Below are 576,716 nucleotides of genomic sequence, written 5' to 3' on the forward strand. Positions count from 1 at the left end.
CAGGGCGGACCACTCCCCCCACCCCCACCTTTGTCCACCAGTGATGGGGCCTTGACATTTTTTAAGGTGAGGAGCAGACTGGCAAATTTTGGCATTTTAAGAAGTACAGTGGTACCTTGGGTTACAAACGCTTCAGGTTACAGACTCCGCTAACCCAGAAATAGTACCTCAGGTTAAGAACTTTACCTGAACAGAAATCACATGGCGGCGGAGGGAGGCCCCATTAGCTAAAGTGGTGCTTCAGGTTAAGAACAGTTTCAGGTTAAGTACGGACCTCCGGAACGAATTAAGTTCTTAACCCGAGGTACCACTGTATGGCCTGAAGCATCTGGGAGTGGAGATGAAATCTCTCAGATTTCTTTCCTGATAAAATTGTTGAGGTTCTCCTTTTTCTTACCTCCCAAGAAAAAGAAGGAATGCCCTCCCTTGCCCTGTCTTTTTTTATGGTTGCCCCAATTCCACTCCCTGCCCCCCCCCCCGGAATGATGCTCAGTGCAGGGCGTTGCGGAGGATGCCCAATGGAGGGTCCAATCTAGAAGGGGGAGAGAGAAGCTGTGCTCCAGCCTCCTCTCCCTCTATGGGAGCAACTGGTGTTCAGAAGCATTACTATGGGCAACCACAGAGGCAGACCATAGTCATCATGGCTAGTAGCCATGGATAGCCTTATCCTCCATGAATTTGTCCAGTTTTCTTTTAAAGCCACCCAAGTCGGTGGCCATCACTGCTAGAGGTGGGCAATATATCAATACATCACCTGAAACCGGTTTGGAGTTCAGATCTTGATAATGAATTTTCAGAATTCGTTTGGGATAACAATTTTTTCAGAGTTCAGAATTTCAGAAAGAAATTTCCGAATTTTTGAGCTGGCAATATATCATGAACCCCCACCCATGATCATGACAGCACATTTTACTTCTGGGTGATGCTGGTGCCTCCTTCCTCCCTCCCTCCTGGTTGCTCCTCCTTCCCACTCCCTCCCTCCCTCCCTCCACAGCCCAGCTCAGCCACCCCTCCTTATTTCAGACATCGTGATATATCGCTATTTCACAATGGATAGTTGGTGATATATCACGATGTTGAAATACAGATATTGTTGGGATGCTGCTGGGAGACGGGGGCATTTGTCGGGCCCCCAGCTGGCTCCAGCCACCCGTCGGCAGCCGGGCGATCTCCAGTCCTTGGAACAGTATCAAACAGCGACACAAGCCTCAGATACCTTTAGAGACTTGGCACGCTCTAGTCAGCAGAGTGAATAACTTCTCGCAACGGAAGTGGCAGACAGAGACATGTGTAAGCATTATTTACAGGCGTTTATTCAGCATAGTTCAGGAACAAAGGAAAAACATGTCTGCTTCCCTTCGTGTCCAACTAAACAGCAGCATAGCAAAAGCAATATACAAACGGAAGTTCCCAGCAGACTGTGCTGGAATGTAAACAGGCACGTGACACACGACAGTCATGCCTGTTCCTTTTAAGGTGGAACGGAACTATATCCTAACAGATATCTCCCAGCCCTAATCACTGCCTTCTGTGAGAAGCAGTTCCATAATTTAACTATGTGCTGTGTTAAGAAGGACTTCCTTGGATTTGTCCTGAATCTTCCAACATTCAGTTTCGTGGCAGGCCCACAAAGTCTAGTGTCATGAGGAGAGGCTCGCCTATCTCCCAGCAATACCAAATGTGACAGTGGTCCAAGTACTCTTCCATCCACATTTGTGGGACCACTTCAGGCAACTTCCAATGTTTCCATGGGGTTATCTGTTCCTGCCTGGAATGCTTGCAGGCTGATGTGGGAAGTTAATTATCCACTTAAAAGCAGCAGCAATGCTTCAAAAAGAAAAAGAGGAGGGAGAACAAACCACTCAGCTAGTTAATGCTAAGATAAGAAGAAGGTTCCACCACATAAAAGTTCTTAGTTCCCACACCTTCCCAAGTTGATTTTCCCTCCCATCATTGTAAACATGTGCACACATGTGCACAAGCTGGGCTGAGTATGTTGGCTGACCTGTAGCCAAGCAGCCTAAGAACTGGCAGTCACAGCAACAGAAGGGTTGCCCATCGTTTGCACACATAAGTAAAGGTAAAGAGACCCCTGACCATTAGGTCCAGTCATGACCGACTCTGGGGTTGCAGCGCTCATCCTGCTTTATTGGCCGAGGGAGCCGGCGTACAGCTTCCGGGTCATGGGGCCAGCATGACTAAGGCGCTTCTGGCGAATCAGAGCAGCGCACGGAAACACCGTTTACCTTCCCGCCGGAGTGGTACCTATTTATCTACTTGCACTTTGACGTGCTTTCAAACTGCTAGGTTGGCAGAAGCAGGGACCAACAACGGGAGCTCACCCCGCCACGGGGATTCAAACCGCTGACCTTCTGATCGGCAAGCCCAAGGCTCTGTGGCTTAACCCACAGTGCCACCTGCAATGGGAGCTCACCCCATCGCTGAAATGTGTGTTTTTTTGCCAAGGGAGGATGAAAAAAAAAAGGTTTTTGGAAAGAATGCAAGTCCACACAGAGTTTGTGACAAGGCTGACGTTTGTTTTGCCTTTTGACAGTACCAGCTCCCTTATGGTGTCTTCATCTGATCTGAAGAGAGAGAAAGGGAGAAACAAGTTTGACAGGATCTAATCACTATCACCTACTGATATTCAAATGCCACCTGACTTTTGCTTGAGGTGAGTAATGTATTCCAGAGTGTGGGAGGTGATTTACTTACCCACAAATGTTTTCTTAGCTGCTATCATCTTGTACTTGTTTTCATGTTCAGTTCGTTTCAAACTGGCACCTGGGAGCCATGGTGAAATCAGGTGGCATAAGCAGGTGACATAATATCCATGCCATCCCTGATTCGTTGTCCTGGCCCACATTTGTTTATTACATGCCAGGGATATAACTGCATTGCAAATCACCATGAAGAAGAGTTTGGAGTTGATATCCCGCTTTATCACTACCCTAAGGAGTCTTAAAGCAGCTAACATTCTCCTTTCCCTTTCTCCTCCACAACAAACACTCTGTGAGGTGAGTGAGGCTGAGAGACTTCAGAGAGAAGTGTGACTAGCCCAAGGTCACCCAGCAGTTGCATATGGAGGAGTGGGTAATTGAACCCAGCTTACCATATTATGAGTCCACCCGCTCTTAACCACTACATCGCACAGTGACTTCGCAGTGGAGGACCTCTCCGCCTACAAAATAACACATGGCTCTGCACACTTTTAAGACTGAGGGCTTTTTTGCATGTGAGATGCATAGAGCTTATCTGCATGGATTCTTTTACTAATTCCTGTTTTATTCATTGATTCTCACAAGAAGTGAGGGTTACCCATTTTACTAAATACAGTAGTACCTCGGGTTAAGAACTTAATTCGTTCTGGAGGTCTGTTCTTAACCTCAAACTGTTCTTAACCTGAGGTACCACTTTAGCTAATGGGGCCTCCCGCTGCCGCCGTGCAATTTCTGTTCTCATCCAGAAGCAAAGTTCTTAACCCGAGGTGCTATTTCTGGGTTAGTGGAGTCTGTAACCTGAAGCGTCTGTAACCTGAAGCGTCTGTAACCCAAGGTACCACTGTATTTGAACCATTATTGCATGCTATTGTACACATATATCTTAGATTCTATGATCTTATATACAAGGTTGTTTAAGTAACCAGCACATAAACAGATACATACAGCAGTGCATATAACTGTACCAATACTTACAGTATGCATTAAAATAATTATGCAGAAATCTCATACTACATGGGGCTTGGCTCTTTCGTATACACAGACATACACACACACACACACACACAATTTTGCATATAACTCCTGCTAATTCTACAGAATCAATGTGAAGAAATGGACTCACTTGCAAGTTTGATTAAACACTTGCAATTAACAAAACAAGTGTGGGAAATAGAATGAGGATGTTAAAATGATAAGAGAATAATAATAATTATGTTAATTTTTTTAAAGAAAAAGAAATAACCAATAAGCAGGGAGAGACAATATGCCAAAAAACCAGAAGAGGAAGCTGAGGGAATTCAGGGAGGGGAAGGGGAAATTGGGGTTTGGCATTTTCGTTATTTCTTATGATATTTTGATGATAAAAATGTAAAATTTCAACAAAAAATATTTTAAAAAACAACAATTTTGCATATAATTAGTCTGGCTTAAAATAATAATAATAATAATAATAATAATAATAATAATAATAATAATAATAATAATACACAACACATGGCTCAGACATAAGTGGATGCACGATGCATTAATAATAATAACTGCAAGAGGCAGTTCAATGTGTGCAAAGCTTGAAAAGCATTATTATTCTTTTAAGAAAATCCCATTCTCTACCTGTGGCTCTGCAAATATTGTTGGACTGCAACTTCTGTCATTCCTGGCCATTTGCCATGGTGGCTGAGACTAATGAGTCGCCAACCTCTGAAGGACCACTGGTTCCTAACCCCAGTTCCAAATGCTAGGAACATTGGTCCGTCTGGCTCAGTACTGTCTACACTGACTGGCAGCAGCTCCCCAAGTTATCACCCATTGGGACTGATAGGGTACAAGGCAGGGAGACCAACAGTAGTTGGAGCCAGAAGTAATGATAGGCAGAGCTAAAAAATTATAGGTTTGTCCCTATCCTCTTCCCTGCTGAGTTCTACAAAGGCAACAGGGAGGGGCAGTTTTGCTGAACTTTGGTAATAAGGCACTTGAGCAAAACCAAAATTTGATGCCACCCAACTGGATCGTCTCAATTATGGAACTTCTCTATTTTTCTTTTCTTTTTTTATAAGATATTTATTGAAGTTTTACAAAAACAAAAGTTTACAAAAATAAAACAAAAAGTCGTATAGTAAAAAAGGATACAAAAAGATACATAAAAGAAAAAAATAAAAATACAGAATTCAAAAAACAAATAAATACAAAAAGAGTTAAAAACGAAATTTTTATGACTAAACTCATTTAACTTGTTTCCTTGACTCCCTCACACCTCCCCTTTTTGTATTCTCATTTAAATAATCAAATCAGCAAATCCTTACCCTCTTTCATTTATCTTAACTCTATATCTTAACATATTATAACTCTATATTTTCATCCATTTATCAATTCATTTTTGCATATTCTTATTAACTTTTGTTGCTAATGCCACTTATTTCCAATCGAAACATCATTTTAACATTCATTAATTTTACAATATTTCTGAAGATAGTCTTTAAATTTCTTCCAGTCTTCCTCCACCAACTCTTCTCCCAGGTCTCGGATTCTGCCAGTCATTTCCGCCAATTCCATATAATCCGTCACCTTCATCTGCCACTCTTCCAGGGTGGGTAGCTCTTGTGTCTTCCAATACTTTGCAATAAGTATTCTTGCTGCTGCTGTTGCATACATAAAGAAAGTTCTATCCTTCTTTGGCACCAATTGGCCGACTATGCCCAGGAGAAAGGCCTCTGGTTTCTTCAGTGAAACTTCTCTATTTTTCAGAGGAACTGCCTGCATCCCCTAAACCCTTCAATGCAACACAGAGGCTAAGGAGCAGGAAGCTAGTAACCATCCTCATCCCTGTCTTCTTCTTCTCTGGTGATCACTTGTAGCTGAGTAAGATTGTCTTCCATGAACACGGTCTTAACAGTGAGTCCGTAAGTGGCTGTGGAGGCCAATTCTGGTTCCACACGTCCTTCCACAGTGGGGACATTGGTTTCCGGGTGGGAGTTGATCACGGTGTGGATTTGCCAAACGTGCCTTCCTCTTCGCACGTTTTTCCTTTGCTTCCTGAGTTCAAGCATCTTCAAAGCCTGTGACACCTTTGGTAAAGGCTGTTCTCCAACTGGAGAGCTCACAGGCCAGTGTTTCCCAGTTGTCAGAGTCTTTAAACCTCTTTTGTTGACCACCAGCATTACACTTTCCATTTTTAAGTTCAGAATAGAGTAGTTGCTTTGGAAGACGATCATCAGGCATCCGCACAACATGACCAGTCCAACAAAGTTGGTGTTGAAGAATCATTGCTTCGACGCTGGTGATCTTTGCTTCTTCCAGTACACTGGCACTAGTTTGCCTGTCTTCCCAAGTGATGTGTAAAAATTTTGAGAGACACTGTTGGTGGAATCTTTCGAGTAGTTGGAGACAGTGCCCCATTTTCTCAAACAGATCCGTGTTCACTGTGTCCAGTTGTACCGTTTCTCCATAAAACACGTTCCATCGTTGAATTGCTCTTTCCATTTGGGACTCCTCACCCCTTCTTGGGCTCCATGATCACTGCAGATGGTGACAGCAGTCACGAAATTAAAAGATGCCTGCTTCTTGGGAGAAAAGCAATGACAAACCTAGACAGCATCTTAAAAAGCAGAGACATCACCTTGCCAACAAAGGTCTGTATAGTTAAAGCTATGGTTTTCCCAGTAGTGATGCATGGAAGTGAGAGCTGGACCATAAAGAAGGCTGATTGCAGAAGAATTGATGCTTTTGACTTATGATGCTGGAGGAGACTCTTGAGAGTCCCATGGACTGCAAGAAGATCAAACCTATCTTCTGAAGGAAATCAGTCCTGAGTGCTCACTGGAAGGACAGATCGTGAAGCTGAGGCTCCAATAATTTGGCTACCTCATAAGAAGAGAAGCCTCCCTGGAAAAGACCCTGATGTTGGGAAAGATTGAGGGCACAAGGAGAAGGGGACGGCAGAGAACGAGATGGTTGGACAGTGTGCTCGAAGCTACCAGCATGAGTTTGACTGAACTGCGGGAGGCAGTGGAAGACAGGAGTGCCTGGCGTGCTCTGGTCCATGGGGTCACGAAGAGTCGGACACGACTAAACGACTAAACAACAACAACAACCCCCTCTTACTGCATAGCATGGGTAACATCCTCATAGCCCTGCAGTTTGAAGTTGAACCTACTGCCTGTGGCGTTGTGCTGCCATCTAGTGCTGCCTCGGATGGTTGCACTGCCCTGTGGTCCAGCCCAGTTTGCCAGGAACAGGCAACATCTGCATGCTTTGCCTTGGAACAATCGCTGTATGTGAAATGCATCACATGGTGATCATGCAAAGCACTTGCCTAACATGGAATTAGGAAAAGGCAGGATAGGGCTTTATTGGTGAAGTATACCCTGTAGGGACGCGGGTGGCGCTGTGGGTAAAAGCCTCAGCGCCTAGGGCTTGCCGATCGAAAGGTCGGCGGTTCGAATCCCCACGGCAGGGTGCGCTCCCGTTGCTCGGTCCCAGCGCCTGCCAACCTAGCAGTTCGAAAGCACCCTCGGGTGCAAGTAGATAAATAGGGACCGCTTACTGGCGGGAAGGTAAACGGCGTTTCCGTGTGCTGCGCTGGCTCGCCAGATGCAGCTTTGTCACGCTGGCCACGTGACCCGGAAGTGCCTCCAGACAGCGCTGGCCCTCGGCCTCTTAAGTGAGATGGGCGCACAACCCTAGAGTCTGTCAAGACTGGCCCGTACGGGCAGGGGTACCTTTACCTTTTATACCCTGGTGCATTGCACATCTGGAATAGCATTGCAGCAGATAGCCCTTTTGCAAACTTTAGTGGCAAGTCTAATTTTTCTTCCTTCTGCTCCTGAATGACTCTTTATGAGCCGGAGAAGCAAAATGGAAAGCGTAATGCTGGTGGTAAACAAAAGAGTTTTAAAGACTGTCTCAAGGCAAATCTGAAAAAATGTAGTATAAACACCAACAATTGGGAAACACTTGCCTGCGAGCGCTCCTGTTGGAGAACAGCCTTTACCAAAGGTGTCATGGGCTTTGAAGACACTCAAACTCAGGACGCAAGGGAGAAACGTGCTAGGAGGAAGGCCCGCTTGGCAAATCCACACCGGAAGCCAATGTCCCCACTGTGGAAGGACGTGTGGATCCAGAATTGGCTGTGTGGATCCACAGTCATTTACGGACTCATTGTTAAAACCATGTTTATGGAAGACAATCTTACTCGGCTATGAGTGATCACCAAAGAAGACACCCTGGTGCATTGCACATCTGGAATAGCATTGCAGCAGATAGCCCTTTTGCAAATTTTATTGGCAAGTCTAATTTTTCTTCCTTCTGCTCCTGACCCTTTATGAGCTGGAGAAGCAACCCCACATTTATAACGACACCACACTTCTTTCCTTCAAAGCCTTTCCTTTTCAGTAAAGCCATTGATACCACTCCTTAGATCAGGGGCTGGCAACCTAAGGCCCATGGGCCACAAGCGGACCATGGGGGTCGTTTAACCAGCCCATGGCCACCCACCGCCCACTCGGGAACCCCCGCCACGGTTGGCTCCCATGCGCCATGCTAAACCGGCATGGGGCAGAGCGGGGACCGCCTTCTGCAACGCTGGCTGGCTTCCCATTGGCTGCAGGAAGCTCCTGCAGCCAATGGGAAGCTGCGTACACCTCATCCGCACCGGAAGGAGTGCCGGAAATAGTGTTTGTGCATTCGTGTGTGCGTGTGCACTCTGGCCCACTGTGGTGTCTGCAGGACCGTGAACTGGCCCAAGCCACAAAAACTTTGCCAGCCCCTGCCTTAGATCATTGCTGAAGCTGTACCCTAGTAGACCTGTAATGCAGAGGTAGTCTATGTCCGATTGGACTACAACTCCCATTAGCCCCAGCCAGCAAGGTCAACAGTCAGGGGTGGGGGGAGTTGTAGTCCAGAAAAATGAATGGCAGCATGTTGGCTCTCCTTGATGTGTAGCAGAATTAATCAGATTTGTTCAATTTATGTATTGCTTCACACAAAAGGTGTGGGCCAGCAAGTGAATATACGATTAAACTACATTAAAGCGAAACAAATGTACTTCAAGTGTTCATTTGCAGAAAGCAGAGGGCAACATAAAATAACCGACCTGTGCACATGAGGATGAATGGAAAAAATAAATGATCCAACCCAGACCATTAGCACTGTCCAAGGTGCTAGGGAGAATAAGAATGTCTTTTCCTGGAGCTGGAAGGACAAGATCATCACCAGGAAAGCCTCCCTGGGGAGGGCATTCTACAATCTGGGGGCCACCACAGAAAAGTCCCATCTTTCATTGTCCAAACATGGAGAAATTGAACTTATATTCTTTCATATAAATAAAACCTACCTAAGGTTTTCAGTTAACTTGGTTAAAACCCCCCACATAAGACCATTTAAAAATAGGATGAAGGGCATCCCATGCCCTTTTTAAAAAATTGGGGGGGGGCGTGTTATTGGGTTGTTGTTTTTATTTTGATTATCTATTTTCTGGTTTTATATTTTGATTTTGTTCTGTGAACTGCCCTGAGGCCTCTGGGTTTGGGCGGCATATAAATTCAATATAATAATAATAATAATAATAATAATAATAATAATAATAATAACAACAACAACAAACAGTCCAAAGGGGATACCTATGTAAAGAATAGGTCATCAGTGGGATTCCATGCTGGTAACACTCAGCACAATTCTATAGCAGAAGATTTCGGCTGCAAGATCTCAGAGCAGTTTATATATAGAAAAAAGAGGAAAGCAGTTATATGTTGGCTGCATTGACCACAGGGTAGAAAAATGTACGTTCCATGCCCAGGTTCTGGCTATAGCCAACCAATGCCTGCCCTTGATGAGGACGAGGCATGATCTGCTTGTGGGTTTGAGTCCTGTCTCACCTCAGAGCACTGATAACCTTTAGATGCATTTCGTCCTTACGATTGTGTGGCCACGAAGCAGGCATTCATGGGTCTGGCAGGGTGACTCACTCATTCAAGTCATTAGTGTTTTTAACTCTCCACAAAGTTCATTCCACCCCCAGCCAAAGCTCTCCGGAGGAGGGAAACAAGACCCCTAAGAGCATCTTAGTCATAGTCTTACAATTCTTTGCACTTAATGGTAGAGCAGGCAATTGTGCTTCCTTCATCGCACAGTGGGCTGTTCCTCTTACCCACACTTTCTCCCTGCAGCATAGATCCATGAGATGCATGTCATTTGTATCACTCCTTCTAATACCCAGCTCATAGCGAGTGCCACCAGGATTGGAGTCAGAAGAGAACCAGCGAAAAACGAGAGGGAAGTACTAGCGTGGTTCAGTTTGCCGAGGTACTTTGAAAAGAAATGAAATTCCAGTGCGTATTGTTATGTACTGAAGTTCTCACCCTGGGCCAGCAGGGGGATACTGTAGATAGTTTTCACTCAGGTCCACATATGCAAATAAGGGATTGAAAGTGACCTTCAGTGATTGGATAGTTACAGAAAGTGGTTACAGTTGCGTTCTAGTGGAGCTCTATATAAGCAGGCTGGCTGAACCCTTCAGTTCAGTTCTGTTCTGGCCTGTGAATAAACAAGAGCTGTTTGAAGAATCACTGTGTCGTCTGATATGTTCACCCACAGCTTAACAAGAATTGAGCATCCCAGGAGCCACAGAATGTAGAGTGACAGCTGGCACAGAAAAATGGTGCTTTGAGGTGTCCTCCTGGGAGAGAATGGCTGGCTAGAACTCTGAACAGATTAGGAGGGAGTTCTGTCAGGCTTTGGGGAGTCAGATCCCTCGCCCGGTGGCAGCCTAGAATCAGAGAAACAATAAAAGTTCTTACTCAGGAGCTTTATTTCAAAAAAAACCACAAAAAACCCAGAGTCATACTTATTGAGTTTATTGACAAACGACATACCCAAGGACAAAAGGAATATATTTTTGTATATAACCGCAGCTGCAAGAATACTTATGGCAAAATATTGGAAAACAGAAAAAGTACCACAAATGACAGAATGGCAAGTTAAGATTTGTGAGTTTGCAGAGATAGCAAAAATGACTGCAGGAATCAGGGGCTGCTCCAATCAAAAATTCTATACAGAATGGGAATGCATAGGGGAATACATGAAGAAATATGGTGTTAAAGCAGAACTCTTAACAGGCAATTGTTAAGCGTGTAAGGACAAAAGAAGTAATTATAATTTAACAGTTTTCATGTTATTCTATTTTATCAAAGCAACTAGAAAAAAAATATCATGATGGGAAGATCTCACACAGGTGAAGGAAGCAGTGGAGAGGAGGGGAGGGTTAGTTTGAATTTGGGAAATAAAATAATATATGGGACAGCAAAGGATATAATAGATTCTTATAGAATAGTAATATATTGTAACCAGAATAGAAGTTTAAAAGGGGAAGTAAATGTACTTTTAGTATTTTCATTATTGTAATAGTTATTATTATTTCAGATCAGTAGAAGGCAATGTTAAGTTAGGCTTCTTTGTTTTGCTGTCTGTATAATTTTTTTTAAAGTCAATAAAAAAAACATGTTCTTACCAAGCAATTAATTCAATAATTCACAGAGAGTGGCGAAGGAATGCACCTTCCCTAATAATGGTATTGCTCCAAGTAAAGTCCCACCCACGTCTCCCCTACTTCTGCGTCGGCTAATCTGTGCTTTCTTCCTCTGAGTTCTCTGTTCTAATACCCTCAATGCCCATCTGGTCCTGGGAGAGGGGTGTGTGTCAGGAACGCTTTCCAAGGAGACTGAGTCTGTCGGCTATCTCTCCCCTAGTGCTTCTTCTTCTTCCTGCTGTTCCTCTTCCAATATTTCCCAGCTTCTGCCCTCTGCAGCCTCTGAACTATGACCTTCTGCAAACCACTGTTCTAAATCTATACTGTCCTCCTGTTCTTGGGAAGGTTCAGGAGAAAGGGGTGTGTGCGGTCCCTACCATTCCTCCTCAGTCCAGCCCCTGACAAGTACACAGTGCAACGTTCTCATTTGCTATAAGAACACAAGAAAAGCCTTGCAGGATCAGGCCCAGAGTCCAGATAATTCAGCACTCCGTTCTCACAATGGCCAACCAAACAGAACCTGAGTACAACAACAAAAGGACAGGCCTCGCACAGTCTTTCTCATGTGGGATCTTTGTGATGTCTCACCCCATCTCTAAGTTTTCCCGAAGCAAAGTTTGAATTGCTTGGGGAACATGGGAAAAGGGTAAAGATGGGGGAGAAATTTGGTTCAGTTCAGATTTTAATATTCCCTGTTTGTGGGATGCTCTCCCCAGAGAAACTCGCCTGGGACCTTCATTACATATATTTAGGTGCTATGTGCACAGTAAATTCTGTTGGGAAAGCCTGAGGCAGGAGTTTCAAACTGAACCCTTTCCTCAGACCCGTCTCTCAGTACTCAGTGACACTCTAAAGTTGGTTTTGACTTCTACTGTTATTTATTAAACTTTATGTCCTGACGCTCCACCCAAGGGAGCCCACAACACATGATAAAACAAGAAAAACATCTTCAAAACAATTCCCCTGGAGATGCAGACTGGGAAAGAGCTCAACATGAAAGGCTTGTGCGAAGGAGGTCTTCAGTAGATGTGAAAAGCTAACAGAGATGGCTTTTCGAGGGGAGGCAAATCCAAAGCGTGGGTGTCACAATTCTAAAGGCCGAATTCCTGTGGGATGTAATCCATTGGTACAGTCAAATGCAACATTCCTTCTTCCCCCTGCATGAGATCTGGGAGATGGGTGTGGCTCTGGCTGACTCCATAAAAAGAGCCAAGTCATGCAGCCATTTTCACTGTCTTGTTCAGTCCAGCCATTTTGTTCTTTCTCTTGTTTGCTGCCCTACTACTCTCCTGCAGCCATTTTGTTGTCTTAATGTAATTTTGCTGTCTGCTGGCTCTCAGCCCGCAGCACATGAGTTCAGTCTCCATATGAGATGAACTCACAGTTTGTTATATAACTACGAAGTAAAGCCTGCCTTTCAGGGATCAAATCGTGAACTGAAATGTGAGTAAACTTTTTGTTACTTTACTTAGAAAGACTCTTGTGTCTTTACTCTTCTAAGAGGGATCAAAGGGGACACGAGGAAACAAACTTACTGTATTTTTCACTGTATAAGACGCACCAGACCACAAGACGCACCTAGTTTTTGGAGGAAGAAAACAAAACAAAAAAATATTCTGAATCTCAGAAGCCAGAACAGCAAGAGGGATCGCTGCGCAGTGAAAGCAGCAATCCCTCTTGCTGTTCTGGCTTCTGGGATAGCTGCGCAGCCTGCATTCGCCCCATAAGACGCACACACATTTCCCCTTACCTTTTAGGAGGGAAAAAGTGAGTCTTATAGAGCAAAAAATACGGTAACTAAGAGATTCAAACGAATCTGCATACTAGCTTCCAGCTATATTGAGGGGAATCTGCTCTGCTATATCACTTTGCTATCGTGAGTGAAGGAAGCATAATACTTATTCAATATATCCTTTCTTACTATCCTTAACATTCCCACACTTCCTGCATTGTGCATTACGATAAGATGGTATTTGCAAGGAAGTCCTTACCTGCAGAGCAGATCGATCAGTAGGGTATATAGAGCTTGAGATGATCCTCCAGGTAGTCCAAAAAGCCAAGCTTGTCAAAGGTTTGCCTCACATCTATGTAACTTAAATTGATTTATGAGCAAAATCTTTTTTAAAACAAAACCCAAAACACAGTGGATAGTGAAAGTACTTTAAAGACCATTCTGCTGCTCTTGGGTCCCAGGCCTTTGAATGGATCACAAAATGGAGAGGAAATGTTTATCTTGTATTTCAGTGAAAAGTTTAATGGAATATAATACCCAGTCTAGCAGGCAAGGAACAGCCTGCTCTGAAATGTTCCAGACTGCTGCCCACCTGCATTTGGGAAGAGATTATTTGCTCATATCTCTGCCCCTGTTATCACCCAAAAGTCAAGCATCACTCTATTATCCATCTGGCTGGGTATGGCAGAAGCGGGGACCATCTTTTCAAAGCCAAATTGCTATTATGCATCTTTTGTAAACATGGGCAGTTGCCAAGCAAAGTCCCAGGTATATCTTTTGTGCGGGATTTAAAGAGAGCCATTAGCTGGTGGCTTTATCCCCCCCCCCCTTTCTTACATGATGTGCCTCTTTCTCAGTATGCACATTTCAAGTGTTTAATTTTCTTTCCTAGATTGAAAATCCCTCCAACAGGGCTTAATAGGTCCTTAATAGAATTTCATGCTGGAAGAGTCCTGCCCTATGCAGATTGCCAGCTCAAAAGTGGAACCAAAAGACCCGTTTCACCGAATAGACAAGCTTCACAAATTGTCCCGTTCCAGACAAGCAGACTTACACGGCAAAAGCATTTGCTTGGCATCTTCAAAGGAATCACTCTCAGGCAGGGCTGGGAACGTCCCGTGTCTGAAACTCTAAAGCGTCGCTGCTAGTCTGTACAAGGCAATAAGGAGCCAGATGGACCAATAGTCTGACTTGGTATATGGCTGAATCCTATGTACCTAAAGGTGGTATGTGGTCTAAACCACTGAGCCTAGGGCTTGCCGATCAGAAGGTCAGCGGTTCAAATCCCCACGACAGGGTGAGCTCCCATTGCTCTGTCCCAGCTCCTGCCAACCTAGCAGTTCAAAAGCACGCCAGTGTGAGTAGATAAATAGGTACCACTCCAGTGGGAAGGTAAACAGTGTTTCCACACACTCTGGTTTCCGTCACAGTGTTCTGTCATGCTAGAAGCAGTTTAGTCATACTGGCCACATGACCTGGAAAGCTGTCTGTGGACAAATGCTTGCTCTCTTGGCCTGAAAGCTAGATGAGCGCCGCAACCCCAAAGTCACCTTTGACTGGACTTAACCATCCAGGGGTCCTTTACCTTTTTACCTAAAAGTGAGTCTCTCTCTCTCTTTCTCTCTCTCTCTCTCTCTCTCTCTCTCTCACATGTGCGTGCGCGCGCGCGCGCGCACACACACGCACACACACACACACACACACACACACGACCAGCCCAACCCATAACATACCCTCCAACATTACTCCAATAGGGACATTCAGTGTGATTTTTCTAGAAAAAGAGGTGTCAGAACTCACCACGAACACCTCCCTCGTTCTCTTACAATGGCAATGGCACCCACCTGAGGGTTCCAGATGAGGTGGGAGGGAGCCCTGGGGACGTCCTATTCCATACCCTCCAACATTTCACTGATGAAAATAGGGACGTGATGCATTCCGTGATCAAATCAGAAACCGGGACGCCTTCTGTAAATCCGGGACCATCCCTGGAAAATAGGGACACTTGGAAAGTCTGCCATAAGGGAAGGTGAGGCAATGGCCTCGGGTGTCAGGATCCAAAGGGAATAGCAGATCCGACATCCAAGTTTACTCCTTGGAGGTTGGAGGTTGGATCTGCTGCCTCTTAATGTAGAGGCCGCTCTACACAGCCTCTCCCACCCCTAGGGAGGAAATTACAGGGGCTGCCCTATGAGGTCTCCTGGGTTCTGCACCAACCTGGCATAATTCAGAGCAGGGCTCCCCACATAGAGGTCTTTGATGCCCACTTTCAACCATTGGGTAAGGTTGATTTGACAACCGCCCACCCCACTCCTGGTGGGGATCCTCACTCACAGCTTCTTCCCTGGCAGGGGAGGCATTATTTTGTGGTTCACCTCGGGTGCCAAAATGTCTTGGGTTGGTCCTGCACACACACACACACGCAGCGCAGCACAGCACAGCACAGTTTATTATTGTTCCTGTGTGTCGCTTTGCTACATGTTGAGGGGAATATGACTGCCAACATGTGGTAAAATGCTCATCTGTAAGGCCACTTCTGAACTATTTATACACTGCTCAATAAGCATGGATTTCACACAGCAGTTTAGATAAAATTATTAACACGATAAACATCAGTAAACAGGAAGCTGCCATAAAACAGAGTGGAATAAGCAACAGGGAAAAAACATTCCTGGGAGCAGGGTGGTGGCGGAAACTCACCCAGCAGTTTCTAGTTCTTCTCCACTTGCCTCAGGGCAAGGTTTCTCGATATTTTCCATAACAGAATTGAAGTTTTTTCTCCCTCGTAATATTAGAACCAGGGGTCACCCAATCCAGGGGAATTCGTGACCGATAAATGGAAGTCTTTCTTCACACAGCACAAACTACAGAATTCTCTACCACAGGAAGGAGTGACGGCCGCCATCTTTGATGGTTTTAAATGATTAGACAAATTCATGGAGGATAAGACTCATGATGGTTTCTAGTCATGATGCCTATATATTGCCTCCAGTATTATTATTATTAAGGCCCTGTAGATTCCTCTTCCGGATACACAACAACCTGCCAGCTTGTGTCCTGCTTTCCTGCTTACAGTTACACTTCACTAAATTCTTGTAAAGAACCCACCACCACTAATTCAGTTCTGTTGGTATTTTTTACTTGAATATAGGAAGCTCCCTTATCCCGAGTCAGACCATAGATCCAAGCAGCTCAGTATTGTCTACACTGACTGGCAGCAGCTCTCAGACATGGGGTCCTCCCGCCACTCCTAGCTTGAGATGCTGAGTACTAATAATAGAATTGTAGATAGCATCTTAAAAAGTAGAGACATCACCTTGCCAACAAAGGTCCGTATAGTAAAATCTATGGTTTTCCCAGTAGTGATGTATGGAAGTGAAAGCTGGACCATAAAGAAGGCTGATCGCCGTAGAATTTATGCTTTTGAATTATGGTGCTGGAGGAGACTCTTGAGAGTCCCATGGACTGCAAGAAGATCAAACCTATCCATTCTTAAGGAAATCAGCCCTGAGTGCTCACTGGAAGGACAGATCCTGAAGCTGAGACTCCAATACTTTGGCCACCTCATGAGAAGAGAAGACTCCCTGGAAAAGACCCTGATGTTGGGAAAGATGGAGGGCACAAGGAGAAGGAGATGAAAGAGGACGAGATGGTTGGACAGTGTTCTCTAAGCTACCAACATGAGTTTGACCAAACTGCGGGAGGCAGTGGAAGACAGAAGTGCCTGGCGTGCTCTGGTCCATGGGGTCACGAAGAGTCGGACACGACTAAACAACTAAACAACAACAGAGTTGGAAGGGACCCCGGGGGCATAGCTGTCAATGTTTCCCTTTTTAAAATGGAAATTCCCTTATTCCGAATAGGATTCCTCGCATGAAAAGGGGAAAGTTGACAGCTATGCCCGGGGGTTCATTTAGTCCAGCCCCCTGCAATGCAGCAATCCCAACTGTTGAGAAATCTCAACAGGACTGAACCGGGAAACGTTTTCATGAAAAGCAGGTAGCTGCTCTCTGCTTTTGAGCTACAGCCCTGAATAGACCCAGGATGCTTGCTAGAGGGGAAAGTGACAAAGCAGTTGTATTTAGCAATTTCTCTCTTTGTTGTCTCTCTAGCTACAAATACCTTGGGTAAGAGGAAGTTGAAGATTCGATTAAGCCTTTCCCCCCCTTCCCTCCATTTCTTTTCTTTTGCAAAATGTCATGTTTACAGCACGGCAGAAGATTGAGTGGACAGGGCTTCTTGCAAACTTTTCAGTGGCATTTGGGACAATGTGTTAAGCTTCCTACGCCTCCCCTCTTAGAAATTCTCCTGTTATTGCCGTGAAATCTAGTGGGGAAAAGATCAGGGCACCAAAGAAATCATAGGATGTGAGGTTTCTTTTTTTCCGCTGCCACAGACGAGAGCTTGCAGAGTAATCTCCCAAGCAAGAAGATGATGGAAATTGTGCCTTTGTAGTGAGCACTGAAGCAAACCACACTTCTGAGATAGCGGAAGTGAAATTTCATGAGAATCTGCTGAGAGGCCAGCTCTCTTTCACACCTCCTCCCTATGAGCCACATCTATTCTGGCTGCTCTTTATAAGCACTACTAACTGCATGCATTCATTTCTGAGCTGTTACTGAGGAGTGCAGCCTTGTTTTCGTTTTAAGCCTGCCTCCAGCATCTTTGCTCCAGAGATCTCCCTGCTGCCTGGGAAAGTGTGCAATGCAAAAGCTTTTGGAGGAGGGGGACAATGTTGTTACCTGTATTTGCTCATTTTGTTTTGGACTAAAAAATTAGAATCATAGAATCATAGAGTTGGAATAGACCACAAGGGCCATCGAGTCCAACCCCCTGCCAAGCAGGAAACACCATCAGAGCACTCCTGACATATGGTTGTCAAGCCTCTGCTTAAAGACCTCCAAAGAAGGAGACTCCACCACACTCCTTGGCAGCAAATTCCACTGTCGAACAGCTCTTACTGTCAGGAAGTTCTTCCTAATGTTTAGGTGGAATCTTCTTTCTTGTAGTTTGGATCCATTGCTCCGTGTCCGCTTCTCTGGAGCAGCAGAAAACAACCTTTCTCCCTCCTCTATGTGACATCCTTTTATATATTTGAACATGGCTATCATATCACCCCTTAACCTCCTCTTCTCCAGGCTAAACATGCCCAGCTCCCTTAGCCGTTCCTCATAAGGCATCGTTTCCAGGCCTTTGACCATTTTGGTTGCCCTCCTCTGGACACGTTCCAGTTTGTCAGTGTCCTTCTTGAACTGTGGTGCCCAGAACTGGACACAGTATTCCAGGTGAGGTCTGACCAGAGCAGAATACAGTGGCACTATTACTTCCCTTGATCTAGATGCTATACTCCTATTGATGCAGCCCAGAATTGCATTGGCTTTTTTAGCTGCCGCATCACACTGTTGGCAGTGGGAGGACTCTCTCTAGCTTTGCATACCACAATACCTCCAGAGCATGCAAACACCTTTCTCTCCCATCTGACCTCTAACTGAATGAAGTCATCCCAGGTACTTTCTAGATTCCTAAAAGAGAAAGCTCCACAGCTAAGACACTGCCACCTGCAGTAGTCATCTTAGCATTCATTTGAGGGACTTAAGTCTCAGAACTCTTTAACAGATGCACTCATCATGCATGGTGGAAAACGTGGATCCTAATGGGATGCACACTGGATTCTCTGCAAACCTACATCATTCTGCCCCCACCCAGGCCCTACCTGGTACAATACTGAGTCCAGTCAGGGTTAAATTGGAACATAAACTTCTGTTTATTTATTGCAGTTTAACAAGCGTGTGGTTTCAAAAACGGTATCGGTCAATTACAATCATGGGGTGCCGCTACCTGCTCTCACTCACTAAACCACCTCTCAGATATTTACTTGTCTTCCTAGCTCCTACCTGTTCCTGACTCAGCTTATTTCGCTACACTAACTCAACCTACCCACAGACTCTATCCCAATTCACTCCCACTCCAACCAACCACCCAACTCCCAGCGAACTCCTCCCTTCGCCCCTCCGAGAGCTGGTTTTATAGTCCCTCTGACTCCACTCCCCTGAGTTCTGATTGGGTAACCTGTTTAACTATTTCACCTCCAGCACTCTCATATGTTAACGTCACACTTGGGTCTCCAGCTGTTGTTGGACTACAACTCCCATCATCCCTAGCCAGTGGGACGCCGAGGTCCAGCACCTTCTGGCGGTTCCCTCACTGTGAGAAGCAAAGCTACAGCGAACCAGGCAGAGGGCCTTCTCGGTAGTGGTGCCCGCCCTTTGGAACGCCCTCCCATCAGATGTCAAAGAGATAAACAACTACCCGACATTTAGAAAACATCTGAAGGCAGCCCTGTTCAGGGAAGTTTTTAATGTGTAACATTTTAATGTATTTTAAATCTTTGTTAGAAGCTGCCCAGAGTGGCTGCGGAGACCCAGCCAGATGAGCGGGGTACAAATAAAAAATTATTATTATTATTATTAGGAAACACTGGCCTGTGAGCGCTCCAGTTGGAGAATAGCCTCTACCAAAGGTGTATTGGACTTTGAAGAAGCATGAACTCTGGACGAAAGGGAGAAACGAGCTAAGAGGAAGGCACATTTCCCAAATCCTTACCGTGATCAACCCATGTCCCTGCTGTGGAAAGATGTGCGGATCCAGAATTGGCCTCCGCAGTCACTTACAGACTCACCGTTAAATCTGTGTTCATGGAAGACAATCTTGCTCTTCTACAAATGATCGCCAAAGAAGTAGTCATTACCTACTTCTGCAAGACAAAGGCTCTCATCTTTAGTTCCAGAAAACATTGCGAAGCAGTTGCTATCATCATTGACCTGTCGCAGCATAGCAACTGCTGCCTTTCATCCCAGTACAGTTTTGCTATGAGAAAAGTCTGCCTTGAAAGGGAAAATGCCCCCGCCCAAACCATCAGAGAGATTTGCAAACAGTAATGAAAGGGAACTCACTACCTCCCAGCGCTGACATCAGTGAACAACTCTCCCTTATTACTCACTGCTCTGTAACTCAATTTTCCTTGGTTTTCAGAGGGAAAGGACAGGTGACTCTCCATTGATCAGTTTCTGGATCCGGGTTCTGTTGAAGAGTGTCAGAGAGAACGAAATACTTGAGCAAAATTTCTGGGCCCAGGAGCAGGTGGGGAAGGTCCTCTGTGCCTTGGAGAAAAACTCCTACATAAAGGGAGGTAGATTATATCCCCTTCCACACACAACCTCCACCTGCCCAAGGGGATGGATGTTAACGGGCACTTAGTCACATATTTGCCTGCAGCTTAATTTTGCTCCTGCGCTATCTATCCTCTTGCACTTTTGCCACTTCAATTAGAAGACAAATGCAAAGGCTTCACCCACCTCCCTCCCATCGACTCCTCATAAAGCAGACATGATACTACAACCATTTGCTTTAATTGCTGGATGCAGCATGAAAAACTCTAATAAAAAATCTTATTACTTAAGAGCTGAGTTACATATCCAACACCCTTGAATGGCGGCCACACAGCAGAGGACCAAATACCTGTTCTCTGCTGCCCCCCAGAGGGCAAGAGTTACAGGTTAAGTTTACATATTTTGCTGGAGATTCGAAGAAGGAGCTTCGTCAAGTTCATAGCTGTTTGCCAATGGAAATGTAGAAACATACAATTGTAGATGTTATGTACTGAGTTGAATAGGATCCAAAATGCAGCAGTCTGATTGGTCCTAGAACAATAGGATTCAGAATGCAGCAGTCTGATTGGTCCTAGAACAATAGGATCCAGAATGCAGCAGTCTGATTGGTCCGCAGGAGCCACCCAATCCATCTCTGGGTGGAAGTGAATCCGCAACCTGATTGGCCTACAGGAGAATCCCGGAATTAGCCAATCACATGGGGCCCATTGTGTAAATAATGTATATAAAGCAGACATTTTGGGGAAACTTCCATTCCTCCTCACACTATGAGCTGAATAAAGAGCATGAAATCCACTCTCGACTCCGAGTATATTTCAGCAGAGTTGGAAGGCACCTTGAGGGTCAGCTTGTCCAAACCCCCCACAATGCAGGAATATGCAGATCACTACAAAAAAAAAAAGAGACAGCCCCTAAGGTCAGACTTAGAAATCTATAAAGCTGTTGCACAAAGGAAAAATGAATTGTGAGGGAGGAGGGTGGGGGAGAGGAAGCAAAGTCAGGCACAAGTTCTTAGTTCCTTGCTCTTCTAATGCTCTGGAGAAAACTGGAGCTCAAAGCTGCTGGTTTTTCTGCTGCGCTGAAGGAGTGGCCCTGCATCCCTCCTCTCCCATCTTCTGTCCCAGCCTGATGGAACAGTTGCTGCCAGGTGATATAGGCTGTAGGAGGAGGCAAGTGGGTAGGCCATGGCAACAGCAGCAAGGATGAGGAAGGCCTGTTCACAGTCCAAGATCCCTTCAAAACCTGGAGCCAGTTTGGCCACCAGTATCCCAGGGGTTCCTAAACATCCAGGGGGAACCAGGTTGGGATTCTTTCCAGCTCTACAATACTATGATGCGCTCCTAAAAGATTTGGCATTGCCCGACCAGAGAACAGTTCTGAGACATTTCTTGTCCAACACTGCCACCATGTGGCATTACTTCCTTCTCCCCACCCAAAGTCAAATCGGTCTTAAAAGGAAACGCTTCTTGTGCTGTTTCTTTCTTAGGAGCCACGCAAACCAACTTCGGGGTAGTTTCAGTGCACACGCAGCCAGAGACTACGCCCACATAGAAACTTCCTCTGCTCTTCCCATTTCAACTCTCTCCTGGATCTGGGAGACAGCGGTGAAGGAGAGGGTGGGGGAGCACCTGTCCATTCACTTGCCTCTCCTGCCTCTTCCTCTAGCTCTGAAGCTTCCCCTGTGTCAGATTCTTGCCTCCTGGGTGGTACAGATCCCCACAAATCACTCATCCCCCTCTCCCGAGTCAGACTCCAGTTCCCCTTCCGCCGGTGCACAGTCGACATCATCGCCCCAGTCTCTGACACAATGTGCCATTTAATTAATTCGTATCATAAAATTTATACACTGCTTCATTTTTTTAAAAAAAGAACAAAGCTCAAAGAGAGGTTTTAGTCCTTCAAAATCGCCCCCCAAAGGGGACCTCTGCTGTTTCAAAATGCATGTTTAGTCAGCAGTGTGGTAATTTCAGAAGCTAGTCACCTCTTCTTCTTCTTTTTAATACTTTTCAGTTTCTGAAGATGCGTATAACCAACAACCCCCATAGATACCCCCCACCCCAAGAAACATTCCATGCATGTACACTGTAAACGATACTGTCAAACATTAAGCAGATTTGTATAATATATAGTTGATAGTTGATGATCAGTTAAGTGTCTTCTGGTGGAACAGGCTTCAATGAGAAGTGGTGGACACTCCTTCCTGGGAGGTTTTTAAGCAGAGGTTGGATGGTCAACAGTCATGTATGATTTATTTGAGATTCCTGCATTGCAGGCGGTTGGACCAATTATTATTATTATTATTATTATTATTATTATTATTATTATTATTATTATTATTTATACCCCACCCATCTGGCTGGGTTTCCCCAGTCACTCTGGGTGGCTTCCAAGAGAATATTAAAATACAATAGTCTATTAAACATTAAAAGCTTCCCTGAACAGGGCTGCCTTCAGATGTCTTCTAATAGTCTGGTAGTTGTTTTTCTCTTTGACATCTGGTGGGAGGGCTTTCCACAGGGCGGGTGCCACTACTGAGAAGGCTCTCTGCCTGGTTCCCTGTAACTTGGCTTCTTGTAGGGAGGGAACCACCAGAAGGCCCTCAGAGCTGGACCTCAGTGTCTGGGCAGAATGATGGGGGTGGAGACGCTCCTTCACGTATACTGGACCAAGGCTGTTTAGCTCTACAGTTCTCTGATTCTACACTCTCAGTCTTAACAGATCATCCCAGAGTGACGCTCTCAGTAGCTGATCTCAACTTGTCCATGTCTGCTTTCCCCACTCCTTCAAATTCTCTGCCTTTTCATCTTCCCTACATACTATCTTCCTTCATCTCTGCACCTCCTCCTTGGGTCTGGCTCCACCTACATTTGGCTCTGGCCCCATTTACCGGCTGCTGTGGCCCAGTGCCATGATTGTTCCAGGCTGCCAGGACTGGAAGCCCCCTTGGCACAAGCTGAATGTTGGAAACATAAATTCCAACTTTGCAATGCTTTCTTTGGCCCGCCCTGAATTTCCCAACATTCAGCATCCCAGAACAGACCTGGGTTCTGGTCTTGCAAAACCTCTTTTCTTTGCTCACCTTTTCTTCCATGTCTCACATAACTTTCACACGTGGTCTCAGAGGAAGGGGGCTGCGTCTTTCTCCATGTAGATCATTTAGCAACTCAAACATAATTACCCAGCTCCTCCTGAGAGACAGCTGTGCTCCAGGCAACAGCACCATAGCACAGCTTTCTTTATTATTAATGACAATGCTCCAAATCGATAGCAGGGTATTGATTGAACTTCCAACCACAGAAGTAATTATAAGACTGATATTTAATTCAGCCACAGACATGTTGCTTAAATGGTGCATTTGTGCTCCCAGAACATCCGTTATTCTATTTTCTTTCCGGCATACTTTGCAGTGTGCATAATTTCATTTGGATCAAACACCTAGGGCTGTAGCCATTGCTTTACTACTCAGAGTAAACCTGTCGAAATGACTGGACATATGCTAGGCTGCTGAGCAGGAGCCAAGACCTTGAAGAGAAGGGAGAGCTTGGGTGGACAGGAACAATATTGGATGTGTGCTGCTACGCATAGTATTGGTAAGCCCTTTTATATTGCTCCCTTTCTTGTTTGATGCTGGTTTTTAATGCTTGCTTTTGTAAGTAGCTTCGAGTGCACCTTTCCGAATAATATTGTTATGAATTGGGGTGGCAGGGAATAGGCTGCATGACAAGATCCTTCTACTTCCTGGATCCAGCAAGTGTTGAAATATAATCAAGGATTCAAAGCTGGCTTCCTGGTGAAGTGATAGGTTGTTAAGGGAACAAAGGAAGTGGATCTGTGCCGGGTGAAAACTTATTGGTAGTTAAAAAGACAAAGGGCAGAGCCGAGAGCTGAGGTGTGTGAGCTCGAAGTAGACAGAAGCCAGAAATAGAGTATGATGCTTGATTTCTACTGCAATCCATGGGAGAAGCAAGACCTTCTTGGGGTGTTAATACTGTGAACACCTCTGTCATAGGCTCGGGTTGCATATATGTGCAAATAAACCATATATCATGAAGACATATCTGCCGAGTGGCTGAATGAGTGAGTGGCAAAATGAATGTTTGGCAGCTTAGCTAAATGGCTCAAAAAGGGACCAGCTGAGTGTGTTGGTGGGTCAGTAGCTGTGTGGCTACTCAGTGAAAGACTGAATAACTGGGAGACTGGCTGAGTGACTGGTAAAGTGTGAGTGGCTATATTCCAAGAGAGGAGCAAAATCTGGGACATGGCAGGTAAGGGCTCCTCCTACTGCAGATATATATATAATGAGCCTTGGGCAGTCAGGAGAACGAGAGCCAATGCTTGTCCATCTCCCTACTGACCCTAGGATGCAGGAATTGAGAACTATTCCAGCAGGAAGTTTGAGGGCAAATCTACAGGGCTTCTGTGTCAATGGTGGGCATAGCCAGAGGCAAAAGTGAACCTTACCTTTGTACAGGAGGTTACAGTCATGCAGAAGCCAGAGGTTTCTATATGCATGCAGGTCCCACAATCCACCTGCCCGCTATGCGAAAATTCACTTATCTGAACATAAAAGAATTTCGCCCAAACCTCGCTACTGAATAGATACTGAACAGCCGGTTTGCCCCTTTCCTGACGTGATTGTGCTTTGCTGATCAGCGGTAGCCATTTTCAGGCAGAAAACATGAAGGGAGAGAGACAGCTTTGCTATTGTTGTTGTTTAGTCGTGTCCGACTCTTCGTGACCCCATGGAGAGAGACAGCAAAATCAGACAAATCAGAGATCAGGAGAGATCAGGTATATAAGTTTTCCCTTTGTCTCTCTTTTGCTGGTCGGCTGCAGCCATTTCAGGAAGAAACCATGGTGTGTGTGGGGAAGGACGGGGAGCAAGACTGGACAAATCCTGGAGTCGGTCAGCTATAACTCACACAGCTTCATTGTAGATGGCTCTTTATTCAGAGAAACAAGATAGCTCAGGCCAGGCCTAGAGAGGGCACCAACTCTTCATGATAGAAGTGGCCTCGTGGGGCAGTCATGAGCACTGAAAGTCCCCGATTTCCCACAGCTCTCTAAGTCTTCCTTCCCAAGCAATCTGAGGCTCCAACGCCTTGTCTGTTCTTGCTCCACCCTCTTCATACCTCTTCTGGTCCTGGGAGACCAGCAGGAAGGGGAAGCTGGTCACAGCAGGAGGAAGGCATCTGTGCCTCTTCAGCAGCCTGACTTACCTCTGCCTCTGAGCCCCGCTCCTCTCCAACCTCCTCTTCTGCCTCTGATTCTGGACTGCTCTCTGCCACAGCCTCTCCCTGCTCACTAAAGCCTGTTACCTCTTCAGCGTCTGACACCTCCTCCTCCCAGTCTGCTCCCTCTGACCTCTCATCGCCATCCCACCACCAATCCCTTAGCTCTGAGCCTTCTTCCCTCGGGGGTTCCTCAGCTGGTGCCTATGACAACTCCTCTGCCTCCAGCCAGTCCATGTTCACTTGTACTGTACAGTGAGAACGCACCCCAATGGAAAAAGCCAATGAAGAATCAACTCGATGTGTTTTTGTTTTTACTTGAAAACTGGTTTTAAATTTTGGCAGTTACAAACCTGTACACATTTTTTTTCTGTCTTTTTTTTTCTTTTTTAGCAAAATAACACAAGACAATACTGCCAACAGCAAATATGAAAGACCGATGCATTTGCCGACGAGGGACCAGATCCACACGAAGTGATAACCTTCCCTTTGCATAAAGTTGTTGTGTAGTTGGAATAATGGTGGAACCTCAAATGCCTACGTGAAACAGCATTAGAAAACATGTCTGTAATAGCATTTGTGCAAAGACCCATTCATCTGAAGGGGTGGGGTTCATTAGGAAGCCGTCTTAGAAACTGAGAGAAATGTTAATGAGACACAGCTGATTCAAAGAAAAGTTACAGTACATTCTGAAGTGATTAAGAAGTGTTGTTTCCCCGACCTATTCACCTTTTTTTGTTGATTTTTCCATTACCTTAAATCTGACATTGATGAGTTTCTTCAGAATACATAAATGAACACGGAAAAAAAGAAATTAAAAGCAACTTGATTGGCATCAAATATCTACAAAAGCCAGGTAATTCCAAAATTATTATGTACATTATTTTATAAACTTTTTTTTTAAAACACCAAAAACATACATCTTTTACAAACCAGCCTGTTTGCAACAGGTAAAATTTACAAGACAACTATCTTTCTTATACAGTGCTTCAAAAGAACTCCTTACATTTTCCAGACGACCCTCTCCAAATGCAGTTACTATGGGCTTGTAAAATTGTTCTGGAAACCACCCAGGTCTCTGATAATGACAGGATTTAGCTATACAGTGAGGGTTCAAATTTCCACCACCCGGTTCAAATTTATCCTTAACACTGCCGGTATCAAACCCTGGTTATGGCCTTGTAACACAACATTTGTAAATTATTGCTTTATAAAAAAAATTACATGATGGGAATCATTCCATTTGCAGTACTCTCCAGTTGCCCCTCTCACATGTGAAGTAACAACGACGTCAGTGCCTTTTTGTTTGGTGCATAGCCTTGGAAACAGCAAGCTGAAAGTAACAGTCTGCAATGGACAAGCTTACAGTAAATTGCATTACAGATATGTCGGGTGTGAGGACAAGTGTCAAACAGGCAAAACCGTGATTACAAAATGATTTCAGAAACACCAAATGTTGCATCTTCATGAACATGCCTCCCACCTCCATTTCCTGATTTAAGGTCTTTCCGCAAACTATTTTTTGAAACTACAGTTCAATACAATAGCCCCGCTAAAAACTTCTTGCAGTTCTTTCCCTCTAGAATCTGAAAACTCCCTTTAAATAAAAGCAGCCCACTAACTTGATGGCAATGCCAAATTCTTTTGATGTTAATCCTTACCACGAGGAAACCAGAAGTCTGTGACCCTTGGTAGCATATGAATTCACCATGAGACACCATGAGCTGCCGCCTGAACGGAAAGAGGTTTGGAGTCACAAATACCTCGTGGGCAATCCTTTCTTTGGATAGATTTGGTTTACTCTTTTGTTAGCGGGACGATCTTTTAACACTGAAAGCAGATCTGGGCAGCATACGACCCACAAAACGTCTCCAGGATGTCCCAGTCTACTACACGGAGGGAAGAGAAGTCAGAAATGTGGTTTTCACTGCCCGGAATCTGAAGTGCTTCAGGGTAGAATTCTACTTCCTCAGTGAGGCTATGGGCACATTCACACCACACATTAAAAAACAACAATGGCCACTTTACACAGTAATGGCTTCCTTCAAAGAATTCTGGTAGCTGAGAGGAGGTCCCTGTTCCTCTCCCAGAACTACAACTCCCAGAGTGGGAGTTTAACAGTCAATCCCTCTCCTCAGGAACAGGATAGCTCTGGGAGGGGAAAAGGGATCTCTTTAACAACTCTTGGACAAACTACAGCCCCCAGAATTCTTTGGGAGGAAAGCCACGACCATTTCTAGTAGCATCATAGTGCTTTAAATGTATTATAGTGCGAATGGGGCCTGTGAGCCTTGCAAGACCAGCTCAAATTCAGTTGCTTTCAACTCAATCGAGTGTCGGAACTTTCTTACAACTAACCTTTGCCACACGTCACTGGCGCTAATCCAAACCGAACACAAATCGGAAGCAGAAATGATGATTCACACAATGCATGCCCACTGTTTTCTTCTAGATCGTGGCCAATGTTGTTAGGGATTTATTTATTTTTTAGCCTGGAGGATTAAGGGTGGAAACATGCTAGCAGGCCTGTGTGGGGTTAAGGAAGAGCCTAAATGAAAATATGGTGCATGGGTTAATGAATACAATTATTTCTGAGGTTTGCACAGCTGGACTTGCATAAGTTGGGGCAGAGAGCAGCTGGAGGAAAAAGAGACAGGGGAGGAGAATGGTGGCTGCATAGGCTTTGGGAAGAAGGGGAAGGACCGAAAACTGCAGGGCTCCCACAGAGTGGAGGGCAGCTTAGGATGTGCAAGAATGGAAGATATTCCCTGCTCAGGAGCCAAGGCTCCCACCATGCTGCTAACTTTAGGCAGCGTTAAGAGTCCTTTGTGCGGAAGACTTGTAGAAAACAGGCGGGGGACACACCAACGTTTATCTTCTTGCTTGTGCATTAAGGGGTTCCCGCTTTTCAATTTATTTCCCTGTGTGACCCTGTTGATATGTTGCAGTAAAAATAAAAAGTAAACCTAGATATTGAGCGCCCCTGGGAAACACGAGCTGGAATGCACCCTCTGTGAAGTGTAAACCAGGTAGGGATTATTTCGCAATTACTTCGTGGTGGGGGACAGAGGTCACTGGTTCAGTCGAAGAAAGGTTCAAAGTTCACGCGTGCAATAGCTGAAGTGACCCAACGCATACTGGGTGCGAACTACGGCAGAACACCTCACTGCCCATCCAGCTATTGAAAAAGGAAGTTAAATTCTCCTGTCCCACCAGGACATTTCACACACACGCACATCAGCGAGCTTCTCCATCGAGGAAGCACCTCTGAGTCAGCAAACCCTTTTGGCCAGTGTTGGCCGCCCCTCGCTTGGAAGAACTGGTTTGAGTTTGGGAGACAAATTTGTTATTTAGCTTCTTCTTCACAACTGGCAGACAGGAAGTTCAAGTAATATCGCTTCCCCACCCACCCACCCTCCCACAAAACACATCGGAGGTGGAAGGACTGAGAAAGCAAAGGTATCACAAATTTGTTACGTCCATGATATTCTTGAGGGGAAACCAAGAAAAATGTCCATTAATTTAACAGGAAGTATGGACAGGCCTATATTTATCAAAATATTCATATGGGTGATATATTTGTCTTGGCTCAAAACCCATTTTTAACAGATGTCTCGGTGCTCTATCCAGAATGTTTGCTGCGGTACAAATCTTTGCGATGATGCTCTTAAGAGAATGTGGGGAAAGGGGCAGTAAACATTGAATTACGAGCTCCACGATGTGGATTTCAGAGTCCCTTTGCTATTAAAAGTGTTACATGGCGGTTGTGTTGTTTATTCCTTCTTGTTGCTTTTAACCATTTTGACTGCTGGGTGGCAGCTTATGAACAATATTTCTCGTGGCAGAAAGAACTGGCTGCTGATTAGCTTAATGAGAGCCGAAACGATGAAATTCGGTTCAGTCAGCAGAAAAGAAGAAAGAAAAAAAACCCAGTTCATGGAAGGGAAGCACTGGGAACACTCATTTAACGTCGTGTTGACGGGGAACTCGGATAAGGCAGGGGCATGAAAAACCTGTTAGGGCATCTATTCATCCGTGACTCCACTTCAGGGGGAATGAGTTATTCATTCCGTACCCTTCCTGGCTGGCTGAATTCTCTTAGTAAAGGGAGAGTGGCTTCCCCTCCCACCTTTAAACTGTAAATAGGCAAAATAAAATAAATAAAAATTATTTTAAGAGACGGCAACCCCTTTCCCTTTTTGCAGCATTAAAGCTGGGGATGCAAATATGGCTGGGGAACACTTCCCCAGACCGCCACAATTTTCTAGTTTCCCCCCCGTTTTTTTAAGAGAGCACGTGGATGAACAAAATGTGGTGATGAATCCCAAAAAAGTCTAAAGTGGGTCGCAAGGGACCGAACACACCAAAATAAATAAGTAAAAATAGTGTGGATGCCTTGGGGTTGTTTTCGCACAGACCAAGTGTGGGATGCAGAAGCAGCTCCTCAGCAGAGTTCCTTGAAGAACTGCAAATCCTGCATCCTTGGAGCGCCTCTCAGCAGAGTGGCCAAGTGCGAAGGAAAGCAGGGCTCCCGAATCCTTTCACTGCTGTGCAGTGGCTGGAGTTTTTCTGCAGCTGCTGCTTACTCCTGCCCCAATCCTCCTTCTTTCCTGGAACTACAGGATGGTCAGTATGGTCTTAAGTACATGTCATCCTCATTTGAGGAGATCAAGGCACCGATTGCTACTAAGGAGTTGGTCTGGCAGTGTGTTAGCTCACCATCGTGCGCAAGCCGAGGCGCAGTGACCCACTGGATTCAACTGAGAGCATGCAGTGATTGTTGCAGATTCCACATGGTTTGCAGCAGATGGGATATCCCACCACTCAGTGTCTCAACATGGTGCCAAAGTATCTCTCAATCCCCTCTTGCTTTGGGGCTGGAGGAATAACTACGACCTGCAGATCAGATCCATTGAAATTAACAGACACAGCTAACTTAGATGCTTAAGTCTACCCTGCGTGGGGCTAAAACTGGAAACAACTCTTAGAATACAAACGCAGTCACTTTAACTATATCCATAACATGGCAGAAAGGGATCTTATTATGGACTATTGGTTTGGAAAAGATGTCCCTTTCCCCTCCTTAAAATTCAGATTTACTTTGTGCAGCTGCAGCAGCAGCCTTGGCACCTAATTCACCCTTATTTCTCACTTCACCCAAGTTTGACCCATGCAGCCACAGTTCTAGGATCCAGGAAACGAGTTTCAGCTTTTCTTGAATACTGCAAGTGCTTCAGCCTTGTAACACTTTTAATAGCATGATCCCCCACAAAGCTGGTTGGAGGAGATTTCAGTCTGCCACCACACAATGGGGAACCTCTATGCTTGGCAATAAGCAACCAACGTCAACTCCAAGGGATCGAGAGCCTTCTCCAACTACCAATTTTGGGAGGCAACCATTTGCTCTCTCCTTGCACATGGTCACCACAGATTTCTCGACAGGGTTAAAAATGGGTTATGCTATATTTCCACCTTGCCCCATATACAGATCTATTTATTTTTTTTCTCAGCGAAAAGAAAGCCTTCTTGACAGTTAATGCTATGAATGGGACCAAATGACAGAAACGACGTCAACAAAAGAGGCTCCTTCACACTTGGGTCTGGTGGTGGGTCTCCACAAATGGAATGTGAATGTGGTGGTGGTCAAGGCGCAGCTCCTCAATGCTTTCATAGTCACTCATGGCCACCTCAGAGTCATCAAAGCCACAACCCATAGAAACGTCAGACGACGATGCGTCCAGGGAATTGTGTAAGGACAAGGGCTTCTTGGCCAGGCTATTGTTCTCTGCGTTTGGTCCTGGGCCAACGCCAAAAGTACTAAACTCGTTCCCAGTCTGAGACCCGCTGTTGTCCATCTCGTTGGGGAACTGGTGCGGAGGGAGGTACTGGCTCGGGTGGAACTGTGGCCGTCGCCGGCAATCCGGGCTAAGTGTGCCGGCCATGGAGACCGGCTGGGATGAAGGAAGGGCTTCGTATTGGTCTGGGTAATCCTCCGGGAGGGGAGGCGGCAACTGGTCCTGGTTTAAAAACTCCTCATCCTGCGGCGGAGGGTAGTCGCTGTCAATATCGTAGCCGCCAAGGTAGTAGTCTGTTTCCAGCTCCCTTGTGCTCCCGTGATGCACTGAGCTGCCATCTGTTGTCTCATAATTGGGCACCTCCTCAATGTCAGATAGTCGAGCGCTCGGCATCCAATCAGAGGTGTCCCAGTGATAAGCTGCGGAAGGAAACAAACCCACAGTGAATGGGGAGGGAGGCATAAGTCTTGGAAGAGAGGCGGTCAACGGCATGCACCCGGCATGAAGCAAATCCCCACTGGGTCCGAGCATAATAAAGCTGTATATGCAAAAAATAGCTGGCATGCATCACCGTTGTTTTGCTTTTTAAAACCCTGGCCAACCATGCTTTGGCCCAAGTGGAGAGAAGCGATATAACGTCACGACGACAACCAATGCAACACAGCCAAGTTTATGTTAGAAAGGAAGAGTCTGAGAAATAAATGAAAAATGCTGAAAACCCAACATAAGGTTCCACGCATGGGAGGTGAGCATCAAACTGTTAGCGCAGAACGCAAATATATACATTAATAGAAGTCAGCATGCTCTTGCTGCTGCATTCTTTTCCAAGATCTTGGTCTGGGGAGGGAAAGCAAAATTACACAGGCACACAAAATAAATAGGCGGAGATGAAAAAGAACCAACAAATCCCTGGAAGAAAAATTAAAACAAAATGCCACCCCTCCCCCGCCTTGGGCACCCAAAATATATACATGCTCAGACATGCAGAACATGGGCATAGCATGATCTAAAAGGTGAAGGCCGAACTGAGTGTATTAGTAATGTGTTAAAACACCGGCCTTTGGGACCCCCCTCCACATTCCCACGAATTGCAGCAAGCAGGTATGCGTCACCTCTGTTGTAGTTCTGTCCTTGATCCATATCAGTCACTGTTAAATACAAAGTGGGAGAAAAAGCAACACTGGAAACTCTCAGGCCTGCACATTGCAGAAAAAATCTCACAATGCTTCTAAAACACATCTGACTGAAAAGTATTACGAAAAGCGCTTTTAAGCAAAGCTTCAGTTTAAGGTTTATCTTTTTAAAAAGCGAATAAATCTGATTTTTCTAGGCAGAAGTCAATCGTCACAATCGCTTTACGTCTAATCATTACGACTATAGTTATCCGAATTAAACATGCAAAGCTGACTCAAGCACATAGCTTTAACACAAACAAAAAAAACCCTATGCAGTTTTTTCCCCTCTCTCTTAAAATTTGCGAAGTATGCTTTATCTCTCTCTTGCTCACTGTGAAACAGAAAAAAAATAAGAATCTACCATTCTCAGGGCCGGTTCAAACAAATCTGGGCCCAAGTACGCTCAGATACCACGGTGAGAGGCACGGTATAACAACCTGAACAGAACAGAATAGAAAGGCAGTCAATTGGGCCACCAGAAGCAAATACGACAGAGCCCTCTCCTAGCTAGAAAGAGGAGACTTTCCATACGGAGCGTGGAATGAGGCCGGGGGAAGCAAACAGCCTGGGTTCCTTCTCTCCCTTTATCGTAGGGTCTGCTAAGGATAAGCCGCCATGGTGGGGTGCTGCTGCGCTCCCCAAAATTAAGTCACTGTTACTTACTGGGATGGAGTAAGGCAGGTGGCAGCAACCTCAGAGCCATGCGGGCACTTTGGTGGAGCCAATCCCTTGCTTCCACTGGCGCACCCACACTGTGCCAGCTTTGCTGCCACCCTGCTCCATCCCAGTAAGTGGTAGGGTGTGAGGGAGGTCCCCAGAAACCACCCCACTATCTTGGCGGCTCCAGATACCAAGTCCGACTGCTGGCCCAGATTGTTGTTATCTAGCCTTAGGGCTCATGCAGACTTCCTTTTGCACCACACATTCCAGGCACTTGAAAGCTTTGTGTCTGGGAAGTTTGTTTTCGTCCCCATGGTTTACCCAGGAAAACCCTGAATTGGAGCAAACGGCAATCCGCAGAAAAGCCATTCGCTCTGCTTCAGTGCTAAAAGGTGGGCTTTCCCAGGGAAAGCACTGGGACAAAAAACCAAAAATACAGCTTGGAAACAAGAGCTCTAAAGCCCAGATGTATGCCTAGAAACATGGATGAAAAGAAGACTGGATGAGCCCTTATTAGCAGATTGCATCTCTCCAGGCTTTCTTTCAGGCAGTGGTCTTTCTTAGCCTACCTAGAGGTGGCAGGGATTGAACCTGGGACCTTTCGCATGCAAAGCTTGCTCTGTACTGCTGAGCTGTGCAGTTTGTTCTGCAGGAATGATAATAGTATGTTTCCAAGCACAATTCAAAGTGTTGGTGCTGACCTTTAAAGCCCTAAACGGCCTCGGTCCAGTATACCTGAAGGAACGTCTCCACCCCTATCGTTCAGCCCGGACACTGAGGTCCAGCGCCGAGGGCCTTCTGGTGGTTCCCTCCCTGCGAGAAATGAGGTTACAGGGAACCAGGCAGAGGGCCTTCTTGGTAGTGGCGCCTGCCCTGTGGAACGCCATCCCAGCAGATGTCAAGGCAATAAACAACTATTCTACTTTTAAAAGACAACGGAAGGCGGCCCTGTTTAGGGAAGTTTTTAATGTCTGATGCGGTATTGTTTTTAATATTCGGTCGGAAGCCACCCAGAGTGGCTGGGGAAACCCAGCCAGATGGGCGGGGTATAAATAATAAATTATTATTATAAATTATTATAATGAGCACCACCATATCCCAATATAGGGCTGCCATTCTGCAGTTGGCAGCAGTGTCCGGGCGAAAATCGGCAAAATGTCTGGGAAAATCCGGATGTATGGCAGCCCAGTAGCCTTGAGCAAAATTAGAAAAACTCAACAACTTTGCCCCCCATCCAATCTTTCTGTCCAGACTTTTACTGTTTGGAATATGGCAACCCTATCATAATAGGTTAACAGCAAGAGGGATTTAAAGGCATAGGATGGAAAGAAGCCAGAAAGTAGGCTGTCCTTTTGGAGAAAAGGGTACTTATGATGCAGCCCTAATAGGACTTTTTTATTATTATCGGGAGATATGACCTGAACGAATTGTTCAGGGCAGACCTTCTGAAAGTAATGGACATGATAATTCATTTCTACTCTTAACAAAACTTAGGTGGAAGTAACCCTATGTTTTTCAACCATGGAGCCCAGAAGTTTACTTTTTCTTGTTTTTTAAAAAGAAGGTACGGAGCAGTCGTTGGGGCACAACTGCAGTGAAATTTACTTCGGGGAGAAAAAGACTTTCCTCCTGGAACGCTACCCCTGCAGACTGCAGAATCTTGGTGAAGCATGGGATCCTTTCAGAAGGTAGCATTTTGTGATTTGTTTGGACCACGTCTCCTGTGGTTATCATTTAAAGGCTCTCCTTAATTATAAAGGCCGAAGTGGAACACAACAGAACTGGGCTGTCCTGGATGCAGAAATTCCTCAAGCCCCGGCTGGCAAACCTGAGGTTCTGGCCAGGATTTGAGCTGGGGAAAATCCTGGCAAAACAAAAACAAAAAACCTCAATCTCTCTGTTCCTCATTTGTACAAGAACCTCCCTCCTTCAGTGTTGCTGCACCAACTGGTTTGCGTCTTTATGTGACCATATCCTGCGCCGTTTCCCTTCGGCACACAGGAGCTTTGATGGCAATGAAAGATGAACTGAAACGAGGCGAACGAGATGGTCGGCAGAAGGAAAACCCTTTCTCTCGTGACCAGTGGTTACAGCTCAGGTAGCACTGTCTGAACCGGCCCTGACTGCTCCAAAAGAACAAAACAAAAAACTGACTCAAAAGCATTGCATTGAGCGGAAACGAGGACCGTTTCTGGGTCACTGGTTTTATGCCCATACCCCACTCAGCGCGGAGGTACCGCGTGTCTTAGTGCATGTCTATATGGACAGTTTATATTTATGCTACACAGCAGAACCTCACTAACCTCCTCACTTGCCCACCATGCAGTTCAAAAGGACTTCCCTTCCTTTCCCACGTTGAAGCAAGATTTATGCAAGCAAGGTCTTGTGGATCCATCAAATGCAGAGCTACGCCCAAATACACTATAGAATATTTCGCTGTAGAGACTACAGGGACTATGGCCACCTAATTCTTGAATGTCTTCTTTCATAAATTGGTTTTGTCCTGTTTATACACATAATGCATGGGCAATTCACATTGAAATACCTATTTCTAATTGCATTTTCTCATAAAACCTGCTATTCTAAAATGTTTTCACTCAAAAAAGCATCTCTATTAAAAATAGTGTGTAAAAATGCATACAGTGGTACCTAGGGTTAAGAACTTAATTCATTCTGGAGGTCTGTTCTTAACCTGAAGCTGTTATTAACCTGAGGTACCACTTTAGCTAATAGGGCTTCCCGCTGCTGCTGCGCCGGCACTGCGCGAATTCTGTTCTCATCCTGAAGCAAAGTTCTTAACCCAAGGTACTATTTCTGGGTTAGTGGAGTCTGTAACCTGAAGTGTCTGTAACCCAAGGTACCACTGTATTGTTTTAAGTCATGACCAGATGGATGGGAGGTGGCCTACTCCTCATGGGTTACACTCCACCTGAAGGATCAGGTACGCAGCCTGCAGGTACTTCTGGATCCCTTGTTGTCGCTTGAGGCTCAGGCGACCTCAGTGGTGCAGAGTGCCTTCCATCAGCTGGTGGCCTATCTATACCCCTAACAGGACAGGGATAGCCTAACTTCTGTCATCTATGATCTGGTAACCTCCAGGTTAGATTACTGCAATACGTCACACATGGGGCTGCCTCTGGAGATGGTTCAGAACCTTCAGCTGGGGCAGAATTCAGCAGCCAGGGGCAAGGCGGTTTAAGCATGTAATCCTGATTCTGGCCTGACTGCACTGGCTGCCAAATAGTTCCCAGGCCCAATTCAAAGTGCTGGTTTTTTGACCTATAAAGCCTTAACACAGCTCAGAACTGTAATACCTCAAGGATCGCCTCTCTCCATATGAACTGACCCATACCCTGCACTCATCATGTGAGGCTCTTCTTTGTGTGCCCCCTCCATGAGAGGGTGGCAACATGGGAAGGGGCCTTTTCTGCGGTGGCTCCCTGTTTGTGGAATGCTCTCCCCAGAGAGGCTTGCCTGGTGGGTTCACTACAAATCTTTAGGTGCCAGATGAAAACTTTTTCTCTTCTCCCTGGTCTTTGGCTAATTAAATAACCTATAGCCTTTTAAACTGTGTGCGTGTGAGGGGTTTGTGTGTTATTGTTTTGTTTGTTATTATGGTATATATCCCTGTGCTTTTATATTGTAAACCACCCTGTGATCCTCAGAGGAAACGCGGCATATGAATTTAATAAATAAAATAAAAAAATAAATGGAATGAATTGCGTTGCAAAAATAAAAATCTGAAGCACAGCTTTGCTTCGATCTGTATATTAGTCCAGGAGGCGCAAAGCAGGTCAACGGATGCTGGAATTTGCAAAGAACCAATTAATCAAACTTCTTTTTTTCACATCAGGCCCATGGGCTGTGCCCCACGCTGAGGTCGGGTTCAAACTAAACTGGGGATTATTATTCTTATTCAATTTATATACTGCCCTTTATCAAAAGATCCCAGGGTGGTATGGTCCTCCAAACAAATATTCCTACTTGGATCTCCTGGTTCATTTTTACTTTTAACATTGCTAGTTAGGGACACAGTTGGGTTTAGGTACTTTGGGGGGGGGGGAGAAAAGATTTTGTTAATAGAGAAAACTGCACCATTATTATTATTATTATTATTATTATTATTATTATTATTATTATTATTATTAAAAAGCTCCTTTATGCTAAACCAGAACATTGGTCCACTTAGCCCAGTATCATTTATTCTGACCGCGTCAGCTCTTTAAAGTTTCAAGCAAGGCTCTTTCCCAGCTGTACTGCCTGAGACCATTCAATGGGACAAGCTGTGGATTAATCCTAAGGCCTTCTGCATTCAAAGCATATGCTCTACCTGGCAGACATCCAAGATGAAATGGCTTCCAAATCAGGCCTTTTGAGCAGGTGTGATCGCAACTGGAAAGCTTATCATGGCTGGGAGAAGCAGCCCAACGGGATATCCATGCTAAGGCAGGGACCTCAGCCTAAAAGGAAGCGGCTTCTATAAAAGCCAATTCTAAAGGAGCTCTCTTGAGATGGTCCGAAAGAGATTCTAGCTCTTTCCAGCTGGACTATACTATACCAGCTTCTTAATCCTGCCCACCGCGTTAGGATTTGCACTATGCTGAAGTTATCTTTGGCAGGCAGAGGCGTCTGGGATTGGACGTTTGGTATCTGGGGGATACAGAAAGCAACTTCTGGTCCTGGGTTCAAACCTCGCCACTAACACTACTGCACGAAGTAGCCTGAAGCCAGAGGCGAGGAAGCTTTTTCAGTCCAAGGTTGACAGGGGCAGGGGCTAGAGGTAAAAGTGGATGAAACAACAATTGCAATTTTTCTCATTTGCACAGCAGTCTGGTCTCTACATGCACCTGTCCATATACCACATCCATAAGAGCAAGAGGCATGATCAGAGTTCATGGACAAAATTCAGCCAGGTAAACAAACTCGGGGGCAAAGAAGGTCTAGTGAGGGTTGTGGCTTGGGGAGAGGAGGTGTGGCTTGGGGAGAGGAGGTGTGGCTTAGGGAGAGGGGGTGTGGCTTGGGGAGCATTCCAAGGGCCAGTCACAGAGGCCTGGACTGCATTTGGCCTCTGGGCCAGAAGCTTCCCAGCTCCGTCTTAGGCAAACCACTGTTTCTCAGTCTCTGCCAGCTATATGCAGAAGACAGCATGATTGGCTTATTTTACAAGGTGATTTAAATTACGCTTTTTGAGGAAGCGGGGTCTGCCCCATTAAAAAATTGGCTAAATTTGGCTAAACAAGTTGGCTCCACAAAAACGTGAAGCTTTGCTCTTTGTGTATTGTTTATTTACCACGGTGTCACTGTGCTTTGGATAAGCTAGCAATGCGCCTGATGCCGCAGCATCTTGTCAAATCCATTTTTTCTTTGGGGACGCTTTCTGACAACGTAATCCCTCTGGGACCATCAGGACTGCAAAAGACACTGCATGTTGGGGTGGGTGGGGCGAACCAAACCCCAAACCCACTCTCATCCTAAACACTGACTCTCTGATGTCAACAGAAGTCATAAGAATGAACTGCTTGCCTTCCTCCCAGGCCACCCTCCTCCCCACCTTAAAGACCTTGCTTATTCGTCAAATGAAATCGTTTGCTGCGGCCTGGCTAGTTAGGGTGAGTTAATGAGTTTCTGCTGCGGCTTTTCACACAGAAGAACAAAACGGAAAAACAACGAGGCGGCAATTCAGGAGAAATAGTTTTTAAAAATGATTAAATACCTTCATTTTCTATATTGTCAACTACGTTGTTGACAAGCTGTATGACAGTCACTATGGAAGCTTGTGGGAGAAGGAGAGCAGAAATAAAGGGAAGGGTAGCTTCATGTTAGTATTTATAACACACAACGTTCTAAGGCTACCAATATTAAATTCTCACAGCGCAGACAGGGTTGCTGGGACCAGGGGTGGGTGGAGGAAGTCTATGGGCATGGGAAGGGGGGGCGGTGACATTAATGAATTATGCAGCGGCTTGAAGGACATTTCAATTTCAGATAATCCCATACAATTCCACCCCCCGCAACAGAAAAGCAAATGGGGATACATTCAAAGGCAGTACTTTCAGAAAGCTCATATGCAGTGATGAATATCAGTTCATAAATTCAGCCTGGATTGTCCAGCAGATTCAATTAACCAGGACAGTATCTTGCCTACCTGACACTAATCTCTAATTAATCCTCGCTTAAAGGCCTCCAAAGGCAAGCTGCTATCCTCCTGGCGACCATTATCTTTTTAGGCAATCACAAGGATATGAGATGGTGTGAAAGTCTTTTGGTCTAAATCTTTTTTCCAATAAGAACGCTTTTACTTTATTATACTGTGCCTACAAGAACAAAGCCCTTGTGGGGGAAACGAACAAATCGAGCAGTCTTAATTAAAAGATCATCACCAAATAGCTTTCGTTGAAGGCAGGGCTAGCCAAAGTCGTGCCCTGCAGATGTTGGGGACGACCACTCCAATCAGCTAGCATGGCCAATCACCATGGATGAGGAGAGTTGATAGTCCAAAACATCAGGCTACCCTTGATTTAAGGAACTAGCTTAAAATCCAAACACTGTTATAGATCAAAGATGGCTACTAGGGGCATCAATGGAGGGGGGGGGCTGACGGTCGCCTCAAAATTTTTCAAGGATAGGGCCAGCCCGCCTCAAAATTCTGCGGCGGCCACAAGTGCATGCAGCACAACATGCTCACCTCATTTGCACACACCCGTGCATGAGTGACGTCAGCATGTTGCACGGCGTGCAAGCATGTTGCACGGCGTGCAAGCATGTTGCACGACATGTGCGCATGCTGCGCCGGTCTCCTTAATTGTGGGGGCAAGCCGACATGCTTGATGGCCACACTTTCAGCACTGGGGCTGCCGCATTTTCACCAGCTTTGTAGAAGAGGGACATTTCATCTCAGAAGCAACCAGGTGAAGAACTGATGGACTCCTTATCTGTGTCATATAGCAACATACTGAGCCGGACAGCTAGAGTTCCACCTAGTCCAGTATTCCGTACTCGGACCAGAAGTGGCTCTCTTGGTTCTCAGATGGAGTTCTTTTCCAACGACTGTGACCTGATCCTTTAACCCAGTGATGGCCAAATTGGTCCTCCAGGTGTTTTGGGACCACAACTCCCATCATCCCTAGCTAACAGGACAGTGGTCAGGGGTGATGGGAACTGAAGTCCCCAAACAGCTGGAGGGCCAAGTTTGGCCATCACTGCTTTAACCAAATGCAGAATTTTAGAATCTTCTGCACGCAGAATGTGTGCTCTGCCACTGATCTGAATTTGTAAGATTTTAAAATATCCTCCCTTGTGATGATTATTTTGTAAAGGTAAAGGGACCCCTGACCATTAGCACCAGTCGTGGCCGACTCTGGGGTTGTGGCACTCATCTCGCTTTATTGGCCGAGGGAGCCGGCGTACAGCTTCCAGGTCATGTGGCCAGCATGACTAAGCCGCTTCTGGAGAACCAGAGCAGCACACGGAAACGCCGTTTACCTTCCCGCCAGAGCGGTACCTATTTATCTACTTGCACTTTGACGTGCTTTCGAACTGCTAGGTTGGCAGGAGCTGGGACTGAGCAACGGGAGCTCACCCCGTTGCGGGGATTCGAACCGCTGACCTTCTGATCGGCAAGTCCTAGGCTCTGTGGTTTAACCCACAGAGCCACCCGTGTCCCGATTATTTTGTAGTAGTTTGTAAAAAAGTATTTATACCAGAATAGACGTCTTCAGCATAGCAAACTTTAGGGAAAGCAGGCATGGACTGTTCTTTAAGTCAGTTACCTCTGACTTAAGTCAGTTACCTCTGGCACAAAGCTCTGCATAGCTGATCGTGCTCCTTTCCCCTTCAGCTAGGAGCCATTCCAGGAGAATCTGTACTAGAGAGTGGACACACCATGCTATTCAGCATTTCAGTTATCCACAGCACAAGAAAGTCTCATAGAACACCAGTATACATATAATACACTCTTGGTGATAAGTGAGGGGGTTATGATAGCTATGCCATTACCATTATCATCGCCCGAGTCTGACTGGTAAGAACTGAGGGACTGGACTTCAGAGTTGCTGCCTTTATTGCTTCCTGAAAAACAGGTCACCTCTTCCACGTCATCAAGTCCTTTGCCTAGACATACAAAAGAAAGGAAGGAAATTGGCGGGGCAGGTACACAAATCTTTACTGAATCTAATAATGTGCAATCAAAGCTACTTCAACTATTATTATTACTGTTGTTATATTCAATATATTTACATCCTGCCCATTCCTGCCAAGTTGGAATTCAAGACGGTATTTAAAATAATTACCGTATTTTTCGCTCTATAAGACGCACCAGAACACAAGACGCACTTAGTTTTTGGAGGAGGAAAACAAGAAAACAAATATTCTGAATCTCAGAAGCCAGAACAGCAAGAGGGATCACTGCGCAGTGAAAGCAACAATCCCTCTTGCTGTTCTGGCTTCTGGGATAGCTGCGCATCCTGTATTCGCTCCATAAGATGCACACACATTTCCCCTTACTTTTTAGGAGGGGAGAAGTGAGTCTTATAGAGCAAAAAATACAGTAATTATAAGAATCAACCCAGCTTAAAAGATTTTAAAAATAAAAAACTCTCCTCCGTGCTCTTTTCACCCCCTTCTGCTGCCTTATCTGCTAAAGGAAAAGATAAAGACAGCGGGAATATTTGGAAGGCTGGTGGTGGCAGAATTCTGACACCCAAATGTGGCCCAAAGGCTGGCAATTAACAACCCCCATTTTAGCGAAAAGGTAGGTGCATCTGCCTCACCACAAAAATGTGAGTTGTTCGAAGACCACTCCATGTGCAGCCGTAATGCACCCCCCATTTATCCTTTCGTGTTGTATATTTTTAGGTTGTGAAGGTGAGGGCAGGGACTGTGTGTTATTCTCTCTTGATCTGCAAGCCAGTCCGACAGCCATGGTGGGAATAAATTAATGAGTGAATGAAGTAAGAAATAGGGGGCAGGGAGAGCCCTGTAATCCACATGTTTAGAAAGCTGGCATGAGTTTGACTTTGTGGTTTTGACTTTCTTAAGTTATGCTAGAAAAATGCAACCTGTGCTGCTGATAGTGTGACTCATGCAATACATTGGCAATCAATCTACACAGAACAATAATTATACATACTTTATCACTGTCTACAACTTTATTAACATCTATCTACAACTTCACTAGCATCTCTGGGTATTGTGAACTTATCTTGGTATCTTCATGAACTTATCTAAAAGACTGAGTTAAGCATTTGAAAAATCTATTGAAACCAGACATTATAAGTTCATTTTAGGCTGGGTAGTTCGCAAGTCTCTGTGGCTTGGTTTAATGTTTTGTATTTTGATAAAGTATGTACAATTATTTGTATGTTGATAAAGTATGTACAATTATTGTTTTCTGTAAGTTATGGCTGCAAAATTTCTAGTGATAATTTTATTGCTTCTATCTTGTTCGCAAGCCTCTTTTGAGGTTTCTTCCTACAATCGAAGCAGTATACAAAATTTCGCGAAACCAATAAATGTGCCTCTGCCTAAACCACTCACTTTCAGTGCCGTTTTCCCAGGTCTTCCTGATGGAGTCGCAGTCGGAACGGCACGGAGACACGGCAGGAAGGTTGGGGGCCACACTGCACACGACGACTCCTCGCCTGGCTGTCAGGATCCGAGGAGACTCTGGGTGGAACGTTGTCATCTCCTGATGCTCCACCCCGAGCCCATCGACGATCTTGTCCAAATTGTTCCTTGAGTCGCTTTGGAAGCAAGGGGTGTAGGCCATGGGCCTCACGGGGACCTGAGGCGGCCCCACCTCCTGATAAATATTGCGGCCATCCCCGCTGTTCCTCATGTTTTTGAACTGAATCCCGTTGCTCTTGTGAAGCAGAGCGGCGGTCGCCGGGTCTTGCACCAAGGTGATGTTGTTGCGGGAGTAGTTCTTCCTGAACACTTTCTTGCGGAACACTACGAAAAGGACGACCAACAGGAATATGACGAAAAGCACGACAGCGATGCCGATGAGCTCCTCTTTGCCCACGTAAGAATGGCCGGCTTGGATGTTTGGGACGACCACCGGTCTCAGCCCACAGTGCTGGCCCACGTATCCCGGAGTGCAGTTGCATAGAAAGGACCCAAATACGTTGACGCAAGAGCCGCCATTTTCACACTCTTCTCTCTCGCATTCATTAATATCCTCCTCACACCTGAAGGGGGGAAAAGTAGGGGTGACATCAGAGGCCACAAGTGGCCCTCTAGGAGCATCTCTGCCACCATCAATCAGCCCAGACACTGAGATCCAGCATCGAGGACCTTCTGGCAGTTCCCTCCCTGTGAGAAGTGAGGTTACAGGGAACCAGGCAGAGGGCCTTCTCGGTAGTGGCGCCCACCCTGTGGAATGCCCTCCCATTAGATGTCAAAGAGATAAACAACTATCTGACTTTTAGAAGACATTTGAAGGCAGCCCTGAATAGAGAAGTTTTTAATGTTTAATGTTTTACTGTGCTAATGTGTTTTATTTGTTGGAAGCCGGACAACCCAGTCAGACTGGGACAACCCAGTCAGGGCCCATCTCCTTCCCCTTGAGCGTTTTCTCATGTGCTCTCAGATCATTACTTTATACACAGAGCAAAGGGCTGAGCTAGGCTGGCCTTCTTCAGATGATGTCCTCCTGAACTTTGGACTACAACTCCCATCTTCCCTGACCATTGGCTATCCTGATTGAGGACAATGGGAACTGCAGTCCAAATCATCTGGAGGGCACTGGGTTGGGGAAGGTTGAGTTAGGCCAATGGTCCTCATTGTGCTTACTTGCACTAACTCTTCAAGGCTCCCCCCCCCCACTTTGCTACAAGATGATCTTGTTTACCGGCGATGCTGGACCTGTAACCTAGGTGCATAGTACCGCTTGACCTCCAACACCTGCCCAGGCAGTACAAGCATCAAACTTACGTCAGTCCCGTTAACCCGCTCTTGCAGTTGCAGATGAAAGCGTTGCCAATGGGATCGCATGAGCCTCCGTTGCGACAAGGATTTGGAAAGCAGGCAGTGATCTCAGACTCGCAGTTTCGCCCGGTGAACTGAGAGAGGCAGCTGCACTGGTAACCTAAGGTGTTTTAAAAACAAACAAAAAAACAAACACACAAATCAAAGATTGCTCTCCAAACATGATACAGTACAGTTTGCCTATTAGCATTCATAAGTGGGGCTTTATTTCCCCCTAGTGGCTGGCTTAAGAATACGGCTTGTTTTGGAGCCATAAAAATCTACAGCTTTCAGTTGCAAGGTCTGAGGAACAACTTCCCGTATTACACTGTTTAAGCATAATCTCTATTTAGGCAAAACGTCATGTCTGAATGACCTTAGGCGACAATGATTTTAGAGATCCCATGTTGATCGCAATCTTTTTTTAACAAAGAGGTTGAAGGACATTTAAGCTTAATATAAAAGAAGACCAGTGGGGCGAGTTTTTTTAATAAAAAAAACAGTGTTTCTTTAACACTATCAAAGAGTAGCCATACTTCTGGATAATAGCTGATCCGTCTTATTGCAATGCTCTCTCCCCACAAAAGGAGTGGGGAACTTGCAGCCCTCCATGTATTGCTTGATTCCAGCTCCCATCAGCCTCCACGAATGTGGTAAATGGTCAGGAATGATGGGAGTTGTGGGTCAACAACACTTGTAGGGCCACAGGTTACCTGTACCTGTTCTATAACACGCCTGTTTAAGTTGTGATCTTCTCCCTAAGTTGAATGCTGTTTTTGCAAGTCTCAGTTTAATCAATGTTCTGATGAGCCATGTATGGGAGGGGTGGGCTATATTTGGCTTAGTAGGGGTCACAAGCTGGGTCCAGCAGATGAACTGGGGGATTCTCAAAAGTGATTCCAAGAATGCCTTTCAGTTTGGAATGTGCTGCTGTTGGTGGAAGAAATAAGCAAGAGACAACTTGTGTAAAATTGAATGCAAATTCTAGTCAATGCACACACTGAATTTCACAGCTATGTGAAATACAGGAGCTGATTTCATCATCATGTGTGAATGAAAAGTGAGAGAAGCTTCAGTGGCTGCAAACAAGTGCCATCAACTACTTGCACAGCTGTTTCTGTATTTGGCAGGTGGTGTGTGTTTGCAATGTACAAAAAGGATATTGTACGGAATGTTAAATGCCACCTGCAACTTTTCTGCCAATGGGTGATATCTCAGTAAGTCATACTCAGAGTAAACCCATTGGAACCAATGGATGTAATTGCACAATGCCCAAAATATTTCCCCGACAGGACAAAAATAAGCACTGTCGACCCATCAGTAGAAACAGGTTAATTTGACTGAAGCCAATGCATAAATGACTATCCCTTCAATATGGTTTCAAGAGATATTTCATCTTTTATCTCTCAAACTGCACAGAAGCTGATGAAGTTACAACAGTGTCTTACACAGGAATCACAAATAGGGCTTGATTCAGTTATTTGATCCTTTTTGCTGAAAACAAATGCACTTGAGGGCTTAAATCCACAAACCAGTTAGCTGGAGAACTCTGATTTAAGAATCCTTTAACTCCATCAAGCAACCAAATACAATGCTTTGGTTTAAATCTTTTCTGAAAGGTAAACAGAGGCTTCCTTTCTGAAGTGGAATAAATGAATACCTTTGCTTCCTGTGTGCTATTTTTTGGGCTGATTCATACATGACATTATTTATTTGTTTGTACATCTGAGATGTACACTTGACCGGATGAAGCGTGAACAACAAGAGAAGAGAAGAAACTTGTGTTTACAGAGATGTGTACCACCCATACCCTTGCATTAGGGGACAGGGGAGTTTTAGAAATTTGACCTTTCTGAATTCTGATATAAATTGATATGTGAATCTGAGCTTAGATATCCACTGGCTTTTGGATTTTTTTGAATGTCCCAACAAAATTCTCATCTAAAAAAAAAAAGTATTAAAATGATGTTTAAAAACAAATGCTTGGAATCATTGAATCATAGGGACCCCAGGGGTCATCTAGTCCAACCCCTGGAGGCAGTGATAGTCACCACCCTGGATGGCTTTATAGAGGGCTGGCCAAATTCGGGGAGTGGGGTGGGCTTTCAATGGCTACTAGCACAATGGCCACGTTCTGCCTCTACTGTCAGAGATGATGATGATGATGATGATAATATTTTTTTATTATTATTTATACCCCGCCATTCCCAGTTCAGAAAACCGGGCTCAGGGCAGCTAACAACAAATTTAAAACACTTAATTGTGATACAACAAAAAAACCAGCATAAAATACAGTATAAAAGCATGAATAATAATAAATTCAAAAATCAAAAATCAATTTAGGGGGAAATCCATCCAATAAACATTAGATGATCACCAGGGCTAGCTGGCTAGATTAGTCCTATTTGGGCTAGCGAGGAGACCAGGGGAGAATTAGCTGTGGGATCCCAGAGCAGGTAATCTTCATAAAAGGGGGAGGGGAAGGGAAGGAAGGGGAATAAAAGATCAGGCTAAATTCAAATTGAAAGCCAGGCAGAATAGCTCTGTCTTACAGACCCTGCGGAAGGAGGTTAAATCCTGCAGGGTCCTGGTCTCATGGGACAGAGCATTCCATCAGGTCGGAGCCATCACTGAGAAGGCCCTGGCCCTGGTGGAGGATAATCTGACTTCCTTAGGGCCTGGGACCTCTAAACTATGGTTATTCGTGGACCTTAAGGTCCTCTGCGGGGCATACCAGGAGAGGCGGTCCAGTAAATATGAGGGCCCTAAGACACAAATACGCCTCTGGATACCCCAACTGCTGGGGACTGCAGGTGGGCAGAGTGCTGCTGTGCTCCTGTCCTGCTTGAAGACTTCCCACAGGCATCTGGTTGGCCAGTCAGAACAGGATGCTGGACTAGAAAGGCCATTGGCCTGAACTGGCAGGCTCTTCTTATGACATGTGTTATAAGAATTTTAAGGTCTTAGATATGTAATAAACGTACCAAGCAAACACATACATAAATATATAAACCACAGGTCTGGAGCAGCACAGGAAGACAGTCCTGAAACCATTTTGACTCCCAAGCTGACCAAATGTTTCTCTGCAAGGAGGGAGGAGGTGAAAAAACCTTCCTTGTTACAGGAATTTAGTAATCACCATCTCAAAGGAATGGCCAGACTATCAGGAAAGGCAATCAGATAAGGCCTTATCAGATAACACGGCAGATAGGAAAAACAACAACATTCAAATTTCTGTTGTAGACCACCTTTTCTGTGATGTAGGTATGATGTTTGTGGGGGGTGGTCTTGGGTTACACCCCTTCTGTGATGTATGTATGATATATGGAGGGGTGGTCTTGAGCTCCAGGGCAGGGAATTTAAATTGTCTATATAAGGGCAGGCACACCTTTGTTCTGGATCCTCCTCTCTGTGAGGGGAGCACCCTGTTACAACAGCTTTAATAAAGATCAGGCTTACTACCTGCTTTGCTTCTCAGTATTCTCTGGTTGGCCTCTGTTATTTTCTCCTACCAATAGGGAACCCACGTAAGGACTCTATACTGTGGTACCTTGGGTTACAGATGCTTCAGGTTGCAGACGCTTCAGGTTACAGAATCTGCTAACCCAGAAATAGTTCCTTGGGTTAAGAACTTTGCTTCAGGATGAGAACAGAAATTGTGCAGTGGTGGTGCAGCAGCAGTGGGAGGCCCCATTAGTTAAAGTGGTGCTTTAGTTTCAGGTTAAGAATGGACCTCTGGAACGAATTAAGTTCTTAACTCGAGGTGCCATTGTATGGGCTCTTGGATACCCCATAAGGGAAAAAGGGCAGATTTTGTTTACAACACATGTCCCTGGTTCACAGTGACTGAGTAATGTGCGGAAAGGCCTTCAGTCCCGTTCTACCGCGGCTGCCGCCAGCATCTCTTCCGGCAAACGCAATCCTCTGCCACACATGGCTGAAGTTTGAGGGCATCTGACAAAGAGCAGAGACCTTGCACCCAGCCCCATTTAATTACGTATGCTCTTTTTAATGTGCAGAGGATCTCTTGGGCTAACAAATTTATTTTGCCTTGGAACTGGAGGCGGGAGAGGAAAGAAAAAAAAAAGAGTGGCCACATCGATGTCACAGCAGATTGCTTTATAGATTGGCTGGCGCACAGTTAGGGCCCATTGCTTTAGAATTATGGCACCATAACAATCCTTTATTTACATATACTGCTGAGACAGTGAAAAAAAAACCCCCCGAGCAAATAGATTTCCTAACGAGAGAAAAAGAGAGTGAGCCTGCATGCTGAAATATCCCCCCAGGGTGTTCGCTTTCCAGCAGCAGCAGCAGCAACAACGAAGGCATGGAGGCCTAAGTAGCTTTGGAGCAGAGAATGTAGAGGCAAACCATTTCACTGCAGAGCTGTTTATATGCCTCTCATAATAAAATGAACCCATCATTTGGAGATGTATTCACGCAGCCCATTCCCCTCCCAGCAGCCAATGTAAAATGTGAAATATCTAACTCTGCCTGGGGGGAGGACAGAAGGGGGAAATTATCCTAAAGTGATTTGTTAGAAAGGTTTCAATTTGCACATCACGCTATTTGCTGACTGGTCGTGTAAATAGACTCCAGCGAAATCAATAGGAAGAGGAGCCTGGTTTCCTCCTTTTACTTAGTTTATTCATGCGGCGAACGCTTGACCTAATTTATTATACGCCGTCCAAGTTAAAGTTAGGCATTTGTTTTATCCTCACTCCCCAGGGACGTAAATAATCTTGTTTAGCAATTTCCTTGAAAGCTTCTACATCTTTTGAATTATTACCCTTCTTTCCTTGCTGGGTCCTGCTACGTGCTCTCTTTCCTCAACCTCCTATTTGCAGATAAAGAGCCATTAAACATACAAGTTAGCCCCAACATGCGCCCTGATGCCTCATATTAAATTCCAAGCCTGCTGTCTTTACTTGTTTAATGTGCTAAAGCTTTTACATTCACTACCTTTCAGCTCTCTGGGCACCATCTTCAGTTCAGCTGACGTGCCCTCAAGCTCACTCCCCGCTAAACCAAAGCAAACGAGAAAGGAGTCAGCGTTAATATTCGTACCGCACAGGGATTTTCTGAACCAAACGGGGAAGAACTACTGAGATTGGGAGTCAGGGTCATGCAGGACGGCTACTGAGCAGCGTCCTGGCATTGCTTAAGTGTCCCCTGAACCTCCATAGCATATGACAGCTCAGTTGGTAGAGGCATGGTGCTGATGATACCAAGTTTGCAGGTTCGATCCCCAATAAGGGGCAGCTGCATATTCCTGCATGGCAACTCTGTGATTCTATGGTTTCCTGCATCCTTGTGTGGGATAAGTGTCCTGTGTACAGCAACAGTCTGAGAAGGGCTCCTGGACGGGTCAATCGACGGATGGGAGAGGAATTGCAGGTCAAGGGAAATTCAAATTCAGTTCCTGGGTGGTTCAGGACGCGAATGCCCTCTCGTGGGCCAAGATTCAGGGCCAATCTGGACATTGCAACAAATTGCATATTTTGCGTGCCCCATGTCTAGGCAAAGCATTGGTGTCGTAATATCTGAAGAGCAACTCCTCCTAACAGGGAACCCAAGTGGTGAGTGCCAACAGACTTGGAGCTGATATGAGACCACTGAGAAGGAAGAGGGAGGCATCAAGGGAACCCCAAAATTTGCAACAGTAGAAAACTAAGGGGGAAACTCCTCCTTCCCCAGTAGCTGAATGAGGACTGCTCATGTTCAATAGCTGTGTAATGTTGAGTGCAAGCTGGAGGAGAAAAAATGGTGGGGAATTGGGGAGTGATTCCCTGCTTTAGTTCCCTGCATCTTACTCATATCCTGCAGGACAGCACAGTTGGCTGCCCAGAACCCTGAAGAGGAGCACTCTCCTCTTAGAGAGGAGGATAGGCAGCCATGTTTTGTTGCAGGTCCCAGGTGTATAAGTGAGATGAGCAACGTTCAGTTGCACATCCAGCTTGTGAATCTTATCTACACAAGTTTCCCTTTGTGATATTGTGGCAGACGACAAGCTGGGAATGCGAAACAGTTGCATCTGTCGCTGTGTGCCTGCAGACACACCTTAGGCTTGCACGAGGATGCATCAGCACAGTGGAATCCTGAGTGCTTGGGCTTCCACTGCAGCCTAAAGCAAGAATCATGGAATTGCAGAGGTGGAAGGGACCCTGAGGGTCTTCTAGTCCAACCCCCTGCAATGCAGGAACATCAGCGAAATTTAGAAGCTCAGAAGGCATTCTCAGACAAAGAAATAATAAGCATATGTATGCATGTAGGTGTGTGTGTATATATTTCTGTGATTAACAAAACAGAGATTTTATTTTTGTGGCAAAACATTTCCGCCTTCATCAGTGTGTGTGTTTCTTTTTTAATCAGAGCAGCTGACGAAGGTGGAAAGGGAAACGTTTTGCCATATAAATATCTGTTTTGTTAATCACAGTAACGTGCATATATATTATTTTAGTGATGAACCAAATCCCCAAAGGGATCAAGAGCAAGTTTGTGTGAAGAGCTGTTTGATGCTTAGCTCTCTATCTCTCTATTTGTGGGGCAATCCTATCTCAGGGATGTTTTTGATTAGGACAAGGGAGCTATTGGGTCTGTCTGAGGTCACGATTCTATGGACCAGTTCACATTTAAAGTGACCCGCAAACAGCAGCCAGGCAGAGGAAGGTCATTTGTAAGAATTGTACATGTACAGTGGTACCTCTGGTTAAGAACATAATTCGTTCCGGAGGTCCGTTCTTAACCAGAAACTGTTCTTAACCTGAGGTACCACTTTAGCTAATGGGGCCTCCCACTGGTGCGCTATTTCTGTTCTCACCCTGAAGTAAAGTTCTTAACCCGAGGTACTACTCCGGGGTAGCAGAGTCTGTAATCTGAAGCATTTGTAACCTGAAGCGTTTGTAACTCAAGGTACCACTGTACTTCCACTTCTTCTGGAATACAGTGGACCCTCTGGATACAGATTTAATTTGTTCTTGGGGTCCGTGAGCACCCTGAAAAATCTGTAACCAGAGGCGCCGCTTCTGCACATGGTGTGATAGAGCACTTCTGTGCATGCGCGTGGCAGGCAGAGCGCTTCTGGACATGCGGCGAAACCCAAAAAATACTTCTGGGTTTGACGCTTTCACAACCCAGAGATTACGTATCCAGAGAGGTACGTAACCCGAGAGTCCACTGTATATGTTTGCAACAGCTAGATGTGGCACTTCCATTTGGATGTATTCATTCTTTACGAAGGCCTCCTTTGCTGCCACAAACTCAGTTGTGACCCAGCCTACTTGGCTCCAGAAATGCTTCCACACAGCCTGCCATAATGGCCAAATGACCCGACAATGCTATTGATCAGAGCTGGAAGGGACGCAGCAAGATGTTGCTAATTGAAATGAGGCAGATTATTAAGCTGATAGTTCTGTGCCAAGAAGGAAGCAGAGGCTGTTTCCAACCCATTCCTTAGTTCAACAAAACCTCTTTCTCTCTCAACGCCCCCCCCGCCCCCAAACGGTGACCGCTGGCATGAGAAACTTAAAGCTCAACCAATCTCCCTCCCCGCCACCTCCGGAAATGTAAGACTGAATGCAAGATATTCACCACCAGATGGCACACTCAGACAAGTCCCTCCATTCTGGCAAGGGCTCCTCTCGCAGGCATCCGGATACAGCACACAGCCCAGCTTCAGCTCAGTCAGGCCGACCACTTCTGCAAAGCTGCTGCGCTTGTTCTGCAGCGGCAGCTCGTTGTTGTTGAGGACGACGGAGTCCAAGCAGCCCTGGAAGCCGCTCGAGACCTGCATGGCTCTCTTGTCCGTCAGGCTCCGGACGTTGTCCACCTGCACCTGGGCGCCGAAGTAAACTGAGCTGTCGGTGCTGAGCGTCTGGAAGTAGAGCGGGGCTTTGCGGCGCTCCACGTAGCTGTCGTCGAGCGACAGGCTGGTGAAATTCCGGTTCAGCTCCAGGAAGACCGAGTGCCAGCTCCCATCATTAACAGCCCTGCCGGAAATCCCCAAGATGCCCGGGCCGGTTCCACAGTCCAGCTGGAACCACAGTTTGCCATCCACGATCTGCAACGGGAAAGCGGAAATGTCAGGACAATGATGGACTGCGTGCCCTTAGATTTGTTCCATAATGCAATGTGGTCAGCATCAGCAGTGTGCACTAACATTCTGCTGTTATTGATCGCAGCAGGATGGTGGTTACATTTAAGTGACCTGCAAAGTACAGGCATCTCCCCAATTACATATGTGTTGCTGGGAAATAAATAAACAGGTTCACACCTGAAAATGGTGAGAGAGAGCTGCAGGGTCCTTGTGGCTCATGAGGAGACCCTCCCTGGAGCCCGAAGAGGATGTCAGTGAGGGTGGAGGAAGCCCCAAACAGACTGGAGGTGAGGCGGGGCTTTGTTTACATTGCTGAGTGTAACAGCTGACGTGTGGGGTAGTGCAGCAGCAAGAGTCACTTTCCCACATGTCATCCAGCCTCCTGCTGGCCCCAGAGCTTCAATTCAACTTGTGGATATTTTTGGATACAGTACTTTTTGTATTGATTGGAGAGAGAGTGGCAGAGAGGGTGTTTAAAGGCTTCTCCCCACTTTACGCAATTTCACATGTGTGTGGGGGCCTGGAACGTAACTCCCATGTTAGTTGGGGACGCCGCCGCCGCCTGCACTGGGATTCTGCTCCAGCAACTTCTGTGCATTAGGTTGCTTAGGGATATATTCACATGTACTGATCGGTGCAGGACTAGCTACTGTTGAAGACTCCATTGCCATGACAATTTATTTTTAGCAGTTGACTTTATAACACCATCTCTGCACTTCCTGAGCTGAAGAAGCCTTCACCGCCCCTTTGCCTTTGTTTGCATGTCTCTGCTATCTGACTCATCTTTGCCTCTATACAACAGGGCAAACCCTATTGCTCTTAGAACACGGTTTTTTTTTTTTTTTGCTTGCTTCCAGTCTGCCTCCTGCTGCTGCTACAACTTCCTAGTGTCCCTCTCAGTCACTCCTATTGCTTCTTCCCACTCTGCTAATAACCAGAGCTGGCCTCTGCCCGTTTACAGTACATTGCATTACATTGTGAATGGACTGCAATATTGCAATGACAGCGGGAAGCAGCTGCTGGCAAATGTCCTAAAAATGACCTAACCAAATGGCTTGTGACTAGTGATGGGCAAGCCACCCATGGACTGCCTGAGAGACAACCGTTACAGAACAACAAACCCCTGTGTTGCAAAGTTAACACAACAAACAATGCAAGCAACACGAAGACCAGTATACTAGATAGCACTGCAATTCTTATTGCATAATATACATGATTTAGTACAACAAAAACAAAATGGGTACACTTGTAAATTCTCTAATATATTTGAAATCAAATGAACACACGTCTGTCGGTCTTTGAAAGTCCGTAGAAGTATAATAAGTCTACGGTTGAAACAAAGTAATAGATGCTATCTTGTGGGATAAACGGTAAAAGATTTTTAGGTGTTCATGGTGCCGAAGTGGTAAGTGATTATATATTCTCATGACCACTGCTCCTTGTGCATTTTTCTAATTTATGGGTTGTGCTGAAGAAGATTCCAGCGAAACAGTCAGATTATCTGGGATCACTGTCCTACGTTGTTATTCACTTACTACTTCGGCACCATGAAGCAACCTTAGCTGTCCCCGTCCCACACGTCCTGTCCCACCGCACAAGTTGGGAAATAGTTCTAGTTCCTCCTAGATCCCTTGCCCTCAACTGACAGCTCTTGCAAAGTCAAGGGTGGTCTAGGCAGTCCTTCTCCTGGCTCTGCAAAAGTTTTGTTTTAGGGGGTTTCAGTTTGCAGACTGGGGTGGTGATGAGCCAAGGATCCTTCTGCGGCTTGAATTTTAATCCGATCCGAAGAAGAATTCTTGGGGGTTTGCAATGCTTGTCTCTTCCTTGAGGTGAGAATTACTAGCCCAGGCTATGATATCTGGGCCCAAGTGTGGCATAATTCAGTGACATATCAGGTTGTAACCCATCTGCAGTCGTAACAAACAAGAAAGAAAGAAAGAGATGTACAAGCCCGGTTCGGACACTTACTGGACCAGTGATGCTATGTGTGTGGAAGAGGACCAGCTATGCCTCCCTCCTTTCCACCACATACATAACGTAACATGAGTGACATGTCCTCATGGCAGCCCATAAAAGGTAAAGGTAAAGGTACCCCTGATCATTAGGTCTAGTCGTGGCCGACTCTGGGGTTGCAGCGCTCATCTCGCTTTATTGGCCGAGGGAGCCGGCGTACAGCTTCCAGGTCATGTGGCCAGCATGACTAAGCCGCTTCTGGCAAACCAGAGCAGCGCACAGAAACGCCGTTTACCTTCCCGCCAGAGCGGTACCTATTTATCTACTTGCACTTTGACATGCTTTTGAACTGCTAGGTTGGCAGGAGCAGGGACCAAGCAACAGGAGCTCACCCTGTAGTGGGGATTCGAACTGCCAACCTTCTGATCGGCAAGTCCTAGGCTCTGTGGTTTAACCCACACCATTTCTGTTGTCATTTCTTCCCTTTTTTGACAGTGTGTTTAGGATTTTGTATGGAGCAGCTTGCAATGTGTCATGTATGCCAACCCTTTTAAGCTCATAGGCCCATTTGGATTTGTGACTGAGTGCTGTCAGTTCACCTCCACCCACTCCTGGTTCAGCACTCCACTGTAAAGACATGAAAAGGAAAGGTGCACAGTGTATGTCACTTTCCCAATGGGTCAGATTTAGTAGAATTAACCTGAGCCTTTGACGGGCAGATAGAGGTGAAAAACGAAGTGGGATAGAGTGTCGCTTTTCCAACTTCCTCTTTCAGGTCTATGTACTTCTCAAGGGAGAAAAAGGCAATTGCTCTCATTGCCTTGTGACCAAGGGTACTGTGTATGTGGAGGAGACTAAAAGGTTTTGTGGGTGCAAAGAGCATATCTCAAGAGCATGGCAGAAGTGGGGGTGGGTATGCCCTTTCTCCTCCATCACAGAATTTGCAGCACCTGCCCAATAAGCATTTCAAGTAGACTTCAGATTCCGTCTTAGGAGAGGAAAAATGAGGTTGAACCTACATATGTGATGCTCCCACACAGGTGGCAGCCGAGGACAAACCCAAAAGCAAGCAGACAAAGAGGGACTTGAGGCTTTGCTGAATGCCGAGGGAACAGATTGCAACCTGTACGCAAAGAAGCACATCAGCTGCCTTTCCACCTGGCCATTATGCAAATCCACCAGAACCCTCTGTGTTTCCGTGTCCTCTTCTTCCCTTACCATCCCTTCCCTTTTATGCCACATCTGCTAGATTGTAAACCGTTCTGGCAGCCATTCTGCCTATTTCATCCTTCGCGCAGTGCAAAATAGAATTTTTAAGTGCTTCATAAATAAGAAGAATGAAGAAAGCCTGTGGCAGGTTCAAGGGTGGACGGCAGCGCTGAGGACACCACCGTTTCTGGCCAGGATTGCTGTCTGCCGATGCAACTCGCAGCCTGGAGACAGTTTATGGTCCTTAAAAGCAGCGAAGGCAGTATGAGAGAGATACCGTTTCCTGTGATGGTGATGTTGCCTCTCTTCAAGCAGGCTGGCAGAGTTTTGAAGCTCCTACCAAACCTTGCATGGGACGCGGGTGGCGCTGTGGGTTAAGCCTAGGGCTTGCCAATCAGAAAGTTGGCAGTTCGAATCCCCGCGACGGGGTGAGCTCCCGTTGCTCGATCCCTGCTCCTGCCAACCTAGCAGTTCAAAAGCACGTCAAAGTGCAAGTAGATAAATAGGTACCACTCCGGCGGGAAGGTAAACGGCGTTTCCGTACGCTGCTCTGGTTCACCAGAAGCGGCTTAGTCATGCTGGCCACATGACCTGTGTACGCCGGCTCCCTCAGCCAATAAAGTGAGATGAGCAACACAACCCCAGAGTCAGTCACGACTGGACCTAATGGTCAGCGGTCCCTTTACCTTTTTTACCAAACCTTGCAATGCAGGTTTCATCAGAAACAAGAGTGGGAAGGAACACACATACCACAGGTGCCAACAGCAGTATCATTCCCTTCTCAACACCGCGGTTGTCTCTAGCCACAGTTGCAAAAAAGCCATTTAAGAACACAAGCGAGTAAGAAGAGCTTGGCTAGATCAGAACAAAAGCCTATTTAGTCCAGCACCTTGTTCTCACAGATGCCTAGGGAAGTCTTTAAATAGGACCCAAATACAGCAGTGATTATCAGCAACTGGTATTCAGCTGCTGTGGTTCTCAGCACCTGGTACTCACACAAGTGCCTGCAACACAACCTACAACACAACCACCAAAGCTTGTAGCCACTGACAACCTTTTCCTCCATGAATTTGTCAAATCCTCCCTGAGAGCCATTCAAGTCCGTCGTTTTCCTTTGGGACCACTGTATGCAGGAAAAGGGATGAATATTGCCTCCCCCATACCACCCTCCCAATCCTGACCACCCCTACAATTTAGTGGGAAAAGGGCGTAGGGGAAAACAACAACAATGGCAGTGCAATTCTTTCAGCAAAGGTAACGGTTAAAATGAATCCTAGGGAGGAGAGACAGACCACAGAAAAGGAAATAGCTAGGACTTTCTATGGAAGTCATAGCCAGACTGAACAGCAGCGGGCTGTGCACAACTGGGGGAAAATGCAAAGCTTTTTTAAAAAATCAAATTCTGAAAGCTGAAAAAAGAAGCCACAAGAGGGAGACGCTGACGATGTTTTGCAGCTGCCATGTAAAATGCTAACCCCACAGGCCTAGTGAGCACAGCAACTCTTCATGGCAGAACTTGCCCCAATGAGGCAGTTGTGGGGGCTGAAGGTCCCCACCTTCCCACAGTTGCCTAAGCCTCCTCCTCCTCCTCCAGGTCCTTCCCAAGCAATCTGAGACTATGCTGGGGTGCCTGTCTCTGCACCCCCCTCTTCATACCTCTTCTGGTCCTGGGGGACCAGGGGAGAAGAGCTTGTTGAAGCAGGAGAGGGATACACCTTGGCTTTTCACGAGCCTGACTCGTCTCTGTCTCTTGGCCCTCCTCCTCCTCCTCTCCAGCCTCTTCCTGCTCACTAAACCCTGTAACCTCTTCAGCTTCTGACACCTCTTCTTCCCAGTTTTCTCCCTCTGACCACTCATCATCATCCCACCACCACTCCTCTGCATTCAGCCAGTCCATGACGTCACGTCACTCACCTGCTTTCCTCTAGAGATTCAACCTGGATAGAATATGCCCTTGAAATGTAGCAATACGTCTTGGCTGCCTAGATGGAGGGGGTGGTATGTCTGGCTGCAGCTGCTGGGGCGATAGCTACTACGGATATATGGGCACCAGAAAGCTGGGGGAAAGTTCCCCTCCCCTCCCCTGATATACCTAGAGGTGCATCCACATAAAACCTCATTATCCTGACCAAGCAGGAGAGTATGAAGCAACCACTAAGGGGATATACAAATTGGCACGCTTGAACGGCTTCCCCAAATAAGCAAAGCGAGATGAATGGGCATCGTATATCATTTTAGAATATTAGCCTGGATAAGGTGCTTGGATGTCATCCATTTCTGCATATCAACACAGGCAATGAAACCATCAAACGGTCCTTTTGGGACCTCCCTAGACTTGCAAAGTCCATCTGCAGTCACAGCTCATGAATACAAAATGGTGCCTGCCCATCCATCCAGGGGAATATTTAGTTAGTGGGATTGCATTTCAGGTTCATTTGGGCGAAATGTTAGGTTTAATTAAAATATTCCTTTCTCCAGCTCCTGCTGCACCTGGGATCACATCCAAGGCTTCTTGTAGCTGAAGCAATGGGAGTTTCAGGCGACCCTTGACGGGGGTAACGTATGGCAGCCTCACACTTTTCAGTATTAAATTTTACTCAGTGAGGCCACATATACATTACCAAGTGCCTCTGATGGCAAGGACAGAGAAACACAGATTTTTTTTTTTTTGTCTGCATTCTGGCTCCCAAATGAAAACACAGGTTCTGCTAGCCCTGCACTGTCAGATGCAGATCAAGAGTTCTGAAGGCGGCAAGGACAGAGTTCTGTGCAAATGGGCTCTCAGAATTGCTCCACCGTGCTTTTTAGGCAGAAAAACTGGGGCAGAAGGAAGAGGCATTTCACTGAACTAGATTAACTGAAACTAATCCACCTGCAGGAATATGGGACTGGTCTGATCCATGTAAAAAGAGAGGTGGGAATTCTGACTTCAATAGCAAAATGCTCTTTTCCTTGCAGTTCCCCAACACTACTGTTGCTGTTATTATTATAGCAAGAATAATATTAAAAATTAATATTTATATGCTGCCCCCCTGACTGCGTTGGGCAAGCCAGTGGGCGGCTCCTGACAAAATATTAATAACACATTAAGACATCAAAAGCTTCCCTATACAGTCGTGCCTTGGAAGTCAAATGGAATCCGTTCCGGAAGTCTGTTTGACTTCCAAAACGTTCGGAAACCAAACCGCGGCTTCTGATTGGCTGCAGGAAGCTCCTGCAGCCAATCGGAAGCTGCGGTGGACGTTAGGTTTCTGAAAATTGTTCGAAAACCGGAACACTCACATTTGGGTTTCGATCGTTCGGGAGCTGATTTGTTTGGAAGCCACAAGACGTTTGAGATCCAAGGTACGACTGTACAGGGCTGCCTTCAGATGTCTTCTAAAACTCAAATAGCTGTTTATTTCCTTGACATTTGATGGGTGTTCCACAGGATGGGCACCACCACTGAGAAGGCCCTCTGCCTGGTTCCTGTCCACTGTCCAGGACATGCAGTTTTTTGGGGCTGTGCTCTCATGTGGGTCATGTGAGCTCAGTTAGTTCGAGCATGGTGTTGATAAAGCCAAGGTTGTGGATTTGATCTGTGTATGGGCGCATTGCAGGGAGTTAGACTAGATGATCCATGGGGTCCTTTCCAATTCTATGGTTTTATCACACATTCTTGAGAGGGCCCAGAATACATGTGCCCCGTTTTAGCGCTGGGACATGTTGGAGGGTATGGTGGCACCATTTGCATAACGAAAACTACAGCAGAGATGTCAACCTTTTCAAAAGTTAATGGCTTGGCTTTTGAAAAGCAGGGGGTCCACAGCTACCGTATTTTTCACTCCATAAGAGGCACTTTTCCCCTCCTAAAAAGTAAGGGGAAATGTGTGTGCGTCTTATGGAGTGAATGCAGGCGGGAGGCTCTGCTCAGCACTCCATGTAAAGAGCCGTGCGGAGCATGTGTGTGGCTCTTGCTGGTTTTTCTCTGAGGAGGGAGAAGGGACTGACGGGCTGCCCTCTGTCCTTCTCCCACCTCCTGGAAAAGCCAGCAAAAGCCGCGCGCTCTTTAAAAAGCCACGCCTAGCGTGCGTGCGGCTCTTGGGGGCTTTCCCGCGAGGTGGGAGAAGGGACTGACGGGTGGGAGAAGGGACTGACGGACAGAGGGCAGCCCGTCAGTCCCTTCCTACACCTCCCGGAAAAGCCAGCAAGAGCCGCTGCCAGGCTCATCTCAACACTCCCTTGTAAGGGCTCCCTTTTGTCCCTCATCCCGCTTTGCTGGGAAGCCAGCAGAAGAGGCACTCCACAGCTATCGCTCTTGCTCTGCTGGCTTCAGCGAGAGATGCGCAGCTTGCTCTGCTGGCTTCTCAGCGAAGCAGGAGGAGGAACGGAAGGGTTTAAAGCAAGAAAAGCTAGAGCCGCTTACATGCTCCGCACAGAATTTTTTTTTTTTTTTGCTTGCTTTCCCCCTCTAAAAACTAGGTGCGTCTTATGGTCAGGTGCATATTATGGATAGAAAAATACGGTAATTAGGAACCGCTGCCATAGGTGATCAAACCTCGGGGAAGGGATGTAGCTCAGTGTTCGGGTATCTAGTTGCCTTGTACAGGGTCCCAGGTTCAATCCCCAGGTCTTCTGTCAATCCTTGAAAAGCTGCTGCCAATCAGTGTGGACAATACTGACCTAGGTGGACCAATGGTGTGACTTGATATAAAGGTAGCTTCCTGTGTAACTAAGGGCAGCTTTGACAGGCATCGCCGGAATAAGTCGCCTGGGCTTGCTACAGCCTATTACACCCCCAGGAGCATTTTTTCTCCAATAGAAACATGACTATCAGAAACAATGAGACAGTTCCCTCGTTGTTGCTGAAGCTGTGGTTTCGTTCCTCATTATCCTACAGAAAGAAAAGCCCCGAGAGCGCTGAAGTTTCTGCATCCACAGCTAAAAATGGGAGCAGCATTCCCAGCAGTGGGAGCCCGAAGAGAGGGAAGCGTATAATCAAGAAAAATAACTGCGGGGAAAGATAAACTTATTTTAATTACCTTCAGAATTATACAGGGATTTGCTCTGGTGTACATTATAATCCCGTTGCTTTGCAGAGTCCGCAGACGCAGCGCCAACTTGAATTCCTCCTTCTTGCTATTTTCAGAAACCCGGTATTTGATGTAACTATTCCCAGCAAAGCTAAGGGAAGTGTGTCCTGAAAAAACCATTTGGAGAAGAGGCAAAAATAGAGAGAGACAAGCCGTGTGTGTATATATATATACACACACACACACACACACACACACACACACACATATTTTAAAATAAGACTTGGGAGATTATCCTACCACTTGCCAAAGGGGAAAAAAAGTTAATTAAGGAAGATGCATGACTAACAAGGCTGATAAGGGAGAATATGTTTTTAAAAAAGAATAGCCCATCTTCTGATAGATTAAAAACTTGTCCCTCTTGTACAAGCACCTTACGTTAAGGAAGATTAATTCACTAATAAGGGGGGAAATGTTGTTTCTCGATAGGAATTACTACCATGCATAAAATGCAATCGGGTCTATTTGTAGTGAACAAACCAGATAACAATTTTTATTATTATTTTAGCGCTGGTACATGGGGGAAGCCCTGTACAACTTGTGTTCCGTCAAGCTAAATACAGCCTACCAGCCATGTGTTCTGATGGACTTTTGTTAACCTGGCTCCCTCCAAATAGATTTGGACTAAAACTCCCATCAGCACCAGCAAAAACGCTGCATTTGCAGAGTCTGGCTGACTCAAGAACCAGCTTGGAAAAGCAGTAAAGCTCTTTTCATCCGTATTGAACCCTCTTTTCATCCGCATTGAACTTCTACAACCAAGATGGTTTGGGTGATACCTGATGGTGCGACAGAACAAAGTGTGTACCTGAGCACTCCCCGAGCTTTCCAGGAGGGCATTGACAGATGAATGGCCTCCGGTTGATTTCGTAGCCCACGCATTGCATATCTCCGGGACAGGGTTTCTCTGTGCAGGGATCACTAGAGCCTGGACACAATCCCCCTGTTGCAAATTGAGAAGAAAACAGATACTGCTACGTTATCCATCACATAAAGTAAAAACCTTCTTTGGAGGAATTACAGAATTTTAAGAGTTAGATGGTGTGAGGAATGAGGATGCTGCTTTTTCACATAAACCACAAATGCAACAAGCTAGACAGATGTCAGCAGTTCAGATCGATTCACATCCGATAACTAGAAAGGTTTAGAGTGCCTGGCCAGAATGAGGTTATAACCGTTATTGACAGACACCTGCAATCTAGGTTGATTCACTTCTCGTAACTGGAGAGGTTTAGAACTTGTGGTCAAGATGTGGTTATTTTTGCTTGGCTTAGCAAGTAACTGCATAGGAACATAGACCAAATAAGGGAAATAATCAATAAGGCTAGAGGGGTGCTGAAATCAGAGTAATGGGCGATGTAAACAGGGGCGGGAATGTTAGTAGGGATATTAGGCGGTCGTGATAGGCTGTAACCTTGTAGTACCCAGCCAATGGGGAGACAAGGGAGGGAACCTGCGCTCCAGGTATAGGGAATATAAGCTTATGCTTTGCCAAAGCTGGGGTGTGCCTACTTTGGACACCTGATCTTGCAAGAATGTATTGCACTAAATAAACTCTTTACTGCTTCACCAATATTTTTTTGCAAATACTTTCGAGTCCCAAGAAATATGGTTCCTTTCAGAGATCTTTCAGGGAGGACTGTGCCAGGGGCAAGTGTCTGCATTGCAGCTCCCCCCCCCCCACAAAACCCCCCACTAATTCTGAGTGACAGCAATTATTTCTTGCCCTCACTCTGAACTGGTGTTGCTCCCAGCTGAGTCTGAAGCTATGGAGCACCGTCACAAAGCCAAATATGACTGATAAGATGGAAGCATTTGTTACGGATTATATCAGCATGTTGGCTATGTGATCACTGATACCATGTGGTTGGCAAGAATGTGGAATTTTGAGGAGAAAAGGCTCTGAACCATTAGCTGATCAAGGCTGTAAACTAAGAAAAACAGCACAAAAGTATGTGTGGAGGGCATTGTGGAACCTTGAAAGTTCTGTTTTCAAAATGATCATGTTCTCCTGCAAAATTTTGGCTTCAATTCTCCTTCTAATCATAGCTTGATCCACAGTTAAATGCATTTGTTTGTTTGTCTGTCTGTTTATCTGGCTATAATATCTAAACATGGTATGTGCATGTGTGGCATCTTAAAACAAATTTGGGAAGAACAACTCCTTCCTGTTGCAATTAAAGCAATCTCTGTTAGTCTCAGCCAAATCAGGATTCTCTGACCATCTCATTTATTTGGCTCCCAAGTCTTATTTACAGCGTATAAAGGACACAGTGAACTTGTACGGGGGCAAACACTCCTTGTAGTTATCACAGACAGTGAGTCCCTAATGCACTTCACCACAAGGGAAGCATGGTGTTGCTCGAGGCATAGCTCCAATTACTTTGCATCGTAGGTCTTTTCCTGGAAACAGAAAAATTATTACTGTAGGCTTCTAAGTGGACACGGCCTGCCTACAAATATGGCAGCAACCGTAAATGCCTGTGCTTGATCTACAGTGCATTGCGGTCAATTTAATCTTTCCGGGCGCTCCTCTCACTTTGTCAAATATTTGCTTGCGAGGTCTTGAAAGAATAAAACAGCTCAAAGGGCCCTGCCTTGCCACCGCCGTGCAAAACGATGCGTGGAAATTCTTACAAACAATGTACAGTGGGAATATACGAGCCACAATGGAAAATCTTATACCAGGCTTGGTCTTAAGTTCACAGCACTGTGTAGGACACCTTCACATTATGGAGGCTTGCATCATAACAACAAAAAGCCTTGACAAGCAAGCTGTCCGGCCAGAGGATGAATCTGAAATGGAAAATGACCAACATGCTGTCTCCTCCCATTGAGTATATACAGTGGTACCTCTGGTTGTGAACGGGATCCGTTCCAGAGGCCCGTTCGTTCGCAACCTGAAAAGAGCGCAACCTGAAGCGCTGTATCTGCACAGGTGTGTGGTGTGATTTGGTCTTGTGCGCATGCGCGATTTAGCGCTTGTGCGCATGCGCCGAAACCCAGAAGTAACCATTTCTGGTACTTCCGGGTCGCCGCGGGACGCAACCTGAAAATGCGCAACCTGAAGCAAACGTAACATGAGGTATGACTGTACTCACTTTCCATTGCCCCAAATAATATTAATCTTCACCCCTCTTTTGCGTTTAGAGTTAACCATTGTGGGGCCAAATATCACCAGTTCAGGTGACCATATTTGGCTCAGGGGATGCCGGTGGCAGGTAGGACTGCCAGCCTGCTCCTTTGTGTACAGCACAGGGGGAGGCAACCTGTGGCCATTCAGGTGTTTCTAGACTACAACTCCCATCATCCTTTATCACTAGCCATCCGGCTGGGGCTGATGGGTGTTGGAACCCACAGCATCTGGAGGGCCACAGGTTCTCCACACCTGCTGTTAAAGTGGCTTGAGTTGCAAAAAATCAGCAGGTGAAGCTTTTCATACCTAGAGCACATAGCACGGCAGTCATGGAATCATTTATCCTGTTATTTCACATTCTCATTTCAAGGTTCTTTTCTTCCTATCCTGCTTGCTTCTTTTAAACACCACCAGCAGCACATGGTTAAAAATCATGGCTTCTCTTTCAGGGCTGGAGGAAATCCTTATTCTATTTTGTTGTTTTTATGTGTATTTTAAAATGCGTGGATAAATCGGCTGCAGTGATATAAGGCTCTGCTAAAAATTGCAGAGCAGTTGAAATAGTATCTACTGGAGTTCCCAATTGTCCATCTGATTCCACTGGCTCTTTCAATGTATCTATGTATCGCCTAGGCACTTGCGCAGAGATCTGTATGCACAGGTTATTTGTCCTCAGAACACAATTAAATTTTATGTCATGTCAGGCGATAATTTTCAACAAGCCTCTCCGCGGCTGACAGATAGACAAGTCACTTGGGCAAAAAAGCTGCAGGACTCATGAATATACATAAGCTTGTTGGAAGACAACCCTGCGGAGAGTTTGGAACAAGGCACCGCATGTTTTCACAACCTTTTAACCTCTGGTGAAATCTCTGACACCAAGCAATAAAATCAATACACAGCCTTGTAATCAATCTTTGCCATGTTTCGGCTGATTCCCACTCTAGGCAGAATAAACTCCCCATGAAGCCCAGAGACATGTGGGAAGAAGCTTATAATTTAATGCGACAGGCCTGCATGACCCAGCAAGCCAAACACAGCTCGCCAGTCATGCACTGGGGCATTCTGGGCCTAGGAAGGCAGCACAAACAGCAGCGTGTGGGTGTGTGATGTCAAACTCTTGCTGGGCTTTCACTCCCGGCTCACGGGCTGTGTTCTGTTTGATGAGGCACAAGGTGTGTGGGCCTGAGCTACAAAGTTCATATAAACTGACAGGTGCGCAGGCAAACTGTCTCAGGTAATCTCTGTGATGGCAGAGGCCTTCAGATCCTACAGTAGCAAGACCCCAAGTGAACCACAACCCTCCACGCTAGCCAAAAAACACCCCAAAGAAACTCACCGATGCTTTGGCTGAACTACAAATGGGTCATAAACCCTCAAGCAGCCAGAGATGCACATGGGTATTTCACAAAGCCGTGTGACTGAAAAGGTTCCTGTAGTTGGTTGAGATGCTCAAGGTGGCTATTTTCCGACACTTTTGTGATGAGCCTCCCGATTCTCCAAGGAAGCAAATGACATTTAGGTTGCTGAACTGAGTCGACATGAAACAGATCCATTTATCAGCTGCCCAGTGGCAGACGTACCCATTGTCAGGAGCTACCAGGGCTGGAACCATGAACTTTAGGATGACTGGCGAGCCACTAAGGCAGAACTGTTCCCAGGGCTGTGATGTCTTGTAGGTGGCAGAGCAGGGTTTCCCATACTTTGGTCTCCAGCTATTTCTAGACTGCAGCACCCATCATTCCTAGCTATCAGGATCAGTGGTCAGCAATGACAGTAACTGTACTCCCAAAACAGCTGCAGACCCAAGTTTGGGAGCCCAGGCTGTAGAGCAACCCTGCCTAGCTAGGCAGCTTATTGGCCTCCCCTAAACTGGCAGGGGCTATAAAATGTGCTGAATTACTATAGTAAATAAAATCTGCATCCAAAATGTGTGCTCTGCTGCCGGGTTGGATATACATTTGGGCTCTTTTCGGCAAGGTAGTCCCAGCTTGCGCACACAGAGCTGGTGCTAGGATGCGATGGCAGAACTAGGGTTTCATTAAATCAGCAGTTACCCCGGGCCTCTGCCACGACTGCAGCACCGTGGCAAAAGCAGAAGGGCACCTAAGTGTAAATGCCAGGAGCCACAACTGCTAGTGCTATCGTGTGCTTCTTCCGATTCTTTTCTTTTCTTATTTTTAATCGTCAAGAGGTGTTCTCCGCCAAGCAACTGGGGCCACATCGGATGGCTCCATCCCGTTCTGCCAATACTGTGACGCCGCTCCCGCTCTGGCACTGCTGCCTAGTCCTTGCACAAAGCCACTATTCAGCGCAAGCCAGCGTTCCCATCAAACTGTAAGAGCGGTCCTGACAGATAAACTACAGGCATTTCAACTTTTTATTCAAGCTTCTGTAGGTGAATTTTATAGCTGTCACAAAACTTTTAAAATATTGAAGCTCTGGAGAGGGTTCTTTATGTCTGCCTTTGTGGATATAAGGGCCCCAAGCTACAAATCTTGTCTTATTGCCTTGCTCCTGGCTAACATGCATTTTCAGGGTGATTTCACAATGGCAGGGACCAAAAGCCACTAAAGCACTCACCAGGACATTATCCACCTTTGGGGATTTATAGCCCAGGCTTGAGTCTCTGCTCTGAAGTCCAGCATATCCTCCCCACCTCCCCCGCTGTTCTTTGTTTCTTCCCGCAATTAGAACCCACAAATATACAATCTCTAGGCAACCCCAAAATAAACAGATGACACTCCCCTGCGGGAACAGGAACAGGACTGTTCTTCTGGACTACAGATATAAAGCAGAGGGTCAGCCAATGTATCAAGTCTCTTTAATATGATGGGATCGATCCATCTGATTTTAGAAATGAAAAAAATGTGACAATTAGTTGGAGAACAAGTGTAGTGCGCTGGGTAGATTCAACCTCATCTTGGATTGGAGAGGTGAGGGAGTCAAATTCCTGCGTGGCCACAGAGCTCATCACACCCCAGTAGGCAAGTCACGATATCTCGGCTTAAGCTACCCCAAGGACTGCTGTGAGGTTAAGCTGGGATAAAAGAAGATGAGTGATATCGAATGAGTGGTCCTACTCAGAGTAGACCCACTGACATCAGTAGGTCTGCTCTGAGTAGGACTTGGCTGGCTGTCACTCAATGATTTTATTTGTTGGGATGAAAACTTTTTAGTAGGGTTAGGGTCTGGCAAAATAAGGCCCAGATATAACTCATTTATTTTATTGCTTTGCTTTTAAGTTTACCCACCAGTCTACACATATTTATTTTTGATTGCTGCGTATATTTTTATGTGTTTGGAAAATGAAATTAAATTCAAATAGCAAATGGGGATATATGCAGGTTGCAAACGTGTCCCTAAAATCTTTGAGCTAGTACAATGAGCTGGAATGGGAAGATGGACTTCCTTTCCATCTAAGGCTGCCATGGCAAAATACCAGAATCAGTGTTCAATCCTGATAATACTTGCAGATTTAGGTGTCGTCTTTTTGACATCTTTTCCATGGGGTGATCAGTATGGTCACCACCAACTGAACAACCAAGTGGTTCATCTGAATGATCCATCATAACCATCATTTATTACTTATACCCCACCCATTTGACTGGGTTGCCTCAGCCACTCTGAGTGTCTTCCAACATAACAAAAACACAGCAATCTAGCTAGAACTGGAGCGACTCTGGAAAACGTCACCTTTGCTAGTAAGGAAATGGCTGCCTTGCAACATGGTGATGACTCCATGGATCCATTTTCCTGGATTTACATGGATACGCATTAACGCTCAACTGGGCAGTGCAGAATCCACCCACCATCGTGGATGCATACTGGTGTGTAAGCAAATGCTATTATCATGATGGCAGCATCTACATGGTGGCAAAACTGGTGTGGCTGCTACATCACCCAAAGGTAGATCACTCCTGGCTCAGTACACCGACTGTTCTTTGCATGCCAGGCCATGTCAGAGCTGGTGCAATACTGTGGGGTGAGCTGTAAACTCCCTGCACGAAATCTCAGCTCAGCCCCAAATATTCACAGTGACGATAAGATGGAGAAAACCAATACTACTGATCCATGCTGCCATGCTGTTGTGAGGATTACTAAGACAGTCTATACAAAGTGCTCTGAACACTAGGAAGTGCCTTTTGCTAAATATTATTATTAAGAGATTTGGCTATTATGTCATGTGCAGACACAGCCTACCAGCAGGAACAGGAACACCAGTCACTTTTCAAAACTGGATGCTTATTATTAGATTATTGGAGTTGTAGCGGAGTGTAAGGTTCAAGCTACTGATTGCTTCTTTCAGAGTGTCAAGCTAGAAAATAAGACTAGAAAACCCAAAGTACTGCTTTCTCCCCCTGCCCTAGCCCCGGTTGCATCTTATATTTTATTTTCCAGACAGGAAAACTAACTGCTGTCATGCTTTAGAGTGACATTCTGTCAATGCTAATACTGACTTGTGGCAACTGGTATTTAAACTATATTGTATACTGTGTTACGGTGTCAGCAAAGTTCCTGAACGGTTACATCAATGTCACATTACTGACTCCTTCGTTTCCACCACCATGAATTCTCCCTTCTAACTATGGCTCTCAGAATTGTTGGTGGGAGAAGAAAACTCTTAACCACCAAAACCGTAAGTCTCTAAAGCAGAGGCTGTGGAGCCTGTGACCCAATTTTGTCGGGACTCGAACTTGCAATTGCTTCAGTCAGCATGATCAGAAATGATGGGACCTGAAAGTCTAATGACATCTGGAGAGCAACATTAAACAATACCATAACTAGGCAATACTGCATGGGCTGCCTGGGTATGAGGCATGCCCATAAGTGGGGTGGGTGGGAACTACCGTATTTTTTGCTCTATAAGACTCACTTTTTCCCTCCTAAAAAGTAAGGGGAAATGTGTGTGCGTCTCATGGAATGAATGCAGGCTGCGCAGCTATCCCAGAAGCCAGAACAGCAAGAGGGATCGCTGCTTTCGCTGCGCAGCGATCCCTCTTGTTCTGGCTTCTGAGATTCAGAATATTTTTTTTCTTGTTTTCCTCCTCCAAAAACTAGGTGCGCCTTATGGTCTGGTGTGTCTTATAGAGCGAAAAAGACGGTAGGCATCGGACATGGAGGAAAAAATTATTAAGAAAAGGTATTGCATTTCACCATTAATCACTGGTTGAAAGGGAATATAACCAACAACATTGATGTACAAGATCCACAGGATTTAATTGCTTCTGGTTAGATGAACACATTTTAAGTCACATTTTGTTTACTTCTGTGGATGTAGGCAAAAACCCTACCTTATGGACATTAACATTACCAAAGAGGGGAAACGGAAGCACTGGACCCAGTCTCACTGAGGCATCTGGCTGGGTAAACATGCTTCTGAAAAAAATTCATTACAGTCGGTGGGATTAGTTCAGAAGACTTAAAAATTAAACTTTATGGATTGTAGCCTAAAGATTTGGACAGAACCACCTACATACCTGGATGCTGTCCAACCTGAATCAAAGTTCCAAACCCCTGGAGATGCCCAAACCCTTGCTTTCCTGTCTTTCGGACTATGCGGTGTTTTGATAACTCAGTTTGCTAATCAAGGTAAACTAGGTAAAATTGCTGCACAGCTGGCCTGAATAAATAGTGAATAACCATGGCATCTGCCAGTGGGAATAGCATTCCTAGTAAAATACAAATTTCAAGAATGTGCAAGCCTTGCTTCTGCTTTCTTGAGCTGCAAGCTGACCGTTTATTTATCAGACCTGTAGCCTTGGATTTATACACTCACCTGGTAGCCATAGAGGGATAAGAAATTGCATGTAGGTGAATGTATGGAATTCCATTCAGGTGAGTGAGCAAGGTAATAATGCACAGATGCAAAGCCCAGCATCCTGCCAACCACATGCCTATGGGAAGCCCACAAACAGGATCTGAGTGCAACACCACTCTCTCCAGTTGTGATTCGCAGCCACTAGTATTCAGAAGTGTGGTTGGGAAGAAGAACTCCATCTTCTGCTGTGTCCAGCATGGAAATTGAGTGGGCTGTCAGAGGAGAGAAGCTCTCTTCTCCATGCCCAGCACAGAAATACAGTGGTACCTCAGGTTAAGAACTTAATTTGTTCCGGAGGTTCATTCTTAACCTGAAACTGTTCTTAACCTGAGGAGCCACTTTAGCTAATGGGGCCTCCTGCTGCTGCTGTGCCACCGTTGCACGATTTCTGTTCTCATCCTGAAGCAAAGTTCTGAACCCGAGGTGCTATTTCTGGGTTAGCAAACTCTGTAACCTGAAGCATCTGTAACCTGAAGCATCTGTAACTCGAGGTACCACTGTACAGCAAATTACTGGCGGGGAGACAGAGCTCTTGGTCTCTTCTCTGCCAGACCCCACCAAGCTAGCAACATTTTCCTGCAGATGAACGAGTCATTTTTTGTGGGTATGTTTCCAAGCCTCTCCTCCCTGTGATGCTCACTCCCCAGAGTGTCAATTCTAAAAAAAAAAGCAGCACCCCAAAACTGTGGCACGTAAGTAAATGGTGCCTAATTTTAACAGAAAGCAAATGTGCAGTATTCCACGGCAATGATAACCGCACCCCCTTCAGGAACGGTACAAGAGTTTCAGATCACATTCTCACAAGGTGGTTTGTTAAAGGGGTGGAGGAGCTACATCCTTAGCATAGCATTGAGCACAGGCTGAAAAAGAAGGTCAAGAACCCTCCTTTGCTACCAATTACTTAATGAAATGCTTTTTTGGTTTTCATTACTCCAGCAAAAGAAAAAAAAAAGGGAATGAGACAAGCCCTTTTTAGCTTTATCACTTGGGTCAAATGTCACCTTCTATTTGAAAATACTGAATACAGTCTGGGGCTGTTCTTCCACAGCCACCCTTCATGCCCCCACAGATTTGGCTGGAAAGCCCTATAACCTTTCTTCGTGGCACGAGGTTTAGGGATCCCTTTGACTGGACTGCCCCTGGAAACTTTGGACAGCTTTGTTCCACAGAGGTCAAGGTTCACCAGCTCCCATTTGACATCAATAAACGCCAGCCATTCCTGCTGAGCGTGAGAAATCGATTCTCAGCTGTACATTTTCCGAAAGCTCTTTTTAAACTAACTGAATTGAACTGGCTGGTGTTAGAGAAATAAAAACTATGCTCCGATGTGAGGACGGGGAGGAATGGGATTGGTGGCGGCAGAAGAGAGGGGGGCAGGAGAAACCACTCACCATTACAAGAGCAGCGTACGTTTCGGAAGAATCGGGGACACACAAAACTAATCCGTGCTGTGCTGTAGGTCATCAGGGAATGGGAATCAATAGACAGGCTTTGCTCGCAGTGCTGCTCCTGACAATCCAATCCGGAACAATTCTTCTCCAGTATAGCTGAGACGCGGATCACATTTTCCAAGTGTCGCCTTGCATTGGTGAGCTTCTGAATCAAGTAGGCAGGCTTATAGAAGCCGCCCGTGTGCATCTGAACCGCGAACAGCATGTCGAGCTGGTTGGTGCCCGCCACGGGCTGAATACTGATGATGTGCAAGCTGTCTTGCTTCTGGGTGAGCACGGCGTTGCGCAGGGTGCGCCTGAAGCCGTGCATATGGAGCCCCACAAAATCCTCGGGGGAGACGTTCTCGAAACGGATGGTGACCGTGTTCTGAAGCATTTCCTGCATCAGCTGCTCCACGTGGACCGTCACGTCCATGGGCACCTGGAACCTCCCGTCGCTGACCGATACATTCAGGATGTACTTCCCGCTATCCAACCCGCCCAGGGCAATGATCTTCCCATCGTGGTTGTTGACCTTGAACAAACTTTTCTGCTCGGACTTCAGGCCGTACGTGAGGATGTCGTACATGTCTTGGTCCGTCGCGTGTATCTTCCCGATGACGCCTCCTGGGAAGTCGTCTTCCATAGTGACGATAAAAATCTCCAGAGGGATGGCTGTTGGCTTGTGGATACTTTCTTCGATGACCCGGATTTGGATATAGGTGTGGGATACCTGCTGAGGTTTTCCAGAATCCTTTGCCTAGTTTGATGCATGATAAAATTGCAAAACAAAACACACCGTTACTTCAAATAATGGTCGATGAAGATCCAAGCACTCCATTTTCTGGAAGAACTTCAGTCTTTGCAGTACAGACTCTGATCCCAAATAAACAGTTTTAAAATAATAAGGAAACACACATGCACAGGTAAATCTGCCAAGTTTCTCTATCAGGGTTCGTTGTGCAGTCCATATTAGCTTTGAAACTTGACCCAAGGCTACAGTCCTAAATACGCTTACTAGGAAGTGAGACTCAGTGAACTCAGTGGGAATTAATTATGAGTACCTGCGTTTCACACATAGGATTGTGTTATGACTCTTCCTGAATTGTTGGAACTGGAACCTGGGAGAAATTCATGATAAATTCATCTTCCCCTCAATAGTTTGGGTTGGAGGATAGCGAGTGGACAGTTCCCCTGGCCCCTTACTATTTTTGCAAAGATTACCTGGATTACCCTCTTCCCAAATGGGCAGAGCTACTTGCACACTGCATATGCAAACTGCAAAACAGGATGTATACACAGAGGCCTAACAGCCTGTGTGATCTCTATCCCTTTTAGGTAATTAGATCAGGGAGCATTTGCAAAATGCAAGCTCTTTTTGGCAGCAGAGGTCTGGTCCTTCCTGCTTACACAGTAAAACAGTGGCTTTGCCTACATGTGTGACAACAACAACAATAATTAAAATCCTGCATCATTAATGTTAATCAGCTCCCAAATTCCATTTAACGTGAATGGTTTTGTAAGGTATCTGGTTAATTAGCCATCTCTACAGAATTAAAAGTGGGTAATAAAATACACAATTTTGTGCACAGTACAAGGGGGTGAAATCAGAAAGATGGCACACAGGCCTAATGAGAGGACGACAGTTTGCCATGAGAACTATTCCCCAACACTTTTGTGTACGAAGAGAACAGTACCTGAATGCAGAGCACATATTCAGTTCCTTCCCTGTACTTGAAGACGACTGCAGATCGTAAGACGCCTTGCTGGTCCAATGCAAACTCTTCGCCTTCATTACCCGTCAAGATGGAAAAGGTGAAAGGGGGTCCATTGTGCAGAGAGTCTTTGTCTGTCACCACCAGCTGCAGAATGCTTGTTCCCACTGGTTTATTTTCCTTTGTGCATACACACAGTGTATATGTTAAGAAAAGGGTTTTAATTATACATCTCAATACATTTTTGCCTGCTGCATAGAATGCATACGAATGTGGGTTTTTTTATGAGGGTTCTTTTGTTTGTCTGCAAAAAAATCTCCCACTTTGATTCTGCATAAGAGCAAGTTGTAGCAAAATGCCTGCTAGGCTTGGTTATTTGTACTGATGGGATTGTTCTGATGTCTATATGGAGCAGGGGTGGGCAACCTTTGAACTCCCAGATGTTGTTGAACTACAACTCCCATCATCCTTGACCACTGGCCATGTTAGCCAGGGGTTGGTAGGACCTGAGAGCTCAGCAACATCTGAAGAACCACATATTGCCCACTCCCAATTCACAGCAAGATAGATAATTTTTAATTAGGGATGTAGTCACACCTACACTAAGGATAACACATTTTGGGGTGAATTAAAGGAGAGTGAATTGTCAGTGATATTTTATCACCAAAAAAGGAGGAGGGAGCACCCCTTTGATTTTAGGTCTCTGTTGGCTGTTACTTTCTTTAGACTCTGTTCACTGCAGTGACAAAGTAATTTGCATCTGTACTGTCCCCACAACAGACCCATGTGGGGCGTAAACTGGGTAGGCAGTGCAGAAACTACAGAAGTACTGCTGGAGAAAACTACGCTTGCTGGAAGCATACATGTGAATGTGGACAACAGAGCAAGCAACTTCAAGAAGCAGACGTGCACTTGTTTCTCTTTCATCATTCAGCTGTGTGTTGCTGCACGAGTGCAAGCCAAATAGGAGCAAAGTACAGTTTGCCAAACACAACTGTGAAAATTGGAAGTGCTGAAACAGCATTCTGACTCCCAAGCAGGGATGGGTGACTCTGTCCGTTTCCCTCAGTTTCTATTTCTCCAGCCATAAATTTGGTTATTCATTCACATTTCTGCATCAGTTTGTAGTTTTTTTGTTTGTTTGTCCTCTCCTCATGAAAATTCATCAGTGAATGTTTTGCAATATACACGTTTATGTGCAATTTTGCCAAATATACAGATTTTTGCTAACCAATTATCCCAATTATAATGCATTTTTTAATTTTCACCAGCAATTACAGACTTTTGCTAAGATATTTCCCCTAAAATAATGCATTTTATATCCCAGCCAGATGGGTGGGGAAGAAGAAGAATAGCAAAAATAGAACACTTTCTGCTAACATGTACATATCTGTATGCATTACTAGCCTGGAGAACTGCAATGCAATGTGAAGAGAAGTGTGAATTTCGAAGAACAGTTGTGGCTTTGGTTTCTGAAAGTGTGGTTTGTTTCTGACTAGGAAGACCAAGTCTTCCCTAGGTCACATCCTTCACTTCCCATGCCAGGAGTGGGGCACCCCCAGATGCTACTGAACTCCAATGGCAATGAGCTCTTATCACTGCACATGGGGCTGATGAGAATTGGGAGTCCAACAGTGTATGGAGGCCACAGGTTCCTCAACTCCACCACAGGGACTTACATGGAGGTGCTCTTAGGTATATGTGGGCCTCTAGCTATTAAACTGCTACTTATGCAAATCAGTCATAAAATGCCGCAAAGAACCCAGATGCTTCCTTATCACTGCAAACATAAGACCTGTTACAGAGCTAAGGAATAATGTTCTTATCCTTTCCGGGGGGGGGGGGCGGGGGGCGGGGAGAGAGATAATTCAGTGCTGATAAGCCACTTAAATCGTACCTAAAGCATCAGATTAGGACTGGAGATTTTCTTTCTGATGTTCAGGACCAAACTTACTTGAATCACAGCTGTATAGTTGGCAGGTGTAAATACAGGGCTGTTATCGTTCACGTCAGAAATGTCAACGTTGACCGTCACAGATGCCGACAGAGGAGGAGTCCCACTGTCTCTTGCCTGTATGACTAACGAGTATCCAGAAACCTGCAAAAAAAATGAAAATAAATACATTACATCTTTAAATCAGCTTGAAAAGCCTTCGAAATTCCACCTTGGATTTGCTACTATCTGCGTAGGTTTGCGTGCGGAACTGAATGAGGTAGCAATGGATGGGTGGAATTTTGTGGTGACAGAATAGAGACTGTGCCATTTAATGAGCCAGGTGGCAAATTCATCTGACTGATTGGTCCTCTGTGTAAAACAACAACAACAAAAGCACATCTAGGGAAGCAGATAACAGTGTGGAGTTGGCTTATTCAGAAAAGGGAAAGCGTCTCTCTAAAGCTTTTGTCAGTTGAGAAAAACATTCGCTCTTTCAGTACAGTGGTACCTCGGGTTACATATGCTTCAGGTTACATATGCTTCAGGTTACAGACTCCGCTAACCCAGAAATGGTGCTTCAGGTTAAGAACTTTGCTTCAGGATGAGAACAGAAATTGTGCTCTGGCGGCGCAGCAGCAGCGGGAGGCCCCATTAGCTAAAGTGGTGCTTCAGGTTAAGAACAGTTTCAGGTTAATTACGGACCTCCGGAACGAATTAAGTACTTAACCCGAGGTACCACTGTAATTTGGGGAAGATTGTAAAAAAATATTGTTGTGTTAAGGAGAAACATTGAATTGGCATGCAAATTTTCATATACCCAAAATGGATTGGCTGCGTGGCGCTGTGTCAACAACATGCTCATTCCTGTTTTAGGCCATACCATATTCACAGGAAGATCATGCAGATTTTATTTATTTATTTTTGAAAAACGCAGTGCCAAAACAGCTGTTGTTTGGATAATGCACAGTCTTCAAATAGCCAGTGTAATACATACATACATAATAAAAAAAAAATGAACTCTTCATATGAGGATTGCCCACCCCTCTGCCCTGTGGGGGTGAGTATTAAGAATCACACACCCCACCAGAAAACTGAAGTGGTACAGTCCAAGCTACCACCTTATGCTGATTCATGAGTTCCTTAGAAACTTTTATTGCACGCCATGTATTCTAACACAAGGCCTCATTGCATTCTCTGGCCTTTATATATCTGTGTTTCCATGTTTACTGCTGCAGTGCATCTCAGATTCTGCTTTTTAAAATAAGACAATCCATAACCATAATGGCTCTGTGGCATCAAAATTACTGCGCCAGATGATGCAAGCTGCAGATAATGGGACACTTAAAAAAAATAAACAATACAGCTCCTTGCATAAGAAATCCAGTACCAGCCATTATAAATTTAACTATGTTGTGCACAGGAAGCAATTTTAAGCTTCATAAGCGTCAGAAATAAACTTGGGCACAGGAATGGATTTCAAAAAGGAATTACTAAAACCACATCCAGCATAGCTACCAGCCTGAGTGCCCCTTTGGTTAAAAGCATAGCTGTCAACTTACAGATTTGAAAATAAGGGACCAGCAGCCAAAATAAGGGACCTGCAGCCTCACCTGTTCCAGGCACTCCAGTCTTCCTGTCCTCCTGCAGTCTGGTCAAACTCATGCTGGTTTGGACTCGGTCTGACCCTTATGTTTCCCTCCCCTTATGGTCTTGATTTATCGGCTATTTTAAAATGAGGCTGCATTTTAAATTGCATTTTAACCTGTATTTTAAATTGGTTTCCCCCCCTTCTCTTTTCCCCCTATTATGTTTTTACGGTGATTTTATTGGTGTTAGCCGCCCTGAGCCCGACTCTGGCTGGGGAGGACGGGGTATAAATAATAATAATAATAATAATAATAATAATAATAATAATAATAATAATAAATGAACTATGCACTAAGGAGAACCACCCCAATGCCATTCAGTGAGGGGAGGGTCAGTTGTGACCCTCCAGGCTTCTCTATCCCTTGGGCTAGGCCAGACCTCTCACTGGGACCGCTTAATACCCTAAGAGTTGTCATCCGGCTGGAATGTATCCTTGACCTCTGTTAATGCCTCCAACTTGCCTGTATGGAGGACAGAGAGGGCTGTGTAAATGTGTTAGTTGCCCCGCCCAGTTTTGCCTCTGGCCCCGCCCACCCCTTGGAGGGGTTCCTTGGAAGGTTGCCCAGAATGGAATATGTCCTTTAGCCTGGAGAAGGTTCTCTCCCCACACCGGGTTAGTATGGCCATCAGAGAGGCAGAGTGGTGGGGTGGCAGTAGAATTGCTTGCTTGCTGATGTCTCTTTCCCCTGTTATTGTATGTAACCTGGGAAATATGATGTGAGTTGGCAGCACTTGGGCATCTCCCTGTAATATGCAATTTGGAATTTAGGCATGATTAGAAATTGTGAATAGTGATTAGGACGCAGGTGGTGCTGTGGGTTAAACCACAGAGCCTAGGACTTGCTGATCAGAAGGTTGGTGGTTCAAATCCCCGCGACGGGGTGAGCTCCCGTTGCTCGGTCCCTGCTCCTGCCAACCTAGCAGTTCGAAAGCACGAAGTGCAAGTAGATAAATAGGTACCGCTCCGGCGGGAAGGTAAACGACGTTTCCGTGAGCTGCTCTGGTTCTCCAGAAGCGGCTTAGTCATGCTGGCCACATGACCCGGAAGCTGTACGGCGGCTCCCTCGGCCAATAAAGCAAGATGAGTGCCGCAGCCCCAGAGTCAGCCATGACTGGACCTAATGGTCAGGGGTCCCTTTATCTTTACCTAGGAATTGCAACTTTTGCAGATTTCATTCAGAGCAATGGGACCTGTCCATGGGATTCAGTGTTTGCTGAACCCCCACCTGATCCAGCAAAACTCCAGCACGGCTACTTCTTTCTCAAGATTATTTTTCCTACAGTCTACAGATGGCAATAAATCCACACACCCTCTGCTTCTCCTGCATTCCGCTGGCAAACTATCTGCAATGGTGATTCCAAATATTGACAGCTTTATCCAGCTGACATGTTAATTCGCGCAGGATGTTTTCTTTTGCATTAAGCAGCCTTGAGGCAAACAGAATTATTTTCCAAGAGGAGGTTTTTATTTTATTTATTTTTTATAAAAAAAAAATAAAAACCTGTTTGCTTGTGGAATTTAGTACCTCTGACATTACCTTGCCTGCTGGGAAAAACCAAGCAGAATTTACTTCTGTTTTCCACAATTAATAAAGCAGTGTCACTTTAAAAAAATCAAACAACTGCATGGCACACTGCAACAGAGAATCCGTGGTTTCTTTGAGGAAAAAGTGTTTGTGCATTCCAAAGACCCCTAGTCTAGACATATGCAGAAGGCTGAGATGGTGGAATGGACTGTTCCATTGCTGGTGATATATGTATGTATTTGTAATATATTTTACCCGCCGTTCCCCGTTCTAACAGTATAATCAAGCAATGAAAAACAAGCAAAACAGTTCATACACCATTCTAAAAAACCAGTAACACAATTCCAAACAAAAGCAGCCCAACGCAGATTAAACAGGACAAAAGAGGTGGGTCCCACTCCTAACTATCGAAAGCTGGGGAAAAGTGGTACGCCTTTAGCATAGGAAGGAAGCTATATAATGAAGGTGCTAGATACAACTTTGTGGGGAGGGCGTTCCACATTTTAGGGGCTGGCACAGAGAAATCCCTCTCCCAGGCCACGATTCCCCCACTTCTGAGGGTGGCAGAGCTACCAAGAGGGTGCTGATCCCAAGAGTGACTGAAGCGATGGAGGTGGTCGTTCAGATACTTGGGCTCTGAGTCCTGCTGCCATGCCAAAACTGGAATCCCGGTCTAATTCCAAACCAGGTTCACATTGGTGTTTAACATGAGCACATTGAATTGGGCTGAGTTTTGGCACAGCGGCACGGCATGTATATTGATTATACATGGATGTGTATAATTGTCCTTTAGACACTACCCCATTTGGGCATTCTTTTTACTGGTGTGAAGACAGTCATGAAATGGGTGTGTGTGTGCTGGCAAGCTGCACTTCTCCAGCATGTGACCTTCCCTCAGAGCTCTCCTTGGTTCTGCAACTCCTGACCCGACTTGCTCTGTGCACCAGGACAGGACAGAGTGTTGCTTCTTTCATACGCTTCAGAGACCAGAGGCCAAACTCATTTATTCCCATCTGTCCTGGGACCTGTAAATCCTACTGGCAACACTGGTTTCTGTTATCGCCAGGGTCTTAGTGCCCCTTTTATTGTGTTTGTCCCTCCCTTCTGCTGTCAGCTAACCCTGGTGTTTCTTCTTCTGAAAAGCTTTTTCAACGGAGTTTTCAAACACCATTGGAAACAAGTGATGTCAAAGCTTGCTAAACGCTTTAAAAAGGCATTGGTACATTGGGGCTGATCGAAAACAAGCTATATAAATTCTGGAGTATTTTCTTGTGATAATTATACTGTTGCAAGAGGGACATTTAAACACTGATGCCCGTAGTCATAAGCAAAGCTAGCATGAGAAAATATTGTGTTTCCAAAAAAGTGGAAAAGCAATGAACCTGAAGTGGCCTTACCCTTTCTCGGTCCAATCTCTTCTTAACCTTTATAAGTCCCAAGCTAGGATCAATTGAAAACTCATTGTTCCGATCTCCATTGATTATGGAAAAATGGATCTGCCCATTGGGAGGACTGTCAAGGTCTTCAGCTATCAGCTTTTGGGAGGAGTGGGGTGGGGAGGAAGAAACAAAAGTGAGAAATACAGATTCATGCATAAACAAATTCCACGGCACAATGATTCACTAGATACACATGCTTACACACTTTATTAAATAACACCGTTCAAATGCATAAAATGGCTTGTATTTCCTCAGCACGGGACTTCAGCGCTACTACAAAAGGGATGAAATCTATGCATGTTCTGTGCAAATCTTAGGGAATATAACGCTGCTGCTCCTTGCTATTAATGCTCAACAAGAACATTTTTGTTAGGTGATTGACAGTTCCGGGGAATGGAACCGGAGCAGTCAGGTCACAAAGCTCTGCAGACTTAGACTGAAGCACAGAGGGAAATGATGTGTCAGATCTTGCGGGAGGCCCAGACAGGCCTGGGAATGAGCTGTGCAGAGAGACTGGAAAATTTGTATGAAAGGTGCTCCTTCCCCTATGAGTTGCCAACACGTTATTCTTTTGTAAAGATCTGATTCCTTCTATTTTAATAGTGCATTTTCACACCCATTGAAAAGTAAGCCCCACTGAATTAAATGAGGCTTACTCCCAGGCAAACGGGCATAAGATTGTAGCCTAAATCAGACCGGATATGACTAGAGGCAGGAAAGAGGTTGGAAACCCAATTTAAAATATATCAGCAGAAGACCAGTAAATACATTTTGGTTTACTCCATTTTTGCAGTAAAAATGGAGCCCTGTCTCCACTTGTGGAGAGAATGACATAGGCAAACCAGGTCTTTACCCAGACCATGACAGGCACGACTCTGGAGTATTTATAACCCGAATGGTAAAAGTAATGCACTGAGTGGGAGGAGTTATGTCTCGCGGGTGGTGGTAATGCAACAGTTTCAGCCATCTCCTTGCAGACTTGCCCAAAAGGGGCTCCAAGGATATATATTAGGGACCCCTCAAGATCTTGTCTTAGTGACTCCTGACAGTGCTGTACAAGAAACAGAATCCCTGCCAACGGTTCTGATGCACTTCTGAAGTTATTGAAATTACCCACCAATAAAATACACAAACAAACACTTCATGGAAACCTAGGCAAGGATTTGGTCACACTGGCTCGAAGCTGGCGTATCAATATGGTAAACGTTTTGCAACTCACCGTTATCAATGAGTCGCCTACTGAGGCATCCTCGCTGATGACGGAACTGTAGACTTCTTGGCTAAATCTCGGAGCGTTATCGTTAACATCTGTCACATTTATATTCACTGTTGCCACGGCGCTTAGTGCCGGGCTGCCCCCATCTTTGGCTTCAATGACTAGGAAGAAGTCCTTGCACGTTTCATAGTCCAGAGGTTCAATTACAGATATGGACCCTTGGAGACGGGAGAGAGAATTTCAGTAAAGCACAACACTAAGGACACACAAGCAGATTTTGAATACTGATGTTAGCGACCCCAGTGACTGCAGAAGAGGCCAGGCTACACGAGGACCAGTTCTGATATACCTTTCCTTGTTTTGTAAAAATTGCAGAACTCTAGGCAAGATGTTAAATTGTTTTTATATGCAACAACTGCGGCAAGAGTATTGTTAGCGCAGAAATGGAAATAAGAAGAAATTCCGATGACAGAAGAATGGCAGATGAAATTAATGGACTATGCAGAATTAGACAAAACGACACGAAGGATTCAAAACCTGTGGGACCAGAGATTTACAGAAGATTGAAAGAAGTATATGAATTATTTGAAGAGCAACTGTAATCAACAAATTAAGCTAGTAGGACCACAAGAAGTTTTGTAAGGTGAAATATGTTACAAAGTAGAAAAAGATAGAGATATTGGTTATGAGTTTGAAATGTAATAGGGAAGATAAGAAATGCATACCAAGAGATTAGATTGGAAAATTTTCAGACAGGATTGATGGAAGTCAAAAATCTGAATAAGATGCAAAAGTATGTTTAATTACTGTTGAAAGTGATATTTTAAAAAACTAATAAAAATTATGTATTCATTAATTTATTTTTTGCAGAAATCAGAAATACTATTAACCAGGGTTAAGGACATAAGAATAATCCTGTTGGATCAGGCCAAAGACCCATCTATTCAAGCATCCTATTCTCACAGAAGCCGACCAGGGTAGGCTGCCTGCAAATAGCTTCTAAATCCTCATGTAAGGATGAGCTGGGCACGAGGTTTATGCAGAAATGGTGGAATTCCCTATCTTAAAGTACAGTAATATAAGAACTGGAACCAAAAGAACTGTCACAGAAAGACTTCTGACCTCACCCCTCTTTGAGACATCCTCAGATTCACAGCACAAAGTGGGCAGTTGAGTAGCCAGTCTTGAGTTTATGACTCAACTGTGCGGACAGGCAATGGACTACTGCTGACAAAAGCCCTGACGTATTCATGTGGATGGCATAGGAGCCAACTCCTAGCGGCCATGGGGGCTTTGGCCCTCACAATAAAATATTTGAGGAGGCCGGGCCCCCACAATGTTGATGGACATTCCCATTCAAATTGTGTGTGTGCGCACCGCATCATGTGATTGATTATGCGGGGCGGGGCTTAACTGGCCCCCCACAATATTTTATGCAAGTTAGCACTCCATCCAACCTCAGAAAGGAGCCCTCTGTGAGGACAGACATGCACCAGCACAAAGCATCTACCGTATTTTTCGCTCTATAAGACGCACCAGACCATAAGGCGCGCCTAGTTTTTGGAGGAGGAAAACAAGAAAAAAAATATTCTGAATCTCAGAAGCCAGAACAAGAGGGATCGCTGCACAGCGAAAGCAGCGATCCCTCTTGCTGTTCTGGCTTCTGGGATAGCTGCGCAGCCTGCATTCATTCCATAAGACGCACACACATTTCCCCTTACTTTTTAGGAGGGAAAAAGTGAGTCTTATAGAGCAAAAAATACGGTATTTGTCATTGGTCCATGGATAAGGAGATTTCCTTTTAAAAGCCTCGATCGGGCATTTTACATAATTATAAGACAGCCTGGAATCTTCGGTTTCTGCCACCGAGCTGCTGATAAGGGAGCTGTCACACATTAATGCATAATAAATGCCTTTCCCCCTCCTTCTCTGGTGATTAAACGTCACCCCGGCTATTTTATTGATTTATCTTCTTGCCTTCATTGTAAAATACAGCTTTAACCATTATTTTCCGTACCCATTCCAGGGGTGTTGATATGCTAATGCCATTAAGCTCTCCTAAATAATAAACCTTAAGGTGCACTTGAGTAGTATTTTTTAAAAAAATAAAACCACACACTTCAGAGTAAGAAATGAGTTTTCATGACCAAGGGAAGAGAGGAACTGCCAGACAGAGGAGTATAGAGAAAGATCAACTCGTTATTTTAGGTCAATGGTTCTCAAAAGGAAAAGACAGACCCTATAGACATGTGGAAATAATCTGCCTGGAGAAGCAAAAGGTTGTCACTCCTTGGTATATCTTGATCTGATCAAGAAAGGGCACTTGCCCAAACCAATGGGATTCACAGCTACAATATGTGGTTATGGCCTGCTGTTTGTACTTTCTGGAGACAAGTGAAGACATTTTTCAAATTTTTCAAAGTGCTGGTGCTTATCTTTCAAACAGTTTGCAACCTGGCATGAGGGGAACACCTCCTCTCATATGATCATCCATGGAGACCCTCCTATTGGTGCCCACACTATCAGAAGTGAGGGAAGCCTTTTTGGGTTGTGGCACCATGCTTGTGGAACTCTCTTCCCAGGCAAGCTCACCTGGTGCCTGTCATATAAAGGTAAAGGGACCCCTGACCATTAGGTCCAGTCGTGACCAACTCTGGGGTTGTGGCGCTGATCTCGCTTTATTGGCCAAGGGAGCTTCCGGGTCATGTGGCCAGCATGACTAAGCCGCTTCTGGTGAACCAGAGCAGCACACGGAAATGCCGTTTACCTTCCCGCACGAGCGGTACCTATTTATCTACTTGCACTTTGATGTGCTTTTGAACTGCTAGGTTGGCAGGAGCAGGGACCGATCAACAGGAGCTCACCCCGTCACGGGGATTCGAACCGCCGACCTTCTGATCAGCAAGCCCTAGGCTCTGTGGTTTAACCCACAGCGCCACCTGCGTCCCTTGGTGCCTGTCATATACCCTTTTCATTAACCCGGGTTTTTAATCTCTTAATGCGTTTTTAAACTTCTGCTCTGATAATGTTCAGCGCTGCCTTTTACAGCTGCAAACAGGTGCTTTATGAATTATTACGAACCACCCTGACAGTTCTGAAGGTCGGGACAGAACTGTTTTAAATAAAACCAATAATAAATAATTCACTGCACCAAACTAGGTTTTCTGGACCCCCCCCCCCCCCCCCGTATGTGGGTCAAGGGCTATTTCTCCCTTTCTCTTGCTTTGGTAACTATAATAGGGTGGCTGAATATTGACAAATTGAGTACACGGTTCTGTGGGACCCAGAAGAAGACGGGGAGGGGAAATTAGTTTGCTTCACATTTTAATGTGACCCAAATCCACATTTCCTGCACCAAAACGCAAAAAATAAATAAAATGCAGCTTTCCTTCAGAATCCACACTTCTTTGTATTTAGCGATAGTTCTCCAGCCAAAAGTTGTGTACGAATTTGTGTACATTAGGAGAATTGTGCACAAAAATGCACATTAGTGAAAATAACATACAAAGATGCACTATTGGGGAAAACTGCTGTTTTCCCTCCTATTGCAGACCTTCCTTTTGCAACAAGCCTTTTCAGTGGAGGTGGTAATCTCAGTCTGCATCTGCATCGGCCTTAATTTATTTATGTTTTTATTGTTAAAGTGAAATAATAGATCAAGTATATATTACACAAACGTGTATACAGTGGTGCCCCGCAAGACGAACGCCTCGCAAGACGAAAAACCCGCTAGACGAAAGGGTTTTCCGTTTTGGAGGCGCTTCGCAAAACGAATTTCCCTATGGGCTTCCTTCGCAAGACGAAAGCCCATAGGGAAATCTCCAGGACAGCGGGGAAGCGCAGCGTGTCTTCCCCACTGTCCTTGGACCTCCTCCGAAGGCTGGCGGTGGGGCGGAGAGACCTTCTCCCCGCGCCAGCCTTCGGAAGGCTCCTCCGAAGGCTGGCGGTGGGGCGGAGAGACCTTCTCCCCGCGCCAGCCTTCGGATGGCTGTCCTGAAGACTTGCGGTGGGAGGAGGGTTTTCCTTCCCACCGCCAACATTCAGAATGCTGTTCTGAATGTTGGCGGTGGGGAGGAAAAACCCTCCTCCCACCGCAAGCCCCGGGAACGGAGGAGAAGCGCTGCGCGCCTTCCCCTCTGTTCCCGGACCTGTCCTGAAGGCTTGCGGTGGGGAGAAAAGCCCTTCTCCGCACCGCCAGCCTGGCAAGCGGTCTCCATAGGAACGCATTAATTGATTTTCAATGCATTCCTATGGGAAACCGTGCTTCGCAAGACGAAAAACTTGCAAGAAGAAAAAACTTGCGGAACGAATTAATTTCGTCTTGCGAGGCACCACTGTATTAGGTAAAATGTGTGTATTACACAAAACTACGAAGAAAAATGTCTGTGTTAGTGGAGATGTGACAAATTTTCATGTGAACTTTAAAAACGATTTCAAACAGATGTTGAAACGAGGTGAGCCGAACTTAATGAGAGAAGCCAAAATCGACAGATTCACCTGCCATGAGCCTGAAGATATGAACCTGGTCAATTACACCATCCCAAAGTGAGGGGAAATGTAGGCCAGCAAAGTTGGCTGAAGGATGCAAAGACAAAACCTGAAAGGATTTCACAATGCATTTTCAGTTTTTCCTAAGCACTGCTATCTGCTGATTTCAGTAAGGATTAACTGGCAAGTCCATTTTACTCTTTGCTGTTTGACCTGACAGAGGTATGATTAAGTCACTGACAGCTCACTGATGTCCCTGGATTCTTAAAAAAAAAAAAAAAAGGAAAAGGAAATTGAGATTTTCACCTTGAAGGCCTCTATGCCAGGTGGATTGAACGAAGAATGAAACTTGCGTCCTATATTATAGTTTATACTGCATTTGTATGCTAAATGTATAGCATTGAATTGTCAGTTATTTTAATCATTAGCCATTGTGGCTATTTGAATTACGGTGTTATTAATTTATTTTTCTCTGTCTAGTCGAAAGTATCTCAGAAATGGCTTCATCTTCACCCAGGTGTTTTATAGCTGTGGGAAGATTTTCCGTTGTGTTCACAATTAACTACACCGTTGTGTTAACTTCTGACTGGTGGTGGTAGGCACATGTTGTTATACTACCCTACGGCTTCTTAATGATTTCTTGAAAATAATTATCCTCCTCACTAGGATGTATATACTGCAACAAGAAACTAAAGGAGTAAGCATTATCTGGCCTTGCGTAAGACTGGTTCTGTATCTTGGTATACCTACTTTTTATAATTCCAAGTATTTATCTTGTTTCGGTGCATGATTTAAACACCTTGACTTTGGATAATTATACTGAAGCCTATGGGTGATTGATGAGATTGAATAATGTACTGTTTTTAAAGAGATTTTCACCAGCTGTGGCCCTAACCACTATTATCTGTTTTGTTTGTTTGTTTGTTTGTTTGTTTGTTTGTTTGTTTGTTTGTTGCTTTATGTTGTCCAGGGCAACCCAATATGAACCACAACCAAACAGACATATAGATAACCCTCCACACAGTTACATTAAAACCAAGAGGAAAAAGAACTAAATTTAAAACATCCTGCCGATTTCTAAAAGATCACAGAGAGATAGAGGCTAAGAAGCAGTTATTGGCCCAAACTCATGGCCATGGCTTGAACCCTGGTCTCCTAGATCCTAATGCAACACTTTAACCACTATCTCCATGATAGTATTACCACAGAAAAGCATTTAGATGCACATTTTATCTCCATGTACCTATTTCTGAACACATTCCAGCCTGTTATGCTTTTAAAAATGTACTTTGTTATGTTTTTTGAGCCAAGAGCTGTTATCAGACGATCCAGAGAAGTATGAAATCCGGCGGATAATTGATGTTCCAACTGGCAGATTAGTTCAGGAGATGCAAATTAAGGTTGGTTCACTTAAAAATGCAGAACAAACTTATCCTTGATCTCTAGCATGTGCTACATGCCAAAAAGTTTGCATTTTGAATGTCGATACACCATGAACCATCATTGGTCAATGCCAGTTCCACCCATATGTCATATGGTAACAGTAACATTACTAGGGTACTTTATAGGATTGCTGCAAAGAGTGTTTTACAAAAGCATGTGAATATGATCAAAGTAACACACACAACACAACCAGTCTTCTGATGCTCCTGTTATGTCTCCTTCTACTTTCCTGAACCTCCAGGATAGAAATTTAAACAGTAAAACTTAAATACTTTTCTTTAACACTTCCCTTCCCTTACATACCTGTCTTTGAATTGATCCTGAATTTCCCCTTTTCATTCCCAGACCTGATGATGTAGGTGATCTCTGCATTTGTACCAATGTCTTTGCTTGTGGCAAAAACGGAGAGAACTTCAGCGCTGGGCGAGGTGTCCTCGGGCACCGAAACAAGGTAGTCTCTCCTCTCAAAGACCGGAGGGTTGTCGTTAATGTCCAGAACCGTAATGGTCACCGTGGCGAACGAGGACAGGGTCTGCACAATGCTCTGGTCTGTGGCTTTGACAGTGACATTATACGATGGCTGGAGTTCTCTGTCCAGTGGATGCTCCAAGATGATGATTCCCGAGGATTTGTCCACAGAGAAAAAGCCGCCTGAAGAATCTGCTAGGGAGTAGACAATCTTTCTGTTCACACCTAAAAAGAAAAGAAGAAGAAACAGAAGATGCTGTTAATTAAGGAGACCAATGTTGTAACATCTGCCCTGTGAGAAATAAGAGTCCAGAAGAGAGAAATCATTTCAGCATTTCATGAGACGAGATCCAATTATGCTTGCATTTCAAAAAAGGACACAGAGACACAGAAACATGAACAGAGTCCATGTTGAACAGAGCAAGATGGTGGTGGGTGAGGGCAAGGTGGCAAACTGGAATTCCCAGAGGCCAAGTGTGACGTTAACATATGAGAGTGGTGGAGGGGAAATAGTTAAACAGGTTACCCAATCAGGACCCAGGGGGGTGGAGTCAGAGGGACTATAAAACCAGATCTGGGAGAGGCAAAGGGAGGAGTTCGTTGGGTGGTTGATTGGAGTGGGAGTGAATTGGGATAGAGTTTGTGGGTAGGTTGAGTTAGTGTAGCGATATAAGCTGAGTCAGGAACAGTTAGGGGCTAAGAAGACAAGTAAATATCTGAGAGGTGGTTTAGTAAGTGAGAGCGCGTAGCGGAAGTTATAGGTCTGGATAGGCACCCCCATGATTGTAATTGACCGATACCGTTTATGAAACCGCACACTTGTTAAACTGCAATAAATAAACAGAAGTTTATGTTTCAATTTAACCCTGACTGGACTCAGTATTGTACCAGGTAGGGCCTGGGTGGGATCAATAGACAGTGAAACATCTGGGGACCCTGTGTGATCGCCACACCAAGTTCCTGCACCACTGAGGCAGCTGAAGGAGCCTCAGGCTGCATGGTGGTATGCAGAGGCACCATCTGGGCAGCCTTACAAGCTCTGTCAGTTGATTTGGCACCCAGTCAGCTGACCCAGGGAGCTAATACAATGCCACCTTTAGGCCATGGTCTGTCCCTCAGCTGAAGCAATTTGTTTCCTAGTGTGATAATGTGCCAGACAAGAGGGCATGATTGCTGATCTCCTCACCCTGCCTCTGCAATGTAACCTTTTGCGCCAAGCTTGAAGTGCCACTCCTTAGTTCCAGAACAAGGTGTTTTTCTTTTTTCCTGCTTTAGACTACACAGACTGCCAAGCTGACAGCTTGTTCTCTCCTCTGATCCCTGTACCGCTTGGGATGCCCATTCCCAGTGAACTGTGACACAGAGCTGTCTTTGGCCATCCCACCAGAACGTATGAGGCCAAAAAGTGTGTCTGGAGAGGAGGGGTTATGCGTACAAGAATCCTGCCCCAAGAATCCTGTGCAAACTGGGCAGGTACGCTGCCCAGATTGTGCTGGAAGGTCTAAAGGAGACACCTGTGCGTGTTTGACTAAATGTACTGAGAAGCCTCTTCATGATCAGGAACCCTGCTGATGTGCTTAGAAGACTTCACGTAAACATGTGAAGGTTGGGGGTGGCAATGTGTACAGGGGCATCGGGGTGGGACATGTGTCGCCAGCCTCCTACACGTTTTTCTTCCCTCCTGTGCTCAGGCAGCCCTGGAAAGGGCTGGTGCAATAGGCCAATCAGAGCTCTGTGTTTACATCAGGCACTGGAACAGAGTTAACTGCACTTCTTTTAAGTTGTGGTGATAAGGGCTGGCACCACCATTAAGCAAGATGAGATGGCATCCCTCGGGCAATAGATTTTTGAGCACTGTGGAAGATAGTAAAATTGTCAGTTATTTTGCATATTGTTTTCATTCCCATAGGGGATGGGTGCTGTTTGGATTTTCTGCCTCAGGTATCAGGCTGCCTGACAATGACTATTAAGTCAACGTTCTAATTACCAAACTCGGCAGGAGGAAGAAAGACAAAGAGAATAAACAAAAACCACTGCCCACGTTGTAAGAGGCAAGGGACAAGGTGTGACCAATGAAGCCGCTGAGATAAAGTGGGAGAAGAAAAATGGGAGAAATAAAGCACAACGCATCACACTCACATCTATTAAAAGAAACCCGTTTTGCAATCTGAGATCTCCTCTACAGATTGTGCTGAACAGGCTAGCAGGACCACCCTGGGGCAACATAGCAACTGTTCACAGTTCAAAATGGCAGCTCCTTTGAGGCACTTCCTGTTTTCCATTGCCAGGGAAGCTGCCACTTGGAACTGCTCTTATTTCAAAGTGTCTTGTCTCTGGGTGCCCATCCTTCTCTGTTAACACTCAGGGTTGGAGATGTCTGCTAAACAAGAGAGCCAACCACAGCCACTTCCCGAATTACAGGGAGTCGTATGCTGAAGCTGACTCGAGACCTGAAGGGAAAGTATTGTTGTGATTGCCAAATTTCTTTCCACTGTAGCGGGATAGCTACTTGAAACCTAATTAAACGCAAATGCCAAAGCAAAGCCATATACGTTCCCATGTTGATGTATTTATTTGTACAGCCCAGCAACGGAAACAGCAAACAAAGAACAGTGACAATGTACCGAAGCTGGTGATTCCTTATCCTCAGAGGCAGTTGCAGAATTGCGGCCCCATTGTTCGAAAGCAGAAACTTAAAAGCTTGACATTAATCAGACACACCAGAGCTACTGATCTTCCTCCCAGGCATATTCTGTTAATTTAAAATTTTGTGTCGGTATTTTATGTCTTTTCGCAGTGACAGGAATGCATGGTAAAAAAAAAATTAAAAAGAAGGGGGGGGAGAGATGATCAAAAGCAACAGAAAATTACTTTTGTTTTCTGCCTGATATGGCAGAAGTGCAGCTGCTTCACCAGAGGGATCTGGGGGACTCCGTTTCCTCCAACCATATTCGTAACGAGCAGCCGCAAAAACAGAACACGGACTCTCGCTTAAATTGCATTACGAAAGATTAGATCACCCTCTATGGAAGAAGACTTGACAAGAAGAAGAAAAACCACCCTTCTTAATATAACCGAGACAGTGTCATAAGCCTAGAAAAAGTCATTAAGCCCAAATGGTATTTAAACAATAATTTTACCATTTATCATCTGCAGGGTCAATACACATAGGATATATTTCCAAACACTCAGAAGTCATTAAAAGTATGTGGCATTTAAATGATGATTTTATTATCTGTCTATTCTGATACACAGAGGATATGTGGCCGAGCATTCAGAAGCCATCACAAATGCAAGGCATTTAAATGATGGCTTTATCATCCATCATCATTGTTATTTATTTGTATTGCTAGAATTCCCCGTGGCCTCAAGAGAAGGCATTGGTGGGTTATACGGCACATAAATATGGGGTTACAGATAGCTTGGATTTTTTATTTGTCAGTGAGGATTTGGAAGATTTCGTTTTAGTAACTGTTTGGTATGGAGACGTCACATGCGATCCATTTCTCCTGGTCTGAGATGTAATGAGGAGAAACATATAGCATGCCTTATAATGGGTTTGAGATCCTTTGCGATTTGTTGTATTTTCCTTCCACATGAAGACAAAAATGTTGAGAGTAAGACAGAGAACATCTCTCATAACCAGGTGCAGGGATAAGCAAGAGGAGATGGTTTGCAACACCACTGGAGAGAAAATGCTGGAGTAGAAAGAACTTCTCATCCAGCGATGCAGTTCTGAAGATTAGTCAGCCATCAACACCTATGACCATCCTCTTCCAAGCTCAAAATCACAGTGGGCTACTGAGTAAATTTGTGGGTCCCTTTCCTGCACATCTCTGAGCTACGTTTTCACTGAGGTGATAAACCTATGCCTCGGTTGTACTACCTCAACAAGGAAGGGGAACTGAACAACTGGATGCTTCTCTATATATAACAAGAAATTATAGAGCTGAGCCAAATATTCTCAGGATAGTGTTGTTTTTTTCTGAAAGGGAAACACCCCCCCCAATATTTCCCCCCTTTCCTCGCTTCCCCAGAAAAAGGCCATTCTACAGAGTTTTTGCCAAGAAACTCCCCAAGAAGCTCTCATCCCTGAGAAACTCTTGTACAATTTCTTTCCCCTGACACAGAGAAATATGGTGAAATTGTTCCTCCAGTTTTATTGCCCAGAGATAGGCTGGAGACTTTTGAGAGGCCATTGTGGCAGGAGCTGATAGGAGTATAGTTCAAAACATCTCAAGGGCATTGGCTTGTGAAGGCTGGCACAAACTACCATGGTTTTGTGTGATGTTTGAAAGGAACTGATGTCTTAAGGTTACTTAAGGTTAAGGTTACTCTCCTGGTATGCCCCACAAAGAAATCTACGGTCTGCAAATAAAAACATCCTGAAGGTCCCAGGCCTCAGAGAGGTTAGGCTGGCCTCAACTAGAGCCAGGGCCTTCTCGGCTGCGGCTCCAATCTGGTGGAACGCTCTGTCACAAGAGACTAGGGCCCTGCGGGACCTGACATCTTTCCGCAGGGCCTGCAAGACAGAGCTGTTCCACCAGGCCTTTGGTCAGGGCGCAGCCTGACTCCCTCCTCTGGCAACCTGCACAGAGTTTTGCTTAATGGTTGCCATCAACTTGATTTTAATTAATTTTTATAATGAAATATTTTTAGAATGTTGGTTTATTTGATTGTTTGATTATTTGATTGTTGTTAGCCGCCCTGAGCCCAGCTTCGGCTGGGGAGGGCGGGATATAAATAAAATTTATTATTATTATTATTATTATTATTATTATTATTATTATTATTTCATAGACATTTTTCCCCCTTTGACATAGAGAAAAGGTATGAGGAGCATGTCTGTGAAGCATTTAATTAGTTTACCTGGTTGTGGCTACTTGGATTACCACCAGCTGCCTGATTGATGTAGTTCTGATGAGACAAACCTTCTTCTAATTATATATAGGGGTGGTAGGGAGGTCTTTCTCCCCAGGATTTCCCTACTTCAGGGTTTTAAAAATCCCGAAAGACAAAAAAGAGAGAACCAATCTCAGGATGTTGAAGAAAGAGTAATGCACTTTTTAATATAAAAAAAGAGAGTGCCCAAGACCCTTTATAGAGAACAGGCTTTTTCCTACAAGATATGGAGACAACACTATTATTGACAATGGAATTTCTGTGCGAATGATAGTAATGAGAGTTTATATAAATATGTTACTTTTGAGATTGTATTTGGAGATTTTCATATGTTTTAAGTACAGCTTATTAATTGTTGTACCATTTCTTGCAGAACACCCCCCGCCCAGGAAGGCCTGTTCTCATTAGTCACTAATAAAAACATGAATTACTCTTTCTGCAGCATCTTGAGATTGGATTTTTTTTTTGTCTCTTTCACAGGATGCTTCCCATTCCCCCCCCCCCCGTGCATCGTAAAAACTTTAGTAACTTTCCTCAAACTAATAATTAGAAGCTGCCCTCTTGACTCTGCCCCCTCCCCACTCTTCTGTAACAGAAATAAACTTTTAAAGTGCACCATAAAACCAAGTGCAGGGCATGTTTGCAAACGGCAAGTGTGTATGATGGCTTCATGTCTTCAGTATGGAAAGATTTATCGCTGTATTAGCAGAGTGCTGAATCAAGAGATCTCCCTTTTAATATCCACATATCAATACTGTCATGTTTCATTACTAGCATTTTGCGCTACTAGCATTTGACCCTAATAGCTAATCAGTATGGAGAATTGAAGGTCTGCAGGATGAAAATTATAGAATCAAAGCTTCAAGTGATGTCTCTACTAGTAATCATTACCATAAAAGCTGCTGACTCCAAGCTTTCTTCTGAACTGCCGTAATCACTTATTTCGGACATCAAGTGCCCTGGCTTACGGCATCACAAAAGTAGAGAACTGCAGATGCAATAAAATTTTGCAAGAATTTTACACTTGCATTTCCAAGCGCTAAAAATGTCTGAACCCGAGATCTAAACACCAACATTTAACCTGAAATTCCAAGTTCAAAGAATCCCTTACTGTTATTCTGAAAGTTTGGATTTCAAAATACGAATCTCAAGTTTTGAATAATTCATATTGAAAAAACAAAACTTTGGTACTCTGAAATCATCGTGCAAGTTAAGATTTGAGAAGAAGAACATTGTGTTTACAAGGAATTCAAAGGCTGTATGCTGCATTCTATATTGGTTTTAACACAAACTGTAGCTCAGTGGTACAGCACATGTTCCTTATGAGGAAGGTCTCAGATTGAATTACCAGCATCTCTGGGGAGGGCTGGCAATGTCCCTAGTATGATACCCTGGAGAGCTGCTGGCAGTCTGTGTAGACAATATTGAGCTACATGGACCAATGGTCCAGCTAAGACACTTTCTTATGTTCCGATGTTACTAGTGTTCCGATATTACTAGTGTAAGAAAGTAGAAAGTAGAAGAAGAATGTAGGCAAAGGACAGAGCTTTGCAAGCTCTGCCAACCTACAAAATATTTGTGGTTTGCGTCCATTGCAGTCTTATTGACTTACCTACATCAGGATCGTTGGCTTGGACTCTCGTCAGCAAAGCTTTAGTGGCCGTGTTCTCATAGACACATGCAGTGTAATGGTCAGAAGAAAACGCTGGTGGGTTATCATTAACATCTTCCAGGATGAGATGGATTTCGGACTGACAAAACCTGCCTCCTCCGTCCGTTGCCCTTGCAATCAGGTTGTACACAGGGATCTTCTCGCGGTCTAACGGGGCTAAGGTTTTGAGTTCGCCTAAAATCAATTGATTGGAAAATGAGGGGAGAAATGAAACCAGAGTCAACATCATTCTCGCCATTTGTTGTTACTATTACCATTGCTTTGTTGCTGCAATGCAATTTCACTTTCAAAATGGTTCACGACCTAAGAACTGAGCAAAAGGAATATCACAGAATGGAATTGCCCAATCTCCTCTTCCCTCTTTATGGGATATGGGAAAGCTCTCTTGCTTGAAGAAGAAGAGAAGAAGAGTTTGGATTTGATATCCCGCTTTATCACTACCCTCAGGAGTCTCAAAGCGGCTAACATTCTCCTTTCCCTTCCTCCCCCACAACAAACACTCTGTGAGGTGAGTGGGGCTGAGAGACTTCAAGGAAGTGTGACTGGCCCAAGGTCACCCAGCAGCTGCATGTGGAGGAGCGGAGACGCGAACCCGGTTCCCCAGATTACGAGTCCACTGCTCTTAACCACTACACCACACTGGCTCGAGCTACATTCCACTTGAAATTCTCAGGAGGATACGTATTTTTGAACGTTTGCTTGTCCCAAGGACATAGTGAAATGATTCTATAAAAGGATGTGCCCAAGATCATTATCAGTTGACGCAAGCATGCTTTGTTCTTCAAATAGTTAATGCAAAGCCATTGATTTTAGTTGAAGCAAACCACCGGATTTTTCTCTTCCTTCTTTGGTTCTTACGCAATGCACAAATTTTGCATTCAACAACTTTTGACTTAACACATAGGACGGGTGGTGGCAGGCCAAGGTTTTGACAACTCATGGGTTTTGCAATCATAAGAAATGCAGAATCAGACCAAAGGCCTGTATCGAGTGCAGCTTCCTGCTTCACCGAGTGGCCAGCCAATTGTCTCTTGGGTAGTCCACAAGCAAGACATGGGGGCATTAGTCCTCTCCTTGTTCTCCTACTCCCTGCCAACTGGTATTCAGAGGTCTACCACTCATGCAGCATGTAGACATGATAACTGTTGGAAACACGCCTGGGAAGGCTGCCAACTTCCCAAGTCATTGGGGCATCTCTCTGGTGGTCCTCTCTGGCTGTAAATCTCCCTCAGTCCAGAGAGACCGGTGATAAGCGACTCCTCTTTCCTGAGAGGAGCACACTCGTCTTCTGGCATATCACTGCAGAAGAAAGAGCTCTAAAACTAATTTATTTACAGTCTATAATACAAAGACTCCATCAACACGTCTGTGCTCTTTGAGCACCAGCACAGAACAGCAACACTTTTAGAAGTGAAACTAACTTCCAACAGTACTCAGACTTCCTGTCTCATGCTCTCTCAGACATTCACATGATGTATACAAAACACATAACAACAGTACCACTTGCTGGAGCAGCTCGGATAAAAATCCTAACAATAACTGGGGTAGCCACTGACAGACATGTTCACTCAACACTTTCTACCACATTGCCAGAGCCAGACCAAGGTGTGTTTGTTGGATTCAGACCTACACTTGGGTGCTACCTTCTTCATTCCAGGGACCCTGAAGCCAGTTGCTGGAAATGCAGCTTGAAAGAGAAGCTGGAGAACACTAGGCAAAGGCTACTGTTTTGCTGATCAGGCAAGGAAGGAAGGACAGGCTTCTGGTATTAGATCTGTCCAGTCCAAAGCATCCATAATGCCTACCAATCACATGGACTGCTGTTGCTCTGAAGAGAGCTGTGTGCACACTGTCCTATGTTGTACTCTGCCTTCCCAGGCACAATGGGTGCTTCTTGGTGACCTGTTTAATGAACACTCATCCTGATTTGCTTGCAAGAAGATTAGACGATGTTGGCTACTTAATCAACAATGGTTCCAATTTGTTTGCATGGAGATTAAAGGTAAAGGTAAAGGGACCCCTGACCATTAGGTCCAGTCGTGACCGACTCTGGGGTTGCGGCGCTCATCTCGCTTTATTGGCCGAGCTTCCGGGTCATGTGGTCAGCATGACTAAGCCACTTCTGGTGAACTAGAGCAGCGCATGGAAACGCCGTTTACCTTCCCGCCGGAGCGGTACCTATTTATCTACTTGCACGTTGACATGCTTTCGAACTGCTAGGTTGGCAGGAGCAGGGACTGAGCAACAGGAGCTCACCCCGTCGTGGGGATTTGAACCACCGACCTTCTGATCAGCAAGTCCTAGGCTCTGTGGTTTAACCCAAAGTGCCACCCGCGTCCCTGCATGGAGATTAGATGATGTCATATTAAATCAAGTGTTATGCAGTACATTCCAGCACATTTATTGCTAAAACTCTTATCTTTGGGGGTAGTGGATGTTACGAAAAAGGAGCAATGCTGCTGAGTGCTCCAGATGGCTGGAAAGCCAAACAGGATGTTGATGTTTTGGGACTGTACCGTGGGAAGTCTATTATGTGCACTGAGCACCGGATGTTAGCTCAGAGTGGCACATGACCCTGTACTGGAGGTACATGGGTGGAGTTATTTTCTCTCTCTGCTGTGGCTCTAAAGAGGGTGCAGACATGTTGTTCTCTGCACTGAGGAAAGACAGAAATAAAGGCATGTAAATACATTTCTGTCTGTCTCTTTCCCCTCCCTGGGGATGGCAGGGAGTGAGGGAGGAGGAGTGGCTGTGTTCTTCTCACGTTTGAAGAAGGATCGGCCGATAAAGACCTCGCCTTGTCTTGCCGGGAGTCGCTGACGGGGGAGGCCAACAAGGAATCAAGCCGGGCACCTGGAGAGTGCCAAATGCCTCTGAATGACAAGGCTTGATATCAACATATGGTAGCAGACGCTGCTGGTTATCTGATCCATGGGAATCAGCATGAGAGGTGAGAGGTTGATGGATCGTGTGCCATCCTCTGCACCAAGGAAAGAAGATAACGTCTGAAATTGCAGCCAGAAGCTGAACAGACGGCTGGCCCCAAGAGGGGGTGTTTTCCAAGCAACAGAGCCCCAAAAAGGTATGCTGAATATCGGGCTAAAAGTGTGAATGCAGAATGGTTTAATTCTCTGGTTCACAAAATAGAGCTGCGTTTGGCAAAACAAGCTCTGAAAGAAAGGCTTGCATACCAGGAATTCCTGTGGTGAGATAAGGATTCCCGTCCCGGGGAAAGTTGCTAAGCAACGACAGTCAGGGCAGTGGAAAACTACTGACACCTGGGGCTGGCTCAGTCAGAGCCGGGAAAGCGAAAGTTGTTTTGACTTTGAGACAGCTTGGAACTTGGAGATTGCCTGCCTGAGAGAGAGGCAGAAAGACAGCTCAAAAGGAGCTTTTGGTTTTTAACTAGCTCGAGGGTGAAGAGCTGAGACTTGAGTTCAGCATGGATGCCAAGAAGGGGGGAGTGCCCCTGAGTGCCGTGGTTCAGGATGAACACAGCCGGCATGCTGCACTGGAAGTAAAGGACAGGGGGAGGGAAGAACGGAGTTCTAATTCCCCCACTGATGTTGCTACTGGAGAGGATGCTGTAGCTTTGAACGTTGTCCGATGCTACAATTGTGGACAGGCTGGGCATCTTCAGCGGAACTGCAAGAAGCCACGCCAGCCGAAAGGAGCGAAGGGCCGCTCAGCAAAGCCTGAGGCGTCTGGCAAAGGTCATACCAAGCCTATGGTGGAACCTGCAAGGGCTTTGATGGCGAAAGGAACCACGCCAGATGTTGGGAACGCGTTTATTATCGACACTGCAGCGACGGTTCATATGTCCCCACACAGAGGACTCTTTTCATCGTTTAAGAAGCAAAGCTTCGCTGTGACACAGGCCAACGGTCAGGAGCTGGAAGCGACCGGAAAAGGGACTGTCTATCTTAAGAGTCTGAACTTGACAATAAACAATGTTTACTTGGTTCCTGAATTGAAGTTCAATCTGCTGAGTGTTTCGCAGATTGCAAAGAAAGGACTGAAACTGTCCTATGATGATAAGAGCTGCGAGATCTTCAAAGATGGAGAGTTATATCTTTCTGCCAGACAGAAAGATGGACTGTATTTGTTGACTTTTGACCAAAGTGATTACATGGAATGTAATTCTGAGTCTAACTTGATTTCTCTTGCAGGTGTGACCAAAACGAGCACCAAGAAGGTGGCCAGGGTCGACAGAGCGTTTCAGCGGGTGTATGCTGATGTGATTGGTCCTCTAGAACCATCTAGAGGCAATGCAAGATTTTATCTTGTGTGTGTGGATCATTTCTCTAACTTTGTCTGGGTTTATGTGTTAAAGAAGCCACAGGAAGCCTTAGAAAGGTTTCAGGAGTTTTGTGACAAAGTTAAAGATATGCATGATGCTAACATTGATTGTCTATTCACAGATGAGAAGCAGATTTTTCTTTTACAGGATTTCCAGAGGTTCCTGCAGAAGAAGGGGATCAGACACAAGATTGCTGTTTCAGCGGAAGCGTGGAACAGGGGTGTTTGTGTAAAAGTGAACAAAGAATTGCAAAAGGGTATGAATGCGCAATTGCTTAGTTCACATCTGCCACATGAGTTCTGGGCGGAGTCACTCATGTCGTTTAGTTATGCGTGGGTGAGAAAGGTTTCAAAAGAGTTGGGAAGTTCTCCTTTTGAGAAACTGTTCCAGAGAAAACCTTCTGTTGCCCATTTCAAGGTTTTTGGGTCTCATGTGAGGACAGAAGCTCCAGGTGGAGTAAAGAATGCCAGAGGCATTTTTGTGGGATATGAAAAGGGTCTCTACAGAGTAATTTTGTCTGAATCTGGTCAGGTGATTCTCACAAAATTTCTAGAGAGTGCTCCTGAAAAGGAGAGAGTGATAGCACACACATTTCCCACAGAGGACGATTCAGATGATGATGATGATTTCACAGAGTACAGTGGTACTGAGAGCGACAGTGATAGCTCAGAGAGCTCTATTGTCACAGTCATTGAGAGGAAATCTCACACAATGGATAGACCTTCACAGGTGAAGGATGAACCACTGTTTGCTGTTGGAACTGGTTCTCCTAAGAGTCCTGAGACAGAACCAGTGAGCAGAGAGGATCAGCACCTCATACGCAGGTCTGAGAGAGTCACAAAGGGTGAACCACCCAAAAGGTACTCAGAAGAGTATGCTAAGTTAGCTGTTGCATGTGTTGCTGTTGTACACAACCGAGGACAGGTTGGAGCTGTGTCTAAGTCAGAGACAAAGACACAACAGAGAGTTGCTAGCCAAGGTAATGCAGATGCACTCATTCCTTGGAGGCCAGACAACCAGAGAGGTACACTGGGGAAACCAGTGGCGGGTAGTTCCAAGGGTGGAACTGAAACAACAGGGGAGTGTTATGTGTATAACAACTGTTTGTTTTCTTCTCTGAATCACGCTTTGCTTGCCGCAACATGCATTGATTCTTTTGGGGGAGGTTGTTACGAAAAAGGAGCAATGCTGCTGAGTGCTCCAGATGGCTGGAAAGCCAAACAGGATGTTGATGTTTTGGGACTGTACCGTGGGAAGTCTATTATGTGCACTGAGCACCGGATGTTAGCTCAGAGTGGCACATGACCCTGTACTGGAGGTACATGGGTGGAGTTATTTTCTCTCTCTGCTGTGGCTCTAAAGAGGGTGCAGACATGTTGTTCTCTGCACTGAGGAAAGACAGAAATAAAGGCATGTAAATACATTTCTGTCTGTCTCTTTCCCCTCCCTGGGGATGGCAGGGAGTGAGGGAGGAGGAGTGGCTGTGTTCTTCTCACGTTTGAAGAAGGATCGGCCGATAAAGACCTCGCCTTGTCTTGCCGGGAGTCGCTGACGGGGGAGGCCAACAAGGAATCAAGCCGGGCACCTGGAGAGTGCCAAATGCCTCTGAATGACAAGGCTTGATATCAACAGTGGATCTGTTGTACAAGACCTCTCAACAATAATTGCACAGCCTGAACGTGTCAGCAAAGTGACTAAGTCCCACACCAAGATGGCGACAGTCTGGAAGTGCCTGTACATCCTTCAGTTTCGGTGTTATACTCACAAAATGTTATTGCCTTTTTTTTTTGATAGCACAAACTCCTTGCACCTGCTGATGGGATAATTAATTAACCATGGAGGTCTCTGTGCTTTTAAAGTGGCATCACAGCTTCTTTACTATCACAGCACATAACCCTTGCCTTCCTCGTGTCTTTCTCACTGCGTGGGATATGGCAAAGCACCAAACTTACTGGAGCTTTCTGCTTTCAGTATCTGTGCTATGTTAAAATTAGCCAGCAACTCCATCTGATTGCAACTTCATTGAACATAAGCAGATATTCTTCCTGATCCATGAGAAAAGCAATGCTTTCTGCTGCATGCCAGCACCTAGCAACTGTGGGTAGCTGCTGGCATTGCTTTGGCTCTCCCACTGTGCCCATGCCTTGGTCTGAGAAGCTGCTGGTCATTACGATTTTCCCAGCATGCCCTGAAGCTCCCAATGTAGCACAGGAAATTGAAATGGAGGGCAGTTTCCCAGACCCAAACCTTTCAATTAGGTAAGCCTGTGGTTTGGGAGAGACACACTATGGAGGGGGCCATATTGTAATTTGGAGAAACTAACTTTGGAGGTGGGGGCTCAAATCTGGAGCCAAGCATGGCCTCTTTCTAGGTCCAACAGAACCTTTCACTAATTGAGGAAGCTACTGTGACACACCAGTGTGTCTGCACAGCCCCAACCCTGCTGCCACCTTGCTCCTCCCAGTAAGCACCAGAGGCTCAGCTGCTGGGAGGCTATTGCTGCAGTTCCTGCCCCACTAAGAGAGCCATTCCTGAGATGAGCCAATAACCCGATTCAGCATAAGGCAGCTTCTTATGTTCCCTCCCACCCACCATGGTTGGGATCTGTCTGACACTTAAGGATGGATGGATCTGTCAATTTAGGTTTTCTCGTTCCTCCCCGTCTTAAGTTGAGTTCTCCACATTTCCACATCTGTTTGAATTAAGAAAAGTCCGCATGAAAATTAATAAGGATTTTAGTGTATATTTCTCCTAATACATACACTTTTTTTCTATGCAATTTCCCCTAGTATGTACATTTTTTGCAAACCATTTTCCTCGCTGCAATGCATTTTTATGTTACATTCACCAGTACATTCATTTTTTAAAAAATAAATGCACTTTGTACATATCACCTGGCTGCAGTATCACATTGCAACATTTGGATAAGTTCGAATTTTGAAGGCTGTTTGTGAATCATGTAAGGTTTCCTTTGAGTGCAAACTGTATGGAATTTCTCTGCCTTCCCTGTTATCAAGTCCTCAACAGGCCTTGCGGATAGGCTGTGTGGGGCAGCAGCAGTGGGAGCAGTGGTTCCTTTCTTCTCCCCTGCCCTTGGGAGAGGAAAAAGGAAGGTCCTCACATCCATGCCTCACACAAACCTCTCATCCGCAGCCCTTATGGCTGTCTCTTCAAAGCAGGAGGTCCTTGCCTGATTACACAAATCCCCCCTGAGCAAGCAAATGCAGCAGCTGCCTCAGCAAATGAGAAGCTCCCACTTCATCAAAAGACAGCAGAGGTTGTGTTGGTGTGTGGGAGATTTTCGTAGAGCAATAGAAAGTGTAACGGCTCCTTCACTTTCCGTGTCTGAAGCCGGGCATAGGAGGTCTCTGTGGCTCCATCCGTATAGGGTTCTGACTGCTGCTACTGTGCATCAGGATATCTGTGTTCATCCTCCATATTCGGAGGCATAATATTGGTTGCTGGGGAGGAACAATGGAAGAGGGCTACTGCCTTTATGTTCTGTTGCACATGGGCTTCCTAGAGGCATCTGGTTGGCCACTATGGGGAAAAGGATGCTGGACTGGTTCTTTTTTATTGCCTCATGACAGGCTTACATGATATCGATCTGCAGGGAAACAGACTCCTCAGATCTAGGTAAAAAAAATCAAGGAGTTGATGATAGCTCTACTCCCATCACTAGGAATATCTAGCTTTTCAAGCCTCAGTTACTCAGCACAATAAGCTGTAAGCTACCTTGCCTCTGTACTGTTTACTCTGTCTTTTCAATGGGGACTGAGCTGTTATTTTTCCTGTTCCCATTGTTCCCTCTAACACAGAGCTTCCCAAACTTTTCATGCTGGTGGCACACTTTTTAGACAGGCATCATTTCATAACACAGTAATTCAGTTTTACTCGCAAACCGGAGTATAAACTAACCCTTTTCCAGCCCCAGGAAGAGCACGGGAACACACAGTTTGGAAAGCTCTGCTCTAATGGTCACCCCCGTTTTCCTTCTATTTAACAAGTCCGCTTACCTTGATGGTGGGCGGTTTTGAGGCCTTGCAGCAATCTGGCGAGGGGGGCAGGGGTCTGGCTGTGTGCCTACCGGTGACTGGCCAGTCTGGTGGGCTTTTGGGTGGGCCTCCTCCTGGGGGAGGGCTCAGCTGGCCAATCGGACCAGTGGGGGCTCCCCCCGGGGGGGGGGGTAAATTGCAGCCCAACCCAGCAGTCCTTCCTTCCGCTTCTCTTCGCCAGACATTTAACAAAGGGATACTGCCTTACCTTTCAAAGCAGCATCAGTCCTAACAATTTTCTTCTGCTCCTTCTTCAAGAAAGACAGACGTAACCACACCCTCTTCCAGAACAATTTACACAACTTCTTTTATGAGAATCTGCAGCGCACATTTCTATGGCTCAGCAGTAATCTAGCATTAAACTCCTCAGCGTGACATGCAGACCATACAGAGAGAGCCATCATTCCAACATTAAACCAGCAGTGAAGACTATTTTCATCTTACCACTTTCTGGTTCCAAGAAAAACTTGTTGTTCCCAGGGCCGTACAGCGAGTAACGAATTTCCCCATTGGATCCGATGTCCGCGTCTTTGGCGCCCATTTTAAGGATGACTCTGTTGGGTGGAATGTCCTCAGGAAACAATGCCATATATGTGACCTGAGGACCAAAACCCAAAACGACAGAAGGTGATTGCTGTTGTGAACGAAACTGTATGTATGGTTTTAGAAAAGAGATGGCTTTTGCACAATGAGGGGCCATAGCTCAGCAGCACAGTATCTGCTTTACACACTGAAGGTTCCAGGTTCAATTCCCGGCATCTCCAGGTAGGGCTGGGAATGTCCCCTGCCAGAGACGCCAGGGAGCTGCTGCCAGCCCGTGTAAACAATACTGAGCTAGGTGGGCCAATGCCAGCTTCAGATTTCCAATTTATCATTATCTCATGGATATCTCAGCACTGGACTTGCAAAAGAACAAGGTACAGAAAATACAAACCCAAGCTTTCCGGTATAAATTAAGTGGATACTCAGGGATGATAGAAGACCATCTTGGCTGTGAGTCCTAGAAGACCTATTCCCTGTTTTCCAGGCCTTTTTTTCACTTGGCCTGGGAGGGTGGGGCCCGGACTGACTCCAGCTACAAAAGTAGAGGCTGCTACTGGTATTGTTGAGGGCTTTTCGTTGGTGAGGGGGCATACTAATTTGTGTACAGTTGTACCTTGGTTCTCAAATTTAATCCGTTCCGGGACTCTGTTCAACATCCAAAGCGGTTCAAAAACCAAGGCACGGCTTCTGATTGGCTGCAGGAGCTTCCTGCACTCAATTGGAAGCTGCAGAAGTCGTGTTGGATGTTCGGCTTCTGAAAAACGTTCACAAACCAGAACACTCACTTCTGGGATTGTGGCGTTCAGGAGCTGATTTGTTTGGGACCCAAGCCGTTCAACTACCAAGGTACTACTTTATCTTTATTTTCAGATTTTACGATTTATATGGAAATTGTTCAATATGGTCGAACTTTTTGGCATGCTTTATTTATCGTTCATGACTACTTTTGCTACATTTGTAATTATGTAAATGCTGTCATGTTGTAAGCTGCCTTGAGCTTGGTTTTAGCTCTGGAAAGGTGACATACAAATAAAATGATGTATGTCTGAGTTGTGGTCAACATATGGAGAAGCACCTATATACACCCCTGGTCTTTGTGATGCTCCTTATCTGGTACAATTTTGTACTGCATTGTTTTAACTTTGTCCAGACATTTCACTGGCCAATTTAAATTTGCCAATGGGAAGGTGTGATATATAAACCTAGACAACAACACTCTATTTTTAATTTTGTTTAAAAAATTAAAGTGCCAACCAACCTGATCGCAGACAGGGCTGTTGTCATTAACATCTGTGACAATCACTTCCACAGCACTCTGTGTTACAAATAGTCCATCAGTCGCTGTAATATTCAGAAGGTAGACATCCTGTTCTTCCCGATCTAATGGTCTCTTGACATAAACCTTCCATTCATTCTGAACCATGCCAAGCGCGAACTTCCCTTTGGGATTTCCTCCTGTGGAAAGAGACAATAACTGTTATTAGAGCCACATATATTGTTCCCCCGGGACGCGGGTGGCGCTGTGGGTTAAACCACAGAGCCTAGGACTTGCCGATCAGAAGGTCGGCGGTTTGAATCCCCACGATGGGGTGAGCTCCCGTTGCTCGGTCCCTGCTCCTGCCAACCTAGTAGTTCGAAAGCACATCAAAGTGCAAGTAGATAAACAGGTACCACTCTGGGGGAAGATAAACAGTGTTTCTGTGCACTGCTCTGGTTCGCCAGAAGCGGCTTAGTCATGCTGGCCACATGACCCGGAAGCTGTACGCCGGCTCCCTCGGCCAATAAAGCGAGATGAGCGCCGCAACCCCAGAGTCAGCCATGACTAGACCTAATGGTCAGGGGTCCCTTTACCTTATATTGTTCCCGTTTGTGGGAAGTCTCATAAAAAGTGAAAGCCTGGAGGTGTGTTCCAACCTTGAATGGCTTTCATCAAGAGAAGGAGCTGACTTTGGTTTTATTTTACTTGCCTCCTCACCTGCACCCAACCCTCCCAATTTCACAAAATCTTTCCAGCGCTGACACTAGCAAAACAGTACAGGTGGTCAGCTTTGCTTTAGCCTCCTGATACATATTTGGCTAACTGTGGTCCTCTGTCTTCTGCGGCTACTCCAAAAGCTGCACGTGGTGCTTGTATCTCCCACAAGTCAAAACTGGTAACTTTCACGGAAACAATAATAATAAAGTTTTGAGATGATCCCGTTGTTTAGCTTGCGTTAAGGGCAATCAGACTCAAACTGTGAACAATCAATAGCCTCCTCTTCACGACGGCACGACTGTCTTTCCACTCCAGTCTCAAGAGAGGATGTACTACAACCCCCTCACTCTTGTTACCAAGACAATTTCATTAGCTCTTGATTATGCAATCAAGGGAGTGCAGCAGGTTTCCATTAAGGAATCGTCTAATGAAAGCTTTTATCACACCGCAGTGTTGTTTCTATTTTCATTACAATTTTTGTTGTGTGCGTGTGCGTGTTTTGTAGTCCGCAGAACACACAAAGACACATGTGCCTTAAGTAGACCTAACGAGGGGTCGTTTAAGGAGCAGCTTAAGATAAGGCCGGCAATTAGATCGAATTTATACAAGAGGAAAAGGCAGCCAGGAGAAGGGATGAAGCCAATCAGCTTTCTATTACGCTGAAACTGTGACACCGAACCCGGCGATATTACTTTTCTGCATCATTACACTGCATGGCAACTAAATCAAGTCAGAACGCTTGTCCCCAGCTATCGTCCAAGAGGAAAATCAGACCATTTCACACACTAGGGGATACGGGGAATTAAAAGCATTGCCAAAACAGTCCTGGTGGATGGCCATTAACGTTTCCAGCGGTTATTTATGTTTCCGCTTAAAATGTTACATTTGCCAGTTTGTTCCGTGCAGTAATCACCTTCAACATGGCTATTGCTTGCTCATGAATTTCCCTGGGGCACCTGGCTAGCCATACTCGGAGACAGTGCACTGGGCAAGGGAGACCTCTGTTATCAACAGTACAAGCATTGTGATGTCTGCTCCGTTCCACTGAGTTCAATGGAGCTTACTCCCAGCGTAAGGCACCAGGAAATCAGGTCAGATCTTGTTACAACAGAGACGCAGTCTCGCTGGTCCTGCTCACCTTGTGAAGCAAACATGGTGCAACAGCCATTTACGAAAGTCCACTAGGAGCCCGATAAAGCACCAGTAATTTGTTGGCTGCCCAGGACTGCACAACAGCAGCGACAATGGTGGGGGTGGCAAACATTGTAAGAGCTGTTCGACAAGGTCTGCTATGTGAGAAGTGAGGTTACAGTGAACCAGACAGAGGGCCTTCTCGGTAGTGGCATCCGCCCTGTGGAATGCCCTCCCATCAGATGTCAAAGAGATAAACAACTACCTAACATTTAGAAGACATCTGAAGGCAGCCCTGTTCAGGGAAGTTTTTAATGTGTGACATTTTAATGTATTTTTAATCTTTGTTGGAAGCCGCCCAGAATGGCTGGGGAAGCCCAGCCAGATGGGCGGGCTGCAAATAATAAATTATTATTATTATTATTATTATTATTATTATTATTATTATTATGTGAAGAACATGTTGTGGAATATACCTCGAATAAGGCACCAGTCTGGATGCCTTTAGCTGACATCATCCTGCCTGACTTCAAATTACAAGAATGAGATTCTGACTAAACATCAGGAAGAACTTTCTGACAGTAAGAGTTGTTCGACAGTGGGACGGTCTCCCTCGGGAGGTTGTGGGGTCTCCTTCCTTGGAGGTTTTTTAGCAAAGGCTGGATGGCCATCTGCCATGGATGTTTTTGCTGAGATTCCTGCATTGCAGGGGGTTGGAATAGATGACTCTTGGGGTCCCTTCCAACTCTACACTGCTATGCGGCCTGGTAATCACATGTTATATAGGCCTGGCCTATATGGAGCATCATGTTCCTTTTAAAATTGGTGCAAATAATGCCAATAAATAAATAAATGCCTTGCACTAAGTCAGATCTCTTAACTAATTCAACTCCACAGCAGCAGATTTCCAAGGTTTCTGATGGGGCCGTTTCTCGGCCCTACCTGGAACTGCCAGGATTCGAACCTGGGACATTTGGTATGTAAAGCAGATGCTCTCGCATTTGCCTGTGGTTCTTTCTCACACATGAAACAAATATCAGGGCATCCATGTGTAGCGAACTTTCCTACCAGGCGGCTGCGTTCAGCCATGCAACAATCCCTCTGCATTCTGATGTGTAACATGGTCTCTCCCTGAACTTCTGAATCACACTCAACAAAGATGTAACACAAATAAATGAGCCTTAACTGTACAATAGTTTAAATATTCTTGGGATTAAAGGGAGCGGGGGAAGTACACAGATATATTTTCTCCCCGCCCCCCGCAAAGTTCTATGTATGCTTTCCTGCAGACCTCGTTCTGTAGTGATTAATTAGCTCTCCCCATCAACATATTTAAGGCAGGTTCAGCATCTTAAGGGCGCTCTAATTAATTCATTTTTCATTGTAGATTTTTTGCAACCGAAGGCTCCTGGCTGCAAATGTTAATGGCTAATTTTAAAAATCCACCCGCAGTTTTTCTTCCTACATTCTGCTTGGGCATCACAACATCTAAGCGTTCGCTCCCAAAAAACCCCAGCACCCCAACTTTCCCCAAAGGCCTCGAGACAAGAAAAATATGCACTTTTCTCTCTCGTTTGTTTTTGTTTACTGCATGGTTGAATAACATCCCCATCCAAACCTTCCCTCCTCAGCAAATGTTGCAAAGCATACTTCAGAGCTCAGCGAGATGAAAGGGAATATGCAGATCAGAAATGAAATCTTTCAAGCACATTTTGGCGAGCCACATGCAAAGTAAGTTTAAGAGGCAGAGGCTGTGTGATCGCATGAATTCTTGCTGTGAGTGCTAACTTAAAACTGAATACAGTCTAAATTATAAATATATAAAAAAGGCTGAAGACGGGCCATAGCTCATCTCCTGAGCACATGGAAGGTCGAAGGCTCAATCTCCACTGATGCCAGCATGCTTTTGCCTGGGATAGCTCAGCCGGTAGAGCATGAGACTCTAAACCTCAGGGTCGTGGGTTTGAGCCCTACGTTGGGCAAAAAGATTCCTGCGTTGCAGGGGGTTGGACTAGATGACCCCTGTGGTCCCTTCCAACTCTACAAGTCTATGATTCCAGTGTCTCCAGGTGGAGTTGAGAGGGACCTGTCCAAAATCATGGAAAGCTGCTGTGCGTATTGCTTGGAAAGTACGAACGAGGTACATTCTCCTTTAAATGTGAACTGAATAGAATTTCTTCTCCATCCCCTCATACTTTCTGCTTCTTCATGTCTGAATTGGCTAGAATCAGCATCTTGGTTGAATAGTGCTCTTTCTCAGGTAGAACTAAATTAAAAAATTCCTTCCAGTAGCACCTTAAACGTAAAGGGACCCCTGACCGTTAGGTCCAGTTGTGACCGACTCTGGGGTTGCGGCGCTCATCTCGCTTTATTGGCCGAGGGAGCCAGCGTACAGCTTCCGGGTCATGTGGCCAGCATGACTAAGCCACTTCTGGCGAACCAGAGCAGCGCACGTAAACGCTGTTTCCCTTCCCCCCAGAGCGGTACCTATTTATCTACTTGCACTTTGACGTGCTTTCGAACTGCTAGGTTGGCAGGAGCAGGGACCGAGCAACGGGAGCTCACCCCGTCGTGGGGATTCGAACCGCCGACCTTCTGATCGGCAAGCCCTAGGCTCTGTGGTTTAACCCACAGCGCCACCCGCGTCCCTTAGTAGCACCTTAGAGACCAACTAAGTTTGTTATTGGCATGAGCTTTCGTGTGCATGCACACTTCTTCAGATACAGGTAGAACTGTTTTCCTTTCACTGTGTTCTGGGCATTATACTGACTGAAATGTCTGAGGCAGCGCATGTCCAGGCCTCTTAGGACACACGTGGTGGGTGGAGAGTGTGAAAACATAATTCTACAGACGTTGCAATATTGTAATAATTTGGCCCATTATTAATTCCAATAATGGCAAAATGATGATTCACAGATCATTAGCATCAAGGAGCTCAGGAACTGTGGATCACCTACTAACAGCAGGAGTAGTTTGTTACTCAGACAGAGGGAAGCCTACAGCAAAACGCTGAAGTGAATGAAAGCATTCTTCCAAAAAGCGCTGAGATCTCTTGAGAGCAGAGTAGACGTCTGTATGATTTTACATTTCTAGCTCAAGATGGATTGTCCACATCTTGCAGGTAACCACTGCCTTCCCTTTGAGGGCAGATCTAAAAGACTGCTCAGAGCACAACAAACACTGTTCACATTAATTATCCCCTCTCCCTCACCTCTGGGTTCAGCGATCCGCTTGCTCGCGGAGACTTCGTGAAGTAAATGGTTCGTGCATGATTGTATTTACAGACCAGCCTTTCGAGCCTCGGAGTGACAGAATGGCATTGGCAAAGGAAAGCCAAACACTTGAACTGATCCCAGTGGAATGTTCCAGCTCGCAGAGTGAGCTCACTTTGGGGCGGGGCTACCGGTGGAAATAATTTCTAAAAACCTCCAAGTGTTAAGTTAAACCTTTAAAAATCCACAGTGCCACCAAAATTGCTGAATATGCTCGGAAACAAATGGAGTGAAATGCCCATGATATTCGTTTTCTAGAATTTGTATCTCAATAAATGACACAACGGTAACTGATGGGAAAAGATGTAGTTCAGCTGTAGAGCATATGTTTTAACACACAGGAGGATGCAGGTTCAATCCCTGACATCTCTACACAGAGCTCGGAAAGGGCCATGTCTGAAACCCAGCAAAGCTGTTACTTGTTCTTGTACACCGCGGTGGGGAACCTGAGGCTCTCTAGATGTTGCTGGATGCTGGGTCCCATCAGCCCCAGCCAGCAGGGCCAATAGTCAAAGATGATGAGAACTGTAGCTGAGCAACATTTGGAAGGACTACAGCCCTACTGTAGTAAATCCTAATCTAGCTGAACTGATGGTCTGACTCTGTACTAGGGAGCTTTCTGTGTTCCTATTTACACTCCTTCTGTGCTAGCACATCTTAGGCTTGAGTTCATATTGGTCTACTCTGAAGAAGGAAACCATAGCTTGGTTACATTTAATCAGATGAATTCAAGTCAACTGTAAATCAAGGGTAAAAATCGACAGCAGATTGTTACGTATGAATATGCTCCACAAGATACAGGACTTATCTGCACTTAACTTTCCTCCGCTCTTTCCAGGCATGGTCCACAATTTAAAGCTCTGTATCCAAGCACCCTTTTCTTTTGCTCTGGAATTTCCCCCATGAAAACCCACTCCACAAAGCTCAATCGGAGCAAACGTCAATCCACTGAAAACCTGAATTGACGTTTGCTCTGAATCAGCTTTAGAGAGCTGGTTTCTCCAGGGAAAGCTCAGGGCAAAAAACAACAACACTCAGACACTTGGCCTGGAAAGAGCAGGGCAAAAGATAAATGTGGATAAGCCTATAAACTACTGCTGATCTATGATCTTCTGAAAATTCATGAGCAATGTTTGCCAAGCTGCTATTGGACAGGTCTTGAGTATGTCATGTGAAGGCATCCAGCTTCAACCCATAGTCACAAGAAAGAAGATCACAATGTCAAATTCCTCCAAGTGTTTATGTATGTAGCAGATCCGCACCCTTGTGGATAAAGGATGGTAGGAACTGGGTTGTACACACAGCCAGAGGGCAGCTATTTATTTCTCTGATTGGGTCAGATCACGGAGGTAGCTGCTGGCTTTTCATGTCCACAACATGGTTCACAGAAGGCTTCCTTATAAGGTTGTGCACGTACCTAGGCGCACCCACAATGATGTGCACAAATCCAGCAGGATGCACTGGCTACAGGAAAGTTAACCAAAACGGGTTAATCTGTAATTGTCTTGTGCTGTGCACTGGAACTGGTGACTTAACAGCACAATTTCCAGAGGGCCAGCTGTGTCATAGTGAAAACACTCATTACTGCTGCTGTCATGGGTCCCTGTGCTTATTTTTGCATACATTCAAGATCTAATTGAATCGGCTGATTAACATTCTATGTCCTTTTAAATGTGTTCGTGGGAGAGGGGGTTATTGTTTTTTTATTATGAATTTTGTGTTCTCATTTTTTATTTTTATGTTGTAAACTGTCCTGTGATATTCAGATAAAGGGTGGTATACAAATTTTAATAATAATAATAATAATAATAATAATAATAATAATCACTCAAATTGCATTTTCCTTTGACCTCATTGCTTACTGTTCCCTCCCTCATGTGTAAATATTTGTGCTATGGAGGATAACACTTCATAGAAATCTATCTAAAGCTTAAGATCCGAGGCCCTGTTGCGAGTTAGAACAGGGCCTTTTCAGCAGTGGCACCACAGTTGTGAAGAGGCTCACTTGGCCCCATCTTTATGGTCTTTTTGATGCCATTGGTGCCAGGTGATATACCTTTCCATTCACCCAGGTCTTCTGAACAAGTTGTGCTTCACAGATACGGCTTCTTTCTGCTGGATTTGCAGCAGGAACCACGCTATGAGTTCTTAGGAAATGTGCTTCCATTTCCAAAGCACCCTTCCTTCCTGCAATTCCCACTTCATATGCATCTAACTGGCAATTCTGTGCTTTGGCCACAGTGTGACTCTCCCTTATCTCTAGTCTGAAAATTAAAAGTTAATTGTGCGGTGATGATAATACATAAATATAGAGAGATTTATGAGTGTAGAAGATTTTACTTTCACACCAAATAACGTTTCACTTTCCTTTTGGTGGGGGTGTTGGGGGGAGATAGTCAGGAATGAATTAAATCCCTTGAAGGCAGCAATACTTTGAACATACACCGTCACAAATCCATGCCGATCGGTGCTTCATGCCTGTTGATGCACTTTGGGAGACAAGAGTTTTAAAATTGGAATTCACTGACAGCAATGAGAACTGGAGACTCAGCCCCCAAAACTGTGGGCTCGTCTATTAAAATGAGACTTGAAATCTAATCCTCTGCATGGACCGGGAGACTTAGGGCAGCTCTCTGTTTATTTTGATATTTAAGGGAAACCTCAGCGTGGCACGAATTCCTCTTTGCAGTAAGTTCAAAGGATTACTTCATTAGGAGATCGGGATGATTAAACATGAGAGAGAGAGACTGTATTCCTAAAACTGGCTTTACACGTATCTCCAAACACCAGGGAACAAAGAGTACTCAGATGCATTTGGGACTAACTATCGTAATTTGCTAATGTGCAAAACTGGTATCTCCTACAGCAACTGTAATGTGTGGATCTTACACATGAATAAGTGTGCACAGGACTGCAGCATAGCGCACACACACCCCGGTATCTCTATTACCACAGCAGAAGGGGCTTAAGGAGTCTCATTATGGGTTGGCATTTAAATGCACACAACGTGGCTCTTACTTGGCATGAAATGATACCTGCTTAACGAGGACAAGCAGATGTTTTAGCGGGATAGTAACATTTCCACCCGTCCTGAAAGCTTCATTGTTTTTCTCTGCTTCCAAGCTGTACGGTCACGGTCATGTTTGGATACATCTTGTTTGAGCGGACGGCAAACGCAACCCCGGCAGCCCCTGCTTATCTGCCGCCATCTCATGCAAGATGTGAAGCTATTCCACAATCATGGGCCCACACTACCCAAAGGTCATTCCCATAAGCACGTGGAATATTCTCTTAAGTAATTCAACTCAGTCCCTACAGCTGCCCACAAATGCTCAAGGCGGTCAGTCATTTTTGTTTTTATCTTCACAGAAAGCCTGTGAGATAAGATTATTGTTTGAGGCACGGTGACTGGCTCAATGGGCAGAATTCAGTTTGGCGACAGAACACATGGCTGGGTGCAGAAGGTCTCAAATTCAACGCCTGGCTTCTCCAGTGAAAAAGGGATTTCAGGAAGAGGAAAGCTCCCTGCCCACAAAACCTTAGAGAACTAATGACAGTCAGAGGAGACAATACTGGGTTAGATGGACCAATAATCTGCTCCAGTGTAAGGCAGCTCCACTTACTCACGGCTGTCAGGGCCAAATTATATGGCCTTAACTTGTAATCTGCTTAGAATTCTATTTTGCCATTAAGTGATATAGGACGAGGATGATGGGAGCTTTGGCTGCAAAAAGCAACAAGGTTGACACCGGGCAAGCCGCAGCAAATGGCTAGTAGGTTGAATTCCACTTGCTAGGCCACAAAGTGCTTGCACTGAATGAAAATATGAAAACAACATCCTTAAGACAATCCCTCAGCACAATGGGAAGAAAGTAAATGGGTTAATAGCAAGATGGCCCAACAGTTATTTGTGGTCACAACCTTTAAAAAAGGTCAAAGAAGTCCAAGCCATAGATTATTTATTGGCTTTTATATATGGGAACCATCACTTCTTTCTTTTCTATGGCTACTTAATGCCTTTAAAAACGAATGTTTCTAATGAGGTTTGCTATCTAGGAATGGAAAGGATGCTTTTTAATTAAGTAAAATAAGACAGTTATGAACGCACAAAAGTCTCCCACCCACCCAATTCCTACCCCCTCTGCCTACTCTGAAAAACAAATGTTGCTCATTTTCTCTGGCTGATGCACAATGCTACAATCCTTTCCATGCTGATAACATAAATCTTAAGGGGGTTATATAAAGAGGCTGCTAAATGGCAGCACAGTGTGAAGTGTGAGTTGGTTAAATTAAAAATTCCCAATACAAATTATGCTTTCCCCTGTTTTTATGCACTTAGGGCTGAACCAAGCAAGAGAATAATACCCTAAAAATTGTTTGTCTGGACCTGTGTTGTGGATGTTAAGTTCTCAGCAATTTCTGGCACCCAGACCTACACACATTACTCTCTCTGCTGGAGGTTTTTAAGCAGAGGTTGGACAGCCATCTGTCTTGGATACTTTAGTTGAGATTCCTGTATTTCAGGGGGCTGGAATAGATGATCCTTGGGGTCCCTTCCAACTCTACAATTCTATGGTTCTATGACTGGCTCCTTGTGCCAGCGATCAAAACATGTTCGAGATGAACATATGAAGCTGCCTTGTACTATGGCAAACCACTGTTCCACTTTCCATAATGCTGTCTATTCTGAATGGTGACAGACCTCCAAGGTCTCTAGCAAAGATAGGTATTTCCTAGTTCTGCTATGCAGGATGCCATTTAAGCAGAAAAGTCATGGACTGAGCACCTGTGCTTTGCCACCGAGTTCAAACTCTCCCCGCCCTTAGCCCTCCAACCCGAGAGGCCCATTACCTGTAATGTGATAGCTAACTTGGCGGTTGACATCAGATGTATCCTCATCCCAAGTGCTGAGGACAGCCACAACTTCGCCTGGTGAGTCGCTCTCCTTCACGGACCCCCTGTACAGCTCATGCTCAAACACTGGAGCATTATCGTTGATGTCTGTCACTGTGACGGAGATCAAGGCGGTTGATGAGAGGGATAGGGCTTCTCCCAGGTCGGAAGACACTACAGTGAAGGCAAAGGTGGGGTTCTTCTCATGGTCCAAGTCTTTCAAGGTGCTGATCCAGCCGCTGTTGCTGTCAATGGTGAACACCTCTGTGATTGTGTCAGCATCCGATTCTGCTGAGAGAGAGTACGTGACTTGACCGTTTGCCCCCCAATCTGCATCAATGGCTTTAACCTGGATAAGTTTGGTTCCTATGGGCATTCCTTCCATTATGATGGCTTCATAGCTGGCAGCCTCAAACATGGGTTTGTTGTCATTGACGTCCAAAATCTTAATGTCCACATCCACTGTTAACACAACATCCACTTTATCTAGCTGTATAGTTGCAGCAACCTTAAAGTGAAAGGCAGGAGTTGTCTCGTGGTCCAGCCTCTTATCAAGTTTTATGATGCCGGTGTCCTGCTCTATAATAAACACTCCATCCTTGTTGTTCCCTGGCAATTCACCATTAACTGTGCTATAGGTGGCCCCCTGGCTAGGCAAAACATGCAGAACATCAACGGTACTACCTATTACAGTGTCTTCCGATAGCGTAAAGGAATATTGGGGTTGAGAAAAAGAAGGCAAGACGGTTTCTGGAGGTAAAACGTGAATGTACACAGGGATAAGCGAATGCTTCACAGGAATGCCACCATCAACTGCTTTGACAAAGAAGGAGAGCACAGTGTTTTTAAGCTGGTTGAAGTTGCCCTTGGTTACCATCCACCCATTGTCAGGGTCAATTTCCAGCAGATCTGCCACAGAAACCGAGGCCTCGCTGTACAACGAGTAGGCAATCCTCGCGTTTGCACCATCATCTGGATCAACTGCTTGGACCTGGGTGACCAAATGACCCTTTCCAACATCCGCTTTGACGCTTGCCCTGTATTCAACTGTCATGAACTGGGGAGCATTGTCATTCTCGTCCACCACTATGACTCGCACGGTACAGAATGTGGTTCTCCCTCCCCCGTCGAGGGCTCTCAGGAAGATGGTGATGTCACCTTCCAAAGGGATCTCCCGATCAAGTTTCTCAGTTGTGATGATCTGTCCGTTGTTATCAATCAAAAAACGATCCTTGGCAAAGTCGTTTATGATTGAATAGCTTATTTGCCCATATATGCCTGAGTCTCCGTCTGTTGCTTTCACATGGATTACCTTGGTTCCAGGAGCGGCGTTTTCTCTAACCTCTGCCACGTAAATACTCTGTGTGAAGATAGGACTGTACAAGTTTGCTCCGAGAATCCGGATATGGACCTGGGCTGTGCTTGTGAACAAACCATCGGAGACAGAGACATTCAGGCTGTACATTGACTCCATCCTCTGCTTCCGATGGTTTGACAGAGAGATGACCCCACTTTTACTGTCCATCACGAAACTTGTACGGTCATTTCCAGACAAGATGCTGTACTCCAACCGGTCATAATCAGAGCTGTCTGCATCAGAAGCTTGGACGCAAGTCACAAAATGACCCCGAGGAGCTAGCTCACTGACGTATGATTCATATATCAATTGGTTAAAAACGGGAGGGTTGTCATTCATGTCTGTTACGAAGATGCTGACTAGAACTTCGCTGCTCAGGGGTGGGAATCCATTATCCGTTGCCCGCACTTTCAGACTGCATTGCTGCATCAGCTCGTGGTCCAGCAAGCGGGCTGTTAGGATCAAGCCACTCGTGCCATCGATGTGAAAGTAATCTGTGCTGTTGAAGTTGTCCTGGACTATCTGGTACTGAACAATTTTGTTGTTCTCAGAATCCGCATCTGTAGCAACAACCTGCAAAACAGGGGTCCCAATCAGAGACGCTTCAGATAAAGTGGCATTATATGCAAAGTGGTCGAAAACCGGAGCATTGTCATTGACATCGTTGATAATTAAGTCCACCGTTACTTCAGCTCGGGCCCCAGTGAGAGCATCGCTGGCTCTCACTGTCAATTTGAAAATGGGGTTTACTTCATAGTCTAATGGACTGATGACATTGAGGACTCCGGTGTCAAAATCAATGTTGAACTGATTATAGGGATCACCGTCTACAATGATGTAAATGATTCCTTGACCTTCTGGGCTGGTTGCATTGATGCTCAGAATTGGGGTGTGCATTTCGATGTCTTCATTTACAGAGGCCGTATAGAAAGGCTTGTTGAAAACGGGCATTGCTTTGTTAACTATTGTAATGGGCAGTTCTACAGATGCAGACAGTGATGGATTGCCTCCATCTTTGGCAATGACAATAATTAGATACTCGATGTTAGATAAGTCAGAATTAAAGGCTGCTTTTAATGTGACGCTGCCAGTGTGCCTGTCAATTTCAAAGTGCCCATAGTCCTCCTTCAGCAGGTACGATATGTCGCCATTTGCATCCTTATCTTTATCAATTGCCGTGACTCGGTATATCAGGGTGCCGGGATCAGCCTCAACTTGTACAGCAGCATAGTATGGGAGCCCAACAAACACCGGAGCATTGTCATTGATGTCTTCAATGTGAACTCTGACAACCACCCTGGCTACCCGCAGGTGATCCAGCTCGCGACTAGCCTCTACCACCAGCTCGTAAAATTCCTGTTCCTCTCTGTCAAATGGGATGCCAGTAGTTTGAATGACACCCAGAGTGGATTTGATCTTGAATTTGTTCCCTGGGTTTAATATGCTGTACTTCAAGGGCTCGTTAAGGCGGTTTCCAACAGCGTTGACCACTGCGACTTTTGTGATATTGGTGCTGTTTTCTGAGATGGATGTGGAGTAAAGGCTTTGTGTGAAATGCAGGCCACTGTCCATGGCTTCTTTGACCATTATGGTCACTACGGAAGTGCTATAGAACTTCCCATCGGATACTTTTGCTATGAGCATGTAATGATCTTTGGAGAGGCTGTTGTTTTTTATAGTCAGTACCCCAGAAACAGAATCGATGAGGAAATGCTCTGTGCTGCCTTCAATCAGGCTGTAGGTCATTTCAGGTGGAACTTCTGAATCTGGGTCCGCAGCCCTGAGCTTAAGAACCTCAACTCCAACGTATGTTGGTAGGAGCAAAATGGTCTCAAACATGGCCTGGCTGAAAACTGGAGGGTTATCATTGACATCTGTTACATCAATGGTGACTTCAGCTGGATTTTCTGCAGTAAGCTGTGGATTTCCACTGTCTCGAACGTGGACGTGAAAATGGAAATGAGCAATGGTTTCATGATCTAAGTCAGCAATAGTCCTAATTGCACCTGTACTGGAGTCTACGGTGAAATAGTTCTTTGCGGTGGACTCAACAATCTGGTAGACAAGCAAAGCGTTCTGATTACTGTCTGCATCTGTGGCTCGTATCACAAGCGGATTGTTCCCTAAGCTTCGAACGATGCTATTTACAGGTGCAGCCTCACTGATGCTGCCCAGGTATTTTGAGAAGAGGAAGACTGGTGGGTTGTCATTTTCATCGATGATCTGGATGTTCACAGTGGCATTGGATGCCATCCCGGCCATGTTTGTGGCTTGTACGGTGAGCTGGTACGAGGAAGTGTGTTCATAATCCAGGGGCTTTTGAGTAGTGATGACTCCAGAGTAGGGGTTTATAGCAAAGGCTCCGTTGGTGTTGCCCTCCTTAACCTCATAAACTAGCGTGGACTGGCTGATTGCCGAGACCAAGATAACGGAAGTTCCAAAGTCAACATTTTCATTCACTTCAGCTTGCCATTCCTTGTGCGTGAACTTCGGATGGGAATTGTCTGACATGGTCACAGATATGCGGACAATGGCCGTGGCTGACAGCGGTGGAGAGCCCTGGTCGGTCACTTTGACTGACAGAACGAACTGGTTCATGGTGGTCAGGTCTGGTTCCTTCAGCACTGTGATGATGCCTAGAACTGGCTCAATCTTGAATGTGTTCCCAGTATTCCCTAAAAGAGAAAATAAAATAGGGATATAGGGATATATATCAAAAATGAAATGTAAATATGTAAAAATGATGAGCAGTATGTTCAACGTTCACTTGTTGGTATCACGTCATGCTTGCATAGCTCAAGGCCCACCAATTCAAACTCAGTCCACCAACCATATACAGTGGTACCTCGGGTTAAGAACTTAATTCGTTCTGGAGGTCCGTTCTTAACCTGAAACTGTTCTTAACCTGAGGTACCACTTTAGCTAATGGGGCCTCCTGCTGCTGCCATGCCGCCGGAGCACAATTCCTGTTCTCATCCTGAAGCAAAGTTCTTACCCCGAGGTACTATTTCTGGCTTTGCGGAGTCTGTAACCTGAAGCATATGTAACCTGAAGCATATGTAACCCAAAGTACCACTGTACAGTGGTACCTCAGGTTACAGACGCTTTAGGTTACAGACTCCGCTAACCCAGAAATAGTACCTCAGGTTAAGAACTTTGCTTCAGTATGAGAACAGAAATCGCAGCAGGAGGTCCCATTAGCTAAAGTGGTACTTCAGGTTAAGAACAGTTTCAGGTTAAGCCTATATCCACTTCCAAAGCTATTCAGGTTAAGAACGGACCTCCAGAACGAATTAAGTTCTTAACCTAAGGTACCACTGTGTGGCCAGCTGCCAACCCAACCTTCACTATTTTTGCTGTCCCCAGTGAGCAGCAAAAACAAGAGCTTTGTCAAGAACAGGCATCCCCAAACTCGGCCCTCCAGCTGTTTTGGGACTATAACTCCCATCATCCCTAGCTAACAGGACCAGTGGTCAGGGATGATGGGAACTATAGTCCCAAAACAGCTGGAGGGCAGAGTTTGGGGATGCCTGGTCAAGAACCTGGTAAGCCACCATTAATGGCCTGATGGTTGTGTTTTGCTTGGTGAGACTAACTCTGCATGCACACAGCTGCATTTTATACTAAAACCAAGCAGAACTAGGTCTGATCACTGCCCATTTGGGATCCCTGTATAAACCACTCCAAGAAATCTGAAGTATGATCTTGTTATAGGTGCAGAATTCAAGCCGACTAATCTAATATGAAGCAGAAGGTCTGTGGGCAAGACTTTTAAAACCAAGGGATTGCACTAAGACTACCAAGGGGCTATCTCTATACTAGAAAACATTATTCATTAAGAACAAATAAAACTCGGCAGATGAAGATGGTGGGACTATATGGAACTTGCCAAACTGACCGGGAGACTCCAAGACCAGAGAGAAGAGACTGTGGAAGAAGACAGGAAGAAGTTTAAGGAATATTTGAAAAAATATGTTAATATTTAAACCTTAGAATAGCTTTGGAAGTGGATATAGGCTGTAGGGTTAGAAGTAGAAGATAGGGTATTTAAAGTAGTATTATTTGTAAGTGATAAAATGTGAAGTTATTTTAAGTATGATTTAAAAAAAAAGATGGCTAGAAATTATAATATATGTAAACTGCTAAAGATGAAGTAAAATGAATATCAGATAGGTGGGACTTGGGGAAGGCAACTTAACAATGTTTAGAAAAATAAGGATATGACAAGAATTTGTTCATATTGTTTGTCTTTTCTGTCTGTGTTTTTTATTTGTGTTATAAAAGGAATAAAATTTTTTTGGGGGGGAAAAGAACAAATAAAACTCTATGGCACTCCCCAAGGAGTTGCAGGAAACTGACATTTCAAGGCTGTGCTGATCATTCTCTCCGGAACCCCTGTATCACCGACAAAATGTGGAATGATATCCTTCCCTCATCCATATGTGAAGCAGCAACCATCAGTTGCTTCGAGTGTCTTGGAAAGAGTTATTTGCTGAGGCTTTGCCTGACCCACAAAAGTGGACCCTGATTTATGTGTATGAATCCCCCAAATCTCCATTTTCATTTGATTACCGTATTTCTCGCTCTATAGGAGGAACTTTTTCCCCTCCAAAAATGAAGGGGAAATGTGTGTGCGTCCTATGCAGCGAATGCAGGCTCCTTGGCTTCAGCGATAGCAACGTGAAGCCTCCGAAGCACAGAGGGAGAGCTCCCCCTACGCTCCGGAGGCTTCGCGTTGCTTTCGCTGAAGCTGCCTGAAGCCCCCGGAGCGCAGCGCGAACACCCACTGCGCTCTGGGGGCTTCAGGCAGCTATCCGCAAGCCTTTGTAGCGCAGCAGGAGTTCCCGCTGCACTCTGAAGGCTTGCGGATACCCGCCTGAAGCATGGAGAGCGAGAGGGGGCGGTGCACACTGATCACTCTTGCTCTCCAGGCTTCGCTTCGCTGGAGAGGCGCTGCACAGTTTTCCCTCTCTGCGCAGCGCCCCTTCAGCGAAGCGGGAGGAAAAATGGAAGGGGCTCTGTTTCTCCTACCGCTTCGCTGAAGGGGTGCTGAGCAGAGGGGGGGAGATTCCCCCCCCCCCGTTCTCCCCCTTCTATGGTCCGGTGTGTCCTATAGAGCGAAAATACGGTATATATGGTTTGAGGTTATATTTTTGTTTTCATGGATGTCACTTTTATATAGTACGTAGTGTGCACCGCATAGAGGTTTTTAAATGTATATATGAAATGCTTTTACATAAATAAGTAAATAAATGTGTGATTACACTTCCCACCGCTTTTTTCAAGAGATCACAGTAGTTTAAGTCTACAGTGCAGAGATGCTGTAGAAGGGTAAACGAACCATTGCCAACCTTGGTGCCCTCTAGACATTTTGGACTACAATTCCCATCAGTCAAAGCCAGCACAGCTGTACTGGCTGGGGCTGATGAGAAGTGCAGTCCAAAATATCTGGAGGGCACTAGATAGGCAAAGCCACCTGCAAATCATTAACTGGGCTGTAGTATTGATACTGTACCACCTGCTAGGATCTATGTGACCGACTGCAGCTGATCTGTGGACTTTGCTTGCCTGCATTATGTGATTTGCACAGTAATCCTACCCATGTCTATTCAGAAGTAAGCCCCACTAAATTCAACAGGATTTACTTCCAGGTGAGTGTGTATAGGATTGCAGCCTTATCCTAAACTCGCTTGCCCCAGAGTTTTCCTATCAAATGCAGTGGGGCTTACTTCTAAATCAATATGCATAGGATTACACTAACAAGGCTGTGATTTCATACATGTTTACTAGAAAATGCATTTTACTGAAAGCTCATGGACTTCAAAGAAGAAGGGTTTAAGATCTGGCACAAAATAGAGATAAAAGACGAAGAAGCCAAATTGTTCAATGCGTGAGCAACAGTTCACGGCCTGAAATAATGAGGATTTTGAGCAATTTAATATTACTGGTTGAATGCTTCAATAGGACCGAAGACGAAGCATGAGAACAGCATATATATATATATATATATATATATATATATATATATATATCAGGAAATACACACAAAATAATAGCTCATCAAATAGATAAAAGGAAGCTAATGACAGCAAGGTTTGTTTATTGATCTTAGTGGATAGGGAGAAATCAAGAAGAATCATTGTTCAGTGAAGACGTAAATGGGCTCCTTAGAAGGTCAGGGTTTGCCACATACAAAATACAATAATGAGGTAGGATCAAGAGACTCTTTTGTCAAAAGCATACAATGAGGACCGAAATGACCTGTTCCAAGGAACATGGAGCTGGTGGTGGAATCAACAGAAACTCCCTGCATTCAATTTGTCCTCACCTGCGTAATATGTTGTCAAGCTTATCCTATGCCTTGGAACACAGAGAGCTGCATTCTACTGAGACAGACCACTGGCCCATTTACTTCAGTATTGTCTACACTGACTGACAGCAGCTGTCTAGGGTTTCAGACAAGGATCTAACCCAGTCCTAACCTGAGATGCTGGGGATTGAACATGGAACCTTCTGCCTGCAAAGCAGGTGGTTTACCGATGAGCCAAGGCCCTTTCCCTGCCACTGCTATGAACTTCTCCATATCACTAGCTCCTTCTCAGGCATCTTACCAAAGGTTTCATGAGTGAAGGGAAATGAGGAGAATGAAAGGGATTTCCAGGCTCACTTCATACACTTTAACAGAACCAAGAGATAAAGCTCACCCTCCACCCCACCCCACCTCCACTTTCACCTCAGGTTCAAAATTGCAAGAGCAGATGCTTCTTCGTGCAACCAGAGATGGTGCAACCAACAATAGCTGTACTCAGCCATCTTCAAGCATCCTTCTTTGGGGAAGGTGCCGTGGCTTAGGGATAAGAACATCTGCTTTGCATGCAGAAGGTCCCGGGTTCAATCCCCAGCGTCTCCAGGTAGAGCTGGAAGAGACCCCCTACCCAAAACCCTGCAGAGCCACTGCCAGTTACTGCAGACAACACTGATCTGGAGATTAGGCACCTAAGATTAGACATTCGAGTTGGTATTAGGCAGCTGTGCTCCTGGAGTTAAGCAAACCAATGAGAGAATGCTACCTCTACCCCATCCACCACCACACAGGTCACCCTGTATAGGCAAAGTTATGGAGCACAAAGCCTCCTGTATCTGTGGAAGGTCCATGCATGTTTCACAGCCCTGATCTTATAGTGTTTTGAATGCCCAGAGAGCCTCCATGAATACAGGAGGCTCCCAGCTTCAGATACCTGCCCTTCTATTTGTCCCACCCAGCTGAAATCAGACAGACCCCCTCGTTTGATGAACTTTCAGCACCTGATAAAGACCTTTTTATTTTATTTCAAGCAAGGTTTTCTGATTTTTCTATTAGTTTTCATTGAGTTCACCTTTACTGTATCTTTTTAAACTTACTGTACACAGCTTAGAGACTAAGCTGTTAAAGTACGAAATGAACTGTGGAAATAAAATAGGAATAAATTGATAAGGCAAAGGCAACACAGGGAAGGGGAGTTGAGGAGCTTGCTGAATATCCCCACCCTCCCTGGCATGATTTCCATCATGTGTAGTTTTTGGACACCATGAGACAAGACACAGGCTAAGTTCAACTCCATGTTGCAAAGGGCCATTTCAACACAGGGCTCCCATTTTCAGCGAGACACTCCTGCCGCTTGCAATATTTTTGCCCTCTGTGTTACGTTCCATCTACAGCAGTGGTTCCCAACCTTTCTTCCCTTTGAGCTACCTGAAAGTAGCTGAGGATCTTGTAGGTTGTTGCTTAATGGTTGTTTGTCTTGTTGCAGCTTTGTGCCAGATGCTGTATGGTTTTTAATTGTATTGTACAGCTTCCTTCATTTCTTATAAATTGTATTTTATTTGTATTACACACGACCACAAATCCAGACAGGCTGCAGACCACCTGAATGAAGCATGTAGACCATTGGTTGTCCATGGACCACAATTTTGGAACTCCTGGTCCACAGATTGACAAAAAGGATGAGTTAATAGGTGACAGAGGTAATACATGATCCGATCAATCAATGGGCCTGTATGTGCCTCTACCACGTGTATAGTTTCTAGGATGGAAATATATGAACATGTGTATACATTTCTGTGCTCATCACCTCTCACCTGGATTCAGATCTTATTAAAGTTTGTGCGTATTGGTTTCTCTTACTGAGTGCTATGCTCACATGAGTTGAATTCCCTGAGAAGTAAGGAACCATGCATATAAGCTGAACCCATCAGTTAAAATTAGCATCCTCCCTGCACATCCTTTCATGGGTCAGAGGAATGACAGCCTCAGAAAGTTCTATTACGCTGCATCGAGGAACATCTGGGGATAACGAAACGGTGGGAATTTGCAGCTGAAACAGAGGTTTGAAACCTTGACTTACTGGCAACATGGGAGGATGAAATTGAAATCAGAGGCAGTCGTGGGGAGATAGTCTCATCAAAGGGTTTTAAGCTTTGGAATAATTGGTCTGGGTAGAAGCCTCACACTGTCCACACTTCCAGGCCACTGCCTCATCCCTCCCTCCTCCATGATTATGGGAGCCATTTTATTACACACTTTTCACGGCTGATCTTAACACCATTGTATCACTTTATCCATTCACCATAGGGCCAAATTAGACACTTGGAAGCAGATCTAAGTCTCAAAGCAACAGGAGCAAGACTGTTTGGGACTTCCGGGTCAGCGCCATCGATTAATGGCGGATTCCCTCTGAGTCTCAGAGGGACCAGCTCCGCGGGATCGGGTCTTACCGCTGTGGCAAAGCGGGGGCCCTTTAAAAATCACAGGCGGGGGAAGCCTGTGAATGTGGGGACTCGGCGGGCACCATTTGCGCCCCCCCCAATTTGCGAAGGGACCCTTTTAAGGGCTCCGGAGTGGGACGGGGTGAGCGGCGCGGTGCTGAGAGTCAACTGCTTCTTCCGCAGAGTGAAGCCGCACAGCCGTTATCGGAGAGCGCTGGCTTTTCCTGGGACAATTGGACTTTGGAAGCAACTACCCATGAGTAGGATTAAATTGGATTTAAAAGGAGTAAGAATAAGTCAATTCGACACCGAAGTGGGAAGGTATAAACAGGAAGTCTGCCTTCCCTTCTTGTAAACAGATTAAAGCAAAGAGACTGTAAAGCGGAAACTTGGAAAGACGTTTTGGAAAAAGACTTAAATCTTAACATCAGGAAAGCGGTCTCCCCTCCAGTTTGCAGGAGAGGAGGGGGGAAAGTCTGGGGTGTATTTACCTGCAAAAACAAGAGGAAAGGGAAGCTAAAATCCGCTGCCTAAAACCTGGGAACGGACTGCCCCTAGACAAGGAAAGCCGCTCAGTGGAAAGCCTATTGGTAAGCAGAGGACTTTTGACTTAGCTCTGCAAAAAGAGATACAGTGTTTCTGGACTTCTCCTGGTTTTAAAGTAACTGTCTAAGTGGACTGAAACTGTTGTTTTTAAGTGAATTGGGGGACTCATAAGGATTATATTTGTTTTTAAAAGTTGCAAGCTCTGGCTGTTACTGTGTCCCCCTAGAGGAGGATTGACATTGCTACAATAACAACTGGGTTATAGGAAAATTCCTTTTCAAAACAAACTTTCAACTGTGGGATCGACCTTGGATTCTCATGAGAGTGCTATGGCAGATGGGAGAGGAAAGTTAGAGCTGGCGCAGGAAAAAACTACTAGGTCTGGCAGACACTATCGGACAGACACTGCGCAGCAGCGAAGGGCTTCAACATCTGGAGCATCTGGAACATCAGGGGCTGCTCCTCCACAGGTCAAACCAAAAGTTATGTCGTCCGAAGACGTTTTGGCACATGCACTTGGAAAAATTAATGAATCCTTGGAAAATTTAGCTAAGCAGGTAGCTGAGACAAATAAACAAGTAGCTGAAGCATCAGTTAAAATTGATCTGAATACTACAAGCATTAATAATTTGGGACAGAAGGTGAATACCAATACAAAGTCTATTGAAAAATTATTATAGGAATCTGCTTCGACCAGAAAGATAGCTGAAGAAGCAAAAGATATTGCAACTGCTACTCAAGAGAAGATACCATCAGTATATAAGCAATTGGAGGACCACGGTTTGACATTTCCATGATTGAACTGAAAGAGAAACAAAGAAATTTAAGAATCAGGGCTGTACCAGAACGTGATAAAGATAATCTGGCTGACTTTCTTACACAGGAATTTACAGATTTTTGGCAACAGGACTTGGGGAAGGAAGAATTTAAGATAGTGAGTGCATTTAGACTTGGAAGAGGACAAAGGAGGAACAAGGTGAGGGACTGCTTGATTACTCTTCGAACAAAAGAGGAGAGAGACAAAATTTTGAACCTGCACTATCAAAGGACTTTGGAAATTGACGACTCAAGTGTGGAGATATTTAAGGATATTCCAAAACATCTTTTGGACTTAAGGCTTAACTACGGAGATCTAGTTGCCCTGTTGAGAAGAAATAGAATTCTCTTTAGGTGGGAATTTCCCCAAGGCCTATCCTTTAAATATAAAGGAAGAAAGATAAAAATAAGATCAGTTAACGACAAAGACAGGTTTCTGAAAGACCACGAAGAAGATCTACAGAAAGAAGCGGAATCTGGAGAAGAGCCAAGAGCACTGGAAAAAGGAATACTAGATATAGCAAACCTATCTTTTGGATTGCACGGTCCAGAGAAAGAGACACCATTGACAGAACAAGAACAGACACTTGGTGCAGTCGGAGGCAAAGCGAAGTAACCCCATCATGGCTCTGCAACTTTTAAGTTGGAATTGCAACGGTCTTAACTCTCCTCGGAAGAGAAAAAGTGTTTTTCATTTACTAAAAAAGGAACAATTGGACTTGATTTGTCTACAAGAAACTCATGTAACAAGGTTACACAGGAAACTACTTATCAATAAGAGATTGGGACAGGAGTTTATCTCATCTGACAGAGTTAAAAAAAGAGGAGTTGTGATATATGCAAAGGAGAGACTATTACTGAAATTAATTTTCAAAGATGAACAAGGAAGATTCCTGGCAATTGAAATTCAAGTTCAAGGAGAGAAATTTCTGATTGTAGGAATTTATGCACCGAATGAGGGGAAATCTGAATTTTTTAAAGAGTTGCATGAGACCTTATTGGACTATTTGGATTACAATCTGATTCTGATGGGGGACATGAATGGAGTAGTATCTACAAACATGGACAAGGCACAAAGACAGGTAGTTACCAAGGATGGTAGACTACCAAAAACTTTTTTTGAGATGACAGACAATATGGACTTAGTGGACATTTGGAGAACAAAGAACCCCTTGGGAAGAGAGGGAACCTTCTTTTCTGAAGCCAAGATGACATGGACTAGAATTGACCAAATATGGGTAACTAGAGGAATGGCACCAAAGATAAAGAAAGTGGAAATCTGCCCAAAAACTTGCTCCGACCATAACGCTGTAAGGATGGAGATGAAGCAAATATCAACTGGCTCCTTCAGATGGAGGATGAATGACACCTTATTTAGAGATGAAGAAGTGTATAAAAAGGCCCAAAAAACTTTGAGAGATTATTTTGAAATAAATATGAATACTAATGTAGAAAAAAGAGTAATCTGGGACGCAAGCAAAGCTGTTATGAGAGGGTTTTTGATACAACAGAATGCAATAAAGAAGAGAAGTCAAAATGAGAAGATAGATAAAATTTTGGAGAAAATAAAAGAAAGTGAGAAGAAATTGAGAGCAAAACCAAAGTCGCAGGAGATTTTGAGAGAAATAAAATTATATCAAGTACAATATATGGAAATGATGAATCAGGAAATAGAATGGAAAATTAAACAAATGAGACAAAAAACATTTGAATCAGCTAATAAATGTGGGAAATTGTTGGCTTGGCAAATGAAAAAAAGACAAAAATTAAATACTATTACAAATTTAGAAGTGGAAGGAAAGAACATACATAACCCAATTGAGATTAGAAATTGTTTCCAGAGGTATTTTAAACAATTATACTCACAAGGGCCACAGAAAGAAATGGACATAGACTGATTTTTGAAGACAAATGGATTACAAAAAATATCCCAAGAAAGTAAATTAATGTTGAACTATAAAATATCTGAACAGGAAGTAGAAGGTGCCATTCAAAATATGCAATTGGGCAAATCTTCAGGACCGGATGGGCTGACTTCTAGATATTATAGATCTTTGAAAGAGTGGTTATTACAACCTTTGAAGGAAGTCTGCAATGAAATTCTGGAAGGGAAGAGGGCACCAGAGTCGTGGAAAGAGGCGTTGTCAGGGAACTGCCATCGAAAGAACAGGAGGCGAAAGGGCTCATGGAGGTTGGGAGAGACTTAGCTGAGGAGGGAACCAGCAGGGGGAGAGAAGGAGCTCCAAGGGAAAGTGAGTCGGAGGGATGGCTCAGAGACACTTCCAGCGAAAACAGTGGGGAGGTTTCAGGACCTCCTATAGGGACACCCACTCCTCGCCAGAAACTGTCACGCCGAGAGTCCAGAAGGCGCGTTTCCGTTAAGGAGCTTTTATGCTGGAAGAAATTCCGTAAACGCCCACTGTCGGATTCTACCAGCGACTGACGGAGCCATGCTTAAGGAGCTCCGTTACAGACAGAGGTTTGTGGACTTAGCCAAACTCTGAGGGACTAAGAATTTCACGCACAAGCAGCTCATCATCCCATCACAGGCGTATATTACACTTATACCGAAAATAGAGACTGAAAAGACTCAGCTTAAGAACTACCGCCCTATATCGTTACTTAATGTGGATTACAAAATTTTTGCTGACATTTTGGCCAAGAGATTGAAAAAAGTATTGATGGAAGAGATTCATAAAGATCAAGCGGGCTTTCTCCCGGGAAGACATTTGTCTGATAATTTGAGGAACATAATTGATATCCTGGAAAAACTAGAAGTGAATATAAACACTAAAGCAGTTCTGATATTTGTGGACGCGGAGAAAGCTTTTGACAACATCTCTTGGAGTTTTATGAAAAAGAACCCACAGGGGATGGGGGTAGGCCAAGGTTTTGAAAATGGTATAGGTGCAATATACTCTGAACAAAAGGCTAAATTAATTGTAAATAATGTGGTGACGGAAGAATTTAAGATAGAAAAAGGGACACGACAGGGGTGCCCAATCTCCCCATTGCTTTTTATATCGGTCCTGGAGGTTCTGCTGAATATGATTAGAAGGGACCGGTTGGTTAAAGGTATACAGGTCGGAGTCAAACAGTACAAATTGAGAGCATTTGCAGATGACTTAGTATTGACGTTACAGGAGCCAGAATCTAGTACCAAAAGGGTTTTAGAACTAATTCAAGAATTTGGTCAAGTGGCAGGATTCAAACTGAACAAGTTAAAAACTAAGGTTTTAGAGAAAAATTTAACACCGATTGAAAGAGAGAGGTTTCAGAATGAGACAGGTCTGACTGTGGTTAAGAAAGTGAAATACTTGGGGATTAACATGACAGCAAAAAATGGGAACTTATTTAAAGATAATTATGAAAAATGTTGGACGGAAGTGAAAAAAGACTTAGAAATTTGGTCAAATTTGAAGCTTTCCTTGTTGGGTCGAATTGCAGCTATAAAGATGAATGTATTGCCTAGAATGCTGTTTTTGTTTCAAACACTGCAAATTGTGGACAAGATGGACTGTTTCAAGAAGTGGCAGAAAGATATCTCTAGATTTGTCTGGCAGGGCAAGAAGCCCAGAATAAAATTCAAGATATTAACTGATGCAAAGGAAAGGGGTGGATTTGCCCTGCCAGACTTTAAACTTTACTATGAATTAGCAGCATTCTGCTGGTTGAAAGACTGGCTGCTTCTTGAGAACATAGACATTTTGGATTTAGAAGGTTTTAACAATGTCTTCGGGTGGCATGCATATTTGTGGTACGACAAGGTTAAAGCACATAAAGCATTTAAAAACCATATTGTCAGGAAAGCATTGTTCAATGTTTGGATAAGATATAAGGATTTATTGGAAAATAAAACCCCAAGGTGGCTGTCACCAATGGAAGCAAAAGCCCAGAAAAAGCTCAATATGGAGGCCAAATGGCCGAAATATTGGGAAATTTTGGAACAAGAGGGAGAGTTCCAAAACTGCAGAGTTTTGAGAAACTAAAAAACAAAGTGCGAGATTGGCTTCATTATTATCAGATAATGGAGGCATATAATTTGGACAAGAAAATTGGCTTCCAGGTGGAAAAATCAAAATTAGAAACAGAACTGTTAGAACCCAAAACTAAGATTTTGTCAAAGATGTATAACTTGCTGTTGAAATGGAACACTCAGGATGAAACGGTGAAATCTGCTATGATTAAATGGGCACAAGATGTTGGACATAACATTATGTTTGCTGACTGGGAACAGTTGTGGACCACAGGTATGAAATTTACGGCATGTAATGCCTTAAGAGAGAATATTATGAAAATGATATACAGGTGGTACATGACCCCAATCAAGCTTGCAAAAATATATCATTTGCCCGATAATAAATGTTGGAAATGTAAAGAAACTGAAGGTACATTCTTTCACCTTTGGTGGACGTGCCCAAGAATCAACACTTTCTGGGAGATGATATATAATGAAATGAAAAAGGTATTTAAATATACCTTCCTGAAGAAACCAGAGGCCTTCCTTCTGGGCATTGTCGGCCAATTGGTGCCAAAGAAGGACAGAACTTTTTTTATGTACGCTACAACAGCAGCAAGAATACTCATTGCAAAGTATTGGAAGACACAAGATCTACCCACTTTGGAAGAATGGCAGACGAAGGTGATGGACTATATGGGATTGGCAGAAATGACTGGCAGAATCCGAGACCAGGGAGAAGAGTCGGTGGAAGAAGATTGGAAGAAATTCAAAGACTATCTACAGAAATATTGTAAAATTAATGAATGTTAGAATGATGTTGGATAGAAATTAAGTGGTTTCCAGCTGTAATGCTTTAAGAGAATATGAAAAAAGGGTTATAAACAGGTAAAAACTTAATGGTAAGGATTTGCTGAACCAACAATTTGAAGTGGAATACAAAAAAGGGAGGTATGAGGAGGTCTGGGAAACAAGCTAAAGGAAAACAAGCAATGGAAAATCTGTGTGTTTTTAACTATTTTTATTTTGTATTTTTGTTATTTTTTTCATTTTTATTGTAATACTTTAAAAAATCTTAATAAATATTTTATAAAAAAAAGACTGTTTGCAGCGAAGAAGTGTTGGACAAGGGGAGGGGATGACTGAGTTTTAAACCTGCGACTCCCTCCCTGCCTCACAACCCCAGCTCCCCACCTTTCTACCCAAATGCGGTCCAAATGGATTTTTACCACAACACCAAGGAATAGTGGCTTGAGGGAGGGAGCTGATGCAGAGGAAAAGTGCTGACTGGGTCATGCACTCCTCTTCCACTTGCCATCTCCCCTGCTGCTTTGCAGCTGTTTAGCAGCAACGAGGGTTTAAGATCTGGGTCTTCTGTCAACTTGATGAGTTACCTCTGCTAATTCCCTTTAAAAGACGCTAAACTTGTCAGCCTCATGTACTTAGACGACAACAACCTCATGATGCCATCTTAACGATTCATGATGCTATAGACTGAGTGGGGAGGTGTATAGATTGGGATGCACAAATTCAGTACTGTATAAAATTAAAAATCATAAATAAAATAAATCAGTGTTGATTGGTAAGGGTGATCAAGCCTGCAGTTCCAGGGGGAGGGCACACATAGGTGAATTGGAGTTGTGATTGACAGAACTGAAAGCAAATACAATGCAGGAAGAGACCTAGTCCAGGGGTCAGCAAACTTTTTCAGCAGGGAGCCAGGTCCACTGTCCCTCAGACTTTGTGGGGGGGGCAGACTATTTTTTTGGGGTGGGGATGAATTCCTATGCCCCACAAATAACCTAGAGATGCATTTTAAATAAAAGCACACATTCTACTCATGTAAAAACACGCGGATTCCCGGACCGTCCGTGGGCCAGATTGAGAAGGTGATTGGATCGGATCTGACCCCCAGGCCTTAGTTTGCCTACCCATGACCTAGTCTAAGGTGGTCCTGGTTGCAGGAATCTATCCCTTCTGTTATCACACTAGAGTTATCCAAACATTGGCAAATTAGGTAAATGTGCAGTGGGACAAGTGGAACATGCTTAGTCCACATCCTGCCCTTTGCATGTTTGCTGTAATTGTGCATGCATAAGAATGTAAATCTGCTAATGCATGATCCATCCCAGACTGTGCATTTGTGAGCACAGGCCTGTACGTAGCAAGCCGCTGGATAAATGCTCCACAGGACTCTGTGCACATGGTTGAGGTTAAGTGGGTAGGCCTGAGGGCAGGGAGGGCAGGCTCAAAAGACTGACCCAATGTTTGTTTATTGTACTCAGGTTGCCAGATGTATATCTATGAAAGCTGAAAGATCCAAGTCCTTGGCCACTGTTATAAAATGCAGGCAGAGGAATGTAAGTCCAGAAGTAGCTGGCAATGGTTGACAGAAGCAAGTTTCCATTACTGGAAAAGAGTGAGAGGCTGCCAGTTGGGCTCCTTGAAATAAACGGTGAGGCAGGAGGCAAAAGAACAATGACCACATGAAAGTAATGGAAGCAATGGCCTCAACTAGACAGGAAAATTGCTGCAGGATAAAGTGAACTGGACTGCCAAGGTTGAAATCCATCAAACTTGGAGTGATTCTGCAGCCATCTTCTACCACCAAATGAAAGCATTTATCTACCATGCTGAAACCGAGGGGGAGAGAGAAGGAGAGGCAGAGTTAGAGAGAAGGGCTACTCAGTCAGCTTTGCTGAAAGTTCAGCTCCCTTCAGTCCCTTCTCTTTTTGAGTTGTTTCCATGCCAGCTGGTCAACCTAAGAATTTTTTAAGATTAAGAATTGGTGCCTGAGTTTGCTTGCTTTCCTCTTCCACCCACACACCTTCTTTCCTTTTATGTTGACTGATCGAACCCAAAGAGTTCTCATTAATGGTTCCTCATTACCCTGGGAAAAAAGTGGCAAGTGGGGTGCTGCAGGGTTCTGTCCTGGGCCTGTTGTTGTTTATCGTATTTATAAATGACTTGGATGAAGGAATTGAGGGGATGCTCATCAAATTTGCAGATGACACCAAACTGGGAGGGGTAGCTAAAACCGCAGAAGAAAGAATTGGAATTCAAAATGACCTTAACAGATTGAAGAATTGGGCGCAAGCTAACAAAATGATTTTCAGTAGGGACAAATGTAAGGTTCTGCACTTGGGCAGAAAGAACCAGATGCACACATATTGGATTGGGGGACACCTGGCTTACTAGCAGTACATGTGAAAAGGATCTAGAGGTCTTGGTGGACCACAACCTTAGCATGAGTTAACAGTGTGATGCAACAGCAAAAGAAGCTAATGCTATTCTAGGCTGCATCAACAGAAGTACAGTGCCCAGATCAAGGGAAGTAACAGCACTACTCTATTCTGCCTTAGTAAGACCACACTTGAAATACTGTGTCCAATTCTGGGTACCGCAATTCAAGAAGGATGTTGACAAGCTGGAATGTGTGCAGAGGAGGGCGACCAAGATGATCAAGGGTATGGTCGGCCAAACTGGTGCCAAAGAAGGACAGAACTTTTTTTATGTATGCAACAACAGCAGCAAGAATACTCATCGCAAAGTATTGGAAGACACAAGATTTACCCACCCGGGAAGAATGGCAGATGAAGTTGATGGACTATATGGAACTGGCGGAAATGACTGGCAGAATCCGAGACCAGGGAGAAGAGTCGGTGGAAGAAGACTGGAAAAAGTTTAAAGACTATTTACAGAAATACTGTAAAATCAATGAATGTTAGAAAAATGTTGGAATGAAGTTATATGGCTTTAGTAGAAATGTTATAAGGAACTAAGTACAAATAGATTATTAATGTATTAAAGGGAAAAAATAAGGTTAGAATATGTTAAGATAATTACAGGACAGAAAACAGAGGAAGATGGAAAGGAATTGCTGAAACAGTTAACTGAAGTGGAATACAAAAAGGGAGGTGTGAGGAGGTCGTTGAAACAAGTGAATGAAAGATAAGATATTGAAATTGTTTGATGTGTCTTAAATTGTTTTTGTTTTGTTTTGTTAGTTTAATGTCTTAGTGTTAATGTTATGTAGTGTCTTTGTTTTTGTATTGTATTGTATTGTTTAACTTTTTTTTTTTCCTTTGTAGTGTTTAAATTGTTGGGAAAGTAATAAATATTAATTTTTTTAAAAAAAACACAAGATGATCAAGGGTCTGGAAACTAAGCTTTATAAGGACCACTTGAAGGAGCTGGGTAGGTTTAGCCTGGAATAGAGGAGACTGAGAGGATATATGATCACCATCCTCAAATAACTTAAGGGCTGTCACATAGAGACATCTCCTGCTCTGGAGGGCAGGACTCGAACCAATGGCTTCAAGTTGAAAGGAAGGAGATTCCGACTAAACATTCGGAACAACTTTCTGACAGTAAGAGCTGTTCAGCAGTGGAACAGACTCCCACAAGAAGTGGTGGACTCTCCTTCCTTGGAGGTTTTAAAGCAGAGGTTGGATGGCCATCTGTCATGGATGCTTTAGCTGAGATTCCTGCACTGCAAGGGGTTAGACAAGATGACCCTTGGGGTCCCTTCCAACTCTAAGTTTCTATGATTCTATGTCAAGCTCTCTGATTATAATCCTGTAAACATCTTGTTTTTACTGACCTCTGGAATCTATTCTGGGAACCCTTCTGGTTGGGTATTGGTGATGGGGATGTTTTAAGTCAACAAATAGATAATTATTGGGCTCAATGGGGATTATTGTGTTTAGCAATGCAAGTACAACAGCAGCAGCAGCAGCAACAACAACGGTGCAATTCTGAGAAGCATAAAAAGACCCTGCAAGGCGCCATCTCTTGAATGCAAGACATAAAAAGGCAAACGAGTTAAACATAAGGCCTCATTGATTTCCAAGGAACCTTGGCATACTTACCTTTCTTGCTGTAATCTTTAATTCTATCCAACAATTGCATTACATCGTGCGATTTTATTACGTGCAACCTCACAGTGCAAAAAACCTCACTTGCTAACCTGCTTCAATTGTGTAGATCAGCTCTGCGTTTTCGCCTTTGTCTTTGTCCAAGGCGGTGACCTGCAGAACAGCAGAGCCAATGGCAGCTGATTCAAACACAGATGCTTCGTACAAAGGGCTCGAGAAGTACGGGCTGTGATCGTTGGAGTCTTCCACGTTGACAATTACCCTTGCCAAATTCCGCCGATAGGGGAACTCTTGGTCACGAACCTGGGGAGAAGGAGCAACAATCACTGGAGCACAGAGACAAACTGGTAGGGCCACAAAACCCGGCCAACGTTACATCTGGGGAAGAAGTCATGAATTCAATACATCTTTACACATTGCCTAGTTAAACTAGGGAGTTTGCTACTGCAATATGTAGTAACAAGTTTCTTTTGGGAATTATAGGGACAGAACTACCTAAACTGTATATAAACCTATTCATGCATGCTACTACAGCGGCAAGAATGTTACTTGCCCCCAAATGGAAAAAGTAGAAGTCCCAGCAAAGGAAGAATGGATACAAAAACTTATGGAATATGCAAAATGGTGAAACGTACCGGAAGAATAAGAAATCAAGATAACAAACTTTTTATATCTGAAAAAGTGTGCATGCACACGAAAGCTTATACCCAGAACAAACTTACTTGGTCTCTAAGGTGCTACTGGACAATTTTTAATTTTTTAATTTTTTTTAATAAAAGAATGGAAATGGTTTGTTGAATATTTACAGATAAATTGCAAACAGATAAGAACATTGGCAGGATTATTGTAATAACCTGCAGTTTCATAAGAGTATATATTTAAAGCAGATGAACAAATTAAGTTAATTTGGATACGCAGAAGATATGAAAAACAAATTTAAGGAACCATAGAAAGAGGGGGAAGGAAGTCAAGTTTCAAAATGTTAAAATGACTGTAAAATTATTGAAATGTATAAACCTGAAAATCATGAATAAAATTTCAAAAAATATGTAGGAACAGATCTTGGCCTTGAGGGTAAAGCTATATACCGGAATAGTAGTTGGTTGAAAATACTTCGCTATCACTTGTTGATTAGGTTTTGCTTCTGGAGCAGAACCAGTGTGCTAGCCATCCATCTTTTTTTCTGCTTTTTACTTCCAGATTTTGTACAGATACGGCACATGCATCAACCACTCTGGTTTTAAGGACACATTCTCACTCGCAACCAACCTAAACAGCTCCCTGATATGCTCCAGCACGCAGGCAAATCACAGAGCAGGAAAGAGATCCCGATGTGATCGTGCAATAGATTGTGACTAGAGAGGCAGTTGGACATTTGGAGGCTATGAAGTTGACTATCTCTGTGCTAAATACTATGACAAGGAGAATTGAGTGAGATCCAGTCATCCCTGGAAAAAACTAGTAAAATTTCTCAAAGGTGTGAGATGTTAGTCAAAGTTAGTTTGGAAGTTCTAACCCACTGCTAACAAACAACAATAATAATTTATGCTCCATAATACAGTGGTACCTCGGGTTAAGAACTTAATTTGTTCTCGAGGTCCGTTCTTAAGCTGAAACTGTTCTTAACCTGAGGTACCACTTTAGCTAATGGGGCCTCCCTGCTGCTGCCACCACGCAATTTCTGTTCTCATCCTAAAGCAAAATTCTTAACCTGAGGTACTATTTCTGGGTTAGCGGAGTCTGTAACCTGAAGCGTATGTAACCCGAGGTACCACTGTATTCAGCATCCACTTCACAGCAGAACAACACCCCACCCCCCGTAATTTAGGCACATAAACCAGTGTCTTCTGCTTGGGAAAATCCTACAGAAATGCAAGATGAATCAGAGCACTTTGCTTTCAATAACAGGGCACGGGCAAGAAGAGCGATAATCACCTTGTTTAATAGATTCTGAAAGAACTTTAAAAACTTCTCCTGAGAAACTCTTCAAGAGAGTCACCTCTGATAAAAGGCCCAGGCATTGGGAGATTATAATGTTTCTTCCGTGTTCTCCCTTAAGATGGCAAAACCATTTTGTGAGATAAAAACGCTTTCATAGTAAGCCTCACAAAGCTTCAGCACTGAAAGAACGGAACGAATAAATAAATGCACGCCAGTGGAGGGAGGAAAATTAATTACTGCTTCCTTGCCAATTTTTAAAGCCTCGGTGCTTATCAGTAGACTATAGCATACATCTATTAATAGGCACTGATTGTGCCTGAGCACACAGTTAATATTCAGTTCTTACCATTACGTTTAGGATGTGCTTATCTTGGGCTTCGTGGTCTAAGCGCTCGGCGGTGTACAGAACTCCTGTGTTGGGATCCATCCTGAACTTCCTCACACTGACTGAGTCAATACTACTATGAATGATGTAGCTGAGCTTGTGCTTCTCATCTCTGTCTATGGCTTCAACTTGCAGGATCTCAGTGTCAGGGAGGATGTCCTCAGAAATTGTGACGTCATAACTCGGGTGGGAAAATTCTGGACCGTTATCGTTGTTGTCCAATACTTTGATGAGAACCTGCAATATAAAAGGAGGGAAAGCGGGGTTTTGTGTTGGAGAAGAAGCAAATTATACACAGATACTTGCCACATTGGCTGTTTTCAAACATATAATGATGATAGATTACGCTTACTTGCACACAAGCAAATTGCACCTGCTTCACTCCTCCCCGCTCCTATTAGGAGGAAACAAATCGCAATATCCGGCTTACAGTTCCATCCAAACTAGGGATTGTGGTTTGTTTCACTCCCAGAAAACAATAATCTTCAGACCAAGTTTGATCTTGGCTTATCATTTGGACTCAGTCCTTGGAACTCTTGGCTTGAGGAAACCCCAGTGCTTTATTTAAGAAACACAGTCTCATCATGAGCTCAAGGTACAGGATACATGGTTCATAAAGCAAAGTTCTAGGATGCATCACCAGGCAGTAGAAAAGACACAGTGTCTTTGCAAAGTTTGGAGGAGTGTGAGTTTCAAAGGATGGTTGTGTTTCAGTTCCCGCATGGTTTCAGAAAGTGCAAAATAGGTAGGTTTGCCTTTAAATGAGAACTGAATCAAGATTCTCCCCCATCACTATAGACTAACCATTCCAATATGTCTGTGGGGAAGCCTTGGCAGGCCACAATAAAACACATAAAATAGATGTACGTGACCGTTCCAAGGTTAAGTCCCATTCAGTTCAATAGGGAATAGACAGGTGTAGGATTGCACTCTTAAAGAAATCATCCCTTCATTCCCTACTTGTTTCCTATCTGAGAAAGGAACCTTATATGAGTCTTTAGTCGTCTGGTGCTTGAGGTTAATTGCCTGGCTGCAAAGCAGCACATGAAGGTGTTAGCTTGCCTTGTACCAAGTCAGACCAACTAGGTCAGAGACATAAGAAGAGCTTGCTGGATCAGGCCAATGGCCCATCTCGTCAAGCATCCTGCTCTCACAGTGGCTAACCAGATGCCTGCAGGAAACTGACAAGCACAGGATCTGTGCACAAGAACACTCTGCTGTCCAGTGGCTTCCATAAACTGCTATTCGGAAGGGTTACTGTCTTAAACTGTGAAGGCGCAGGTATCATGGCTAGTGGCCATCGATAGCCTTTTCCTCCATGGATTTTAATGCCATCTAAGTTAGTGGACATCACTGCCTCCTGTGGAAGTGAGTTCCATAGTTCAACTATGCACCGCATGAGTACCGTATTTTTCGCCCCATAGGACGCACCTTTTCGCCTCCAAAAATGAAGGGGAAATGTGTGTGCGTCCTATGGGGCGAATGCAGGCTTTCGCTGAAGCCTGGAGAGCGAGAGGCGTCGGTGCACACCGACCCCTCTCGCTCTCCAGGCTTCAGGAAGACATCCACAGCCTCGGCAGCCCTGCGGGACTTCCCGCAGGGCTGTCTAGGCTGCGGATAGCAGCCTGTTTCCCGGAGCGCCGGTCACCCCGAAAGCAGAGTGCCCGGCACTTTGGGAAAACATCCGCAGCCTGCTTCCCGGAGTGCCGGGCGCGCTGAAAGCAGAGCGCCCGGCAGACATCCGCAGCGTGGGGAGTCCACGCTGCGGATAGCAGCCCGCCGCCCAGCACGCGGGGCGCCCTGAAGCAGAGAGCCCCTCGCACCAGGCAGACATCGGCCAGCCCCACAAGCTCGGGAGGACAGCGGGGAGGCGCAGCGCTGCCATCCCGCTGATCCCCGACCTGGTTTTGGGGGAGAAATAAAGGAAAACATTTTTTCCTTTATTTCCCCCCCCCCCAAAAAAAACTAGGTGCGTCCTATGGGACGAAAAATACGGTAAGTACTATAAAAAAATCTGCCCTGAATCTTCCAACAACTAACTTCACTGGATATCTATACGTTCTAGTCTTACGAGAGAAGAAGAAAAAACTTTTCTCCATCCACATTCTCCATGCCATGCACCATGTTATAAACGTCTATACTGAGAAGATGCTGATCTCCAGAATTTCAGATAGGGCTCTTCCAACTCAACTGAAGATGCCAGGGATCAAACCCTGCAAAGGATGTGCTCTACCACGGGGTATAATATAGTGAAGGGAGAACAGACCGTGGTTCAAATGCCTCTCTTCCACTGTATTCTAAAGCACCGCCGCAGCAAAAAGTTTATTCGATGCTCCACCAGATGAATCGCTGACTTCTGTAAAGTTTTTTCCTGAATGAATTGCCTGCCACTTCACCCCTGCCTCGTTCGGCTGCTTGTGTAGATGAGGTCGGTGTGGCCACCGTCTCATTGCTACCTCCATCAACAATGTGAGCCATTATAAAGCTACTGGAAGCACTCAGCAGCTGTTTTGCCTGACACAGGTTCAGTCAGGATGCAGAGAGTGTGAGCTCTGGAAAAATCCGAAGGGCAGACGAAGCTAATAAGAAAACAACTCACCGCCCCCACACTTTTTAAGTGTGCGTAGGGGGTAGAGGGGTGGGTGGAGAGGATGTCTACTCGAACGCGTTTACAAGGCTTCAGTCTGAGCCCAGTCACTTACACCCACACTTCGCGTTTTAATGGAGGAAAAGATTTACTTATAAGCTATTATGATAGTATTTTATGAAAAGAGGTTGCCCTGGGAGAGACATGAAACATTAGCTTTCCGCGACGTTAGTGAGACGTTTGCTGAATGCTTTACCAGAAAGTGCGTAAACAATTCCCAAAAAATTGCCTGTAATGACCTATCCTGGGAACAGTCTAGAAGGCAGTTGCAATAAAATTCCCTCTAAGTTAAGACTATATTGCATGTTGCTTAGGGTAGGCTTGGGATGGAGTCGTTTCTGTGAGCTTTACACGGCTGGGGGAACAGAAGAGGGAAGACGAGGTACCCAGATTTGCTGAAGATGGAGGCAGCAGTAGAAACGATGGATACCCTGTAAAATCCAAACTGCTAATGATTACAAATATCCCTTGCATGCTATGGCTTGGGATACTCACTGGGATACTCTGTTGGCCTTAGAAAAATAAGGAATGGTAGAAATCATTAAAACTGAGCACACTGCTGGGAACTTAGGTTGCTAAACAACAACAGCAACGACAGCCACAACAATTATATGGAAAGTTAAGAATGAAAGAACTGAAAACCAAAGGTCTAATTCTGTTTTGTTGGGTCTAAAGTAATGCCCCTTTCTATGCATATGATGCATGATATTACGACTAATGACACCAACACGGCATAAACATACATTGTGGCTGCCATACACGATGCCCATGAACCTGAGTAAGTTCCAATGAATTTAATGAGTATTCTGAGAAGACATGCACAGACCTGCTATATGTATTTTTTTAAAGCTGTGATGTATCTGAGGTGCACCAATGCATCCCAGAGGATAGGAATCAAAATTATTACTTTGCCACATTTAAGGAAGAGATTGTGGGTGGGGAGCTTACATTGAGCTGTGTGTTCCCACAGCATTCTTACAACAATCCTCTGTAGCAGATTAGGCTCAAGGTCACCTGGCAACCTCAGTCACAGAATCATGAAATAGTAGAGTTGGATGGGGCAATCTAGTCCAACCCCTCAATGCAGGAATCTCAAGTAAAGAATCAATGTCTGAGCACCTCCATCATTCTGCCCGGACATTGAGGTCCAGTGCCGAGGGCCTTCTGGTGGTTTCCTCACTGCGAGAAGCCAAGTTACAGGGAACCAGGCAGAGGGCCTTCTCGGTAGTGGCGCCTGCCCTGTGGAATGCCCTCCCACCAGATGTCAAAGAGAAAAATAACTACCATACTTTTAGAAGACATCTGAAGGCAGCCCTATTTAGGGAAGATTTTAACGTTTAATAGGTTACTGTATTTTAGTGTTTTGTTGGAAGCCGCCCAGAGTGGCTGGGGAAACCCAGCCAGATGGGCAGGGTATAAATAATAAATTATTATTATTATTATTAGGAATTCAAACAGTCATGCTGTATGAAGCTACCTTATACAAAGTCTGATTATTAGTCCATCTATCCCAGCATGCCTTCTATTTGACTCCTAGAATGGTTTGAAAACCATGGCGTGGCTTCCGATTGGCTGCAGGAGCTTCCTGCACTCAGTCGGAAGCAATGGAAGCCACGTCGGACATTCGGCTTCCCAAAAACTTTTGCAAATCGGAACACTCACTTCTGGGTTTGCAGTGTTCGGGAGCCAATTTGTTCGGGAGCCAAGCCATTCGACAACCAAGGTACCACTGTAATGTTTATTATCCCTTTTAGTAGTAGTGAAAATACAAGGAACCCAATCTGGATAAGAAGCCGGCGTGGTCCTGATGCAGATTGTTCCCCTCCCCTACACACTTGTTATTTGAATTTGGAGCAAATGAGGGTTTTTTTTTCCCCAATTCAAAAGCGATTCACACAATTGCTAATTGCATAAACAGCATCACGTCTAGTTTGGCCCTGATGTAAAAGCCTTAACATTTTAAATGTCATAAGCTCCCATTTTCACATGAATATTGTTTTAGTTCAGGGGAATTGGCCCTGCTGGGGAGATTTTTTTAAAATCACACACAGAAGATTAATTGCAAGTCTACAGGGAAAAACAAAACCAGCGTGTGCTCACTTCAGAACGTTTGTTGCCCAATATTGCAAGAATCAACTGTTTAATGGGCTATCCAAAAGCTTTACTCCGCTAAAGAGAAATACTAGAAAAAAATGAGAATATATATATACATATCACATAATGTATATTTATGCATGTGTGCGTGAGGGGGGGGGGGCAGGGCTTATCCACAGCTGCCTTTGCTTTGCTCTTTCCAGGCATGGTTCACATTTTAAAGTTGTGTGCCAAAATAGCCTTTTTTAAAATCCAGAGCTTTCCCCGCAAAAATCCGCTCTCTGTAGCTCAATCGGAGCAAACAGCAATCTGCAGAAAGCCCAAATTCATGTTTGCACCAACTGAGCGCTAACGAGCAGGCTTTTGCAGGGAAAGCTCTAGGGCAAAACAAACAAACAACTCAGACACTGAGCTTTTAAGTGCGGACTTGTGCCTAGAAAGAGTGGTGCAAAAGGCAAATGTGGAAAAGGCCAGAATGAGAGGGAAGAGAGGATGGATACGCAGACAGAGATCTTACGGCTACTGGTCCATCAATCTGTTAGGGGGAGATTACTTGTTAATATCCCAGAATGATAAGTCAACGTGGACTAATTGCTAGGAGATGTTTTCCTTCCACCAGGAACTGTTGAGGGTTTTGAAGGAAACAGAAGAGTTTGTTTGTGTGTTTGTGTGTGTGTCAGAGAGGGAGGGAGGGAGGGAGAGAGAGATGAAACAGGGTGCAGAAACACACCTGGAGGATGGTTCGGAAAAGGTAAGAGAGAATAAACTGCGTCAAGGTCTGGATTCAAGCAAGGCATCATCAGCTGGATTTGGGAACCAGAGAAGTAATTATGATGCTCAAGTAACATGACTACAGGCTCTCTCTCTCTCTCTCTCTCTCTCTCTCTCTCTCTCTCTCTCACACACACACACACACACTATTCCTCTTCTTACTCAGAGAGAAAGTGTTGCTTCCTCCTTCCTACCTAGAATGCAGCAAAGCAATTGCCTCCTACTTCTATTAGGCATCAGAGTAGAGAGCAGAAGAGATGTGCTTTCTGCCAGGAAGAGGAGGAGCTTGGAAAGACATGTTGCCTGCACCCAAATTCATGCCAAACAGACTCATTTGAGAACTTCAGCTCACCTGCTTATATACCTCTGCCTGTTCCAAACTGACTGCAGTCCACTATTCCTCATTCCTTCCTCTTCCTGCCTGCAGACCAGCTACAAATCTTGGGATTGTTCTTCTGCTTTCATTTCTATGCTCTGAGCAGACTCTGTAATTCATCCCATCTCTTGCCTTTGCTCTCAGAAAAATCCTCTTGAATACTGACATACTCACGGAAACAGGGAGCTTTCCTTGTTCCTCGACTCAAATTTCGGCCCTGACCCATAAACAGATTGGGCACAGTTCTCTTGATCATGACAAACAACTAAATAAAACCAATATACAATTAATTCAGTGCTGCTAGTGTGGGCAGCTCTGAAAGATAAACATAGTGAGCAGAAGGCGAGTAGACCACCGAGCTGCTGCAACGCGTTTGAATTTTACAGAGGTTCATTCTGGTATGCTTATGCTTTCAGAAAGAAAGAAAAAAAATGTCATGGGGAAATGTTAATGCTTGTGTTCTGCCAAGTGCCAATGGGCTCTGAAAGTTTCAATTTGTTGCAGAATTCCTCCTTAATTCAGTTTCTGCAAGGTTAGTCACTCTGGTACAGCCTCATTTATCAACACACACTGAAGAACATGAGGTCTGGTTCACAAGAGCAATGTGTCTGTTACAGAAGGCAGCACAAAATCCATAGTTCTTGAGGGCAGGTCTCTCAGAGGAAGACTAGAGCAGGGCTCAACTGTTTGAGGTGTGCATTTGTGCGCCAGTGAATGTAGAATTTCGAGGGCTGTGTGTATATGGGCACTTTTGACCCTATCCAATATTTATCTGCAGGTCCTGGGTTCAGGATCCATTGTGGGCTCAATATTGTGCTCATATAAGATGCAAAAGCATTTCCCTCTGCATCAGTCTGTTCAGAACTTCGGGCAGTGGGGAGACCTAATGTTTTTCCAATGCCTTTGCACAGTGTGGCAAATTGTCTTGTCAACAATTAGTATTCCCTCTCACCTCCTGAACTTCCAACAAAAGACCGGCTTATAGGAAGGGAACAATTTCTCCTTTTTGTTGTTGTTTAGTCGTGTCCGACTCTTTGTGACCCCATGGACCAGAGCACGCCCGGCACTCCTGTCTTCCACTGCCTCCCGCAGTTTGGTCAAACTCATGTTGGTAGCTTCGAGAACACTGTCCAACCATCTCGTCCTCTGTCGTCCCCTTCTCCTTGTGCCCTCCATCTTTCCCAACATCAGGGTCTTTTCCAGGGAGTCTTCTCTTCTCACGAGGTGGCCAAAGTCTAGGAGCCTCAGTTTCAGGATCTGTCCTTCAGGATCTGAGCACTCAGGGCTGATTTCCTTCAGAATGGAGAGGTTTGATCTTCTTGCAGTCCATGGGACTCTCAAGAGTCTCCTCCAGCACCATAATTCAAAAGCATCAATTCCTTGGCATTCATGGTAAAAAGGGGAGTTGCTCTCCCTCTGATTTTTTTTTTGGGGGGTGGGGACTTCACCTAGGAGACCTGGTTTAAAATCATAGCCAGATATGATGTCACTGGATTGCCCTGGGCAAGCCAACTTATTTTTTCAATGATGTTTTTATTGTTTTATTAATGCTAGTTTTGTTTTACGGATCTGGAAGCCACATTGGGTCTATGCATCCAAGAAGAGTGGGCAAGAATCATAGCAATAGAAATAGTTGCATTAGGCCCATGGATTTTAATGGCAAATAGCCATGAAAGAACAAACTGGGTTAGCAGACAAGCAGTGCATCAGGAGACAAACAGTCCATTTGTTTGCAGGTTCTCAGTTGGCATTGTTGATGCTCTACCATTTTGTTAGAAAGGATACTCAGAATAGGCTTGGTATACCTGAATATCAGAGAATGAAACACGCAGCTTAACAAAAAAAATCTATTGTATAATCCTTTCATTGTGCAGAACTGACTGTCCAGGACAACTGAGATGCCCACCGAATGACGAGACTGAAATGTTCAACACAGCCCAGTTTGCTATTCTGAGCTCACATTTTTCGAACACTAAAAGGGGAAAGAGAGAAGGGAGTTGTGTGCTGGCTGCTGCTGCCAAAGTGCTCCAGTCTGGAGAGTCTTTTCCTTACTGCTATTCCTAGGGGGGTGGCAACTTGCAGCACCCACCTTCCATACGGACGATTCAAGGTTACAAAGATGCCATGCAATCCTAAGCATGCTTATTCGGTAGAACTTGCTCGCTAGTAGGGATGCTACAGAATTCTGATGAAAACAGAAATTGGAGTGGAAATCACCAATGTTCGCTTATTTGATTGTCAAGACCCCCCAGCTGCCCCAGGAGAATAAAGACAAAAGGACACATAATTTTAGGTTAATGTTAGGAGTTGCGCCGCGGCTTCAATGGGCCCTGGCCCCGCCTCCGAAGCGACCTGATTGGCCGCCTGGTTATGTGGTGTGGCCGGGGTCTCCCCCAGCATGACATAGGACGCCGCCACATTGAGGGGAGTGGCCGGGGGGCCTGACTGCAACCCAGCCCCCCCAAAAAAGTGGAGCTGATATATCCCACAAATCAATCCAGCAAATACAATTGTTGTTTGCAGACTGCAAGCAATAGATGAGCTTGCAGTCTGTTGTTTGCAGACTGCAAGCAAGCTCTACCTCTCTTTTAAATCAGAACCAGTGAGGGCGGTGAAGGTCCTGTGTGAGTGTCTGGAGGCGGTTGGAGGATGGATGGCGGCTAACAGATTGAGGTTGAATCCTGACAAGACAGAAGTACTGTTTTTGGGGGACAGGAGGCGGGCAGGTGTGGAGGATTCCCTGGTCCTGAATGGGGTAACTGTGCCCCTGAAGGACCAGGTGCGCAGCCTGGGAGTCATTTTGGACTCACAGCTGTCCATGGAGGCACAGGTCAAATCTGTGTCCAGGGCAGCTGTTTACCAGCTCCATCTGGTACGTAGGCTGAGACCCTATCTGCCTGCAGACTGTCTCGCCAGAGTGGTGCATGCTCTGGTTATCTCCCGCTTGGACTACTGCAATGCACTCTACGTGGGGCTACCTTTGAAGGTGACTCGGAAACTACAACTAATCCAGAATGCGGCAGCTAGACTGGTGACTGGGGGCGGCCGCCGAGACCATATAACACCGGTCTTGAAAGACCTACATTGGCTCCCAGTACGTTTCCGAGCACAATTCAAAGTGTTGGTGCTGACCTTTAAAGCCCTAAACGGCCTCGGTCCAGTATACCTGAAGGAGCGTCTCCACCCCCATCATTCTGCCCGGACGCTGAGGTCCAGCGCCGAGGGCCTTCTGGCGGTTCCCTCATTGCGAGAAGCAAAGCTACAGGGAACCAGGCAGAGGGCCTTCTCGGTAGTGGCGCCCGCCCTGTGGAACGCCCTTCCAGCAGATGTCAAAGCGATAAACAACTACCTGACATTCAGAAGACATCTTAAGGCAGCCCTGCTCAGGGAAGTTTTTAACGTGTGATATTTTACTGTGTTTTTGGTTTCTATGGAAGCCGCCCAGAGTGGCTGGGGAGGCCCAGCCAGATGGGCGGGGTATAAATAATAAATTATTATTATTATTATTATTATTATTATTATTATTATACGGAATTAATGATGCTCTTTCTTCCGATCTGCATTGTGTTTCCTTTCATCTGAAATGAATGGTGCAGACTTACATGATTTAAGTGTTTCTCCATAACGGACAGCGAGAAGAAAAACATAGTTTTTGTTGGAAGCTAAATTGCAGTGGAACAGAAACAGCGCTGCATGCAATGAATGCAGGGCAGAATGGAAATCAGTAACTCCTTTTATCGCTGCTTGCTAGAAAATGAGTTTAGAATTGCAGCCAGACAGTCGTGCTCCCAGACCCCTGGGATCTTCTGATTCTAAGATTCATTACCTCCACCTATTCCTAATTCAAACATCCTTGGTAAGCAAAGCTGCTAAGATGGCCATTAAACCACACAACATCTGTAATGTGGACAGAGTGAGTTCTAAACCACTCGACCATTTGTGCTCACACTGTTAAGGCCTGTTTTTCACAAAGAGCAGCTGCACCCCCTGTGCACACACAAAATTCCTGAACACAGAAAAATGGAAATCTTGGAGGTCAGTCTCAATACCAAGATGTCTCCTTCCATCAACGAACAGGCAGGGTCCTAATTAGAAGATTCTACCTGTGGGAGGCACTATTTCACTCTCATCAGACCACCTGGCAGAGCAAGGACAACTGGGGAAAACTAGGTTTCAGAGAGAAGGATTCTAGTTCTGCCCTCTCCCTGACATACTAGTTTTCTATGTGCATGGGAATTTATTCTCTCCTCCCATTGCCCCCATGGAAGAGATATTCCATTCATATCAATTCACACATCCACTCTCAAGTGATATAGTCAGAATACAGGTATATGACCTCATTGGATGTTTGAGAGAACTAGATCCAAGACGCCTCATTTACAGTCAAGGGATGTTGCCTGAATATAAAAGATTTCCTTTTCCCTGCTTACTTCCGATTTCCCACAGTTAAAGCACTTCCAAATAAAGGCTCTTTGAGGCCCCTGAGCTTATAAATTAGCAAAGCAACACTCAAAGCATTAGCAAAGATGTTCTACTCGGGGTGGGGAATCAGCAGCTGAAAAGACCCGAAGAAATACAGCTAAATCAAAGCAAATTAAAAATCCAGAGTAGGCGAGTCTCTTCCAAAGCGGGATCCAATGCTGCCCATCAGAAATACCTTTGGGTTCGGTTTGGCCAAAAATGCATCTGAATAAAAAAAAAGGGGTGATGTGCCAAGAACAATTACATTGGCCTTTGAAGCAAAATGTTGTGGTGGTATAGCAGTCCAATCCGAACCATGTCTACTCAGATGTAAATCCTATTGAATTCAAGGGGGTTAACTCCCAGGTAAGTGGGGTTAGCATTGCAGCCTTAATACTTATTAAGTAGCTGAGTTATACAGGGCGTTTTTGAGGAAGAAGAAATGACAAGAGGGAGCAAGAGACCCACAGATTTAATACTGCTTCCAACATGGTTTTCACTAAACAAGCTGGATCATGAATCTGTGGAGGCTTCCTTCACATTTTAGAACCCATAAAGGTCCAGGGAAGGAATCATCTCCATGAATATAGGGGGCCACTCAAGTGGTTCACCCTCCAACGTCTGAAGGGCTACTAGAATGGAAACGTGGGGAGTGGATCTGCCCAACTCCTGTGCTTTGAGGACGTAGGCTAAGGTGGGAGCACCATGCATGGAAAAGCAATTCCCAACCAAAAATGCTAGACTAGCGGGGGGGGGGGGGGCAGCGGCTTTGCCTCTGGATTCTAGGCTTCTTCACACATTACACTGAACACAGGTACAAGCACTATTTACACCTGGTACAAGCGTGTACAACTGTTGATCTGCACAGGTTGTACACAAGTTCACAGATTATCTCCATTTCTTATACGTGAATCAGCTGTCAGGTACACAGGTTGTACATTTGTTGACTGCAACTTGTGAACACCCCTTCTATAAACTAAGTCTGGGAGTCACTTCCCCATTCCCACAAATTTGTAACAACTAATTAAGAGGTTCCTTTTAGACCTCTTGGATGCAACGGAGTTTTGAAATTTTGCAAAGTGCTCTGGCAATTTAATGGAAGGGAGAAATATAAATCCCTGACATGACACATACATACACTTATCACAATGATGAGGCTTCATTTTTAAAAATTAATACAGCGCTACTAATATGCAACACGAATTTGCCATCCTTATCCCAAACATTCCCATAAGAAGTCTGTGGACACATCAATGCAATCTGCATTGTGCCACATGCAGGCTTTACACCAAATGATTATCACAGATGTGCGGCAAGCTCTTGATTTCCCTTTATGCACACGAGCTCGGAGTTATGCTCAAGCAGCAGAAGACATGAAGCTGCCCCGTTCCCACCATTTCTGGAAAAAAAAGGTACAAGCCAAAACATCCCGAGGCAATTACACACACAAAAATAAAGCAAAATAATGGCGCGCACACAAACCCAGCCTTCCGTAAATTACTGCATGCCCTCGGGCTGTGATGAATCGGGCTCAGAAAAACTCAGAAAGCCCATTGCTGGCGTGGTCCTCCTGGCTCAGTCTTTGTTAAAGTTAATCAATCTGACAGGTACCTTCATACTCACATGCAGATAATAAATCAAGTAAATCAACGTTCTCCCCACTGCCACTGTTCAGCTTGAAGTCCCAGCAAAATCCACATTAAGATGGATCTTTTCTGGCATTAAAGCATTGGTGGCGGCTATCTGTCCACAAAGAGAGTGTGATGGCTGAAGACAACTGATTAACACAAATATAATCTTTCAAAGTAGTCGCTTGGGGTGTCAAGTTGCTTCACACACACACACACACACACACACACACACACACACACACACACTTGACTTCTACCATTCCCCCCAGACCTCTCCTTGAATTTATAGAGAAGGGCTTAGTGCCTCCTAAAGTATCCTGAGTTTTTCTGGTAAGCTGCCATCAAAGCTAACACACAAGTAACATAACCCCTGTGTGAATTTTAAACCACGGTCATTTGATTCCCTTTACTAAGGTAGTAATGGGCTATGCGGAGAGGCTGGGGAGGGAGAAAAGGAAGTCATAATGGTTTTTAGGAGGCGAGGGGAAAACAACCCTGTAATAGATGGGCAACAGTGTTGGAACTAAAGCTGTTCAGCAGATCCACACCACTGATCACATTACTGAATAATAATATTTATTATAAAACAAGCTCTGGCGTTTCTACAATGCTTTTTACCGCCTCCGACTACATAGCGGACATGCTGCCAAGGCAAGAATAAAAAAAACCTGAAGATGAGCAGGTGCTATTATGGAATGAAGATGAAATATGGTTTCGTTCCATGGGTTGGAGCTCAGCTGTCTAAGTCTAGCTGTGACACAAGAGGGAAATTTAGGATATATATATATATATATATATATATATATATATATATATATATCACAAAGAAGAGAACTGACGTATTGGATGATTTCTTATAGCCACCCACTTCCCCCAGAATCATGTTTTGGGGTTTTCCTTTTTTTCTTTTGGCAAGTATCACTGGAAGTGCAGGTGTCTTAAAGCATAAAAAGGGAATAGGCTACAGGCTGGGAGATGCTTAAGGGTCATCAAGAGATCTGCCATTGATACTTTCCTAGGGAAGGGTTTCATCCAGGCATATGGCCACATGAACAAACAAAAGGAGTTAGCCTCCCCTCCCCACATCAACTTAATTTGTTGCACAAGAGGCCTTAATCTGTTCCCAACTTTTGCTCAAGTTTGTTGCTCACTTGAAGCTGTCCATGGTCCAACAGCCTTGCATTTTCCCTTGTGTTTCTGAAATCGGACCAGAACACGAGAACTGAGGACCCACCAGGAGGCAAGGTTGAGGACCAAACAAAAAGTCAGTGAATGAATAGCTAAGGATGCAGGGAACATGCCAGAGATCAAGAAGACCTCAATAAAACATTGTTGCCCTGTATTGGATGGAAGGCAGGTTTATAAATGTACAACTGAATGAGCAAATGGCTGAATCACTTCATTGTTAGTAATAGTAATACCTTCTCTCAGCACACAATGGATGGATAGATTTTCTGTTTCTGGTCCAATAAGTTTTGCACTTGTTCATTCAATAGCCTGTTTCATCCACTTCTGAATTAAGCTGTGGGTTTTGTTTCTAAAAGTACTGTTTAAATATGTGTTTTATCACAAACTACATATTTAAATAACAGATTTCATCTCAGCGTGTGCATTTCCAAAAGTGCCTTACTCTAAAATGCACATTTTGAATACATTCCGCTAAGTCTTTTTGCACTGAGAATTATATTGCAAAATTTGGAGAAGTGCAAGATTTGAATAACAGTTTTATTCTACTCTGCACATCAACCCAGGAGGTGACGAACAGATTGTTGGAATCCACAGAATTCAAAGGAACAAGATGCACAGCTTAAAACTGACATATGTGAAATGGTCTGAGATTCTTAAACGGCACTATTTTACATGATGCCCTTGAAATAATTTGCAATTCCTGCAAAACAAAGCAGAAGCATTTGGCGTAGGAAACTGATGTGATATGCCTTACCTGAGTGCTTGCCACATTTGTGCCATCAGTGACTTCCACAGTCATGTTGTACACGGACCTCTGCTCAGCATCCAGGGGCTTTGCGATGACAATGGTCCCCACACCTTTGTCTGCGTCGAAAGAGCTCTCGAAATTCCCCCCTAGTTGTTGCAACATAAGGCACAATTAAATCTCTGGAATGTTTTTGTTGTTGTTGAGAAACAACACCTAGAGACCAGGGTATGGTAATTTACAGAGAAGCGCTGCACATAACATGCACTGCACATTTAGCAATCATTGTTCTAAGCTAATTTTTTCCTTTCAAGCATCATTTGTACATTGTAAAACAGATGTCATAAAGGAAAGAAGGGGGGGGATAACGAAACAACCCATACTGCAGACAAAAGATTCAGCAATGCATCCAAGCGAAGCATAATTGATTCCTTAAAAAGGCTTTACAAGGCTATTAACCTACAAAGACTGATGCCCTCGTTAGTACGAACAAGCACTTCCCCTCCTTCATTTGATATTAATTTGGGAGCAAGATTCAAGTGTTATTTGTATGTCAATTCTGAGCAACTCACCACCAGGGCTACCTGCACAGTTTTAAAAGCAATCTGACTAATTAATAGTCTACTTGTGCCCCCCACGAAAAACCTACCCATGAGGTATCACCCATCTAAAGAAGCTGCCTTAAGATTATTTGCCCAATAAGACCGCTATTGGCTATTTTGACTGGCCCAACGTGGGGCTCAAACCCACGACCCAGAGACTGAGGGTCTCATGCTCTACCAACTAGGCAATCCCAGTAGCTCTCCAGGGTCTCATGAGAAGTATCTCACATCACCTCAACTGCACATTGAATGTGGAACCTTCTTCAAGCCAAACCTGAGGCAGATTCACTGATCTGTGGCCCTTGCTGTCAAGGACAGGTATAAGAGTTGGTTCCCAACATCCAGTCACATTCTCGCATGACCAACATACTCAGGTCACAGCAAATTAAGGGAGGGTCCATGCAGATAGGCTGGGGTCACTAGGAGTGCAAAGCGGGTTTAGCCCCCACACTGATGGGGTGTCCTTGAGTGCAACACTTTACTTTCTTCCGAGTAAGTGCATGACTTCAAATACGCCCCCCCCCCGGTGAGGGAAATATAAAACGCTATACTATATATTTCTGTTGTTGTTTCTATTTATAAAATTTGCATACCACCCTTCATCCATAGATCTCAGGGCGGTTCACAACATAGAATTATAATATAAAAAACACAAAATGCACAACAACAACAACAAGAACGAAAATGAAAAAATAATCCCCTCTCTCACAACACATTTAAAGGGCATTGGATGCCAATCAGCCAAAGGCCTGATGGAAGAGGAACGTTTTTACCTGGCGCCTAAAGTTGTATAATGAAGGGGCCAGGCAAACCTGCCTAGGGAGAGCATTCCACAAACAGGGAGCCACCGCAGAGAAGGCCCGTCCTCGTGTTGCCACCCTTTGGTAGCTTTTGGCTGTACAACCGTTTATAAACTGGCAAACAGATGCATAAATATTTGTGGGAACAGAAACCAGGGGGACCGTTTCAACCACATCTGGAGCTCGCTAACAGAGGAAGCAGTGATGGCCACCAACCTAGTTGGCTTTAAAAAGAAAATTACACAAATTCAAAGCTATCATGGGCTAGGAGATACAATGGCTATGGCAGGCTCTCTGCTTTCTTCCTTCCCTAGATTACTTTTTTTAAGGGGAGTGGCGCTTATACGACAAGCAGAGGCAGCAGAAGCTACAGCAACCCTGTTGCTTGAAGCCTGACTTCTGATCTGCATCTTCCAGTATCCTGGAACCAGTGACGGAAAGGGGCGTTGAGCAAAAGGAAACCACAGAATTTTTAATGGGGGGGGGAGCCTTTTGAGAATTTTCAGCTCAGCTTTAATGTACCCCCCCCATCAAAATGGCAAGTCTTTCACTAGTCATAAATACCGGGCCGTAGGGTTCAAATCGTAAGCCTCTCAAGAAGGCACTTAATCCACAATCGGCAGCAAATTATTTATTATTATTAAAAAACCTTTCCTATTTAAATTAATAAGAATCTGTATTTCTTTTCATGTTTTAACACAAGACGCCTGCTGACTCAGTTACGCATGGAACCTCTGCTAAATTAAACTGGGAAAAGGAAAAAAAAATTCTGTGACTCCTCCCCTCCTCACATTACTTTTTATTAAAAATATAGATTTGACGTGAATGGGGGAAGAGAGAGCCATCAATAACCCGGGACTAACAAAACGGGTCATTATGTTCAGAAACACAACTAATCAAAAGGAACCGCAGTTGCTTTCTTGTCCCCTGAACCTCCCAACGAAATAAATCCATTGCAATTGCATGTTTCCTGGAGATGGTAGGGTTGGGGGGGGGAGTGTGAGAGAGAGCTGGTTAAAGCTCCCCCCACCCCCACCCCGTTTTAACTGAAAAAGCAAAACAGATTAATGGATCATATTGGCCTCATCCTTCAAATGGCCATGCTGCGTCAAATCGCATGCTGAGCACTGGGAAACGAGGGTGCGCACACCACTTCAGAGGTAGCTCAGTGGCTTTCAGAATGAGCACACACAGCAGGGAAATTTTCACCCATTGATTAATATCACCCCCCTCCAGCGATTCTATTGAACATTTGTGCACTGTGGGGGGGAACCCAACTTTATCGCTTTTTAAACCTTCAAGGGTGAGGGAGGGCAGAGAATGAAAGGGTTTCACATTGCAATTTATGCTGATTGTTCACCAGAATTAATAACACTGAGGGGGTAACTGCATGTTTAACCTAATGATACCCCCCGCCCCAATAAAATAAGGCTGTACTCATTTCTGATGTGCCGATCACCTGAGTTGCAACAAACCAGGGAATCAAATGATGCCTTAAATTATGAGTTAAGCACCTGACAGCCTCAGGACTCAACTCAACCCCTAGGGGTTTCCCATCAGGTGTTATTATCCCCCCCTCAAAAAAAAATAATGCAGTGCAGTTGCTTTTTCCTGCACTGGCGGATACAATAGCTTTTTAACTCTCTGACCCCTATTGTGAAGGCCCGTGACGCTTTTGTAAGACACGCACTCTTATTATAAAATGCACCTCAGGCATGAAAAGGGTTTTAAAATCCACTTTTAACAGAGCCTATCTCACTGTTCCTCCTTCAGCCCTCTCTGCTCTGTGCAGATTCAGGTCAATGGAAATGAGCAGGAATCCATTTCAGTTTCACCTGGGAAGAAGGGGGTTCAAAAGACCTTATTGCCTTCATCTCGCCCTGGGATGGCAGAACCAGTGTTACTGGCCTGGCAGGACTGCCATCAAATTTAGTGGACAAACACAGACTTTAAATAACTTAATACTATACCAACTGCACATACGCACAACTAGTAATAATTTCAGTTTATCTTAAGGTTCAGTTGGATTCAATCTAGCAGCCATCAAATCTGGACCCATAGTGATCAAAAGGGGCCCAGTCAAACTGGGAGAGCCGCCATTTTAACAAGGGGCAGGAATGTAGACTGTGGGCATGTGTTTTAATCTGGTTTTTAGCTTACTGCTGGTTTTAATTATTTTTGAATGTTTTAAATACTTGTTTTAAACTGTTTTTTAAAAAAACAACAACTGAGAATTGTATTGTTTTATTCTTTTTGTATACCACTTGAAGTTTACAAGCAAGTAGTATATAATTTTAAAAAAAAATAAACTCTACCGAAACGAAGAACAAAAGAGAAAGTGAGCTCTGCCATTTTCATTAGCTGAGGTCCAGCAGCAGAAACCTGTTAAAAAATCCCCAAGAAGATGAACAACTGAAAAAAAAAAAAAACCTCCTCTTGCACAGCAGGAGCTGCCTTAGGACTTATAATCCAGGCCACAGGAAAGAGACTTTGAAGCTGCACAAAAGACAATTTACCGTCCAACATGTTTTTTTATGGGTTTTTTTTTTAGTACTGGAACTTTTCCTCAGAGGTGACTCTATGCAGTTACTTTAAAGATAAATCAAAACTGTCTTCCATACTAGTTATTTTCAGATTGCTCCTTTCGTTTCTGGCCTCCGCACAAAGCAGAATAAGATAGTATTCTGAGGTAACAGAAATTTTGGTCTGTCACCGCAACAGATGGCAGAGACCATTTCTGAACAGGTGCTTTACCAAACACAGGGAGATTTATTGATATGCGGGAGGCGTTCAAAAACCTGCAGACTAAACTATCTACCCTACACCTCAGAGGTCTTCCACCTCATTTTGCTGCATGTATGGCTCAGACCAGAGTTACTTCAAATTGAGATACACTTGGATCTGAGTCTAGGTCTGAGGGAGGGGGACCATTTTCATCCTGGGGGCCACATTCTCTCCTGGGCAACCTTTTGAGGTCCACATACTAGCGCTGGTCAGGGCCAGAAGCAAAAAGTACGCACAGCAATGAATACATGCAACAACTATTTCATGGAGGAGTTCAGTTTCTGGCCCCCGTGCAAATTGGAGGAGCATGGCCTGCCCCATTACGCCCTGTTCTGCCCTCTTCTTCTGGGTCCAAAGGGTCCTGTGTGTGGGTGATTGCGCATCAATTTGACAAAATGGCCGCCACCCGTGTCTTTTTTTTTACCACTGTACACAGGGCCGGATTTAGGTTTGATGAGGCCCTAAGCTACTGAAGGTAATGGGGCCCTTTAGATGTCCAGCTGTCCTTTGTCAACAACAAACTGCCACTGTTTTTTGTGTGTTGAATATATGCTATATGGTAATTTATGGACCTAATAGGTATCTAAAGCCATTTGCACATGTTGCCATGCAACGCATCCATGCAGAATGTAGGCACCCTATATATAGAAAGGAGCAAACCAGAGATATTTTAGGGAGCAGGCTAGAAGGCGGGGTCCATTACTTACATCATAGGAACCTACACAACACAAAACACTGCTGCTGTATGTAGGTTTTATTTTATTTGTTTTTTATCTTATATTTTGGAAATGTACATCCAGGTTTTTTCCCTTTAACTTTTTTTGCCCCCCCCCCCAAGGAAGTGGGTGGCACTGTGGGTTAAACCACAGAGCCTAGGATTTGCCGATCAGAAGGTCGGCGGTTCAAATCCCCGTGACGGGGTGAGCTCCCATTGTTTGGTCCCTGCTCCTGCCAACCTAGCAGTTCGAAAGCACATCAAAGTGCAAGTAGATAAATAGGTACCGCTCCAGCGGGAAGGTAAACAGCGTTTCCGTGCGCTGCTCTGGTTCATCAGAAGCAGCTTAGTCATGCTGGCCACATGACCCGGAAGCTGTACGCTGGCTTCCTCGGCCAATAAAGCGAGATGAGCACCGCAACCCCGGAGTCGTCCATGACTGGACCTAATGGCCAGGGGTCCCTTTACCTTTTGAGGAAGTGGGGCCCTAAGCTATAGCTTGTTAACTTATACATAAATCCATAGCCGTCAATGTTTTCCTTTTTTTAAGGGAAATTCCCTTATTCCGAATAGGATTCCTCACAAGAAAAGGGAAAAGTTGACAGCTATGTAAATCTGGCACTGACTGTACAGAAGGCTAGCTTCTATCCCTCCTCCATCTCTCCCCTCTATCCCACATTGCCAGAGTTAAAAAAACAACAACATGTCCCATCTGGCAAAATACTGAAGGAGGGGGTGAAGCTGGGCTGGGGAGTGCTGTGGCCTGGGGATAGTCTTGAGGGACACAGTCCCATGTACCTCTGAGTCTGAGGTACCCCACATCCAGTCTAGTCCTTATTAAATACACAAAACAGACGTTCTACCACTGAGCTTCTCGTCATGCCTGATGCATGGTACCCACTGCAGCTGTTCCCATGGGTCCTCCTCAGCCCATTGCAAGGTATGGCACCGTGAACCCGATGCTAACTTGATTTCATGCCCAAACCCCATCAATTCCCCACGTCCTTCTACGCGTGTCTCAATGACTTATCTCGGCTGTTATGTACACACTTAGCAGCAGTTAACTGCAAGCGACAACGTAATTGTTCCTGACATTTAATTAAAGTTCTGCAGACACCAAGGTATTAAAACATTTCTATTGGATTATATGCTTTTAATTATTTGTTTGAAGCCAACCTTCAAAAATAAAAAATAAAAAATGGAAAGGAAAAGGACTTCTATTAATCGGTTGTTGTGGAAGGGATCTTTTTGAAGACAAGATCTGCAGATTTCATGAAGAAATTTCTGATGAAACAAGGGTAGCCTTGGGACTGCCAGAGCTTTTTATTTATTTATTTAAATGAACGTTTTATGCTGATAACCGTGAAAGGGGGGGGGGAGGAATTCCAATTTTTCATTTAAGTTGCTTTGCAACCATCTTAATGAGCAATCAGAAAATCACAACGTTATCAGAGCACACTTCTTAAGACAACTTTGCCTATAAAACCTAGGAAGAATTCAAAGGGGGACGATAACGACAGCTGATGCCTTTAAAATGCCCCTTCTTTTGCTCACGAAATATAGATTAGTTTCAACTAAATCCAATATTTGTTTAAACTCTGGAGTTACTATGTTGAGTTTCCTCCCCTGCCCTGCTAAAATTCCTACATTTTGCTTAACCAATTACTCGATACATCAAATATATTTTGGGTCAAGTCCAATGATTAATTATGTTCTTGTTGCTTGGTTTCCTTTTGCTCGTTTCAACATATTGTATGTACAGTCAACAATATCTGTTTGCATGTTTTAACATAGGCCTTAATATAATTATCTTGCAAAATTTCAAACTGTGTTTTTTAAAATAGCATGCCTAAAATGCAGGTGCATGCAAACATCTTTCTTTAAGACTTCTTCCTTACATCCCTGATTATGGGTTAGTTTCCTCTGGTATTGAAGGAAACAGCACCTAGAAATATTGCCCACTCCAGATCCCAGTGTACTATGAGCAATATTCTGTGCTATGGTACCTGCTATGAGCAATATTCAGCTTTTGGCATGTGCCAGCCACAAATATTATTATTATTACTACCTCCAGCTGGTTCCTCCCACCATTCCTCTGCAAGAACCAGTCCATGACAGCAATTTCTGGGAGGTGTGGATTAGGCTGGTATAAAATTAGGTTGCATAAAAATGTGGAGTAAATGAAATCCTTTTGCATCGTTATTTGTAGGGGATTACTTGTTCTGCAGTGGTCCCCAAACTGTGGCCTGTGGACCACTGAGTTTCATTAAGGTGGTCTGTGGTGCGCCCATGAAGAACACGTAGAACCTGAATTCTGTGGAATTTGAATTGTACTACTACAAAATGCCATATAAGAAATAAAGGAAGAGTTTTAAATGCCATTAAGAATGATACAGCATCCAGCACAGAACATTGTAACTGCTACAATGGGCAGAAAAATCATCAAGTGGTCTGCCAGAACCCTCAGCAATTTTCAAGTGGTCCGTGGGAAAAGAAATTGGGAACCACTGTTTCACTGGAATGTTACATTCAGCCGAAGCAGTGATTGCCTCATTGAAGAGTTTGTGCTGGGAGGTTAATTTCATTTCAGGATGCAGATCTGCAATAAAGATTAGCCATCCTGTCAAAAAGAGGAAAAAAAGTTCCTGTGGCAGACTGCTTCCTGAAATTGGGATGGCAGGTCCAGAATGAAACTGCAAATAAGGCCTGCCAATCGACTTCTTTTATCTGTTTGTTTAATCAATTGCTTTTGTAGTTCAGCATTAATGCTAGGCAATTGGAATTTAAATTAGTGTAAGGTAAAACAAATTAACGTTTGTGCTTGTGTGTGTGTGAAATCATTGATTCCACCTTCTTCTCCTTTTGAGATTTTATTTGCTTCATCTCCTTTGGCTGCAAGCAACTCTGCCTAGACCTCAAAAATAATCCCTCTTCAGATCAGAATACTAGAACAATAAGAACTATAAAACTCACAAGAGCTTCTCTTCAGGATGAAGCAAAAGCTCTGAAAGCAGTGAATGAAGAATTATTGCTGGTTAGGGAAAGGAAAAAGAGCTTTGTCAGAAGCCCACAGATAGAAGCCACAGAGAATACCCTACATTGCTTTATTGTGGCTGAGCTCTGCCCTATATTCCACTCACCCTGAATACTTTTTTGACTACGAGAATTACTAAAATCAATTCTGGAACTAGAACCATACATGTTCTGCCACAGTGGTCGGTTCCTCTGCATCCCCTTCCTTGTGATAATGTGCTTTAATAAAACACTGCAGAAAACCAACCATGGTAGAATCCAACTCTTTTCCTGTGGTGTGCCCATGCTATCCTGCATCTAGGTAAAACACTACAGAAAAGTAATTTTTATATACACCAGCTTGTACAATAGTTTGCTTTTCACAAGAAAAGAAGCTTGGTGCAATTACAGATACAATCTCATCAAAGTAAAAAAAAATAATTTTTTTTAGTGTGTTATCAAAGTACATTGTTGCACTGGCAGGCCTATGCATAGTGGGGTTTGTGGGTGGGTTGGTGCAGCCAGGTACACTTGCTCTAGGCCTTGGAGGGCTAAGCTGGCCGGGACGCCGCACCGGGGGCCTCTTGGACTTACCCTGTAATGGCAAGAATGTCCCGTTGCCTCCCAGATGACCAGGGATTCCTGCCTTGGGCCTCAGACAAGCTCTGCAGGGGCCTGTGCACTGGCAATGCTAATGGGGATGATGTGAATGAACAATGGAGGATTCTAACAAAAGCAGGTAATTTGGATGCAGCTATGCTGAGTTTTGGGACGCGGGTGGCCCTGTGGGTTAAACCACAGAGCCTAGGACTTGCCGATCAGAAGGTCGGCGGTTCGAATCCATGCGATGGGGTGAGCTCCCATTGCTCGGTCCCTGCTCCTGCCAACCTAGCAGTTCGAAAGCACGTCAAAGTGCAAGCAGATAAATAGGTACTGCTCCGGCGGGAAGGTAAACGGCGTTTCTGTGCGCTGCTCTGGTTCGCCTGAAGCGGCTTAGTCATGCTGGCCACATGACCCGCAAGCTGTACGCCGGCTCCCTCGGCCAATAAAGCGAGATGAGCGCCACAACCCCAGAGTCGGTCATGACTGGACCTAATGGTCAGGGGTCCATTTACTTTACCTTTATGCTGAGTTTTGGAGGCACTCTGGAGGAGAAAGGCTTTGGAAGTCCCTGCAGCTTGAAGGATTGCAGGGATGAGCCCGAAAGGACATCCCCACAGTTAAGACTGAGCTTTGGAGGTGCTCAGAAGCAGAGAGAGAGAGACCCCAAACCCAGCATGAGGTCAGAGGAGAGTCCTTGCCCATCTGTAACTGTACACTTACTACAAATGCACACACAAGGACAAGAGGAATGCTCTCCACTTGTGGACTCTACCACTGTTGTTTCAGTTATTCTAGAAACTTGACCACAGTAGTTTTGCATTCTTTCCATAAACAACATATGATTCTGAAATTCGGTTCACAAAGATGAAAAGCAGCGCATGTTAGTAAATCTAGCAGAGGGAAACTGGCAGGCCTGGGATTTGGAAACTGGCTTCTAGTTGCATTTTGCAGACTGCTGATCCAGCTATGCTGCAGCTCAGACTGACAGGCCAGTATTTCAAATACCTGAATGCTATTTTTGCCTTTATTGTTTCGTGCCTGCTTTCTAGCACTCTTCAGTGGCATATGGGATAGAATCCTAGCATCCATTGCTGTTAGTGGAAAACGTAATCACCTAGTTTAAGTAACAGGTGGGTCAGTCATGTGCCCAAGCTGCTCCACCGTGGCCTCTTTCAGCCAATCTGCTTTTAGCCCACTTGGTGAGCCATTTGTCTTGAGGTGCTCATCGGGGAGATGCCACACATTTTACTGCACCGCTACAAACCTACATTTCAGAGGCCCTGTAGTTGCATGCCTTCTGCAGAGCAGACTGAGACAGCACCTTGTTGGCCCATTTGATGTCATCAGGCCAACTGAGAATCTGTGCATTTTGCTCTTCCTGCTGCCCACGCCTTCCTCCTTTTCTACAGTGCCTATTAAATTACAAACCATCCTGTCAGGAACCCGTCTATCCCCTCCTTTGTGCAGCACTCTGTGGAATTTAAAAGTGCTAAAAAATAATAAAAGGGTGATTCATTATTCCAGGAGTGCTGAGCTCCTGTTGATGCATTTACATGACAGCCGCTTTCCTCTCTGTTAATCCTGCCAGGGCTTTTACGTTTGTCCTTTAGGAGAAACTGGCACAGGTGACACCAGGTGTTTGGGTGGCCAGCAAAAGTAATCACAATCCAGGAATAGATAGCCCAGACCAGGCATCCCCAAACTTGGCCCTCCAGCTGTTTTGCTACTACAATTCCCATCATCCCTGACCACTGGTCCTGTTAGCTAGGGATGATGGGAGTTGTAGTCCCAAAACAGCTGGAGGGCTTGTTTGTCTATGTATTGTTAGTTGTGAAGTGTCTCAATTCATGTTGGAAAATCAATAAAAATTTATTAAAAAAAAGAAAAAACAGCTGGAGAGCCGAGTTTGGGGATGCCTGGCCCAGACCATTTTGTCCATAGGTGGAGAACATTTTTCCTACAGTAGGGTTTTTTTCTATTCAATATCACGCATCCATCCTCCATCCAGACTTGCAGGAGACATTTTCAGAGTTTAAAGATGCATCCCCCAAAAGGCAAAAATGTTCAGGGCACAAAGCAGAGGTATTGAAGGATGTGGCCCGAGGCAGCAACTTTCTCCAGATCTAGAGAGAGGCCTTTATTTATCTAAATTACTTCTGTACCGTTTTGCGTTTTCTTTAAAAAAAACAAAAACCCTCTAATCGGGTTTAGAACTTATCATATCACCTGCTTTTTAAATCTGTGGGCCTTTTTATTATTATTTTTGAGGATGCCAAGGACTCAATCTGGGATTTTCTGCATGCAAAGCATGTACTCCGCCCCTGAGCTAAGGCTGTCTCCCAACACATAAAGGTTACACTGGAATCAGGGAAACAGTTTCTCTCCTCTCCGACTTTCTTTCCCTAACTCAGCTGACGTTGCACCCGCTAGTTGTAAATAGGAGAATCACCTGGCCGTGTCTCTGATTCAGCATGCATCCACGAGGAGGCAATTTAGCAATATCAGCTGCAATCTCAAACGCTCTGGAGTGCTTGTTGAGTCCCGCTACAGTCAGCAGGATTTAGAAATATGCAAACCCTTCATATGCAAACAGCATCCTTCATTTGTAACACACCTGCCAATCTAGCACAGAATCAGACTCCCGGCTTCCCCCTTTCTCTATCTGTCCTCTTCTCTTTACCCACACTTTTTTTAAAAAAACAGTGGTTACACTCTAGTTTTTTAGTACAGCCTTATGAACAGCTACTTGCCTGGCCACCTGAGGCAAGGAACAATGGCCTCCAGGCGACCAAACCAAGCTACTTTTACAAAAGGTCTGGTTCAGTCCTCCTCCCCACCTCCTCTCTTTGTGACTGTCCAAATCTGTAATATAAATTACTAACAAAGGCACAGGTGGACAAATTGTGTTGTTGTTTTTTTTGGCATTTATGTGTTAAGCTGCCTTTCAACCCAATGTCTCCAGGGTGGTTGGTTAATGAGGTATACGAGAGCAGCTACATATCATATAAAACATGCTAAAAGTAATTTAAAGCACACTATAGTCACTGGCAGCAAAAAAACAGGAGAGGAAGATGATTTGGGCCACCCAAAAGCCCTCCAGATGGGGGGCACATCTATCTAGAATCAATTAAGGATGGAGCAAGGAAAGCTTTCTAGGAAGGCAATTGAGCTGTTGGGGAACCATCAAGGAGGAAGCCCTGTTCGCAGAAGAAGCAAGTTGTCCAAAGGAAATCTCAACACATACATAGTGAGCAGGCAGTCCTAAAGATGTCAAGGGGCCCATACCATTTAGGGGATTAAAGGTAAAAAAAAGAAAAAGAAACTGGCACTTTAAATTGTTGCAATATAGGTAAAGTATTTTCCACAATGCTTATTCCAGGCCACTTCCCAGGAGCTATTTTTGAACAAGCTGAAGTTCCTGGGCACTTTCCAAAGGCAGTGTGACGTAGGGCTCATGCTCAGAATTTCTAGGCACAAGTTCAGGCTTTCCTGGTCTGTATCAGGGTGTTGCCATTGTTTGTTTTTGCTCTGGAGCATTCCCTGTGAAAACTCGCTCTTTACCGATGAATCAGAACAAATGGCAATCTGCGGAAAACCCAAATTGCTGTTTGTTCCGATTCAGCGTTAAAGAGCAGGTCTTCCTGGGGAAAGCAGTGGGGAACAAAATAATAATAAAAAGTGCTCAGACACAGAACAGGAAGGTGTGACTGTGCCTAGAAAGCGAGGGGCAAAAGTTAAGGTGGATAAGTCCAAAGTCTAATCTGTCAAGTGGTCTTGTACAAACATTTCCAGGTAGAAACATGTGCAGGCTGGTAACTTCTATGGAGTTATTTGCAAGGTCATTCCAAATTATTTAAAAGCTTGGGGTGATTGCGAGCAACAAAACTATTCATGATCGTCAGGATATACTGCAGTTAGAATGACTATAGGAATGGCTAGCAAATGGCTTCCACAATTTCCATTTGTCGTCTCCGAGGTAGCTAGTAAAGATTTAAGTGCAGTTGGCTTCAGACTGCTCTCTTTTATGGGGTTTTTTTCTTTTAAACACAACACCATCCCCCCAAAAGGTAAATAAATAAGGCAGTTTAGAAAGTGTACTGTAGCAAATGTGTTTGCACTGAAGGTACCTTCTGTTGAACAGTTCTGCCCACAAGCTGTCTGTAGGATATAGAACATCTCTCGAGCATGCTTGCCACCTTGAAGCACAGCAGTCGGAAGCAGAAAAAAAGAAAGAACCGAGATAACAGAATGCAAGAGGGGAAAATAAAAGCGTGAAGAGAAAAGAGAGAGAGAGAAATGAGGGACAGCCGATCTAAGTTACCATCAAAATACATTTAGAAATGGGATTAGCAAACTATGGCCAGAGAATTTAAATGACAGACAACATTAGGATTGCAAGTCAATCACATATTATGGAAGAGAAAAAGGAACAATCCAGCCATAAAAGCTTAGCTAAGGCATCATAACCAAAGCATGACAAAGTAGTATATTAAGTTAGCCATTTTCAAGTACAGCACCACAAATGCAGTCTTAATTCCGGGGAGCTAATCCCTTGTTAGTTTCCTCCTTATCAAAATCCACACCGCACTTATTTCCTCCTGCTTGGAAGATGCCCACTGGCACCATGCCCATGCTTACCGACAATGTCAAACCACAGTGGGATGTTGGCAGGTTGCACCGAGACCACGCCAACGATCTCCGTCACTCGGTCGCTTTCCATGACGGTGAAGTTGTAGAAGGGCTCGTCGAATGTTAGCGGGATGGGGGAAGGCGGCGGTTTCTTAATCCACTCAATGTGGAGGCGAGCGGTCGAAGATTTCTGCGGCCGCCCATTGTCAACGGCTTTTATCTGTTGCACATGGAGAGAGGGAAAGAAGGCAGGTAACAATCTGGCAGACTCCTTTCTGAATAGAATTTATGTGTATTTCTCTCTCTCTCTAAAACAGTCCACAACTTTCTGTTTTCCGGATGTGAGTCATAGCTGAAAGATGATTTGCCTGTGCCCAGTGCCAAATTCAATCATAAGGTTTGTGTTTTGGTGGTTGGTAAAAATGTGCATGTGTGTGTATGTATATATATATATATATATATATACACACACACACACACACACACACATATACATGTATGTATGTATACACACACACACACACAGTTGGAACGGATCACAAGGGTCATCTACCCCCAACCCCCTGCAATGCAGGAATCTTTTGCCCAACGCGGGGCATGAACTCACAACCCGAGATTAAGAGTCTCGTGCTCTACCGACTGAGCTACCCTTTGGTTAAAGCAGGGATAGAGAACCTGTTTTTAGCCCAAGGGCCACATTCACTTCTGTGCAGCCTTTAAGGGGCCATATGCGAGTGGTGGGTGGGGCCAAAGGCAATGTGGACGGAGCAACAACAGGAAAGAGCTGTATGCAGATATACTGTCCCAAATACTGTTGCTTTACTCCCATGATTTTCTGAGTTAAAGGGGGTGCAAACAGATTTTTCTCTGGACCCAAATAACGCAGAAATGAGCGCCAACCATGCACTATGCCGCATGATTGCATTTTGAGTGGGGGTTACCTTCTAGGGTTACTTGTTATATGCAAAAACACGCACAGTCAAACCACCCTCTTGGAACTGCCCCCGCATGACCATCCTTTCCAAAGCTGTGCACCGAGTTGTCCTTGCCCCCCAAGCAAGGCTCTGGGATGCTCTTGCAAGATCTGGTGGTGCTGTCCAAGTTCCTGCAGGTCTTGAGAGAGCATCCAACCTCAGTGTACAAGGCAGAGAGCTTAAAAGCTGTTCAGGGAAACTTTTAAAGTTTAATGTTTTTAATGTTTGATGTCGTATTGTGTTTTCATTAGTTGGAAGGCGCCCAGAGTGGCTGGGGTAACCCAGTCAGATGGGTAGCATATAAATATATTATTATTATTATTATTTCCATGCTGATAAAACCCTGTGCAAAAATAACTCTTAAGCTCCTTCCTTCCGTGCGTTTAACTCGTGTGATTTCAACCAAATAGCCTTCAACCATGCAAGGTTGAAATTAAATGTGAGTAAGATGTGATTGTACTGTATTCCATTCATTTTCCGGAAGTGGCTTTTGCATGATGTGAAAGTTCAGATATACTGTAATGCTGAAATGTCAGGGGGATGCTGTGTGAATGCAGCCTAAGCTTCTATCCCATGCCAAAGAGGAAACATTGTGTATGGATCTGTAGCTGGGCTAATTGTTTAAGTGTGGTACCAGAAGTACCATAACTCAGCTCCTGTCTTGGAAGGTGGCTACGAGAACCCATCCTGTTTATTTTCATTCTAATGAAGATCCATCCCATACTCTTGGTGGTGGAAATTCCAGGTAAAGTGTTCCTCTTGGGTGAAGATGCCACAGGGTGAATTCACAGGTTAAGAACTAGGGCAGGACTGGAGAACCTGGGACCTCCCAGCTATTGCTGGACTACAACTCTCATCAGCCCTTGCCTGAATAGAGCAGGCATGGCCAAACTTGGCCCTCCAGCTGTTTTGGGACTACAACTCCCATCATCCCTAGCTAACAGGACCAGTGGTCAGAGATGATGGGAATCGTAGTCCCAAAACAGCTGAAGGACCAAGCTTGGCCATGCCTGCCATAGGCAGAGGAAGCTGGAGACTGTGGTGTGGGTGTAGTGGTTAAGAGTGGTGGGCTCGTAATCTGGTGAACAGGGTTCGATTCCCCGCTCCTCCACATGCAGCTGCTGGGTGACCTTGGGCCAGTCACACTTCTCTGAAGTCTCTCAGCCTCACTCACCTCACAGAGTGTTTGTTGTGGGGGAGGAAGGGAAAGGAGAATGTTAGCCGCTTTGAGACTCCTTCGGGTAGTGATAAAGCGGGATATCAAATCCAAACTCCTCCTCCTCCTGTAGTCCAACAACATCTGGAGGGACAGAGGTCCCCCCCCCCAGTGGTACATGGACAAATGCATATCTGCAGGGAGCTACATCAATTATACCTACACCACAAAAGGGAAAAAGCTTTGGTCTGGCATGGGAAAACGCAGCTTCCTATGTTCCTCAGCATAGATCAGAAATAGGGAACTTTAAGCCTGGGGGCCAAATGTGGTCCTGCAGCCTTCTCTATCTTGCCCTCCAGACTTTTCCCAGGCTACATGTTCAATTGCTCTGCTTTGCAACCTCCTTGAGTGTGCCTGTCTGGGGTGGGGGGTGGGGACTGTGTCCTTGAACTGCAGCACTGCCTCTTCCTTGCCTAGATGGGGAGATGTGTGTGATATGAGGTCCATGAAGAAACATCTGACTTTCCTCTAAGTTGGAAGGCAGCCCGTTGTGAGTCACAGCTGTTGCTTCGCTCACTTTTGCCACCGACCACAACCCCTGGCAGCTCGCCGAGTGAAGGATCTTGCTCTCTTATTAAGTTTGTGTACGTAGGTTTTCCACATTCCAGGTAATGGGGCTGCGTTTTGAAATCTGCTCATGCTTGGGCAAATCTCTAAATTAGTGCTCTATACGACTTGTGGCAGAGCTTAGGGCACCAGGCTCACATTTTATGGCTATGTCAAACCACAGTGGGGTGGGAGAGGTTTGCAGGGAGGCCAATCCAGCAATTTCCGCCACCCTGTGGCTTCCTACGATCGGGAATTTTTGCCTTCTCGCCTTAGTAGGTATTGCTGTCTCTAACAAGGGCTGCTATCCAAAGCAGTTGGGTCTGCATAAAAAGGGAGAGGGGGGCTTCATAGCTGCAGCTGAGCCACTCCGAGGGGCAAATCCCTGCCAGCATCCGAACCAGGGGGCTGAAGGGCAACAGCTAGATTCGGCACTCTGTGTTGATAGTAGGTTGCCGTTCATTAAACCGGATCCCAAAGAGAGAAATCTCCTTTTCTGCTTCACAGTGTGAGTCGTGAAACGCACCTGCTTACAGTGTTGTTTACTCTCACTTGGAAATCGCTGATAAGGCTTTTAAAAAAGATGGGGTGAGTGGGTGGGGGGTTGGAGAAGCTATCGATCTGCATGGCAGACCACCAGACACCTGTGCCCACTCAATACTTCACTGTTTACCATTTGCTTAGGTTCCTCCTCGGTCTATTTCCAATCCATGTAAAATTGTTCCAGCGAAAAACACTCCAATTAAACGTTCTGTGTTAAGGCGAGTCTGCCAAGTGCTTTTTATATTCATTAAAGTCTCGAAATTCTTACACATATTTTTTGGGGAAAACAATCTATTTGAATGCTCAGTTTGATTGAGGACACCTGAATTCGACTTAGTGAGATGCTTCTGGCAAAGTATGTTGTTGCCAATGAAAGCTGTTGTTGAAATACTCTTGCCAGTTTGTAAAATGGCGCAGGACTTAGGAGTCGCCCACACTTCTGCTCGTCCCTAGAAAACATGGCTATCAGCGGTTTTCTGCTTGACCTACAATTTCTAAGCATGGGTCCAAGCAGTTTCCCCCTTGCCCCACTCCTATCCCAGGGAAAACTTGCTCTTAAATCAGAGCAAATGTCAATCCGAAGAAAACCCAAATGGCTGCTTGCTCCCATTGGGCACTAAAGAGCAGTTTCCCCCGAGAGAAAGCAGAGGGACAGAAGGAAGTATGGATAAGCCTTTAGTCACAGGAAAATAAGCTACATGGAGCTACCTTTGAAGGTGAGTTGGAAACCTCAGCTAATCCAGAATGTGGCAGCTAGACTGGTGACTGGGAGTGGCCACTGGGACCACATAACACCGGTCTTGAAAGACCTACATTGGCTCCCAGTACGTCTCCTAGCACAATTCAAAGTGTTGGTGCTGACCTTTAAAGCCATAAATGGCCTCGACCCTGTATACCTAAAGGAGTGTCTCCACCCCCAACGTCCAGCCTGGACATTGACGTCCAGCTCCAAGGGTTCCCTCACTGCGAAAAGTGAAGTTACAGGGAACCAGGACAAAGGGCCTTCTTGGTAGTAGCGCCCGCCCTGTGGAACGCCCTCCCATCAGATGTCAAGGAGATAAAGAACTACGCATTTTTTTAAGAAGACATCTGAAAGTTTCTCCCACTACCTGCTACCTCATCCTCCAAACTGGAGAGATTAGGGGCTGAACCCAAGACCTTCAAAGTGCAAAGCATTTGCTCTACCTGTGATTTGTAGAGGCTCAGAGGTTAGTGGCTCTGGAGGTGCCAATTCAAGGAGCCCAACAGACCTCGCCATGATGTTTGGGCCTGGATCCAACCCTTCTGATGCCGTTGGTCCAACTGCTGCTTCATGCTAATCTGAGTCAGAGTTACAGTCTGGTTTGCTACTCAGGGTCAGATATTACGGCCCCATTCAACGGGGTGTTGTTGACAAGAGGTCCGTGCAGCCCCTCACCCTTTTACCCCAGACTCTAGAGCTACTGCCCTTCCTCTCCCCTTTAACACACCCACACCCACATACCCACACCCACATACACACACCCACACCATGGACGCCTTAAGGCTTAACCAATGTCCATGAGTGACATTTGTAGCAAGGAATGGCCTGTTCTTCAGCTCTCCCCATCTTCTTTTCAAAGGAAGAGGTATTTTGGGTTTGTTCCCTTTCTCTCCCCCCCCCACCCCGGGAAGCAGGGGGGGGGGGAATTGGCAATAGTTGGCGCACTTCACCCATTTCCTTCCCCCCACAACCCGCATTGCGTGCTTGGGGAAAGCCCCCTGGCATTCAGCAGGAAATCCCAAGGAAACCCAAAATGGTTTTTGTGGTGAACAAGGTGCAGAGTCCTCATAACATCTAGGAAAGTGTGCTGCATAAAACAACACTGAAGGGAAGCCTCCCTATAAAACTCGGAAGTGGTGCACTTGCTCATTTCAATCATGGTTGGCTTACCGTTAAGATGTCGTAGCTCCCGGCTGTGAACTGCTTTCTTGAGGAGACCATCCCAGTCTTCGGGTCAATGAAAAACTTCCCGTCGTCATTCCCATCCACGATGCTGTAGGAAATCTCCGCATTGGGGCCTTCGTCCTTGTCGAAGGCAAAGGCTCTGTAGATCGGCTCGCCTCTCTTCTTCCGGTCCCTCTCTGGCAACTTGATCTGGTAGACTTTCTCCGGGAACTGGGGCTTGTTGTCGTTCTCATCGAGGACTTGGACCACCAGCCAGACTGTAGACTGCTTGGGAGAGGAGCCTCCATCCGTGACTGTAACCTGAGGGAAGAAAACGGTTACAGCAAAAGGCAAAATGTCCACAGGCGTTGTGAAAACTGTTGTGGGAATACAATGAGCCTGAACGTTGGAAAATTTGGGGACAGATAAAAGAAACCACTTCTTCATGTGAGCTGTGGAAGCCCCTCCAACAGGAGGCAGTGGTGGCCGCCATCTTGGATGGTTTTAAAAGAGGACTGGACAAATACATGGAAGAAGAGGCTATCAACAGCTACTAGCCATGATGGCTAAATTCTACACCCACGGTCAGAGGCATCATGCCTCACAATATCAGTTGCTGGGAATCACAGGTAGGCAGAGTTCTGTTACATTTAAGTTTGTGCGCTTACCACAAGTATTTGGCTGGACACTCTGAGAATAGGATGCTAGACTAGATGAGCCATTGGCCTGACCCAGTAAGCTTGGCGCTGTGGTGTAAACCAGCCCCACCTGGAGATACTGAGGATTGAGCCCATTGCCTTCTACATGCAGAGCTGGGGACGTGGGTGGCGCTGTGGTCTAAACCATGGAGCCTCTTGGGCTCGCTGATCGGAAGGTTGGCAGTTCAAATCCCTGTGATGGAGTGAGCTCCCGTTGCTCTGTTCCAGCTCCTGCCAACCTAGCAGTTCGAAAGCACGCCAGTGCAAGTAGATAAATAGGTACTGCTATGGTTTCTGTCACGGTGTCCTGTTGCGCCAGAAGCAGTTTAGTCATGCTGGCCACATGACCCAGAAAGCTGTCTGTGGAAAAACACTGGCTCCCTCAGCCTGAAAAGCGAAATGAGTGCCGCAACCCCATAGTCGCCTTTAACTGGACTTAACCACCCAGGGGTCCTTTACCTTTACCTTTTACTTATGTTCTCAAAATGGGATTCTGTGTAGTTTTGGTCAACCCATGTTGAATTTGATGGGGCTTCTTCCCACATAAGTGTAATTCTGACTACAGTCCTAATCCGCTTTCTACTGTGGATTTTAAAAACAGGTGGAATACATCATTCATTATTGTCCCTTTTCACACAGAAATAAGAGATCTGTTTTGTTACTCTGTTGTCAAATACAAAATCATATTTACCACAACAATTTAAAGCATGAATTAACTTGAGAGTTATATTTCAGCAGATGCTCACGCCCAAGAGTTTCCTGTACAAAATTTATCAAACAAAATGTTGCATCACACAAAGGACTTTTATATGTGGAATGAAGAGTGCTTGTAAAATGTTTTATATTCCCACAGGGATTCATACAATCCTACAAGGATGCAAAAGAGCAAAATACCAAAGGGTAAAAACACACACACAAAACCCCCCACAAAACTGTCCTTCCCTGATGGCTGAGGTGGGGAAACGAAATAGGATTAAGTCTATATTGAACTGTAAAATCAAGGCAGGAAGGCTGCCTGCCTGGCAGAAAGCCCAATTGAAATCAGTGAGATTTACTTCTGAGTATACATGGCTAGGATTGCAGCCATAGATGGCTTTGTGGTAGGCCATGACTCAAATCTTTAAATTTTGTAAAGACTAACATGGCTATTCCACTGGAAATCCATTTTGAAAAGGGAACACATAGGGAAGGTAACTTGATTTGGAAATGTCCGCTGATGGCTGAGATATGCCTGTTTACAATGTGCTAACATCTACATGGAAAAATTATGTAAATTTTGGTCCAGCGTGAGGAGTGGAAATGCATTATCTACAATATTTTGAACTACTCAAATGCCAAAAAATACATCAGAATGTATATTTTGAGACAAAATATATTGGGTTGGGTTTTTTTTTGAGAGAGAAATAGGTTTAAAATTAGTATTTAAATTGGGGGGGGAATGCAGATTAAAGGGGGATGCCACCCACTTTAAGTCAGAAAAAAACCATGAGGCCATTTCAGTGAATTTGAGCAAATGTTATTTTATTCTGCAGAGACAGAGGGTGTTTTTTTTGCTTCATTCCCTCCTCTGAACTTCTTGGATCTGACTCGCTACATAAATCAAAATTACAAAACATATAAAGATTGTCAGATTCAACCCCCGCCCCCCTTGGGGATTATTCACAACCACCAGTTTGCACTTTTAAATATAAAAAAGATGAGGTGTGTGTGTTTGTGTGTTGGGGGGGGGGGCAGAGGGAAAGCCAGCTAAATAAACTAACACAGCAGTTACCCAGCAAAGCAATCAGTGTGAAATAGGAGGTCAGAGCAACCAGACTGAGCAAAATACAAGATCTTGGCTCGAAACCATCAAATGCTGCCACTGTGGGAATTGGGTACTTTAGCAGCTTTTTACAAAAGCAGAACCCACGCTATGTTAATGCAAGCAAAAATCCATTTCTGCCTCACTACTGTCATGCTATAAAAAAGTTATTGCTGAAATGGGGGAGGAGAACGCTGAAACATATATGGATTTCATTCTTTTTTCTAAAGTGGCACACATTACTTTTATCTCCTGGCAGCTCTCTGATCTTGCATTATTTATTTCTATGATCTCCCCCACAGTTCAATTATCAGCCATTCCACTTTAGTCTGAAGTCCGGTTGTTAATTTAACTCCTTCTGCTCCCCCTCAGGGTTCGTTCAAATTATTTGCTCAATGAACTGTATTCTAAACCACAAGATCTCTCTCCCTCTCTCTCTCCATGCAAATTATGCTTCACATCAGAGAAGCTGAAGAAGGCAGAAGCTGAAATGTTTTGCTATAATAATAATAATAATAATAATAATAATAATAATAATAGTAATTGTACCCCGCCCATCAGACTGGGTTGCGCCAGCCGCTCTGGGCGGCTTCCAATTTATATACAGTGGTACCTTTGGTTACAAACACTTCTGGTTATGAACGCTTCAGGTTATGAGCTCCGCTAACCCGGAAGTAGCTGCTCCCAGTTGCGAACTTTGCTCCAGGATGCGAACGGAAATCGCGTGCCGGAGGCCCTATGAGCGAAAGCTCGCCTCAGGATAAGAACGGTTTCGGCTTCAGAATGGACCTCTGGAACGAATCAAGTTCGTAACCAGAGGTACCACTGTAAAAGCATAATAAAACATTACACATTAAATGGCTTCCCTATACAGGGCTGCCTTCAGATGTCTTCTGAAGGTTATATTGTTGCTGATCTTGACATCTGACTGGAGGGTGTTCCACAGGTTGGGTGCCACTGCCGAGAAGGCCCTCTGCCTGGTTCCCTGTGTAACCTCACTTCTCACAGTGAAGGAATCACCAGAAGGCCCTCGGAGGTGGATCTCAGTGTCCGAGCTCAACGATGTAAGCATTTGATATCTTACAGAAAACCCCTGCCTCATTTCCCCACAGGGGCTACCACATTAAGAAGAGCTGCCAGATATGCCCACTGTTCCTCAAAGTCCTACTGGTAAGAGGAGAAGTTTAAACCTTTAGTGATGAACTGCAAACTACTGGGACCCACAGCAACAGTACGATCTAACGCTTTGCAACTTCGATGTTTCGCTACACCCACACGTTTTCTTATGACACATGTACCTCTCAGCAGGAAAATGGTATGGTGGGGCAGCAGGGCTCACCTGACCTCCTGAAAGGCAAGTCATTTTCTGCACAGTGGGAAGGAGAGAGGTGAGGCGGCAGGGAGGTTCGTGGTTCAAACACATCAGGAGGAGCACCGGATTGGTTCGGCCTGTGTATTTGCAGGGCATTGACCTCCCTATTGCCTTGCCGCTCTCCATCAGCAGCTTTGCTGTCAGGAGGTCAGGTGACTTCCCCTTCCCTACGCCGTTTCCTACAGGTAAAGGGACCCCTGACCATTAGGTCCAGTTGTGACTGACTCTGGGGTTGCGGCGCTCATCTCGCTTTATTGGCCGAGGAAGCCAGCGTACAGCTTCCGGGTCATGTGGCCAGCATGACTAAGCCGCTTCTGGCGAACCAGAGCAGCGCACGGAAACGCTGTTTACCTTCCCGCCGGAGCGGTACCTATTTATCTACTTGCACTTTGACGTGCTTTCGAAACTGCTAGGTGGGCAGGAGCAGGGACTGAGCAACGGGAGCTCACCTCGTCACGGGGATTTGAACCGCCGACCTTCTGATTAGCAAGTCCTCGGCTCTGTGGTTTAACCCACAGCGCCACCAGCATCCCTCCATGTGAATTTTGCAAGAATGCATTCTTAAGATTCCCAGTAAAAATACAAGGCTCCTTTCCCAATTTAGGAAGAAATGTGTTTACACTTCCCTTCTACATGAAGAAGCACAGCATACCTTTGTTCTGGTTACCTGAAAAGTGTTATCAAGAGTACACAGCCACAGAAATGGATCCGAACAAACGAAGAAGCAAACCTATATGCATGGCCTAGATCTCACTAAACTGGCAAACATGTCTCTGGACTACGTCAGACTGCAGGTGGGGTTTGCACGATTTGAATGGTCCTCCATAGAATCAAATGCATACTGTATATCAGGGGGAAGGGTTTTAGCCAAGGCAGGGACATAAGGCAATATCTTTTATTTGGATCAATTTATGCTGGTGTAGGAACATGCATACATAATCGTAACGTTTGTCAATTAATCAACAGACCAAGGAATGTTATGCTTTTTAGTGTACATGGGAAATTTTAACACATTTATTTTTAAGTACTTGGAATCTGACAGCTCATTAATTGCAAAACTGCTTTGCATAGCTGCAGGGGACACAGAGAGGTGTGTGTGTGTCATACAAGTTTTAGAAAATGCACATTTTGATGTGCAGTGCAGTTCAAAAGCATCCTCCCCAACCCCCCTTTTGAATTAGGTCTTCATTTCTTCCACTTCTACTCCATATCTATCTCAGGGTCAAATCAGGTATGAGTGTAAGGGAGCCTTTTAAAGGTGTTCTTAAGATCTGCCACGTTTCATTTTGAAAAGCAGCTGCGGAGGCTCTCAACCTGTACTCCATTACGGGGTGAAGGGGGGTTACCCCGTTCCCCCCACACTGTTTTCCGGCAAAAAAAGAAGTCTCGAAGCTTTGTAATAAATAACTTTTCATCACACACACACACACACACACACACACACACACACACACACACTGTAGTCACTCACACCAAGTTCCAGATCCACCAATCTATTCACGTCTTTCAGCGCAGGAGGGGAATGAACCCGCAATTGATGCTCATTGACTCTCTAAGTTCATTGACACCTTTTTCACCTGTCCTCCTCAAAACTGTGCTGGCAGAAGGTGGGTCTGGTGGGAGGAGAATAGTGAGAGCCTGAGGAGGATTTTCTGCGGGTAAAGTAATTTTTAGCTCCTCAAATCCCTCCAACCTGTCTGGGTTTTTTTTGCCCCACCAAAGGTGGCGACCCTAATTCCTACTCACCTTCCCCACCTTGGAGATTCAGTAAGGAGGTGAGTATCTTGGGGGTACGTGTATATTGGTAAACACACGAAGACAAAGGGCATGCGATGAAGGCACACTTTAAGTGGTACTTTTCCTTTAATTGCATTTTTTAAAAAAAGTTATCTGAAGCAACTATGAAATTTCCTTATCGTTGTTGCACTGTAAGTAAAAGTTATGCAAATAAAATAAAAAATAAGTACTGGGCTGCAATTCTATGCGCATCTTGGTGTAAATGCCACTGAACAAGATGAGACTCAACTCTGAGTGAACATGCAGAGAAATGTGCTGTTAGCCAAATACTCTTCTTTACCTTAAAAGCACACGGAGAACAGAAATAAGGACAGGGGGGGAAGGGCTGCCAACTGTGAAATGCGAGGAAGGGGGCGAGGTTGCATGGAATTTATTCTTTCTTTTTAAGCATTTCAACGGGCAAGAAATTTAGATTTCTGTATCCAGTTATGGCAGTTTTGCAGAGTTGTAGTCGTCTGTTATCACAGCTAGTTATAAATTTACAATGACTTCCACAATAGGTTCCCCCCCCCTCCTCCAGGATATTATGTGAGGGCTTTCTATTAACTTTACATCCTTCATAAATACACAAATATATATATATACAAGGTGCAAGAAAGAGCTAGTAATATGCTGTGTGGGGTTCATCCACCAAAACAAAAACAAAAATGCTCAGCATTTTTTTTCTATTCATTTTTATTGAGAAGAGGCAAATTTGTTGCCATTCTCATCTCTTTTCAAACTGTTCTTATTAATCAAGAGTGTGCTGAGGTGGCAGTAGCATTTGAAGATGAGCGAAGTTCAACATTTTGAGGGATGCAGCACTGGGGATAGAGAGAGAGAAAAATTCTGCACCTGCAAGTCAGAATTAGTCTGCAGAGAAAAAATGCAGCAACAACTAAAACCGCTCAAGGGGCCTAATTTAAAGAATTTGAAGAACGAAAACCAGGAGTGTGGCACCAAAGCGTGGAGGGAAACCCAAATGCAAAGTGCAAGGAAAATATATAAATATATAAAGACATCTGAAGGCAGCCCTGTTTAGTAAAAGGCGAAAGATTTATACGATCTGAGGTGAAACCAGACAGAACATTTTTTATGTACGCAACAACAGCAGCAAGAATACTTCTCGCTAAATATTGGAAGACACAAGATTTGCCCACCGTGGAAGAATGGCAGACGCAAGTGATGGACTATATGGAGATGGCAGAAATGACCGGCAGAATCCGAGACCTGGGAGAAGAAATGATGGAAGAGGACTGGAAAAAGTTCAAAGACTATCTACAGAAACATTGTAAACTGTTTGAATGTTAAAATGATGTGGGATGTAAAGGTAACATGGCATTTGGGATATGGTTAAAGGAGGTAGGAAAAAAAGGATTTAAAAAAGAGGGGAAACTAGAGACTTAATAAGTGGGAGCCTATAATTATAAATGAAACTTGAAAGAGGGTTAGAATTTGCTGAATCTGACGGAATAAAGAGGAACACAAAAAAGGGAGATGTGAGGAGGTCAGGAAAGAGGAATACAAAATTTTGAAAGTTAAAAATGGATATTTTTCTTTTTTCTTTTTCTGTATTATGTGTGAATTTTTTGTTTTTTTTTCTCTTTTTTCTTTTGTGTTGGTATATGTAGTGTTTGATTTTTATGTTTTGTAAAACTCTAATAAACATTTATTATAAAAAAAAAAAAATGAAGGCAGCCCTGTTTAGGGAAGACGGCATTTTTCCATCTCTGCCGTATTAAGCAGTTGGTCCCTTACCTTTCTCGCCCTGATCTGGCCACAGTGACTCATGAGATGGTCCCCTCCAGCCTTGATTACTGTAATTCGCTCTACGCGGGGCTGCCCTTGAAGCTGTCCCAGAAACTCCAGCAGGTGCAGAATGCTGCAGCGAGACTCCTTACGGGGTCCTTGCCGCGGGATCACATTCATCCAACGCTTTACCAGCTGCCCTGGCTCCCCGGTGGAGTACAGGGTCAGGTTCAAGGTGCTGGTTTTGACCTTCATAGCTCTATGCAGCCTAGGACCCTCGTACCTACGGGACCGCCTCTCCTGGTATGCCCCGTGGAGGACCTTAAGGTCCATAAATAACAATACTTTGGAAGTCCCGAGCCCTAGAGAGGTTAGATTGGCCTCAACCAGGGCTAGGGCCTTTTCAGTCTACCACTGGAGACCAGGGCCCTGTGGGATTTGACATCTTTCCACAGGGCCTGTTCCGCCTGGCTTTTGGGCTGAACTCAGTCTGACCCCCCTCTCATTTTTTATTTATTTTTTGATGGAACCCCTTATATAGGATTTTGTATATAAATTTTCCCTCGGCTCTTTTTGCTGGCCCATGTAGGACCAGCATGGATAATTGGCCCCGGTGAATATTTGACGTTTTCTCCACTTACGATATTGATTTATGGGCTACCACTAAAACGAGGTTGCATTTTAAGTTGTATTTTAACCTATATTTTAATCAACTATTTGTTTGCTTGCTTGCTTGAAAATGTTTTTACTGTATTTTATATTTGGTGTTAGCCGCCCTGAGCCCGGTCTTGGCCAGGGAGGGCAGGGTATAAATTAAAAATGTTTTTAATATTCTGTTGGGAGCCACCCAGAGTGGCTGGGGAGGCCCGGCCAGAGGGGCAGGGTATAAATAATAAATTATTATTATTATTATTATTATTATTATTATTATTATTATTATTTATTGCTGGAGCTCAGGCTAGCACAAAAAAGGCTCCCAGGTCATGTCCACTGGCCAGAAATGAGGAAACCAATAACATTTGGAGGTACCACATTGACTACCACTGCAGCCGACAATACTGCAAAGACAAAGAATTTGACCTTGTGAAAGCCCAAAAGCCTGCAAGCGTTCTTTAGAACGTACCTTTAACATCCCACCTGCTTTTAAACTAGCTCCATTACTGCAGGTGACTGAGTTGGGGAAAGCTTTTATATCGAGTATTGATAGTAGGGGAGACATTCTTCTCTTAACTTCCACTGACTCTACTTTGGTGGATAATAGTCATTCAAAACCTCTTGTCTGCGCACTTCGGGGGATAAAGTATCTCTCAGCCTGACTCCTCTCAGAGTCCTTGTGCCTGCTGAGAGCTACGTTCAGACTACAAAGCTCATCACATTACCATCTTTTCACAGGCTCATCTACCATTCGTTTTCTATTCACGCAACTTGCTTGATTCCAATCTCCTCAGCCAGCGGGAACTAAACACCTTCCCTTCAAAGTTTCCTGAAAATTATGGTGATTGCTGCAGAATTCTAATCTCCTCCCTTTCCAATCTGCCTGCCCCAGATACGTATAGGACCCCTGACATCAAACCCCCCCCCCCGCAGTAGCAAAGGTAGTTTCAATCCTACAGTCCTTCTCCTTTATTTCTCTATTTCTATGTTTTTAAATGCCTTTCATCTCCTACCCGTTTTGCATATGACTGGGGGAAAAAACAACATCATTTTGCAAACTGGTAAACTATCAAATTTGACTGAATCCCCAAGAAATGGAAATCCATTCTTCAGCTGCTGTGCTGAAGTGAGTCTAAGCCTCTTTAGTTGGAAGTATGCATTGCTGAGTTCAATGAGACTCACTGCTGAGTAAATGTGTGGACCTTTACTGCACACTGTGGGCAGCCTGTGGCCTAATTTCAAAAGCCCTTTGCAAGTACGGATGGACATTCAGTTTCAGATCTCCAACTCAGTCCTCCACATTTCCACATAAGTTTGCAACTCTTTTGTATGTCTTCATGCAAATTTATCAGCCGCGAGAATTTAGTCTAATACACACCTTTCTGAATATCCTTTTGCCTAATGCGCAAAGCAATTTCCCCTTAAAATGTTGCAATTTTTGCATTATATTCACAGTATCTCTGCATTTACACGCATCCTTTTAATCACAGTATGTGCACACTGTCTGGAGAACTTAAAGTAAAGATTTGAGTAAAGATTTGGTGAGCTCACTTTTAAATGCAAGCTGAACCGAGTTTCTTTCCCCGCTACCCCTATCTGTAAGTGATCACTTCAGACACCTGTCAAGGGTTAACTGCCCCTTCCCAGCAGCCCTCTGGATATGAAGGCAGAGATGGAGGGGGAGAGAAGGGGTGTCAGAAATGAGAGCAAAGCAAGGATCAGAGAGGGGTTGTCAGAAAGATGGAGAGCAAAGAGGCTAGCTCTTTAGCTGAGAATCCTGTGCTTCAGGATGAACTTTGAGGTCTCTTCCAACTCTACAATTCTGTGATAGTCCTGCCCACTTTTGACTTCAGCAACAACTAGCTTCAGCCCCACACACTGCCAACCTATTCCCCCCATTTCCCATGAAGGAACACAATTTTGGTGTACACGTGGACATACAGACATTGGCAAACCCTGTGCTACGAGGTTTGTTATCTTCCGCAACCATGTCTCTGAAAATTTTTACACAACACTTGGGAAGACAGGCAAACTAATGCCAGTGTACTGGAAGAAGCAAAGAAGAAGCAATGATTCTTCAACATCAACTTCGTTGGACTGGTCATGTTGTGCAGATGCCTGATGATCGTCTTCCAAAGCAACTACTCTATTCCGAACATAAAAATGGAAAGTGTAATGCTGGTGGTCAACAAAAGAGGTTTAAAGACTCTCTCAAGGCAAATCTTTAAAAAATGTAGTATAAACACCAACAACTGGGAAACACTGGCCTGCGAGTGCTCCAGTTGGAGAACAGCCTTTACCAAAGGTGTCATGGGCTTTCAAGACACTCAAACTCTGATGGTGCTCTGATGGTGTTTCCTGCTTGGCAGGGGGCTGGACTCGATGGCCCTTGTGGTCTCTTCCAACTCTATGATTCTATGATTCTATGAAACTCAGGATGCAAGGGAGAAACGTGCTAAGAGGAAGGCACACTTGGCAAACCCTCACCGTGATCAACTCCCACCCAGGAACCAATGTCCCCACTGTGGAAGGACGTGTGGGTCCAGAATTGGCCTCCACAGTCACTTACGGACTCACTGTTAAAACCATGTTCACAGAAGACAATCTTACTTGGCTACGAGTGATTGCCAAAGAAAGAAGACGAGGTCACACAAGTGGGAACAATAGCTGGGTACCATAAGAAAGCCAATGCCTTGATAATGAAAATAAGATCATGTGAGGACTTATAAATGCAGGTTTTGTCAATAGATATTTCAATGGAGCTTTCCTGCTGAATTGGGCTTCTTGGCTGCAATCTTAAGTTACAGTGTGCTTCCTAGGAAGCAGCAGCTGTTGAAACCAATGGGAGTTGCTCCTGAGCAAATAAAAGTTTGGGATGGGGGCCTTTCAAGTCCTCCTTGCAGTGCAGTAAAAACAGCTTTAAGTGACATATGGAAAAATAATGACATAGGAGTATGTGGGAAAGGTCACTCAGGTTAGGAATAATGAGATTGCAAATGTCACTGAATACCAAATACATTTTATGCTTCACAAATCTTTTCGCACTCTTAGGAGGAAGCTTTGTTTTGTGTGCTTTTTTCCTTCCCTCAAAAAAAGAGCATTTGAAGAAATGTGTTTGCATCGAAAAATACATGTTTATTTGGTAGTAAACTGCTGCTTAAGAAAGAAAAAGCCTTATGGGAGCTGAATTGTAAACATCTCAAAACCCAGAGAGGTGCAGCTATTTAGTGCCAAAGGTAAATGCATAGAAACATACTGCGCATGAGCATCGTCTGTGCAAACCTATGAAAAGGCTGCCTTATACTAAAAGACACAGTACAGTATTTGACCATTCTAACTGGGGGAGGCTTTCCATGGTCTAAGTCAAGGGTCAGCAACCTTTATTAGCTGTGGGCTGTTCCACCGTCCCTTGGACCTTGTAGTGAGCCGGACTGTATTTTGAAAAACAACAACATATGAACAAATTCCTATGCCCCACAAATAACCCAGAGATGCATTTTAAATAAAAGGACACGTTCTACTCATGTAAAAACACACTGATTCCCGGACCGTCTGCGGGCCAGATTTAGAAGGCGATCCAGCCCCTGGGCCTTAGGTTGCCTACCCCTGGTCTAAGTCACAGATCTTTTATATCCTCCAGTTAGAGATGCTTGTTAAGTATAGTAATTTAATTCACTGAAATTGTAAATGCTTGAATGCATGACTATGTGTTTAAATTTGATTGGTTGGTAACTGAATTCTAGAGAGTTCTCTAGTAGTTCTCATGTGATCGGCCAACACTGGTCACATGGGAGTTGTAATGGGAATTGGGGTTGCTTGTGCGTAAATTCCAAACTGCTCCCAGCTGTTAGTGTAGCTAAACCTTTCCCTGATTTGACAGCCCTTACAAGGTGACTGTCTCAGTCACTGGCAGAATCCGTCAGTGGGCGTTCCCTGAACTTCTTCCAACATAAAAGCTGTTTGACGCCAAGTCTCCGCCTAGCCTCCCTGCGCGGAAGTCTCCTGCGCAGAGTGGGCGTGGCCAGCGGAGGTCCTGGGCTCTCCCCGCTGGACCCTGTGGAAGGGTCTTGGAGCCCTCTCTCCGAAGACCTTCCCTCCTCCCCTTCTTTCCTGGTGTCACGCCGATTTCCTTCCCCAAGGGAAGTGTTCTCCCTCTCCCTGCTGGTCCCTTCTCCTGCATCGTTGGAGAGCCCTACCTCCACTCTGGGCTCCGATGTCAGTTCCCTGACAGGAGTCAAGGAGAGACTCCATTTTATGCAAGGCAAGGTGACTGTGTTTTAGAATCCACAGTGAACACTGCTAAGTTGAATTGAGTGTGGAAGTGCTTTTTTTCTGCTGGAAAGAAAGAGCAAAAGCTGCAGCAGAAGGTAAAAGGGGAAATCTTTCATACGAGCTGCAAGGCATGGCCTGTATGAGATACAGAAGGCTCAGTGCTGAGCTCTGGAAAGAGAGGAAAATGCAGTGGTTTGGAAGTTAGAAGAAGAGACTGCAAGCCCATGCTTGGAAAAGCATGTGGCTATAAATGTTATGTTTTAATTCATCTATAAGTTTCTGCAAGTAAAGCTTCTGAATGATCAAGTCTGGACATTGGTTTAATTTTCAAAGAAGGGTGTCAGTCATGTACAGTGGTACCTCGGGTTACATACACTTCAGGTTACATACGCTTCAGGTTACAGAGTCCACTAACCCAGAAATATTACCTTGGGTTAAGAACTTTGCTTCAGGATGAAAACAGAAATCGTGCTCTGGCGGCACGGCAGCAGCAGGAGGCCCCATTAGCTAAGGTTAAGGTGCTTCAGGTTAAGAACAGTTTCAGGTTAAGAACGGACCTCCGGAACGAATTAAGTACTTAACCCTAGGTACCACTGTATATGATTTGAGCTACCTAGCTGCATTTCTGATACCCTTACTTCAACAATGCTGGGGACTGGAAAAAAAAATTGATGAGAGATGTATTCCTCCTCTCATTGGGGGCTGCCTACCAGAAATGGCCGAGAGTAGATTCAGAAGAGGCTAAACAAAGCATGATACAAAGTTAAACTATGGAATTTGTTCCCACAGGAGGCAGTCATGGCCCCCAACTTGGATGGCTTTAAAAGAGGATTGGACGTATTTATGGAGGAAGAGGCTATCAATGGTGACTAGCCAAGATGGCTATGCTCTGCCTTCACGGTCAAAGAGGCAGTGCCCTCATGAACTCAAGTGGCCAGAAGTCACAGGAGGTTTCCCTGTTCTTGCGCTCAGATCCTGCTTCCCAGGGGCATCTGGTTGGCTACTGTGGGAAAGGGATGCTGAGCTAGAAAGACCATTGGTCTGATCCAAGTGGCTCTTCCTGTGTTCTCAAGTACTTATTTTTCTTTCTGCAAAGCATTGCTTAATTTTGGAATTGGCTGCAAAAAAAATATTTGGTAAAGGCCAGTGTCCCTGTGGGTTAAACCACAGAGCCTAGGACTTGCTGATCAGAAGGTCGGCGGTTCGAATCCCTGTGACGGGGTGAGCTCCCGTTGCTCGGTCCCTGCTCCTGCCAGCCTAGCAAGTAGATAAATAGGTACCGCTCCGGCAGGAAAGTAAACGGCGTTTCCGTGCGCTGCTCTGGTTCGCCAGAAGCGGCTTAGTCATGCTGGCCACATGACCCGGAAGCTGTACGCCGGCTCCCTTGGCCAATAAAGCGAGATGAGCGCTGCAACCCCAGAGTCGGCAACGACTGGAGCTAATGGTCAGGGGTCCCTTTACCTGTACCTTTTATAGTGCCCATATTGCTGAATCCACATTCCATCAGGCCATGGCAAAGGTCTACACCATAATCATGGTCTCTCTCTCACCATTCCCCTCCTCCTCACTTTAAAAAGGATTAGGCATAGGTGGCATAAATCTGTAACGAGCCCTATACATTACAAATCTCCCTGCATTACTTTTCTCCCAAGTTATTCGGAAGAAAGGAACAGATTAATTAAGTACTGACATTTTTATTCTTTTGGATATATTCATTCAGAAACTCCTATAGGGCTATTCGGAATAAGCACATTTCTCAGAAAGATAGATAGAAAAAAATAACAACATACTACCCTACAAACTATCTTTGTAATGTGACAGGTTAGAAAATGAAATTATGGTTCATGATATTCCTCTATTTCTTGGCATCTTGACTTCCTCAGGCTAAGAGAAAGAAATTGCTTTTTGAGGGTAAACTTCATTGCACTTGATACTTTAGAGACTTGGCACCTTTTCTTCCTCCCAAAAAAGATCTCCTGGTGAAAACCCGCAGTGTCTGGTCTGTGATTATAAATTAAATATTAACTTGCAGAACTGGTTAAACTAGAAAATGAAAACATCCAGCATTTATTTTCTGCCAAACACTGTAATAGTAAAATGCAGCAAGAACTTTTTTTATATAAAAAAAATATCAATAGCATTAAATATTATTTCGTGATGAAAATCTATCCCATTTTCTTCCACACACGTTTGGAAAGAAATTTGGTGCAGCATGAAAAATGGTGGCTATCTTAACATTTCTACTTGAAACCAAATCAATCTTCTGATGCTACTGGGCAACCAGTTTTAAAGCATTAGGATTATAAAATAACAAAAAGTCTTGTGGCACTTGGAAGACTTAACAAATTCATTATGATTATATACAAGCTAAGAAATCTTCCCACACACACATGATGGATGAAGATACGAATTAAATGGATGCCAACATTAATTATCCTACAACTCTGAATACGGTTTTTCAGCGTAGCCACTCACCATTTAATTATGCCCTCCTGCGCTAGAGATGGAAAAATCTACGGCTTTCTGTTGCCTTTGAAAAATGAGTTCAAGGAAAGATTGAAGACTACCCTATCTATTACACATAATCCTCATGTGATTCAGACGGTTTCCTATCCATATATTTTATTGGCACCACGCTACAAATTATGACAATTCTGGAGCCTTGCTTTCTTCTACGACGGCTGGTGAATAATAGACATTTTGCTTGCAATGATACATTATTTGTTAAACTAGGAGGGGAAATAACAACAGGATCCTAAATTTTATTTGTCATTTGCTTACTCCTGCATGCATGACTTCTCTCTATTTGCGGCCTGATACAGATTTTAGTCTTTGCCTCTCCAGACACATTTTTCCTAGCCGGGATAAGAAGAAAACGTGGCCATTCTGCTAGGAACGAAATGGTGCCCTTAAATACACCCACTGCAAAGTCACCTCCATCCAGAATGAACGAAATGGTGCCCTTAAATACACCTACTGCAAAGTCACCTCCATCCAGAATGATTTTGCCAGGAAGGTCAACCCATGCTTGGCCCATTTTGAAGTCTATTTCAGCCACAGGGAAGAGACCACAGTCCTTGTGTGCATCCCAGGAATTAAAGCAACACAGCAGTAGCAAATGAGAGGGCCTGGCAATGCTTAGGGGCTTTAAATATATTTAACAAAATAATGCAGAGGTAAAGCGTACACTTCTTGTTACAGCAAAAGCAGGTAAAGGCAAACTGTGAAAGACATCATGCTGATTGAGTCTCTTTGAAGCGTCAGAACACTTATGAAAAATACAAGTGCAGATATTTAATGAATCAGAACGCCCTTCTGGATGCTTGGAAGACGGCAAAAAGAAGAGCCCTTCTTTGTTTGGTAGGTAAGCCGAACATCACTGCAGAGCTACAGAATTTAAGAAGCATGCAGCAAAGTGTGGGGTTGCAGGGAGCAGGGGAGGAGAGGTTTGAACCCTGAGCTAATCACAGAATTGTAGAGGTGGAAAGGACCCCAAGGGTCATCTAGTCCAACCCCCTTGCAATGCAGGAATCTCAGCTAAAGCACCCATGGCAGACGGCCACCCAACCTCTACTTAAAAACCTCCAAGGAAGGAGAGTCCACTACCTCCAGAGGGAGACAGTTGCACTGTCCAACAGCTCTTACCCATCAGAAAGTTCTAATGTTATTAGAGAAGGACAAAAACTTTTCTCTTCTCACTTTCTCCATGCCATAGTTACTTGAAAAAAAAGTTGATTTTTTTTAAAAAACGTACAGATAAACCAGAATCTGGAAATTATGATAAGGCTACAATCCTAAGCATGCTGTCACGGTCCTGCCTACGGGCGATCCAAGTCCCAGCTGAGGACATCGTGACCGGGGGCAAGATGGCGGGGTGGGAGCAGGAACGAGAAGCCAGGAGTCAGAAAGCCAAGAGTCCAAGCGTCAGAGAGCCGGGAGTCAAGAAGCCAAGGGTCTGAGGGTCAGGAGGCAAGGAGTCAGAAAGTCAAGGGTCCAAGGATCAAGATGCAAGGAGTCATGAAGTCAAGGGTCCGAGGATCAAGAAGCAAGAAGCCAAACACAGCAAAGCAGGAAGCATGTTGCTGTGGCAAAGAGCCAAAGGGAAATGCTGACCTTATATCCCTTCCCGGCTCTTGCCACCAGGTGCTGTGAGCTACCAATTGGCCTCACCTGTGTGGCCGCGTTTTGCCTCTCCAGAACAAACTTAGGAAGGCCCCAGTCCTGCAAAGCCCTACTGGTCACAGGGCCTGGCTCCTGCACACACTCCTGACACATGCTTACTTGAAAGTTAGCTCCAGCAAAACCATTAGGGCTTACTTCTGATAAAACACACCTCAGATGTGGTGGTTTCTCATTTTGAAAATTGGGACGAAGCTCCTCACAGACACTTTGGCCATTCTGTGTCCTTCCATAACCTCCTTTCCCTTTAATGTAGTGCTGGGTAAACTGCAGCCTCAGCTAGGTCCCACCATTTTGAATTTTGCATAAATTTGAGCTCCTCCTCCCTTTAAATGCCTCCATGGGAGGGCTGATGTAGCGCAGTGCTTCAAGGATTAAGCTGCAAATCAGGAGGTTGTTGACTTGAAACTCAACTTCACTTGAATCTCGCAAGAGAACATGAAGTAAGCATCAGTCCTTGTAAGGATTACATGAAGGCAATGGATGTGAAGTACTCTGCACTTAGGAGTTATGTGCAAATGCTGCTGCTTCCATTGCCTCTTCTCCAGTTCTATTATCACTATTACTACCCTTATTATTTTATAATACTGTATTACAATAATATTCATAAATTTGCCTCTTGTTCACTTGCAGTGAAAATCTATTAGAAAGAGCTACTTCAGAGAAGCCCTCTCAGCTTGAAATTTCTGCAAACACAAAGTGTGCGTCGCCATTACTTCGTCTTTTGTGAAGAATTCCAAGCCACCTAGCTGGAATAGCTTTCCACGTTGATGCATACACTGCCCAGTCAATGACCATTTGATTAATAATCTATAAATATTCAGCAAAGCTACTGTGCTTCTCTATAAACAGCTTTGCAAGCTGAAGGATCTATAGTCTGGAACCGCCATTATTCTTATGTATGTTTAGCTTCCTGTTTTGAGCCCTCATTCTGCTCCCAAGCGAGGGAAACAGTGCTAGACCCCCTTTATCTTTTCCTCGAGCAAGAACCATGCAATTTTATTTACCCCGATATTCTCTTCTGCTGCCTCCTCTTCTCCTGATGGCCTGCTCCATTTATTTTAATTATGGGGCTTATGGAGTTATTCCATTATGTTAGATTACGTTAGATTTCCTGAGCCTCGGGGGCACAGCAAGCAATAAATCTAAACAAACCCTTCGCAACAAATTTGGATTACACCTAGGATGCGCATTGTACTGCCCTTATACAAACCTATGCGCGACGACACTTAGAATAGTGTGTGCGCTTCTGGACACCACGTCTCAGAGACGTTTGATGTTGAAAATGGCTGGATATTCAGCTAGAAAAGGTGCAGAACAGGGCAGCCAAAATTACCAGGGGTCTTGTAAAACTTCACTAGGGCTATAGATGAAGACATTTTGTTCTCTCTTTTTAGTTTTTAAAAAAGGAGAGTAAGGGGAGGCAGGACAGAAGTCTATAAAATGATGCATAGTGTTCTCCCTCTCTCATAAAGTGAGAACTCATGGTCATCTAATAAAGCTGAATTGTGAGAAAATTGGGACAGACAACAGAAATAACTTCTTCCCAATGTCAAACACCTTGTTCTGAGGGTTTCTGCTGGTTACTGGACACCAACAGTGGTCACTTCCACCCAATTTGCTGTTTGGAGAAGCAGTGGCCGGCCATTGTGCCTGTCGGCAGTGGAGCAACGGAGCTCGTTTGCCCACAGGGTTGAAGAAGGGGCACGCTTGCCTCATCCAAACATCTTCCAGCCCAGCAGGCTTCTGAATCTAGGTTTAGGGTTCTATAAAATGGGACTAGACACATCACTGGAGACCAATCCAGTCACTTGCGAACAACAGCAGGAGAGGCCTGTTGCTCTCGTGTCCTTCTCGTAAGTATATGGGAGAGAGGACGCTGGGGGCCTTTGATGCATCAGGTCTACAGATGTACCTCGGGTTACATATGCTTCAGGTTACAGACTCCACTAACCCAGAAATAGTACCTCGGGTTAAGAACTTTGCTTCAGGATGAGAACAGAAATCGTGCAGTGGCGGCGCAGCAGCAGCGGGAGGCCCCATTAGCTAAAGTGGTGCTTCAGGTTAAGAACAGTTTCAGGTTAAGAACGGACCTCCGGAACAAATTAAGTACGTAACCAGAGCTACCACTGTATTTTTATTCTTCTTCTTATGTGATGGAGGAACCGTCATTGTCCACAGGACAAATACCAGGCCTACAGTCAGAGGTGTTGAAGTGTGTGTCAGAGAATCACTGCTCAATCGTAGAGAATCATAGCCCAATATGTTTAATGTTATTTAACTGAAGACAATCTTACTTGGCTACGAGTGATTGCCAAAGAAGAAGGAAAGGAAAAGTGACAGGCAGAGGCTTCCCCCTTTTTTTCTAACAAAAGTTGTTAATTCAGAGAAAGTGTCAGAATAATCCATAAGAGAACCAGAATCCAAGAGAGACAGAGAGGAGGAGGAGGAGGAGGAGGAGGAGGAGGAGGAGGAGGAGGAGGAGGAGGAGGAGAAGAAGAAGAAGAAGAAGAAGAAGAAGAAGAAGAAGAAGAAGAAGAAGAAGAAGAAGAAGAAGAAGAAAACATGTTTGCTGTGGGCGATGCTGAAAATATTACACTGCCCTCAAGTCTTGTAAAATCTACTATATATATATATATCTCACAGCATAACTGTCTCATTTCTTTGTTCACACTCACTCCAGTTAAAGCAGAAAACCCTTAACTGCATTTTGTGTTATAAAGCTGCTGACTAAAGGAACATAATTTAGCCTTCCTACTGTTTTTAAACAGTCGTGCTTCTCAAGTGCCTCTCTTAAAAATAAAGGGGCATAGAAGACTCCCCAAACTGCGGTAAGAGCAGGAGGGAGGAAGACAGCAGTCTCTGAAACGATGCTGTTAGCTGCTTGGCAGAATTTCGCTGTAGACTGCAGGCCACATGTAAAAAAAAAGGGGGGGGGAGCTACTGGACCTGAAAATCAAATAGGACTGCTCTCAGCGATGCAGCTGACAATCCTTCATCTCTTTGGAACCTATTAATTAGGAGCAGCATGGCAATCTATGTGCCTACTTATCAATACAGACAACTGTAACAGCAGCCAGACTTTCTCATTCTGCAGAACAAGTTTTTTGGGTTTTGTTTTACAATTGTTCACCACCCGTAACAGCACTCGGCAGCCAATACAAGAAGAAAATCAAACAGCATATCAAATAATAAAACTGCACAACGCCTAATACTACTACTACTACTACTAATAATAATAATTCCCCGTCCATCTGGCTGGGTTGCTCCAGCCACTCTGGGTGAATTCCAACATATATAAAAACATAATAAAAGATCAAACATTTTAAAATGCAACAAAAAACCCCAACCCCAATAGAAAAAGCTAGGTAAGCTAAGAACCAGCGTGCAGACACTGGGCAGTATCTCAGAGGGAAAACTCTTTAGAGAGCAGAGTGTTTTCACCAGCCACCCAAATTCTGTATGCATGATTTAGTTGAGATCCCTGCATTGCAGGGGGTTGGACTAGATGGCCCCTGGGATCCCTTCCAACACTACGATTCTATTATTCAAAATGAGAATAAGGCAGATTCTTAAACCTATTATGGAGGACTTGTTCTGTGCACAGGATAAAGGCTGGTGAAGTCCTGGCCTCAGCATTCCTTTTATTCCCACATGCGGCTTTTATTCTACATTCTGCCCTCACTTCCCATTCTTACTTGGCCAGCCCAAGTTCTCCAAAATATAGCCTTAACTACATAGCTGCTTTGTTTCTGGGAAACGCAGGAGTCATCCCAGAGAATTTCTGTCTAGTTATGCAAGCGAATATTCGAGACATAAGGGCAAGTTCCAATTCACTGAATGCCCTCTTGGGAAACCATTAAGTCTCAGGCAGACCCTTGCCCATTTTAAAACCTCATGTCAGGAAGGGATAGTCAGTGTGCTATGACAAATGTGGGCAAGGTTATAACAGGAATGGCTGTACAAAATCGTAAGTTAGATTTGAGTCTGTTAGACTTGTGGCCAGTGTTTGAAAATGACTAAATCTCTTCCGTAGCAAAAACAGCAACAGCCAAGCAGACTCGGGGATAATTTGAGGTTTGAAGAAGTGCAAAAAATAAAAAAATAAAAAGTAAGAGGGGGGAGGAGCTAGGAAGGGAAATCCCAAAACATCCCTGGAGTGCATATTATGATTAGCAGCATAGCTCGCAGCACGAACAAAGTCGTTTCCGGTGAAAGACAAACTGCAGCAAAACAGAAACAGTGCTGTATGTGACAAATACAGGAAGGAATGGAAAGCAATGTTATCTGGAAAGCCCTCCCATCAGATGTCAAGGAAATCAACAACTATCTGACTTTTAGAAGATATGTGAAGGCAACCCTGTTTAGGGAAGTTTTTAGTGTTTTATCTTGTTTTTAATATTCTGTTGGGAGCTGCACAGAGTGGCTGGGGAAACCCAGCCAAATGGGCAGGGTATAAATAATAAATAATTATTATATTATTATTATATCTTACATCCCAACTTTTTGTACCCCTATTATTGATTGAAGGGCTGTGCTCGGAAAGAGAGGGGGACAGGATGCTTACAGCAACTCTGCAGTGCCAAGGACTGCTAATATTTCTGACCAGTGTTGTGGCTACTTAGTTTTTCTTCTCAGACCTCGTCTCAGGACAAATTACTTACATGGAAGACTCTTCATGGAGGTTTTTAAGCAGAGGTTGGATAGACATCAGTCATGGATGCTTTAGATTGGACTAGCTGGCCCTCAAGGTTCCTGCCAAGTCTACAATTCTATGACTCCATGCTTCTATGCATGCAGAAGCCTCATGCTCCACTAACTCGGATAGACTCGTTGAACTTTGAAATGTTCAAGAAGTCATGACTTGTAGTAACTAAGTAGAAACAGATAATATCCCACATGCCTCAGTAGCACACATAATGACCAGAAGTGACTACCCCCATTTGTGTGAATTAAAGAACATAAGGGTCAAAGGTCAACTTTCACCCAGAGGGTACTAGAGATGACCTTGAAATGGATTGGGGAGGGGGGCGAAGTCTTCTCTGAAGGCCTTAAAGCGTACAGGGGTATATATGAAGAGGAAAGTTCTTTAAGACAACTAAATCCACTAATAAATTGGTAGGAAAAGGGTGGAGTTTATGCCTGTTTCACAATATGAAAACACTTGCTGTTAATAAAGTTCACATGTGTGTCTGTAAAGGACAAAATTGCTCAAGAAACACATTTGTGGTGTCCAGATGGAGCTCTGTAAAGCGAAATCTGTCTCCTATTATCAACTAAAGCTCTCCCTTGCTAAAGAGAGAGCTCTTAAGGCACGAGGTTCTATAAAAATCTCAACTTACTAGACACAAAAACTGTCACGGCAGAACTAGATAAGAGCTTTGCCATTTTTTCCTCTCCCATTAAATATCCCCGACTTTGACTATTCTAGGTCAAGTAATGAGAAAAGAAATTGCGTTCTGAGATTACCAAAGGATGGAAGATTTCGGTGAAATATTCCATGGGTGGAATGTGGGTTGTTGTTGTTGTTTTGGCTTATTGCACTGGCTGAGCAGCCATTCCTTTCATTCTGTGAATTATCTTTCCACTGGTCTGTGCTCTGCTGCCTTCCTAGGAAAGGAAAGCTGAGCCAAGGATAGTGTTTTTTTTTGGGGGGGGGAGTGTGGGCTGGAAACCCAACAGACTAGCAAGAGATAGCAAAGATGGCACCTCTCGCCCACTTTTTAAGTCCGTTAAGTGCCAACGCATCTAAAATGAAAATATATAATGATTTCTCAAGCACTGTGAGAAAGAGGTAGGAAAAAACTCCAGAATTTTTCTCATGGGGATGAGATTACCCAAAAATTAGGGGCAGGATTCAACACAGATCTAGTGCTAGCTTGGCTGCCCAGGAAGGCACGAATGACCTCACATACACTAGAGCTCATTCCAAACCTTGGAGCTGAGCACAAAGGTTTGGATCTCTTTCCCTTTCCCTGTTTTAGAGCATCAATGTGCAAGTCAATGAGCTGTAACTGGATTAAACATTTCACTTCCATCAAACTGCACATGTACACTGGCAGAGCAGAGCAGCCGTAATTTATATTCTCTCCACCTCAAAGGAAACTGGTGGTAAAAAGAGAGGAGACGCTTGTATATTCATATCTGAAAATGATTCACTTTCAGCATGCGCGTTAAGACAGCTGTCACTCCGTTTGCTACCTGAACAAAATCCGACAACTAATTTCAGTATACGAACACGCAGCAAAGAGACGGGAGGGGAAGGAAGCCCATGGCAAAGGGCTGATTTGCAAAATGCTTACAGCCATGTTGCTACAGAGGTCTGGGCTGATTGATGTATATGAACTACAGAAAAACAACAACATGCAGCTGCCATGAAAACAGCGGCCTTGTCTGGAACCCTGACCCATCCCGTCCATGATATGTAGTGAAACTCACCTCGTGTCTTGATACCTAAGCAAGAGCTAATCTTGCAGAAAGAGGCAAGGAAAGGGACAGCATGGTGGCATTAAAGACATAGAGCTTGTTTTACTCTGTTACAAAAATTCGGAGGATGGAACAAAATAAAAGGCTGCCATTTTGGTGCCAGCCCTGCGGTTCTTATAATGTGCAGTTCTGGCCGTCACTCACTAAAAGCAACCGAATGCGACATTTTGTACCCCCATGGCCAGCTTCCCCAATAAATATTTGTGTTGTATGTTTGAGGCACCTTTAATTATGTAGATGTGGTTTATTAATGCTTGGGCCATAGGCCATTCACATATAAGATAAATAAGTGCAGTACAAAACCCAACTGTATGAAATATTGCATAAAACCACGTTGCTCCTTTAATTATGAATATATTATTAATGATTGCACCCGCACAAGTCCTTGCGAGCACAGTGAGTCTATAGGATTAAAAGCTGTGATGGCAGGCCCAATGTTTAGTACAGTCATACCTCATGTTACGTTTGCTTCAGGTTGCACATTTTCAGGTTGCGTCCTGCGGCGACCCAGATGTACCAGAAAGGGTTACTTCCGGGTTTTGCCGCTCGCGCATGCGCAGACGCGCAAAATTACATCATGCGCATGTGCAGAAGTGGCGAATCACGACCCACGCGTGTGCAGACGCGGGTTGCCTTCTTTTCAGGTTGCGAACGGGCCTCCGGAACGGATCCCGTTCGCAACCAGAGGTACCACTGTAGTCTGAAGAGTTCTTGTGGCATGCACAGAAATGTTCTCAAATATTCAGTGCACCTTTTAAACAACGACAGCAAAAACAAACCAGGTAGCATGGGAATGTCGTTCCCACTTTTTATTATTTTTTATTCTCACATCTTGTTATGAAGTAATGACAGTATAAGGAAAGATGATGGGGGCTTTCTCTGAGCGGGAGGGATAAGATATTAATCTCTTTTGCGCTTCCTCAGATACCTGACTGAGCAAAAGAAAAAGAGCGGCAGCCGAGAGAAGAAGAAAAGAGACAAGAAGGCGGGAGGGGGAGAGACTCAGACAGAATTGCTCAGATTGCACAGCGCTGCAAAGAAGTAAATACAGGTTTCCTGAAAACTGCAATCACACCTCGCTTTGTAGGAGGTATTTATTTTCATTTATCTGTTTCACAAGAAGATAACCACCTAAATGTCATTTCTTTTACTACACCGAATGTTTTTCTTCTTCTTCCTTTTAAACCCACCATCCCAATCTTCCATCCATTTAAGGCATTTTTTTTTCCTGGCGAGTAATCAGAGGAACTGCATTTGGGGTTGCTGGAGGTTATAAAGTAATGTAATGCTCATGTAATCTCCGTCCCTTTTAAGCTTGATCTATTTTATTTGCAAGTTCGGGATGAAGCGGGATGGGTGGGGGATTTGAATGTGCGGCCCACGGAGTACCAATCAGTACCTATCAGAACGGAATAAAACTGTTCAGATCGGCAATTTAAATAAGAGGATCACTGATTGGATTTTTTATTAAAGGGGCTTCGAGAACAGAGCAACCAGTAAAGAGGGCCAGACCCTGTTTTCTGAGGGGGTGTTAAATGCAAGCCTCTACTCATGTGGTTGGCTGGGCTAAGAAACTTCCAATAGTCTGGTTACTCAACCTCCACAGCCACAGCTTCTTTTTCTGCCGTGTCTTGGGAGTGTCACTGGGCTTCTAATCACCAGTCCCTGAAGCCTTAAAAACATCATCACCAACAACAACCTGGGACTATAATGAGATTGCTTTTTACAAGCATATTGAGACCCACGAAAGAGCCTTGAAGCTAGCAATCTAGAATTTTGCTTGAAGTAGGCTAGGCAAAGGTGATATTGGGAAAATGTACCTTTCTTAAAACCTCTCTGTATCGATTTTATGTTATGGTACTGAACTTGTGGAAGAGCTCAGGCGAGACACCTTATCAGGTGGAAGAGCTCTGCTGGGCATAACATACTTTGCTGGATGTCTCTGTTCAGAGGAAGCCCAAGAAAATCGAAATCTCACCCAAAGGTCATAAAAAAAGTGGGATGTATTCCCCCGGATGATGGTGGACTCTTCTTCCTTGGAGGTTTTAAATCAGATGGTGGATGGTCACGAGTCATGGATGCAAGGAGGAATTAAAGAACCTTTTAATGAGGGTGAAAGAGGAGAGCACAAAATATGGTCTGAAGCTCAACATCAAAAAAACGAAGATCATGGCCACTAAGATCATCACCTCCTGGCAAATAGAAGGGGAAGAAATGGAGGCAGTGAGAGATTTTACTTTCTTGCGCTCCATGATCACTGCAGATGGTGACAGCAGCCACAAAATTAAAAGACCCCTGCATCTTCGGAGAAAAGCAATGACAAACCTAGACAGCACCTTAAAAAGCAGAGACATCACCTTGCCAACAAAGGTCCGTATACTTAAAGCCATGGTTTTCCCAGTAGTGATGTATGGAAGTGAGAGCTGGACCATAAAGAAGGCTGATTGCCGTTGAATGGATGCTTTTGAATTATGGTGCTGGAGGAGACTCTTGAGAGTCCCATGGACTGCAAGAAGATAAAACCTATCCATTCTGAAGGAAATCAGCCCTGAGTGCTCACTGGAAGGACAGATCCTGAAGCTGAGTCTCCAATACTTTGGCCACCTCATGAGAAGAGAAGACTCCCTGGAAAAGACCCTGATGTTGGGAAATATTGAGGGCACAAGGAGAAGGGGACGACAGAGGAAGAGATGGTTGGACACTGTTCTCGAAGCTACCAGCATGAGTTTGACCAAACTGTGGGAGGCAGTGGAAGACAGGAATGCCTGGCGTGCTCTGGTCCATGGGGTCATGAAGAGTCGGACACGACTAAACGACTAAACAACAGCAACATCAAAAAGTTAAGATGGTTGGACCTCAGGGTCCCTTCCAACTGACATTACTATGACATCCCCGGAGCCTTGAAAATCTCCTTGTTTGGTGATACTGCTAAGGTTTGTTTGACATGGGACTAGTGTCTCAGACCAGAACAGATGTATAAGATTTTAAACCAATATCTGAATCCATCAACACCCACCAGTAAGCTACAAATAAATAAATGTACGGAAAGTTCACTAAGGAAAGTTCATCTCAGTATGCTGCGGCAGCAGAACGCCCTACAAATTCAGTGTCTTCTCCTTTGTCTATGTAGTTCCAACTCTTTCATTCCAATTCAAGCTTCACACTGATTTGTTCTGAATAGGCTAAAGAAAGACCTTTAAGGGTATTATGTCACAGTCAAATATAGAGGAAATAAGGGCAGTCTTATTTCATGAATCAAATAAAAGACCTCCATACTCCTGGGGCCCCATCAACGCCTCCCTCCGCCCCTCGTAGGCATGCACACACCATGCAAGCGAGAAAACGGAAGCTTTTAGGTCAATCTCCAGTCAGATATCTTTTCACGGGGAGCCAATTTTATTCTCTTTTTATGCCAATCAGACTCTTAATGGGAGGAAGAGTATAAAATAATTCCGGAAGGCAAAAGTGGTGCTATGGGGAGGCCATGGTTATACTGGCAATTAAAGGTTCCCCCAGGAGGTTAATTAACCACATTAGGAGCCAAACATTTCACAAAACGCTTCACAAGTGTCGTAAAACCAAGCTCTTCCTCTTCAGACAACCTAGTGCCAAACTGTCAACAGCCTGTCTGATTTTTGTTATTGAGAAACATGCCGTCAAATGGGCAAATTTCAATGCATTCTAATCATTTTGGGGGGAGAGGTGGCGGCCAATCTGGACCTCTAATCTTTGCACCTGCCAGTCCATAATTTGGCTTCTACTAGTCCCGAAAATCCTGGAGCAGTAGTGTGCTAAATCATCCCCCTTGACTATTCCATCTTCAAACAGCCTGCAACAGTGGGATTTTGTATTCATCTCCAACCTATTATTCTGAAATACCAGGTAACAGATTCCTCATTAGCCGCATGTGAATCAATCCGGAACAGACGACTAAAGCCTAAGTGTAATAAATTAGCTGCCCTGCAACTCCTTCCCCAATTAAAAATAGATGCCTTTTTTCATTTTATTTGAAGGGGTATTCTCAGCAAGTATTCCGTCTGCTGTGCTCCAGTTATATGCTCAAGGCCTACAGACCAATAAAACACATATCAGGCCTGAAAACCTCTCATTAGTAGACACGCTTCTGCGGCAATTTAATTTCATTTGGCCGCTTTTCCTCAACACTGATAAATAAAGATGTTGCCTTCAAGCCCAAATGGGGCAGATGTATATGATTACTAAGTGGGTTGGTTTCGATGGAATACAAAGCACTAGGCTGAGAAGCTCCCTTCACTCCTTGTAAACAATCTAGTGTTGGTGTAGTGGTTAAGAGCAGTGGACTCGTAATCTGGTGAACCGGGTTCGCTTCCCCGCTCCTCCACATGCAGCTGCTGGGTGACCTTGGGCTGGTCACACTTCTCTGAAGTCTCTCAGCCCCACTCACCTCACAGAGTGTTTGTTGTGGCGGAGGAAGGGAAAGGAGAATGTTAAGCAGGATATAAAATCCAACTCCTCCTCCTCTTCTTCTTCTTCCCACCACCACTGTCTCCATATTTTGGACAAACTATGGTTTGTACAAGCCATAGTCTGCCTTCAAACCAGGGTTGCAAACCCAATTCAATCGGTCTGCCATCATGGTTTGTGCGCAAACGATAGTTTCTCCAAGTTGGATGTAACAGGAAATGGTAACATGTCACAAAATCAGAAGTAACCAAGGGAATCAGACGGCACAAGGAAAGGAATGAGGGGAAAGAAGACAAAGGAGTGTGATAGCAGCGGGCAAATTCATTTAGAATCATGAGGTTAGATCCTGCAGGACAAGCAGATCCTGCAAACCTGGTCTGCACACCTGTTTTAGAACACATTCAATATCTCATCTTACCTCCAGAAAATGTTCTGCTTGCTGTTCACGATCCAGTTTTCTTGAAGTCGTGGTTATGAGACCTGTAAGAAAGATCAGAATTATTTTCAGTAACCATGGAAAAAGAACAGGTCTCCGGCTGGATCACTAGAAGAATCCGGACCCAAACTTCCAGTGTGAACCACTTTAGCATACAGAAACAAGGTTCTTATGCGTTTCATGAACGTGCTAATTGGATGGTGCTTAGGATAAAATAGATCGAAGAATGTGTTCATTGGAATAAAAACAAGCATTTAATGGTGTTTCCTGCTTGGCAGGGGGTTGGACTCGATGGCCCTTGTGGTCTCTTCCAACTCTATGATTCTATGATTCTATGAATACAAATTTCCACACTGATTTTTTTTTTAAAAAAAGAAACTGCACATTAATGCAGAAATGGGATCAAACAGATTGGTGGATGAACACTGGTGAAACTGACACAGATATAGACTGATCTGAGCTTCCTTACCTATGAGGACTGCTTCCACTAGGTATGTTGGGGAATGGAAAAGCTGCTTTTAATCAGCGATGGCTGATTCAAAGTTGTTGCTTCATGCTACAACCAATGAGCAATTCATTTGCATGCATGAGCCTGAACGTTGTGGACAAAGAATAGTCAAGTTACCTTTGGCCCTCTTGCTAAATCCCCCCATGTAGAGTATTCCCCAACTCTTTAATAAGGGTTGAGTTCATAGAATCATGGAATCATAGAGTTGGAAGGGACCCGTTGGATCACCTAGTCCGATGCCTGCAGTGCAGGAATATGAAGCTGTCCCTTATGGGGACTGAACCTGCAACCTTGGCGTTATCAGCACCGTGCTCTTAGAAGATGGTCTTCAACATGCTCCTTGGTAGAACCAATTATGATTCTATACACTCCAATTGCTAACTCAATCAAAAATCAAGGCGTAGGTTTGTTTATTTCTGAGTTATATTTCCACCCTCCCCCCATAAAAACCTTGATAAATTGCATAAATCATCCATTCTTAGTTAAGAAAGGCTCATTATCGCAACTGAAATGAGCTCTTGCATAGGCTAATACAATACATCAGAGGGGTTTTCTGAGCCAGCGCCACATGCAAGCGTCTCTAGTCTTCCTGATAGCAGGCATTATGGAAGGCATCAGAATAATAAGGGGCAATTTTATTACCCAGTATGAATAAAATGTCTTTTGAACACTAACAGCATGTTTGTCTAGCTAGCTTAGTAAATCACAGATTGGCATGATGAAACAGAGGTGCTTAGAAAAAAAAGAAAAAATAATAATAAAATACCCCGGAAAATAAGTTAAACGTGACTTTGGGTGTAAATAAACATATCATTTTATATAATTACTGATGTAAGCCTCTAATTTGAAAGTGAGTGTGTGCTTATCTGGGGGGGGGGATGGAAATTTGTTAAATATGAAATGGGAGGCAGATAATCCTGAGGACAAATGTATGATTATTTTAAAATCTGAAGCATTTTTCCCATTTTTGAAATCGGACAGTGAGAGTGAAATGCCCCTTCCTTCTGAGATAAGCTAAAAGAGAGATAAAGCTCTTGTTAACAGCAGTAAATGCTCCCTCATTCCAGGGGCTTTGTTTACTAGTTAAACTGCTAAACTAGTTTCTGGACATTACACTTATTTCTTCCACACATTTCCCCCTCATGAAATAATAGTGCTGGCTTTATTTTAAAGTCACCGTGCAAGCTCAGGTGCCGAGTTAACAGTCAGGGGTGTAAGAAAGCATTGCTTTCCATTCTGCCCAATATTTGTCACAGGCACCACCGTCTCCTTTCTGCTGCAGTTCATCTTTTGCCCAAGGCTACACTATCAGCCTCACTGTCTTCAGTGGCAAAACTGTGTGTAACTTACATAATTTACGTAATTAACTACAGTCATACCTCTTGTTGCGTTCGTTTCATGTTGCGGATTTTTGGATTGCGAATGCGGCAAACCCGGAAGTGTATACTTCTGGGTTTCGCTGTGCGTACATGCGCATAAGCGTTCTGCATGCTTCGCACATGCACGGAAGCGCTTCATTGCACTCTGCGCTTGCGCAGAAGCGCCGCTCTAGTTTCAGACTTTTGGGGGTGCAAACTGTATTCTGTAGATTATTGCACTATCACCACGTAATTCCAGCCCCTTCATTTAAATGCAAAGGAAACACAATGCCCCTTGGGAAATATTGATACTGCTATGGGACTTACTTTTCTAAACCACACAAAGCAGGCTCCCCTTTTCGGAAGCCATTCTTCCAACTCACAGAGGGTGATGGATTTAGCAATGTGGGGTGGAACAAACATGCTTGTCCTAGCTCTCCCCCACTGCGTGGAGGATATAGAACACTGGGGTAGGGCTTGAGTGGGGCGACCCCACTCATAAAGCTGAGAGCGCAACAATAGGTCAGACAGCGGAGGCAGCTTTAGGGTAGCGCAACTGATTCAGCCACACTAAGTGCTGTGTTGCAGGGGGTGCCACAATAATGCTGTAGAACTGAGCATGAGGGGACTGAGGTTTAGCGTCACACAAGGCACCACTGAAATTTGAGAGTCCAAAGTCCCCCCACCGCCAGCAGAAGTTTTGAGGCTCTGGCTAGACACTCCAGAAATCCAAATTTGGGGGCAATGCTGCCTTTGGCCCTGGTGTCCTCCATTGGGGGGAGGGGCAATTCCATGCGCTGTTGGTCAAAGCTGCCAGAGTTGGCATGACACTAACATTGCTACAATGGCTTTCAAGAGGGAATAAAAGGCTCCTCGGTGGGCCAATACTTTCTACACACACTTGGGAGTAAATCCCATTGAACTCAGTGCAATTTACTTCTGAGTAGACATATGCTGGGTTGCTAAGGGTCTTGGTGAATGGCTTTATTTTCTTAATATATTTAATGATACCAAATATAAGATAGAGGAAATATCTTTTAAAAATACCCCCCACTTCCAGAGTGGCTCCTCATTATACTGCTACACAACGCAGACCTATGTTTTAGCGGCAGACCACTTTTTTTAAAAAAATAATTTTTATTAACTGGCCAATCACATCAAATTAAATCACATCACATAAATTCCAAATTACAAAGCCAAATTTTTAAATTTTGTTGGGGGAACCCATACTTCAAGATCCAAAGGGGGATTCAGATCATCTTCTTATTACTGCGTTAATGTCCAAATCAGTCCCAATCAGTCCAAACAAAATTCATAATTCTATCCAGTCTTATCTTGGTGTTTCCACATCATATCTTGTTCATATAATTTCTATTTTTCCTTTACGATCTCTTCTGTTAGTCTTCTTAAGCCGATAAGCAAAATAATTAGTGGCAGACCACTTTTTCTGCCTATTGCAGTAATCATAATGTGATGTATGATTTTTAATTGGGTTTTTTATTGATTCTCTTATTTCTTAGGTACTGCATTTTATTGTATTACAATTTGAGTTCCTAATAACTCAAAGTGTAATGCAATAAAATAGAATATAAGAAAAAGAGGAAGCAATAAAAATACTTTATGCAATGGATGTGTGGCCATCTTTAACCACAAATCCACAGCTATGCCGTGGACCACCTTAGCTCACAGACCACTGGTGGCCCACAGACCACAATTTGGGAACCCTTGATGTAGGAATTTGCACAAAACAAATTGTCTCAAGAAACGTTTTTAAAAAATAATCACAAGATAAAGTTACGGGCATTACCTTACAATGTCACAGAAGGCACAATCACATCATAGAATTAAACTGTGTCAGTCATTCCCTTTTCACACACACCCCCTCCTGAAAACTGTGGTTCAGAGAGAGGGAACAGTTGCTATTTCCAACAAAGCATTATCTGCATCCTCTCCAAACTATAATTCCCAGGATTCTTAGGGGAAAGCCGTGACAGTTAACGTGACATAAAAAGCAATAAAAGTTTATAGCGCAGACAGGACCACAGACTGTGGAAATTCTGCATTCCAAGCTATAGCCCGAGGTTAGTTACTGTGATTGGACTGTGGGCAAGCTCTTGCCTGGGCTGATTTGGGTTTGGTCTGTTCCAGTCGATGTTTTATGTACCTTTTGAGATTTGAATTGAACATAAATTATCTTATTTACAAATTTTGCAGCGCACACCCTGTAACAGCCGAGCTGCCAGCAAAGGCTAAAGATATATTTTGTTCCTCCCCAAAGAACACTAAAAGTGAAACGACACCAACCCTTTATTTTTCTAATGCAACAAAGTGCCTTTCAATGAATATATTAAGATAGTGTATAAATCAAACATCACTATATAATTGCATATCCCAGATGCACTGTATCTAGCAGAAGGCCTATTTATGCTAAGCTCATAATGAGCTAGAAATGTAACAGTGGCTGAGGAAAAAATGGAGAGTAGGTCTGCCTTGGTGGAGCTAGGTTATGGAAGAGAGAGCTGGGGCTCACCATTTAGGGCAGCCTTCTCCAACATGGAATGCCAAGATGTTGTAAGACCACAAACCCCAGCTCCATCAGTCACACTAGCCAGTGGTCTCGGATAACTGGGAAGGGGGCTTGTAGTCCTACAACATCCAAGGACCCAAAGTTGGCTGGTTTAGGTCAACCACACAGGCAGCATATTTGTGGTATCTCTGGATGATGTCTTGGTCTGCGTATGGTCCTTCTGCAGGTGTTAGATCCTGTTCTTGTCAAACTGGAAACAGGAGGTAGCTGCCATAATGAGTAGAAAGCAGTATCTCCTTGCTCAGAATTAACGTGCAATTATTATTATTATTATCATTATGATTGATTGATTGTAAGGGTTTGAGATGGGAGGGTAACAGTGTGGAAAGTATCTGTTGCAGTGTGGGAAGCATTTTAGCATCATCACTGTCAATACAATATTATCACTGCCCTCGTCATCTTGCCACTGTCATCACTGCTGTATTCAAAGCATTCCACATACTCCTGACAAAACCTTAGCAACACAGATCAGCGCTGTGAGTCCCATAGTAGAGACGGGAGGCTGAGACTGACAGAGCGGTTTGTCCGAGACCACATATAAGTTCATGGCAGATGTAAGCTTGCAGGACTTCCCCAGCACGATGTAATTTCAATGCAATACTGTTCAAATGATATAAACCTCAGCTCTCATCAGATTTTATAAACATGAAGTTTGAAACTGCTATCTCGCAGCCTTTGGGTGGCCAACTTTTTGAAATGCACCACCGACGTTCAGAAGGGCAGATGGTTTGGGGGCACCAATACGAATTTCTCTGCTGGAGCATGAGCAGAAAACAAATGTATATGCCTCAACAAACATTCCTAACACATATCATGTTTTGACATTACATATGCTTTCTAACACAACAAACAACTGCATAGTCACCAGGATTATTCAGGCTATTGATGTTGAGGATGGTTCTGTGCTTCCTTTTGGGTCACACCTGAAATGTCCCACTACCAGACATTGCCCAGGGAAATGCAAACCTATTTGTCTGGTGCTGAAAGGATGACGAAGTTGGCACCTGCTGTGCCTCTCTGGAGAGAGAATTTTAATAGATGGGAGCTGCTGCAGAAAAGGGCATTTTCTGTAGTATTTAATCCTATTTGTCATGGTGCCTGATGTGATTATGGAATGAAGAAAAAGAAAATGGCACCTGGAAGAAGCATAGCAGTGCAAGAACGCAAACACGAACACGAACACACACACACACACACACACACACACAATTACAACCTGATATTTCCAACAAGTAGATGCCAGATATTTTTCTAGCAATTGGGTGGTCTGCAGCTTTGCACAACTAAAAAAAGTATGTACAACTGGCAAATGGGAAAAGATGGGTGCTTTCAATTTCCCCAGCTGTAATTCTTTCATAAAATACTCTATTTTTAAGAAGCGGCAAAGAGAGCATCTCGATTCTAAAGCACCAACTGCAGATGTTCCCTGTTAGGAGGAATGAATACGCATCCCCCTCCCCTGCATTTGATAGAGCAGATTGCCAAGACGTTGCCACGCTGTGACCTGAGCTTGTGTTTTAGGAAAGGAATAGGCCAGAAACTGAGCTTCCTCTCCCACATTAATGCAGATTTAGACTCAAGCGACACAATGGGATTGCAATTCACTTGAAGTGAATACCCAACTGGTGGATGGTTTGTTTGCCTACCCCCTTGCCTCTCCAAGTGCCACTGCCACCTCCATTAACATGGCACGAGCTTGCTTTCTGCTAAGGGGCCAAACCAATTAACATAAATTATACCCATGGGCTTCCCAAGTTTTACTCAGTTTCCCCTGGCATTTATGCATGGAAAAATTGAAGGAAATTGTATAATGATCATGTGCGCTGAGTACCAAGCTAGCCAGCAGTTAGGTAAGTATTTATAGCTACTGCTGGAAGTACTAATTACATGCTAATTACAAGCAGACCAGAATACCGTAATTTTCATTGGAATTGAGAGAGCTACACAGTTGTTAAAATCTGCGCCGAGGCTCCATATTAACAATTAGCTGTTTAGGAGACACTGAATTTTGTCTGAAGAGGCAGACAAAAAGGGACACAATTTTGTTTTATATCCATCTTTGTTTTCATTTGTCTGCAAATGAGGACAGTTTGAAACCTTTTAGCTACCAGGGAGTGAAGGGGGATATGGCTGATTGAAGAGGGTTTGTTTAAGGGAACAACTGATTGCTCACTTGCCCCCATTCATTAGAGACAGTTGCTCCAATTCTCTGGAGTGAGCTGGGAGTATCTTACTTGAGCTGTCAGTTTTGGAACCAACGTGATTTGGAACCAATTATTTATTTAGGGTGGACATGTGTCCTGACCCAGAGATCCACATCTGCATGTGCTACATTTGGATTATCATACTGAACCCTTTGGTCTACAGGTCCAGCCCCTTGCTTTTCTCCTGCCTTTGCCATGATTAATAGAGGAAGTCTCCCATTTCATCCGAACTGGGAAACAAATAGTTCTTAAATCTGGAAGCCAGGTTTTTTGAAAGAACAATTGTTTGAAGTTGACTTGATACCCTTGCCTTGTAAAAAGTCAGTGAGCACAGTTCCCTGGTATGGACAAAATTGGAAACTGTAGTTTATTAGAGGCCTCCTGGTATAATTGTGGTTTGTGCAAAGGGAGGAGTGATGGGATTCCATACATGAGCAAAAGTCTTGTGTATATCTCAGCTTTATAAACTGAGATATGATCATCCAAACTAGTCCATTGTGTATACCAGAACTTGCAGCCCTCCCAGTGTTGTCAGGCTCTAACTCCCATCAGCCCCAGCCAGCATGGCCAACAGTCAGGGATGATGGGAGTCGTAAACCAACATCTGGAGCACCACAAGTTCCTCATCTCATTTGTGCCCAGACTAGGTTTTCTATGGTACTTTCAGGACCGGTACCTCTCCAGTTGGGAAGTGTTTGAGCAAAAGTGGTCTCCAGCTGGTGTAGAGTCCTCCTACGAGATCAGACCAGCCACCCAAGCACTTTTATAGGGATCAGGCCCTATAAAGACCTGGATTCATTCTGACTCGTTGCAATTAGAAGCTTCTTTGATGCTTCGGCTGGCCTCCTGGCAGTTCCCATTTGGGGACAAAGCAAGGCAACGATGCAAAAACTGAACCCACACATGACATTCCTCAGGCCCCCAGTCAAGATCTGCTGCAAATTCAGATGCTGACACCTAGGACTTTGTGGTAGAACTTCCACAGCATGGACAGCAATGACAGCTGCTGTTTTGTATTATGTATACAGATGCCATCCTACATGAGCTCCCTAACTAACTACGTATTAGTTAGATTGGCAGAATCGATGTTTGTCTGCATGTGTTTTCAGCACCCAGAAATGGATACAGGGCTGATGCTGTGAAGACAGTTCCTCTATGCCAGCTATTCACGTTCTGATGCAGCTAATCAATGCCCTTTTGTGTGTGGGAGGGTGTCTATCAACTGCATAGGCTTCCTCTGAAACTGGATTAATATGGCAGCTGCAGAGCAACCTTATATCCTATGTTTTCTCTCTCCCACCTCATGCACAGTCCCAAGATCACCCAGTGAACTTCACAGCTGAGTTGTGATTTGAACCCTGGCCTCCCTGGTCCTAGCCCATTTTATTCTCTTTGCCTGTTATTTCTTTTTCTCTTACCTGGTTTCTTTTAAATAACACTTTTTTACTTGTTCCCACCCTCCTAGCAACAGCTGAGTAACTATGAACTTTATTCCAAAATGTCAAGTATGCTAGGAAACTGGGAAATTGGGATATGCTATGGAGCTGTTGGACAACTAGATGGGGTGGAGGTGATTAGGAGGTCAAATCCTTGGTTACGTCGACTGATGGCTTTGTCGATGCAATTACAATCTTATGAAACTCCTACTTTACATTATTTTCTAAGCACTGTGTTGCTACTCTACATGGCTTTATGTTGCAGTCTGACTCCTGGTTCAGAATATCATCGCCTTCCATATGAAGATAATAATATACTTCGGACGAAGCAATTGCACATTAACGAGCCGATTGATTAGCTTCAGTTGCGATCTCGAGCCTGTGACCTTTTGTCACTGATTATGCTCTACTCCTTGACCCACTGGGTTGCTAACGAGCAAATCCAAACCCTGATTAGATAGCCAAATTAGCAGTGACTCCCACGCTCGCTTCTGCCATGCCCTCTGCTGGCATGCAGCCTCGGGAAAGCTGCCCAACAGCAAATGATGCCCACAGGGGCGTTTGGAGGGGGTACGGTTTTTACCAATTCCCCCTGCAGTCTCCTAAAACCTTCTGGAACCGTGGGGGGGGGTTGCACTGGGAACACTGTATATGTGTGTGTGTGCGGGGGTATTAATCAGGAATGCCTCCCCTCTGTTTTGCCAGCAGGAATGGAGCCCATCTCTCTACTGGTAAAAAAAAAGAGGGGGGGAGAGAGAGAGAGAGAGAGAGAGAGAGAGACGAAAGCATGATAAATATCCACAGTACCACAAAGAGATTAGGATGGGGTGATACTTGGTTTTTAACATCGCAGTACATCACCAGCCAAACATGGTGATATATGATGAGAACCCGGGGTGTGTGTGTACATCACCAGCCAAACATGGTGATATATGATGAGAACCCGGTCGGGGGGGTGCGACGCACAGCCCCCGAACTGAGAAACCTCTCCGGGTGTCTTCTCTCTTGAGCGCAGCACAGGACGTTCTGTAACTTTTCAGTCCCGGTGCGCAGCAGCGACGCATATCCGAAGACATGTGCACACTCAAACAGAAGAGTAAAGCTGGAAGCTGAGGTTGTGAGGTGTGGCATACGTGTTTATTAAGTAATATATACAGGACAAAGCAATCATGGCGTCCCTCCAACATCTTCTCTGAGAGAGAGAGAGTACAAAAGTACAATACAATGAAAGAGATAGGACTGGCTTCCGTTTCCCACACTTTCCAAGCATGGAACGTAAACACAGACATGTGATGTAACAATCACACATCTAGCAACAAGAGAGAATGAAAATACTGACATCATACTGATATGTCACGATGTCTGAAATAAGGCTGGAGATATGCAGAGGTTTCATGGTTTTTCCTGCATTGTAATTTTTGCATAGAACGAACACACACACACACACCATGATTCGCAATATATCGCCAGGTCTAAAACAAAGATTCCAATATCACAACATGGACGTCAAACAGGTTTTGGATGATACATCAATATATCACCCAGCCGTAAAAGAGATGCAAGGCGTAATTGTGAAAACAAAACAAATACTCCATTCAGCTGTGACGTAGCATGGTTTAGTGGTCAATTTTTATCTGATCCCCATTATTAGTTCGGGAAGTGAAAATCAGGCTACTTCACTTAGAGATGTAGGAGGAATAAAATCCTTCAGTGTCCCCCCACAGGACACTGGGAGAGTGGATGTTACCGACTTTTATCGAGATAGATGGGCATGTTAAATGTGACCGAAGCGATCCATTTTATTTGAGAGAGTTTTAAGAGCTGAGAAGAGGAAATGGCAAAGGCCACCTGAGGCAAGATTACAGCTCACATCCCCAAAGTCACCACACGCAGCAGCGCTATCAAGGCTCTATGGCATCAGCTGAAGAAACTTGCCTTTAATGAGCCATGCAATAACCAGAAAGGAGAGATCAGCAGTTTTGCTTCCTACTCCTGCCCTGAAGAGGATTGTCAGCTATGTAAGTGGATAGGCTGACCCTTCAACAGCTCTGGAAAGGCTGGGCAAAGTGCTGGAGCATGGGCTCATCAACAGATATTGGCCATTATCAATGAAATATGGGGGGTGGTGTCTCCATGTAAAGGGGCAGGTACTCCTCTATAGCCTCTATATCCATTCTGAAGGAAATCAGCCCTGAGTACTCATTGGAAGGCCAAATCCTGAAGCTGAGGCTCCAAGACTTTGGCCACCTCATGAGAAGAGAAGACTCCCTGGAAAAGACCCTGATGTTGGGAAAGATGGAGGGCACAAGGAGAAGGGGACGAAAGAGGACGAGATGGTTGGATAGTGTTCTCAAAGCTACCAGCATGAGTTTGATCAAACAGTGGGAGGCAGTGGAAGACAGGAGTGCCTGGTGTGCTCTGGTCCATGGAGTCACGAAGAGTCGGACACGACTAAACAACAACACTCCTCTATAAGTAAAGGTAAAGGTACCCCTGCCCGTACGGGCCAGTCTAGACAGACTCTAGGGTTGTGCGCTCATCTCACTCTAGAGGCCGGGAGCCAGCACTGTCTGCAGACACTTCCGGGTCACGTGGCCAGCGTGACGAAGCTGCTCTGGCGAACCGGCACCAGAGCAGCACACGGAACGCCGTTTACCTTCCCGCTATAAAGCGGTACCTATTTATCTACTTGCACTTAAGGGTGCTTTCGAACTGCTAGGTGGGCAGGAGCTGGGACCGAACGACGGGAGCTCACCCTGCCGCGGGGATTCGAACCGCCGACCATGCGATCAGCAAGTCCTAGGCGCTGAGGTTTTACCCACAGCGCCACCCGCGTCCCCCTCTATAAGTAGAGAGGGCTTAAACAGACCTCCATGTTGACCTTAATGACCTGAATGCTGAGAGACAACCAGAACCAGAGCAGAATGATCCAGATATAGGGAGGGTCTAGTCCCGCATGGCAATTCAGGCGAACTAATGCCAGTGTACTGGAAGAAGCAAAGATCACTGGTGTCAAAGCAATGATTCTTCAATATCAACTTCCTTGGACTGGTCATGTTGTGCGGATGCCTGATGATCGTCTTCCAAAGCAACTACTCTATTCTGAGCTTAAAAATGGAAAGCGTAATGCTGGTGGTCAACAAAAGAGGTTAAAAGACTGTCTCAAGGCAAATCTAAAAAAAATAATGTAGTATAAACACTGACAACTGGGAAACACTGGCCTGCGAGCGCTCCAATTGGAGAACAGCCTTTACCAAAGGTGTCATGGGCTTTGATGACACTTGAACTCAGGATGGAAGGAAGAAACGTGCTAAGAGGAAGGCACGCTTGGCAAATCCACACCACGATCAACTCCCGCCCGGGAACCAACGTCCCCACTGTGGAAGGACGTGTGGATCCAGAACTGGACTCCAGAATGCCCGTCACTGGAAACTGCAGGAGCTGAGAGTGCTCTTGAGCTCAGCTCCCGCTTACAGGTTTCCCACAGGCATCTGGTTGCCCATTTGTAAGAGCAGGTCCGATCCGGCAGGCTCTTCTTCTGTTCTCATTTGCAAATTTCTCACACTGATTTACTCTATCTATCTATCTATCTATCTATCTATCTATCATTGTTTGTGGCTTCACCCAGCCGGCGCTAAGCACCATCCAGACTCAATTTTGACTGTCCATTGCCTTCCATTGCCATCACTCCCCACCCCTGCCCTGCCTCCACTTCGATTGCTGTCCTGAGCCCAACAAGGAAGACAACCAGTGAAATATACTCGGGAGTCAAGAGTGGATTTCATGCTCTTTATTCAACTCATAGTGGTGAGGAGGAATGGAAGTTCCCCCAGAATGTCTGCTTTATATACATTATTTACACAATGGGCCCCACGTGATTGGCTAATTCCGGGATTCTCCTGTAGGCCAATCAGGTTGCTGATTCACTTCCACCTGGAGCTGGATTGGGTGGCTCCTGTGGACCAATCAGACTGCTGCATTCTGGATCCTATTGTTCTAGGACCAATCAGACTGCTGCATTCTGAATCCTATTGTTCTTGGGCCAACCAGACTGCTGCATTCTGAATCCTATTGTTCTAGGACCAATCAGACTGCTGCCTTTTGCATCCTATTCAACTCAGTACATAACAACCAGAGTGCGTCTTCCTGCTTGTTTCATGCGGGCTCATACACACTTTGTTTGTCTGTCAAAAGCACGGGTCCGAACGGTTTTCTGTTTCTCCCATCGCTTTTCCTGGGAAAGCCTGGGCCTTAGCTCCAAAATCAGAGGGAATTTGTGGAAGACCCAACTGACTTCACACCAATTCAGAGGTAAAGAGCGGGTTTTCCTGGGAGAAAGCAGGAAATGAGTAGTGTGGGTGAGCAGCTGCACTAAAGGACCAAGGTGGATCCAGAGATAAGCGAAACTGGCTTGGCTTAGACCAGCAGCAACAGCACTTGCCATCCCTACAATTGCTGTTGGGCTTGTTTTTGTTAGGATGGCAGCACACCTGCAGTTTGGGGAACTGATCTAAGTGCCCTCAAGGCCCCTAGGCGGCACAGCCAGGATGCAGAATATACACCCCCAGTTGGTAACTAGGCTAAGTAACATCTACCTGGATTAGATATGCAGCGAATCCCAAGGAAAGTGGCACACTCAAAAGGGTTTCATTTGCATGTCAATAGGCAGCACAGTCTCTATCTCCTGGAGGCGGTTTCTGCACAGAATGGCTGCCCTGAATCCCAGGAAGGAGCTGAAAAGATCTAGGCAGTGTGCTTTCTTGTCCTAGTAAAGAATGGCTTTTGCATAGCGGTCAAATTGATCCCACTTTCTCTTTCTGCAGCCTCCCCTTGCAGTTTCCAGCTATCGTGCTCCAATCTCTTAACAAGGAATGAAATTATAGCAATGTGAGCCCTGCCTGGGGGCCTCTCTCTCGAAAGCACCGAAGCAAGAATGATGTCCCACCTGCATTAAGCCAACGGATACGGAAGACAAGCCACGCTTGGCCAGGTGCTCTATTTTCCCTCTTGTTTACTTGAAACGAGTATGCAGTGGGGTCTGTTAAAGGAAAACAAGGGCGACCAAAATCTAACCACGTTTTATTCTGCTTGCTATGTTGCTCACTGGGTTACTGGCGGCTAGAATCTTATACCAGTTAAGCCTAATTAAGAGAAGAGTGGCCTCATTCAGCTATGCCCCCTTTGGCTTAGCTAAGTGCAAAACTGATCTGATATTTAGTGCATTAAATCGGCTTCTTTCAAGTAACAGCTGTGCTCCCCCCCCCCAATCAGGGTGGGGAAAGGAGCCAGGGGAATGAATACAGTTCAGGGGGAAGATAAGATTAGCATACAGAAGGTCCCATGTTCAATGCTCAGCGACTCCAGGTAGCGTTAGGAGACACCCTTTTCCTGAAACCCTGCAGAGCCGCTGCCAGTCAGAATTGACATAATGGAGCTAGATGGGCCAATGGTCTAATACAGTACAAGGCAGCTCCCTCTGTTCCTATGTCTTGGAGGAAAAACAATGGAAATGGATATCCTGAAGGAAGGTATGGCTGATTGACTGGCACACCGAAGAGGCGATGTCTGGATTTTAATTAAATACAGTGGTACCTCGGGTTACATACGCTTCAGGTTACAGACACTTCAGGTTACAGACTCCACTAACCCAGAAATAGTACCTTGGGTTAAGAACTTTGCTTCAGGATGAGAACAGAAATCGTGCTCCGGTGGCGCGGCAGCAGCAGGAGGCCCCATTAGCTAAAGTGGTGCTTCAGGTTAAGAACAGTTTCAGGTTAAGAACGGACCTCCAGAACGAATTAAGTACTTAACCCGAGGTACCACTGTACTAATAATGAGCACATTGGAAAAATACAAGTTACTGAAAATGCAAGCAATATGTAAACATTTCAAAAGAAGCAAGGAGGCTGGAATTGAGAATAGAAGTCTCACTAATACCAAGGCATGCATGCACACACACACACACACACACACACACACACACACATACACACTCATTTACCTACTCATATTGAAATAAAGTGGTACCTTGGGTTAAGTACTTAAAAATCAGACAAACTGTGGACAAACTGTATATACCTTTCTTGCTTCCAGAAATGCAAATATTGTTCCACGGTGCCACACAATTTGAGGCCTAACATGTACTATGAGGAACGTATGCACACTGATACACCCGTTCACATCTGCTTTCTTTCAACTAGCAGAGTATTTGGCCTGATCAGCTTTTGTACGCCCGCCACCCCCACCCCCCTAAACCGGGTTCTCTTTCCACCTTTATTTGAGGGAATTACCCGAGACATTTCAAAGCAGCTGATGTTTTGCAACAAGAATGAGAGGGTGACCTGACACAACTCGGCTGCGCTTTCCTTTTTTTTTTTTTTTTTAAATAATATTTATTAAAATTTTTCAAAAATACAAAAAATATCACTTTACGGGACTCCCCCCTTCCCCCACCCCTACCATATTCCCCTTTCATATTGTTGGTCAAACAAGTTCCCCATCCAAATTGAAACTTAATTTGTTTTACAATAAAAAAAAAAAGAAAAAAAAACCCAGTGTTCTTTCCCCAAGACCCACCCCATGTCATTCCACAATTTCCATTTTTTAATAAAAGAAGCACCCCAGATAATAGAAACAGAAAAAGTAGAAAATAAAAAAAAAAAATATAATGAATAATAGACCAATTCAGCAAAAAATAACCAAGTTGGCAAGCCTTTGGAGTTTTAGTTCTCCCCCCCCCTGTCCCCGGTTTAATTTCCCCCTGACCATCAACCCCTGGTGTCTGCCTGGAATTCTTAAGGCCATAAATCACAACTTTTCCCCAACTCCTTGCTGGCTTTTTCTTTTTAAAATTAAAAATAAATTTTTTTGAAAATCAAAATTATTATTATTATCATTATTTTTCAAAACTTTAACTTCAGTCTTTAATAAAACTGTAATAGAACTCCCTCCATTGTTCTTTCCAGGTTGTAGTCTGATTTCCCTTTGTTCCGCTGCTAAAACGTTGTAGTTCGAAAGTTTGGTAAGTCTGCAGGGATGGTTGTTATTCAGGGGCAAAACCTTACGTTCAGTCCCTTCCTTTCTTCAATAGAAAAATCTATTGTCTCCTTTAAAAAAAACAAAAAAGAAAACACCCTGAAGACGAGATGTTATTTCCGTTTTGCAGCTTTCCCAGAAGATAACCAGTCCTGTAAAGTTCCATTGGTGTTTTTCCACTTTCCCGGTCCTTGTAATGTCCCGAAGCTCCTCAAGGGGGATTGTTGTAACTTTGTTTCCTCTAATCCAAAAGTCAATTTGTTATCCATATTCGCCATTTTGTATCCAAATTTTAACAAGTTGTAGCAAATTGTATCAAATTTAACCAGCCAAGTTCTCATAATAAAATCCACTCCGCTTTTCGACTTTGACAGCTATTTTGACAGCTGTCAAAATCTCCGACTCCTTTCACCAGGCTCTCTCTTCAGTCGCCCCGGTTCCCAGGGGGGGGGGTTGCGTTTCCCTTCTCCAGTTCCTCCTCCAGCACAGTTCTTGTAGTTCCCCATCGTGAAATTTTGGATTTTTATCAGCAATGCAAGCCTTTTTGGGTCTTGGTTTCCCCGTCCTTGTTTTGGAAAGTTTACAATAGGGAGGGGACTGACTTCCTTTTTGGATCCCCCCCGCTCGTATCCAATTCGAAAAAAAAATAAAAAATTTTTTTTCCTCCTTTTGAACCCGATTTCCAAATTTACTCACGGGTTGTTGTTGAAAAGTCCGAATTTTCAATGGAAGAAGTCAGCGCTCTCCGCCGGATGGCATGCGGCTTCGCTCAGCAGGGGAAGCAGAAAACTCAAGGCACCACGCTTCTCCCCGGCACCCGATCCGTAGCCTTTAAAAAGGCTCCTTCACGAGTCGGGAGGGCGCTAACGGTGCAAGCCGAGTCTCCATGTCCACGGCCTCCGTGGCCGTGGTTTCTAAGGGTCCCCGCATCGCCGGTGCGGTAGAACCCAGCCCCTGCCGAGCAGACTCCCTCCGGAGCTCGGAGGGAGTCCGCCATTCGGCGATGGCGCCAACCCGGAAGTCCCTCTCGGCTGCGCTTTCCAAAGTCTCTATGCAAAGCAACGTCCATTTCAACTGGGTTTGACGCAGGAGCGGGAAGCCCAGTCAACACTCAGCTCCCCTTTTGTAATAAAATAAAATAAAGTAACTGAATGAATGAATGAAAAAGAATTCTCTCTCTTTTTAAAAGGTGCTTTGTGCGTGCCAGACCTCAAAAAGAGGGCGATATTTGCTTGTGACCACTTTTATACGTTATGCTGGGACCAAAGAGTTGAGCTGAGCCAAGAGAGAAGAACGGGGCGATGAAAGCAAACAAGCAATTCAGCAAACGGCGTTTCCATGGAGAAATTGCTGAGCCAGCACAAAAGGGCGCAGATAAAAGTAGCGGTCAACCCAGCGGTACCCTTATTGTCGCGTATAGATTTGCAAACACTGACACTTGAGCAATGCTAGGCAAGTGTGGGGTGGGGGTGTTTGAGAGGCACTTGGCCATCTGTTGCTAGGGATGACATCACCCCCTCCATCGCTCGGGCTCACACTTTTATTTCCAGCATCGTGTCTGACTCATTAAACAGCACAGCCCGTTCAGCAAGACCTCCACTGTCAGCGCTCGAGAGTTGGGGTGCAATGGAGACGATCCGCAAGCATCGGCCCGAGTTGGCACGCGGGGACGTCCATATCTGTAACAAGTGTGTGCTATCTTAAATTAAAGGTAAAGGTAAAGGACCCCTAACGGTCGTTAGGTCCAGTCGTGGCCGACTCTGGGGTTGCGGCACTCATCTCGCTTTATTGGCCGAGGGAGCCGGCGTACAGCTTCCGGGTCATGTGGCCAGCATGACTAAGCCGCTTCTGGTGAACCAGAGCAGCGCACGGAAATGCCGTTTACCTTCCCACCGGAGCGGTACCTATTTATCTACTTGCACTTTGACGTGCTTTTGAACTGCTAGGTTGGCAGTATCAGGGACCGAGCAACGGGAGCTCACCCTGTTGCGGGGATTCGAACCGCCGACCTTCGGATCGGCAAGTCCTAGGCTCTGTGGTTTAACCCACAGCGCCACCCGCGTCCCTTTTTATCTTGAATTACGGGGGGGGGGGAATCCATCATTTGCATCATTGCATTGGTCTGGAGAAGCAACAGTCGATGTTTTGCAGCAGGGTTGGGTAGCATGTCCAAATGTTGGTAGACCACAACTCCCATCATCCCTGCCCATTGGTCATGCCTGCTAGGGATGACAGAAGATGGTAGCCTAGAAACACAAGGTGAGCCATGGGTTCCCCATCCCCGTTTTATGAAAGTGCAGGTTTCCTTTTCTTTAGGAAGTAGGAATTGGTGCGGCCTGATATCAAAGGAATGTCTAGACCGCAAACTGAAGCCCGTTCCAGCCTTGCTTAGTTTGGCTTCCAACAAGGACATCTGGAAACTGTGTTTCTAGAAAGCCTCCCCCAGCTTGCTGTCCTCCAGGTCCTGGGGCTATAGCTTCCATCAGCTCCATCCGGCCAAAGGTTAGGGATTATAAGAGATGCAGGCTGTGTTAGAAACTGAAATAGGAAACTAGGAGCTAAATGGCACTTTAAGCCTAGGTTATGGGCGCAACAACGGAATGTCTTGGCGGCGCTTTTTTTTTTTAAACAAGAACACAAAGCTGAAAATGAACGAATTTTTCACATGGTCTAGTCCATGGGTGGGCAACCTAAGGCCCGGCTGCTGGATCCGGCCCAATCGCCTTCTATATCTGGCCTGCAGACGGTCCGGGAATCAGCGTGTTTTTACATGAGTAGAATGTGTCCTTTTATTTAAAATGCATCTCTGGGTTATTTGTGGGGCCTGCCTGGGGTTTTTACATGAGTAGAATGTGCCCTTTTATTTAAAATGCATCTCCGGGTTATTTGTGGGGCATAGGAATTTCCCCCAAAAAATACAGTCTGCCCCCCCCCCCCCCAAGGTCTGAGGGACAGTGGACCAGCCCCCTGCTGGAAAAGCTTGCTGACCCCTGGTCTAGTCCTTCCCCCGCCCACCCCTCTAATATCCTTAAGAGGGTCTCTTCTCCAGTCTTCAGAGTGTTGCTTGAAGTGGGGAGGCAGAAAAAGGTCCTCCTTTCCTTCTACTCTGCAGTCTTAGGCACAGAGCTCAGTAACAATGGGAGTTTTGAACACTGGATGCTGGCCAAAACATATAGGTGCTGACCTTTAAAGCCCTAAACGGCCTCGGCCTAGTAGACCTGAAGCAGCATCTCCACCCCTATCGTTCAGCCCGGACACTGAGGTCCAGCACCAAGGGCCTTCTGGTGGTTCCCTCACTGCGAGAAGTGAAGCTACAGGGAACCAGACAGAGGGCCTTCTCAGTAGTGATGCCCACCCTGTGGAATGCCCTCCCATCAGATGTCAAGGAAATGAGCAACTATCCTACTTTTAAAAGAAATCTGAAGGCAGCCCTGTTTAGGGAAGCCTTTTAGGGTTTAATGCTTTGTTATGTTTTTATATATGCTGGAAGCCACCCAGAGTAGCTGGGGCAACACAGTCAGATGGACGGGGTATAACATCATCATCATCATCATCATCATCATCATCATCATCATCATAATATCCCTGAGCTACAGCATCTTGCCTTGAGGCAGTGGGTCACCTCACAGTCAAAATGAAGCAGACTGGTGCCTTGACCCAGACTGGTGCATGCAATATAGCCACTCTCATCACATGTGGGAAACAATGAGCCAGGACTCTCCAAGAAAGAATAATCTGGGTCAAATTTGGAGCAATACAAATCCAAAATCTGATGGGACAAGCAAGTTAGGATCCATCAGATCTGCAGCTCAGGTGGCCAATTCTTGGCTCAAGCAGCAATATGCCAGCATAACTAGCTCAACTGGGCTCACCCAGCTGAGTCAAGACCAGTAGAAAAATGGGTGTTCTGGGAGAGTAGCAGGACTGGGCTGGGGCAATAATATTGGAACACAACTCAGTTCGGCTCAATCACACGACCTGGCAACCCAGCACTGGCAAAACGGGTGGCACAAATCAAACTCTTATTTTGAAGACTTTTTATGTCTCTGTAGGTTTAGGCCAGCTCAACTGGAAGTAGTCTACATTGAATAGAGTTTAGCATAGGCGATTTACACCAGCTTCTTATATTTAGGAGATTGCTCTCTCTAAATTTGGTTATGCTCCTATTTAATGAGTGGGATTTAAGTTATGTCACGGCTAACTTGTTCCATCGATTTCAATGTGACCTAATGTAGTCTGGCGTTGGGAAGAAGTCGCCATCAGTAAATCAAACTAGTAGCGCAGATGAGCTCAGCGACAGGGCGAAAAGTAGACCTCATCATACCATGCACCAAAATATAAATTCTGCACGAGGGAAAATGCACACTCTGAGCTGACTTTATTGCTTGTGTTTTTGGCATGCATTTGTACGGATCCAGAGGTCTCTCTGTGTTCCAACGCCTCCAGTAGAGCAAAGACATTGTTTGGGGGATGAGCTTCACCTGGGTATCAGAGCTTCTGTGCCGTCAAGGGACCGCTGGGTAGGGATTGCTGCTTGACCATTTTTCTGCATGGGACCAATGAAGCCTCTTTTATTTGAAAGGAGCCACATAGCGAAGTCGAAGCGAAATTCCACGCACATGGAATCGCGGAGGGTGCACAAATCCCTTTATCACAAAGCGTAGCACGGCTTAAACTTCCTGACATTCCCAGCCCAACCCAGGGCTTCATGTGCTAGGAGAGCCAGTGGGAATGGCAGGAGCACTCTGGCACGCTAAAGGCATTAAACTTTCAGAGAGATGAAATGAAACATGACAAATTACTTAGCGAGTCCACAAAACTGTATAGACCAGAACACACTTGGGTCCTATTATTCATCCACCTTCTCTTCCAGTTTAGAAAAAGAAAAAGAATAAAGCAAGCAAGCACAGAACCTGGTTTCATTTGGCAAAAAAAAGGTTTCACTGCTTATGCAGTCGGGTTTTTTTAAGTGCTGCTGATTCTTTTATGAAAGGAGAGGTGGGGTCTAAACCAGGTTGCAATCTCAGCTATCAGTATATTTAAATCCCAGATTCCCCCCACCCTGCACCTGCTATTTATATTTTATAAGATTCCTTTCAATAAAATTATATGTTACAAAATATATGTAGCAGCGGCTGAAAAGAGTAGTCTCGTATCCCTCTATCCATCTCCCCTGTGCAAATACAGGGCTGAGTTCTGAAACAAGGAGTTTGCGTGCTGTGAAATGATTTTGCCCATCTTCAAAATGCGCCCTCCCATTTTCGGCAGTCATTTGAGGGTCTCGTGAAACAGAGCCCTCGCTCTGGCTTGGCTTCATTATATTGTAGCATAGCCAAATCTGACTGGCTGCACAGCACTGCAAAGTCAAAATGCTGATACCTGATTGGCTGGATCATGTAGTGAGGGGGGGATAATTCTTTTTAGGGGGGAGAAATGTATCAAAGGAAGTGCCAAGATTGGAAGTGAACAGAAAAAAACAACAACAATGGTGTAAGACAGGCAACTCGGCCCTCCAGATGTTTTGGGACTACAACTCCCATCATCCCTGACCACTGGTCCTGTTAGCTAGGGATGGTGGGAGTTGTAGTCCCAGAACATCTGGAGGGCTGAGTTTGCCTATGCCTGGTGTAAGACAAGTTTCTGGGGTTTTTTGGAGAATGTTTCAGGAGCGCCAAATCTTCCCCTTTCCGCATTGAAAATATGAAGCTATGAAAATTCAGCTCAGCACCAATGCTATCCAGTATGTGAAAACATGTGATATGCCATCATCCATTTTCTGTGCCTTCACAAATTGTGCCCAGTGAAATAGACTCCAAGGGAGGGAAAATCAAAGAACAATGATGTCACTTTATTTTGGGGAGGGGGGCACGTTCAAGGACAGCCACGTGCCTCGTACAACCTCTAGGGACGCCATAACAAACCAACAGGCACATTCACCCTTCTCCCTAAATATGAACTAGGTAAACTTAGCAAAACTACAAAGTATGAGAGGAAGCCACAGTCAACTATCAAAAGCTATCCCCATAACAATTTTGATCACACACCAGTTTAGTACAGTGGTACCCCGGGTTACATACGCTTCAGGTCACATACGCTTCAGGTTACAGACTCTTAATCCAGAAATAGTACCTCGGGTTAAGAACTTTGCTTCAGGATGAGAACAGAAATTGTGCTCTAGCGGCGCGGCAGCAGCAGGAGGCCCCATTAGCTAAAGTGGTGCTTCAGGTTAAGAACAGTTCCAGGTTAAGAACAGACCTCCGGAACAAATTAAGTACTTAACCCAAGCTACCACTGTACAGTCATACCTCGGGCTACAGACGTTTCGTGCTGCGCACTGCGCTGAACCCGGAAGTACAGGAACGAGTTACTTCCAGGTTTTGGCACTTGCACGTGCGCAGAAGCGGTAAATCGTGCTATGTGCAGAAGCACTGAATCGCGACCCGCGTCTGCGCAGACGTGGCGCTGCAGGTTGCGAACGCTGCAGGTTGTGAACGTGTTTCCTGCATGGATGACGTTCGCAACCCGAGCGTCCACTGTACAAATCATTTCCCTCAGTGTTAGCTTTGCAACCTATATTCGTTGTTAGAAAACAATGTTAAAGAATTAGAATGGGAAGGATCATTTTCTACACGACATCTTCCTAGAAAGCAGATGCACATCTTACATGGGTGCAGAATTCGGGTTCCCGAGAAATTTCGGCTCTTATCCAAACGAAAGCCCAAGATACTAGTCCCTGAGACTAGGCCTTGTCTGGGAAATAGACGAAGACGAAAAGGTAGGAGAATAATATGCCTGGCGCTTATTCAACCACAAACAACGCTACAATTATAGGAAACAGGAATAACAATGGGGAGGGAGAACTAAGACACAAGAACACACACAAATATTGGGGGAAGGTTTGTGGTTTTTTGTAATCTCAGGGAGCCATTGTTTTGAAAGCACCCCTGCACCTACTCACCCTGCAAAAAAACCCTTCACTATTTCTGACAAACATATGCTGGAGCTTTCAGAAACAGGGGCTACGCCTACGTTTCCCACAAGTTCAACGACGCCTTGGTAACTGGGAAATTCTTCCCTCCGTCACCTTGCAGGTTGAGCGTGCCTCTTATCCCACCTGTCACCACACTCACGCCAGCTCCAAATAATAGCTCCTGGCACACGACGCTCATATATTGTAACACATTAACAGCAAGCTGTGAGGAGCTGGCAAGTCAGAAGTAAATTGCTGGCACAGATTTTTATGAGGGTTTTTTTCAGGGGGGGCAGGGAGGAATAATGTGGTTAGTTGCGGTTCAATAACTGAACATAAAGTGTGGTGACGGGGGCAAGGGGGGAGGGAGGGAAAAGTTTGCATATCTCCAGTTCAGAAAACTCTACGTGAGGGACAACAACTGTGCAATGAAACTCATAAGGAATTGTCAGTTACGATGAATCTTTTTTCTTTTCTAATTATTCAATTTTCTTTTTCATTCATTACATACATCTCATATCCATAACATTTACTATACATTCCTTCCTCCCTCCCCTCCTAGGCTTCCCCCAACTTCCGCTTCTGGTTTGTTTCTCCTTTCGCCCACCTTAAAGGTAAAGGTAAAGGGACCCCTGACCATTAGGTCCAGTTGTGGCCGTCTCTGGGGTTGCGGCGCTCATCTCGCTTTATTGGCCGAGGGAGCCGGCGTACAGCTTCCGGGTCATGTGCCCAGCATGACTAAGCCGCCTCTGGCGAACCAGAGCAGCGCATGGAAACGTCATTTACCTTCCCACAGAAGCAGTACCTATTTATCTACTTGCACTTTGACATGCTTTCAAACTGCTAGGTTGGCAGGAGCTGGGACTGAGCAACGGGAGCTCACCCCGTCGCGGGGATTCGAACCGCCGACCTTCTGATCGGCAAGTCCTAGGCTCTGTGGTTTAACCCACAGTGCCACCCGCGTCCCTTGCTACCTCCTAAAAGAAAAAATACTAATAACATTTTTGTACAGTAACATCAAACCTAAAAATAAAAATCAATACACCATATTATTTCTCTATCTTCTACACATTTTCTACTACTAATGATGTGAATGTTTATTTATGTCAGTTACAAGGAATCTTGGTAAGCAAGAGTGAGGCAGAACCTTCGCCCAAGATCATTGAGAGCTGTTGCTACTGAAGTTTGCCCCATCTCTTTGTGATGTGGGGATGAGTGGGATTTGCGATGGGTTTTTACAGCACGGACTGCTTGCCCCCAAGGGTGCATTCTGACATGGTGAACATTGTGTTTGTTTTCCTGATTATAATGCCAGTGCTTCTGTCCTGTTTTCCAATGTTCCTTCCACACGGCAGTGCCTGTCCTGTTACGGAACTGTGGCTTTCTTTTTCGTTTTTTACCAATATACAGACAGCTCCCCGTTTACGCGGGGGTCACATTCTGAGGCGCTGCACGTTTAAGTGAAATCACGTATGTTGGGAACACCTTTGGAAAAGCCTGCAAACACCTGGTACAGGCAACTCGCTGTTTACATGGGGGGTTACTTTCCAAAGTACCTCTAAACCTCTGGAAATCCTTGAAAAAACTTTTTTAAAAAACAAACAAGAATTCAATTGCTCCCTCCAAACCTCCTTGTTCAAAATCCAACTCTCCACAGGCCTCAAAGTTTGTTGCAAGGGCTCCTGGGACTGCACTTGCAAAGGCTCATGGGATTGCTAGACGCTGTTTTCACGCCGTTTTGCAATCTTTGAGGGCTGTTTTCGCCCCTTTTGGTGCCGCTTCCGTGTTTGCAGCGATGCACGTCTGCGTGGTCAGGCGTGCCTTGAATGCACGTAAAAGGGGAATTGCCTGTACCGGCTTGTTGTGCTAAATTTCATGCGCAATAGTGGCTGTGGCATGACCAAAAAATGAACATCACTGGACAAGACCCCTAGTCTCCCACCCTCTCTGCAGATGTGTGCTTCTGTTCGCCCATGCTTACTCCATGAAAGCAGCAAGAAAGAACTGTCTGCTGGTGTATTGTCCCAAATTTTGTCACTTTACTCCAGGTTAGGAAGGCTGCAAACTGGTTTTCTTTTCTTTCCTGGAATCAAACAGCATGGAAGTGAGCATTCAACAAGCACCGTACTTTTATGGGAGTGTCATTTATGTTGCATGAAAACTCAAATATAACACGGTTATTAGCATTTAGGGAAATTTGGGGATATGGAATGAAATGTCATGTCGTCAGTCAGTCATGTCGTCAGTCATGTTGCCTTCCGAAGCATGCCATTCCACTCCAGGTTTTCCTCCCTTCCCCAACAGTCAGCCTGCATCTGAGAATGGTCAGTCATCAGGGGGCAGTTTTCCAATCTCCATACAAGAGTTTCTTCTATTGTGCTTCTGCAAACCTTCAGTTCCACTCCCTCCAAGCCTGTTGATGCCTTCCTCTTGTGCATAGATGGTACCCATCAGTTCTGTCTACACAAGGATCTAAGAACGAGCTCCCTATTGGTATGTAGGATCATTCCATTTTAAGACTAATGAACTATTGAAAGCCATCAAAGCACAAGCCCTGTAGCAAGTTCTTTAGTACCCAACACTCCTAATTTGTACATACTCCTAATTAGCATGCAATGCTCCTAATTAGCGAGTGTTACTAATTAGCATGCAACTACCACCATCACTGCGGTAGGTGATGCAGTCTGATCATTGCTCTGGCCACTGTGTCATTATCTACACTGAGGGGCAGCGGGTCTCCTGGGCTTCACAGGTATCTCCCCCTTCTACCTGGAGAAGAAGAAAAGGAGGAGTTTGGATTTGATATCCCGCTTTATCACTACCCGAAGGAGTCTCAAAGCGGCTAACATTCTCCTTTCCCTTCCTCCCCCACAACAAACACTCTGTGAGGTGAGTGGGGCTGAGAGATTTCAGAGAAGTGTGACTGGCCCAAGGTCACCCAGCAGCTGCATGTGGAGGAGCGGGGAAGCGAACCTGGTTCACCCGATTACGAGTCTACCGCTCTTAACCACACCACACTGGAGATGCTAGGGACTAAACCTGGGACCTTCTGTAAGCAAAGCATGTGCTTCTCCATTGAGATATTGCATTCCTGTGCCATGTTAGGGAATAGGAATGTGTGCTGTTCCCCAGGTAGCTTTCACTGATGCTCTGAAGAGTCGCAAGAATTTCTATGAATGGAAAGTGGAGTGCCCAATTTTTGCCAGTCGCCCAACCCACTTCAGAACCCAATGAAAGCTGCTCCTGGGGGTTGGGGGACTCTCTGGAGCAGTGTGGGGCATGGCACAGAGGGCTGAAGGATCTGCAAGAATCAGATGCCCTGCCTTGCATGAATGGAAACACAAAGCAGTGCTGCAAAGCTGGCAGATGTTTCAAAGAATACCGCAACAGATGATCAGTACTGGTTTGTGGAGATGTCCAGTAACCATGTAATCAGACCAACATGAGCATTATCTTTTCCAATGTTTGCCCAGCTCTAGAAAGAGCTAAGCATGGCCAGCCATCATTTACATATTCAAATTAAGGTCTTTATTAAGGAACATTACCACGTTAGGATTTCTTGACCTACCTGAAGGAGGGTATCTACCAGTCATCACCCATGTTTGCCTTTTGACACATTTACTTAAATCCGCAATTTGCTTCAAAATACTTATCTATGGGTTTGTGGGATTATTTAATCCTTATTATGCTTCTTGTCCTAGGGTAACTTCTTGGACGAGATAGCAATCTCCCAATAATAATAAAAAGTCTAGGAAGGGAAACAGGAAGAACTTGCCAACCATCCTAAACGCTGAAAAAAAGTTGTGTGCAAGCAATAAAGGGCAAGAAAGGATCAATTGGAGGAGAGGGGCACGGGAAGGGCCAAACATTTCTCTCAATCCTAAACACATTTAATTAGAAGTAAGTCTCATCGATTCCAGTTAACATATTTCCAAGGCATGTGTTTAGGATCACAGCTCTGGCCTAATTATCTAAACATCATGATGTTCCACAGGATGCCTGGATAAGATTGCTCTATAGATTGAGATAGAGAAGAAATTGGGTTTTGTCTGCATTTAAGAGAGAAATTACCTAATTCATACTTTTTGACCGAATACAGCTACCTTTCAAGATTCACACTTCTCAGAATCTTGGGATGCCGTTTTCTAGCCAACTGTTGTGAATAAAAATGTGCAAATTACAGGAAATGATACATACAAATGCATACCTTAGCGAGCACGTAATATAAATGCATCGTGTTAGGGGAAACTGCTTCTAAAAAATGTGTATTAGTAAGAAGCACATAGAAAAAATGGTATATTATGAGAAAATGCTGATAAATTTTCATGAGGGCTTTTTTTATCTGTTCAAAAATTGCTGAGCTGAAGTTAAGGGAGGGGGAATGAGAAAGTCACATAAACTGATATAGACAGGTGCATCCAAACCTACTTTTAGAAAAAAAGCAAGCTCAACTACATAGTGAAACCAGAATGCAAGCTCACATCCATATCACAATCTTACTCCCCCCCCCAACTTAAAACACTCACACATGGGATGTTTGGAAGCCATATTTTGGCAGACTCTTAAAACCACGAAGGTCTTGTTGACTTACAACATCATCTTAAGAGTCGAATGATGTCCATCCTAGAGGGAAATCAACACACGCACCTTTAAGTTTTGATAAAACACAGCAACTCTTTTGCAGCACGAGAGCGAGCAGAGATTTTTTTTTTAAAGGTACAAAGAAAACCCGATCAGAGCTTTTCAACATGGCAGGTTATTCCCTTATTGAGGCCCAACGTATTGCAGCATCAAATGTCAACATCAAAACAATATAGGGGGAAAAAATAATTACAGACAGTGTTAGTGTTGTAAGCTGATAAGGACCAGATGGTCTTTTGTATTTATGGTTTGCTTTGTGCATACAAATGTGTTGGGGATCTAATTAGCCTTCTCCAAAACTCAAACTGGGTAATTACTATCATTATCCCCTTTTCAAATAAATCTGAAGTCTAAACTGCAATTAAGTTTTTTTCCCCATTTTGTTTTTTTACAGTTTTGTAGTCACACATTTTAAGGATTGTTCATTGGAATCCTTTTGCCAACGCCCCTCAAACACACACCCCCCCCCCCTCTAATGGTGAGTGGCATAAAATGCCCTAGCTTGATTTGGTGTTTTTTTTTTATAAGCAGAGTGGGTGGGAATGAAGGAAAACAGTAAGTCAGCAATATATATATTGTTGGTGATTCAGTATTTTCCAGACAAACATTGACTCTCTTGTTCTCGCAATAGTGCCACTTCCATTCACATGGAGTTCACATCTACATCATACATCTAAAACACATTTAATGCACATTGAAAGCGCCTGCCTTCTTCCAGATAATCCTGGGAACTTTAGTTTGTTAAGGGTGTCTGTAATTGCAGCTCCTGTGAGTGGCAAACTACAACTCCCAGAGTTATTTGGAAGAAGTTGTGTGCTTTTAACAATATGGTATGGATGTGACCTTATTTATAGTTTGGGAAAGAAAGAAAGAAAGAAAGAAAGAAAGAAAGAAAGAAAGAAAGAAAGAAAGAAAGAAAGAAAATTGAAATATACTCAGAGTCGCAAAGTGATTTCATGCTCTTTATTCAGCTCATAGTGGTGAGGAGGAATGAATGTCACCTCAAAGTATCTGCTTATATACATTATTTACACAATGGGCTGCACATGATTGGCTAATTCCGGAATTCTACTGTAAGCCAATCAGGTTGTGGATTCACTTCTATCTGGAGCATGATTGGGTGGTTTCTGCCAACCAATCATACTGCTGCCTTGTTCTAGGACCAATCAGACTGCTGCATTCTGAATCCTATTGTTCTAGGACCAATCAGACTGCTGCCTTTTGGATCCTATTGTTCTAGGACCAATCAGACTGCTGCAGTTTGGATCCTATTCAACTCAGTACATAACAAAAATGAAAATCTCCATGAAATTATTTCAATCTTTTCTGGATGATGAGAGGGGTTTTGAGACTTCCCAGCCTTGTCCTGAGGAAGAGCCCTGACGTTGTGATTCTCCACAGTAGCATCTCCTGAAAGCTGCACAACTCTGCAACTTTCTGTACAGTATCTCTATGTCTTTGAAACGGAGAAATTTCACCACTGGCTAAACCTCAGTTGAGAACATAGGGGCTGCCTTTCTTCCTTGGAAATGGTGTGCTAAGAGGTATGTATATGAAAATGTAGTTGCAGAAGCTCAAGATTACAACTGCTTCTTCAAGAAGCATTCCCATTGTTCAATTTACTTTGGAGTAAATGATCCTGGGGGGGAATATTCATTATCTAATGCAAACTTATTTATCAGGGTGGTAAGGGTGGAGGGGTAAGATATCAAACACCATCTGGCAGAGCTTCTGGTGCCCTAGATTCCTCCACTGATTAAGAAAATTATAAATTAATATATCTAAAATAATCCACTACTAGTTACAGAGAATTGTGCTGCCTTTCCAAAAATGTGAACGTTGTTGTAATGCATAAAGACTTTGGGACTTTTGCTGCAGGCAACATTCGGTTATGAAAAACATGTACATTTTTTGCAGAGATGTTTTTGTATTTCTGCTGCTAGGCCTTAGAGCAAATTATTAGAGTATTGTTAAGCCCCCACCACAACCCATTTACCTTCTCACACACAGCCCCCTTTCCTTTGTTTCCCTTAATGGCCCATCACCCAGGCGATCACCTTGACACAGGAAGCCAGCTTGCCTTATGTTTTAACACTTGATAGATCCAGACGTTAGAAGGATCTTCCATACAGCCTACTTCCAACCCACCCACCCCCGCCAGGAAATAAAAACTCATAACAAAATGATATGCTTGTCTGGCCCATTAACTTCTACACAACTATCTAACCATTGTTATGGGCTTGTTACAGATTTATCTTGAAATATTGTGAAAACTTTTCTGATGTAGCTGTGTACCACTTTGAACAAGTTGTACCATCGATAAACAGCATACAAATTGTTGATGATGTTCCTCCTCTAACATTGGATAACACCTGCAAAATTTGCACATCTCCAATTCGTGTAGAGGGGGACGCGGGTGGTGATGTGGGTTAAACCACAGAGCCTAGGACTTGCTGATCAGAAGGTTGGCGGTTCGAATCCCCGCGACGGGGTGAGCTCCCGTTGCTCCGTCCCTGCTCCTGCCAACCTAGCAGTTCGAAAGCACATCAAAGTGCAAGTAGATAAATAGGTACCACTCGGGCGGGAAGGTAAACGGCGTTTTGGTGCGCTGCTCTGGTTTGCCAGAAGCGGCTTAGTCATGCTGGCCACATGACCCAGAAGCTGTACACCGGCTCCCTCAGCCAATAAAGCAAGATGAGCGCCACAACCCCAGAGTCGGCCACGACTGCACCTAATGGTCAGGGGTCCCTTTACCTTTAATTTGTGTAGGAGAGAGGGCAGAAGTTATGCACAAACTGCTTAACACACAAGGTAAATGGGCAGGCTTATTTGCTTTTGTGTGTGTGTGTGTGTGTGTGTGTGTGTGGTTCAGAAATTATCCAGCAAACCTATTAAACCTGGGAGATACAAACATGTGAGTGAGCCTTAGGGAAGAGTGTCAGGTTGTACGAAAGTGATTCATCAATAGGTCCATCTGGTTGCAAAGTACGAGAGAGGTGCAGAGTTTTGTATTTCTATATAACTGAAAAAACTGGCACGTAGCCACATTGTAAATTCTCATATGCTCGAAGTAGTAATTGCTTATGAGATAAGAAGCGGCTGGTAATTCTTTTTTACGAGATAAGAAGCAGCACTCATTCTAATTGACTTTCGAATCTGCCCCAATAGGCAACATGTAGCCCGGTGATGGGGGGGGGGGAGGCCCAGGAAGCATGGCAGTGCAAATAATTACTCGAGGCACGTCGGTCCTCTTGGCTCCTTGCCCTCCGTATGGCAGATCACATGGCAAAAGTATCATGCCACATGAAAGCATGACAGTGCAATAGCACGCACCGGTGAACTCACTTAATGGAAAATTTAATCAAAATCTGTCCGAAAGCTAGATGAGTGGAGATGACAATGTTATAAGTTAATCACTTTTTGCTGCTCAGAAAAAAATAATAATTACAAGTTTCTGAGAAATGGAACTCTCCTCACATCCCACTCCCTGTACCACAAAAAAAAACCACTGTCTTGAATCTTGATTGTGCAAGAATTCTCATCGCAAAGTATTGGAAGACACAAGAGCTACCCACCCTGGAAGAATGGCAGATGAAGCTGATAGACTATATGGAATTGGCGGAAATGACTGACAGAATCCGAGACCTGGGAGAAGAGTTGGTGGAAGAAGACTGGAAGAAATTCAAAGACTATCTTCAGAAATATTATAAAATCAATGAGTGTTAAAAGTGTGCTTGGATGGGTAATAAGTGGTAATTAGTGATAAAAGTTATTAAGACTATGCAAAAAAGGTATTGATAATTGGTTGAAAAATAGGGATATAGTATATGTTATGGTACAAAGTTTAAACATTTGACAAAGGGTAAGAATTTGCTGAATTAAATATTTGAATGGGAATACAAAAAGGGGAAGGTGCGAGGAGGTCAAGAACATAAGCATATGAAATTGAGGCTATTGGAAAAATGGAATGGTTTTATTTTTTCTTTGTTTAAATGTAATTTTTCTTAATTAGTTGTGCTTTTCTTTCTGTATTTTTTTCCTTTTTTTCTTTATGGTTTTTTATTCTGTGAATTTCTATTTTTCTTTTTTTGGAAAACTTTAATAAAAATCTTTTTTTTAAAAAAAAGAATCTTGATTGTGCAAAGCTGAAGCGTAATCCAGATAAGACTGAGGCACTTTTAGTGGGAGGTTCCCCAGGCAGGACGGAGGAGAGGTTCCCTGGTCTTGGTGCGGTTACACTCCCTCTGAAGGAGTGGGTATGTAGCTTGAGAGTACTTCTGGATCATTTTGCTGTCGCTTGAGGCTCAGGTGGCCTCGGTGGGCTGGAGTGTCTTAAATCAGCTTCGGCTGCAGGCCCAGCTTGCGCCCCTATCTGGACCAGGATAGTGTATAATTCTTGTTGTTTATGCATGGGTGACCTCTAGGTTAGAAGATGGTTTGGAAACTTCAGCTGACGCAGAATTTGGTGGCCAGGTTGCTTGCCGGCGCAAAACGATTTTGAGCATATTACACCAATCCTGGCGTGACTGAACTGGCTGCCCATTACTTTCTGAGCCCAATTCAAAGTGCTGGTTTTGACCTGTAAAGCTTTAAACAGCTCAGGACCGCAATACCTCAAGGACTGCGTCTCCCCGGACTCTGTGTTGATCATATGAGGCTTACCTTTGGATGCCTCCTCCATGAGAATGGACCCTTTCTGTGGTGTCTCCGTTTGTGGAATGCACTCCCCAGAGAGGCTCACCTGGTACAGGCAACTCCCCATTTACGTGGGGGTTGCTTTCCGAGGCACCTCTTAAAAAATATTCACCCAGTTGCTCCTTCCAAACCTTCTTGCTCAAACTCCAACTCTCCACAGGCCTCAAAGGTTAGTGCATGGGTGTCACGGTCCGGTTCACGGGCAATCCAAGTCCTGGCTGGGGACATCAGGACCGGGGGCAAGATGGCGGGGTGGAAGCAGGAACAGGAGTCCAGAAGTCAGGAGTCAGGAAGCCAAGAGTCAGAGAGTCAGAGAGCCGGGAGTCAAGATGCCAAGGGTCCGAGGGTCAGGAAGCAAAGAGTCACAAAGTCAGAGTCCGAGGAACAAGAAGCAAGGAGTCATGAAGTCAGGGGTCCGAGGATCAAGAGGCAAGGAGCCAAATGCAGCAGGGCAGGGAGCGTGTTGCTGTGGCAAAGAGCCAAAGGGAAATGCTGACCTTATATCCCTTCCCGGCTCTTGCCACCAGGTGCTGTGAGTTACCAATCGGCCTCACCTGTGTGGCCACACCTTGCCTCTTCAGAACAAACTTAGGAAGGCCCCAGTCCTGCAAAGTCCTATTTGTCACAGGGCCTGGCACCTGCGCACTCACCTGACAATGGGAATGGCCCACTTGACCCTTGAGTCCCTTCCAACTCTACAATTCTATGATTCTATGACCCTTTTGCGGCACTGAGACACATAAAGGAGATCTGGGGTATCTGGAGATTTGATGGGATGTCAAGGGGGTTAAGGTAATGTGGTGTTCCACAGATGTTGCCAGACTCCAGCTCCCATTATCCCTGGTCACTGGTTATGCTGAATGAGTCTGGTGGGAGATTCAGCTCAGTGACATGTGGAGGGTAATGTGTTAATTACTCCTGGATTATAAAGCAGGCAATTTATGTACACACTTCCACCAATTTTCCGATTGAAACCGGTAGGGCCATTGGCGTTAGAAAGCCTATGCAGTTGAATAATGGTGTTCTGGGTTGGCCTCCCCTTATGGAACAGCCTCATGTTGGATGATATATCGGTGTCGTGAAACGTTTTGTGTGGTATTTCACTGAGTCGCCTTGAAAGCTGGCGTCTCCGACCTTCACAAAACACTGTTTGCGGCTTGCAGATCAGCCACAGAAAGTTCCTGGGTACATCCAATTTCCTCTCCTGCCCCGGGGAGATAAATACACGTTTGGTATTTATGTACGGAGATTGTGCAGCAAATCCTCAATTAAGAAAACGCAGCATGTCAAAATTCGGCATCACCTCGCTCCTCTTTCAAGCTTGAAGGAGCTACTTTGTTTGGCTTTTTGTTTTTGCTTTTTTTCGATGGGATGCATTATTGGAACGAGCAGGTGAGAAAGGCCTTCTCTTTGTCTTGATTCTGGCACGGCATGCCATGCAGCCATCAAAACTGTTGCTCTGGTTTTACAACAATAAAGCCTATTCCAAATTACACAGCAGCAAAGCCAGGCTTGTGACTGAATGTTCGCTTGACAGGGAGTTGCAGCTAATTCACTCCTTGGTGAGTGAATCTGGATGATAGATGTTTTCAGCCTCTCTGCTTCCAGCTTTAAGGTTCACAGACTGCCGGGGGAGGGGGTATTTATTATGTTCCCTGGTGGCTCAAGTGGCCTCTGTGGCATAAAACACAATTAATATAGCAGTTGGTGCCCATTTGAGACTGCTGGGGTTGAAGGCAGGGAGGTCAACACTTGCTGGAGCTAGAATGACAAGCAGAAAGCTGTCCTGTTCCTCTTTCCTTCTCAGTTCCACAACAGGCAACACTAAGACAAAGGTGTAGGAATGTGACAGACATTACCACCTCATGGCTGTTAGAAGGCAGGCAGGCAGGGGCTGGCTGAGACTGAAGTTTGGTCAGTGGTGGGACCTATATTATGGGTGCCCTGAAGCTTGAACTGTTTTGGGGGCCTCTTCTCAACCAGCAACAAGGTCTGGGCAATTCTTCAGTGGGGTTGTTCCACGATAGATCACATTTTAACAACAACAACAACAACAACAACAACAACAACAACAACAACAACAGCAACATGTCAGATTTTGATTAAAATTGCTGCACTGAATTATCTCACATGTCAAAGCCCCTGGTGTGAATGAAAATTCCCTATGCCTGATAGTTTTTGAGTTACCATGACAGTCCACCTTTGTAACATCTGTGCTACTGATTCTCAAACTTTGAGATTGTTGAGCCATGTACAACAGCAACAAAAATGAATCAAATTGAGTTGTGTGACTCAAATTGGATCTTCTAGACCCAACATGGTTAAATCATGTGGACTTAAACCACTTCTTGGGCTCCTCCGGGATGTGGGGGGCCTGAATTTTAAGCTTCATTAGTTTCATACAGAGCCGCTCCTCAGTTTGGTAGGGCAGAGCCTCATTCGTCCCTTGTGGAGCCGACCACACCGCCCTACCACCAGATAATGCTAGTGTGCCCCACATATCTTGCCAATGTGGGGACTACCTTTGAAGAAACTGAAGCTACCTCAAAACTAGATGCTGTCAAGCCTGAAGACTGGAATGTAGGAAAGACGAAACATATTGCACCATGGTTGAAAGAACTAGAATGTTTCCCAGTTCACTTCTGAGCATAGTCTGTTGGTCATAACCTCTGAACCTGTGGGGAACATGTGTCACTCCACATGCTTCTGCACTACAAAACGTGTTCTCCCTAGCAGAGAGTGTGTGTTGCGGTGGGGGATACAAGCCACCCCATTGTTGCTGGGTGGATTTGTGGAGGGACCCAGGCAGTGTATTGGTTAATCGGGTCGCTGGGGAGAACTGCTTGTTGCCAATTTTGAAGGAGGGGTCAGAGGTTTTAAATACTGGTCGCCCAACTTAGAGCGTTCTCTTGGCTGCTTGCACCGGATCATCCGCCCACCCTCCCTGTATTGGGGGGGGGGGTTGTTCGCTTGACCTTGCTATGCCTGTCATGGGGTCGTCTGCTTTGAGGCAGGGGCCTGGTAGGAATTTGTCCATTTGGCTGATTGGCTGGTGCCATTTGGTTTTGCCTACTGCGTAGCAAATCGTCACAACTTGTAAGGTTGGTGGTTAGGCATTGGTTCAAATTGGTTGGTGGAGGGGTAAGTGCCTACCCCTCCAATGGTGGTGCGGAAAGGGAATTCCATTAAAGGAATCCAGGGGCTTGCCATTCTTTTCGTCCTTGTCCCTGGCATCGGACTTGGGCCGTGCAAGCCACCAGGAGCATGAGGGTGAGAAGTGAGGGACTAAGGCCCAGCTTCATTTTCTCCCCAATTTTTTTTTCCCCGCACTGGCTTTCGCTGGAATCCGGAAGTCCAGTTCTGTCCCCTGGGCAAGGACAGATAGTCGGAACCAATGCCTAAGCAACCACTCACTTGGATGTATTTAAATAAAGTTGTGGCCAAAATCGTGCCAAAAACCCAAACCAAAATTGATGTGTGATGTGTGAGTTATTGGGGGGTGGCTTGGGGACCTCGACATGCAACGTCTATAATCGCTGACCACTGACCCCGATGGCTGGGGCTGATGGGAGTTGGGGATGGACAGCTGTTTCTCACCCCTGCTTTGAAGCCCGAAATGTCATGAGGGCTGGCTACTTCAAATGTCCCACTTGGAACATGACCTGAGTACACAGACCAGTTTGTCAAGGGCTCAGGTGGGAGGCCTTCTGCAGCCTTCCTACTTTTAAACTGAAGAGTGCAAGGATTCAACCTGGCTTGCAAAGCACGCACTCAGTTATTGAGCTTGGTATAAGAACAGAAAAATCACACATACCATTCTGCTCCAAAATAGTCCCACACATTCCAGTCAGTGTGAGCCTACTGTGAACGTTTTGGCCCTTGCTTAGTAAGATGCAGAAAACACAGCAGGTGGACATGTCCAGATTTTGGAACAAGACGGCACAACATACTTCTCCAGCCTGATTTGTTATCAGTTGTCTCCCACCCATAATTTTCAACCTTTCCACTTAGTGCCTGGCTGGGAATTGTATAACTCGGAAATGTGCGCCACAGACAGTTAATGCTGCCAACTGCCTTTATCTTGGAATCAGATGGTGAAGCATACCGTACCGGGCTGTACCTTGATGTCACATCAAGAGTGGCAGCCAAGCTCCATTCTGCAAGCAAACGTGTCTGGCTAAGGAAGCAGATGGAACGCACTTTCCTCTTAAGCCACAACACACAGTGGCTTGTAATGTTTGCGTCTTCTTCTTTTTTTCAGAGGCAGAAGAAGAAAACAGTAAGCTCTTAATTATCAGCCATTCCATTCCTCTGAAGCACAATGTGCAGCCCTTGCCAGGAAAGTCACATATTAATTATTCCTAAATTCTGTCCTTCACTGTCATTTGGTTCTTCATTCTGCGTTACTACCTGGCGTGAGGAGGACAGACGCTGAGTTATTTCTTTCATTTTGCTGCTATTTGGCACTCTTTATTATATCGGTTGTAGATTTTAAAAGCAATGAATAACACACGACTGATAACTTTCTTGAAGCTGGAGCAGAAATGGAAAAATGTAACAGCCATCTCTATCATCTATCTATCTATCTATCTATCTATCTATCTATCTATCTATCTGTCTATCTATCTAACTATCTATCTACCTATCTATCCATCCATCCATCCTTGTTCCTGATTTTGCATTTGCATCCATGGACAAGAAAGAGGCTGCTGGAGAGGAAGGCCAGACAATATATAAGTAGAGAAGGAAAAAGGGACTGGCCAATATTATGATCAGAGGATAAATTTATGGGTATGCAGTCATCACCAAGTGTCCAATTCACACATGTATATGTGTAAGTTTAACAACAACAACAACAACAACAACAACAACAACAACAACAACAACAACAAGAACAACAACAACAGAGATACCTAAGCTGTTCACATTATGAAAGAAACAAGAAAGAAAGGCCCTTCGTTTTCCAAGACAAAATATTTCCAAATATTTCTAAAGTGGTGAACCGGGACTTATGCAGCCAAAAAATGGCATTATCCATGTACAAGCAGCAAACACTGATTGTGGTCGGTGGGCAAGGAATCATGATTGAGCAGGGGAGAATAAACCAGGCAGAAGGGGCTGGAATGGAATATCCTAGAGCAGGGCAGATCTGGCTGTCTGGAACACTGAACAGGACCACCTGCATGGAACATTTGGTTAAGATAAAATACGTTTGTCCACTATCGCACCGGCCCACTCTGCTGCTTTGCCCCCTCCCTGTCTCTCTTTCCAAGTGGCTTGCCATTAGACCAGACCCCATGGGAGAACTGGCTGACTTTCATTTAAAATACTCCCAATTTCTGAACTGTAATGATATACTGCACTAGAACCTCATTTTACGCACTGATAATATATGGCACATAATGAAATATTTAATGCTGCAGGTGATTTGCAGACCACTTTTTTTTTAAAAAAAAGAAGTGATACCTTTGAGAAAACTATGAAAACCACACTAAGAAATTCTGCTGAACGATCACATTTTCAAGCTTCCTCACGACCACTCTGTTTTTTCCCCCTTACTAAGGAAGTTAGCATGAAAAATTGATTATTGCTGCTTAGGAAATAATCCGTCCCTCCTGCCTAATCTCTACCTGTAGTCATAAGACTGCCCTTGAGAATTCAAATTCATCCCAGCAGCAGCTTATTGTGATGTTAGAAGGAGAGGGTGTCAAGTTTGGGTGTGGAATAAACAAAGCAGTGGGGGAAAGATGAACTCAAAGCAAAATAAATATGATAATTTCTTCAAAGCACACAGCCCCAAAGGGGAACCTTTAAATTAAAGAAAAGCTTATAAGCGAAGAAGGCACTATACTATAACTGGCTTTCAAGTGGATTCCTATCTCTAGCCTAGCTTCCTCTTGCAGGGGTGGGTGGAATTCTTTAAAGTATGAAATAAATATTGTGTGTCTCTTTTTTAACATTGCATGATTCATATATTTTGCTTTGCCATGTTCTCTCTCTCAAACACACAGTTGCTGCACTTTACAGTGCGAGTATTTGGTTTCATTAAAATAAGCCAGAACACATCATAGTGCACGTCAAACTCTGCAAGTCACACTCTGCAAAGGACAGTAGCATGGATAGGACACAAATTTTAAAGGATGTATGCTTGTGCAACGATTGGCACTCAAGGCTGCCCAAACCATATAAAAAAGGTCTAAAGTTCAAAAGCATCCTGGACAGTGGGGCTGCGAAGGACCTTTGCCTAAGACCCTGAAGAAATGCTACGTACCAAAACAGAATGATAGAATTGTTGAGTTGGAAGGGACCACAAGAGTCATCTAGTCCAACCCTCGGCAATGCAAGAATCTTTTGCCCAGAGTGGGACTCGAAAGCCATGACCCTGAGATTAAGAATCTCATGCTCTACCGACTGAGCTATCCCAAGCTCAGCCCATACCAAGAGCCACAGGCACTCTCCCGCTAAATACCAAATGTTGGAGAGTACTAAGGAAAGAGCGCTTCTGCCTTCATGCCCTGCTTGTGAGCTTCCTAAAGGCATCTGATGGAAAGCAGAAAGCTGGTCTAGATGATCCACTGATCTGATCCACTGGGATTCGTCTTACGTTCTTGCAGCCAATTCAATATAAGGGAGTTTCACATGTTCAAACTTGTTGTTGTTGTTTAGTCGTTTAGTCATGTCCGACTTTGTGACCTCATGGACCAGAGCCCGCCAGGCACTCCCGTCTTCCACTGCCTCCCGCAGTTTGGTCAAACTCATGCTGGTAGCTTCGAGAACACCATCCAACCATCTCATCCTCTGTCGTCCCCTTCTCCTTGTGCCCTCCATCTTTCCCAACACCAGGGTCTTTTCCAGGGAGTCTTCTCTTCTCATGAGGTGGCCAAAGTATTGGAGCCTCAGCTTCAGGATCTGTCCTTCCAGTGAGCACTCAGGGCTGATTTCCTTATTTCCTTGAGAATGTTCAAACTATGGCTGCCTAACTCATGGAACATGCACCGTGTCAAAAGCAGCGATGCACTTCTGTGTTTCGTTCTGCTTTAAGTTTTGCTGGTTTGCACCATTTCCAACCCTGGCACTCTCAGAAGCAAGCCGTTTGCACAGGAAGCATATCTTCTGCCTCGCCCGGGGCCTGACAGAGCTGGCCCTGAATGGAGGAGTTTCTCAGGCAGGGCCAACAGATACGCAAGCCCGATAAATCAAGATGTTGATTTATGCTTTGCTCTCTGGAGTCAACGTGTAGAACTCGTTTGACAAGTCAAAGGATAGCACAGCCACCTGCAGCAACACCGAGGCTTCGACGCCAACTGTGCTTTAGCCGCGTGAATTGGTGTTTCGCTAAAAACCCTGGTTCTTTCCAGTCTCTTTCTCTCTCTTTTTCTCTCCCCTGCAGGAAAATATGACTGCCCAGCACCTGGCCTGACGAAAATTAGATAAATTATGTATGTCGCGATGACATGCACCGATAAAAGGAGTGGTGCTCAGAACTAGGAGTTACCATCATGCACGGTTCACCAGGAGTGAAAGAATGACACTTAATAGCAAGCACAGCCCGTGGAGCAGAATAAATCTAGCATGGCAGGGCTAATAATAGCACATTGCAAATTTACTATACACTTCTGTTAACTGTTTGTTAGGGGAACAGAGCCCAGTGCTCGTAGCAATTCATCCTGTTCGTTAGGAATAGTGATGTGGGTTTTATTGCGGGGCGAGGGGACCCTACGCAAATCAGGTGAGGGTGATTTACATAAGGTAACTTGCACCAGGGATCTGTATGTTTACAGCAGGAATTTTTTTCCTGATGTCCTAGGGCAGGGCTGAGCAACCTCTCTCAGCCGGAGGGTTGCATCCCCTCACCTTCTGGTGACGGCACTCCCAGAGGTGGGCGGGGCAATAGGGAGGGCAGCCTTCAAACTCCAGGAGTCTGAGGTTCTCTATCGCTGTGCTAGAGAGTGATCTAATTTAGCACGCTTATTTTATTTGCATACAGTAAACAGAGCTAAAAACAGCGAAACTGTGCAGCTTGCCTAATCATGTATTTGCAATTGCCATTTGTTCATTGCTACTAATGAGCTGATGAAAGGGAGGGGGAGGAATTCAATGGGGGAAAAGAAAGAAATGGGGGGAAATCCACCCCAAACCACAGATTCTTGTTGTTGTTTAGTCGTGTCTGACTCTTCTTGACCCCATGGACCAGAGCATGCCAGGCACTCCTGTCTTCCACTGCCTCCCGCAGTTTGGTCAAACTCATGCTGGTAGCTTAGAGAACACTGTCCAACCATCTCGTCCTCTGTCGTTCCCTTCTCCTTGTGCCCTCAATCTTTCCCAACATCAGGGTTTTTCCAGGGAGTCTTCTCTTCTCATGAGGTGGCCAAAGTATTGGAGCCTCAGCTTCAGGATCTGTCCTTCCAGTGAGCACTCAGGGCTGATTTCCTTACAAATGGATAGGTTTGAAAACCCAAAACAAACCATCTCAGCATAGCATCTTCTAAAAATAACATACTTTTTTTAAAAAAATTAACTTGGTGGCTTTTGTCAGTTCCCTTGGAAATGGAAAATGTGCAACACATAACCACAGTCACCATCTCACAACCAAGGACTGCAGTGTTCGAAATTCCCCAGTCACTAGGCGTGTTTTGCTACTGCTGCGGGTCCAACTACGAACATGTGGAGATCTCTGGATGCTAGATTGGTGACTGACATCTCCCTCTGGCTGGCCCCTCCAGCTTTCTTAAGGAGGTAAGCAGAAGAGCTTATTTACTGCATTCATATCCCCTTCCCCCCCTCCAAGAAGTCCATGATTCATTCCTCTCCTCAGTTAATCCCTACAACGACCCTATGGGGTAGGTTTAGAAGCCAAAGGTCACCCAGTGAGCTTCCTGACTGAGTGGGGATTTGAACCCTGATCTCCCAGGTCCTGGTCCGACACTCTAACCACTACAGCACCCAGTGAGCTTCCTAGCGTACTTCTGCTATGGGGCAGCTATACAAGTTAAGTAAGTAAATAAATATGGGGAAAGCAAAATGTGACTTAGAGAAGGATCTGAACAATTTAGGGAAAACTTCAACAGTAGTACTCAAACCAGGACTATTGTTAGACAACAGACACTAGTGTGTGTCCGTGTGCTAGTTGACAGTCTTAAGAAACATGGTTTTTCCCTCCATGACAAACTAAGGACTGGAATAACTGGATATTCCTGGGAGAGAATTTAATTTGCGGGTGCCACGAGAAGCATACATTGTGTTGAGCTATTTCCATTGCCTTTTTTGATTTGCAAACAGTCAAAAGTCTGTAAATTTTGATAACAAACCCGATTTGCAATGGGGGTTGAATAATTTTGATTGCAACTGTAATATACCATTTGACTGCAGTAAAATATTTGAGGGGTTTACAAGAAATATTTAAAAATTATCAATGGAAAAAGTTGAAATAGTTAAAGAAACGTTTTAAACAATTAGCAGTAAAATAAATTAAAACACTGTGTGTCTGGAGAGGCTTGCCTAAGCAAAAATGTTTCAAGCAGGTGCCCCAAAGAGTGCCTTGAGAGAGCCTGCCATATGTCAATAGGCAAGGAGTTCCAAAGTGCAATGCCACCACACTAGAAGGCAGGTTTCTTACAAAGTGTCTTCTCCTTCATGGAGAGCACGTGCTGCAGTGGGGGCCGCCAGGACACTCCAAAGTTGGGGGCGGGCTAATTGATTGTTGGCCACTGATGCGATTGGGGCTTCCCTTGTTGTTGGGACGAAGTTAATGTTGCCATTTGTTGATTGACAGCCAGAAATGCTAAAACTTATTGCACGAGGCTAGGGCTTCCTCCTTTCGCCCGTGCATCGGATTGCCCGTCCCTCCCTCCCTAGAATAGGGTTGTTCGCTTTGACCTTGCTATGCCTGTCATAGGATCGTCTGCTCTTGGGGCAGGGGCCCGGTAGGAATTTTGTCCATCTGACCGATTGGCTGGGGCCATTTGGTTTTTGCCTACTGCGTAGCAAATCGTCACAACTTGTAAGGTTCGCGGTTAGGCATTGGTTTATGGTTTAGTTGGTTGAGGGGCATGGATTGGCTGTGCCTGCCCCTCTAATGCTGCTGCTGCAAGGGATTCCATTAAAGGAATTGGGGGCTAACTATTGCTTGTCCACTCTGACAAGGGGGCTCGGGCCATAGCAATGAGCTCCTGGTTGCATTTGGGGAGGGCTGAGAGCAGGTTCCCAGCTCCGTCGCTACCCCCAAGTGTAGTCCCCTTTTCTGACTTTCGGATCGTGTGGAATGTCAGTCTGTCCCCCACGGTGGGGGCAGATAGTCGCAACCAATGCCTAAGCAACCACTCACAAATTTGTATTTTAATAAAGTTGTGGCCAAAATTATGCCAAAAATCTTAAACAAAAATTCTGTGTGATGTGTGAGTTATTGGGGTGGCCCTGGGGACCTCGACATGCAACTGCAAAAAGAGCATTATGTAACACCACGCGCTGCAATTGTAGAGCGAGGGAGGTTCTTCTCAGCTGCTTCCACAGCAAGCTACAAGTGCTGCATTCGGTGTTTGAGTGTGCAGACGGGTGTCTGTGCTGGGTTAGCATTTCTGAGCATCGCTTCCTGAATGCTCACGACACCACAATGACTCTTGCGGCGAGTCAGAAAGCCTGTTGGAGCTGGAGCGAAAACTCAGCTGAGAGAAGCACCAACAACACAAAGCTGCAATTTAACTAATCACTACTGAACATTTATGGGTGGCTCACAGGCTCTGGAGCTATAAATAATATTGCAGAGCCGTCGCAAGCATAGCTGTCGGGGGCTGCTTTGAATAGCCTTGTCTTAAACGATGGAAATGAATTTGTCCTTTACTTTGTCAGAATCTATCAAACGGGCAGACACGATGATTGCTGCCTCTGCCCTTTGAAGTGAACCATTAGAGAGTCTATCTTGTTAAAGGTGACCCACAGAAGCTGGGTGGAAAACTCCAGCAGCTTTCGAACCGCAGTGTGCCCTAACTAGCAGGGACAACACACACACACACACACACACACACACACACACACACACACGTGTTTGGAAGACAAGGCAGTCAAATGCATTAGTGTTAGGATTAATGGTCAATGCATGATATTCCTTTGTTGTTGTTGTTGTTTAGTCGTTTAGTCGTGTCCGACTCTTCGTGACCCCATGGATCAGAGCACGCCAGGCACTCCTGTCTTCCACTGCCTCCCGCAGTTTGGTCAAACTCATGCTGGTAGCTTCGAGAACACTGTCCAACCATCTCGTCCTCTGTCGTCCCCTTCTCCTTGTGCCCTCCATCTTTCCCAACATCAGGGTCTTTTCCAGGGAGTCTTCTCTTCTCATGAGGTGGCCAAAGTATTGGAGTCTCAGCTTCAGATGATATTCCTTTACTCTGAGTCAAACCGATGATCTCTCTAGCACGGTAATATCTACACTAGAGGGAGTTAATGATTTTCCTTTCAGATGCTGCTGAACTACAGCTCCCATCATCCCAAACCATTTGCGAAGCTGGTTGGGGCTGACGGTAGTTGGAGTCCAACACTTTTCGGAGGGTCCCGGATTGGCTACACTGACTCCACCATCTCAAGCACAGATCTTGCTCAGCCTTCCTACTTGGGTTCCTTTTAGGTGGAGATGTTAGGCACCAAAATGACAAATTTCTGCATGCAATACAAATGCTGTACAGCCAACTCGCAACTTGTGCTCGTTTAATGTGTACGATCACACAACACATGCAAGGCAGAGGAATCAAAAGCTCATTCTGACTCAGAAATTTCTACGCTCTCAGGCTTGCTTGATGGGCTCTGGCAAGCTAAAATGGGAACATCCAGAAAGGTAGGGATGGGAGCGACTCCAGCACCATTCTGGCAATACGTGATTTCAGCTTTACACATAATCCCCAGAACCTACCGCCTGTGCAAGCTGTGGGTCATCTGCACCACTGGACAATGCCCCCCTCCCCTTTCTTCTCTTTGTTCTGCCATCCCTACGGAGCCCGACTGCCACCCACCATGGGAACTTTCTGTTATGTGTGGTTGCATCACTTGGAAGTCTCTCCCTCAATCAGTTGTGTACTTCGGCTTATGTACTTCTGAGATTTGGAAAATATATGGAATTCACGGTGACCTCAGGGGTTCCTAAATTCTGCCGCCTCTTCCTGAAACCCTTAATTCACCAACCATAACCATTAACTTTTAAGAATGCAGATTCCATAACGCATTGCAACTATGAGCAAGTTATGTCCACGCAACACAACAAAATCCACAGCCAAGTACAGCTTTGAGCAAGATGCAGTGAGAATATTAAACTAAGCAACCGGGAACAGTAGCTCAGAGGTGAACAATAGAATCGCACAAGGAAGTGGGTAGGTTTGCAGTCAATTAATTTTTCTGAGGAAATACGTTGCTTGGGAATATTAAACCAAAAAAAGGATTTGGGAATTGAATTCCTTTTGGGTTTCAGCACATCCACTCCAAGTTTTATCAAGTCTAAACTTCAGCATCCATTAACTGCTTGGGTGTAGGTGGAATCTTTGGCAACTAATCTGCACTTAGCAGGTCTGCTTTCTTTTCAAGTTTTTATTCCACCTAGGATAGATAAATTCTTCAGCTGTGCGAGGCAGAACACCTAGTGAGATGGAAACAGTTTCTGGCAGAAAAGCTCCACTGACACTAACAGGGGAAGAGGTGGATTGAAAACTATAGTCTTTCATAAAGATCCAATAGAGGCTTAGAGAGAGAGAGAGAGAGAGAGAGAGAGAGAGAGAGAGAGAGAGAGAGAGAGAGAAGCAGAAGTAGGTCATCATTTGACATACTAGAAAAGGATAAACCCTTTAAGCCTGAAGCCCTCCAAGACATTCAGTGCACTAATTCTTGTCATTTTCCTTCCAAGTCACTTCTGTTTTGTGGCATGCAAGTTCAGCAGCACAGAGCAAAGAGACCACCTCAATGGGTGCTTATGGTCAATAGTCAAGACATCTCATTTATGCCATGTATCTTCTCCTATGCCAGTAAAATCGCTCTGGAACAGTACAGTGTTATTGACAATCTTCAGTGGATCGGAGCAAGACAGACAGAATAGGAATGAAGCGTGAAAAACCTCCTAGGCATATACATGATGGTGGCAGATTTGGTTGGGACCACGTAACTTAGCTCACCTGTAGCAACCACCTGACCAGTGGGTGGTGATGGTAAGATCAAGAATGGTGTTGCATGTTCCAAATAATTCCAAGTCATGGTTGCAAAGGAAGAATCAGGAATGCATTTTAAGTGCATTCCAGCCAAAGCTTGAATTTGGCACTTTATAATTTGCATGACAAAAGGGGCTGGGGCCGACGCTGGTTGTTCCACCCTCCACTTTTCAACATTGCAATGTATCACTCTATTGCGATGTTTAGCTGGTGATGCATCACAGTGTTGAAAAGCTGGTATCTCCCAGCCCTCGTATCAACAGACATACAGTGGTACCTCGGGTTAAGTATTTAATTCATTCCGGAGGTCCGTTCTTAACCTGAAACTGTTCTTAACCTGAAGCAGCACTTTAGCTAATGGGGCCTCCTGCTGCTGCCGTGCCACCTGAGCACGATTTCTGTTCTCATCCTGAAGCAAAGTTCTTAACCTGAGGTACTCTTTCTGGGTTAGTGGAATCTATAACCTGAAGCGTATGTAACCTGAAGCGTATGTAACCAGAGGTACCACTGTATTGGGTATCGATCGAGGGAAGTAATAGTACCATTCTATTCTTCCTTGGCCAGACCAAACCTGAAATACTGTGTCCAGCTCTGAGCACAACAGTTTAAGAAGGAGATTGACAAGCTGGAACATGGAGAAGAGAAAACTGAGAGGCGATATGACGGCCATCTTCAAATATCTGAAGGGCTGTCATGAGGAAGATGGAGCTTTCTGCAGCTCTAGAGGGTAGGACACAACCAATGGGTTCAAATGGCAAGAAATGAGATTCCAACTAAATATTAGGAATAACTTTCTGGTGCTAAGAGCTGTTTGACAATGGAACAGGCTCCCTCGGAAAGTGGTGGACTTCACTGGAGATTTTTAGCAGTGATTCCAGCAATGTAGGCGGCTGGACTTGGACGTACAGTTCTGGAGGCCCACAGATTCCCCACTACTGAACAATGGTAATAATGATTATTTAATTTCTGTACTGATTCATATACTAAAAATATATCTGAGCAGTGTGCAAAAAAACCCTGAAGCAACAACAAACGACTGGGTTAAGTGGAAGAAAACGGTGACATTTTACATTCTCATGCTATCCTGTCAGTTGATGAGAACTTTTCTCATATCATCAGTAGAAAAATAATAAGAAAAGATGAACGGGCCAAAAGGAAGGACATGAACGCCTCCAATTAAAGAAAGGTGTAAGTTTTACCAAATCCCTGTCAACTACTTCTATAAATTACAGTATAGCAGACTGCAAACCGGGAAGCTGACAGCTTGTCTACTAAATCTATATTGTAAAGAGGGAGTTTGCACAAAGACATCTTTGGTTCAAGGTTCAGTGTACCTGCATTCAAAGGGATTAAGGCACTGAAAAACTCTCCAAACATAATTGCTTCCTATTTCACTTATGAAGGCTTCCATGGCCTCCCTGTCTGATTGTAAGAAAATAAGAAAAGACTTGCTTTTTTCGGTAAGTCCTTTTGCAACAATTTGCTATTATGCTTCCATTACAATAGCCAATACTGGATGCTTCCTACAGAAGCATAAAGCCTCCATTATGTTCCCAACAATACAAAACTAGACATCATACAGGAGGGGTTTTTTTTCCAAAAAGGAAAAAAGAAAAATAGCCTCAGCAGGAGGTCACTTTCCAAATCTATACCTAAAGGACGACAACTCTTGTACGGTACAAGTTATCTTACATAGCAAAATGGCAGCTCTTATTCAATCTCCCTTTATTTGAAATAATGATCTCTTGCACACCCCGATTTGCTGAATGGAACTCTTGTCATCTCACGGCAAAGGTACCGCAAGGATCAACTCCACCTCTCCAACTGATTTGACAAAAGCCTGGATATAGTTGCAAATAAGCAGAGGGAAGGAAGCTCTCTGAGATAGTTCCTTCTTAAACCCTGCAGGGAATGGGGCTGACGTTATGCATTCAAACACATGAAACGGAACCCAAACAACTCTCCTCCACTGCAAAATAAAGAAAAGCTGCTCATTTTAGAGCAGGAAAAGTATACTGAGGAGGCCTGCTTGAACCCCTGACCACAGCTTCTCCACTTAAAATGTGGCAGAATGCACCCTAAGGCAAGAACAAGCAACAGGATGCCGTCCAGATGTTGTTGGACTACAACTCCCATCATCCCTGGCCACTGGCCATGCTGGCTGGGGCTGACGGGAGCTGGAGTCCACAACACCTCAAAGGCACCATGTTTGTTCCCCTAGAGCAGGCTTCCTCAACCTTGGCCCTCCAGATGTTTTTGGCCTACAACTCCCATGATCCCTAGCTAGCAGGACCAGTGGTCAGGGATGATGGGAATTGTAGTCTCAAAACATCTGGAGGGCCGAGGTTTAGGAAGCCTGCTCTAGAGCAATTGCTCGGGGAGTTACAATCTCCCCCCCCCCCCCATATTCTACCTCACCAATTTGTACACAGCCAGACCTCATTCCTCAGAGCAAGGGGGGGGGGGGAAGGGAGGTTCTTGTGGACATGGCATTCAACCTGGGGTTGGAGTGATATTTCTGAAAGCAGCAAGCTACAGAGTGGAGAACTGGCTTCCCTGTTTTTAGACCAGATTTAAAATCAGTGTGGCGGAGTTCGAGTTGTCTTTCTTTGCTGGTGGCACACCCTAGGAACCTCGCTTCAGGGGAAGAATGTAGAAAGAGCGACACATGTTAGGTACTTAGACCCACTGAGCCTGCTGCTTGCACAAGATTGATTTCCTGTATTTATGCATCCTTGCATGACAAATAGTGCCTGATACAGAAGCTGGCAGAAATGTGAATGACCCCAGTTAGCCTACGCTTGCCGATGTCTCATCTTTATTACGGAGGCAAGAGTCACTTACCGAGGGCTGGTTTTTTTTTTATAAAAAAAATGAAGTCTACCTTCAGGCACACTCTGCGTAAGTTCAGTTTAAAGTTCTGTGTCTTGTCCTCTAATCAGCTGAGCAAAAGACAGCAACAGAAGCATAAAATACATATCTAGGTAGTAGCCAGGTAAAACTGATTGCTGAACTTCATTTCACTTTAGCATCATTCTCTAGGTCAGCATTCTCCAACTAATTATTGTTGTTGTTGTTGTTGTTGTTGTTGTTGTTGTTGTTGTTGTTGTTGTTATTATTATTATTATTTATTTCTACCCCACTCATCTGGCTGGGTTTCCCTAGCCACTCTGGAAGGCTTCCAACAGAAGGTTAAAAATACATTAAAACATCAGTCATTAAAAACTTCCCTAAACAGGGCTGCCTTCAGATGTCTTCTAAATGTCATATAGTGTTTATTTCTTTGATATCTGATGGGAGGGCGTTCCACAGGGTGGGCGCCACCACCGAGAAGGCCCTCTGCCTGGTTCCCTGTAACTTCGCTTCTCGCAGTGACGAAACTAGCAGAAGGCCCTTGGCGCTGGACCTTAGTGTCTGGGCAGAATGATGGGGGTGGAGACGCTGCTTCCGGTATACTGGGCCGAGGCCGTTTAGGGCTTTAAAGGTCAGCACCAACACTTTGAATTGTGCTCAGAAACATATCACCAAAATGCTCTGTGCTCCCCCCAGCAATCATTTCTCCTGTGGTTTACTAGCCACTCAATAACAAGAATTATCTGCAGTATCTGAATAAAATATTAGCTAGAGCTCACGGAATGTTTTGTCCCAAGTTGTCTCACAGCTCTTTCTGTAGCATTATCATTTTAACTTCCAGAATGGGGTATATTTATGAACTGGGACCTTTGCACTTCGAACAGGAAGTTGAGCTACAGGCTGCTCAACTTGCAGGCTGAATGGTCAGTTTGCCGCCTGATTGCAAAATAAGGGGGAAGAGAGCTTTCAAAATGGCTGTCTAGTTTTTCACAATGATCAGTAGCAATTCCATTGGCATCTGAACTACATCATTGCTGTGAATCACCCTGAGATCTTTGAATTAAGGGTGGCATACTACTACTGCTACTACCACCACCACCACCACCACTACTACTACTATTAATATGGTCCACATTTTAGATGGATTCATAAAGGCTTTGTTAAAAGTAGAACTGAATATAAACTGCATATTCTGCCTGCTACTCCATAGCATGGCAAGAATCTGATCTTGAGGTGCTTTTTGATGCATGCATTGGGTGTGGGTGTGCATGATGGAAATGAAATGCTTTTACTCCTAATGTAGAATAATAAGCTGACTAAATTAATTCAAAAAATTGCTATCAACCCCCTTCTGGCTTTCTAATTCCAGCAAAACTACATGCATTAATCAGGTGCATACAGACTACGTTTCTAATCTTTTATTTTTAAATGTATTGGAGACATCTGAGTTCATATGAGCTCAAGGTGTGAAGCTAATATCCTTTTGCTGAACTGCATCTAAAACAAAATTTACCTCGAGTGCCCATGTCATTATCAGGCTACGTATTTTGCTTTCAAGAAGAAAGAAAACAGGTGATTTTACATTCTGTGGGCAAACATTGGAGGGGGGGGAAATCCCCTTGCTAATTTCACCTCTGCTGCCCAGGCATCTATCTCAATCACCAAACTGAAGCCAAACTTTGTGAGAACTGAAAAAAAGGTAGAAGCCAAACTGAGCTCCCACCACATGCTTTCTAAATGGGGGAACTGGGCCTTGTGCTTTGTCAATGGAGCCAACAGAATCACTGGTGGCGATATTCTGTCCCATTTAGAAAGCATGCGGTACGTGTCACACTTTGAAGTTGGCCAATGTGACTCTCACCACAAATTCCTGAGTACTACCCTCACCTAAAAGCCAAATAACTTCCTCTCCTTCCATCCATCCAGAATAGCAATGATTTCCACCCAAGGGGTGATGGTGTGTGTGTGTGTGTGTGTGTGTGTGTGTGTGTGTGTGTGCATTTACACCTGTGTGTGAGCGGCCTTGTGAACTGGCCTGCTGGCATTGAACACTAACACCAGGACACAAAGTCCCTTACTGTCATGACTCCTGCCCTGATCAAGACTTTGGCACAAAGAGGAAGAAACCAGACGGACCAGTAACAGCAGAGGTGGCAAGCGGTGGGCATCTTGAGCCTTGTCCCTGAGCCTGAGCTGAACCTTGGTAGCTAGAGGCATCTTGATAAAGAGACTCTGGAATTAGGGCACACCCCAGACAACACTGTTATGTGCTGGTGGCACCTTGCCCTCACAAGCTGCCATGTTTTACATCAGTGGTTCTCAACCTGTGGGTCCCCAGATGTTGTTGGACTACAACTCCCATCATACCTGAGCTCCGGCCTTGCTAGCTAGGGGTGATGGGAGTTGTAATCCAACAACATCTGGGGACCCACAGGTTGAGAAAGGCTGTTCTACACTAACTGCAGCTGTAGCCATCTTACCACTCAAAATTGGTAAAAATCACTTGTGGCCACTGAGATCACCTGCTCCTCCAGTGACTCCAGCTGGAGGAAGAACTTTCTGACAGCAAGAGCTGTTCGGCAGTGGAACAGTCTCCCTCTGGGGGTTGTGGACTTTCCTTCCTTGGAAGTTTCAAAGCAGAGGTTGGATAGCCATTTTCATGGATGCTTTAGTTGAGATTCCTTCATTGCAGGGGACTGGGCATGATGACTCTGTTAGGATATTGATGTTTTGTTCCACCCTAAGAGGAACAGATATGTGGATTGTTGTATGTCACATGTCTGTTTACATTCCAGCACAGCTTGCTGGGAACTTCCGTTTGTGTATTGCTTTTGCTTAGTGCTTCTTGCTCATAGACATGAAGGGGAGCAGACATGTTTTTCTTTGTCTTGATCTATGCTGCATAAACTGCTGGTAAATATGCTTTACATATGCCTCTGTCTGCCCTTCTGTCGCAAAGAGATTATTATCTTTGCTGGCTACTGTACTCCAGCTTCTGAAGAGTTCTGAAGTTATGGGTCGCTGTTTGATGCCGTTCCGAGGACCGGAGTTCGCCAGGCTACCGGCCTGTAGGCTGGAGCCAGCTGGGGGCCTGCCAAATGCCCCCGTTCCCTTGGACGCATCACAACAGACTCTTGGGGTCCCTTCCAACTCTATAATTCTACAAATCTATTGGGGGGGGGTCTTCTAGTTGCAACTGAAATACCATTATCCTTGAGCACTGGTCATGCTGGTTGGACCTGATGGGTACTGTAGCCCAAGAACATCAAAAGGGCCACAGGCCCTGATCTGCAGCGTTTGCTCCAAATACAACTCTCACAACAGGAGCAGCTTATAGTGATAATAAAACCTCAGCATGCGCTATTTCACACACATCTCCTCAGAAACCGAAATCATTCTGGCAAAAGCACTCCAGTTGTTTCTTCTACGTTTTCTGTGTTATCAAGAGAATAGCACTCTCCCACTCACCTCGCCCTCTAGCTATGCTTTACTGCTCTGCTTGGAAGGATGGCAGAAGAATAAGCACGCAGACGGATGCCGTGTACCTTTCCCCCCCCCCCCAAGGTAGCGGAATAATAAGAGTGCAGATGCATGCTATATGTATCTACTTTCCCACATGAAATTGCTTGTTGCTTTCTTGCCTGAGGAGTAGTTCAGAAGCCTCAGGCGAAGCTGTCTGCTAAATTTGCACATTCCTTTCTCTTTTAAAGGAGCTGTCTCAATGAGAACTTCAACCGGTTAACCCCTCAGCCTTGTCTTTCAAATGCCCTTTGGACATTTTCTCCAGCTGCTGGGGAGCTGGTAATCTATGAGTGGCTCCCCACATGTCTGGGAGAACATTGAAACAGCCCTGCCAAATGGGTCGGGCAGATAGGACGGATCGTTCCTGCAAAAGCGGCAGCTTCTTGAACTGATTCGGTTTTTTAAAAAAGCCCACCAACAAGCCATTGAGTCATTTAAGTATTTCCATGTATGAAATGCCTTCCTCAGAGAGGGCCTTACCAAGCAACCTTTTTTTTTCATTTGCCTGAGTTTATTAATATGCAGTGGTTTTATTATTTATTATAGGGGTTGGCAACCTCAGTCCCGGGGCCAAATGCAGCCTGCCAAGCATCTCAATCTCCAGGGCACACCCCTGGTTTGCAGAAGTGTTGACCTCTGATTAGAAGTGTTGACATCTGATGATGTCTCTTGCTACCCTGGATGGAAGGTGGGGTATATGTGTAGACACTAGTGTACTGTATAAGGATCGGGATGTGGGTGGCGCTGTGGTCTAAACCACTGACCCTCTTGGGCTTGCCAATCGGAAGGTCGGCGGTTCAAATCCCAGAGTGAGCTCACGTTGCTCTGTCCCAGCTCCTGCCAACCTAGCAGTTCGAAAGCACACCAGTGCAAGTAGATAAATAGGTACCGCTCTGGCGGGAAGGTACACGGCGTTTCTATGCTCTCTGGCTTCCGTTACGGTGTCCTGTTGCACCAGTAGCGGTTTAGTCCTGCTGGCCACATGACCTGGAAAGCTGTCTGTGGACAAATGCCCGCTCCCTTAGCCTGAAAGCGAGATGAGCGCGGCAACCCCATAGTTGCCTTTGATTGGACTTAACCATCTGGGGGTCCTTTACCTTTTTTTACCTTTTTGTATAAGGATTGAGTTTGCATTTGTTTCTCCACCCACTTTTGTCTCTGGCCATGCCCACTACGGGCACATGCCCCTGCAACCTGTCCAGCAAGCCTGCTCAGAAGGCAATACAGCCATTGGGCTGGCTGAGGTTCACCACCCATGCTTTATGAAAGTGTGGGGCCATCAGCTCAGCAGACCTATTCCTTCCCATTTCTGCTCCTTCGCAGACTCAGCTTCCCCCTTCAAAAAGGGCTGCAGAAACCTCTGACGACGGGGTACTTTTAACAGGAGGGCAAGAAGGCTTTAAAAAGCACACACTCCCGTTTTGCCTAAGGGCAAGTAATGGCGCCAAGCAGCCTTACCTTACTCACTTTAACCTGCCGCAAATCTGATCCTGTTCTTTCCAAGGACCTTGGGACATTCTGATCAGTTATCACCATTAATGGAAATGAGGCACTTGCCCTTTTTAAAGCTTGCCTTGGAGACATGTTCCCCCAAATATCTGCTGAAGGAAATATTTCGCTGGTGACTTCCACCTGACGCAGCACCTTCTGTGTTTGTGCACTAGGGGTTGTCGTAGGGGAGAGGAACAACCTACCACCTATGAGGATGGCAAGAATTGGGGAGTTTTTTTTACACTTAATTCATTTTCATAAACACTTATGCACAGCCGAATACTCAGCTTGTTTGGATATATCCTAGAATCATAGAACTGGAAGGGATTCTGGACGTCACTCAGGGTGATATCCCTGGACATTTGGGGCAGATGAGACCAGAGCGGACAGTGTCTTTGAAAAGGGAATACACCACACAAGGATTCCTTCCAAGGTGTTTTATACATACAAACTCCATAACTAACCACATTATTGCTTTATGTTATCGTCATGCTGTTATTATTTTCCCCATGATGTTTGGAACAACGTCAGGATGGGATACTTTAACAGTTGTTAACAGTTGTTTAAACTTACATCTGCCTCAAGTTGCCTGCATCATGTCAAAGAAAGTAGAATCAAATATTGATTGTGTGGAAGAGATAATAATAATAATAATAATAATAATAATAATAATAATAATAATAATTTATTTATACCCCGCCCATTTGGCTGGGTTTCCCCAGCCACTCTGAGCGGCTTCCAACAAAACACTAAAATACAATAACCTATTAAACATTAAAAGCTTTCCTAAACAGGGCTGCCTTCAGGTGTCTTCTAAAAGTCTGGTAGTTATTTTTCTCCTTGACATCTGGTGGGAGGGCGGGCGCCACTACCGAGAAGGCCCTCTGCCTGGTTCCCTGTAACTTGGCTTCTCGCAGCGAGGGAACCGCCAGAAGGCCCTCGTATGGCGTGCAATTCAGGGATCAGCACTCCAAACTAGGGGATGGGTGAAGAAAATAAAACATGCAATCTGAAGAGCAAGTACCCTTCAAAATTCAACTCCTCTGAATTTTGCAGCACAGTTCTCCAGCCGAAACATGTGTGGAGGTACACATAAAGCATCATGCTCTGATGAAATAACTTTCAGATGTGCATTATATTAGGGGAAGCGACGGGCAAAGATGTGTACATGGAACAAAACCGCAGGCAAAAAGTTGTATATATTAGGAGAAATGTGCAATAAAATGCCGACAGCCTTTATGTGAGCACTTTGCAAACACTTTGCCAGCAGAGAAATGTGACGTCTAAGGCCATTTCTGCTTCTGATTTTAGTAAGGGGTTACTCTTGAGCGCATATGATTAGCATCTCATGCAAAAGTACCTCTACAAACCCCAACCCAGGCACACAAACTCTCTCCTATACAGATATTCAGTATGCAAGCACTTCCTAATAATATATTCTGGTGGACTCTGATGCCTAAGGCTACTTCAGATCCTGGTTCCCTCCCCTTTTCTTCAAGCAGCGGAATAACAGAGCTGATAAGATTCTTTTTCAATTTCACTTCTATCCTGAGGGTTGTAAAAAGCAGAAGAGAGAGAAAAGAACAGCCTCAGTGAGAAGCCCATTTAATTTCTGTTCTTGTCCAACATGGGAGCTGTCCTTATGGGCAGCAAAAAGAAGGGGGGGGGGAGCACTTAAAATGTAGATGTGCGGAATGGCATTACGGTCTCTGTTTACATCCAGCATCTGTTCACAACCACAACAACAGTAAACAACTAAGAAATCTTCTGGTTTAAAGGCTCAATAAAAACTGTACTTTTTGCACATATTGATTGCTTTTATGTCCCAAGGATGGAAACATACCAAGTTGATGGAAATAATAAGGCCTTGCTTTATATGACTGTTGCTGCTGCTGTTTCTACTTTATATTATTACCAGCATAACCGTCCCCTGCATAACCTGCTGGTTATATGGTCATCATTAGGGAGGTGTGATCAAGTGAAACTCGAAAAATTACACCATAATCATCACAATTATAACAAATAAAGGCTTGACATATCTCGCTTTGCATGTCATGAGTCTTAGTTTCACCTTTTAAGTTGAATTACTGAAATAAATGAACTTTTCCACGATATTATAATTTTTCGAGTTTTACCTGTATGGGGAACCAAACAACGAATGACAAACCCATCTGTTGAGGACCACATCCTTTCCCATCACTAATTCCTGGAGAACCACATATAACCCAAGGCTAACTTTGTTAATATACACTTTTTTTCAGCCATCAATTATAAGCCCAGTTTGCCCACCGCAATTTGACTACTGAACACACAAGCGACCCCCTGCTTGACAGGGATTTTAAATGAGATTTCCTACCCAAAATCTGAGGTGAATTTAGAGGGTCAGAGGATCTTCCTAAACCCAAATGTTCCATTTAGGAAGCAACCACAGAATTTTAATAATATCTACTCATATAGAGGTTTTGGTAAAACACAACTTTTTTTAAAAATGCAAATATATTTGTATCTTAATTATTTAGCTGATTAAAACACACATGACTAATGAAGTTTTAATGGATCAATTGCTTGACAGCTCTAATTAGCCTGCTAAAAATCAGGTCTGGTTGTTTGTGTTTTTGGTGCAGCTATAATTAGACACGGCAATGCAAAGTTTCTGCAACTGTTCAGTCTTTGGTACTTTATTCCACATGAAGGTAGTTGCGAAACAAATGGTGCCCAATGACTCAAAAAGCTAAGCCACACAAGACAGACTAGATCAGGGGCCAGCTGCCTTTTTCAGCTGTGGGCTGGTCCACTGTCCCTCAGACCTTGTGTGGGGCCGGACTATATTTTTTTTTGGGGGGGGGGAGGGGGAAATGAACGAATTCCTATGCCCCACAAATAACCCAGAGATGCACTTTAAATAAAAGGACACATTCTACTCATGAAAAACATGCTGATTCCCGGACCATCCGCGGGCTGGATTGAGAAGGCGATTGGGCCGCATCCAGCCCCCGGGCCTTAGGTTGTCTACCCCTGGACTAGATAATAGAAACATTTACACCACAGTCCTGTGTGGTGACTGTTACAATTAGTTACCATTCACTAAGCCAGTGGTCGGCAACCTAAGGCCCACGGGCTAGTTCCGGCCCATGAGTTCCTGGAACTGGCCCACGATCGTTCCGTGGATCAGCGTGGGGATTCTGTGCTTTTTTTCTTTTGCAGCGCCATTTTTTCTCTCGCTGCGGAGACCGGGTCGGAAGAGCGCCGGAAATAGCTTGAGGGCACGCACACTCCAGCCCACCGAGAGGTCTGCCAGGGAGTGGACCGGACCAGCCTCAAAAAACTTCGCCGATCCCTGCACTAAGTTCTGCTTCAGAGTTATTGATTTGGGTTCCCTCACCATCTGGGGAAAAGTTGTGCTGGGACGTTGTCCGAGACCTTCAGAAGGCAGAATCGTCTAAGAGGAGCTGTGATGGGGGAGACATCATCCTCACTCCCCAGTCCTCTACCCCAGATCTGCACCTCCTCCTGAACCAGTGGATATCACAGAATCATAATCTCATAGAATAGTAGAGTTGAAAGGGACACCAAGTGCCATCTAGTCCACCCCCTGCAATACAGGAATCTCAAATAAAGCAACCATGACAGGTGGCCATCCAACCTCTGCTCAAAAACCTCCAATGAAGGCTCTTCTCGCACGGAGCCATCGTCAAAGATATTATGACTTCAGGTACCTGCTACCAAGCACATTCTTTTATAATAATAATAATATATTTAGACAAGAGAGATTCATTTCTATGGCCAAGGTGCCTTCAAATGCTTTGAAACCAGGACTGGAGGCAGGTTTGCAAAATGTATACCGAATGCATAACAAATTGAGGCGGTTTGTGCATGCCCCTGTTCAGGTGAAACATCTGAGGAATTCTGAGGAGGCCACCAAAATCCCTCTGCCGGGGAGGGTGTAACTCTGTACATCTGTTGGCCGTCAACTGGATTTCGCCTACAACAATACCTCAAGCAAGTTTCCTAGGAATTTGGAAAGGGGTGGGGGAGTCGAAAGAGCTTCAGCTGAACAACCAAAATGCCTCAGAGCAATTTCACGTGCACCTAGATGCAGAGGGAAAGAAAACACACATTCCAACCTTTCGGTGGATACACAAATGTTTCCAGTCCAATGTAGAGGTTGCAAATGTGAGGAATGTAAGAGACAATTCCAAAAGTGACATTATTGCCTGCTGCACAGTGCTGTAGGATGGCATGGCATTAACGCAGGAGGGCACTGTAATAATAATAATGATGATGATGATGATGATGATGATGATAATTTATTACTTACTGTACACCCCGCCCATCTGGCTGGGTTTCCCCAGCCACTCTGGGCAGCTTCCAGCAAGAGATTAAAAATACATTAAAAATTAAAAATACACCTCCCACCCCCATTTTTATTTTTACAAGAGGTGTCTATCCCCCTTGTATTTCCTAACAAGCAGCTCTTGAACGTTGGAAGACTTTCTAGAGTGCCCTATGCTGGCACAGCATGAAGGAATTCCAGAAGAAGGAAGAGAAAGGAACTAGCCATCTTATGGGAAAACTGGTAATGAGCCATCCAATAAGTTTCCTGAAAGAGGAAATTTGGACAAATCTGCCCCCACTCCCATTCCAATTACATGGGGAGATTGGCGACATAGCATCCAAATTAAAAGATCAATCAAATATGTTGAAATCTAGACAGGGTTAACACTACTAACATATGAACTTCCCTAGATATGACGTGAAAGAGTTTCAAATCTGGCCAAAGTTATATCATAAAAGTAAATAAAACGTTTTATCCACTGGCTGATTTCTTACCATTGAACCAACCAATATGCGATACACCAATCACGAACCAATTTGGATTAAGTGATCATTGATATAACTTTGCTCTTAACTGGATTTTAAATGCCGATATGAAAATAATCACTATTTTTGTTCTCTCAGGCCTTTTGTGAATTCTTAATGTGCCTGTAACATCTGTCCCATGTTATCAACATCTCTCTCTCTCTTTCTCTCTCTCCTGTACTGTTTTCAGACCCTTTCAAAGTATAACTGATATTTTAAACATCATTTGTTTAAAAATTGTAAATGAGATTGAGGTCATTGGACAAAGGATGGTTTGAAAAGCTTCGAAATAAAATAATAAATTCTGGACTGCAGAACTATAGGGAGCATTGTATGTCATGCTTTAGTCAAAGTGAAGTCCGAAAGCATTCTTGTGATGAGTAGTTTAACAAGTTGCAAAAATACACAGGGTGAAATATTGAGTTCTACCCAGACCCATTGAAATCAATGGATTTAAATGTCCACCCACAGCTTAGAGAAATTTAAAAAAAAATATTTGGGATTAACTGTCATTTTAAAGGTAAAGGTAAAGGTACCCCTGCCCGTTCGGGCCAGTCTTGCCAGACTCTAGGGTTGTGCGCTCATCTCACTCTAGAGGCCGAGAGCCAGCGCTGTCCGCAGACACTTCCGGGTCACGTGGCCAGCGTGACAAGCTGCATCTGGCGAGCCAGCGCAGCACACGGAAACGCCGTTTACCTTCCCGCTGGTAAGCGGTCCCTATTTATCTACTTGCACCCGGGGGTGCTTTCGAACTGTCGTTTTAGGAATGGCAAATTAAACAATACGTCTTTGTTTTTGAACAAGCAGTTAGAGTTATTTGAAGAGCGTGATTTCTGCCTATTCTAATACGGACTGGCCCAATTCACACCTCCCGGACTAATTTGTGGATCAGGCTGTAATTATCCTTCAGATTTCACGCTTTTTTCAAATAGTGTGATATACTTCTTGGCTTGAAAGAACTAACAAAATGTGCCAATGGATGTATTCTAGGATTTTAAAAATGTTTAAAAATGCAATATGTTGAGATAAAGTATTATTTAATACTCCCCCTCCCCAAACACACACACACATATTTAACTACTTTTTAAATATATATTTTTGTTTTGTTTTTTTAAATCACAGATTAATGCAGAAATGGGATGTAACAGACTTATGAATGAACACATAAACTTTGACATGGATCAGACATCCTTAAAAAGCAGTGGGAGAAATTTATTTATTTATTTATTTATTTATTTATTTATTTATTTATTTATTTATTTCCACCCCGCCCATCTGGCTGGGTTTCCCCAGCCACTCTGGGCGGCTTCCAACAAAATATTAAAATACAATAGACTATTAAACATTAAAAGCTTCCCTAAACAGGGAATATGATACAGAAAAAAACACAAGAGGAAAGGATCAGGAGGTGAACTGTTAGGTAAGAAGAAAATGTGATTGAACCACTTCTTTCCTCTCATTATGAGTGAAATCTTACATGAGCGCAACGTGACAGAAGTCAACACAAGATCTAAACCAAAACCCAATTTCGCTCCACTGGTTTCACTTTCCCGGTGTATCATTAAAACACCTCACACACTCTTTCCATCTGCAATTTGCTTAATGCGAATATTATATGTCAAGAGTGCACTGAGTGACAGACTTTCAGAGGAGGGAAAATTCTTACTCATTTTATTAACGTGCATTACTGGTTCCCATCATATATTTTTTTAAAGAAAACAAACCTTTTTTCCACATAAAGGAAATTGAATATCTAAACGCAGGTTTTTTAATTTGAAGGGTTATTTCTAATTACATGCACAATTGCTAATCCATCTGTTTACCCCATGCTGTAAATTTCTGTAGTTATGCATGCTTGAATAACGATTAAAATTTTGAATATTGTTAGGAGTCAAGTTAACGTCTCAGGGTACAAGTCATGCAAAGTATTATATATAAAATAGAGGGGGGTGTTCCTCCTCCGGAAACAAAATTAAGCCTGGTGTATATTTTGCTCAGTTTGTTTACTGCAAGTATTTCCTAAACATGAAAAGTTCGAACACTATATACCTGACAAGGGTTTGAAAAGTGTATGCATGGCCTTAGCAAGAACAAAAACGGGGTGTTCTCCTCTCTCTCTCTCTCTCTCTCTCTCTCTCTCTCTCTCTCTCTCTCTCTCTCTTGTTCACCGCCCCCTCAATCTTTCCAGCTCTCAATTTTTCCACAACACCCCTTGAGTATCTAAACTGTTGATTGACATCCCTCTGTCTTGGGAGACAATGGAGGAACACGCCTTTTGGGGGGTGAGGTCAAGCTGTTGGAAGGTTGCAGCAATCAAGCTGGAAACTGGGCAATTTAGTTCTGTGAAGAAGACCAGAGGCCTGTTAAGAGAGTCTCACCCAAGTACCGTTCCCATAATTCCTTGAGGGAAGCTACAAAACAGGTATAAAAAACATCAATCTGGGTTTTCCCCAGATTGACGTTTGTTCCAAATGAGCTTTAAGGAGCAGATTTTCACAGGAAATGCTCTGGGGCAAAAGAAATGAAGGGAGCTTGGATATGGAGCTTTAAGTCGCAGACTATGCCTAGAAAGAGCAGAGGGAAGCCAAGTGTGGATAAAGCCCAAGAGCTTCTGCCGGTCGCAGTAGACCAGATTTCCTCAACTGCCGCCCTACAGACTACAACCCTTAATACCTCCCGCTAGCACCTTGATGGCAGAAAGTGAGGAGGAATTAAATAACCTTTTAATGAGGGTGAAAGAGGAGAGTGCAAAATATGGTCTGAAGCTCAACATCAAAAAAACTAAGATCGTGGCCACTGGTCCCATCAGCTCCTGGCAAATAGAAGGGGAAGAAATGGAGGCAGTGAAAGATTTTACTTTCTTGGGCTCCATTATCACTGCAGATGGTGACAGCAGTCACAAAATTAAAAGACACCTGCTTCTTGGGAGAAAAGCAATGACAAACCTAGACAGCATCTTAAAAAGCAGAGACATCACCTTGCCAACAAAGGTCCGTATAGTTAAAGCTATGTTTTTCCCAGTAGTGATGTATGGAAGTGAGAGCTGGACCATAAAGAAGGCCGATCGCCAAAGAATTGATGCTTTGGATTATGGTGCTGGAGGAGACTCTTGAGAGTCCCATGGACTGCAAGAAGATCAAACCTGGGAAGAGCTGAAGTAGGCAATATTGAGCTAGATGGGCATCTGGCCTGACTTGGTATAAAGCAACTGCTATTGTTTCTGTGATTTCTAAATAAAATCAGGTATTGAATGTGGAGCCCTTACTTGGCTCCTAGCCACAACGTCTATGTTTTACATCCACTGTCAGAGGCATTATGCATCTGAATGGCAGCATCTGAGAACTGAAGGAGGGCAGAGGACTCTTGCATGCAAAGCTTCCAATGGGCATCTGGTTAGCCAATATGAGAACAGGTGTCAGGAGTGCCTGCAGGAGCCAGGCCCCTGTGACCAGTAGGGCTTTGCAGGACTGGGGCCTTTCAAAGTTTGTTCTGGAGAGGCAAGATGAGGCCGCTTGGTAACTCACTGCAGCACCTGGTGGCAAGAACCGGGAAGGGATATAAGGTCAGTATTTCCCTTTGGCTCTTTGGCACAGCAACACATTTCCTGCCTTGCTGTGTTTGGCTTCTGGCTTCCTGATCCTCAGACCTCAGCTTCCTGACTCCCTGCTTCTTGATCCTCAGACCCTTGACTTTATGACTACTTGCTTCTCGACCCTTGGATCCTTGACATCGTGACTCCGTGCTTCCTGAATCTTGGACCCCTGACTTCTGTCTTGTTCTTGCTACCACCCCGCCATCTTGCCGCCGGTCCCGACGTCCTCAGCGAGGACTTCAATCACCCGTAGACCGGACCGTGACAACAGGATGCAGGACGACAGGATGCAGCCATTGCGCTGATCCAGCAGTCTCTTCTCACCAGAGTGGGATCCATTTACGGTACAGCTGCCACAACACTTCTGGGTTTTCTGCTCACCTAATTCCATTGCTGGCGGAGAAGGCACATTAGAACCATGCAATCAGGGCACTTACTAAAATCTATTCCTGCTGCCCTCCTTGCCGGTTGTCAAGAAATAGGCCAACGTAGCAGAGATGAAAGGGGCAGGGAGGGAGAGGAAAGTAAGCCAGGTCTCCGACTGCCAGCTGAGCCAGAGGGAACAAGCAAATTAAGAGCCAAGACATGGGGGAAACTAGATAGAGAGGGAGCAGAGAAGAAGGGGAGGAATAAAAATGCATATACCACAAGATATGGAGCACGCACCTTCTATATATTTATCACTGAAGCACATACTACACATGCAGTATTTGAGGAAACGAGGGCTTTGAAGGGGGAGGAATCAGTTCTGCGGAGATAAATCATGCAGCAAGGCGACTGGAGACATCAGCCAAAAGCCCCCAGAGCTGCCAAGGAAAGCTGCATTATCTCGGCTCAACAGCCAGCTTGGGATGCTTCCCTTCAAACATGGCGCAACCCTTCTGTCACTTTCAGACTCTGAGCCTGGAGCTGAAAAACGTCCACCTTCAGAGGCCTGGATGTGGGCCTCTGAACCCACATCAAGGAAGGCCTTCTCCTCGCAATCTGCAAGAGGCAGCTGAAAGTAGTGGGAAAGTTTCCACACACAAAGTCAACCGGAATCCTATAAGCAAGAGAGTTTGGGGATTTTTTGTGTATGTGTGTGTTTTGGGTTTTTTTAATGCATGTGCAATATAACCTCAAGGAGCACTGGGAGTTTTAGAAAAAGAATTGAGACTGAACTGACATTTAATAAATTGGGTTGCACAGTATCAGCCACAGAGCTCCCTCTTAACTATTTCACACACCATTAGCATCTTTATAAAGTATGTGCAAACATTTCGTTTATAATGGCAGCAATGTCCCAACTTCAATGTCAGTCTCAGGATCCGGGGTTGGGGAACCTGTGGATCTCCAGGTTATCTATTAATAAAATATAATTATTTACCACTATTTCCTTATTTTTTAAAAAATCAGAGCAGATTACAAGCACTGTGCTTAAAAATTAATAATAATAATTTATTCAATTTATACACCGTCCTATACCCAGCGATAATATATACACACAAACACACACACACATACATACATACATACATACATACATACATGCCATTAAAAAAAGTTAGTGTCCAGAATCAGATCACTGTTTTGGAAACATGTATTCTTAATCGCCTGACAGTATAGAGAAAGGTGTTTAAAAAGTTGAAACAGAAGATGCCTCCTAAACCTCAACTGGCAGAGTATTCCACAGGACTAGGAACATGACACTTAAGAGGCTCAATTTCTTCTTGTTGATCAAATGAGCTTCACCAACTATGGGAACAACCAATGTTGTTGGGGGACACAGGTGGCGCTGTGGGTTAAACTACTGAGCCTAGGACTTGCCGATCAGAAGGTCGGCGGTTCGAATCCCCGCAATGGGGTGAGCTCCCATTGCTTGGTCCCTGCTCCTGCCAACCTAGCAGTGTGAAAGCACATCAAAGTGCAAGTAGATAAACAGGTACCGCTCCGGCGGGAAGGTAAATGGCGTTTCCATGCACTGCTCTGGTTCGCCAGAAGCGGCTTAGTCATGCTGGCCACATGACCCGGAAGCTGTACGCCGACTCCCTCGGCCAATAAAGCGAGATGAGCGCCGCAACCCCAGAGTCGGCCACGACTGGACCTAATGATCAGGGGTCCCTTCACCTTCAATGTTGTTGGATCCGAACTCACACCAACCCCCAGCAAGCATGGGTAACGATCAGGGATGATGAGAGCAGTTCAACAACCCTGCAGTATCTGCGTTTGTTTAGCACTCTTTCAGCCCTCAGACTGGCTTTCTGACTGACTGTGGAAACTCCTTCCTGACCTGACCCAGTTTTAAAACCACTGCAGCAGCACAGATGAAGAAGCGCTTTCCTTCAGGCCAAGTGGAGGAAGAATTTCCTTTGAAAAGGAGAGCAGGCATGCCTTGTACATCAATTAGTAAATCAGTGTTGTTGTTGTTTTTTTAAAAAAATGAATTACTTTCCAAGAAAGGAATAGATCATTTGGCAATTTTAGTTTTTTTAGAAGACGTATAAAGTATAGCTAGTAAAGTCTATTTATTGGTTTGTTGCATTTATGTCCTACCCCAAAATGGCACGCAGCAGGGGTAGGGAACCCTCTTCCTACAGAGGCCATGTGGTTTCACAAGCAAACTTCCAGGGGCCACATGCTAGCAATGAGTGGGGCCGCATGTAAAAATTAACAGCAGCTGTCCAGGTTTCAGGCAGGAGTTGAGCCAAGTAATGTATACAAAGGCACACATACTAGGGTAAAGCGTGCACATAAATGCACTATATTAAGGACAACTGCTTTCGAAAAATGTGTGCATTCAGCGAACATGTATGCAAAGGTGTATATTAGGATAAATTGGCACTAAAATGCTGGTAGACATTTTTTAAGAAAGAAAGGATCACAAAGAGATCAGGTGGAAACGTGGAGAACTTGAAACTGGGAAAATGTGAAACTGAAATGGACAGATTTGCCCACCCCTCCTGGGGATGTCCAACCTCCCTAGAAACCGAAGGATGCATCCTGCTAGAAACCCGGAAGTCCCGGTGTGCATCACAAAGCAGATGGCCACACCCCTGGGTGCATCTGCATCCACACACAGATTTGCTTCCTGGATCAGGGCATCACATTTCATTTCATTCCAGTTGCGCGGCGAGTTCCCGCCCCCCCCCCCCAGGTAGAAATAATGGCACATGACACAATTATTAAAGTTAATGGGCTAAAAAAGGCCACAACTTTATTGGTTACAGGTTATGAGCGGTATTGGCTTAGGCATTGGAATCTGGACCTAACTGACTATATCTGACTTCAGCCCGTCTGCTTGAAGTCCGGGAGGGGTTAACCACCAGTCCTGCTGATGCACATCAACTAGGAAATCCCCCGGGGTCACCGATAGACCCTAACCTCCCTAGGCTTCAGACAGGGCCCTGCCCCCTGGAATCCTTTAATGGACTACCCTTCAAAATGTGGGGCAGGTGATGGCGCTACCTCCCCTTTTTCCGAGCAGCTGGCGGACGGGCAAAGAGGGAGATCCCCAGCCGCGTCCTGCCTTTAAAGGGGGCAGGCCACACCCCCGGAGCAAGCCGATTGGCAGCCGGGAATCCCCCAATCATGCAAGGGCTGGCCTCCCACCCCCTGGGCACGTGGAGGGGCCGTGAAGCCCGCAACCCTACCTCCTCCCTAAGGCGGAAGTGGCTTTGCTCCTTTTGTACCATTCCTTTTTTTCTAAGAGAAGCCCAAAGCTGCTGACAGCAGAGAGAAAAACAAGTCAATTAAGGCAAAATATCAGAGCAAGCAATATAATGAAACAAAGCATACGTCAAAATACAAAACCGGGTCATGGCCATGTCCGTGTTAAAATAATAACACCATAAATCTTTCTAAGCCTCATTGATTCAGGTGGAGCGGTTTTCAGGGAGGAGGTTGCGAGTAGGGAAGGGAATCTCTAATCATTCTCCCTGCATTAATTAGGCTTACCGAGGGTGTGTGTGTGTTCCTGAGCCTAATTGCTGCACAGGAGGCAGAAGGTTAAGTCCAGTCGGATTCAACTATGGAGTGCGGCGCTGGTCTCGCTTTTCAGGACGAGGGAGCAGGCATTTGTCCACAGACAGCTTTCCGGGTCATGTGGCCAGCATGACTAAACCACTTCTGGCGCAACAGGACACAGTGATGGAAACCTGAGCACACAGAAACGCCGTTTACCTTCCCGCCGCAGCAGTACCTATTTATCTACTTGCACTGGCGTGCTTTTGAACTGCTAGGTTGGCAGGAGCTGGGACAGGGCAACGGGAGCTCACCCCATTGCAGGGATTTGAAACGCCAACCTTCCAGTCTGCAAGCCCAAAAGGCTCAGTGGTTTAGACCATAGTGCCACCCACAGGAGATAGAGTCAAAGAGAGTCAGCTGGCAAAATCCAAAGGCTCTGGGCACCTAGTGGTTCCCCACCAATGGACAACACACATGCACTTTGGACAAGATAAAGCAACTTGCAAATAAAATGAATGAATAAATGAATGAAATAGCTACACACACAAATGATCACAGCCCTTGAGGGGAGCATTTTCTTAAAGCAGGCCCATAGCTGAAAAGGTGGCCCCTCATCCTTGCATATGGTTGTTCCAAGAACCAAATATATACAAACATTAATGAATAGAGCTGTGTGCTCTTTTAACTATATCCAAATTAGTTGCACTCAGGGTAAACCCAGTGAAATCAATGGATTTAAGACAGTCAAGTCTGTCGATTTCAATGGTTCTATTCTGAGCATGACCCAGGGAACAACCCCACACACAAGAAGCTGGTGTAAAAGCAAGGCGGCATAACTTAAACTGGAGTAAAGTAAACCAGATTCAAACTCCATTCAGGAGCAGTGTTGCTGCTGGCTGAGCTGGCCTAAGCCTGACAGAAGCAAAACAAGCCTTTGAAATAGTGCTTGAGGTACATCAATCTTTTTACCAGTTCAACTCATGCTGCATGACCAAGTCGAACAGGCTTAGGATGCAGCCTAATTCCCTCTCTTTGGTCCTGCCCCAATCCCATTTTCCGTCAGCAACCATGCTGCAGCATTCTGCACAAAATCACAGGTTCCTGGGTTCGAGCCACATTTGGGGTAAAAGGATTCCCGCATTGCAAGGGGTTGGACTAGACAACCCTTGTGGACCCTTCCAATTCTAGGATTCTATATAGTGCACTGCAGTCGCCCTAATCTTGAAGTCACCAGTGTCTGAACTACTGTGGCAAGGCTCTCCAGGAATGCTTGCAGCTGGAGTATCAAGTGTAGTTGCAAACCTTTGCTTCCAGATACTGAGGCTACTTGCACTTCCAGTGACCAGGTAAAGGAAAAGGTGAAGGACCAATGGACAGTTCAGTCAAAGACATAGCTGTCAACTTTCAGATTTGGAAATAAGGGATCAGCAGCCTCACCTGTCCCGGGGGCAGTCTACGGGATATCTAACAATCCAGGATAGCGGCAGGAAGCAGCGGGAAACGGTGCTGCAATAAGGCAATTTCCCACAAAAAAGGGAAGGTTGACAGCTATGGTCAAAGGCGACTATGGGGTTGCGGCTGCATCAATAGGAGTATAGCATCTAGATCAAGGGAAGTAATAGTGCCACTGTATTCTGCTCTGGTCAGACCTCACCTGGAGTACTGTGTCCAGTTCTGGGCACCACAGTTCAAGAAGGACACTGACAAACTGGAACGTGTCCAGAGGAGGGCAACCAAAATGGTCAAAGGCCTGGAAACGATGCCTTATGAGGAACGGCTAAGGGAGCTGGACATGTTTAGCCTGGAGAAGAGGAGGTTAAGGGGTGATATGATAGCCATGTTCAAATATATAAAAGGATGTCATATAGAGGAGGGACAAAGGTTGTTTTCTGCTGCTCCAGAGAAGCGGACAGGGAGCAATGGATCCAAACTACAAGAAAGAAGATTCCACCTAAACATTAGGAAGAACTTCCTGACAGTAAGAGCTGTTCGACAGTGGAATTTGCTGCCAAGGAGTGTGGTGGAGTCTCCTTCTTTGGAGGTCTTTAAGCAGAGGCTTGATAACCATATGTCAGGAGTGCTCTGATGGTGTTTCCTGCTTGGCAGGGGGTTGGACTCGATGGCCCTTGTGGTCTATTCCAACTCTTATGATTCTATGATCTCGCTTTCCAGGCCGAGGGAGCCGGCGTTTGTCCACAGACAGCTTTCTGGGTCATGAGGCCAGCATGACTAAACCACTTCTGGCGCAATGGGACACTGTGATGGACACCAGAGTGCATGGAAATGCCGTTTACCTTTCCGCCGCAGCAGTACCTATTTATCTACTCCTACTGGTGTGCTTTCAAACTGCTAGGTTGGCAGGATCCAGTGACCAAGCACGATTCAAAAGTGTCCCCCCCCCCCCCGACTGTGTACCTACTCCTTCGGGCAGAGTGAAATCCCATTAAAAGTTCAAAAGGCACACAGGAGAATACTTTAAAAAACCCCAGCCATATTTATGAGGCACATAAACTGACCAGCCTGAAGGCTTAATTGAATATTTTATGGTATGTGCAACATCACCTATGCTTATTGCAGGGCAAAGAAGTACCCACGAACCTTTTATCTCTCGGGAGTAAGGGCACATTAAAAGAACATTTATTTACTGTGTCCAAAAGATGGGAAAGATGTTCTAAAATGATTGTGGCAGGAAAAGAATCGCTACTTGCTTCGAAGATTCAATTAGGTAACATTAGATCTCAAGGTTTTTTAAAGGGGGGGGTAGAGTAATCCACATTATTGCTATCCTCATTATTGCTATTAATTTGCATGCCACATTAAACCATAGGTTAGCAAACAAACTATGGTTTAGTTCAATGTTGCGGGAAAGGTTTTGCTCTGCTCCCCACCACCTCGCTCCTGCCGACGACTGAACCCATGGTTTGTCCACCCCAAAGAAACCATGAGCAGTAGGCCAAGAACAAACCTTGGTTGCTGATTATGGTCTGTGTGAGAGAATACAATCACAAACCTGGGACTGGACATTCCAGCAAGCCAGGCTGTGGCAGTACAGCAGCAGCAGCAGAAACAAGGAAAGAGCAGGGTGAAAACTTTTCAGCAGCCTGCGCCAGCACTGAACCCTAGTTTGTTCTGACTACAGTAAGCCTGCAATTTGCAAGGGGGTTGTGTTCCAGGTATTGTGTCTAAACCCAAAATTGTGCACAGTCAAAATGTGTTGGATTCAGTGTCAGGTGGGATTGCCAAAGTCGTTTTTTCCCCAGAACCCAACCTGCTTTTCAACTGATTTTTATTTATTTATATTTATTTCCCACGCACATAAAGCTGAATGCACACAATTTAAATGCACCTAAAATGCAGGCTTACTGTACAGTTTGATTCAGTGAAAATACACCGTTTAATTTAGTTAAAATATAGTGCAGACTAGGACACCACAAACTTGCATTTATTTAGTTTGAAAATGTTTAAACCCTTCTATCTGATGAATATTTGATGAATTATTGTATTTTAATATTTTGCTGGAAGCTGCCCAGAGTGGCTGGGGAATAAATAAATAAATAAATACATAAATAAATAATTCTATTGATTTAATATAAAGACTGAATTATTTTTATTTTTATTTTTGCTATAATAGTTCCAAGACAATGCTTTCAATGCTGCATAGATTAGAGAGTTTTAACTGTACGGCATCTGACACTTTGGGTCAATTCTATGTAGCCTAAGCAGCTGAAACTGTTCCATCGCTGGTGACTGCAAAGCAGAGCGGCTGAAGTTTCTGAAAGGAGGCTCAAGGGCATCCCCACACAGAGAACAACGCCACAATAATCCGATCTACAGTTTCCAAAGGTTTTGTGATGGGAGAGAGAGAGGGCACTGCTGGCAAAGGGACAGAACCTGGAGAAAAGCAATCCTGTACTGTAACCGGCTGTTTGGCAGTACCAGCTGATTGTCAAACAATATAATTAGACCCAGTACTTTTCCAAGATGAAAACCTTATGCGTCAGAGGAAGTTCATCCACATCGTATGGGACTACCATGGGATTGGCTATTGCATTCTGCTTGGTGCTCCCGTCTGTCGCAAGACTTCTTTCTTTTTTTAAAAAAAAGTGTGTGATGGTTTGAATTAAAATTCACTGCTTCCCTCGGAGCACAAAAAATTGCAATAAATCAATGCAATAAATTACTGCTATGCTTTGCTGTGAAATTAACACCCATATATGGGAAATAAAGCGGCAAATTTATGGCCGCAATCAATCTGTTTTAATGTATATAACTCCATCATCTGTTTTATTTACCTTCCCACCATCCCCTGCCTCTTACTCAGGGGTGAGCAAACTTTTTTAGCAGGGGGCCGGTCCACTGTCCCTCAGACCTTGTCGGGGGCCGGACTATATTTTGAAAAAAATAATAATGAACGAATTCCTACGCACACTGGGAAGAATGGGGCGGGGGAAGGGCAGGCATAAGAAATAAATATAAAATAAAATAAAATAAAATAAAATAAAATAAAATAAAATAAAATAAAATAAAATAAAATAAAATAAAATAATAAAATAAAATAAAATAAAATAAAATAAAATAAAATAAAATAAAATGTGTGCATTAAAGCGGGGTGGGGAAGGCTTCTCAACAGACAAGCTCACCCACCACCATGCTGCTCATTCTCCCGCCACCCCTCAAAACACACACACACAGACCCACAATTGCCCCATGGAGAAAAGGGTGGCAAGTTCAATACGCAGAGAACAGCTGAGGTGAAGGAGGGATGGTGGCTCTGGAGAAGGGGCACCGGGGGGGGGGAGCTGGAAGAAGAGGTGAGGGGGGCAAGTAGTCCTCCTCCCCAGCCCCAGCCATCTTCTTGGTTTGCCGCCTGCCTCATTCGCCGAAGAGTTGGCAGCGGTGGTACTCCCTCGGCCAGTAAAGCGAGATGAGCACCACAACCCCGAAGTCGTCCCTTTACCTATTATGCAAAGCAGCTTGCAATACTTAAAGCATATAGAATATGCATGTTAAAACATAACAAGCAAACATAATGAGAGCGTGCATAGCTGATGAAAAAGCATGCACAGAGAAATGACCAAAGTTGGTACTGTAGACAATATGCAACCTTTCTTAAACTTGGCAAAACAACAACAATGGGTCTGATCATTCTTTTGACTTGTAAATACTCTATATGCAAAACGCATGCACACATTTTAATGGCTTCAGTATAATAGCATGTGTTTGTTTTGTCAATGTGACGGGACAGTTGGTTGCATAAATTATGCATAGACCATGGTTAATGCTTAAGCCTGAAGCATGAGGAATAACAAAGGAGGAGTCAAGTAATGAATCATATTAGGAAGTAAAGTTCATCTAGAATTCTAGGCTACATTCTAAATAGGTTACATACATACATACATACATACAAACAAACATACATATTATCTTGCTCTTATTTTTTTTATCAAGGGTGATAAGTTGGCAGCCTAAACCAATCTTCTTTGACTCCTGCAAATGTCAATCAAGACATAACATCCAAAACCACTGGACATGTTGAAGGGACCTGGAGTCCAATACATAATGATTTCTTTGGCGTACAGTGTCAGTTGGGAAGGGGTATGGCGTGAGGGAAATGTTTTCAAAAGTTGTAGAATTATCCCACACTATAATGCTACATATCTGATATATGGAAGCAAATGTGTGAATTGTTTAAGCAGCAAATGACTTATATTACAGAGCATCATCACCATCACCATCATCATTTATTTATTTATTTATCATTTACTTCTTATTTATTGAATATACACACATCCATGGCTGTTCACTGATGAAGGAACTGGAGAACACAATTTATCTGGGGGGGTTTTTTTGCTGCCTTAAGTTTGTATCAGTACCATAGCCTGCTGTTTAGCAGAAATTGTACGATTTTGTTGTTTTAATTTGCTTTTAACAGATCTGTGGCCGTACAATAAAATTTGTCGTTGCTGTGGGAAAAATCGGTGGCTCTTCAAGAATACAGAAGCAACTGGTGACTGCAGTGTTAAGACATACCTGACAGATACCTAACTTGTCTTCTTAAAAAGGAAAAGAGATTTCATAATCACTCTAGGCAACACGGTTATACCCATGTTGGTTTTGTGTGTGTTTTACATGCTCAAAAAGTCACGCTGCAGTTTAGCTTTTGTCCCTTCCATTCCAAAGCAACACCTCTTGCAGAGTAAGCTTGTTCAAAGCATGATCTTTCTCTCCCACGTGGCCCTGAATGTTCGATGAACGTCGCTAATATCTACTGGTTTATGAAGACTTCATTTCAGAAAACTCAGGTTTTATGGATATGAACTCATTGTAGGTGCATGTGCTGTGCCTCACGGGTTGAAATTTGCATCTGTAGTACTATGAAAGGCTTTCCAGACTAATGAAGAAGCAAAATAAATTACAGGGCTACATTGAAAACCTAAAATGTGTTTCCAGAACCTATTACATTTGAAGAATCCAAGGGAGGGTTTTAAAAGCATCTCTTGAAATCAGACTCAAGAGTTAACCAATAACACGAGGAAGTCTTTGTATAGATCGCCATCAAAATACAAAATTCAAGGTTGTATAGCAGGCATACCGGTGCAGTTAGAGGAGGCATCGATAGTCGAATAACGTTAGAGGCGAGGGGGAATTTCCCCAAAAGCTTAAGAAAATGCTTAAACTGTAGTTTAAAACCCTTGGTTAAGAAAGGAACCTGGCTAGCCTTTGCTGTTATTAAGAGCACTAACGAAAGAAGGGCTTTGTTGTTGTTTAGTCGTTTAGTCTTGGGTGCCATGGCCACTGGTCCCATCACCTCCTGGCAAATAGAAGGGGAAGAAATGGAGGCAGTGAGAGATTTTACTTTCTTGGGCTCCATGATCACTGCAGATGGTGACAGCAGCCACGAAATTAAGAGACGCCTGCTTCTTGGGAGGAAAGCAATGACCAACCTAGACAGCATCTTAAAAAGTAGAGACATCACCTTGCCAACAAAGGTCCGTATAGTTAAAGCTAAGGTTTTCCCAGTAGTGATTTATGGAAGTGAGAGCTGGACCATAAAGAAGGCTGATTGCCGAAGAATTGATGCTTTTGAATTATGGTGCTGGAGGAGACTCTTGAGAGTCCCATGGACTGCAAGAAGATCAAACCTCTCCATTCTGAAGGAAATCAGCCCTGAGTGCTCACTGGAAGGACAGATCGTGAAGCTGAGGCTCCAATACTTTGGCCACCTCATGAGAAGAGAAGACTCCCTGGAAAAGACCCTGATGTTGGGAAAGATGGAGGGCACAAGGAGAAGGGGACGACAGAGGACGAGATGGTTGGATAGTGTCTTCGAAGCTACAAACATGAGTCTGAACAAACTGCGGGAGGCAGTGGAAGACAGAAGTGCCTGGCGTGCTCTGGTCCATAGGGTCACGAAGAGTCGGACACGACTAAACGACTAAACAACAACAAGTCGTTTAGTCGTGTCCAACTCTTCGTGACCCCATGGACCAGAGCACGCCAGGCACTCCTGTCTTCCACTGCCTCCCGCAGTTTGGTCAAACTCAATTTCGTAGCTTCGAGAACACTGTCCAACCATCTCGTCCTCTGTCGTCCCCTTCTCCTTGTGCCCTCAATCTTCCCCAATATCAGGGTCTTTTCCAGGTAGTCTTCTCTTCTCATGAGGTGGCCAAAGTATTGGAGCCTCAGCTTCAGGATCTGTCCTTCCAGTGAGCACTCAGGGCCGATTTCCTTCAGAATGGAAAGGTTTGATCTTCTTGCAGTCCATGGGACTCTCAAGAGTCTCCTCCAGCACCATAATTCAAAAGCATCAATTCTTTGGCCTCAGCCTTCTTTATGGTCCAGCTCTCACTTCCATACATCACTACTGGGAAAACCTTAGCTTTAACTATACAGAGCTTTGTCAGCAAGGTGATGTCTCTGCTTTTTATGATGCTGTCTAGGTTTGTCATTCCTTTTCTCCCAAGAAGCAGGCACCTTTTAATTTCATGGCTGCTGTCACCATCTGCAGTGATCATGGAGCCCAAGAAAGTAAAATCTCTCACTGCCTCCATTTCTTCCCCTTCTATTTGTCAGGAGGTGATGGGACTCCTTCATGGATCACTGCCTTGTTGTGGCGAAGGGGCTTGAATAACTAAGAGAAGCTATGAGCTATGCCATGCAGGGCCACCCAAGACGGACAGGTCATAGTGGACAGTTTTGACTGAATGTGGTCCACCTGGAGCAAGAACCTGCAAGCCACTCCAGTTTCCCTGCCACGAAAACTCCATGGACAAAGACAACAGGTATATAAAGAAGGGCTACATCTGGTTGAATCCAGAAGATAGGGCTCCCCCAAATTTCAAGAGGGTGGAATTCCTCAGTCTGGTTGAAATCCTTTAACTACAGGCCTTAAATAGATTAACATCTGTCTCAACAGGAAATATTCACTGGCTGATACTATCACATTGTCAAAATAGGTATGTATCATTTCATAGGATACCTGAACTCCAGGGTGGCATAAACATTAAACCAAGGCTATCCAAGGTCACAAAATGTGAGAATTATCTGCATTTTTGTTTAATGCATACATCAATTTGTTTACAAACCTATATGATTTCCTGCTTAATTTTTCACTCTTACATCATGACTAATTGCACGGGTTGATTTAACGCTAAGTGGCAGTTACGAAAAAGACAACCACCCATCAGCCATCAAACTGAGCACTGTGGGAGTCCTTAAGAGCTATTTCTTCATGGGATTATTCCTTGCCGCACAATTCCAATTAAACAGAGACCTTCTAATCAGCACCACGCTTCCCTCAACACAGCCAAGAGACTTCTTAGGACAAAGACACCTCTACGCTGCAACTCAGATGACAGAACTACCAGCTTTTCACTCTCTTTATGCATCAAGGACAGTTCATAATTGCTAGATTGGTTGACAGCTGATGAAGACTTCCCCAGTTAAGCCATGACAAATGTAGCTCAGGGTCTGGCTACAATTTTGGTATGTTCTCATTAAGGCACATATCTGAAAAGATGTGCAATAATCATACAAAATCTGTTGTTGACGCCAGTGATGCGGGTTGCAAATTTTTCTGCTTCACTAAGTTTAATAGTGTTGCAGGAACCTCCCCCCCCCCAATCATTCAGTTTGTACAAACACGACACACACAATCACACACAACATACACAAAGTTTCTGTTATAAATTCATAGTAAATCAACCATACATCGGATTTACACCGGTCCACTTTTATTTTGCTCCATGAAGGACTATCAAAGGGGGACGGTTTGATACAGGACGGCCATAATCCCTTAAGCGTACCAACACGTACTCAGGAGCCCTACCCAGTTGGCATGACAACCTTGATGGTCCCAGACAGAAGACCATCAAGGTCACAAAGGACTTGCATATGGGAGTGGATTCAACACGGACTGGAACAAAGGACAATGATCAGATCTTCCCTCTGGGGGCAGGAAACTGCCAACTCCCCTTTGTCCTCATGGGGACTCATGGGGAGGGGGAAAGGAGGAACCAGCCAGGTGACAAGATACTCAGGTTACCTCCATAACTCCTCCCTCAACCCCTCCTTTTTGTGATGTGTCAATGATGTAGTCATGCTGTAGTTGTGATGTAGTTCTAGGGGTGTAGCTTGGGGGATTAGTAACTAATAAAAGTTGGGGTCTTCTTTTGTTCTGGGCTTCCATTTTGTTCCACCTTGTGGCAGGTGGGAGTCCTGTCGCAACAGTTTTGCTCTGGTATTCCTGGCTGGTGTCCTTGTTTTTTGTCCAAGAGAGCACACAAATTTCTCCATTAACAATAGACACAATGAATGGATGCAAACCCCAAATAAATATGAGGCCACTAGCACCATCTTGGTTTCCGCCCTATTCATCTCCCTATTCGCAACAGCTTAACAAAAGGCTGGTCCAGAAAGAGATAAAACAGTACGTACACGTTAAATCTGCCAATCATCTGTACACATATCATGTCAACAGCATACAAGGTTGGAAGACATCTCCTTACCTGTTTTGGTATTGATGATGAAAAAGTTCTGGGGGTTCCCACTGGTAATCCTATAGGTCATCTTTTCATTTGTGCTGGAGTCAGGATCTTGAGCCTGTATCTGAATAACCGATACATCCTTAGGAGAGTTTTCCAAAACAGATGGGTAATATATGGGTTCAGAAGTCAACGGGGCGTTGTCGTTCACATCTTCAACCTCAATGTAGACCTCGATGGTGGTGTAAAGTGGAACAACACCACGATCTGTTGCATACACAGTTAACCAGTAGGACTGAGTCGTCTCTCGGTCCAGGATATCTGCAGTATAGATAACTCCTGCAAAAAAAGATGTGGGGGGGGGGGGAAGAGATTCAGGATCGTTGTTGAAGATAAGAAAACATAACTGTTTCAAACACAAGGATGCCCCATTAAGGAAACATGAGAAAGCATTCTGAAGCCATTGTGTGTTCTTGATTTAAACAATATGGCTGTTACATTCAAGTCAGCATGTGGACATATCACATCAGTTTTTGGTTATGCGCATCCTTCTTTTCTTCCATTTTTCCTCACACATTCCTCCCATTTCATCATTATCTTGGAGCACTCATTACTAGCTGCCTCTCCCCACATGCATACCATGAGCACATGCTGATATATGTCAAGTCGAGGTTATCATTCATTCATGACGTTCAACACACTGAAAATACACTAAAGCTCTGTTTTTGCATTCAGGTCATGCATTCCATGAACAGGCATGGAGGTAGCATAACAGGCTCTGCCTCTCACCTTACACAGACTCACTGAAGGGTCGGACAGAGCCACTGTGCATGGAACTATATGCGAGGAAGGCTGCATCTATGGGAGCAAGCAACTGCCATCAAACAGCTCAATTCCAAAAAGCCTTTCATGGATTCAGCTGCCCATGCAAGTGTTCAATGGATGCGCATAAAGAGAGTGGCTGCACATGGCACCTAATGCCTTTCCATTGGACCCCTGAATGGGGCATCCTTTTTGCACAAAGGTGTTTCATTTTTTGGAGCTTTGCAAACTGCGAATTGGACTTCTTTGGACTGTTTCTCGACGGCCTCACTTGACTTTTCCCTAAAGTGGTTTTAGTAACCATTCCTTGCTTACGCTGAAGGTTTTATGATGGATTGACTTCTGCGAATGTTGCACTGAGACTTTAAATGGTTCAATTTCAGCAGCATGAATCAAACATTCCCAGTCCTGCTTAGAAGAGGCAAAACTGCCACGACAATTACCAAAAAGTGCAGATAGCATTAAGCATACAGTGATGATCCAAACCAAGTCCTGCTTCTAAAGCCAGAATGTGCAACTATGTAATTCCACCACTTTTGGTCATCCTAATCCATCATTAATATTCAGGGATGAAATGTTTTGAAAGAGATAGTCCAGGACCAAATAATAAGAGAGATATTAGCAGGAAAGCTTCAGGGCAAAATGGGAGGGAAAGAAAGTTGGGTTCAGCTACCGATGGTAGTTAAAGAGTTTAAGTACATCAATTTGTCATTCACGGGAGAAAGATTTAGCTCCTGGGCAGTGCTAATAGAGAATTTTTGATTATGCCACCCTCTGAACATTTCTCTGAGACTGCCTAGTCTTATGGGAAGTTTCAAACAGCTAGCATGTGATTCTTCCCACAAGGAAGAATCTTTCTTCGTTTACAGCTGTTTCAAACCCAGGTGCCCTGAACCAATCCTGACCTCCAAAAGCAAAGTTTTAAAATGTCTACAATTAATAAGCCAATGAAGAACAGAAAACCACCGCCTGGCAACAGAGAGGAAATCAGAATTGACAGATTCATGCATCCTTAGGTACAGGGCATCTCTCCCCTGGAAAGCTTTTGGTTAACAACAATATATTTTCCTCTGCTGAGTTAACGTCATTGTTAATCTCCTATATTAATTGGCTCCTATGAAGCATCTTGAAACAATTTCACAATACAATAAAAACCTACGTAAAACCGGTTGAAACAATTACATATATAAAAACAACTTCAAATCCAATACAAATACAAGACTGGGATTTTTTTAAATCCACTCAGAAGGCTTGCTGAAGTGTTGTTTCAAAGTATATTTTTGTTGTGACTGTAAAGTGGGCTTCTTGGAAAAACAACAGAGAAATACTTTGTTGTATCAATAAAACAAATACAAGGCAAATGCTACGCTTCTGAGGAAGAAATGCCAAACATTCGTCCGTTATTTTACAGAAAAGCAAACTTTGCTGGCGTATTAAGGAACACACTACCTAAAATCCCACATAAATGCACAACCTCCCCTCTTTTCATTCCCCCAGTGAGGTGCCCCAAACTGGTCATGTGGAAGAAGCATCCATAATTAGCGGCAAAGCTCCACCTTGTCTTTGGTCTGTGTAAAACAGGAAGTGATACATATGCTAAAAAGAACAAGGTCCATTTATCTCTGATTTAAGCCCTATGCATATTTATGTGCAAATTCAAAATACCCTTAAGGCTCTTGGCGGTGTGCCAATGCAGCTTTCATTGATGGATAGGCTGAGAAGAACTTATCTGCTTCCCATAAGCTGCCTCTACTTTCCCTAAGCCGACTCTTTGGAGGCTCCACTTCGCATTGAGTTTAGGCAGGATTGGAGGTGCCACAGATATCTTTATTTTCTGATTCCGAAAGCCCAACACACACTCACATATTCCCTGGCTGTGCCACGAATAACAGTACAGTGGTACCTCGGGTTAAGTACTGAATTCGTTCCGGAGGTCCGTACTTAACCTGAAACTGTTCTTAACCTGAAGCACCACTTTAGCTGCCACACCGCCGGAGCACAATTTCTGTTCTCATCCTGAAGCAAAGTTCTTAACCTGAAGCACTATTTCTGGGTTAGCGGTGTCTGTAACCTGAAGCGTATGTAACCTGAAAGTATATGTAACCTGAGGTAGCACTGTATGAGAGGAGTCAGGAACCAGGGTATAAAGTCAGTAATTACAACCAAAGAGCAAAATCAGAACCAAAGGACAAAGAAGGAGGCAGGATAAAGTTGGCTATCCAGAACCGGTGTCTACAAAAGGACACAGGAACATACCTAAGTTCAAGCTCAAGCAAGACTTGCTATGACTAAGTTTGTTTATGACAATCATGTTTGTGTTTCAGAAAGCCTACCCAGTCATGGAAATTTAACACAAAAACTTATCATGTATAGTTAGTTAAAAAAAAACAACACACCTGCTGGTTTTGTTTTGATAAAAAATTATAGCAACATGTTTTTAAGGGTTTTGTTTTTGCTGCTATTTTTCAATGAATACTTGAGTCTAATCAGGACACTTTCCCCTGCTCTTAGTGTCCATGCAAACTGCTGTTAGGAAGCTGTGAGGCCCAGTTGGCTCATAAATTACTTCCTGCACATGACTGGGTGAGGTTAGAGGTCTGCTCTACAAGGGAGAGATGATGCTAATGCACATGAAGAATTTGGCCATGACTGCAGCTAAGGGTACGGAATATGTGAATATTCTCCTCAGATATCTGGAGACTTGGTTGCGCAAGTTGTTGGGCAAATTAGACAAGCACAGGAATAATTCAGGGGGAAGAAAACATTCTACTGCCAGGGATTTGAATGAGAACAACACAGATTAAAAGCGCTTGTGTGTGTGATGTGCAGGAATGATTTCAACGTGCGTTGTACTGCTTAGAAGTCTGATTTTGAATGGGGATCTTAATGCACAAGAATGCCAAAAGGAGCACACAATGCACAACAATGATGCAGAAAATAGCTAAAAATATCTCAAACAGTGCCAGTGTTCAGAAAGGCAGAAACACCCACAACAATAGACTGAAAGCTGTTTGCACATCCTTATCCAGGAAGGTGAGTTCCTTTATTAATATGCAAGTAGAACTTCAAGTGTACGCTAACAAATGCTTGCCTCAGCAAACCAAAAACTAAAGTTGTGCCATTAGCTGGTGCAAATCAAAACATATTTGCATCAAGGTTCTTTAGTTCGTCTAATTAATTCTGATTACTAAGGTCGGAGCAGGGAGTACCAGTCAAGTTTACCCCTTATGGTAATGCACACTCTGTCTCTGAAGGAAACTATGAACATGGAAGAGTTTAAGCGATATAGAAAGCTGCCAGCGAGTGGCTTAGTCGGGGGGGGGGACCTGTGCCCCTCCACTTGTAGCTGGACTCTCATTCCCATCAGCCCTAGTCAACATGACTAATGCTCAAGGATGATGGGAGTTGCAGACATGAAACATCTGGAGGACTGCAAGGTAATTGTATATCTCCATTGGTTGCACGGTGGATAAAAATCAATGTTTTTTTTTTATTTAAATCAAATTTTTTAAATAAAATGCTTTTGGAGGAAAAATCTTTCTAAAGATAGTTTTCTATTTAAGTTACATTATACTGTAGTCCAAAGGCTATTCATCAGGAAATAAGGATTTGTTTTAAATTTTTCATGTGTGCTAAAACTCAGTCTGTTTGGTTTTGTTTTTTTAAATCATTTAACCACATCAGTTAACAAACATGGATACATATGCTGTAATATGTTATTGTTTAAGTTAAATAAATTGTTTAAATTGTTATTAAGGAAATGATTATTTTTCTCCTTCCAATAAAGTGCAGCAGAAAAGTTGTCCAAATATAAGCAGTTAACTTAATAAACCTCACAATGATTTCATAATTACCTGTCTATGTGTTTCTAATAATATAACCAAATCAGTAATTTTTGATGTAACTGTAAAAACTATTCTGAAACTTTATTATTCCAATAGTGAAACCTTCATCTTGTTGTAAGTATTAAGATTATACCAGCAAGAATGAGTCTTTCTGTAAAAAAAATGGTTTAAATCAAGTCTTACTGACTAGTGATTTAAATCATGATTTAAATCAAATCCACGCTGATTGGTTGCTCAGGATAGTTTACTCCTAGATACCCTACATAGTCAAACTACATCAATATTTATGCAGAAGGATTTTTCTTTATTTTGGTGTATGTATGCCCTCACCAACTAGTGACAGGGAAGCTCTCCCAACTAAAATTTGCTGAGAGTAAAGAAAGCTATCAGCTGAACAGAAACCTGATGGTTCCAAGCCCGTCCTCCAGGATCCTTGCCTATCCTCCCACAAGCCTGAAAATCCAAAACGGACAAGAATCCAGGGGTTGTAATATCTGCTCCACATGTGAAGCATAAGCAATACCAGACTCCACAACTTGTATTTCCAAGCTAGGAAATATGAGTCTTGGTGACATGTCTGTGTTGAAGTGCTGCTGGTGGGCAGGGTGAGTTTAAGGAACATCAGGGGGAAAGGACACCCAGGGGTGACACATTCAGTGGGTCACTTTAACCGGGGAGGGAGGGAGGAACTGTGGTCCTTCATATGACGATGGACTAAAATGCACCATCAACCCTGAGCATTGGCTATGCTCACGGAGGCTGATGTGAGTTGGAGTCCCAACAACATCTGGGAGGCCAAAGGTTCACCAGTCCCGCTTTAACCAGAGTTATACCCACCCACATTAGGTGAGAGACACCAATTCTCCAGGCCTTGCTGGCTGCTGTCACATACTTATTGCTTTATCAGATCTGTTTGTCCCAGGCTCCGCACACACCTGCATTCATTACCGTATTTTTCGCTCGATAACACACACCTGACCATAACACGCACATCGTTTTTAGAGGAGGAAAACAAGGGAAAAACATTCTGAATGAAACAGTGGATGTATCATTTTTGTGCTTCATGCTGTGGCCCCAGACATGTGATCTGATGGTGAATTTGGGGTGACCCAATGCAAAAATCCTGAGAATCCCTGTGGATCCATGCTTTGTAACCACGTTTTTGCACCATTGCAGCCCCAGGCAACAGTGGGTGTGTGATTTTTTTGGGGGGGGCAGGCTGTAGCCATGGACATGCTATGTGCTCTGATGGTGAATTTGGGGTGACCCAATGCAAAGATCCTGAGGATCCATGTTTTGTAACCACGTTTTTGCACCATTGCAGCCCCAGGCAACAGTGGGTGCGTGATTTGGGGGGGGGGCAGGCTGTAGCCATGGACATGCTATGTGATCTGATGGTGAATTTGGGGTGACCCAATGCAAAGATCCTGAGGATCCATGTGGATCCATGCTTTTTAACCACATTTTTGCACCATTGCAGCCCCAGGCAACAGTGCGTGTGTGATTTTTGGGGGGCAGGCTGTAGCCATGGACATGCTATGTGATCTGATGGTGAATTTGGGGTGACCCAATGCAAAGATCCTGAGGATCCATGTGGATCCATGCTTTTTAACCACATTTTAAGTGGGGAAGGAAGGAAAAATACAGAATGGACAAGGAGCACGAGAGGGGTGTGCAGAGAAGCAGCTGGCTAAGAATGCAGGAGAGGGGTATAACGGGAGGGAGGAAAGGAAGGCAAAAGTTTTCCCTCACCTACCCACCCAAGCCAGCCAGCTCGCTCGCTCTCTCTCTCTCTCTCTCTCTCTCTCTCTCTCTCTCTCTCCCTCCTGCATGTTTTCAGCAGCACCGGAGCACAGAGACGACACTCTGCTTGCCTGGAGGGGAGGGGCTTTCCCTGCTCTTTGTTCCGTTTGAGCAAACACAGCAAGGAAACAGAGGAGGGTGGGCAGTAAGACCCTGAGGCAGAATGCAGGAAAGCAGCCACTTCCTCTTTTCAGGTTTCCCTTCTCCGAGACGCGCAATTTGATTTTTGCCTGATTTTTTTTGCCATTTGGCTCCAGGGACCACACATTCGCTCAATAACACGCACAGACATTTCCCCTTCCTTTTTAGGAGAAAAAATCTGCGTGTTATAGAGGGAAAAATACGGTAATTAAAACAAAGGAAGATAAAAGAGAAGCCAAGTTGCTGACTGTGTGAGTTGCTGCAACCTACATTGCTGAAGTTATTACAATCTTCAAAGCATGGATTTGGTCACAAGCTTTAATACAGTTTAAGTGCAAGATTATATGGGTGTGCAACCAAAACCAGTAGCTTTGGGGTGAATTCTCGCCACCGGGTCCACAGCATCCAGTTCAACCTGTCTGGCTTCTTGACATCATGAAGTGGCGGCGTGTATTCCATCACTTCGTTCTGTGACACTGGCTGCCATTGCAGCGAAATGCACAATACAGTGGCTTCAGGACATGAGACAAGTTGTGTTAATATGACGGGGAGGTGTGTAACCATGGGCATGCCATTATTTTTTACGGCTGCCCTGTGTTTCTCGGGGCCATTTTCTTTTCCCCACGAAACTGAAGGGGAAAATACAATAGCCTAGCTGGATTTATTTGTTTGTTTATATTTATTTATGTCAGAGATATATGCAATGCCCCTCAACAAAACCCCAGGCAGGCAATGAAGCACTGTGTACAAAGTTAATTGCACATCTGATAGTGTTTGAAGTGGTACCCTTAAAAATAAAATAAAAAGTCAACAAGGAATTGTTTTAAGTCTTCGAAACACAAGGTTTCCAGGAATGAGATATAAAAGAGATGAGATATAAAAGAGATGAGAAAGGTTTGTGTGCGATCAGTTTCAGTATGAGTAAACAAACACTGCGGTTTATCTTATGTTATTTTCAAAATGCTATTTTGTCAGCCAGGTTGCGCTTTTTTAAAAGATGGCAAAAAGCTATCCAACGGTTCAAGAGAAGATAAGGTTCTTTTAATCGAGTTTCCCTTGTTCTTATCTTTTTAAGATTTCCTTGATCGTTCTCCAATTTCCATTTCCAGTCCTTCTATTAAACGACTGTAACCCCGTGACCTCCATTTACCGGACCACATTTATCTTCGGCTCCTAATTGAGATGTAATATGTCCTCCTGCCAGGCACAGACTACCCAAGACAACTTGCTTGTAAAAACAGACTGTTGTAGGGACCTCATTCCAGCTTGAGAAGTCCAGGACAATAATCTTGGACAGATTTTATTTTATTTTATTTTGCTTCCCACCACCTTGCCCCTCTCTTTACAAATGAATTTGTCTTTCCAAGGTCCAGCCATGGCAAGTAACTGAGAAGACAACACTGGAGGAGAAGGCAAACAAGACACACAGATAAATACTATTAATTCCGATCTGAATGGGACTGATCACATTGGGACCACAGTGGAAACAGCCCAAGACAGGCCGCCTTTGTTTAGACTTTAGAGCAAGGAGTTTGATAGTTACCCACTTCTTTTCCTCCCTTCATACATGGTGATCCTTTCCCTCCTTTCCTGGTTTAAAGCAAAACATGGCCCGAAACAGCAAACAATAGTTTGTGCTGTCCTTACAAACCAGGATTCCAGTTTCCCTACAAACCACTTTTGTTGTTTTGTGTGAACTGGGGGGGGGGGGGCAATTATGGACACTGCTCCTTCAGAAGCACAAATATTGCCTTGCTTACTTCGGGGAATTTAGTAAGAAACACGCAATTATTTTGATTAAAGTACACCAGTGTGGTGTAGTGGTTAAGAGTGGTGGACTTGTAATCTGGTGAACCGGGTTCGCGTCTCCACTCCTCCACATGCAGCTGCTGGGTGACCTTGGGCTAGTCACACTTCTCTGAAGTCTCTCAGCCCCACTCACCTCACAGAGTGTTTGTTGTGGGGGAGAAAGGGAAAGGAGAATGTTAGCCGCTTTGAGACTCCTTCAGGTAGTGATAAAGCGGGATATCAAATCCAACCTCTTCTTATTTACACAATTTGGCAGGCCCTGAGTGAAGCAGCTTTGTGGCTAGGCGCACCAGTACAAAATGCAGAACGGTAAGACATCTAGCTAAACAATTCCTACTGCAGAGAGAGAGAGAGACAAGAGAGAAATTGCCTCACATGGAGGGAAAGAGGATGTTCACTAAGCAGGAAAGTGAAATGGAGGCATAAATGGCTTGGGCACTTTTGGGAGGAAGGGAAGGATATAGATAGACTTCCTAGTGGTGCAGCAATAAAACGGCTAGCACATTTGCAAAGATAAGCAGGGTCCGGTACGGTTTCAAATTGGATGGGGGACCGCATGCTCACTGTTATGGGGTTGGACTAGATGACTCTCAGGTATACTTCCAACTCTAAAATTCTATGACTCTGTGAATGGATGATTGATTGACTGAATACTCAGGGTTGGGGGATCTAGGATGCAAAGACTGGTTTTGGGAGTAGCATGTTAAAAGCCAGAAGAAATAGGACAATGAGAAATGTAGATGCAAAATAAAGGGAGGGTGGAAGAAAATAATTACCTGTTCCAAGGAAGGGAGGGCAAATAAAAGTAGCTACCTGAGTTTCAGCGTGACCTGCAGATCAAGTGTGTCTCCAGGACCACCGGGGGGGGGGGGTGCCTAAGCCCAAATTGTTTGCGCTTTACAGGTCATTGGCAGTGAGAATGTGAGCTGTCAAGAAACAAAGGCTCTGCTAGTTATGGTGTGGCCAGAGACAGGTGACCCTTTCGCAGGTTACCCTTGAGCTAAGTCCACTCACCACCTCAGGCCCCTAGGAACCCTCCTGATGAAGTTCAAAGGTATACAGAGGTATGGACACAGCTAAGCTGACTAAGAGACATCTATGGGGTCAGAGCACACTCTTTAAAAGGGGACGGGGGAAGAGTGGTATGGAAGAGTTTGGCAAGTTCAGCACCGAAGGTAACCAGTCGTAGGAAACAAGCTTTCTGATAGGCACTAGCTGTAAAACAAGAGGGTGATCTTCTTAAGGACGGAAGTGGCGTGAAATGACAAAGGGCACAGGTAAAGAGCTGCCCATGAGCACCGCAATGCAATTTCATCACCAGAGCGGCAGGTAGGTCACAATGGTCAACTGGAACGCAAAGACAAGTGAACGCGGCGAAGACCTTTACTATGATTATGACTATTGCTCGTCCTTTGTTCTAAGGTCGCAGGGTGGGTTATATTTAAAATGCATCAGTGATACGAAAACACCATTTTATGCAGTTTTAACAGCAGTTTGTAACAGCTTAAAATAACAAAAATAAGGCGGGTCACCAAAATACGCATCTCCAGCGTCAGTGAGCAGATGCGCCTTCAGCATTTGCTTAGAGCTGCACCAATGAAGGTATCAGAGACAGCTCTGCGGGAAGGCCGTTCCACAACTTTAGGGTGCCGCCAAAGAAAATGCCCTCTTCTGGGCTGCCGACCCCTGAGCTTCTAAGGTGGTAGAACAATGAAGACTCCACAGGAAAACTCCAAAACAATAGCCTCCCATGACTACTTTCTGGAAAGAGCCCTGGAGGTAGGAGGGGAGCCACTGATACAGTTGCCCCAACCGTCCAGAAGGGTAGTGTGGTCAACAGCATCAAAAGCCACTGAGAGATCTAGGTGAACCAGCAGGCTGAAACAATATAAACTGGTCCAGGATAGATCCAATTTAGATTCAGTCTGATTGACAGTAGAAGATACTTGCTGGAGGAAGCCCCGCTGTTACCATCCTGGAGTTAATTAATAACTGAATAAGGCTGTCTAATTGTATTAGATATGTGAAAGGTTCCAGGCACTAATAGGGTTTGTATTTGTGTTGTAGTTCCTGCAAATAAAAATAAAAATAATAAATATATGCACATCAGTCAGTGGGACTTCCCCAGATGGGAGGCACTTAGCTCGAACTACAGCTTTCCCTGTTCTCTATCTGCTTTCTCCATGCACAATTTTATAAACTTCTATCATGTTGCTTCTAACTCTCCTTTTCTAGAAGCTAGAAAGTACCACACGCTACAACATTCCTTCAAACGAGCGTCGCTCCATCCCTCTTGATCATGTTGTGTTATTAATTGCTGTAGGCAATCCTAATAAACTGTATTTACTGAAGTGGACGGTATTTAAATGATCCTCTGTGTTTTAATACTGCAATTAACCTTCCTTGTCCTACTTAATTCCAAGAAACTATACAGTGTGACATCTACAGCAAACTGCTGTAGATAATTCTTACATAGTAATTCTTTCTTCTTCTTCTTCTTCTTCTTCTTCTTCTTCTTCTTCTTCTTCTAGTAGTAGTAGTAGTAGTACTACTACTAGCAGTAGTACAAGCACATTTCACTTGATAGTGATAGCAACATTAGAGGAGACTCCCTGTGAAAGATTACCTGTGTGAACAGAAACACGACTAAAAGGCTGCTTTTTGGACTTCACTCATGGTGTTTTGAGATGATACGTGGCCAAGCTGCAGGCTGGGGCTGATGTAAGTTGGAGTCCAAAACATCTGGAGAGCACCCGATTTGGGGTAGACCATCCACAGCTAACTCTGCTCATCTCCACTTGCCATCAGCAGAGAGAGAAAGATCAATGGCAGCAGCCCAGAGAAAAGAAGATAAACCACAAGTGTCAAATGGGCACATGCCAATGATTCCTTTAATTCGCTCACCCTTTTCTGTCTATGTGTGTGTCTCTCAGATACTTCTAGTGAGAATTTATCATTGCAAACACACTTTTGTATGCAGTTTTGAGAAATACACACATTTTGCATGCAATTTTCTCTAATATAGTGCATATTAGTTTGTTATCTTCACGAATATGTGTATGTATATGCACACCGTAAGTTAATACATGCATTTTGTACATGCAGAACAACACTGCAAAATTCAGGAAAAAATGTGAATTTTGAAGGATGGTTGTGTTTCGGTTCAGGTGTTCTTTCAGAAAGTGTGAGTTAGGCAGGTTTGTCTCTGAAAGTGAACAGAATTGAATTTCTCTGCCATCTCAGGGTTTCTCAGGGTTCAAGTAAGCAACCTAGTTGATCATGTGAGCTTGACGTCTGCTACAGCTGCTGCTTTATCCATTCATTTATGGTACGGATCGGACAAAAACACGGCGCAGTGTGTTAAAAGTAACACAGAAAAATAATGCTGCAAAAGCATGAATGATGAACCACTACAATCTGGACAAATGGTTGCATTTGATCCTAATGAAATAGAGCTCATGAAAAGCTCATAAATCAAGCAGGACTCATGAAATGCTTATAAATCTAGGTTAGGTTGAGCAATTAGTCACCTCTTAGCTAAATCTGGTCCCTTGAGAGGTGATCCCTGCTCCCTCAAGCTGCCAATTCTGTGATCCTCCAGCTCCAATACCTTCCACTGTCCAAAGTTCTTCTCTCTGGAGAGACTCTGTTCTTTCTCCACTACATATGCAATGGGTCAACCCCAACACTACCTTGAATATTGCTACCTTGAATATTCCTCTGTCCACTTCCTTCCCTCTCCTCTGCTTCCTCATGAAAGCAGGGACCAGTCTTCTTTCCACTCTGATGGTGTGTTATTATTACTGTAATATCATTTCATCTTCAAGAACAACAGAGTGTTCTCGAGACTTACCTCCAGGTAAGTGTGGGTAAGATTTAGTTCCCAATCTTCATAATGGAATTAAAATATGCACTCACCAAGTTTAGCAATTTTCAGTTTCAGACTTGCTCTCTAGCCTTGATCAGTCACTTCCTTCCCATCTGTGTTGGACTGGAAAGGGTTTAAGGTGGGGAGAGCTGCAGAATGTGAAGCGTGGATCAGAGCTGGGGGCTGCACATCTGAACAATGCTAAGTATTTGGTGGCACCCACTATCACAGTTGGACATGGGTGGCGCTCTAAACCACAGAGCCTAGGACTTGCCGATCAGGAGGTCGGCGGTTCGAATCCCCGCAACGGGGTGAGCGCCCGTTGCTCGGTCCCCGCTCCTGCTAACCTAGCAGTTCAAAAGCATGTCAAAGTGCAAGTAGATAAATAGGTACCGCTCCAGCAGGAAGGTAAACGGCGTTTCTGTGCACTGCTCTGGTTCGCCAGAAGCGGCTTAGTCATGCTGGCCACATGACCCAGAAGCTGTATGCCGGCTCCCTCAGCCAATAAAGCGAGATGAGCGCCGCAACCCCAGAGTCGGCCACCATTGGACCTAATGGTCAGGGGTCCCTTTACCTTTTATTATCACAGTGCCATTGGTCCATCAGACTGGCAGTGGTTCACCAGGGGTTCAGAAAGGGCACATTCTCAGCCTGACCCTTGAGATGCCACCAGGACCTCCTGCATGGAAAGGATGTGCTCTGCGCTCAGCCACAGCCCCTCCCTTGCCGCTGGAAGCCATGGCCCTCCGAAGAACATTTGCATTCCCGGCATGAGGGCTCTTTTAACATGCGCGCTACCCAGCAAGCATCTGGTGCCAGGCAATTGAAGTGCCAGTTCCATTAGGTGGCACTAAGTGTCATGAATCAACAGAAACATCTGCTAATTCTTACAACAGGCAGCCAAAACAAGCCAAGGGGGACAAAACAAACACATGCAAAGGCGCGCACATACCCTTACCCACAGATTACAAAATTTTGGCACGGGGAGCGCTCCGCAACGTAAGATCAGTGCAAAGATCTCACACATCATTAACCAGCAAGCTTAACTGAGTCACTGTGCAAACGTCCCCCAACTATTATGCTGGGACCCAGCGCACAAAACTAGCCAAAATGCTGCGACGGAAAACTAATGAAAGAGCTGCAGCGTTTATGTTACAATGTGGTGGAATTGGCCAACGGGTAAATTTCTCTCTCTCTCTGTCTCTCTCCCCCCAACCCCCTCTCTCCAGTTTGAATCCAGCAGGCAAATAAATGGAGCATTATTAACAGAAATGATAAAAAAATCTCAGGGAAAACCCGGACAGTGTAACGCTGCTATGTGAAAACAAAAGCGAAGAGCCTTGTGGCACCTTAAGGTCTTTATTATGGTATAACTTTAATGGGTTATTAGAATCCACTTATCAGGCACACAGAGTGTAGTCCTCAGTGTGAACATGTGAATAATGGCAGCCATATGCATCTGCATACCCTCCAACATTTCTCTGATGAAAATAGTAATGTCCTGTTCCATTATTATTATTATTATTATTATTATTATTATTATTGGCTTGCCCCAGCCACTCTGGGCAGCTTCCAACATATATATAAAAACATAATAAAACATCAAACATTAGCAAAGTTTCCTATACAGGGCTGCCTTCAGACGTCTTCTTAAAGCTGTATAGTTACCAGTATTTATCTCCTTGGCTCAGGGGTTGTGTAATTCCACAGCCTCCAACATTTATCCAATGAAAATAGGAGCATCCTAAGGAAAAGTCAGACATTCCGGGGTCACATCAGAAACCAGGACTATTTCTGTAAATCCGGGACCGTCCCTGGAAAATAGGGGCACTTGGAGGGTCTATAAATAATTTTTGTGTGTGTGTTAAATGTTAATAGGTTAAGATAATCAGGCATTTACATTACTTCCTGCTGTGCTGCGATATTCAAGCATGATCTAAAAACCCTTTTTGCAAGCAGAGCACAAACTCTGCAACTTGCTGTTTGCTATCTAACATTTCCTTTGGGCACCAACACACTCATGGAAGGTTATTAGGTTTGCAAACGTTGAAGAAACTCTGTAAGTTGCATAATCAAAATGTAAGGCTTATTTTTTGTTTGCATTGGCCCCTCTCTCTTTTTTTCTTTCAAAAACTGAAACTCAAAGCGACTTACAAAAATCAGCATTAAAACTGAGGGTGAAACACCCTAAAATATCCTTAATATTCCTTTATATATAAAACAGATCCAACTCCACTCCATTGAAAAGATAAGCAGAAAATGAAGACACAAAGACCTAGGGGAAGAAGGATGTTTTTGCCTGGTGTGTAGAAACAGACAGGGATGGTTCTAGGTGTACCTCCCTGGAGAAAGCATTCCATAAATGGGGAGGGACCCTATGAATCCCTCTGCAGAACTTTATCAGATACATATCTGAAGCCCACACTCAGTGACCATGAAACTGAGGTCAAATAGCTCAACTGGTTAGAGCGTGGTGCTGATAATGCCAAGGTTGCAGGTTCAATCCTCGCACAAGACAACTGCATATTCCCTCATTGCAGGGGGCTGGACTAGATGATATTCGGGGTCGCTTCCAACTCCACAATTCTATGAATTCTATGAAACTCAAAGGGTGGACTTAAGTAACTCACCTGCCTCAAAAGGGTTGCTAAAATAAAACAGGGAGGAAGCTTGGCCAATGAAAGTGCAAGCCGATGACTGATCAAGTGGCAATCAGAAGGATGATCAAGTGAATTCACAGAAATAAGACCAGAGTACAAGATATGCAGAAAGCTGGTGTACAATTGTGTCAACCTGTGGGGGAAAAGCCACACCACATAAATAAAAGGGAGGACAACGTATTGAACCAGCTCATACCTGGTGGCAATGAAGCTGGTCTCTGAGGGTCCCCAAAGCAGAAGTGGGTAAGTGATCATTACTCTTTCCTTCCCTACTCTGGCATTTTGTCATTTAATTAAAATGATAACAGATTGGTTCTGAAGTTTTCAAAGCTTCACGGCTATTAATGTTAAGACTCAAGTTGTGTAAGCACTTTCCAGTTCTCTCCAGTAGGATCCAAGAGTGTCTCATATTTATATTTTAAATGCGGGCAAATTATTCCTGAGACAGTAAAGGCTGTATTAATGATTCAGAAAACTGTGTAACAGGTAGAGATATTGGTAAAGTCCACTGGAAATGGGAGCAGAAATTTCACATCTTCTTTAGATGTCAGGTATGGAAATCATGCAAGTGAATACAGCCATGTCTGGTGTAGCTTTTTTAGTAAGCAAACATTACGTAAATATTTATATTTATCACATTATTTTTGGCGTTTCCCTTGCATTGAGTTTAATTACCATAACTAATTATGTATGTTTCAGACACAGCAGACAGCAAGATGAACCATGTCGGTTTAAGTGGAAGCGTAACTGCAGAAGAATGGAAACAGCATTGATTGCGGCAAACCCACTGCAGGATCGAAACTGCTACTTCCTCATATCCTCAATAACAGGGACCCATGCTGACTTGAGATGCTTGCTGTTCTGTAGTTATCTAGGCATATCTCAAAATGGAAAGGATGCCTACTCTTTGTTTTCTGCGCTTGCCCACTTTCAGCATTGGTTTACATGTTCACCTAAGCTGCTTCTCTATAGGTTTGGTGACCAGTTTGGTCGCTCGCACACTGCCACAAAGGAAAAAAATTCACAGACAATTGCTTTTGCTTTTGTTTTTTTGCAATCCTCCCAGTTCACAAATAGCCACACCACATGTTATGTTGAAAGCAAATGCTCATTAATGCTTCAGCAACATATAAAAGGTATAGGGACCCCTGACCGTTAGGTCCAGTTGCGGACGACTCTGGGGTTGCGGCGCTCATCTTGCTTTATTGGCCGAGGGAGCCGGCGTACAGCTTCCAGGTCATGTGGCCAGCATGACTAAGCCGCTTCTGGCAAACCAGAGCAGAGCACGGAAACGCTGTTTACCTTCACGCCAGAGCGGTACCTATTTATCGAATTGCACTTTGATGTGCTTTCGAACTGCTAGGTTGGCAGGAGCTGGGACCGAGCAATGGGAGCTCACCCCGTCGCGGGAATTCGAACCGCCGACCTTCTGATCAGTGAGTCCTAGGCTCTGTGGTTTAACCCATAGCGCCAACCGCGTCCCTTTTTCTGCCCCTGGGTACCAGGACCATGAACAAAGCATAGAAAGGATGCCATAGGTATGGGGAGCAGCTTTCTCTTACATGGAAGGAAAGGTCCATCTAACATTTGGATTACCCATAGAATTCACTTGTTTTTTGACAGAAAAGATTATCGTGTCATGACTTCCTCCTGTCATTTTACCACAGAGACAATTTCTTTGCAAAATCCCTCTCTTTTACCTCACAGTAGGCCAATTTCCCCTCTCTACTCCACAGTTTAGAGGATGTTCAGAATCTGCACATGCAGTTCCTGATGTGACTCAGGCTTCAATCACCGGCTTCATTAATCATCTCCTTTATTAAAACGTTGTTTCAACATAATTATATGTTGCCACATAATCATCTACTGTAATGGCTATACAGCCAACTCGGAAAACAGGACCTCCACACAATTAAAACAAAATTACACTTTCTGACCTCGACAGTAAAGCAGCCACTGTTGGGAAATCCTACATAAATGTTTTACGCTCCAAACTAATTAAAGACCGCCTTTCCCGTATAGCCAGTTCGCAGATACGAGCGTCACCTTCGGAGGCATGGTTCCTGTTTTGAAGGTTACCAAAATTAGCAGGAACTTACAAGGACGAGTGAACTGAAAACAACCGCAGCGGCACACAAAACGAAAACTCTGCCCAATAAAGTAATAATATATTAATGTATAACAGCAGTGACAACAAGAGATGCCATCAGAGCAGGACAGGCTAGGGCTGTGGTTGGCTGAATCTCAATCTCTAGTTCAGGTCCTTGAGATCAGTAGATGCAGAAGCTATGAGATCAAACAGAAAGAATTGATCTATTGACCAGGCAAGGACACAATGCCAGGCTCCACTATTTATATTGGAGTGGGCCAGTCCAGAGGCTTCATGGCAATTGCAGAGGCTGATGTTTCCCTTCTCTTCCTGAAGAGGTCTGAATAAACATAATTTTCGTAATTTCCTAAGCCTGGTCTGATACAGTGGTACCTCTGGTTAAGAACTTAATTCGTTCCGGAGGTCCGTTCTTAACCTGAAACTGTTCTTAACCTGAGGTACCACTTTAGCTAATGGGGCCTCCTGCTGCCGCCACACCGCGGCGGCGCGATTTCTGTTCTCATCCTGAAGCAAAGTTCTTAACCCGAGGTACTATTTCTGGGTTAGCGGAGTCTGTAACCTGAAGTGTCTGTAACCCGAGGTACCACTGTACTCAGGAAGTCAAATGGCATGGCAGAATCAACAGCACTACTTCATGAAGCAGGAAAGGAGAACTGCATTTCAGAAAGCTCCCTTGAGAGACACACCTCCCATCAACTAGAGATTAGGAACCTTACACCAAGTCAGACCATTGGTCCATCCAGCTCAGTACTGTCCACACAGGCTGGCAGCAGCTCTCTGGGGTTCTAAGACCGCCGTCTCTCCCAATCCTACCTAGGGATGCCGGGCATTGAACCTGGGACCTCTTGGGGGCAAAACGGATGTTCTACCAATGGGATATGGCACTTCCCTCTATTAGCATAAGAGGGAATGACCTCCCCCCCCCGTGAGTTTTCCACGTGAGGATGCATCCAAAATCAATATCCCGACCCTGAATATTGAAATGGCACAGTCTGCTCCACCAATCCAGAATTTTTGACATCAAATTTTGCTAGGTGCGTGAAGACCAGGCCACTGGCTGTGGGGCATCTGGTTCTGAAAAAGAGGTTGAGGGTAGGGGTCCGCTCTGAAGAGCAAAAAAGGTGGGTGCTGATTTGGTGCGAAAAAGGGGCCTCCTCACTGTCTCCACCTGCTTACTCCCCATGCCTAGCTGTTTTTTTTTTTTACCCTAGCTGGCTCATTTCTGATTCTAGTACCCACCAAAGGTAAAAGTGAGTTCAGCAAAGATACTGCATTGGGGTTGGGATAGTTCACTTCTACTTACTATAGGGGTAACCATCATGGTGTCTTCAATAAGTTGCAAGACTGCAATTCTCATCAGCCCAGCCAGCATGGCCAGTGGACAAGGATGATGGGAGCTGAAGTCCAACAACATCGGGGGAGGTGGCGGCACCATGTCAGTTATCCCTGCCTTATTTGCTTCTTGTTCACTCACTGGTTTGTTGTTGTTTTTTTCAGGCCCTCCAGATACACATGCATATAACCAACTGGAGCAGAACGAGCTTTAAACAAACTATCACCTGGAGCCTTCTCAATGACTTCCTTATACCAGCAGAGATTCAGGACGAAATATCACTATCGCACCAGTGCACGAATTCTGAATTTAATTTACTAATGTGAGAGATTCAATTTCCTTGTTGTCCAAGCCAGACACCGTACAGGCTATATTATTGTGGTATTAAGACGATACTCCACAAAAGGCCTCAAGCACCACTATATATATATATATTTCTCTCTCCTCAATTGCCTGGAGGTAAATTAATATGTTTCTCTCTTGTACCACAGGCTCATTGAGTTGCATCTGGCAAGCCGCAGTAACAGTTGGTGCATTCTGCACAACATCACACCTGAATCCTGATGTCTCTGTTGTACAACATATGGTTCCCTTTAATTACTTCATCCGTTCTGAGATCGGCTTTCACAACAGCTAAGCCCCGTCTAAGTAAGACAGCGAGGACTTATTTTGACCAGGTATTGGAAGTAGCACAGATATCGATTGCCAGCAATGGTGGGCTTGCCATGGGCAAAAGATAAAAAGGAATGACTGGGGTATATCAGGAGAGTCATCAAATAACTAGGGATTGTAGTCAAGAGGCTATAGATGGCAGAGGTGGGAAACAGATTAAATAGCTCCTCATCCCCTTCAGAAACTAAACCTGAGGCTCGAATTGATGTGCACCTACAAGGGAGTCGATCCCAGTGAAATCAATAGGGATTCCGTCCAAGCAAAAGGGCACACAATTATAATGCAAGTACATGTAACTGCACAAGGCCTTTGATACTCTTGCCCTCTTGCCTATCTCCTCTGTCAAAATATAAATTAAAAATACTGATGATTCTGAGAGGTACCTGAAGAGGAGTCGAGCTTGACTCATTATATACTGTACTATATTTCACTTATTTTGCAAATTCTCATCTTGCTTATGAACCAGGCGGAATGCTTATGAAGCCTTGAAGAAAACTCCCTATGTAATAAATTCACAGTTCATATTCCCCAGGACTCTGCAGCTATAGGATATGATATTCCAGTTGTATATGTGTACCAAATCCCTGATCGCTTTAGCACTGGTACGATTCCACTGAATCCAAATGAAATTTAATGCTGTCACAATAGAATACTATAAATCATCACTGCACCGCACCTATGAATGAAGTGCAGGTTGGTGTGTTTTGCATTTTGCCCAAGTGGAGGGGAAAACAAAACCTCAAATGTGTAGCAAAATGCCAGTTTCCCTAGAAACCCCTCCCACAATGTTAGCTTTGCTAACCCAGCTACATTTAATACATATGTTCTTAATTAGAATATTGTCGGAAAGGGCTAAGTTATTTGCTGGCAGGTCCACCCTCAGACTTGGCATCTAGCTATGTGTTTTGCAGGAGTTAATTGTAATTAGCCTTGATGAAAGGCCAGTTCTTTTATAGAAATGTTAATTTTGAGCTGGTTATAGTATATGCTTAGATAATGACGATCAGTTTGAAAATCGCCACTACTCATAACTTTTATGTATACTTTATAGAACTCTGCCATTTAATGGCTTAGTACTACATACAGAAATTTACTAGCAGGTAGACACCAAGATCTGAACAAATATTAAGCAAGGAGAAAAATAGGGACGCCACAGATATTCACTTTGTTGTGTGGCAAGGTCCGAGACCCTCCCGGGAAGTGGAATAAAGACACATGAAACAGTATTTTAGGTTAATGGGCGAAAAAGGCCACAACTTTATTGGTTACAGAATGTGAGTGGTATTGGCTTAGGCATTGGAAACCACACAACTATATCTGACTCCTGCCCGTCTGCGGGAGTCTTGGAAGAGTTAACCATCAGAAGGGGGAGCTCTGCTGATGCACATCAACTAGGAACTCCCCGAGGGTCACCGCGTGGGATTGTGCCATGCCCCTAGCCCCCCGTCTGGGGCTTTGGACAGGGACCACGCCCCTCGGATTCCTTTAACGGAATACCCTTGAAATAGGAGGGGTAGGTGATGGCCACCACCTCCCCTCCCCTTCAACCTAATACTCCAATGCTTTACCGCCAAACCTTACAAAGTTGTGACAAATTGCTACGAGGCAGGCGAAAAACCCAATGGCCAGTGCCAACTTGCCAAGTGGAAAAAAATCCTACTAAGCCCCTGTTAAAAAACAGGCGACCAACCGAAGTCCATAGCAAGGTCAGAAGATAAAGAGCCTAACCTAAGGTGGGGGGCGGAGAACTGTCCGAGCAGGCAGAAAAGGAACATGTCCTCGGTCGTGGGCAGTTTAAATAGCCCACACTACTGTTGACATGCAGAGGGCCGGGAGGCCAGCTGGCTAGCCCCAGCTGGGCTGTCTCCTTCCAGCCGTCCCGCTGCGAAGACCCATTGTCTCTGCTCCGACGTAAATCAGCGACCCGGGCTTCAAAGCAAGGACACACTATCAGCAGATCGAACTGCGCACACAGAATAGGCGTGAGGCTTGCGGAAGCATACGACAACTACGGATTTATTAACCATAAACGAGGACAAAGAAACATGTCATATCTCTCTCGTCTTCTCAGAGAGAACGGGGAAAAGCAAAAGCTATACACACAACGGAAGTTCCCAGCAAGCTGTGCTGGAACATAAACAGACATGTGACATGCAACAGTTCCACACATCTGCTCCTTAAGGTGGAATGGAAATCTCAACAACCACACCCCTGGACCATCCGGATTGGACAGCCTTGGGTTGACACGGCCAAGGATCAACCAATGGCACAGGGGCTATCCCGCCCCATGCGCGTGGGGAGGGCTTGCTTCCAGCCCGCAACGTCATCTCCCTGGGGATGGGAAATGGCTTTCTTCTCCTGATGCAAAACTCGCTGAGTATAATGCATAGCGTTCAAAATTCGGCAAGCACATTTTGCACCTGGCTATCGGCCACCCGCAACCAAGTGAAGATGCCCAGGTGCCAGGATAGCACCTGAAATCTCTATCTGGAGGTGCATGACCAGGGATCCTTGGATCTTTCCTGTTTTCACATCCTTTAGAGTTCTGTATTATATTTCATTTGCACAATCAGAAAGAATTTCAGCAACCCCAAAAGTCGTATTGAAAAAGACGACTTTCGAGTCGTCTGGCCCCAAAATGGCAACCAGGCATTGCATTCTGGCGAATGTAACCCCGCTTTAAGGAGCCATTTCGCACCTAGTTTATACATCTGAGTTTCTAACACTGATAACACGTAACTGTTCCAAATATGCAGCACAGTCCCTGGATCCATGAGGGTAAAAGTAATCTCTACATGCAAAACTTACTGCATACTCAAGCAAATTCACGTGCAATATTCATATACACATTTTGCTGCTTATAAAAGCGTTTTTGAATATGGAACATGATGGGCAATGATATCAAGACAATAACACATGTGCGAAAAGAAAAGAAAAGTGTTCTTATAGCGAAGTGTCCCCCATCTGCTGATCTCCTGCCATGGATTTTTTTCAGTGAAAAACTGACCAGGTTTTGCGCTAACAGATTTGAAAACAAACAAAATAAAAACATTAAGGTGGGGTTTGGGCAGTCCAGAATTATTTTTTGGAAGGGCACGTACACCAATGTGCATGTCTATAGATGTCACCAGTGCCTTCCTAACCATTGCATATATGTAAATTGCTCACCTCTGTTGTTTGAAGCATTAATTACAACTAGATCTGGACTGCCTGGAAGCCCATAAAAGAAAGAAGGTAAGATCTATGGTTTAGACCTTTTCAACTTCTCTATTAAGGCATGTAAGTTGCCTGCCAAAAAACGGCTTTTGAAGTAAGGAGTGATAGTTCTATTTCAGGCCCAAAGTCAATGACTCGCTGACATATGCAGCATTATCCAGGGAACTTTTGTTGAAAGAATGGGAAGACAACTCTACTTTGAGAAAAACCTGTGCCACTCGTAGAAATTCTGCATCAAAACACTCCAGCTGAACATGGCAAGTTAAGGGCAATTCAGAAAAGCTATAAATAAAATGGAAACAAACATATATAGTTACGAGCAATCTCATATCTTGGTATTAAAAACGCTTACTTGGAAGGACATTTTGTTGGTTTAACTGAAATAGTTTCCATATTGAATGCATTTAAGAACACGACTATCGTCATTATGCACCAGTCCATACCTTTTAAAGATAAGCACCGTCTGCCAATCAGAAACAGTAATTTTCACAGATTTTGCAAGCCCAGGCAGGCATACTAAACAAGCTTATTAAGCTTTTGGTCCCTTGCTGGGTGGGGCTTGGGTCATGAGTTGCAAATATCTGACTTATAGCTTCAACTGATCTGGTTCGAGCTTCTTGGGAACTGAAATACAACCAGTTAATAGCCTGCAGCAGCAATGTTGACTGGTGTCCATTGGGACTGGTAGGGTGGAAGTCAACGGTGGAGCCAGTGGCCAATGGCAGGCAGGGTCACCGCATTCCAGTTTTGCCCCAATCTCGCTCACTGCAGAGTTCTATCAGGGCAATGTTAAGGATCAGGAAGTCGGAAGACAGGTTGCAACGAGTGGGCTGGATGAGGGAAGACTTAAGTTCATGGGACAGTACTCTGAGGTTCAGCCACTCTCACCTGGGCAGGAGTGGCTAGCTCACAAAAATAACTACAGAAATTAGAGTTAACTTTCATTATTTGCATTTAGGCAACACTAGTGGGACGCGGGTGGCGCTGTGGGTTAAACCACAGAGCCTAGGGCTTGCCGATCAGACGTTTGGTGGTTCGAATCCCCGTGACGGGGTGAGCTCCCGATGCTTGGTCCCTGCTCCTGCCAACCTAGCAGTTCAAAAGCACGTCAAAGTGCAAGTAGATAAATAGGTACCGCTCTGGCGGGAAGGTAAACGGCGTTTCCGTGCGCTGCTCTGGTTCGCCAGAAGCGGCTTAGTCATGCTGGCCACATGACCCGGAAGCTGTACGCCGGCTCCCTCGGCCAATAAAGCGAGATGAGCGCCGTAACCCCAGAGTCGGCCATGACTGGACCTAATGGTCAGGGGTACCTTTAAACCCATCAACAGGTTTCCTGCCAGACAGGATTTCTGCTATAGACCGCCTCCTCTGCTGTAGACCTGCCTCCTACTGTGATGTTTCAAGGGGATGGTCTTGGGCTACAGGGTGGGCAATTTCAAAAGTCTATATAAGGGCTTGCGCACCAGTGTTCTGGGTTCCTCCTCCCTCCGTGTGTGTGTGTGCTGCTCTGGTTCGCCAGAAGCGGCTTAGTCATGCTGGCCACATGACCCGGAAGCTGTACGCCGGCTCCCTCGGCCAATAAAGCGAGATGAGCGCTCCAACCCCAGAGTCGGCCACGACTGGACCTAATGGTCAGGGGTCCCTTTACCTTTACCTTTTAGGCAACACTAGCATATGACATCCCATCCCCCGCCAAGCAAACACAAAACCTAAGTATTTTCAGCACAATTGGACGCATGTTTTATCAGATGTCAGTCCTAATGCGTTCGGTGTGTATTACTCCCAAGTAAATCTGAATGGGATTGCTGCCTTTATTTATTAAACACCTGCCTGCCCACCCTAGAAAGATCATAGAATCATAGAGCAATGAATCACCGCTGGCTTTTCAAATGTTGCGCCTCTTCCATTTCCCCAGCATTTATTAAATCTAATAAGCGCAAGAGGAAAGAATCCCCTTATGCTTACTACAAGGTATTTAAATTCAGTTATATGCACGATAAAAGCTGCATTGCATTAGTTTACACGACCCCAGAGCTGCCGGGTATCTCCCACAGGCAAAATTCGCATTCTTATAAACTGCTAATAAACATGAACATATGGTGGTTGAGGGCATCATGGAGCCGTCATCTCTTTCGTAAGGTGAGCATGCTATGGCCTTTCTAAGCCTAGGCAAGCAGCCCCTTTGGGATAAGGGCAAAATACCTAGCTTCCTTTAAGCGATAAGTATTTATTACTAGTATCAAAACAGCGTCCATTATTTGAGGCACCAGTGATAACTTCCTGAGTGAAAGGTTAGGCCTTGGCTTGTGTGCATTCTTCACCAAGTTTGGGCAAAGCCTGCAACTGAATTATCAAGCAAATGCCCACATTTTGCATCATTCCTTCCATTCCAAAGTTGTATTTTCTTTTTTACATTTTTAAAAGATCTCCAAGGGTCTAAGAATTGCCATGTTGTTGTTGTTGTCGTCGATGATGATTTGGGGATAAGTGGACAGAAAATAATTATAGAGAAATGCGGAGCAAAAACGTACAGTACAGATAAGATAGTGTCTATTTTCTTTGTATTTAAGTAGATATATCTTCAGCAACTGGCAAGACTCAAAAATTGTGGCCACCCAGTGGTAAGAAAAAGACACTGCCTGCACAAATGCTTAATTGACACAGTGGGTGGTTGGGGGCTTATTTATATGGTTACCTGTAGAGATGTTTCGAAATGCAGGGATAGAGTTGTGAATTAGAAAGGCCAGAATGATGCTCATTATCACTTGTGGTTCTGTCTCAACTATCAGAGAAAGAAGTTGCAAGCTTGCCACAATCCTCCACCACTGGCTCCAAATCCCAGAGTCTGAATCAGAAGTGGCACCCTTCAAATGAAGACACAAGGTCTCCAGGTCCTTCAAATGGAAGCATTTTCAGCAATGGAAGATGGGTCACCACAGGTCTGTTCCCCAATCCCTCCATATTCATGCTGGGGACAGGAGGACTCAACACACTTGCGTGAGGATTTCAGCCACAGAAGACGACCCAATGCTGCAAACTGATGAATCTGAGGATCTGGGAATATGCCCATTGTCTCATGTTCTCGGTGGCTCACTCCTTGACACAGGTCAAGATAACGTGATTTCTGAAAGATGTTTATCATTTCTCTTCAGCGGGTGCGGAAGCAACCTTTCAGCCTATTTGGCTGAAATAGCAGCCTATTTGGTGGGTGCGAGGAATTTTTATCACATGGGGAAAGTCTTGCAATGAAAGTGGCTGAATACCACAAGGTGCCTTTAGAGTTGTCGCTAAAGGGACCAAGGGAGGTGGAGATGCATATGGGCTGCAAACAAGGTTCGTTATTCATCTTGAGTCGTTGATGGGAGCACATTTTTGCTATGCCGAACACACCGATTTGTTTATAAATGCATGGTGTGACCTGTTTGCTGTTTGGACTGTATTATTAGATATATAAATGTAAGCATTATAAATAAAATACCAGAGAGAGGTCTTTCTTACTAGAGTCGTACCTTGGTTCTCGAACGCCTTGTGGCTCAAGCATTTTGGCTCCTGAACGCCGCAAACCTGGAAGTGAGTGTCCTGGTTTGCGAACTTTTTTGGAGAGCCGAACGTCCAACACAGCTTCCGATTGAGTACAGGAAGCTCCCGCAGCCCATCGGAAGCCATACCTTGGTTTTCAAACATTTTCAGAAGTCGAACGGACTACCGGAACAGATTCCGTTTGAGAACCAAGGTACAACTGTACTCAGATTCAACTCAATCAGAATAGGGTTGGGTGGGGGAGGAGCTATTCTGATGTACAAGGTGGTGTTCACAAGAACCCTGTGAGGGAGGTTAAGCTGAAAGGCAGTGGCTGGTTCAAGTTCTCTCTGTGAGCTTCATGGCAGAGTAGGGATTTGAACCTCAGTCTCCCTAGACCTGGGAGTGGCAGTCTAGGTGCTACAGTACACGGGTTTTGATTTGATATGTTCTGCAAAATCAACAGCAGCTTCTCATTCGCTTTACCAAATAAATGAAACCCTAACCATGCTTGTTCAGAAAGTAAGCCCGGCTGATTCCAGAGGTACTTACTGCCAAGTAAAGATGCTGACCTTATCTTGCCAACAAAGGTCCGTATAGTTAAAGCTATGGTTTTCCCAGTAGTGATGTATGGAAGTGAGAGCTGGACCATCAAGAAGGCTGATCGCCAAAGAATTGGTGCTTTGAATTCTGGTGCTGGAGGAGACTCTTGAGAGTCCCATGGACTGCAAGAAGATAAAACCTATCCATTCTGAAGGAAATCAGCCCTGAGTGCTCACTGGAAGGACAGATCCTGAAGCTGAGGCTCCAATACTTTGGCCACCTCATGAGAAGAGAAGACTCCCTGGAAAAGACCCTGATGTTGGGAAAGATGGAGGGCACAAGGAGAAGGGGACAACAGAGGACGAGATGGTTGAACAGTGTTCTCAAAGCTGCCAGCATGAGTTTGACCAAACTGCGGGAGGCAGTGGAAGACAGGAGTGCCTGGCGTGCTCTGGTCCATGGGGTCACGAAGAGTCGGCACGGCTAAACAACAACAAGGAAAGATGCTGACAATTGCAGGCCAAATTATGTGCCACCAGAAGTTTGCATGCGGTACTTTCAATGATTCTATATGGGGGCAAGGAGCTGTTCTTTCATTGTTCCTGCCTTTGAAGCCCAAAAGTTTCTGCATTAAGGATGCAACTTTTTTTAAAAAAAAACAAACACAAACAAACTAGAGAACTTGCCGGAGTTGACTCTGCTTTTCCTACTAATACATAAAGGCAGGCAAACTTGTGAGGACTTCCCGAACACACAGATAGCAGCAATTAGAGCAGCTCCACCTCTCTTCCAAGAGGCAACCGCAATTATCTCAGCGCATAGCCTACAGGTTTGCTCCAATCCCCTTTGTTTTGCTAACAGAAGACAGATGGCAACTTGGGCAACAAAATAATTCTGGTAGGCAAATAAGTACAAAATGGGCTGCTTTATAAACAAGGGCTATAAAGAGCTCTTATTTTTATTGCAGTTAATGCGAAGCAATCTTTTCCTAATTACCTTTGTAAACAATAAATGGCAATAATTTAGCAACTCAGTATGTTCCATTAGCTCAAATGGAGGGCTGCTACTCTACCGTTTTTTTGCTACGTTATTATTCTCCATCAGAATAATGTTTTATGGCTTGTCAGCTTAAACCGTGTTGATGTGGATTTATTGGCAAAAAGTACCATTACATTAGCATTAAAGCTGACGTGTACTTTTATTTCAGACCCAAACCCACAAAAAAACCAAGGTAAAGCCAGCAGATATTGCTTTCACAACAATCGCTTTGCTTCCCACAGACAATTGCGATTTATGCCTCTGTCAACTCCTAACGCGGCTTTATCACAGGTATTTGCTCGTAAATTCTTGTGACCCGACAAGCCAAACGCAGAACCACCAGCCATGCAGAGTGGGCTGCTGGGTGTTTTGCGGGCCTTATTGTGATGCAGCGTAAAACAGAATTGCAGAACAGGAGTCCGGTGGCACTGGCAGGTCATGCAGCCTAACCACCAGCTCAACGCAGGAAATATAGAGCAAGAGACAGCTGCCCAGTCTTTGCCTGAAGACCTCCAGCAAGATGGAGACCACCCAGCGGTCGGACACATATCTACGGCTCCAAGTCTACAGAAATGTCACACTGCCCTCTGGGGCAGCATAGAACAGCTCTTTGCCTTCAGGTATATCATGAGCGTTACATTACCCCTCCATGAGTTTCCTCTTCTCTAGTCTAAGCACGTCCAGTTGGGCAATCAGGGCTTTCTCAGCAGTGGCACCCACCCTGTGGAACATCCTCCCATCAGATGTGAAGGAAATAAACAGCATATCTGAAGACAGCCCTGTATCGGTTTTTAATGCCTGGTCTTTCACTGTGTTCTGTTATATTCTGTTGAAGGTCACACAGAGTGGCTGGGGCAACCCAGCCAGATGGGTGGGGTACACCAATTAATTATTATTATTATTATTATTATTATTATTATTATTATTATTATTAAAGGTAAAGAGACTCCTGACCATTAGGTCCAGTCGTGGCCGACTCTGGGGTTGCGGCGCTCATCTCGCTTTATTGGCCGAGGGAGCCGGCGTACAGCTTCCGGGTCATGTGGCCAGCATGACTAAGCCGCTTCTGGCGAACCAGAGCAGCACACGGAAACACCATTTACCTTCCTGCCGGAGTGGTACCTATTTATCTACTTGCACTTCGTGCTTTCGAACTGCTGGGTTGGCAGAAGCAGGCACCGAGCAATCCCCCGTCGCGGGGATTCGAACCGCCAACCTTCTGATTGGCAAGTCCTAGGCTCTGTGGTTTAACCCACAGCACCACCCGCATCCCGTTATTGTTATTATTATTATTCCATAAACTGAACCTGCAGGCCTCAACATGGCATTGCAGCAAGTACCATATTTTTCACTCTATAAGATGCACCTAGTTTTAGAGGAGGAGAACAAGGAAAAAAAATTCTCTCCCTCTCTGCGCAGCGCCTCTTCAGCAAAGCGGGAGGAGAAATGGAAGGGGCTCCGTTTCTCCTCCCGCTTTGCTGAAGGGGCACTGCACAGCTTTCCCTCTCTGCGCAGCACCTCTTCAGCACTGAAGAGGCGCCGCGCAGAGCCTCTCCAGTGAAGCGAAGTCAGAACAGCAAGAGGGATGGCTGCGCAGCGAACCCTCTTGCTGTTCTGGCTTCTGGGATAGCGGTGCCAAGCCTCTTCAGCGCAGGGGGGGGGGCGTTCCTCCCGTTGCCCTGAAGAGGCTTCAGACGGCTATCGCTGAAGCAAGGAGAGCAAGAGGGATCGGTGTGCACTGATCCCTCTTGCTCTCCTGGCTTCAGCAATAGCTGCGCAGCCTACATTCGCGCCATAAGACGCACACACATTTCCCCTTACTTTTTAGGAGAGGAAAAGTGTGTCTTATAGAGCAAAAAATACAGTAAGTTGTAGACAAAGGGAAAAGTTTTACCCTTACTCTGCAGTGCCAGATGAGAGTAAAAAAAGAACACCGGCAAACAAACAAACAAACAAAATCCTCCCCAAAACATCACTGAAACATTTATTATTTTTTATTGTACTATTGCAGCTTCTGCCCATCTGTTTCTGTTCTTTTATCTCCCCCATCTGCTTCTATTTTGAGGCCTATACAGTAATAACGCTTTTGTGCACCAAAACAGAGAAGTAATTTGCATCGGGGAGGTGGGAGGGGGGCGAGAATCTTAACCTCCTTCCATTATTGGCTTTGCTTGAACTTTCCCGAAACAAAATGAACTGCAGTCCCAGAAGGATCTCAGCATCTACTGTAATTCCGCCGTATTTCAATTAACAGCTTGCACACATCCAGGCAAAATAAATTGATTTAGCATCTTATTCCTTTGCTACCGGAGTCTAAATGGAGGGGCTTCCACCGCCCCCGCAGCCCTGTTCGCTCGCCTATTGTATGCTGTCCGCAAATATTAGTTACCATAACAGACTATCACGTAAATCAAATAATGGACTCTCTTCCGTAATCACCTCGGCAGCTGCAACGGCATGTTTCAGTAGTTATCCACTGGAACTCATTAAGAAAGCATTATGTATAGTAAATTAAAATGCAGGGTCCATGATCTGCAGACAAAAGATGACAAAGCTTATCATATGTATGCCATGGACTTCTCATTAACGGAGCTCGAAACAGCATTGTCCTTTTAGAGCAGGTCACGGCGCTCTTAGGATATTTCGGTTTTGTAATGAGTAGGTTAGAGCAGACAATGAGAACCTAGACTGTATGGGAGAATTTCTGAAGAAGATGCTGCAGTATCTATTATCAAAATGAAAAGGGGGAAGGCAGCTAGGAAAGGAGCCATCTTGACACCTCCTGCATCTGACATGAGACCAGCTACTATAGCCAGGCTTAATGTGAAGCGGTTCATCTCTGAATGCACAAAGGTGTCATGGGCTTTGAAGATGCTCAAACTCAGGACAAAAAGGAGAAATGTGCTAAGAGGAAGGCACGTTTGGCAAACCCTCAATGTGATCAACTCCCGCCTGGAAACCTATGTTCCCACTGTGGAAGGATGTGCCTTTCCAATTAGTGTAAAAAGGCCGCATACAATCCGAACACAAGCAAATATATGCCTAAGAATCTGTGTTTCTGAAATGTGTCATGAACAGTGAAATGGGAGTCTGGTAGGGGTGCAGCAGACGAAATGGGGAGGGTACCTCATGATTGGCAGATCTCCTCTAATCTGGCTTGTTCATCTTAACGTGGGACTTGTTTTGCAACCATAAAAATATTGAGAAATCCAGAAGTGACAACACAAAAAAATTCTACGCATGGAACATTGAGACACAGAGAACAAGTCCATTTATCTGACAGGACTCACAAAATCAGCTCCGTCCAGCAGCAGTTCTGCATTAGCCCTGAATTTGCTCCAAACATGACAATGTGAGGATCGCTGCCATGCTTCGAGGGGTCTTTGATTTCCCCAGCGACAGCTCTCTTTGAAGACTATCACTCATTGAATGCAACATATAAAACACATCAACAAGCTCGCCCAGAACCAGGCAACTGTTTAATTATCTACACCCTCTTTAACATGGCTAAGGCCTCAGTATTTCTGCCCCTTCTCTCACCTTTGGAAGGGAAAAGGCCGATCAAATCTATCTCCCAAGGCTCATTTCAGACAGTTGCCTAATGTTAATCTAGGCCTGCAAAGTAGGCAAGCAGTAAAAATTTAGACAGAGGTGGAGGTTAGGGAAAGGAAGGTTAACGGCTGCACTTTGAAAGAATACTGGTGAACATGACCGGAGACCCTAATAAGCCAGAGGGAACAGCAGTGCTGCCTGTCTTATTCTCATTGTCTCATCTTCGTTGCATAAATAAACTGAAGAAGAGAAGTGAGGGCTTATCCACACTTTACCTTCCTCCGCTTTTTCCAGGCACGGTCCGTGGTTTAAACCTCTGTGTCTGAACATCTCCACACACCTTTTTCCTTTGGAGACGTTCACAGCGAAAACTTGCTCTTTAAAGCTCAATCGGATCAAACGTCAATCCGCAGACAACCTGATTTCAAGTTTGCTCTGATTCAGTTTTAAAGGGCAGGATTTAGCGGGCAAAAAAAAGCTCAAGACACAGAGCGTTAAAGTGTGTCTGGAAAGAGCAGGGTAAAATATAAGTGTGGGTAACCCCTGGGAGGCAGGCATTGCTATAGGAGCTGGTTTGGATGAGGCCTGTGTGTCATAGCTGTCAACGTTTCCCTTTTTTTAAGGGAAATTCCCTTATACCGAATAGGATTCCTCGCAAGAAAAGGAAAAAGTTGACAGCTATGCTGTGTGTCCCAACCAAGCCTGTGATTTTTGCATCTGTAAGATGGGAGTTAGCAGGAGAAATGACTGGTCCAACCAACCTCTTTGTTAAGGTAACGGACCTGGCCACGTCTGTTAGGCATGCATTTACATCTCTAAAGTGTTGGTCAAGTTTAGATGTGTTGCCATACAGACAAATGGCAGGTGATTATCTATCAGGAAAAGGGTAGAATTGCCCTGCCTCACCTGGCGGGAGGTGACATGATCTTGTAGGTAGAAGAACAAGAGCTTTTGCTAACCTGGTCTGAAGCTGGAAAGAGATACAGAGGTCTGACTTGCTCTCTGTGCTGAATCCTAAGCTATCGTTCCAGGCACCCACTTTGAAACCTAATGGGAAAGCAAGATCTGTTGGAATGCCAGTGTGGCGAGTCCATGCACCTTATGCTCAAGCTGAAGAAATGCAGTTCATTTTATGAGGGTGGTGGTAAAGATGATGATGATATTGCATTTAATCCACATTTCAGTGAAACCCACAGCACATAAAGGCTTTCCAATACTTGCATTTTAATCCAGAGCAAACCTACACCCCAGGAGAGTGCAGAGTTTAGAAACGTTGTTCTATAAGCATGCAAATAATTCTTACACACCGTTTTGTAAAGTTAGAAAAGCTCTTCGGGAGCGTAGTTAACACCTGATGTCAGAGCTTCAAGTGTTTGGTTTTCTCCCCTCTTTCCCTCACCCCCCAAACTTTTGAGTGTTCTACCAGCTTAATCAGAAGCTATGAAATCTCTGGGTGAAACTATCAGCAAGCTGAGCATCATGATAAAAAGGGAAGGGAAGTGGCAGGAGCCTAAGTGCCAACAATACAGTTGTCTGGATTTATTGTACTTGCTTTGCAGGCAAAAAAGAAAACCACCCTCACTGCGTTCTTTCCAGACTCTGCGTAGCTCTCAACGACAGTTGTCAAAAGCCCTGAATACTATCAAAGACTTGGGGAGAATCAGTCTTCTGGAAAACACTGACACGTTTTAACAGAATGCATTACAGCCTGTCAGGGAAAATTACTTAAGAAGGGGAACTACTCTACAGTAAAACCATATTGGCTGTTTAAACCAATTAGGTATTGTTTGATCTTTCCAGGCCCTCAAAGGCCAACTCTCTCCACCTGCCTAATTGGTCTCTCTCCCTCTGTCCCCTTCCTTAGTTCTCCTCCCCTTGCTCCCTATTCTTATACCTTAGGGCCAAAATGGCACCTACAGCAGTCACATAATTCACACAGGGATGCAAATTCTTTCCGAGGCATTCGTATCCCTCCCCTTCAGCCGAGCTCCGTCACCAGCAAACTTTTGTTGCATGGTGTGTAGACTGTATCGCTTCATAATGAAGACAGAAGGGAACAAATGTCCTCTCACACTAAATAAATAAATAAAATTCTCACTCCACCTACATATTAGACCAGGTTTACACATGGAAGCAGTGTGTGTGTGTGTGTGTGTGTGTGTGTGTGTGTGTGCGTGAGAGAGAGAGAGAGAGAGAGAAAATGAGGAAAGCATATGACACAGTGAGGGCTTCTCCCCACACCTGATCTACCGTACTAAAGCCCAAATAATAGATTCCTTGGGAGGAACTGCACACACACCTGCATATGGAGAAATTGGGGGAGGGGGGTTGCCTTCTCATGAGTCAGACCATCAATCCACCAACCATCAATCTGCCAAGCTCAGCATCACCCTCCACTGGCTGGTGGGAACTCTTCAAAATTGCCTAGAATGCTGCTCTAGCGTTACTCACCTGTGGCCCTGCAGGTGCTGTGTCATTATTTATTTATTTAATTATTTATTTATTATTCTCATAAAATTTGTGTATCGCTTGATTGTGATTTTTTTTTTAAAAAAAAAGCCGCCTCAAGGCGGTTTACAGAAATAAAAAATGAAAACGTTTTTGATCAAAACAGCTATTTAAACTACTCAGAAAATAATTGAAATAAACTATACGCTGAAAACGGATCGAAGCACAGCTGCTGCTGTTGTTATAATTATTATCATCCCATTTCTTATTTATTTATTTATTTATTTATACATTTATACATTTATATATCACCTTTCCTGCAAGGAGCTCAAGGTGGTGTACATAATTCTCCTCCTGAAGCAGTTACCCCACCCTCCTTCACCAGGGTTTGGACTGCAGAACTCTATGTTTATATACAGTTACATCAACTCTGCTACTCCAGATTGGTCCCACGAACACCCACATCTATCTATCTATCATCTATCTATCTATCTATCTATCTATCTATCTATCTATCATCTATCTATCTATCTATCTATCTATCTATCTATCTATCATCTATCTATCTATCTATCTATCTATTTATCTATCTATCATCTATATCTATCTATCTATCATCTATCTATCTATATCTATCTATCTATCCATCCATCCATCCATTTACTCATCCAACCATCCATCCACACACCCCCTCCCTAGCTGTGATTTCTGCATTGCAGGGACATTGAATGAGACAGCTCTTCCAACCTTTTCAATTCTATAGCTCTATGACTGTTATAGCAGGTTGAAAGCAACATAAGGTTGAGCATCACTGCTGAACTCATTGTTCCAAAACACTGCAAAAAAAACACAAAACTCATTTTTTCCATGAACCTGTTAGGCTGGTTTACAATGAGCCAACGTAATAACTATGGACCAAATGTTCTCAATCCATTCTGATGCAGTAGGTGATATGCTTTTCCCTTCCCAATTCCCCCCCCCCCAAAAAAAATGCTGTTTTGTCTTTTTAACGCAAAAGGTTATTGAGACAGTCGGCTGCGGCCTTAAGTGATATGGTCTCACAACAGGTATATATATATCCACAGGCGGATGATGGGAGTGTTTTGGTGGCAGAAGGCAGTCTACTGGAGTTGCCAAACACTCTTACCCAGAAGCTTGCCCACTGCGACGTCTGTTTGTTCGGGACCCATCTGCCAGTTCCACAAATCTGACTTCAGATTCACAGGCCTGCCACCTCCGCCTGAGCCTCGCAGCCCAGAACACCCACTGCCGGCAGAATGCGACTGTGTCTGGTAGGTAGATGTCAAATCCTGCAAGGATTCTGCCCCAAACCAGCCTTGCCTTTCAGTAGTTTTTAAACATCCCTTACCCACTCTTACTTGCAGACGCAATTCCACAACAGGTTACAATGCAGACAAATACACACGATTTATTTAAGGCAGGTGGAATTGCAACCGGCTAACGTTAAAATAAGCACCAAAATCCACCACTAAACTCTGGCAAAGGTTTCAGATAACTCTGGAAGTCTAGGTGCTAGCTGGACCTCAGAGGGGAAGCAGTTCCAGAACTGAGGTGCCACCACTGAGAAGTCTCTGCCGTAAGCTACGGGACAAGGATAACTGTGACTTTAAAGATGAATGGGAACCCTTTACAAAGTATTTGAAGACGCAACAAAGCGAACTGGACTCCTTGGCTAGTTTTGAATAAACATTCACAAACTTTTGATTGATAATAATCAGCTAAATAGTTTGAGGATCTATACAACTGTGTAACGTGCAGAAAACAGCATTCTTAGAGAAATCAAAGACTGGAACTGAGGGAAGCTGGGGGGTGGGGGTGGGTGGGTTTTGTGGGGGAGGGGAGGGGGAGGGAGGAAAAATGGGGGGGGGAAATAAGGATGATATGTTTCTGGATAATGTGTTTTGTTTTAATTTTGAATAAAAAAGGTTTAAGAAAAGGAAAAAGAGAAGTCTCTGTCATATGCCACTGCAGAGCAGATCTCAGTTGGTTGTAGTCAAGTTTCATTTCACTGTGTGTTCGTTTTACAAAAGCTCTATGTTTTGCTTATAAGCAATTAGGTCCCCCACAAACATATAGATTTCCTTCCTTCCTTTCCTTTATTCCAGCCCAGTCTGCAGACTTGGTGTATATCTCTGGGTCCTATGATGAGTAAGGACGCAGAAAAAAAATCACTTTTAGCGGCCACTCCCTCAGCTGTGAAATCTGCCTCACATTTAGTAACCATGAAGTGAGAGGTAGCTATGTAATGTTGACGATGGCTCGTGGCCGGTCATCCATTTTGCTAGGTTGCTGGTCAAGGATGATGTTTCATCAATGACATGTAGAAAGGGGAGATGATCTCCCGACATGTGGGAAATATTCTTTGGGCTTTTGAAATGCAAGAAACTGGAAGGCCAAAATACAGTGGTACCTCGGGTTACATACGCTTCAGGTTACATATGCTTCAGGTTACAGACTCCGCTAACCCAGAAACAGTGCTTCAGGTTAAGAACTTTGCTTCAGGATAAGAACAGAAATCGGGCTCCGGGGGCGCGGCGGCAGCGGGAGGCCCCATTAGCTAAAGTAGTGCTTCAGGTTAAGAACAGTTTCAGGTTAAGTACGGACTTCCAGAACAAATTAAGTACTTAACCTGAGGTACCACTGTAATAGGTCCATGTGCACACACATGCCCATACACACACCTTCCAGGAACGATGAATAAGAAGCTTCAATAACTTTGTTTCAGTCAAGAGAAACTGGGGAGAGAAGAGGTGACAGTTTTAAGATGGCGTTAGCTAGGATAGGGGGAGTAGCTTGGGGTACAGAAGATGTTCTTTGAGTGGGAGAAATAGAATTCACTTGGAATTTCAATGCAAGTCTACCTAAGCCTCACTTCTTTTGCAAAGCCTAAAACACAGCTACACTTCCAGGTTTGAAATTTTGCAATGCTGTTTAACAAGAAAATAAAATCTGTGTATTTGGGTTAAAAATGCGTTTCACTGTGCTTAAACTGTGAAACTGTGCTTAAAAATGCGTTGTATTAGAGGAAATGGCTTGCAAAAATGTGCATATTAAGAAAAAATGCACGTTAAAACCCTGAGAGATTTTCACAAGCACTTTAAAAGAAAAAGAAATCTGAGGCGGAACTGTGGTGGATGGAACTTAAGGCTGGAAAAGGGAGAAACGAGATAAAACAAAATGGACAGAGTCACCCATCCCCACAGCCGTTGGAAGCTACACTCCGTTGAGCTGCTCCTGAAATTGAATACCACTCAGGAGTGCCCAATACATTATTTTAAACTCATCTGCTGGTTTCCAAAAAAAACCACAAATAAATCCAGATTTCTCCTGATTTTATAGCATGAAAAAAGAAGAAGAAGAGAAAGAGGCACATAAAGAAAAGTTGGCAAAGAGAACTCTGTCCAGTGGCTTCACCGCTGTAAAAATTAGAAAGGGGACAAGGACTATTACATCATCTAGTCGGCGTCCTTGCCAAATGAGGGTTTAGGAAGAATCGTTTTGAGAATTTGAAAAGTGTTCTAAGCCCTCTCTGGAAACGGCAATCTACAGACTGCCAGCTAGTAGGGGTTTTACAGCTGCTCTACAATGCCCGCAGCAATGGCAGAAGCAGCCAGCAACATGGGGATGAACTTGCCCCTTAATCTGCACTTAATTTATTGGCTTACTTATCCAGGATACAAGGGATTTGTTTTCTGTTTTCTGTTCTTTCAATTATTAGCAGTGCGAACGTGCAACGTCCCATGCAAATGAAAACAGCAGAAATCCAGCCACAGCAATCTCCTTAGCATATTCGTTTTCAGTCTTCTGTTACACCGGACCGAAGCTATAGAGTCATATGGCAAGATATTGAAACGTTTACATCCCACCTGTCTTCCCAGGAACTTAAGGTGATGTACATGGCTCTCTGCCTCCCCGTTTAATCCTCCCAACGACCCTGCGAGAAACAGTGACTGGTCCAAGCGAGCTTCATAGCTGAGTTCTGGCTGGGGGGGGGAGTCCTGTTTGCGATGATGGGGGGGGGGAATATATATACCTGACCTCAGCTCCATGGAGGAAGCGTGGAATGAAGATTCCACACTTATGAGTGACACCCTTTGGGGTCCCTTTGCTGAGAAAAACCACCAGCCCTTCCAGGAGCAGTAACAATGGAAGTTGGGTCCTCCCAGTTCATACTAAAGGCCTGTTTCATCCATCACCCCACTCACCCAATCTAAATGTTTCTCCACCATAGATACAGAGGATATTGCTTTATCCCTCTTATTTTCTTTCTGGAGCCCTAACATCAGGGCTAACCAATCTCTGCTTCACTTTTATGTAGTCACAGTCAGCATTTAAGCACGAACCCGCTGGATTTAAATGTTAGCATTTTAGTCCTCTGAGAAGATTCTAAAATGTCAGAACGCTCCAGTTTTACATTCCGCCCCACCCGTTTGCAAAACAAGCCGCTTTATATCACGTAATTGGCCTACCGATTACAAAAACATGTTTCTGTTCATTTCTGTTAATTCGCGAATGTGCTTTAATGGGGTTTCGTGCATGTTGCCCTTTAAAGCACTTAATAAATACTTTGTCTTGTGTGCAATATTTGGACTGCATAATTGTTGTTTTTGGTTGCTTATTATGCCGTTTTGGTATCCAACATTCGGCACATAGGCTGCCTTGAACATTATTTCATGAGTGGGGGTGGGGAGGCAGCAGAAAGAAATCGCTGAACTAATAACAACAAGATGACAATGAACAGTGTGGTGGCTGAGAAAGCCCAGATTCATTCCCCAATTATTCTGCTCTGAAGCACACCAAGTGGATTTGGACAAGTTGCTTTTCCTAGTTGGGAAGCCAAAACGCCACTCCACTCTCAACTCCTGGAAGACAATACAGGATACAAAAACTGGCGAGATATTGCTATGCTTTAAAGGGAACCAAAATTCATTCTCAGTGTTCTGTCACATTTGAGAGTGACCAAGAAACCGAAAAGAGGTTCCTAGCCACAGCATACATTTAAAGCATATGGTTTCACCCCAAGCATCATGGCAACTGCAGTTTACTCCTCACAGAGCTAAAATTCCCAGTCTCCTTAACAAATTACAGTTGCAAGGACTCTTTGGGGAAAGTCATGGGGTTCCTGGTGCAGTTGAGACCCAGGATGCACAATGGTAGGGCAGGGTAAGTAGAGTGGGAACTACAAAAGAGTGTCACTGTGCTCATGTCCTGACTGAGGGCTTCAAACAGGTTGGCCACTGTGAGAACAGGATGCTAGACCAGATGGGCCTTTGGTCTGGTCCTGCCAGCCTCTTGAGATTATGGGAGGACCGTGATATTTGTCTTCAGATATCTAAAGGGCTTTCGTGCAGAAGATGAAGCAGACGGGTTCTCAGCTGCTTCAGAGGGAATGACTACTAGAACTAATGGGCAGGAAACTGGAAAAACCTCTTAACAGTAACAAATGTTTGACAATGGAGCAGTACTCCTTCACTGACCATGGCCAACAATTTGAACCCAAGATGGGCCCATGAAGTCAGGGGCGACACAGTTCTGTGGAACAAAGAAATCAGGCTGCAGTCTGGAACACAATTTGGGTTAGGTGAAGCCCACCCTCCTCCTTAAGTACTTCTGCCCATCTTTTTCCCCACCTGCCATAACAACAGACATTTCAAGAACAACGACTACAAGTTTTAAATCCTGGATTCAAACTGGCTCATTTTACGCACTCTGACATGCATCTCACCACCATCAACTTGGCCATAACTTGTTCCACCTCTGACTGTCCGTGACAAACAGCTCTAACCCTGTATATGAAAATGCACATTCTCAGCTGCAGTGCTGATGCAGAATTATCCTTCTGTGTTACGTTATGCCTGCATGTGTGGGATAAATCTCTCCCGCTCCACCCTCAGGCCACGAGAACCAGACAGACAACACAATAATATCTACACTTGGTATGGAAAAATATGAGAAACCAGTGACGCAGCTTAGTCTGATCCTGCAAGTAGCCCCCGTATCAGTTGGCATCTTTCATCTGCTCAAAGCAGAGCATATTGTGGTTAATATACTCTGTGTGCCTTAGGTCTGAGACCCGAAACAAGCATCTCAGGAAAGAGAAGACTACTGGAAGAAACCAATTAGGTTTACTGGTTGGTTTGACATGTCTCTCTGGGAGATCTGTCATCCAGCACATTATTCCTAATTGCTCACCCTGGCTTCATTTGTCTTGGGACCTAAAATTTCCTCCGCCGCCCAAGAGTAAGAGAACAGCAGGCCACTAATTGTTTCCAGGTCCAGGCAGTCTGTGGCTGTGCCTGTTCAAAAAGCATCTTGTTGTTTCTCTAGCTGTGCCATCAAGGTCTGGCTGCCTGTCAATCCAGACTCTCTCCACCCAGCTCTTCAGAAGATCCGGCTCTTGGGAATTAAGCATGCAAATCCTCTAGGCTATGCACAGCGAGATATGCACCCCGCTTTTCCTGAAGCATGTGTAAAATCAAAGATCCCGTTAAGAGCCCTGGAGAACAATATGCAATCCCCTGTAACTAGCACACTTCATCCAATATTCATTTTTTAAAAAATAAATAAATAAATAAATAAGAAATTCAGGGGGTTGAAAAAGCAAAGAGCATTGGTAGTGGAAAAACTTAGAAATCCATTTACCATTTCAAACAGCTTTGTAATTATTTACTTGGACATCATATGAATGCTGCATGGAGACTGGAAACGGATAAACTCCTTCAGCGCAGATCAATATGCACGTATTGATTTAGGCAAATAGATAGCATGAAGAAGAATAACTGTTGAAGAGGGGACTGTGAGTAGCGGAGGAAGGAGATTATGGTCTGATCCATAATAATTGTGATTTCTTTTTCTTTCTTTCTTTTTCAAAATGAATTTAATACCATGAACAAAAACTTTTAATGTATCCTTCAACTGTTCCTCATAGGGCTGTTGCTGAGATGATGGCCTGAGGGGATCGGATTTAACCATTTGTCCCTGTTGTGGTCCCGAGAGGAATCCTCCAGTTGCATGCACTATTCAAAATTAGAGGGGCTGCAGGTCAATGATTAGGAACGCGGGTGGCGCTGTGGGTTAAACCACAGAGCCTAGGATTTGCTGATCAGAAGGTCAGCGGTTCGAATCCCCACAACGGGGTGAGCTCCCGTTGCTCGGTCCCTGCTCCTGCCAACCTAGCAGTTTGAAAGCATGTCAAAGTGCAAGTAGATAAATAGGTACAGATCCCGTGGGCGTTTCTGTGCACTGCTCTGGTTTGCCAGAAGCGGCTTAGTCATGCTGGCCACATGACCCGGAAACTGTACGCCAGCTCCCTCGGCCAATAAAGCGAGATGAGCGCCGCAACCCCAGAGTCGGTCACGACTGGACCTAATGGTCAGGGGTCCCTTTACCTTAACCTAGATCAATAATGGAGCCCATGAGGAAGGTCCCCTGGTTTAAATCCTGGCACCTCTGAGCAGGGCTGGGAATGCCTCTCACCTGAAACTGTGGAGAGCCAGTGCTACTGAGTGTAGACAGTACCACGGGTCTGATGCAACAGAAGACAGTTTGCGAGGTACGTTCCCACAGATACCCATGGGAGCTTGCTTTCCTTTGCAAATGGAAGATGTGAGAGCAAATACAATTAGGACAGAGCAGAGACAAAGGCTTAAAGTTTCCCTCTTCCCACACCACAGTTCAAATCTTGCACCCAATCCAGCATCAGCTGCTTATCTTTCTGTGTTGTTTTGTTTAAATCAGATATGCAAGGGGAAGTTAGGTCTGCTTTGGCCCTTATTTTTAACATTATACTAAGATATGCCTGTTAAACTATTTGGGGGGAGCAGTACTGAAAATAAAGGAATATCTGCTTTTAAAAAAATGATAATTGCTGCCAGAATAGTTTTTAACCAGATGGCTGGAAAGAAAATAATATTCTAAGCACTTAAGAAGAATCATTAAAATTACGGATAAAATAAATTGCCCAACTATGCGCATGTGATGGAAAGCAGACAAAAGGAAAATAGATTTCTGGGGTCTTCCTATGCTAGACTTTTGGAACGATGAATGTAAACTAAGCATGGCTCTTGATAATAACTTTGCTTTCATAACTTTGAATTGTGCGTTTCAAATATATACATGTGCGGCCAATTCAAAAAGACATGACTTTTAAAGGAAGAAAAAACTCTCCATACATGGCTATTCAAACAGCTTAACCCCTGCTGGCGTCTCTTACCTTGCTCCAGAGATCCCAGGCTGAATAACTGTGGCAAATCCTCAAATAGGGAAATTGCACATATCCTTACAATTTTGCCACCAACCTTCACTCACTGCTAAATAAAAATATGGTGGTCTGGACCAGGGGTCACCTTTCTTTTTTCTTTTTCTTTTTGACCAGTGGACACATTTTGAATTTAGAGAGAGTGCTGTGGGCATCAGTTTCAAAAAAATATAGAGAGTATATTCATGGTGATTCCCCCCCCATACTTGTATTGCCATATGCTTTACCTGTTGAATTTCTACCTGCCAGAGAGCTGTTAAAGATACAGAAACCCTCTTTCCACCAATGCCAACCCTAAATCAAAGGCAAGGCTAGAACCGCATACCAACTTACCTGGGACTAAGCCCATTACACACAAAAAGGACTGACTTTGGAATAGAAAAGCAGAGACATCACCTTGCCAACAAAGGTCCATATAGTTAAAGCGATGGTTTTCCCAGTAGTGATGTATGGAAGTGAGAGCTGGACCATAAAGAAGGCTGGTCGCCGAAGAATGGATGCTTTTGAATTATGGTGCTGGAGGAGACTCTTGAGAGTCCCATGGAATGCAAGAAGATCAAACCAATCCATTCTGAAGGAAATCAGCCCTGAGTGCTCACTGGAAGGACAGATCCTGAAGCTGAGGCTCCAATACTTTGGCCACCTCATGAGAAGAGAAGACTCCCTGGAAAAGACCCTGATGTTGGGAAAGATGGAGGCCACAAGCAGAAGGGGACAACAGAGGATGAGATGGTTGGATAGTGTTCTCAAAGCTACCAGCATGAGTTTGACCAAACTGCGGGAGGCAGTGGAAGTCAGGCAGTGGAAGTCATCCTCTGTCGTCCCCTTCTCCTTGTGCCATCCATCTTTCCCAACATCAGGGTCTTTTCCAGGGAGTCTTCTCTTCTCATGAGGTGGCCAAAGTATTGGAGCCTCAGCTTCACGAGCTGTCCTTCCAGTGAGCACTCAGGGCTGATTTCCTTAAGAATGGATACGTTTGATCTTCTTGCAGTCCATGGGACTCTCAAGAGTCTCCTCCAGCACCATAATTCAAAAGCATCAATTCTTCGGCGATCAGCCTTCTTAAGGTCCAGCTCTCACTTCCATACATCACTACTGGGAAAACCATGGCTTTAACTATACAGAACTTTGTTGGCAAGCAAGGAAAACTTAGCACACCCTTATTTTGTGTACCCATAAAGACATTGTTTCTCATCTACTGGCAGAAGGTGCAGGGAGGAGGAGATTTAGGGGTGCAGGGAGGTGATTTAGGGGTTGAGTAACCAACATTGTGACCTCCAGATGTTGTGCACTGCAACTCCTGACACCCCTGTGTATTGGGGCTGATGGGAGTTACAGCACAACATCTGGAGGGCACCAGGCTAGTTACCCCACAGAACTGGGTATCCACCCCAATTCAAATGGCATGAAGTGGTGGGTGCAGGTGAAATGGAAACTCAAGTTTGCAAAGACAGTGCAGTCCTTCTGGCGGCACACTAGTTTGCTCCGGGATGCATTTTGGGGAATCGTTTGTCTAACAGCATAAAAACTTCACATTTTTAATGGTACTGTAGGAACACCCCAATTAAAAAAAAATGAAATGAAATGAAAAGGCCTTGCATGTGTTTGTGCTTAGTGAGGAAGAGCACTGCAGCGATGTTATATTGGCTGCCATTTTTATTGAATCTCTTCCAAAACTATATTCCTTTACAAAAGAATGAGGTTATTATTGTGTTTGCTATATTTATCCCTCTATTCTTTATTAGCACTGCTCCTGATTCATTGCTGGCAAAATTCTTTACTGCACATTAAATCTCTTTAGCTAGAATGGAGGCCTTTAAATGCTTTTCTAATGAATTGTAGTTACAAACCCATAGCCATCCCATTTACATAAAATGAATATATATTTATTTACTCGCCAGCAACCAAATCTATAATGCTTTTGTTGCAAGGCTGTGCATCCATCGTGATTTTTCTTAATAGTATCAGCATGCTATTCATTTAAACATATTTGGCTGGATTCTTATCAAGGTTTTGTTTCAATTTATTGCAGATGTGCCCAAACTAATAAAACGTGTTGAACTCTTTGTCCTCAGCTATGGCTGAATATTCCAATTTCCGATATCCTTCAACTGGTGCCTATTTAGGACTGAAACAAGCAAAGAAAAGCCATGGGAAAACAGCATTAATAATTTTACATAATAGTCCCATAGCTCTTGGCAGCCCAAGGGACCTCCTATGTTAGTTCTCCAGCAAAGACAAGACCCCACAGAAAACTGTCCCAATCGGCTGTAACTGGGAAACTGGGGTTCAGTTTATGCTGTAACAAGTTAGGAAATACTAACTTATTGTAGAAGTTACAAGAAGTTAGTAATGTAACTTGTAAACCCCCCGCCCTCCGAAATGATAGTGGAGTATATAAATACTAATTATGCTTTTGAGATGGCAAAGGTAGAAATTTGGAATGACAGGCGCTGTGTGGCCCAGATGTTGCTCTTCTAGGATATAGAATTACGTCATTAATTTCAAACAGAAATAACTGGGTCCAGCTACAAAGCAGTCAAGGATGTCCACCAGGCCACACACATCTTGAGAAGAGAGAATGGGGAAGAATGGCTCGGGAGCAATGTACAGTAGGGAGACATATTCCTATGTACAGTGGTACCTCAGGTTAAGTACTTAATTCGTTCCGGAGGTCCATACTTAACCTAAAACTGTTCTTAACCTGAAGCACCACTTTAGCTAATGGGGCCTCCTGCTGCTGCCGCGCCGCTGGAGCACAATTTCTGTTCTCATCCTGAAGCAAAGTTCTTAACCTGAAACACTATTTCTGGGTTAGCGGAGTCTGTAACCTGAAGCGTCTGTAACCTGAAGCATCTGTAACCCGAGGTACCACTGTATTGGGCTTGTAACATTTTCTGTGAGCCTTTCTAAAGAACCTGAAGCGTATGTAACCTGAGGTACCACTGTACTAAAATACAAAATTAAGATGACTAGTAATATACGCTTAGCAGTATAGATTAGGTGTGTACATGAACCACAAAATGTAATTCGGACCCCAGTTTGGTGCTTTGTAAAATGGCCCATTCCAGCTCAGAACAATCGGGAGGCTACCTGATATGGCTCCCAGATCCAACTGTCACCCTTCCCTCCCTATTAGGTAATCAAATAACTTTGTTTCCTCTTTTGAGAGAAATGGGTGAAATTTCCAGACACCTCAGACTCTCCATAGAGAATAAAGCCTGCCAAACAGCAGACAAAAAAGGGTCAAGGCAATTTAGCACCGACTATCCTTTGAAATTGTGGTTGTTGTTTTAATTCTGTTTTTAATGGTTGGTTCCCTTCCTCTTATGTTTTTAGCTGTTCCTATGTTCACTGCAAGCTGCCTTGAGTCCTTTCTTTGAGAAAAAGGCAGGATTTAAATACTGTAAATAGAAAAACAACAACTATTTCACCTGTATTCTGGCTCACAGTATTTTACATCCTGCCAAGAATGTGACATGAAAGTAATGCAGATTCTGGGGCATGGAAAGAATGTGCTACCAAGAACCACAGCTGATGGACCATCACTGAATGAGCAAAAAAAGACCACAGGACCATAGCTGTCAACGTTTCCCTTTTTTAAAGAGAAATTCCCTTATTCCGAATAGGATTCCTCACAAGAAAAGGGAAAAGTTGACAGCTATGCACAGGACCCCACTGTGTTAAAAACAACCCTAAATCACATCCTTGTCCAATATTTAGAGGTTGTCCCCATGTTACTGACGCCCTGTGCCCAAAATGCTTTTAAGGGAGCAGCTCTTCCTATCTCCTCATAATGAATGGCTGCTTCTGAGGATCCATTTTTCATTACCACCAGAGGCACAAGATTAAATATATTTCTGACGCAGCCGCTCCTGTTGGTCTCCGTACCGCAGGCTCAGGGTGAAGCTGTCAGCTCAGGGAAACGAATGTCACCCCAGTTGCCAAAAGAGCTACGGGAACCGAGGGAAAGAGTTACTAAACGTGTAACTGCTGCCACATGAGAGTGGGGACGAGGAAAGGGAAAGGCAGCCAGATGCAGGGAATTTTGCATGGTAGCTAATGTGGATGTGAGATAATGCAGGAGGGACGAGAATTTGGCCCAGTAGGAGCTGCTGCCTACTGGAATTAGGGCAGAAGGCAGAGCGCCCCAAAATAAGTGGAAACAAAGTCGGTGGCAGCCACAGTCAGGGCCAATGATGAGCAGGGCTAACTAATTGCAGGTTTGTAGGATGCAGGTGGCGCTGTGGTCTAAACTACAGAGCCTAGGGCTTGCCGATCAGAAGGTCGGCGGTTCAAATCCCTGCGATGGGGTGAGCTCCCGTTGCTCGGTCCATGCTCCTGCCAACCTAGCAGTTCGAAAGCACCTCAAAGTGCAAGTAGATAAATAGGTACTGCTCCAATGGGAAGGTAAATGGTGTTTCCATGAGCTGCTCTGGTTCACCAGAAGCAGCTTAGTCATGCTGGCCACATGACCCGGAAGCTGTACGCCGGCTCCCTCGGCCAATAAAGCAAGATGAGCACTGCAACCCCTGAGTCGTCCGCGACTGGACTTAATGGTCAGGGGTCCCTTTACCTTTACCTTATCCTTCACCTATTGATTTCTACAAGACAACACTGATGCTAAGGAGCAGGAAGCTTGGCAGCCACTGATACACCCTGGACTGAATGTAAGTAAGACATCAGACAAATGTGGGTCAGATAAGGCCAGAGTGAGAGTGGTGGGACATTCCCCCATTCGCCCTAAAGGGCCTTTCTCAACTATATGCACCTTGGAGCAAAATGAGGGTAGAAACCCTTGCTTTGGGGATGGGCTGTGACAGAATAGGTGCAACACATGTTTTACACACTGTCACGAGCTGGCAGTAAATCACATTGTGCAAGTTGGAGCCAACTCTTTATCAGCTAAACCTCAATCTGCACAACCTTGGTGGAGTGTCAGGTCTAAGGAGCACAGCGACGCATCTGCAACATGAAGCAATTGTTGGACTGGAGGTCCTTGCCTCTTCACAGCTGCGTAAGTCACCTAAAGGGCTTTCCCCCAGCAATCTGAGACTGTGCCTGCATGCAGTCAACCTCTCCTCCACCCTTTTCATGCCTCTTCTGGTTTGGGGAGAAAAGGAGGGACGAGAGCTTGCTGCAGTAGCAAGAGGAGACACCTGTGACTCTTCAGCAGCCTGATACATCTCTGCCTCTTGGCCACCCTGTCAGTGTTGGGGGGGGGGGGGAGAAAGGGTTCTGACCTCCCTTTGCCGCCTCAGCCTGGTCCTCAGACCCTTGTCTGAGAAAAGTATATACGAGAAAAGTATATACGAGAAAAGTATCCTTGCAGAGTAAGTACTTTTATTCTTAAAAGTCTTTCTGCAAAAGTGACTGACCAACTATACACACCTCAACACTACCAGCTTTCACTAACCAACCAACCCAACCCAACAACAAACCAACATTTCTCACTCTATATATACAACCTGGTGCAGGCCGCTGACTCAGCTTTTTTAAGCATTAAAGAAACAGCGGCCAATTTTTAGCCGTGACACACCCTCCTCCCACTCTCCTGCTTCAGCTTCTGCCTCTGATTCTGGACTTCTGTCTGCCACAGACTCTCCCTGCTCACTAAGCCCTGTTACCTCTTCAGCTTCTGACACCTCCACCTCCCAGTATTCTTCCTCTGACTACTCATCATTGTCCCACCACCATTCCCCGGGCTCTAAGCCTTCTTCCCTTGGTGCTTCCCCTGGTTCCTCTCACCATTCCTCTGAGACCAACCAGTCTGTGACGCATGCAAGACGTCCCGAGTTCAATCCCTCGCAAGGGCTGGGAAGGAAGACTCCTGCCTGAAACCGTGGGGAGCTGCTCAGGTCCATGTAGATGACACCAAACTAGATGGACCACAGGGGTCTGACTCTGCAAGGTAGGTTCCTATATTCCTATGGTGGCTAACTCAATGTGGAGCCATGGGTGAGGAGTCAGCAGCCACCCAGTGCTGCAAAACCTGGCTGGGTGCAAAGAACGACTTGTGCTGGGCTGTAGAACAGCATCTGTTTTGCAGGTTGAAACTCTCCAGTTTAATCCCCAGCATCTCTAGATAAGCCTGAGGCGCCAGTCTGAAACTGCTGCCAGCGAGTGAGGCCAATACGTAGTCAGATGGATACCTGGTCCAAATCCGTATAAGGCAGTTTCCTATGCTCCTATTCTGGCAAGAGTTAAACACTACTTTGCACTATTGACTGCAAATAAGGAGAGAAGCAACTGTGTAAATAATAATAATAATAATAATAATAATAATAATAATAATATCAGTGAGATTTAAGAAGTGCTAAACTCAGGGCTTAAAAGTTATGGTTTTCCCAGTAGTGATGTATGGAAGTGAGAGCTGGAGCATAAAGAAGGCTGATCGCCGAAGAATTGATGCTTTTGATTTATGGTGCTGGAGGAGACTCTTGAGAGTCCCATGGACTGCAAGAAGATCAAACCTATCCATTCTGAAGGAAATCAGCCCTGAGTGCTCACTGGAAGGACAGATCCTGAAGCTGAGGCTAAAATACTTTGGCCACCTCATGAGAAGAGAAGACTCCCTGGAAAAGACCCTGATGTTGGGAAAGATGGAGGGCACAAGGAGAAGGGGATGACAGAGGACGAAATGGTTGGACAGTGTTCTCGAAGCTACCAGCACGAGTTTGACCAAACTGCGGGAGGCAGTGGAAGACAGGAGTGCCTGGTGTGCTCTGGTCCATGGGGTCACAAAGGGTTGGACACGACTAAACAACAACAACAACAATAATAATAATTTATTTGTACCCCGCCCATCTGGCTGGGTTTCCCCAGCCACTCTGGGCGGCTTCCATAGAAACCAAAAACACAGTAAAATATCACAGATTAAAAACTTCCCTGAACAGCTGCCTTAAGATGTCTTCTGAATGTCAGGTAGTTATTTATCGCTTTGACATCTGATGGGAGGGCGTTCCACAGGGCAGGCGCCACTACCGAGAAGGCCCTCTGCCTGGTTCCCTGTAGCTTTGCTTCTCGCAATGAGGGAACCGCCAGAAGGCCCTCGGCGCTGGACCTCAGCGTCTGGGCAGAACGATGGGGGTGGAGACGCTCCTTCTGGTATACTGGGCCGAGGCCGTTTAGGGCTTTAAAGGTCAACACCAGCACTTTGAATTGTGCTCGGAAACGTACTGGGAGCCAATGTAGGTCTTTCAAGACTGGTGTTATGTGGTCTCGGCGGCCGCCCCCAGTCACCAGGCTAGCTGCCGCATTCTGTATTAGTTGTAGTTTCCGGGTCACCTTCAAAGGTAGCCCCACGTAGAGCGCATTGCAGTAGTCCAAGCGGGAGATAACTAGAGCATGCACCACTCTGGCGAGACAGTCCGCGGGCAAACTCAGGGCTTGATTGTTGCTCTGGAGGGGTGAAGGTGAAAGGGATGGGGCCTGCCCTGTCAACACTCAAGTGGGCATTGCAGGCAAACAGAGACTTGAACCCAGGCCTCCTACCGCTGTTTGCTAAGCGAGCCCCTGCAGGAATATACGTTCCAGCTGCGGAATGAAAGGATCAAGAACGGGGTCGCACTGGAAATGCAAACAGACCGTTCCTATCAAACCCACTTTGATGTGAAAATCCAATGAATACCAGCTTTGCTCACCTCCCTTTCGCCAACTTGCCAGGCCTTTAAAATCTTCCCTGCTCTCTTCTCCACCATCACTGCTCCCCCCCCCACATATGCTCCCCCCAAACTGGCTCCCTGTTTTGACCTCGCAGTAATAATAAACTGTAGATTAAAGAAAAACTCCACCGCCTATTTACCCAAAGCCGTCTGCAGAATTTAAAAGTTTAATTTAGAGAAAGAGAAATGATGTTTCCCGCCTTTGTAGTTGAAAAGATAACCTTTTACCCATGAAATGATTCAGAGCTATGCTTTTGAAGCTGCGGCAGCTTAGGGGAGATGGGGGTGGGAGTGAGGTGCTAGGTCAGCTTCTACTGCTGGTTAAAATCTTCTTCTGAAGTTTAAAAAAAGAAAAGCTGACAACTGTATTATCCGTTTGAGCAAAAGGGGGGGGGGGCAGGAATCTGAAGAAGGAGCTCCATCACATAGCAAAAACTTTTCTTCCCTTGCTGGTGAATTTCTCTCTGCCTCTGTACTGTGTGTGTTTAAATGCTCCCACACTAAGAGCAGGAATCTTTTGCCCAATGTTGGACTTCAACCCACAACTCTGAGATTAAGAGTCTCATCCTCCAAAGACTAAGTCTCTCCAGTATCAAGTTTATATATATAATTTTAACATATCATTCCCAACAACCATATAATGTATTTTCTTATCTTATACAATGTTTTGGACTTCCATCAACCGTATCTGAAGATTTTTCAATCTGTATCACTTAGTCTACATTTCTTAATTTCTCTGTTACTTTTAATTGTCCTTAACTAAGAACTCTCTTCATAATCTTCTCTGCAATATTCTGCATAGTCCTCCTTACAAAACTTCTTGCAATCCTACTAGTGTAATCTGTTTATTACAATTGCTTTCCAAATAGTTCAAATATTTACTCCAGTCCTCTAAGAATCTCTGGTCCCGCAGGTTTCAGATCCTTCCTGTCATCTTATCTAATTCTGCATAGTCCATTAATTTTGTCTGCTACTCCAGTATCAAGTTGACTTTGCGACAGTGACTGGCCCAAGGTCACTCACGCATGTACAACAAGCCATACATAGGGAAACTTGCAACTTTCGTTTGGGCTCAAATGTGAGGGGAGCCAACTCTTTGAAAACTTCCAAGACCATGGATTCAGAGGGCAAAACTCATCAGCTGCCTCCAAACACCACAAGAGTGCACAGGATTGCTCCCAAGTGCTTTGGGGAACAACGGAATGGTAGACCCAGAAGAAGACACTCCGAGCGTTGGTGACTGAATTTCACCCACCCCTAATTTTCATTTCTTCCAAACACTGGGCCCAAAGGAGGTGGGAGTTTGAATGTCTCCCCACCTCCAGGGAAAATTCGTCCTGGGAATAATCTCAGTGAGAATGGGGGATAAAAGTGTTTGGTTCACATTTAATGGGAACCTCCCTAATTAGCGGTTCCCAAACAGTTACAGGAACTGAAATACAACTAGCCTTCAAAAGTCTCACTTTTCTTAATTTTGTGGTGCAGTCCTCCAAGTAAATAATGCATGCAAAAATGCATGTTTGCACTAACAAAAGCAATGTAAGAAAATACACATTCAGCAAGATGGCAAAAAAAAAAGTTACGTATTGGGTAAAACGTGCACACACAAAATTGCATACAAATTTTCATGCTTTGAAAAAGAAAGAAAGAATTGCAAGCTGATGTAGAAACAGATGGGGAGAACTTCAGATTTTTTTTTAGGGGGGGGAATGAGAACCGGAGAGAAATTCCTATATTCATCCACCCCTAAATCCAAACAGCCTCACAGCATGAAACTGGCTCTTCTGACTCCCACCACCTTGCCCGCAGTGTGAGGACAGTTTGCCCAGAGCTATCACTGCTGCATGGCAGTAACAGCCAATGTGTTGAGGCAGAAAAGGACAACTTCCATGCCAACATCAGCATTGCTGCAGCTTAGTTGGCTGGCACAGGGCTGGCAGTGAGGTTGGGGCTGTGCAGACAAAGCTGTGGAAGAACTGGATTGGATTTATTCATACTGTTATCTGCAAAGCCCCAAGCTCACTGCTGCCCAACATCCCCACCCCTGGGTGCCTTGTCCAGGTGGGCAGTAGCAATGCCAGCATCAAGAGGGCAGTTCTCCAGTTCTGCCCACTAAACCAGCCACTGGTGCCACAAGGTATCCCAAAGGAGTTGAGGAAACAGTTCACGTGCTACATATGTAAAATAATGTTTTCATGTGAAATGTTCCCCTGAGCCATGCATGATTTGTTGGTGCATACATGACGTATAACTGGGTGCTTTCTTCTCTGTTGTGCCCTCCTCCTGTATAGAGCAGTGATGGAGGGCTAAGATCTGGAAAACCTTTGAGCTGCCCTTTGAGGGGCAGCTGTTTATCATCGCTTTCTGCAAATCTACCACCACACGTTGCATTGCTTCCCAGACACAGGCACAGATTGCTGCTCTATTTTAGATGCACAGAGCAGAACAGCGAGGGACTTCGCTACACAAGAGCCTTTGCAATGCAGCTGTCACCTTTCTGCCACAGATGCCCCCAAACGTTTTGCAATCTTGCTGACTGGTCAGGACACTTGCCTAGCAAAGGCAAATATGCTGCTTCTGCTTTGGGAAAGGGAAAACCACAGATATTTGCTGCATCCCCAATTAATGTAGACCCAGCCTTCCGAATTGCACTCAACACTTCAAACCGCTTGCTGCACAGCATACAAGCCTGAAGCCATAAAGGAACAGATGGCGTTCCCTTGCTGCAGAGCACACTTTAGGTATCTGCAGCATTCGTGCTCAACATGTATTCCATAGAATCAAAACTTCTCTTTACAACTGGCTTTCAGAAGCATTCAAGGTGGCGAGATCTGTGCTGCAAAACCACCTCAAGTGTTTCTGTTCTTCCACCGCGTAAGCTTTTTCTTGCATCTCTGCTTTTCTCACCTTTTCGCGTGTTCAGAAACATACCAGAAGGAGCCACATTTCCTTGTTTTAGTCACCTCTCGAGGGATGGCTCAAGTTAGCATTTGTGTTGCCGCGATGCATGCCTAACACAGACACTCTCCAAGGGTTTCATTCTTTCGCAGAACTGGGATTTGTTCTCTTGCTAGTTCTGTTCTGACACTCTGCGGCACGTGTTACGCTCAACGAAATCTGGGCTCTTTTTTTTTGGAAAAGCTTCCCAGCGGACTTGCCATTGTAGAGCATTTGGGGCCAGAATAAGACAGCTGGTGCAGAGCAGTGCTCTGAATGTTCTCCATGCAGCCCATCCTAGAGTCAAAGGGGAATTTTCTATGTAAAGTGTTGGCAACCAAAAGCCCCCAGGCACAACCTGGCCTGAGCAAGACTGTTACTTGGCCCTGTAATTCAAACTTTCCCTCTACTCGCCAGCTGTGTCTAAACTTTGGCTGAAACTGCCCAGTGCTCTATGCTACTAACTGCAAGTGGTTGGATGTGCATCATCTCCCTTTCCAATGTCACCTATTTCTTGTGGCACAGAAGAAACAGGGGCTGTGAGCCTTCAGTAGGCAATCACACACACAGTTATCCCAATTTTCTCCACTGTCCTTCCACAATTATAAACCGGTTGAAAGCTGCCAGTATTAAAAGCTACTGTTGACAGGAGCAAGCAAGCAATAAATCACACCGAGTAAGTGAAATGAACAATATATTAGAAGAAACAGGATGTACTCAGGAGTGCCAAGCCTAATAAGAACAGTAACTCTTCTTTGGTAGGTCCTGACCTTACGAGGCAGTTGTAGAAACTGAAGGTCCCCGCCTTCCTAAGTCTCCTCCTCTCCAGGGTTTCCCCCAAGCAATTTGAGGCTGTGCCTGCGTGCCTGTCTTTGCTCCTCCCGCAGCATGCCTCTTCTGGTTCTGGGAGACCAGGCAAGAGGGGATCTTGTCGCAACAGGAGGGGGAGACACCTGTGCTTCTTCACAAGCCTGATTCCTCTCTGCCTCTCGGTTTTCCTCATCCTACTCTCCTGCTTCAGCTTCTGTCTCTAATTCTGGTCTGCTCTCTGCCACAACCTCTTCCTGCTCACTAAGCCCTGTTACCTTCTGACACATCCTCTTCCCAGTCTTCTCCCTCTTCTCCTTCTGACCACTCATTGTCACTCCCTGGACTCTAAGCCTTCTTCCCTTGAGGGTTCCCCAGCCGGTGCCTACCACTATTCCTCTGCGCCCAACCAGCCCATGACATACGATACAATACAATAATCTTTACTATCATTGTCCCATACAGAACAACGAAATTGGGGGGAGGGATCTACACAAGACATTAAAAACCAACAACCCTGCTATCCCAGCTATCCCAACCTGGTTAGCCCCCTAAAAACTCTGATACCCCATTTTTAAAATACAATATACTCCCATACAGACTCCTTACACCGCATTTAAAACTGTCCAGTTTCATTCCCCTGCCCATTTCTTACCTGATACATCATCAGGAACCTACTAGCAATGGAGCAAAGAATGATCCAGCACCAGAATATCCAAATTGCTGACCAAAACTACACAGTCATTGGGTCTGGGAACATGACCAACAGTAGCACCAAGTGTTTTAACCAAGTGCATTATGAAAAGTAGGCCTGGACTCACTAGATTCAGCCAGCAAAAATCATTGGGGTAAATCTCCCACAACCTCAGTTCCCCACCTCTAGAACCGAGAAGCATGCCGTAGCCCGTAATGAACTTTTGAAACTGAGATTGCTCCCTCTAATAAGCAAACTCAGGTACGGGGTGCAAAAACTGGGCCACTGAGAAACAAGAGGGAGGTATCAGCAGGTACACGGGAAAACTGAGACTTGAAATAAATGAAGCAGAGGCTAATAAGGGGCCCACCATGTTCATCAGAATACCGAAAGCCACTGGAAGGGCGTAAATGAAAAAAAGGGGGCATGACTGCTGGATAGAACCAAGATCAAGAGAACTGCTATTAGGAGAGGAAAATACATTGCAATGTTGTTATGGATGCCCACTATTTATTTATTTATTTATTTATATTATTATTATTATTATTATTAATAATAATAATAATAGTAGTAGTAGTAGTAGTAGTAGTAATGCATTCTAGTATTTTATGTCCGTTTGTTCAGGCTCTTTAATACATTGAAAGAGCCTTAATGACAGCGACGACAACAGCGTATCCCAGCGATACTTCCTAGCCTTTTAGGTATTTTCGTTCTGATTCCAGGAGTGGAATTAATCATCTGTTTTATTACTTGGTGGGAGATTTCTGGTCAAAGCAGTTCAAGGAGCCTTCTCATGATCAGCCAGCCTAATTTGGCTACTCCCCCAATGAGCTTCAACAATGCTTTGGTGCTCACTTACGTATGTTCACAGTGTATGGCCCCCTTTCAAGACCACAAGTATTTGGGTAGATGTGTTTTATTCCACTGTAGCAAGTTAATTAGGAACGTTTATTAGCGGGGCTGGAATGTAGACACTGTGAAAGAAGATTAGAGGGACTGAGACTCTTTAACTTAGATCAAGAGGTTCATACGGTAAGCCTCGCTTCATCAAAGGGGGGAAATGGCTCTGGCCTTCCCACAATTCACTTCCCACACACAAACTTTTCATGAAAATATCTGCCTGCAGTTCTGCCCTCTTGCCACCTTAATCCAGCTGCAGTTGGTGGCTTGTGAAATATGAATCTGCAAGGAAATAGCAATAAATATGCTTTCTTACAGTGCAATGTTTCTTCATATGCATCTTTTACACCAGACGGAAATTCACACACACACACAAAACTGCCCATGAATCCACCTTTGCACATACAGTCGCTTCTGGATACCTGTAGTAGCAACAGGCTCCAACATCCACTACAGGGATCCAGTTATAACCCATCTTCCTCCAAGGAGCTCCAAGCAACATACATAGATAGCAATGGGGTACCTCAAGCAAGATTCATGGTAATCTTCAACCTCACGGATGAGCCCTGAAGCTTAGCCCATTATGGTACACATTATTATTTTTTAAAAAAATGTTTATAATCAAATGTATGACCCTCTCCCAATGCATTTGCTTCAAACACCTTTCCCTCCAGAGATCAAACACGAAACTATTTTTCTATGGGTGCCACACAGCAGCCTGGTTTGCACGTTACATTAAATCATAGTTATAACAAGCTATGGTTTACTGTGAACAAGCACCATGCCGGCACACACAGCTGAAATCACGGGCACTTTGTTTGTGCCTCTCACATGGACTTCATCTTGTGGTTAGGTTTTCTCCCCAAACAAATCATGAGCAGGAGTCAAGATTTCTTCCTGGAGTTCGTTGGATGGAACAAAACAAAACAAAACCCTATGTGTTCACATGTAACAACAGGTCAGATTACACCTGGTTTCCCCAGCAGCAGAAACAAGCACATGGAAACAGAGAGGTACCATTATTCCTGCTGTGTGCACCAGCATACACTTGATTCACATTAAACCACAGTTTATTTTAACTATGGTTTAATGTGGCGGGAACCAGGCTGGTGAAGCAACCATGTGAAGAGGTCATAATGGGTTGGGCTTCCTGGAAATGATTAAAGTAGCAGCAGGCTATTGTTAAGAGAGTAGGACTGACAAACCGTCTTTCCATTCAGTATTATTTTTTTTTTTCTGCTAAGGGATCAGCAATTCGTTCAACATTGTCTGCTACAGGGTACAACTCCTCCATCATTGGCTCAGTGATGCTTTGTGCTTTTGTCTCAAAAGCAGCCCACTGATTCCTTTCCAAAGCATTATGAGTCTGTCCTGAGGTGGAATATCCAGAATGTGATTAAGTACTTAACACAGGGCTGTTTCAGAAGGGCACCAACAGTAAGTAATTGACTTGGAAACAGTCTCAATTGAAATAACTCTTCTCAACAAATCTGGCACTACATCCAAATACAGTTTTTGCCAGTGCATACACGATACTACTTACACACAGATTCTCTTCAGAAAACGTGCATGAATTCTTGGCTTCCGCTACAAATCCCTCTTCCCCCAATCCATTAAGTTTTTTCAAGGGGGAAACCTCAAACACTTCTATTTTTGAAAAGCAGTGTTTTGGGGGCAAATTTCAGAAAGGAAGGTCCTGAAAACATACGTTCACAGTTCAGAAATCAACATCCCATTATGAATTCTGACTAAACCGTTCCAAATTCAAGCCTGTTTTGTTTTATTTTATTTTTAAATGGGTTTCTTGTTTTCATCACCTCCAGCCAGCCTTCCCTCTCAAATGGGCACAGGAAGCGACACTGTCCATTCCTCACATTGGGAAATTTTGTCTAAAACGTGACTGGCGAGGTGGTCACGGGCACATTCCAAAAAAAATAAGTCATCAGCCAAAAAGGAGAAGAAAGGGCGCGCGGATTTGCTTATAAAATGGGCATGCTAGTTTTCCCCTGAAAATTTAGAAATAACTACTGTGTTTTAGTGGGACACGGGTGGTGCTGTGGATTAAATCACAGAGCCTAGGACTTGCCAATCAGAAGGTCGGAGGTTCGAATCCCCACGACGGGGTGAGCTCCTGTTGCTCGGTCCCTGCTCCTGCCAACCTAGCAGTTTGAAAGCACCTCAAAGTGCAAGTAGATAAATAGGTACCGCTCCGGCGGGAAGGTAAACGGTGTTTCTGTGCGCTGCTCTGGTTCGCCAGAAGCGGCTGAGTCATGCTGGCCACATGACCCGGAAGCTGTACGCCGGCTCCCTTGGCCAGTAAAGCGAGATGAGCGCCACAACCCCAGAGTCAGCCACGACTGGACCTAATGGTCAGGGATCCCTTTACCTTTACCTTTTACTGTGTTTTTAAACAGGAATACAATGCATCTCACCATTGTGAGCATGGAAGTGTGTGTCTGCTCTGTCTGCCATTCAGGTGGGCACCTCCAAAGCCCGCCTGCTCTCTCTTCTCAGGGCTCTCGGACTTGCACTTCAAGGATGCCTTCGGACAGAACAGGTGAGGAGAACATTTGGCCCTTCAGATATTGCTGAACTACAACCCCCATCCAACACAACAGGCATGGCTAGTGGCAAGGGGTGATAAGAACTGTAGTTCTGCAACTTCTGGAGGGCAAATATCCCCCCCACCTGAAACAAGAGGATTGCCCTGTGGCAGCCCTTCAAACAGAGGACTGTCCTCTGTAAAGGAGGACACATGGGCACCGCTGAAATGTGCTAGAGTTCTGGAAGCTCCTTCCTGCCCCCCACCCCTTGAGGGATTGTTAAATATGACTACTTCAACAGGCATTTCCAGGAAAGGGTTATTGTCGTTGCTTCAAAAAAGTTTTCTTCTTCTTCTTCTTCTTCTTCTTCTTCTTCTTCTTCTTCTTCTTCTTCTTCTTCTTCTTCTTCCTCTTCTTCTTCCTCCTCCTCTTCTTCTTCTTCTTCTTCTTCTTCTTCTTCTTCTTCTTCTTCTTCTTTGAGTTTTGCAGTGACTTAGATACCCATCAAAGGGCTGGGGAGAGGCATGCAAAAAATATTTGCACTCTGGGATTTTTTTCCAGCTGGAACTCACCAGAACTCACTTCTCAGGTGAGAACCATTGCCATTCTATAAGAGAACAAAGGAGGCCTCATTCATGGTGAGTTTCTTGCACCTGCCACCAGGACTGGAGCCACCAGAATTAGCCTTGCCCAAAGAGAGTGTGCAGTATTTTAAATATACTGTGAACTGCCTTTAAAAACTTTGATCGGTAAATATGAATATTTCAGCTGAAATAAATAACTGGATGAATTTCAGCTTCTAATCTGCTGGGGAAGATGCCCTACCCATTCTGATACCCTCATGAATAAGCAAGGGTGCCAATGCATCTCGATATAATATGAAACTTTTTTATTTTTCTGGGAGGGGGGAATGTATCAAGACGCTGCATTCGCCTCCCCCACTTGCGATGCAGTGTCATCCTGCCGTTTGAGGCTGTCAAAATTTCCTCACTTAGGGAGGCACATAGAATCCCAATTGGGCAGGGCTGTCAAGTCCATCAGTCATCCTCTTGAATGAAACAATGCTGTGTTAAGGCAGAGGGAGAAGTCTCAACAGCTGAATATTTTTAAAGGGTGCTTTTTTGCTGTTTTTGAAACTGCCATGCAGTTTCCTTACTCCTCTGCCCCTCTTTTGAAACACAACAGGGGAGAGTGCACTTTATCCTAAAGTAATGAATGCATACCATTCTGAGAACACAAATGCCAGCTTCTTGCCTAGCAATTATCGGTCAGAGCAGTCCTAATCCTGCAAGAGGAACAGGGCTGAGGAAGTGGTGCATGGGCTAGCTCGTATCTGTCCACTTGCCTCCTGTACCCAGAAGAGCCAGTAACAGAGCAGCCCACAAGAACATGGGCACATAGCTAACTCATAGCCATCGCAGAATTGCAGAGTTGGAAGGGTCCATGAGGGTCATCAAGCCCAACCCCCCCGCCCGGGATGCAGGAATCTTTTGCCCAATGTAGGGCTCAAACCCACAACCCTGAGATTAAGAGCCTCATTGCTCTGCCCAATGAGCTATCCATAAAGCTCTTCTCTGGACCATGAACTTTTACTATACAAACTTGGACCAGACTTGGTACGTGTGCTGAATTTTAATTTTAATTTTCTACTTGCACTGGGAGAGCCAGTGTGGTGTAGTGGTTAAGAGCGGTAGTCTCGTAATCTGGTGAACCAGGTTCACTTCCCCGCTCCTCCACATGCAGCTGCTGGGTGACCTTGGGCTAGTCACACTTCTCTGGAGTCTCTCAGCTCCACTCACCTCACAGAGTGTTTGTTGTGGGGGAAGAAGGGAAAGGAGAATGTTAGCCGCTTTGAGACTCCTTTGGGTAGTGATAAAGCTACCCAAATCCAAACTCTTCCTCCTCTTCTTCTTTACCTCAGCAATTCAATCACCGTCACCAATAGCTGTACAGTGGTACCTCGGGTTAAGAACTTAATTTGTTCTGGAGGTCCGTTCTTAACCGGAAGCACCAGTTTAGCTAATGGCGCCTCCTGCTGCTGCCGTGCCGCTGCTGCACGATTTCTGTTCTCATCCTGAAGCAAAGTTCTTGACCCAAGGTACTATTTCTGGGTTAGCGGAGTCTGTAACCTGAAGCGTCTGTAACCTGAAGCGTCTGTAACCCGAGGTACCACTGTATCGCTAACAGCAAACCTGTTCTCCTACCCTACATGGGGTGAGCTTGCCAAAATATGTGCCCAACAGAACACTGAAAGGCATCTCTAAGTTTGGGCAAAGCCTCTGACTCACAACTGTATCTTTTTTTCAAAAAGGGGAAAAGAGAGGACCCAAATAATTACCGCCCAGTCAGTCTGACATCAATACCAGGGAAGATTCTGGAGCAGATCATTAAGCAAACAGTCTGTGAGCACCTAGAAAGGAATGCTGTGATCACCAATAGTCAGCATGGATTTCTGAAAAATAAGTCATGTCAGACTAACCTAATCTCATTTTTTGACAGAATTACAAGCCTGGTAGATGAAGGGAACGCAGTGGATGTAGCCTACCTTGATTTCAGCAAGGCATTTGACAAGGTGCCCCATGATATTCTTGTAAAGAAGCTGGTAAAATGCGGTCTTGACTATGCTACCACTCAGTGGATTTGTAACTGGCTGAATGACCGAACCCAAAGGGTGCTCATCAATGGTTCCCCCTCATCCTGGAGAAGAGTGACTAGTGGGGTGCCACAGGGTTCTGTCTTGGGCCCGGTTTTATTCAACATCTTTATCAACGACTTGGATGATGGACTCAAGGGCATCCTGATCAAATTTGCAGATGACACCAAACTGGGAGGGGTGGCTAACACCCCAGAGGACAGGATCACACTTCAAAACGACCTTGACAGATTAGAGAACTGGGCCAAAACAAACAAGATGAATTTTAACAGGGAGAAATGTAAAGTATTGCACTTGGGCAAAAAAAATGAGAGGCACAAATACAAGATGGGTGACACCTGGCTTGAGAGCAGTACATGTGAAAAGGATCTAGGAGTCTTGGTTGACCACAAACTTGACATGAGCCAACAGTGTGACGCGGCAGCTAAAAAAGCCAATGCAATTCTGGGCTGCATCAATAGGAGTATAGCATCTAGATCAAGGGAAGTAATAGTGCCACTGTATTCTGCTCTGGTCAGACCTCACCTGGAGTACTGTGTCCAGTTCTGGGCACCACAGTTCAAGAAGGACACTGACAAACTGGAACGTGTCCAGAGGAGGGCAACCAAAATGGTCAAAGGCCTGGAAACGATACCTTATGAGGAACGGCTAAGGGAGCTGGGCATGTTTAGCTTGGAGAAGAGGAGGTTAAGGGGTGATATGATAGCCATGTTCAAATATATAAAAGGATGTCACATAGAGGAGGGAGAAAGGTTGTTTTCTGCTGCTCCAGAGAAGCGGACATGGAGCAATGGATCCAAACTACAAGAAAGAAGATTCCACCTAAACATTAGGAAGAACTTCCTGACAGTAAGAGCTGTTCGACAGTGGAATTTGCTGCCAAGGAGTGTGGTGGAGTCTCCTTCTTTGGAGGTCTTTAAGCAGAGGCTTGACAACCATATGTCAGGAGTACTCTGATGGTGTTTCCTGCTTGGCAGGGGGTTGGACTCGATGGCCCTTGTGGTCTCTTCCAACTCTATGATTCTATGATTCTATGATTCTATGTATCTGCTGAGAAGTTTGGAGCCACCGTGAGTTATGTGAGTTGTCAAACAAAAGGGTAAAAATTAACTAGCTCATTAGGCAAAAGAAACAAACTCGATAAATTATATATACGGAGGGATAAACAGCCTTCATCAGAGACACCCACACTGCCATAAGAAAAATAAATTTGATGAAACATGAATGCATACATCAGGGAAAACTGTTATAAACATTTTCATCAACTTTCTCTGGGAAATGGTAGAACAGTTTCTTTTCTTTTTTTCTTTTTTTGTATAATTAATCACAACAAATCTTTAAAGTAATAAATCAGCACCATGAAGCAAAATCTCAGCAAATGCAAATACTGAGTACTAAACAGTTTTTAAAAGTTAACAGCCACCACTGAATCTGACTGTCTGGTCTGAACCTGTTGGTTAGTCTTCCACAACCTGGTTCCCTCCAGATCTTCTGCACTATAATTCCCATCACCCCTGACCACTGGCAATGCTAGCTGGGGCTAATAAGAATTGCAGTCCTCCATAATCTGGGGTGCAGCAGGTAGGGGAAAGTGCTGCAGATCCTCAGGTAAAGTAGCCTACAATACAATCCTACTCAGAGGCTACAATGAGTTCAGTGTGACTTGCCTGCTTCTTGGGAGAAAAGCAATGACAAACCTAGACAGCATCTTAAAAAGCAAAGACATCACCTTGCCAAAAAAGGTCTGTATAGTTAAAGCCGAAGAATTGATGCTTTTGAATTATGGTGCTGGAGGAGACTCTTGAGAGTCCCATGGACTGCAAGAAGATCAAATCTCTCGATTCTGAAGGAAATAAGCCCTGAGTGCTCACTGGAAGGACAGATCCTGAAGCTGAGGGTCCAGTACTTTGGCCACCTCATGAGAAGAGAAGACTCCCTGGAAAAGACCCTGATGTTGGGAAATATTGAGGGCACAAGGAGAAGGGGACGACAGAGGACGAGATGGTTGGATAGTGTTCTCGAAGCTACCAGCATGAGTTTGACCAAACTGCGGGAGGCAGTGGAAGACAGGAGTGCCTGGCGTGCTCTGGTCCATGGGGTCACGAAGACTAGGACATGACTAAATGACTAAAAAACAACAACAACCTACCTTCTGTTTCTAAATAGTAGATCTGTTATTTACCGACTGCTACCATGTCTCCATCTCCTCTGGCTTCACACATGGGCTAAGAAATTCTTGCTAACCTTTCTCTTAATCACTCCCCACCAATACCTGAAAGTACAGATTGCCAACTTGATTTTCCACTGAGGCTCTTGAGCTCAACAGCAAACATATGGACATTCTGTGGGGAGAAACTGGAGACTGTCCAAGGTATAAAAACCAAGCTGGAAATAAAGGTGGCAACCCTACTCATTGAAGAGGAAGAGCAGCGGTGCGGCGGCAGCAGGAGGCCCCATTAGCTAAAGTTTTGCTTCAGGTTAAGAACAGTTTCAGGTTAAGATTGGACCTCCAGAACGAATTAAGTACTTAACCCGAGGTACCACTGTATTTTAATATTTTGTTGGAAGCCGCCCAGAGTGGCTGGGGAAGCCCATCCAGATGGGCAGTGTTTAAATAATAAATTATTATTATTATTATCATTATTATTATTATTATTATTATTATTATTATTATTATTATTATTAAAAAGGTTAGCTTGCAAGAGAACCACATTGTTAGAGGGAGGGAAGGGTGGGTGACGCTTCAGAGAGACGGTCGGCTGGAGCCCTGCAATACTTGGTCTCTGCTTGCCTCCCCCCCCCAGCCAACAGCTGATTGGGTCGCTGAAAAGGGGGCGGAGCAAGAGCCAGCAACAAAAAAGGGGGTGTCACCCTGGCACAGGAAGCCCACACAGGGTTGCAAACCCCGCCCCCTGCTTGGATGAGTGAGCGGTAATTACTGTGTCGCAAAATGATGCAAAATTGAATTACCGTGTCACAAAATAAAAGTGTGTCACCAGCATGAAAAGTCTGGAAAGCTGTGCTGTAGAGCATGAGACTCTTAATCTCAGGGTTGTGGGTTCGAGAGCCATGTTGGGCAAAAGATCCGTGCATTGCAGAGGGTTGGACCAGATGATCTTCATGGTCCCTTCCAACTCAACCAAACTATCTATGATTCTATGATTCTCCATCGTTACTTGGGTCTTTCACAAACACCATGCATCTTCAGAAATTCCCAAATAACATGCCAGAACATTCCTCTGTTTCCAACTATTAGTTGCGCAGCTCTGCCTGGCCATTAATTTCGCAACAACAAAACTCTGATTCACGCACCACAAGTCAAATACAATCCATCGCGCTGCAGTGTGACCAAAAAACGGAACCTAGGATGCACTCTGCAGATGGGAACAGATTTGATTATTAATTGCTGAGGTAATCAAAGGCAGGGAACAGATTTAGTCCCCGAGCAAATGCTGTCCTCAAATTCATGTAAGTGAATGACTGTGCTGGGAATGAAGCATGTCCGGACAATGTTGTGATATCAGCGGGCAGAGAAAAACCACACTCCCCACAGCATTTAATTGTTGGCTTTGATTATTTATATCCTGCTTTATGCTACATAATTCAAAGTGGCTAATAAATAAAGTCATTAAAACGTCAAACAGCCAATCTACCTGGTCATGGCAATATTATCATGTCCCGAATGCCAACTACGGAGGGAGGGTAGAAGCAATGTCCTGTTCAGGTTTAAGTCCATCTTAAGTTCAATTCACTTATACGCCTCTTTTCCAGAAAACAATCTTCATCAAATGCCATACAACAAAGAACAGTCAATATGAAGAAGCATTAATAAAATCTAAGAAGTCAGCACACTGCAAAAAACAGTCATAGAATCATAAAGAGTCATCTAGTCTACCCCCTGGAGTGCAGGAATATTTTGACCAACATGGGTTTTGAACCCCAAACCCTGAGATTATGAGCTATCCTAGTCATGTGACAACAACACAGATACAGACATAATTTTATTAGTATGGCATCTTTCCACAGCTAAAACCACGCCCGAGGCGGGCTACCACATGAAAAACTACGTAATTACAAACCTAACAAAACTAGTCATAATTAAAAAAGTACACCGCCGCATTAAAACAATTTCCACATAAACCACAATGGCATCTAAAATAATGATGCAAAAAATAATATCAATAGCAGTAGCAATCCCAACCCTGAAACAAACCCCACCCAAACAACGCCCCAGCCCAAAAGTCTGTTCAGCACCCTCAGCTTTTGTAGCTGGAGTCAGTCCAGGCTCCTCCCAGGCCAGGTGGAAAAGGCCAGCAAGGCAAGGAGCAGGTCTTCCAAGCTTCACAGCCGAGATGTTACCCAATAACCATCAGGCAGACTGTTTAATGTTTCACAAAATCATTCCTACAAGGCCAGATGTTGGTAACACTCCCCAAACCCTTGTGGTGAATAACATCCACACATGAGTTAACAGCAAATACGGAAGGGTGCAGATGGTGCTCTCAAAGAAGCAGCGCAGAAACATTTTTAACTTCAACCAAATAAGCAATATACATTCCGGCATACGCAGGGATGGAGAAAAGGATTCCACACACTTACATTTTATTGTTTCCAATTCATACCTGAAAGCAAGTTGACATCGGCATTGCATTGTTCTCCTGACGAGTTCAGAAATGTATCTGAACGCATGTCATCTTTTTCGGGACTGTATCGGCCAAAACGACGGGAAGTGAATAACAAGAAGACAAAGAAAACGCTATATAACATAGAGACTGGAGCGCTATAGAACAGAATATGTGAGCCCTGTGGGCTCCACATGATTTGAACTATAACTCCCATCAGCCCCAGCCACCTCATTACGTACGTAAAATTCCACCACAGCGGACAGCAGGAGGATTAACAGGGCTTTTGTCAGAAGCCGAACTGCAGCAGAATGGAAACAGCACGGAATGGGATGAACACAGGTCACATTAGAAATCAACATCCCTATTTGCAAGAAGGCTGATAGCAGGCAGTCAGAGCCCTAACAGAGCATCTCCTCTTGCTGGGGTTAGGACTGGGACTGCAATTTCCTTTCTGCCACATGTTCTTTCTGTCCTCACCTCACTGCCTCGTTCCAGTATACCTGAAGGAGCGTCTCCACCTCCATCGTTCTGCCCGGACACTGAGGTCCAGAGCTGAGGGCCTTCTGGCAGTTCCCTCATTGCAAGAAGCCAAGTTACAGGGAACCAGGCAGAGGGCCTTCTCGGTAGTGGCGCCCGCCCTGTGGAACGCCCTCCCACCAGATGTCAAAGAGAAAAATAACTACCAAACTTTTAGAAGACATCTGAAGACAGCCCTGTTTAGGGAAGCTTTTAATGTTTAATAGGTTATTGTATTTTAGTGTTCTGTTGGAAGCCGCCCAGAGTGGCTGGGGAAACCCAGCCAGATGGGCAAGGTATAAATATTATTATTATTATTATTATTATTATTATTATTATTATTATTATTATGCCATGGCTGGCTGCCTCCTTCACATGCCCCAAGGCAGAGGGAGTCGTGGCAGGAGGGAATTGGAACCCTGTACGTTTTGCCACCAATTTGACTGAGGCTACCTGTACTTCGACAAGCCCTTAAGATTTTCAAAGAGGAAAGCTGAAAACATGGTGTTTGAAACCAAGAGGCTGATTTTCATGGAAACTGGTCTGGCCATTTCTACTACCCTATTCCTAGAAGGTGTATTTTTATTATTATTATTATTAGAGATGGCAGGAGGGATGATTTACATGACAATGGAATTATTTCAATGTTTCGCTCTGTGTGTGTGTGTTTAAAGAAACTCACAATCCCGAGCGGTGGCTTTGTTTGTTCCTGTTTTTGTGTGACACAGCGGGCCGGAAGAATGATCCGATAAGGTGCACAGCTAATGCAACATGAGGAAAGTTGATAAATGGGAGTCAAACTGGGAACATTACAAGCAAGGGCGAAAAAACACAATTCACGGGAGCAGAATGCTACTGCACGCCTAAATATAATAAAGTGGTTGCCTAGCGTACAGACCATGAGCTATGGAAATAATCTTAAATCAAGTGAGTTACCGTTTCTTAGCAATTTGAAAGAAAGGGAAAAAACAGTCTAATTGGCAATCAAGTGCTCCTCCGGGAGTTTCTAAGCAGCCAGCTCAATTTGTCGGCACGTGCTAAATTCGTCTGGGGCAGATCCTGACACAGCATAAACTTGCAGAGACAGTTTCACGTTTGATGTGAAGTCAGTCGGAAGGAATGTGCGTGAACAAAAAAGGCACATCATGGCTAGATGTAAATACAGTCCATTGTCCAAAACCTTGCCAAGACACCAACTATTATTATTAAGCAAGGCCTAACCTCTTCTTCCTTGGCAACCCCTCCAAACCAAAAAAAACAACAACAACCACCACCAGCCATATTTAACTTTGCATTAAACAGCTTGAAGCTGCCAATTGTGTCATACTGCTACTATTTATAAAAGGTAAAAAGATAAAGGTACCCCTTCCCGTACGGGCCAGTCTTGACAGACTCTAGGGTTGTGCGCTCAGCTCACTCTAGAGACCAGGAGCCAGCGCTGTCCGCAGACACTTCCGGGTCACGTGGCCAGCGTGACAAGCTGCATCTGGCGAGCCAGCGCAGCACACGGAACGCCGTTTACCTTCCCGCTGGTAAGCGGTCCCTATTTATCTACTTGCACCCGGGGGTGCTTTCGAACTGCTAGGTTGGCAGGCGCTGGGACCGAACGACGGGAGCGCACCCCGCCGCGAGGATTCGAACCACCGACCATGCGATCGGCAAGTCCTAGGCGCTGAGGTTTTACCCACAGCGCCACCTGCGTCCCGCTACTATCTATACCTATATCTATAAAGATAAAGGTAAAGGGACCCCTGACCATTAGGTCCAGTCATGACCAACTCTGGGGTTGCGGCGCTCATCTCGCTTTATTGGAAGAGGGAGCCAGCGTACAGCTTCCGGGTCATGTGGCCAGCATGACTAAGCCGCTTCAGGCACACGGAAATGCCGTTTACCTTCCCGCCGGAGCGGTACCTATTTATCTACTTGCACTTTGACATGCTTTCGAACTGCTAGATTGGCAGGAGCAGGGACGGAGCAACGGGAGCTCACCCCATCGCAGGGATTCAAACCGCCGACATTCTGATCGGAAAGTCCTAGGCTCTGTGGTTTAACCCACAGCGCCACCCGCTATATCTATGTCTATATCTATATCTAAATCTAATCTATACAGTCATACCTTGGGTTACAGACGCTTCAGGTTGCGTTTTTTCAGGTTACAGACGCGCCAAAACCCAGAAGTACTGGAACAGGTTACTTCCAGGTTTCGTGGTTGCGCATGCGCATAAGTGCTAAATCGCGCTTTGCGTATGCGCAGAAGCGTCAAATCACAACCTGCTTGTGCGCAGATGCACCGCTGCGGGTTGCGAACGTGCATCCTGCACGTTTGCAACCCAGGCGTCCACTGTATCTCTCTCTCTATATCTCCAGGGCTTTTTTTCAGCCAGAATTCACCAAAAGTCAGTTCTGACATTTCTCAGGTGGGTGTCATTGTCATTCTAAGAGAAGAAGGGAGGTGTTCATGGTGTAGTCTGACACCTCTTTTTCTAGTAAAATAGCACTGGATATATATCACACATCCTTCAGGGTGCTCAGGTTAGGCAATACAAAATTCTCTTCCTCCTGTGTTATCCTCATGACTCTAGATGGACGAAGGTGAGAGGCAGTGACGGGTCCAAGGTCACCCAGTGAGCTTCATGGCTAAGTGTTCAGATCTTCACAGTCCCCATTTTATGTTCTAACCAGGTATCGCCACACTTTGCTCATCTATGGCAAGTAATAATGGACTCCAAGCGACCAAGTAAGGAAGCTTTGTCCTTTTTTTGTTTTTTCTTTCCACGATGTGTGGCAGTATGTTGGAAAACAGTATATCTTCCAGCTAGCATTTATTTGGACCTTTTGGTTCTGGTATTCAGGAAGGCCTAAATACTTAACCTTCTTCAAGTGCCTTTCGTTCAGAAAATATTGATGATCCAATTCTATATCTCTCATAGTCTGTATTTATTCCATGATTCATATTCTGTCTGAGGTACTACTACTACTACTACTACTACTACTACTAACAATAATAATATTGTCATATTTCTCTCTCTCTGTACACTACTTTGTCAGGGCTGACCCTGAAAAGCAAGTAATAAATAACTGGAACAAATAAATAAATAAGACAGGGTACTTAATTTTTATTTTCTGTTGATTTAGCTGTAAGACAAATTTATTTAAACTGTTTGTATCCTGCTTCTCCTGTCTCCCCCCCCCCCCGCCAACATATACCAAAACTAGCCTATAAAAGCTACATATACATATACGTATATACATACATACATACATACATACATACATACATACATACATGTGTGTTTGTTTGTTTGTTTTTCCAGTGCTGGTTTAGCACTGAAGAGCAAGTTTTCCTGGGGAAAGCAGCAAAATGAAGGGAAAACTTATTTCTTCCTTTGAATATCTTTCAAAGGGAAGAAGAAGGGAGCAGCATTCTAAAGCTCATTTCAAAGACTTGGGGCCAGTCCTGAAAAGACCCTGCTCCTTCCTTCTACAAAAACACAGGCAATGAGAGGCTGCATAGCCTCTGAAATGTGTTGGCCTGAAAAGTGACAGTGGGTTCTTCCAATCACAACTTTGCAACTCCAGAAATTAACAACAGTAAAACTTTCTCTGATCCTAAGCCTTTATGCTTTTGGATGGAGGCAACGCCTTCTGCCAAATCCTACTACTTTGATTAAGTGTTTTAGCCATTTGGGTTCGTTTGTCGGTTTTCCTGACAATTCAGCAGAAAAAGGAGGGTGGGGGAAAATAGAATCCTGAAGCAGAAGAAATCAAATTACTTAAGCAACAATGTAACAAAGGGGGCCCTGGAACACAGCCTTGCATTGAACAGCCTAAATGAATAGGTTATTATTTATATTGATGGATACTGCTATTTTCTATTAAGGGGATTTTGATACATGAACCACCGCTCCAAAATAAATCTCACACCAGCACCCCTAAGTCCCCTGACATCTTAAAATGTTCTTATTTAACATTTTCCACCGAGCACAATGCGTCAAAAAGCACTGCCTGAGATGTCACTTTCAAAATCAAGTGACTATTTAGAAATAGCAAGTAGCACTATTTTTAATTTTTTTTAACAGTGAGTAGGGGGACGAGATAAAGAGGCAACATAAAAAGCAACCAGAGGATATCTGAAGCGATCGCATCTCTGAGGAAGCCCATGTTTAAATTCATATTTTTTTCCCGTAGAAAATAAAAGCATCCCAAGGAAAACAAGCTCACAGCAGAACCAAATGCAGAACCAAATTCAGAAACACATCCCATGAGTTGAATGGGCTTTACTCCCGAGTAAGCAGGTAGGGGGACTGCAGCAGGCCCAGTGAGTTTTAAGCAGGGAGGGAGGGAGAAATAGCTTCTTCATCTCTAAAAATGGAAGTCTGCAATCAAAGTGGAGATGTAGCGATGAAACATAGTAATTGTCTCTTGAGCAGTGATCTAATTTCCCCCTGAATGCCCTCAAATGAAAGGTTTCTTTTAATACATAATACAGAAAAGCGAGAGCTTTAAAAAGCGGTAATTTGACAGCACGCAGAACAGTAGATGCATTTTATTTCCGCTCATGGCATTAATGAATTCCAGGTCACTCCAGCTTCTACACGCTGGGGGGGATACCAACGCTCACACAGAGTTCTGGGAAAAGTGCAGAGATATAAATGCACCCGGAGTCGGGGATGATGCTAGTCAGATTGCTAAGCAGCCGAGGCTTATAAACAGAATATTTAACTAGAAGCTACAAAAGCTGCTCCGGAAGAGCCTGCCAGAGCTTGCTTGCAAGCCTTTGCTTCTTGAAATGAACGGGGGGAAACAAGAAAAGTGTGACATTAAAGCTCAAAAATGTGAACCTCTCAGGATTAATAAACTCTCTTTAAGGAGATAAACATAATACAGAACTCGGTCACAGAGTCCCATTTGCGACCAGTTCTTGAGGGAGGATATTTCCCTGTCTGCCTGTCTACGCCACAGAAATGTGGCTAGCACAACTTCGCTTGAATCAGCAAACTCTCGTTCAGCCTGGTAGAGAGGCAGAAGGCAGAAGGAAGGTGGATGGTGGGGGGAGAGCCATTCCCCAAGAGTATTATAAAATGCAGAGGAAGCCGGAAGAATATTTTATAAGAAAGCCAAATGTTTAATTCATCAAGGCGCGATAAGAGATCTATTGAGGGGAGAAGGACCTCTCCGTACCACTAAAAATGAATTTAAGGGAAGAATGGGAACACCACAGAAAATTACTCTGCTCTTTCCACCACCCCAAAAGAGTTTAATGCTTTGCATCAATCATTCAATGGGTTATCTCAGATGTTTCACGTGAAATCGAAATCTGAAATGGCATGACAGATTTCCTCGGAAGGTGGCGGACTCTCCGAGGTTTCTAAGAGGAGGTTTGGCCATCTGCCACCTAGAAGATGGAGCAAGCTTGGTGTGTTTTTTCCCCCTGCTCTGGAAGGTAGGACCTGAACCAATAGATTCAAGTTACAAGAGAGGAGATTCCGACTGAACATCAGGAAGAACTTTCTGACAGTAAGAGCTGTTGAACTCCCTCAGAAGGTGGTGGGCTCTGCCTCCTTGGAGGTTTCTAAGCAGAGGTTGGATGGCCATCTGTCATGGATTCCTTAGTTGAGATTCCTGCATTGCGGGGGGTTGGACTAGATTACCCTTGGGGGTCCCTTCCAATTCTACAACTCTATGATTCTATGACTAGAGAGGTTACAACCCAGGGACTGGGGAGCATGGCTGGCTGATCTGGAAACAAGCTGGCTGAAGCTGTGAGAGTAGCAAGGAAAGACACTCTGGAGATGTAATGCTGTGAACTCGCTTCCTCTCCGTGTAGAGCCAAGTGTATATAGGTGTAAAATGAACCATTTATCTTAAAATCCTACAGCTTCTGCTGTTCAACGAATTCCCATGGCGGTTTATTCCATATTCACATTTCCCTAACTTTCAGTTTCTACATTAGAGAAACTTTCTACCTTGGTTTTCGAACAGCTCAGTTTTCAAGCGTTTTGGCTCCCAGGCGATCGAAACCAAGAAGTGAGTGTTCCGGTTTACGAACATTCTTTTGGAAGCCGAACATCCGACAGGGCTTCCGGCGCTTCCGATTGGCTGCAGGAGCTTCCTGCAGCCAATCTGAAGCTGCGCTTTGGTTTTCGAATGCTTTTGAAGTCGAACACACTTCCGGATTCCGTTCGACTTCCAAGGTATGACTGTATATTTGAGCTTTCACACAATGTAAAAGTCACTTGCATACCCAACAGCAGAGTCCCCTGCCCCATCCCTGAGGGCCTAGCCCACTAAAGGGAAAGAATAAAATGGACACAGCAACTGCCCGGGATTAAAAATGGCCACAACTTTATTGATTTCAGGTGCAGGAGGCCTTGGCATAGGCACTGGGCATGTATCCCCTCAGACCCCTGCTGTGGGTCTGATGTCGATCTTGGAGATGATGGGTCTAAGGCAAAACACAGGTCTACACGAATGGTGCCCCAAGGTGCTGAGAGAAGCTCTATAGTCTGCTAGCCCCATGCCTCTGGCTCTAACGGGGTGCCCTGTTTTCGTCGCCAAAGAAGTGAGTCACCACTTCAACCCCAGTTCAGATGCTAGACTAGAGGGTTCTGCCCAAGGCCTAAGCCACCAAGTTGTGACAAATGCTATGGGGAAGGCAAAACCTTCTCAGGAGCAACAGGAATGGCCGCTTTGGGTCGCAACAGCCTCCCACCCCAGATTCGAGGTAAGCAGCCATTCTGAAAGCATAGTGGAATGTAGCGCAAGCTGAGCACTCATTTCCCTATTATTGACAAATGAGTTTTTTTCTCTGGATGCATATACAGTGGTACCTCTGGTTGCGAACGGGATCCATTCCGTAGGCCCGTTCACAACATGAGCAGAACGCAACCCGCGTCTGCATGTGCTGCGATTCACCGCTTCTGCGCACGACGTCAGTTAGCACATTTGCGCATGCGTGAGCAGCGAAACCCGGAAGTAACCCTTTCCAGTACTTCCAGGTCGCCGTGGGACGCAACCTGAAAACGCACAACCTGAAGCAAACGTAACATGAGGTATGACTGTAACATGGAAATGAACACTGTATCCCACTATAGTTCCAGAAGTGACTTTTACACCACATGAAAGCTCAGATATTACATGATGTGGAACTTAACACTTAGGGGAAAGTAACGAAAGCAGAATAAACTGTGAATGCAACCTTAATCTCTCCAAACTCGGCATCCAACTTAACTATCAGGAACCAGGAAAAGATTAGCACATGTAATGGAACATTAAGATGGATTAATTTTTTTCCTGCATGAAATCTGGTAGGACTTCTTCCTACGCAGTGATCTCCGACGATGGTGATGACGCTTGTGCAAATAGGGTACACAGTAGGAGAAAGGAATTCATGTTTAGGGCTGCGATAACTAATTTGTCAAGAGCTCCGCAATAACTCAGTACAAATTAATGTCCATTTAATTTAAAACATTACCAAATCTATGGCTTAACAGACAGCTAGAACTGTTATTAATTGATGTCATCTGAGTGTGAGAAAGAAATCCATTTGTGACCCCCAAGTGTCATGAAATTTAACGTAATTACACACTTTATCATTTGGTTTATTTTTTTTCCATTATATTAGTTCATAGGACGGTTACACTCCTTCGTCACTTTATTATGCTTACCTTATGCTGAAACACTTCCTTCCAGCTAACGAAGACGAGCTATGCCCCTGAGAGATTACAGCTCAGCGGCAGCAAAATACATGCTTTGAATTCAGGGTGCCCCAGGTTCAAATCCTGCTATTTCCAGTCTTAAAAAAGGGATCAAATAGCAAGTGCCGAGACCATGAAGAGTCGCTCAGTGACAAAGGAGACAATACTGGGCCAAACGGGCAAATCATGACTTTGTAAAATACTGTTTCCTATGCTCCCAAGAGCTGGGTTATATAAAGATGCACAAAATCAGAATAAAGCAGGGGTGATGAAACTTTTTCAGTCCTGGGTAACCATGTGGCAGAAGTGGGCAGGACCAAAGGCAAAAGGAGATGGAACAATGAATGCAAATTTCACTGATGCACAGCTAGTTTCTACACACACTTGCACAGCAGCGCTCTCTCTCGCCTCCATTCAGACCCATGTGAGGCCAATAAAAGAAAAACACATTCCAGCCAGGGAAAAATATTTGAGGTGTGAATTGGGGCTAGATGGTGAGGCCTGGAGGATTGCATGAGACCTGGGTCTAAGATTCCCAATCCCTGTAATAAAGCAGCAATGCAAGAAAGACAGAAGTGGACATCAAAAGCTCAAGAGGAAATTGGAGCAATGGCAAATCTGCTACAACACAGCCCTGATGATAGCACACTGTGTGTTACCAAGTCATTTTTCCTAGGACGAAAACGAACTTTTCCCAGGTTTAAAAAAACACACCCCTGGAGAATTTTGTGCTGACGTTGAATTGTTGTGAATGGTAAGTAGAGTCCAAGGGTAGCCATAGAGACCCCCCCAACAGGCCACCCTGATTCCATCTAAAGTGAAATTTCTTAGTCCCTTCTTAAGAAGAAGGAAAAAAAGAGGTTGGATTTGATATCCCGCTTTATCACTACCCTAAGGAGTCTCAAAGCAGCTAACATTCTCCTTTCCCTTCCTCCCCCACAACAAACACTCTGTGAGGTGACTGGGGCTGAGAGACTTCAGAGAAGTTTGACTAGCCCAAGGTCACCCAGCAGCTGCATGTGGAGGAGCGGAGACGCGAACCCGGTCCACCAGATTACGAGTCTACCACTCTTAACCACGACACCGCACTGGAGTGACTTCATGGAAAGCCAACTGATTAAGATTATTTTGATCATCTTTGGGGGGGGAGTGTTGCACACCCCAACTTTTTAGGCAGTTTTTGCCTTAAGAAGAATCTAAATTGGAGGTGAAACATTGGAAGAATTTCATGGGGAGCCAAAAGAACTTCAACCAGACTTGAAAAAATTATCAACAAATTTTTGTACAACTGTAAGAATGCCAGTAGGGTAAAAAATCTACTCACTGACCCAGGAGACCCCCACTATCTAAGTCATGAAAAATATATCAACACTCCCTTAACCTCCCAAAAACACTCATGATCTCAATTACAATCTGTTAACTTTGCCCCGTGGAACCCAATGGGATCTGCTGAGGACGATGTTCTTCCATAAGAAAAAAACACACACACACCAAAGTGCATTATATCAGAAGTTACAATAATCTGAATGTACACTAAGCTTGTAATTTAGGAAGCACTGTGGGACTTATTTAAGGAAAAGTTTCTTAGGGCCAAGCCAATTTTCCTCTGTTTTTTTGGAAGAGGGAGAGAGGTAGCTCGCGACGTACTAAAAATGCAATTAGATAAAGTAACTTCATGAAATGCAGCTAAAAGCGTCAGCCGTATGAGGAGCCCAGGACCATATGAGAAACCAGCCGGTGCTCCAGATTTCTGACTCTGTGAAAAGGTTTCTTTGACATTCTGCCAGGCGACATCTACTCTGAAGAAAAGCAGCTGAATGCACAAGCCCAGAAGGTTGAGGAGGTACCTCGGTTTATGGACAGCAACCTGCTTGGTGGGTCTTTGGGAGATGCTTTGCAATTGTACCTGACGTGAAGTCAGGATAACAGTATGATGGCAGGGTGGGGAAGCAGGATATTCACAATTCATATCATTTGCATTAATTACCTTAAAACACTTCATCGTAAGATCCCAAGGCAAAACCTGGCAATCAATCACACAAAATGCAATTTAAAACAAGGAAATAAAAAATATCTTTCTTTTTTTTAAAAAAAAGAAGACGAAGCTGAAAACAGATTAAAACACAATTTTTAGAAAACCTCATCTAAAATGCCTGGGGATATAACTGCACCATGCAAACATCCAAAAGCAAAGCTGGGTGCTCAGAAAACCCAACCTTTCTCCAACCTTCCAGCATGTCTGATCTAGAAGCATTTATAAGGATCAGGCAGTATCAGCCAAGACACAGGCCACATTCACACCATATATTGAAAGCACTAGGACACACAGTCATGGCTTCCCCCAAAGCTTCATGGGAGTTGTAGTTCCCTAAGGCTGCTGAGTGTTATTAGGAGGCGCCTGTTCCTTCTTACAGAGCTACAATTCCCAGAGTTCCCTGAGAAGAGGGACTTCAGGATTCTGCCCTGCATCCCCACATACATGCACCAATTCTGGTACAAGGTCTGCAGAACATCTCCTGTAGGCATGGTAGATAAACGACTTTGAGGAATGAACATCAAGGTCACTCAGTGCTTTAACAAGAGTTTTCCATTGCAGAATGACTCCCTTTGTCTCCAGTGTCCTTCTCTTTTCTAGTTAATTTGTTTTTCTAAAAGATGCTTTTAAGCCTGCTTCTTTCTTCTCAAACTCAGCATGACCGCTGTGGCTTTATTTCTCCTATAGAGAACTCAGAGCTACTCCTATGCAGCCACCCATCCGGCCTTGTCTGCAGTTTATTTACAATGCATCTGATTGCCTGATGCTAATCTCCTGCAGACAAACTCCTGGGCCAGCCTTTTGTGAGGCATCCAATACGTTCTCCCCACCCCACTCTGCCATGCTTCCTGCCGCCCCAATAATGCTGCCTCTGCGGTCATTAAGCATGGCAAATGGATGCATGGTTCAGAAACTCCCTATTGAAAAGGTACCGCATTTAACTTAGGAAATTGGTTCACAAACTGGTCTTCAGCTGCGGCTACGGGCGTATGGCTTTATTGATTTGTGCTGTGAAAGGGGAAGGATCTGCAATGATGGACTGAGGGGGACATTTGCCCCTGAACCCAGCCCCCTGCAGTCCCCAGGGTCTAGAGCAGAGGGCAAGGAAGTTCACCGATCAATGCATCTGTTCATCTCTCATGATCTTGCTGTTATAGATTCCTTACCACATTCTATCTTAAAAGGGAGAGCCATCACCTTGCCAACAAAGGTCCGTATAGTAAAAGCTATGGTTTTCCCAGTAGTGATGTATGGAAGTGAGAGCTGGACCACAAAGAAGGCTGATCGCCAAAGAATTGATGCTTTTGAATTATGGTGCTGGAGGAGACTCTTGAGAGTCCCATGGACTACAAGAAGATCAAACCTCTCCATTCTGAAGGAAATCAGCCCTGAGTGCTCACTGGAAGGACAGATCCTGAAGCTGAGGCTCCAATACTTTGGCCACCTCATGAGAAGAGAAGACTCCCTGGAAAAGGCCCTGATGTTGGGAAAGATGGAGGGCACAAGGAGAAGGGGACGACAGAGGACGAGATGGTTGGACAGTGTTCTCGAAGCTGCAAACATGAGTCTGACCAAACTGCGGGAGGCAGTGGAAGACAGAGTGCCTGGCGTGCTATGATCCATGGGGTCACGAAGAATCGGACATGACTAAACGACTAAACAACAACAATCACGTTCTGCCTCCGTTCTACACCACTTTGTCTCAACCTCCTAACTCACTTCCGGGTCTGTGCAATACTGATGATGATATAACAACAACAACAACAACATTGGATGAAGAAGTGTTGGTTTGGTTTCTTTGGGGGTGGGGGTGGGAGGAGAGACCACACTGAGAACTTTAAAATGGCTTCTGGACTTTAAAAAAAACATCAACAACCTAAAAGTGTGTTCCCAGAACACATTCTTTCATGCGTATGATCTTTCTGCACAGCAGAACCAAAGATCATCCAGGGCTGGTTTTTGTTTTCAGTAGAATCAAACGGTTATGTTCTCCTTAGACTGCACCATTTCTGCCTGCAGACAAGTAACAGATCTTGTCTGGAGAAATACATATTGTTAAAAGTAGAAAATATCACATCAGGTGGAAGGCTAAGCTGAAACCTCCATGGATGAGCATCACCCACACCTTCAGCACAAAACAGTCTAGGGGGGAAATGTAATACCGAATGAATCTGCTGAAATGTGTACATTTATAAATAAATTCATCGATAGGATCGGACATGATGTTTAGGCACTTCTCATTCCTGCACTCTATACAAGGCCAGCCTTCCCAACCAGTTGCTTTCCAGATGTTCTTGGAATCCACCATGGCCAACCATCAGGAATGCCAGGAGTTGTAGAGGACACCCGTGTTAGAAAGATCTAAGAAAGGTGCCTTGGAAACAGTATTGGTTTCTAGCATGACCCAGAGCGTGCAATGGAGGGTTCTGATGAGGATGAGGGTCAAGCCACTCCCTTAAGGGAAGTACTGCCAGAACCTTATCTGAGGACCTTTTCGATCGAGTACACAGCCCCGTCACCATCCTCTGACTCAGAGGATGAGACTCCTGTAGAATCTTTACCGCTCCAGCCTTGCAGAGATCCAAGGCTATAAAATAAGGTGAGAGAGCTTTTCCCAGCAAGCCAGCCACTTCCATGAGGACAATAGTCTGAGTTTTGTCAGCCGGCATAAGCCCTTGGGTTGGCTCTAGCTCCCTGTAGCGCTAATTCGGGAAGTATTGTCCTCACTCTGAATAGGCTTACAGTCGTACCTTGGAAGTCAAACAGAAACCGTTCGACTTCCAAAATGTTCGAAAACCAAAGCGTGGCTTCTCATTGGCTGCAGGAAGCTCCTGCAGCCAATCGGAAGCCGCGGAAGCCCCATCGGACGTTCAGCTTCCAAAAATAGTTCGTAAAGCGGAACACTCACTTCTGGGTCTGCAGCGTTCGGGAGCCAAAACGTTCAAGAACTAAGCTGTTTGAAAACCAAGTTACGACTGTAATTACCTTTCTAGGCAATCTGGTGTGCCTCACTCTAAACAGGCTTAATTATCTTTCTAGGCAATTTCGTGTGCATATACAAAAAGATCTCTGAAGCTTTGCAATGCTGCTGAAAAATTCCAACTCTCACTCCCCTCTTTACTCGCGCCTAAGTTTTTTGCCACCTTGAGCCACCATAGGAATTTTGGCCTAGTTTTCAAATTTCCAGATCTATCTACTGCTAAGTCACCCAGCACAGACATTTTGAGAATCATCATATGAAACATGACTAGCTCAGTTACTTAGAGCGTGGTGCTGATAATGCCAAGGTTGCAGGTTCGATCCCTGTTAAGGGACAGGTGTATATTCCTGCGTTGTGTAGGGGGTTGGACTAGATGATCCTCAGGGTCCCTTCCAATGATACAATTCTATGATTCTATAAACTGCATTTTGTTTCCTCCTCTTTCCCAGTATTTAATGGCCCATAGTATTGATACTGCTGAACGGAGCCAGAGCAACATTCTAAATTTTAGTGTGAAAAGCTTTCGTGGGGAGCTTATATCCCATAATCTCTGTTCAAGCCAGCGCACTGATAACATAATACAGAGCAAAATGATTTTCTGGATATTAAGAAGATTATTTGGATAGGTCAATATTTTTATCTAACTATACAGAGTTCCCCCGAACTTTATCAAGGAGGGATATAGGTTATCTGGGTTCCATTTTGATGATGAAATGTCAAATGATGAATTGCTGGCTCACTGCAGGTGCTGCCAATAATGGATTTGCCAAATTGGGAGAAAAATAAGAAGGGTCAGGAGCTCTGATGCCTACTGAAAAAGTTGTAATCCTGACTTCTGGTGCAGTACATGTCTTGTTCACCATGAGTATGACACTGTTTCAAATATGTACCAGGTGGTTTCTGAGCCTTCAAGGTGATGCTCTGACTATTGCAGTAATGTGCCCTGGAAGCTTGTTTTCCTTTAATACTGAGAGGTTCCTGTTCAAATAAAGAGTTGCAACTAGATGAGCAAGATACCGTACAATTAATCCACCTACAGATAATGATACAGATGAACTGCTCGGTCACGATAAAAGATTACTGTCTCCATTATACTGCTTGAAAGATACCGCTTGAAAGAACGATAAAAGATTCTCATCTGTACTATATACTGCTTACCGATGTCTGTGTTTTTGATGTACAACCTTGCACACTGCAGATAAGCATGTGGTGTGCAGCAACAATTTAAATTGCACGCTGTGAAAATACTCCCCACCCCACCCCACCCCTAGTGGCTCTCTTCATCAGGATTTCCCAAACTTGTGTCTCTAGCTTTTTTTGTACTACAATTCCCACCATCCCTGCCTGGGCAGTGGTCCTGCTAGCTAGGGATGATGGGAGTTGTAGTCCCAAAACAGCTGGAGACCCAAGTTTCGGAATCCCTGCTCTAGATGCTGCGGAACTACAGTTCCCTTGATCTTGGGCAACTGACCGTATTGCCTGGGGTTGCTGGGAGTTATAGTTCATTTGAAAGGGCACAGGACAACTACTGCTGGAATAAAGGAACAGGCTTTACACATTGCTGCTTCCTGGAAAAATATATGTAGTATAACTCACACAAGTAAATATTGCCCAGCGCAACTACTGTGTCCCCAACCCATAACAAACCTTCACTACTCGTGTAAACGTGGGCATTAAAGTTCCCAAACCGCCATTCTAACCGTTCAGCACCCATCGGCAGGGTGTTGCAACTTTTTAAAGCACAAAGGGCACCTAAAGCGAATGACAGGGTGTCATTGGCCATGACATTTTGCTAAGGCTACAGATGAAATCAGAAATCCACGAGCCTTCTGGTTGGTCCAAGAGGAGAGGGACGTGAAAGCAGAACCTTAAATAGAGACCAAATGCAGGAGAATTCATAGTGGAAGGAAAGGGATTGTTAAATATTCTCATTCAGTTAAATTAATTCTCTCTTTTTACACACAATGTAAACAAGATCACCATATCCCCTGGAAATTACCTTTTTTAATGTTTGGGTAAATACATGGGCTAATCTTGAAATCCTAGAAAACACAGTAAATGGTTTTATTTGTTTAAAAAAGCAAAAGCCAAGCAGGAAAGGGCTTTGTAAGTAATATAGGCCTTCAAAAGATCTGGCACTTCAATCCACTAAGACCAAAAAACTGTGAAGGGAAAGGAGGAGAGCGCTTAAGGACATAATTGCCGTTAAGTGGAAATGAACACGCTAATGCTAACACCTAATTTGCAGTAATCATGAGAATGAACCCTAAGCGTTAGCAGAATGAAACTATGGATCAGACACACAACATTTGCAGAGGCGGAAAGTAATAGCTACGGGATAGCATCAGAATATGGCCGTAGGAATTCCAAGGTGATACCTAGTCGAACACACCTTTCGAACATCTCTGGGGAGCACGTCCACAACTGAGGTTCTGTCAGATGAGAAAGCCATCTCTTGGGTAGCCTCACCTAAGGTGGGACACCCAGAAGAGTTACAGTGTGTTTCTGTCCTTACAGATTCAGGGCCCATAATTAACATCACCTTCCAACATGGAGTACCCTCTCCCCACTCTTTAAATTTTGAAAGCATTTATTAGTCTTCTTCCTTCCCTGTTTTGATGCAGATGCAAAGGAGAAGAGTTCTCTTACATATAATAGCTGTACAGTCATACCTCATGTTACGTCCGCTTCATGTTATCATGTTACATTCTTTCAGGTTACGTCCCATGGCAACCTGGAAGTACCGGAAAGGGTTACTTCCGGGTTTCGCCGCTCGCGCATGCACAAACGCGCAAAATGATGTCACACGCATGCGCAGAAGTGGCAAATCGCAACCCGCACGTGCGCAGACGCGCCGCTGCAGGTTGCGTTCTTTTCATGTTGCAAACAGGCCTCCAGAAAGGATCCTGTTCGCAACCAGAGGTACCACTGTATTCGGAAGAACATTTTGGCTGGTGCAGATGGCCATTTAGATTTTTGAGGAGGGAACTCCCATCTTAAAAAAATCCCTGCAGGTGTATCATTCCCTGTGTCTTCCACTACTCTTAAAAATAAAATAAAACTTAATTGTCTAGTGAAAGACCAATGGCCAGGTCCACACTACAACTGCGAACTATCATCCATTATCATATTGAGCCGCCTAGTCCCTGATACCTCAGAGATATGCCCTAAATACCTCAAAGATGCCTTCTTGATTATGGCTCCTTCACACAAATACTACTATCAGCCAAAGCAATGACTTAGCATCCCCGCTGAGATGCCACCTTTGAAGAGGAAGAATACACAGGTACATTTTTTTTAGTTGCAGATCTTTCTTCCTTTTGTGCGTCACCAAATATATCCCTGAACATCTGAATACTGGGTGACTGGACGCAAGTAATGAATTGTATTACTTAGCGCTGCTATCATGCTGCTTTGAAATATTTCATAGGCATTGTCATCATGGTAATCTGTCACCACCCCAGGGGTCTGAGTCCTCATCTTTCACCAGAGTTTTGGAGAAAATACCGAAACAGGAGAGGGATTTGCCCTCCAGGCCAGCCCTAGAGTTCTCCACTGCCCTAGAAGTCCCAGTGAAAGAGAGACCTGCTTTTCCAACACTTATCCAGCCCAAGGTCAGTTTATAGTCGGGGACTCTTAAGCACTGAAGCAAAGTTTGAGCCTGTTTGCAGGACTCTTCAGCCTGAGCTTCAAAGAGAGCTATCAAGGGTGATTTGCCTGTACTGCGCCTTACCAGAACCCCTGGCCTCTTGAGTTGCTTGGACTTTGCCTGTCCAGAACCTGAGCTTTGTGATACTGGACCCCGATCCTGTTTTTGTCTAACTTTATCTTGTCAGGGGACGCGGGTGGCGCTGTGGGTTAAACCACAGAGCCTAGAACTTGCCAATCAGAAGGTCGGTGGTTCGAATACCCGCGACGGGGTGAGCTCCCATTGCTCAGTCCCTGCTCCTGCCAACCTAGCAGTTCGAAAGCACGTCAACGTGCAAGTAGATAAATAGGTACTGCTCCGGCGGGAAGGTAAACGGCGTTTCTGTGTGCTGCTTTGGTTTGCCAGAAGCGGCTTAGTCATGCTGGCCATATGATCCGGAAGCTGTACGCCGGCTCCCTCGGCCAATAAAGCGAGATGAGCGCCGCAACCCCAGAGTCAGCCATGACTGGACCTAATGGTGAGGGGTCCCTTTACCTTTACTATCTTGTCAGAACCGGAAAATTTGCTTGACTTTGCCTCATGGAACTTGAACTTGGATTTGCTTGAGCTTTCCCTTGCTAAACACACACACACACACACACACACACACACACACACACACACACACCAGCTTGAGCTAGAACACCATCTGACTGAGACCACCACCTGGAACTGAACATAATCCTTACAGCAGGCTTGTAAAGTAAGTCAATATTATTACTCACATATTATAAATGGGGAGGCGAATGGTTCGCCTAAGGCCACCTATTGGGCAGAACCGGAACCAGATCTTTCACAGATCACACCTGTAGCCCAGCAAACGGCCTCTTGTTTAAAATGCATGTGTTACGCTGTCGCAATATTATTTCTGCTTCTTCCTGGGCGCATGCCAACAGAGCCGGGCTTGAATTCCTTTGCTAGCTCAGAACTGAAACATCAAACAGCACAGGCTTTAGCAATTCAAGTTCCCTAATGTCATTGTCTTCAAGAACCTGGCCTGAAGCCCTGAAACGGAAATTGCTTAACTTGTGTTAATTCTCATCAGGGGGAGAAGAAAGATATATCCTTGAACAAGATTTAGCGCAAAGGACATCGTCTCCATATCTTTCACTTGATGGGATCACGTCTTTCAGGGAGACTCCACGAAGCACTTAACAAAGACAACACTCTAGCAGAAGCAGCAAAAAGTTATCTAAACAGGGTAAACCCAAGCATGCAACGCAGGAGAGGCTGGATGGCACACAGCCTTGCTTTTTATTAAGATGAAACTGTATATCCATGACTGGAGCAGAACATACAAGGCATGCCTTTACCCCCATAGACCACAGTGCCCGTTGCCAGTCTATGTGCATTCACACAAACCCATGTGAATGCTTGGGACAAGAAGGGTGAATGCTATATACTCCCTTGGCCCAATGGAAAATAGGAAATATACCGTATATTTCGCTCTATAAGACGCACCAGACCATAAGATGCACCTAGTTTTTGGAGGAGGAAAACAAGAAAAAAAATATTCTGAATCTCAGAAGCCAGAACAACAAGAGGGATCGCAGCACAGCGATCCCTCTTGCTGTTCTGGCTTCTGGGATAGCTGCGCAGCCTGCATTCGCTCCATAAGACGCACACACATTTCCCCTTACTTTTTAGGAGGGAAAAAGTGAGTCTTATAGAGTGAAAAATACGGTAATTACTAAGTGGGATGAGGTGGATTCAAAGGACTGTATCCAATGCGGCACAGAGTTCTACCCGTACAATGGGATTCCTTCTCCCAAAATCTTTTGGGGAGGGTCTCCCAACCCCCAGAAGGTTTTGAGGGTGCACGCTGGTGAGAGGAGCAGAAGGGGGATTTCTGTCGCGCAAGTGGAAGTCTTGATGTTTTCTGCAAAACCACGCCAAGAGGAGGCATAAATTAACTATGTGTTATGTCAAGAAGTACTTTGTGGCACCTGCCTTAAATCTACTGTCAATCCGTTTCATACTTGTCAGGGGCCAGTCCTACCAATAGGCAGAGCGAGGTGGTTGCCTCAGGCAGCTGTTTTGGGGCATGGTGGAAAAGCAAGCAAGTTCTTTATTTCATTTTTTGTTGTTGCTGTTGTATATTTAGCCTCTCCCGAAGAGCTGCTTGTGGGATTTTCTGCCTCAAACACCAAAATAACTTGGCTGACCTGCACTGTGAGTTGTGGACAGGGCACCAATTACTTATCCACTAAGTTAGCAAAACATCTTGGGCTAGACTTGCAGACTGCTGTATCTAAGAATCTTCTGGTCATTCTGCTGTGGTCAATGGCCTTTTGGGGTGGATGGGTTGCTCATCCTTTCTTATTGGTTTTAAAAAAACAACACAATATGGCAAGAGCACTGTTTTCATTCTGTTTCCAGACTTTGCTCCTGTCCAGATGTTCAAATGAGGACTGGATTAAGTTCATGCTGTTGACACAGGCAAAGAAATCTAAACAACAGAAATGGAACCCATGACATAGATGAGCAAGCGTGGAAGATTTTTGCAGACACACAGTTTTGGTGATGGCAGAATGCTGACAAGAGGGCTTTCCTGTTCTACACAAGAGAATATTAAAAGTTAAACTGAAATATACTCAGAGTTGCAAAGTGATTTCATGCTCTTTATTCAGCTCATAGTGGTGAGGAGGAATGAATGAAGGTCCCCTCAAAGTATCTGCTTTATATACATTATTTACACAATGGGCTGCACATGATTGGCTAATTCTGGAATTCTACTGTAAGCCAATCAGGTTGTGGATTCACTTCTATCTGGAGCATGATTGGGAGGTTCCTGCCAACCAATCATACTGCTGCATTGTTCTAGGACCAATCAGACCGCTGCATTCTGAATCCTATTGTTCTAGGACCAATCAGACTGCTGCCTTTTGGATCCTATTGTTCTAGGACCAATCAGACTGCTGCAGTTTGGATCCTATTCAACTCAGTACATAACATAAACAACTGCAGGTCTCTGAGGTGTGGGCTTCAAGTCCTTCTGGGCCACTGGGAAGAGTTAAGCATGGCTCAAAGAAAACCCAGCAATTCCCAGCTCTCAGAGTTTTCAACACTTATTCTACTTTTAGTTATGAAATCTGTATCCTCTCAGTCATGCAAGAAACTCATGAGAAACATCAAGAAAAGTCTTCACTAACCATCTGCCTGCTAAGTACATTTTGCACAGAACACTTAGGTCCAAGGGAAACATGACTTTAAAATGTGTTCCTGCATCCAACACACAGGGTTCTTGTAGATCCCAGCAGTCGCTTGAAATAACTGCAAAATGTGGACCCATTTGTTCAGTATTGGAACCCAAACAGACCTGACAAAACACTGGCTTTGGACTCCTCTAGGAGGAAAGGGGATATAGGTTTAATGAAGTGAAAAAACTGGGTATGATATGATCTATTGTGTGTGTGTGTGACGCGGGTGGTGCTGTGGTCTAAACCACTGAGCCTCTTGGGCTTGCCGATCGGAAGGTCGGCGGTTCGAATCCCCGCGATGGAGTGAGCTCCCGTTGCTCTGTCCCAGCTCCTGCCAACCTAGCAGGTCAAAAGGACACCAGTGAAAGTAGATAAATAGGTACCACTGCAGTGGGAAGATAAACGGCGTTTCCGTGCACTCTGGCTTCCGTCATGGTGAATGCTGTGCCAGAAGCGGTTTAGTCATGCTGGCCACATGACCCAGAAGCTGTATGTGGACAAACACCAGCTCCCTCAGCCTGAAAGCGAGATGAGTGCCACAGCCCCACCCTGCGTAAATATAAACATTATTTTTAATTATTTTTATTGGTTTCTTTCAGCGTAGAAAAAAAGAAAACATTGTGCTCTAAAATACAACAAAAACAAGAGCAAAACAATAACGTATGTGCCATGGCTTACAAATATGAAATTAACCACCTTCCTCCTTCCATTCCAGATCACATAGAAAACTCACAGCCTGTGAATGACTACAGCTCTATATAGAATAAGCATCGATTTCGCCAAATACTCCAGGCCTGGAGTGTTGGACGTTTTGTAAATGCTCTTTGTGATGTATATGCAATAAAATAAGGGCATATCATATAAAAGGAGCCAGGTGTGACATGCCCTTGTACAAGCCTACTTGATGGCTTATTTTTTCCATTATAGCAATACTCCACAGGGATTGGTACTAGCAGTCTATGTGAAGGTCTTGCACCATTTTTCATTGAATATGGGTGTAGTTGTATTGTGCTTTTTCATAACTCCCACCACTTTCTCCATATTTCAAAAAATAAATTACTCTTAACTTACCAGGTTATTGGGGTCCGATTTACTCCTGCCGAAATAAATGGGGAAATGAAACTGCTGAATGCCTTAAGCTAACTTGGTTGTATTCTATCCCAAGCAACCTCTCAAAATAATGTGTGGGGGTGGATTTGTATCATAAATTATTTGCTTTAAAATGTTGTTATACCATTTCAAGAGCACTGGGGTAGATTTATTTCCTCCTTCCTCTGTTGTGTTGTGTTGTGGTTTTTTTGTGTTCTTAAGTGAGGCAAGCCACACAATGGCAAAGAGGTGGATTAATCTGAGGTGTTGTTATGTGCACGGCTGAATGGCCGTCTGCTTCCTTACAACTTACAACCCTATAATTCTATGATAAAAGGACAGCGAAATTGCCTATCTAATGAGAATACCTTCACTGTGCTCTCGGACTCCCCATTCATCAGCCTCAGACAGGCTTGTCAAGGTTATATTCCAGGCCAAAGTGATTGTGGCAGTGCAACCGGGATTCCGCAGCAGAACGCGACCTGCAGTCCACAGCGCCACTGTAGATCATTATTTCACACTCCCTGCCTCACCGATTCAAAAATTATTGCAAGATACTGTCGCCCTCGACCAGTTTCGGCTGACACAGCCTTTTTTGCTGTTGTCGTTAATGCAGCCTTCGGTGTTCGCAAATATCCACAGCAGCACTAGCTGGTTCATATCAACAACTAATTTATCATTCATTTACAAGTTTTCTCTTGGTCTTTAAAACTATTTCACTATGCTGATTTGTCCCCCAATTTCCCCTCAATTCACCCATGAAACTGCTGCTGCCACCTTGGGGTGGGGAGCTAGAATGAGTAAATGAGTGGAAGAGTCTACTGAAAACGGTCCACATCGGATTATGATTCAGGGCCTCATAAACCATTGTTAACAAAGATGGCTACAGCATTAAGGCCAAGCATCCACTCCTGCCCAGTCTCTGCTCTCACTAGGGCTGGGCAATATCTGATTTTCAACATTGTGATATATCAACAGCTAAACATCTCGATAAACCGATATATCACAATATCTGAAATAAGGATGGAGCTATGTAAAGGCACTGGCTGGCTTCATGGTTTTTCCAATGTTATGATTTTTGCATAGCACACACACACGTTATGAAACCAGTATCTCGATACGGACTTCAAACCTGTTTTGGACAATATATTGATATATCGCCCAGCCCTAACTCTCACCTCTCAAGTCAACTCTACTTTGACTGCAATGGCTTCCGAAGTTGACTTGCTCATCCTCCTCTCCATACTTATTCATCTCATCCCAAATCAATTCTACTCTTTTCTCCCAGCAGCAAGATTCACAAGTTTCACAAGATTCACCAGAAAGTTTCTGGTGGGAGACACGTACAAGGCTTGAGGCGGGAGGGTTGTCCCACAAAAGGGAGAGATGTGGGAAACACGCTGTACAATATTGAACCATCCCTTTTCCTACTTAACTGCATTTTATTGCATCTAGAAACAGCCCAGAGATAGATCAATGTGTTTGTGATTAGGTTATTATGCTAACTCGATTTATTTAGTAGAATATTAACAGGAAAAGGGATTCACCTTCTTAAGAGGGCACCGAGATAAGCACACTGGTGGTTCTGTTAAAGAGCCACGATTTCAAAAATTGACAAAGGATTTTAGGCTCCTTCAGGGAAGTACAAGAGGACTTTGCTCCAGGCCCATTCCTGTTCTTTAAAAATAAAAAATCATTAAAATTTCTACCTTGCCTCTTGTGACTTACAAATGAATAAACAAGAACAACTGCAATGCAAAACGGTAAAACATGCAAGGGCATCTTAACACAAGTCTTACTTAAAAACAAACTGATAGAGCAAGCAGTTCTAAAATTAATTTTCAGTTCTGAAATCAACCATCTGTCAGCCCAAAAGACGCCTTGACGATTCCACCCCATCACCCCCCCAGTTTGAAGAATGACAGGTGGAGGGCACTGTGATGTGAAAGGAAAATTTCCAGTAACGTCTTCTGCACATCCCATTGAAATGAATGGGAGCTGCACGGGGACATGTTAAAAGCAAGAAAAAACCCAGCTAGTCCAGAATTCTGCTTCCCACAAAGATATGTCTGGGAAGCTCACAAGCAGAGTTTGAAGGCAATAGCTCTAACTCATGTTTTGCAGCAACATATTCAAATATACAATACTTCTGAATGTGGAGTTTCCATTTAGGTATCACGCCAAACAGGTAAAGGGACCCCTGACCATTAGGTCCAGTTGTGGCCGACTCTGGGGTTGCGGTGCTCATCTTACTTTATTGGCCGAGGGAGCCGGCATACAGCTTCCGGGTCATGTGGCCAGCATGACTAAGCTGCTTCTGGCGAACCAGAGCAGCGCACGGAAACGCCGTTTACCTTCCCGCCGGAGCGGTACCTATTTATCTACTTGCACTTTGATGTGCTTTCAAACTGCTAGGTTGGCAGGAGCAGGGACCGAGCAACAGGAGCTCACCCCATCACGGGGATTCGAACCACCGACCTTCTGGTTGGCAAGTCCTGGGCTCTGTGGTTTAACCCACAGCACCACCCGCGTCCCGTCACGCCAAATAGCCACTAGCAATTAGAACCTTTAAACCGCTCCTGTTCATGGCTACAACAAACGAGCCTTTTCAATCCATTTTCCTCTTGCCTGAGTGGTTCTTGTGCCGTCAACAGCTATGTCTCTAGAATCAGGAACAGCAGGAGAAAGCTGACTTCCTATGGTAAGCATGCAGTTGTGCAGGAAGGGGGCAACGACCCAGGGGTCAGCAAACTTTTTCAGCGGGGGGCCAGTCGATATTTTGAGGGGGAGGGAGATTGAACAAATTCCTATGCCCCACAAATAACCCAGAGATGCATTTTAAATAAAAAGACACATTCTACTCATGTAAAAACACACTGATGCCCAGACCGTCCATGGGCTGATTTAGAAGGCAATTGGGCCGGATCCAGCCCCCGGGCCTTAGTTTGCCTACCCATGGACTACACTCTAATTTTGTTTTATCCCATGCCCCCTTTGGCAGTCATTCTGTGGCAGGGGCCCTCAGCACCATCTCAGAAATCGAAATGTCTTCCTTGGTCCAAAAAGGTTGGTGACCTTTGATGTAGACATTGCTGACAGTGCTTGGATGGCCATCTGTCATGGATGCTTTAGTTGAGATTCCTGTATTGCAGGGGGTTGGGCTAGATGACACTCTTACAATTCTGTGATTCTATGACCTAGGCGGAACCAACGTTTCTGATTTGGTGTAGGCCCACGTTTTATGTTCCCACACAAACGTACAGTGTGGTAGGGACAATGGACAAAAAATGCCTATAAACCGTGAGTTTCGTCTTCTTGGTCACACTCCAGCGTGACCAAGAAAGTTTCTTAAAACTGAAAACCAGCGGGCATGGTTTTGAGTGGAGAGGCAGCTCTTAATCCTTTCCTTGCCAGTGATTATTCTGCTTAATGTCAGTAACCCAAACTCTTTTTTTATTTCCAGATGTGCCTTTATTCTTGTAAGCATGCATCTGTAAAGGCAGCTGGGGCAAAGGGAAGGATCTGAAGAGGGAAAACGGCATATCATGGAAGGACTGAGCGCCTCCCCTCCCTGTACAGTCAAAAGCACGTCCTTTCGAGAACTTTTTCTTTGAAAAAGCAACTACCGAGGCTTTCTTACACACGTTTGCAGGCAACGTGACACTTTACCCTCAAAATAAATTGTTAATGGGTTGTAAACCTAGGTTCTTCCGCCCTCTCCTCTTTTCTAGGTGCAACCGCTGGCATGGGTTTTTAATAATAATACATAGTTGTAAGACAATCTCCATATTTTTTTTTTTTTAAATAATGCATTTTGCTAATTCTGTCAGTTCCACAGAGCTAATGGTTTTCCTCCTTTTTATATCTGCAAAGGCCAGAGAACTTACTCAATTGCCAATTTGTTGTTGCTGCTTTTTAATCACACACTTATTTTGTGCAGTACAGAACGGGATGCGCTTTACTGAAATTTCGCCAAGGGTTTAAGCACAGAGGTGCTTCTTACGAAGCACGGAACATGCCCCCAACACTTTTAAAAACAATTATGCTACACTAAGGTCAACAGTACAGGACTTGGTGGGATGAATCCAGCACTGCTTTCGGGGTCAAGACTTGCCTTACTTTCCCTTTCATTCAAACAAAGAGTCATACAACAGTCCAGGGAAATTCCCTAGCCAGAGAAAGATGTTTGGCCGGGGGGGGGGGGCAGAGACGTGTTCAGACAATATTGATCGGTTTATACTTAGCTGGCAGAAGGGCTAAATGACTCAATCCAACGTATTGTGTCAAAAGGAAAATAGATGTTCTTAACATGGGGAGGTTTCTAGAGTGTGCTCTTAGCCACTCAATTCCATTTATTGCTCGTGTCAAAAGTTAACACTTGAGCGCTACTCGTGTTACAAAAGGAAATAAGATGTTAAGCAAAGGCAAAGTGAGCCAGGATAGTAGCAGCAGTAGTAGTAACAACGGCACAGGTATCAGTATAAAGGAGAGACAGGATGGGGATGGTAATTAAAGGCAGGTGAGTCTTATATGAATGGTCCATGCTTCTTGTATTATTTGTTTGTTTTGCTTTTTTATAATCTGCCCTTCTATTAAAAAAAAATCAAGGCAGTTTACAATGTACAAGAATAAAACCAATAGGCTTTTTTATAAACAACAACAACAGTATTTCAAGGTGCTTTAAAGCACATGAGAATAAAAGTCAACCAGGTATCCATAAAATCATCAATAAATGCATACAGTTGTACCTCGGCTCCCAAACGCCTTGGGAGTCAAACGTTCCGACTCCCAAACAATCGAAAACCGGACGTGAGTGTTCCGGTTTACGAATGTTCTTTTGGAAGCCAAATGTCTGCCATGGCTTCTGATTGGCTACAGCCAATCAGAAGCCGCACCTTGGTTTCTGAAGATTTCGGAAGTTGAACCGACTTCCGGAACGGATTCCGTTTGACTTCCAAGGTACGACTGTACAGTGGTACCTCAGGTTAAGAACTTAATTCGTTCTGGAGGTCCGTTCTTAAGCTGAAACTGTTCTTAACCTGAAGCACCACTTTAGCTAATGGGGCCTCCTGCTGCCGCTGTGCCGCCGGAGCCCAATTTCTGTTCTCATCCTGAAGCAAAGTTCTTAACCCAAGGTACTATTTCTAGGTTAGCAGAGTCTGTAACCTGAAGCATCTGTAACCCGAGGTACCACTGTATTTACTGAACTGCTCATCTCTGCATAATTCCACCCTTATTTCAGACATTGTGATATGTAGCTATGTTTAGTTGATGATGTATCACGATGCTGAAAACCAGATTATCACCCAGCCCTCACACAGATCGTGATTCGCGATATATTGCCAGTTATCACGATATGGACTTCAAACCGGTTTTGGATGGTAAGTTGCCCAGCTCTGTACCTGAGATATTTAAACAAGAGATGGTGGGATTAAATCAGGGGATCTTTCTGAATGAAAGGAAATTGCTCTGCCACTAAGGTAGCATTGCCAGCTTAGCGGGGGCAAGGTTATGTAAAGTTCCATCTGTCTTGATGGCAACGTCACCAACATCATGGCGTAAGAATGAATGCCTTGAACAATCTTTCCAAAAATGCAAAGCGAGAGGAGCTGACGCAATGAAGTTTAAAAATTATAATTCTTCTGTAATGGCATTTGGAGTATAGCACACTTGGCACTCCATATAGCATCTTGCTATATGGAAAGGCTATGTATTCCAGTAATTAAAAACTGCTCAGCACGACGTCAAATCCAGCCTCCCTTTTATAGCTCACGTACCACTAAGCCAAGAATTTAATATAACCTCGGATGAATGGTGCAGGCAGCTCCTCAAGAGATCTGTTCCATAGATAAGACATCCTTTCATAAAAATGGAAGCTAAAAATAACAAAGGTAGGGCTGGCTGGTTGTCACCCCCACCACCACTCCCCCCGCCAGCCAAATCTTCATTTTTATTACATTTTCCTTTCAATGAAACTCTATCTCGGCAGTGGCAAAACATACATATTTATCAAACTCCTTCAAACGGTAATGATAAATGAAAGCACCCTTCAACTCAAATATACCTGCAGAAGCATTTGGAAAGACTGAAATGAGATGCAGCTTGTCTCCAGCAATGTGTTTACCCTACTCATCTCCCCAAGATGAAACAGTAGCAGGAAGCGATCACCGCCGCCGCCTCCTCCTTTTAAAGCTTTTCTTAGTGTTATAAGTTCCCAGCACAAGTTAATTTGGCGCCGCAAATAAGGCATTCCCCCTCCTCCCACTTCCAGCCCCCAAATTGGAAAGTTTCTATTTCGATTCATGCAAGCCCATCTTTAAGGCCATTTCAATTGCTACTGTCGTTTAATATAAGAAAGTTTAGAATTGTGTTATGAAACCGCTGTGCGGGCTCAGAAGAATTCAATCTGCCCAATTTATAATCATTTAAAATCCCACCTTTGCTTAATGGAATTTCCAGCTGTTTTTATCACTTAAGGAGGGGATATAACTCTTTAAAGCCCAAGGGTAGGTTAACACTTTAAAAACTTCAAAATCAAAAGCACTTCGATCAACACCTACAAACCTTCAGGAACTTGAAGCAGCAACTTTTTGGCTAAGCAGTTTGTGGCCTGCACATATTTCCTAGACCAGGTGGTCAAGGATCTATATGCTTCCCTTACCCCTTCTTGAGGTGAACTTTAAATAAGAAAAACTTGACTCTTGTTGTGCGTGGAGATATACTTTACACGCAACTAATTATCTAGGAAACAAAAATATGGACAGACAAGTTACAGAATCTGGCACTTTCAAGGTCATGAAATCTAGATCCCTGCCGTTCTAAGATCAAACAGGAGTCTGTGAGTGAGGCTTCATTTGACAAAAAGCTGTGTCACCCTGACATCATAGTGACAGGGCTTCCCACCTGACAAATTTGGCCCACAACGGCAGGAAGAATGAGGGTGTAACCCCCGCCACCAAAAAAGATTCCCCGTTCCTGCTTTAACACTAAGATAGTTCTCTAAAAGGTAAAAGTAAAGGGACCCCTGACCATTAGGTTCAGTCGTGGCCGACTCTGGGGTTGCGGCGCTCATCTCACTTTACTGGCTGAGGGAGCCGGCGTACAGCTTCCGGGTCATGTGGCAAGCATGACTAAGCCGCTTCTGGCGAACCAGAGCAGCGCACGGAAACGCCGTTTACCTTCCCGCTGGAGTGGTACCTATTTATCTACTTGCACTTTGACGTGCTTTCAAACTGCTAGGTTGGCAGGAGCAGGGACCGAGCAACGGGAGCTCATCCCATCGCGGGGATTCGAACCACCGACCTTCTGATCGGCAAGTCCTCGGCTCTGTGGTTTAGAGCACAGTGCCACCCGTGTCCCTCGAGTTCCCTACCCCACCCCAACTCCTTTGCTTAACATCCAACCTGACAACAAATCCTGCAGAACTCAAAAGTTTGCTTATAATCTAGTGACATTATGAACAAGCTTTATGGTCACCTAGGGACAGAGTGCCACAAGGGAGGAGGTCCTATGGCTATCTTCTGGGGTAGGGTTTTCCAGACAGAGAACTCTTTAAAAGTGCTTGTCATCTGAAGCTGAATCTCTGGGCCATGTCGTTGTGAACTACACTACCTTTACACAATGCAAGTGTCAGGGCTGCAGCTCAAACAGACTTTTAAATGTTTTCACTGCCTTTTTTCCTAAACTAGACCCCAGAGTATATACAGCGCTGTCTGGCTTTCATAATGAGCTTGGGATCTTGATGTCTGATTAAACAGTTTGAATTAGTCCAAACAGAAACTTTTTTTCATCTTGTGCTTTAATAACAAATGGAAAAATTATCATAGGCCTTTGGAGAAAGAAATGCATTATGTACTTCAACCACAGCAACCCGTGAATGACAACTATATACATAAAGACTGTTCTTTGAAACCAAATTAGCAAGTGTGCTGCGTATATTACAGTGTGGATATCCAACTCAGTGGGCAGAGAGGGCCGCTACGGTGTATTTACTGGGGAGCTGGTATGCTTGCTCCCTGCTTCTTGAAAATTCCCAGCAGGGAAATTTGGTTATTGTTGTTGTTGTTGCATTTATATCCCACTCTTACTTCTGAAAAAACTTGCAGGACTTTTCTCATTGCATGCTGTTAAATTGGGGGAATCTACTATTTTGCTATCCTGCACTCAGTGGTTTCATATAGATGCTAAACAGCATGGGGGATCAAACTGAATATAATAATTTATAATAATAATTTATTATTTATACCCTGCCCATCTGGCTGGGTTTCCCCAGTCACTCTGGGTGGCTCCCAACAGAATGATGATGATGGTGGTGGTGGTGGTGGTAGGGAAAAAGATCAAACATTAAAAACTTCCCTAAACAGGGCCTTCTGGCGGTTCCCTCGCTGCAAGAAGCCAAGTTACAGGGAACCAGGCAGAAGGCCTTCTTGGTAGTGGCGCCCACCCTGTGGAACGCCCTCCCACCAGATGTCAAAGAGAAAAACAACTACCAGACTTTAAAAAGACATCTGAAGGCAGCCCTATCTAGGGAAGCTTTTAATGTTTAATAGGTTATTGTATTTTAGTGTTCTGTTGGAAGCCGCCCAGAGTGGCTGGGGAAACCCAGCCAGATGGGTAGGATATAAATAATAAATTATTATTATTATTATTATTATTATTATTATTATTATTATTATTATTAACAGGGCTGCCTTCAGATGTCTTCTAAAAGTCAGTGTTTATTTCCTTGACATCTGATGGGAGGGCGTTCCACAGGCAGATGCCACTACCGAGAAGGCCCATTTCCTGGTTCGCTGCAACCTCACGTCTCGCACACTGAAGACTCCACAGGGCCAAGCAGCACTGCCCAAGCATCACCCTCTGGAAACGACCATCCAACTAGGACCGAAACCACTGCAAAGCAGTGCTGCCCACTTCTAACTTGGACACTTGTTCCAGAAGGATACCATGGCCGGTGGTTATTGAAAACAGCTGAGAGGTCAAGGAGAAATAAAAGGGCCACATTTCCCGTCTCTCTCCCAACAGATACCGCCAAACAGGGCAACCCAAGCAGTTTCTGTGCCCAATCTATGACTGCACATAGGTGGCAACAAGGTCAGGCCTATGTAGGTGCACTGTGTAGTTCTGGATTGGGTCCACTGGTGGATTTGCACAGACCCAACCTTACTGCAGTCTCATCCCTTCTGACGGGAGCTTCCTGCTCTGTCTCTGCCCCACCAGGCCAGCCACTCCTGCTCCCACCATTGCTGTCTTTCATCTATGCTGCCGAGGGCAGATGTGAGTTCCAGGCCAACAACATCTGGAAGGTCACAGTTTCCTTATCTCTGCTATAGATCTCCAGCTTTTAAGGGTTCTTTATTCACTGGCACAGAAGAAGCAGACAAGAGGAAGGGGAGGCGGCGGCGAGTTCACACTGCCGATCCGCAGCTCGTCTCGGGGCAAAGCTCAATGCAAAGGCAGCTCTTAATGAAATTTCTGAAAAAATGCAAACTAATGCTTTCTAATTTCCTCACTTAATCTAATGTCACAGCTGTCCCATTAACGCCAGCAGCTATTAGATACTTCAACAACCAGCTTGTTGAACTGCAATTTTATCATATGGCTGTATCCCTCCACTCCTTCCTTCTCCCGGTTTTGATAATGTTCCATAATGGCAGTGAGGGGGTAATTTAAATCTCTGAAAGCCATCAGACCCATAATCATCTCTGGAAAATGAGTACATTTAATGCATTTTGCATAATAAAAAAGGGACACCTGATACAAGCACGAAGTTCAAACATCAAGCCGGCTCACCCTACTACAGCTTATTTCTACAGTAATTAACGTTCCTTCTGAACTGCCCTTTTTTGTTAAAAGAAGCCAAACAACTCCATTGAACAAAACACATGGAGAACAAGACACCCAGTAATGTTTCCTCCACCCATCCCAAAGCCCATTTGGCAGAGTCTCACGTTTTTGATGGGGTCAGGAGTGCACCGACTGTCTCAGCACCACCACGACCTGCATAATTTACAGTTATCACAACATAATACACTGGCAGTAATGGAGTCACCGATAGGCCACCATTTGCTTTTCAGTAAGAAGAGGGCAGCAGCAAAGGAAAGCACGTGATTTTGTGTCTCCACTGGGATAGATATAACTGAGCAATTAACTCTTTTTCATGGCTATGGTGATCGACAGATAGGATTTCATTGCTGCTGAAATAATTAAAGAAAAGCTAGAACGCATTTGTTCAGTGCCCAAAGCTTAATATCCAGCACCTAATTTTTAAAGCCCTAACCAAGGCCCCTTGAGACAGCCTTTTTATTGCAAATACGTTATTTCCCCCCCATGATGCTCTTCGGATGGTCAAATGCAATCCCACTTTCAATGTTGCTTGTGCACGAGGATTTTGGGGTGGTCGCACTGCTTCATTTCCAATCCGTGCATATCTCATAACATCCCACAAAAATCCCGTAACTTTTATTCTTCTTCAACTTTCTATTGAATCAAATCCTGTAACTTCTTAGACCACAAACATTCTGGTTTGTTTTTTCCCTGCTTCAGCAGCAGTGTAGCCCCTCCAGAAAGCAATAATGTGGTAGCATTGAGGAAGCGCCCCAGAACTCAAGTCTACCACTAACAAATTATAGCTGCCTCGAGAATACGTTGCAAAATATACCCACAGTAAAACACAAGTCTGGAAGGACTCTGATCTAGCAAATGTGCACACGAAAGAAGCTTCTGTTTCTAGATTAACTTGACAGGAAGAGAACTATCAAGTGTTGTGGGTTCCAATGCTTATCTGCCTTGTGAAGGAAATCCAAAATTGAACCATCTGGTGTGGCTCCCATTTACACCACCCAATGTGGATAGCAGTGCACACTTCCATCACCCTGAAGGGTTAACATCCATTGGCTAAGATTGAGCATGGTTATATACAGAACCTAGTTCTACTCAAGAGTAGACCCACTGAAATTAACGGGGTTAAGTTAGTCATGTCAATGAGCTTCAATGGGTCTCCTCTGAGTATGCCTAATATTAGATATAATCCACAGAGAATACACTTCCGGTTTAGTTTGCAGCAACACTTACCCGTTTCCTCATCTACGTTGAACCGTCCAAGCCCACTGCCATCTCGGATAGAGTACTGGATCTCGCCATCCCTGCCGGTATCGTCGTCCTTCGCGCTCACTTGCAAAACGCTTGTTCCGATGCGCGAGTTTTCCTTTACTGATCCAATGATGGCAAAGTCGGGAAAATAAGGGGTGTAGAGGTTTTCGTTCACATCCACGACTTCAACTTCCACAAAGGAAACCGAGGATAAAGAAACGGGGCGGCCTTTATCCTTTGCCCTCACGGTTAGGTTGTAGAACTGTTGCTTCTCGTAGTCGAGTTCTTTGCTTAGGCGGATAGCGCCACTGGCTTTGTCGATTTCAAACCTCCCATTGTAATCGTTCACCAAGGAATAGCGCACTTGTCCTCCAAGACCAAGATCAGGGTCTTGAGTTTCAAGCCAAGCAATGACGGTACCAACTGGCAGATCTTCCAGGACCTTCACACTATAGCTAGGGGGAATGAATGCTGGGGAACAATCATTGACGTCATCCAAAAAAACATTCAGAGGGACGACAGAAGACTGCTGGTGCCCACTCTCTGCTCTGTCTCTCGCCTCTATCTTTAATGTATAATTTGCCTTCGATTCCCTGTCTAAATGGTCCCCCGTGTATACTATTCCTGTGGAGCTATTGATAACAAATTGCTGTGTGTCTGTCAATATGGAGTAAGTCACCTCCCCGTTGGGCCCCAAATCTCTATCTCTGGCCTCTACCTGGATAATTTCCACACCAATACCAGTACTTTCCAACATATTAACCGAGTAGCCTTCCTGCAAAAATAGAGGTGCATTGTCATTTGCATCCTCTACGGTTATAGTAAGTAATCTCCACGTGGCTTTCTGGGGGCTGCCTAAGTCATAAATGGTAATGTTCAGGAGATATAGCTCTGTTTTTTCACGATCCAGGGGCAAAAGGACCTTAAGCAGCCCTGTCTCCACTTCAAGGTTAAAGCAGCTGTCTGTATTGCCATCTGATATGGTGTACAGCACTTTCCCGTTAAAGCCGGAATCGGCATCATAGGCCTTGATTTGGAATATGGTGGCCCCAACGGGAAGGTCCTCTCTGACGGATACGTCAGAAGGAAAGGATTTGTCAAAATGTGGGGCCTGCCTGTTCACGGAATAGAAATCCAGGAAGCCGTCTTCGGAATTTAGCTTCACGTTGGCTTTAGCCTTTTTCAGCAACTTCTCCGCCAGCCTCTGAGCAACTCTGGTCTCTCGGCAGCTAAAGGTTTTAGAAGACACCTTCCCATGAACCACAGAGATGTTGACGAACATGGAATCGGCAAAATTCTCCCCATCGGTTGCTGTTATCCTAAGTCCAAAGTTGTTGCTCTTCACGCCGGCGCCAGACAGGGACTTTTTGAGCTGGAGAACCCCCGAGTCTGGATTCAGGTAGAAAAATCCCAGCTCGTTACCCGAAATTATTTTGTATTTCACAAGCTCCAACTCGTCTATATCTATAGCAGAGACCGCTGTGATGTGCCCACCAACAGGGAAATCTGATGAAATCACTCCCTGACAAGCCACCTTTTCAAACAATGGCTTGTTATCGTTTACGTTGCCTATGTATATTGTGACATTCACCTCGCTTTCGTGGCGGTAAGGCGAGCCCCAGTCTGAGGCCCTAACAATAAACCTGTAGCTCTCTGGGGAGGACTCAAAATCCAGCTCTTCAGATGTGCTAATAACCCCCGTAAACTGGTTGATGGAAAAGGGGAGCGAATTTAGACTAGCAATGCTGTACGTGATGTAGCCGTTTTCTCCTCGATCCTTATCAAAAGCAGAAACTGACAAAATGCTAGTACCCACGGGGACACTTTCGTTGACATAGGAGCTGTACGAAGGTTGTGTAAACTCTGGGATGTGGTCATTGGCATCTTCTATCCTGACAGTAACATGTGTTTTCAAGTATCCTTCTTTGTTCGTTACTTCTAAGTCGTAAAATTCCTTGTCAACAATTTTTAAAGGGCGCGCAGTGGTAATTAGACCTGTCCTGGGATTAATCTTAAAATACTCTGCATCCTCACTGGGAGACAATTTATATCCTTCGCCCTGCAGTTCTGGGGTTAGCTTAACTATAGCAACGACTACTCCGGGAGGAGAGAATTCACTGATGGCCACATCATATGTTTCCTTTTCGAACTTTACAGGGCTGCTTCCTCTACTGGGACTGGCAATATGTACCAGTTTCACAGCCGAAAACTTTTGAGGGGACCCTTTGTCTTTTGCTTGAAGCGTAAGATTGCAACCATATGGGAAATGGTCCCAATCAATGGGCTTTTTCTCTTTGATTTTGTACTCGTTCATCCATCTGCCATCCTTAGTCAAGTGGAAATGTTCCAAGGGATCTCCAGCAACAATAGAAAGAGATTCTATCTCGCCGTTGGCACCTTCATCTAAGTCATCCACATTAACAATAGCATATGTAGGCTCCTTGTCCGAAGGGAAAGGAATGTGGGTTACGACATTGATAGTTGGGGCGTGCTCATTTATGCGCTCAATATGTATGTAAAGTTTGGCAGTGCTGCTTACTCCGTTGTTACCATAGAGTTTCATTCCACGGTCCACAGCCAAAACTTCAAGGTCATACCTGTTTTTCTCATCGTAGTTTAGCCGGCCACTTAAAGAGATGACCCCACTAGTTGGATGGACAGAGAAGAGGTCGACTTTATTTTTAAAGTAGTAATAGAATTCACCGTTGGAACCAATATCAGCATCTGTTGCTGTAACCTGTGCGATGCTAGTTCTTAGAGGAGTGCTTTCTGCTATGGTTACGGAATAGGTGGTTGGTGAAAACAAAGGCCGCAAATCGTTCATGTCTAAAACCTGGATGTTCACTTTTGTCCATGCTTCCAAGTCTTCTCCACGGACAGAGCCCTTTATTATCAGCAAATAGTTGTCCTGGATTTCTCGATTCAATATGGCAGAATTCCCACCTTTAGTCCTTATCCTAAGGAAACAGAAATCAGCTATCACAACTTCCTCTGCCTTGAAAAAGCCTTCATCGTCGCCAGACACTATCCTGTATTTGATATCCCAAGAGAGGTCCGCCATAGTGATGCCCATTCTACTTTGGCTGTTAAGATAGGTCCGTGCCGCAGAGTTCTCGTACACTGTGGTGTTGTATATGGAATGTGTGAAGTGGAAGCCAAATGGCATTGCCCCTTGAAGGCCATGGCAGGTGCTGGCCAAAAGCTGAACAAGCAGGAAGACTAGGCCAGGCATGGGGGCCAAAGGACCTGACCAATGGCCCATATTTCTCTCCATCACATCATTCTTTCATCCTATAAGAAAAGAAAAAGATAGGCATTGATTAGTGGAAGACAAATATTCCACATGCTGCCATTATTCAACTGTGTTTATAGATTATGTAATTTTTTTATATATAAAAAAATCAGTTCCCAACATTCTGCCCCACTCTCCAAATAGTCTATCACATTCTAGAGCAGCTTTTCTCAACCTGTGGGTCCCTAGATGTTGTTGAACTACATCTCCCATCACCCCTAGCTAGCAAGGCCAGAGCTCAGGGATGATGGGAGTTGTAGTCCAACAACATCTGGGGACCCACAGGTTGAGAACTGCTGTTCTAGAGAAACCTGAACAACCCATGTTGCAGAATAGCTGGTTGACCACAAACATAAATCAACTTTCGATGAGCAAATATGACAGGTTTACATCTTGGTGGGTCACAACCTGCTCAACCCGACTCTAGCATGAGTGAGATCTTCAGCTCCGACCATAGATACCTATAAATAAGCTGTAATAAGGGAAAAAAGTCTGGGAGATATATGGGAACCTCCTCCAGCCAATGAGACCACCAAAAGCATGGGTGAAGTTCTACTTTCAACTGAAAACGCATCCTTTATTCTCGCATGCACGAAGGACTGTCATTCACTCACATGGGGAAAAGCAAAGAGCTGAACTTGCTGCAATGTTGTGGTGGTGCCAAAACTTGCCCAGTAACCCTGGCTCCTAGCTGCCCTGGCCTCTACGAGCAAAGTGCACTGCAGTCATGTACAGAGAGTGCGTAGGACTGCAGCCCCAGACCTTCCTAAAATATATGTACAGGAGAGGTGTCAGTACCTATCACCCTTAAGCATCTACTGAGGGTCCACCAGTGCTGATGCCTGCTATAGACTGGGCCCACCCACCTGCACATCCCAGTTGCTTCTACTTATCAGAGATCAACTGCAAGCTGTCTAACGTTTTAAATTATCTGCAATCCTCCTAGGCATTTAAAGATAATTTGGATGATGGGAAGCTCACTACCATTGCCTAATGGCACTGGTAAGCCCATTGTTGCTGGGGTGTGTGTGGGCATCACCAAATGTTGGGGGCATCAGACACAACTTGGTGGGTGGGAGGGATCACAAACCTGGATCTGACCCTGACCATGTACCTTCCCTCGCCATATAATTTGTCCCACATAATGATGGAACATTTTTCCTAACAAAAATTTAAATGTGACTTCGAAGGCTGCCATTCCAAACTTTTCCCTAGGATAAATTCTCCTGTTTAAGTAATCCCCCTGTGTGGGGTTTTTTATGCTATTAATTTCAGGAAAATATTTTTTCTGGCCTATAAATAACGACAGCCAATATTTCACCAAGACAGTGTGCTCTTCTTATTCAATTTACAAAGGATATGCTGGACAAAGAACAAATCACAGGTTAGGTTGTTTGGTGAAAAGCACCTTGTTCCCTACTGATTCCTGATGCTTCCCTGAAGCTCGGACACTCAGTTATCTTGTTCCATGAAACAAGCTAATGGACTTCAGTTATGAAAACACCCATTGTTTGCTATACACCATGAACGCTCATCTATGACACTGGCAGTGGAGTGGCCATAATTTTAGTGAGACTTTACAACATCAAAAATAGCAGGGCGCAGAAAAGAGAGGAAGCTGCCTCTGATAAGAGTGGAAATTTCTATGAGCTGCACACAATTTTTTATGGCATGATTTCAGACCACAGTCATCCTTTCAAACTGAGTATAATTCTGTAACTCCGCTGCTGGTTTTTAAATACTAGTGGAAATCGATTTATTGCAATGATGTTACAACACTCCCACAAAGCACCTTAGCTCCGACCCCAGTCTATATTCAACTGCAAAGCGCATTAATCAATAATACCTGATCAACTCTCCTGTGTGTTTCGTCAAGACATGCAGCTTTTTCAAACTGTTTACTTTCATACATTACTCCTTTCTTCCACCTTGTATTGATCCCTGGCAAGTCTGAGCAGCCAGGAACCTCACAGCTTTCAAGGCTCCTTCGCTGGTGGTATCAGGGAAAGCGACAAGTATAGCTATGTTGTCAGGCAGGTTGAACTGGCACTAAGAAAGCATTCAGGGAATCATAGAGCGGAACAGACCTCAAAGGTCCTCTAGTTCAACACCTGACAGGGCAGAAAATCTACTGCTACAACATCTCTGACAGGTGGTCATCCATCTACTGCTAAAAAGTGTCAAAAATGAAGGCAGGTCCACCCCCTTCTGGGACAGTCTGTTGCACTGTCTCACTCAGGGTATAGTGGACTGCTTGGATGTAGAGGAAAGGTGGGAGGAACCAGGTGGGAAACCACCAAAGAAAGATGGCACAGCCCAGGGTGTGGTGGTAGGACAATGAAGTGGGAGAAGATTGAGGGGAGGTGTCTGAAGCTGAAGAGGCAACAGGACTTAGTGAGCTGGGAGAGTCTGTGGCAGAGAGAAGTCCAGAATCAGAGACAGAAGCTGAAGCAGAAGATGGGGATGAGGGAGGCCAAGACAAAGAGATGAGTCAGGCTAATGAAGAGTCACGGGTGTCTTTGGCTGCAACAAGATCTTATCTCTGCTTTTAACCCAGAACCAGAAGAGGCATGAAAAGGGTGGAGACAGGGTTGCACGCAGGCAAGGTCTCAGATGCTTGGGGAAAGCCCTGGTGAGGAGGTAGGGACTTTCAGTCTCTGCAACTGATTTTCATGGAGGAAGACCACTGGGAATGAGCTGCTCTGTTCATTAGGCCTGAGAATCAGTCAAGTCTGTGGAGACTGTGCTTTTGCTGATAAAGAGTTAGCTCCATCTTTGAACTGTGTGATTACTGACCAGCAGGGCTGCCAACATGGTAGTCTCCAATTGCTGTTGGACTATAACCCCAATCATCCCTAGTCATGCTGGCTGAAGCTGAAGTTGGATTGCAACAACTTATGGAGGGCAACACATTGGTTCCTCCTGATCTAGCTGCTCATGTCATTGTCAAGTTCTTCCTTCCATTAAGCCAAAATCCTCTTTCTTGCTATCTGAATCTTGTTTAAGGTCCTACCCTCTGGGAAAACCTGTATAACTCACATTAAATAGCTGACAGTGAGACAAATATTTGGCAGAAACTGAACTGAAACAGTAGGATGAAAACAGTGCTGACAGTAATGAATACAGATCGGAAGGGAAATCGCTGCCTTTCTACATCCCTAACGTTCACAGAGGAGCATTTTTTTAAAAAAACTGCATTTCTTTATTTTGGGGATTCATACCCAACCCTTCAATAAAATTCCCACGGCAGCCTAGTAAATTTCAGAACACTGAAAACGTACACAAATATGCAAAAAATAAAAATAGCAAAATCAATAGCAGCGGCAAAAACAATAAGCCCAGCCAAGAGAAAACAGAACAGCATGCCAGAGACTAGCTCATTATTGGAATTATACAGAGAAACTGCTCCACCAGCTAAGCAGTGTACGGGGGGGGGGGGGGGAATCCACTTTGTTCCCACCATCACTGACTTGATGACAAGTAACATGTGAATTCTGGGATGTCACCAAAAACAACCGACCTATGGTCCCTTCTCCTTTCTGCTATAAAGGAAAGAGATCAGGGGGAGATTGGCATTAGTTAACCTCCTCTGCAGCTGCCAAGAGACATGGACCACGGAGCTGGAGATTCACAATGGCGAAGTGGTAAATTTGTTCCTACCATTACTGTGGACCTTGGGCCATCTGCTACACAGAGGACATTTTTCTCCCTACCATCTTGGTGGCGAATACAATGGATGTTCCTGGCCTCAGCCACGAACAGAAGCACCAGGTCTACAGAGGCCAACTTCTAAGGGCCGAGGTCCCTTTGCCCCCCCCATAAAATATTTGAGGGGGCTGGGCCCCCAAAAGTTGATGGGCATTGCCATTCAAATGGTGTCCATGGTCCATCTGACCAGGGGTACCAACTTGAATAAAATATTGAGGGCAAGGCTTACCTCCCCCCCCCCCAATATTTTATTCAAGTTGGCACCCCGGTCAGATCACAGGCTTCCATTCTTATAGTAGCCAAAGGGCTAGGCCTTGGAAACATAGTTGGGATTGGGGATATCCAACATGGTGCCCTTCAGATGTTGGTAGACTAAAACTCCAGCATCCCTGACCACTTGGCATGCTGGCTGGGCTGATGGGAGTCCAATAGCATCTGAGCAGAACCGGGTTCGCTACAACTAATCGAAACCTTGTTTTCAAGGTTTAGATGATAGAAACTGTTCCTAAACGGACCTGTGGCATCAGAAGATCTGAGTTCTCGACTGTTCAGCCGGGCAAACAGGATTCTTTGAGGGAACAAGAAGAACATATGTTTTCTGCAGGCGCTTTCTTGTTGGGTATTTGTTTTAAAGAGCCATGCCATGTTTAGAAGGCCGGAAATGTAATGTGATAACACGCAGCCCATTACAAAGGAGCAGAACGTGGACGGACAAAAATCACTTCGTAAACATTTCTGATTTCGGGAAGAAGAAGAAAACCCGCTCAACTAAATATTATGGTTTCAAGTGGGAGATTAAGGGTGTGATTACTTGTGTGCGGTTTTAAAACATCCAAGCAGGAAACTACTTAGAACGGCGTGAGTTTCATTAAAAGGGGTGGGTGGGCATGAGCTCTCGTTTGTGCAACAGTGTTAATTAAAAATGGAAGTCATGCTCCAAATATGCATAGCACCAGCCAAGGTGACTTTAGTTAGGCGAACAGCACCCTTTGACAACAGATACTAGTCTCTCGCAGCGCTAAGAAAGCTCTGAAGCCATTCACCTTGTAAATGCAAATTTTCCAAGTCCAAGACAAATACATCATTACCATACTGATGAAATTTAGAGCTATTTCCTTGCCTCGGTATATCAGCGGCGTGTAACTTCACCAACGGTTACAAGAAATGCAGGCAGGCAAAAAAGGGGGGGCGGTTATCAATGACACTACATGAAAGGACAATATAAGCCAATCTTCACATTCTGAAAAGGACCACCACCTACTCAGATACATTTCCTCAATTAGGATGCAGTGACAGCCCACGGTTTGATATTAAGAGTACAAGGAATGGGGAGCCTCAGATCTACGTGCTTCTTCGTCACCTTCCCTCTCTCAGCATGCAAGCGGAGATCAGAAGCTTCCCTTTTTACTTTGCAGCACAGTCGTACCTTGGTTTTCGAACGTCTTGCGACTCAAACGTTTTGGCTCCCGAATGTCGCAACCCGGAAGTGAGGGTTCCAGTTTGCAAATGCTCTTTGGAACCCGAATGTCCAATGCGGCTTCTGATTGAGTGCAGGAAGCTCCTGCAGCCAATCAGAAGCTGTGTCTTGGTTTTCGAACCTTGCCAGAAGTTGAACTGACTTCTAGAACGGACTCCATTTGAGATCTAAGGTACAACGGTACACCCATCTGCCTATTCATCCCTATACGGTGAACAATGGATTGCACAAACCATTGTTCTTCCCCCCAAAACACAGTATGGCTTGAGATGAACTAGGAGAAATTTCTTATCTCCTTCTGCTACTCATGAAGGAGTACAAGGGCACATGTGAGTTTAAGATGCCCCACTGCTCGTTTCTGAAGGCACAAGCCATAGACTGCCGTTATGTCAACTGAGCCAACTAGGCTAGCTCAAAAGATGGCCTTCCACACATAGAAGAAGGTTAGAAGAAGGGCTACAATACAGAAACATAATAAAATAAATAAAATAAAATAAAAAATTCCTTGCAGTAGCACCTTAGAGACCAACAAAGTTAGTTATTGGTATGAGCTTTCGTGTGCATGCACACTTCTTCAGATACACTGAAACAGAACTCACCAGACCCTTATATATAACAGAAACATGTGAATAAAGTGGAGCTAAATCCGAATGTGCTGCTTATTGGTGCAATCTCTTTCACAAGCAGAAGCATGGGAAGTCCTATTAAAACACTGTGTAAACATTTGCACAAGCTCTTAGAGAAGGCTACTAGCGGCTATTTTTTCTTCCTTCTCTAAGTCCTTTCATTTCCACACAAACAGCCATAGCTCCAAGCATGTTGCATAAATCCCATAAATGCTCTTGGCATTAGCAGGTGGATCAACCTCTGCTCAGGTATTCCAAAGGGAAATGTATTTGTTTTGGAGGGTTTTGTTTTTTAAAGTACCTATGTATCCACGCATCTCCCAAGGAGTAGAAAGAAACACGCACAGAGCTCCTCTTCATCATCCACACTACAATGACATTAGCCTGAGAAACAGTAACTTGTCCATAGACACTCAATCTAACTTTGGTTCAGCTGCAGCTCAACAGAGAGTCCAAATATCAAATTTGTCTACCAAAAATACACACACACACACCCATGTATCAGGCTCATTCATGGGGAACCAGCCGCCCTTCAGATATGGTGAGATAACTCCCAGATTTATCTCGGAGACCATCAGCAACAGGTTCCCCACCCCTGTGATAGACAATACGGTTGGAGGCAATTGGAGGATGGATGGCGGCAAACAGATTGAGGTTGAATCCTGACAAGACAGAAGTACTGTTTTGGGGGGACAGGGGGCGGGTGGTTGTGGGGGATTCCCTGGTCCTGAATGGGGTAACTGAATGAAGGACCAGGTGCGCAGCCTGGGAGTCATTTTGGACTCACAGCTGTCCATGGAGGCGCAGGTTAATTCTGTGTCCAGGGCGGCTGTCTACCAGCTCCATCTGGTACGCAGGCTAAGACCCTACCTGCCCGCAGACTGTCTTGCCAGAGTGGGGCATGCGCTAGTTATCTTGAGCTTGGACTACTGCAATGCGCTCTACGTGGGGCTACCTTTGAAGGTGACCCGGAAACTGCAATTAATCCAGAATGCGGCAGCTAGACTGGCCGCCGGGACCACATAACACCAGTCCTGAGAGATCTGCATTGGCTCCCAGTACGTTTCTGAGCACAATTCAAAGTGTTGGTGCTGACCTTTAAAGCCCTGAACGGCCTCGGTCCTGTATACCTGAAGGAGCGCCTCCACCTCCATCGTTCAGCCCGGACACTGAGATCCAGCGCTGAGGACCTTCTGGCGCTTCCCTCATTGCGAGAAGTGAGGTTACAGGGAACCAGACAGAGGGCCTTCTTGGTAGTGGCGCCCACCCTGTGGAACGCCCTCCCTTCAGATTTGAAGGAAATAAGCAGCTATCCTATCTTTAAAGGACATCTGAAGGCAGCCCTGTTCAGGGAAGTTTTTAATATTTAATGCTGTACTGTTTTTAACCCTTGACTGGGAGCCGCCCAGAGTGGCTGGGGAAACTCAGCCAGATGGGCGGGGTATAAATAATAAATTATTATTATTATTATTATACTTTCTCTGTGTGTGCGTCTGTCTGTTATCTCTCTCTCTCTCTCTCTCTCTCTCTCTCTCTCTCTCTGTGTGTGTGTGTGTGTGTGTGAGTGAGAGAGAGAGAGAGAGAGAGAGAGAGCTTCCTATCTTCAAGGGCAGAAAGACATTTTTTTCCAACTGTTGCTCATAAAAAGATTCCTAATGCATTCATATCCTCAAGAGACGGGGGTTAATGTATTGAGTCTGACTTCGACTAAATGAAACTTCAGATCGTTCCAGCTCTAAGACTCTAGGATACTATTTCCTAATCATGCTCGTTAACATTCAAAAAGTGGCCTTTTTAAGTTCAGAGACCAGGGTCTTCAAATCAATAATTTAAAACGTCAAAGTGAGCACTTGGGTACCTCACTCGACTGCCCGACAGAGTCTGGTGACAGAATGCAAGCAAGCTGTAGAATTTTAAGTCCTTGTCAAACGCTGAAGTCTAAATAACTCAATACAATGTGATGTGCCCACAAAAGTGACAGGGACTCCATATGTCCTAAATCTCCATGTGTCCTAAATCCACAGCGTATTCTTTTGCTCTTTTCTTTTCCAAAGGCTGAGCGCATTCTGAGCATATTCCTATCCATCCTAACTAGACTGCCAAATACACGGCCCTGTGAGCTACGTATGTAACATGTAAATAAAGAGACACCAGTAATTTTTTGTTGCTATCTTGCCTTTTATATGCCTGTTGTCTTTGTCCATGGAGTTTTCTTGGCAGGGATACTGGAGTGGCTTGCCGGTTCCTGCTCCTAGACAGCATCTTAAAAAGCAGAGACATCACCTTGCCAACAAAGGTCCATATAGTTAAAGCTATGGCTTTCCCAATAGCGATGTATGGAAGTGAGAGCTGGACCATAAAGAGGGCTGATCGCCGAAGAATTGATGCTTTTGAATTATGGTGCTGCAGGAGACTCTTGAGAGTCCCATGGACTGCAAGAAGATCAAACCTCTCTATTCTTAAGGAAATCAGCCCTGAATGCTCACTGGAAGGACAGATCCTGAAGCTGAGGCTCCAATACTTTGGCCACCTCATGAGAAGAGAAGACTCCCTGGAAAAGACCCTGATGTTGGGAAAGATGGAGGGCACAAGGAGAAGGGGACGACAGAGGACGAGATGGTTGGACAGTGTACTCGAAGCTACCAGCATGAGTTTGACCAAACTGCGGGAGGCAGTGGAAGACAGGAGTGCCTGGCGTGCTCTGGTCCATGGGGTCACGAAGAGTCGGACACGACTAAACGACTAAACAACAACAACAAACATCTTGCCTTTTCAGAATATGCTGCATGGGCTCAAATGTGCATATTCCCTTCAAAAAATTATTTTGCATCACATCCACAATTGCTTTTCATTTCCACATGCCACAAAAATGCTTGCAAGCTTGCTCCCTGGTTTGGGAGACTTATCTTATTCAGCAAATATGCTGTGGAACAGAAAAGCGCAGATATTTTCAGCGTTCATGCATAAAAATAAGTATCACAGGAAAATCTAGAAGCTGCCCTAGACTACCAGGAAACAAGTTTAGATGATTTTAGCAAAAGACACCCTACAACACACTGACCAGGAAACAAGCCTCTCCAAGACGCACAAAATACAGTGTGTACCTTGGGTTAAGTACTTAATTTGTTTCGGAGGACCATACTTAACCTGAAACTGTTTTTAATCTGAAGCACCACTTTAGCTAATGGGGGCTCCCACTGCTGCCGTGCCACCAGAACACGTTTTCTGTTCTCATCCTGAAGCAAAGTTCTTAACCTGAAGCACTATTTCTGGGTTAGCGGAGTCTGTAACCTGAAGCGTATGTAACCTGAAGTGTAACCTGAGGTACCACTGTATAGTAAAGGAAAAGGCAAGGACAGAGTGACATGGCAAGTAGGACTGAGGAAGAAGATTTGATTCAGTTCACATTTAAAGGCCAATCTACCCAACTTGCACTTTCTGAAACAATTTGTGAAAAAAACCCAATCATCTTCCAAAATTCACACTTCTCCAAATTTTGCACTGTGGTTCTTCAGCCATGCTATGTGTGCAAAACTCTGTAAGGTAAAGTGTGCTTAGAAATGCATCTGCTGAAGAAAATAGTGTGTAAGACTGTATTATATTAGCAAAAGCTGCTCTGCAAAAGTATGTATATTGGCCAAAGCTGTGTACAAAAATGTGTGGACCTTGCACTGAAATGCTGGTGAATCTTCATGAGACTTTTAAAAAGAAAAGTCATCGTGAACTGATGTAGAAATATAAGAGAACTGAACTTAAGGTGAAAAACTGAGAAACGCCGCAATTGACAGATTCACCCATCTTTAATCACAAGACATGATATTGTTAGGCTACAATGGTGGTTTCAGACTTGTCCCTGCATAGGTTTCTTTGTGAAAAGGAAAGAGGCGCATGCCTTCATTCAGGAGCAAGGACCTCAGGACAGAAGAAGACTACTTCAAACTGTGATGATCAAGTCCCCAATGTCAGTTGGCACAGCCTCAGTAGAATGGCCACTCTTCAGGTGGCCCAGAGTCACGGCCTGCTTCATCTAGTGGGCAGCTCCCCACAGACTCACTCCTTCATAGGTGGGAATATGTTGGATGGAATCTCTACTGCAATTGTAGTTGTGGCTGTCACTGCAACCATCACCGGCTCCTGCAGAGACCAGCTCTTTCTTTCATCCCACCCCAATTTCCGCTGGCTGCAGCGCAACTTGTTCAGCCTGAGGAAAGTGTCTATAGATGCCAGTCCACCAGCAGTCCCAACACCACTCTTGCCCCAGCTGTGTTTAATTCTGACCAGGTCAGGTGTGTTGTGGGGTAGGGTCAGCATCAGAAATTCGCCAGGCGAATTTTGCACCTGGCTATTGGAGATGCCCGGGTGCCAGGATAGCGCCTGATGTCTCCACCATCTGGAAGTGCATGCCTGGGGATCCTTAGATCTTGACTGTTTTCGCATGCTAGCAACACATCCCATAGAATTCTATCCATTATATTTTATCTGCACAATCAAAATGAATTTCAGGAGCCAAAAAGTCGTATTGAAACTGTTATGTATTGAGTTGAATAGGATCCAAAATGCAGCAGTCTGATTGGTCCTAGAATAATAGGATCCAGAATGCAGCAATCTGATTGGTCCGCAGGAGCCACCCAATCCAGCTCCAGGTGGAAGTGAATCCGCAATCTGATTGGCCTACAGGAGAATCCCAGAATTAGCCAATCACGTGTGTAAATAATGTATATAAAGCAGACATTCTGAGGGAACTTCCATTCCTCGCTACTATGAGCTGAATAAAGAGCATGAAATCCACACTCGATTCTGGGTATATTTCAGAAACATATGATTTTTAAGTCGTCTGGCCCCAAAATGGCAACTAGTCATTCCGTTTTGGCAACTGGTTTAAGGAACCATTTGGTGCTTAGCTTATATATCTTGAGTTTCATACAGTGTGCCCTTAGCCACTCTTAGGATGGGCTGTCTAACACTGCACATACTATGGGCATATAGCAGGCTTGACAATATTCAGCCTACAAAGCCCAGAACATATCCCCTCCAGCTCTGTATATTGGTCCACCAGGGACTTGAGATGCCTTCTGGTTCAAAGGTCTACCTGGGCCTGCAAAATCTTCAGTGCAGACTTACTTGGTTTTGCAGCCTCCCTGGGTGGGCAAAAGCGGCTGCTCTCCAAGGACCTGCCAGGTTTGCAATGCAAGCTGGTAGGCTGTGCTTCTGGTACAGAAATGTATATATATTCAGCCTCCATGACAACTTTAAACTTTACACAGACGTGGATATATATTAAAAGCCTCCACCGCAGTAGCATTCCTCCCTTACAGAAGCTGACGCTTGTGTCACACAAGAGTAACTACTATGGGCATAATACATTTCTATATGTCATTTTCTAAAAAGGAAGCCTGAAACAGCTTTTGGCATTCGAAAGCTGGAAGCTTTATGAACGGAATTTCAATAAAGCCAAGGCGGCTGCAAAAAAAACCTCCATTTTGCACCTGTCCCAAGAATTTATGTCCAAATGATATTGTAGTATTATCTGTGCTTTCTACGCCTCAGAGACAATGACTTTATTTTATTAAATGAACTGGGAGATATATTGCTCGTCTAAAAGAAAAATGTTTATAAAGGAACCTCAAGGAGGCTTCCTATGCATGAGGCAGAAAGCGACTGCTTGCTTATCAATAGCCTTTGCCAAGAAACCATCACGGAAGTGAGTTTTGAGAACAAATGCTGACACAGCGGGTTTTATGTGTGGGCTGGTTCAGATCTGGAAGCTTAAGAAATACAGTCCCTTCATGGGAAAAGGTATGTGTGGACAGCCATTTGCCTGGAGGCCATCTCAGATGAAAATTGTGCCATGTATGTATATGTATGTATGCATGCATGGATAGATAGATAGCTAGATAGACAGACAGACAGGACTTCTCTCTGACATTGTTTTTTCCTCATGAAGCAATTTATTATTATTATTGTTTTACTTGTTTGCTACATTTGTACATAGATTCCCTATAATAATTCCCTAAAATCTTTTGATAAAGGGTGGTATATAAAAGGAAATCATAATCATAATCCCATTTCCAGTTGTTTAGTTGAGGGTGAATGTGGTGGGATCATGGCCCCAGGACTTTTTTCCTTTTTTATATTTTATTTATGATTTTCAGTTTTATACATTTCAATAATTTTACAATCATTTTGACATTTCAGAATTTGACTTCCTCCCCCTCCCTTTCTGCAGTTCCTTATATTTATTTTTCATACTTCTGCATATCCAAACTAATTTAATTTGCTCATTTATTCATCTGCTTTAAATATATGCTCTTAAAAAAACTGCAGGTTATTACAATAATCCTGCCAATGTTCTTATCTGTTAACAATTTCTTTGCAAATATTCCATAAGCCATTCCCAGGACATTTTTGTTTCTAGAGTGTGAGCTATGGCATCAGTAGCAGAAGTACCAGAGAAACCAAAGTCTCTGCCCAAAAGCCAAGGCCAGCGGCAGATGGACCACAGAGCTTCCTTCAGCGGCGTGGGAGAGCCCTCCACATAGAAACCACATCTTGCAATGGACCCATCTATCACATGATTGACCCTGCCATGCCTCAGTCCAACAGGAGGCTGAGAGGGATATATGCCCAATGCCTGTGGCCAAATCCTACCTACATCTGGAACCAATAAAAGTTGTGGCCACATTTTTTTAATACCAGAACGTTGTCTTTTCCAGTTTGTTTACCTTCTCCCAACGGGCCTTGCTCCCAGGGGTGGGACTGCAATGTGTTTCGCAAGCTGAACTGATGCATTCGGTGAAACTGTGCATAGGATTGCAATCAAGCTTCCCACAGGCATCTGGGTTGGCCTCTGTGAGAATAGGATGCTGGGCCATTGGCCTGAACTATGTTCTTCTGCTGTGCCTTGTGTTCTTATGTTGACCTTACTAAATTGCTATGGTGATATGCAGTGCTTAGGGATGTAGGGTGTGGGTGTGGGTGTATTATAATGAATACCACTTGTTATCCAGTTGGAGAACAGCCTTTACCAAAGGTGTCATGGACTTTGAAGACACTCAAACTCAGAACACAAGGGAGAAACATGCTAAGAGAAGGGCACGCTTGGCAAATCCACACCATGATCAACTCCTGCCTGAGAACCAATGTCTCCACTGTGGAAGGACGTGTGGGTCCAGAATTGGCGTCCACAGTCACTTACGGACTCATTGTTAAAACCATATTTATGGAAGACAACCTTACTCGGCTACGAGTGATCGTCGAAGAAGAAGAAGAAGAAGAAGAAGAAGAAGAAGAAGAAGGTATAATGAATCAACAGTGCTACCTGCATTTTTCAACTCTCCTTGGGGGGCTATGAAGGTAGGGCTGTCATTATGAGCTCCTTTGCAAGTTATTGTTACACCACTGCCAATAACTCCACGTGAACCCTAGCTGCAAGTTCTGTGTTTTGCAAGACACTGCTCTATCAACCTCACTAATTAAATTTAAGAAGTCTTAAAGCTAGCATTGTGGGGGTTTTTTAGGACAGGCACCAAACTATGCACTTCCTTTCAGAATAGGCTCACCTAAACATGGGATTACAACTTTCTAGGGAAAATGCAAAAATCCACAAGCCTTTGGCTAGCTATCAGATATATCGACAACTTTTTGCGTCCTGTTAAATAAAGGTTCTGCAAATCCTCAGTAGCCCAATTGACTCCTTTCGGGGTACTCTATCGTTCAGTATATATACCAGGGTAACTGTACACAAAACAGTGTAAGACTTAATGCAGAGAGAAGACAAACCCTCTTTCATAATCTTCACACAAGCATTGACTTGCTTGGTTGCAACTCAAGATTCACAGCATAACCCAAGGTGCCAACGCTTCCATAGACAAACCCAAGCTTTCCACAGTGGCTCGAAATGCAGCCAGCTCTTGACTCAAAGCAAACTGCACAGATTAATTGCCAAAGTTAAGACTCCTCTCCCCCTGCCACCCTCTCCGGTGATGAGAATACAAAGCATTCATCTGCCTTCGCCTCTGAGCGTTCTTCTTCTTCTTCCAAAGTCCCAACTTATTGGAACGATTATAGCAAGAAAGCATCTATGCAACTCTATGCAAAAATGTTCCGTATCCAAGGAAACTGTAACGGTGAAATTAGAGAGTGCTACGTTTGCCGTAACTCCTAAATCACCACCGAGAATTTCCAAAGCTTTTGGACCATTTATTAGTGTGAAAACTGTCAATGCCACTGACGCCGTGATAGCTTAAACATGCTGCAAACCCAGGAAAAGGGGGTGGTGATAGCAGAATTGCTAACAAGGTACCTTTCAAGAAAGGATGCTATTGTTTGGTGTATAGAAGCACACATACCCCGTACGCGCCTTAGCATCTTGTTACAGAGTTAACAGCAGGAAGTAACACACAGCAGATTCATACATGAAGCTGTTGTCGCCATTCTTTATAGCGTTACCCCCCCCATTAAAAAAAAAACCAAGAAAATGTGTCTTTTCGTTTCCAGAAACAGTTATAACACCCAAGCAAGCGGCAAAAGAGCATAATGATACGTTTCAGTTTGCCCACAGCTCACAAAGGGCAGGTGTGCCAGGACAACTTAACTCAAGGAAAACGGTGTTGGGTCTGTTCGTTTTTACACTCTCTTTAGTGCTTTGGACCAGCCAAATGCAAGTTTTGCACTTTCCTTTTCATATATATACTTTGGCACTGTCACTAGTCCCCAGGTGGCCTCAAGAGCCGATTGCCTTTTTCCAACTCCAGATCATTCACCAGCTATGGACGCTTTTGGACAGAGATGTCTCGCCATGGTACTCCATGCTCCACAGGGGCCGTCCTAGAAGACAACTCGGGAACTTCAACCAGCCCAAAATGCAACGGCCAGATTCTTAGCAGGGGTTTCCTTCAGAACTCACGTAACCTGCATTCTAAAACAGATACACTGGCCACCAGTTCGTTTCTAGGCCAGATTAATGTGCTCTCAATGGTGTTCAAAGCCCTGAAAGACTTAGGTCCCCAAGTATCTGAAATATCACCTCCTTCCCTACAGAACAGACCCTCCCAGGTGCTAGAATCAGCAGAGGGGACCCTTTTCGTAGTTCCAACTCACCCAGGCTGGCCCACACACAAGGCAGGGTGAAGCACCCACCTCAGATGCCCTAAGCCCCCAAAGCAATGTCAGCATCAGCGACGATTTCATCAAAATATCGGGAGATCTCATGGAACATTAGAGATACTGCCAGAAATTGATGCTCTCCTGCACCTCCCTCAAAAGTTTTTTTGGAGAGCGGGAGTTAGCCCAGAAGAGGGCATTCTCTGCGTCAGCCCTTAAGTTGTGGAATTCAAGTTATTCATTTATAAAATTATTTATTCATTTATTAAATTTATTCTATCCCAGTGTTATGAGAGCTAGGAGCTAAATGGCACCTTAAGCCGAAGTCATGGGTGCAGAAACGAAACAGAATGTCTAAGCATGCTTTTTAATAACAAGAGTACAAAGCTGAAAATGAATGAACTGCAGCTGAAATGTTATGTTCATTTTTCACATGGTCTAGTCCTTCCCTTGCCCACCCCCCTAATGTTCTTAAGAGGGTCTCTTCTCCAGTCTTCAGCAAGTAGCTAGAAGTGGGGAGGCAGAAAAAGGTCCTCCTTTCCTTCCACTCCACAGTTTTAATCTGAAATTTTAGGCGCAGTACTGCGCCCAGAGCTCAGAAACTGCTCATGCTAATGAAATTCCCTGTCGCGAAATGCGCCTAGAACAATGGGAGTTACGAACACTGTTCCATCCATATAACAGGATGAGTTAGATAGCTTAGTGCAGGGTTCCCCAAACTTGGGTCTCCAGCTGTTTTTGGATGACAACTCCCATCCTCCCTAGCTAGCAGGACCAGCGCTCAGGGATCATGGGAATTGTAGTCCAAAAATAGCTGGAGATCAAAGTTTGGGAAACCCTGGCTTCATGCCTGAGTTGGAATTTCAACCCTGGTTGAAACTGTACCACAATGGCTCAAAGACTTCTTGTAAGAGCATTGTTGGGTTACTCTTCCAACCCACAGTTCCTTAAGCACATACCATAGGGGCGGGGTATAAAAATTATTATTATTATTATTATTAAAAGAGGATAGACTTTTAGCAGCTAGATCACCGTTTCTTGCATCTTGGTACAGACTCGTTACTTTGCAACTGATCTGGGAGCAGATCTGTGCATCTTGCCCAAGAGGCTCATGTTGCAAAAGGAACTCCAGATCTAGTGCGCGCTCCATTTTATATCGGCAAACTTTGCTTTCTTGGTGCAAAGTTCTTGTTCCAGATTAGCAAATGTTCAGCTTCAACAACGCTGCCCAGATGTTGATCCCACCCTGCAATCCGCTAATCTCTTCCCTGCTGTTGCAAACTGCTCTTCATCTAACACACACCTCAATCCTTTGTTGTTCAAACAGGTTTCTTGATCCACTCAAGCTTTGCAACTCACCTTGACACCATCCTTGCTGATCTTTCCTTACTTATCTACTTTGTCAGATTTCAGGATTTCCTTAATCTTTTTTCTTGAAGACTGTACATTATATACCTCTCTACATAGCATCTCTACACAGCAAATTTTATCGGAACTTGGGATTTGTAAGATAGGAATTTACCCAGCTCATCTCTCGTAATATGTGAGCAGGTTGTTTGAGGTCCAGTAATATGACCCATCCCACACAGTCTCTCTCCCTTTCTCCTAAGGCTGAAACTACACATTACAGTGGTACCTCGGGTTAAGTACTTAATTCTTTCTGGAGGTCCGTTCTTAACCTGAAACTGTTCTTAACCTGAAGCACCACTTTAGTTAATGGGGCCTCCTGCTGCTGCCGCGCCGCCGGAGCACGATTTCTGTTCTCATCCTGAAGCGAAGTTCTTAACCCGAGGTACTATTTCTGGGTTAGCGGTGTCTGTAACCTGAAGTGTATGTAACCTGAAGCGTATGTAACCCAAAGTACCACTGTACAGGGAGTTTTTTTAACCCCCGGTTTGGTTTGTAGGTTTTGGTTGGTTGGTTAAAAAAAGCAACACCAGCCTGGACAACTTGGAAGCCAAAACAGAAGCAGTATCATAAAGGAAAGTGTCGATAATGGAGAGAATTAACACAACCCTTTCCCTCCCAGCATTCAAATATCTCAGGGGCTGTCGCATGGAAGTGGGAACAAGCTTGTTTTCTCCCACTCTGGAGGGCAGGACTCGAACCAATGGCTTCAAGTTACCAGAAAGGAGATTCCGACTCAACATCAGGGAGAACTTTCTGACAGTAAAAGCTGTTTGACAGTGGAAGGATCTCCCTCCTTGGAGGTTTTAAAGTACATGTTGGATGGCCATTTGTCATGGATGCTTTAGCTGAGATTCCTGCATTGCAGGCGGCTAGACTAGATGACTCTACGGGGTCCCTTCCAACTCTACAGCTGTATGGTTTTTATGATTCTGTGATTTATCCAGCTCATAATCCTCCCCAATCTGCTTTTATTAGCATATGGTAAGGAGAAGGTGAGACCCATTATCAGGTGAGTAATATTTACTATTTGTGTATCTCGCTTTTCAGTCAAAAGTAGACACTCCCCAAGTAAAGGTAAAGGGATCCCTGACCATTAGGTCCAGTCGTGGCCGACTCTGGGGTTGCGGCGCTCATCTCGCTTTATTGGCCGAGGGAGCCGGCGTACAGCTTCCGGGTCATGTGGCCAGCATGACTAAGCGAACCAGAGCAGTCACAGAAACGCCGTTTACCTTCCCGCCGGAGTGGTACCTATTAATCTACTTGCACTTTGACGTGCTTTTGAACTGCTAGGTTGGCAGGAGCAGGGACTGAGCAACGGGAGCTCACCCCGTCGCGGGGATTCGAACCGCCGACCTCCTGATCGGCAAGTCCTAGGCTCTGTGGTTTAACCCACAGTGCCACCCGCATCCCAGGCACTCCCCAAAATGGCAGAGAATTGCACTGGGCTTAAAAATAAAAAAAAAGACCTAAGGAGGGGAGGAAAGCATAAAATTGTAGGCGCATAAGTACATGGCTCACTTTAGAAAACGGTAACCACTTACTCAAAAACAAAAATGTGTTTATTTGTAGATGCACATCTTCACTGTTAGTACAGTGGTACCTCGGGTTACAGATGCTTCAGGTTACAGACGCTTCAGGTTACAGACTCTGCTAACCCAGAAATAGTACCTCGGGTTAAGAACTTTGCTTCAGGATGAGAACAGAAATCGTGCTCCGGCGGCACGGCAGCAGCAGGAGGCCCCAAAATACAGTGGTACCTCAGGTTAAGAACAGTTCCAGCTGAAGAACGGACCTCCAGAACGAATTAAGTTCTTAACCTGAGGTACCACTGTATTTTTAAATGCAAGACCAAACACACAGTGCAAAGGATGATGTTCCCACAGTTCTGCTTGGAATGCTCTTGAGCAGATGACAGGTGAACTATGTTGGCATATCTGGACGCTGTTCTCTTTCTGTGCACCCCAAGTCTTGTTGATCTGTTTAAAACTAAATGAAGTTGTCAATGTGAACTACATAGGAGGGATAAAAACCTATATACCTCTGGGTCTTATTGAACTCAAAACTCCCCACAACTCTAGCTAGCATGGCCAGTGAGTGGTTAGAGCTGATGGGAGCCTCTAAAGCAGGGGTAGGCAAACTAAGGCCTGTGGGCCGGATGCGGCCCAATCACCTTCTCAATCCAGCCCGCGGACGGTCCAGGAATCAGTGAGTTTTTACATGAGTAGAATGTGTGCTTTTATTTAAAATGCATCTCTGGGTTATTTGTGGGGCATAGGAATTCGTTCATTCCCCCCCCCCAAAAGAAAATATTCCGGCCCACCACATGCTCTGAGGGACAGTTGACCAGCCCACGGCTGAAGGTTGCTGACCCCTGCTCTAGGGTCACATGTCCCCCATCCTTGCACTACAGAAATGCCAACAGCAAAATTATTGCAGACAGAAGGAAGGACATTAATAAAAGAAAGACGGAAACTATTTGTATCTGAGTGTGCCCCCCCCAAAAAATTTAAGAAACCAGAGGGAAGGAAACAGGATACCCCAAAAGTAATCCAAAAGACCACTTACTTTTTATTCCATGTGATCGTGATTATTTGGCTGCCTAATTAGTGGATTCATTTGTCTAAAAACAGACACTCATACAAAATACTAGCCGGACCTAGAGATGCCTGGGATTAAACTTGAGACCTTTCGCATGCAAAATATGTGATCATCATGTTCCTGAGTACATGAACGTTCCCAAATGCTGCACTGGCATTTGACGTGCACTCAAAAATTACACCAGACCAACAACCCATCTTTCCAGGTCAGCCTAACATATAATAGTCAAGATGAAGCCCAAAAGGCTTATGTTGCAGATACCTGACCACCTCCTGTTTGCATAGACTCAGGCAGGCAGCAGAAACAGACCCCCATGAGACACCATATGAGGCTGTGAGCTGCATTCGGGTCAGCATGTCACAAGTTGCTCACGCCTGGCACTGTGTAGGGTTCACGGCCCACCACGGCATGTTATCAACAGCACCCCTGCAATTTTGCCGCTTTGCATCTGGGCTGTTGAAATCAGTTCCAAGAAGTAGCTGATAAATGCAAAGAATTGCCGAAGCATACAATTAAGAAGGTAGACAGAATGGGAGAAAGCTTTCTGAGTTGCATTGACTTATACAGAGTGTGAAGGTTAAGCTAAAATACAGAAAGTCCGGGCGAAGCAGGATTAAGCTTGCAACTTCTGGGTAAGAGCAGGACAAACCAACCAAGAAGGTGAGGAACTGAGTTCGGGGCTGAGAATAGGTTTAATGAAAGGGGCAACATTTGCCTCAGATCTGCAGAAATAGTTTCTGAAAGGCACGGATAGTTCTGCCAGTCCATTTCACTTCAACACAGAATCTTCTTTTAAGTAAAGTTTGGTAGCAACTCGGTTTTGCTTGGCAAACTTGTTTTCTTAGTCCTCCTCTCTTGTCTCCCAATTCCATGAAAGGAAAACAGAGAAAAGGGAATTACCTATTCACCGGGGTGTTCTTAAAATCCAATCATTATTCTTGCATAACTTGGGAGAGAAACGTTTACCGCCCTGAAAATTTGCAGGAGCTTTTTTTGATTTTTTTTTTGAATTTTTTTTGAATTTTTATAAATATTTATAAAAAAAGAAAGAAAATTTGCAGGAGCAAGGGGGGTAACCCACTAGGTTGTGTTCAACTAGATATATTACTCAAAGTAAACCCATTAAAATAGACCCACATTAGTAATGGCTATTGACTGCAGTGAGTTTACTCTGAGTAAAGGGTAGTTGAATACAACCCGTTGTCTCAGGGAAGGGGCACAGGAAGATCACCTTGGGCAGCTATCGTGTACAGTGGTGCCTGAGGTTAAGTACTTAATTCGTTCTGGAGGTCTGTTCTTAACCTGAAATTGTTCTTAACCTGAAGCACCACTTTAGCTAATGGGGCCTCCCGCTGCCGCCATGCCGCCGGAGCATGATTTCTGTTCTTATCCTGAAGCAAAGTTCTTAATCTGAAGCACTATTTCTGGGTTAGCAGAGTGTGTAACCTGAAGTGTATGTAACCTGAAGCGTATGTAACCTGAAGCGTATGTATTCTGAGGTACCACTGTAAAAAATAATAATGGCTTACGAAGAGTTTGGCCTTTTGCATTTCTGTTAAATTCTGCAGGAGAAAGTGGAGACTATTTATGGCACAAAAAAATGGTTTTGCAGGCTCTGGAAATCACAACAGTCCTGGCCTCCCTTCCCCCTCAGTTCTGCATGGGCACCTTAAACCAACACACCATGCAGCCCCTTCATTCTCATGCTAATGCTCTTCAAACAAGAGAGCCCTGTATTCTCTCTCATTTGGGCAGTAAGCCTGTCTTTAGAATCACTTTTCCTTGTCATTTTAAGCCACAGAGAAAACATGATCTGTTCATTTATTTGGAAGGGTAAAAGGGGGGGGGGGAATAAGTGGGGAGCGATCCAGTGTCTTGGGGGGAGAGAGCAGCCATAAAGCTAAGAGCAATTTTCCACGGAGCCTGCTGTATTGCTAGGGAGCGACGGGAAAGGGAACTGTAGTTCATCAACACCTAGAGGGTCAAAGGTTTCCCACACCCGACCTATTGTGTCAGTGGGATGACGCCACAAACTTGAGAAGTTAAGTCATTTATGGTGGAGAAGGAGGAAGAGGAAGACAGCAGTTTAAGGTCTCTGATATTAATGCATTGATAAATCCCTAGCCAACCTTCAAAACTCTTTTGTCACGTTCTGCCCCAGAGGAGAATGTATTAAAAAAGAAACCTCCTAGTTTTTCTGCATACATTCTTAACAACTGTGACATTGAAGACATGCGTGCCCTTCAGAGGGGATTTTCTTTCCCCTCGCACCTTGGATTTTGAAAGCACCGCAGATGAGAGCTTTCCCCCTAATCACTGGGCTTTTGGTAGACTTTCCACTTATTTAAAGCCTGCATATAGGCAAGGCTGGAAGCAAAGTCGGATTAGGAAAAGGAGGCTGTTCAGCTGGATTTCCTCCTGATCATCTTAAAGGAGATGATTTGAAAAGGGGTGCCTTTCCACATGGCACGGTTAAGCAAATTCAAAGAGCAAATGGAGCCCCTCTATCCCCAAAATAGTTCAGAGAAGCATTTCGGATGTGGTCATATGCATGTTCCAAAAGAACGACACTTCTCAAAGTATTTGGGCAAAATTCAGCAAAACTGAAGAACATAGGAAGCTTCCTCACACCAAGTCAGACCATTGGTTCATCCAGGGCAATAATGTCTACACTGACTGGCAGCAGCTCCCAAGTATCTCTCCCAGCCAAACCAGGAAGACTGAACCTGGGACCTCAGACATACAAAGGATGTGCTTGATAGCGCTGGGCGATATATTGATATATCATCCAGAACCGGTTTGAAGTCCATTATTGTGATATTGGTTTCATAATTTCTGACCTGGCAATATGTCATGGTGTGTTTGCTATGCAAAAATCACAATGTGGGGAAAAACCGTGAAACCAGACAATGCCTCTACATAGCTCCATCCTTATTTCAAATATCATGCTGTTTTGATTCCCAAAAATGAACAGTTGCATACAGTGGTACCTCAGGTTAAGAACGGAGGTCCGTTCTTAACCTGAAACTGTTCTTAACCTGAAGCACCACTTTAGCTAATGGGGCCTCCTGCTGCCGCCGCGCCGCCGGAGCACAATTTCTGTTCTCATCCTGAAGCAAGGTTCTTAACCCGAGGTACTATTTCTGGGTTAGCGGAGTCTGTAACCTGAAGCACCTGTAACCTGAAGCATCTGTAACCCGAGGTACCACTGTATTTCTGCATTGCAAAGGGCTGTACTACTACATAATCCTCAGGATCCCGTCCAACTCTACAAGTCTATGATATGAGTATATTGCAATGTTTAGCTGGTGACATATCACAATGTTGAAAACCAGATATCGCCAACCCTCCTGCTCAACCCTGCCTAGCAGTCCAGCACCCGATGTCTGCAAATTTGGGAGGCAACATCTTGGTGCATGCTCACCTGTAAATGTTGGCAGACACAAAGTGTGTGTGTGTCATCGTGCCCACCGAGACACAGCAACACCTCCAGCAAATTCAATGAACTTGAGTATGGGGGTGTCTGATCCAGCTCCTCCCCCTTTTAGTTTCTGGTCACCACCATTAAGTTCCCTCTTGAAAGAGCAAAGAATGAGTGCGTAGCAAAGGGCAAGAAGGTTGTGAACCTAGTGAGATTTCTCCTAAGCGAGCACCATGACAATGCAAGACCAAATGAATATCTGTGAATGTCTGGTTTAGCATAAAGAGATTTATTCTGCCCTTTCCACCACCCAGCTCGCCTGCTGTAGCAGATAAAACACCTTTCCCCCTTTTTCGTCTGACACTGGAGGGGAAGCTGCAAAATACACCTTTGATTGTTGTGGCCTATATTACTTCCTTAAAAACGAATGTATTTTACACACAACCCTGGATGTGCTACTTTACACAAAGCCTTAATTAGCTGTTATGAACAAGGGACAACTACACAATGACTTCTCCCACACACGGTCCAGCGCTTTGCCGCCAAAGAAGATTCCCAAGCAGGGATGCACAATGTAGAATAAACGCTGAGCTGATGCAGACCCTGGGGACGGGACCCACTATGCCTTTATTCTGTTTGGAATTGCTGCCACCTTGCCACAAGAGCTCCGGGCAAGTATCAACATCAAAGCCGAATGTTGGGAAAACCTATAAAGTCTATAAGCATTAAAGATGGGCTTGTAAATATCCACGGTCCTAGATGCCTCTGGCAAGGAAGAATCAACTCCAGAAGATCAGGCAAGTGGGGAAAAGGAAAGGAGGGGAGGACACACTTGTAAAATTGGAAGAAAATTGGATTGGCTTATGGAGTTTATTTTTTACTTCTTCCAAGCAATCAGCGTGCCAGAAATTACTCACACGGGTTTATGTTGGCAGCAATTTGTGCACTACTAACTTTTTGGGGGGGATTTATTTCCCTCATCCGTTTCCACATTTGCTTTCCACCCTCCAAAGAACTCAGAAGGATCTACATGAGCTTTTATGGGTTTTCTCCACCCAGCAACCTAGTGAGGTAGGGAAGGCTGAGGGTCAAAGTCATGTACGCAACTCTTATCACCGTGTTGTTGTTGTTTTCATACCCAAATTCTTTCATTGCAACGTGGAAGCTGCAATGCAATCTGCAGGAAAAGACTCGGGAGAGTCAAGCCTCTCTGATCCTGAAGTTTTCCAGGTAAAAATCCTCCGCACTCCAATGGGCAGAAAGAAGTCCTTTTACCACTCGCCTCTGGACCAGTCTTGCTACACTTTGGTCACATCCATAAAGGTAAAGGGACTCCTGACCATTAGGTCCAGTTGTGACCGACTCTGGGGTTGCGGCGCTCATCTCGCTTCATTGGCCGAGGAGCCGGTATACAGCTTCCGGGTCATGTGGCCAGCATGACTAAGCTGATTCTGGCGAACCAGAGCAGCGCATGGAAACACTGTTTACCTTCCCGTCGGAGCGGTACCTATTTATCTACTTGCACTTTGACATGCTTTCGAACTGCTAGGTTGGCAGGAGCTGGGACCAAACAACGGAAGCTCACACCGTTGCGGGAATTCGAACCACCAACCTTCTGATCGGCAAGTCCTAGGCTCTGTGGTTTAACCCACAGCGCCACCCGCATCCCTCTAGGTCACATCCATACTATACATTTAAAGCACATGGTGTCCCTTAGAGAACCCTAGGAAATGAAGTTTGTTAAGGGTGCTGAGAACTGTAGCTCTGTGGGTGGAAAATTGCAGTTCCCTGGAATCTTTTGGAGGGAGGAAGCCATGTAGTTTAAATGCACCGTGTGAATGTCAGTTAGCTAGTTAAGTTTATTTCAAAATGAAATTAAAGACAGGAAGGTTGCAAAGGGCAACATCATGGGAAACCATCTGGCCATCAGGGATGCCTCATAAGAGATAGTTTTGTAGCTCTGCATTGATACCCAGGTACAAAATAACACAGGCTGAACTGCAGGACCGAAGCGTTTGCAGCGTATATCTTTGTGCCTCATGCGTCTCTTCCACATGAATGGTGCGAGTGTTTGAGGGAAGACTTCCTTTTAAAGGCACAAGCCCTGCAAAACACACACACACACACACACACACACACACACACAGAGCGTATTTCCCAACACAGCCCAGGCGTGCGTGTATTTTCGCAACCCAGGTACAAAACCTATCTGTTAGGAGGTATCCCTCATGCACCAAAGTGGGTCACGGGCTTTGAGAAGCGTTGACCGAGAGGGGCAACAGGAGACGAACGGAACAACTTGCCACAGCAAGGGCTGTTCGCTCAAACGGGCAATCCTTAAACTTTGGATATGCAGAGCTAAGATCCCCTTACCTGAGAAGAAGTGTAGAGGACATCAAACTTCACCATAAAAGGGATGAATAGCATCCACACTGCTTATTGCTTCTTATTTCTTCTTTTCCTACCCAGCAAGTGTCAGTAATATACACATCTGCCCCTTCTCTGTGAATCTCTCTTCCTCTCTCTCTCAGGTCTTGCATGTCGCGCAGGCAACCCCACATGGCAGAATACCATGGGAATAACAAGGAAAGGAAGCACTATTTCTGCACTCGCGATTCATTTCACCATGTTTTTTTACTAGCGGAAAACACTTGTGACACTGTGTGACACTGGGGGAAATTCTTACGGACCAAGCACTCTTCGGAGGTTGGAGGGATGTACTATTTGCAAGATGCAAAACTCCACCTTTACACTCTTTCTTTCTTTCTTTCTTTCTTTCTTTCTTTCCTTCCTTCCTTCCTTCCTTCCTTTCTCCCTCTCTCTCTCTCCCACCAGCTAATGAACAGCAAGCTCTCGCAACTGAACAATGCACACAGACTTTTACCAGAAAAGGGATCCAAAACAAACAAGCAAACCACTTATAGAGAAGCTCTCACCTTTTAACCGGAATAAGTGGCACATAACAAACTCGGTAGGGCATCCATGCCGCGAACGTCCCTCTGAGGGCTCCTCTCCCGTAATCCCAAGCGCAAGGGGCAGAAGCAAAAAGCGCTGCCAGCTTGCCTCATTCTCCGGCACTGAGATGCACACGCTGCCACGGTAACAAGCGAAAGCAGAGAGAGAACGGGGCCCAGTCTTAGTTTTCTTTCAAAAGCTTTGTGTTATAAATAGAGAGAAAGAGGGAGAGGGAGAGAGCGCGGAGGGTGGAGGGGTTTGTTTTTTGGGGGGACAACAACTCAGGAGGGGAGGAATGGGGGGAACAGAGTAAGCACTAAGCTACACTCATCTTCACCGGGTACTCAGGCTATATGTAGGCTGTTTAAAGTTTGAATTTCCCTGCTTCCACGTTTCCTCGGAGGGGAAGGGGTGAGGACGGGGAGGGGGAATCTGCCATTAGGAGTTGGGGGAGGGGAAGCAATAGATGGACGGTGGGAAGGGGAGCGAATCGGTGGGGGGACGACGACGAGCGCGCAGAGCTCCTATGTGACATACATATGGAATTAGTACCAGAACAATGCTGACAAGGACAGGCATGGCAAATTGCACTCTGGAGTTTGCAAAGCAGAGCGCTTGCAAAGGGGCTATAATACAGATTAGGGAGATTCCCTGCCCCCCCCTTTTACCCCTGCTCTTCCTTAAAGGCAGGTTGCATCTGAATAAACTAACACCCCCCCCATCATAAACTGAATACAACGGGTGTGGGAAAAGAGACACTTATTAAAAAAAAAACCCTGATTGTTGCAATATTGCACATAGAAGCCTTCTCTGCTTGCGGCTGACGTAGCTGGCTTGCATATATTTCCTCTCCTCCCTCCCCCCCCCCCCCCGTGAAGCTCTCTTTTTCGAGGAGCCCCCATGGGAATGAGAATTCCACTGGACCCAATTAACACTCTGCTTTGCTAGCTGCGCAGCCTACGATTGATTTAAAAATAAGCTGTGCTTTAGAAGCCCTGGATATAACGGAAAGCGGTGGGGGGGGGGCAGTTCCAGAGAGAGAGAATCTGCGGTTCCTAAAGGCTGGCGCTTCTTCGGGGTGGGGGTGTGGGGAGAGGAATGATGAGTCAACAGAAAAGAGGATGGTGGTGGTCAGTGAATGGCTGTGTGATGATAATAGCTGGCCTTTAAGCATGCAACAGAACACACTGGCTGCCTGTTATATAAGTTAGTGGCTTCGGCAGAGACGGAATAGACAACGGGGGGGGGTGCTTCACTTTTACAGCAGCCCCCCCCCGTGCAAACGTCTAAAGACGGGTGGCCAGGATCTGTGCACGCCATCTGCAAGTAATGCACCTCCACGTGGGGATTAGAAGCGTGGACGCTGCCATTTACAAGGCTGCAGTACTCCCCAAACCCACAATATTGCTGCAGTCACGGCCACCACGTTTATAGACCCCCAGCCGCACCATACATTCCGCTTTAAACACTTGTGACTTCCCCCCAAAAAACAATTCTTTGTAGTTTGTTTAAGGTACAGTGGTACCTTAATTCGTTCCGGAGGTCCGTACTTAACCTGAAACTGTTCTTAACCTGAAGCGCCACTTTAGCTAATGGGGCCTCTTGCTGCTGCCGCGCCACCGGAGCCCGATTTCTGTTCTCATCCTGAAGCAAAGTTCTTAACCTGAAGCACTATTTCTGGGTTAGCGGAGTCTGTAACCTGAAGCGAATGTAACCCAAGGTATCACTGTACTGGGAACTGTTAGGAGACCCCTGTTCAACCTCCCAGGGCTACAATTCCAGGAGTTGTTTAACAATCAGTATGTTTCGTTTTTAGACACCCTGCCCCTAATACACATTTTTGTAAACATTGGTTGGAGAGCTACGTTGCAATATTTGGATAAGCACAAATTTCAAAGTATCGCTGGAGGGTTTGGGGGGTCGCAGACTTGCTTCGGAAACTGTGAATTTCATTGGGCTTTAAATGTATTTTGAATGGAACTGCTCCTGCACCCCCAATGGTATTGCTAAAGTTACTATGGGCAACTGCTTACTATATTTCAGACAGTGAAGAGGCTGGATAAGGCCTGCAAGGAAGATCTTAAATCATATTTCAATCATATTGGTATCTTAAAAACATATTTGTAATCCATGTTGCATCAAACCAATCTGAAGATGGAGAGGGACAAGGCTTAGGGACCTCGTATTTACAGGACCGCCTCTCCTGGTATGCCCCGCAGAGAACCTTAAGGTCCATGAATAGTTTAGAAGTCCCGGGCCCTAAGGAACTCAGACTATCCTCCGCCAGGGCCAGGGCCTTTTCAGTGATGGCTCCGACCTGATGGAATGCTCTGTCCCATGAAACTAGGGCCCTTCCGGATTTAACCTCTTTACATCGGGCCTGTAAGACAGAGCTATTCCACCTGGCCTTTAATATGAATTCAGCCTGATATTTATTTCCCTTCTCTTCCCTCCCCCTCCCCTTTTACGAAGATTGCTCACTCTGAGACCCCACAGCTAATTCTCCCCTGGCCTCCTCGCTGGCCCAAGTAGGAGCAATTCAGCCAGTTAGCCCTGGTGACTATCTAATGCTTATTAGATGGTTTTCCCCCAAACTGATTTCTGAACTTTGAATTTTATTGTTATTCACGTTTTTATACTGTATTTTATTCTGCTTTTACAATTAAGTGTTTTAAATTTGTTGTTAGCCACCCTGAGCCCGGTTTTCTGAACCAGGAAGGGCGGGGTATAAATAATTTATTATTATTATTACACATGAAACAATCCTGCAATTCATTTAAGAAAATAATAATATTCATTTGGTGGGGATGTCCAAAAGTTTGAGGGCTGAGGAAGGTGTTTCCATGTTTTTAGCAGTCCCTGTTTCTATCCGCAAGTTGCCTTGAGTCCCGTCAGGGGGAAATGCGGAATAAAAATAAATATGTTATTATAACAAAAACAACCACCTATCTCTTAGTGACTACGAGGGTTTTCTTCACACCAGACCATAGGTAACACCTGAATCTATGCTGCTTCTTCATTACCCATCTCAATCACCAAGATCTTCTGATAAGGCACTTCTGATGGTTTTGCATGACCCTAAAGTTCGGATGGCCTTCACTGGGGACCAGGATTTAGTGAAGAAGAAGAAGAAGAAGAAGAAGAGGAGGAGGAGGAGGAGTTTGGATTTGATATCCCGCCTTTCACTCCCTTTAAGGAGTCTCAAAGCGGCTAACATTCTCCTTTCCCTTCCTCCCCCACAACAAACACTCTGTGAGGTGAGTGGGGCTGAGAGACTTCAAAGAAGTGTGACTGGCCCAAGGTCACCCAGCAGCTGCATGTGGAGGAGCGGAGACGCGAACCCGGTTCCCCAGATTACGAGACTACCGCTCTTAACCACTACACCACACTGGCCCTGCCCCATTGAGCTCCCTACAAGTAGAGGTTTGTCAGGAACCAGCCTTACCCTCAGTTAGATGTCTCCTGAAAAATGCCTTTTTTAGACACAATAGGACACAATAGGAAGTTCCATTTTTTCACCAACCAATATCTACTGATGTTTTATTGACGGTTTTCAATTGCGCTTTCATGGATACGATGAATGATTTTATTGTATTCTGAATGTTGTATGCCACCTTGATATATCTAATTAAAGAGTGATTTCAATAAATAAAACCTGAACCTAATGACCCTGGACTCCTGCCCAAAGACCTTATTAAGTAATTCAAACTGGCAGCAAAGATGTGGATTGCATATAACTGGAAGTCTCCCAAATCAACCTTCTAAATAGCATTGGACTGATAGCTTGTGATAAACAATGAAATTTCAGATATTATGGCAAATCCTAGATGGGAGATCCCTAAACTTCTGACCACATTCCAGTCAGACCTAAGGTGTGATTTGTAGAATGAAAAGATGTTCACCAAATCCCTCAGCCACCTTGAAAGTCAACAAAGTCCTGCACCTTTCCCAAAAGTATCCTCTTCCCTTGATAATTTCCCAGTGTGTCGTCACGTTAACTGATGGGAAACCGTTGGTAAGCAAATGCATTTTTAGCACAATACTTATTCTTATAGCGCCCAAGCATTCTGCAAATCTTGCAAGCGGCTTTGAGAATGTGAGCCGAAAAGCAGGGTATGTAAATCTACAAAATATGAACAAGGTTCCATATAACTGATGCTTTAAAATTTGATATTTATTTTTTTAAAAGCAAGGGGGGGAAAGCAGGTAGCCCATGTAAAGCATGGCAGGAAGGGTGAAATTGACGGTTAAACCAGCGTTCAGTTTGCCAAGATGTACATCTGTCATGCAAACTGAAAATCTGGGAGAAAGCCGAGCCTACAACACAGGTCAACAACCAACTGTGCCTTTTCTTTTTATACAACTCAAGAACATGCCACAACAGATTGCATGGCAAATAGCTATCAAAAATAGCACAGGTGTTGGTTTCAAGTGTGATCTGTTTGCTCAAAACTCTTGATTTAACGAACTTATCCTTTACAGATATTTAATCCCCCACCCTCCTTTAATCTTACAAAAATGAAAGGAAAACTGGGATCAAGAAAGAGAAAACCAATTGCTGCCTTCAGATCACTCCCGCGAAACAACCAGGAAAAAAAGGCAACCCCCTGCGGTTAACTTTCACAAAAATACCACTTTTTGCTATCAGCTCCTGCTACCTTTGTAAGAGACGGCACGGGTGGGTGGGTGGTTTGGGGTGTGTTTCTCCCGTCAACAATGAGAAAGGTTCAGCAAATATATTGGCAGAACAGCTGGGTTTACAGTAGACTCTATTCTGTCCTCTTGGATTAATGGGAGATCGCATTTCCATACGAATAACGTCAATTTAAAATGCTTCTGGAAGGAAGTGTCATTAATGCAAGGGTGCTGCTGAAGCCAATGAAGAGTTAAATTAATGAATATTAACAGCCTATGTTTAAATTATTTTCAGGGTGATGATACTAAGCCAGGGAAGAAAACAGAACAAACCGAAAAGGTCACTAGTGGCCTGAGTCTGCCAGCTTAGGTCGCAGAAGTTGTTCTGTTTCATTTGTTTTGCATTTTGCATCCAATAGCCACAAACATGTAGCCCACTAAGCCAAACACAGCTCCACTGGGCATGGGGTTGGGGGCACCATGATCATGAATAATAATAACAATAATAATGATAATTTATTATTTATATCCCGCCCATCTGGCTGGATTTCCCCAGCCACTCTGGGCGGCTTCCAGCAAAATATTAAAATACAATAATTCATCAAATATTATAAGCTTCCCTAAACATGGGCTGCCTTCAAATGTCTTCTAAAAGTCAGATAGTTGTTTATATCTTTGACATCTGCTGGGAGGGCATTCCACAGGGAGGGCGCCACCACCCCTCACTTCTCACTTTAACCTCACTTCTCACAGTTAGGGAACCACCAGAAGGCCCTCAGCACCGGACCTCAGTGTCCGGGCAGAACGATGGGGGTGCAGACGCTCCTTCAAGAGCTTTATGAGTTTGCTGATGAAAAGAGCAAAAACAGAAAGGCTATCGATCACAATCCGGAGGCCTGCACATCATTTTCAGGCTGACTTAAACTTAGCAAGTGCTGTGAATTAAACATAGCTCACTTCAGTTGGCGGTTCCTTCCCACTGAAAGCCCTCCAAGCACCATGGTAGTATCCATAGTAGACCAGCCATAGTAGATGATACTCTAGATAGGTGTTGCAGTGAAGGGGTGTGGTTCAACAACAGAGCATCTCCTAAACATGCATGTATTTCTTATCACAAAAGTCTTTGCTGCCCTGTGCTCCTTTAGAAGGAATGGCGTGACTTAGTTTTGTGAATAAGTAAACATAAAATTAGTATTAATCACTGTGAATTGTTCAGCGCTCTTAAGGATGGAGCAGAGACTTGCACTGACATGAAACAGAACCCACATAACCAGGTGTAGAAATGGAGTACAGATCTGTCCATGGTTAACAGACATGAAGGTTTGCTCTACGTTTACAGACCTGCAAGGGTGCCAAATTCCTCAGGTGAGCTCCTTCTTCCAGCCTGATCAACATCAGCGGCACAATTGGTGGGGACAAACTACAGAGCCTTCTCTGTGGCTGCACCCAGACTGTGGAATCCCCTCCCAAGAGAGTTAATATGGACTCCCTCTCCACGCGGGTGGCACTGTGGGTTAAACCACAGAGCCTAGGACTTGCCGATCAGAAGGTCGGCGGTTCGAATCCCCGTGACGGGATGAGCTCCCGTTGCTCAGTCCCTGCTCCTGCCAACCTAGCAGTTCAAAAGCACGTCAAAGTGCAAGTAAATAAATAGGTACCGCTCCAGCGGGAAGGTAAACGGTGTTTCCGTGTGCTACTCTGGTTCTCCAGAAGCGGCTTAGTCATGCTGGCCACATGACCCGGAAGCTGTACGCCGGCTCCCTCGGCCAGTAAAGCGAGATGAGCGCCGCAACCCCAGAGTTGGTCACGACTGGACCTAATGGTCAGGGGTCCCTTTACCTTTACCCTCTCCGTTATCCTTCCGCAAGCGGGCTAAGGCCTTCCTATTTGAAAACCGAAGATGCAGAAGAAGCTGACCAACGGTCAAACTGGGTTTTTTAAAATTGCTAGTTCCAAATGTGTTTTCATGCATTTTGACTATTATTTTTAAAATAATTCGCTTTTATCCCTTTTTTGTTTTAGAATGGCGTTATTAAATATTGCAAGCCGTCTTGAACCCCAACTTGGGAGAAAGACGAGGTATAAACGAATAAATGTTTACAGGTGGTTAACCTCTGCATAGCAGTTGCTAGGACAAAAGGAAGAGGGAGATAGCCTTTACGGCCAGGCTCATGGACTGCCATTATTGTGCTGGAAATAGTGGTGCTGGACGAGGTCACCCTGCAATTTAATACCCGTCTGTCAGATTTTCTGTTGCCGGGCAATGGAACTGAACTTCCAAATAGGAAATTGGCCTTTATCTCCAATGTTGGCAACATAATAGAGCCAGAATTACTACTCAGCTGAAATTCAGTGGGGGTTTATTGGGCAGTCATAAATCGTAATTATCTATCCAACCACCTCAAGGCTCAAACTGTGCAAAATGGGTAATTGTGTTCTTTGAGCATTCTGTTTATGCCATATAATACTACAAGGAGGGGTTATGTGGTGATGAAGCAAATGACCCAAACTCTCTATTAGCCAGAGGGTGGGACTGATAAAGAGTGGATAAGCCAGTCCCTTGAACCCCAAGATGAGTGCTTTGCAAATGAGGCTGTTTAAAATGTTCACAGGCATGGCACTTGTGTTCTGTGCTACAAAGGCCAAATCAACATGCATGTTCCACTGCCCCTGCTTTGAAGCATCAAAGCTTACTGAGGTTCATTTTGCGTAAGATCTCCTACCACCTCCTTTCTCCCGATTGAAGTGCAGAGTGTTTGAGGGCCGGGACATTTGCAGGGAAACCAAAATGCTTGTTTACAAAGCTATTGTGCTACCAACTTTACTGTACGCTTGTGAAACATGGACCACTTATAAACGCCATCTCCAACTCCTTGAAAGATTTCATCAATGGTGTCTCTGAAAATTTTTCACACATCACTTAGGAAGACAGGCAAACTAAGGCCAGTGTACTGGAAGAAGCAAAGATCACCAGTATCGAAGCAATGATTCTTCAACATCAACTTCATTGGACTGGTCATGTTGTGTAGATGCCTGGTTATCATCATCTTCCAAAGCAACTACTCTATTCCGAACTTAAAAACGGAAAGCGTAATGCTGGTGGTCAAGAAAAGAGGTTTAAAGACTCTCTCAAGGCAAACCTAAAAAAATGTAGTATAAACATCAACAACTGGGAAACACTGGCCTGCGAGTGCTCCAGTTGGAGAACAGCCTTTACCAAAGGTGTCATGGGTTTTTGAAGACACTTGAACTCAGGATGCAAGGGAGAAACGTGCAAAGAGGAAGGCACGCTTGGCAAACCCTCACCATGATCAGCTCCCGCCTGGAAACCAATGTCCCTACTGTGGAAGGACGTGTGGATCCAGAATTGGCCTCCACAGTCACTTATGGACTCACTGTTAAGACTTGGTTCATGGAAGACAATCTTACTTGGCTACGAGTGATCACCAAAGAAGAAGGCCACCTCCTTTCTTTTGATATTCAGGTGCTAAACTTTGTGGCTCCTCTGGATTCAACAAGATTTAGAGGAGGAGTAGAAGATTAAAAACAAAATCTCCCACCCACCCACACGGACACCTCTATCTTTCAAATCTTCAAAACGGTATCAGAACTACAAGGCCGAGCCTCCATCGCCTAAAGCCTTAAAGTACAGTACTGGTTAAATTGTGAGGCAATTGCTAAGACAATTGGCGTTGTTGCCAGTTTCTAATAAATTGGATTAATTGCTACACGATGTTAAGACAATTTGTATCTTCTCTTGCCTTCCCCCCTTAATCTACAACATTCGTTATTTGGGTCAAAGGTGCATTGGGAGCGTGTGCACAAATTACAACTTTCTGCCATTTATTTTGAGCAGTGGCATTTTTTAAAAAAAAATATTGCTTCCCTTGGAAAAGGGGAGCAGGCCAGAATCCCCCACAGGGTTTTCCTTGCCAGTTCCGGCATGTTCTACAGTATTGCTCCATTAGCGTTGGTCGTTAGTTCTTGCCCTGAAGCAGTAAACACTAATTGTGCTTTCCCTTTTTGGTAAGGAGCTTTTGTTGCTTTGACAAATCTTTCCAACGGTGACTTTTATTAGGTGCTCATTAATGCTTTGGTAGAATGGAGACTTCCGGATGAGTACAGAAAAAAGAAAAAGAAAAACGTTAGGGAGAAGGAATGACTCACATACTGTAAGAGTGTTGCTCCTTCCCCAAACAGTATTAAAGCAAACATAATGATTTGTGCAGTCTGACACGTTGTCGGCGTAACGTGACTTGGACAGAGCTTCAGAAAGGGGCACTGCTCTTTTACTCAGAGGCCTCGGGCTGAAGGCATCTTGCTTTTCAGAAAAGGCACTGTTGAATTTTCTCACCCTACTTCTGCAACAAGGCCTCCTGGGGGGAGGCGAGGAAAATCAACAAGCACCACTTGACAGAACTCCCCCTTGCATCCAATTCCAACGACAGGGGTACCTTGGTTTACAACCATAATCCATTCCGGAGGTCTGTTTGTAAACCAAAACAGGTTGTAATCCAAGGCGCGCTTTCGCCAATGGGGCCTCCAAAAAAAAAATTTGTTCATAATCCCCCCAAAAATAAAAATGGGTTTTAATCCAAAAAAAGTTCGCAAAGCAGGACACGCACTTCCGGGTTTGATGTGTTTGTAATCCAAAACGTATGCAAACCAGACTGTTTGCAAAGCAAGGTACCACTTTACAGTGGTACCACGGGTTACGTATGTTTCAGGTTACATACGTTTCAGGTTACAGACTCGGCTAACCCAGAAATAGTATCTCGGGTTAAGAACTTTGCTTCAGGATGAGAACAGAAATTGTGCTCCAGCGGCGCGGCAGCAGCGGGAGGCCCCATTAGCTAAAGTGGTGCTTCAGGTTAAGAACAGTTTCAGGTTAAGAACAGACCTCTGGAACGAATTAAGTCCTTAACCCGAGGTACCACTGTACTGCTAAACGTCTTCTCTCCAGTATGGCAGTTTTCTGTCTGCAAGGAATACACTGCACATGGGAACTAATTTTATTTTTCTGTCTGATTTTTTTAAAACCACACCTCTTTCTTTTCTACCTACAGGTTCCCCAAAGTGGTTCAAATTTAAATTTCTTAAGCATCCCACTATGAAATCCTCAGCTGTAATGTAAACCACACCACATTCTGTTTATGACTGAATCAATCCTAGAAACTCTGCAAAAGGGAACCTCCGTTTGCAAGGCAATTGTGTTTAGCGAATGCACACCAGCGATCGCGGTCAGACACACCAAGTGAAAATGACAGGCGCATATCCTTCACTGTCCATGCGCTACACACACCGAGCATGAAACACTCAAGTAGCTGTGGTGAATGCAACTGCTGGGCATCTCTTGAGCTGATCTGGGCAAATCTCACACCATGCTGCTATACGTTAGAAAGCAAGCTTCTGTTATCTTCTGGGACACTCGGTTCACAAGATTGTGATTCAGAAGTATATTTCTGCACACCATCTGATCTCCTCGCAAATAGACTCCATTAACACAGTTGTTGCCATCCAGCAGGCACGGCTTCCAAGTTATGGAACAAAAGTGCCTATGCATAACATTATATATGAATCGGAATAGGCCTTCTCCCTGCTCTAACGCACAGGAGGGAAAAACTCTTTCAAATACAATAATCACAGTTTTTTCCAAGCATTAAAATAAGAATCGCATTTTGAAAACCTACCATCCAATTATGGCTGCAATCATATACACACTTACTTAGAACTAAGCTTCCCTGAACACAGGAGGACTTATTTTGAGATAATCATACACGGCATTGCGCTGCTCGGCTATAAACCTAAATTAACCTCCTAGGGACTATTGAGAATAGTGGGACTTACTTATGAGTAAACATGCATAAGATTGCACTGCAATGCCAAACACGCTTGCTTAGGGGTAGGCCCCACTGAACAAAGTGAGGAGGGCTACGTGAAATATACTCGGAACTGAGTGTGGATTTCATGCTCTTTATTCAGCTCATAGTAGTGAGGAATGAAAGTTCCCCCAAAATATCTGCTTTATATACATTATTTACACAATGGGCCACACGTGATTGGCTAATTCTGGGATTCTCCTGTAGGCCAATCAGGTTGCGGATTCACTTCCACCTGGAGCTGGATTGGGTGGCTCCTGAGGACCAATCACACTACTGCATTGGTCTAGGACCAATCAGACTGCTGCATTCTGAATCCTATTGTTCTAGGACCAATCAGACTGCTGCATTTTGGATCCTATTCAACTCAGTACATAACACTACGGGTTTGCTTATGTTAATTATTACTGACCAATATACAAAACCTGTTTTACATGTTACGTCCAAAATCAGAGAGGAGGGCATTAAAATGTGCAATATCGACACTTCTTACAGCCTAGAAGCTGTCCCACCCTTCCAGCTTTTTCTGCGACCGAACTTTCTACCATACCTTGAAATTTGTCAGGGCAACAAGTGGCCAGATTAAATAGCCCTGGAAGCCATTTCTGGCCTAGTAACTGCTGGTCACCCATGTCTCCAGCATAGCACGGAGGTCACCACAAAATGAGGCCCCTTGTGTAGAAAGCGCAAGTGTTGTAAATGTCAGTGGAGTGCCTTCTGATTAATTAGGTTCATGGTTATTTCCTGGAAGGGTAAGCAAGTTTCTTCTCTCTGCTAAGTGCTTTGGGTTCTGTATATTTTTATATCATTCTTCCCCCCTCCCTTTCTCTCTCTTCAAACCTACAGGAAGCTGCAGACACTTAAGACCTTTTAAATAAATAAACCATGTTGGGATCCTGCATAAAGAGCATTGTATGAACATAAGCCAACAGCTATCAAATCCGTCGTTGCGGAAGATTTCATACAGGAGGTGGGAATCATCTGCAGAGGCGGAGAAACTTTAAGAAGAGAAAACAAGAAACACAAAAGCTGATGGTGTGTCAACATGCAAAAGACACCAGGAAGAAAAACTAACAGAAAACACATTTGTGCCAAATTTTGCTTGCAGGACAGAAACAGGACAAAGTCCGTTTCAAGAACTGGGATAACCTGTCAACATGAAGCAATCATACACACAAGAATAATTTGGGTGTCAGCTGCACAACCAGGCCTAAAGGCCAAACCTTTTAAAATGAAAAACAAAACAAAAAACATAACACCATGCAATTAATTTTCTGTCGGGCATTCTATTGCTTAACCCTGTTTTCTATGCATTAATCTGAATTATCTCAAGCAGAGGAGCCACCCATCTCTCTCTCTCTCTCTCTCTCTCTATATATACACACACACACACACACACACACACACACACACAGTTGCTTGCAACTGGATTTGCCTGTCTCCAGCTCTTCCCTTTCGTATTTTTAAACACCGAGAGAATAGCAGGCAATGAAAGAGTTACTCTGCCACCTGCTGTGTCTGGTTACAAGATTCGGCTGCAAGCAGCATATTCCTAACACCTGCAGATATAAACGGGAGACAAACAGCAGGACAGAGAAGGAAAAGGAGGGTGCAACTGAATACAGCAGCCCGGCTATTGCGATGCATGCAATACTGTGCAACTGTTATGTAGGGCTGCCACTAAGGGTGGTCTGGAACTGCTACTGATGCACAACAACAGCAGGTAGGTTGTTCAGCGGGACTTCCTGCTGTGCCCACCATTCACCAGTAGCAAAGGAGCTGATGAGCTACCAAGTCAGGTTTAAGACGTTGGTTTTGTTCGACAAAGCACCTAATCACTAAGGCCAGGTTCTCTGGGAGACGATCTGATCCTATATAAGGAGGTCAGGTCACTGCAGTTCATGGATGAGGACCACCTGACTGTTGAGCAAGGATGGGGTGTCTCCACCCCCATCGTTCTGCCCGGACACTGAGGTCCAGCTCTGAGGGCCTTCTGGCAGTTCCCTCACTGCGAGAAGCCAAGTTACAGGGAACCAGGCAGAGGGCCTTCTTGGTAGTGGCGCCTGCCCTGTGGAACACCCTCCCACCAGATGTCAAAGAGAACAACAACTACCAGACTTTTAGAAGACATCTGAAGGCAGCCTTGTTTTAGGGAAGCTTTTAATGTTTGATGCATTACTGTATTTTAATATTTTGTTGGAAGCCACCCAGAGTGGCTGGGGAAGCCCAGCCAGATGGGTGGGGTATAAAGAATATATTATTATTATTATTATTATTAAGCCCTTGCAAGCGTGGCCCACGGTCAGGGATTATGGGAGGTGCAGCCAAGCAACTTGGGGAGGGCCACAGGTTCTCCATCTCTATAGCAGAGTTTGAGAACTCTAGGTGTGTTCTGTATCTCCATATTTGGACATTGAAGTAGACATGATGTAGGCAGCCATGTTGGTTGTTGACATCACCTGCCCCATTCATGTAAAAATGAGAATGAAGAGCTAATTCGGCAACCCACAAATGGATGAGCTGAAAGTACTTCACTGGAACTAGTTGTATGTGACAGGATGCGGAGACAGCCAATGGCTTGAGCAACGCCGAAGATGAGTTAAGACAAATTTGTGGAGAAGAAGTCTACTACTTATGGTAGGTCTGTGCCACTCTGTAATAGCTGATGGGGAGGAACAAGGGGATTGGGCTATTGCTTTTCTGATGTGCTTTATGGCTTCACGGTGAATCAGATTGGTCCCGTTGCAAAAGGATGCTAGATTAGCCAAGCACCTTTCACCTGTCCCAAAGTGGCTCTTTTTGTGTCTTCAAAAATTAGATGTTCGTCAGGCCTGAAAATGTCCCAGGTGATGGCACCCAGGACTTCTGAAATAATTCTGCAGCCTTGCAGAGGGCTGGCAACTAAAAGCATGGCTCATATAAACTGGGTGCTGGAACTGAGGAATGTGAAATATTTCCCCAGCCCTACATTAAATATTTGCAATGGTAACACAAAATGCCAGTTGCTGTCCGCTTCCTTTTTCCTTAACAATGCAATGAGAGAGAAAGAGAGAGAAGGTTAACAAAAATGTGTACGGCATGTCTGGATATGTGTGGAAGGCCAAATTAAATCTTCACATTGCTCAGAAAGAGTTAAATGCTTCACTGCTCAGATCTTCCCCTTTCCGGTGTCTCCCCGATAAGTACAGAAGATTTATGTGCAATGAATTTCCAATTACTGATCTCTACCAGCTGGGCTGTCAATCAGATTCTAGCATACACTGGATGGCTTCACCCCCCACCCCCGTCCTTTGCTTGTTGTTAACAGATGCATGCAAAATCACAGTATTATATACATGGGAACTCTGATAACCAGCTATGTTAGAAAAAAGGCATGGCTGAACCAAATATTCTCAGGAACCAGCATTAGCTATTAGGCAAGTTAGGCATAGACCTAGGGCAGGGAAACTGGGTCAGGGGGCAAGCTGGTCAAATTCCCATTTCCCCTCAATGCCAGTAGCCTGATCAAGAATAGACAGAAGTCCTAAGCCATGGGTATAGGTACTCTTTCAGTGCAAGAGTCTCATCCCTTTTAATGTTCAAATGGGATTGTTTCGTTGGCTATTTGTATTATGCAATTTTTATCTGTTCGTATCACCCTATTACCGTGACTGTAATTTATTTTAAACTGTTTTAATGTTGAATTTTAAATTGCTGTAACCCGGCTGTAGGATCTGATGGTGAAGGAAAGGAAAGGTAATAAATTGAATTTTTTTTATTATTATTATTAATGATGATTTTATACTTTTGAACCAGTTAAAAGCCTATTTTTGCATTAAGATGTATATAAATTAATTAATAAATAATTTAATTAGCATAATCATATTTATTCATTTTAGAATTTAATATACTCCTAATGAGGCCTCAGGGCAGCTCACAATAAGGTTCAAGACATCAGTCACTGAAGCCAATTGCTTATTATGTTTAATAGTTTTATTGTGCCTTTTATCATTGCATTCCTTTAAACTACACTGAAAACCACTGTGTTATAAATGTTATGAAGGACAGTATGCAGCTTTGGCTACAAAACAAGCAGCAGCCAATGCAGCAATTTCAAGCCTTCTTGCTAACCAACAAAAGCTACCTGGAATCAAAGTGCCTCAATGATCTGGTATGTATGTATGTATGTATGTATGTATAGCTGCAATAGAGCTGCCCCTCTGAACTTCCTTGGAAAAGGGCTTCTGCAATCTGGGTGCCACAATGTAGAAGGCCCTGCTCCTGGTCTGTACCAGGAGTCAATCAAGACATGTTGCGGAGCAGGGAAGTGGGGTGGAAAATGACCCAGTGCTTTTATTTTGCTGTGGAAATTGTTCCATTTCATAAATTCCTTAGAAACATTAAATGGAAGCCAGTTGCAAATGCAGTGTCCGTAGCAGTTGGAGGATGGATGGTGGCTAACAGATTGAGGTTGAATCCTGACAAGACAGAAGTACTGTTTTGGGGAAACAGAGGGCAAGCAGATGTGGAGGACTCCCTGGTCCTGAATGGGGTAACTGTGCCCCTGAAGGACCAGGTGCACAGCCTGGTAGTCATTTTGGACTCACAGCTGTCCATGGAGGCGCAGGTTAATTCTGTGTCCAGGGCAGCTGTCTACCAGCTCCACCTGGTACGCGGCTAAGACCCTACCTGCCTGCGGACTGTCTCGCCAGAGTAGTGCATGCTCTGGTTATCTCCCACTTGGACTACTGCAATGCACTCTACGTGGGGCTACCTTTGAAGGTGACTTGACAATTGCAACTAATCCAGAATGCCGCAGCTAGACTGGTGACTGGGAGTGGCTGCTGAGTCCATATAACACCAGCCCTAAAGAATCTTCATTGGCTCCTGGTGCGTTTCTGAGCACAATTCAAAGTGTTGGTGCTGACCTTGAAAGCCCTAAATGGCATCGGCCCAGGATACCTGAAGGAGTGTCTCCACCCCCATCATTCTGCCCAGACATTGAGGTCCTCCTCCAAGGGTCTTCTGCTGGTTCCCTCACTGTAAGAAGTGAAGCTACAGGCAACCAGTCAGAGAGCCTTCTCGGTAGTGGCACCCGCCCTGCGGAATGCCTTCCCATCACATGTCAAGGAAATAAACAACTATCAGACTTTTAGAAGACAGCTGAAGGCAGCCCTGTTTAGGGAAGCTTTTAATGTTTAATAGAGTATTGTATTTTAATATTTTGTTGGAAGCCGCCCAGAGTGGCGGGGTATAAATAATAAATTGTTGTTGTTGTCGTTGTTGTTGTTGTTGTTGTAGTAGTAGTACAAATCACCCCCACACAAATTCTGCAAGGCCCACAACACTACTTGGGATGCAGTGCAGGAAGGTTCATAATAAGAACTTCCTCCAGAGAACATTGCACATTTGCTTCCCAATTTGTACTCCTGAAAGCTTTTATTCTCCTGGGAACCGCGATCGCAACACAGAAACAGACTGCATCAGTCTGTGGGAATCGAGGTGGCATGTGAAGTAGCTGCTTCCTCAACATCTGCATAGGAATGAAGTAAAATCTGCATGGCCACTGTGCATTTGAGGATTCTGAGACTGCTTTAAAATTTTGACAGCTAAATATAAGGTGTTTTGAAGGTTTCCTATTGTCTTCTAATCTATTACGAACTGGAAACATGCAATTTCCAGGCAGCATCCAAAGTAGTGCCCTCCAGAAGTTGTAAACGACAACTCCCATCAACTCCAGCCAGCATGACCAATGGTCAGGGCCTGTAGCCCACAATGCTGGGGGGGGGGGAGGCACACATTGGCTGCCCCTGTGCTATTTAGTCAACAATGAGGGTCCTATGTCCCAATTCCCCCCAGAAGTCAACATCTAAATCATGGGCCTTTCTCTACTTATAAACTGGTGAAGCTGCTGTCTGATGCTCTTAAGAGTGAAATTGGAGCTGACTGTCGCCTGCATCTTTGGTCACGTGTTGCTGTTATTAGAATGTGAGGTTTTCCTTTTCAAACTAACAGCAGATTGTGCCTGACTGAGGAAAGTTCAGTGACTGGAGTCCAGCCTCTTATAAGTACTCTTCCTGGTCTTCTAGCTAGTAAATGTCAAGAGTGATGAAAATCTTGCACACGGGTGCATCCCTTTTGCAGATTTGGGAAAAATGTACTATTTAATGCAGGCATGCCCAAAGTCTGCTTCGGGGGCCCCCGTTGCAGTATATGTCCTGGGGTAAAAATCCTAAACTAAGCTCAACAACTCTTTGGGGTAAACTTCAATCCTAAAAAAGCTCAACAACTCTGATCAGCCCTCATGCACGTTCACTGCATCAAATCTGGCCTTTTTTGAAAAATGTTTGGGCACTCCTGATTTAATGCCTAGTACAGTCAAATTTTGGTTCCCGAACACCTCCGTTTTGGAACCTTTCAGCTCCCGAATGCTGAAAACCCAGACGTAACTGCTCTGGTTTTCAATTGATTTTCGGAAGCTGAATGGCTTCCAAGCCACGTTTTTCATTTTTTTTCCCATTGACTTTGCAGCCAGCCCTTTGATCCTTGGTTTTCAAACTTTTCAGAAGCCGAACGGTCTTCTGGAATGGATTAAGTTCAAAAACCGAGGTTCTACTGTATCCTGAAATTCTAATCCTGTGTGAGTTTAGGAGATTAGAAGTGGAACTAGGTGTCTGCCTCAGCTAAGGGAAGACCTGGTTATTGCGATGAAATTTTGTCTTCAGCTAATGGCTGCTATCATGGGCAATACATCGACCCAGGACAATAGATCGTCCTGATCTAACATGTATCTCCTCTGAACCAAGCTCACAGACAGATTGCTTGCATGGAAAGAGACGTCTCCCAGGCCCTTCCATGTAGAAACCGGGACAGTACTTGACACATATGAAAATACTGAAGATTCATTCAGTAACTTTTGCGAAAGTCAGGGAAGGCTTTGAGTAGTAGAAAAAGTGTGGGTTTTCTTAGCACATTATACCAAAATATTAGCTGAATAATGGCAATGTTGTGGGAGCATGACAAAAATAATCCACAAATTAAAAAATAATAACCCAGCCCCACATCCTGGAGCACATTCCAAAGCAAAGTGCTCCGTTTCATATCAAACCAGCGGCACATCGATTTCTCTCATGTTGCACACGCAGCATTTCAAAAGGAAACACAGGACAGCTTTGAATCAGCCCAGGAGCTGCTCGGCAGAAGAGAACACATAAATTCAAGCGCGGAAAGGAAGAATTAAAGGAAGAGCATGTAAAAAGAAGCTGGGATACTAGGAGAGGGTGTGTAACTGGATGTACTAGATATTTATTCCCTGTCAAGGAAAGCTGTTAATCCTCACAATGCCGTCTCCTCCAAACTGCACGCCAAATAAATACTTGAGACGGAAAGGACAATCACTTCTGCGAATCCACACCGACAATGGGAGCAGCTGCCAGGTTTAAAGTGGGTATTTAGAAAAGGAACATTTCCTTAACTTACTTGTCTTAAAAAAAAAAAAAGCAATCTGACTGCTGGCACTTGCATTCATGGTGAGTTACAGAATAGTGGATCCCCGTCGCCAGCCCCCAAGGGGGGAAGGGCCTGTAGCTCATTCCCAGAGTGCATGCTTTGCATACACAAGATCCAGCCCCTGACAGCTCCCAGGGAAAGAATCCTGCGCAGCAGAGGTGGGAAAGGCCTCATTCTAACTCAGACCCCCAAGAGGGTGCTGCCACCCAGAGGAGATAATAATGGACAGGATGGAGCCCTGGCCTGATTTGGCATGGGGCACATTAATAGATTCTACCCATCAGTGGATTTGACTTTGATTTCTGGTTCTTTTCATACAACCACCGAAACACATGTTAGAATGCAGCTGATATCTGCATTCTTGTTGTGCACATGACAGTAAGTGCTGGAGAAAGTTCATTTCACAATTCGCAGAAGTACAAGTTTCGAAGGATGGTTGCTGTTTCAGTTTGTGCCTAATTTTCAGGAATTATGCAAACGTAACCGAAATTTTCTCCCATCCCTAAAGATAAGCTCAAAACCGCATCTGCAAGAATTCGGGGGGGGGGGGGGAATTATTAAGCACCCAGAAGAAGAGGCAAAAAGCGGCCACAATTTTTGCAGGGTAAAGAAAACTTTCAGGAAATTAATGGACAGGTTTCCGAGCAAAGAGCAACACGCCAAGCAATGAAAAGCAATGGCCTGAATAAAACCACAGAGATAAAACTTTTCTATCTGAGTAAGGAGCACTGGGTAAACATCAAATCTCTTGCTTCTCCAGAATACACACGAATGGTTTTCAAACATATCGCCCCTCAAGGGTCTAATTTTGCAGAAACAGTCCAGCAAGAATCAGAAGGACATTTCAGGGAGGGTTTTTTGTGTGCATATATAGATAAATAAAGAGAGAAAGAGAAAGAAATATGGTCCTATAGGCCTCATTATAGGAGGAAACAGCCGTTCTGTAACCTCCCCCCACCCTCTACTCGCGGTTATTGTTTAACCCTCCTGCATCTCCGATTTCAAAGTGGCATCCCCAGCCGTCATGATTGGCAGCGCACACTAATCCATAGACTACAGAAGCATATGAGGGAGAATTCAGCCATACAGGGAAGATTTCAATGCACACATTTCCCATGAGCATTTAAACAAAAAAAAAAAAGCCTAACAAAACTAACGGTCAGGCTAAGAATTCCCAGCATTCCATTGTCCCAAAGCCATTAAAAACACGAGTTTGTGGGCAGCGGTAAAGACATACAAAGTGGCTGCAGATTTCTGAAAGAAAATCTCCCTCGAAACAGGATAGCATCAGTGTTTTTGTTTGTTAAGAAAACATGAATTTGTGTCTTGCTGCAGAATACCAGTAGAGAGACTCAAGTCCCCTAGCGAATAATGTTTCTACTCGCTCCCCCTTGCTTTCTCCTGAATAGCCAAAACGTTATGCTTCACCTGCAAATAGAGAGAAAAACCTTCGATTGCTTAGATGAACGTTCCCTCACTGAAATAGCTGTCATTTGTGGGGGGCGTCGTAAGCAATTTCAGCACCCCAGCTACATTGGTGGCATTGTGGAAGGAACACAAGGAGCTCTTGTGAGATGCAACAATGTCAAAATCATAGGGAGAAAATTGATTTTAGGGAGAGGAGGCTGCACAGATTTAATACTAGGCTATTAGTGAGGCTCGGCGCTGTGCAAATAAATAAATTAATGCATGCATTAAACAGACACACAGATGAATAGGCTTAACAAAGCGAGACAGAAAAAAACACACCAAACCCTGCAACCTGAGCTAACTTTAGAATTTGGGGTGCGGGGGGATACACGGAATTCTGTGACTGAGCCACCGTATGCAAGAACTTAACACTCCCCAAGGAGAGTCGGACGAAAACCATTCCCAGCCCCAACTCTCTAAACTAGAGGTGGATGACTTATAACTTCATTTATTAAACTGATATATCATCCTTCTTCCTGAAGGAGCCCAGGGTGGCAAAAAGCAAGTGATAAAATAGTAACAAAATACTTAACGCCTATGAGGCTTGCTGAAGGAGGTCTTCAGCTGGCACCTTCTAGGTGTCACTGGGGTGCAGCTCCCATCATCCCTGGTCCCTGGCCACACTGAATGGGGCTGATGGAGAGAAATGATATGAGGACCAAAGGCTAATCATCTCTGCTCTAAGCCATCCTTCCCAGTGCTTTGGCTTTCAACTCCCAACTACTGGGCTTGATGGAAGTTGCAATCCAAAAACTCTGGAGGGCGTTACAATGGGGAAGGATCCTGTAACTTCCCGGAGTTCCCTGGAAAGAGGAATTGATTGGCAAACCAACCTCTGCGAGAGGTATAGGGGTCTCCTGACAGCTCTCAGCACCCTTGAAAACAACAGATCGCAAGGTTCTTTGGAGAGAAAATCACAGCAGCTTTTCAGCCGTACAATTTCCTTTAAACATATAGTGCAAATTGGGCCATTCTTTTCTCCAAACGAAAAGCTACACTGTAATTTTAAATTCTAGGGCAGGGGAAACCTACATGGTTCCCTCTTGAGAATATTGGATTACAATTCCCATCATCCCCCAGCCACCATAGCCAAGGAACAGGAATGATGAGAGTTGTGGTCCATAGACATATGGAGAGCAGGATATTGGCTTCTTCTACTCTAAGGATGCGGGTGGCGCTGTGGGTTAAACCACAGAGCCTAGGGCTTGCCGATCAGGAGGTCGGCGGTTCGAATCCCCGCGACGGGGTGAGCTCCCATTGCTCGGTCCCTGCTACTGCCCACCTAGCAGTTCAAAAGCACAAAGTGCAAGTAGATAAATAGGTACCACTCCGGCGGGAAGGTAAACGGCGTTTCAGTGTGCTGCTCTGGTTCGCCAGAAGTGGCTTAGTCATGCTGGCCACATGACCTGGAAGCTGTACGCCGGCTCCCTCGGCCAATAAAGCGAGATGAGTGCCGCAACCCCAGAGTCAGCCACGACTGGACCTAATGGTCAGGGGTCCCTTTACCTTTACTCTAGGGTTTTAAGAGAGCATGCACATCACACCCCCCCCCTTCAGGACTGTTTATTGTTTCGTTGACCTGTACCAAATCGCTCCCACCCACCCCTAAACCTCCCTTAGCTATCCAGCCTTTCTTCTTAAGGAAAAGGCACACCCCCCCTCCCCAAACCTCAATCGCCAGTCATTTTAGCTGCCCTCTCCTTCCCCTTTCCGAGCTCGACGGCTTCTGAAATAAGGAGGCTAAGGAGAAAGCGCAGCGCCACTGATGCATGAGCGAGCCCTTCTGACCTCTGACTGTGGCAGATCAACAGCAGGCAAGAGCGCAGGACAGAGTGATGGGAACTGACAGGGGTTTCCTCGCGGAGATGGGCTGAACTGAGACGTCACCTCGCCGATGACAAAGTAATAAGGGGTTTCAAACGTGAAAAGTGGGTCAGGGACAAATACGACGGGACACACCCCGCGGTCGAAGTCGCAGTGGGGGGAAGCGAGAGAGAGGCTGGCGGTCAGCTCGAGGCACTAGGAGCCAAGTTCTCAGAAATGCCAGCGCTTGTAAGATGAAGAGCGTGGCTTTTCTTATGCGCCTTTTCCAAGCTCCTTAGAGGTGCCCCTTCCCCACAGGGCGCAGATCAGACACGAAACGTTTGGCTCCTTTGAATGACATATCTGGTCCAAGACAAACATTTGTTAAATACAGGCTTGCAGATGAAACTCACAGTTGTGTTATAGCAGAGAATCACACACACACATGCGCTAGCCTGCCAAACCTCATGTATCGTTTTTGGTAGCTTGGAAGCAACGTGCAAAACGGATTAGAGCTGTGAAATGGCGCATGGTTGAGGAACATGGCAAATACAGTGGTACCTCGGGTTACATACGCTTCAGGTTACATACGCTTCAGGTTACAGACTCCGCTAACCCAGAAATATTACCTCAGGTTAAGAACTTTGCTTCAGGATGAGAACAGAAATCGTGCTCCGGCAGCACGGCAGCAGCAGGAGGCCCCATTAGCTAAAGTGGTGCTTCAGGTTAAGAACAGTTTCAGGTTAAGAACGGACCTCCAGAACGAATTAAGTTCTTAACCCGAGGTACCACTGTAGTGGTGAGAAGGCAGTGAGAGACAAGGAAGGAGAGTGAAGTCTGGAAGCAAGCGGGAGCAAAGGAAAGGAAATGGAAGTTGGGCATGGACTTCCAAGCCGTGAATTGTGGGTGGGTGGGGGGAAGCAAAACATTCCCTGTTATTCAACAAAGCAGCGTTAGGAAAATCGGCACTCGGCCATGAAGTTCACTGGGTGACCTTGGGTCACTTCCTGACTCTCAGCCTAACCTACCTCACAGGGCTGCTGTGGGGATTAAATGATCTGGCCCCTCTCTGTGGCCATCCTGTCTGGGCCTGATGGACATTGTACAGTGGTACCTCAGGTTAAGAACTTAATTCGTTCTGGAGGTCTGAACTTAACCTGAAACTGTTCTTAACCTGAAGCACCACTTTAGCTAATGGGGCCTCCTGCTGCTGCCGCACCACCACCGGAGCACGATTTCTGTTCTCATCCTGAAGCAAAGTTCTTAACCTGAGGTGCTATTTCTGGGTTAGCGGAGTCTGTAACCCGAAGCGTCTGTAACCTGAAGCGTCTGTAACCCGAGGTACCACTGTACTCCAAAAACACCTGGAGGGCACCAGGTTGGGGAAGGCAACTTTAGACCCGTAACAGGCAGATTGGAACTTAGGCTGCCATTAGTTTTTTTCATCCCTGTCTTTATCTGTATGGCTAAAGGGGCATTAATTTTGTAGTGGTTTGTTTTTATTGTTGATTTCTTCAACGTTAAACCACTTCAGGATGTTTCCTGGGATGTGATTCATGAACGAAGTAAAATAAACAAATGCCACCGTCTTCCAAAAAAGTACTGCGATGCAATTCCTGGCAGTTTAAACATATCAGAATACAGTTAATTACATACTGAAGAAATGTGTGTGTGTGTGCGTACACACACACACACATATTTAACAAGATATCTTGAGAGAAAAAATGCCATTTTTAATATGCATATTAATACAAATATATTTTAGAAAAATTGTTTTCTTCAATTATGAGGACTAGAAACTGCTTAGGGTTTGGTTTTGCCTTGCTTTTTCAAACCAAGGCTAGGCACACCTTGGGACCTTTGACTACTGTGTTCAGCCAGATGAGGCTGGCATTTCGCTTCCGCTGCGAGGACCATTTGAGTTGTAACAGCTCAGCTGCCTGGACTGAGTGGCCATTGGATTGGATTGTTTGTTTGTTTTCTTAAGGGAGGAAGGTGCAGGGGATGCTAAACAGCCCTCAGCCGCGCTGGCAGAGGAAAAGGAGCAGCTGCACTCTTGCAGCTGGTGGCATGTCAGCCAATCTGTCACACTGGCAGGATAATAGAGAGTGCAGGAGCTTTGCTCCGTGAGCACATGACAAGAGTTCGTCACCCCAAAGTTGAACTACAAGGGCAGGCAGCGAACAGTATATGACAAAGGCTAGAGAGCAAGAGAATGTGGCGTCTAGCGTTACATATAAAAACTCAGATATGCTTTTAACGTTCAGCCCACTACATTGTTTGCATTGAACTTTGGATCCTACCCTTTGCAAAAAAAAAAAAAGTGATTTTTTTTTTCCATTTCAAAAATAGCTCTTAAATGGTTCCCTGTCCCACAATAACTTGATCATCACTCACACGGTTCATCCAAGCCTATTAAAAATGTATACATACCTTCTCCATTTGGAGGGTAGAGACCCTTTCATTTGTCTTATGATGAAAGAATCTTTGATTTGAAGTTCTCCAAGGTTATGGTTTTGGATCTGCGAGGGTTTTTTTTTAATGCACCGGTTGTCTCTCATTAAAATTAAAATGCTTCCAGCCTCCCAAAATATGAAGTTCTGCATAGTTTATAAAATACCCAGTACAACTTGGTGTAGAGGCAAGACTGCCCTTCCTGCAAATCGGCTATCTAATAAACAGCTAACTTTTGGAATACACGTATGCTCGCCTTTTAAAATTTTTTTAGTTATTTATTACATTGATCTTCCAGGCATCTTAAGGTAGTGTACATGGTTCTCCTCCTCCTCCCCATTTCATCCTCACAGCAACCCTGTGAAGCAGGTTAGGCTCAGAGAAGGTGACTGGCCCAAGGTCACCCAGGGAGCTTCATGCCCGAGTGGGGATTCGAACCCTGCTCTCCCAGGTCCTAGTCCAACACTCTAACCATTATGCCACACTGGCTCTCACATCTACTAACCACACTGGCTCTCACTTCTACGGATTTAGCTTCCCAGTTTCCTCTTGGCAACCCTGCAGCACAATCAAAGTACAACCGAGCACAATTCAAAATGTTGGTGCCGACCTTGAAAGCCCTAAACGACCACAGTCCTGTATACTGGAAGGAGCGCCTCCACCTCCATTATCCAGCCCAGACACTGAGATCCAGCGCTAAGGACCTTCTGGTGGTTCCCTCACTGTGAGAAGTGAGGTTACAGGGAACCAGGCAGAGAGCCTTCTCGGTAGTGGTGCCTGCCCTGTGGAACACCCTCCCATCAGATGTCAACGAAATAAACAACTATCTGACTTTTAGAAGTCACCTGAAGGCAACGATGTTCAGGGAGGTTTTTAATGTTTGATGTTTTATTGTGGTTTTAACATTCTGTTGGGAGCAGCCAGAAGGGTGGGGTATAAATAAATTATTATTATTATTATTATTATTATTATTATTATTATTATATCTCAGGCGTGCCCACTGAGAAGCCCATAACATGCATAACGGAGCTTATTCCCAGTGCAGTATATGCACAGGATTGCTGCCTTCAGTGTGCTGAGACAGTGTGGTGTAGTGGTTAAGAGCAGTGGACTCGTAATCTGGGGAACCAGGTTTGCGTCCCCGCTCCTCCACATGCAGCTGCTGGGTGACCTTGGGCCAGTCACACTTCTTTGAAGTCTCTCAGCCTCACTCACCTCACAGAGTGTTTGTTGTGGGGGAGGAAGTGAAAGGAGATTGTTAGCTGTTTTGAGACTCCTTCAGGTAGTGATAAAGAGGGATATCAAATCCAAACTCCTCCCCTTCTTCTTCTTCTTCTTCTTCTTCTTCTTCTTCTTCTGCATCACATAGTGAATGGTCCCCACCATTTCTCATAAACCAGGGTTTGCAGCCAGGCTTACAAACCATGGAACCCTGATAGCATCGCCATTAGAACTGGTGCACATGATGTTAACAACATCAGCATCATCATCACACAGAGCTAGTGTGGTGTGGGGATTAGAAAGGCAGTCTCAACTGCTTAAAGCAGGGTAAGGAAATATGGGGCCCTCCAAACATAGCTTGACTTCAACTCCCATCAGCCCTAGCTACTAGGGTCAAAGGTCAGAGGTGAAGGGAGGTGCAGTTCAGCAACAGCTGCAGAGCCACATGCCCACCCCATCTCTCAGCCCGAAGCTTACATATCTTATGCACTCTTGGGAGCAGGGGGGAAAAGTGATTAATAAGTTCTTTCATCACTGGAACAGACACAATCAATTCAGAGCAAACAGCTGGAGTGATGTATTTAAGAGATCAATGTTAACTGTCAATGACAAGGAAAATCTAGTGACGAATTGGATAATTATTATATCCACACTAGTATAATAGTAATAATAATACCTAGCTTTTAATGTATTTTGAGCTCTGTTCAGGCACATGACAATTACGGCATGCAGGACTACAGTGTGGCGATGAACATTTGCCCCATACGGGTGCCGGACCCTTCCCAACACTGTCCATGGGCAGAGGGCAATGTCTGAAACAGGGGAGTCTGCCAGATACCTGTAGTTTATCCCTGTGGGTTGGAATCCTTAGGATTCCAGGTCAAGGGGTCAGTCTACGAGTATCTGGCAAGGCTGCTGAAATATACTCTGAGTCAAGTGTGGATTTCATGCTCTTTATTCAGCTCATAGTAGTGAGGAATGCCGGTTCCCCCGAAATGTCTGCATTATAAACATTATTTACACAATGGGCCCCACGTGATTGGCTAATTCCGGGATTCTCCTGTAGGCCAATCAGGTTGCGGATTCACGTCCACCTGGAGTTGGATTGGGTGGCTCCTGTGGACCAATCAGACTGCTGCATTTGGGATCCTATTGTTCTAGGACCAATCAGACTGCTGCATTTTGGATCCTATTCAACTCAGTACATAACAGCTGCCCTCCTGCAGATATTGCCCTGCAGAAAATAAGATTGCCAAGGCGTACTTTGCAAAATTGACACACACAACCCCCTCACTCTGCTCTCATGGGGTTTTTTTTGGGGGGGAGGAGACACGGTAATTCATTTCCCCTTCCTCATCTCTGCCATGTTTCTATTTAGGTTTAACATGGACCCCACCCCCAAATTGATTTGGGACCAGATCCAAGGGTAGATTGGCCCCAGGTTGGCCAGACTGCAGGTGGAGGGGTTGAATTGGAGCCACAGTACAGATCGGGGGACTGTGTGTAGCCCTGATGATCAATATTTATCTTTTTTATTTATCTAAACAAGGACAAACATTTCAATGACACAAAAGAGGGAGGGAGACAAAAAAACTGAATAAAAACTAAAAATAAACATACACACCAAGTACAAATGTTGGTAGTTTCATTCACATTCCCTATTCAGCCCTGGTGATTATTATAATGATCATACCCATTATTAGAATCATAAGCACACAAACAGAGCTCTGTAATAAGACTGGGAAATACAAATCCCATTTAAGCCATGAAACTCAATGGATAACCTGGCACCAGTTGCCAACCTACATCAAAGGGTCGTTGTTACGATACAATGAGGGGTGGAGGAGCTGACCAGGGCTTCTTAGAGGAACGTTCTGATAATAATATATAAAATAAATAAAACATTGGTTAAAACGACCAAGGGCAGGCAAAGAAATCCACTTCAGAAGTGAGCAGGCTTCAGAAGTGTATGTCTTTGAGGCTAGCTGTTTATTTGCAGAGAGCCAGTTTTATATGTACAGCGAGCTTCAGAATATGAAGCCGCTATGCGTTACCTTGCAAGCGGTATCAGCTGAAACTTTTTCAAAATCCAGAATGGATCTTCTTCTTTGGTACAAAGCTATAAAAGTGCTGTTTCGCTGTATTGCAGGGGCGGGGGCGAGAAAAACATTAAGGAACGCAATGTTTACAGAGAAGACCACAGAAAGGTCAGCTTCCTTTCAGGCACAAATCCAAACACTAATAAAGCTCCACTCCATATCTCTGCGCCCAACGGTTGGCAAACCAAGCCAACTTTCAGTCAAAATGATGTACTGAATATTCTCCGCCGGACAGAGTTTTAATGTATACCAAACCGCCCTGAATTCGGCCTTTTCCAAAAGACGTTTATAAGAAGGTGCTTTCAGATGCTAAGTGCCAGCTTCAGCAGATAACCTAGAGAGAGCATTTCAGATGGATTTATTCCCACTACACCCCCAAGGGTAATCTTCTATATCGTGGCCAAGGTCAACAGGATTCTCACAAGGAGCAAGAAGTTTTTAGGGAGCCATCTCTGGTTGTAGGGGAGGTGGAAACTAATTTGTGGCAGACACTTCAGGATTCGAAGTAGAAGCTTTGAGGGTCAGAATGAGCACCACACTCCGCTTGCCAATAAATCCTCTCGGGTGGCCCTTAGGGAGTTGTTCTCTCTCTCAGTCCCTGAGCTGTGAAATGGGAAGAATGATGTCCCTCTTTCCTGGGGCTGTTGTCGCCACTGAAGAGGAACGTGAAGGGCTGCGCACAATAAGAAGCAATGTTAAAACTGTTAAAAGCTATTTATTTGCTTACCACAATTCTATACTGCCTTTTAACGCAATCATCAGCAGTCCGCTTGGACTACTGCAATGCGCTCTACATGGGGCTACCTTTGAAGGTGATGCGGAAACTGCAATTAATCCAGAATGCAGCAGCTAGACTGGTGACTGGGGCTGGCCGCCAGGACCACATAACACCAGTCCTGAGAAATCTGCATTGGCTCCCAGTACATTTTCGAGCACAATTCAAAGTGTTGGTGCTGACCTTTGAAGCCCTAAACAGCCTCAGTCCTGTATACCTGAAGGAGCGTCTCCACCCCCATCGTTCAGCCTGGACACTGAGATCCAGTGCCATGGGCCTTCTGGCAGTTCCCTCATTGCGAGAAGTGAGGTTACAGGGAACCAGACAGAGGGCCTTCTTGGTAGTGGCGCCCACCCTGTGGAACACCCTCCCATCAGATGTCAAGGAAATAAACAACTATCTGACTTTTAAAAGTCATCTGAAGGCAGCCCTGTTTAGGGAAGTTTTTAAATATTTAAAGCTGTATTGTTTTTAACACTTGATTGGGAGCCGCCCAGAGTGGCTGGGGAGACTCAGCCAGATGGGCGGGGTATAAATAAATAAATTATTATTATTATTATTATTATTATTATTATTATTATCATCATCATCATCATCATCATCATCATCATCATTCCCAAGGCGATTTGAAATAACTTTCTAAAAAATGGAGAAAGAATCTGCAAATGTGCATAGAATGTTTTAATAAAACAGATTTTAAAACTGGAGCGACAATAAAAAAAGCACTTCTGATTAACTGATATACTCCTGGGAGAATAATAATAAAAAGGCACTTAGAATATATTCACTTGAGAGTTTAGTAAGCTCTGGTCTGAGCAGAAGCTCATCTCAGCTCCCAGTAAGATGGCACTAGGGGTACTGTTTCACTGGCAGATCTTTAAACCCCAAGGTGAGTTCAGACGGGAGAACGTGATGCTGAAATAGTCCGGGCTAAGCCTTGTAGGGCTTTCAAGATCAAAACCAGCATATTGTGGGGATTTCAGTATCCTGGTTGGCTGCGGAAATGCTCCTTCTGGATGGGATTGGATGTTCCCCCTATGGAGTAGAATTATAGTTTGTGGGGCTCTTGGATCCCAGGATTGCAACAAGATTCTGCAAGGTCAGCTGTGCATAGGAAGAACCCTTCCCTAGATAGATCCATGCTCTACCCTGCGGAAGAATGAGCAACATCAGGTGTGGTGCTGTGATGAGCAGGGGCTGTGCTGTGTGCAACACAGGGGCAAAGAGCACCTGAATATGGCTCCTGGCTTCTTCTTGAGGACTTCAAAGCAATTATTGCATGAACAGACCAAATGCTGAAACTGATTTTCATTGGTATTCTGTTATTAATTGCACTTACTGTATGTACTGTAATTTAATAATTGGATGCATTCAACAAGTTATATGGGACTGAGTACAGCACAACTTGAGGTCTTGTAATTGTGGCACACGCTATCAGCATATTGATGACAACTCACGTCTCACCTTCCGGACGATCTCTCTTAGCCCGTTTCATGAAGATGTTAATCAAAAACAGGTCCCTAAAGGGAGAGCTCGCGCCAAGACATTTTGTCTCAACATAATCATGGTAATTTCAACGCTCTGCTAAACAGGGGAGCACAACTACGGCTTAACCACATGCCACCAGATGTTGATGCAGACTATGGACTAGCCACTTGAGCTGCACTCTTCAAAACGTGTCGCGCAGCAACAGCAAAATGAAAAATTAAAAAATGAGGCACTTCTCAATTTGCAGTGGGTGCAATTCCTATTCAATAGCGGTGAGGCATTTGGCTGCAGAGTACCCAGAAGCTTGTTCAGCATATTATGCTTCCTATCACCCTTATAGCTAAGTTGTTGAAGATAATTTATTTAGAGGACCTCTAAATATATGGCATCTTGCTGCATTTCAAGAACAGAAGACTCACACCTCTCCAGCTCAACTTAGCTAACCCTACAAAGAAACTTCAGATACTGAAAATAGGAGCAGCGTCAATGAGATTCCCTTCAGAAGTTGCTGGGCACCAACTCCCACTGGCTCCAGCCAGCATGACCATTGGTTTGGGACAGTGTTTGAAATTCGCCAGGCACCAGGTACATTTTGAAGCTGGCTATTGGTCACTTACGACCAAGCAAAGATGCCCGGGTACCAGGATGGCGCTTGACATCTCCACCATCTAGAGGTGCATTCCTGGGGAGATTCTGGGATCCTGACTGTTTTCACGTACTAGCAACACACCCTGTAGAATTCTACCTGTGATATTTTATCTGCACAATCAGAACAAATTTCAGGAACCGAAAAGTCGTACTGAAAAATACAATTTTTGAGCTGTTTGGCCCCAAAATGGCAACTGGACATCCTGTTTTGACGACTGTAACCCTGGTTTAAGGAGCCTTTGGTGACACACTTTTCCGCCTCCAAAAATTAAGGAGAAATGTGTGTGCGTCCTATGGAGCAAATGCAGGCTCCTTGGCTTCAGCGATAGCAACGCGAAGCCTCCGAAGCACAGAGGGAGAGCTCCCCCCGCGCTCCGGAGGCTTCGCGTTGTTTTCGCTGAAGCCGCCTGAAGCCCCTGGAGCACAGCGCGAACTCCCGCTGTGCTCCAGGGGCTTCGGGCAGCTATCCGCAAGTTTTCAGAGCGCAGCAGGAGTTCCCGCTGCGCTCCGAAGGCTTGCGGATAGCTGCCTGAAGCCTGGAGAGCAAGAGGGGTCGGTGCACACCGATCCCTCTTGCTCTCCCAGATTCGCTTCACTGGAGAAGCGCTGCACAGTTTTCCCTCTCTGCGCAGCGCCCCTTCAGCGAAGCGGGAGGAGAAATGGAAGGGGTTCCGTTTCTCCTACTGCTTCGCTGAAGGGGCGCTGAGCAGAGAGGGGGAGAATTTTTTTCCCTGTTCTCCCCCTCTTATGGTCCGGTGCGTCCTATAGAGCGAAAAATACGGTATATATCTGAGTTTCAAACACTGATTTGTGATGGTGGAAGGCTGTCATAAATCATTTCATAAACCAGGAGTGGGGAACCTCAGGCCTGGGAGTGGCCCTCCAACCCAGTCAGTGGGTGTTGAGGGCTTGGGCGCCATCCCAAAGTGACCGACAGAGAGACATGGAAGGCAGAATCCAGCCCCTGAGCCTTAAAAGTTCCCACCCCATATTAAAAAGCATCCCAGGTATATAAACATGGCCAGAGTAATGTGCAGGATTCACTCCAGAGAGACTTGCACTGAAGAATACTTTAGCAATGGGGCCCCAGAAGCTTTTTCAGACAGGTGAGAAGAAGCCGTTACTTTAAACAGCTCTGGCTTTTGAAAGAGGCAAACAAAAACGAAAGGTATTCAAAGTCTGCTTCAAAGCAAGCGTCAGCTATTAATGGGCAGGCTGGGTGTGTACTTGGTACCCATAATGTTCACACATCCTGAGAGGGAGATAAAGCATGAGAGGCACTCGTTTTTCCGACGGCAGCCATGCCGTGCCCGTGCATTTAAAGAAATGTGCAGAATGGCACAGCCTTCATTATTCTACTGCTTCAGACATCAACTGGCCAAAGGAATCTAATTTAAGAGAAAGAGGGAACGCGAGACGACGGCGATTTATTAGTCTTTTTTCTTTCTATTTCTTTCGAAAAAATGAACTCAAAGCGACTTGCAAAATGCAAAGATCAAAAGGAGATTGAAATAAGTGCTTTGGTATTGAAAATGGAAGGCTTCTTTAAAGAAAAGAAAAAGGGACAGGAGAAATACTCTCCCTTTCACGATATCCGATTGTTCCTTGCAAACTAAGCACCAGGCCACGCAGATTAAGAAAGTATTAAGGAAGAATGTGGAAGGAAACTTGAATTAAAAGGGTTTTAAATAAAATAAAACAATAAAGCTTGATTCCCAAGCTCTGGGACTTAATCGGATTTATATACATGCATACACACACATAATAATAATAATAATAATAATAATAATAATAGGAAGTTCTCATTAAAATAAGTGTAACTTAACTGATTCATAAGAATGTCTACATGGCAAATGGCCATTTCTCGAAAGCTTGGGAACTGCAGTTGGACACGTGATGAGGATTTTAAAGAGAGCGATCAGTAAAAACAGAGATCCCGGGCTTGCTCCAACCTCCAGAGTTGCAGACAGATTAGGACAGTTGATGCTGCATGCCACAAATACTCTTGATTTTCTTTTAATAAAGGAATGAACTGTGGGAAGCCTTCAGGCACCAGAGAAAGGAGCAGCCCGTCGCTCAATCCCCTACCCAACTTCATCCACAGCTGCCGGCTGCCAGCACTGCTACTCTTTCGCCGTTTGCCAGAATCTGTCACCCTCTTGGAAGGAGGCAGGAGAGAGGAGTTGGAAGTGTCCCTCCTAGATGGCCAATGAGGTGACCACCTGCAGTCTATTTCCAGTGGTTCTGCAGTTATGGCAATTTCAGACTCTTGACATGTTGAGAGGCTGCTCCTATGGAGCTCAGTCTGCCACCTGCCTGCCTTCTTACTTATAGCCATTGCAGGAGCTGTCAGACAGTTCCTTCCTCCTTAATTTTCATTGTTCCTGTTGAAGAACTCAGCAGGGAAGTGGATTGGGACGGAACTAGAATTCGCTGGCTATGCCTGACATTAGCTCTGGCTCTGCCGACTGTTGGCCTTCCTTTGCCTTCTGCCCTACGAGTCACAATAGATGCACACACAGATCTCTGGACGTGGTGATCTTAGCAGGGAAGGGGTGCTCTTCAGGTGGCAAACGGACATTGCTTCAGAACCTTAAGTCAGCCCTGCTGTCAGGACATCTGCAATGCATGCAGAAAGTCTCAGGTTCAGATGCTGGTATCTCCATGTGGATCTGAGAAACTCTGTGGAGAGCCGCTGACAGCCAGTGTAGACCATGGTTTCCCAAACTTGGGTCTCCAGCTGTTTTTGGACTACAAATCCCATCAACACTGGTCCTGCTAGCTACGGATGATGGGAGTTGTTTGGCCCTGCTGTAGGCAAAACTGAGCTAGATGGACCAAGTATAAAGCAACTTCCTATCCCACAAGTTTGAGATGTCTACAAGCAGGACATGGAAGCAACAGCACTCCCAACTGTGGGAAAGACCCCTGCAGATCTGCAACACAAAGTCTGCAAAAACCCTGCATCTCCACCCATCTCTATCAGAAGGCTCCAAGGGAAGTCCTACCATGTTTGTGCAGAAGTGTTGATATGGGTTAGGAAGAGGACAGACTCCTACAGCTACCTACCTTTTCCAACCCCACAAATAGGAGAATTCCCTGCTTCTTTCCAAAGACCTCTGCATGCAACAGAAGGCACACCTTCCCAGGCGGTGGGTAGAGAGTGTTTTGGTGACAAGAGAAATACTTGTGGAACCTGTGTCAATAAATTGTCAGCAAGGGAATGTAGGAGGCCTGAGAAACCTCTGACAATCCACATTTATTGGATTCTAACTCCCATCATACCAAGCCAGGATGGCCAAGGATGTGGCTGGATCTACGTAATGGTGTTCTGCCCCCATTTATATTCATAAGGAAAACTCCGCAAGTTTTCTGGTGGCTGTTTTACTTTTTACTTTTGTGGTCAAAATTAGTTTTGGCTCCCTTAAAGGTAAAGGACCCCTGACAGTTAAGGCCAGTCGTGAACGACTCTGGGGTTGCGGTGCTCATCTCGCTTTACTGGCCAAGGGAGCTGACGTTTGTCCGCAGACAGTTTTTCCAGGTCATGTGGCCAGCATGACTAAGCTGCTTCTGGCGAATCCAGAGCAGCACATGAAAACGCTGTTTACCTTCCCACCGGAGCTGTACCTATTTATCTACTTGCACTGGTGTGCCTTCGAACTGCTAGGTTGGCAGGAGCTGGGACCGAACAATGGGAGCTCACCCCGTCGCAGGGATTCAAACCAGCAACCTTCCAATCGGCAAGCCCTAGGCGCAACCTATGTCCCTTTCACCTCCCTTACCCCCCCCCCTCAAAAAGCCACCCATCCTTTCCATTCTATTCTTCGTTTCAGCTCATTTTCTACAAGGTGTGATATCCAACCACACAGGCACTTTTTACATTACTATTGTTTTATAAAGTGCAAGAATATGACCCATTCGCTGCAAACCATCTCTGCAGGATAAATTTATTGCTAGATCAATATCCCAGCCTCGCATTAAGTGGCTGCACAGCTAGTCACAAATCTTCATTTCATTATAATTCAAATCCTAAAATATCTGGGGGACTTTATAGCCTAAATAATTGCTGCATGTGTTTTATGCGAGGAATTCCCTCCCAGGCACCCATTCTGTTGATGCAAGTATTCCAATGATGCCTCTCTTCACTGCTTTTTTAATTCATGGTTTTCTCTGGAACAGCGTCTTTGGAACTAATTGTGTGAGCTGGAAACACCAGTTTCCCAAACTGTATAGTCCTATTGAGACCTAACCCTAACCCCATTAAGGTCTTCTTCCTGTAATTCACAGATTGTGAGGTCTTGCAAGCAGGCCCCACTCCTCTGTGTGGGAGAAAAGTGGGAAACGTAGAATGCCAAAGTCTGATGGGAACTTAGAAGTAGTCTATTCCAACCCCACTCTTTAACAGAGGATCTACAATGCAGCATGTGACATCTCCAACAGACAACCATCTAGCCTATGCTTAAATACCTTCAACAAAGGAGAGTCCACCACCTCTTTCAAGGCAAGTTAAGGTGACACATTAGGCAGTCTCTAGTAATGTTTTGCTACAATCAGCTTCCTTGCTATTTCCACCCAAATGTGTCCAGTTGCACCCTCTGGAGCAACTGAGAACAAATCTGCTCCATCTTCTGCAACAAATAGCTAAAGAATGCTAGTATGTCTCTCCTTAATCTTCTCTCCTCCGGGATAAACATACCCAGATCTTTCAACTGTTCCACATCAATGGACTTGGTTTCCAGGCCACACATCATCCTGGTCAACCTCACATTGGAGTCCCACCTAGTCAAGTTCTCAGAGTGGCCATCTAGATGCTTAGGGAAACCCTACAACGGCCACCCTCTGGACTCACTCTTGCATTTGGGCAGCCACGTCCGGCCACAGTACTCCAGAGGTGGCCCTGACACAGCGGAACAGTATAGAGCTCAAGTCATCTTCGAGTGTTCAAGTCTCATGCAATCAGAAGGAAGAGGGCAGGATAAGCCCACAGGCCCCAGCCCTTGTCTGACATTGTCCCTTCATTGCAGGGACTTCTCTACACATGTACACTCCCTGTGCATTTACATGACTAGAAGCTTGCAAGACTGGAGTTCTAAGTCACCCAAGGAGCTTACTTGAGTGCAGTAGACTCCCTGCTGCAGCAACTGAAGGATCATATTCACTCTCCCCTCCTTGAACACAAGTAACACCCTTTCCCAAAGAGACTTAGTCATGGATAAAGGGCACACCAGGCTTAAGTGCTAACTAAGTTCCTTCCACACTAGGATTTCATAGCGATGCCTTACTCTGATTCCAAAGGCCAATTACACTGGAAACCCTTGTATGGCCAGTGTGAGCTTAGCGCTTAGCTATCGTTAAAGCCTCTGGAGAATGGAGGCTGGGAATGAGGTGCAAGTGGAAAGGTTATGGCTGACTTCATGGTTCACTCCCAAGCTTTATCCATGATTAGGAGCAAGTGCACCTGCCCAACGCGATGCACATGCAGAGAGAAGAATGAACACCTTTCATTTAAAGGACTACAAAAAAGGCAGTGTCTTGCACTAATTAAACGATCCCACCCAAGTAAGCCACATGCCATTAAACCAAAACAAACAGAACTGCAAGTGGATTCTCCCATTCACGGGCTTTTTTGGGCTGTGTGCCCCGTTTGAAATCTCATATTAATTGCCTTTTCCTCTGAAGGAGCAGCTAAGACTTTCCATTCTTCCCCGGTAAGCCAACAAAACCCTTACGTACACTTCAGAGGCCAAAAGCTATAATAGCTCCCAACTGCTGAATTAATTCCATTAATTCTCCTTCCCTCTTTGGTGTCACTCAAAGTGAGACTTCTGTGAGTTTTCTGGCTAAATTTAAAACTATCTCAAAAGTCACCAGAGATCTGCCTTGATCTGCCTGGATCTAGCGATAAGGAGCTGAAAGGAGTTTCGTATACTTTCAGGACGTTCTCAGCATCTCAAGGACATCACTTGAAGTCAAATCAGGAACTATATCTATTTACAGGAGATACAGTGATTCCACAAAAAGTCACCTGCTCTCATGTAGCATCACTTGCTCCCATATTATGAAGTCAACACGTAAAGTTCTCCCACCACCCACTTCATATCACTGGCTGTCATTGGCTGGGGGATGACGACAACACATTATTATTATTATTATTATTATTATTATTATTATTATTATTAAATAAATAAATTTGTATAGCGCCCCATACTCGTAGATCTCAGGGCAGTTCACAACACTACCTACAGGACCGCCTCTCCCGGTATGCCCCACGAAGAGCCTCAAGGTCCATAAATAGCAACACCCTAGTGGTCCCGGGCCCTAAGGAAGTTAGATTAGCTTCAACCAGAGCCAGGGCCTTTTCAACTCTGGCTCCAGCCTGGTGGAACGCTCTGCCTCATGAGACCAGGGCCCTGCAGTATCTGATTTCTTTCCGCAGGGCCTGTAAGACAGAGTTGTTCCGCCTGGCCTTTGGCGTGGAGCCAATTTTATTCCCTCCCCTCCCCCTCTTCCTTTTTTCTTTTCCTTTCTCCTCCTGTGATGAGGCTACATTTTAATATTTTAATGTTTCAATATTTTAATGTTGTATTTTAATATATTTTTTTTAAGTTGTATTCATTCAACTTGTTTTTATTATTGATTGTTAGCCGCCCTGAGCCCGGCCTTGGCTGGGGAAGGCGGGGTATAAATAAAAATTATTATTATTATTATTATTATTATTATTATTATTATTATTATTATTACTTTGTGCCATTGTGACACGGAGCAAGGAAGGGAAACCTGTGGCGCTGTACATGTTAGGAACACAGGAAGCTGCCTTATACTGAGCCGAGTCATTGAGCTACAGTGGTACCTCTAGCTATGGATTTAATTCATTTCGCGGTGCTGTGCACATTCCAAAAAATCCGTAACTAGAGGCGCCACTTCTGCGCATGCACGTGGTATGCAGAGCGCTTCTGAACATGCACGAGTGGCGAAACCCAGAAGTATACACTTCTGGGTTTGCCGCGGCCATAACCCAAAGATTCTGTAACCTGGAGGTTACGCAACACGAGGTACTACTGTATTTAGCTCCCTGTTGTTTACACTGGCTGGCAGCAGCTCTCCAGGGTTTCCGACACCAAATTCACCCAACCCTCCCTAGAGATGTCGGGGATTGAACCTGGGACCTTCTGCATGCAAAGCAGATGTTCCACCATTGAGCTACAGTGCTCAATGTGGACCCTTTGGTCCACATTCTGGAAGCATTTCCAGTGAGTTGTTTGTGTGGCCGCCAGACACCTGCAAGCTTTAGTCATGCAAAAAGGTAATTAACCGACTTGATCCGAGCCATTAGCAAAGAGGATTGCTTAACCACTCTGCCAGTATTTTTCTACAAAATCCCACCATAAAGCCACAGGTCTGGAGGAGCCTCTCAAAGATGGCACCCAGACCATAACCCTTCCCGACCCTATAGCAAAAACATGACAACTTCTGGCTCTATGCGGCCATAGCTTTTATCAGATTCCCAAGTCACATGCATTCCAAGACCCATTAAGCCTCGTGACAATCCCAACCTGTGACAGCCAAGGAAATTCCTTGCTACTTTAGGACAGTGATGTGAATTTTCAACTGCTTCTAACATGTTACACAGAATAATAATAATAATAATAATAATAATAATAATAATAATAATAATTTATTATTTGTACCCCGCCCATCTGGCTGGGTTTCCCCAGCCACCCTGGGTGGCTTCCACAAAGACCAAAAATACACTAATATGTCATACATTAAAAACTTCCCTGAACATGTCTTCTGAATGTCAGGTAGTTGTTTATCGCTTTGACATCTGATGGGAGGGCGTTCCACAGGGCGGGCGCCACTACCGAGAAGGCCCTCTGCCTGGTTCCCTGTAGCTTTGCTTCTTGCAATGAGGGAACTGCCAGAAGGCCCTCGGCGCTGGACCTCAGCGTCCAGGCAGAACGATGGGGGTGGAGACGCTCCTTCAGGTATACTGGGCCGAGGCAAAGAACATTGTGCAACTTTTAAAGCTTTCATATCGGCAAAGTACATTTCAATGCTCCAATGAAAAGCATTGTCCTTTGCACATTTTACAACTCTTAACTTTCTCTGGAGCGAGGAAGGCAAGCCTGCAGCAAACTTATTTGTGCAGGCACGTGATTTGGTTTCTTCTTTCCAGTAAAGTCCAACTACGCAGGCCACAACACAATGCAGATTCCCTGCCTCTTGGGAGCAGAGAGAAGAGAAGAGAGATAGAACTGGCTCCCTGAGCAAATCCAGCTCGTGATCCTTCTTTAATTGTCTGCTCTGTACACTTCACATTCATTTTAAACGGCAGAGAGGAAATCAATGCTCTTTTATTTTTAGGAAAGCTTCCCTCCACCACCACCGCCGCCCCTCCCGCTTGCTTTCCTTGCGACTCTATGCCACAAACTCTATTAACATTATGTCAGGGAATATCAAAGCTATTTGCAGATCAATCAAACCAGCAAGGAAAAAAACCCTACTCTCCCCTGCTTAAAGTGAACTCAAAACCCAGCCTGGCTTACTTGCAGGAAGAGGCAGCCTTAAAAAAAAAAAATGTGCATCTCAACAGAGCAGCTTCTTGAACCCCTTCAGCTAAAATTACTCTGTCTGGAAAGGGCAATAAAAGGCACTACCACCGAAGTGGCAAGTTTTATTTCACACGTATTTCTGTGCACAGGTCAGGAGCTGGTATGCAGAGAGAGGAGGCAGGTTCATTTGAATTCAGGTCACTATAAGGTGAGGGGAGCGGGAGGCTAGGCAGACAACCCTCTAACCGTGCATTAGTGAATTAACCAACTGTTTACAGATGTGTGGTCTCCCTCCCCGCCCCCCGGCCCTCTCTCTCTCTCTCTCTCTCTCTCTCTCTCTCTCTCTCTCTCTCTCTCTCTCGATATTCTGAATCATTCTGTAGCAGTGCAAAATTTTAACTGCTGATCCTCGAGTCCAGTACAAATCTCTTTTAATTCACCTACTTCAAAGTCCTGAATTATTCAGCTAATGTGCTGCAAGCAAAGGCTATTTAAGATACGGCTATTTTTCCACCCCGGGAGAATGCAGGGGCCAGGGGAGGCACACTTTACATTCCATCCCAGGCTCCTCACATAAAAGACTCTATAATCAATGTCTTTGAGTCTTGATCTTGTTTGGGAGGAGGGAGAAGGGAGAGAGGGGGGTGGAATTAAGAGAGAGGGATGGCGAGAGCTGGGTGGGAACAACCCGGAACATAATTACTTCAGAGCTAACTCAAAACGTTTGGTAATGACGGCCGCTCTTGCAAAACACAAGCCACCCCTTTCTTCAAAAGAGCAAAATTGCAGGTCAGACTCCACACACTTACAAAAGGGTGAATTTTAGCTATGTTTCTAAATGGTAATCAGTACCATTCTTGAACCTACGCAGACGTGCCTTTAGAGAAGGCCTAGGGAAATAGGGGAAGTATTAATCAGCAGGAGGAGGAGGGGAAGATCTGGCCGCACAAACATTAGCTGGGAGAAAGGAATATATATATATATATATATATATATTTAAAACTCTGAAAACAGTGTGGCCTGAGGAACATTGTGTGGTCCAGTGACATCTGGAGGACCACCTGTCACCTGACCCTTGATATGTTCGATGCCGTCTGTCTGAACCCAGAACCAGTGCACAGCTCGCAAGTATGCGTAGCTGTACTTGAATCAGAACCCTGTCCAGCTGAGAGCGCAACATGGGGCAGAACACGCATTGACATCACTGTGGAGCAAATAGAAGCCACATTCCCAACACTATGACCGGGAGAAGGAACATGTCCCTATGTCCAATGAAACTAGACCAATTTTTTCTCTCTGGCTGCACAGAATTGGTGGTTTTGCTACACGGACTTGCTGTCAGCTCCTGAGCATAGCAAGAGAGAGAGAGAAAGAAAATATGGGTGCAGCTACCTCAGCTAGAAACACGCATTACTTCTCCCATTTCAAGTGGGAACACGTCACTGGGCTTCCTTGACCCTCGCCACTAAACAATGAGCAAACCCATTGCCTGACTTTCAAAGCACCTGTGGGTGGGGGGGGAAATATCACAGTCCACAGTGGCCAAAAGTACAGTGGTACCTCTAGTTACGAACTTACTTCGTTCCAGAGGTGCGTTCTTAACCCGAAACTGTTCTTAACCTGAGGCACCACTTTAGCTAACGGGGCCAACTGCTGCCGCCGCCATGCAATTTCTGTTTTCATCCTGAGGTAAAGTTCTTCACCCGAGGTACTACTTCTGGGTTAGCAGAGTCTGTAACCTGAAGTGTTTGTAACCCGAGGTACCACTGTATTTGCAAACGCAGACCCTTTTCTGCCTTGGCCCTACACAGAATTCAGCTCCCAAGGAATTTCAGCTTAAAGTTGTTGCTGTGATGGTATTGGCAATACACTTCCACTTGCCCTGTTTCTGGGTCTGAGCAGTTTCCCCTTTGCCCCACCAGCTTCTTGGTAATGGCCCCCTAAGTATGGGTCGTTCAGGTAGCAAAGACAATGGCTCTGAGCCAGAGGGCAAATGGGTTGGCCACCTTTCCCTCAACTAGCTGTTAACTAGAAGGGGGAAAGCCAGAGTTGAGGTGTGTGAGAGAGGCTAGAAGCAGACTTGGCAGCTGGGAGACAGAGCCATGCCTGATTTCTAATGGGATCCAAGGCTATGGCTATGGGAGAAGCAATGCCTTAATAAATAATAATAATAAAAAAATTATTTATATCCCGTCCTCCCCAGCCGAAGCCGGGCTCAGGGCGGCTAACAACAATCAAAATAATCCAACATTCTAAAAACATTCATTATAAAATTAATTAAAATCAAATTAAAATCAAATTGATGGCAACCATTAAGCAAAATTCTGTGCAGGTTGCCAGAGGAGGGGGTCAGGCTGCGCCCTGACCAAAGGCCTGGTGGAACAGCTCTGTCTTGCAGGCCCTGCGGAAAGATGTCAGGTCCCGCAGGGCCCTAGTCTCTTGTGACAGAGCGTTCCACCAGATTGGAGCCGCGGCCGAGAAAGCCCTGGCTCTAGTTGAGGTGAGTCTTATTGGGTGATAATGCTATGGGCCCCTCCATCGCAGGCTGAGGTTGCATATATGTGTAAATAAACCATATATCCTAAAGACAGACTCCGTTGTCCCCCATTCCAAGGAAACTGAACCGTGGGTAAGCGCCTGGAACCTCTCAATGCTCAGAGATTGGAATTGATGCAACAATTCTGTTTCTCTTCCTGAGCAAGATCAGAAAAGTGTTGCTGCAAATGTCATTCTGCTTCTCAGCTCTCTTCACCGTTCCAGGACTTAAAATGCGCTAGCAGAACTTTGTCAAATGCAGGATTCCCCCACACAAAAGCAGTGAACTTCCCCTTCCCTCTCTCCCAGTTATGCGTCCTGGATTTGATAGCATGACAACAGCTCCCACAGAACACTCTGGGAGACATAAACTCTCAGAGATATCCTTTTATAGACTCGGCAACAGCTGCCGTATAGTCAGAAATATGCCACTATATATACATAGGGTTATATATTGTCATCTTCGCCCGGGAGAAAAAAAAGGCATCGGTGCCAAGAGATACTAATTCCGTTCCGCTTCATTCCATAGCCTTTATATGTGTGAACACACACATCGCGCAAGTTCTCTGGGTGAAATTACGGCAATCCAACGTCATTGAGGGAGGGGAAAAAATTAAGCTCCCCAAGGCCTGAGCTGCATATGAAAAATTGGGGCTCATTCAGAAACTATAGTGGGTCCTCAAAGGCTCATCTAGTCCGACCCCGCTGCCAAAACATAGATGCTGCTACCTCTAATGGGAAAAAAAAGTCCATCACCTTTCATTTCCCCTTCTTGTCCTCCTCCACATTTCCTTCCTTGTTCAGCAGGATGTCTAAGGGATGTCTTCCCTTCAAAGGTCCTTATCAACATTCCAAGCGTATCATTTTTAGAACAGGCAAACTGACACGATTTCCCCAAAGGAATCCTGGGAATTATAGCTGGCGAGGATGCTGGAAGTTTCTACTAGGAATCCCAAGCTACGCGGTCACAGAACTAAAATTCCCCGAAAGCCATGCATAGAGGAGACAAGGGTGGTAGTTCAGTGACAGAGTACCTGCTTTGCATGCAGAAGCCCCCAGATTCAATGCCCAAATTCTCCAGGTAAGACTGGGAATGCCCCTGCCTAAAATTCAAAGAGACTGTCCCAGACTGTGTAGAGTACTCAGCCATTACCAAGAAGCTGGGGGGGGGAGGCAAAGGGGAAACTGTTCAGACCCATGCTTTCCAGGAACAGGGCAAGTAGAAGTGTAGACGGGAGCCCCAGATATTGCCAATGGACTGATGTGGCCTATACAGTAGCTTCCCATGTCCATAGTGATTAAAACTGTGTGTGGTATACATAATACAGTGGTACCTCTGGATGCGAATGGGATCCGTTCCGGAGACCCGTTCGCATCCTGAAGCAAACGCAACCCGCATCCACACGTGTGGCGATTCGCTGCTTCCACGAAGGCACACGACATCATTTTGCGCGTCTGCGCATCCGCGAGCGGTGAAACCCGGAAGTAACATGCCCTGTTACTTCCGGGTCACCGTGGAGCGCAACCGAAAATATTCATCCCGAAGCTACTTCAACCTGAGGTATGACTGTACCAAAAGGTCCCACAAGTCTTTTTTATATATATACAAAAGCTAAGTGATTTTTGTGCATTTTCCGTCCAAGTGTAAGTTATCACATATTTCCAGGAGTTCACCCAACTGGCTGGGAATAAGAAACAAAGATGGCTCAAAACAATGGTTCACAGAAACACATGTTGCGATTGACTTTAGAAGGCTTTGCAGGGGGGTTCTGGGAAATGTTTCAGGGTGCAGCCGGAACGGTTCACCTGGGGTGTTGGTTGTGCCAATCAGGCCTCCACCACGAATGAGACCGCACCCAAGAATACACACATTAGCCCTCTGTTGCCAGAACATATTAGGAAATGTAATGCTAGAGCAAGTTGTGTTTAAGGGATGCTCGGTGGACGTACTATCTTACAGCAGGAATGAGGAAACTACAACTCCAAATGTTGCTGCACTAGAATTCCCACCACCCCCAACCAGAATGGTCAGTAGTCCAGAATGACAGAAGTTCTTGTCTAGAAAGCATTTGAGAGGGCTAAAGATTCCCCATCCCTGTCAGGAATCTCAAAATTCCCCAGAACAGTTTGTAAAATTGGTGTCATACAGGAACCTCAGAAGGAAACAGTTTCCTTCCCACTGCTGCCAAACAGACACAGGTTCTGATTTAATGACAGCCACAGCACAGTGGAAATAACACACATGCTTCTGAATGTTTGCAGTTGCCAGGGGATTCCATGTTCACCTTGAAGTTTGGCTTGAGAAAAAAAACTAGGCTTCCTCTCCAAGTCCAATTTGAGATACCCGCTGTTATCTCTCACTTTCCCAGAGGAGGGGTTAATTGCCGTTAGGAAATGGAAGGCTTTTTATTTTATTTTAATGGCCAACATATGAGAGATAAGATGGTATTTTTATAGTTAATGCTAGCCTTGTGACTCAAGGAACACAGCGAGAAAATTGTTAACCTGTCTAATCTGTGGAGATAATTTTGTCCCTTCCCCAGTAAAAAAATATATTGGCCCTGTCATGTCATGGCACAACAGAGCTTTTGTTCTCTTTCCACTAATGCTATGTTTACACATTGTCAAGAGTGTTTATCTTTGTCTACAGCCAGACACATAAAAAAAAAGGCCTCCCATCCCATAATACAATAAAGGAACAGAAGCGATTGCAAAAGTATTATGAATGTGTAATTTTTCGTGCACGCTAGCGAGTTTTCGATCTATCCACCTTCAGGGCTGAAAATTCACAGTCCCTGTAGGGCTGGTGGTTAAGTCTGGCCAACCTGATGGGGTGTCGCAGAAGACTTCCCAGAAGCCATTGCAAATGCAAGGCTTCAGTGAGGGGGGGTCTTGCTGCCCAGAGCCCCTTTTACATCTGCTCTGAGCTCCCCACCCCACCGTCCCCTGCTGTTGGTGTTGCAAAGAACCCAGAGGCATTAGTAGGAAAATATATAAATACCATATAAATATATAAATACCATACCATACTTTTCTGTATTTCTTCCAATGAGTTCAAAGTGTGTTATGTTATCTCCGGGTTTTCCAAAGTGGTCAATGTAGACCCCACCCTCGGGGTCAATGGGACTGTGTAAGAGCAAGGGGTCGAAAGTGGGTTCAAAAACGGCCCGGGTTGGAACATAACTCATCATGCAAAAAAAGATGAAGAAGAAGGGTTGGAAACTACAAATAACTACACATAAAACCTGTATTGTTTGTTGTTCTTTATTTCCTTTCAAACCCAGTAAACTATATTTTGCAGAGGGGTGAGAAATAAAGGGCATGTGCATGTACAGATTGGTATGGTATCATTATTGTGTTTGCTTGTTTGACTTCCTTATTTTCTACATACCCAGTTGTGGGTGGAGGGGGGTTGGGTTAAGAACATGAATCCCTCCGTTTAACTCTCTCTGGGCCCAGCCAAACTCTCGCTGCCTGCTAACAAAAGAGTGGAATAAGTGTGATTTTGTTCTCTCTTAACCTGCTGAACATTGGCACTACAACTGGCACTGCAGCCCCAACACAAAACCCCTGAAACAGTGTGTTCCAGGGGCAGGGCTGAGTTTGCCCGAGATCCACTAAATCTCAGCCCTTGAAGGCCGGCATCAGGCCCGATCCTCTGTGCCACCTTCCGCTGTGGAAGGGTGGAAACGTGGCACCACTATTCTGCAAAGCCCCACCACTATGGGATGGGGGTGTTCGCATCTCTCTCTAAGCTACAACTCTACTGTTTCCACACCGTTTTTTGAAGGTAAAGGATTCCTTTGCATTTCAGTTACCCTAAGCACGGATTTCGCACACTACGAAGCATTTCAGCGGAGGCAGGGAGCTTGCAAAAGGGGTGAGACAGTCTACACAGGGTCTACACAGTCTATATAACCCTCTTCCCCTTCAAGCATCTCCTCACAGGGAAGATCCATTTCGCTGCCCATGGTTACAGAAGTCTCTGGATTTGCATAGCCTCTCTGTGCTCTCTCATTTGCAAACACTGACAAAGATAACAGCCGAAAGCTTACCTAGAGGTTTTAGCAAATACAAGGCAGCACTGTAATTCAGCACTGCCAATCAAGGAAGCCGCCAGCACAGGGCACAAACAGGACTTCGCAAAGGAGATGCAGAAGCCGCTCACGATTCTGCCTTTATTAAGAGCCGTGTCCCATCCCATATATTGATTCTGTTTCAAATGACAGCCTATTAGTTGTGGCTCGAAGAGCAAAGACCGTACATCTGGTGAGGTGCTATTCATAGTCTAAACTTAATCATTTTTTTAAAGAAAATTACCCCATATCAAAAAGACAGAGGGGGAAAACTGATAAATGTATTTAAATATAAACATTATTCCTTTTGTTGTTGCTTCTATTCCTTTTGGTTCCAAAGGGGAGGGAATCACAAGTGCTACACTGAACTTTCGAAAAGCTGCTATTTTTGTAGTGGCATTCATCACGCCCTCTCCTGCCAAAACAATATCCCTTGCAATGAGCAATTCTGGAAACGTTGGCTGCCATTCCAATGGACCTTTGTAGAGCTCTAATACATTTTGCCTCCCCACGCCCCCCAAAATAGTGAAATTATCCCTGCACCCACCCATCTGACAGTGAATTGCATCACAAATTTGAGAGGGCCATTTCACTCACATATATACATTTTACTACCAAACTTTCTTGTAACTTTAGGCCTTGGGTTCAGGTCCTACCCTCCAGAGCAGGCAAAAACAAGCTTGCTCTCTCTTCCATGTGACAGTCCTTGAGATACTTGAAGATTGCTACCGCATCTCTTCTCAGTCTCCTCTTTTCCAAGCTGAACACACCCAATTCCTTCAACCATTCCTCATAAGGCTTGGTTTCTATACCCCTGATCATCTTAGTTGCCCTCCTTTGCACATGTTCCAGCTTGTCAATATCTTTCTTAAAGTGTGGTGCCCAGAATTGGACACAGTATTCTAGGTGGGGTCCGACCATGGCAGAATAAAGCAAAACTGGACACTATACTTCTGCTGATGCAGCCTAGAGTAGCACTAGCTTCTTTTGCTGCTGCATCACACTGTTGGTAGCCTTATTCTCCAGGAATTTGCCTAATCCTCTTACAAAGCCATTGAAGTTGGTGGCAATCACTACTTCTCATAGGTGCGTATTCCATAATTTAACTACGGGCTGTCTGAAGAAGTGCTTCCTTTCGTATTTCCTGAATCTTCCAAAGTTCATCTTCATTGAACATCCATGAGTTCTAGTGTGATGTTCCAGCTTTATGGTCACCTGCTATGGCCTAGGCATGAGATGACGGGGACAGAATCGGCAGCTCTGACTATGCAAAGAGATTCACTGAGCTGGGTATGCAATAGCACCAATACGGAGAACACCAAAACAGTGGAAGAATCCTACCGACTGCAATCAGCTCCTCCCTGCTTGTTCACAGAGACATTCCTACAGAATACCCTTTCCATTTATTGCTCGATTATCGCCAACGCTGCTGTACTTACAAGTCATAACACTGCAGGGCTATTTTATATGAGTCCATTAGCAATGGCCACGGCAAGCTTTGTGACACTCGCTGCACACCTTACACAGAACCTGACCTTCTAAAATAACCCAGGAAACTTGGAAATGAAAATGCTTACCAGCTCATGTAAGACAATATTTCACCAGATGCAATCATCTGCAATGAAATCTCACCCACGTAACACTCCCAATTTCTGCTTCTTGCTCCTTGAACTTCATTTTACCATCACACTTCCAGATCATTTGCTTCCCTCTGAGAACGTCCCTTCGAATATTTATTTATACCTGAACTGTAGTGCATCTCACATATCAATTCGGATATCTTATACATTTCTCCCTCTCTATCTCTCTCCCCCACCCATCTTTCTTCATCCCATTCATGACACTTTTTGCCAGGTTGATTCCTAGGGGAATTCAAAATTTCGCATTATTCAATCTTCTCCCCCCCACTTTTTGGGTGGCAGCCAACATTTCCACCCCTAAATCCAGCATATGGTGGAAGACAGGACATGGTGGTCCGGCTACTAACACAGTTGCTGTTGGCGTTTGCAACAGCACCTGCCTCCTACCAAAAAACAACAAACTTTATTTCCTAAAGTAGCTGCCACTGCTAATGGTGGGACTCCCTCCCAACCTGAAACTGGATATTGATCACCCCCAATTCCTTTGTCCAAAAACAGGGTGGAGAATTGCAAAAGACCATCTGCATGCAGCTGAAAAAGAAAATGAATTATGCCAGCTGTGAATGTTGCCTTCACCTGAGCATTGCATACTTGGCTTGCAACTTAGAAGATACCCCTGGTTGCCAAGTGAGGACTGCATTTCTATGAGCCAAACAGCCATCTCTTTGCGTTGTTATGTTTATGATTATTTTCCTTCACACAGCAGACTTTAGGATCTTGAGGGATCTCGAGGATCTTGCCCTCCTTTGCTAGACCACCGTAAATGTACACTGCAGCAAACAAGCAAGTCCCAGAGAGACTGGGGAGATTACGACTGGCATCGATTCCTTTGTACTTTAAAAAAAACAACTTTTGCGCTTGATACTGTGTCATTGTGTAACCGTCATTGGATTTAAGTTGCACAATGGCACTAGGATTGATCCGAAAGCACTGCTCGATGGAAACAATAATGGCATTACAACAGCTATCACAGAGTCAACTTTGAGCTCGCAGGCTGATACTTTTGCAGGATTTTGCTTTGTCTATTGTCTCCCCTCTGAACGGTGATCAATGCAAAATCGCCGCCACCAAAAGCAGAGCAGTCTGAGCAGCAGAGCAACACTTTCCAAAACAACCTATAAGTGACAGGCATTGTTTTCCTGAATTAACACTGTTAGCACATTTCACGGAACCGAACCCAAAAGGCTTAAATTGGGTGGAGGGGGGGTGAGAGCACTACCCTGCCCTTCTGTTCCTTTGTGACGTCCAGTTACCATCTTTGAATGAGACTACTAAACAGACGCGGATGGCGCTATGGGTTAAACCACAGAGCCTAGGACTTGCTGATCAGAAGGTCGGCAGTTCGAATCCCCGTGACGGGGTGAGCTCCCATTGCTCGGTCCCTGCTCCTGCCAACCTAGCAGTTTGAAAGCACATCAAAGTGCAAGTAGATAAATAGGTACCACTCTGGCGGGAAGGTAAACGGCGTTTCTGTGCACTGCTCTGGTTCACCAGAAGAGGCTTAGTCATGCTAGCCACATGACCCGGAAGCTATACGCCAGCTCCCTCAGCCAATAAGGCGAGATGAGTGCCGCAACCCCAGAGTCGGTCACGACTGGTCCCTTTACCTTTACCTTTTACTAAACAGAAATCCGTAATTTTGCAACAGCTCCCATGCCTCTAAAACACTGGAGCACAGAAAACTACCTTCTACCAAAACTGGTCTGTCCAGTTCAGTATTTTCTATACTGACTGGCAGCAGTTGATTTCAGACAAGGGTCTCTCCCTTACAGAATCACAGAATTGTAGAGTTGGAAGGGACCACAAGAGTCATCTAGTCCAACCCCCTGTACTGTAGGAATCTTTTGCCCAATGTGGGCATCAAACCCACAACTCCGAGATTAAAATACCATCTGGAGATGCTGGTGACTGAACCCAGAACCTCTTGCATTCAAAGCAGATGCTGTGTAAATGAGCTATGCAGATGTTAGACATGTGGATTGCAAGGCCACAGGTTCTGGATCAGTGCCCTATCCCATCAGATATTGATGAACTAAAATTCTCATAATCCGTCTGCACTGGTCGGGCTGGCTGGGGCTGATGGGACTTGGAGTACAACATCTGGAAGGTGACAGGTTCCCTCCCACTATTCTACGCTAAACTCCTAGGTAACACAAAGACAAAACTTAGTTGCAAAGTGGTATGCTCCTACTGTTATAGCAACCAATTCATATGCATGATTGTTTAGGAAGTACGCAGATGAGAAAACTGGAAACTTGATTTAATCAACTTTCATCCCCTTGGAAACTTAAAATCAATCCACCCAGCGCAGTTCACAGGACACTGATCACACAGCGAATCACCTGCTTTACTATGGAATCCTCATGTTTCCTCTCTGCTTTGCCTTGCCTGACTTCACAGGATTCCGCAATTAGGGACGGGCAAACATTTTCATTTTGGTTTCTCTCGGTTTCTCATTTTTCCAATCTTCAGTTCCGTTCTCATTTCCACATCAGCTTGGGATTTTTTAAAAGAAGATCCCGTGAAAATTTATGAGCATTTTAGTGCAAATTTCTCCTAACATACACGTTTGTATGAAATTCTGCCTAACGTACATATTTTTGCAAACCAATTTCCCCTGATTAAACACATTTTTGCATGTTATTTTCGCTAGTGTAAGCATTTTTACGCAGACTTTATCCTCGTATATAAATTTTCATGCACAATACTTGGCTGGAGAAATTCAAAGAAGTTCATAAGGTGACACTGTTTTGGGTTTGCATCTTGCAAACTATATTGAATTTCAACCCCATCCCTAAATTTAATGCACCCCAAAGAGGTAAGGCATGTGTAAGATAATTGGCTGAGGCAGGGCAGCACCCACCAATGTTCATTTATTCCGAGTCTAACATTTTAGCATTTAGGTAACTACTGTATACGATGGAATACAGTGGTATAGAACATTTCTGAAGGATGCACATTGATACAATTTAAAGCAACATAAAACTTAATGAACTGCAGGGTGGGGGGCACATTTATGTATCCAAGTGCCCTATTGATAGGGCAAACTTTTGACTTTTTTTTTTTTAATGACCTGATAACATAACACGGTGCTTTGCTAAGCTGCTATCCAGTCCCTTGTGTGTCTTTTCCAAGCAGCTCAGCTTGACACATCTACTGTCTTGATGTCTGAGACGGAACATCTCTGATCTAACTACCAGATTAATCATTTCAGCTCTACTTCGAACGGAGCAGACAGCTGTGAAAGAGATCTCTGCTGAAAATTTATCTAAGATGTTCGCGCCAGCAAATGCCACACGTGTTCTTTGCTAATGGCAAGAGAAAAGGGGTTAAACTGCAGAAGCGAGGGTGTCGGGGTAATGGCAGTAAATTGGACACAGGCTGGTTGTCAGCATCTAAATCACTATGTCACCTCCTGACGGGCAGGAGCGTCTTACTGTAACCGTCATTACAAAATGATTGCCTATCTCAAACCAACACCACTTGTGACCCACCAAGCTAAACACAGCTCAAAACACCTTGGGTTATGGATTACCACGTGCTTGGCTAACCCCTGCTCAGGTATTTGGTTTTCTGCATTGCAGGCAGCAAAATGATGAAGAGGTTCTTCAAGGTGGGCTGCCATGCATGGCTGATGGGCTGTGTTTGGTTGGGTGAGTCTGAAGTCACAGAGGCCTAGTCTATCGGCATGTGTAAACTTCTCAGGAGTAGAACTTGGGAAGCCATCAGTAGGGCTGGGCGATATCCGGTTTTCAAGATTGCAATATATCACCAGCTAAATTTCGCAATACAGTGGTACCTTGGGCTACAAACACCTCAGATTACAAACACTTCGGGTTACAGACTCAGCTAACCCGGAAGTAGTACCTCAGGTTAAGAACTTTACCTCAGGATGAGAACAGAAACCGTGCGCCGGTGGCACGGCGACAGTGGGAGACCCCATTAGCTAAAGTGGTAGCTCAGGTTAAGAACGGTTTCAGGTTAAGAACAGACCTCTGGAACAAATTAAGTTCGTAACCAGAGGTATCACTGTATATTGATATATCACGATTCCTGAAATAAGAATGGAGCTATGTAGAGGCAATGGCTAGCTTCAGTTTTTCCACATTGTGATTTTTCCATAGTACGTGTGCACACACACACACACAATCACAATTCGTGATATACTGCTAGGTAAAAAATTATGAAATCGGTATCACGATATGGACTTCAAACTAGTTTGGGGCAATATATCGCCCAGCCCTAGCCACCAGGTCTTCATGTTGGAGTAGAGCATCAGGAATTGGCACTGTCAGTCTGTAAGACAGCAACTTCCACTGGGGACCCCTTGGTCCTCAAGCTATTGTAGGACTCCAACTCCCATCAGCCCTCAGGAAATATGGCAAATGGCCAAGGATGATGGGAGTTGGAGTCCAACATCATCATCATTACTACTACTACTACATCTGGATGGTGACAAGTTCTTTGCTAACCCTTGATATAGTACCGGTCAAAGAGTCCTAGAAGGGCAAACCAGGCACACTTCAGAGGTTGAGGAACATGCATGGTTCCCTTGAATCATGTGCTGAGGCTCCTGAGGACCCCTCCAGGATGAGACCTGCTGAACAACCCTTGGAATTGCCAGAGAAGGAGGTGGACCCCCCCCCCATTCCTTGTGAACTACCCGTGATGGCAGGACCTAACTGCAAGACCTCACTCTCCCATTCATACTCCCCAGTGACATTCAGAGATGTATTGCATTCAATAGAGGAAGGTGAAAAGCTTAAAATGGACACAGGAGGATTTTCCTATAGGGGCACAGTGATATTTGCATCCCAAGTTTCCTCATCTCCCTGGAAAAAAAACAAGGTAGCCAACTGCAATTCTAAGCTGCGCCGGAAAGTTTGGGCATCACTATTAATATATTCATCTGGTTTGGCAAACCTCTTGAGAAAATAACCTGCTTGCTGATTGTAGGATATGACCTTTATGTGGTTTTCCCAGTGTAGCACATTAAGAGCTTTTGAAATAAAAATAAAAATAGAACAAGTTTGGAAGCATGAAGGAAAGAGAAAGTGCTTCCAAAATTCACTCTTTGCAAACTCTATTAGAACATGACAGCCCGAGATAAGGTTATTATGGAAAACTCTACTGCACAGAGTGGTGAATACTTCATTTTCTCTCCTTGCCGCCTCAGCCCTCTCACACTGAAAAATGCATAGGCTGACTTTTCGCTCTAGGGATCCCCAACGGCTGGACTCAACTGGGAGCAGGGGAGCCTTGCTAAAGGTTAAGGAAATGTGGGTTAAATCTAACTAAATCTAACTAACGCAGAAGTTAGGCCCCATCTGTGCTCCACATTTAAAGCACTATGGTGCCACTTGAAAAAGCCACAGCTTCTCAGAGTGCTTTTAACAATCAATTCCTCTTCACAGGGAATGCTAGAAATGGTAGCTTTCTGAGGGGAACAGGGTAGCCTAACAACGCTGAGCAAACTACAGCTCCCAGAATTCTTTGGGGCAAGCTGTCACTACGTCATACAGCTTTAAATGTATGGCCTTGATCTCCCAATTCTACAACAGTCATAATACAATGGTCATTTAGGACATGGCAGCACAGTTTTGAACCCAGTTCCGACTTGTATCATCTGTTTGCAGAGAGCTAGATTCCTTCTTATTGTTGTTGTTTAGTCGCGTCCGACTCTTCGTGACCCCATGGACCAGAGCACGCCCAGCACTCCTGTCTTCCACTGCCTCCCGCAGTTTGGTCAAACTCATGTTAGTAGCTTCAAGAACACTGTCCAACCATCTCGTCCTCTGTCGTCCCCTTCTCCTTGTGCCCTCAATCTTGCCCAACATCAGGGTCTTTTCCAGGGAGTCTTCTCTTCTCATGAGGTGGCCAAAGTATTGGAGCCTCAGCTTCACGATCTGTCCTTCCAGTGAGCACTCAGGGCTGATTTCCTTCAGAATGGATAGGTTCGATCTTCTTGCAGTCCATGGGACTCTCAAGAGTCTCCTCCAGCACCATAATTCAAAAGCATCAATTCTTCGGCGATCAGCCTTCTTTATGGTCCAGCTCTCACTTCCATACATTACTACTGGGAAAACCATAGCTTTAACTATATATAACTCAGAGAAGCTATGAGATATGACATGCAGGGCCACCCAAGATGGACAGGTCATAGTGGAGAGTTTTGACCAAATGTGATCCACCTGGAGCAGGAACCAGCAAGCCATTCCAGTATCCCTGCCAAGAAAACCCCATAGACAAAGACAACAGGCTAGATTCCTATGCTCTAATAACTACCCGAAAGCAGACTGAAGTAAGGGAATAGGATATATACCACATAAGGAAGCCATAGAACATCAACAGGCAACCATATTGTGTCCAGAATGAGACCTCCACCCCAAGCTCTCTCCTGGCCACACCTCCCCCCTCCCCCCACCCATGCACCCTACTAGCCCTATTTCAGCTCCTCCTTGAATGTTTTCGCCTAGATGCAACCCAAAACGAAATGCAGACCCCAGACTGAAAACGTCTCTCCACCCTTGCAACAGAATTATCTTCCTTGGAGAAAAGAGTGCATACTGTTATGAGTTTGTAGGTGCCAAACTCCCCTAAATTCCTGGGTCTGGTAGGCATTAGAATTGAATCAACGCTTGGAGTGTTGAAGCTGGGTGCATTAATACTTCTTCTTGAAGTGTGTGCTAGACACCTCCAATCCCCTGGAATCAGCAAATGTTAACAGCTAATTAAGCTAGGCAAAGCTTCCCATGTCCACGAAATTGCCTGGGGCTAGCAGGAGAACGAAAGGAAGGTGATGAACCATTAGGAAAGCCAAAGAGAGGGGAATGTAAGGCAGATTGCTCTGCCACTGAGCTACAGCCCTGCCCTGAAAGGGGCAAGCATGCTTGAGATGTGAACTACCTAATATCAGGACAAATCTCTCCAAAGACTGAGGGCCTTTCTGACGCTATCGTACATACAAGGCAACCAAAAGAAGCCAGCTGGCCTGTAATGCCAGGAGCCTGAACGAGTCTGCAAAAGAGGAGGCTTTTGGTGCAAATGGGTAGCTCCCCCGAAATTGCCAACCTCCCCCCCCCCCACTTCACCAGCATAATATGGCAAGGGAAAGATTTTGCCCTTCATGCACATTGATGCTCTTGGCTCAAGCGTTGCTTTGGTTTCCTATTTAGTACCACATTTAGTACCACATTTTCCTATTTTAGTACCACATCGTAGTATATATTTTCTATTTTAACTGGAATTAGATTGAACAAATTGCCTCTCTCTCTCAGCTACAAAGAGTTTGGCTCATAGTTTGCAGACTGGATGAGGAGGGTGGGAAAATATAGCTGGTTGTGACGTGGAACAATGGGATTGACCAACAAGAAAGATGTTGTGTGTTTCTGCTCCCTTTCTTTAAAGCTCTCCACATCTTCTCCCTGGCTTGGTTTTCTTCCCGCCTCACCTTAACTCCATCCCCCCCCCCCTTTTGTGAGGCGAATTCACAAAAGCATCACCTTCGCTTGGGTACTGCAACCTCCAGGTGATTACCTGGAGACTAAATGGCCACATCTAGAGCTTTCAAACCACTCAGCATCATTCCCAACACAATATTTTGAACAGAGGGAGCCCACATATCAAGCTAAAGTTAACATTACTTCAAAACCTGAAGCCGGTGTGGTGTAGTGGTTAAGAGCAGTGGACTCGTAATCTGGTGAACTGGGTTCGCATCTCTGCTCCTCCACATGCAGCTGCTGGGTGACCTTGGGCTAGTCACACTTCTCTGAAGCCTCTCAGCCTCACTCACGTCACAGAGTGTTTGTGGGGGGGGAGGAGATTGCTAACCACTTTGAGACTCCTTAGGGTAGTGATAAAGTGGGATATCAAATCCAAACTCCTCTTCCTCTTCTTCCTCTTCTTCTTCTTCAGGAAAGTGGTGTTTGGCTGGATCTCTACAGTACAGAATTAGCTAGGCCAGATTCACTGCAAAGCAGTTCTCTACCAGTGTATGTTAACAGGTCTTAAGAATTCCTCTCGATTTCAGGTTGTCAGATGTGTGCCCTGTTTTCTGTGGCCTATTTTTCACAGCTTCCGTGCACATAAACATTTCCAAGGAAGCAGACGCTTGCATAAATATTTCAAGCCCACCAATTTTAAGACAGTTATGCTCCCTTCTGCATTAATGCTTTCACAGACAGAACGGGGAACGTGGTTTGTTTGTTTACTGCATAGGGTAACCTCTTGACACTATAGCAACCCAGTGGCAGTGCATCTTGGGAGGAAAAAGTCATGAAAACGAGAGCCAGCACATCTTTCTCGTACCCAGAAGCCTAGTCTCAAGCTCAACTGAGACCCAATTTTGAATGCTGGGAGATCTGGTTTAAACTTCTCATTTGCTTAAAGCAAGGAAATGCAGTTTGGAAATTCACCTCCCCTCACATTGCTTTGACTGCTGGCAACTATTTTCCACCCTTGTGATGCAAAGATGAAGGGGGTCTTTCCATCGCTCATCCGGGTGCAAACAAAACGCCATCTCCTCCAGGGTGCAAACAAACTATTGACATAGACCATTACAAGATGTCAGGCAAACGGCACAGGCGAGAAAGGATGAAACGGGAACACATATAAAGTACTTTCTAATATGCGCTGGGAAATTTGGGTACCACTCATGGCCACATCTTAGCTCCCATAGTCAAAACAATCGGGTGCTCAAATTCTACTTCTGGCTTAACCCACATAGGCTTGCACTGGTTTTGACCTCTGGCATAAATACTTCACCCTGCTTCTACAATGGTAAACAAAAGGTCATTTCTGACTCTCCAAAGATCCCACATCACCAAGAACAGTGCTATCATAAGAACAGAAACAAGACCCAGAACGTAATCCAAGTGTGTATTGCAGTCTCATAGTTGTGATACTATTTATTCAAACAATAAACAAGCATGCCAATTGCAAAAACAGCAACAGTGCTTCCAAAACTTGAAATACTTCACGTACCCTAGGAGTCAGAAATGGGGAGTGAAATGGTTAACTTGAACAAGTTTTGTGCTGCAGATGACCTTTCCTGCACCTCATTTGCATGGCAATACTGTGTGATAAAGGGGGGGGGGGAGGTAAAGATTCTATATTCATTCAACACTGAGCATACCAGGTTTTTACAGAACCCTGAATAACTTTAACACCAGGGGGAAGTTACAAAACAGATCACTGGGCAGAGATTGAAAGCCAGAGCATGGTCTTGGGTAAAGAAAAACAAGAAACACACACACTTATGACCATATCTTTCTTGGAAAATAACAACTGTAGAAGAAATAAAGGAGCACAAAATAATATGAAGTTTGAAAACCTTTCCACAGTGGGAATATGGAAACTTATTTTCTCTCCCCCTGTGTAAAGTTGATCAATGTGATTTATTTTGTTGGGGCGCAACACGAGTCACGCAGCATTTGCAAAGCAATTTATCAATGAAATGGGTTGGATCCACACTCAGAAAATAATGTATGCTGCAGCCTTAAGCTATTTTCTGTTGTTGTTTTCCCCGAAATATGTAATTTGACACTACGTTTAAGAAAAATGAGGTTGTACTGCCACACAACTTAGTTACTAAGCAGCTCCTGGGAGATAACTTGGTTCTCTTTGAAGCAATTCCTCCATCTCGGTAATTATTAGAAAAGATGCAAATGTACACCGGAAGGTTACCATGCACACAGATAAAACGTGAGAGGCCAGAAGCCTCTATGCTAGCTAGGGATGGGTGAAATCCATCAATTTCGCTTTCTCTCAGTTTCTCATTCACCTAATCTTAAATCCAATCTTCCGCATCGCCACATTTGCATTTCAAAAAAAGAAGTCCTAATGAAAATATACACGTTTGCATGCAATATTTTGCCTGATAGGGAAAATATAATGCTTTTTTTGTATGGTAGTTTCACCAATAGCTGGCTTGCTATCAACGCTTCACCCTAACATATTCATTTTTGGGTACACACTTCTTGGTTGGAGAAGTGAACTGCAAATTTCAGAGAAGTGCAAATGTCAAAGGATGGCTGCATTTCTGTTTGCATACGGTTTCAGAAAGCGTGGATTGGGAACGTCCCCCCTCTAAATGTGGATTTCTCCATCATCCCTAATGCTAGCCCAGCCTGCGTCTCTCCACTGCGAGCGGCTGCGCAACAATGAAAATGGGATCACTTGCATGGTCCCACTCTGCCCTCCACAAATCAGCCACTGCATGAAGCAGCGACGGCCACCATCGTTGTTGGTTTTAGAAGAGGATGGGGCAAATTCATGGCAGAGAGGGCTATTGATGGCTGCTGGCCACAAAGGCTACGCCCGGTGTCCAGCAATATGCATTTCTCAAAATTCCAGTTGCTTGAAATCACAAGTGGAGAGAGTGCTTGGTCCAGCCATTATTTCTTGTGGGTTTCCTGTAGGCCGCTGTGAGAGTGTGATGATGGTCTCAATGGGCATCTGGTCTGAGCATTTGGATTGGGGTTAAGAGGACTGTGCATACTTTATCCCAGTTCAATTACTCTTTCTAAGCCTCCTTTAGTCACTTGGAAAAATAAGTGGGACACGGGGGTGGAAATAAAGCAAACAAAATGCCATTTTGATTGGACTCAAAGGTTTATAGCGTCTTGCCCCAACCCATTCCAAACTGAGCAAGCGAATGAGATGAATCATCAATCATAAAATGTTCCTTCTGTGGATCTGGAGGTAGCACAGGGTGATTAGGACTTTTACCACCCAAGATTCAGCACATAACTAGTATTACTCTTAATCGCTTGTCATTAATACCAGTAACATAAGGGTAAGGGAAAAAATTCTCTATAATCTAGACAGTGTGTCTCAGATTGCATTGACACCAGCTTTTAAAAGTGTAGTAACATTTAAGTGCGGCTTCACTTAAATTTTACAGCTGTGACTTAGAAGCAGTAATAATATTTATGACTCAGAAACCACATACACCCTACAGTCAGAGCGGGTAGGAATCCAACAGTGTGTTTGGGTTTTTGGAAAACAGGGCCCGCATTGTTTCAGACACCTTTGGTTTCTCTGTATAATAATGTCTGCCACACACATATATACATGCATGCATCCATATATAACACACACACATTTTATTATCTCAGGGGCTTAGGACAGCATCTAAGCACAGTTAGATAACAATAACAAATGCCACGTCCAAGACGTAAGCTCTGGGTGGCCCCCACTGGGATCCCACCTTACAAAAGCCTGGAGAAACTGAGACTTGTACATTGTCTAGGCACGTTGATGGTTCAGGCTTCAAGGGAACTTTACAGCAGAAAAGAAATCTATAATCCGAGAAAACATGCAAGAAAGTCAATCCGTGTGGCATAATGCAGTGGATATGGTGTACTCATCAATTCAGGGCTGCTGCAGACAAACTTAGAGTTAAATGATCTTTTAAAAATGGGCTATATCACTGTGGAGTTATGATCAACATGTAAACTATTTTAATCCTGATTACAACCAACACTGAGGTGCCCTGAAACTAGCTTTTAAGATTTCCATCAGTCAGACATAATACTAAAACAGCGTAAGGGGAGCCAGAGCAATTCAGGCACAGTAAGAAGGGAGACACAAAATGCCACAGCTCAAATCTTCACCCTTTGACCCTAGTGAATGGCCACCCATTATTCTGCACCAATCTCTCGATCAATGATGCTTTTTTGCATTGTCCCTGACAAATCCAAAAACCTCCCCAGGCTCATGCAAAAAGTGCAACTCCGTAACCCGAAAGTGGCTAACCTGCAATCCTCCAGATGTCCCCGGACTACAACTCCCATCATCCTTGAACACCGGCCATGGGACTGATGGGAGATGGAGTCCAGAAACATTGAGAAGGCCACAATATAGCTTGCTGGAGACTTGGGGAAGTCAGTTCACCACACATCAACCAGTGTGATTTATCAGCACAGCAGAGTCTTCAAATATTTCCTGCTCTCAGCAGAGGGGCTGCTTCCAGAGTCCCCAAGTTAAAGGGAAAACTCCTCTCCCACACAGTTCAAAGTAACAAAGTGGTGGCCCTTAAAATGTAAATAAGTAGTAGATTTAATAAAAATATTACATAAACTTCCATATATTTAATACAGTGGTACCTCGGGTTAAGTACTTAATTCGTTCTGGAGGTCCATTCTTAACCTGAAACTGTTCTTAACCTGAAGCACCACTTTAGCTAATGGGGCCTCCTGCTGCCGCCGTGCTGCCGCCGCACGATTTCTGTTCTCATCTTGAAGCAAAGTTATTAACCCAAGGTACTATTTCTGGGTTAGCGGAGTCTGTAACCTAAAGCGTATGTAACCTGAAGCGTTTGTAACCCGAGGTACCACTGTAGGGCGAGCAACTCAACACGCGACCTCGCTGGTGTTGCTATGGTAACCCAGTGAACCTGGCACCCTTATCTCAGAGCATCAAGATGAAACCAGGATCTCTTGCACCAAGCTGTTGGCTCCTCCCTATGAACTACTGTATGCCGCGGAGCTTCCTTGCTTTAATAAACTTCAGCCCGTTAAGGAAGTTGCCCTCACCCGCCTCCCATTAAAGCCAAGCAAATGAGTATCATTCCCAGGAGCCTTTCCCAACGAAGGACCAAATTGCTTTTAAAATGCGTGCGGACATTTGTCTTCCATATCGGCATACTGTCTCTCCCCGCATCAGAATTCTCATTAAAACAGATCAAAGGCAAAAGGCGACACCAGAAACGGAGGAGCGCAGCGGCCGAACGGCATGCACACAGAGAGATCGTTGCAGGACATTTCTGATTAACTTTCATGCCAGTTTCCCTTTCGAGGCAGTTTCCAAACAGCCGTCCCAGGTGCGTCTTCGTAACCCGGTTGTGTGCTCCTGTGAAAGATGATCTAGGCTGGCAGGGAATGATGGAATGCCTCAATTTGTGTTTTTTTTACAACAACAACAAAACAACAACAACGGCGTTCCTGGATAAGTGAAGTGTACTTAAGAGAGCAGCGAAAACTATCAGGATCAGGGAGAAGTCGTGAAGAAATGACGGATAAGGTTTTGCCAACCACCAAGAGCACCCACCCTGACAAAACTCCATTTGCAGCCAAGGGAGAAAGGGAAGGCGGGGGAAGGAATTACATGCTGGAATAGCTTCTGGAATTGACAATGCTGCTAAGTCTTACTGACGTAGCACTATTAAGTTTAGGCTGTGGTGTATCGTAAGTGGTAAGGTGGTCTCCTCCCCTCTTGTGGGGGAATCAGAGTGGCTGAAAGCAAGGACTGCGTTGCTCAAAGAAACAGGACATGGCATTTTTTCCAATAAGCAAACTGAAGGAAGCCCAGAATCCGGGCTCAGTAGAGCACTGTTTGTTGAACTTTTGATAAGCCAAGCATATTTATCTCTTTTTTTCTGAATTAAACCTAGGTGTACCCCCTTCACACAGAATTTGAAAGAGGGGACCCTAACCTGTGTTTCTCCATGAGTTACTGTTCTGCATGTGCCTCTTCTGAGAAGTCCGCTCATCTTCTATGGTGGGCGGTGTCGTGGCCAGACCTTGGGCCACACCAGTGATCCAGCCAATGGCAAGCCGGATCGCCGGGCAGCCAGCTTCTGACTAATGCTGGCAGGCTTAGGCGGGCATTCCCCTGGGAAGAGGTCCAATGGACCAATGAGCAGCGATTGGGCCCTGCCAGGCACTCTTCTTCTGTCTTTTCGTCGGATCTGTAATCAATAAAGTTGTAGCCTATTTGAACCCATAAACCAATACACCGTTGTTCTGTCTGATTATTCACTTCCCAGCCACTGCGGGGTCTTGGGGTCTTGGCACGCAACAGAAAACGCTGAATGAGACAGTTGCAGATGCAGCAAAAATCCCAAACGTACACCTTTGTTGCTGAACCGATTGCTTAAACAGATGATCCTGGAACTGGATACTGCTAACAGAACTACTGGTATGTTTTATATGCACTTAAAATTTCTGAGATGCTTTATGCTTTGATTCAGGGTTTTACGACGCCAGCTTGTTTAACCTAAATGTAGTTAGCGGTAGCTGCAAATTTCCCCACTTCAGACAGACCAGCAATCTGTGGTTAGCTAAAAGAAGAAGCAAATGCTTCAAACTCCTCCTCTTAGCCACATGGGATGAGAGCAAGGCACGTACAAATGAAGGGGGCAAGGCTCCTTCACAGTATTCCCCAACCCGTATCCCACTAGACATTGTTTGTTTATGACTCCCATCAGCCCCAGCCAGTATTAGCAGGGATTATGGCAGCTGCAGAATAGGGCTGGGTGATATCTGGTTTTCAACGTCGTGATATATCACCAGGTAAACATCACGACATACCAATATATCACAATGTCTGAAATAATGATGGAACTATGTAGAGGCAAAGTAGGGTCGGGCGATATCTGGTTTTAAGTTTTGTGATAGACCACCAGCTAAACATTGCAATATACTGATATACTGCAATGTCAGAAATAAGGATGGAGCTGGTTTTCAACATTGACATATATCTCCAACTAAACATTGCAATACAGTGGTACCTCGGGTTACAGGCACTTCAGGTTATAGACTCCGCTAACCCAGAAATAGTACCTCGGGTTAAGAACTTTGCTTCAGGATGAGAACAGAAATCGTGCGGCGGCCACGGCTGCAACGGGAGACCCCATTAGCTAAAGTGGTACCTCAGGTTAAGAACAGTTTCAGGTTAAGAACAGACTTCCAGAACAAATTAAGTTCTTAACCCAAGGTACCACTGTATACCAATATGTCACAATGTCTAGAAAAACGATGGAACTATGTAGAGGCATTGTGATTTTTGCATAGCACACACACAACACACACACACACACACACACACACACACACACACACACACACAAACACCATAATTTGCAATATATTGCCAGGTCAAAGATTATGAAGCCAGTACATGGTATGGACTTGAAACCGGTTTTGGACAATAAATCGCCCAGCCCTAACACACACCATGATTTGTGAAATGTTGCCAGGTAAAAAATTATGAAACCTGCATCATGATATGGATTTCAAACCATTCTTGGACGATGCGTTGCCCAGCCCTAAAGGTAAAGGGACCCCTGACCGTTAGGTCCAGTCGTGGCCAACTCTGGAGTTGCGGCGCTCATCTTGCTTTATTGGCTGAGGGAGCCGGCGTACAGCTTCCGGGTCATGTCCAGCCCTACTGCACAGCTAAACCATGTAGCGCTAAACCACTGTTTAGCATAGCTTTGACCAACCTGGTGCCCTCCAGCTGTTATTTACTACTCCTATCAGCACCATCCAGGACAGCCAAATTTCAGGCATGATGCAATCTGCAGTCCAACAACATCTCAAGGGCACAGCAGGCTGGGCAAGACTGACTCACCATTATGTCTAAAAACAGGCACAGTGTTTGCCAACCTTCTGGCTGGCTGACCTGTACATAGTTGGGCAGCCCACAAGTTGTGCAGGCCTAACTCAGAGACTGCATATTGATGCTTTTGAATTATGGTGCTGGAGGAGACTCTTGAGAGTCCCATGGACTGCAAGAAGATCAAACCTATCCATTCTGAAGGAAATCAGCCCTGAGTGCTCACTGGAAGGACAGATCCTGAAGCTGAGGCTCCAATACTTTGGCCACCTCATGAGAAGAGAAGACTCCCTGGAAAAGACCCTGATGTTGGGAAAGATGGAGGGCACAAGGAGAAGGGGACGACAGAGGACGAGATGGTTGGACAGTGTTCTCGAAGCTACCAGCATGAGTTTGACCAAACTGCGGGAGGCAGTGGAAGACAGAAGTGCCTGGCATGCTCTGGTCCATGGGGTCACGAAAGTCGGACACGACAAAACGACTAAACAACAACAAAGAGTTTCAAAATGACACGACAGATCAAATATGGCTGCAAGCAAAGGCGGAATACTCCATGAAGCGAGTTTGCTTTGTGCTAAGCCGCCATGAACCTGACAACGCTCACTGATGGTTCCCACTCTCCGTTGTATTTTTTAAAGTACCCATCCATTCCTGCAGTGGCAGGAGGGGAGGAAGAGCTCTACCGAGGGAGCAAATTGCTTGGGAATCACAAAAAAAAACTAAAGGAGGGAGGTTGAGGCGTAAGGTCAAGCCTGGGGGTATCATAAAAATATGACACGGACACATAAATCTGAGCCAGAAGCCCGCAAAGAATCTCGGCAAGACAGAGAGCAGCATTAAAAGCGCAGAAGGTCAACGGTAAGGTTTTGAAACACTGGGAGAGTAACTACACAAATACGAAGACACTGTGTGTAAATCTCAAGATTAAAGAAGCTAGAGGCATGCTAAATCATGTGTATAGGAACAGGAAGAAATATCCTTCCGAGAGAGCCCTGCCAGTATGATGGAAGCTCTAACAGCTAAGTGATAATGGTAGGAAGGTACCTGGAACATTTGCACTGAAGCAAAGCATAGAATCACAGAATTGTAGATTTTGAAGGGACCCCAAGGGTCATCTATTCCAACCCCCTTGCAATGCAGGAATCTCAACTAAGGCATCCATGACAGATGGCCACCCAACCTCTGCTTTAAAAACCTCCAATCAAAGAACATTCTGGTTGTGTTCTGCTACTAGAAAAGTAGAAAGAAAGTGAACCTGAAGTATTCCTTCTGAGTATGCTACTCGTTTTTAATTAAAACTGGAGACCTGCTAAGCATTTCTGTTAGAAACCAGAGGGAGTAAGGTGGTCTAATTGGCCTCCAATACCTCAAGCTATGAGCCTTGTTACTGGAAGGCTGTGTGCTGTTTTCTGAAAGCGCTTGCGGGAAAATAACCAATTATGCACACAAAAAATCTGCTTTGGCTCTGTTTACATATGGTCTACCTCACCTATTATCTGAACTGAAAGGGCTCCCCCCCACACAAGCGTATAAAGGCTGCCTGTCTCAATTGACAACACTGTTCTCAGCATGGAATTATGTCAGATCGATTTGCATCTCATGGGACCTACTCCTTAGTAGTAGTAATTATTCCGCACTTTTTAAAAGCTACCTGCACCATCTTTTAAGGAGGTCATGTCTGAATTTTAATAAACCAGTAACAATGTTTTGCATTTAATTAGCACTTTATAGGGCAATGCTAAACACACTTACTAGGGACTGAGACTGCAATCCTTACTTGGGACTGATGGGATGGGCCGGATCTGTCAATTCCACTTTCCCCGAGTTTCTCATTCTTTCAGGCTTAAATTCAATTTTCAACATTTCCATATCTGCTTGGAGGTTTGTTTTGTTTTTTAAGCCATTATGAAAATGCACCAACACTTTATTATGCATTTCTACCAATAAATAAAAATAAAATAGCAGATTAAAAGTGAATTTTTGCAAGCGATTTCCCGTAATGCAACACATTTTTGCCTTACAATTATGCACAATTGCGCATTATGCACCCTTTTCCCCAATATATACATTTCTGGTTATTGAACTGGGTTGCAAAAATCCAGAAAAAAACCCAAGAATTTTGATGGACAGCTGAATTGTTTCAGAAAGTGCATATTAGGTAGAGGACTGAACTGAATATTTTAGTATTAATTTTAATATTAAGAATAATAATTTCATTTCTATAGCGCTTTATATTTCTCAGAATGGAAATCTGAAAGCGGTTTAGCATCTATATTAAAACACACACCCCAAAAAACAATCCAGAATAGAACATTATTGAACAAAGTCAAGCATACATTCAAAGCAACACAATTAACAGAAAGCTAAAATATTATTTCAAGGTCTTCAAAATGATGGTGGTTCATGGTGGGTGGTGGATGTGGAAGCTCAGGCTCTGTGAACTGGGTCTGCACTAAGAGACAGACAAGATGTTCTCTGGCCTCTTCCGCAGCCTCAACTTTTGTAGCTGGAGTCAGTCTGGGCCCCGCCCTCCCAGGTCAGGTGGGGGAAAAGGCAGGGAGCAGCTCTTCCAGGACTCACAGCCAAGATGGTAGTAAGCCCCGCTAACTGAGTCAGTATGCATCTAGATTCAGGTAGGTAGCCGTGTTGGTCTGACGCAGTCAAAATAAATAAAAAATTGTCCAGTAGCACCTTAGAGACCAACTAAGTTTGTTCTGGGTATAAGCTTTTGTGTGCATGCACACTTCTTCAGATACACTGAAACAAAAGTCACCCACCAAACCCTTATATATATGCTTTAGCATATGGAATGAGACAAGAATCCAATATCTCTATTCAGACCAGGTCTCTCCATAGTTTTCAGTTTAGTAATAAGTTGTAATTCTGCAACTTCTCTTTCAAGTCCATTTCTGAAATTCTTTTGTAATAAGACAGCTGCTTTGAGATCCTGTATTGAATGTCCTGGGAGACTGAAGTGTTCCCCTACTGGCTTCTCCGTCTTGTGATTCCTGATGTCAGATTTATGTCCATTTATCCTTTGGCGTAGGGTTCGGCCTGTTTGTCCAATATAGAGAGCTGAAGGGCACTGCTGGCATTTGATGGCATACACAGTGTTAGAAGATGAGCAATTAAATAGGCCTGAGATGGTATGTCTGATGTTGTTGGGTCCAGTGATGGTGTCAACAGGTTTACCATACCCATTTAGTCAATCACCCATCTCCTACTACTCTTCTGAGAAAAACCCCACCCCACCCTCCCACTATATGTGAGGGTCTGGTGATTTCTGTTTTAGTGTATTTGAAGAAGTGTGCATGCACACGAAAGCTTATACCCAGAACAAACTTAGCTGGTCTCTAAGGTGCTACAGGACAATTTTTTATTTATTGAGTTAGTATGAACAGAACTGCACTGTAAGCTCCCCTGAATGCAACAGGACTTTCTTGTGAGTAAGCATGCTTAGAATTTCATTCTATGAGTCTTAAACGCACTTCACATGCTATCTCTGCCTGAGCAATGAGTTGTTCGGGCTAAAGAACCGAACCAAATCCAGGAGCTTTCTAAGGCCATGGAATATCCTACTGAAGCTTACCGTGATGTCAAACTCCCCCAACAAAGGTGGTAGCTGTAATACTGTCCTTGGCCAGGTGCATTAACTTTGTCCAAGGAGAGCACACGTCTCTGTTGTTAGAGCTGGAAGAAGAGTTCTTCCTAGAAGAAATGGATGGGAAGTTTCAGGATGGAGCAAAACTACCCAACTCGCATAACCTGAATGCACAAAATGAAGCACAGCTATCCTTTGAAATCTGTACTTCTCCAGATTTTGCAATGCAGTTCACCAACCAACACACAGGTACATCAATGCACCTATTAGAAAAAGAGTGCATAAAAACACATGGTGCATCTGTGGCAATAATATACAAAACATGAATTTGCTGTAAGCTGCTTTGAGTGTGGATCCTTCTGCGGAAAAACAGTATGGAGGCAGCAACCATTTTAGGCGTGTCCGATATATCTGCGACCACACCAAATCCAAAAGTGACATGGAAACATCTCAAAAAAGGGCAGAACGGGGTGTTTGCAGGCTTTTTCAAAAGAGTTTCTAATATATGCAATTTCACTTAAGCACACAGTGCCTTGAAAGAAAACCCCACGTAAACTGGGAGCTGCCCGTACAAACAAAATTATGAATGAATGAATAGGATTAGGCAACATTGCTGACAAACATGAGCATTATTAGGGCAAATGTGCACTAGAACAGATTTCATGACGTCTAAAAAATAGGAAACTGATGTGGTGAATGGGACGTGAGACTGGAAAAACGAGAAACTAAGAAACCAAAGTTGACAGTTTCATCCATCCCACTACACGGAAGGTTTTCAAAACCAAGCATTCAGATCAAGCTCAGGGATTGCTCCAAAGGGTCAGGCACTTCCCTCAGTTGGGCTCTGTATATAAGATGAGGGATGCAAAGTCCACTGGAGCCTGGAAAATCAGCCTTTGGAATTTCTAAACTGTTGGGACTATTGTGCAGGACTTAGCAGCGGGGAATGAGGTAGGGTGGGAGTCTTGAGTGGAAAACCCATTGGAAAATGGTGGTACTTCTTAAGAACAAATGTGGAAATCGGGGGGGGGGGGGGGAGACCACCGAAAAGCCCCTTGCAACATTCTGAAGACTCGCTCAGAAAGTTCGTGATTCCTGAGTTCATTCCAAATGGAGTTGAGTTAACCTATGCCTAGCAAACGGGTCACACTGCAACCTTTTTTTTAGCATAAGTGCAAACCAGACAAACTGGACAAGGACTTGGGTTCAAATTCCCACATGAGGCTCACTTGGGACATTGGGACCAGTCCCCATCTCTCAGCCTAAGCTCCTTTGCCGGGTTGTTTTGGGGTTAAATGAATGGGAAGAACCACGTATGCCACCTTCAGCTCCTTGCATCAGATATAAAAGCAATAAATTAAACAAAAAATGTGGCACTGTGCACACAGTACAACATCATGTGCCAGAACGGCAACCATTGCATGTTCTCTCCCGCCCATCCCAGCCCAAATTACATCTGGAAAATGATGTGACAGGAGCATTCAGAATCCGAAAGTGTCAGATCCCAAATCTCCGCATGCCTATATGGGAGTGCTCAGCGTTGCATTACTAATACTAAATGAGTACGCGTGACTGCACTGAAAAGATTGTTGCAGGCTCCATAGCAGACATGCCGGCTTCTAAATGTCCATCATCCTCAATGTCTCCAATTTCAGAGTTACGGGCTGATACCAGTGTGCCAGCCAAAGCTGTATCAGACAGTATATTATCGACATTTTCAAAACAGCACAAAAAGTCCTTTCTCCATCAGTGCGAAAATGCACACGTCTGTGCGTGCATGGTTGTTGTTGGTTTTTTTAAAGCTGATGGCAAAATTGCCCGGGTTGTTACTTATGCAGCAAAATCTACACACACACACACTCTGCACTGATGTGGTCCAGTCCAGGCTATAGTAGATATAGCAGGCAAATTGATGGATAGAGCATACAAGGAAGAAATTGAATACTGAGGGGGAAAACCCTATCAAGCAAAAAATTGTTAGCCTGGGTCCTGATAGGGGGAAGCAACATCAACAATGATCCGCTAATATGCATTTATGCGACAGTAGGAGAGCGGACTGTCTGTTTCAGAGGAGTAAGTGATACATCAGGAAATGCAGGCGCAAGGGTATCTGAAAGGAGGAGGAGGAGAAGTAGCAAAAGCAAGAAGAGTCCTTAAAATGATAACAAGACTATTTTGACATGTGCACGGTAGTGGATGCATGTTTGAAGCTGCAAACTCACAACGCAGAAAAATGCAAATGCCGAATGCAGAGTTTGGCCAAGTGAACCATGGGAAAAGGAGCCCTGCTGCATCAGACCACATGTGCACTTTGGCCAGCATTCTGCTTTCCATAAGGGCCAACTTAACGCTTCTGGGAAACGCACAAGGACAGGTTGAAAGAAACAGCCCTCTGTTCAATGATTCCAACCCCACCAAGCGATATTCAGTGTCAGCGTTAGAAATTAGCCAGGCGCATTTTACACTTGGCTTTCGACCACGTGCAACCTAGTGAAGATGTTCAGGTGGCAGGATGGCACCTGGCAACTCCACCATTTGGAGGTGCATGCCTGGGGATCCGGACTGTTTTCACACTCGAACAGCACACCCTCTAGAATTCCATCAGCTACATTTCATCTGCACAATTCAACTGAACTTCAGGGTCCAAAATGCTCTTTCTGTGCAGCTTGAGCAGGAGCCGTGAACGACGTTATAGTTAATTGTTGTCGCTTGCCGTTACTCACCCCACCCCACTGCCCTGCTCACAGTTGTGAAGAATATCCTTACATTATGAATGGTCCATGTCACCATTAAGAAAAAGAGGTCGGAATGGGCTGATAAATATGTAGACTGGTCCTGGATCAATTGACTTTTCCTCTTTAAGTTCTTAACCAAGCTCAAGGTTGTCTTCTGAACTAGTCATATGCTTAACTGAGAATCAATCACAGTCAGTCCACTGTTTGAAAAACAAGACATTGCAGCCGTCTTGCCCCAAAACGGCAACTAGACATTCGGTTTTGGCGACTGCAGCCTTGGTTTAAGGAGCCATTTGGCACCTAGCTTCACTTAGCTCAGTGAAGACCTTACTTGGAAAATCAATACGACCCAAGAAAGCCCAACAGAGACTCCATCTCCTCAGAGTATTGCGAAAGAATGGTGTCAATCAACATTTGATGATCTCCTTCTACCGGTCAACAATAGAAAGTGTCCTTTCATACTGCATCACGGTGTGGTACGTTGGTTTGACATCATCTGATAGGAAGTGCCTACAGAGGGTGGTGAATACAGCACAAGATATTATGGGCTGTCCTGTGAATCCACTGGATGAAATAGCGGAAGAACGTTGCCTCAGGAGAGTGAGGAAAATTCTCAGGCATGATTCACACCCCGGCTGGCACTTTCTTGATCTCCTGCCCTCGGGCAGAAGATATAGAAGCATGATTAGTCGCACCAACAGGTTAAAGAACAGCTTCTATCCGTGGGCTGTTAGGCTGCTGAATGAAAAGATAACAACAGGGCAACTGACTTTCGGGTTTGGTGGGTGTGCGTCAGTAAACGAGGGGAATTAAGACTAAGAGAGCTGAGTGGGGGGTGCTCGTGTAATCTCACTGTATGCAAGTTGTACAAGTGACAATAAAGTATTTCATCTTCATCATTTCATCTTCATATAGCTGAGTTTCTAACACTGTTCAGTGATACACTGCCGCTAAATATGGAGGTCCTATTAAGCCATTATAACTAATAGCCACTTGTGGACTTACTCTCAAAAACTGAAAAAAGAAAGAATGAAGGGTGGTATACAAATATAACAATAAAAACAAAACTAATAAGCAAAAAAGCTCCTCAGACGGAGGAGGCAGGAACTGTTAGTTGCAATACCATATTTTGGGCTCCTCACAGTGGTTCTGCCAAAGTGTTGCAGAGGGCAGGCCATGGTGGTGCAGCAAACAAGCCGATGCTGAAATGTTCAACGAAAAGAGGTTGGGAGAACCTGGGGATCCAATAATAGTCATGAGGCGCACATTGCTAATGAGGTGTTAAGGAAAATCTCACCACTGAACCGGCAGAAGTCTTCCATCAGCATCCCTGCTGAAGTGATAATCCAGCTTTTGGCTGCAATCCTGCACATAATTAGGCTTCTTATATTCCAGCATCTTCAATGTGAATTAAGCAACCTAAGTCTGTGCAGGATGGCAGCAAGGGTTTTCTTATTCCCCCCCGCCCCCGTGCAGAAAACTGTTCTCTTCATCTGGATTAACTCTTTCAAAACTTAGAAGTCAACTGGGATTTGAGAAAGCAGGTGAACCCTCCTCTCTTTCTCCCCCTCCCAGTCTCTGAAGATACCAAGATTATGATTGTGTTTATTTTTAAAGTACATGCATACTTATTTCTCATGTTGACAGGGCTGAAATAATCTGTTTAACTATTATGGCTGTGAAATGTCAAACATGCTTTGGTTTCTCAGAGCACGATGTAGTCAAAAAGTTAAGCATTTCTAAATCCCTTTCCTTTCAATGGGCAGTTAAGCACATCCCCAAATCCCCCCCCCCCGTTGGTGTCAGTAGGCCTTTAAAAGTGCTTAGCTGAAGGTGGATCATGCCCTGGTTTAAATGTGTGTTTAAAACTAATGCGGTTTGGCACATATCATGACTAAGCCAGGAAAGATCCATGGCTAATCTAGGCCCTGACATTGACCCATCAGAGTCAATTGAGGCTGGGTTTCCTTCCTATACATTGACTTCAAAAGCATCAATACCCTCCAGTATTGCCAGAGATCGGAAAAAGAGAAAAATAAAGGGAGGTGGGGGAAAAACACCTTTATCTGCTGCAGGGATGGCAGCTGGAAGTAGCGCAGAGGCAAATTCAGAGGTGCAGACCCGTTAGGGTTGGGGGGGGGAAGAGATGCAGAGTGCCTTCATGAGAATCACAGCCATTCCCCCTTCTATGAATATACAACCTTCTAAAATTCTACAATACCTTGGATCCCAAACGCCTTGGTACTTGGACATTTTGGCTCCCGAATGCCGCAAACCTGGAAGTGGCTTTTCCAGTTTGCGAACGTTCTTTGGAACCCGAATGTCCGAGGTGGCTTCTGATTGCTGCAGGAGTTTCCTGCACCCAATCGGAAGCTGCGCCTTGGTTTCCAAACATTTTGGAAGTCAAACGGACTTCCGGAACGGATTCCATTCGACTTCCAAGGTACCACTGTAATTTTATACAATTATAATAAAGCCAATTCCCCTCGCAGGAAGTCAACGTTCTTGGCAGATCATGAGCTTAGGGAGCTCCGCGTCACAGGGAGTTCCTTGCCATGTCATTTCATATTGGCCAGTCCGATCGGCGGAAGGGGGCGTGGCTTAGCCCATTTAAACCAAGCTTGTGCCCTCTTTTACCTTGCTCCCACTTGCGCAGTTCTCCCTCCCTCCCTAAGGTTAGGTCTTTATCCTTTGACCTTGCTATGGACCTCGGTTGGTCGCCTTGGTTGTCCCGGAGGCCTGGTAGGAATTTTTTTTTTCCACTTGGCAAATTGGCACCAGCCACTTGGGTTTTCGCCTACCTCGTAGCAAATCTTCAAAACTTTGTAAGGTTTGGCGGTTAGGCATTGGAGTATTCGGTTGGAGGGGAGGGGAGGTGGCAGCCATCACCTACCCCTCCTATTTCAAGGGTATTCCGTTAAAGGAATCCGGGGGGGGGGGGGTGTCCTCTGTCTGAAGCCCAGACGGGGGCCAGGGCCATAGCACGACCCCTATCGGTGACCCTGGGGGAATTCCTAGTTGATGTGCACCAACAGGGCTCCTCCTATCAGTGGTTAACCCTTACTAGACTCCCGGCCGACGGGCAGGAGTCAGATATAGTCATTGGTTCAATGCCTAAGCCAGTACTACTCACATTCTGTAATCAATGAAGTTGTGGCCTTTTTTCAGCCCATTAACCTAAATTCTGGTGTCAAGTGTCTTTATTCTACAATGGGGAAGGGTTCAGGACCTTGCCACGCAAATGGGGATGCACTGCAACAGTCAACGCAGAACCAACACACAAGAGCGACTGGAGGAATAAACTGCAATTAATGCCCTCTGCTACTTATTAAAACCCACCCCACAAGTTGCATGTGAAGCACTACAGAAGTGTGGGTGAGATGGGCCTTAGAATCCCTTCCCACTCTACGATGCTCTGATTCTAACCCTAACGCCGGGGAGGATGGATTCCGAAACCTCAGTGTTAAACAGCGTCAAGGACGCATTTCAATCAGAGAGCCGTTGAAATGTTCCACCCTGCAGCACTGCCTAGCTCTTCCTTCTTTGAGAGCGCTTGAATGCCATAACAATTTGTATATGCAAAGCGAGATGTTATTGAAGAGCCCAGTGTGTAAGAGCCTCGTATCCCAAGGCAAAACTGGCATTTACACTCTCATTACATCCACTTCACACTACGCACTTAAGCCTCACCTGTATGTGCTCAGGTGCTTCTAAGGCAAGATATGGTGTTAAATTAGAAATTAATATTTTAATAAATGCCCATTTATTATGAAACTTTGAATGCTAATAAATAACTGGAAGAGATTGTGCATAACTATTTTTATGTATGCAACTACGGCTGCATGGACATTATTTGCACAATACTGGAAAGAATTTAACTTGATTGGCAAGTTAAATTAATGGAATATGCTGAAATGGCAAAACTGACAATGAAACTAAGAGGAAGAGATGACAACGAATTTAAAGAAGGGAAGACGTTTATTGCATATATACAGAAGAATTGTACACAGGTTAATACATTAGCAGGGTTTTAAAAATTACTTGTAATTTTGTTATGCGATGGATAATAAGTAATTTAAACAGCTTATAGACTGAACAATGGACATGCGGTATATTGACAAACAATGGAACCAAGGAAGAGACTAGAGGGAAGTCAATTTGTTTTGTTTTGTTTTTGTATTGTTCTTGTTTTTATTTTTTGTTACTTTGGAAAATCAATAAATTGTTATATACAAAAAAAGAGATTGTGTGTAACTAAGAATGGGATGTGAGTGGCGCAGTAGTCTAAACCACAGAGCCTAGGGCTTGCTGATCAGAAGGTCGGTGGTTCGAATCCCCGCAACAGGGTGAGCTCCCGTTGCTCGGTCCCTGCTCCTGCCAACCTAGCAGTTTGAAAGCACGTCAAAGTGCAAGTAGATCAATAGGTACCGCTCCGGTGGGAAGGTAAACGGCATTTCCGTGCTCTGCTCTGGTTCTCCAGAAGCGGCTTACTCATGCTGGCCACATGACCCGGAAGCTGTACGCCGGCTCCCTCGGCCAATAAAGCGAGATGAGCGCCGCAACCCCAGAGTCATCCATGACTGGACCTAACAGTCAGGGGTCCCTTTACCCTTTAAGAATGGGCTGAACAGCTAATTCCATCCCGCTTCACTTTCAGCAGATCTCAGTCATAGATCTGTTCCATTCCGTCCAACCCCTTGCATACCATTGCATCATTGTGTACACACTGTGTGCACTTTTCACGTAAATTCGTACACTTTTTTCAGTGCATTCGTCAGTAAAAAAAAGCACACTTTATATGCATCTTTTACACAACATACATATTTCTGTGTGCATCAGAAAACGTGTTCCAAAATCCAAAGATCAGAAGTCAAGTTCCAAAATCCAAAGACCAGAAGTCATGTTCCAATCCACTAGCAAGTTTGAGAGCATTAAGTTGGCCCACTGCAAAAGACAGAGCAAATGTATTCTTCCCCCCATCCCTGTGTTTAACCTTTCTTTATAACTTCCAAGTGGGTGCAGTCTATCAGTCAGTTTGGAATTTGATTCACTTAGTCCTGAAGCTACAATTAAATTCACCATTCCCCCCCACCCCACTCCAAATGATACTACTTTTCAGCAGCTGAGGCAATCTTTGAAGCATGGGAAGAAAAAGGAGGTGTTGTAGCAGGTGTTATGGTCAAAATGAGTGAAATATTACTTGCAATCGGATTACACCGGGCAAGTCCCAGCAAGCTTTATTATATATTTTCAACACCAGCATGCAAAACATCATTTCTCACTCACGCTTTTCAAAAAATAAACAGAACTCCTGGCTTGCCCCACCCAACTTGCACACGCGTAACTAGATACCAACAAATACTTCTGTTGGGGGAAATCCCCGATTTTGCTGATGCCACCATGAGAATTCTTGAAGTTACCAGCCGGCGGTAATCCAATACTGTCTCACAATAAAATCCCCTTTGCATCCAGAATCAGACTCAACAGCCGACGAATACCACCGTGTTGGGAATGGAGGGATAAACAATGGATGCCCACCAACAAAGCAAAACACACAAACATACACCGTTTATCCTATGTGCACATAGGTGGATGGAAGTTGTGTTATGCCTGGATTCATCCCTAAGGACTGTTGGTGAAGGCCGAAAATTCACACAGGCCTACCTGTTCCTGAAGATCTGCAGAACAAGGCCTTCTGGTTCTTCCACCACCTGCACAGATGCACATTGCCTTTTCCAAGATGGCGCCCAGACTTCAGAATCCCCTCTCCACTAGAGATAGGGCAGGAACCATTTGAGGCATCATTTCAGGATCTATAAAGGACTCGCTTTGTCCACCTTTGCCGACTTTTCAATACCGGGCTTTCGGTGCCAACCTCCCCTCAGAAAACGTTTGAGAAGCATTCCTGCTCGCTGCCTGTTTACATTGGCTAAGCCCTTCCTTCACTGAGCACCAGGGTGGATAAAAATCAATGGTTTTTAAAATTTAAATCAGATTTTTTTAATATTTAAATCAGTTTTTTTAAAATAAAATGCTTTTGGAGGAAAAAAATTTCTAAAGATAGTTTTCTATTTAAGTTACATTATAGTCCAGAGGCTATTCATCAGGAAATAAGGGTTTGTTTTAAGTTTTTCAAGTGTGCTAAAACTCAGTCTAAGTTGTTTGTTTTTTTAAAACCCTTTTAATCACATCAGTTAACAAACATGGAGCATATGCTATAATGTTACTGTTTTAGTTAAATAAATTGTTTAAACTGTTACCAAGGAAATGATTATTTTTCTCCTTCCAATAAAGTACAGCGGAAAAGTTGTCCAAATATAAGCAGTTAACTTATTAAACCTCACAATAATTTCATAATTATCTGCCTTCGTGTTTCTAATAGTATAAGCAAATCAGTCATTTTTTATATAATTGTAAAAACTACGCTGAAATTTATTATTCCAAAAATGAAACCTTCAACTGGTTGTAAATATTAAGATTATACCAGCAAGAATGAGTCTCTCTGTAAAAAAATAATAATGATTTAAATAAATTCTTACTGACTCGTGATTTAAATCAAGTCTTACTGACTAGCGATTTAAAATGCGATTTAAATCAATTTGATTTAAATCAAATCCACCTGCTGAGCATGCCCCCTTAAATATGGCCACGTTTCCTTGGATGGCAGGACTGATCACCCACCCCTCTTATCCAGTCTGAACAGAGGAGAGGAGCGAAGGGTTTTGCTGTGCAATTGGTATTAGTGTGATTAGATTTCTATACCGCCTTCCATTCAAAGATCATGGGGCAGTTTACAGTATAAAAGCACAGAATTCGTAACAAAACAACAAACGAACCAACAAAAGCAATACCCTCCCAGTATAGATGTCTTCCACCCCCGTCCTATTGACTGGGTAAGGGGGCTGATAATAGGCAGCCTCATTGTCTCTTTGGATGTGGCAGCCATTTTGTACCGTAACTTGCTCCCACAGCAGCCATTTTGTGCCTGGCACCAACCACGCTTCCTCAGAATCCCAAATACAGTCATACCTCGGGTTATGGACGCTTCAGGTTGCGCGTTTTCGGGTTGCGCACCATGCTGAACCTGGAAGTACTGGAACGGGTTACTTCCGGGTTTCATCGCACTTTGCGCATGTGCAGAAGCGCTGAATCGCGACCCATGTTTGCACAGACACGGCACTGTGGGTTGCAAATGTGCCTCCCGCATGGATCACGTTCGCAACTCGAGCGTCCACTGTACTCCAAAAAGGCTGGCAACTCCAGTCGTAATTTGATGGGGGAGGGTCTTAACACAACCCATTACGCACGTCCATCGAACACATAAGGCAGTGCTGGGTCTACAGGGGCTATCACCCTGCTGAACCAGCAATACAGTGGTACCTCGGGTTAAGTACTTAATTCGTTCCGGAGGTCTGTACTTAACCTGAAACTGTTCTTAACCTGAAGCACCACTTTAGCCAATGGGGCCTCCTGCTGCCGCCGTGCCACTGCTGAACGAGTTCTCATCCTGAAGCAAAGTTCTTAACCTGAAGCACTATTTCTGGGTTAGAGGAGTCTGTAACCTGAAGCATATGTAACATGAAGCATATGTAGCCTGAGGTACCACTGTACATTTGCCAACCAAGCCCCCTGCTGAGCATATGTTAAGTTGCAAAGAGAATGGGGCGCATTGGCGCCTAGATGCATGATGCACAAAATGGATTCTGGACCCTTCCACCTGCCTTCATGCATTGGGGTGGGGGGTGGGGGGTGCAAATCTCCCTATAACCCCAAGCAAGCAGATTCTCACTGCTCAATTGTTACCTGTGCTGTTGTTACCTGTGCTGTACAAACTCCAAAGGCAACTTCCATTAGAAGCAGGATAGAGAGCCACGTGCCAGTTCAGGCAGAGCTGCAAGGCCCAAAACTCTTGTACAACTGGCCTGTTCACTGTTATCACCCTGACACAATCCATCAAACAGGGTTGCGGCGGGTCATACTGCAGTCCTGGATAATGGCACTGAAGAGAACTCCGCCACAAGAGATGCTGTCTGTGGGGAAGATGGAGGGAGAGAGTAGCAAACAAGTAAGGCGCGGGCAAAAGAGGTGAGTGGCATTAAGGACAGCACTGCAGCCATCTTCCCTGTTATTACTGCCAGTAAATAACACAGCACAGCCCCTAAGAGCCATCTCCTAAGCAACATTTCTCCTGCACAGTGGAATACCTGCGAAGTGTGTTAACTGAGATGTGCAATGCCCACAGAGGCTCTGGGAGGAAAAGACTGCTGCACAGAAGCAGGCTACAATCTGCTGCTGTTCCCCTCTTGCTTTGCTCCTGCAAAATCCACACAAATTCTGCACTCCTGCACATAACATAATTCAACATTTCTCCCTCCATGTGCTTTGCAACAGAATTTTGTCAATTCTCCGTGGAATGAGAGTTGAGTCCCAAATAAGACTATGCATCCTTCTGATCAGAAAATGCCAGCTAGGCTCTTATTCAGCTCTGATTAGCTATAATATAAACATGCTTAGATATATACTTCACAGTGTACAAAAAACACGCCGTATTGCCCAAGTTCCAACAGCCCACCAGGAAATGATAGCCATAATATGCCAATAATGATGCTGATCTACTATTCAGGGTTATTGGGAGGATTACAAGCTGCTTACAAATGCATATGAATCATAGAATCATACAGTTGGATGGGGCCCGAGGGTCATCTAGTCCAACCCGCTGCAATGCAGGAATCTCAACTAAAGCATCCATGACAGATGGCCATCCAATCTGCTTTAAAAGCTCCAAGGAGAGACCACAACCTCCCAAGGGAGACAGTTCCACCGTCAAACACCTCTTACCACCAGAAAGTATTTCCGGATGTTTAATCAGAATCTCCTTCCTTGTAACTTGAATCCATGGGTTCGAGTTCTACCCTCCAGAGGCGGAGAAAACAAGCTTGCTCCATCCTCCACGTGACAGCCCTTGAGATATTTGAAGATGGCTATCTTATCCCCTCTCAGTCCTCGGTCCAGTATACCTGAAGGAGTGTCTCCACCCCCATCGTTCAACCTGGACACTGAGGTCCAGCGCTGAGGGCCTTCTGGCAGTTCCCTCGCTGCGTGAAGTGAGGTTGCAGGGAACCAGGCAGAGACCCTTCTTGGTAGTGGCCCCTGTCCTGTGGAACACCCTCCCACCAGATGTCAAACCGACTATTGTAGTTTATTTTGTTGGAAGCAGCCCAGAGTGGCTGGAGAAACCCAGCCAGATGGGTGGGGTATAAATAATAATATGTTGTTGTTGTTTTTGTTGTTGTTGTTGTTGTTGTTGAACATACCCAGCACCTTCAAGCGTTCCTCATAAGGCCTGGTTTCCAGGCCCCTGATCATCTTGGTCACCCTCCTCTAAACACATTCCACCTTGTCAACATCCTTCTTAAATTGTGGTACCCAGAACTAGACACAGTATTCCAGGTGTGGTCTGACCAAGGCAGAATAGAGTGGGACTATTACTTCCCTTGATGTGGATACTAGACTTTTGTTGATGCAGCCTAGAATAGCATTAGCTTTTTTTGCTGCTGCATCACACTCATGACTCATGTTAAACTTGTGATCCACCAAGACTCCTAGATCATTTTCACATGCACTAATGGCAAGCCATGTGTCCCCCATATTTATGAAGCACTGTGATTGCTATACGAATATCTGTATTCTGACTTCAATTATACCTCCAATCCCATCCTTCCCCCCAAGGTGCTGACGTTAACATACCGTATTTTTCACCCTCTAGGGCGCACTGGCCCATAGGACGCACCTCATTCTTTGGGGGGGAAAAGGAATAAAAAAAATTATTCCCCCCCCCAGCCCCCAGAACAGGCTGCTATCCGCAAGCCTTGCGAGCCCGGCGGCAACTCCCGCCGGGCTCGCAAGTCTTGTGGACACCTGCGCGAAGCACAGGGCGTCCTCCGGAGGGCGCCCCGTGCTCCAGGCTGCAGGCTGCAGCCCACACCCTTGCGAGCCTGCGGGAACTCCCGCCAGGCGCGCAAGGCTTGCGGATAGCTTCCTGAAGCCTGGAGAGCGAGAGGGGTCGGTGCGCACCGACGCCTCTCGCTCTCCAGGCTTCAGCAAAAGCCTGCATTCGCCCCATAGGACGCACACACATTTCCCCTTCATTTTTGGAGGGGGAAAAGTGTGTCCTATAGGGCGAAAGATACGGTATATGGAGTTTTATTCACATTTGATCCTCACAACAACCCTGCAATATAGACTACACACCAAGAGATAGTGACTGGTTCAACGTCCACCAGTGGAGCTCATGGTAGAGAAGGGAACCAAATGTGTACCTTCCCAATCCTAGCCTGTTACACTAACCACTAAACCACACCATCCTGTTTCTTTGTTTGCCTGTTTTGAAGCACCAGATGAAAGCAGATTTATTTACTTGGTTCAATTAATTCCACCCTCTTTTTTTCTTGTGCCGCTGCTGTTTAACATTTAAAAAAACAAAAAACATTTGTGTCACTTTATTGATTAACTTGTTATTTTAAATGATAATGTAAGCTGCCCAGAGGGCTGTTGTCTAAAGGAAGTACAAATATTTCGTTAAGGAAATAAATAAGATCCACATATCTTTTTATTAGTGTGATTAATACCTACGAACATCTGGCCCTGCACTCACAATATATGGATTTGATGGGGCACTTCGCCCATCCAGAATCACTGACTAAATGTGGGGGGGGGTGTCTCCATTTTTGAACCACTATTCAAATATTTAGCTTCACTGTGCACTAAGGATGGCCGACACTGAACAATCATTGCTTGGTTTTTTTTATTACCTGCCCTTCACCGTAAGGTCCCAGGGCGTGTCACAACAATGCAAAATATAACAATAAAAACATTTCATGACGATAGCCTCAAACTGAGTGGGCTCTAAAATTATCCCCCTCAAGTTGTGAAGTGCCCTGAGATCTACGCGTATAACAGTGGTACACAAATTTAATAAATAATAATAATTAATAAGAAGTCTGGGGTGTAAGAGGTGTGTCCTCAGCATATGAGGAAGGCTATATAGTGAAGGTGCCATACACAAATCCCTGGGGAGGGAATTCCACAAAGAAGGTCCTCTCCTGGCCCACCAGCAACCCCCCAGCTTCAGAGGGGTGTGTGTGTGTGTGTGTGTACGACTACCAAGAGGCCAGGCTCTGTCAATTTTAACACCTGAGGACATCTGTAGGGCAGTGCCAGCTGTGAGGCTTTGTGCAACCCACACCAAGAGACGAGAGTTTCACGAGCCCTTTGCCTGTACAGTCATACCTCAGGTTAAAGTTGCTTCAGGTTGGGCGTTTTCGGGTTGCGCTCCACGGAGACCCGGAAGTAACAGAACATGTTACTTCCAGGTTTCGCCGCTCGTGCATGTGCAGACGCTCAAAATGACATCACGCGCATGCGCAGAAGCGGTGAATTGTGACCCGCAGACACAGGTTGCATTCGCTTCAGGATGCAAACAGGGCTCCGGAACGGATACCATTTGCATCCAGAGGTACAACTGTATCTTACGCATAAGTCATGGAGCTTCTGCAACTTGCAATCCACACTAGATGATGAAAGGTTAAAGAGCCCTTTGCCTGTGTCTTATGCAGGAGTCACTGTGTGAAGCATCTGCGACTTGCAATCTACACCAGTACAGTGGTACCTCGGGTTACAGACACTTCAGGTTACATACGCTTCAGGTTACAGACCCTGCTAACCCAGAAATAGTACCTTGGGTTAAGAACTTTGCTTCAGGATGAGAACAGAAATCGCGCGGCGGCAGTGGGAGGCCCCATTAGCTAAAGTGGTACCTCAGGTTAAGAACAGTTTCAGGTTAAGAACGGACCTCCAGAACAAATTAAGTTCTTAACCCGAGGTACCACTGTAGATGAAAGGTTAAAGAGCCAGTTGCCTGTGTCTTATGCAGGAGTCACTGTGTGGAGCATCTGCGACTTGCAATCCACACTAGCAGGCAAGAGGTTGAAGAGCCTTTTGCCTGTGTCTTTCCCTTACGCAGGACTTTAACCCAGAGGTGGGTTAAGTGCTGCCTTTCCAAGTGCATCTTCCAACTGCCTAATTCTGCACAGGATTGGGGGGGGGGGGACTTTACAACAACCAGACATCCAGTGAATTTTGTCCTCCTCCTATTACAGAAACGTGTTGAGGCTAACAGTTTGTCTAAGGCTAAGTGAGTTTGTGGCTGGAATGAGTTCTCATAACAAATGCAGTTAAGTTAACAAACTTAAAAAAATAATAATAATAACAAATGCAGTTATGTTAACAAACTTTTTTTTTTAAAGGAACACACTCAAAATGTTTGCTGGTGCTTTCATTTCCCTGCGAAAGCTGCTATGCATAATCTCTGAAACGTCTGCTTTTCCCAATGTCCCTCTTTAAAGAGATCTGGGCGATATGCACAGTGCTCCTTGCTCTTTTGATCCTCTGCAACAGTCCTGCAAGGTAGGCTCAGGCGGCATCAAGGTCACCCACGAGCTATGCAACCGAGTCAGGATTTGAACCTGGGTCTGCAAGGTCTCAGCCGGGCACTCTTACCACTTCACCACAGCACAATCCTAACCACATCCATGCAGGAGCAAGTCTTGTTGAATTGAACAAGGTTTCCTCCCAGCTAAGGGAGCCAGACTCTGCTAATGTTCCAATGCCTCTTCTCAGGGACCGTGTGTGTGTGTGTGTGTGTGTGTGTGTGTGTGAATGAGAGTGCAGCTTTTCCAAGGAAACTGCCTCAGTTCAGCTGTTACCGAACAGTTGATCTTTTCCCCCTTTCTAAATCCAGCAGACCTCTCTCTTTGCAAGCAACCTGAGCAATCGCTCATAAAGTTAAGAGCCAGGGCAGTTTGTGTGTGTGTGTGTGTGTGTGTAAAATAAAGGGGAAAAAAATCACTTGCTAAACGCTGAAGGAAGTTCAATGCCTTGTGCCTGCGGAGAATAAGCCGGGATTGAAGCTGGTTCAGAGATTTTGACAGTACACAAAAGCCAACAGAGGATGCTGCAAAAAAACCGTGGTTGTTTGATAGCAATGAAAGGAACAAGCACTATGCAATGAGACAGAAAGGAGCAGCCAGCTACACAAGCAATTTCTTTGAAAGAAGGTGAACAGGGGGGCTGCCCTGAGTGCAGAGAATTTTTTTATATTATTATTATTCCTATTTCGGTGCCTTTGTGCTCCCTTACACTTGCATCCCTTTTAATTGGATGTGGGACGGTGGAGGGAACAAATTTCTCCCAACAACAAAGTCAGAAGCAGGAACAGAGAGAAAAAGGGAAGGAGAAAGGATCCACAAAAGCAGGCAACAATTGCAGCTTAATCTCTTAACAGGATCGGTGGGTAGTTAAAGGAGAGTCTTTGTTTGCACCTTATATTTCCTTGCTCCCGCCCCTCCCTTTAAAAAAAATCACAAGGCGGCATCTCTAGGGGCTGCAACCCTATACCCCCAGTTACCTGGGAGAAAGCCCCATTGAATTGGGATGGGAGGGGGGCTTGCTTCTGAACAAACATTGCACACCATCCGGCTGTAAAAGAAAGTTTGTAAAAGATATCCCGAAACACACTGAAACTGCGCGGGGGGGGGGGGGGGGGGAGGTTTGCACCTTTCCAGGCAACGTTTACCAACAAAGTTACAGCACCATCTGGAAAACCCGTTACTTTAGATTTGTTTTAACTGGATGTTTCTCTCCACCCCTTTCTATAATGGGAGTTTTACCCAAGCTGAACAATAAATGCACAAACGCGGGGGGGGGGGTTGGTTTAGGAACTTGGAAGCAAAGCTCACAAGATCTTTTGCCTTAGCTGCTAAAATCATTAGCTGCAGAAGCGTCAGGGGGTCTCTTATGCCTTCCCACCCCACCCCCTATGGCTGCTGGGGGGGGAGAAGGAATGACCTGCCAGCTGCTGTTTCCTCCCCCCCCCCCAAAAAAGACCTTCTCCTTCCCAGCCTCCCTGCCAAATGTTTTTGGGTGTTTTTGATAAAATGTTTCTAAGGATGCAATCCGATATACACACACTTAAACTGGGAGTTAAGACCCACTGAATAGCACAGGGCTTGGCTTCTGAGTACATATAAGGTTGCACTATGACAACCCCGTTTCCTAGCCACCACAAAAATTGCTCGCTGATTTCAACTGGGTGGTGGGTGTATTTCTCAGGGGAGAAATCTCTCTGAAACTCCTTTCCCAAGCCAGCCCTTAATGTGTGGAGAGAGAAAAGATGCTACTGGACCCCTTGAAAGGTCTGGGAAGACGCTCCACCTCCGATCTGGAAAACCGTCCATCTCCAACACACACACACACCGATTTGGGGGGGGGGGGAGTGCACTCTGCACTAGCTCAGGGGCAAGGGGCATCTATTCCGGGTTTGCTCCAGAAGTGTATTAGTCCTGCCACCTAAAGTGCCAAGGCTAGGCAGATGTAAGCCCTATCCTCCCGTCCACAGATACATACATCCGTAATTTTATTAGTATGCCGCCTTTCCACAGTTCAAACCACGCTCGAGGCGGCTTACAACTTGAAAAAACCCGCATAACTACAACATAACTGAAGCAGTCATAAAGCATTACAAACCACACAATTTCCACATAAATCACTACCATACGTGACAGACGCACGCACTGATCTATGGAGAGCGCGGGATCATTGTGATCTATTGCGTGAGGCGGGGAATCAGCCATGGGGCATCTTCTATGACCGTCTCTCCGCTCCCCTTTGTGCGCGCTCCCCGCGAGGAATCTCCGGCAAAGGAACCCCACCGGCTCGCCCCAGGAGCCGCAGCCGGGGCAGCCTCCCCGCTTCCACATCCGCGGAACTCCCCGCCCCGGTAAGTTCCCAGCTTCGGAAGATGCAAGCAAGGCTCCCCTCTCTCTCCAGCAGCTCCTGGGACGCAGCAGCGAGCGAGGATTGCAAAGCAGACGCGGCCGGTTCTCACGTCTCTCTCCCCACCCACAACACCTCCTTTGGCAATGCAGAAACGCGCTTCTTCGGTCCTCCTTTTCTGCAAGCAGGCGAGACATCCACCGCTCCCCTTCCCCAGCTCCTCGCGCCCGCGGCAGAAATGCTCCCTTCCCCAGCGAGATCGCCGCTCGACTCCAGCGCTAGCAGGTGAAAACCAGCTCTCTGGCCACCCCCGGCAGCATTCCCCCCCCACAAAAAAACCCCTTCCGATCGCGTTTGAAATAAGCCGCTCAAAGCCCGACACAATAAATAAGAGATTTTTTGGGGGGGGGGCCCAATTGCAACACCCGCCGCCGCTCTGCACCTTGCACTGCCTAAACCGGGGATCCCCCTTTTGCAACGAGGAAAGCACACGCGCGCCAAACGCAGGAGAAGGCAGAGACCTAGGAAGGAACTTAGCCACCCGGTAGAACTGCTTTAAAAATAAAATAAAATCGGGAGCTAGGAAAAGAGTATTCTTTCTTTTTTTGGGAGGGGAGAGATACAACAAGCACGAACTTTCCCCTCTTTTTTTTTTTTTTTTTTTTGCAACTTGAAAGCAAATAGAGATCTCGCTGCAAACCAAGCCTCTCCGAACACGTTGCGGGGAAGAGACGACCAGCCGGTCCGCGTTAGCGCGGGGCTCCGGCGCTTCCCACGCTCGCAACCGGCTGCCGGAGAGAGGCTGGGCTTTTTGCAAACAGTGGCAAGTTTGCAACAAAAAGATGGGACGGGGTTGGTTGGTTGGTTGGCTGGCTGTGCGTGGAAGTTTCGCATGCAACTCTCTCCCCACGCTGACTCCATCGCGGATCCCCCTCTCCAAACCCATTCATCCAGGCAAATGAAAAGCGAGGCGCCTGTTTTCAAGGAAAGAAAGAAAGCCCAGCTCACGCACCCTTCCAAGAGGCCGATCAGCTCCGGAGCTTCGCAGCTTCCCTTCTGCATAACGTATCCATGGACGGGGGCGGAAGACGGGGAGCCAAGCGCCGCCGCCGCCGCTGCTTTTCTCTCGCCTTCCTGGCGCAGCGCGCAGCGCGGGACTGGTGCCGAGTGGAGAAGCGCTCTCGGTAGCAACTCCTAACTCGGGGGGGGGGGTAGGTGGGGGGGTGCTGGGAGGGGAGGGGTGGAAAGGGGGCGATTCCCAGCCCGCGGCGCCGACGATCGCAGCGCAGCCTACCGAGAGGCAGAGCGCGCCAGCGGCTGCAGCCAATGCGGGGAGCCGCGTCTCCTCGCTCGCCAGCCCAGCAGGGAGAGAGCGCGAGGCGCGGCGACGCGAGAGAAAAGGCTGGCTGGATGCACAACGCCGGGGATGCTGGGGGGGGATGGGGGGGGAGAAGCGCACATTCACGTGCACACAAACCCCTTGCACACGCAGACGCGGTGCAACCGAGCCCGGCTTCTCCACCGCCGCCTGAAATGCGCCTGCAAAAAATAAAATATCTTCCCTCTTGCTCCTTGGAACCGAGAAGGAGGCAGGCTCCGGCGTGGCTCTTCGCGCTTGTGACGGGCAGGCAGGCTTTCATGCATGCTGTGAAGTAAGTCCCATCGCACGCGGCGTCTGGTAGTCAATAAGGACCCCCCCCACTTTTTTTTTGGCGGTTTAATGATCCCCTTCCTCCACGCAACTCAAGGTGGTCCCCACCATTCGGCGCTCCAATTTGCGATGCTCACAACCGCCCTCTCGGGTAGGTTAGAGCAAAGAGCAGGCACCCCCCAATCTCGGTCCTCTAGATTTTTTGGGACTACAATTCCCATCGTCCCTGACCACTGGTCCTGTTAGCTGGGGATGATGGGAGTTGTAGTCCCAAAACATCTGGAGGGCCGAGTTTGGGGATGCCGTGGTCATCTGGATTTGAACCCAAGTCTGACTGGTCTTAACACTGCGGAGGCTGGTTGATTACGGCAACTGGGGTGCTGCCCCCAACATCCTCAGCTGGGTCTCATCCAGCCCTAGCCTGCTTCCCTTTCTGCTTACTTGCCAGGCCAGGGGTTGGTAGCGGTACCTGTCAGCCTCCTCCTCCTCCTCCTCCTGACTCTCAGTGTTGCCCCTGGCAGCAGAGAGGATGGGGACAAAACCAGAATGAGTTGGCTCCGCCTATCACTGGTTCCGGCTCCACCCACTGGGCTCCCTGCATTCCGCCTAGCCAATCTCAATGGGCACCAGCCACCGCTGCAACTCTACCAAGCGCCATAGAGGGCGCCCAAGTGGTGTGATGGTTAGAGTGTCCGCCTCAGACCTGGGAGTCCAGAGTTCGAATCCCAAGGCAACGTAAAGCTCCCTGTGGTGACCTTGTGCCAGCCACTGCCTCTCAGCCTAACCTACCTCACAGGGTTGTCGTGAGGATTAAAGAGGAGAGCCAGGTGCACTGCGGAGAAAGAAGGTGGGATATAAATTAAATAAATAAACTTTAAGAAATTTAACTTGTAAGACAAGTATATTCCCTGCTCCCCCTAAAAAATGCACTTTATCCCTTATATGTATCATATCATTATTAATATTCTATATCTTTGTCGTGTAAGGGATGAGATATGACCTACCTCCTGTTTTTCCCTAGTGCTCTGATACTCGCCCTGGCAACCCACACAACTGGAGTGGTCCTGGGTCATCTCATATTGGAAGGAATTATCTCTACAGTGGTACCTCAAGTTACATACGCTTCAGGTTACAGATTCTGCTAACCCAGAAATAATACCTCAGGTTAAGAACTTTGCTTCAGGATGAGAACAGAAATCGCGCCACCGCGGTGTGGCGGCAGCAGGAGGCCCCATTAGCTAAAGTGGTACCTCAGGTTAAGAACAGTTTCAGGTTAAGAACGGACCTCCGGAACGAATTAAGTTCTTAACCCGAGGTACCACTGTATTTCAAACTTTAGGGATGTCACAGCACAAATTTCTCTCTCTCTGTGTGTGTGTGTGTGTGAGAGAGAGAGAGAGAGAGAGAGAGAGAGAGAGAGAAAATGTTTCAGTAGCCTAGCAAAAGTGATTTTTATTCCCCTATAAATTCCAACTACCGTCTTAAAATTGGCTTTGGATTAAATCTAAGGACACACAGTGCCCACTCCACACACTAAAAGGAAGGAAAGAAATGACTGCCATAAACACATTTTCAGGTAGGAAAATAGGAAGTTGCCTTATACTGAATCAGATTATTGGTCCATCATGCTCTGCGCTGTCTTCACTGCCTGGAAGCAATACTTTATAGAGTTTTAGGCAAGCGTCCTTTCCACCCTTACCTGGAGATGCCAGGGACCGAACCGGGGACTTTCTGCCTGCAAGGAAGACGCTCAACCACTGAGGTTTTGTGTCCTGGCTACATCGAGCTTTCTCTGGATGAAAGGAATTTCAGCAGATTTACTACTGCAAGTCTGTCTCAATTTCCAGCAAAATTCACCAGGCTTTTCCCCATGGAGTCTCTTCAAATGTGGATTTGGGCCAAATTTTGGTGGCAACTACTTCTTTATGAATACCTACAGCACTTCTCAATAAGTCCAGATGTGTTTTGGGGATTCGCATCTCATCCTCCCGCCAACAACCCTGGAAGGTAGCTTGGCAGAGCCATACCAGTTGTTTGGGCATAAAGCCAAACCATGGTTTGGCATTACAGGAGCAAAGGTCATGGGCTCCCTCCTTCTCTCCCCTCCTCCTTCCCTTCCTGTTTTGTGGTAGCTTTGTTCACCATTACCTCTAGACCAGCAAGTTATATTTTTTATTTATTACCTACCGTTTGCCCTAAGTTCCCAGGACAGGTTACAGCATCAAAACTCTCTCTCTCTGTCTCTCTCTCTATGTATTTTGACAAAGTAATAATCATAAATAAATAAGCATAAAAATGCACTCTACCTCCGAGACCAATCCATTGTAACTATACATCTTCCCAAAATTTTGACACCTCTTGGTGATGGTTTGACCCCTTTCTGTTTTAACAGTACAAATTCTACAAATATATCCCCTCAAAATAATTTCTCCTGCATATTCCCCGTCTTACATTAATGACACATGTTAATCTATCATTAATAGCTATATCCCACACCTCTTTATACCATTCTTCCATTTTATGTTCTGCTTGCCCCCTTCCACTTCCTGGCTATAATAATTTGTGCAGCTGTCAATAAATTTGTGAGCAAGTCCTTCATAGCCTGTAAACCTTCCACCCCACTGTAAATTGATAACAATGCTACCTCTGGACTTTTGGTCAGCTTTAACCCAGTGATTTCTGTTACCTCCTTAAACACCATTTACCTTTTAAAAAAAACAAAAACATATTTACACCCCCACCACATGTGAATGTAATTCCCTGTTTCCTGGCATCCCCTTCAAAATAACACTGAATATTCCTTGTTTATTTGATTTAATCTGGCTGGTATTAAATACCATCTCCAAATTAACTTATAATAATTTTCTATTAAAAACACAATATTTAAAACAGTCCAGAGTAACTGTAGCTTGTGTGCGGAATTGCAAACCGCAGTTGACTGCGGTTTGCCAGTTTGAGATTAACAGTAAACTGTGGTTTGCAGTGAACAGGCAGGAACTGGAGCACCCATGGTTAGAGCTGGGAGACTCAAGGCTGACTTATGCAGACCAAAACATTGTGGGGTGCTCTAGGCCAACTATTGAGCTTCTTGGCTGAGCAGAGATTTAGAACTAAAACCCCATCTCTACCCAGCCGTGTGTGCAAAAATCACCGCCTCTCGATCTAACCTACCTTTCCAGTTGTTGTGCGGATAAAACAGGAAGGTGCCTGGCCATACGCTGTACTCTGGATCCAGGAACTAGGAGTCCAGGATCAAAGGAGTGAGGACAAGAGAAGATTGGAAACGCAACAAAGTTCCAACAGACCTTTGTTGTTGAAAATTCTTCTGAGACAGTGGGCAGAGCCAGTTGTGAAGCTTTTGCCCTGAGAAACTACCATGACACAGCTTGCTACATGGGGCAATGCCCTGTAGTTTCTGACATCTGAGTGCTTTGAAGGAGGGAAAAGTGATGCAGTCACATCACAGATTACGCTTTGCTGTCCTGGATGGGGCATTTAGACTCTCATTTACTGTTCTGTGTTACACAGAAACCAAAGGATGTTTGCAGGGCAAAGGGAGAGAAGGAAGATGTTGGACATGGGATGGATTCTTCCATTTTATATTCAGCTTTCCCCCTTCCACTTCCCAATGTTCAGTCATAATTAGTTGCTGCTAGAAGTTCCCAAGCATTTCCAGAGGGCTAGCATAAAAAGCAACAAGGTGGGCAGGTCCAAAACCCAGAACAGCTGTTTCAGAGGGAAATATTGTATAGGTTGTCCTTCTGCAATGTACTTCGTGCAAACTGCTAGGCCTGCAGTATAGCTGTAACATTTTTCTTATCCCCATAGTGTGCAAAATAAAAAATAATGTTTTGAGCATGCCCAGAGTGCACGCCGCTCACTCAGTATGTGCAACCAGAACCTAAACTTCTCAGGTTATTGGGGGGGGGGAGCAAGCTCTGCAGGACAGAGGATGTGATTATCAAGCTGACATGGATCCCAAATACATCCCTTTTTTGTAAAAAAAAAAAATCTTGCTTTGTTAGCAATGCTTAAATTTTATTTATAGATTTTTCCAAATGTAAAAGTAATACCAGTAATACAACATTTTTCCAATTTGCATTCGGTAAGTAATAGTGTGTTTGAGCATGCAGAGTACATTTCTTTCACCCAACGTGTGCAGAATCTGAACATCTTGTATTGGGGGAAAGTAAAAGGAGGAGGACATTATGATGAAACAGGCCTGAATCCCAAATACTGAATCCTCTATATATATGACGCTCAAATAAGTACTTTTTAGTTAGGGCAAGCATCTCACTTGAATTAGTACCGAGAAAGCTTGCTTCTACACATCACATGATGAGACCTCCAAGAATGTTTCCAGCCAGCCAGTGCTGGAACACACTTGGAAAGTTTCCAGCTCTAGTTTATGCTTACCGCTTTTTGTACTGGGTAAGAATCTGCCTGTTTTGCTCAGAGAGGTAATTTACAGCCGTGCCGTCATCTCTGTGGGATCCTCTCCCTACCTGCCCTTTCTCAGCTGAATCTTTTTTTCTTTTCTTTGTCTTTTATAATTACTCACTTTGGCTTGCTTGGGATAAAAGTGGAACAAAAATGTTTTCTTTGCAGCCAATTTTGAAACTGGCAAAATAGTTTTTATTGCAAGCGTTTCCTAAGCAAAGAAGTGCCTGAATATTTCCCCACCGCCACCCCCTCCTGCGACCAAATCTGAAAACAACAACAACCTCCCGCCAACCTTTCTTTGGTCTCCTTTTTTCATTTGAATTATTGTCCTCCTATCTGTCCTATAGCAACACTGTTGTGGAGATCAGAGGGGAAGTTACACCATTGGAGAATATTATGGCAAATTTCAGAATTGCGGTGAATGTTGACATTTACTGGTTATTATTATTATTTTCTTTAAAGAAGGCCCAGTGGGAAATCTCCAAAAATGTGTCATGAAGCACTTTTTTGACATTTCGGTGCCGTAGCACTGAAAAATGTCCTTTAGCAGAAAGCACTGGAGAGAGATATAATATTTGGATATTTACTGGTAAATGTCAGCATTTTATTGTTCATGTTCGAATGATTAAAAAAACCACAACATTTCCTTCTGGGTGTCTTGAAAACTTACTGATGAATGCCAACATTCACATTTCTGACACCGATTGCAATACATTTATTTATGGGGGGCGAGGTTTCAATGCGGCATGTGGCTTTACCTCATTCTTCTCCTCACCCCCTTGAATTCTGTAATCAGTTCAAGGTCACCCATTCCAAATTCTGCAGTATATCAGCTTGTGGGTTGTTGTGACACCCACAGATCACTTCAGCAAGGGAGCCAAGCTGAGATTCAGAAGCTCTGGAGCAAACCTTGCTTTCAAGCACACTGTGATGCAAACCAGCTGCCAGCCAGAGCATTTTGGCCTCTGGATTCAGGGAGCAAAATCATAGAATCAGAATTGTAGAGGTGGAAGGGACCCCAAGGGTCATCTAGTCCAACCCCCTGAAATGCTGGAATCTCAGCTCAAGCATCCATGGCAGGTGGCCACCTAACCTCTGCTTAAAAATCTCCAAGGAAGGAGAGCCCACAACCTCCTGAGTGTGCTGGGCCCGGGGGTAACCCGTGAAACGCGGTCCAGGACTGGTCCAGCATCCGAAGGTTCTTCTGGGAGTCAGTCCGACAGGGCCAAGGCAGGAAACCAGGCAAGGACAGGTGCAGGATCTAGCATACAGGAATGTTGCTCCCACAACCTGGGGTGGGGTCCGACAGCCTTTTATCTTTGTCAGGGTAGCAGCCGGTCCTGATCCCCCGGCGACTCACCTCCGTGTTTCGCCGGAAGGCGAGCACTCCTCCTGCGAGTACTCAGGTCTCTCCTTCTCTCAGACCTTAGTCTCTGCAGCTTGGAAGACGTCGGTGGGTTACTAGACCCAGAGGCCGCCTCAGCCTCCCCTGACCCAACCGGTAGTGGAGCAGCTGTAAGTGATGGCCCAGCTGAAGGCAACGAGGTAATCCCCGCATCTGGAGCCAGGGCAGGCTCAGGCCCCTGACTCAGCCCAGCTGGTGTTTGTTGCAGGGGAACCGGTGCAGACTGGGACTCTTCAGGGTCAGGCCCCAGACTTGGTTCAGATGATGCCTGAGGCAAAGGATCTGGTGCGGATTGAGACTCCTCTGGTTCCGAGTCCGAGCCCAAGTCCCAGGCTATCACACCAAGGGAGACCACCCCACTGTCGAACAACTCTTACTGCCAGAAAGTTCTTCCTGGTGTTTAGTCAGAATCTCCTTTCCTTGAAGTGAGGCAGGATGGTGTCAGCTAAAGGCATCCAGACTGGTGCCTTATTCGAGGTGTATTCCACAACATGTTATTCACAGAATAGTAGTGTGTCACTGCTGAATTTATTCTGCCGTGTTGGTTGTTATGCAATGCTGCACCATGTCATTGCTGTCCAAAGGGGCTATAGCACAACAAAAGTGGATTAAAAAAAACCCAGAACGTATATAGTATAAAAAGTTATCGGAGCTCAGCAGGAATATATTGGATATGCAGCGAACAAAGCAATTTGACTGTCCCAGCACTTTTCCAGGTGCAGATAGCACTGATAAGAGGATTGTGTATGACCCACCAATGCGCAATAAAAAAATGATGTCTGGGGCAGCCCTGAGAGATACAGTGCAAGCAAAAGGATATTTTATTGCTCCGGGTAATATAATAAAATGGAAGGCAAGGCAGTCCTATATCTCAAGTCTTGGAAGAAGAAAACACAGAAAACAAGTAAGGTAAGATGATTTGGAAAAGTCCAAAACCTTGCAGAGAGGGAGAAGGGAGCAAGAGATCTTTTGCAGCCTGCAATACCCATACTTTGCCAGAATAGTTCAATGGCAGCATGTGAAAGCATCATGGAAAAAGCAAACAGTCAATCTTTCACCATACGATACACCTATGATTTTATTAAAGTCTGTTTTATTCTTCCTTAGACCTGGGATTGCAGCCCACTAAGGAATGAAATCATCGAAATGAATGGGCCTAAATGAGTTATATCCATTAATTTCAGCAAGCCTTCTCCGAGTAGGACTATCACTTTTGCAATGATGTTTAATTTTTTTTTTTTAAAAAATATTTTTATTTTTTTGTGGCAACTAAGATTTCCTTTATTCTGGAAGCACCGGATTCAGGATTCTCCTACCACAAGGAAAGCGCTGTGGCGAAGAATTTAACCATTTCCAAAGGGGGATTACATAACCGTAAAAAACGACGACAACAACAAAAAAAGTCATTGCTAGTTTATGACTCTTCCTCCCTCTGCCACCATTTTGAAACTGGCTCTATCCCATGCCACCATTTTGTGACTGGTGGGCCTCAGTTATTTCCATCTCTTTTGAGTGTGCCCTAGGGGCTTCAGAACCCCTGGCATTTTTTTAAAAAAATCATTTTTAAGTGCACATATTACTGAAATTGACAAGCCAAAATTCATTATGTTAGCAAAGAATGCTAGGACAAATATGCAATGAAATGCTGGTTTTATTTTTGTGAGAACTTTCTAAACAAATATATTGACAAACTGTGAAAAGGTAGCAAGCTGAACTTGAGGTTGGAAAAAAGAAAATACCTGAGACAAGCCTTTATCCCCCTCCTTGCTGTACAGTATATTTAGAGAGGTACGGTTTATAAATGCTATTAGTAGGAGTAGTTAATTCAGTTTTCCTCGTTAATCAATCCCCTTGGCCCTGTAATGATTTTTGTTGCTGCTGCTGCTCTCCTCTGAACTGTCTCCAGCCGAGAGGAGGGTCTGTTGATTAGCAGCAGCGCTCTCTATGCCTATGGGATATGTTCGTTTCCAGATCCCTGTCTACCCTGGTAGAATAGTCAATAAGTACTTTCTAACATGACAGTGTGGTAATTGCATATGGTTAAGCGTGTGGCTTGAGGAATACTGAAGAGCTTAGAGGAGCAAGAGAGCTCTCGAGAGGAAACCCTTAAGTCGGGGATGGGGAACCGAGGACCTTCTAAACCAGGCATCCCCAAACATGGCCCTCCAGATGTTTAGGGACTACAATTCCCATCATCCCTGGCCACTGGTCCTGTTAGCTAGGGATGATGGGAGTTGTAGTCCCAAAACAGCTGGAGGGCCGAGTTTCGGGATGCCTGTTCTAAATGCTGTTAGACTACAGATCCCATCATCCCTGACTGTTGGCTGATGGGAGTTGGAGCCCAGCAACCAGCAGCACACACGTTCTTTATTACGGTCCAAAGACCCACAAAAGCATTTTCGAGAGCAAAGCACAATGGAAATACAGTGGTACCTCGGGTTAAGAACTTAATTCGTTCTGGAGGTCTATTCTTAACCCGAAACTGTTCTTAACCTGAGGTACCGCTTTAGCTAATGGGGCCTCCCACTGCCGCCGCGCCACCGCCACACAATTTCAGTTCTCATCATGAAGCAAAGTTCTTAACCCGAGGTACTATTTCTGGGTTAGCAGAGTCTGTAACCTGAAGCGTCTGTAACCCGAGGTACCACTGTATGGAAAAGACTCCTAGCCAGTCGTTGTCTTTCATCCAAGACATGTGGATTTTTAATTCTTACTACCTCGGAGATAAATTTTGCCATTACAGTGGTACCTCGGGTTACAGACGCTTCAGGTTACAGAGGCTTCAGGTTCACCAAGCACAAACCCCAAAAAATTAAATTGAGACAGGACAGAGGCTTTCGGACATCCCAGGAAATATCTGTCTCGCCTTGGTCTCAGATACAATCTTAGTTGAACCTTCCTCAGCTCCATTGCAAAAAGATCTCCGCATAGTGTCATGAATTATGAAACACTGACATTTCATGTTGAATTAATGCAAAGGGCTCTTTAAGGAGTAGAGCGGAGTGGGTTGCCTACATGCCAGGCCGGCTATTTTTCAGAATGAGGTGATGCTGGTGGGGATGTATTTGCATAATGGAAATGACCTATTAATACAAATCCTTCCCCTGGGAAAGACACGGGAAGATTATGCTACACAGGTAATCAGCTTGCCACACATCACCAATGCGCTTGTCTCAAAGTTTGACCAAGAAGTTATCCTGCATTGTTCTCCCATAGAGGGTGATGATACGTGTATAACCATTACAATACGCTTTTGACTAGGTGAGCTTATCTTCATACATGGGTACAGTGCTACCTCGGGTTACATACGCTTCAGGTTACAGACTCTGCTAACCCAGAAATAGTACCTCGGGTTAAGAACTGTGCTTCAGGATGAGAACAGAAATCACGTGGCGGCAGCACAGCAGCAGTGGGAGGCCCCATTAGCTAAAGTGGTACCTCAGGTTAAGAACAGTTTCAGGTTAAGAACGGACCTCCAGAATGAATTAAGTTCTTAACCCGAGGTACCCCTGTATGTGTTTGTGCATGCAGGAGGTATCTGAGGCAGAGCTGCATCGCTGATGCTTACCTGGGCAGTAGTGGTGGGCTGGAGTCCATTGCGGCTGGTAGGGCAGAAAGTAGAGAGAACAATAGCAGTTGGTGCCAGAACTATGGACAGGCAGAACCAATCCTAAGGTTCAGTCAGGTGGGGGAGTCTGGCTGAGTTTCAAAGGGCACTGAGCCATTCCCCCTAATGTGTCGGCCTCCACCACCATAGAATCATAGAGTTGGAAGGGACCCCCAGAGTCATCTAGTCCAGCCCCCTGCAATGCAGGAATCTCAGCTAAAGCATCCATGACAGATGGCCATTCAACCTCTGCTTAAAAACCTCCAAGGAAGGATAATAATAATTTATTATTTATTATTTCTACCCTGCCCATCTGGCTGGGTTTCCCCAGCCACTCTGGGCAGCTTCCAACTGAATATTAAAAACAATACAGCGTCAGACATTAAAAACTTCCCTAAACAGGGCCGCCTTCAGTTGTCTTTTAAAAGTAAAATAGTTGTTTATTGCCTTGACATCTGGTGGGAGGGCGTTCCACAGGGAAGGTGCCACTACCGAGAAGGCCCTCTGCCTGGTCCCCTGTAACCTCAATTGTCGCAGCGAGGGAACCGCCAGAAGACGCTCAGCGCTGGCCCTCAGTGTCTGGGCTGGATGATGGGGTGGAGACGTTCCTTCAAGTATACAGGACCGAGGCTGTTTAGGGCTTTAAAGGTCAGCACCAACACTTTGAATTGTGCTCAGAAACGTACTGGGAGCCAATGAAGATCTTTCAGGACCGGTGTTATATGGTCTCGGCAACCGCTCCCAGTCACCCGTCTAGCTGCTGCATTCTGGATTAATTGCAGTTTCCGAGTCACCTTTAAAGGTAGCCCCTTTGAGTCTACAACCTCCCAAAAGAGTCAAACAGCCCTTACTGTCAGAAAGTTCTTCCTGATGTTGTTGGAATTTCCTTCCTTGTAACTCGAAGCCATTGGCTCAGGCCCTGCCCTCCAGAGCAGGAGAAAACAACCTTCTCCATCCTCCATGTGACAGCCTTTGAGATATTTGAAGGTGGCTTTCAGTCTCATCCAGGCTAAGCACACCCACCTCCCTTAACCATTCCTCACAAGGCTTGGTTTCCAGACCCTTGATCATTTTAGTCGCCCTCCTCTGCACATGTTCCAGCTTGTCAAAATCCTTCTTAAATTGTGGCGCTCAGAACTGGATGCAGAATTCCAGGCAGGGAAAATGGGAGGTCCTGGTTTTTTCCAGGACACTTGTGGGGTATGTGAAAGTCATTTACACCTCCAGGGCCCCCTGGCACCCCCTTGACTCCTAGTGCGCCCGCCCTCCAATAATCCCACCTGCACCACTTTGGGAGCCACCGATTTAAAAGGAGGAATCATGCAAGTCTTTCTGTTGAAAACGTTCCTGTATATCCCTCCAAAACTCCAAAGCAAAAGCCCAAGTGCTTGTCCATTAAAATTTATGGCCTGTGTTGGTTTTTGCACACGAGTCTTGCTCTGATTTTGGAAATACAGTGGTACCTCGGCTTACAGACGCTTTAGGTTACAGACGCTTCATGTTACAGATTCCTCTAACCCAGAAATAGTGCCTTGGGTTAAGAACTTTGCTTCAGGATGAGAACAGAAATCGTGCGCCGGCAGCAGGAGGCCCCATTAGCTAAAGTGGTGCTTCAGGTTAAGAACAGTTTCAGGTTAAGAACGGACCTCCGGAACAAATTAAGTTCTTAACCCGAGGTACCACTGTAGAGGCTTTGCTTGGAGCTGCTTTGAAATAACCTGTTTCTATAGGTCTGGATCATAACCACAACCAGGGCAGATTTTGCCAGCTGTCCTGTAATGGCTGAAAGTTTCCAACCTCCCTTCCCGGCCCACGATTAGTAACAAGTCACCGGGTGTTGGGAAAATTTCCTCGGAGTTCTCATGTTTTCAGCTGCTGTAGACACTCACAGTACCTGTTTCTCCCCCCGCTCCTCCAAAGCATACATAAATAATGCATTTCAAAATGGGAATATTTTTGTACTCATTTCGTAGCTGCCATCTCAGATTAGGAGAGACATCTCTCAGTGCGAGATTTAAGCAGGCATAACTTTTCTTCTGCCTCTTGTCCCAGATTCTATTGTTAAAAAGCTGCTCCGAACAGAAATCTGGAATTAGAAAGTTTGCAGAAACCAACTTGACACGGCACAAATTTATTTTGACATATCTCACTTTCCTCGGCTTTGCCCCTCCCCGACATCTCTGTTTGCTGAATTTGTACTAGCGACAGGTTGGCAGGTAAAAAATAGCATTATTTGTTGATTCCGTTGCCACCTACCTCCCATCTGGTTCCAGATGTACCATTCTGTATAACTTTGTGTGTATAACTAACTCCTGTTCAACTTTGGAATATGATAGTTTGAGAAGAGGTGGGTTGAGTGTGATATATAAAAACGATATAGGGAGAATAATGGAACACGCCATAAAGTCTTGCATGAGCTGTCTCTGGTTCTCTGATCCCTAGCCATTGGCTGAACTGCTGTGATGTCACAGAGTATTCTGTCCAATCATAAGAATGCGTAAGGAATAAGCATAAAGCAAGGAATGAACGGCATGTTGCAAAGAGTGCTGCTTTGTGTGTTTACATTTTGTTGCGGGCGAATCTTGACCTTTGGGTACATCTTTTGGATAGAAAAAGCTGGAAATTTTTGGAAATAAATGGAGACAGAGCAAGTGGCCATGGGAAGACAAGGGAGGCCAAGGGCAGCGGAGTAAACGGACAAGGGTCGTGCAAAGAACAGGGTGGTTGAATTAAAGCAGCTTGGAATTTAAGCATCTTGTGTTCAGCACAGAATTGCAGGGGGAAATCAGGGACAAACAGTGGTGTAGTGGTCAGGGCAGGGGTCAGCAAACTTTTTCAGCAGGGGGCCGGTCTACTGTCCCTCAGACCTTGTGGGGGGCTGGACTATATTTTTGGGGGGGGATGAACGAATTCCTGTGCCCCACAAATAGATGCATTTTCAATAAAAGCACACCTTCTACTCATGTAGAAAAACACCAGGCAGGCTCCACAAATAACCCAGAGATGCATTTTAAATAAAAGGATATCATTTTACTCATGTAAAAACACGCTGATTCCTGGACCGTCCCCAGGCCGGATTTAGAAGGCGATTGGGCCAGATCTGGCCTCCGGGCCTTAGTTTGCCTACCCATGGGTCAGGGGTTGGGAAGGCTGAAGGCCCATTGCTATTTCGTTCAGTATCCCTGTCTCCAGTATCCTAGAGTTGTGCCATCAGCATGAAAGGGGAGCTTTTTAGCCACTGTATGCTCCAAAGCTAAGAGTCAAGGCAGGGTCAGCCGGTCCATGAGGTGGAGCGAAACAGCACACCTTGGGTGGCAGAATCCCACAAGGTGGCATCGCCTCCCCTGCCCCTGCCAGGATCACATTCCAGGATCAAATCAGAAACCGGGGTGATTTCTGTAAATCCTGGAAAAATAGGGACAGTTGGAGGGACTGTTAACCCCTTCTTTCTAACACTCCTAGAAGTTGGCTTTTTATTTTGTTTGAAGGCCTTTCTGCTGTGGCTACTCTTTCAGTAATTCCACCGTATGAACATTTTACTGGTGAGCAAACAGAATCAGAGATGTCATCAGCATGGGTCCTGAGGAAATCAAAAGGGGAGCGGCTGCCACAGAAACAAGTTTATTGGAAAATGAGCGGGTGGTGGGAGCTGGGGGAGGTTTTTAGGTCCAGCTGTGCATCTGCAGCTGTTGAACTGTCAATATAGCTTCTAAGAGCAAAGCTGAGTTTTTAAGATTTATTCCTGGTTAGATATGGATGAAAGTGGCCAGGTCTCCCTTTAAAGGCACCCTCTTCTCTCTCTCTCTCTCTCTCTCTCTCTCTCTCTCTCTCTCTCTCTCACACACACACACACACACACACACACTTTGCAAGGTTTCTCTGGGGGACTTGTTAGCGAGAAGACAGGCAGGGAAAGGAACCAGGCAGAGTGAGGAAGGGTGGAGCAGCACCAGCGAGAGAGACTAATTTCGTTTTTGAGTCCCTCACCTGTAGCATCTCTGTAGCCGAGTGAGCAGCAAGGGCAGAGCACTGCAACAAACAAAGATTAAACTGGGATAGCAAGTTTTGGACTTGATAACAAAACTACAGTCAGCACAAGTCAATATTCACAAATGATAAAGGTAAAGGGACCCCTGACCATTAGGTCCAGTCGTGGCCGACTCTGTGGTTGCGGCGCTCATCTCACTTTACTGGCTGAGGGAGTCAGCGTACAGCTTCCAGGTCATGTGGCCAGCATGACTAAGCCGCTTCTGGCGAACCAGAGCAGCGCACGGAAACGGCGTTTACCTTCCCGCCGGAGCGGTACCTATTTATCTACTTGCACTTTGACATGCTTTGGAACTGCTAGGTTGGCAGGAGCAGGGACCGAGCAATGGGAGCTCACCCCGTCGTGGGGATTCGAACCGCCGACCTTCTGATCGGCAAGTCCTAGGCTCTGTGGTTTAACCCACAGTGCCACCCGCGTCCCATTCACAAATGATAAGAAAAATGCCCTGCATAGGTCTATCGAGTTTAGCATCCTGTTCTCACAGCAGCCAGTTGGATGCCTATGGGAAATTTGCAAGCAGGCTCTGAGTGCAACGGCGTTCTTCTCCCCAGTTTGGTTTTCAGAAGTGTACTTCCTCTAACTGTGGAGGTCGAACATAGTCATAGTGGTGAGTAGGCTTGCTAAGATGTATAAGGCTGAATTAGAGAAGTGCTGGAGATGCAATGAGGTTGAGGGAACATTCCTTCAACTGTGGTGGACTTGTAAAAGGGTAAAAGGGTATTGGGAAATGATCTATAATGAATTGAAAAAAATGTTTGAAAGTACCTTCCCCAAAAAACCCAGAGACCTTTTTGTTGGGGATAATTCAGACAGAAGTTCCCAGGTGTGAAAAAAGGTTATTTATGTATGCTACAACTGCGGCCTGTATTTTGTTAGCCCAAAAATGGAAAACAAGCGATGTCCCAACTAAAAAAGAATGGCAACTTAAGCTCACAGAATATGTGCAGCTTGCAGACTTAGAATAAGAGAACAAGAATAACATACGTTTATAGAAGATTGGAAAATGTTTATTGAATATATGGGGGGGGGTTGTACACTTGAAAACGCTGGCAGCATTAAGTTAAGTTCAACAGTGTAAATAAGTTTTGATAAATGTAATAATGGAATACTGAATGGTTTAGTTTTTGTAAAATATGCAGGGATTTATGATACGTAAAATGAACCATGGAAAAAGAAGAAGGGAAGTCATTGATACTTTGAGGATGTCTAATGCTCTTTTGATCCAATCCAAGTTGGTGGCTATCATGGGAACATCAAACCGTGGTTTATGATACTAGTTTGCTGGCTCCAAACAAATCAGTTAGTGAGCCTGGTTAGTTTGAGATATGCGAACAAACCAAGGTTTAGTGTTGTGTTCAAACCAGACTAACGGGTGATGATGGAGACACTGGAAATGATAGGGACTATGGAACGATCTTTGGTATAAGAGGGATATTGTAGTCATGTCCCTGTTTTAATCTGTGGCATTCTGGAGGCTATAAGTTCAAATGTGTACTTCAGACAACCTTCATCCAGGCTTCCAGCTAATCTAGCTTTGATCCGGCCAGGACCACAGCACAAAATTAATCACTCCAAACATGTGAAAGAAGTAAAACAAGATCCAATCTGCGACTTAAAAATGCTTTCTAAATTCCAGCGCTTTCTTGAAGGGGGCAGTGGTTGCATTTGGCAATTGCACAGCATTTAGCATTTGAAAGCCGTGTCTCTATAGCTTTGTAGAATGACAACAACGTTTTAAACAAAAAACAGAAAAGGACAAAAACAAAAAAAACCTTGTAGATCATAGGAAATTATCCCTCAAGGATAGAAGCAAAACCATAATTAAATCAGAAAGTGATAACTGATAGCTGGGTCTGTCTTTTCTTTTTTCTTTTTGTGGCTTGCAAAAAAATAAGACAAGGGAAAAAAGTACAAGGCGGGGAGGAACCCCTCACTTCAGAAGTAGGAAAAGCCCCGGTGCCTTATCAAGGCAAAAGACTGTCAAAAGAAAAGAGATTCAAAGAGATATATTTTTCTTCCCCTTTTGAAAGGCAATCTGGCAGTGTTTGCTGAAAGTCTGGATTTCGTTTCAAGAATGTGAAAACAGAACAATTTCCGATTACTGTTTGTTTTTCCTGAGTGCGATTTGATAGGATAGACTGCCATGAAGGGGAAAGAAGGGGAGGGAGGAAAGAGCGCAAAACATTCTCTGATTACTGACCCTCCATGGTTAATATTTACAGCTCATTAAGGCCCTTTCATCTTCTACAAACTTTTAAGGAAGAGCTGCTCCATGCGAGGACCTGTTAGGAGATTTGAAGCTGAAATCATCCTACAGATGTCCACGTATACACAGGGCAAGACAGATGCGTGTGTACATGATGCACACATGGCAGGAGGTGACTTTGACATCTCTATTATCTCCTCTTGCGAACCTGAACGGGCAAGCTGAAGATAAACAGAAAAGGAGCTTCATTGCAGCAGGAATGTCCCTGACATCTCTGGCTCTGTATGCAGTTCCCTTTTTGTGTGCACATTTGTATTAATTGCATATTTATCCCACCTGCTAGGGCTTCAGATGTGCCCTGACTCTGCTATGGCTTGTCCTCACACTGAATGGGGCCCAGGGCTTACTGTGAAGAGACTTCCCTCTGCTGTCCTTTAATGCCATATTGAAGAATATGCCGTATATGAAATATTATGTAAAGGGCAGGATTGATATAACATTTATGAAGTAAAATGAATTAAAGTAGTAAATAAGGAGATGAAATAGAATGGATAATTATAATTATGTGCAAGAAAAGAGGGTAAAATATGGAAACCAGGGTGGGACGGGGGGAAATCTGAGGGGTTTGTATAATCCCAGTATCATATACAGTGGTACCTCGGGTTAAGTATTTAATTCGTTCCGGAGGTCTGTACTTAACCTGAAACTGCTCTTAACCTGAAGCACCACTTTAGCTAATGGGGCCTCCTGCTGCTGCCGCACCACCGGAACACGATTTCTGTTCTCATCCTGAAGCAAAGTTCTTAACCTGAAGCACTATTTCTGGGTTGGCGGAGTCTGTAACCTGAAGTGTATGTAACCTGAAGCGTATGTAACCCGAGGTACCACTGTATATGGAAAATGTTTGGAGTGCATGGAAATAATGTTAACATAAAAAAACCCTGAAAATAAAAAAAATTCAGGGCAACTCTGGATTAGATGAGCAGAGGCAAACCTGGAGACCTGAAGGAATAGCCCTAATGTAGAGACAGCTTGGGTTTTCTGCTGATACAAAGCCACCACCTAAATTTCCTGATGGACTCAGGCACTAGAAGGCAATGTTCTGCCCTTCAAATGCTGTGAACTACAACTCCAGCCAGAATAGCCAATGATGGATGGGAGTTGAATTTCAGCACCCAGTGGGCACCTATCCCTGCAGTAAAACATAACCATGGAGGCCACATGCTCAGTTTTGACCTATATTAATCGATTCCACCATTTTGATTCTCAGGAACCATTAGTAAAAAATAAGTGCTATCTCTACAAAAATTAACAGGCGAAAGCAGTCAATGAATGCAGTTCAGTAATACGAATCATAGTCCATTACACTTAAATGGGTGGTGATGGTCCTAACTGATTCCTAAACATGTTTAGGAAGGTAACATATAAAGTTGCATTATACTGAATAAAATAATTAATTCATGCGGTCCAGTTATTGTTCATACAATACCATACCCTCTAACATCCTGGGGTCTGAAATTGGGATGCTCCGTTTTTGGCCGTGAGCTCTTGTGCACGCTTGAGGGCAGGAGGCCAAAAAGACACTCATTTTTTGGTCTTATTGGACCATATAACGAGAGGCTTTCGATCCAGCACTCTGGAGCAAGCCAGCTGATTCTCGCCAGACCAACAAGAGTAGTTCACTGAGACTATGTCGTCTTGCAGCTTAAACTCTTTAGATACAGTGTTTGGAAGTGAAAGGCAGACGAACAAGAAGTGATTCAGGTGGAGGTGGGCAGCCAATTCCGCTGTCAACACACTCCAGCCAGACTGGTCTTTGGGATCTGGGCGTAAGTAGACATGCACTATTAAACAGTGCCATGTACAACTTGTCATTTCCTGTTGGGGCCCATTTCTCAAGGAAAACTAGTGAGTGGTTTCCTTCTGCTGCCAGCTTCCTTGATCAGCGCACGCAGAGCCAGATGTCTTTGTTTTTCGCAAGATCTTCCATCTCGGTGATCATATGTGGAGAAAATGACAACACCATATCTACCTGGGAAGATTATCTATTTACTCCTTGCAGAGAAGCGGTGTATTGGCCTACATATCTCTAAATGTCAGCTTGCCCTGGGCAGTTCCATGTAACAGGGAGATACATCTGAGAAGGCTGCGAGAACTCCTCGGTGTGAGTGAAAAATGCTTCCTCTGTGCTTCGAATAACCCCATGCGGCTAAAGTAGTGAGCCTTTTGCAGTTTTCGGCTGGGTCTCACTGACTTACAGAGCCATCTACCTGGTGTTTTGTTTATTTGTGGGCAAAAGGAGAGAGGGAAAGGCAAGAAATTACAAGAAAGAAGATTCCACCTAAACATTAGGAAGAACTTCCTGACAGTAAGAGCTGTTCGACAGTGGAATTTGCTGCCAAGGAGTGTGGTGGAGTCTCCTTCTTTGGAGGTCTTTAAGCAGAGGCTTGACAACCATATGTCAGGAGTGCTCTGATGGTGTTTCCTGCTTGGCAGGAGGTTGGACTCGATGGCCCTTGTGGTCTCTTCCAACTCTATGATTCTATGATTCTATGAAGAATGTGAGCATGGAAATGTGCTGATAAGCGATCTTGCTCTGTGTCCAGACACACATGCCTTCATGAGCAATCACAACGAAGAGCAGGCTCTCCATTGCAGGAGAGTGTTGCAGGAAGGAGAATCATAGGTTTCGCCTTCTCCACCCTAGAAGTGAATGATACCCATTTGCTCAGAGGAGCACAGACAGAAGAACACCATGGTGTATCTACTGCAACACAACTGGATGCCTTCATCTCTGCCCAGCTGCAACAAAACATGTCTCTCCCATATCGGTCTCTACAGCCACAGGAGGCATTGCAACCTTCCAACAGTTTGACTTCACCCCTAAAGGCACACTTCTCCACTATCTCCCAATACATTATCTCCTAATTTATAAACTGGAAACTGCAGGGTTTGAACCTGGGACCTTCTGTGCTTTATCACTGAACTACACCTCTCCTAGCATTGGGATGAGGCTTAAATCTCTTCCCTATTTTGTCAGGTGATCCCAGTCAGTATTAAGGCTCAACCTTTGTCCTAGCCCTATCGTGGCTTCTGTTTCTTGGTCACTCTCAAGCACGACAGAATGTTGGGAATTGTCTCTTACATAGATTGATATGCACATTCGTTTTGAGAGTTGGCAAGTTGTTCCAAGCATCCTTTGAATTAGTTGTTGCTGGCCTGCTTTGCATCTGGAACTGCTGCTTTTTGGTCTCTGGAACAAAAGGAGATTGAACTGCTGACCTTGGTGGAAGAAGAAAGCAGGTCCTCAGTTCAGTTCAGCTCAGCTCAGCTCAGTTTTTTGGGTTCTTTTTAAAATACATATCTGCGTACTGAGTGAGATCTGAAAAAGATGGTACATTTCTTTCAGTAGAGAGGGGAGGAGAGAAAGAGCTGTAGAATATCGAACAGCTGGTGGTGGAGAGAAAAGTAGGCCAGAATCTTGTGAACATTAGTGAGTCATTCCATCAGGCTATCTTCTTGCCCAGCATGCTCACCGAGTGCCAAAAGCAAGAAGACTCGCATCACTTTCTTTCATTATGATGACCTTACAGGAAAAAAGAAAGATCTTGACATCTGAATGGCCCATCAGGAAGGAACAAGCACCAGCTTCCTCTGCAATATGGCAAAAGGCTGACCTGTATTTGAGGTGTGGGAAGATAGGACAGAGCAAAGATCTGAAGGAGGAACGAGATGGTTGGCCATGCCTGTGGTTCTGTGACTCCAGCGAGATAGCTTAAGTAAGATGCTCTAGTTCTGCTGCAAAAGGACAGCATATCTCATGGAAGAAAGCTGTGACCTGCTTGTGTGCTGAGACAGTCTAATGCAACTTAACTTTTGTCAGGTGATCCCAGTCTAATGCAACTTGTTGTTGTTGTTGTTTAGTCGTTTAGTCGTGTCTGACTCTTCGTGACCCCATGGACCAGAGCACACCAGGCACTCCTGTCTTCCACTGCCTCCCGCAGTTTGGTCAAACTCATGCTGGTAGCTTCGAGAACACTGTCCAGGCCAAAGTATTGTGAAATCTTGGAACAGGAAGGTGACAAGTTGAAATTGCAGAGTTATGATAAGCTCAAAGGGAAGGTGCGAGACTGGTTACATTATTTTCAAATAAGAGAGGTTTACAATCAAGATAAGAAAATTGGCTTTCAGGTGGAAAAATCTAAGTTGGAAACAGAACTGTTAGAACCCAATGCTAAGATATTATCAAGAATGTATAATCTGCTGTTGAAATGGAGTACTGAGGAAGAAACGGTGAAATCTGCTATGATTAAATGGGCACAAGATATAGGACATAACATGTTTGCTGACTGGGAACAGTTGTGGACCACTGGGATTAAATTTACGGCATGAAAATGATGTATAGGTGGTACATGACCCCAGTCAAGCTTGCAAAAATCTACCATTTGCCCGAGAATAAATGTTGGAAATGTAATGAAATTGAAGGTACATTCTTTCACCTTTGGTGGACATGTCCGAGGATTAAGGCTTTCTGGGAAATGATTTATAATGAAATGAAAAAGGTGCTTAAATGCACATTTGTGAAGAAACCAGAGGCCTTTCTCCTAGGCATAGTTGGCCAATTGGTGCCAAAGAAGGACAGAACTTTCTTTATGTATGCTACAGCAGCAGCAAGAATACTTATTGCGAAGCATTGGAAGACGCAAGATCTACCCACCTTGGAAGAATGGCAGATGCAAGTAATTGACTATATGGAACTGGCTGAGATGACTGGCAGAATCCGAGACCAGGGAGAAGAGTTGGTGGAAGAAGATTGGACGAAATTTAAAACTTATTTACAGAAGCACTGTAAAATGTATGAATGTGGATGATATTGAAATAAAAAGAAGAGGTTCTAGTAACAAGAGATAAAAATTGGAAACTATAAATTTGGGAGGTAAAATATTTAAGGACAAAGTAGTACAATATGAATTTGCTGAGCTAACTGTTAAAGAGGGATACAAAAAAGGGAGGTGTGAGGAAGTCAGGAAAACAAGTTAATCAAAGATGAATAACTAGAAAAGAGTGATTTGTGTTTGCCTTATGTTATTTATGTTATTTGTGGTGTGTTGATTGTTCTTTTCTTTTATGTGAAAGATTGCATTGTTGTGTTTTTTATTTTTGTGTGTGTTTATTGTATTATGTCTGGATGTATCTTTTTATTGTTAAACCTAATAAAATATTATTATTAAAAAAAAGAGAACACTGTCCAACCTTATCTTCCTCTGTCGTCCCTTTCTCCTTGTGCCCTCCATCTTTCCCAACATCAGGGTCTTTTCCAGGTAGTCTTCTCTTCTCATGAGGTGGCCAAAGTATTGGAGCCTCAGCTTCACGATCTGTCCTTCCAGTGAGCACTCAGGGCTGATTTCCTTAAGAATGGATAGGTTTGATCTTCTTGCAGTCCATGGGACTCTCAAGAGTCTCCTCCAGCACCATAATTCAAAAGCATCAATTCTTTGGCGATCAGCCTTCTTTCTGGTCCAGCTCTCACTTCCATACATCACTACTGGGAAAACCATAGCTTTAACTATATGGACCTTTGTTGGCAAGGTGATGTCTCTACTTTTTAAGATGCTGTCTAGGTTTGTCATTGCTTTTCTCCCAAGAAGCAGGCGTCTTTTAATTTCGTGGCTGCTGTCACCATCTGCAGTGATCATGGAGCCCAAGAAAGTAAACTAATGCAACTTAGCTGTCCATAAAGCAGGGGTAGCCAATGTGTTGCCCTCTAGATATTGTGGACTACAACTTCCATCAGTCGCAACCAACATGACCAGTAATCTGGAATTAAGGGAGTTGTAGTCAGACAACACGTAGAGGGCACCATGTCAACTATCCCTACTCTCAAGTATCTTCATGTGTCAACAGCTCTTTCTGAATTAGGAAGGACCCTTGCTTCCTAGTTGGCCAACCTGTGGCTTAGGTAGCAAGAGTTGGTGGCATATGAGGATTGGAATGGTTGTGAACCTTGTTCTGATAGCATCAAGCTTCCATTCCTCTCTGTATTTTGAGCCACACAGGTGCCCACCTCTCAGTTTAGTAGTAACTTATACTTTGGAAGTCGGCCAATCCAAAAAAGAAAAAGACCATTGCTGCATTAGCATGAAGGTAATCATGGTGATGTACCTGAATTGAGCAAAGTGGTGTCTTTGCTCTTATTTGCTTTGCTTTCCAGCCATTTGTATGTTTTGTTGTTTCATGATTCCATCACTGAACACTGAGATATGAAATTTGGTAGGTCCATTCAGAGCACAATTCTTCACCTGTAGGTCTGCTCTGATCAATCACAGCAGGTTCCAGATGGGGTTGGATGGCAGGGTCAGGGAAGGAACAGAAAGAAGCTGTGACTGCATTCTTCCTTACCGTGTCAGGATACTCAAAGGCATGTACTCTGGCTGGTGGCCAACACCAAATCTTGTACATATTTTTTCCATACAATTAAATAAATAGCATAGTCAAAAATCTCCAAACAAAAACCTAAATTCAGGTGGTAGGAAACACATTCACTTCTCTTACCCTACACTTTGGTTGCTACAAAGCTGATTGGATGTGAAGAGCTAAGTGCTGGAATTTATCCCAGTCCCACACTGCTGAGGATGTCGACGTGGACCTATCAGTCCTATCCTTTTCAAAATATTTTTATTGAATTTTATAATGACAGGCAGGTTGCGGGGGGTGGGGTAGAGAAACAAAAGAAAAAATAGTTCTTTAAACAATGATAAGTTGTCACAATTGCAAATAAGGAAATATAGGATACAGCTATGTGATTGTCTGTATTTGCATAGGGCCCATGGTCTGAATAAAAACAATTGTACTCTATTTATTTCAGAAAAGAAGATAGAATGTAGATAGAAGGTTGCTCTGTTGGTTAGAGAATAGTGCTGATAACACCAAGGTTGCTGGTTTGATTCCCATATGGGACAGCTGCATATTCCTTCATTGCAGGGAGTTGGACTAGATCAGCCTTTCTCAACCTGTGGGTCCCCAGATGTTGTTGGACTACAACTCCCATCACCCCTAGCTAGCAAGGCCAGAGCCCAGGGATGATGGGAGTTGTAGTCCAACAACATCTGGGGACCCACAGGTTGAGAACTGCTGGACTAGATGATTCTCAGGGTCCCTTCTAACTCTACAGCTCTATTATTCTAAGTACTAATCCAAGCACTCACATAGACCTGTGGTACCTGCTGCTCCTGAGCTGCTATGTTTGTATATGAAATAAAATTTGACCAAATGGCAAAGAAGCAATTTTGAGCACTTTGACCCCGCCACATTTATCTTATGTGATTTTTTTTCTTCAAGAAGGGCAATTTATCAAGTCTGGGAACACCAATGATCCAGATTATTGACATCAAAAGTCTTCCAAAAGTTGATAGTTGTGGCCTGGGCCATCATCAGAAGATGTGAGATCAGGTCCTTGTTATTCAGGTCTCGATGCGAATCAACAAACAAATCCGAAAGGGCCCAACAATCCTATTAATGCAAACAGCATGGAAACATAATTCAGATATATATAAAGGCACCGAGCAGAAAAGGCATTTAATCATTATGCTGCTGGCATTTTATGAGGCGTTATCAATTAACCGCTGAAATTTAACAAGCGCTTTAGGTCAGAATCATATCCTTTTGGAATAAAAAATATATCTTCACGCCTAGTTTTCCAAGAAAGGCTGCAGACATAATTGGTTGCAGGACATGTAACAATCTAATTGCAAGTCTTGTCTCTGCTGCCACGGTAGAATCAGAAGGGGCTTATCATTTAGAAATCCTTTACAGAGCATCATTTCCTTCTCCTCCAGAGCTGTTAAAATTACGTGTTCTCTCTCTCTCTCTCTCTCTCTCTCTCTCTCTCTGTGTGTGTGTGTATGTGTGTTTGGCTCCATTACACCAAGCTCTGCTCAGTTGTGTCATGAGACTTCTTGTCGTAAATATCAATCTCTCTAACTGCACCAAGCCAGCTTTTAAGACTTCTTTTTTTTAAGCCTGAAGAATTGATATCCTTACCAAGGCTTCAAGAAGCTTAACATGTGGTGATGGTATCAAGGGAAGCTTCCAAAAATATGATTCCTGTGAAATATTCTGGAAACTTCCTCCAAGGTCATCGTCGCAGGTTAGCTCAGTGGTGAAGAACCTCTGGGTTAATTAGGTCCACCAGACCTCCACATTTGGCCCACATTTAACCCAAGCCACACCTCCCTTCTCGACACATGACATCAGGTGTGGGGCAGGTAAAAAAAAAGCCTGGCTCGGCTAATTGTTGGCTCTTCACAAGCCCCCTTTCAAAGCACTGTGCAAAATAGCACATTGAGAGGGGCTTCTGAAGACATCTTTCCAAAGGCTTGTCAAGACTACCTATTTCCCTCATCCTGCATATATCGCCCTATCAAATATTGAATCATTATGTGAAGTTCCGTGGTTCTTCTCTGATATGTTCTAAAAAGGAGTCCCTGAAGCTGCAGGCTGTTGTGGAAGGCTGGCATGGGGACAGACAGGTACAGGGCTCGTCAGAAGCTTTCGCCGATGGGTTGTTTTTCTGCTGAAAATTGCCCTCCACCTCTCTTGCTGTAGAAATGCTATGGGCGTTGTATATTTTCCCTAAGGTAAAGGTACCCCTGACCGTTAAGTCCAGTCGCGGATGACTCTGGGGTTGCGGCACTCATCTTGCTTTATTGGCCGAGGGAGCCGGCATACAGCTTCCAGGTCATGTGGCCAGCATGACTAAGCCGCTTCTGGCGAACCAGAGCAGCACACGGAAACGCCATTTACCTTCCCGCCGGGCGGTACCTATTTATCTACTTGCACTTTGACGTGCTTTGGAACTGCTAGGTTGGCAGGAGCAGGGACCGAGCAACGGGAGCTCACCCCGTTGAGGGGATTTGAACCACCAACCTTCTGATCGGCAAGCCCTAGGCTCAGTGGTTTAGACCACAGCGCCACCCGTGTCCCATATTTTCCCTGGTAGAGGAAGAAACAGGGATGAGGAAAGTTATCCCTGTATATATACACCAGCTGCCTAATACTGTAGTTTATTGGGCGAAGTATTCTATTATTATTATTATTATTATTATTATTATTATTATTATTATTCCCTTCATCACAAGATCTCAGGGCAGTTAAAATAGAAACAATAAGCCTCCTCACACAAAACACATTTAAAAGGCTGTAGAATGTTAATCAGCCAAACCGCCAGGTTGAAGAGCAATGCTTTCACCTGGCGCCTAAAGATGTATAATGAAGGCATCAGGCAAACCTCCCTGGGGAGAGCATTACACAAAATTAAGTTGGCATGGGTCCTTGCTTATAGATGTTGTGAACTGCAGGTCTCAGTGAGGGTCCATTCAAGTGGTTTGATGCAAGGATACCGAAAAGATGTATATAAAAAAAACGCCAGAATGGCCAGTTCTAGTGATTTATTAAAGAAAGGTGTACATTTACAATGCAGCGAGCAGAGCCTCACTGCCTTTACAGACGCAGGATGGGTACCGCGGCAGCGAGAGGTCATTGTGACTTGACCACTCCCAAGCAAAAGCGAATACATCTTGCACAACGCAGCATGCGTCAGCTTACCTACAGCCTCCAAGCATACCTAGGAGGGAAACCAACCAAAGCTTCTTCCCTCTCTGGGCCTAGAGCCCAGCATCTCAAGGCCCAGAGGTAAGCATAGCATCAAAACAAGCCAATTAGCATATATCAAAGTAAGTGAAAATATAATATATGAGCTCATTCTTGCCACAATTGCCAATTAGTTTTTGAGGTCATATTGACTACCAAGATGGCGTTGGCAGGCCTTCCGGAACATTCCACCTTTGGTTCGACACAATAGAACTTCCTCACTGGGTGTGTGTGTGTGTGTCTCCCTAACAGTGACTGTGATGTCACAAAGTGAGAGCATTTCTATCTAGACAGACTTTTAAGCAATAACCATTGTACGTGGTTTTTATCTGCTTGGCCTAAACCAGGGATTGCCAGTCTGTGACCTTCCAGACACGATGAAGTTTGCCCTTTTATCTGTTTATTTTATTTATTAAATTTATATAATGCCCTTCGACTAAAGATCACGGGGCAGTTTGTAGCATAAAAATACAAAGTGAGAATACAAAATACAAACCAAACAAGCCAAATAAAGAAACAAACAAACCAATAACCTTGCCTTTCACAAGCACATTGAAAAGGCTATAGATTGTTTAATCAGCCATAGGCTTGGTTATAGAGGAACGTTTTCTCCTGGTGCCTAAAGATATGTAACAAAGGTACCAGGCGAGCCTCCCTAGGGAAAGCTTTCCACAAGCGGGGAGCCACTGCAGAAAAGGCCCTTCTTCATGTTGCCATGCTCCAGACCTCTCGTGGAGGAGGCGCATGAAGAAGGGCCTCAGATGATTATTGCGGGGTCCAGGAAGGTTTATATGGGGAGAGGCAGTAAGCTAGTTTCTACACACTCTCACACTCTTCCATCTAGACAAGCTAGAGATGTTATTAGAGCTCAAGGGCACATCCCAGCCAGAAAAAAAAACACTCAACGGGGGTGTGAAGTAAGGATTGTGAGTGGCCTTCGGAGAGGTGGTGTGGCTGGAGAAGGGATCTGGCATGAGTTTCTGCCACAAAAAAGCACAAACAAGTAAGGAAGTGGGAAAACTCAGTATCTGAACCTGTGGTATGTATAGCGAGGCTGGGGCATATTTCTTTATGTTTGGATAAGTGAATTCTTGCATAGTGAACAGGTGGATAGTGGGAGCTGTGTGTACAGTGGTACCTCAGGTTATATACGCTTCAGGTTACAGACGCTTCAGGTTACAGACTCTGCTAACCCAGAAATAGTGCTTCAGGTTAAGAACTTTGCTTCAGGATGAGAACAGAAATCGTGCTCCGGCGACGCGGCGGCAGCAGGAGGCCCCATTAGCTAAAGTGGTGCTTCAGGTTAAGAACAGTTTCAGGTTAAGTACAGACCTCCGGAACGAATTAAGTACTTAACCTGAGGTACCACTGTATATGGAATTTAGTAGCTGTAAAGTGCAGTTGCAGTTAATGTCACTAATTGATGCTAATGATAAGTCATATAAGATGTACCAAATCAATCCCAAGGTTTCTGTCTGCTCCTTCCTGCACAGCACCCGCAACAGAACATCACACGTTCCTCTGTGACAAGTCACCAAGGTAGGAACTGATTATTTTATACTTTGCAAGAACTGTGCATGTTGATAGCACTATGGAAACCAGGGGTGGCTAACAGTTTTTGGCTCAGGGGCCATGTCCACGCTTGGCCAACCCTCCAGGGGTCACAGGTCAGGAATGGGCGTGGCCAATTTCACTGTAATACACACACATGGGATGTACATGCACAATTGTAGAGGCACACACAGGCCCTCTCCTCAGCTGAGCTATGCAGATCTGGCACTCAGAGCCGAGAGGAACCAAATCCATACGTGAGCAAACGATAGAAGTTTATGGTACTGGCTGTATTAGTTGGAGACAAAGAGCCGCAGTGGATCTTGCCTGCAGTTCTGACAACAACTCAGAGCTGTCTATACTTAGCTCATCTCAGACACACACCACATTATTCAGCTTGCTTCGGAAAAATAAGTCTGTTAAATTATGTAGCTAATAAACAAGAGAAGCCCATTTGCAGAATGATAAACAGAATTCTCTCTTCCTTAAAAAGTGAATAATTCCCCCCCTAGAAAATAATCATTGCACACCAGAAACTCTAAATTTGATTAATAGTGTCTATTATATATTGATGGGGGGAATAATTACATATTAGTCCTGCATTCTGATTACCTGCGGAAGGTTCCACTTGTAATATAATTAAGAGCAGCTCCTCTGGAGTTGTGGGCGGCTGGCTGTGTGTATACACATTCCCCCTGCTGATGGAAAGTCGAGGCATTAATGAAGAAGGCCACGTTTTAATTCCTGCGCTTCTAATGCAAGGGAATTATTGTGATTGCCGTACTTATTATTTTATTAATGTAGCAGTGCCTTGAGTTCCTGGATGGACAGGAAATAGCTTTGGCTTGCAGATCTTGATTGGACATGAAGAGTGGCTTCTCCAGAAGCCATTTGCAAGACATAGAAGAATCACTGAGTTACTCCATAAGGAAAAAATCCAAAGTCCACAAGTGGGCAGTGCCTTTATTGGGACTAGGTTTGGGGGAGAAATTGAGTTTGGATAGCACTTTAAGGCAAGTAGACCAGATTTGTACTTCCTGAATTAATAGATGAACCAAAACCCAGCTAGCCTTAAAAATCCACAGTTCTCTGAATAAAGAGAAAAGTGTTGTTGTTTAGTCATTTAGTCGTGTCCGACTCTTTGTGACCCCATGGACCAGAGCACGCCAGGCACTCCTGTCTTCCACTGCCTCCCACAGTTTGGTCAAACTCATGCTGGTAGCTTCGAGGACACTGTCCAACCATCTTGTCCTCTGTCGTCCCCTTCTCCTTGTGCCCTCCATCTTTCCCAACATCAGGGTCTTTTCCAGGGAGTCTTCTCTTCTTATGAGGTGGCCAAAGTACTGGAGCCTCAGCTTCACGATCTGTCCTTCCAGTGAGCGTAAAGTAAGTCGGTGTAAATTAAGTCAATGTAAAGTTACGTCAGATCTGATCCCTGTTCAGCAGCAGGACTGCTTCTGCTTTGCCTAAACCTGGCAGAAGGAAAACAAGCCTTTAAAAGAGTCTCTATGCTAGGTTGCCAGGTCATATGACTTAGGTGCCCGTGGGGCTTGCCCGCCTAAAATGGTAGCAGCCTTGAGTTAAGGGGAAGCCTTTCAATGAAGGTTTATACAGGCTGTGTATCCACTTTTTATTCACTCTTTAAAACACACATTTTTAGCCTTTGTGGTTCCATAGCCAGCTTGGAAATGCATTAGCAAAGTGTATAAGAATTGCCTTACTAGGTCAGACCAAGGTCAACATAGTCTAAGCATTCTGTTTCCAATTTAAAATATCATCTAAGGGTCAAACTGAATGAGGCAAAAGAACGTAAGCAGCAGCTTGCTGGATCAAATCCATGGGCCATCTAAATAATAGACTATAGACAAAATACAAACAGGCAAATCTTGGGTCCGGATGGCATTCTACCTGAGAGCTCTCAAAGAACTCAGATGTGACATTGCTGATCTTGTAACAAAAATATGTAACTTGTCCCTCAGATCAGCCTCTATACCTGAGGCCTGGGAAGTAGCTAATGTATCACCCATTTTTAAAAAGGGATCTGGGGGATCCTGGATAGTACAGGCAGCTTAACCTCTGTCCTGGGAAAATTGGTGCAAAGTATTGTTCAATGACAAACCTAGACAGCATCTTAAAAAGCAGAGACATCACCTTGCCAACAAAGGTCCGTATAGTTAAAACTATGGTTTTCCCAGGAGTGATGTATGGAAGTGAGAGCTGGACCATAAAGAAGGCTGATCGCCGAAGAACTGATGCTTTTGAATTATGGTACTGGAGGAGACTCTTGAGAGTCCCATGGACTGCAAGAAGATCAAACCTATCCATTCTGAAGGAAATCAGCCCTGGGTGCTCACTGGAAGGACAGATCCTGAAGCTGAGGCTCCAGTACTTTGGCCACCTCATGAGAAGAGAAGACTCCCTGAAAAAGACCCTGATGTTGGGAAAGATGGAGGGCACAAGGAGAAGGGGACGACAGAGGAAGAGATGGTTGGACAGTGTTCTCAAAGCTACCAGCGTGAGTTTGACCAAACTGCGGGAGGCAGTGGAAGACAGGAGTGCCTGGCGGTGTGCTCTGCTCCATGGGGTCACGAAGAGTTGGACACGACTAAACGACTAAACACCACCACCACCAACAACAACATTGTTCAAGATGAAATAGCCATGCATATAGAAGAACAAGCCCTTACTGAAGCCGAGTCAGCATGGCTTCTGAAAGGGCAAGTCTTGTCTCACAAACCTATTAGCGTCCTTTGAGAGTGACACCAAGTGTATAGATAGAGGTTGACAGAGAGCCCTTGAACTTTCTAAAAGCTTTCAACAAACTACCTCACCAAAGACTCCTGAGTAAGCTTAGCAGTCAAGGAATAAGAGAGGTCCTTTTGTGGATCAGGAACTGGGTAAGTTGCAGAAAGCAAAAAGTAGGAATAAATGGGCAGTTCTCTGAATGGAGAGATATCATAGAGTTGGAAGGGACACTGAGGATCATAGAGTCCAACCCTCTGCAATGCAAGAATATGCTGCTGTGCCCCGCGACGGCGTGAGCTCCTGTTGCTTGGTCCCTGCTCCTGCCCACCTAGCGGTTCAAAAGCACATCAAAGTGCAAGTAGATAAATCTCACTCCGGTGAGAAGGTAAACAGTGTTTCCGTGCGCTGCTCTGGTTTGCCAGAAGCGGCTTAGTCATGCTGGCCACATGACCCAGAAGCTGTCTGCGGACAAACGCTGGCTCCTTGGCCAGTAAAGTGAGATGAGCGCTGCAACCCCAGAGTTGTTTGTGACTGGACCTAATTGTCAAGGGTACCTTTACCTTTAAACTGGTTAGGAGTGAACAGTGAAGTGGCCAAGTGATAGTAAATGGTTCAGGGTTGTTAAAACAAACATAGATTGTGAAGCGCTCCCAAAGGACCTCTGCAAAGCGAGTTGATAGATGGTTAAATGACAAATGCGATTCAGCATCAACAAGTGCACCGTGATGCATGCCAGGACCAAAAGACCTTAATTTCACATATATGCTCATGGAGTCTGACTCGGCGGCGACTGACCAGGAACGAGATCTTGGTGGTCTGAATTGAAAAAGGTACACGACAAGGCTGCCCGATTTCCCCATTACTGTTTATTTCGGTTCTGGAAGTGCTCCTGAATATGATTAGGGGGGACCGGTTGGTGGAAGGGATTCAGGTCGGAGCGAAACAATATAAACTTAAAGCTTTTGCAGATGACCTAGTTCTGACATTACAGGAGCCGGAGTCTAGTTTGAAAAGAGTACTACAACTGATTCAAAACTTTGGTCGAGTGGCAGGATTTAAGTTAAATAAGCAAAAAACTAAAGTTCTGGGGAAAAACATGACAGATATTGAGTTGGAACAGCTTCAGAAAGAGACAGAACTAAATGTGGTTAAAAAAGTTAAATACCTAGGGGTAAACATAACAGCAAAAAATCTGAGTTTATTTAAAGATAATTATGAAAAATGTTGGTCAGAGATTAAGAGAGACTTGGATAGTTGGTCAAGATTAAAACTTTCATTGCTAGGCCGAATAGCTGCCATCAAGATGAATGTATTGCCAAAAATGTTATTTTTGTTTCAGACACTGCAGATTGTAGACAAGACAGAGTGCTTCCGGAAGTGGCAGAAAGATATCTCTAAATTTGTCTGGCAGGGCAAAAAGCCCAGAATCAAATTTAAAATATTAACAGATGCGAAAGAAAGAGGGGGCTTTGCCCTGCCAGACTTAAAGTTGTATTATGAAGCTGCAGCTTTCTGCTGGTTAAAAGATTGGTTACTTCTTGAAGATACGGATGTCTTGGATTTGGAAGGTTTTAATAATGCGTTTGGATGGCATGCATATTTATGGTATGATAAAGCTAAGATAAATAAGGCCTTCAAGAACCATATTGTCAGAAAATCAGTTTTTAATGTCTGGACAAAATATAAAGACTTACTGGAGAATAAAACTCCGAGGTGGCTGTCACCCCTGGAGGCTAAGGCTCGGAAAAGAGCCAATATGGAGGCCAATTGGCCAAAATATTGGGAGATAATAGAAAAGGATGGTGACAACTGGAAATTGCAGAGTTTAGAAAAGATGAGAGACAAAGTGCGAGACTGGTTACACTATGCTCAGATTAAAGAAGTGTTTAAAAACGACAAAAAGTTAGGATTCCAAGTGGAAAAGTCAAAGTTAGAAACTGAACTGTTAGAACCTAAGACTAAGGTACTTTCAAGAATGTATAACTTGCTGCTGAAATGGAACACACATGACGAAATGGTAAAATCAACAATGATAAAATGGGCGCAGGATATTGGGTATAATATTATGTTTGAAGATTGGGAAAGGTTGTGGACCTCTGGGCTGAACTTCACTGCATGTAATGCGTTGAAGGAAAATGTGATGAAAATGATGTATAGATGGTACATGACCCCTGTCAAACTGGCTAAAATATACCATTCGTCTGATAGCAAATGTTGGAAGTGTAAGGAAAATGAAGGAACATTTTTTCACCTCTGGTGGACCTGCCCTAGAGTGAAGGCCTTTTGGGAGAAAATATATAATGAATTAAAAAAGGTGTTTAAATACACCTTTACTAAGAAAGCAGAGGCCTTTCTCCTGGGTATTGTCGGCCAGAGTGTGTTAAAAGAGGACAGAACATTCTTTTTGTACGCAACAACAGCAGCAAGAATATTAATTGCCAAGAATTGGAAAACTCAGGAGCTACCCACTGTGGAAGAATGGCAGATGCAACTGATGGACTATATGCAACTAGCCGAGATGACCGGCAGAATTCGAGACCAGGGAGAAGAAAGGATGGAAGAAGACTGGAGGAAATTTAAGACTTATTTACAAAAATATTGTAATCTGGCTGAGTGCTGAATAGGATGCCAGTGCAGACAATTGTCTACCATTAAAATAGATTTAAAGTCGAATTATATGTCAAACCAAATTAAGATTATTAATTAAGATGAGTTAAATGATAATTTGCTTGAAAATAATTTAATAATGATGTAAGTGTATGCGGGAGGTGTGGGGGAGTCCCATGTAACAATTGAAAGATGTTAAATGGACAACGATAAGTGCTTATTTGATATATGTTTTATTTGAAAACCTTAATAAATATATTATAAAAAAAAAAAAAAAAAGAGATCTTGGTGGTCTGCATCACAGCAGTTAAAACGGTAGCTGCTGGTTGCCAAGTCAGGCAGCGTTGCCTAATTAATTTTGCCTCAATTTCCAGAAAGGAAATTATATTGCAGAAGGAGACAGCTACAGGGCAGGATCCAGTAATGAGGGTCAAGATGCAACAAGCCCCTTGAGCAGTAAAAGCCCTTCTACAGGCATACAAGGACCAGAGTAAAACACATCAGCAGCAGCTCAAAATACCCAGGTTAAAAAGCCGGTTTTTAAGAGGAACACGTCTGCTACTGCATCACACTCTGGCGCTGTCAAGTGCATGAGTGTGTGGGATTTGAGGAGCTGCCATCTCTGAAGGACAGTGGCAAGTGACAAACTTCATCCAGGAGAAAGGAGATCAAGACAGGACATGTTATAAATACAGTGGTACCTTGGTTTCAACACTTTCATTCTCAGACTCCAAAAACTTGGAAGTGTGTGTTCCGGTTTTACTCATGGTCGGCGATAAACTTCATTTCATTTGTCTTTGCTTGCAATTATTGTACGCATTTTGTTTCTTATAATATTGATCGTAACGATAAGGGTTTGTAACCAATGTGAGTCCTGCTTGGAGTAGACCCATTGAAATGACTAGACATAACTAACTTGTGTCCATTAATTTTAGTCTACTCTTGAGCAGAACTTGCATGCATTCAACTCATTGTTAGTTATACAAATCTACGTTTGATTATTAATTTATCTTTTTTTAAAAAAAGCAGATGGTTATTAAGATTCTTGGAGTGAATAAGAACATGGAAGAGCAGAGAGAGAGTGAAGACAGGAAGCAAACCGGTGCAAGAATCTCTTTAGCATCCTTTAGCAAAGCTGCATGCCAAAGGTTATGACAGCTTCTTGGTGTAGAGATTTTATGGGAAGTCTATTGGTGGATACCTGTTTCTCCCATTTCAAAGACCAGAGAGGATGAAGAATAATTTCGAGGGACTGTATGGGAGGAAAGGCTTTAATCCATTACTAATTAAGGCAAAAGAGAAAATAAAGGTAGCTACCATGAAAGAGGGCCAGCTGCGATGTACCACATAGTATGCAAGGAATCCAACTAGACTTTTGACTTCTTTTTATTTGAGATCTGGCCAAGCACTGAGTGAACAGATTGGAATGCCAAATGATGGGGATATGAGTTCTAATTGTTTGTGCAAATGTCACTTTTCAAGATTCCTGTTTTTTAAAGAAGATGCGTAGGTAATTGGCAAGCCCATGTGCAGTGCTGTGTTTCATTGACAGGTAAGATGTGATTGCTTTCAGCAGCATTTATTTGTCTCCCCTTCTCCATTTTTTTCTTTTTTGAAAAAGCATCCTTGTGAAACTGTTAGGTCAACCGCCGGCCATCAAAGTGTGCTTCAGGAGACGAACGCACGCTGCAATGTCTTGTTATGAAATGTTTATGTTCAGAGCAAATGGATACGGTTTATTATTCCTCATCTTCTGTGAATGAGCTTTGGAGTGGGTGGTAGCAAATATTCTTTAAGCAGAATGGGTTTGCTTGTTTTAATGGTGCAATAGCTGCCCCGGGGCTAAGCTATATTTCTGGAAAAGTCAATGTAGAACCTGCCAGATTTTGCTGGACTGCAGCATCCATCACCCCTAACCATTGGTCATGCTGATCAGATGATGAGCCACAACAACAGCATCTGGTGAGTACCATATTGGCAACCTCTCCTATATTTGATGGTGGCAAAGCTGCACTTCTAAATATGGGTAAATCTGCAGTTCAGAATAGTATGTGAGAGGGTGCAGTTTAAAAGGGAGTTGTATTGCAGGAAAGAATGTTGAATATGGCCCTCATTTATCTCCCAACCACCCCGCTGTATCCCTGAGTTAATCCCCAGAAGCGAGCACATCTGGAAGAAAAACAGCTGTTGGGAAGGGCCCATGAAGTGTGGGGTGGCCTCAGATCCATCTGCCCATTGTTTAAATTGCTGGGTTGGCATTGATAATAATTTGTCGCTGCTTCTTATTATCAATTGCATAGTATTTTGTATTGCATATTATTATGGATTATATTTACCGTACTTTTCCGTCTATAAGACGCCACCATGTATAAGACACCCCCTATCTCTGGGGACTCAAATTTAAGAAAATGGGGGGAAATTGCCCAGAGTTGTTGAGCTTTTTTTGGGGGGGGGATTGCGGAAAATCACTGCAGACAACAGCATATATCGCAGAAGCAGCTTCTCACCTGCGTGTTCGCCGCCAGCAGTCCCGAATTGCCCGCCCGATTGCCGCAGCGGCAGCCAATCAGCAGCGGCCCTTGCCGCAGCTACCAATCTCCAGCTCCCAGCTGCAATCAATTGCACATCACAACACTCCACAACCCATGTATAAGACGAGCCCCATTTTTGACATCGTTTTTGGGTCAAAAAACCTTTTGTTATACACAGAAAAGTATGGTATATAGCCGTTTTAATTCTTTGCATGTTATTACCACTATATTAGGAGGGACGCGGGTTAGGGCTTGCCGGTCAGAAGGGAAGGTTGGCGGTTCGAATCCCTGCGACGGGGTAAGCTCCCGTTGATCAGTCCCTGCTCCTGCCAACCTAGCAGTTCGAAAGCACGTCAAAGTGCAAGTAGATCAATAGGGAAGGTAAACGGCATTTCCGTGCGCTGCTCTGGTTCGCCAGAAGTGGCTTAGTCATGCTGGCCACATGACCTGGTAGCTGTACTCCGGCTCCCTTGGCCAGTAAAGCAAGATAAGCACCACAACCCCAGAGTCGTCTGCAATAGGACCTAACGGCTAGGGGTCCCTTTACCCTTTACCTTTTATCACTATATTAGGGGAAATGGGAATGCCTGAAGATGGTTTCTAAGCATGTTTATCCAAACATATGACTGGGAAACCTGCTTTGTCAGGGGTCCTGGTTGTCAACTTCAGACAAACACTTTCGGGATCTCCTCTTCAGACTTTTCCGTTCAACACAGGAAGGTCAAAAGTGGAATAGGCTCAACCAGGGTACATAGATGCTAGGAGCAGAGCCAGCAAGTAACCCCTCTGGAACTCCTGCACACTTTATGCCTTCACATTTTGTTTTGAATAGATGAAGAGGGCTTATATTTGTTGCTGCTGGGATGTTAATTGCTCAGAACTGGAAACCAGCCCAAAAAAATAAAAGAAATCCCAGAATTTACTGAAAGGCTTTATAATATCTGGGAGATTGACTTTTTGTGCAAACAAATGCTGGACGGGGAAAAACGAAGTCTCTTCAGAACTTTGCAAATGGCTGGTCTTTATTTATTCAGTGCTGGAATGCAAAGATTCCTCAAATCAAGGTAAATACCCAAGTCTTACCCAAGTGGATTTTTCTTTTTTTACTTTGACTTATTTTATAATTGAAGTCTTGATTGATACCTCCTCCTGATAGATATATCTATTTTCAAAGACACGTTAGTCCAATTTATGGCAATAATTTATCTTCTTCTTTATTTGTTTTGTTCTCTGTTGATTCCAGATCAGCAATGGGCACCACCCATTGTTGCATTCCAACTCTCTTCAGCCCCATTCAATGGTCAGGGATGATGGGAGTTGTAGTCCAAAAATATCTGGAGGGCCATTGGTTCCCCTGCCCTTGGTGAGGTTGGTTGTTAGTGTTGTGCACAACTGTGGTTTATAATTGTTGGAAGCTGCCCAGAGTAGCTGGGGCAACCCAATCAGAAGGGTGTTGTTGTTGTTATTCCTCCAGGGCATTGTGTGTGTAAGGGAAAGAAATAGGGATGGGTGAATCTGCCCGTTCCAGCTTCTCTCAGTTTCTCATTTTCCCAATTTTAACTTGACTTCTCCACATTTCCACACATTTTTAAAGTCTTTGCGAAAATTCACCAGCATTTTAGTGCAAATTTCTCCTAAGTTGCAGACTTTACCCTGCTACATTTATTTTTGTACACAATCCATGACTGCAGAGCTGCACTGGAAAATTCAGAGAAGAGCAAATTTCAAAAGACGGCTGTATGTCCGTTCGCACATTGCTCTGGAACTTTGCTGAATTTCTCCTCCAGCCCTGGGATGACATGTTAGCCACCGCAGAGGAAAATGCTACAGGCAGAGAAAAATAAGCCTTATATTTTGGTCAGAAAGACAGGGAATGTGAGTTGAGGGAAAAAAAAGAGCAGAAAATTTCTCAGAATTTTTTTTGGCCCAGCTACAGATTGCACTGGAAGGACAGATCATGAAGCTGAGGCTCCAATACTTTGGCCACCTCATGAGAAGAGAAGACTCCGTGGAAAAGACCCTGATGTTGGGATAGATTGAGGGCACAAGGAGAAGGGGAGGACAGAGGACAAGATGGTTGGATAGTGTTCTGGAAGCTACCAGCATGAGTTTGACCAAACTGCGGGGGGCAGTGGAAGCCAGGAGTGCCTGGCGTGCTCTGGTCCATGGGGTCACGAAGAGTCGGACATGACTAAACGACTAAACAACAACAACAACAACAACAACAACAACAGATTGCTCACCATTCTTACTGTATTGTTTTCCTTTCTTTAATTAATATGCTGAGTTAAAAACCGAGAAGCACCCCACATGCGGAGAGTTCTTTATATTTTCTATCTTCAAGGAAACCTTTCCATATCAACTGATCGCTGCCAGCTTGGAGCTCTGCCACACATGCTGTGGAACTCCTGGGAACCGGGGAAGAAATCCGGAGCCTGTTCTAGGATGCATAGTCATTTCATGCAGAGTGTGGGCCAAGCCTAAGTATTGCCCCAGAAGAATTGAGAGTGCATTCTGGAATGTGTCCAAAACTCCCCTGGGGCTGCAAACTGCAGGGAAGACTCAAAAGCAGTAGTCGGACTGCCTTTCAGTGATGCTTGCCAGCTATTAGGGATCATCTCCCTGAGGAACCCATGTCAAACTTCCAAGGGCTCCTGGGAGCACAGCTTGAAAAACAATGCCCTGCCACATGTTGTGGGGTCCCAGCTAAGAGCCCAACCCACAGATGCCTCGTGGACAGATGGTGAGAAGAAAGGTGCAGGATCTTACTCCAGAGAGCACACAAAGGAATCATGCCGGATAGAAAATGTTCAACAGTGTAAGTGAATGGGTTTTTGAAGCTAGCTGGTTGACAGTGCAATTACTGCAATGTGTTGTATGCCTCTGAAGACAGTCAGGGAACTTCAGCTGGTGCAGAATTTGGCAGCCAGGTTATTTGCCAGGGCAAGACAGCTTGAGCATATAATGCCAATCTTGACCTGATTGCACTGGCTGCTGATTAGTTTCTGGGCCCAATTCAAAGTGCTGGTTTTTAATAATAATAATAATAATAATAATAATAATAATAATAATAATAATAATAATTTATTTTATTTATATCCCGCCCTCCCCAGCCGAAGCTGAGCTCAGAGCGGCTAACAACAATAAAAGTAACACAGCATTCTAAAATCAATTCATTCTAAAATCAATTCAAAATCAAATTAATGGCAACCATTGGGCTAGAGTTCTGTGAGGATTACCAAAGGAGCGGGTCAGACTGTGCCCTGGCCAAACGCCTGGTGGAACAGCTCTGTCTTGCAGGCCCTGCGGAAAGATGTCAAGTCCCGAAGGGCCCTAGTCTCTTGTGACAGAGCATTCCAATAGATCGGGGCCACAGCCGAAAAAGCTCTGGCTCTGGTTGAGGACAGCCTAACCTCCCTGTGGCTCGGGACCTCCAAGATGTTTTTGTTTGAAGGCCGTAAGGTCTTCCATGGGACACACCAGGAGAGGCGGTCCTGTAGGTATGAGGGTCCTAGGCCCACAAAACCTTAAATGGCTCAGAACCGCAATATCTCAAGGACTGCCGCTCCCGATACGAACTGACCTGACCCTGTGCATTTTTGTATCTCATGTTCACACACACACACACACACACACAGAGAGAGAGAGAGCTGCATTGCTAAATTGGGGGAAGTGCAAATTTCAAGAGATAGCTTTATTCCTGTTTGTGTCTTGTTCTGAAAAGTGCAGATTAGGTAAGGTCACCTTTCAATGTAAACAGAATCACATATGATACCCCGTCTGTATTGGGTCTGTCCTGGGCGAATTTCGAGTCTCGGTGCTGGTCGAGGCCAAACAGTGAACATCGTCTGGGTGGAAACTGTATCCTAAAGAGTAGGTGCTTGATAAGACGCTGTTACTATCAGGGACAAAAAGAGCTAAGGCTGGCAACTTAAACATGAAAAAAGAAAAATAGGGTTTTTTTTAACTACTTATCATTTGGCGTTGTTATGAATAATGTATTACTTGTTTAACACTGCGTGGGTAGCATTCACTACAGGATAGGAAAATGCAGTTATTAAAACCAGTTCCATTAAAACTGTACATTTGTTTTTGAATCAGCTGTGTCTTTTAAACCTCATTAATTAAATTAAGGTCCGTCGTACCTGATAAATTATGATACCAGAGCCATAAAAGCTTTCTTCACAGTTGAGGATGGGGCAGTTTATGTAGCATAAACCCAAGGACTGTTCCTTAGGATGGCTACCTTTGGGGTGTTTCAATGTAAGGATTGCATTTAGACTCATGGTACATCTGGATAAGGATGGAGGGACCCCCCTCTCCTATTTCTGTTCCATGGTCACATCCATGCCATACACCATGTCTTTAAAGCACATGACATGCTCCAAAGAATCCTGGGAATTGTTCTTTACCCCTAAGGCAGCTACAGTTCCCAGCACCCTTAACAAAGAATAGGAGTGCGTGAGAGATCGCGCAGCATCTCACACTCACCACGGGTGTGTGGTTCCTGGAGGGTTGACCAAGGGTGAATATTATTGGTTATTCGATTTATATAGAGTGGTACCTTGAGTTAAGTACTTAATTCGTTCTGGAGGTCCGTACTTAACCTGAAACTGTTCTTAACCTGAAGCACCACTTTAGCTAATGGGGCCTCCTGCTGCTGCTGCGCCGCCAGAGCCCAATTTCTGTCCTTATCCTGAAGCAAAGTTCTTAACCTGAAGCACTATTTCTGGGTTAGCAGAGTCTGTAACCTGAAGCGTATGTAACCCGAGGTACCACTGTACTGTCCTTTTTTCCAAAATGTCAGCCTGGATAGCTCAGTCGGTTAGAGCGTGGCGCTGATAATGGCAAGGTTGCAAGTTCGATCCCCGTATGGGATGATGATGCTAGTGATAATGATAACAATGATAGTAGTAGTAGTAGTAATAATAATAATAATAATAATAATAATTTACCGTATTTATACCCCGCCCATCTGGCTGGGCTTCCCCAGACACTCTGGGCAGCTTTCAACAAAATATTAAAATACAGTAATGCATCAAACATTAAAAGCTTCCCTAAACAGAGTTGCCTTCAGATGTCTTCTAAAAAGTCTGGTAGTTGTTCTTGACAGCTGCATAATCCTGTATTGCAGGGGGTTGGACTAGATGATCCCCAGTTCTACAGTTCTGTGATTCTATGATTCTATCCCAGGGCAGTGTACAACCTTTTACGTAGCATAACGGAAAAGCATCATAATAGATAGCATCATAATAAAATAATCACAATAACAGCCCCCCCCCCGCCTTAACAGACCATAGATTTTTTTAATGGCTAAAGGTCTGGGTAAAGAGCAATGTTTTTTGACTGGCACCTAAAGACATGTAATCATGGCACCAGGCAAGCCTTCCTGGAGAGAGCATTCCAGCCAATAAAGCCACTTCCGGCCTGCCCAGGAGGTGGGGTTGCGGGCTTCACGCCCACCCCCACATGAGCGGGGGCTGGTTTCAGCCCCCGCGAGAGCAGGGGAATCCCGGCTGCATCTCCCCCCCCCCCCAGCCAGCCAATCGGCTGGCTGGGGGGGGGCATGGCCTGCCCTATTTAGGGCCGGTGCAGTAGCAGTGTTAAACAAGTAATACATTATTCATAACAACGCCAAATGATAAGTAGTTTAAAAAAAACATCATCGGATGATGAGACGCATATGGGAGCATATGGGTCACTATGTGGAAAAAGGAAAGTTGGAAAATGTGAAGCTAAGCAAGTCCCTCACCATGAGGTTTGCTGGGAGTACAACACGGGTGTGTGCCAGGGGCCAAATCGTAAGTATGCGCATGAATGTGTGAAGTGCATAGGTAACCACTCAGCGTCTTCATGTTTTAAAGGTAAACAGCCCTTTCCGGGCAGCAGGGGGCATTTCCACCAGGGGTCTTAAAAGCTCACAGACCCGCCAAAAAGAACAGTCACAAACTGGTATGAATTTGCCCCTTGACTGTGATGTTCTCTTCTGTTGAGCTCTCACCTCTTAGAACCCTTCTCAATAAATACCCTAAAATAGAGGCAGCAAAGTACCCTGGGAAAGAGTTTCTCTTATGGCTTCAAGATTCTCGTTTCATTACCCCCAAAATCAAAGAATCAGTTTGGGAAATGCCAGCTATTGCAAAAAAGAAATTAAAGAAATTTCTGGCCAGGAGGGTGGCCGGCCCGTTCAGGGAGCCACCTATAGCGGGTTTACTCATTTCACCTTTAGGCATTGTCCCCCCATAGACTCCAGGAGAGTATCCTATGATCCACAACCTACCCTACCCTAGAGGTGGCTCAGTCAATGATGCAATACCACAGAAGCCTTGTTCTGTGAAATATGCCTCCTTTGATCAGGCTATAAAGCGTATGCGCAGGTTCAGCAGGGGCGCGCTCTTGGCTAAGTGCGACATTGAGTCGACTTTCTGTCTCCTGCCAATTCACCCTGAGGAATTTCTATGGCTAGGTTTTCAGATTTGAGGGGGCTTATTCCATAGACAAATCTATGCCGATAGGGTGCTCAGTAGCTTGTGCAGCCTTTGAGTCATTTAGTGCAATTTCGGACTGGGCTTTAGAACTGGTTCGGAAGGGGTGACCCATTACCTCGATAACTCTTCCCCCTCCATCATTAGTAATAGCCCTGATTGCACTTCTCCTTTAGAGGCTTTCACCTCCCTGGCTGAGGAGCTTGGGGTACCTTTGGTGGCGGACAAAACAGAAGGTCCAGTTTTGATCATAACCTATTTTGGATATTGAATTGGACACAATTGCACAGACATCCCGCCTACCTAGGGAGAGGCTTGCAGCACTTAAAAATTAATTCTGCAACTTCTTCCCCTCAAGAAGGTCACCCTTGGCCAGGGTAAATTCACGCTTCGGTCACCTCAACTTTGCAGGCTGGGTAGTGTCCCCTGGCCGCCCCTTTTATGGGCGATTGGCTAAGCTGTCAGCGGGACTGCGCGCCCCGCAACACTGAGTGCGCCTCTCTAAAGTGGTCAAGTCGGACCTGAAGGTTGGGTTAAAGTTCATGGAAAAGTACAGTGGCATTTGCGGGCTGAAGAGTTCAGGAATCACCAGGTATGCTTCTGGACCGACAATCAAACGGTTGGCAGTGTCCTGTCATAACAATTATCGCACTCTCCTAGAGTGGCAAATCTGTCCCGGACCTTTGTCCTTTTGTGCTCAGAATTAAACATCTATTTCTCTACCAAATTTACCCCTGGGGTTAACAAGGGCATCACGGATGCCCAGGCGCAGCAAATTGCCACAGCCATTCCGGGAGCACCTTTGGAGCCTTGGGAACGTGATGTCCTGAAGGGAGTATTAGCTTCAGGAGCCCCGTCCACACTTAGATCTTATAAAAAGGCTTGGGTGGACTTTATGGAGTTTCAAGGCAAATTTATAAATTAATAATAATAATAATAATAATAATAATAATAATAATAATAATAAGAAGAAGAAGAAGAAGAAGAAGAAGAAGAAAACTAGGCTTGACACACCCCAAGGCAAATTAAAAAATCCTAAGCTTGACGCAGCTCCTACCAAGGCTGAAGCTCTGCAATACTTGGTACATTGGAGGGTGCTGGGTCGTGCAGCAAAGACTCTTAAACATCCAGTAGGCGGCAATCTCCTTTTTCTGTAAGGTTGTTTAATCCAGAGACCCTGGTGTGGCCTTCTTAGTGTGAAGGGCACTGTAGGGCTGGCGCAGGCTGCAACCTCCTAAAAGTGATGGTAGAAGGCCCTTAACTTATGACATTCTATGTCAATTCCAAAATAAATAAATAAATAAATAAAAGTAAAATGATGATGATGATAATAATAATAATAATAATAATAATAATAATAATAATAATAAATTAAGAAGTATCTGTTGGTCCGAGGACAAGGCCCAGTTATTTACAGCTGCATACCCCATTGCCTTTGGCGCGATGCGCAGTGGCGAAGTGGTTTGTAAGGGCCAACCAGATCCCGCTGCCCGGGGTAGTTTGAGAGACCTGACCTTGTTCAGATCCAGTTTAGTCCTGCATGTCCAATGTTCCAAAACCGATCAGCAGTAAAGGACACTAAACATTTCATGTACGTGAGACCAACCGTCTCAGGTCCATTCCTCAAACATTGGGATGGCTCCGGCCTTGCACGGCATCAGGCCACGCGCGTTATGCGAAGGGCGATTGCTGCCTGCGGTTTACCCTCAGCTGAATTCCACGCGCGTTATGCGAAGGGCGATTGCTGCCTGCGGTTTACCCTCAGCTGAATTCGCGGTTAACTCCTTTAGGATTGGGGCCGCCACGACAGCAGTGCATTTGGGACTCTCAGCTGAAAGGATGAAGGACTTGGGGGCAGTGGAAGACTGATGCATTAAGGGAAGTCTGATGCATATAAAGGATATATTCGTAAGACCTTGTGATTGTTCACAGTATACCTGACCTGGCTTTGTTACCTTCTTTTGCTTTCAGGTGACGTTGTGGTGCGTATTTGGAGTATAGAAACCATGCCGTTAATTGGGACCTAGGGTGCAGGAGCTATGAGGGCGCGCATCTAGATAATCAGGCACAGCATTGGGCCAGGGTCCACGCCATCAATTCCGGTCTCGGGCTGCACCTTAACTACATCAATATATCTTGGATCTCTCGGAGGGAAATGCGCTGGACCGAAATGTTGCTCGCTATTAGGGCCAGAGCGGCAGCGGAGGGCCCTCCAGATGCTTTAGTTATCCAATTAGGTGAAAATGAGTTAGCTTACAGAAAGGCAGTTGACTTGATGTGGCATATCTTTAGCGACTTTGAGGAACTTAAGGCCTCTTACCCAAACGTCACTATTATTTTTATTTGGGCCTCATTGATGGAGAGGTGGATTTGGAGAGATTGCAGGTGCCCGATAGCCATAAATAGGGCTAGGAAAGCCTTGGATCGGGCGATGGTGCGTAGAGTGGCAGCCCTGGGTGGGAGGGTCATTGACCACCCGGGCATACGTTTCAACTGTGAGGCCCTCTACCGGCTTGATGGCATGCATCTTTCGGATGCGGGAAATGATATCTCGCTGATGGCGTGCATCTCTCGGATGCTGGAAATGATATGGGCTGATGGATATAGCAAATGGGATAAGGGATTGGTTTCAGGCATGAGAGTATTGGCGGCGAGCGATTGCTCGTGTGGCGGTTAGGCATTGGTAAGAAGGGATTAAGAGGATGTGTGTGTGGGGAGGAACGCCATCACCTCCCCCCAGTGAACAAAGGGTGGTCCGATAAAGGAGTCCGGGGGCATGGCCCTGTCCGAAGCCTATGGAGGTGTGGGCCAAAGGCACGCCCCAGAGCGGTGACCCGGGGGAGCTCCTAGTCGACGTGCCTCGGCAGGAGACTCCCCCGATATAGTGTTAACCCTTCCCCGTATCTCCAGCAAATGGGCTGGAGCCAGATAGTCGATAGGACCAGTGCCTAAGCCAATGCCTCTCATTCCTGAATTCAATAAAGTTGTGGCCTAATTCGCCCATTTAACCTTAAATTATGGTGTCTTGTGTCTTTATTTATCCTGGTGGGGGGCAGGAACTCGCCACGCAATCTGCATTGGCTCCCAGTACGTTTCCGAGCACAATTCAAAGTGTTGGCGCTGACCTTTAAAGCCCTAAATGGCCTCGGTCCTGTATACCTGAAGGAGTGTCTCCACCCCCATCGTTCAGCTTGGACACTGAGATCCAGCGCTGAGGGCCTTCTGGCAGTTCCCTCATTGTGAGAAGTGAGGTTACAGGGAACCAGACAGAGGGCCTTCTCAGTAGTGGCGCCCGCCCTGTGGAACACCCTCCCTTCAGATGTCAAGGAAATAAGCAGCTATCCTATCTTAAAAAGACATCTGAAGGCAGCCCTGTTCAGGGAAGTTTTTAATATTTAATATTGTTTTTAACCCTTGATTGGGAGCCGCCCAGAGTGGCTGGGGAAACTCAGCCAGATGGGTGGGGTATAAATAATAAATTATTATTATTATTATTATTATTATTATTATTATTATTATTATTATACATACAGCGAGCAGCCACAGAATGCTGCCTTTGAGTGAAAAGGTTAGATACTTTTGCCATGAAATTAGCATTAGTGTCCAGAACAATGCCTTGGTGCACGTGTCTATAGCAGAGACAGGGAACCTGTGAATATTCAATGTTCCTAGACTGTATCTCCCAGTATCTCTGATGCTTTGCAACGATGATTTGGACTGATGGGAATTGGAGACCAGCAGCAGGTCTAGAGCATGCCCCAATATGACTCACAAATACTAGGCTTTGTTTGCACTGGCAGAATGCATGCTGACTGAGAATCAAAACGTTTTCAGCTGGATTCAATGTCGAATTAACCATCAGTGGAAGATTTCCATATTAAAGCTATACAGAGTCCTTTGCAACCAGATCCAAACATGTTTACTCTTTTCCAAGTGGAGCTCATTGGAACTGTCTGCCAACGGGATTTCAGATTAAATTGAAAATGGTTTTTTTCCCCTTAGAAACCCACTTGGAACTCTGGCGCTGACCTCCAGTTTCGTTTTTTATTATCATTACTATTATAAAGTTTTTTCAGTTATACAAAATAATGTGAAAATGAAGAAGAAGAAAGTGTAATACAGTCATAACTAGGGTTACAGCTGCTTCAGGTTGCGTGTTTTCGGCTTGTGGACAGCCGAAACCCGAAGTACTGGAATGGATTACTTCCGGGTTTCAGCGGTTGCGCATGCGCAGAAACGCTAAATCGTGCTTTGCGCATGCGCAGAAGCACTGAATTGCAACCTGCGCGTGCGCAGACGCACAGACGCGGATTGCGAACGATGCGGGTTGCGAACGTGCATCCTGCATGGATCACGTTCGCAATCCGAGCGTCCATTGTATATGCTATTATATGTAGGATTCTTATATATACTAATACATACAGTGGTACCTCGGTTTATGAACAATCCTGTTTACGAACGATTCAGTTTATGAACTCCGCAAAACCGGAAGTAGTGTCCTGGTTTGCAAACTTTACCTCGGTCTAAGAACGGAAACCGGCGGCGGGAGGCCTCATTAGGGAAAGCGTGCCTCGGTTTAAGAACGGGTTCGGTTTAAGAACGGACTTCTGGAATGGATTAAGTTCGTAAACCGAAGTACCACTGTATATGATTATTAATAACCTACTATATTCTATATAAACTTGTTCCAAGTATCAATATATTTATCCAAACAAAGTCTGCGTCTATAAGCAATCCGTTCACATGTTGCAAGTGCTGTCATGCCTCCAGTCCATTGATTAAAGGGGACCATATTTTTGTTCTTCCAGTTCATCAATACTAGTCTTTTGGCCATAGTCAGGGCATGTACAGTCATACGTTGGTTCTCGAATGTAATCTGTTCCGGAGGTGCATTCGAAAACCAAGGCGCTGCTTCCAATTGGCTTCAGGAGCTTCCTGCACTCAACCGGAAGCCGCGGAAGCTGAGTCGGACGTTTGAGTTCCAAAGAACTTTCGCAAACTGGAACACTCACTTCTGGGTTTGTGGCGTTTGGGAGCCAAAAGGTACGAGTACCAAGGTGTTTGAGAACCAAGGTACAACTGTACTGTGTTTTGTTTGGTGGCATGTCGTGTGCCACCTTGGCTGCCTGATAGTGCAGACCCAAGTCATCGAACCTGAGCTTCTACAGCCGCCTCTTGCCATGAACTCCCATTGGCAAGATTGCCAGCAACAGCAGCAGATATGTCCTATGCTTAAGATGATATTTTATTCTCTTGCTAGTTATGCTATTTCAAATGTGCATTTTATACATCCTTTAGTAATGTTTTCTTTTGAAAAAAGATATGTTTGGGGTAGCTTTGCTGTGTTAAGTATGCATTCTATAGTTGACCTCCTTTGTACTGTTTTCTTTTGAAAACTTTGAAGATAATATTTTAGCTTCCTGTTAATTAATTTGCTTTGAATTTGTGTGTTATAGTTGACTTTCTTTTCAGTAATGTTTTATGGTGGATTGATTTATCTGATGCTGTAAAATGCTTTGAGGTTTTTTTTCCTTAAAAAAATAAAGCGATATAGAATTAATAATAATAATAATAGTAATAATAATAATAATAATAATAATAATAATAATAATAATAATAATAATTTCATCATCCCCTGTTAATTTTCGAAAACATTGTGCCCCAGAGTGTCACAATCCTTTTTTTATGGGCAGAGATTTATTACTAAAATAAATAAATAAACAAATAAACAAACCCAAACTCAGAGCCAAGAGCAGCTGAATAAATCATGTAAAGTAAGTTCAATTCCATGTTTGTTTACTTTGTATAATTTATTCTCCTCCTGCTAGCCAGAGGGGATATCAGCACTGAAGCCTCACCTCCTGACTTATGTCTTGAATAGAGATGTATACATGTCTACTAAAAAATAAGCTCACTGAGTTCAATGAGATTTCACTAGCAGGTAAGTGAGTATAAGTTTGCAGAAAGTTCCGGGCAACATTAGTACCATACATTTAACAGTGTTATTTTTCTAGAAAAAGAAGTGTTGGAACTCAATCTGAACACCTCCCTTGTTCTCTTATAATGGCAAGGGCGCCCACCTGAGAGATGTCAGAACTGAGTTCTGGCGTGCCCCAGCTGAAAAAAAGACCTACATCAGCACCAAGGGGCAGAAGCAATAGACAAAATCGATAATTTCCTATACAGTGGTACCTCGGGTTAAGTACTTAATTCGTTCCGGAGGTCTGTTCTTAACCTGAAACTGTTCTTAACCTGAGGTACCACTTTAGCTAATGAGGCCTCCCGCTGCCACCACACTTTCTGTTCTCATCCTGAAGCAAAGTTCTTAACCTGAGGTACTATTTCTGCGTTAGCAGAGTCTGTAACCTGAAGCGTATTGTCAGGGGCTCGGGAGCAGGAGCACAGGGGAGAGAGGAAATGGAGAGCGAAGGGGAAGAATCCGAGGGCAGCGTAGGGGAGTATGACAGTGACCCGAGAGATTCCATGAGCTTCTCCAGCGAATCAGAAGATTCCCAGAAGGGGGCGCCGATGGTCAGGGCAAGGGGGGTCCCAGGGGGACGCACCAGAAACAAGGAGCCAGCGGGGAACCCCAAAGCAGCAGCGGGGGATCAGGACCAGTGTCCCCACCAGAGCGTAGTGGGGGGGAAGAGTCACATGTGTCAGGACCAGCGTCTCCTCCAGCGGGGAGAGAAGATGAGTCAGGGCTGACCACGCCTCCATCGGAGAGTGGGGGAACGGAGGGGAGGTCAGTTGCAGCTAGCCTCCCCGAAGGGGGAAGCAGTGACAGCAGCAGTGAAACGGTCAGGAGGAAAGTTGCTGGCTGGGCACGCGCGCCAAGTTCAAATGTACAGGCGCGAGGGACAGCAGGAGACCCGGATTGGGAACCAGCTCCTAAAGCCCGCCGGAGGGAGGGGGAAGGCTCAGGGGATTCAGCGTCAGAAGAGTCTAGAAAGGGCGAGACCCCGACGGACAGGCGGAACCAGAGGCAGAAAGAGCAGAGGAAGAGGTGGAGCAAGGCTAGAGTCTTAAACTGGTGTCTGGGGGGAGGAGATTCAGACGGAGCTTCAGCGGTCTAGAGTTTGAGACGTAGAGCTGCACGCTGCGGCTCTGGAAGTGAAACTGAACTTCAATAAAGACTTTCGTACTTAACAACGAAGCGGCATTGGTCCTTTGTGAGCTGGGACCTCGGGCAGCTCTGACACGTATGTAACCTGAAGCATATGTAACCCGAGGTACCACTGTATACTTATTTATCAGCTAAAGTAGCAGAGTCTAAAATCAGTATTCATTCACTGACCGTCGCTGTCACCATGGCCTGTCTTGTCCTCATTGCCATAAAACAGAATTTCTTGACAGCCCTGGTGACATCTGGGTCTTTGTCAGCAAGAAGGTGTTCAACATAGGTTTCCTCTGAGCAGCCAGACACAAACTCATAAAATGGAATTTTTAGCAGTGGTTCCTGCATTGCAGGTGACTGGAGCAGATGATTCTTGGGGTCCCTTCCAACTCTACAGTTCTGTGATTCTATGAAAACAAGTTTTGTGGCACCCTAAAAAATAAAAACGAACATATTGTGCCATTAGCCTTCAGGAACTAGAACCCACTTTGCCAGATTCATGAATAGTTATTCTTTCTTGTCAGGAGTGTTTGTGTGTGTGTGTTGGGTTTGTATTGCTTCAATAATTATAATCAAAACACTCCTAAACCTTAGGTTTCACAAATACAATCCTAGTAACAACACACACAACATAACAGGCTGTTTTTGACTATGTAACTTCTATTTCAAACACAATTCAACATATAATATCTCACAATGTGTATCTCACAATGTGTAATTCCATAGACCAACACATCATGCAAACAGAACACATCCTGAGAAATTAAATATTGGCATATTGGCAATAACCACAATATGGTAAGCATACCATATTGTGGTTATTGCCAATATGCCAATTTAGGAACTGAATGGACTTTATCTCCTGACCATCCATTGGACTTTAATTTTTCAAGATATGTTCTGTTTGCATGATGTGTTGGTCTATGGAGTTACACATTGTGAGATATTATATGTTGAATTGTGTTTGAAAAAGAAGTTACATAGTCAAAAACAGCCTGTTACGTTGTGTGTGTTGTCAAAAGCAGTCTGTTACGTTGTGTGTGTTGTCAAAAGCAGTCTGTTACGTTGTGTGTGTTAGCTCAAGAAGGAGCAAAAAGGGTTTTCTTGTGTGTGTGTTTCTTTGTGGCTGATTAGCTGCTCTCCCTGTGCAAGGGTCAGAGGGGGCAGGGTTTCTGTTGAGGCAGGTGATTAGCTGTGGGAGGAGCTTATCAGAGCTTGCAGGGCAGCAGCTGAAGAAGGAGCAAAAAGATTTAGGGGAGCTAGTCTCAAACGTTTGTTGGGGGAGACCTAGGTTTTTTTGGGGGGGGAGTTATTTGTCCTGTCTTCACGCTTTTTATGATGGAGGACCGCTGTAGCCACCCCCAATGACACGTTCTCAAGATGGAGGGGGAGGGAACAGCTGCAGTCGCCTGCGGTTCCTGCGCAATGTTTGCCATCTTGCCAAAGGTTGCAGGCAGCTTTACCTGCAGCAATTGCATGTTGATTGCCCTCTTAGAAGACAAAGTCCAGCAACTGGAGGAACGTGTAGCTACGCTCCAAAGAATTAGAGAGCTGGAGCTCTTCTTGGAAGCAACAGAGCACACCGTCTCCACCAAGGAGGAGACAGGGGACTCCCCTGAGAAGGAGGCTAGTTCACCAACACAGGAGCCAGATATATGGAGAAACGTGACTCAAAGAAGTAGGAGGCCCAGGGTTCGCTCTGATTGTTTAGAAATACACAATCGCTTTGAAGTCCTCTCCCCTAGCATGGAAGACGAAGAGCAGACTCCATTTGAGGATTTCTCCCTCATTACAGTCGATCAGGTATATGAAGACGAGCAGCAAAGTCAGTCCTCAGGGAATGTGCAGGCGACCTTGGAACGGACAGCTCATGGAAGAACCCCGACCAAACCTAAGAGGAGGCTTGTAGTGGTGATAGGGGATTCCCTACTGAGGGGAACAGAAGCAGTGATCTGTGGGCCTGACAAGATGTCTCGGGAAGTGTGCTGTCTCCCCGGGGCTAAGATCCAAGGTGTAACTGAACGACTGCAAGGAATCATAAAACCCACTGACAAATACCCCTTTCTCTTGGTTCATGTGGGAACCAATAACACTGCAAGCAATAGCCTCCAGAAGATCAAAAGAGACTACGAGGCTCTGGGCAGGAAATTGAAGCAATTAAATGCACAAATTGTCATCTCATCTGTCCTCCCAGTTGAACGACGTGGCCCAGGGAGAGAGGGAAAAATAGTGGACGTGAACAGCTGGCTTCGCAAATGGTGTAAACAGGAACGGTTTGGATTCTTAGATCACGGACTGCAGTTTCTTGAAGATGGACTTCTGGCAAGCGATGGGCTGCACCTCACAACGGTTGGGAGGAATGTTTTTGCCAAAAATCTCAGAAACCTCATCAGGAGGGCTTTAAACTGACTAATGTGGGGGAGGGAGACAGTGCTCCTGAAGGTAGGAGTCTATCAATTGATGAAGATGATCATCCAAATGTCATAGACCAAATGGAGCAAACAGCACGCAGACCTAGTGGTGGGAGGAAAAAAATCCTTAAATAAGAGACACGGGGGAATGATTAATGGACTTCAGTGTCTGTACACTAATGCGCAAAGCATGGGAAATAAACAAGATGAGCTTGAGCTCTTGGTACAGCAAACTAAATATGACATAATAGGCATCACTGAAACCTGGTGGGATAAGTCCCACGATTGGAATGTAATAATGGAGGGGTACAATCTATTTCAGAGAAACAGACCAGACAAGAAAGGAGGAGGAGTGGCGTTATATGTCAGGGATGTGTATACCTGTGAAAAGATCCAAGATTTAGAACCTCAAAGCCAAAGTGAGAGCATTTGGGTCAAAATTAAGGGAGAGAAGAATAACAGTGACCTCATTGTGGGGGTTTACTATAGATCCCCAAGCCAAACGGAGGACATAGATGATGCCTTCCTGGAACAGATGGCCAAGCATGCAAAAGGAAGGGAGATAGTAGTAATGGGGGACTTCAATTACCCGGATATTTGTTGGATGTCAAACTCAGCCAAGAGCATAAGGTCAAACAGATTCCTCACTGGCCTTGCAGACAACTTCATTGTCCAGAAAGTGGGAGAAGCAACAAGAGGAACAGCCATTTTAGATCTGGTCCTAACCAATGTTGATGACCTGGTTAGTGGGGTAGAAGTGGAAGGATCATTAGGCGCGAGTGATCATGCTCTTCTGAAGTTTACTATACAGCAGAAAGGAGCAGCCAAGCATACTAGGACTCAATTTCTTGACTTTAAGAAAGCCGACTTCATAAAACTTAGGGAAGTGCTGGGTGAGATCCCATGGACAGTAATACTAAAAGGAAAGGGAGTTCATGATGGCTGGGAGTTTGTTAAGAGGGAGATAGTAAAAGCACAACTTCAGGCAATACCAATGAGACGGAAACATGGAAGGTGCCTAAAGAAGCCAGGGTGGCTATCTAAAGAACTTTTAACTGAGTTAAGATTTTAAAAGGATGTGTACAAAAAATGGAAAAGGGGGGAAACCACCAAAGAGGAATTCAAACAAATAGCCAGCACGTGTAGACACAAAGTCAGAAAAGCTAAAGCACAGAATGAACTCAGGCTTGCTAGAGAGGTTAAAAGCAACAAAAAAGGCTTTTATGGGTATGTTCGTAGCAAAAGGAAGAACAAAGAAACAGTGGGGTCACTCAGAGGAGAAGATGGTGAAATGCAAACAGGGGACACAGAAAGGGCTGAACTCCTCAATGCCTTCTTTGCCTCAGTCTTCTCCGATAAAGAAAACAATGCCCGACCTGAAGAATTTGGAGCAAATGATTCAGCAGAGGAAACACAGCCCAGAATAACTAAGGAGATAGTACAAGAATACTTGGCTAGTTTAGATGTATTCAAGTCTCCAGGGCCAGATGAACTGCATCCAAGAGTATTAAAAGAACTGGCAGATGTGATCTCAGAACCACTGGCAGTCATATTTGAGAATTCCTGGAGAACAGGCGAAGTCCCGGCAGACTGGAGGAGGGCAAATGTTGTCCCTATTTTCAAAAAGGGGAAAAGAGAGGACCCAAATAATTACCGCCCAGTCAGTCTGACATCAATACCAGGGAAGATTCTGGAGCAGATCATTAAGCAAACAGTCTGTGAGCACCTAGAAAGGAATGCTGTGATCACCAATAGTCAGCATGGATTTCTGAAAAATAAGTCATGTCAGACTAACCTGATCTTGTTTTTTTGACAGAATTACAAGCCTGGTAGATGAAGGGAACGCAGTGGATGTAGCCTACCTTGATTTCAGCAAGGCATTTGACAAGGTGCCCCATGATATTCTTGTAAAGAAGCTGGTAAAATGTGGTTTTGACTATGCTACCACTCAGTGGATTTGTAACTGGCTGACTGACCGAATCCAAAGGGTGCTCATCAATGGTTCCTCTTCATCCTGGAGAAGAGTGACTAGTGGGGTGCCACAGGGTTCTGTCTTGGGCCCAGTCTTATTCAACATCTTTATCAACGACTTGGATGATGGACTCAAGGGCATCCTGATCAAATTTGCAGATGACACCAAACTGGGAGGGGTGGCTAACACCCCAGAGGACAGGATCACACTTCAAAATGACCTTGACAGATTAGAGAACTGGGCCAAAACAAACAAGATGAATTTTAACAGGGAGAAATGTAAAGTATTGTACTTGGGCAAAAAAGATGAGAGGCACAAATACAAGATGGGTGACACCTGGCTTGAGAGCAGTACATGTGAAAAGGATCTAGGAGTCTTGGTTGACCACAAACTTGACATGAGCCAACAGTGTGACGCGGCAGCTAAAAAAGCCAATGCAATTCTGGGCTGCATCAATAGGAGTATAGCATCTAGATCAAGGGAAGTAATAGTGCCACTGTATTCTGCTCTGGTCAGACCTCACCTGGAGTACTGTGTCCAGTTCTGGGCACCACAGTTCAAGAAGGACACTGACAAACTGGAATGTGTCCAGAGGAGGGCAACCAAAATGGTCAAAGGCCTGGAAACGATGCCTTATGAGGAACGGCTAAGGGAGCTGGGCATGTTTAGCCTGGAGAAGAGGAGGTTAAGGGGTGATATGATAGCCATGTTCAAATATATAAAAGGATGTCACATAGAGGAGGGAGAAAGGTTGTTTTCTGCTGCTCCAGAGAAGCGGACAGGGAGCAATGGATCCAAACTACAAGAAAGAAGATTCCACCTAAACATTAGGAAGAACTTCCTGACAGTAAGAGCTGTTCGACAGTGGAATTTGCTGCCAAGGAGTGTGGTGGAGTCTCCTTCTTTGGAGGTCTTTAAGCAGAGGCTTGACAACCATATGTCAGGAGTGCTCTGATGGTGTTTCCTGCTTGGCAGGGGGTTGGACTCGATGGCCCTTGTGGTCTCTTCCAACTCTATGATTCTATGATTCTATGAACAATGATAATCAACAACAGTTACAAAGGCCTTTTGGTTTCCTGTAGGTAGCTGGTTGGCCATAGTAGTGGTGCCCGCCCTGTGGAATGCCCTCCCATCAGATGCCAAACAGCTAACTGATTTTTAGAAGACATCTGAAGACAGCCCTGTTCCAGGAAGTTTTTAATGGCTGATGTTTTATTGCATTTTTAATATTTTCTTGCGAGTTGCACAGATTAGCTGGGGAAACCCAGTCACACGGGTGGCATATAAATAATAAAATTGTTGTTGTTGTTGTTGTTGTTGTTGTTGTTGTTGTTGTTGTTGTTGTTGTTGTTGTTGTTAATACATAGGTCTTTGGTCTGATCCAGCAGAGCTCTTCTTAGGTTTTTAACCCACTCTCAAAGCTCTGATTGACCAAGCTTTTGTGCATCTTGGCGACTTCTGATTTCAAAGATCCTTGAGAGAAAGGAACAGCGTGTGGATTGTCATAAGCCATCTGGCAAAGGACTGGCAGATAAACCTCTCAGATCGTTCAGCACAGATACAGATTCTCCATCGTCTAACACCAGAAAGCGGCGTCTTGCATGCGATTTGGAAGGCGCTGCCCTGCTCTGCCGAAGCAAGGGGATGCGCAGAGGCCAAGCTTGAAATCCTGTGCGCCGTTCCGTTTGACAAATGGCGTGCTAAAAATGGAAAGCACAGAACAGAAGGCAACCAGTAGGATAAAAAAAGAAGAAGACACACACATAGAAAAAGAGACTTTGGTTCTTCAGGAAGGATGGAGAGGGGAGCAAAGGAATCCCAACAGCAAAGCCTTCGAAAACCGAGAGCTGAACAGAGGGACCTCGTTAAGGTAAACAAAAATTTCATAAGGGGAGCAGAAAAGATAAACGCTACCTGGGTTATTATTAGCTCACGTCAAATACGGGAGCAGCAGGGATATGCACTTCAGACACGGTGCAAGAGCTTCGCAGAGTTTAAGTGGAATTCCTTGCACAGAATGCGGTTAATAGATGGAATGTGGCATTGATGGCAGCAGGAGAAACAATCAAGCTAAACAGCCTGCAGAGCTATTAGAGGGTGAAATACATATTGTGGAATGAGAGACAACAGGCTTGCCCATCCTCATCTGTGTGTTTACTTAGAAGTCAGCGCCACTGAAACCAGCAGGGCTTGATCCCAAAGATGTAGAACGGCAGCCTCAGAGGCAGAAGGAACCAAAATAGGAAATCTGCTGCTGGCAGAATAGTGGCTGTTACATTTATTTATTTGTTTGTGGCTTTCCCCCCCTTCAGAACCCTGAAATGCTCTTGATCTGGCTGTTGAAAGGATGACAGACTATTGTGGGTAGAGAACAAAAAGGCTAACGGAGGACGAATGGAATGCAGAAGCATGAAAAAGGACCCAGCCGGCCAGACCCCTGAAAGACAGTGCATTCCACGCTGCAATGTCTTGTTGTAGGCCCCACTCACTTTGACGATAACATATGTCAGATTCACGGGTACGAGTGTTTAATGATGTTGGGCATACAACAACCGCTGCACTCTTTTCGTCTGCCTGAAACATCTGCAATAATGTCCTGAAAGGATTTCTGGGCATTTTGCTGCAAGGAAAACACACTTCACCTCTGCTATTTGGTGGAGTAATATGGTTATTTGCTATTGGTATTTCTTACTACGTTTCTGCTGTTATTCTCAGGGCTTAGAAAATGCAGCTGATTGATTTTTTCCCCACCGTGGTAGGCCAGTCCCGTGATTGTAATAAGGGCCAACTGCTGGAGAAGTATTGGGATGAACCATTGATTAAGTTGACACCGCAATCTATTTTCCTGCGCGTCGCAGGCTGAATTTACAGTCCGTGTACACCCACATTACTGACACATTGTTCTGTGTGAATAATCTTGCTTGGGCGACTTTGCCTGTGCTTGGCTTTTATTAATATTAGAATACCTCTCGGAACTCTTGAACAGAATGAAAGGGGAGGCTGAAGAAATTATACCAAAGCGCTCCCCCCTTTTTTTAAGGAACAGGAGGAAGTACAATGGGGAGAAATGACATAGATGTTCAAAATGGCTGCCTGAAAAAGCCGCATTTTCCAAACAGAAAGGCAACAGTCGCAATCCAGTGGGCAACTTTGATAGGTTGTTCTAAGCAGTCCTTTTTCTGGGGGAGACGCAGGGGTACGCATACCCCTAAACATTTTGTGAATCTAAAAAAATGAAACTAAAAAACTAAAACTAAACTAAATGAAACTAAAAAAATGAAAATTTTTAGTTTCTCCTCTAGCACGGTGAATCGTTAGTTCCGTTGCTACTCTTGATGGTGGCTTCATTTCTTATCATGGTTTTTCCTGAGTCTCAGACAGAAGCGAATGTTTCATGTGTGAAGCAGGAGTTGGAATCTAGCACGGTGATTGGTCAGTTTCGTTGTTACCACCTCCAATGGCGGCTTCATTTCCTTTCCCAGTGTTTCCTGAGTCTCAGTTGGAAGTGAGCGTTTAATGTGTGAAGTAGTGTGGAATGCATTTAAACACTGTAGCCAACTTAATGTTTATAAAATTGGTACATCCTCCTTTGTGTTTGTTTAAGCCTTCAGTGTATGGTTTTTGAAAGGACGACATTTGGCGACGGACACCAACAGCAAACAGAGGAATCGGGAAGATGTTAGTGCACACAACCTCATGCCAATGTGGAAGTTACTGTGAGCTGTCAGCTGTGTAATATGAGGTAATGCATGTTCTTTGTACTTTTGTCCATTTACTGTATTTATTTCCCCCGATTTGAACTAGAAAATGGTGATTTTCTTGAGTCAAAATGAGAGTACCCCTATTTATTTTTTTAAAGCAAAAAAAAAAAAAAGCACTGGTTTTAAGGTACCTACTTATCTCATGACAGTTCTTGCCAGCACCTGCAATTCTGTAAGTATGGCTTTTGGATTTCATTTTGTGTTGATGTTTTACTTACATTATGACTCATAGCTGTAATATGAATGCTGACAAGCTGAGATGTGGATGTCCAAATCACACAAAATCCTAGCCATGAGGGCTAAACTCTACTTCCTTAGTTGGAGTCAGTAGTCCCGCAGGGGGGGATGCACTGGGGCAACCGATCTCAGTGATCACGGGTAGGAGGAGGAGTTACGCTAAGACTAGACCATGTCATTACAGAGGGGGCAGGTTTAGTCGTTGTCTGAGGACTATTCCTGCCTCTGGGTCTGGTCTTGACCGGATGGATACTAGAATCAGCAAGGGATACCCACATGACCTGAAGGTGCTGCTGTGCAATGCCAGGTCAATGATTCATAAGACCACTGCCATCCATGACTTGATCATGGATGGAGGACTTGACCTGGCATGTGTAACAGAGACTTGGTTGGATGAAGCAGATGGGCCTGTCCTTGCCGCTGCTTGTCCACCAGGTTTCTCTTACGCACAGCAACCCAGGTCATGTGGGCGGGGAGGGGGGGTTGCAGTGATTTTTAGGAAGTCATTAGTTTGCACCAGGCGTCCTATTGGGAAGACCCAGTTTTCCGAGTGCATGTTCTGGAAGTTGGGCAATAGGGGCAGTACAGGATTCCTTTTGGTGTACCGACCTCCCCGCTGCACCAAGGATTCCCTGCCCGAGCTGCTTCAGGTCGTGGCAGATGTTCTCCTGGAGACACCTAGCTTGGTTGTCCTAGGGGATTTTAACATCCATGCCGACACGACCTTACAAGGGGCCGCTCGGGACTTCGTGGAAAGCATGGCCTCCATGGGGCTGTCCCTGAATAAGTCTGGCCCATCTGAATATCTGTCCCTGAATAAGTCTGTCTCTGCTAACTCCAGACTGTCTTCTCAACCACCCTAACTCACTAAAAAAACCCTTCTGTGCTTAAACCTTATAGACAGTTAACTCTGCCCCCTGGGTTCCCATTGGTTAGTCATTTTACAATTAGTTAACCTTTCCCTATGAACCCAGTATGATGTCACACACCTAGGAGGGCAAACGCCACAAGGGTGTTGGCCAGATGGGCTGCTCGCCTGATCCAGAGGGCTCTTCTGGTGTTCTTAAAATGAAATGACAAAAACCCTAAAATGAAAGCTAACACAAATGCATTTTGATTTAAGGTCTTCTTCGGTGGTTTCTGGCAAAGATACTTACAGTATATAATGAAGAAAGAAAGAAAGAAAGAAAGAAAGAGAAACCTGTGACCCTCCAAATGTTGACATTGAACTCCCATCATCCCTGACCATTGGCCATGCTGGAGTTGTAGTGCAATGGTAGCCAGAGGTCCACTGGTTCCTCACCCCAGAATGGTAGAATGGAGCATAGAAGGGAACTCAGAACGAGTTTGCCACAAGGCCAAAGTTCCCCCTCTAGGCCTATGCAGAAATCTTCCCTGTTCTTCTATGCCCATGTTCAATCTGGCATGCCCGCCACAGCCGTCTTGACTAAAATAAATGCATAACGGATAAAATGAGAGCCAATAACGAAGGGTGATCTCTCCCAGCTGCAGTGGGCTCTCCTTTAAACCCTTGGCGAAGATCATTAGTGTCTTGTCGTAAATGCAAAGCTAAAGGTTATTGTTATTGCCAGAGCTGTCAATCTCCTTTGCAAATAATGAGAGCAACAAGAGCAGCAGCAGCGGCGGCAAACGGCCGCTTGAAACAGTTGGAATCCCTCTGTGCTCTTGCACACTTCCCTTTTTTGGGAAGGAAAAAAGAGCTTTCGGAGCCGTTGCAAATGGCAGTTAAGAATAACAGATCTCCGCAGCCTGTCTGGCTCCAGGGTCATTTAATTCATATACCGGCGCAGGCAGCTTGAAGGGGAATCGAGAACGGAAGCCAGCTATGCGTGGAAATCCTTTATTTTTGATTTGTAATGTCTCAGCATGGAGGATCATGGGAAATCAAGAGAGATTTCTTGTGTTGCTGTTTTTTCTTTTAAAAAAGCAACACAAAATTATTTGTGCAAAACTAACTGGTACAGAGAATAAGGCATACTTAACTAAAAACTAAATAATAAATACAGGCTGCAGTTTGAGAGCACTCTTTTCAGCCCAGAAAGACTGGCCGGGCTGGCCACAGAATGAGATTTGGGCCACATTCACACAAAGCATTTAAAGTGCTGCGATGCCAGTTTAAGCAGTCAGGGCTTCTCTCAAAGGATTCTGGGAACTGCCATTTGTTAAGGGTGCTGTGAGGGGACCCCAATTCCCTCCCCCCAGGTACAGTTTCCAAAGTGGCTTAACATTCAACCGCTTTTCACAGTGGAGTCTGGGAACTGTAGCTCTCTTAGAAACACAAGCCTGCCATCTGGGAAGCTAAGTCTGAAGTTACACCATGTGTTTAGGTACTCTGCATGAGCTCAAGAGCGCTCTCTCTTTTAGAGCCAGTGTGGTGTAATGGTCAGAGTGTTGGACGCTGGGGTTCGAATCCTCACTCAGCCTTGAGCTTACTGCATGGCCTTGGGCCCGTCATTGCCTCTCAGTCAGACCTCCCTCACAGAATTGTTGTGAGGATAAAATGGGGGGGGGGAACCATGTATCCTCACCTTGAGCTGCTTGGAGGAAAAGGTAGTATATAAATCTAATAAACAAACAAACAAATCTGTGCAAATTGAACCATATGTACCACCCTATCAAACTAATTATTAGTCTGGCTTTTAATCTGTTTGTTTTGGATTTACTTTTGTGGGATGTGAAACATAGCAGGCAAGTACAACATTCCTACAGTGGACATGTTAGGGGGTGTTTTGTACTTCCTGTTTCCTCCTGAGCTGGGACAGACTTCCACTGCATGTGACTTGAAATGGCTGTGGCCTATTCTGGGTAGAGGAGCACAACTCCTCCATGTGCTTCTTTTTCTTCGCCTTCATTTTTGTTTTCCTGTCTATTAGGAGAAGTGACTCAGTCACTGCTCAGTCGCAGTCACTTGGGACTAACTCCCTTATGGGATAGTTCATGTAGATATGTACTTTTGTAACCTAAGTCTGCCTTCAGGGATCTAACTGTGAACTGAATGATTGTAAGTAAACTACTTTTATACTGACTTTAATAAGACTGTTGTGTCTATTCTTTTCAAGAGGGACAAGAAGGGATCTTATCAGGAATCTTATATTGAGAGGCTCAGATGAGCCTGTAACAAGCTAACCGCTGTGCGATTAAAAGGGGAATGTTTAAACTCTGCCAAGATACAGAACTTGCTAACGCAAGTTAGGAAGAATATCATCAAACAATATATCCTCTCCTGCCTCCTGGAACATTCCCACAACTTTTTTATGATTGGTTTGGTTTATTGTATTTTTGTATTGTGCATCACACCACTTTCTGATTTATTTATTTTTTTAAGAAATGAAAAGTGGTATATAAATATTTTTCAATTTACGCTAAAAATGAAGAAGAAGGAAAACCAAAACAGAGCAAAACGGTAAAGGATCCATAAAGGCAGGGAAACATTTTTGGCCCTAGCGTTGGAAAACAGCAGGAAGGAAAGGTACCCATGTCTTGTCTTCTGCTTGTGGTTCGCTGTGCTGGCGTCAGTGGAAGATGCTGCCTGTCTGATAAACCAGGCACTCTCCATCTTCAGGGCCATTTGCCTTGGGAGCCAGGTTCACATGATGCTATCGGCGGATGATTTATGGCCGTTGCCTCTCGCCTGACATTTTGGGGGAAAGTTTTCATTGTTCATAACCGGCTTGCAAACAACGGCAGACGTTGCAGGTGCAGCAGAATTTTAAATGCGAGCGCAATTAAATGGGATGTGGGCTGCCAGCCGCCAGCACGAAGCTTCCCCGTAATAATACAGGAGAGTGGAACTCTCTGCAGTATTGATCTTGTGATGTTTCAGCGAGAGGTTGCTTCAAAGCACAGTTGCTACATAATGGCATATGGTCTTTCTCTCTCTCTCTCTCTCCATTGCTGCTGCTTCAATATTTTCTGCATAGCGAAGATGCACTCTGCCAGCACCTCTGTGGCAATAATTGGATCAGATGTATGTTACAAGCGAAAGATGATAAAAAAAAACAGCTCGCTTGATTGTTGTTTAAGCTCTGCGGATATCTCCCGTCTTGTCCCTTTGATAGATTCCGCTCCTTTTTTTAAACAAGCGTACAAAGTGCATCTCTTAAAAACAATTAAGAATCTACGGTAGCGGTGGGGTAAGGGGAAAGAGGGGTGGGTGGGGAATTAATATACATGCAAAGGATGTAAGTAAAAGAAGACAGAAGTTTGTGCAAACAACATTCTTTCGACCTCCGGGGTGAGGTACGTGGCCAAGACTCCCGCTGGTGGAGCAATGCCATCCACAGTTGAGTTGTCTATATAAAAGCACGCGGCTCAAAATATTACAAGTTGCAACACCTTGTGAGATTTATTGGTTGATAGTCTGGCAAAGCTGATGAGGCAGGGAATATAATGCACACCTAGCCAACATAAATCAGAGCCGGGGACACGAGACACCAGATTCGTCTCTTGTTATACAGCTAATATCTCCAGATTGCTTTTAATCATTTTGTTTTGTGCCCTCCAGAAGCAGGAAGGGAGAAACATCATACGCCACATGCAGCGAGCGCCATCCATCTGTCAGTTTCCACCCCAAGGCGGTGCAACGGTTCAGCTGATCCCTGTGCATAAGGAGGCAACCCCGATGTCTTGGCAGGGCTTCCCATTTACAGATGCTCTGCTCTGAATTCTAATTCTAAAGCAGGGGTTAGGAACTTCTGATTCGCAGGCCTAATTAGGCCCACTAGGCATTTTGAGCCAAGCAACACCCACCTGCTCTACACCTGACATCACGTATGGGACGAGTTCAGTTGCAGCTGGGCCAAAGAGGGGTTTGCGGGTACCTTTGATCAGCTAATTGACAGCACCTGTAAAGCCCCTGGCAAGGCTGATTTTCCGGGGCTGCAAAGCACAGCACAGGACTCTCAGCAACCACCAAGACTGAGGTGATCATTGCAGTCCAGGGGGCTTGGAGGATTCCCCATCCCTGTTGCGTGGTGGAAATGAAGACACCAGACATGATTATTTAGGTTAATGGGCAAAAATGGCCACAACTTTATTGGTTACAGGTGATGAGCGGTATTGGCTTAGGCATTGGTCCTAACCAACTATCCAGCTTCAGCCCGATTGCTTGAAGTCCAGGAAGGGTTAACCACCAGTAGGGGGAGTCCTGCTGATGCACATCAACTAGGAACTCCTCCGGGGTCACCGATCGGGGGCGTGCCTTGGGCCCTGGCCTCCATAGGCTTCAGACAGGGAAACGCCCCCCAGAATCCTTTACCGGACTACCCTTTGTTATGCAGGGGAGGTGATGGTGCTTCCTCCCCCCCCATCTACATAACAATACCCCTACCAATACCTAACCGCCAATGCTGAGAAGGTTGTGACGATTTGCTACGAGGTAGGCGAAAAACCAAGTGGCTGGTGCCAATTTGCCAAGTGGAAAAAATTCCTACCAGGCCCCTTGACGGCGACCAACCAAAGTCCATAGCAAGGTCAAAGAAAGGACCTAAAGGGCGGCGGGGGGGACACGACCTGAAGAGCTGCAGCGTCCAAAGGGGGAGATCCCCGGCCGTGCCAGTGTAGTAAGGTGTAAGCCCCGCCCCCTAGGCCACCCGATTGGCTGGCCAGGGGATGACGCGGCTGGGAATTCCATCAATCACGCGGAGGCTGAGAGCCAGCCCCCGCGCATGTGGAGAGGGCGTGAAGCCCGCAACTCCACCTCCTCTCAAGTTCGGAAGTGGTTTTCCTGTATTTCAGGGGGTTGGACTAGATATCTCTTGGGGTCCCTTCCAACTCTACAATTCTATGATTCTATGACCATAGCTCAGTGGTAGAGCATGCAGAAGATACCAGGTCCAATTGCCAGAATCTTTGGGTAGAGCTGGGAAAGGCTCCTGCCCAGAACCCTGGAGACTGGCTGCCAGTTTGTGTATAGTGAGCTAGATGGACTGAGTTGGCGTCAGGCAACTTCCTATGTCCCCACAATTGCTGGGCAGTCAGCAGCACAGCCATGTGCTGTCCTGAGCGCTCTCACTCTGTCCGTTTCTCACAGCTATTATTACAGGAACATTGTGCAGGTGCGAAGCTATGCAAAGCCTCTCACATGTGTGGCAAGCACAGCCTGGAAGTTGGGACACTTCTTACGCTGCAGCCACCAGAGTCTCCTTCCATAGGTGCAGATGAAGCGATCAGTTGTCTGTGTAGCCCTGCACAGTGTGCTCAAGCTGTGTCTTCATAGGCAGAGATGAGCCAGGAGTCACCAGCCAAAGCTGGTAGTCATGAATGCAGAAATGGAACAGAGCTATGGGTAAAAAACAAAACAGGGAAAGCAACACAGATTGCAACTAGACAGATTCAACTACCCTTAGTCTGAGCCAGGGAAGAATTAAGGGGTCATAATATTCTCAAGTCTTCTGTGAGGAAAGCATTACGAACTCCCTGAAACTCATAATACCCCAGCTTGGAAGTAGAGTTCTGTGGTATTTCTACACATATAGGAGGGACCTCCAGATGTTGATATAATAATAATTTATTATTTATACCCCGCCCATCTGGCTGAGTTTCCCCAGCCACTTTGGGCGGCTCCCAGTTGAGTGTTAAAAACAATACAGCATTAAATATTAAAAACTTCCCTAAACAAGGCTGTCTTCAGATGTCTTTTAAAGATAGGATAGCTGCTTATTTCATTCACATCTTAAGGGAGGGCATTTCACAGGGCGGGCGCCACTACTGAGATGGCCCTCTGTCTGGTTCCCTGTACTTCACTTCTCTCAATGAGGGAATTGCCAGAAGGCCCTCAGTGCTGGATCTCAGTGTCCAGGCTGAACGATGGGTGTGGAGATGCTCCTTCAGGTATACAGGACCGAGGCCGTTTAGGGCTTTAAAGGTCAGCACCAACACTTTGAATTGTGCTCAGAAACGTACTGGGAGCCAATGCAGATCTCTCAGGACCTGTGTTATGTGGTCCCGGTGGCCACTCCCAGTCACCAGTCTAGCTGCCACATTCTGGATTAATTGCAGTTTCTGGGTCACCTTCAAAGGTAGCCCCACGTAGAGCGCATTGCAGTAGTCCAAGTGGGAGATAACTAGAGCATGCACCACTCTGGCAAGACAGTCCACGGGCAGGTAGGGTCTCAGCCTGCGTACCAGGTGGAGCTGGTAGGCAGCTGCCCTGGACACAGAATTAACCTGCGCCTCCATGGACAGCTGCGAGTCCAGAATGACTCCCAGGCTGCGCACCTGGTCCTTCAGGGCAACAGTTCAGGACCAGGGAATAGATAGACTACAGCTCCCAACAATCCTGACTGGCTGGGGCTGGTGGGAGTCCAACCACATTCAGAGGGCCACAGGTTCCTGAGCCCTGCAATATATAAATATATAGGGACACGGGTGGCGCTGTGGTCTAAACCACTGAGCCTCTTGGGCTTGCTGATCGGAAGGTCGGCAGTTTGAGTCCACACGATGGGGTGAGCTCCCGTTGCTCTGTCCAAGCTTCTTCCCACCTAGCAGTTCGAAAGCATACCAGTGCAAGTAGATAAATAGGTATCGCTGTGACGGGAAGGTAAGTGGTGTTTCTGTGCACTCTGGCACTTGTCGTGGTCCTCCGTGTACTGGTAGTGGTTTAGTCTTGCTGGCCACATGACCCGGAAAGCTGGCTGTGGACAAACGCCAGCTTCCTTGGCCTGAAAAGCGAGATGAGCGCCATACCCCATAGTCACCTTTGACTGGACTTCACTGTCCAGGGGTCCTTTCCCTTTTCCCTTTTGCCTATATCAATAAATCTTTGCATATATTGATGCTGCTTTGCAACATGTCTTCTCCAACCTCTGGCAGTGTTGCACCTAAATAATTTCCATGAGAATCAGCATCCCTCCTTGAAAGTATCACCAGCGCTTCCAGATTGTAAGCCATTTCATTTTTTGGAATCATTCCTTGGACATATATGATTTCAGAGAAATTAGTCAAAGAGACTGCAGTCCTAAGCATATTTACGAGGGAGTAAATCCCATTCAACACATTCAAAGTCCCTGGCATGTTCTGTTCATGGTTTTCCCCCCTTGCAAAACTGCCCCCCCCTCTCTCTGTCATAGATGTACTTGAATCACTGCAAAAGCAATCTCTGGAAGAAAAGAAAACATGACATCAAGCTTGGCCCTCAAACATGCAGGATTACCATTACTATGTCATATAAAACAAATCCTCTTTGAAACACAGAAGTCAAATGACCTATTTCTGCAGGAGGGTTCCAAACTTGTCGTATAACTCATTCAGGTTCCAAAAACAAATTTGCCTGTAAGTGGAACAAGATGAACCAGAACTTTCAGAAAGCACCATCTTGAAAGCGGGTTGCATTGAACAGCCTGAGACCGCTACATGGGATCAATTATCGTTCCCATTGTTGTTGTTTGTTGAATTCCTATACCCGTCCTTCCTCCCTAAGGAGCCAAGGATGGCATCATCTTATTGGATTCATCTGCCTATCCATCTGCCATGGATGCTTCAATTGAGATTCCTGCATTGCAGAGGGTTGGACTAGATGAGCTTTAGAGTGCCTTCCAACTCTGCGATCCAATGATTCTAGCATTATCACACCATCAGTGCTCATGGCGCTTTGCAGAGTGCATGAAGACAAGGCCCTTGCCCCCCAAAGGTTACAACCTGAGCTCAAACAAGAGGGAAACTTGGCAGAATGGATTTGTACCATTCCGGCGAGGGGTGTGTGTGTGGAACCCTACTTTTGAACGCTCTCCATGTAACATAATTGCCAGCAAGTAAAAACTAGCACAGTGGGAAGCAGACGGAGCCAGAACTTCCCCCCTGATGTTTTATGGGCTTCCTTTTTCTCACTGTGAGGATTTGGTGAGCTGCAGAGAAGATGGTTGGAGTTTCAGGGCTGCCAATGAAGCGCTTGGCTTGTTGCTTCTGAGGCTACTTTGAGGAGGGGAAGCACATGTAAACAGAGGCCCGCAAGTTCCAGACGTATCATACATTTACCTACATTGCAAATACCATGAATTTTACAAAAATGCATCTTGAAATCCCTTGCATGTTTATGCTTACGAAAAAAGTCTGAAAATCAAGGCTCTGGAACACAGAAAGGGCAATTTCCCATAAAGATCACAATGAATTACCTGAACATGCTGGCAGGTAGCTGGGGTGTGTGGGATTTGATTTAGTTCACATATGAAAGCGAACTTCTTGTTGTTGTTGTTGTTTAGTCATTTAGTCATGTCCGACTCTTCGTGACCCCATGGACCAGAGCACGCCAGGCACTCCTGTCTTCCACTGCCTCCTGCAGTTTGGTCAAACTCATGCTGGTAGCTTCGAGAACACTGTCCAACCATCTCGTCCTCTGTCGTCCCCTTCTCCTTGTGCCCTCCATCTTTCCCAACATCAGGGTCTTTTCTAGGGAGTCTTCTCTTCTCATCAGGTGGCCAAAGTATTGGAGCCTCAGCTTCAGGATCTGTCCTTCCAGTGAGCACCCAGGGCTGATTTCCTTCAGAATGGATAGGTTTGATCTTCTTGCAATCCATGGGACTCTCCAGAGTCTCCTCCAGCACCATAATTCAAAAGAAAGCAAACTTACCTAATTTTTACTTTCCCAAACAATTGGAGAACTGTAGCACAGCCGTCCTTCGAAAGACATACTACTCTGGATTTCACAATGCAGTTCTCCAGTCAAGTGTTATGTAGAAGAATGCATGTATTAGGTTAAAGTGTACCTCAAAATGCCTATATTAGGGGAAATAAAATACAAAGATGCATTGCATTAAGCAAGATTGCTTTGCAAATACCTGCACGTTGGACAAAATTGCACACAGCTATGTTTCTATTAGGAGAAAATCACGCCAAAATGTTGGTGAATATTCATGAGGGTTTTTTCTAAATGCAAACTGATGTGGCAAGCTGAGCATCCTTTTCTGGAAAACTTCTTTCGCTCAGCCCTAAATTATTTTAACGGTTAAATACGGAGACAGGAAGCAAAACAAGGCACTGATGCTTCTGGCCATTACGCCCCCTTGTTATCTGAAATAGCAGTTTCAGAGCAGTTAATGAGAAACAAAATAGTGTCATTTACAATATAGCCTAGTTGGCTCCTTTTTTTTTCTTCCTTCCTTAAGCGTAATTGCTCGTGCCCTTCATTGCCTCTTCCTTTCTCAAACATGTTTCTGGAAGCAAAAGAAAAAGTCGACATTTATTGAGATGCACAACTCTGCCATTGTACAATGAGTTTACAACTTCACTGCGGCAAGTCCAGGGGGCCTGTCTGACTCAACCCTGGCTGAGGGATGAGTCCAGCAGTAATAATAATAATAATAGCGATAAAACATCAAACATTAAAAACCTCCCTAAACAGGGCTGCCTTCAGATGACTTCTAAAAGTCAGGTAGTTGTTTATCTCTTTGGCGTCTGATGGGAGGGCGTTCCACAGGGTGGGTGCCTATACCGAGAAGGCCCTCTGCCTAGTTCCCTGTGACCTCACTTCTCGTACTGAGGGAACCGTCAGAAGGCCCTTGGCGCTGGACCTCATTGTCCGGGCAGAACGATGGGGGTGGAAACACTCCATCAGGTATACTGGTCCGAGGCCATTTAGGGCTTTCAAGGTCACCACCAACACTTTGAATTGTGCTCGGAAAGGTACTGGGAGCCAATGTAGGTCTTTCAGGACCTGTGTTATATGGTCTCGGCGGCCACTCCCACTCACCAGTCTAGCTGCTGCATTCCAGATTAGTTGTAGTTTCTGGGTCACCTTCAAAGGTAGCCCCACGTAGAGCATGGTAGATTTAGGGGAATGGGTCTTGACACCATAGGCGGCACCACAAATGTGATTTAGAATGGGAGCATGAAAACGGGGAGCACCAGATTTTGGTGTCGCACAGAGCTCTGCTAACATTTCTGAGCCCAAGATCCACCACTGATGGGCACCAGACAGGTGCCAACCATGCTGCCCCTTGCTGCCAGCCCGAGGGTAAACTCAGCCCATGAGAATTGTTCTGCTTCTTATGGACAAAACTTCTGTCATCTGAGCAGGTTAGAGCTATGATGAGCAGGAGGTCCTACCCTGTTGGAAAAGATCTTAAGCATTCCCCTGCTCTATATTTCCAGGACTTCAGCATGGAAACTCTGTGATACATGTATTTCCCATTGCATTTCGCACAGACGTTTGGGGACTAATCCCAAATATGCCTAACTTGGCAAATCTGACACAATGAGGAAAGGTTAAACTATGATTGCGATCTCTGCTAAGCTTGTCCTGGCTAGAAGGCATTTTTTGCATAGCTTTGCGATGTGCATAATTCCCTCCCCAAAAAAGAATTATTATGAAGTCAGCAGAATAGTGAAGAAACTATTTATTTTCCTGCTTTTGAGGCGCTCTGTATAGTTGCTGGAAGATTGTATTCCCTCCCCCCTCTTTAAGGTCTTGACTTCAAGGTTCAGAAAGAGACTTGCTGTTCTGGCTTCTCTAGATCAATGCATCCAAACTATTAGGCAGTAGTGCTGAGCGAAAATGCACCCCAACTCCACTTCCCAGCACCACACTTCTGCTGGTGCTATATTTTCTCAATACTACCTCCCCAGAAAATGCCCATGCAATAGTTATTTCCCGATCCTGCCCTCACTCAGTCAAATGGGAGGGACTGGCTTCATCAAACTTCCAACCCTTTCCCCCAAACCCAGTTTCATACTTGAGAAGTTCTCGCAAGAAATCTTTGCTTAGCTCTGCTTAAGAAAAATGCAGAATGCAGAGAGAGTCATTTCCCAGGAAAAGCTTGCTTACTGGAGCAGCAGGCAAATCAGAAGTGTGACTAAACTGTGGCCAAGAAGGACACCCTCACCTTTTGTGCAATCCAGGCAGGACAACTGTTTCAAAATCTGAAATAAATAACACACCTTTTCAGGTTGGCAGACAGGAAAGTCATATACCAGCTTGGAGGCATTCATACCAGGAAAAGGAGACATCATTGCAGTTTTTCCTCCGTTTCTGCAGCCTAACACAGTGAAGCTGGACCATAAAGAAGGCTGGTCGCTGAAGAATTGATGCTTTTGAATTATGGTGCTGGAGGAGACCCTTGAGAGTCCCATGGACTGCAAGAAGATCAAACCTATCTTCTGAAGGAAATCAGCCCTGAGTGCTCACTGGAAGGACAGATCCTGAAGCTCCAATACTTTGGGTACCTCATGAGAAGAGAAGACTCCCTGGAAAAGACCCTGATGTTGGGAAAGATGGAGGGCACAAGGAGAAGGGGACGACAGAGGATGAGATGGTTGGACAGTGTTCTCAAAGCTACCAGCATGAGTTTGACCAAACTGAGGGAGGCAGTGGAAGACAGGAGTGCCTGGCGTGCTCTGGTCCATGGGGTCACGAAGGGTTGGACACGACTAAATGAGTAAACAACAACAACAAGCACATTCAGAAAGTCAGTGCATGCCAGTGGGATGCAGTGATTCAAGTGTTGGACCACGACCTGGGAGATCAGGGTTCAAATCTCCACTCAGCCATTAAGCTCGTTGGGTGACCTTGGGCCACACACAGCCTCTTAACCTAACCTACCTCACAGGGTTGTTGCGAGAATAATGTGGGAGAATGATATATGCTGCCTTGAACTCTTTGGAGGAAAAGGTGGTACATAAAATGTCGCAAAATTGTGGAAAGAGAAAACCAGAGACGTGAAATTATGGGCAGCTGCTGATAGGCTGATTAGATGGCAGTATTGAGCAACGTTTTGTCTGCACAGCTGTCCATATTAACACGGTTAGCTCACCCCAGCTGTTACCACCAGCTTCATGAAGAAGACAACCTGAGCTTTCTATATATAAAAGCGTCTAAACCACTTCCGCCCCTCACATTGCAGGAAATACCCTGCCAGCTGTTAGCATACAAGACAACCCAACAGCATAAATTAAAATTTGCGGGCAATTGTGGGGTAAGCCCATGGCACAAATTGGTCAGTGCATCTGGCTGTTAGCCAGAAGGTTGGTGGTTCAAGCCCACCGGGGACAGCTGTGGGCAGGATTTCTGCATTGCAGGGGGCTGGACTAGATGACCCTCATGATCCCTTCCAATGCTACATTTCTATCATTTCAATCCCAGGTACCTACATATAGGGCTGGGAAGGATTTGTTTCTGCAGCCTTCTGAAGAGCCTTGGAGAGCTGTGGCCAGCCAGGGTAGCCAATACTAAACCAGACATAAAGGTAAAAGTAAAGGACCCTTGGGCGGTTAAGTCCAGTCAAAGACGACTATGGGGTTGCAACTCTCATCTCACTTTTCAGGCCAAGGGAGCCGGCGTTTGTCTGCGGACAGCTTTCCGGGTCATGTGGCCAGCATGACTAAACCACTTCTGGCGCAACAGAAACCAGAGTGCAAGGAAATGCCGTTTACCTTCCCATCGCAGTGGTACCTATTTATCTACTTGCACTGGTGTGCTTTCGAACTGCTAGGTTGGCAGAGCTGGAACAGAGCAACGGGAGCTCACTCCATTGAGGGGATTCGAACCTCCAGCCTTCCGATCGGCAAGCCCAAGAGGCTCAGTGGTTTAGACTACAGTGCCACCCGCGTCCCACGAATATACCAACGGTCTAAGGCAGCTTCCTATGTATGATACCATTTTATCAGAAAGATGCCACAGAAAGGCCGTTTTGGTTAAGTTTCAAATGAGGTTGCTTCCTGTGGGGAGTGACCTTTAAAAATAGGTGAATAGAAGATGTTACACAGACATACGAACGTGGTGACATTTCAGCTTAATTAGGAGCACTGCTGTGCAAACAAGTGTTGGTTATATCAAAACATCCCCACTTCCAGATTGCAGTTCACGGTAAAAAAAAAATGAAGTTGGGTTCAAAGATAATTGCATTGGACTGTTTGGGAGCTGGGACTTGTTTTAAACTGGGCCAAAGAGCTAAGGACCAGTACACATGCTGTATTCTTAATACTTTGTTTGCAGAAGGATAGAGCCTTTCAGACAGCCGTACCCTCTAACTCAAAAGCTCAGCTGTTCTTTATCAGTCGAATCAACCAACACACAAACTGATACACGGATATCACAAGCGCCTTCCCTAAAAGCTCATCCAATGTCCAAACCCTTTTAGCAAACCTCTGTTTGTAGCTTCTCTCCCGCTTTGTTAAACACACCTAGAACAATAGAATCATAGAGTGGGAAGGTGCAGGAATCTCGGCTATATCATCTGTGACAGATGGCCATCCAACCTCTGCTTAAAAACCTCCAAGGAAGGAGCGCCCACTAAATCTTAGTATCAGAAATTTATTCCTGGTGTTGAGTGAGAATCTTCTTCTTTGTAACTTGAATCCATTGGTTCAAATCCTACCCTCCAGAGCAGGAGAAAACAAGCTTGTTCTGTCTTCCTTGTGACTGTCCTTGAAGATGGCTATCTTTTGAAGATGGCTATCATATCTCCTCTCAGTCTCCTCTTTTCCAGGCTAAACGTCTCCGACTCCTTCAACCGCTCCTCATAAGGCCTGGTTTCCAGACCCTTGATCATCTTGGTCACCCTCCTCTGCACACATTCCAGCTTGTCAACATAGTTCTTAAATTGTGGTGCCTGCCCAGAATTGGACACACCGTACTCCAGGTGTGGTCTGACCAAAGCAGAATAGAGTGGTACTATTAATTCCCTTGATCTGGACACTAGACATCTGTTGATGCAGCCTAGAATAGCATTAGCTTTTTTTGCTGCTGCATCACCCTTGTCAACGGGACCCGCTTTCCAGGGACCTGTCAAATTGTGAAAGGATCCATTTGTGGCAGCTGAACTGCATGATGATTAGGGTACATTTTACAGTAAAATCTGGATCATTGTCTTTGAGTCAACTGTGAACTTTTGCATTCTGGGAGCATTTCGCATGCTTCTACCATATACATCAGCGGTTCTCAACTTCTGGGTCCCCAGATGTTGTTGGACTACAACTCCCATCATCCCTGAGCTCTGGCCTTGTTAGCTAGGGGTGATGGGAGTTGTAGTCCAACAACATCTGGGGACCCACAGGTTGAGAAAGGCTGATATACAGTGGTACCTCGGGTTACATACACTTCAGGTTACAGACGCTTCAGGTTACAGACTCCGCTAACCCAGAAATAGTACCTCGGGTTAAGAACTTTGCTTCAGGATGCTAACAGAAATTGCGGCGCGGCGGCAGCGGGAGGCCCCATTAGCTAAAGTGGTGCTTCAGGTTAAGAACAGTTTCAGGTTAAGAACGGACCTCTGGAACGAATTAAGTACCCAGAACCTGGCTGTGCACAACACTGAGCACTTGGGCTCCCCACTCTTGACATGTCAGATATATATTATAGAATGTGTAGCAAAAGTGGGGTGGAAACTGGCACTCTTCCATGGGACCTCACCCCCCACCCCACCAATGCAGCACAAGTTCCTATTTAAAGGTACTTCTGTCATCCGCCTTAATTAGTCTAGTGGCTTCCATCTCATTTAGATAATGCGGTTTGCGTTCCAGAATGTTTAATGTGGTATCTCTTTTTCCTTCGGGGCTGGCATGCAGTCCTTAGCCAGGTTGCTCAGCGGCCAGGAGCAAGACGGTTTGAGCATGCTACACCGATCCTGGTCCAACTGCACTGGCTACCAATTAGTTTCCAGGCCCAATTCAAAGTGTTGGTTTTGACCTATAAAGCTCAGGACTGCAATACCACAAGGACTGTCTCTTTCCATATGAACCTACCCAGACCCTGAGATCATCTTTTGAGGTCCTTCTTCATGTGCCTCCTCCTTGAGAGGTCTGGAGGGTGGCAACATGAGAACAGGGCCTTCTCTGCAGTGGCTCCCCGTCTGTGGAATGCTCTCCCCGGGGAAGTTTGCCTGGCACCTTCATTATACACCTTTAGGTGTCAGGCAAAAATGTTCCTTTTTAACCAGGCCTTTGGTTGATCTGTTTGACATCCTATACCCTTTTTAAAGTAAGGACGTGGGTGACGCTGTGGGTTAAACCACAGAGCCTAAGACTTGCCGATCAGAAGGTCGGTGGTTCGAATCCCCGCGACGGGGTGAGCTCCCGTTGCTCGGTCCCTGCTCCTGCCAACCTAGCAGTTCGAAAGGACGTCAAAGTGCAAGCAGATAAATTACTGGCAGGAAGGTAAACGGGTGTTTCCGTGCGCTGCTCTGGTTCGCCAGAAGCAGTTTAGTCATGCTGGCCACATGACCTGGAAGCTGTTCGCCGGCTCCCTCGGCCAATAAAGTGAGATGAGCACCACAACCCCAGAGTCGGCCACGACTGGACCTAATGGTCAGGGGTCCCTTTACCTTTACCCTTTTTAAAATGCTGGCTCTTTTCAGGGATTTTTTTTTGGGGGGGGTGGTTGTTTGTATTTTGATTTTATGTATGTGATCCTTTATGTGAGCCGCCCTGAGACCTTCGTGTATAGGGCGGTATAGAAACAACAACAATTAGCCCCTGCCCCCCTGCTCCTCCGCCAGAGCATCCCCTTGCATGCCATCAGCGAAGAACAGATGGCTTCATAGAAGGTGCTCATTTTAGCAGGGGGATTTTTAGATTTCTCGAGAAAGCTTCCTCTCCCACCCTTTGCCAGCCATCCAAAGGAATTCTTCTGCGGGTTTTAACTCGACGTCTTTCGGATGAATCCGATCCCCAAAGACACGGCTACAGGTTTGGCTCCCTGTTAATCTATGTCATCTCTTTAATTGCTTGTAAGCTATTTCCCTCCCTCTCCGAACTGGAAGAATGCACCGATGTTCCCAAAATGCAAGAAATGTAGTTCCTTAGTGGGAGTGACGCTGCCAGGAGTTCTTGCTTGGCTGTGTTCCCGGCGAATGTAATTTAATAGGTGAGAAGCAAAATGTGTGTGAGAGATAATCGTGTGATAGTCTAAATTTAAATGAGATTGAACAGGAGCAGATTGGGGTTGCTTTTTTTGTTGGAGGGTTCATTCCCCCCCCTTCCTCGTCTCAATAGTTTCTGTTTTCCAAAAGATGTTGCCCTTGTCTGTGTTATGTTTTGAATACTCCACCTTTTTTTTGTACAGCATTACTCCTCTGTAGACATTGCAGTTTTCTCCATTAGTCCTTCCATGTTCTTTGACCTCATCACCCTCCACCCGCCACTGTCATGGATGGGGTATAAATAATAAAATGATTACTAACATTATCATTATTGAAAAATAAAAAGTACAAAGAGACAATTGCACAGAGTAAGATAACACACACACACACACACAAAGGAACAAGGAATAATACCCATGTAGAAAACAAAACAGAAAAATAATAATATTGTGTACATTACAGAAAAGGGGAGGGAGGAACTTGCTATTGTAGTTAACTGGTCTGGTTAACCCCCATCATGCTTGATGGAAGGCATGTAGGGGAAAGAGGTGCTTCTTAGGGAGCCCCACATCTACTCCATGCCATTTGAAGCTAGAAGATGCAGGATCATTGGACAGCTAGGTACTGGATGATGTCCTCCCATTGCAGTCCTCACTGCCTCCATGTTGCAGGAGCTGATGCCTACAGAACAGGACAGTGGCCCTTTAAGAGAACCGGCAGCTCCTCAGAGAGGGTGGGGCCAGCAGCAAGACCACACTGCCTAGACCTTCAGATGTCCTTGCTCAGGGACAGCCAAGGTGGTGCCCTCCGGAAGTTCTTGAACTCCTGCTCCAATGAATCATAATCAGCATGGCCAACGATGGCTGAGGATGATGGTGGGAGAAGAAGACGAAGAGTTTGGATTTGATATCCTGCTTTATCACTACCTGAAGGAGTCTCAAAGCGGCTAACGTTCTCCTTTCCCTTCCTCCCCCACAACAAACACTCTGTGAGGTGAGTGGGGCTGAGAGACTTCAAAGAAGTGTGACTGGCCCAAGGTCACCCAGCAGCTGCATGTGGAAGAGCGGGGAAGCGAACCCAGTTCACCAGATTACGAGTCCCCCGCTCTTAACCACTACACCACACTGGAGTTGATGTCCAGCAACATTTGGTGGGAATCATATTGTCTACTCCTGTTTTTGCTGCAGAATGCCAGCCAGACACCTGCCATATCCCCCATGTTCTAATCCAGGCACATCCAACTCCCAAGAGTATAAAAAAACTGGTAGTGATCTACCCATTGTTATTGGAGGGAGGAGGAGTGTGCGTGGGGTGGGTTTATTGCCCAGAGTTCTTCAGCTTTTTGGGAGTAGGATTGCCCAGAGTTCTTCAGCTTTTATTTGTTAACTTTTGGTAAACTTTATTTAATCCCACAATCGATAAGGGTCCCGCGATCCACCATGATCAGCTGGGAATCTACCGGTAGATTGTGATCTACTGGTTGGGGATGCCTGTTCTAATCCAGTTCCCATCCATACTGGCTTTCTGTCCCCTCCTACAAACAGACTCTCAGCATTCCGTGGCCACTGAACATGCCTATTCCTCATTGGCTCTTTCGATGGGGGGGCGGGGTTTTTTGTCCTGTTAGTCCCACCCACCCAGCAATACTCCCCTTGTTCTTCAGTGATCCTGTTTTGGCTACAATCCATTCAACAGCCAAGTTGATCTTGATTTCCTCCTTCTTTCCAAATGCCATCCGTTGCTTGTAATTGTATCTGTACCTGGAAACTTTTACGTTTAAAAGAGTTTATTTTTGTAACTTTTATATGTATCTTTTTATTTTAGAAAAACATAATGAATGTTGAATTCTATTATATGTTTTCCTCCCTTTATGCTACACGTTTTTCCTCACATGCATGGAAGAAATAAGTTTTGTGGCTCATATTACTATAACTAACGTAATGTCAAAGGGAAGTTTGTTTGAAAGGATCCCACTGTGTTAGGCTTATCCTGTAAAGATGACTCATTGGCAAATCTATCTCTTATAAAGGCTCCCCTAATTTCTTCCTGCATGTTGACACAGCCATTCTCCATGCATTGTTTATCTGGGTTTCTAAAGCATTTTATCGATTCACTAAAGTGATGTATTGATGTGCTGGAAAAGCTTAAGAAGCGTTAACGATCAAACCGGAAATAGATGCTTCATATATGCATTTGTCAAGAAGCAGAAGGAGAAGAAGAAGGAAGGTCTCCTGGATTCTATACCCTTGGGTTAGAGATGGAAGAGAAATTTGATTTAGTTCACATTTTAATGCAAACCTACCTGGTTCGTATATCCTGAAATTGCACACAAGCTGAAAATTTTGCACTTCTCTGAATTGTGCGACGCACCTTTCCAGCCAAACCATGTGTAAAAGGTAAAGGACCCCTGACAGTTAAGTCCATTTGTGAATGACTCTGGGGTTGCAGCGCTCATCTCGCTTTACTGGCCAAGGGAGCTGGCATTTGTCTGCAGAGAGTTTTTCTGGGTCACGTGGCCAGCATGACTAAACTGCTTCTGGCAAAACCAGAGCAGCGCACAGAAATGCCGTTTACCTTCCCGCCGGAGTGATACCTATTTATCTACTTGCACTTTGATGTGCTTTCGAACTGTTAGGTTGGCAGGAGCTGGGACTGAGCAATGGGAGCTCACCCCGTCATGGGGATTTGAACCGCCAACCTTCCGATCGGCAAGCCCTAGGCTCAGTGGTTTAGACCACAGCGCCACCCACTTATCATATCCTTATCCTTATCCTATCCTTATCATATCCTAGGGTGAAGTGTGCAAACAATTCAACATATTAATGAAAATTAAATATACAAAACCTCTTTATGTTCAGAAAAAAATATGTTAGTTGGCATCCATCTGTCTCGAGAGACAACGGAATGAGCCTCTGGGGGTGAAGTCAAACCACTGAGTTAGCAGCACCGAAGTAACCTCCCTGAGGCACAAGCCTGGGCAGAGTGTATGGAAGTCCTGGGCTGCCCAGATGACAAGACTGCCCCTCTCAGCCTCACTGATATGGTCCAAAGGAAAAATATGTCTATTGGAAAAAAATGTGAAATTGCAAACAAAAATTTGTATATCGGGATAAATTTGCACTCAAATGCTGATGCTTTCTCATGAGTTTATTATTATTATTGCAAACTGAAGCAGTAATGTAGAGAATTAAGCTTGCAACAGTAAAAATGGGAAATGGGGAGAAACCAAAATGGACAGACTCCCCCACTACTAGTTTCTGCGAGGATTATCTATGTACATGTGGTTCCCTTTCATCCTGACGGGTTTTAGCCAATATGTGTCAATCACATTGACAGCGGCTTCTTTTTTCTTTACGCAACGTCCTTCATCACTTGGACTTCTTTGCAAATTTATCGTTCAATGTGATGAATCTGTTTGGAGGGTGTACAAAATGCCATATTTGGGGCAAGAGTTTAGAGACCCATCTGCACCATACATTGAAAGCAGTTTCATACCACTTTGAAACAGTCATGGCTGTTTCCTCTTTTTCTTTTTGTGTTTGTATAAAATTGGAAAATCTAATAAATATTTATATATATATAAAAGAGAATTGTTAGGAGAACCCCCTCTATTCCCATCACACAGCTACCATTCCCAGAGTGGTTTAACCAGTGCTATTTTTTCTAGAAAATAGAGTTGCTGGAACTCACCACGAACACCTCCCTCTTAGAATTGCAATGGCACCCACCTGGAAAAAAAGCCTTGAGTTTAACAATCAACCCCTCTTCCCATGGAATTTCTGTGAACGGTAGCTCTGGGAGGGGAATAAGGGGTCTTCAGGCTGTGGGTAGGGTCTCCTTGCAAGCCACGAAGGCTCTCCACGGTGCTCCTCACTTCTGGGTTCCTGGCCCCATGTATGTTCATGGTCATGCAGAAATAGATCATGTGCGAGTGGGGAATTGCCTGTATTCACATACCAAATCCACTTTAAGTTCATCCCATCAAAACCAGTAAAACAAGTTGTGATGGCCTGGGACTCGGGCTTGGACTCGGAACCAGAGGAGTCTCAGTCTTCACTGGATCCTTTGCCTCAGGCATCATCTGAACCAAGTCTGAGGCCTAATCCCGAAGAGTCCCAGTCTGGACAGGTTCCCCTGCACAGGTTCCCCTGCAACACCAGCTGAGCCGAGTCAGGGGCCTGAGCCTGCCCTGGCTCCAGATGCGGGGATTACCTCGTTGCCTTCAGCTGGGCCATCACTTACAGCTGCTCCACTACTGGTTTGGTCAGGGGAGGCTGAGGTGGCTCCTGGGTCTAGTAACCCACTGACGTCTCCTGAGCTGCAGAGACTAAGGTCTGAGAGAAGGAGAGACCTGAGTACTTGCAGGAGGAGTGCTCGCCTTCGGGCAAAACAGGGAGGTGAGTTGCCGGGGGATCAGGACCAGCTGTTACCTTGACAAAGATAAAAGGCTGTTGGATCCCACCCCAGGTTGCGGGAGCAACATTGCTGTATGCCAGACCCTGCCTGAGATCCTGTACCTGTCCTTGTCTGGTTTCCTGCCTTGACCCTGTCAGACTGACTCCTAGTGGAACCTATGGGTTCTGGACTGGACCTGGACCAAGTTAAATTGTGATCAGCTCAAGACCAGTGCTTTCCGTGAGACACACAGGTTCCCATAGGCATCTGGGCAGCCACTGAGAGAACAGAGGGCTGCAGTAAGTGGGTCTTTGGCCTGATCCATCGGGGCTCTTTCTGATGTAACTCATCAAAGTGACATGAGTGCTTTGGTCTTAAGAGTCACCAATGACTTGCTTCTGTGGAAAGAGCTGGCAAATTCTGCTTCAACTGGAGGAACTTTTCAAAGGAGAAGGAGACACCTGGGAACCCCACTCCTTGGGGCACCCAGCCTGCACCTTAAAGGAGATCAGCTGGAGCAAGAGCTGCAGGTTAGTTGATCCCGCTTTCACTGTGTGATCTCCTGGTTGTTGGTGAACCACTTCAACTTAGGTGTTGCCCGTTGGCTGCACAAAGCAAGAAGGAGCCAGATCAACTGGTCCCCCAGCTGACAATGATTTTACATAGGCTAGAGAGAGAGATCTTAAAGTGGGATCAAAGGGGAGAGAGAGTCACTGGGTACCTCGGCTGCTTTCAGCGCCATTAATCATAGGCTATTCCTTTACCTCGGCTTAAGCTCGGCTGTTTCCCCCCCGGTTTTCATGATCCTTATCGTGTTGCACTCCTAGCGCTTTAATGCGTGTTCATCTGTCCCCCACCCCCTTTTCTTTTTACTGCTGCAGCTGGTATCTTTCTCAATAATATTTGAAGACGGCCACGTAACACCTCAGGCATCTACCAGCCTGACTGAAGGTTAAAAAAAGAAAGGACTTCGTCTGCAGAGAGCCATTAGTTACCGATTGAGCAAGTATTTGGAAGTGAGTTCTGTCAAAGTTGCAGCCATTCTGAGGGGATTGAGATATCTTTCTGAAGCTTCCTCTTGACCTCTACATTGTGCCAGGAAGTTGTTTTCCCAACTAATGCTGGCTCTGCAAAAGAAGCAGAATGAGGGGGGAAGCAGGCAATAGAATGGGCTTCACCTCTTCAGGCTACAGGTGGGGAAAGCATCTGCTGTGAACATGCAAAATGTCCCAGGTTCAATTTTGGGGATCTCCACATGGGGTTAGACCAATGCCTAAAGTCCTGGAAAGTTGGTGAATGTGCACCACAATGACAGGTTATTAAGCACATTAACCACTCCACTTACCTTCCACTTAACATCAGCACACCACAGAGGACGGTTTTAGTCCACTGTGCTAGTTTCTTCTTTCTAAGGAGTTAAATGCAAAGCATGCAACAGCCATGCATTCAGTAAATACAAAGGTGGGAATCAGAATTGCATTTACTGCAGTGACACATTGGGGCATGCTGCAAAGTGAATCCTTGGAACTTTATTGAGAGCAAGGGTGATGATCACATCTGCTGGAGTGCCAGTGTGGTGTAGTGGTTAAGAGAGGTAGTCTTGTAATCTGGTGAACCGGGTTCGCTTCCCTGCTCCTCCACATGCAGCTGCTGGGCTAGCCACACTTCTCTGAAGTCTCTCAGCCTCACTCACCTCACAGAGTGTTTGTTGTGGGGGAGGAAGGGAAAGGAGGTTGTTAGCCACTTTGAGACTCCTTCAGGTAGTGATAAAGCAGAATATCAAATCCAAACTCTTCATGTTAACTGATGGGCATCCTTTGCTCTGGCAAAGGAATGAGGTGATAGTGAAGTTTATGAGTTTGTGACAGATTAGCAGGGAAGGAGGTGGAAAGGCCCCCCCTTGGCTAGGCACCTGTCATGGACTGGCTGGGTGCAGAGGAATGGTGGGAGGCACCAGCTGAGGAATCCCCTAGGGAACCCACACGGGAAGAAGGCTCAGAGCCAGGGGATTGGTGGTGGGATGATGATGAGTGGTCAGAAAGAGAAGGGGCAGACCAGGAGGAGCAGGTGGCAGAAGCAGAAGAGCTGACCGAGTTTAGTGAACAGGAAGAGGCTGTGGCAGAGTATAGTTCAGACTCTGAGGCAGAAGCAGAAGCCAGGGAGTCTCCCCCTCCTGCTGCGACCAGCTCCCTTCTCTGCTGGTCTCCTAGAACATTCATAGAAATTAAACAAGCAGAGCAGAGGGTGGTTGTGTGTAGACACAGCCTGAGGCTGCGTAGGAAAGACCTTGGAGAGGAGTAGTCCCTAGTGGGCACTGGGAAGGCAGGGGCCCTTCAGCCCTTGCAATTGCTTCATAAGGGCAAGACCTCCTAGAAAGCATCGGTGAGACCACTAGGCCTGAGCTGTGGTTTGTTTCCTTGAATAAAAAGTTATCGTACTTTTCCATGTATAACATGCCCCCTTGTATAAGACGTCCCCTATTTTGGGGGACTCCAAATTAAGAAAATGGCCCAGAGTTGCTGAGCTTTTTTGGGGGGGGGGTTGACAAAGGTTGTTGAGGGTTTTTTTGGGAGGAAATGCAGTAAATCACTAACCAGACGGTTATAATTGCTTGTGTTGCTTGATAACAATTGCTCCTTCCGCAAAACGCGTCTGCCTGATCACAAATGGCGGAAGGAAATCACAAGCCCAATTGCCGAAGCTGCAGCAAATAAAAAACTGCCCTTGACACAACAACCAACCACACACCCTTTTAACACAGCATCCTTTGCCATAGCCACCAATCACACCAAATTGCTATCAGGCAAGTGTGGGATGGCTGAGTTTGGGCTGAGAGTGTTGGGGCAGTCCCCATTAGCTTCAATGGGTTAGCATGTACACTGGTTAAGTTTGTCAGGAGCTCAGCCTACACTCGAGTAGGACCCTGATAGAGACACATGCCCAACTGGCATGTTCTCTCCCTCCTGGTCAGGAGCTTCAAAAGCTTTCTTCAGCCTGAACATCACAGCAACTGATGCTAACAGACACTGGCACACTTAGGGATCCGTAGAGTTTGTGCACCTTGCTTAACAGACCTCAGCAACTCAGCATTTTGGCTAATCTACTTTATTTACATATAAACACACACGGAGCACTGCAACATGGCTCCCTCTCTCTCTAGCATCATACAGCAAAGAGGAAAAGAACGAAGGACTATAGTCTCACTTCACGGAACACAGTAACACAAACATCCTGTCTCCGTCACTTTCCACTCTGTGGAGTCAAAACACATACCGTCATGTGATGGACAACAATCCCATGACTGCAATCATGGAGCAGGAATTCTAACAATGTTGACCCCAGTGAGATCATGCAGAGTAAGTTTCCTTCTGATGATGTTCCACCAGAGACCACACAGGCACTTTCAACGTAGAGACCAATTTGCCTGTCACAAATCAATCAAGTGCACCCATTGTGTCTCAGTGTTGGAACAGGGGCCAAACATGCTGAAGTAATCGCAAATATAGGGAGGAAGATTTCACCCCCACCCATGTTTCCTAAACCAGACCTTTTTTTGCCAGTAGCTAAGCAGTTTCTTCACCCAGAATCTTTGTAAGCATCAAATGCATTGTTTCATGGAAAGAGCCTACACTGGAAAGAGCTGAGCATCTTATACGGCAAATATCAAATGTGCCTGTGCTCAATCTATCATCAAAAGCAAGCCTAAGGGAGAATCCTGGAAAGAGGAAAACTCTCTCACAAATATCTACTGTCAAGATCCTTTAATCTCTCCAAGAGCCCTGAGGCTCCTCCAAGTCCGTCAACCGCATTTTAGTTTTCAGGAACAATTGTGTATAACTTCTCTTCCTCCTCCTCCTTCTCTCTTTCGCCTCACATTTTCCCCACAGCTTTTCCAAGGCCTTCCCACACATCATAAAAAAGCAGAAATTACCTGAGGGGGAGCTGAAGAGAAAGATGGTTGTGGGGAACGCAAAGCGTAGCAGAATATAAAAAATATCAAGTTCAACGCAAAGTAAGCAATCCTGGTAAACGAAACCTTAAAAAACAGAAGACGCGGTTATTCCAATCTGGGTTTGCAGTTGTGGAGCTATACCTTCCAGTTAATTTTCAGGACTAAGAGGGTGTGATTTGAGAAATGCTCCCTGTGTGAAAGTGATTTCTTGTCCCTTTAGACTCAGGCGAAGGTTATACAATAATCTATAACGGAAGAAGTTGCCACCTAGCACATAGCTATACATTACAGATGATTTAGGAGCCATTCTGCAGGCCCAGGGAATTCTGGGAGCTAGACTTCTGCTCAGGAAGCTGAGAATCTCTTAGCAGATGTTTGGCGCTATTGCCGGACTTTGAGCCCCAGAAACGTTGCAAGGAGCCATGACAGCTAAACAGATATTAATTTATTGATTTGCCCATTAGTACCTAAAAGGTCTATAAATTACCACATTTATAAACATAAACCTAACCTAGATACATTATAACATAGAGAAACAGAAGACTTCATATAAGGCATTAACATTTTCATGCAACAGACACACACACACACACACACACACACACACACACACACACACACACACACCAGTTACAGCAGAAAGCTTTAGATCAAAATTAGCTCAGCCAAGGTTTGGAGAAAAAAATGTAAGCTTTTTCTTGGTGCCGAAAATATGTCACCAGGTGAACTTTGCTGGGAAAAGCATTGCACAAGTGGGGGAAAAAAGACCTTCTCCCTTGTCATCACCCTCTAAGCCTCTCTCAGAGGAAGTATGTGGAGAAAGGCAATTGATGAAGATCTAAGGGTCCAGATAGCTTGATGAGCAACCAAAATAGTTTTGCAGTGTAGATATGCCCAAGTAGCTTTTCTTGGTCATTCCCCAGGAATAAGCTTTATTGTAAATGTCCACCTACAAGGTTAGGCTTGTAGGAAAAGTTAGTCCTCCCCCACAATAATTCTTCATGCCCAAACTCCATAGGGGTGTTCCTACATTACGCTTGGCAAGTGTGGAATCGATCAACCTGTGAGCTCAAATAGTTGAGCTGTAGCCTCATACGGTTACTCACATGCAATGGTCAGTGAGAATACCATCTGTGTACCTGTGGACACAATAGCGGAGCTGCAGAAGTCAACAAGCATACCCCACTTTTGCGCAAACACGTGTAGATTATGTAGAGACAACTGGTACCTGTGTAACATGCGAACAAGCCTCATTTGAGGGCTGCAGACCGGTGTCAGGATTCAACCCTGTCCAGATATGGAAACTGGGTCTTCTTGAAAGGAGGAGGACACTCCACAGATCTTCACTCTGCCAGTGACTTTGAAGGGATGCTGGATTCCTGGCCAGCTCTGGGCGCCTTCCTCAGGTCCCCCATGTTCACAGGACCAGAAGAGATGATGAGCCAAGCAGCAGTTTCAGAACATGAGGCTACTTGGCAGAAGCACCTACTTGGATCAGGGCCTAGCTGAGAGTCAGGAAGGGGTGAGCTCCTGTAGAAGCTCCCAGTATGAGCTACTTCATTTCTGAAGCACCAGCTCTCTCCCAAGCCCCAGGCTTCCTGAACTGAGTGGCCTGTATTGCCTGATGCAATCACACCCAGTTTTCCTCATGCCATGACCACCACTGATGTAGGTTACCCCTGAAGCTGCTATTAGCAGGACGGGATGAAACATATGGGCATAAATACTTGAACCCCCTGCCATCTCCCTGCAGCCCAGGCCCAATTTGGGTTTCCCGGCAGCTACTTTTACAAGAGAGGGACGCGGGTGGTGCTGTGGGTTAAACCACAGAGCCTAGAACTTGCCGATCAGAAGGTCGGCGGTTCGAATCCCTGCGACGGGGTGAGCTCCCATTGCTTGGTTCCTGCTTCTGCCAACCTAGCAGTTTGAAAGAATGCCAGTGCAAGTAGATAAGTAGGTACCACTCTGGTGGGAAGGTAAACAGCGTTTCCATGCCCTGCTCTGGTTCTCCAGAAGCGGCTTAGTCATGCTGGCCACATGACCCGGAAGCTGTACGCTGGCTCCCTCAGCCAATAAAGCGAGATGAGCGCTGCAACCACAGAGTCAGTCATGACTGGACCTAATGGTCAGGGGTCCCTTTACCTTTTACTTTTACAAGAAGGAATTTATTTCAGGAGTTCAGAGGTTCAGAAAGACGAAAAGCCAACTGAGCAATGGTGTAGGAGCAACTCTTGTGACTTTCTTCTTTACCGTTGCTCCATCCCCTTATCATTTTGCTCGATGTTTTCTGAAACTTTTCCAGGTGTGGTGGCCAGAACTGCATTTAAAGTGTGCTTGTGCTATAATGTCTGTGTGTTTTCTAGTTTATCTTCCCTTTTTTTGTGTGTGTGTCTTGCTTACATTAAAAATAAAAATAAAAATCCACTGCTCTGTGACACCTCCAATTTCACACCGAGGACTCTAAAGACTTTGCAGTGTGCTTTGGTTGATGCTGGATAATGATTCCAGCAGTTTGCGTCAAGGTGATAATCTTTTCTTCACTCCTTTTTTTAATCAGCACCATTCATCTGCGTCAACACGAGTGCCGAGAAAATCACCTTCGATGCAAACCAACCAGGTGGACGTGTTGCAGAACTCTGCTGTTTGTACCCCTCCCCCGACACACACACACTCTTTAAATATTTTATTCATGATTTTGGCACACCTAGCCATGTTTATTTCTATAACCTTCTGCAGTTTCGACACTTATGATTAATGCATTGCCTAATGGCTCCCCATCAATTAATTGGCCAAACCAGAGTTTTCTGACACATCAGATCCAAGCATCCATTAAGCCAGCCTCTCCCAACCTGGTGCATTCCAGATGTTTTGGGATGTATTGTCCACCAGTCCCAGCCAGTATGGTCAATAGTCAGAGATGGTGAGAACTATGGTTCAACATGAAGCTTATAAAGACTTTCCTTTCGATTTTCCAATATGGTGAATTGGGGGTGACCGCATTTCAGAGAATATTCTAAATACACTGGCCTCATCCAGGAATCACTATTGTTTCTTCACCCGCTCCTCTCTTTGATTGCTTCCAGATGATCTCGTTATTAAACGATCATCCAGATATTTTTTTTTTTGCCTTCAGATCAGATGACATTGGCTATTTAATGAGCCTTTATTCTGATTTGTTTGCAGGCAGATCAGATTAAAATTGCACCAAAGCAAGTGCTATTTCACATTTAGCAGTGCATTTCCCCATCACTTTCCTTATTGCAAACAGTCCAATCATTTGGACAAGCGGGTTTGCTGCGCAACAGCTCCAGATAAGTTTTAACCGTGCAACGTGAATTTGCCAAAATGTGATTGAATCCCACTGCAAGAAAATAGTGACAGCCTGGAAGTGCGATATATATATATATATATATATATATATATATATATATATATATGTAGACATAGGACACATTCAGATGATGCATTTAAAGTACTGTGATACTACTTTAAACAGCCATGGCTTCTTCAAAGGGATTCTGGGAGCTGCAGTTTGTGAAGGGTGCTGGGAGTTGTTATGAGCTGTCTAATTCCCATCACAGAACTACAGTTCCCAGAGTTCCCTGCAAAGAGGAGTTGATTGTTAAGCTACTCTGAGAATTGTAGAACTGTGAGGGGAATGGGGGGGGGTGTTTCTCCTAACGACTCTCCGCACCCTTAACAAACTACAGCTCCCAGAATTCTTTGGGAGAAGCCTTGACTGTTTAAAGTGCTATCGTGAAACTTTAAATGTATAGTGTAAATGAGGCTTATACTCTCTCTCTCAGCAGTGATTTCTCTGGCCGGGAACAGGTCACCCAGCCCGTGCACTTAACAGAACTTACGGAAGCAAAATATCTATTAAATGTTATGAAAGCATTATTGCTGACACTTGCAGTTTTATAGTATTAAAAAGGCTTTTGAAAGTCCGTGTTGGTTTATTGCTATACTGATAACCTACCTCTAAAAGACAACAGAATGAAATATAAAATGGAGAAAACACTGGAATGATAATTCGGATTTTGTTATTATTATTATTATTATTATTATTATTATTATTATTATTATTATTTTAAGGACGAAGAAAAATTGCAGGGGCATTGCTATACCTCATGCACCCCTTTCTGCAAGAGAAAACATAGGCTTTCAGAAAAGGGACCATTGACTCCAATGGCTGAGAAAATATAGCAACTTTCCTGAAGCTGAATTAGCTATTTCATTTTTGTTTAGTACATGTGGCTTGACAGTGGAGATAGAACATAGCCATTGTGTCTAGTAGTCTTTGAGTCTTGTCCTCCCTGAATTTGTTCAGTCTTTTGAAGCCATTGAAGTTGGTGGCCATCACTGACTCCAGTGGGAGGAAGTTCCACAGTTTAACTATGTGGTGCTCATGGAGCATATTGGGGCAGGGGAAGATATTTAGGCTGTGGCTTCTAACTGAAAAAAGTAGTTACTCTCAATATCTTGAACTTGTCAGAAATATTGGCAGTATATACTACCTCCCCAGCAGTAAAAAAACCCCATGTAATTTATAGGGAAATTGATCTATTACATTATAGCTTGAGCAGGAAACCAAATAGCTAACAGAAGTATAGAGAGTCGATTTTTATAATATACTGGAATGATAAGTACAGAGATAATAAAGTTCGATGTTCAGTATTTTCTCTTTTATAGTTGATACTTCATATATATATATATATATAGAGAGAGAGAGAGAGAGAGTCATCTGCTGAATATATATATATTATAATAAATAAAAAAATATAATAATAAAATATATAATAATAAAAAAGAGGGAAAGAAGATTGCAAGCATGGCTAGTCTACACTCAAATGAGGTCTCCTCCCTTCTTTTCTTTTCTCATTTGCTTTCTATCTTTTCCTAAGGAGTTCACGGTAACTTGTGTACATATCTTACATACCAATACTTCTTTTCTTAGTTTTCTTTTAATTAGTACATAGAAACCTGAGCTTTCTTCCAAAGAATTCAAGGGGGGCAAGCATAGCTCTCTACAATCTTTTCCCTCGCCACAACCCTGTGAGGTAGGCTAAGCTGAGAGATTTTGTGATGAGTGCAAGGTCACTCTGTCTTAGAGGGGGGAGAGAGCTTTTGCAGACTGAGTGATATAGCGGGGGGGGGGGCAGGACCACAGGGGCAGTTGCCCTGGGTGCAAAATGGTTAGGGGCGCAAAAATGTCAGTGCCCGGTGCTGCCTTAATACAGCTGCATGCTAATAATAATAATAATAATAATAATAATAATAATAATAATAATAATTTTTATTTATATCCCACCCTCCCCAGCCAAGGCCGAGCTCAGGGCGGCTAACAAGCAATAATAAAAACAAGTTGAATGAATACAATTTAAAAACAAGATTAAAATACAACATTAAAATATTAAAATGCAGCCTCACAGGAGGAGAAAGGAAAAGAAAGAGGGGGAGGGAATCAAATTGGCTCCAAGCCAAAGGCCAGGTGGAACAACTCTGTCTTACAGGCCCTGAGGAAGGAAATCAGATCCTGCAGGGCCCTGGTCTCATGAGGTAGAGCGTTCCACCAGGCCGGAGCCAGTGTTGAAAAGGCCCTGGCTCTGGTTGAGGCTAATCTGACTTCCTTACGGCCCGGGACCACTAGGGTGTTGCTATTTATGGACCTTAAGGTCCTCTGTGGGGCATACCGGGAGAGGCAGTCCCATAGGTACGAGGGTCCTAGGCCGTGGACCCTCTTACCTACGGTCCAGGGTTGCTGGATCCTGTTGAAAATGGCTTCCCTGTGCAAACCAGACAACGGAATGATTCTTCTTTTCTTATCTCTGCAGCTGTGATATCCTGGGTGACACAGATGCCGTTAGGTAGTTGAATGGGGATGGGTACACCGTCTGTTTCCCTCCCTCCCAACCCTCTGCACAGCCTTGAGTTCTGGCAACCCATGCTACACCACTGCGTCGTTCTCATCTGCACAACCTTTTGGGAGCCTCATGCAAGTGGTGGGTGGAGCTAGATGCAAAAATGGACAAAGCAGTGGATGCCATTTTTACCCTTGTACAGCAAGCCAGTTTCTACACACCCTTCTCTAGCCTCCACTAATGCAAGCAGGAAGCATCGCTAGAGCTCAAGGACACATTTCAGCCAGACAAAAGCAGTCCGGGAAGGCATGAAGGGTGCGTGGGCTGAGAAGAAACTCCATGAAAGCGAGTGTTGGAAAATGCAAAAGAATGTACACAATGCATAGTTAGACCTTGGAATTTGCTCTTACAAGTGGCAGTTAAGGCGGTCAATAGCTACTAACCCCAATAGCAATGTTCCACCTTCATGGTTGGAGACAGCAATACTTCCATAACCCTCCAAGTGTCCCTATTTCCCAGGGACAGTCACTGATTTACAGAAGAAGTCCCGGTTTCTGGTTTGATCCTGAAATATTTTCCCCAAATTTCCTTAAAAAGGTCCCCTGACAGTTAAGTCCAGTTGCGAACGACTCTGGGGTTGCGGCGCTCATCTCGCTTTACTGGCCGAGGGAGCCGGTGGTTGTCCGCAGGCAGTTTTTCTGGGTCATGTGGCCAGCATGACTAAGCTGCTTCTTGCGAAACCAAAGCAGTGCATGGAAACACCATTTGCCTTCCCGCCAGAGTGGTACCTATTTATCTACTTGCACTGGCATGCTTTCGAACTGCTAGGTTGGCAGGAGCTCGGGCCGAACAATGGGAGCTCACCCCGTTGCAGAGATTCAAACCGCCGACCTTCTGATCAGCAAGCCCTAGGCTCAGTGGTTTACACCACAGCGCCTAATTTCCTTAGAGTGTCCCGATTTTCACTGGAGAAATGTCGGACGGTACTGTATTTGCTTCTGAATATCAGTTGCTGAAAAGCACAAAATGGGAGAGTGCTCGTGTGCTCTGGTCCTGCTTGTGAGTTTCCCACAGGCCTCTGATTGGCCACTGGGAGACCAGGATGCTCGATTAGGTGCCTCAAGGACCGCCTCTCCCCACATGAACCGACTTGTACCCTGCGATCATCATCTAAGGCCCTTCTTCACATGCCTCCTCCATGAGAGGTCCAGAGGGTGGCAAAAGGAGAACGGGGCCTTCTCTGTTGTGGCTCCCCACTTGTGGAACACTCTCCTTGGGTAAGCTCGCCTAGTGCCTTCGTTACATATCTTTAGGTGCCAGGAGAAAACGTTTCTCTATCACCAGGCCTTTGGCTGATTAAACATTCTACAGTCTTTTAAACCGGGGGGTATTGTTTTTGTTTGTTACTATGTTACATGTTCTGTGTTTTTTATATTGCAGACCTCCCTGTTATCCTCGGATGAAGGGCAGTGTAGAAATTTTAATCATTATCATCATCATCAGTACTATTTTTCTAGAAAAAAGAGGTGCTGGAACTCAACATGAATTCTCTAATAATGGCAATGGCAATGGCAACGACCTGAGAGGTGCCGGAACTCAGTTCTGGTGAGTTCAGGATAAAAAAAAGCAATAATAATATTAATAGTAGTAGTAAGTAGTAGAAGATGGGCTGCAAGCCCTGATCCAGTAGGCTGTTCTTTTGTAAAATAGCAGCTGCCTCTGGGCAATGAGTGCCAGTTTTGAAAGAGGCCCCCAGGACAGACATAATCTCATTGGAGCTCTTGCAGCTTCCAGCGGTGCTGTGGGTTCCAAGGTATCATCGCGCAATGTGTACGTTCAATAAGCTTGCTTCCCGTGGTGCGTGGATCACACTGACCTTGACTGAAATATAGATGATGGGGGCAGAGTTCGCATTCCTCGGGGCAGGTGCACATCAGAACGCATCGTGGATGACTCCGACCGGCAGCTGTGCAGAGGCATTCTGCCAATTATTTACAGTGCAATTTGCTGCTTACTGGTGCACAAACGTAACACGCAAGATTTCGAGGAACTGACTGTATAATGAGCGCGAAGCGCCAGGCATTCCTCAGAATGACTTTTGCTCTCTGTAGTTTGCAAGACTTCATCAACAGCATGCTCCTGTCTCGGAGTCTGATTTACACAATGCTACACACACACACACACACACACACAGTCATATCTTATGTTATGGACGCTTCAGGTTACGTGTTTTCAGGTTGCGGACCGCAGGAAACCCGGAAGTACTGGAACAGGTTACTTCTGGGTTTCGCTGCTTGCGCATGCACAGAAGCGCTAAATCGCACTCTGTGCATGTGCAGAAGCGCCAAATCGCGTTGATGCCTGCACAGATGCGGCGCTTCAGGATGCGAACTCTGCGGGTTGTGGACGTGCCTCCATCACGGATTATGTCCACAACCCGAGGATCCACTGTATGTATGTACAGTATATGTGTGTGTGTGTATTGTTGTTGTTTAGGCGTTTAGTCGTGTCCGACTCTTCATGACCCCATGGACCAGAGCACGCCAGGCACTCCTGTCTTCCACTGCCTCCCGCAGTTTGGTCAAACTCATGCTGGTAGCTTCGAGAACACTGTCCAACCATCTCATCCTCTGTCATCCCCTTCTCCTTGTGCCCTCCATCTTTCCCAACATCAGGGTCTTTTCCAGGGAGTCTTCTCTTCTCCTGAGGTGGCCAAAGTATTGGAGCCTCAGCTTCAGGATCTGTCCTTCCAGTGAGCACTCAGGGCTGATATATATATAATTATGGCCAAAGGGAAATATATCTGCAGAAATATTTCAAAGCTTCTGGACCCCAAACTAGATTAGTACTGCCACTAAAAACAACCCCATCCCTGCAGTCCTGATCAGTTTGCAGATCAATAAACAGTTTGTTCTCCATTTCAAACACGGCATGGGAGGGATGCCCAAGTATATGGGTTTCTGGAGTAGTCATACCATCAGGCACATAATGCCTGCAAACCACATGGATCCCCTTCCTGAATACAGTGGTACCTTGATTCTTGAACTCAATCTGTTCTGGAAGTCCGTTCGACTTCCAAAACTTTGAAAACCAAGTCACAGTTTCTGACTGGCTGATTGGCCCCAAAAACAATGCCAACAGCTGTAACGGATGTTCGGCTTCTGAAAAAAATTCACAAACCGGAACACTTACTTTTGGGTTTGTGGCGTTCGGGAGCCAATTTGTTTGTCAACTAAGCTGTTCGGGAACCAAGGTACCGCTGCAATTGTGGTTTGTACCTAGATGGCCAAGCCAGCAGGTGGGGCTGAACAGTGGTATGGAAGGCATAATAAGTCATGGCACCACTGTGCCTATAGCTCAGGGCTGTGTGAGGTCTTCTGCCAGCCCTACAGCACATCTGGCCTCATGCAGAAGTGAATGGCTATGACTGGCACAAACAAACAGAGCCATCAGAACCATGCAATGGCCATCCAAAGAGCTCTGAAGTCGAGGTGCTAGTTTTACCTCTTTAAAAGGTGGTTATGCTATGAGCTTTCAAGAAAGGATCATAGGAACCTAGGAAGTTGCAGTATACCAAGTCAGAACATTGGTCTCACTAGCTCAGTACTGGTTTATCATGACTCGCAATGGCTCTCCAAGGTTGCAGATGGGAGACACACCTGGAGATGCTATGGATTGAGCGAGAGACCCTATGCATGGCACTCTCTCAATCTGGTGAAGGTGGTTTTTTTTAAAAAAAATAATAATCAGTGATGAAAAACTAAAGTCAGATCCAAAGACAGTGGCATTTCATACCAAATCAAACACGCAACAATGTCCTGCTTTGAGAGTGAAGGTTGACCATGATGCAACCACAAATCTAGAATCTAGCTTGCTGATGAAATTGGCCATTGGCCATGCCGGCTAGGGCCAATGAGAGTTTCAGTTCTGCAACATCTGCAGGGCCACAGGCTCACCAGCCCAACACAGCTCTGGAGCTGGCCCTGTCTAAGACAAACCACTGCATCCTCTGGCTTGCCATTGTCTGTTCCAGGAGCAAACAAGATTTTTTGCTTTGGAAGATCTAGTTTGTCTTTCACTAGAAGGTCCGCCAACAGGAGCCAAGTCCAAAACAGAGACTCAAGGAGGAAGACATGAGGATGGGCCATAACTCAGTAGCAGAGCATCTCCAAAGTTCAGTCTTTGGCATCTGCAGGCAGGACTCGGAGAGACTCCTGTCTGAAACCCTGGAGGACCACTGCCAGTCATTGTAGACTATTCTGAGCTAGATGGACCAATGCTCTGATTCTGTATAAAGCATCTTCCTATGTCCGTATCATAGATTTGAGGAATTAAGTGCTCTGAGCACATGCTCAGCCCAGGAATGTTGAAGAGTGCACATAGAAACCATTTCTCTCTCACACATCTATTTCTGTTCTCTCTCCCCCTCCCAGCTTTCTTGATTTCAGCAGCCTAATTTAGGAGGAATGGGGAGAAGCCTTTTTGTTGTCAGCATAGTTAAGCCATTAGGAGCTGGAAACTCTTGCTGTCAGCAAAGCCACTTCAGATCTTCCCAATAGTGTTGGGAAATTGGTGGTGGAGCTCACACACCCAGCGCAGGTTGGGATGATACTTCATGTGCCCCCGCTTCACCTCCCTCCTTTCAGCACTTTCACGGCCAGGATGGAATTTGGAAGAGGGCTAATTTATCTTTCTAATGCAGATATGCGATATGATCCAATCAGCACAACAGCTTCCCAAGAGTCACAATGCAACCGGATCAACTAGGCCTTTAAATTTTGGCTCGGAAGCACGCTCAGAGATTGCTTGGGGGGGGGTGAATATGGTCTGGATCAGCACGATCGCTTGACCCTGCAAAACTCTAACATCTGAAAATAGGTGCATGGCTTAGAGACGCAATGATATCACACTTTGCTTGAGCTATTGTTGCCTGGGGACGGAGGAAAGGGGATGGAACTACAAAGGGTTACGTTAGAGCTGGCCAAGCATCTGATAAGGTGCGATTCCAGCAAAGCAGTTTCTCCTCTGCCTGTAAAAAACCTCGCTGAGCCATCATCTTCATCAAAAATGGGAGATAAGCTGTCAGCCACAGCTCTAAGCTGCTCGACGCTAACAATACGTCTGAGAACCATCATGGATTTTATTTTTTTATCACTTCATTTATTGTCAAAGTTCTTACAGCCTTGCATTTTCCATTAGGCGATCCAGATATTTCAAGTCAGCACACCACAAGGTACGTATGGCCTGCATTAGTGGGATTGATTGTTTATCCATGTCAGTTGGCTGTTATCGCCCATCCATTTTGGAAGCTGACTTAAGATATCTACCAGGCTTTGGAGAGTTTCTGTTCTATCACATAACCGGAGCTTTGCACGTTATAGCACCTTAATTGCTTGCCTTTCCTGACATCTTTGTCTTCCGGGGAAATAAATGCGAGTTGGAAAGAGCCATTTGCAACATGGCGTGTGGGGAGGGAGGGCAGAAGAGGGAAGACAGTCTGAAAGCCCTGCGGCGGTCATAACAGGAATACATATATATATATATATATATATATATATATATATATATATATATGTATATATGTATATATATATGCATCTCCAAGAGGTGCCTTGAAAGTCAAATTGAGGATGTCTGCCAAATCGTCACTAGAAGCAGGTTCCACAACAAGGAGGGCGGACATCTTCATTGCTTCTGTCCAGTTCTGGCCATACTGCTGCCTTCTTCAATTCCTGGATCGTGACGCCTGAATTCTGTGTCTTCTATTGCTCCCAGTTGCTGAAGAACAAAAATAATAGGCAATATTAAGTATAATTGCTTAATTGACATTGAAATGAAAAAACAAACAAACCTATGCATGTGTTTGAATGTATATTGCTGAAGGTTTAACATAGGAAATTCCACTGGGCTACACAAAAGCTAAGAAGAGCTCTCTGAGCATCTAGACAGGTTGATAATTAACTGCTGATGTTCTCTGCTAGCTTTCACATGGTGTTTAACTTTAGATCATGTGAGAGAGGTATTCAATTGCAAATTGATGTCTTGGGGAGTTGGTCTTTGAGTCTTTCTCTGGAAGCCACAGAGAACAAAGGATGTGATAATGAGGTTTCTCCAGGCTAATGGAGGCTGTGTGGAGAGAGACGGACCTCTGATATTAGGTCTGTTTGGAGTTATTTCAAATCAATAAGAAGATGAACCTGTGCTGGACATGCACAAGATATTATACAGCTATTTGGATGTATCATTATTTGCTTTTGTACCAGTTTTTGGAACATGTTCTGTAAGTAAAGCTTGTGAATCATATTGCTCTGGACAACTTTTATTCCAAGAGGAGTCAGTTTTTATTCATCCTATTTGTTCAAGCTGCTCAATATTTATTGCTACATTAGGCAGAGCCCATTTGTTCCTTTCTCTTTTGATTCCTACTGGACCTAAGAGATGCGAAAGGTATACCCACCTCCTGAGAGGTGGCCAGGACCAGTGAAGCAACCCCCTCTGGGCAAGGAGGGGTACTCCAGGTTTCTGGTGGCACAAGAGTGGGTGTGTCAGAGAGAGGCTAGGACTGAGGAGGTGAGAGAAAATGTTAGGGAAGTCCCACCTCCAGAATCCTCACTTGCAGATTCCCCCACTCCTGGCAGAATGCCCTACATCCTGCTGTAACCACCCCCCAGGTCCATGGCATAACCTCCATCTTCAGTGTTCTGACACAGCCAGCCCATGACATGTACCAGGACTTGCCAAGAAAGGCATGGAAGAGCCTCTGTTTGTGTCTGTTAGCTGGGGGTCAGGACAGAAACCTCAGAAAACCACTGCCAGGTAGAATAGACCAGGCAGAAGGTGGATCTCATAGCAGATATCCTGGAAATTTATAGTAGATCAGCAAGCAGTAGCTGCCAGAGTGGTGGGGCAGAACAGAACCAGACACATATCTGTGGCCTCGATTATTGGTAAATTTGCAAAATGCTTTGCAAGATAATCGAACAAGGGGGTAAACGGTTTTACAACCACCTATCCGCTAAATTTTAATGTCTGGAACATGGACTTTTCCGGTTTTAAAAACAGAAAAAGAAATCTTGGAAGAACTAGGTCATGTTGTCTGATGGAGATGTTTGTCCTACAGTAATTCATGGCTGAGAGTTTAATTGAATTTTCATATGCATTATGAAGTCGAGACTGTAAGCTCCCTCCCACACTAGTCCAAATGGGTGACTCATTGGGACTTACAGTAGAAAAAGCACTTTTATTTATAGTTTTCTTCCCACATTTGTCTGACGTTTGAGTGCCCATTGATTTTTTCCTATTGTCCCATTTAATTATGAGCATTAACATCAGTTAGAGGATTTATGCCTTTAATTAAGTGGGCCCCAATAGGAAAGCTTCAAAATAATACGTGGAGATATATTTTTCAAGCTGTTATACGACTGTACATTACTTTTCTTAATCAAGAGGTATGAATAACAAGAGTTAATTGCTTTATTTTCTATAATCAAGGAAGAGCATTTTTTTATTTATTTTCTAAAAGCCAAACAAATAAACAAAGGAAGTAATGAAAGCCCATCTCAACAGTAATTTAGATTTGAGGGTTTGTTTGTTGAAAGGTCAGCAAATGCATTTGTTTATTTATTAAAGCATTTATGCCTCACCCTCCAGTTTCAAAGGTATGACTAAGAATCAAAGTTGTACTATTAAGCAATATCTTTAAAAACACACACATAAACAACAGGCAGAGCAATCCACATGGGGCGA

General features: G+C 44.8%; 1 protein-coding gene and 3 long non-coding RNA genes across 14 annotated transcripts; 2 read left to right on the forward strand and 2 right to left on the reverse strand.

Annotated features, from left to right (window-relative positions):
- Positions 1 to 25,671: 25,671 nt before the first annotated feature.
- FAT3 (FAT atypical cadherin 3) lies at positions 25,672 to 480,712 on the reverse strand. Of its 11 annotated transcripts, XM_083609369.1 has the most exons (31): positions 480,542 to 480,712; positions 367,653 to 370,961; positions 270,919 to 271,233; positions 196,022 to 196,083; positions 168,180 to 168,494; positions 162,998 to 163,208; positions 162,487 to 162,555; positions 149,853 to 149,992; positions 135,892 to 136,167; positions 133,697 to 133,907; positions 113,264 to 117,337; positions 103,293 to 103,489; positions 101,936 to 102,089; positions 93,077 to 93,310; positions 86,398 to 86,787; positions 80,167 to 80,381; positions 78,906 to 79,043; positions 74,354 to 74,497; positions 72,382 to 72,579; positions 70,646 to 71,444; positions 61,106 to 61,240; positions 60,247 to 60,404; positions 51,559 to 52,027; positions 48,931 to 48,990; positions 43,933 to 44,086; positions 42,535 to 43,187; positions 40,996 to 41,109; positions 38,714 to 38,773; positions 32,702 to 32,777; positions 32,278 to 32,313; positions 25,672 to 31,584 (listed from the first exon to the last, which is right to left on the reverse strand). In XM_083609369.1, the coding sequence occupies exons 2-29, from the start codon at positions 370,942 to 370,944 to the stop codon at positions 32,707 to 32,709; spliced, it is 13,308 nt and encodes a 4,435-aa protein (XP_083465495.1). In that variant the 5' UTR covers positions 370,945 to 370,961; positions 480,542 to 480,712; the 3' UTR covers positions 25,672 to 31,584; positions 32,278 to 32,313; positions 32,702 to 32,706. The 11 variants fall into 11 exon arrangements, with proteins under 11 accessions (XP_083465495.1, XP_083465496.1, XP_083465494.1 ...); XM_083609370.1 differs by lacking the exon at positions 48,931 to 48,990 and having other exon boundaries at positions 480,542 to 480,711; XM_083609368.1 differs by lacking the exon at positions 32,702 to 32,777 and having other exon boundaries at positions 480,542 to 480,711.
- Positions 208,224 to 209,709, forward strand: LOC310761003. Its single transcript, XR_014547171.1, has 3 exons — positions 208,224 to 208,443; positions 208,956 to 209,122; positions 209,628 to 209,709. It is a non-coding gene; the product is annotated as an uncharacterized lncRNA (long non-coding RNA).
- Positions 276,773 to 277,716, reverse strand: LOC310761016. Its single transcript, XR_014547187.1, has 2 exons — positions 277,425 to 277,716; positions 276,773 to 277,384 (listed from the first exon to the last, which is right to left on the reverse strand). It is a non-coding gene; the product is annotated as an uncharacterized lncRNA (long non-coding RNA).
- A 54,632-nt stretch (positions 480,713 to 535,344) lies between the features above and the next one.
- LOC310760978 lies at positions 535,345 to 539,150 on the forward strand. Its single transcript, XR_014547145.1, has 3 exons — positions 535,345 to 535,826; positions 537,561 to 537,698; positions 539,078 to 539,150. It is a non-coding gene; the product is annotated as an uncharacterized lncRNA (long non-coding RNA).
- Positions 539,151 to 576,716: the final 37,566 nt, after the last annotated feature.

Source organism: Podarcis filfolensis (genome assembly GCF_964270895.1).
Source record: "Podarcis filfolensis genome assembly, chromosome: 4".
NCBI lineage: Eukaryota > Metazoa > Chordata > Lepidosauria > Squamata > Lacertidae > Podarcis > Podarcis filfolensis.

What these genes read in the sequence shown, in the direction of transcription:
- FAT3 (XM_083609368.1), bottom strand. Translation starts at nt 370,944, where the DNA reads ATGGAGAGAAATATGGGCCATTGGTCAGGTCCTTTGGCCCCCATGCCT. An exon ending in AGAGATTGGACCGAGAAAGG is followed by an intron (nt 74,498 to 78,905) that starts GTAAGGCCACTT and finishes TTTTTTTTGCAG; the next exon opens with GTTTCTGGATACTCGTTAGT. An exon ending in AATATGTGCTCTGCATTCAG is followed by an intron (nt 71,445 to 72,381) that starts GTACTGTTCTCT and finishes GCATCAAACTAG; the next exon opens with GCAAAGGATTCTGGAAAACC.